The sequence below is a fragment of the Halichoerus grypus genome, chromosome 3 (assembly GCF_964656455.1).
Source record: "Halichoerus grypus chromosome 3, mHalGry1.hap1.1, whole genome shotgun sequence".
Classification (NCBI taxonomy): domain Eukaryota; kingdom Metazoa; phylum Chordata; class Mammalia; order Carnivora; family Phocidae; genus Halichoerus; species Halichoerus grypus.
The window spans coordinates 192,824,113-193,331,763 of NC_135714.1; the positions used below are offsets into that span (position 1 = coordinate 192,824,113).

The following is a 507,651-nucleotide window of genomic DNA, read 5'->3' on the forward strand; positions in this document are numbered from 1 at the left end:
AGCCAGGCCCATGGGCCTACAAGCACAGAAGTGATAACCTGTTAGTTACAACAGGCGACCAGAGCAGGCTAGCACCGCTCTGGGGACAACACAGTGTGTGTATGTGTGTGTGTGTGTGTGTGTGTGTCCTAGAGAAAGGGATGCCTGAGTTAGGTTTTGGATGATAAATAAGACTTTACAGGGTTGCAGGTAGAAAGAAGCATAAGCTACAAAGACTTTCCAAAGAGAAGCAAAAGTAATAGTATTTATAGAGCATTCATGGGGGGCCAAGCACGGTACTAAGTTATCTCACAGAGCAACTCACCACCACCCCCCATTTTTTTTTTAAACATAATCATCCTTTCTTGGATCGAGGATGACACTTGGTCCCCAAAAGGCCCACTATACTCCAAGCATATCTATCTCTTTGTCCATCTCTATCTATCTATCTACCTGTCTATCTATCATCATCATCTACCTATCTATCCATATCTATCCCAGTGTTTATTCAGGAATCAGATACAGGATTTTCTTTTCTTTTTTTTTTTTTAAAGATTTTATTTATTTATTTGATAGAGAGAGAGCAAGAGAGCACAAGCAGGGGAGGCAAAGGGAGAGGGAGAAGCAGGCTCCCTGCTGAGCAGGGAGCCAGATGCAGGGGCTCGATTCCAGGACCTGATATCATGACCTGAGTCAAAGGCAGACGTTAAGCCACTAAGATTTAAGGTGATTTGCTATGCAGTAAAAGCTAAGCAACATAGGGTGCATCTCTCAACTGTGATGTTGTAATTATAATGTGGAGCATTTTTTTTTCTTTCTCAGAGATACATAAAATAATGATTCATCTTACAAAGGATTGTGACTTAGATTGGTTGCCATACAATATTATACTCACTTGGCAGATAGGAAAGCTAGGGATTAGGGGTGCCTGGGTGGCTCAGTCAGTTAAGTGTCTGCCTTCGGCTCAGACCATGATCTTGGGGTACTTCGATAGAGCCCCGTGTGGAGCCCGGTGTCAGGCTCCCTGCTTGGTGGGGAGTCTGCTTCTCCCTCTTCCCTTGGCCCCTCCCCCTGCTCATGCTTTCTCTGTCACTCTCTCTCTCTCTCTCTCTCAAATAAATAAATAAAAATCTTAAAAAAAAAGGAAAGAAAGAAAGCTAGGGATTAGAGGGTTTCTTGACCAAGGAACCAGTGAGTTGTGGAATTTGAATCCAAGCAGTCTGACTCCAAGCCTTTGCTCTTAACCTGCAAGTATTTCCATCCAGCTGGACAGGAGCCACAGAGAGCCTCTGGGAGCCTCCCAGTGGGAAGAGGGGTACACCCGTGGAAGTTATTGCCTAGAGAGCTGTAGACTAACTCGCCCTCATAAAGTTAATGAAATCAGAGAATCAAATGCACGTTAACAATAAAAGGGATATGGGAGAAGGGAGGACTATGGCTTCAATGAGGGCCCCTGGAGACCATGTGATAATCACCAATAGTTACAGAACGGTGTCAGTTTGGTGGAAACATCCTTTTTCCCTATTGCTGGAAGCCCAGCAAATCTGAGATTCATGGCACACAGTGCCTGCTCTCTAGGCATTAACAGTTTCATGGGGGAGATGGATACATGCCTAACGTAGATGCAGCCTCAAAACAGACTGAGTGAGGAGCACCCAGCCATTGATGCCAACCCTTCTTTAACTATCCTGGAATTAAAAGCACATTGGCCACTATTAATTGATGTGGCTAATCTTCAGATGACCATGCTCAAAAGCAGTAGACACAGAAGATCTATAATAGTCACAACTCTACAATTGGCAATCACAAGGGGAGCTTTTGAGACAAGATCGTGGTCAACCTGTCCCTCAGCTTGTCCCAAAAAGGACCTTGACTCTCTTTAGCTTCTCTAGAAGATGGTTCAATCGGTGTTCAATAGATTTGGATCTAGCCAGAATTAGCCACAACATTTAAATCAAGCCAAAATGGGGCCGAGAACAACTGATCAGAGACTCAAACTTCCATTAGGAGATTTACTCCACTGCAACATCCAGTTGGCTTTTGTTCTGGTGGCTACAGAAACGTTTGGGGAAAAAAGTAGGTGGAAAAGAGACTTAAGACTGTGTTCCCGTCTTCCCGAGTCACAAAATGAAACCCCCAACCATGGAGTCTGGAACCTTCATTTAATGAGAAAACTGAGGCCATGGGCTGACACCCTTCTAAGGTGGGTACCATTATTCTTGTCTTACAGAGGATGAGATGGGGCTTAATGCCCAACTCTGAAGCCTATGTTTTTAACCACTGTGCAATACTGCCTACCTTCAAAGTCTTTATTTCATGGTTATGGGACAACCCCATACATTGTGAAACTTTCTGAAATGATTAGGGAGATAAGTTTTTTTTTTTTTTTTTTAAGTGTTAGCACTGTAAGGGACCTGAGAAATTATTTCATCTAGTCCCTTTATTTCCAGAGGAGAAACCTGAACTTGCTGCCCTAAGTCACACAACAGCTTTACCAGAGAGAGTAGGAATTGAGATGTAATCCCTGGTTGTGTGCTTTTCCCACTCTCAGGTGGTCAGTTACCTGCATTAGGGCTAGAAACCAAGGAAGAGCATACCGATGAGGAGAAAAGTGTCTTGGAGGGGGAAGGGTTAGGGAAGACAGTCAGTGACAGCTATCACATGTTGTGGGTTGAATTGCATCCCATCCTCTCCCCAAATTTATTTGTTGAAGTCTTAACCCCCAGTACCTCAAAATGTGACCTTATTTGGAGATAGAGTCTTCACAGAAGGCATCAAGTTAATGCTCTTATGGTGGACCCTAATCCACTAGGACTGGTGTCCTCATAAGAAGAAGAAATATGGAGACAGACACATACAGTGAGAAAACCAGGTGAGGAGACATAGGGAAAAGACCGTTTTCTCCAAGCCAAAGAGAGATGCCTGAAGCAGATTCTTCCCTCGCTGCCCTCAGAAGGAACCAACCCTGCCCACACCTTGATTTTGAAATTCCAACCTCTAGGACTATGAGACAATACATTTCTATTGTCTAAGCTACCTGCTTTGTGATCCTTCAGAATGGCAGCCCTGACAAACCACTACGGCAGACAACTTTGAAGTGCCTAAGGAGGGGCTGAAGGACTGAAGGGGTTGGAGAAGCAAGAGAAAAATGAAGAGGCTAAAATGATGAAATCACGGGTGAGGAGGAAGAGACCTGAGCAGAGAAACCAAGGATTATCCAAATGGAAACCAACAGAAAGGAAAGTGGAGTCCCTTTTTAATCTTCGGCAGTCTCTGTGTAGAAGGGAGTCTTAGAGCACTGAGCTGCTAGAGGCCACTGGAGTGTGGGCTGCCCTCACCATCACTGTCTTATGGTGCCCGGCACACTTTGGGAGGAAAGTCCTTAGGATATTACTTGCTCAAGTCAACCTGATATGCTTGTGGCCTCCAGTGAGCACAGGCTCACAAAAACGTAAGGACAAAATGTAGTCCGGTGGTTATTATGTGCATGCTCTGGAAGCCGACTGCGTGAGTTCCAAGTGCGGTTTTGCCCGCACTAGCATTCAGCCTCTGTGCCTCAGTTTCTCCCTCATCTGTAAAAGGGGAATCATGTCAGCATCCACCTCATGGGGTTATGATGAAGATTCTAGAAGACAATGTGTGTGAACTGTTTCAATAAACTGTAGCTGTTGTTATCAGAGGGGTTTATCATCGCAATAATGCTTCTCATTCTTCAAATTCAAAGAAGTGCTAGATAGTAGCCCTCCTCCCAATACTGGGCGCAAGTACCACCGTAACCCGAACCGTTATTAGGGATTAAGGACACTGGCAGGCCTCAGGTGTTAGGAGGAAAAGTAACATTTGGGATAGGACCTGGAAAATGTTCATGCCAAATGGGCATCGCACGGATGCAGAAACCCTCAGAACCACAGCCAGGGCTAAGTAAGATACACAGGCCCTAAGAATTTGGCAGGTGGATATCGCCCTTGAGTAACGTTGGGTCTGCATTCCGCTGTAATGCGCCCCCGCCCCGGTCCGCCAAGAAGTCAGTGAGCAAGGCAGGCAATTGGGAGTGGAAGACGCAAAAGGGCGTCTTCCGGTCCCCGTAGCAACGGGACCCCAGGGCCGGCCGGGCTTCTAGATTGAGGCCCTTGAATATACTCTTTGCCCTTCCACAGATTCGCTACGAAAGCGAGGGCACGCGAAGCGACTCTTGCTGAGTTTGCTCGCCGCCTCCCTGCACCCGCCAGCAGGCAGCCCAGCTCCGCTTCTCCAGACGGGAGGCGGGCGCGCGTCGGGGGCGGGGCTTGCTGGCGGAGGCGGGGCCTGCGGACGGGGCGGGGCCTGCGGGGCGGGCGTGGCCGGCGCACCGGCAGCAGCTTGGCTCGGCGGCGGCAGAGGCTGGGGCGCAGCCAGGGCGCAGTGGCTACGGCGGCGCCCTTAAATAGCATCCGGAACCGGGGCTGGACAGGCAGTGGGCTGCGGTGACAGCCTGCGGCGCAGCGGCCCGGCCAGCCGAGGTGAGTGCTCTTGCCGCGGGGAGCCGCGTCCTTTCCGGCTGTGGCGCCGGTGGTCTCGGCGGAGGCGCGGGGGCTCAGGCTGCCCCGCCGGCCCAAGCCCGGGAGGCGGCGGCCGCAGCGGAGACGCGTGAGCCTCCCCTCGGCTCCCGGCGACGTTCTGCTTCTCCGGCCTCTGCGCTCGGCTCCCCTTCCCGCGGCAGCGGAGGCCTTCGGGCCGCCCGAGCAGCCGCCGCTTCCTGTGCCTGAGCCGGGGATGCCCCGCCGCCGTTTCCCGCGGGCTGCGCGGGCGCGGGGCTGGTGCACGGCGGGGTCCGGGTGACGCGCGCCGCGGGACCGGCCTCCTGTTTGTGTGGCGGCGGGGACCGGCCCGGCCCAGAAGCCGGACCCCGAGCTTCAGATGCGAGGGATGATCCCGCGGGGCTGGGGCCGGTGGTGTCTCGGCCACGGGCGTCCCTCCTGTCCCCGTGGAGGGGTTTTTGAGGCGCTCTCGGACCGCGCCTGGAAGCATCGGAGCCGGACGGTCCTGCTACCTCGGCGTGATGGTGGCCCCTGCGCGGAGCGCGTGCAGGAGGGTCAAATGCAGCATCAAAAGCCGGTTGCCAAATGTAGAAATTCTCGCGGTGTCTCCAGAGGAGTGCCCATAGCCGCGGCACATAGCCGTGTTGGAGTCATTGGTGTACGAAGCCTGGTGTCTTGAAATTAGGAAGCAGAAACGATACCTATCTCCTTGCAGCGTAGACGAAGAGTGGTGGTAAATGACTTGAATGGACACGTGGACTAGAACCTAGAGACAGACGCTAATCATAATCAGTGTGTATGTTAGAATCTCAGACCCCTGCCCCAGTCCACCTACTTTCAAGGTTATGGAGCTTAATTAAGACCATTATAAAAGTGCTCTTTGCCTTTTAAAGTTGACACTTAAAAAAAAAAAAAAAAAAGCATCTTCTTGGTGCAGGAGTATCCAAAGTGCCCCCGACTGTCAATACCCTTCCTTTTATTTATTTATTTATTTATTTTTTGTCTTTGCTTAGCATGAGAAAAGCATGACATCTCACAGTTTCCGACACAAATTTCACCTGTGATTATCTCAGTGTAAACAGTTATTTGCTTAACACAAACAAAACATCAGTCAAAAATTTCTGGTTGATTCTGCACTTTCAAGTGGAGATGGCAGGTTAGATTGGCAGATGAGTGGGGTCGAGGAGGTCGAACTTTTAAAGGAAAACTTGCTTCCCATCACCGTGGAGCCAGTCTATGGAGTCCACGTTCTTTCGTGTCCTCACTCAACTGGGAGAATCCCTTCCCAGTCTGAAACTTGACTCCTTATTTGTGGAAGGACTGCATTAGGCTAAAGTCTTTCGTGAGCTAAGATTCTGTGACTGGAAAAAGAAGATCCTTAAAAGAAGCAAACCTCATACCTCCCTTCCTCACTTAAAATAATATAGACATATTATAGACCATATATTATAGATCTGTTTTCTGCATTTACTGTAAACAGAGAAGACTTTTTTTTTTTTTTTATCACCCTTCCCTCACAATTATAAGCATTTTGACCTATTTCCTTCCTGTCTCTGTTACGCATATTTTGGCAGTACTTTTATTATTCTTGCAGGCAGCCTGACTAAAAAGAGATCTCTGGGCTTTTTAATTTGGGCCATTTAAGAGATAACTACTTTGGACAAATGCAGGTAGGGACGGGTTTCTGTTTGTATCACAGAGGTAGAGTTTTCATAGCTAGCTATCTTTTGAATGAAGTTTGAAAGAACTGAAAGTGTCCCCGAATGCCACAGTGTCATGCCTCATGTCCAGGCCTTACTCCATCTTTTGTTTTTGATGTAGCTGTCTTGTGGAAAACAGACGTGTTCAGAGGAGGGGGCGGGGAAAGATCAGATTGTTTTGTCATCATAGTTAGGAATTTCTCTTCTCTCTCTTCAAGTTTCACTTTTCTGGAAAGGGCCAGACTATAAGAATACTAGTAATTTCTGTTGATACTCAGTAACCTGAGATGAATATATAATTTTTAAGGTCAGTTGCTGAATTTATTATGCAAGTTCGCCGCATAAAGCATATGTCCATTATTCTTTTGCACTTACTCTCTCTTATATCCAAATTCTGTTGAGTTAGGATCCATTAATAATGTTTTATGAACAGTATTGTTTGGATGATGCAATGGGTTAGACTCTTGTGTTAAAAAATACAGAGGAACTTCCTTTAAGGCAGCTCTAAGCTGTTGGTATCCTGTGGCCTAACCTGAAATCTTGGTCTTCAAGCCTTGCTCTCTCACGGGCAGGTCAGTCAGAGGAGACAGACTGAAGGTGCCAGAGTTTTTACTGAAGGTTATCACTCCAGCTTAGGCAGACAAACATCTTAGGGTCACTTTTCTTTGACACTCACTCCTGGAGATTACATCTCAGCGAACAGAGCTGATCTGAAGCTGCCAGTGGCTGAATTTAGTTTTAAACATTGTCATACTTAAAGGGGCTCTGAGAGCTTTTTTTTTTTAAGATTTTATTTATTTATTTGAAAGAGAGAGAGCTTGAGCGGGGAGAGAGGCAGAGAGAGAAGCAGACTCCCCACTGAGCAGGGAGCCCGACCTGGGGACCTGGGGCTACATCCCAGGACCCTGGGATCATGACCTGAGCTGAAAGCAGACGCTTAACGACTGAGCCACCCAGGTGCCCCCCTATCTGTGTTTTTCTAAACTTTTTTTTTTTTTTTACTTTAAGCATAAAATTTCAATTGAAGATAAAAATTTTAATAACTTAATTTGAATCACCTAAGTTATATTGTGAACATTTTTCCATGTTGTTACCTGCTCCTCAAAAATGAGTTTTGAGGATGATTGCATAATGTGGTATATGGGATATGTCCCAATTTATTTACCCTTCTCCTATTGTTGGATATATATATATTTTAAGATTTATTTATTTATTGTAGAGAGAGAGGGCGCATGTGTGTGTATGTGGAGGGGGAAGGGCAGAGGGAGAGAATCCTCAAGCAGACTCCCTGCTGAGCGCGGAGCCTAACCTGGGGCTTGATCCCAGGGCCTTGAGATCGTGACCTGAGTTGAAATCAAGAGTTGGACGCTCAACTGACTGAGCCGCCCAGGCTCAATCCAATATTGTTGGATATTTAAGAATAACTATTTCAGAACAGTTTGACAAGCTTCTCATATATTTAAATGTATCTTTTTTAAAAATTAGGGCATGTTCTGCTCTAAAACTGTTGAAATTGACAATGATTTGAAAATTATTATTATTATTATTTTTAAGATTTTATTTGACAGAGAGAGACACAGTGAGAGAGGGAACACAAGCAGGGGGAGTGGGAGAGGGAGAAGCAGGCTCCCCACTGAGGAGGGAGCCCGATGTGGGGCTCGATCCCAGGACCCTGGGATCATGACCTGAGCCGAAGGCAGACGCTTAACGACTGAGCCACCCAGGCGCCCCCTGAAAATTATTTTTGTTGGTGAATGATTTTAATGGACTTTTGGGTTCATGTATTCTAGTCCGAAACTGTTGAAATAAGGATTTCATGGTCTGGAGAGAGAAATGGAAAAAATTAGGGCATCAAAGGAGGAAATGTGGGTTGCTGTTTATACCCTTTCCTCATTCTGGAAGGCCTTCTGATAAATGTATTATCTGTCCATGTGCACAGTTTTGGCTGTGGAAAAAATGGGTACCTCCCCCCTCAGGTTTGTTATGAGAGAAATATCTGTATATCTAAGGCCCAGATACCTCGAATACCATTTATTCTTTTAATAACTAGAGTAAAGAGAAAGTTGCTGCAGAGACTAGTTTCTCCCTCAAGGCTCAGCTGTCACCTACAAAGCAGGGCAGTTATCAGCTGACTAATCTTGTGGCCATAGCCCGGGCAGGGACAGGCTCAGGGCATGATAGGTGGTGATAACAGCCAACCCCGCAAGGCCCCGTTCTCAGTGGTTCTCATGTTTAACTCAGTTAATCTTCCCAACAACCCTGCAAGGGAGGTCCTACTATTATCCCTATTTTACAAAAGATATAAAAACAGGTGCAGGGCTTAAGTCGCCCAAACCAGGATTTGAACCTACACAGTCAGGCTTCAGGGTCAGAGCTCCTAATTAATTGGCTCGGCTGCCTCCCTAGAGCTTGAAAGTTTCCTAGTCCAGGAGTGTCTGGAAAGTTCCAGGTTACCCAGCTAGTGGCGAGACTGAGGACAGAGCGGATTCTTTTTCCATGTCACTGCTCCTTGATATTTCCCTGATATTTCTCACTTTTACACTCCGTCTTATACCACCAGCGTGCTGAAAATGACAACAATTTTGGTTCAGCTTGGTTTGGTGAGCGGCAAGATCACCTGCTACACAGCTACGACTTTCTGGAGAATTAAAGAGTAAAAGGCTTTGCCTGCCCTGGAAGTGGGTCTCCTAAGACGGGCGAACAGTTGAGGCGCATGGTTAATGCATCGAGGGTGTGGAAGGAAGAGGGTGCGTGGCTGGGAACGGGGACCAAGGCTTAGCAGAGATGGTCAAGCGCCACTCACTTAAGGAAGAGATCAGCCTCCCCATGACACACAGATTTGCTTTCTGCTGCGTATCTTAGGGTACTTTGTACCAGAAACAGACTTTCTCAGCATGTTTTCGACAAGAGAACAGAATAGTGAATTTTCAGGGTTTGAAGGCACAATGGTGGTATCGTCTAGTGGGTACGGGTGCCTTTTTTCCAGTAAAATTTTAGGCAGAACCCCAAGATAGCATACAAAAGCAGGGCTGCCACGGTCGAAGTGGGGAGGGGAGGGAACCCCAGCTCACACATGTATGCTCGCTTCCTCGGTCACCCCGGTCTGAGGGACTTCCAAATGACCCCAGGCCCCCAGAACACTGAAATAGCCTAACTTGCTCCCTGGGCAGACCTGTTGTGTGGGAGATGGATGACTTAGCCCAGGTTACACAACCTGTGTTCCCCTTTGGCCGTGGCACACGGTGGAGTTTGTTCCTGGGCCGGTTCGGGGAATGACCGGATCTCGATGTACTCCTTGATTTGTGCCCTGCAATCTGCTTTTCCTAATTTACTTTCTGTACAGTATTGCACAACACATGCCCTTTCTTCCTTTTTCTCCTCGGCGTCGCTGCCAATCCATAGCACGTCACCTCTGGTTTAGCAGAGACCCTTCATTTAAAAAAAAAAAAAAAAAAAAGAGGGAGGGTGATTACTTTTCCTAATGCAGAACTCTGATTGAATCCCTCCTCTGCTCAGAAGCCTTCCAGGGCTTCCTCTAGAAAGCCCCAAGTCTTTATTTAGTTTGGCTCTTGGGAACTTCTAGAGTTTGCTTCCAACTTGCTGTTCCCGTGCCACATCCTGGGACTTCTGGAAAGCAGACTCTGGAAGCACAGGGTTGCATTCAAGATCTCCGCATCCCAAGACCCTTTCCATGAGCTCTCTCTTCTGCCTGACTGGCCTTCCTACGTCCTGGAAGGGCCTCATGGACCCTGTGCGTTTAGCATGACCTGTCTGCAATTCCTCATTGCACCCTCCTTCCTCGTAGCCCTGCTCCTTAGAAACTCCAGATCACTCACTGGAACCCTAGGCTGACCTTCAGTTAGCTGGGGCGCACAGCAGCCACAAGGATGGATAAAATGCCGAAACACTCCCATATTGGTCAGAAATAAGTACCACCCCAAAGTGCCCCCACCCCTAAATCAGATTTGGAAGAGTTAGTGCCTGGTCCATCCAAGGATCTCCTGAGCTTGTTCTGGGCCAGTGGCCTACTTCTTTCCCAGGTTGATGCCTGGCTGTACTGGTTATTCATTGTTTGGAATAGCACCCCTCCCTCCCTCCTTCATCTGCCTCTCATGTGAACATATCTTGCTCCCTCACATAGGCTCCTCAGCTACATTCTAGGCCCTGGGCATTTAATAGACCTAGTCATCGTCATTTGTGTGTTTTCAGCAGCATTTAGCATGGGACCTTACCGTGAGTAAGCACTTAGTATCATCTGATGGTTGGTTGAGACCAGGAGACATTCAGATGGTCAGGTGTCCTATAGAAGGGGGTCGCTGACAAGAATACACATTTAAATGTTCCAGGTTTGTGTATTATGATCAAGGCATCAAAAATCACTAGACCAGAGCCTGAACTTTCATCGGGTTGAACTTAGTGGCTAGGGGTCCGTCTGGGGTATCTCTTTCAGGGTATTTCAGAGATTTTCGAGCAGCAGGTGGTTGTGGCTTTGCAGGATGTGGGAGGCAGGCAGATCAGTGTCAAGTTCCAGATAATCTTACGTAACTGTACTGTAGTCTTCGTTTACCTGGTTTTTCTCCTTAAAACCATACCTCGTTTCTGTCTTACTAGTGAAATGGTCAGATAGCTATTTGTTCCTTCTGTAGGGACACTTACCCACATTGTGGCTCAGGCAAGCTTCTGAGGTACCCCGGATTGTGGAGCTGGCAGGGAACTTGCCTGTCAAGCCGTCCAGCCAACCACCTCCCAGAGGACAGAACCGCGATCCAGAGGTGTGGCTGGCAGCCCAGGCAGGCTAGACTCCGAAGCCAGAGCCAGCCAGTGTTTTCCTCTCCGGACAGGATTCAGAGATAAGCACCACCAATGCCAGCACCTCTCTAGAGTGTAGGCTGACTGAAGACCCTTGGCCCTTGAGGCAGGGGCTGAAGCTAGGGGCTCCCCAGAAGAGGCCTCCTCAGATGAGGCCAGCCTCGTGGTCGGCCGTGGCCCTCAGGTCTTGATTCTCCTTCCTCCAGATTAACTGGCCCAGTCCATTTGGGCTCTCACGCTTGGCCAGTGACGTCACTGGCAATGTCCTGTCCTCTCCAGAACACTTCTTGCCCTCATGGGCAACGTTGAGTATCTTTGTCTCCCTCTTAGGTGGGAAGTCTGTGTGTGGGCTTTGGCCGCAACTGTTACGCTGCCCCCTAGCTGTGGCGAGCTTTTCAGGGTGCTCCAGTTAGCCCTTTTATTTATTGCCTCTCATACTCAGGAACTGACAGACTCTAGCCAGGCAGGCGCCCAGAGAATTTAGGTACTGCTCAGTAGTAGTCTCCAAAATGGGGCATACGTGCCCTGCAGTGGGGGTAGACCACCCACCGTGCAGAGTGGACGTATTAGAACTTCTGTAGATATTTTTTAGCTTAAATTCATATATGTATATTTTACAATGTTCAGAAAATATTTGCAAATGTCTAGAGTTCATAGATGAGTGCATTTACATATTAAGCACACATTTATTTATTATTTTGGATGCATTTTAAAAAGTTTAGAGAACCAGAAAATTAACTCCTTCTCTACATCAGCGTGGCAAGATACCTATAAATGCCATTAAAAAGAGAGAGAGAGAGAGAGAGAGAGAGAGAGGGAGAACTCAGTTTGTCAGTTAAGGGGGGATCAAAACTGCTTTGCAAAACTAGGTTGTGATTCACGTCAAATTGGCCTCGGACGTCAGAAGAGTCATGTTAAATCCAGAGTATATTTTGACTTTGGACCAAAACTTAACAATGTAGAAGCCTCATTAGGACAAAGATTTTATTTATTTTTTATTTCTTAAATATTTCATTTTGTATTTGAGAGAGAGAGAAAGAGCATGAGGAGGGGGAGGGGCAGAGGGAGAGGGGGAAAGCAGACTCCCCACTGAGCAGGGAGCCCGATGTGGGGCTCGATCCCAGGACCCTGGGACCATGACCTGAGCTGAAGGCAGATGCTTAACTGACTGAGCCACCCTATGCGTCCCTAGGACAAAGATTTTATTTATTTTTTCTGTTTTATTCACTACTGTGTTGCCCGAGGCTGGAGCAATGTTTGATATAGAGTGCATACACAGTAAATATTCTCAAATTGGACTTATGAACCTTTCCTTGTGTGACAATTAAATACCATGCTGGGTATGGCACTTTGTGTCAATATTTAGGTTGGCTTTCTTTGTTGAAACCTTTAGTCAGTTGGCAGGATGCAGGGAATGTGTCAGTCAGCGTGACTCCCAGCAGATCCATTCGCAGAGCTGAAGGAGCATCGTGCTGGGTGGGCCTCCGAAGTGTCACCTGAATGAGAAGATGTGTGGGATTTGCTTTAAAATCTTTTTTTTTTTTTAATGGGTGTAAAAGGAGACAGTGGTCACAAAACATTGATCATGATTAAAGCTGAAGCTGGGATTAGGGGCACATTGTGCCTTCTTATGCTATTCTGTATACCTTTGAATCCATGTGGACATTTTCATAATAAAATTTAAACAAAACACAAGGGGAAAATAGAGACCCCAAACTCGTGTCACTTGTTGGAAGTAGGTAATAGCTGGATGAGACCATCTCTTTTTCTTCCTTCCCCTTTGAACACAGCGTCATTTTTCAACAGTCCTCTGCAACTTGTTGGATTTCTTTGTTTGTAGCTTCCTAGGGCCACCCACCTCCTCTTGTTGTTACCTAAACTCTGGGTGTTATTCTAGCTCTTGTCCCACGGCTGTCACCAAGCCCGCCCTCTTCCCTCCACCTACAATGAGCTTAATCCTTCAACCCTGTCTGTGTCTCACATGTCGCTTCCTGCACCACCACCGAGGTCTCCCACAGAGCTGACGACATCTAGAGGTCACAATGGGGTCCCACGCTCTTCAGAGGCTCCGTTTGATCTTGAGGAAGCCCACCGCTTAAGGATATTTGGTAGGTTCCCTTCATCGCTGCTTTTTAGGGACACAGACAATTAAATGAAACAATTAATTTCCGTGCTGAAATTGGTAAACACTCAAAGGCGTCCCCATCCGTGAGTGGCTGGCCCTCCTCTGTGTGGGGAGAGGTCTGTCTGTGTTCTGTCTCCCACTTACCCCGTGCGGCTAAGCCGTCCCTCTAGTTTATCAGTCCCCCTGAAGCCGCAGTCTATTTTGAGAGGTGTAAGTAACTCTACCCAACCTTGTGTCCCTTCAGCCTTCTTATCCAGGTCACTGCTATTTGATCGTCGCGACCTCTGTGCGCAGCAAGGACTGGGCCTTGTTCTCTGTCTCCCGCACCAGGCCTCGTCCTGGTGGGGACACGGGATAATACTCTGCGGATGACTCCCCGCTGCAGGGGGACAAGCTTCTGCAGCCAGCTGCGGCTTAGCCTGAGCCCTGGCGGCGTGACCGTGACCCCGGTTTGTGGCACCGTGGTTCCTAACGAGCCAGCCACCCCTGCCCCCCCCCCCCCCCCCCAGCCAGCCTGGGCTGGCTCTCAGGCTGTTTCCCCACCCCCACCGTCTCTGCCTGCTTCCAGCAGGCTCTCTAGAAGGCCCTGCCTCCACGCTCAGGCCCATCCATCCTGCTTTCTCCCTCCCGAAGCCCTCCACCGCTTACTTCTTCACCTTCTGTCTGGATAGTTTGGTTAAATCTTTCCTGCAGGTGTGTTTGTTTTCACTGATACCCTAACCTCGTCGAAGGCAGAGGAAGAGCTTGGAGCGCTGCGTCCTCATGCGGTTGGCCTTCTGTTGGCAAGGGACGAGGGAGAGTGGTTTTCTTCCCCCTGCGATTTTGTTCATTCGCAGTGGGACCTTTCTCAAAGGGACCCTTATGTGGAAGTTGCCTCGTAGCTGGTCAGTGGCTGCGCCAGGGCCCCACACAGGGCGGACGGTGAGAGCCTTGGTGTGTATTACCCGGGAGGGGCTTCTACACATCTGTCCCTCTCCTAGAAGGAGAGGTTGCCACGCTAGGCCATTTTCTGGAGCAGGTGGGAGATACTTATGTATAAGAGGAAATGAACTGTCTTGACCCTAGTGATATCTTCATTATCTTGAGAAATAAAAAAATAATAATAACACAGCAAGGTACATAGAATAATAAAGTCACAAAACAAATACCTATGGGGCACAAGCATAGAACAGACAGTTTCTAATGTTGCTTGTTTTCTTTCCGCACTGTGCCGTCCTCTGGAGTTTCTGCGCGGAGGTGGGAATCCTGTTATGGAGTCCCCAGAGTCAGGGCTCTGTGGCCACCTTTTGCTTTCTCTAGCACCTTCTTGGAGATGCTCCGTGGTGTTGGTGACAGAAGGGGGCGTACCTTTCCTCTCTTCCCATCCTTCCTTTATCCCCTCTGAGGTCCACACAGGCAGCAGTGAAGCGGGTGCAAGATTCTGCAGCTCATCGGACACCGCTGGTACCTAGAACCATGAACTTTTTGCCTCTGAGACTAGTGTTCTCTTGGACACAACGTCTGAGGGGACCCCGGGACTTAGCTACCTTCTCTGTGTGCAGTTTCTCAAACAAATGGGCCCTCCTTCCCGTCCCAGGGCCCTGAGTGGAGAGGAGTTCCTGTGCTCCAGGCATAATTAGGGCTCTCTCTGTGCCACATGTCAACTGAGTATCATGCCTTGTTGGATCCAGTGGATGAGTGGGAAGCCGGACCCACAGAAGGCTCTTCTGTCTCGGTTCCTGCAGAAGGGTTGGGCTGGCCTAGCCAGCGGGTCTTGTGTCCATCAGCTCAAGTGAGGCGACTGACTGAGGCCTGTCCCGCCCAGCCTGCCCCTTCTTGAACTCGTACCAGGAAACGTCCCTGGCTCATCATGGCTTCCAAGGACTCACTTAACAAAATTGAATCAATGTTTGAAGACCAATGGAAAACTCTTGCTTCCCTTAGGATTTTTTTTTTTTTTTTTTCCGAATGGAAACTTCTCTTAAGTCCATGCCACCTCACATTGCCTGGATGTCTTCACTGGGCAAGTGCAAACTGTAATTATCATTCTCCCAAGTGGCTGTACGTGACATGTCTTTATATCAATGTTGAAGGGTGATGGAAGGAGAACTCTTTGGCTTTCTTTCCTTGCTCTCCGGAGAATGCCAGGCAGGTCCTGCTTGCAGCATTCCTTACATCTCAGATGGCCACCCACCCGGTGCCCTGGGCGTGTCCAAGGGCTCTCCTCACTGCAGTCCCGCCATTGCTCCCCAGCAGCTCCTGGGAAGTTTCTCTGGTTTCGAGGCTTCTCTTTTGTGTCATAGGAGACTTGCTTACAGAAGCTGGATGCCAGCCTGGTGGAAGGCTCTGGACTCAAGCCCTTCTTCTGACATTTGCAGTTCTCCTTAAGAAAGGTATTTGTTTGGGGCGCCTGGGTGGCTCACTTGTTAAGTGTCTGCCTTCGGTTCAGGTCATGATCTCAGGGTCCTGGGATCGAGTCCCGCATCGGGCTCCAAAGGACCCCGGTCCTTTGGTGACCTTGGGTGACATTATACATAAGTGAAACAGTCTGAGAATTGAAAAACATCATGGGAAGATGGGCAGGAGAGTATTTTTATGTAGCTTTAAATCAGTGGTTTTCCACCTTTAAATCCCCCCTCCACATCACCTTCTAGCACACGGGCTCATGGCAGCCGCCACCGCAATGTGGGGTATAGAGGGAGAATGCTAAAGTTTAGAAATACTTTGAATACCTCCTTTCTCTTTGAAGGATCATTGTTCTATTAATACACCCTCCTGGGATGGGTAGCAGAGAATTGGGGAGAATCACAGAGGGTCATTCATAGCTCAGTAATGGTTAATGAAGCACCTGTTCTGGGCAAGGCATCAGGGGCATAGAAAGACAGATGGGAAAAGGCCCTCGCCCCGAAAGAGAGAGATGCATACACCCCCCACAAGTTTAAGTTGGAGGTGCTGAGGATCGCACCACGGGCTACAAGGAACATACTCCTGGAATTCAGAGGAGGACTGACTGCTTCTGACCTCCTAGGTCATGTAATTACGAGTTAATGAGAGAAAGTGGCCTATGTGGGTAAGGCTGGACATCTTAAATCAGGGCCAGGGAAAGGGCTGTAGGTGAAGGAGACAGCAAGGGAGGGGGATGCAGAGTGGGCATGGAGGCCTAGTGAAGACTTTCTGGTGGGTTCCAGGGAAGGGCAGGAGCACAGCGGAGGAACTGCGAGGCGCCAGGAGGGGAGCTCACCCAGAGACACAGGAGAGGACCTCATTCCACAGTTCATTCTCCCGGTCTCAAAAACCCAGCCCTCCGATTTCTTCTCTCTTTCCCCTTTATATCCACTTAGTTACCAAAATCTGTGGTTTTTTTTTTTTAAGTTGTTAAAAACTTCTTAGTATAAAATAGGCATAACGTAAAATTTACCCTTTTAACCATTTTTAAGCATACAATTCAGTGGGATTAAGTACGTTTTCAATATTGTGTAACCATTAGTGCTATGGAGTTCCAGAATTTTTCATCATCCCAAACACAACCTCTGTACCCGTGAAGCAATAACTCTCCCTTTCCCTCCCACCCTCCACTCATGTAGCCTCTATTTCTGTTTCTACGAATTTGCCTCATTTGAAGTCCCTAAAACATATATCATATTTTCGAGGTTCATCCACGTTATGGTGCGTATCAGAATTTTCTTCTCTTTTTTTTTTAATTTAATTTTATTATGTTATGTTAATCACCATATATTACATCATTAGTTTTTGATGTAGTGTTCCATGATTCATTGTTTACATGTAACACCCAGTGCTCCATTCAATACGTGCCCTCTTTAATACCCATTACCAGGCTAACTCATCCCCCTACCCCCCTCCCCTCTAGAACCCTCAGTTTGTCTCTCAGAGTCCATAGTCTCTCATGGTTCGTCTCCCCCTCCAATTTCCCCCCTTCATTTTTCCCTTCCTACTATCTTCTTCTTTTTTTTTTTTTTTAACATATAATATATTATTTGTTTCAGAGGTACAGGTCTGTGATTCATCAGTCTTGCACAATTCACAGCGCTCACCATAGCACATACCTTCCCCAATGTCTATCACCCAGCCACCCCATCCCTCCCACCACCCACCACTCCAGCAACCCTCAGTTTGTTTCCTGAGATTAAGACTTCCTCATATCAGTGAGATCATATGATACATGTCATTCTCTGATTGACTTATTTCACTCAGCATAATACCCTCCAGTTCCATCCACGTCATTGCAAATGGCAAGATTTTGTTGTTGTTGTTTTTTTTTGATGGCTGCATAATATTCCATTGTATATATATACCACATCTTCTATATCCATTCCTTTGTTGATGGACATCTTGGCTCTTTCCATAGTTTGGCTATTGTGAACATTGCTACTATAAACATTGGGGTGCACGTACCCCTTCGGATCACTACAGTTGTATCTTTGGGGTAAATACCCAGGAGTGCAATTGCTGGGTCGTACGGTAGCTCTATTTTCAACTTTTTGAGGAACCTCCATACTGTTTTCCAGAGTGGCTGCACCAGCTTGCATTCCCACCGCCAGTGTAGGAGGGTTCCCCTTTCTCCACATCCTTGCCAACATCTGTCATTTCCTGACTTGTTAATTTTAGCCATTCTGACTGGTGTGAGGTGATATCTCATTGAGGTTTTGATTTGGATTTCCCTGATGCTGGGCGATGTTGAGCACTTTTTCATGTGTCTGTTGGCCATTTGGATGTCTTCTTTGGAAAAATGTCTGTTCATGTCTTCTCCCATTTCTTGATTGGATCATTTGTTCTTTGGGTGTTGAGCTTGATAAGTTCTTTATAGATTTTGGATACTAGCCATTTATCTGATATGTCATTTGCAAATATCTTCTCCCATTCTGTCAGTTGTCTTTTGGTTTTGTTGACTATTTCCTTTGCTGTGCAAAAGCTTTTTATCTTGATGAAGTCCCAATAGTTCATTTTTGCCCTTGCTTCCCTTGCCTTGTTTCTAGAAAGAAGTTGCTGTGGCTGAGGTCGAAGAGGTTGCTGCCTGTGTTCTCTTCTAGGATTGTGGTGGACTCCTGTATCACATTTAGCTCTTTTATCCATTTTGAGTCTATTTTTGTGTGTGGTGTAAGGAAATGGTCCAGTTTCATTCTTCTGCATGTGGCTGTCCAATTTTCCCAACACCATTTGTTGAAGAGACTGTCTTTTTTCCATTGGGCATTCTTTCCTGCTTTGTCAAAGATGAGTTGACCATAGAGTTGAGGGTCTACTTCTGGGCTCTCTGTTCTGTTCCATGGATCTATGTGTCTGTTTTTGTGCCAATACCATACTGTCTTGATGATGACAGCTTTGTGATAGAGCTTGAAGTCCGGAATTGTCATGCCACCAGCTTTGCTTTTCTTTTTCAACATTCCTCTGGCTATTCGGGGTCTTTTCTGGTTCCATACAAATTTTAGAATTATTTGTTCCATTTTTTTGAAAAAAGTGGATGGTGTTTTGATAGGGATTGCATTGAATGTGTAGATTGCTCTAGGTAGCATTGACATCTTCACAATATTTGTTCTTCCAATCCATGAGCATGGAACGTTTTTCCATTTCTTTGTGTCTTCCCCAATTTCTTTCATGAGTTTTTTTATAGTTTTCTGAGTACAGATTCTTTGCCTCTTTGGTTAGATTTATTCCTAGGTATCTTATGGTTTTGGGTGCAATTATAAATGGGATCGACTCCTTAATTTCTCTTTCTTCTGTCTTGTTGTTGGTGTATAGAAATGCAACTGATTTCTGTGCATTGATTTTATATCCTGCCACTTTACTAAATTCCTGTATGAGTTCTACCAGTTTTGGGGTGGAGTCTTTTGGGTTTTCTACATAAAGTATCATATCGTCTGCAAACAGGGAGAGTTTGACTTCTTCTTTGCCAATTTGGATGCCTTTGGTTTCTTTTTGTTGTCTGATTGCTGTGGCTAGGACTTCTAATACTATGTTGAATAGCAGTGGTGGTAGTGGACATCCCTGCCGTGTTCCTGACGTTAGGGGGAAAGCTCTCAGTTTTTCCCCATTGAAAATGATATTCGCTGTGGGTTTTTCATAGGTGGCTTCTATGATATTGAAGTATGTACCCTCTATCCCTACACTCAGAAGAGTTTTAATCAAGAAAGGATGCTGTACTTTGTCAAATGCTTTTTCTGCATCTATTGAGAGGATGATATGGTTCTTGTTCTTTCTTTTATTAATGTACTGTATCACATTGATTGATTTGCGGATGTTGAACCAACCTTGCAGCCCAGGAATAAATCCCACTTGGTCGTGGTGAATAATCCTTTTAATGTACTGTTGGATCCTACTGGCAAGTATTTTGGTGAGAATTTTTGCATCCATGTTCATCAGGGATATTGGTCTGTAATTCTCCTTTTAGATGGGGTCTTTGTCTGGTTTTGGGATCAAGGTAATGCTGGCCTCATAAAATGAGTTTGGAAGTTTTCCTTCCATTTCTGTTTTTTGGAACAGTTTAAGAAGAATAGGTATTAATTCTTCTTTAAATCTTTGGTAGAATTCCCCTGGGAAGCCATCTGGCCCTGGGCTCTTGTTTGTTGGGAGATTTTTGATTACTGCTTCAATTTCCTTAATGGTTATGGGTCTGTTCAGGTTTTCTATTTCTTCCTGGTTCAGTTTTGGTAGTTGATACATCTCTAGGAATGCATCCATTTCTTCCAGATTATCTAATTTGCTGGCATATAGTTGCTCATAATATGTTCTTATAATTGTTTATATTTCTTTGGTGTTGGTTGTGATCTCTCCTCTTTCATTCATGATTTTATTTATTTGGGTCATTTCTCTTTTCTTTTTGGTAAGTCTGGCCAGGGGTTTATCAATCTTATTCTTTCAAACAACCAGCTCCTAGTTTTGTTGATCTGTTCTACTGTTCTTTTTTTGGTTTCTGTTTCATTGATTTCTGCGCTGATCTTTATTATTTCTCTTCTCCTGCTGGTTTTAGGCTTTATTTGCTGTTCTTTCTCCAGCTTCTTTAGGTGTAGGGTTAGGTTGTGTATTTGAAACCTTTCTTGTTTCTTGAGAAAGGCTTGTATTGCTATATACTTTCCTCTTAGGACTGCCTTTGCTGCATTCCAAAGATTTTGAACAGTGTGTTTTCATTTTCATTTGTTTCCATGAATTTTTTTAATTCTTCTTTAATTTCCTGGTTGACCCATTCTTTAGTAGGATGCTCTTTAGCCTCCATGTATTTGAGTTCTTTCTGACTTTCCTCTTGTGATTGAGTTCTAGTTTCAAAGCATCATGGTCCGAAAATGCGCAGGGAATGATCCCAATCTTTTGGTACTGGTTGAGACCTGATTTGTGACCTAGGATGTGATCTATTCTGGAGAATGTTCCATGGGCACTAGAGAAGAATGTGTATTCTATTGCTTTGGGATGGAATGTTCTGAATATATCTGTGAAGTCCGTTTGGTCCAGTGTGTCATTTAAAGTCTTTATTTCCTTGTTGATCTTTTGCTTAGATGATCTGTCCATTTCAGTGAGGGGGGTGTTAAAGTCCCCTACTATTATTGTATTGTTGTCAATGTGTTTCTTTGATTTTGTTATTAATTGGCTTATATAAGTGGCTGCTCCCATGTTAGAGGCATAGATATTTACAATTGTTAGATCTTCTTGCTGGATAGACCCTTTAAGTAGGATATAGTGTCCTTCCTCATCTCTTATTATAGTCTTTGGTTTAAAATCTAATTTGTCTGATATAAGGATTGCCACCCCAGCTTTCTTTTGATGTCCATTAGCATGGGAAATGGTTTTCCACCCCCTCGCTTTCAATCTGGAGGTGTCTTTGGGTCTAAAATGAGTCTCTTGCAGACAGCATATCGATGGGTCTTGTTTTTTTAATCCAATCTGATACCCTCTGTCTTTTGATTGGGGCATTTAGCCCATTTACATTCAGGGTAACTATTGAAAGATATGAATTCCGTGCCATTTTATTGCCTGTAAGGTAACTGTTACTGTATATTGTCTGTGTTCCTTTCTGGTCTATATTACTTTTAGGCTCTCTCTTTGCTTAGAGGACCCCTTTCAATATTTCTTGTAGGGCTGGTTTCATGTTTGCAAATTCTTTTAGTTTTTGTTTGTCCTGGAAGCTTTTTATCTCTCCTTCTATTTTCAATAACAGCCTGGCTGGAGATAGTATTCTTGGCTGCATATTTTTCTCGTTTAGTGCTCTGGATATATCATGCCAGTCCTTTCTGGCCTGCCAGGTCTCTGTGGAGACGTCTGTTGCCAATCTAATGTTTCTACCATTGTAGGTTACAGACCTCTTGTCCTGAGCTGCTTTCAGGATTTTCTCTTTGCCTCTGAGACTTGTAAGTTTTACTATTAGATGTTGGGGTGTTGACCTATTTTTATTGATTTTGAGAGGGGTTCTCTGTGCCTCCTGGATTTTGATGCCTGTTTCCTTCCCCAAATTAGGGAAGTTCTCTGCTATAATTTGCTCCAATATACCTTCTGCCCCTCTCTCTTTCTTCTTCTTCTGCGATCCCAATTATTCTAATATTGTTTCGTCTTATGGTATCACTTATCTCTCAAATTCTGCCCTTGTGATCCAGTAGTTGTTTATCTTTTTCTTAGTGTCTTTATTCTCCATCATTTGGTCTTCTATATCACTAATTCTTTCTTCTGCCTCATTTATCCTAGCAGTTAGAGCCTCCATTTTTTATTGCACCTCATTAATAGCCTTTTTGATTTTGATTTGGTTAGATTTTAGTTCTTTTATTTCTCCAGAAAGGGTTTCTCTAGTATCTTCCATGCTTTTTTCAAGCCCAGCTAGTATCTTTATCATTGTCACTCTGAACTCTAGTTCTGACATCTTACTAATGTCCATATTGATTAGGTCCCTGGCAGTCGGTACTGCCTCTTGTTCTTTTTTTTGAGGTGAGTTTTCCATCTTGTCGTTTTGTCCAGAGGAGAATAAATGAATGAGAGAACAAAATACTTACAGGGTAACAACGACCCCAGAAAAATATACACTAAACAAATCAGAAGAGACCTGAAACCAGGGGAAAAGAAAGGGAAAGAAAGAAAAAAGAAAAAAAAGGAAAAGAAAAAAAAAAAGAATATGATCAAATATGATCAGGCTGGTGAATAGATCAGTGCCACACACCAGATTTTGGGTGTATTTTGGTCTGTTAGAAGAAACTGCCTCCCAAAATTTTGAAGAAAGAAAAGCTTATATATGTACAAAAATAAGGGTAAATATGATGAAGGGATGGAATATGACTGTAAAGATGAAAATTATAAAAGATTTTATAAAAGGAATTGATAAGATAAGAAGTTTGTTGAAAAAAGAAAGAAGAGAAATTAAAAAAAAAAAAGGGAGAGAATGTGATCAGGCAGGAGAAGACTAGAACAAAGTCATACACTAAAGATTTAGGGTATATTTTGGTCTGTTAGAAGAAACTGTATCCCAAAATTTTAAAGAGAGAACAACTTATATATATACCAAAAATAAGGTTAACTACAATGAAGGGATAGAATATGACTCTAAAAATGAAAAATAAAAAAGATTTTTAAAAAAGGGATTGATAAGATGTTGGTTGAAAAAGGGAAAAAGAAAAATTAAAAAAAAAAAGAAAATTAAAAAAATTAACTTTGAAAGAGTAAAGAATCATGGGGAAAAAGCCATGAATTCTATGTGCAGTATTCCCCTAGCGCTGGAGTTCTGCCGTTCTCATTGATCGGTAAACTTGGTCTTGGCTGGCTGTTCTTGCTGATCTTCTGGGGGAGGGGCCTGTTGTCGTGGTTCCAAATGTCTTTCCCGGAGGCGGAATTGCCCCACCCTTGCTGGTCGGGCTAAGTAATCTGCTCGGGTTTGCTCTCGGGAGCTTTTGTTCCCTGCAAGCTTTCCGTACAGCTTTGGAGGCGGAGAGTGAAAATGGCGGCCTCCCAATCTCTGCCCCAGAGGAGCCGAGAACTCGGGGCCCCACTCCTCAGTGCACCCCCAGAGAAAAGCAATCACTCCCATCTCCCTGGTCTCCGGCCACACTCCATGCTCACCCGGCCTGTGACGGAGGGTTTCTGTCTCTTGCACACAACCCCGTGTGGAGTCTCCAAACCCAGCAGATCCCTGCGGTGCCCAGGGGAGGAAAGGGAGTCTCCCCGGATCTGCCGCTTGTTGGGTCCCTGCTGGAGGAACAGTGGCCCGACTGTGCCTTGGATCACGGTTTATGGCAACCCTGAGCTGAAAGCCCACTCCTCTGCTCTGTCTCTGCAGCCGGCTTCCCCGCTCCGATACCTGGGAGCTCTGCCGCACTCAGGCACCCCCGGTCTTTCTGTTGACCCCGAAGGTCCTGAGACCACACTGTCCCGCGAGGGTCCCCGCCCCCACTTAGCCACTGGAGCGACGTCCCTCAGCGGAGCAGACTTCTAAAAGTTCCGATTTTGTGCTCCACTGCTCTATCACTTGCCAGAAGCGGCCGATGGAGGCCCCCTCCCCCACCGTCTATCCTCCCCAATATTGCCTCAGATTCACTTCTCCGCACGTCCTACCTTCCAGAAAGTGGTCGCTTTTTTGTTCAGAGAGTTGTTGCTATTCTTTTCTTTGATGTCCTGTTGAGTTCATAGGTGTTCAGAGTGGTTTGATCCCTATCCAGCTGAATTCCTGGGACCAGACAAAATCCAGGTCTCCTACTCCTCTGCCATCTTGCTTAGTTCTCACCAGAATTTTCTTCTCTTTTTAAAGGCTGAATAATACTCCGTTGTCTGCAGGTACCACATCTTGGGTGTCCCTCCATCTGTTGATGAGCGTTGGGATTCAGATCCTGGCTTTTCAAAGCCCTGTGTGTCATGGCTCTTTGTCATCCCGAGCGTCGCCTCCCACCTTTGTCTAGATATGAATCACTGCGTGCCTCGGTGGCAACACATGCTTTTCAATGTCCACAGGCTTTGCCTTCAGACCTGGCCTCTAGTCCCGTTCTCACGTGGAGCTGGGGCAGGACGTTGAACTTTTCCCAGGCACAGTCTCCTGTCTTTGAATTGAAGCTCATAACATCTCCCTACAGTGAGGACTGTTGTGAGGATTGCATTTAGTCATGTTTGTAATTGCTTAGCACAATGGCTCCTAAAGAAATCATGATTTCAGACTGATTTCTCTGAATGTCTTCCTTCCCTTCTCCTGAACCCAATTTAATCCTGTCACTCCTTCCAGATTAATTTGCCAAAAATCCTAGAGCTGAGCTGGGGAGTTGCTTCTCGCCATCCTGTTTGGCCCCTGTGCCCTATAGCAGAGCTAATGTTCTGAGACCACACTCATCCCTTGAGGACCAGCCTCCCTTGTGTCTTCTGCATGCGGGTCCTCCTTGAGGGTGTGTGACCTCTTTTCTCGTTTCTTTTGCACTGACTGATGCCTTGTTTTTCACTATGTTGTATATATATATTTGTGTTACGTCTTTTACTTCCAAGCCTCATGAATGGGGTCCACACATGAAGAGTAAATAATGTACATGCCCCGAGAGAGGGTGAGGGTTTCCCCCAAACTCTGTCAGTCATCATATGTCACCCAGGCTCTCATTTTGTGAGGGGTCCTGTCGGTCACCTCAGTTTGAACACCCATCAGGTAGAGAAGGCCCTTTTCCCGAAACCACCTCTGCCAGTCCTAGTCTTGGGTTCTCATAAAACCCACCTAACTGATTTCAGGCTTTTCTAAGGCAAAGAAATTTAACACTAGCTGGGTTGTTATTTCTGGAGGCTTGACCTTACAAAGGCAAATGGTGGATATTACTGTCAAAAGCTTTTAAAAAGTCAGTTTAAAAAGCAATCAAGTATGACGTTGAGTTATATGAATATGGACCCATCAGACACATTTTTTAAACTGTCCTAACATTATACAAATACGTTCCTGTGACGTGGGAGAATTTGTTCAGTGATGGCCACACACATGACTGCACAAAATCCTGTTTGAAGAAGCATTTTCAAAGAATTTTAATAAAATATCAGTGAAATGTAAATAGGGAAAAAGCACACACTTCTCAAGTAACTTATTTTGTCATGTGACTTAAGTATATATGTGGCTTGCTGAATACAGAAACTGTCATAAGTAGGCATTGGACCATTTCATCATCCCTAAATGTTCCTGTCTGTTTACCCACATTATATTTGGAATCTCACCACTTGGGGACATATATGGTAGTTGTGGCTTGGTGGCCAATATGAACAGGTGAGGTATCGCGCTAATCTTGCTGGTTACAAATTGGTCGAGCTTGATGCTTTAAAAGCTTTATGTACTACTCTTTCTGACTTTGGGGAGATGGGCAGGGAGGGAGTGGTTTAGTTGAGAATTTTCAACTTGACTTGAATATTTCCATAAATCAGGTTTCTAAAAGCAGAGCATCTCTGCTTCATTTCTCCTTTGAAAATCTTCTTGGAAGTTGAATTGGTGACCCAGAGAATCACTTTCATGGAAATCAAGCACGCTTAAGGTTTACTATTACTTGGGGCGCCTGGGTGGTTCAGTGGGTTAAGCATCTGCCTTTGGCTCAGGTCATGATCCCAGCGTCCTGGATCAAGCCCCACATTGGGCTTCCTCCTCAGTGAGGAGTCTGCTTCTCCCTCCGCCCCTCACCCTGCTTGTGCTCACTCTTTCTCTCTAATAGATAAATAAAATCTTTTTTAAAAAAAAAGGTTTACTATCCTTAGTTGGAAAGAAACACTCAAGGCAGTGGAAGGAAGTAATTAATTCCTTGGGGAATGACTTGCCCACTGTTGTGTGGGATCCCGGAGTTCCCTGGGTGGTCTTCCTCCTTCTCATGCTCAGAATGGGAGGATGGTCCCAGGGCAGTGACCGTGGTCTGGAGGTCCTGTATAGAATGGGGTTTGGACAGCGACTTCTGTTTTTCCTCTCTAACTGGTGGACTCTGGCATCCCTGTGGAGCTCCCTCCCGTACATCCCTCTTCAGGGGGAGCCCGGCTGCTCTTTTGGTTCAGGAAGGGATGGCTTAAGCAAATCTAGCGTTAGGTGATTTGCCAGCCAGGGTTAAGGAGCACAAGGCCAGCGGTTCTGGAGGGGCACACTGAAAGAACAGCGCACGGTCTGGCCGCCCGCTCCCTTGTTCCTCCCCGAGGCCGAGCTCTGCCCAGCCGGCGCCGGGACAAAGGGGGAGTTTCAGCCTTCTGTAAATAGCCTATTGTACAAGCAGAGGAGGTGGAGCAAGGAGGGAGGCAGCATCTTGCCAGCTTGGCTTGCTGCTTTTAAGGAGAGATGTCAGGATTTCTTCATCTGCGGCTGCCGGGGCAAGGGTGCTATTTATGTGGGTTTGCTTGGAGGCTGCATTCCTAGTGAAGTATTCCATCAGACCACTGTTATTCAGCTGAATGAAAGCGTGAGGAACTTTAGAAGGGGAGACACGTCCAGATCACCCTTTTTTTTTTTTTTTTTTGGTTTGTAAATGACAGGAAGAAAATAAAATGCTGATGTAAGTATAAATCTATGGAATCACAGGAGCTGTGTGTGTGTGTGTGTGCGCGCATGTCCCTGTGTCCTTAGAGAGTGATGCCCTTATGAGTCACCTTGCCACACAGCACTTTTTCCTGGTGTAAACAAAATGGTAAGAGGTGAACCTTTGTTTGTGTCTGGGTGGCCTTGGACCCATATGTTCAGACTCCAGGACATGGGGCAAACGCGAGCGGTTATGTAAGACATGGAGCGTTCGCATGGAGTTCAGATGCTAAGCTCTCATCGTGCCATGAAATGTGAGTGCCGGAAGGACCTTTAGAGAGCACCTGCCCTCACCATTCCTGAGCCGGGGTGGGCTGCAGGGGACTTGTGAGCCCCCCATGCAAAGGAGTACCCACGTGTTCCAGGTGCAGAGGATCAGCGGCTCCGCAGAGGTTAGGAATTGTTTGCCTAGAGGAAAAAGCATGACTTGAGAGTTAGGTCGGTATCCCCGTCATGGGACATACCTCAGGGAAGCCTCTTAAATCTCCAGCCTCAGCTTCCTTAGGATCATTTTGTACTGCAAGACAGTGCAATACAGGATGTGAAAGCCTTCCCGAAACACTAAATCAGCGTTTGTTGGGCTGCTAGCTATGCTTCCCAAAGTGTGGGTCGATAAGTACCAGGATTTCTATTTTCTGAGAGTCATGCGATCCAGTTTCTATTACTTGGCCCTGTATAGCTATTTCTGCCCAGGCATCCTTCCCTCTGGTTCTTTGCCCCGGACATGCACCATGCTTCCCTGACCACTGTTATGTCTTCTGTCATTCTGTGGTTTTAGACTCCAGGACCCGAGTGAGCAAACCCACTTTTCGTAGGTGTGGGGAGGAAGGAGATGCAGGAGTAGCTGCCGGGGAAGGAGAAACTAGCTGCCCATAGGCTTGTGCGTTCTTGACCAAGAAATACTGACAGCTTAAGCCTTTAAGCCGATTGAATCATATTCTTAGCGAGCAGTAGCATTGTTATTTGCTTGGCCTGCGAACATCCAGAGAGGATGTGTGGAAATTTGCTTTTGAAAGAATCTTAAAAATATTCCAACGGGAACACCATTGGAATAAGAATAAAGTCAGTCTGGCTTTTAATCATGTGTTGGCACGTACGAGTCTTGATTCTTCTTTGAGACCTGTTGGGGGACTGTCTTAAAGCGTGGTGTTTATATTCACCTGCAGCCTTGAAAGGCTATTTATTGTGGCCAGTTTTCTTTGAATGTGGGTCTGCCTCCATTTCTAAATACCCCAAGTACTTTTTCCTTAATAGCAGTTCCATAGAAGGGAGAAGGTTTATAATGCTTTCCATTCACGTTGACGAGTTGTTCTTCACGTGGATCTAAAAGAAGGATTTTCTTTAGTTCTTTATTGGATGGACTATAGTTTTGTGATGCACAGCATTAACCGGTGGGTTCAGTGAAGCTGGTTTGCAGCCTGTCACCTGGCTGCCCACTGAGAGGCATGAATTAAACTGCTATACCTTGTCATTACCCGCTAAAGATAAGAATGTAGCTGGATTTAAACCCTTAGCATTACAGACTCGTGTCAGATTAAATATTCTTGCATGGGTGCTACTAAATCAGTCATTTTCTGAAGTTTTTGTTTTTTTCCAGGTTTTCTTTCTTAGTTTTTTAGTCTCTTAGTTTATTTCTTATCTCTAGAAATAGACTTTTTTTTTTCTTTCTTTCTTAGTCTAATGCTGTCTACAGCTTGGCTACTGCTGATGCTTAAAATAGAAAAAAAAAAAAAATCACCAGCTTCTGAGTGCATTTGTTCATGGGGGAATTATTTCATATTCTCACACAGAGATGGGATTCTGTTGAGCAGCCCCTGCGAATTCACGCGATCTAGGTTTTATGGAAATCACCTCAGGGACCTGTGGGAGAGAAGAGACAAGGGCAGGGGTGTGTGTGTGTGTGTGTGTGTGTGTGTGTGTGAGGGGTGGGAAAGTCCTCTTCAGATTTGGGGTGCCGTGGGTATGAGGACGGCTGGAAGGTGGGATGATTGGAGGGGAAGGCAGGTTTGCACATTGTACACGTCAGCTTGCTTCACGTTCTTAGGGTGGCAGTGCTGTTTATGAAACCTGCCCACTTGGTGCCAAAAGGGGCCGGACTCGATTTGTCTGCTTATCCTCATGGTCTCAGTGTACGCGTGTGACTTCCTCCCAGAGGCCTTGCCTCATCCCGGCTCCCACTGGTGGTAACGCTTCTTGCTTTATTTCGTGCCTTCCCCACCAGCCAGTTTGCCCATGGAGACCCTGCACTGGGTCATCAGCACCACCCTCCCGGCTGCTGGGCACAGGGCCTGGCACATGCCGGGTGCTCCACCCTGGATACTGACCAGAGTAGCTCAGTTCCTATGCATTCATCTAGAATGAATCTGCTGGGAGTATACTATGGACAATCTGTTTCTTCCTTGGTCTGACATAACCACCCAACATCTGATCATGTATTTCGCTGGTGTTTTTAAAAAACTCTGTCCATTGTCTCTTCTTATTGGGAAGCCAAGCAGAAAGAAAACAGTGTCTGTTTTCAGATCTGGCACTGGCAGATGCCTGTCCCTGCCCATGGGTGGAGCAGTGGGGTGACTCTGCTCCCAGCTGCTCATTGGCCCATCCTCCACCCTGTCTCCTCCTGGGAAGTCAAGTATGAATTTTGTCTGCTAGTTACCTTTAGCCCAGTGCAGGAGTCGGCATGTGACTAATGCCCTGAGAGACCTTGGCAGGTCGGGTAAGCGGCAGCTGAGCTCCTCCAGCCCCCCTCCCACCCCCACCGTCACCACCTCTTCTGCTCTGCATGGCTGCATGGCGTGTCACCTAGCCGTCAGCTCTGGGTGGCACAGATGGTGAGTGGTTTTGTGAGTCCTGGAGCTCTGTCTCCACGATTATGACCTGAAGAAGTCTTGCTTATCTGTTCCTTCTCGACTGTTACGTAAAACCTGGAAATTTCCTCTGTGTGTGTGTGTGTGTGTGTGTGTGTGCGCGCGCCCCTACACAGAGCTGTTGTAGCACAAGACTGTCTGAGCTGAGCAAGTATACTACCGGATTGGTGGCCAGTGAAAGCCGAATCCTCTGCTACTCCATTAAAAAAAAAAAGAACGATAGTATAGGTTGAAATGTAAAGATGTCTGTATTTGAAAAAAAAAATTATCTTCAGCTTTGTGACCTAGCTATTTAAAAGAACATATAATAAGTAGCTCACAAATACCTTCTGAATGATAGCTAAAACATCAGCACTTGGTGGGTTGGCAGGCAGTTTTTGAGAAAAGCCTTCAGAGCATTTACTATGATGCCCTTCCCTTTACTGTCAAAGGCACTTTAAAGCACTTCTTCATCAATAATTTTCTCGTTAGAATTATTCGTATTTATTATCTGTACTGCACGCTTTTTATATTGATGTATATATAAGTTGTCTGTAACATCCAGTGTGAGGCTTTTCATCTAGTTTTCTTCTGTGTGTTTTTGGCTTCTTAATTTTGTTTGTAAACTCTTTGTGGGCAAGCGTTGTTTTTAATTAACTCTATCCCTTCCTGTTCTGCACACAGGACTAATCACAGAATCTTGGTAGGTGAAATAATGATAGTACCTAGAATGTACTGAGCAGATTCTGGTGCCCCATGCCATTCTAAGCTGTCGGTGTAAATCATTTAGTCATTATAAAAGCCCCACGAGATTGCTACTATTTTCAGCCTCCATTTATAGGGAAACAAGGCTCAGGGAGGCGAAGTAATGTGTCCCCAATCCTACAGCTAATAAGCTGGGAAGACAGGATTTGGCTCTCGAATCTGGGATCTTAAGTACCATTCTGTACTTTTTCTCAGATACTATGCTGCAGTCTCTCTCTAGATATTTGGTGGTTGGTTTAAAGTTTATGTGCACCCTTTTATCATTATATTATTTTAGCTATAATATCTCAAGGAATATAAAGGAGATTGTTTGATCAGAATAGCGAACTACAGTTGCCTTGCATTTGTATTGCTGCTCTTGTGGTACACAGTATGGGGAAGGTGAGAGGCACGTTGGAATTCAGGTTGGTGTGTTTTACCCATTGGGAGCTAGTTCTGAGATGCGTGGGAAGAAGCAGGCGCGGACGGCCGTTAGGTGGTGTGGGCTTATTTGTACTTCTGTCCCTTTCTTCTCATTAGCCATGATAAGGAGAGTTGAGTGTATCTGATCAGGTGGAAGAGAACAGAGACGGTATCAGGGAAGAAGGTGGTAACTTACGCCACTTGAGCGTGTTGTGACAAGAATTCTTCGTGAGCGAAACCTTTTTAATGTGGGGAATGGAAGCTCGACACAAAATGATAGACATAAAATGAATTTCTAAAGGGTTTTTAGAGAAATGACATTTGACAGCCAAGAAAAGAGCTGGACCATTAGACTGTGGGTTTAATGCCTTGACCGGTCAGCCAGGCATCAAGCCGGATGGCTGGCCTTTGGGAATTCTGGAGACAAGTCTTGCCTTCCTGAGAGGAATGTGACATTTTTCTCTTTTGACAGAATTCAGCTTAGGGAACCACCAACACGGGACGATGCAAGCCCACGAGCTGTTCCGGTATTTTCGAATGCCAGAGCTGGCTGACTTCCGACAGTACGTTCGCACGCTGCCGACCAACACGCTCATGGGCTTTGGAGCTTTCGCAGCCCTCACCACCTTCTGGTACGCCACGAGGCCCAAAGCCCTGAAGCCGCCATGCGACCTCTCCATGCAGTCTGTGGAGGTGGCGGTAAGTGGAGGGGCCGGCCTGCCTGCCGTGTGCATTTTCTCTGTGTTCCCCCGGATTCCCATGTTGAGTGCTATCTTGGTCGACATCAGTCACCTTCAAATACTTGTTTGCAAGGGCACTTTGTAAGCCAAAATGTGCTCAACACACCAAAGTTTGTCAACGGGGTAGTAGATGGAGGGTAGGGGCCAAAATATAGGGCAGAGGGACAAAGGAGGTGCTGTTGGTGGGTGTCTCCCTTTAGTCACACAGAGGCTCATTGCACAAATCCTATTGAGTTTCAACCCTATGCCAGGCGCTGTAGGAGGCCCAGAGGGTTCCGTGAGTGGGAAAGGATAGGCATAGAGTCGCTGCTCCTGCAGGGCTCACAGAGAAGAGAGTTGTCGAACAAACGTTCCAGAAGGAAGGATTTCATCTGTGGTATACCTGATACTTAGAACACCTCCCCCAGCTTTTGAAAGGGACTCTGAGATTTCACCTAGGAAAAGGTGAGGCTAGGAACTTGCCAGAATAACATGGCCACAGAATTTCAGGTAGGACATGAACAAGCCAAGGGCGTTCAGGAGATATCGAAGGTTGAGTTGTTGAAGACCATGGTTGTGTAGAACTTGGGCAAATTACAGGCCATGTTCATGTCGTCATGAAAATGAAACCAGAGCGTGTGTTCCCTCATTAGGGCTGAATGGGTGGGATGGCACGGGGAAAGCTAAGGACGCTTTTCAGAAAGATTCTTTCTTTATGCTTTGGCTCTGCCTTCCTTCCCTTCTGAATCTCTTCAGTACAAAACATGAGGGGTTGAAAAGATGAAGCAGCCAGGTTCTCACTGGTGCTGGGCCTCTTGGCCTACTCTCTGCGTTGTAGTCTCTCGCTTTCCCCTACCCAGGGCAGAATCGATTTTCAGTATTTATAACTTTCAACACACGTAAAGAATGTTTCTTCTTCCCCATCCTGCCCTGCTCCCCAGGCTGATGGCCATGGGCAGGAGAGGTGTCCTTTCAAATGAAGCCTTGGCCTTCATTGAGTACCTCTTCGTTATTTATAGGGTTTTAGTTCTTTGCTTTCCTCTAGACGATTGATTGGATTCATTAATTTGAAACTTCTAAAATATATAGAAGATATGTCAGTCTAATTCATGCCAAAATGTAAAAATAGAATGACTGAATTATTGCCAAGAAAAGTTGGTTCGATACCTTATTTAGAAGGTGAACGTGACTTAATATTTTACCTCAGCTAATCGCAAACCATGAAGGAGTAGAATTCAATTTTCCTAATAGATGTGTGTGAGGTTTTTGACATTCCTTTTTTTCTGGAGGAGGACCTGGTGTCTCATAGTAGCATTACCATCGCTATGGAAAGAGTACTTGGCAAGTGCAGATTTAAGATATTTATAATTTAGCAGTAACTGTAAATGCCTAATTCGTATTGTATGAGAAATTGTGGAGGTGCTTACAGTGTGCTTTTTAAGCTCCAGCTAAGCATAAAGTCATTGTGAGACTTGGGAAAATAAGCATGCATGTCCTCCGTAGGACAGACTAAAAATTACCGATGAGCAGAAAGAAAATTAAAATCTCCAATTCCACTACCTCGCAGAGAGGCCTCCTGATTTTTCTCTTCGCTTATAGAAATGGATTTAGCTCTGATTTTCAGAACTTCTAGGTCTTAGGAATAGTTACAAAATTTGCTTTGCGTTTCTAAGAAAGAACTTAAAATATTGAATTTAAGACGAGCTTTGAGTTCTGATGCTCAGTAATTATAGGGGCTTTTATATAGCTAGCATGGTCATACGGACTGCTATGGCAGAAAGAAGCACTGAATTCATTTCATTACATATTCATGAAGAGCTGGCATATCTGGCACGGTCCGAGGAACTGATTGCCAGAATAAAATGTTGTTTTGTTCCTACTTCGAAAACAAGTAAGTGCCATTTGCCAGTCCACACCCTGATCCCCCGCCCCCTGCCCCGATTTCGCATCCAGATTTTTACCCTCCTTTTCCCATAAACCTTACCTGGATATTAAAACGAGAGGAATCTGCACTTTTCGGTTTTGCTGCATCTCATTACTCCTCACAGCGGCTGATTCCAAGCTACACCTTCGTAAAGTAGCAGCACAGAAGTTCTTGATAAGTTACAGCTTCTGACATTTCCTTTTATAAGTCAGGGTCAAAGGGGCTCCCGGGTGGCTCAGTCGGTTAAGCGTCTGCCTTAGGCTCAGGTCATGACCCTAGGGTCCTGGGATCGAGCCCTGCATTGAGCTCCCTGCTCAGCGGGGAGTCTGCTTCTCCCTCTCCCTCTGCCCTACTTGTGCTCTGCCCCCCTACTTGTGCTCTGTCTCTCTCCCCCTTTCCCTCGCTCTCAAATGAATAAAGAAAATTAAAAAAAAAAAAAGTTATGTTAGCACTCGAGCTGTAGCCCCGTGTAGGAAAGGCAGTGAGGACATAGGCTGCGGAACAGGACAGAGAAACCGGAGTTTGGAACAGAATCCAACAAGCCTTTCCTAACTTTCAGGCATGTTTGATCTGGACCGAGTTTAGAGGGCTATGCCTGTGGTTTCGGGGCCCGAAGGGCTGCCTGAACTCTGAGCTGTGGAGGGAAGCGAGTTTTTCTGTGTCCGTGTGGCCCTTAATCACTTACACAAGTGATGTGCATGTTTCCAGGTTTCAGCTTGCCTCTGCCTGTTGCCTGAGATCCCCATGTCCCTTGGTGAGGATGACCTTCGCCGCAGTGACTAGAAACCCTTCGGGACCCGTGAGGGCCCAGGCCGTGGTGGTTGCGGCTAAGGGACAGAGGAGAGCATGATGGCGCTGGAAGGGACCAGGGAGGTGGCGGATGTGGTAGAGGCTGGGCCTGGCTCCTCTGCTTAGACCAGGCAGCTTTGGGCAAGTTCCCCTGACTTTCCTGACCTTCAGCTTCCTGGAAAACAGGAGTGACAGTTTCTGTCCTCCCTTGGGGACGTTAAGCGGACTGCATAGATACTTGCAGAATGTCCACTTGGCCCATACTAAGTGTTCAGTAAATGTTAGTTTTCTTCTTCTGAAAAGGCCTCTCTTTTAACGATCATGTTTTATATACAAGAAAACAGCTGAATCCAAAGAAGCAAAATTGTATCATACAGCTAGTGGAATATCAAGAGCTCTGTTCTGCTGCTTTCATTACGGTAGTTGAAAGTTATATATTACAGCTAGGGCTTTTCAGGGGCAGGGGGAGGAGGAAAATAAGGATAATAAGGAAAGTTTGGGTCTGTCTATATTAATTTTTTTTAAGATTTTATTTATTTGACAGAGAGAGAGAGAGAGAGCACAAGCAGGGGGAGTGGGAGGGAGAGGGAGAAGCAGGCTCCCCTCAGAGCAGGGAGCCTGATGCGGGGCTCAATCCAGGACCCCCAGGATCATGACCTGAGCTGAAGGCAGATGCTTCACCGACCGGGCCACCCAGGTGCCCCTATCTAGATTAATTTGAAGAGCCAGTGGCTAGACCTTTGGACCCAGGAGCAGCCTCTTCTGAAAATGGGTATTGCAGGCAAATGAGTCTTCAGGTAGGGTAGTGATGGAATGGAAGGAAGAAAAGGAACAGGTAATAGGAGAATAGAGTCTGAGCTTCCCGCACAGGTTGGGTGTGGGATCAGACACCATCAAGGATGGGATGGGAGTGAGGCCCGAGGCTGGGAACATGGAACTGAGCTAGCAGCAAAAGTGGATTTCTGGTGAGCTTCTGCCTCTCCTCCTCCTCTGCCCCTGCACCAGGTTGGAGATAGATGGGGTCAGAGCAAAACTTGGTGCTGATGGGGTCAGAGGCCCACCTACCAGAGTTTAAGGGATCAAGGCAACAAACCATTCCAAAGTATAAAAAGGAATCATTGTAATTGCTGAAGGAGGTAGTAGAAAGAATATGAGAATTCCTTTAACTAGTGAGAGATAGGCCTTGAGATAGCTTACTTGTCAAATTAAGATGGAAAGATTTTGGGTAACTACTGCTAGATTATAATGTACTTAAATGAAAACCCAAGTTATTTGCTTTGTTTTTAAATATTAGAGAAGGAAGTAAATTGTAGGATGCAAAAAGTTTGTGTTTTTTTTAAGATTTTATTTATTCATGCGAGCGAGCGCACAAGCAGGGGGAGGGGCCGAGGGGGAGGGAGAAGCAGACTCCCCGCTGAGCAGGGAGCTAAGGCTGGTCTTGATCCCAGGACCCCGAGATCATGACCCGAGCTGAAGGCAGACTCTTAACCGACTGAGCCACCCAGGCGCCCCCAAAAAACTTTTTTATACCAATAAATCCATAGCCTTTCTGAGACTTCATTTTAAGAATATCAGAACTTTGTTTCAAATTTACATTTGTCAACTAAACCAATTAGTCTGTAACAGATTCACTGTTTAAACTTGTTAGTTATGGCTCCTTGGTTCTAGTGTGGGTTCATATCTTTCAAGATGCAGAACCGGTTCTTTGGGTGTCAGTCATCTTGTCTAAGTTAGATGACTTTCACACCAGGGGAGCTAGTGACCTTCAGGCGCATGCTGGCTGGCTCCTCCTTTAGCGCGAGAGCTTGGGATTGACCCGTCCACATGGTGGGCCCTATATGGTTAGCAGCTTGCCGTAGCATTTTAATCCCGTGCTCCAGATGGTCTCCTATGGAGGATGTGACACTCTGGATTTCATCCTCCGTGAGTCACAGAGTAATGATCTGACAGACATCCATTCAGAAGCACTTGAACATCGGCCAAGTAATGTGTGCACAATCCCTGGGAAGAAGAGGCCGCTGGCCTCCTGCAGTTTACAGGCCAGAGGGCAGTACCGCTAAGGACTCCTGCCCTCGAGCTAGAACTCTGGTTCATTCTCCCATAAGAACTCTGAAAGGAGCAAACTAAAAGTCACACATCTGGCCTGTGAACCAACGCGCCACAGATAGCGTGGTTTTAAGTCTTGACGAAGACTCGCGTGGGACTTGCACAGACAAACGGCCTGCCTCTGGGGTAATGACATTGGCAATCCAGAGAGTGAAAATGACCCAAAGAAGTTGACTCACAGCAGCAGTGAGGAGAAGGGGGGTTGCCTGGGGCTGGAGGCCCAAACTTTCAGCTGCCCCCTGAGCAAGGGCTGAGGCGCTCACCTACAACATGGCGCTCACCTACAACATGGCGACCGTGGTTGAGATCACTGCACTGTACAATTGAAATTCGCTAAAAGAGTAGGACTGAAGTGTTTTCACCGAAAAATGAAAAAATAATGTAAATTCTGAGGTGATGAGATGTTAATGACTCCATGGCGAGAGTCTTTTCACACTGTAGGCAACACTCTGGGTACGCTCTAGGGGCCTCACGGTTTTATCAATGACACCTCAGTAAAGCTGGAAGAAACAAAAGGCAAAGAATGGCACTGCGCTGGACTTGAATGGCTGGGGCTGGTTCCGAGCGGGGGCGCTGTTGTCCAGTGGGGCGGGGGCAAACTCGGCCATGAGGCAGAGGTGCAGGGAGGGTCCGCGTGGGAGCTGCCAGGGCAGAGCAGGAAGAGACGTTGTCTGGGAAGGGCAGGTGTGTTCAGATGGTGGAAGCATGGCCGCCTTCCTGGCGGTCTGTGGCAGAGCACCTGTAAGAGGGGGTGTTAGACTCATGAATTTGAACCCGGTGGGAGGTCGCAGGGGAGCGTGAAGAGGAAGGGAGGAGTATTAGGAACAGTCTAGTTGTTTCTGCAGTCACTTGTAAATAGAAACCTAAATAAAAACAGAATTCTCATCCCTGGGAAGACTCGGAATGGTCGACTAGAAGTCTGGGTGGGACTTCCAGAGAATCTCCTGGTTTGATCGCTGGCTTCAAACCTGTCAATAATGTGTAAATTGTGTATATTCAATGTGCAGATAATTGTGTAAATCCCTGTTTGGGGGCATTAACCTTCATTTACTTGCCGTTTGTAATTGCAGGTGTCTGGTCAGTATTCCCCCACTGCCCATGCTTCCCCCCACTCCCCATACCGGATGTCAATGGAGCTGGATCCAGGACATTTTAGATGTCCTGCCAAAGCCTTGCCCTGGGGCTGTTTTCTCACCTGATGGCAAAATAACGGGGTGTGTGGTCAAACAAAGATGTATGCAAAGATTTGCCTTTCTTTCTTTCTTTTTTTTTTTTTTTTTAAAGATTTGCCTTTTTAATCTTATCCCTAGCAACTTGGCTGCTGTGGTGTTCAGAGAGTTTTCAAACACATTTTTTCTGAAGCGTTATGGCATCTGAGGGCATTTTCAACAAGCAGTCCTAGCAGTTGGGGCGGTGGGAGTGGATGGAGAGAATGTATTTGGAGGGGTGTTTTTGTTTAGACGTATTATTCTGGGAGTGTTTAAACATCAGCATTCTCATACCTTGCCGTAACTTTAGCACCTCTTCCAAGACTCTATAGGCTTCTTAATGACCAAGTATGAAAAACCTTGCTGATTACTTTTTCTTAACTACAGTCACATTGTAGGAAATTTAACTGAGCTTCTATATGTTTTTAGGCTCATCTACTAATTGAAAGTGACTAGGGCTTTGAATGAGGTGGTGCTGGTCACGGGACAGTAGTGGGTGGGTGAGTGGGCGCAAAAGCGAAGGACAGGCATGACAGAGAACTGAAGGCAGAGTTTCTGATCTCCCTGCCAAGACCGGGCCACAGAGGATATTAAGTAGCTGCCTTTAGGAATTCAAAGAAAGAAAGATGATTGTTTTAGAAATATTTATTCCTCGGTTCCATTTAACTGGGCAGTAAAAGCTTAATCCGTTCACTTAATAGGAATACGGTAAAGCAGGTCTGACAATGCAATTTGATTTTGTACAAAGGATGCTGCCTCTCAGAGGCTTCGTTAAGCAGGGAACGTGTATATTTATAAATGACAGAAGTGTGTGCTGGAATATTTATTTAAGTTTACAGATAGCCTGCACCCAGGCAGGGTCAACTTGTGCCAAATGACAAATACCAACTTTCTGAGCCTCTTGACAAAAATCCCTGCTTCTCACATTCGTGTCTAGAAGGCCAACCATGGATAAGAAAGACACCGGTTCCCTTTAGAATAGTCAAAAGTGGAGCAGAATGTCTCGCATATTCTAAATGGCAGGCATATAGAGATGCTGTAGGCAGTTTTGTTTTGCTGGAACAATGTGTGTTTGTGGGTTTTGGATTTGATGGCTCCAGACTTTCTTCCCTCTCGTGGAGGTGGGAGGATGCTATTTTCCCTTTGGTGGTTGGCTGGTTTGCCCTGGTGATGACATTGAAATGGGCTTGGGGGCACAGAACTATAGTTTCTAAGTGCTGTGCCAGCCCCCGATCCCCACCGAAGCACATCCTCCCCTTGGGATAGTGGGGGCTCAGGAAGTAGGAAACTGGGGAGGGGGGTTGAAATGGAAGCCCTTCTGAGGATTAGAGGAAAGTGTTGAAGAACCAAATAACCGAGTCGGCCCCCGGTGATCTGGGCCTGGCTCCTCGAAGGTAGAGATGAGCGGTATGTGGGTGAGTTTGAACCTGCTCAGGATTCACAAAAACCTCTTACCATACCAGATGTCCATGGAGCTCGGTCCAGGACATTTTAGATGTCCTGCCAAAGCCTTGCCCTGGGGTTGTTTTCTCACCTGAAGAGCCCCTGGTGTGTAAGAGGCGCTCAGGAAATACTCACTTAGCTTCCAGCTTTCCTGCATTCAGATGACAGAACCCAGCACTGATTGTAATGTGATGGTTCTGCCCTTTCTTTCCTTCCTCGGCGTAAAGGATCTCGGGAAGTCAGCTAGTTCAATGGTGAGCATGAGCCGTGAACCTGAGGGTTCCCCGTTATCCTGGGACATAGACAGTTCAGCATATCGTGGGGAGTCTAAGTGTGTTTTGTCTGTTTGTGTTCGGGAAGTATGGTTGGGAAAGTCACCGACTGGCTGGCCTTTAAAGGCCCTGGCTCATATAGCAAAGATCTAGCGTTGCTGGAAATGAGAATCGATGGCCAGGGAGTCTCTCTAAGAGGTCACTGGATGGAAGAGTGGTTTTTGTGCCTGAGAAGCAGACAGTGGTGTTCTGGGCAGGGTAAGATGCATGTAAAAATATAAGTGCTGGGAAGAATATTTCACATGGAAGATATTGGCAACAGAAAAAAAAAAAAAAAAGCCAACAAAAAAATCCCGTGCCCATGCCCCCAGGACTGTGATTCTACCCGCTGCTTTTCCCCCTGGAGATGGATTTAACATTAAAATCCAGCCACGTCTTCAACAGCTTCCTTACAGGTTACACATTCTCCTTGCCTGCCTTGTCTCCCTCCCTCTTCCTGCCCCTCCCCCCCAGCAGGAGTAAACAGTAGTAACACAAGAGAAACTTGAATATCACGGCCTGCAGATACCCATTTTCTAGACTGAGAGGAACGAGACCGGTTTATAAAGCCTGGATCTTTCTATCCCCCAGAAATCCTCAAGGATGTAATTCCCTTTTGGCATTTGAATATGAGAGTGCACAAAATGACTCTCACCATCAAGAGTCCTTTTTATCAAATACAGGTTTCCCCTGCTATCCAAAAGTAGAGCGCCCCTATGAAAGCTTTTGTAAGCCTAAATGGCGTAAAGCAAGAGTGTCCCCCACTTTCCAAAAGTTCAAGTTATGCCACTTCCGTTTTACAAAAGACCTACGTAAACGCAAAACTCCTTTTTGCATGAACGCAAAACTCCTCTTCGCATGAACGCAAAACTCCTCTTCAGATTTCGTCTGGTTAGTGAAAACAGGTACTACTAATGTGGGTCTTTCATAAAGGTCAAGTGTCATAAAGTGAACTTTCAGAAAGCGGGAGCAAGGGCCCGTATTGGCAAAGGTCCTGGTCTTGGGAACCATGGATATGCAGATGTCCGCTGTGGTCCTGCCCTTACTGGCCCCACGTGGAACTTGAACTTTCATGTCCTAATTCAGCTCACGTTGGGAGACTGACCTCAAGAGGAACCTTAGCTTATATAGATGTTGCCGAATGGACTCAGGACCACTGATGTGATCGTAATGTGTTTGACTCACGATCTTCTCTAATTTTTTAAATTGGAAAAACTCTAAAACCACATTAAAGAAGTGTATAGCATAATCTCCTTGTCACTCAATCTTACTGACTGATTTCCTGCACGTTTTAATTGGGGTTGTCTGCTTACCTCTCCCTGTTTCTTTCTTTCTTTCTTTCATTTATTTATTTGTTTGTTTATTATTTATTTATTTGACAGAGAATGAGAGCACAAGCCGGGGAGAGAGGCAGAGGGAGAGGGAGAAGCAGGCCCCCCGCTGAGCAGGGACACCCTCCGCTCCACGGGGCTCGATCCCAGGACCCTGGGATCACTACCCCAGCAGAAGGCAGATGCCCAACCAACTGAGCCACCCAGGAACCCCGCTCTCCCTGTTTCTTGAGCAGAATTGAAACCCTGGCCTCTACCCTCCATCTGTAGGTTATATCAGAAGTCCAGAAGTATTTGTTTTTTTTTCATTTAAGTAGGTGTTCCTAGAAATAGCGACATGCACTTGCATGACCCAGTAATGGAATGCCCTCCTTTTGAAATGGCTCGATTTGTAGCACATATAGACATTTGAGCTCGGTTGTTTTAGCTGTGATTCCCAACACTCAGAGTGCAGTCCCTCCCCTTTGTAGGTATAATTAAGGTTGCTAACACCCAGCGTATACAAATAGCATTTTGTTCAGGAAGAATAGCACATATGCACATCAAAAATGATGCTGCTTCGGGGGAGCATGTGATCATTTCATAGAGCAACAAATTTCAAAGCACAAATCTTGCTTAGTGCCCCCCCTTCCCCTTTCATTCAGACTCCTCTCTTGAAATTACAGAGTATATTACAAGTAAGTGACAGTGTGACTTTTTACCCGGTTTCACCTGTTCCTTAAACGGTGTACCTTTTTGGCATAGAGTTCATTTATTGCTTCATCTTCAAACCTTTGCTAAATATTCTAATTGCTAATTAGAATAATAATAAATATCTTGTCTTCAGGTTACTTTGTCAAGATGATGGCTGTTTGGGATATAATTAACTTCTTTAACTTGGATTTGGCTGTTTTACCTCCCTGTTTCTCAAAGTTTTGAGGATTGTATACCACCAAAAAATTAACCTTAGCCAAAGAATTATTTAACCAAAAGTTTGTTATAAGATTATACTCTAGAGCAGCGATTCTCAAAATAGGAATTGGAAGGTTGACCTACTATCTTGAAAGGGATATGGTCTCCATATATCCAAAGCTAAACTGACGCTCTTCTCAAACCTGGTGCCCATGCCCAGTCTTCTATTTTTGATTAAATGGAACTGCTATTTTTAGACCTCCTTCTTTAGACCCAGTGACTGGCCAGATCCCATTCATTAACCCTTCCTACTTCTGGTGTCACCCTTCTCCCCATTCCCACTTGCCACCGCCCTCACCCAGGCCCACATGAGTACATTCTTCTCTAGTCCTTTTCCCTCCATGCCATTCTTCATGCTGCTTACTTGCTTCTTGTAGATTTCTTTCTGAAGCATTATTCCAATTTTCACTACTTTCCTGCTGGGACCTTAATGTCCCCTGTGAGTGGTTCTCACTTCAGCATGCTCCAGAATCCCCTGGAGGGCTTGCTGCACTGCTGGATAACACTCCCAGAGTTTCTGATTCAGTAGATCTGGTGAAGGGTGAGCTAATTTGCTTTCCTTAGAAGGGCCTGGTGTTCCCCCAGACCATCCTTCGGGGACCTTGGCTCAAGGACGAGCCTGTGCTCCAAAGATTCCAGGCTACTCCTGTCTATTCATTCTGACTTCCTGAGCACTCTTGCCTCAACCAGTGCGCCATGGAGCCCCTCTGGGGATGTAAGGATAAGAGTCACTTGGGTTCCTTCGGGAAAAGCTCTGTGTCTTACTCACCTGATTCCCCTCTGCCCCATTGACAGCTGTAGGAGTTCGCAGCGGAATACTTGGGGAGGACAGCATTGCTTTTGCAGAGAAACCCCTGAGTGATACCATGCAAGTGATATCGAGTGTCAGGACGAGAGGTGGAGGAGAGCCCATTCCTAAGCTGAGGTCATGAGGACCTGTCTGGGCTACCAGGCTGCCTGTGCCTCCTGGCCATGCTTGCTAGGGGGAGTGGGCTGGGCTGGACCAATGGGCAGGAGGCCGTGACTTACTGCAGAGTCCGCTCCTCTCTACCGGGTGTACCGCTTTTCTTAGCTTTTTTCTCTTTCCCATTTTCTGTCACTCCATCCCTTGCTCCTTTTTCTCCTACCTTAGCCGTGATACCCTGGTTCTTTTTGGTGGGTGGCTTCCTGGGTTGAAAAGGCTTCCAGTGCTTATGGTAAAGCCACAAAATTGCTTCTGAATTTTAATCCGAGTATTTGTTGGAGTCCAGGCTAAGCAGGACTCACATTATAGTTAGGGCACGTTACAGGGTGTCTGAGTAGTATTCTACATATTTTATAGGACCTATTTGATAGGACCAATTTTGTTTAGCTAAAGACAACCCTGGACGTGGATACATGGGATCCCCATTTTGCAGACAAGCAAACAGACTCAGAGATTAGGTAATAATAATGCATGATTCTACAGAGCAGAGATTTTCCCGCCATTGTGCACACAAAGAATAACTTCTCTGCTTTATTAAGTAGTGTGTTATAATTAATAATCATGTTTGGAATCATGGCTGCAGGTATTAGAAAGTGTCTGCCAAGATAGAGAAGACTGTGATGATGAGTAACATATATCATTGGGTGATATTTATTCCAGAAAATGATTATTAGCTTTAGATCAAGTGTCAAACACATATTTAGTACATCGTAGATAATGAAAGAGTTTATATAAATGTAAAGCATAGAAAAAAGTCTGGAAGGAACTCATCGAACTGATAATAGGGGCTAGTCATTTTTTTTTTCTTAAAATACTATGTACTGTTGCTTTTTTTGAAGTACATATATGATAAATTGGTTGGGGAGAGAGCTTGTAGGAGGAAATATGAAGAATCTTACCTAAATCCTAAAAACAAAACAAACAAACAAACAAATGAAAAACAGAAGAAGAAGAAAAAGGAGACGTCAAAATCTATCTGGTGGTCATGACCTATAAAGGGTCTCCATGTTGGTTCTTCCCCCTGGAATGCATCCCATTTCTCCATCAGCTCAGCGTGCTCAGACTCTGCTCTCTGAGACCCAGCCTTTGCTCCTTCTTCGTGAAGGGTTTCCTCTCTGCTTTCTTCAAACCTCATGCTAGAAACGATGTCTCTCACTTGTGAGTGGTCCTTTCTTGTAGTACCCGAAGTTCTTGTATCCTCATCTGATTTCCCCGGGGAATCAGAAGTTCCTAACAGGTTATATTGCTGTTGACACAGAGATAAAACAGTGGCAGTAATCTCAAAAGGAACATACGTAACATGATGGAAGTAAAAGCGAATGGTGTGTCATTTCCGTGAGAGCTGATGCAGCCTTGGACTCCTGGGCCATTGATGGTGGAGGTCTGAGGATGCCCAAGGCATGTGTGTTGGTCGCAGGTTTCCAGTCCTCCTGCTCTCTTCGCCTTATCCAGCCAGACCCCTGGGACTCTCTGACAGCTGTTTGGTTTTAGCCTTGATTCTCTGAAGCCTGCAGTTGACCCCAGACAAATGAGTTCTCTTAGCAAATCCTGCACTTCCGTTCGTTCAACAAATACTGAGCAGCTCCCCCACAGGGGCCCTATGGAGGGCCTGGTGGGCATGCACGTTAGGCTTTTTATTTTTAACATTTTCCTCTTAACGTGCTCATGCGTCTGTCTCTTTCCACAGGGTAGTGATGGTGCTCGGAGATCCCCGCTACTGGATAGCGATGAGCCCTTGGAGTATTTCTACGATGATGTCAGAACCTTGTATGAAGGCTTCCAGAGGGGCATCCAGGTGTCAAGTAAGCATTTTCTGAACTTGTGTGACTAATGCTTAACGATCTGCATTCAGAACAAACAAGTGGTCTCTCTTGAGGAAGTTGTATTTGCTCTCATCTTCCATCTACTTCCACCTGTTCAAGTCCCCCTCCTCCCATAGCATCTCCCAGAGTGAGCCCCAAAGCACATGAGCCCCTCTTGCTGCTCCCCAGGTAGAGTGGGTTCTATGGTCAAATAGGTTTGCAGCGTGTCCTGGGTTTTATGGAGAGTCTCACATACATCAGCTCATTATTGGGCTCTGACATTTCCTGAGGTCAAAAGACAGGTTTAATGGGGCCCGATCCAACATTTTCAGACTTACTTGACCATGAGACCCATATTTTGAGAAATGAACACCGACATCCCAAGGAAGCAGCGTTCTATGAGACCCTTTGCAAGGGTCGGCTCATGGGACCACGCTTCCGTACTAACAGTGGCCTGAGAAACCTGGCCTACCCTCCGCGGCTCCTGCCTACCTTTCCGGCCTCTCTTCCTGCCAGGCTCCGGGTAGACTCTCCTCAAGTTACGCTGAACTTCTTGCAAAACCTGGACCTCCTCCCCTTTCTCATAACCCCACGCCTTTGTGCACTTGTCTTTTTCCTGATCATAAAGCCTCCTCTTTCCCACCTCCAGCCCAGGGTGCTTGCGATGCACTTACTAACCCTCTGCAGCTCCTGTTGCATTTCTCCCTTTTCTGTAACGCCACCCTAGTCTGTCATTTTCATCTCTTCCCTCCGGGTGAGGGGTCCCCCCTCCCCCAGCATCTTGTACTTATTTCTGTAATAGCCCCGCCAGGGCAGAGGCATTCACCTGCTGTTCTGTCCCACTCGCCAGGGCTCCTTGAACAGGTGGCCGTCTCTTCTCTCAGCCCTGGTACACAGCCCTGTACACAGTAGGTGCTCCATTAATGTGTCCTCAGTGATGGAGAGAGTACCCCCTGCTTCCCGTGCCCCCCTTTGTGTTTTAGCCTCTTCATTTTGGCTTGTTCCAGGTTACTCCCTAGAAATGGTCTCTGGGATCCATGTTTGTTATTTAAATCTTTTGGTGGTTAGCTTTTAGTTTTGCTACAACTAGCTAGACTAGAGTCCCCTGACAGTCAGGGACTGCATATGACATGTGCTCAAAAGTGCCCTGTTTTTTACTGGGTACTGGTAACATCGGATTGCTCTAATGTGTTTTTGACCAGTATTGCTGTAACAGATTCATTAAGCCCCATTCTAAAGAGAAAGCAAACTTCTATATTATGAACTTGTTCAAAGTCAGTGTCAGGGTCAGGGTTGGTCTGTGATAGTAAATATCCATATAGCCACTTCAAAATATTTATATATTAAACACTTCTCTATGTATAGATGTGTATATATGTATATAGAATCTTTACCATTACCACAAAGTCATGTGTAGAAATGTTCTTACGTTTTTGTAGCAGAGAATGAATTCATCCTGGTAGTATGGTGACTTACATTATACTTCTGACTCTCCTCTGACCTCAAGACAGTACCTTTATTTTTTTGGTCACTTTCTGTACTTAGAAAATGAAAGTCTTATATGAATGTTTCAGAGAAGTTGAAGAAAACAGAGCTCACTCTTCTTAACCTATACTGATTAAAGGAAGCTGCTTTGCAGGTCACTTTTGCCTTCTTTTTTTTTTTTTTCCGAGAGGAGCTTTTTATTCTAAGGTTTTTTTTTTAAGTATTTTTTTTAAAGATTTTATTTATTTATTTGAGAGGGAGAGAGCACGAGCAGGGGGGGAGCGGCAGGGAGAGGGAGAAGCAGACTCCCCGCTGAGCAGGGAGCCCGATGCTGGGCTCGATCCCAGGACCCTGGGATCATGACCTGAGCCGAAAGCGGATGCTTAAGCGACTGAGCCACCCAGGCGCCCTTATTCTAAGCTTTAATTTTCCTAGACTACCATAAGATAAGCCTTTATAGGAGAGCAAAAACCAGCATCTAGATAAGGTAGTTGGGAGTTTGTTGAATGACAGGAGAAGCCAGCGAGGAGTTTTTAAACCTCGTCTTTTCAAACTGTACACAGGGAGCTGCTTATAAGGAGGAGGCCTCTGCCTGTGAATCCGTGGATTCTTGTCCCTGGCTGCACTGCAATATCTCCTGGGGAGCTTTGAAAAAATACTGAGGCCCAGGCTCCATCCCCATCCAATTATATCAAAAATTTGGCTGGGTGATGGACACTGGGGAGGGTATGTGTTGTTATGAGCAGTGGGTATTATATAAGACTGATGAATCACAGACCTGTACCCCTGAAAGAAATCATACATTATATGTTAATTAATTGAATTTAAATTTTAAAAAAAAGTTTAAAAAATTTTTGGTCAGTAGGGCCTGGGTATGGTATTTTTTTAAGTTCCTACTGTCCTGGAGCTGGGGTCTGCAAACCTTTTCTGAAAAGGGCCAGATAGTAAATATGTGGGCTCTTCGGGCCACGTGGTCTCTGTTAGGCCTGCTCAGCTGAAGGTCTTAGATAATATGTAAATGAACGAGTGAGGCTATGTTCCATAAGACTGTGTTTACAAAAACAGGTGGCAGGCTTGATTTGGCTGCAGCCTAGACATTGCCAGTCCCTGTTCTCGAAGAATAAAATAACGTTTCATATGGCACATGTCTGAAAACAACTGATGGAACTTGAGGTATCCGGCCTGGTCTTCACTGCAGTCCCAGTGAATGGCAGAGGGTCTGAGAATGAGGCCCTTTGTGCTCTTTCTGTTTTCATCAGAGCAGTAGAGACAGCCAAAAGTCAGTGTGAAGCAGTGAATCGGTCCAGCCTGGGTCCTCCCCATCCTCACAACTGACCCACACACACACGCATCCCACTTCTCTTCTCCAGGACAAAACTCCATGTCATGGGCCCAGCCTCATCAGAGCTGCTGATGGGGCCGCGCTCTGCCTTCCTGCCCCCGTCCTCCAGGCCCCCAAACCGGATCAGGACACCTTAGGTGACACTCAAACCCAGAATGGGGAAGCCGCATACATTATAGTCTCAAAACAGAAATGTAGAGGGGCGCCTGGGTGGCTCAGTCGTTAAGCGTCTGCCTTCGGCTCAGGTCATGATCCCAGGGTCCTGGGATCAAGCCCTGCATCAGGCTCCGCGGGAAGCCTGCTTCTCCCTCTCCCAATCCCCTGCTTGTGTTCCCTCTCTCGCTGTGTCTCTCTCTGTCAAATAAATAAAATCTTAAAAACAAAACAAAACAAAAAACAGAAATGTAGATCCCCTGTTCCAGAGGGGAGATGACAAAAAACACTCTGTAGAAGGAATGATGAGGCCCAGCTTACCACAGAGCTGGCGGGCGAGCCTGGGTTAGTTAGGAAGCATTCTTGTATGTGGTCAGCTCCGATCATCGGAACATGGCAGCTTTTTCTCTTTTTTTTTTTTTTTTTTTAGGTGGACATAGCTTTTCCTTCAACAGCTACAAGCTGAGCATAAAGTGAGCTTGGAGTTAATCTGTAGAAGGAATCTCATGATTCCAAATATAAATGATTCGAGTGATATTTATTATTACTGTGCTAGCCCTTAGCGTGAATACTTAATATGGGTCTTCTTGCTTCCTGCTTATTCAGTACGTAAATTAGAGTCAGGACACATCCTGATATTTCTTAGTTTTTGCTTTCACAAATATCCCCTTATTTTCTCTTGATTTTGCCTCTTTTCCTCATTTTTGTTTCTCTGCAATTAAGGCTTCACCTGTGTAAGTACATCCCAGGTCATCAGAATTTGGGCAATTAAGAGTCATCTTTTCCTTCTTATATTCTGAGTTAGAATGCATTACACTTTAGAAATTTTGGGGAATTCTTCTGAAAACCTACACCAGGATTTCTTCACCATGTAGCTACTGACTCCTTTCTAAACCAATAGGGTATGGAAGAATTCACAGACTGAGTGTCCTTAAAAATTGTATTTGCCTCATATCCTTTTTTTTTTTTAAGATTTTATTTATTTCTTTGAGAGAGAGTGAGTGAGAGAGAACAAGCAGGGGGAGCAGCAGAGGGAGAGGGAGAAGCAGACCCCCTCACTGAGCAGGGAGCCTGATGCGGGACTCGACCCCAGGACCCCCGGATCGTGACCCGAGCCGAAGGCAGAGGCTTAACCGACTGAGCCACCCGGGCGCCCCTGCCTCATATTCTCTTACCTTTCCTCTTCTCCTGCCCCATTTAAGAAACAAAACAGAAACAAACAAAAAATCAGACAAGAACCCAGGGAGAACACATTTCCAATCTGAACTCCTTATTTCTAATCTGGGGACCAAAGTCTACCTGATACTTTGTAGAATAAAGTGGGATACAAATTAGAATATTTATGCATGTTAAATCCATTTTTTTGTTTTTTCCTTTTTTTTCCTTTTTTTAGATAATGGCCCGTGTTTAGGCTCTCGGAAGCCAGACCAACCCTATGAATGGCTTTCATACAAACAGGTGAGTTTTCTGGTTCTGTGGGTCGTCATGCATGCCGTGGGGCTGAAATCCATCCGTTCTTGGAGCCACTGACTGTGAGGGCTGTAAGCTTGGTGTAGAATCTGTGCGCTGGACTAGCTCAGAGCTCTGGGGTAAACGTGCATCATCCGAAGGGAGAAGTTTTACACAAAGATTTGGGAAAAACTGGTTAAGTAACTTAATTGGTGGGTCAAAAGCACTTTCTTGTAGAACTGAAGTGGATGCATTGTGAAGTAGAGTATAATTCTATGATAACGTTCTAGAAATGTGTTTGAAGCAGGTGACTCTCTCCCAGAGCCCATGGGGGGATAGAAATTCTCTGCCTTGCGGGGTACTAGAGACATTTAGAAGCCCCAGTATAGAGCAACTCTCTCATTTTATAGATGAGAAAACATCCCCTAGGAAAGGATGGGACTCGCCTAAGGTCACAGCTGGTCAGTGGCAGAAACAGGACCGGAAGTGAGCTCCACATCTTCTGGTCTAGGGCTCTTCAGTGCATCGTATGAACCCGGCCAGCTTGGGACTGGTGTGACATTGAACCCCAGGGCAGCCACAGCGAGCGGTACAGAGGCTCAGAGACGACACCTGCCGTCTGGTACAAGCACAAAGGAAGCTGGGATCTGGGCGGATTTATTCTTGTCCCTCTGCAAGCCCAACTGATCCACAGCTGCAGCTGTTTAAATAGTTTCTGACAGCAGGGAGCAGAGCAGGAAGACATTGCTTTTTATTTTTATCGTGATAACAGGATATCTCGAAGCTCCTGCTTCCCCCGCCCCCATGGACGTAGGACCCCAGGGGTGTATGGGAGCCCCTGGAAGTGTCCGCTCTGCTGCCTTTTGTTTCCAGCACAGCTGTCCAGGAAACAGCTCTGTGCTCCAGGGGCAGGTCGGCCTGTGGCATTCGTGAATACAAATGAGCTTCCTCCTTCCATGTTTGGTGCGAAGGGTGCTTCTAGCAGTTGGCACGCTCTGGAGTGTACGTGACAGGGGATGGTCCCGAGGAGCCCCAAGGAGCCACGAGGAGCTCCTGAGGCCCTCCCTAGACTGAGACACACACCACACGCTCTTCCCCTGCGCTCCTCTGAGGAGGAATGAAATGCAAAGGCTTTGCCTGCGTAGCTCTTGACAGAGAGCAAAGAGGCAAAACAGCTCGGTGTACCTTTCTTTTGGAAGGAGCGAAGAGCTGTGCAGCCCCAGGGGCCAGAGGGAATCCACCGCTTTTATTTTGCATTACCAGAGCCAAAATAAAGTTGCTGCGGAGCCTCCTCGTTTTCACACGTGGTGTATAAACAGTTGATGTGTGTGGGACACATAATGTTGCATGGTTGGGGCTTCAGGCCTCACAGAATCCCCAAGTGCTGTCTGTTTCCTTCTGTTGTATGCTGGCTGGAAGGCAGAGAAGGCAAGTCCACGGCAGATTGGAGTTTTCGAGGCGGGTTGAAAATCAGTGCGTTTTCTGAAGGCGTTAATCTGTGTTTTTGTACATTTCAGCCAGAGGCTGGTGACGATCTAAAACTAGACCCACGGGTGGGGCGCCTGGGTGGCTCAGTCGGCTAAGCGTCTGCCTTAGGCTCAGGCCATGATCTCAGGGTCCTGGGATCAAGCCCCGAGTCGGGCTCCCTGCTCTGCAGGGGGCTTGCTTCGCCCTCTCCCGCTACCTGCTCCCCCTGCTGTGCTCTCTGTCTGTTAAATAAATAAAGTCTTTAAAAATAAATAAATAAAACTAGACCCACGGAAGCCAACTCTGGATTTGTACATTGAAGTGTTTTCGTTAGCCTAGCGACTCTGACCTTTGTGGGGCTAGGAGCCCCTTTGAGGTTTTCTCAAGAAAGGTATGGAGCCTTTTTCTAGAGCTAGAAATGCCTGCAGATTATCCCGATACGCTCTGCAAACCACGGCAGCATTTCACGGGTTCCCATCCCCGACATGCGAGCAGAGGTTGTGAAACAGGCTGTGGGTAGAAAAACAGTAAGCATATTCATATCATTCTTGCTGTCACCTCACCTGTGTCAGCCCTCCTTCCCATAGGCAGAGTGCAGTGATGCTATACGGCAGGACAAACAGAGTTCTGGGCCGGAAGAGGTGTGGTTTTATTCCCTACAGGCGTGGGTGCAATTTCAAAGTGCTCTTGAGAAGCCATCAACTGAGAATCAAGAAAATTATTCCAAATTTGAAGATTCAAAAAAAATTATTTTTTAGTTACTTTGGGATAGGAATGGGGAGAGGACAGGGCCAGGTTTATAGTCCTACCTAATTTTTATGAATCTACCTATTTTTACTTGCAATAAGAGTATTTATTTTCTTATTTATTTATTTTACTTAAAATTGTTACAAGTTTTTTGAAGGTGTCCCCCAAACTTGCTCTTTCTGTATTTATAGCAAATGACAAGTTTTGGCTGCTTTGCTGCTCTTTATAACTACCAATAGTCACAGTAATAATAATAATAATTCTGTGCCCTTGTATTACTTTTATAATTTTATAAAACTAAAGTGTAAAATAGAAATGTGTCGGAAGGCCTGGCATCCACTGACCTGTGACCTGCAGCTGTCGGGATCTGATTCGTCCGCTTCTCAGAAGGAGCCCTGTGATCAGTTCCCTTAATGGTGTGTTCTGGTGAATCAAGCCTTGCGTTTTACAAAAACGTAGAGCAGAAAGAGTGCCTGTTTGCTCCCGCTCTCCCCCTTGGTGCTGGCCAAGATGTCAGGCTTGGCCGTCACCCCGTGAGCTTTGTTCCTTGCGTTGGGCCTGACGCAGTTCCTGATGTTTGTCCTCCCCGTTTTAGGTTGCAGAGATATCCGAGTGTGTGGGCTCAGCACTCATCCAGAAGGGCTTCAAGGCTGCCCCGGATCAGTTCATTGGCATCTTCGCTCAGAACAGACCCGAGGTATTGACCATGAGACAACAATTGTGTGTGGTGTTGAGAGTTCTCAGATGGAAGAGCCAGTTGGGAGGTCACACCTACCTTTGCCCAGGACCTGATTTTGTGCTCTGATCTCTACTGAGAATATGTGTCTCTGTGTTACTCCTTAGAAAGTGACACAGTTATCTTATGATCTCGCTGATAGGTGGAATTTAAGAAACAAAACAGAGGATCATAGAGGAAGAGAGGAAAAAATAAAACAAGATGAAATGAGAGAGGGAGACAAACCATAAGAGACTCTTAACCATAGGAAACAAACTGAGGGTTGCTGGAGGGGAGGTGGGGGGATGGGGTAACTGGGTGACAGACATTAAGGAGGGCATGTGATGTAATGAGCACACTGGGTGTTATATAAGATTGATGAACACTGACCTCTACCTCTGAAACCAATAATACATTATATGTTAATTGAATTTAAATAAAAATAAATAAAATTTTTTAAAAAGTGCCACATATGAAAACCCAAGCCGGGGCCTCCTTGGCCTTTATGTTGCGGTGGGTGGGGGGAATCACTTTTTGGATTATTGGTTTTGTTTTTTTAAAACCAGGTCCCAAACAAAAACTAACAAAGAGGTTACTAGAACAAATAACTCACAAAGACTCTTCTTACCTTAAGGCTTATGTCTGTGATTAGAAAAATAGCATCTGTAAATTGTAGAGAAACTTGGACACATTTTTGTCAGTTGCAGACTCTCCTCTTTGCTCTCTGAAAGGTAGGAGCTTGCCCTCTGATCAGGTTACAAAATTTAAAATACCCTGAGCAGCGGGGAAAGTGCCTTGACCGTGTGTCAGCCTTAATGTGGGCGTGCAGTCTATCTGGCTGTCGAGTCCGCTGCATCGTACTTCTGCAGATCCTTGCATTAAAGGTCAGTTTACGTGAGAAGCCCTTTTGGAGCTGTTGCTTATAGTGTTCAGGAACAAATTAGTGGCATAACTTGGCTGGGAAAAATTCAAGCACCTAAGCTTGAAGGAATTGAATTGATTCTTGTGTCCAAAAGACGTGTGGGCTCCATCCCTGTGCTACCAACTGTTTTATAAATGAGGATGGTTTCCTACAGTTTTATGTATTGGTACGGGAAAAAGAGCATTTTCCCACAGCTGGACAACCAGGCTCATGAAATTTAGTTTCTTTCATCTCAAGTAAAACTCATTCAAGGGAACACATCCCAGATTTTTGCGCGAGTGGAATTTTATAATGAATCTATCACGAGGACCGGTATTCCTTACTTCACAGAGTAAGCGCCTTCCTGTATTTATCAGCTAGTTTAATAAATGTTTATTGAGCACCTACTATATGCCAGGCACTGTGAGGCTCCAAAGCACAACAGTGACTTGGATCCTCCTCCTAAGGTACCATGTGAGGGAACACCGGCCCATAAGCTGATGCTTTCTCTGTAGCGTGGTAAGCGTGGACACAGGGAAAAAGGATTATGGGAGCTCAGTCAAGGAGGACTTCCTGGAGGTGGCCTCCCAGTGGCGTGTTGAAGGATGTGAGGGTGGGGGAGCCAAGGGAATGTCAGGAACAACCACATGTTTGCATCAAGCAGCATGTCTGTGTTGGGGAAGGAGGCATTTTCTTACGGTAGAGCTTGGAGGTGCAGGAAAGACAGGACCACATGTACCACACGGCCCTGCTGAGGAGCTTGGACCCGACCTCCATGTTCACAGCTTCACATTGGTGCCAGGAAAGCAAAGGGGGAAAAATAGTTCTGGGCCAAGTGAATATGAGTGCGTCGTGCTCCCTTCCTCCAGCAGCTACGTCTTTATCTGTGCGTCGGCGTTCTGCAGGGGGTTCGAGAACCGCAGCTGGAGGTAACAGTGCCGCCAAGGATTTTAAGTGAAAGGCTGACCTCACCATGTTTGCCGTGTAGACTGAGTAGCTGCCGCATGGCTGATGAGTTCAGAGGCAAGGGGACCAGTTACTGTATCACGTCTTTCCCTTCACCACTTTTCTGGGGAGATTTTGCCAGAACATTTTTCCTGTTACACAAGTGTGTGTCCCTCCTTCCCCAGTTCCCAGGTCCTACTGCGCACAGCTGCCAGGTTGGTCTTCCTCAGACCCCAGAGCCTCTGTTGTGCCGAGAAGCCCTCCGCAGCTGTGCATCCTCCGGGGAATGGAGCCAGGCTCCTCCCTAGCCGCAGCCTTGCTCCTGCCCACCATAGCCTTGCCTACTGGAACACCCATTCCGGCCAGGGTGCTCACCCCGCTCTTCCCTGCTCTCCATCATGCAGTCCCCACTACTGGGGTCTCCTTGCCTTTCTCTCTGTCTGTCCAAACCGTGCTGCCTTGGCAAAGGGTGAGCTCAGTTACCTTCCCCGAAAAGGTGGCCCACCGTGGGCTCCCTCGTGTCCGAGTCAGTCACTCTCTTGTATTGTTAATTATCTTTTCCCATATTTGCCTCAGTTCTTCCGGCAAATTGCTCTTTCCTTCTAAGAAGGGGGCAGGTGTTTTGTTCTCATGATGAGTCCCTCATGGTGCCTGGCACATAGTAGTAGACACACAAATGTGAATTTTGCCACGTCTCGTGTTTCCACTTTGAATCTCTCTAGAGTGTTGTTCTCCTTGGAGTGGTTCCATGACGACATCTCGTTTTCTTTCCCTGATCTTTACTGTTCATTTAGTGGGTGATCATTGAACAGGGATGCTTTGCTTACTCTATGGTGATCGTTCCCCTCTATGATACCCTTGGAACAGAAGCAATCACCTACATAGTCAACAAAGGTATGTCTGTGGTCTCCGGGTGGACGTTGGCCTAGTTATCAGCTAGATTTGGTCACTTTACATTTGGTTATATTTGATTTGATAGGCATTTTATGTTTATTTTTTTAAAGGTTTTATTTATTCATTTGAGAGAGAGAGGGGAAGAGAGAGAGAGAGCATAAGAACCGGGGAAGGGGTGGAGGGAGAGGGAGAAGCAGACTCTTCTCTGAGCAGGGAGCCCAACACGGGGCTCGATCCCAGGACCCCGGGATCATGACCTGAGCTGAAGGCAGACACTTCACTGACTGAGCCACCCAGGCGCCCCCAGGATTTTATGTTTAAATGCACATCTATCTTTCTATTCAAAGACTGTAGTCCTTAAAATAACCTGGTGTCAGATATGATACAGTCAGGCTTTTAATATCTCAGAGCTCATTCTTCATTGTGTCTCTTCCTTCCCAGCTGAACTCTCTCTGGTTTTTGTTGACAAGCCAGAGAAGGCCAACCTCTTATTAGATGGTATGGAAAATAAGTTAACACCAGGCCTTAAAACCATTGTCCTCATGGACTCCTATGGCATCGATCTGTTGGAACGAGGCAAAAGGTGTGGTGTGGAAATCACCAGTATGAAGGCAATGGAGGTGAGTCATCCTGCCCACTTCTCTGATAGGTGCCCCTGCGGCCATTTTGGCTCAAATGCGGTATCCAGTGCAATCACACAATCCCAGCTCAGCCACCCATAACAGATGCAGAGCGGAAATTCCTGTCTCCTTACTGGAAAGAAGAATTCTGCATGCATGCCCCACTGTGAATTCATCACATAGAAAGTATTCTCGTAAAACAAGTTGCAATGCTCACATATTTATTCTAGAGTACTGACAGGCCACGCCAATATATGGTAGAAACGTGCATTTCCAATTCAGGCGGAGATTTAAGTTTGTATGTCCTTAGAGTAGCTTTCATGCCATTTACTTACTGATTTGTTTCTAAAACAGAGCCAGCTACAGAAATCTGCCTCATTATTCTTTTTCCCAAGTTGTGAATCTCCAGCATAGATGTTGGATTTGGTTTATTTTTATATTAAATTTCTTAAGATTCACATTAATCAACACTTTAAAGGTAATTGCCTTTCTAGGAAAATGAGTGGGGCCTATGTTTCAATCGGTTGTTTGACATAACATCGTGTAAGAAGCAGATTCTCCCAGTAGGATTTGGATTAGAGTTTAATCCTCAGAAGCTGGTAAGAGGAGGATCTTGTCAGGTGCATATCACTGGAATAGGCTAAATACAGTAAGTTGTTCTCCTTCCGAAAATGTTATAAATATTTTCCTGGAACTGTTATAAATAGGGTTTCAAATTTTATTTATAGTTCTCCTTCTACAAGGAATTGGAGGCTATAAGCAAGGATCTATGTAATGCCTTTACGGAGGAACTTAGCCTTTGTAGGGAAACTGTAATTTGTTCTAACAGAGCCTCTGCCACATACCTGTACACACACACACACACACACACACACGCACACACACGCACACACACGCACGCACACACACGCACGCACACGCACGCACGCACGCACGCACACAGAGTAGCAGAGAAGCTGAGTCCTTAAGAACGGGTGTGCTATACTGTTTAATTGGGCTTTTAGCTAGCTTTTTACCTAGTGTTTCTGCACGTTTGTTTTTTTACTTGTGATCGCCACTCACAATAATGTCATCGTTTCCTTCCATCTTTTCTCCTTCTCCCTAACCCCACCACACAAACATGCACACGCACACATGCGCACGCACTTACACACACAGGAATTTTTTGGTGTTTTTCGACGGCTCTATGATGAAGTAATTTTAAGATGAAAAAATTTAGGTAAGTTAAGATTGTAATATAAAGTTTATATTATAAGCTCTGTTTTATAAAAGACGCTATTCCACACTTCCCCGTGTAATATGATTCATACTTGGTTTTTAAAAATTTTGTTAGCAGAAGGTTAATTTTCAAGATGTGGATTTAAAATTGGCTTTATGGTTGGTCATGTGATCAAGTTTATAGTAATAGATAGTTTTATAGGATCAAAAAGGGAAATATTGGTATTTGAAATTTTTGCTTTTTTTGGTATTTTATTATGAAAATTTTCAAACAGGCAAGCAAGTTGGGAGAATTGAACAGTAGACTGCCGTACAACCCCCAAGCACCCCACAGCTAGCATTTTAATGTATTTGCTTCATCATCTACTCACGCATCACTCCGTCCCTCCATTCATTCATGAATCTATTATTTTAATGCATTTTCATTAACTTCTAGTTTTGGCACCCCTAAATACTTTAGCATGTTAATCATTAACTAGAATTCGGTTTTTCTTCTGGTTAAGGTGTTTTGGTTTTGGCATTTGGAGCCTGAAGATGGGAACTCGTTTATTTTTAAGGTTGCTGTACTCTTCTACATGATGTCCTTAGGTTTGAGGCTGTGGACTTTCTTGGCTAATAGGGCACTCATTTGGATAATGTTTGTTTCTGATAAATTAAAAGCCAAATCGCATGTAACTATTGAAGTTATGTAAGAATTTTGAACAGATGAGTGGAGATTTGGGTCTGATGAAGATTCTTTTGGGAAAAAAAATGGAATTACCATTGCTTCAGCTCTTGGTTGACTTCTGTTTGGACTTCACTGTTCCTGTTTTGAATCAGTGGTCTGTTTATAGATATAATTTAAAATGTAATTAAGATTAAAAACAGTTTAAAACCATACACCCGGCAGAAACTCCCTGAGCCCTGAGCACATTCATCAGATTTCCATTTAATTCTAAGTATGCTCACTCCATATGCTCATTCAAGCCATTCAGTTTTAATAGGAAAAGAATATAAATGGTTCATTAGTGAAATTAATAGCTAATTAAAGTGGCCATGGAGATGCTTCCATGCAGTGAACTGAACAGCATCAAAATGACCCCCTGGTAGTGACGGGGAGCCAGCCGCTGAGAGATGCGCCCCTCAGAAATGAACCTGCTGCTCTTTATGTCCATTCAAGAGGATTGTTTTATAATTGAGGGTTCCCAAATCTTTTTTTTTTTTTATCCACTCCATGTGGGGGGTACAGATATTTGAGCCTCCAGCATTTCATCTGGCAGAGATGGGTTTTTCTCTCCAGACTGAAGAAGATGCCAGTTACCCAGAATTGGTTGATTTGGGGAGGATGCAGAACATCTTCAGTTCTTGGATTATAATTATGGTTTGATGTTGGTTAAGAGCCGGGCTTTGCTAAAGACCATGAAAGGGTGTAGGAGTGGGGGCAAGAAATCCATCGTCAAAGACTCTGGTTACTGGCTTTTGAGTAAATCCTGTTTCAAAGACTAGTCCTCATACCATTTATATGGTTTTATATATGAAAGAAGACAACTGGAAAATGGCGTCTGAGAACAATGCGTAAACATTTCGCTTCAGGTTCATTAAAATTGCCAGTTTCTTTCATTTGAAACGTCTGCTGTCTTTGAGCCAGCGATAAGTGAATCCCACAGTAAAGTCAGCTTGAAGTGACTGGATGTCACCTTCTTCTTTACATCTAGAAAATATTTCCATTTAAGATTTTTTTTTTTTCTCATTAAGGACCTGGGAAGAGCCAACAGACAGAGGCCTAAGGTAAGTTCATAATGTCAGCCCCCTGCTTCAGCCCTTCCAATATCTAGTTGTGTCTGAGACTAGTACACATCTTGGGGGTTAGCAAATGGCTTACAGTTTTCTTTTCAGTTCTGACTTATACCACCTCGGTTGTGATTTGTTTTGTTTTGTTTTGTTTTTTTAATGTGCTGTAGCCTCCAGCACCTGAAGATCTTGCGGTCATTTGTTTCACCAGTGGTACTACAGGTAAGTTTTGAAATGTGGTCGCCTCTGAGTGGTATCTGGAAGTGTGTACCCCCTACCCCCTTTCTTGGATGGTGGGTGACGGGGGACTTAGTTGAGCTACAGATGGACCGAAAGCAGAGGACCTAGAGGGGCTCGAGCGCTCTTCTCTTGTCGCCGTATCCGACCTTCTCAGAACCTGAGCGTGCCGTGTACTTCCTCAGACGGTTATGGAAGGCAACAGTAGATTCCCCATTTCCTGGGACAAACCGACATTTGATGTCCAGAAATAAAGTTCCTGTGTTTTCTCCTCTTACGTGCCCTCTAAAAGTCACCTATGTTAATAAACGTTGTTTATGATAAGAAGTTTCATGTAAAGTATGGCAGATTGTTCCGGAATGTAAGGTCATTCAGTGTTTGGCTTTCCTGGGTGCACCTCAGGCTAGAGGCATAACCCAATTATACAGGGTTCTCGGCTTCCTTAATTTCTGTCACTTTTGGATGGACTTTCTTTAACTTTGTTCTGCTCCTGTGTGTTCTTCAGGCAACCCCAAAGGAGCACTGATCACTCATCGAAATATAGTGAGCGACTGTTCAGCTTTTGTGAAAGTCACAGAGGTAAACTTTGGGGATTTTGTCATCTTTCTTCATGTTCTTTGATTGGCATGAGGCCTCAAGAATGAGAGTGGTAAAGGCAGCCCCGCCACGTTAGGCCCCGGCTGTATTTGAGGTAGAGATAAGATCTGAGCTTTAATATGGTCTAAGTCACCTGCCCTCAAATTGTTTTCATTGTGGACCTAATCTCCCAAATCCTGCATGTGACCATAAAGCTGAATTGACAGAAGTTATTACGACTTTTATAGGGTACAACTTTATATGGATACTGCTCTATAAATGTTTCCAGGACAGGACCAAGAAGAAATGACTCTCTTGGGCTCTTATCTACCTACTATTCCAGTGTGGGGAAAATAATTTCTTTAAGTGGACAAATGAAATGTTCAATGGTACACGGAAGGTTTCTGAATTATTATACTTTATCACAGTTGACTTCACTTCCATTTTATAAGAAAGATTAAAGCCTTGAACTTTCGTTGGTTTCCTATAATCTTAAAGTTTGTCCCCCCAAGTGTCCTAGTCCTCTGGGTGGCCGTAACAAAATCACACAGGCGTAGTGGCTTAAACGACAGATATTTATTTTCTCACAGTGCGGGAGGCTGGAAGTCCATGATCAAAGTATCAGCAAATTCGGTTGCTGGTGAGGGCTCTCTTCCTGGCCTGTAGGTAACCACCCCCTCACTGTGTCCTCACCTGCCCTTTCCTCTGTGTGTGCATGGAGAATGAGGGAGAGGTTTCTGGTGTTTCTTCCTCTGCTTACGAGGACACCTGCCCTATTGGATCAGGTCCCCCACCCCATGACCTCATTTCACCTGAATTACCTACCCCAGGGCTCCATCCCCAAATCCAGTCACGTTGGGGGTTAGGGCTTTAACATGAATTTGGGGAGGAGGGGGATACAATTCAGTTATAGCAGCAAGAGTATATTTCAAACTTGAGTTTTAAAAGTACTTCTTGAGCAATATAATGCCTTTCCCTCATCCTTTGCACATTTTACATAATTTGCTTTTGCAGTCTCTGGGAGGGTTCTTCTGTGAGCCCTAATTTTCACGACAGGAGCCCCCATGCTTAATGGTTTTGGGGAATGCGTGTCTTTGGTGGTTACAGAAGGCCCGTGTCTCACACCTGCCTCCACCCACACTTTCTTAGTCCCAGATACCTTTTTTGGCGTATATTTCATAAACAGAATTCAACATTTAGTACCTCACCTAGGTGGAATTTTCATTTCCTAATTAGCCTCCGAAGAAAACTTAAAATACACTCGTGGCTCACTGAGGCAAATGATTACAGACTTTGTTTAAAATTAATGGTAAGATCGGGGCATTCTCAACTTTGTAAAACTTCTAATCTTGCTAATGCACATTTTTTGGGGTACCAAATCAGAAAACTGAAAAGTGTAGAAATTACTGAGTCTGACTTCTCATATAAACTGTTTCCTCCTGAGATGAACTAGTCGGGATGCAGATCGCACTTGAATAAAATTGATCTAAGATTGTGGCAGGTTCAGGCTACATCACGTGCTTCTGGGGCTGCTGGGTTTTCTCAGGACTTTGGGGGGGGTGGGCATGGCCCGGAAGCGGTTGCATAGGCACCTGACGGGGCCTTCATTTCTTAATTGGGGGGGTTGGGCAGCAGCTGCTAGAGGCAGTCTCCGCTTTGGCCAGAATTCCTTATGTGAATAACATGAACATTCCGCGCAAACCCTCACTATGCCTGGCTCTAAGTAAAGCCCATTCTCAGCCTTGCAATGGAAACCAGATGTCCCCCTCAGCCTGATGCAGACCCCTGTCACAAATCAGCATTTTATAGGAGATGGTGTCAGATCAGAGCATGCACTAAACAAACCGAGACATTTTTCATGGGGTGTAAAGCAGACCATTCAAGTAAAGATGTTGATCAAACTAAAATGCTCAAAATGCATTCATACTATAAATTAAAGCAGCCTGGAAATCAGTTTCTCTTATCTTCCTTCCTTCTATCCCTTTACAACATAAAATGCTATTTTATGTTGGAATATATCTTCCATTTCCACAACATATGCTATGTTCTGTTGGAATGGACCCTTTATTTCTTACTTAAGGTGGAATTGAGCTTGCTGGACAATGGGGTCTGGTAACTTTGAAATACTAAATGATTAAAGCACATGATCCCTTAATTGATATCCCAATTTGGACAAAATTTTCCCTATTTGGACTAAAGCCTAGAGTGGGTTTACTTTACCATGAGGAATGACCTCCACTCTAATTGAATAATTAGTTAAAGTATTGCTTTTTCATTTCATCCTTTGGTGAGAAATAACTGCAGATTGTAAGCAAACGGTACTTGTCCTTAGCATTAAGGTATTATGTGTTCTGAAATAAAATGGGAAATCACTGGGAATATTAAGGCTTCTCTCGTTGCCGGTGTCTTTGCTTACAGAATACAGCCAACCCTTCCCCAGATGATACTTTGATATCTTTCTTGCCTCTCGCACATATGTTTGAAAGAGTTGTAGAGGTAGGCCTTGTTTTGTTTTCTTTGTGCTGGCTTGCTCGTTTGTTGGTGTTCTGCTAAGTTGTTGTGTTTTACAGACAGTTCTTGCCCTGAATGCCAGTGACACACACATTTCGTTTTTACCACTTGCACACATGTATGAGCAGCTGCTTCAGGTAAGTTTTCACGGGCAGACTGTCATCCCCAGAGAGAATTCTTTGCTCAGCCCCATTTTAGAAATGGTGCTAATTACTTAAAAGAGTATAAATGTTGGGAGTGGAAGTGGGGGTGGTCCGAATACTTGAACTTCAATCATTCATTTTAAAATTAGATGCTCAGACTTCTGAAGGCTATGCACATGGGTGTGATTCCAGAAAGATGAACTATAAAAAGTAGAATTTTTATGAATGCCATCCTGCAAAGCCTCGTGAAGCTTCTGCCTCTGTAAATAGCTTCCGGTTTTCACTTGGCTTGTTCATAATGCACAAGTCGGCTTAAGATTCATTTTTTTCACCGATATTCCCAGTGCCCTTGGAAAAGCAGGATGATCTTTAGCTAACCTTGGCCTGGGTCAAGTGTATACAACTGTGACGAGAACCATCACTTCTCCTTCTTGGACAATGTTGGCTCATATACTTCTAGGAAAAACCAGTGGGCACCATTCATTCATTTGACAAATATTTATTGAGCACCAGTTCTGTGCCAAGCACTGTGCGAGGTGTCAGTGACCGAGACGAATCGAGAGGTGACTGACTGAGAGCGAGCGGCCCTTTGATTGGCTGCCGGCCCGTAGGATGCACTTACCCTGAAGGATCAAGGGTCACGAGATTCCCATCTTGCATCTGTTACCTCGGTTCCTGCACACCTCAGGAGGTCTTGTGACTTTCCAAAGTGATCTCAAATGAGCTGATAATGGCCCATATACACCTAGTGGTTTTGGAAGTGTGCCTGGGAGCACACTCCCTGAGCTTGAGTTTTTAAACCGGGAACCAGGGTGTACGTTTCCAGTGGTTTCTGCTTTCAAGCCTGAGACCATTTGTACTTCCGTGGCATCATCTTTTGAATCTCTCTTTCTCTTTAAAGTTTAAAATAGGCTGACTGTGGGTCAAGTGCGTATGGCTTGCCGGTGCGATCTGCATTGGGCGGGAACAAATCCGTGCAGTAGATTTTAACGGAACGTCAAGCCAGTCTGCTGTTTGGTGCCCCAGTGTCTGAACTGCAACAGAGTCAGCGGCCTTTCAGACATTTCTTCATGAGATTCAGATTTTAAACATGAGACTTTAATAAGCTGGCAAATAGCCAAGTTTGCAAGTAGCTAAGTTTTTGGGGAATAAATTAGGCCTAAAGTTTCCAGGCAAGTGCAATATTTGGATTACATAACACCGTGTCATTCATTCACCAGCTATTTGTCCTAAAGCTAAAACAGCAGAAGCTCCATGATTATCACTAAAAACAGCATAGTCTGGTTTCTTACCAGCTCCTTTATCTTCAGGGGGATCCAGAGAAAAAAACCACACTTTGATGTTGTGCAATGACCAGGGAATGCAAGAACATTTTTTGAAAAGCTGTCGACTTGCAGGAACTTAATGGTTTCTGGAAACTGGTCCAAATTGCTAAAACAGAAGCCTTGTGTGTCTGTGTGTATGTTGCGTAGTCCCTGCTTTGATGACGACACGTGGGTTATTTTTGTTTACTGCCCTAGTGTGTAATGCTGTGTCATGGAGCTAAAATAGGATTTTTCCAAGGAGATATCAGGCTGCTTATGGATGACCTCAAGGCACTTCAACCCACAATCTTTCCTGTGGTCCCCAGACTGCTGAACCGGATGTTTGACCGAGTAAGTTCCAAGGAGCAGCAGAGTGGGAGACAGAGCACTGGACCCAGAGTCCGAGACTTGGGTTTGAATTGGGCCCTCCGGGGACCTTCTGTACGCCATCTCAAAAAAGTGCAGTTTACCCAGTGGTAAAGCCTGAATGCATTTACCTCACAGAGCCTTTGGTGAAGATGATAAGAGAAAACAGGTGAACATACTTTGTAAACTGGAAGGCCCAATACAGGTAGAAGATGGAAGGTCATACTATTTGTACCGTAAACTCTTTAGAGCCTCTGTTTTCTCATCTGCATGATGGACTGTGTTACCTCCTCCTGCTGTCTAGCTCATAAAGTTGCTAATTGCATCACATGATAACTATAATTATGAAATGGTTCTAGAAATTGTAATGCCCATGAGCATGTAACATTACTTAGCCACATGGAAAGAAGTGACAAGCCAAGCCAGGGATGGAGAGAAGGCCAACCCCTCTGTGGGGGGTCATTGTGGCATGGACCACACATCCCGGGCAAGACCAGCATGTGACATGAGCAGTCTTCAAGATAAATTTGGACGGGGCAGTTTTCATGCTCTTTATTGTAAGGCAGGGCTTCTGTGATCTATGAGAACCTTCTCTCTCTCTCTTTTTTAATAGTCCTTTAAAAAAAACTTTTAAAAACAGTTTGATTGAGATATATAATTCACATTCCATATAATTCACCCGTTTAAAGTGTAAAATTCAAAGGTTTTTGGTATATTCACAGAGTTCTGCAACCATCACCACAGCCCATTTTTATCACCTCCGAAAGAAACCCTGGATCTGCCCAGTAGCTGTCCTCTACCCCCTCCGACTCCCAGGCAAAACGAATCTACTTTTTGAATGTGTAGATTTCCCTCTTCCGGAATGGAATGTGAATGGAATCACGCAACATGTGTTCTCTTGTGACTGGCCTCTTTCACGAGGTTCATCCATGTGGGAGCACGTGACAGTACTCCATTCCTTTTAATGGCCAAGTAATATTCCATGTATGGCTAGAACATATTTTATTTATCCCTTCATGCATCAGTAGGCCTGTGGGTTGTTGTCACTTCTTGGCTGTCATGCATAATGATGCTACGAGCATTCTATACGAGTGTCTGTGTGGACCCGTGTTTTCATTTCTCTTGGGTACTTTACCAAGGAGTGGAATTGCTGGGTCCTGTGGTACTTCCGTGTTTCACTATTTGAGGAACTACCAGTCTGCTTTCCAAAGCAACTATGCCCTATTACATTCCCCGCCTCCAGCAGCAGACGAGGGCTCCCAATTTCTCCACATCTTCACCAACACTTGTTATTATCTGACTTTTCGATTCTCGCCATCCTTGTCATTTTGTAACCGTCTTTTCCTTCTTGACCCATCAGATTTTTGGGCAGGCAAACACCACGCTGAAGCGATGGCTGCTGGACTTCGCCTCCAAGAGGAAAGAAGCAGAGCTTCGCAGTGGCATCATTAGAAACAATAGCCTGTGGGACAGACTCATCTTCCACAAGATACAGGTGCCACATTCTCAACTCTTGTTTGCTAGGGAGACTACCTTGGGCTTCGGAGTGTCTATGAGGGCTCCTTCTTAAAGCGAGGTGTGATGGTGAGGGAGAAGGGCATGTTGTTAGTTATCTGGGCACATTTCTAAAAATTAAGGACAAAGCCGGTACATAAACCTCAGTGTCCCATGCAAACCCGAACAACATGGTAACATGGAAGGGCAGAAAAGGCCTCAGGGGAGTAGAGCCTCTGTAATTTATTTTTTATTTTTTTTAATTTAAATTCAGTTAGCCAACATAGAGTACCTCATTAGTTTCAGATGTAGTAGTTCAGTGATTCATCAGTCTAATTATTTTTTTTTTAAGATTTATTTATTTGAGAGAAAGAGAAGGAGCACAGGAGTGGGGAGGGGGTAGGGAGAGAGAATCTCAAGCAGACTGTATGCTGAGCACAGAGCCCGACGTGGGGTGTGACCCCAAGATCATGACCTGACCCGAAATCAAGAGTCAGATGCTTAACTGACAGAGCCACCCAGGCACCCTGGGCCTTTCTAATTTTTTATCTTGCTTTCCTTTTCTGAAGCAAGTACATTACTCATTTCTTAGGCACCAGTGATAAAGAATGCGGAATAATAATACTATGTCCCCAAAAATGCCACATGTGGTGGTTGCCTCCCAACCCACCACAGTCTTGTTCTAATTCCTTCAAAATACCTGCAGGTAGAGGTATTGGCTTGTTTTTCATACCCGTTGAGAGAGAAGGGTGTAGCGTCAGGAGGAAACCAGCTCCAGCCAGGCCTTCCTCTTTTGAATGCCTGTGAGTTCTCTGCACTTTGGTGAGCTCCGTGTGGCCTGCAGAGAAGGAGCCAGTGGATCCGGGCCCCGGGTTCCCAGAAGGGGTCTTTGAGGAGCCTGCCCCCGTGCAGCCATCGGCCCCTCACTATCTCCCCTCTCCTTGCCTTGTAAGTCGAGCCTGGGAGGAAAAGTCAGGCTGATGATCACAGGAGCCGCGCCCGTGTCCGCCACCGTGCTGACGTTTCTGAGAGCAGCGCTCGGCTGTCAGGTGAGGTGGGCGTCATGCGGCTGGTTGTCTCGGGCTTTTTCAAGCCCAGGACTCTCCTTTCCAAAAAGTCATAAGTGTGTGTCTCATTTTGGTTTGGAAGATCACGTTATTCCCAGGTTGCTTAGAGACCCCAAGGCAGGAGATGGTGCGTCTCTGGACACCACAGACGGGTAAAGCACAGCCAGGAAACTTGCCTTTAATCCGGCCTGAGGGCACGGGGATGGGTTGCAGGTAATAAGCCGACCTGCAAACCCTGGAGAGAACCGGCCTTAAAGAGGGCGGGGGAGGCAGCCGAGACTGGGCAACCAGGACAGGCATGAGGCACAGCCGTGAGCGGACAGAGCACTGAGTGCACTCCTGGGTGGGTCGTGTGCAGTGTGACCTGTCGGGCCGTATTGGTGGCCCCCTCGCCTGTCTACAGTAGGGCGAGTAGAAGATGACCACGGACAGTGGCCGGGGTTTCGGATTGGGGGTGAAGATGTTTGGGTGCTATCATAGTAGTTCTGAACAGATTTTAAAAAGAGACGTGTCACCACGGTTAGCCATCGCTCAGGAGTGAGGAGAACATCCTGATCTGTGCCCTTGCAGCACAGTGTGACTGTTCTCTTTAATAACGTTTCGTCTCTTGGTGGCCCAGTTTTATGAAGGCTACGGACAGACCGAGTGCACCGCCGGTTGCTGTCTGACCATACCTGGGGACTGGACAGCAGGTAGGAGCCATGGGACACTCCTTATGGGGATTTCCTTATTCCGGTGGGCGTTCTTGGAATTGGGTTCCTCCTCGGTTCGTTGACCAATGGAAGTTCTGTGTCTCGAGTGATTAGGCCTTGGGGCGAACAGTCTTGTCAATCAGGGACCCTTGTGGGAAAGGGCTGCTACGGCAGAGCATCCATGCTTGGAGGACCAGCTGGAAGGCGGGTGGCGTTAGATTCACCTAGAATCTGAAGCTGACAGCTGAGGGATAAAAGCCCTTTCCCCCAGGTTCAGAACATTTGGCCCCACAGAGCTTTCCGGGAATGGATTGGGGTCGAATTATTTGCTGGTAAATTTGACTTGAGTCTACACTGGGTGCTGGGCTGGGTGTTGAGACCACAGAGAGAAAGAAACAAGTCATTTCTCCCAAAAGGCACAAGGAGAGGCAGATACGAAAATAATCGACGGAGCAGTTGTCCTTAAGCACATGGGTGCGTTTCATCCCCGCACCAACCCTGTGGCCTAAGTCCTGTTACCTCTGAGAGGAAATGAGTGTTGGTAAAAAAGCACATAAACAGTGTCTAAGAATTTACCCGGCATTATGCTTCCGAGCCAGGATTCCAACCCAGCTCTGACGGTGGTCCATTCTGCACTCTGATACGCGAACGCCACTAATTTATTTGGTATATTATAAATATGAGCACCGTCTAGGAACATGGATTCTCATGTCCAGACTCTAGAAGCACAATTCTGCTGGGACTTGTACTAACAGTCTCTGAACCTTCTTCCTGGTTTAATTTTTAACCCCTGGTTCCTTACCAGCCTAGAGAATTTGGAACAGTGATCTCTTTACACAAACATCATTGAAACATAGGAGGAATTATTTGTGATGCTCTTTTTTTCTTTTTTAAAGATTTTATTTATTTATTTGAGAGAGAGAGAGAGAGAGAGAGATCACAAGCAGGACGTGGGGCAGCAGAGGGAGAGGGAGAAGCAGGCTCTCCACGGAGCAGGGAACCCAATGTGGGACTCGATCCCAGGACCCTGGGATCATGACCTGAGCTGAAGGCAGTCGCTTAACCAACTGAGCCACCCAGGTGCCCCCACACCATCCTATCTTAATAAATTTAAATTTAAAATGTGTTCACCCATACTTAAGGAAGTAAAGACCATCTTGGTCAGAACCAGGTGACATTGCGAGAATAATCCAGTTTGGCAAAGTTGTGTATTTTCTCTTCTTAGAGAAAGTGGGGATGTTGAGAAGAAGTCTGTGTGAGTGAGGGGTGGTAAATGATGAGCAGGGGCCGTCAGACCATAGGAGCCTGGTAAAAGTTTTAGAAAGCTTGCTTCCAGGTATTTGTAGAAACCCTTACAATCGACAGCCAAATTATTCATACTTTGAAAAAATAATTTGGGGCATCAAACTGGGGAAAGATCCTAAGAGACTTGTGAATGTTTGTCTCTATTATAGAAATACACTCTCTGTGCTCATTTACTGGGGGAGCCAGGCTGGCATCGCTGCAAACAGACGTTTGTATCAGCTGTTGCCATCACGAGCAGGCCTGTTGGCCATAAACGTCATTTGGCTTAAGGGTAGTAGGAGTCCTCCTGGGAATGATCATTCTTCTATCTACCATGCAGGCCATGTTGGTGCTCCCATGCCTTGCAACCTTATAAAACTTGTGGACGTGGAAGAAATGAACTACTTGGCTTCCAAGGGCGAGGGTGAGGTGAGTGAACCACCAAGTCGCTCATCCACGTTGCCATCCCCCTGATAGCTTGGCCGCTTCTCGGCAGCGTCCCATAAAGCCTCTGAACTTGATGTTATTGGTGATCCTGGATCAAACGGGCTTCTCTTTGAAGGGCCTTTATGGGGGAGGGGGACCACGAACGTCTCTTCCACCAGACACCGCAGGGACGTGGGCTCGAGAGCATGCAAGTCTCCATGGCCTGAAGACCTGAAGCACAGCTCCTGTCAGCTCATGGCCCTGGAGACCTATTAGTGAGCCACTGGCTAGTGGAAGGAAAGCCTAATGACTTCAAAGTGATTTCCTCCCCTTTGGGGCTTTGAGCCAGAACCTCAGGCAAGCATTAGCCCTACAACTTGACTGCAGCTGACGTCGTGAGGACAAGGGAACAGGGGCATTGGACGTACCTCCAGGGTCCCAGTGTGGTTGTGCTGGTGCACTCTGGATCATGGAATTCAGGGCTTCTCGCTAAAGGTTGAGATACGCACCCCCCCACACACACACTCGTTCTCTCTGGAGAACCCCCGTAAACGCTGTTACAGATCACCTTTGTCCCCCGCAGTTCTGTTGAGATGTTATTGACATACATGCTGTGTGCGTTTAAAGGAAACAGCATAATGGGTTGACGTCCATCTATGGTGGATTACTCCCCACAATGAGTCTCGTTAATATTCCATCATCTCACACAGATACAAGAAAAACAGAAAAAAAAAAAGATTTTTTTTTTCCCCATGACGAGGACTCTGAGGATCTCGTCTCTTAACTGTTAAATACAATCACGTGTCTGTGTGAGTTGTGGTCGCTGGGCTGTACATTCGGTCCCCGGTGCTTACCTGTCTCCTAATTGGAACTTTCGACCCCCTCCCTCCACTTCCCCCTAACCACCCCCCCTTCCCAAACTTTCTCTCTTCAGGTGTGTGTGAAAGGGCCAAATGTATTTAAAGGCTACTTGAAGGACCCAGTGAAAACAGCAGAAGTTCTGGACAAAGACGGCTGGTTACACACGGGGGACATTGGAAAGTGGCTTCCAGTAAGCACTCACCTCCCCCGTTCGTTCACAGATACTTTTCTTCTGCCATTTGCTGTTGTGCGACCTCACTTTTTCCCTTTCCCTGCTGAGGGGGGCAGGGGGGAGGCTCTTCCATTTCCTGCAGGGAACAGCTTTATACTCTTAGCGTGCCTGGGTAGGGTTGTCACTTGAACTGTAGCGAATATGTTTGGTTTTGATGCGTGACATCAATTCCGGTTGCGGCTTCCTGTTTGAAATCCAGAGAGACAATGTATGGCTTTTTCTATATCAGTGCTGGGCCTCGATATGAAGGCCTTATTAGTTGAGCAAGGTAGGGGGGACATTGTGGTCGACAGCCAGGAAGGTGTGGTGGGCAAGAAGTTGCAAGTGTATGTTTCTTAGGCTGGTCATCTCATTAAAAACAGGGTAAGCGTCCCATGGTTAGGCCAACGCCTTCACACATAGGTAGTCTCGGAATTGTTACTGTAGACAAAGGCCAGGGTCCATCGGAGGAGGGAAAAGAACCTACAAGAAGCGCCACTCATGGGTTTGACCAGTTTGGCTTGCCGCTGCTTTTTCTAAGTTGTCACTGTGTTGAATTGCTATTACTAAAATGGCTAAGGCAAGTTTTATTATTGCATGTCATTCGATTCTTATAGATTTAATGTACGCGACACTCCCGGAAATTTTTAGATTTGGAAAATACTCCTCCTCCCCACCCAGTTAATTCAGACTTCAGAATACCCAAGTTATTCAGAAATAAATTAAGTCCCTCTTTTCAAGTTCAAGAGGGATTGGGCATCAGTTCCAATTCTGGCTCGGGCTCTAGTGAACACATTTCATCGTCTCCTTGGACCTCAGTCTGCTCCTTGGGGAAATGGCACAGAACCAACGTGCAGTGAGAGAACCGGAGAAACTTGCCTACAGCTGACTTTTGGAAGCACAGGAAGGACCCCGGGGGTGGGGATGGGTGGACAGTCAGCTGGGGGTTTTGGCAACCAGAGGTGGACACGATGGCATTTGGCTCGTCTAGGGCAGGGGTTGTATCCTTCCCACGGTCCCCACGTGGGCCGCTGACGGACCCTGCCCCAGGGGCCCAGGAGCGAGCCCCTCCCACCCCCACCCCTGCCTCCGCCTTGAAACAATGACGAAGGTGGCATTTGGCCTTTCTATAGGAGCTTTTACTGAGCCCTCGCTCTGTGCAGGGTGCTCTAGGAGGACAATCTGTGTCCGTACCCTTAAGGAGCATGACTCATCCTTGGGGAGGCGGATACACAGCACACAGAGCGCGGCTGGTGGGCTACCAGGGATGAAGTGAAGGGCGTGGACTCTGGAGTCCCTTTCTCTGTACTTGACTCACTGGCTTTGGGCAGGTTACTTAGTCTCCCCAAGCTTAGTTTCCCTCTCTCTAAAATGGGCTGATAACTGGCCCCTGGGCAGTGTTACCAGGATTAAAGGAAAGCATGTGAGAAGTGCCCTGGACTGGGTGTGATTGATATGGGGCTGGGAGGGGGGCGTCCCCCAGCCACGGACCCACTCACAGCGCCTCCCCTCCCCTCCCCTCTAATAAACAGAATGGTACCTTGAAGATTATCGACAGGAAAAAGCACATATTTAAACTGGCACAGGGAGAATACATAGCACCCGAGAAGATTGAGAATATCTACCTGCGAAGTGAACCTATCGCTCAGGTGTTTGTCCACGGAGAAAGCTTGCAGGTACGTGTGTTCTGGGGTGTGAGCCGTGTTGCACAAGTGTGCCCGGTGCCTCGAACTCCGGACGTTTGCAGTGCGATGGAAGGTCTGCGATGAGTATTGAACTGCCTTTCACCTGTGGCATGCTGGAATATTATTGGGGTTTGCCGCTTGGCATTTCTCATCCAGAAAAGTTTTCCTCTTTAAATTCCATATTTTTATTTTACCTAACTAGAGTGGTCTGGCGTACCAAGGGGAGTTGAATAAAGATGTTAGGGAGTGGGTAAAATAGGCTTCTAATTTAAACTATGAAAGGAAATATTGATAGATTATAAGAAAGTTTAGAATTTTCAACATATTAGACCCAGCGTACTTATGCTGTGTCTCCTAAATCATGTTTGAGCAGTGGGGGTTGTGAGCTGGTATATACATGAAGTTGAAAACCAAGGTCAATATTGTAGTGTAACGTCTCTTTGCCAAAATATTGGGCAGACGGTGGCAAGGGAGAGAAAGTGGTCTTGTTTCCTGAAAGCTAATCTTTTTACGAATCTTGAGACTTTTAGATACTTGTGGAAGAATATTTTATTATCTTATAAGGAATGCACCTATTTTTCTTTGAGAGTATACCTGTTTTTCTTTGACCTAGAATCTTTCTTTTTTTAAGATTTTATTTATTTGACAGAGAGAGAGAGAGCACAAGCTGGGGGGGGCAGCAAAGGGAGAGGGAGAAGCAGGCTCCCCACTGAGCAAGGAGCCTGATGGAGGACTTGATTCCAGGACCCTGGGATCAAGACCTGAGCTGAAGGCAGGTACTTAACTGACTGAGCCACCCAGGCACCTCTCTTTGACCTAGAGTCTTAACATGCCTTCGATTTTTATTTAGTTTTATTGTTACTAAATTGTAAAAAATGTGGCATTGGAGATCTAAAAACATCTGTATAAATTTTTTTTCTCTCCTTTTAAAAGCAGTTACTTGATATCCATTATCTTGTCTGCTTATTTAACTGTTTTATTAAAATATATATATAAATATGTATGCAAAAGTAAATAAAAATTAGGGTTTTGTTAGGTTTTGATTCCTAGTGGTCCTTTTAAAACATTTAATTGCAAAATTCCTGCTGCTGTCTGTATTTTAGAGCCGGGAGCTCTTAACCTGGGCTCAGTAGACTCCTGGGGCTGGTAATATGTTCCAAAAAGAGGGTCTGTAACATCTATCAGATTCTCCCGTGGTCCATCGTGCAGAATGATAAAGAATCTCTATTTCAGAACATCTGGATCAAGCCACATAATAACTCACTTGTCTGTTTTAAAGGCATTTCTCATAGCAATTGTGGTACCAGATGTCGAGACATTATGTTCCTGGGCCCGAAAGAAAGGATTTGAAGGCTCCTTTGAGGAACTGTGCAGGAACAAGGTAGGCTCGGGGAGTGTGTGGTCTGGCTTCTGTTCCTTGGCTTGGCATTGAGCGTGCCTCCAGAGACCTGCAGCACAGCAAGCGTGTTGTTTTCTCACCTTCCTAGGACGTCAAAAAAGCCATCCTGGAAGACATGGTGAGGCTTGGGAAGGAATCTGGCCTGAAACCATTTGAACAGGTGAGATTTGCATCACCGTGCACGCACCCCTACAAAACAGGTTTCTGACCTGGGGGTTCTGTATGAATAGGTATGGAGCACGAGGGGACCTAAAGAAACCCACGAGGAATGAGTAAGGGCGAGCTTTGGCCAGGGGGGAAAGATTTCTGTAACCGAGGGCAGGCACTCTCTTCCCTTGGAGGTCGGGGTCCAAGCCCGGATCCTGTCCTGGGAGCAGCCCCTCCCTTGTGTTGAGCGAGCCCACTGGCCCGAGTCCAGGGAGGGACTGGATCGGCCATGGGGTCTCCGTCCGTTCTGACCCACATGCTTTTAGGCCCAGGTTGATTCTGCCCTCGGTTTTTGCTTTAATGGCCTCGTTTATTTGCAGGTCAAAGGCATTAGTCTCCACACTGAATTATTTTCTATCGACAACGGCCTCCTGACTCCAACGATGAAGGCAAAACGGCCCGAGCTTCGGAATTATTTCAGGGCACAGATAGACGAACTTTATTCCACCATCAAAGTTTAATGCCAGGAAGAAACCACACCCCTCCGCAGTCTCCTGCTGATGGCCTTCACGTTGGTAATTTTGACTAGAGTGTGCGTAGGAAAGGGAGCGTCCACGTTTGACTTGTGCATTCGGGGTTCTCGTCATAGGAATTTCAGAGGACACGGAACACTGCCTTACGGTCGCCTCCTGTTGCAGACCAAGTATATGGTGATACACAACTTCCAAAATGAGCCTTAAAATCGTAAAGGGGAAACGATCCACGTGCTAAGTTATTTGAGACTTCCTCTGTTTAAAAAAAAAAAAAAGGCGGTGAAAACTTCTGTCTCCCAGTTTTCTAACCAAGGGATTAGGACTTTGCTATTCCTGAGATGTCTGCTACTTGCCGCAGATTCTCCACTCTGCAAGGTGCAGTGCACTGGGGGAAGCTTTCCCTTCAAAGCAACAACTGTCCCAGCTGGAGAACGTGGCAAGTGGGCCAGAGATTTTTTTAAACCCCTGCCTCCTCGCCTTCCCCACTTCACACGCGCTCCGACGAGCCTTCTGCTGTCGGGTCCCGGAGCGGCGCGTGCTTCTCAGCAGTCCCTGGTGTCCTGTAGGAGCAAAAGGTTCCCGGGGACGGAGAGAACAGATCCGACTCAGAACAGCACAGGCGTCGTCTCGGATGAATGGGCGCCCACCTGAGCGAGCGGCTTCTGGTGCCCGCGGAGCAGAATGATCTCAGACCCTCTTCTCCAGACCCGATTCCCGTCCCCCACCCCCCACTACTCCCTCCCAGGGGTTATGAAAAAATCTGCCTTAGACTCTGCAGCGAAGACAAGCATTTCAAGAAGGAAATAATTACCTGGATCGCCCATGCTCAACTGTGACGCCTCATGAACTGTCCCCTTTATCATCGCTGAACCAGTCATTCTTTGTGATGGCCAATGGATTTTTAATGTGGTTTTCATATCAAAAGATTGTGTTGTGATTAAGTGGCTTTTTCCACCCCCAAATAAATTCTCAGGCAGGGCATGTCTTTAAACCTATTAAGGGAATAGATATACTTGGGTACTTATTGAAATGGACAGTAATAAGCAAATGGTCTTATAATGCTACCTGATTTTTACGAAATGTGTTTGACAAGCCAAAATTCTAGGAGGTAGAAATCTGGAAAACTCATTTTCTGGGATTAACTTCTCAAGGGATTTTTTTAAAAAAAGAAAAAGTTAATTTGGGAATTTAGCTGCATTTCACTTGACTGCAAGTCTTTGCTACGTGTGACTGAATTAAGTTGTCATTTATACATTGAAAGCAGCTGGTTTTGGGTTTGTGAGAGTTCCGTGTATTATACAAGCACGACGGGGTTGGCACCGAAGAACTGTCATCATAGTAACACTATTTGGTAGCCTAACTTCATATGTGTGTTCTTCATTGCACAAAAAGTCAATAATTTGTCACCTTGGGGTTTTGAATGTTTGCTTTAAGTGTTGGCTATTTCTATGTTTTATAAACCAAAACAGAATTTCCAAAAACAATGAAGGAAACCAAAATAAATATTTCTGCATTTCAAGCGAGTGAAAGCCTCTCTTTTCCTGACCGGGGTGGTGTTCGGGCCAGCCTCGGACGTGCGCGAGTGCAGAGCAGAATGGGCCCTCGGCCACAGACCCGCCCGCCGGCCACTTCCCTGACCCCCACGGAGGGTGACCCGGGGCCTCCGGCCGTGTTCTCTGGCAACAGCCCTGCTATGTTGTGCAGAAGAAACCATGGTGTGAATAATACGGATATTCTTGGAAATGCAAATTCTTTGCTGGGAAGCTCTGCTTCTGGACACATTGGCTGTAGGTGGCGGTTCTGTGGTGGATTTAATTCCGTGTATTTTAGCAATTCTCTTACTAAGCACTGTTTTAGAAGATGGCTCATTGGTAGCAGCCAACTTTTTCTCTTTCCTTTTCCTCTGGTTTCCAGGCTACACTGTCGTTGTAAAGATTTTCCTCTTCTGTAGGTGTTCAGCCCCCAGTTCCTTCTCTAGTGTGTGGGGTTGAAATCCGCCTCCCTCCCTTAAATCCCATGTTTGGTGTGGAGGTGGTTGGTTTTTTCCTCTAAAGCCCAAGCCCTGTTCACATGTCTCGGGTGAGGCTCCTAATCCAGTCTGCCTTTGGCTTGAGCTAATAAACTGCTTATCTTGTCTGCCCTTGTCGTCTCCCCTTTCTCTTCCTCTTCCCCTGAGTTGAGTGAGTGTGAGCGTCTTCACACTGGGCATGACCTTTCTCTTCCCTCCCTGAGCGCCCAACTTGGCCTGCAAACCAGTAGGTGTTCATTAAATCTCATGTGAACAAATACTTGCAATTTTGAACAAAGCTTCTCTTGTAATGAGGTTGATCTTCACGCTGGGTTTTATCCTTTTTTAAAAAAAAAAGGTGGTAAAACACATAAAATGTATCATCTTAATTATTTTTTTTAAAGATTTTATTTATTGATTTGAGAGAGAGAGCATGAGTGAGGGGCAGGGGCAGAGGGAGAGGAAGAAGCAGGCTCCCTGCTGAGCAAGGAGCCCGATGCGGGGCTCGATCCCAGGACCCTGAGATCATGACCTGAACCGAAGGCAGACGCTTAACTGACCGAGCCACCCAGGCGCCCCTCATCTTAATTATTTTTAAGCACACCGTTCAGAGGCTTTAAGTGCATGCACCATCTGTCCACAGAACTCTTCATCCTGTGAAACCGAAACTCTGCTCATCCATTCCCTCTCCCCAGCCCCTGGCAACCACCTTTGTCCTCGCTGTCTCTGTGAATTCCACTGCAGGTAAATCCTACAGCATATCTGTCTTTGGGACTGGTGATCTCACTTATCATAATATCCTCCGGGTTCATCCATGTTGTAGCGCAGGTCAGGATTTCCTTCCTTTTTATTTTATTTTTATTTACTTATTTTTTTGTTATAATAGTAAATTTTATTTAGTGCCAGGCCAATTTATTGTGCCAAGATTATATGTCCTTCATGACCAACTCAAAGTAATAACCTGTGGCCTTTTTGAAGGAGAATGGATACTCTTTGTTACACTCTTATTAATTCCCTTTGATCTTTTTTTTGTTATGTTCAGTTGGCCACTGTATAGTATAGTACATCATTAGTTTTTGATGTAGTGTTCAACGATTCATTAGTTGCGTGTTACACCCAGTGCTCGTCACAACGCGTGCCCTCCTTAATGCCCATCACCGGATTTCCGTCCTTTTTAAGGCTGAATAATAGTCCATTGTAGGCCACAGACCACATTTTCTTTATCCTTTCATTTGTTGATGGACATTTGAGTTGTTCGGACCTTTTAGCTATTGAGAATAATACTGCTGTGAACACAGGTGTACAAATATCTGTTTTAGTCCCTGCTTTCAATTCTTTTGGGTATGCACCTAGAAGTGGAATTGCTGGATCATATATACGGTAATTCTATGCTTAATTTGTTGAGGAATTGCCATCCTGTTTGCCCCAGTGGCTGTACCCCTTGATGTTCTCACGAGCAATGCACAAGGGTTCCAATTTCTCCACATCCTGTCTGTAAACGTCCTCTCTGGTTGGTTTCTGTGTTTGTGATAACGCACATCCTAATGGGCGTGAAGTGGTATCTCGTGGTGGTTTTGCTTTGCATTTCGGTAATGATTAGTAAGGGTCAGCATCCTTTCCTGGGCTTACTGGTCATTTGTATATCTTCTTTGGAGAAGTGTCTCTTCAAGCCCTTTGCCTATTTTTACAAATAGGGTTATTTGTGTGTTTTGTTGAGCTATAGGCATTCTTTATATATTCTGGATATTAATCCCTAAACACTGTCTCAGTTCTTAACTTCCGCGGTGCACTGTTTGGGGTCTGAGCCTGTTCAACAGCAGTAAATATTTAGTGGCACTCTTCCCACAAATCAGACCACACCTCCAGAGCCCAGTGGTCTGTGTCTCAAACGCAGCTGGAACAGAAGAGGACGGCTGACTTGGAATGAGGCAGTCTTTTCTTCTGTCCAGACCCCCTGTGTGTTAAGCTTCTCTCAGGAACAGCCAGAGAGCAGGCGTCTCCCTACAGACGAGGAGCGAGGATGCACGAGGAGTGAGGAGGAGCGAGCTAAAACCACAGTCGTCTCTCTGCGCTCAGAGCTCGTCCTGCCCCTCCCTGCAGGACCCCCCCCCATGACGCACCCACATTCTAGATCCAAACTCAGAAAGGCAGTTTGTTTTCAAGGATATTTGGCATTTGGTAAATAGGTTTGCCTCCCACTTTTTCAATGACTTGGAAGAAGAAGAACTGAAATGCATCCGATGTTGCCACGCGCCAGGCGCTATTCTTAGCATTTTACCCAGATGCCCCACTTTACGTTACAACCCTTGGAGCCAAATGCTACCGCTGTCCCCATTTTACAACGAGGAAATCAAAGCACATGTGTGATGGGATCATTGCCACATACCAGACAGAACGGAAGCTGGAACTTGAGCTTCCAACCTCATGCTGTGGATGGTTCTTCTTGTCCACCTTTGGCCGTGAACTTTTTTTTTTTTAATATTTTATTTATTTATTCATGAGAGTCAGAGAGAGAGAGAGAGAGAGGCAGAGGCAGAGGGAGAAGCAGACTCCCCGCCTAGCAGGAAGCCCTGCGGGACTCGATCCCGGGACCCTGGGATCATGACCTGAGCCGAAGGCAGACGCCTAGCCATCTGAGCCACCCAGGTGCCCTGGCCATGAACTCTGACCAAACAGGTCGGTGGATTATTTCTCGGCCCTACCCGTTCTGCCTCTAAGCGTCAGTACAAATGGTTTTGATTCCTATCCTACGATTGCTCTTCGTCCCAGCAGGGCCTGATATCACTTCCCAGAGTCTTGTTCTGGTTTTATGGCTTATCCGAAATTAAATATAGTTGCTCTCTGTGATGTTCGTAACCCCAGATCCATCAAGGACTAAAAGTTTGGTAGAACGAGCCACTCTGTTTTAGAGGAGAGTGTGTGTGAGGCCGTGTACAGGCATACAGCTGCTTCATGAGATCCCTCAGAAGTAGCTCTAGAAATCCTCAGGGGCGCCTGGGTGGTTCAGTTGGTTAAGCGACTGCCTTCAGCTCAGGTTGTGATCCTGGAGTCCTGGGATCGAGTCCCGCATGGGGCTCCCTGCTCAGCGGGGGGTCTGCTTCTCCCTCTGACCCTCCCTCCTCTCATGCTCTCTCTATCTCATTCTCTCTCTCAAATAAATAAATAAAATCTTAAAAAAAAAAAAAGAAATCCTCAGGGATGGGGGTCCTGGCAGCTGTGGGATTATCCTAGGGAGTACACTCCTGTGCTATGCTGTGTTCGTTCCTTACTTATGTCCCCATTCAGTCCTTATAGAGACCCATTGGAGGGTGAATCCACAATTATGTGTTTACCATCAACAAACAAATGAGTTCAGATTGTGATGGGCGCTTCGAAAGAAACAACTGAGAAAGTATTGGGGAGGGGACCACAGGGCCTGGTTTCAGTGTTGGGGTCAGAGAAGGTCCCTTTGAGGAGGTGACACTTATGGTGATGACCTGAAGAATGAGGAAGGGGAACCAGCTTCACAGGGTTTGGGGAAAGGGTTCAAAAAGCAGGATCGTGAGTGCAAAAGCCCTGAGGTGAGAAGGCGTGTGATGTATTCCAGGACCTGAAAGAAAGCGAGTGAGGCTAGAGCATCATAAGCGAGGGCAAGTGTAGTATTGGGAAAAGTTACAGAAGGAGGGCCGGGTTACCAGACAGGAATCTGGATATGACTCTGGGTTCAGGAGGAAACCAATGAGGGGTTTTGAGGCAAGGGGTAACATTCCCTGAATCACCCTTTTCAAAGACTACTCCTGGCTGTCACAGAGGGATCAGAGAAGCACGGAGACCATGCAAGGACAGCATGGTGCATAATGGCGGCTTGAACCAGGTTGGTGGCCGCGGAGATAGGAAAGGGGTTGGAGGTGGAACCAGGGAAAGGGAGGGATTGGGGTGTGCACACAGCTGGGGAGATGAGCACCTGCCCTTGCTGAGCTGGGAAGACTTGCATGGGCTTTGGGAGAGGGAATCAGGAGGTTGAATCTGGACACAGTTTCTCCTGGAGGTGCCTGCTAGACAAGCCCGTGAAGATAGGAGTCTGTGGCTCAGGAGACCGGCAGGCTGGAGATAACACATGGGCAAGTCAGCAGTGTACGGGAGGTCAAAGAGACTTCGCCAGGTAACCCGGGGAACCAGAAAATCTGGATGGGAAATAGAGGAGGTCCCAAGACAGAACCAGCCTTGCATATTTGAAAGGGAATTAAGGAGCCAGCAGTGGGGATTGAGAATCACCTGCCATGAAGGAAGGTGGGCAACCAAGCAGGTGGTGTCCCAGAAGCCAAGAGAGAAAAGTTTTGGGGAGGGAGGGGATCAGTTACGTCACATGCTATTGAAAGGTGGAATACGGTGGGGACAGAGGAACTTCCAGTGGATTCCACCACGGTGACAACTCTGGACATAAGTGTTCCAGCAGAGCAGTGAGGACAGAAGCCCGTTGGGAGCGAGTGGGGGCGTGGGCTCCTGCGAAGTCAGGAAGATCAGCTAACTAGTCCGGAATTTTCCCACTGCACCACTTCTCGTGCCTGGGTCACCTTCTTTGGCTGTGCCTTCCCCTCCACAGTGTGATGCCCGTCACCGTGTCGGACACATTTCCTTCACTAGCCAGTCCCCAGGGGCCCCCAATCTCTCCATTGTAAATGCACCTGTCTGCAGCTTATGCCATGTCACAAGGTGGAGACTGGTAAATGCCGTGGACTCTGGAATTTTCTTCCGTATTTGTGGCAATTGTTTCTTTTCACGGCAGCATAAGCAGAAGAGAAGCCGGCCAGCCTGCCCTAGATGGCAGGCAGGACAGGTGGACAGAGGGCAGAAGGCCCGGCGGCACCTTGGGAGGCGAGGACCGCGGGGCTGTTGGACTGAGCGCCCCTCCCATTCCTCCACCTCCAGCCCCCTCCGCATCTATCCTGGAGGTTGGCCGTGGCCACAGCCGGCCCGGACAGAGGCCGTTCCTCCATCCTTCCCAGCTGGACCAGCCTCAGCGCCTGGAGCCGAGAAAGTGCAGTTGCAGGTTAGCGCGAGCCTCCTGTTTGGCATAAAAAGAAACCCACACTTTTCCTTTTTGACTTTTAACTCCTTCACACTGTTGACTTGCAAACATGTAGAAGTCTTGCTGGATGACTTCTGCTCCTCAGTAGCATTCCTAAAGCTACAGAGATGGACTGTTCTTGGCCAGAAGCAGGAGTTTTTCACAAATACATGTTAAATTAAGTTCTTAGCCACTCACTCGTGTTGCGATTTTTAATGGGGGAAGGGGGAATGGTCTTGCCTGTCAAATTTCCCTTACAGAAATTGTCCTTGCTCAATGCTAAGGCTACTGGTTCACCCTCCCCCCGCCCCCCGCCCCCCTGAACTCTAGGCAGTCTTTCCTGCTTTGCATGTGGCCAGTTAAAATCGGAGGGTGAGTCATGGGAGTGACGGCGGGGGGGGGGGGGCCCTGTCATAGGGGTACCCAAGCACCAGGCCCTGAATGGGACACGTGTGAAGCATGCATGAAACCGGTTTGCTCACATTCTGCTTTAACATGTGCAGACATAGAGGGACTCTCCCTGAAGAGTCCTGTGCTTTCCCACACCCACTGATACTGCCTTCCGCACCCTGCTGAGCTCGCGCCAGCTCCCCGGCCCCACCCGGCCGGGTGGGCAGTGGGCCCTGCACCTGGGAGCAATTCCGCCCACCACCACCGTCTTGCGGACGCGCTCTCCCGTTGCCTATTGGCTGCGTCCACTCCCCATCTCCCATCCCTACTGCCCAGGCAGGGTGGCAGCCGACTCTCGCTGGGACAACTGCACCGGCCTCTTAACTGGCCTCTGCATCTCTCTGTGGGTCTCTACTGACTCACCCTCTCTTCCTCCACTTTGCAGCAAGGATGAATTTTCTAAATCACAAGTCTTATCATGTGATTCCCCTGTGTTATCGTTCAGAAAGTTCCGGTTGCTCCCAAGTCTGAACTGCTTCATATACTTAGAGGAGGGCTTTTCAGACTTTGTTGTGCATCAGATCCCCTGGGGATCTTAAAATGTAGATTTGGATTCAATAAATTTGGAATTGGGCCTGAAATTGTACATTTTGAATAGGCTCCTCAGGGGATGCCGATGCTGCTGGTCTGGGTACGACACTTTGAGGAGCAAGGAACTGGGGAACCCCTGCTTGTGTCTCTAGCCTCATCTTTTGCCACCACCCCAACTCTGTTCCAGCCACACTGAATGTATTCGAGCTCCCAGAATGCATCCCACTCTTGCTCACTACTGGGCCTTTGCATATGCCCTCTCCCTAGAGCCCTCTCCTACCTTGGCCCAGCTGACTCCTATCCCTTTATTCCAACTCGATTGTCAATGCCACTTCCTCTAGGAAGTCTTCTGCTATTCTCCAAGCCCAGGAAATAAAAAGTCAGGCATGTTTGTGTCCTGGCAGTGGTGTGAGGTGAAGGGGTAGGGCAGCTGGTAATGATTTTCTTTATGCTAAGTGACAGGGTTAAAGAGGTGGCTTGTGAGACACAGGGCGGCAGCCAGAGGGTGGTGGTGGGGTGGGGGGAGCTGTTTACTCCTACAGAAGGTTCCAGAAAGAAGGTTTTTGTGTCACCTGGGGGTTTGAGAGGGCAGCCTGTCTGACCTGAGGTTGTCTGGCTGATGGCACCTTGACTCTTTTACTGTTTCATTCTTGGCTGAGCAGAAAAAGATCCCTGAGGTAGGGAACTAGCTGCCTTCAACTCTGGGAACAAAATCAGCTGCACAACTGTGTGTGCTGTCAGGCCACCCCAAAGTCATGTCAGACTGAGCAAGGTCATTACAAGGATGAAAACTGTTTTCAGAAACTTTTTTTTTTTGACCACAGCTTGAGAGCGAATCATGGAGACAAATTTCTACTGTAGAAATTTTATGTCTCTTGTTTTCTTACGGAAAATCTCTTCCTATGGGGTGTGCTTTCGTTTCTCTTTCTCCACTTATGTGCTCATGTGTCCCTTTTACAAGTTTGAGTTATAAAACAAATTCCCCTGCAGGTCGGAGTCACCGATTGCTCGGCCGGAGAAACCCTGGATTTTGCTAGAATGCTCCTCCCAGGGTTCCTGCACCAGACCCAGCCCTGCAGGGAGCTGGGAATGGAATCCGAAACATGTGACATGGCAGGTCCTGATGCAGTGGTCAGACCTATTAGCCATGTGATCTCAGCTTGGCTAGGAGCGGTGCCAGTTAGGTCTGGAAAAAGTAGGACGTTGGTGGCAGAGCAAATAAGTTCAGCAGTGGAGGATCGGAGCCAGGGAAATGCCGGCGAGCTTGTGACACATGGAGGGTCTAAGGTCATTGCAGTTTGCCACAACAGAAAAACCTTTCTGCCTTCCGACTTTAAAATACACCGAATAAAACTTCCTTTCTGGGTTTAATTTCCTCTTTTTCTGAATGGGAACATCCCAGCGGAGGTCTCCTCCTTCCTCACCCCGGCCTTGCCCTCCTGGGACGTTTCCGGTTAATTTCGCAGCGTCATAGTCACAGATGAGGAGCAGTTGGTCTGTTGGAAACAGATAACGACTTGAGTTTTTTCCCGAAGAGAATGGCCAGGTTTAATGGGTTATTCCTGTGCACCCAGGAATTAGTAGGTGCTGTAGGAAGTTTAAAAACACAGAAGGAACATTTGAGAAAGAAATTATTTTCTGTGTTTTCTTTTCCATAATAGAAAATCACCCCCTTCACCTTCAGGGAAACTTACAGGAATGAGGTTGACAGATGATAGCAGGGCCAGGAAAAATGAATTGAGCAACAGGTAGTTAAGATATGTAGTCTTGCGGCACCTGGGTGGCTCAGTCGATTAAGCGTCTGCCTTCGGCTCAGGTCATGATCCTGGGGTCCTGGGATTGATTCCCTCTCCCCCTCTCCCAAGCTCATGCTTGCTCACTTTCTCTCTCGCTCTCTCCAAAAAAAAAAAAAAAAAAAGTAGTGTTACTAATCTTGAACAGACTTCTTTTTGTTTCTAATTTTTAAAAAAATTTTTATTTAAATTCAATGTAGTTAACATGTAGTGTATTATTAGTTTCAGGGGTAGAATTTAGTGATTCATCAGTTGCATATAACAGCCAGTGCTCATGCCATCACGTGCCCTCCTTAATGCCCATCAGCCAGTTACCCCATCCCCCCCACCCCCCTCCCCTCCAGCAGCCCTGTTTGTTTCCTAGAGTTAAGAGTCTCTTATGGTTTGTCTCCCTCTCTGTTTTTATCTTATTTTATTTTCCCTTCCCTTCCCCTGTGTTCATCTGTTTTTTTCCTTAACAACATCTGAAAATGCAAGCGCTCCAATTACATTTTCAAACCTCCAGGACCAGTCTTCGTCTGCCCTCTGGTGGCCGTGGCTCTGTACAGAAAGTTCTACAGAAAAGCTCCCTTGAAAAAAAAGAGGCCCAATAAGAAATAAGTTGTTGTGGGTTTTTTTTTTTTTAAGATTTTATTTATTTATTTGACAGAGAGACACAGCGAGAGAGGGAACACAAGCAGGGGGAGTGGGAGAGGGAGAAGCAGGCTTCTCGCTGAGCAGGGAGCCCGATGCAGGGCTCGATCCCAGGACCCTGGGATCATGACCTGAGCTGAAGGCAGACGCTTAACGACTGAGCCACCCAGGCGCCGCTTCTGTTTTGTTTTTGTTGTTGTTGTTTATGCCAAAAGTGAGATATCCATTTGTAATTTATTTTGCAAGAATACAGATTTTTGCCAGGAGTTTTAGGAATTGCTCCAAGATTGCTTTGCATTTTGTTTTTTAATTTAAATTCAAGTTAATTAACATATAGTGCATTATTAGGTTCCAGGTAGAGGTCAGTGATTCATCAGTTGCATATAACATCCAGTGCTCATGCCATCACGCGCCCTCCTTAATGCCCATCAGCCAGTTACCCCATTCCTCCGCCCTTCCCTCCAACAACCCTCAGTTTGTTCCCTTGAGTTAAGAGTCTCGTATGGTTTGCTTCCCTCTCTGTTTTTATCTTATTTTATTTTTTCTTCCCTTCCCCTGTGTTCATCTGTTTTGTTTCTTAAATTCCACATATGAGTGAAATCATACGGTATTTGTCTTTCTCTGACTTATTTCGCTTAGTATAATACCTTCTAGTTCCATCCATGTCATTGCAAATGGCAAGATTTCATTCCTTTTGATGGCCGTGTAATATTCCACTGTATACGTGTGTGTGTGTGTGTGTGTGTGTGTGTGTGTGTGTGTGTGTGTATATATATATATATATATATATATATATATATATATACCACATCGTCTTTATCCATTCATCTGTGAATGAACATCTGAGCTCTTTGCGTATTTTGGCTATTGTGGACATTGCTGCTATAAACATTGGGATGCATGTGCCCCTTTGAATTGGTATTTTTGTATCTTTTGGATAAATACCTAGTAGTGCAATTGCTATATGTTAACTAACTTGAATTTAAATTAAAAAACAAAAACAAAAACAAAAAACCAAAGCAATGTTAGAGCAATTCCTAAAACTCCTAGCAAAAATTTGTATTCTTAAAAAATAAATTACAAATGGATATTTTATATATATGTATATAAATGCAGTCTATATATGTAGATTCCATATTTTTTACCCGTTACCTTCATGATAAACCTGTAAGATAAATAATAATATTCTCATTTATATTCTTATTTAAAAATCAAACTAATAATTCTAAAACATAAAACTAATATATATATCAACCAAATCCACAGGGAAGATATATTTCCACAGGGGAGTGTCCATGCCCAACCACTCCATTCATCCCAGCGTCCAAGATGCTTTGTAGTTCTTTATTTTCTGCATGTGTATTATAAAAGCAATAATTGTGGGGTTTTTTCATTTTCCAAACATGAAAGAATGTTCTATTACCAAGGGCCCCCGCCTACCTACCCACCCACCCATGAAGATGTCCTCCAGCTTTTCTGCCATCACCTTTCCTCTTCTGGTTGCTCACATTGTCCCAGGCTACCTGCAGGGGTCGGGACCCTGCTTCCTCCACTCCTGTGTGTTCAGCCCCCTTCCAACACCATGCTTCACCCCATCCTGGCCCCTGGCCCTAATCCCTACGTACACCGAGACAAGGTTGTTGAGTTTAACAAATATGCACAAAAGGTTAATGGTGATGGAGAGAGCACACACAACACAGGGACCATCTGAAAATAGAAATATGGGCCATGGCTTCCTTAAAGAGTTTCCCAGAGACTGGATCTGCCCTTGGCTGCAGCTTTGCTGATCTGCTGGGCTTCTCCTCTTCGCTTGACCAACCCTTCTCCCCTCTCCAGCTGCCAGTCCCAGCCCCCAGCCCCCACGTTTCTCTTACTGTCTTATGATGAGCCTTGGTGTTTGCCTCCTCCCACCCAGACTGGGCTCTACACTTGGCTTTCTACGTTCAGATGCTCATGAAAGTTCTGGTCTTCACCCCAGCAGTACAATAAACCACAGAAGCTTGGAAATTGCCATTCAACACTAAATTCTTAGGCAAGGCTCCCACCCACCCTCTTTTTTTTTTTTTTTTTTTTAAGATTTTACTTATTTGTGAGAGAGAGAGCTCACAAGCAGGGGGAGCTGCATGCAAAGGGAGAAGCAGACTCCCCGCTGAGCAAGGAGCCCGACATGGGGCTTGATCCCAGGACCCTGGGATCATGACCTGAGCCGAAGGCTGACGCCCAACCGACTGAGCCACCCAGGTGCCCCTCCCACCCACCCTCTGACCAGAGCAACTGAGAGTCTTCTCTATGTTACAGTATTACTGTTTTATCATACTCCGCATGCCCCAGAGATCCTGGAATGTGACCCCTTTCCTCTCCCCTTCCCTCACCCAATTTGAGAATCTCTGCTCTAAGCTAACAGTTTAACTGAGAAGGGAGCATGAGAGGAACAAATGTGAGCTTGGTGTTAGAAAGCCTAGGTTGGAATCCTGCCTTCCCTATGACTAGCTCTATGGGCTTGGGCAAGTTTCTGCAAAGGACTTCAGTTGCCTGTGTCCACAGCAAACATTTCCCACTTTCTCACTTTCCAACCCCCATCCACCACTGCCATTCTAGTAGGAATCCATGGGCTTCCTGGATGCTATTCCAGTTCTTTGGCCGCAGGAATTGGCTCAGGGGTCATGTGTTTGGCCAAACACCAGTCTAAATGTTGCTGTGAAGGTATTTTTTAGATATGATTAATCTTTATTTTATTTTATTTTATTTTAAGATTTTATTTATTTATTTGACAGAGAGAGAGAGAGAGACAGCGAGAGAGGGAACACAAGCAGGGGGAGCAGGAGAGGGAGAAGCAGGCTTCCCGCCGAGCAGGGAGCCCGATGAGGCACTTGATGCCAGGACCCTGAGCTCATGACTCGAGCCAAAGACAGACGCTTAACGACTGAGCCACCAGGCGCCCCTAGATGTGATTAATCTTTAAATTAGCATACTTTGAGTACAGCAGATTATTCTCCATGCTGTGGGTGGGCCTCACCCAACCAGCTGAAGGCCTTAAGAGCAAAGACTGGGATTTCACGCATGATAAAAAAATATTCTGCATCAAGACTACAGCCTAAAAATTCTCCCTGAGTTTCCAGCCTGCTGCCTTGCAGAATTCAGACTTAAGGCTGCAATATCAACTCTTACCTGAATTTCCAGGTTGCTGGCCTGCCCTCTCATTGCAGACTCACCAGCCTCTATAATTGATTGTGTGAGATAATTGGTTTTGTTTCCCTGGAGAACCCTGACTCACCGAGGTAGGTATGTCACCAAAGCTGGACTGATTTGAGTAAAGCTTAGAGCTTTTTCTGGGAATGCTAGACATGGCTATGCCCTTTTTTTTGAACGGTGGAGTTCAGATGTGAGACTTGGAACAGCTACCAGGTGCCAGCTCTGGGCCCGAATCCTAAGATCTAATGCAGGCACCACCACTTACCACCTGTGGGGCTGTTCTTCCGTTTCCTCATCTGTAAAGTGGGATTAGAGTATTTACCACATAGGGTTATTGAGAGGTTTAAATGGTTTAATAAGTACTAAACCCTTAGAACAATGCCTGGATCATAGTAAATGCTCAATAAGTCCAAGTGATGATGATGATGATGATGATGATGGTGATGATGATGGTGATGATGATGGTGATGATGATGGTGATGGTGATGATGATGGTGATGATAGTACCCAGCCTGAGGGAAAAGCTGATGTACAAGGAGGGCAAGAAAATGGATTCAGAGTCCTGATGGCTTGTCAAACCTCTAGGTCAAACTGCGCTTGACAGCCATTCTACCTCTGGACACAAGCTCATAAATTCCTTTTATTTTTTAAACTCTACTTGGGTTGAGTTTTTATTTCATCCAGAGTGCTGAACCTCTTCTGTCTTGACAGTTGGGCAGTTCTGTTTTTTGGTTTTTTTTTTTTTTCAGACCCACAAGCACAAGACCTACTACCCTTTTCCCAGAAAATGGAACTACCTATCCACTCTCTTAAGGGTGGATAGGAAATCCACAGATTTCTGTGGCTTCAGGAACCCTATTTCTACCCATTAGCCGGGAGGTACTTTCAATTCCTCAAAGGTATTTTACTCTCCAATGGTAATTGCCCACTTAATTCCTGGGTGGGGTTATATCACTAAGGAGGAATCAAGAAGGACCTATAAACAATGAAAAGATGATGGACTTAAGGAAAATGCAAATCAAAAACATAATAGGATAGCATTTCAGCTCACTAGTTAGGTAAAAATGTAAAAGTCTTGAAAGCTCTAAGTGTTGAAAAGTATAGAGAGCCAAGGGGACTCTTATATACTGCTGATGGGGGATTTAAATTGTAGTCTACCAAACAGGGTATAAAAATTGACATTACCGGGGCGCCTGGGTGGCTCAGTCGGTTAAGCGTCTGCCTTCGGCTCAGGTCATGATCCCAGGGTCCTGGGATGGAGCTCCGCATCGGGCTCCCTGCTCGGCGGGAAGCCTCCTTCTCCTCCCTCTCCCACTCCCCCTGCTTGTGTTCCCTCTCTCACTGTGTCTCTCTCTGTCAAATAAATGAATAAAATCTTTAAAAAAAAATTGACATTACCATGGAGAGCTGAAAATGTCATTGCCCTATGAGATGATAATATTACTACTGAGTTTATCCTTAGAGAGACTCTCAGACATATGTCATGTGAGACACAAGAATGTTTAGCACTGCATTGTTGGTAAGAGCAAAAAGACTGAAGACAACTGATGTAGCCATACACAGGGGAATGGAGAAATAAAATGTGGAATATTTACTTAATGCATTCCAAAGACAATGAAAAAAAATGAACTACAGCTACATGCATTGATGTGGCTAAATCTAAAAATCATAGCTTTGATTAAGAGCACTTGCAGATATATATATATATATATATAAATGATACCAAATATCATTTATATAAAGCTTAGAACAATACAGTAATTCATACATTATTTAGGGATTTATCAAGGTAGCTCCATTTTCTGGGAAAAGCTTTGTAAGTCTTGTGTTTGTGAGTCTGACGACAAGTCAGAAGAGTGGTTATCGCTGGCGGGATGGGTGGGGGGAGATAATGGTTTATTTTCTAATCCAGTGGTGAGTACATGGGTGCTTTTATTTTGTGTTTTTTTTGTTTTTTTGGGTTTTTTTTGAGAGGGAGTGGGGAGGGAGGGGCAGAGGGAGAGAAAGAAATTTTTTTTTAAGATTATTTATTTATTTATTTATTTGAGAAAGAGAGTGAGATAGAGAGCATGAGCAGGGGGAAGGGCAGAGAGAAGCAGACGCCCCGCGAAGCAGGGAGCCCAACGCGGGACTCGATCCCAAGATCCTGGGATCAGGACCCCAGCCGAAGGCAGAGCCCAACCGACTAAGCCACCCAGGCACCCGGGAGAGAGAGAATCTTAAGCAGACTCTATGCCCAGCACAGAGCCCACGTTAGTGCGGGGTGGGGAGGATTGGATCTCATGACCCTGAGATCATGACCTGAGCCTTAAATCACCAGTCCGATGCTTAACTGACTAAACCATCCAGGCGCCCCATGGGTGTTCCTTTTTATCCGTACATTATATATATTCTATTCTTTTGTGTGCATGAAATACGTTATAACTTTTTATTGTGATAAAATATACATAACATGAAATTTAGCATTTTAATCATTTTTAACTCTACACTTGAGCGACACTACTTCAGTACATTCAGGTTAGGCAATCAACCACTACTACCCATCTGCAGAACTTTTTCATCGTCCCAAACTGTGCTTTTGGCCTCATATCCAAGAAATCATCGCCAAATTCAATGTCATGAAGTTTTTGCCTGTTTTCGTCTACGAGTTGTATAGTTTTCAAGTTTAGGTCTTTGATCCATTTTAAGTACATTTTTATTTACGGTATGGTTAGGGCCCAACGTTGGTTTGCAGGCCAATACATTTTTAAACAAAGAATAGGAGAATATTAGCTCCAGAAGGGGCCCTCCCCATTTGCAGTGAGGAAACTAGAATAGGGGTAAAATAACACGCGCAGCTCACACAGCTGGTTGAGGGCAGCAGCGGAGTCAAATCCTGCCTTTTTGCGATGCATTGCTCTAAGCCTAACCACCAGGAGCTCCTACCCGGATTTGGATCCGGTCCACAGAGCGACCGCACCACCTCTTTTCAGCTCCGGCTCCTCCCCTTCCCCGCCCCGTGGGCGGGTCCACGAGGTTAAGGAACTCCGGAGCTTTGGAAAACTGGCGCGGAGGGCGGGTGGGAAGAAAAGCCCGGCAAACTGCTGACGTCTCAGAGACCATCAGCAATTGGTTGTAAGGCGTGGACTCCAGCTTTCCCAGAATTCCAGTCCGGGTTTTCTCTCGCGCTCCAGGACGGGGAGGAGCCCCGGGGCCCTCTGGCGCTCAAGGTCCGGGGAGGGGCTTGGGGGCCGGCGAGCGTGCTCTGTCCCGATTGGCTGCTCGGAGCGGCGCGGGGTTTGGCGGGAGCTTTCCGGGCTCAGGCTGCGGGGAGAGCGGTGGATTCGGATGGCTCCGCCGCGGCGGGTGCGGTGCCCGGGGCCGGGCGGGTAAGTTGTGCGGCCCGGGGGGACGCGGGCTGGGGACAGGCTTTATCTCCTTCCTCTACTGCGGTGTTTGTGCCTCTCGGAGCTGTTCGTGCTGCGCAGCGACGCTCCCTGGCTCTGCCACTGTGGAACTCGCTCAGGGCCTCGGTTTCCACCTGTAAAATGGGAATAATTATCCCGACTACCTAGGGTTGCCGCAAGATTTAAAGGAGTTAACAGCTGAACCCTGTGCCTGGAGGGTGGAAAAGAACGTTTGCTAATGCTAGCTTTGCGTGGGCGGGTGTAGTCTAAAGTAGACTCAAAATATTTTGAAACAAAATATCCAATAAATAACGCATCGATTACCTGCTGCTTGCCACACATTACATTCTAGAAACGTTTGCACTCCGGCTGGGAGTCAGTATTCTTATTTTCAAGACCCTGGTGGTTTTGTAACACAGACCTTAAAGCTGAACCAAATCTCCAGCTGGGAGACCAAGCTGCCGCTTGTTATTTTTTAAAAGAGGCGCTCCAGGATGGGTCAGGCACTTGGTTTTTATTTGTTTATCAAAAAGGGCATGCATTATAGGCTGCCAAACCGCTCTCCAAAATGTTATTTTTAATGGATTCATTGACATCTGGCCCACTGGCAGTGTCTTGAGCACTAAAGGGTCTCGGCTTGCCACAGTGGGTACACAGGGTCATACAAATCCAGGAGTTCTCCAGGACGGTGGGAAGACTGCCTGGAGGAGGTGGCATTTTAGATGCGAGCTGACTGTGGAAGGTGAGCCAAGCAGAGTATAGGGCGGGGAAAGGCTGGAGCAGGGCGGAGCAGGCAGGTGGAATAAACAGACTAGACTCTGTGGCTGGTGGGGAAGAACGGAAGACTCTCCCAGTGGAGGGGAGGATGGGGAAAGAATATGGGCCTTAACATCACCTGACAAGAGTTAAGCTTATTCTGATAGGCCAGGTAGCTTTTGTTTCTGTCCCCTGACTTCCCCTTCCCCATTTTTCGCCCTCTCTCTCCATATGTGTGTGTGTGTGTATACATGTAACATTCTTGCCTTTGAGACTCCTGAAATCTGTTCACCCCTCCCCCTAAAGCGCACTGCGGCACATATACCAAAAATCTTACATATGGTATCACAGAGGTTTCTGTCTTTCAGAAACCTCACCTTGCTCCTACGCTAAGGTAAGGAGGAAACCTGACTTTTTCTTAAGCACAGAGGAGGCAGGAGCCAGTGGGGAGGAGGATAAGAAGTTAGGCGATCTGGGTTTTAGTCCTATTTCTGTTCCTTGGCTGTATGACCGTGGATAAGTCACTTTTCTGAAACCCTAGAATCATAAATGCCATAAAATGAAGACCTATTCTATCTTCTTCTTGGGAGCTGAGAATCCAGTAGAGCAGAGGTTCTTAAGGTGTGGTTCCTTGCATTTGTTAGAAATGCAAAATCTCAGATCCCATCCTGGGCTTACTGGATCAGAAACTCTGGGGCTGGGGCCAAGCCATCTGGGTTTGAAGCCCTCCAGGTGATTCTGATGCCAGAAGTTTGAAAACCGCTGCTCTGAGGAGTTCAACTTTTTTGTTTGTGATTCACAATAATGATATTTTTACATCACTGTACATAAATGTGCACTACACACGTGTAGAACAAGAAAGAGTTTATGCAGATACAATGTCCAGTGCAATCTTACATTTTATATTCTTTTGTATTTCCTTTTTGAAAACGCAGAAAGAAATTTTTAAAGGACATGATGGCGCAACGGATGAAATTTGGATATAGACTGTAGATTATATAATCATATCAGTGTTACTTTTCTTAATTTGGAAATTGTACCATGACGATGCAATATACTCTCTTGCTTAGGAGAGACACACTGAACTATTTAGGGGTAAAGGTGCATGGTGTCTGTCGTTTACATGTACACAGAGAAAGCATATGAGACAAAATGGAAACAATTGGTGAACCTGGGTGAAGGATATACCGAATGTTCTTACACTTGTGATTTTTCTGTAAGTTTGAAATTATATCAAATACAACATTACTCAAATAGGGATTCAGACACACTAAGCTGATTTTGCTACCCACAAACGGGTGTCTGCATGGCGTGTTGTAAAGTCAGGGGCTGAGGATGGAATTTCCCAGAGCATTCCCAGTGCCCCTAGTACAATGCCTGGTGCACAAAGGATACTCGATACACATTCACTGGCGATAATATTTCCTGCCACTCTCATTTCCAGTTTGTATTTTAGTCCCTGTTTTTACATCTTGTTTACTTTAAGCTTGAAGATGTACAACTTTATCCTTTCATCCTAATGTCCAGTGGAGGGGCATGAAGGGGCGGAAGGAGGGAAGCTGGATTTGAACTGGTGCACGTTTTAATGCAGGCTTCTCCTTGGCTGTGTGCTGCTTCGGGTGAATTGACATCTGCAACATGGGCTTCGCTTCTGCTTTATAGGACTGTGAGAGCCAAATGAGAAAATGTATGTGCAAGAGCCAGGCATGGGGTGGAACGGGTGTCAGGTGCTTTTTAAATGCCAGTGGACCTCCCTTTTGCTCAGTTCTGCAGAAACGGTCAGTCGCTGCTGTTGACTTGTCCTCAGGGCCAAGGATAACAGCAGGATGAAGAGTGTCTGTGTCTCTGAGGGAGAGAGGTGTGCGACTTTCTACACCTGTGATCTGATTTGACCTGTAAAAAATATGTGTGAGATACAGGTTCTGTTTTCTGAAAGGATTTGGCCATAACCTGACTTGCACTGGGTGCACACTATTCGTGCAACTCACAAGGAATATAATTTGGGGAGAAAAAATGCTTAGGGTTGCAAGTTATAGGGTGCTTCCCCAGTTATTTTAAATATTTCCTCCTGTGTGTGTTTTTGCTGTTTAATAGTGTGAGATCTTCAAAGAACGCTGTAGGAAGAACACATTCCACAAAAGATGTAAGTTATCTTCGTATTTTAATGTGATTCTCTCGTAATTGATGATATGAAATAACACGTTTCGTGGGAAGCTTCGAATCTCATAGATTTCACTGGGTAAACTCAGTGTTTTATTGTGATGAAAAGCATATTCCTTTTCCTCCCACCTTTGCCAGTATATTGGAAGAAATGACCACTGTTAACATTTTGAATCTTTTTTTCTGGGCCTCCGTTTTGTTTTTTGGTTTTTTTTCCAGTTGGATAATTGATATTCTATAAAAATGTGTACAACTCTCTGTATTTTGCTTTTTTCACTTAACCACTTCTCCATTTGTTTCCCACAATTGTTTATGATGTCATGCTATTGATTTAGTCCACATTATAGTTTCTCTTTAGGGTCTTAAAATAAATGTACGTTAAAGGCGGGTATATTTCTTCAGCACTCTCCATAGCTCATTTCATATTATTTTCCAGTGGCTCATCCACTTGGCAGTGGAAACCTACATTAACGACGTCTGAGAGTGGCTGCTTTCAGGGTGCAGGGAGTGGGGGGTTTTGTCTGCTCTCTGCCCTGCCCTCCTGTCCTGTGAGCTCTCTCCACCTGCTGCCCTAACCCCCTTCTTGTCCTGCGGGAAGGCCTGGGACACCTCTGCAAAGGTTGCGCTCAGCTCTGGGCTCCCACACTGCCCTAGCGTGCTTGTTCTCTGGATGGATTTCTCTCAGCTCTCTGCCCTCGGTGGCTGACATCCAGCGTACCTGGCGTGGGTTTCTCCAAGTTCTTCAGCCTGCCGTAGCCGGAAGGAAGTCCGGAGTGCCCGAGGAGGATTTCTCAGCTCTCCCGACCTCTTCCCTTGAAGGCGGCTGTATGCCGGAGGCCAGTTTGCCTCAGGGAGATGGAAGGTCTATAAATGGGAAAGTTTTGTTTTTTGTTGTTCAATTTATTCCATCTTCTTTATATCTTCCAGAATTTTCTCATACTTTCTCATCTGTTAATGGCACCCTTCCTCATTTTCCAGAGTTATGATGGAAGTTTTTCTCATTTTCTGTATGTTTTGGTCTATTCATGAGGATTTAGGGCAGCAAACTTCATGGGGCTTGTTAGTATATGGAACCATAAACCTTTGTCTCTCTCCTTTGGTTGGAGCTCCCCCCGCCCCGTATCCTTATGAACTTTCAGGTGTATGGGCGTATTTCTGGAGAGAGGGCCCAGAGCTCTCCCGAGATCAGGAGTCGGCAGACTATGACCCAGAGGCCAAATCTTGCCTGCCCCCTGTTTTTTGGACTAAGAATGATTTTTACATTTTTAAATGGTTGAAATAAAGTCAAAAGAAGAACATCTCATGATAGGGGAAAATGTTCTGAAATGCAGATTTCCGTATTCGTAAATAAAGTGTTATTGCATCCCAGCCATGTTTATTCTTTCTGCATTGTTGCTGTCTGCTTTCAGTCGGTAGCGGCTGAGTGGTTGCAACAGGTGCAAAGGCTAATGTAGTTGCTGTCTGGTCCTTTCCAGAAAAGTTCGCCAGTCCTGGCCTTGGTTTGTCAAAGGGGTCTGTGCCTCGCCCCGCAGCCAGTGTGAAGGATCATTTCATTCGGCAGCACTAATAGCAGAATTGTCCTTGCTAAATAAATCGGCTTTATAATGTTCCTGCTTGTTAGCGCCAATTCAATGACTTTGACTTTGTCTACTTTTAGAAAGCCGGCCCAAAGCAGAAGCCCACTGATGTATTTCATTTTCCTGATAATTCTGTTATCTCCAGCATCGGCAGACTGGGTGAAAATGAGAAAGATGAAGAACCTTACGAAATCTTTGGTTAGTATTTTAAGTCTTCATCCTAAAAATTTTAAAGTAGTTTATCCTAAAAGCTTTAGGCTAGTTATTGATAAAAATATGGAAATATCTTCAAATAGAAAAACCCGATGTCTGCATATGACTGTAGCGTTTGGGGGAGTACTTGATAATTTGAGTTAATTTTCCTCACTTCTAGGTACATTGGAACTAAGAACTCTGTTAAACATTTATCAGGGTGGAACTCTTCTAGTAGCATTTGTCAACAAGCCAGTCGATCAGGACACCCGTTACAGTACTCTGTAACAAGAAGAGTATGAACTGTGTTTCTCACTCCATACCACGAATAGAGTCATTCAGTAAGGGGCTTTAATTTAGGGAGGAGAAGAGGGGTAATTTTCCCTTTTCCTTAATACACTGAGTCAGAGGTTCCTTCAGGAGAGCCGGGGGAGAGCTTCACCTGTGTTCCTTGGAATGTGAGGAAAACAGGGCTGGTACCCAGTTGACCAGGAGTATGTGAGTTGTCCAGCTGGGCCTGCTTCTGGCTGGGTCCTCACTGGCCACTCCACGAAAGTGCCAGGTGCTTTGAGATCAGCAGTGATCAGACATTGTTGCTGGAATAAGTTTAAAGGGCATTTTGAAAACCTGTACCCTCTGACATATTTTTAATTTGGTCTCTAATATCTTCTAGTCTAGTCTTTTGTTAATAAAAGAATATTGTACGTTTTGTAAGATAAGCATTACCAGAATACATCTTTTGTTATGGCTTTATTAAAATGTTTTAATTACTTATTTAAAGGAAATTTAAATGTAAAAGATCTGAATCCAAAAGAAACCCCATAATTTTTTTTTTAATTTTATTATTTTTTAGAGAGGGGGAGGGAGGAGAGGGGCAGAGGGAGAGGGAGAGAGAGAATCTTAAGCACCTCCACACCCAGCACGGAGCTCGATCTCACGACCCTGAGATCATGACCTGAGCCGAAATCACAAGTCGGACGCTTAACCAACTGAGCCCCCTGGGGTGCCCCCACATAAATTTTTTAATTGAAATGTAATTCACTTACCAAAAAATTCCCCGTTTTCAAGTGTACAATTCTTTTTTTTTTTTTAAGATTTTATTTATTTATTTGACAGAGAGAGACACAGCGAGAGAGGGAACACAAGCAGGGGGAGTGGGAGAGGGAGAAGCAGGTTCACCAGTGAGCAGGGAGCCCGATGCGGGGCTCGATCCCAGGACCCTGGAATTACGACCCGAGCCGAAGGCAGCTGCTTAACCGACGGAGCCACCCAGGCGCCCCAAGTGTACACTTCAGTGGTACTTCCGTGTAGTCACAGAATTGTACGACCATCACCACTGTGTATTCCAGAACCTTTTCATCACCCAGCAGGAAACTCTGTACCCATTAGCAGTCCCTCCTCACCCCTCCGTCCCCCACCCCCAGCCCCTGGCAACCTTCCACCTCCTTCCTGACCATGGGTGTGCCTGCTCCTGTAAATGGAGTGGTCATACACTGTTCGTTTGTGACTGGCTTCTTTCATTCAGCGCAGTGGTTTCAAGGTCCGTATGTATTGTAGCACGTGTCGATGTGCTTCATTCCTAAAAACGCTTTAGCTCAGGAATCCATTGTTTGAATATACCTCACTTTGTTCTCCACTCAGCAGTCGACGTACAGGGTCGTTTCCCCTGTGGGCCCAGTCTGAGTTATCCTGCCGTGAACGTTCATATACAAGTTTTTGTCCGGACCTGTGTCTTCATTTCTCTTGGGTCCATACCTGAGGGGGAAGCTGCTAAGTCGTATGGTCGTGCCCCGTCACCGTTTTGAGGAACTGCTTTACCGAGCAGCCGCCCCCCACCCAGCGATGCACGAGGCCCCAGTCTCCCCGCAGCTTGGTCAGCCCTTGCTGTCACCTGACTGTCTGATTCTGGCCATGAGCGTGAAGTGCTGTCTCATTGTGTTTGTGTGGTAACCTCTACAGACCGTGAAATTGACCGTTTTCACCATTTGTAAGAGTACAGTTCTGTGACATCAGCACGCCGTTGTGCAGCTCTCCTCACTGTCTACCTCCAGAACCTTCCCGTTTGCCCCTACCTGAGAGTCTGCCCACCAGACAGTAGCTCCTCATTGTCCACGCCTCCCAGCCCAACTTGTTGGCTCTAGCAATTTGACTACTCTAGATACTTCGTATGAGAGGATTCTTACAGTATTTTTCCTTTCGTGCCTTTTTTTTTTTTTCCACTTAGCGGTATGTCTTCAAAGTCCACCCGTGTTGTAGCACGTGTCTGAATTTCCTTTTGAAAACTGAATCATCTTCCATCCTCTGTGTTATCCATTCATCTGTCCATGGACACTGGGGTTGCTTCCACGTTTGATGACTGTGAATAACGCTGCCGTAAACACGGACGTACGATCATCTGTTTGAGTCCCCGCTTTCACTTCAGGGTACAATGCAGAAGTAGGGTTGCTGGATCCTGTGTTCACTTTTCTGAGGCCTCGTTATGCCGTTTTCCATTGAGGCTGCAACATTCCCGTTACATTTCCAACTAGCAGTCCATGAGGGTTCTAGTTTCTCCACATCCTCCCTTGGGTTTTTTCTGATGATAGCCATCCCAGTGGATGGAAAATGGTACCTCATTTTGGTTTTGAATTGTATTTCCCCAGTGGCTAATGATCTTGAACATCCTTTTATGTGCTTATTAGCCATTTGTGTATCTTTTTAAGAGCTATCTATTCAGATCATTTACCCATTTTTAAATCGGATTATTTATCTTATTAAAATTGGGTTATCTCTCTCTTTATGTGAGAGTCCAGTTCGGATGACTGGTTACCTATGGAGATTCAGGATTGGTTTATTTCTTTTATTCTTTGTTATTTGCAGTTGTAAACAAATCCCTTTGCTTGGTTGAGGGCAACACAGAATATACTACTAACTTTAAAATCGTGCATTGATAATGTTCATCGTTTAAGCAGCTGTTTATTTGAACACCTGTCTTTTAAATCTACACCGCCATGCTAAAATTTCAGCATGAAGCAATGGTCGCTTGGCTCTTACCAGGCACCCTGCAGCAATCCCTGGCCGCCCCCCACCCTCCCCCAAGCTCCCCCTGTCAGCCAGCAGCCTGGCCTGGCGTGCTGAGGTCCCAATTGACCTGAGCGGGTAGGAATGTCCTCCTTTACTGAGTCCTTTCTGTGCCTTTCCCAGCAGTGGTCTCTCACGTAGAGCCGTGACACTCCATCGGGTGAGAACAGAGAATGCCAGGCTTCCTATTTAGATTTCTTTTAGCTCATTAAAAAATTCCCACATAGTATGTAAATACAGTAATACAGGTTATAACTGATAAATGTCCATGTATGTACTAGTGAAACGGTTTAAATTTCTTAGTGTTGAGGTGTGAGCTCAAAAGCATTTGGGGAGTAAGTCGCCTGTGTGGTGGTGAGTCGTTCAGACTGAGCTTGCCCTGGTAAAGGGCATAGACACTGCCCAAGCCGCCAGACTTCTGAAGTGGCATTTTTTTTTTTTTTTAAATAATCTTTTGTAGACCCTCCTTTACACAGCACTGCTATATATGCTGATGAAGAAGAATTCTCCGAATACAGCGGGTCATCCATCCCCTCAACTCCTCAAGGAAAAGAAGTGGAGAAAGGGTACGGTTACATTTCAAGCAGTCGTTTATTCATGGTCAATGGGATTTCTGAGAAGCTCTCTAAGATAGAAGCTTATAAAACTAAAGCTTTCTAGACATTTTCGGAGCCAACTTCGGTTTTTCCTCAAGAGAACTGGTAATGAAAACTTGTTCTCAGAAAATAACACACTTATAGTAACTAATTATAGTGCATATTTCCAGTCCTAGAAAACAGTTCTGGGCATGTATTACGGCAGGGTGACTGCAGCTAATACTGTGTTGTATGTCTGAAAGTTGCGAAGAGAGTAGATCTGAACAGTTCTCGTCACAAGAAAAACAAGTTTTGTAGCTCTCTATGGTGACAGATGTTAACTGGACTTATTGTGGAGATCATTTTGCAATGTGTACAGTAGCAAATGATCACGTTGTACACCTGAAACTAATATATGTCAGTTCTACCTCAGTTATAACAGTCCAATTTAATCTAAAAAGCCCCAAAGTAGTTATAATTGACAGCAGACTATCCTAGAAAACATGCTTGTGAAGGGGGTTTTAGCTTTGAGGTAAAGGGAGGGAGGGAGAAGCTTTTTTTTTTTTAAGTTTCGAGCAGCACATGTACTAAAGTTTTTATTTTAATACTAATCGCCGGGTTCTCATCACAGGTGCACTGCTTAATCCCATCACCTATTTCACCCATCCCCCCACCCTCCTCCCCGCTGGGAGCCATCAGTTTGTTCTCTGTAGTTAAGAGTTTGTTTCTTGGTTTGCCTCCTGCTCTTTTTTTTTTTTCCCTTTGCTCCTTTGTTTTGTTTCTTAAATTTCATATGAGTGAAATCATATGGTATTTGTTTTTCTCTGACTGACTTCACTTAGCATAATACTCTCTAGCTCCATCCACATCATTGCAAATGGCAAGATTTCATTTTTTTTTTTTTGATGGCTGAATAACATCCTATTGTATATATATACATCACTTTATCCATTCATCAGTCGATGGACACTTGGGCTGTTTCTACAATTTGGCTATTGTAAATAATGCTGCTGTAAACATCGGGATGCATGTATCCCTTTGAATTAGTGTTTTTGTATTCTTTGGGTAAATACCCAGTAGTGCAATTTGCTGTTTAATTTTTTGAGGAAGCTCCATACTGTTTTCCAGAGTGGCTGCGCCAGTTTGCATTCCCACCAACAGTGCATGAGGGTTCCCTTTCTCCACATCCTCACCAACACCTGTTGTTTCTTTTATCATTGATTTTAGTCATTCTGACAGGTGTAAGGTGATACCTCATAGTTTTGATTTGCATTTCCCTGATGGTAAGTGGTGGTGAGCATCTTTTCATGTGTCTCTTGGCCATTTGGATGTCTTCTTTCGAGAAATGTCTGCTCAAGTCTTCTGCCCATTTTTTAATTGGATTATGTGCCTTTTGGGTGTTGAGTTTTGTAAGTTTTTTTTTAAGAAATGAAAGTTTTTAAAGATTTTATTTATTTGAGAGAGAGAGCAAGTGAGCGGGGGGGGGGTGGGGGGCAGAGGGAGAGGGAGAAGAGGCTCCCCACTGAGCAGGGAGCCTGATGCAGGGCTCAATCCCAGGACCCCGGGATCATGATGCTTAAACAACTGAGCCACCCAGGCGCCCCTTGCAAGTTCCTTATATATTTAGGATACTAACCCTTTATCAGATATGTCATTTGCAAATATCTTCTCCCACTCAGTAGGTTGCCTTTTAGTTTTGTTGATTGTTTCCTTCCCTGTGCGGAAGCTTTTTGTCTTGATGAAGGCCCTTGCTTTTGTTTTCCTTGCCTCAGGAGAGATACCTAGTAAGAAGTTGCTACGGCCAATGTCAAAGAGGTTACTGCCTGTGTTCTCTAGGATTTTGATGGTTTCAGGTCTCCCATTTAGGTCTTTCATCCATTTATATGGACACGAAGGGGAGTCGGGGCAGCAGGGACGAGAGAGAGCAGCATTTCCCAGGACTCACAGGGGCATCAGCCTCTAGGTCCAGATCCTCACCAGGGATGTTTGGGTCTTTGTTCCTTGATCTCCTTCCCCTCTCCCCTCTTTATGTGCACAGGTGATGCTGCTCTCGGCTCTCTCCTCTCCACCCGCCCCCCCGTGTTACTCTCATGGTGTTAGCTACCCAGATGCCACTGCGCCCCGAGTCTGTCTGTCCTGCCCAGCCTTTCTCCGGGGCCCACCATGTCCTGCAGATTGGCCATATGTCCCTAGATGCCCACAGGCACCTCAGATTCAACAAAGGCAAAACCAAGCTCAGTCCTTTCCTCTCTCACCCAGTGTCAGCAAGCTGCTTTGAGATTCTCTAGATTAATGGTCCTGCTGTCCCCTAGGAGTCACTCCTGGTAGCTTCTCTGCTCTGACCAGTCCTGTTTGTCCTCTCCACGCCCCTGCCACGGTCTGGCCACCTGTTCCTCTCGCCACGTTCCTGCAGCAGGGGCCTGCTGTCCCTTGTTTCCAGAACCGCTCTCTCCCCTCTGGCCCACCCACCCCACACCTTCCAGTGCCATCTTTCTAAACTGCCAGTCTTCTCTCCCTGGTATGCTGCCACCTTCAGGGGGCCCCCTGCGTTCTGAATGCATGGTGTACAAGTTGGCGTTAAATGAATGTTGAATTGAGTGGAAAAATGAACTCTCATCTCTCATCGGAAATTTAGGGTTTTTTTTTTTTTTTTCCTTTTCAAAGGGAAGAAGAAGGACTTCCCTTTTATATCCCCTAATGATGGGGCTGGTGTCTGTGGATAAGCTTTTATTTCAAATGATGGGCCATATATATAGCCGGGATTGGTAACGTGGGGGAAAGTGCAGTTCTGGGGCATGACCACAAGGTGGTGCAGTAATGGGGTGCCTACTTGCCTGCCAAGAGTAAACTGATGTGGCCTGGGCGTGGGAAGATGTGGGAGATGACCCATAACTCTGGGAGGGTGGTAGGCCCACCCAGGACAAGTGGGAAATCGCCTCATGAAAGTGAGCTTGTGGGGCGCCTGGGTGGCTCAGTCGTTAAGCGTCTGCCTTTGGCTCAGGTCATGATCCCAGGGTCCTGGGATCGAGCCCCACATCAGGCTCCCCGCTCAGCAAGGAGCCTGCTTCTCCCTCTCCCTCGGCCTGCTGCTCACCCTACTTGTGCTCTCTCTCTCTGTCAAATAAATAAATAAAATCTTAAAAAAAAAAAAAAAAAAAAACCTTTAAAAAAAAAAAAAGAAAGTGAGCTTATTTTAATATTGGATGAGCGACTTATACAAGACGTGAAAAAAAAATAGGTGCAAGATATTGACGGTTTGTTCTTCGGTACAGGTCAGACACTTACGAAATTGAAGCAGGTGAAAACATGTCTATAGAGATAAGTGCAAAAAAGGTATGTAGGAGTGTTCTCTCTTCTATCTTGCAACAGATTTCCTTTCCTATTTCGATTGATGCACATAGAGAAAATGTGCCGTAACCACATTTTACATAGAGAAAGAATGTTACGTTTCAGGAGATACTTTTATTGTAAAAAGGGAAATAGCTTTTCATATTTTAGGTGCTTTTATTTATAGAGACCTCCAATCTCTGTGTCCCTAGTCGGTTTTCAGAGCGTTCATGTCATCTGTTTAGATCGTGATCTACAAAGGCAGAGCGAACTGTGGGGAGCGTTTATTTGGAGCTCTTGAGTCTGGGTTTCCCCACCTGCCTGCTAATCTCGTTGCCATCTTCCTTTATGTTCAAGCTGGAAGGTGGGAAATGAGAAATGTGGACTTAACTAGGGCTATCCACTATTACAGTAAGGATGATAAAGCATTTGTATTTTCTAAACCAGTAATGCTGCTTTCTTGCCATAGCCAAGAAGAAAAGTCAAGCCCATTAGCGATGAATCTGAAAGCACCGAAGAAGGTGATATAAGAAGAAAAGTTCAGTCTGCAGAGAAAATAAGGACACAGCCACACGAACCTGTTTCAGATACACCATGTCCATCTTCAGAGCTTCCAGAGAAACTGGCTGAGTCTGTCACTCCTAAAAAAATCAGACCCCTTAGTGCCAAGTCAGTTGTTGAGAAAGAGGCCATGACAGAACCACATCAGTCGGTAAGAGAGTGCCTGCCATCCCCCTGGAGGGAAAAAAAAAAAGAGTTGAGGAAAATAAAGCATTTCCTCTCTTTCCTTTGTTTCTTTAAAAAGATAAGTTATATATTTTTGTTGTAAAAATGTTTGAGAACATTCAGAAGGTATGGAAAGGAAAATAAAATCACCTATAATCAATCCCATCTCCCGAAAAGAGCCACCCTGCTCCTTGGTCTAGGCTCCTCAGCGCCTTTCCTGCACTTTGCTCACCCCCAGTGGGACCAGCCTGGGCACTTGTGTCCTAGGCTACCATCTTAATGAGTGTTCTAGGCTACCATCTTAATGAGCGCACGCCATTTCATTCATGAGTGTGCTGCAGTGTAGTTAATCTCTAACAAATGGTTGCAATTCAAAAAAATTTTTAATTGCTTTCATGAATTTTTTTCTAGCTAAATCTTGGTATACACCCTCGATCATTTCCTTAGGAAAAAAGTGGCTAGGATTTCTGGGTTATAAGCACTCTGTTTTAAATTCTTGACATTTATGATCTTTTGGTCAAGCTCTTAATATATCATTTTATTCATTTGGTTTAATGCTTTGAATAATTCATTCTCATGTCCAAAAAAAGTTTTAAGTTTAATGTGTTTCTGCTGCATCATGTTCCACTTTCCATCTTCCTCACCCAGTAAATATACACCCAGGTGACATTCTAAGTAGGTTCTTATGTGTTCTTCCAGTTTCCTTCTGCCAGTATAAACAAATATGGATCTATTTTCTTCTTTTAGTTTCCCCTTTCTACACAAATAGAAGCATATTATACATGTTGTTTTGCCTCTTATTGGTCTGTCTTGGTGAACATCCCATGTGAACTTGAATTTGTAGTTGTTTGAGGTATTGTGGGAATGTGCTCTCAGGTCAAGGTGACTGACATATGTTCAGTTATTATGTCTCCTTTACGGTCTTTTTATAGTGGGGGAATAGTCTACTTGATTACAAAGTGGAGTTTTTGGATGTTTTGTTTTGTTTTTAAAGACCTTATTTTTTGAGAGAGAGTAAGAGAGAAAGAACGAGCAGGGGGAAGGGCGGAGAGAGAGGGAGAAGCAGACTCCCCACTGAGGACCCTGGGATCATGACCTGAGTGGAAGGCAGATGCTTAACCGACTGAGCCACCCAGGCACCTCAGGTGGTTTTTAATATCCCAATTTTGTGGATTCTCTTTAGTTCTCCGGAGTTTTGCATCATGAATTTGTAGCTTAGTTCTTTGTTCTCTTAATTTTACACTTAAAAGTTACAAAAATAGTGCAGGAGGTTCCCACATGTTTTTCACCCAGCTTCATCTAATTCTTGCTTTTTACATTACCAAAGCACAGTGATTAAAACCAGGACGTTAGGGGCACCTGGATGGCGCAGTCGGTTAAGCGTATTCTGTTTTCTGTTTCTTCCAGTTTTGGTGGCTCTGGCATTCCTCAGCTGATGTCACATCACTTCCTTATCTGTCTTCCATCTTCACATCATCTTCTCCTTTGTGTGTGTCTCATCTCCCTCTGCCTCTCTCACAAAGGATGCTTGTGATGACACTCATGGGCATGGACATATCTTAAGGGGCACCATTCACTACATACGGGCTTCACTAAACGACCTTCCTTCCTCCCTTCCTCTTTCTCTCCCTCCCTCTCTCTTTCTCTTTCTTTATAGTGGGGGTGGGGGAGGGGACGGTGCAGAGGGGGAGAGAGAGAGAGAGAGAGAGAGAGAGAGAATCCCAAGCACACTCCACACCCAGCATGGAGCCTGACATGGGGCTCCATCTCACAACCCTGAGATCATGACCTGAGCCCAAATCAAGAGTTGAACACTTAACCGACGGAGTCACCCAGGCGCCCCCTTCACTGCAGATTTTAAAAGCCAGTTTAGTCCGTGAAACTGAAAACAAAGCAATAAAAGTTTATCCAATTTGCAAATCAGAGAGAAAAAGTTTGGAAAAAAAAAAATCAGAGAGTCACAGGAACCTGTGTGACAATACCAAGGACCTAAAATATATAATAAGAGTTCTGAGGGGTGCCTGGGTGGCTCAGTTGGTGAAGTGTCTGCCTTCGGCTCAGGTCATGGTCCCAGGATCCTGGGATTGAGCCCCACATCGGCTCCCTGCTCAGCGGGGAGCCTGCTTCTTCCTCTCCCTCTCCCTGCTGCTCCCCTTGCTTGTGCGCTCTCTCTCTGTCAAATAAATAATTAAAATCTTTAAAAAAAAAAAAAAAAAAAGAGTTCTGAAAGAAGAGTCAGAATGGGGGTAGAAAAATTAAAATTTAAGAAATAAAATGACTGGAATTTTCCAACTTACAGATCCAAGAAGCTCAGTAAACCCTAAAGCAAGATAAAACCATACTTAAGGATATCGTAGTTAAAATGCCAAAAAACAAAGAAAAGCAGAAAATCTTGACAGCAGCCAGAGAAAAGGGACAGAGTAAATATATATGGGAACAATGACAAGTCTCAGAGCTGTCTCACAGAAACAGTGGAGACCAGAAAACAATACAAAGACATACTTAAAGAGCTGAAGAAAAAAGAAATGTCAACCCAGAATTCTACATCCAGTGAATACATCCTTTAAAAAGGGGTGAATAAACACATTCAGAAAGAAAATTTGAGAGAATGTGTTGCCAGCCGACCTGCATTAAAAGGATGCTGCAGAATGTTCTTTAGGCTGAAGAGAAAAGGTATCAGAAGGGAACTCAGATCTATAGGAAGGAGAAAAGACAACTGGAAAAGAAAAACCAATTAAAAAAAGGAGGGGGGCACCTGGCTGGCTCAGTTGGCAGAGCATGAGACTCTTGACAGGGTTGTGAGTTCGAGCCCTCGTTGGGCGTGGAGCCTACTTAAAGAGAATAAATAAATTTTAAAAAATGAGTAGGTGACAAAAACTACATATTTTTTCTTCTTATAATTTCCTTAAGAAACAGCTGTTTCAAGCAAAAATGACAACACCATAAGGTTGGGTTTACAACGTATGTAGAAGCAAAACCTGTGTCCAAAGCAGCACAGAGGATGATGGATAAAGAAAATAATGTGGTTATGTAATGAGATTTATGCAGTGGAAAGTAGGATATGAGGTGGTAACATACTGATTCTAAGTAGATTTTGCTAACTGAAGGATGCATATTTTTAACCCAGGAGCAACCACTCTTAAAAAATTCAGAGGCATAGCTAAGAAGCCAATCGAGGAAAGAAAATGGAATACTGAATTATATTCAGTTAATCCAAAATTAGCAACAGAGGGAAAAAAAAAAAACGAAAGGCCAGTGGAAAACAATAATGAGGATGGTAGACTTGAACCTAATTATACTTAAAATTACATCAAAAGCAAATGGACTTTTGGAGAGGCAATAGCAGGACGAAATAGATGAATGGAAAACAAAGAGCAATATGGCTGCCTTAAACCTAACCACACCAACAATTACATCCAAAGTAAGTGAGCTAAACATTCCAACTGTAACGCAGAGACTGTGGATAACTATATGCTACTCTGCAAGAGATACACTTTAAAGACAAAAACAAGAGCATCATGGCCGAGTAAGACGTCCTTTGTGTACCCCCTGCAGCAACAACAGTTGGGCATCCGTCCACAGATAAGTGTCTGTGATGGGAGCTGTGGGATCCAGCACCATAGGCCCAGGGACCTAAGTGTCTCGCCAACACCTTTATTTTGGCCCATTGGAACTGATTTCAGACTTCTGCCCCCCAGAACTGTTGGAGAATAAATTTCTGTTTTAAGCCATCAAGTTGGGTAACGTATTGTAGCAGCCACAGGAAACAAACATGACCCAGTGACTTCTTAGCTATGTGCTCTTTGGTTCTAGAATTTCCATTTAGGGTTTTTTTTTGTTTGTTTGTTTTTTTAATATAGTTTCTCTGCTAAGGTACCCTGGGTTTTTTTAGTCATTAAGACCACCATTTCTTTTTACTTCTTTGGGAAGTAGCTCCTTTAACAAAGTCTTTGTTTGGGGCTAAGTTGGGGTTAGTTTCTCTTGAGTATTTTTTTCTGTTTTGACTCTGGGTCCCATTTTTTGTATAACATTTTGAATACTTTTGGATTGTGTATTGGATATTGTTGATGGGTTGTTGAGACTCTGAATTCTGTTATCTTCTTATGAATGTTGACTTTTTATTCTAATTGGTGGCCTGTTTATTGGCTGATCATCTTTAACTTCTGTAAGCTTGGTTTTATCTTTTGTTAGGCTCAGTTTGTGGAAAGCCTAATGTATTTTCCAAGCAGCTCAAACTCGCTGCGACTGCAACTCACCATCTGTTATAATTGTTGCATGTTTGTTACCACAAACTTTATAACTTAAAACAGCACACATTTGTATCTCACAATTTCTGGTGGTCAGAAGTCCCTCTTAGCCAAATTCTCTACTCACGGTCCCATAGGGCTGAAATCAAGATGCTAGCCAGGACAGAAATCTCATCCAAGACTCATGATCCTCATCTAAGATCATTCAGGTTGTTGGTAGAATTTGGTTCTTTGTTTTCTGTCTGGTTGAAGCTGGGAGTCACCATTAGGTCTTAGTCATGCGGCCCTCTCACAATATGGCAGCTAACATCTTCAAAGCCAGAGAATCTCTCGAGTCAGCTACAGTGGAGTCTTCTCTAAGGTAACCTGAGAGAGGGAACAAGTATCCTATCCTATTCACAGGTCCCACCCACACTCAAGGGAGGGAGTTCTACAAATCACTGGGGATCATCTTTGAATTCTGCTTACAACCTCCAGTCTCTGTCTTTCTAGTGAATCTGGTCTGAGATGGGTTTTAGGGTTTCTCAGGGTGGGTGTAGAGTAGGCCTTACTCAAGGGTAGTGTTTCTCAATCCTTTTGAATTACAGTCCTGCCTAAAAAGCCTTTTTATTTTATTTTTTTAAAGATTTTTAAAATTTATTTATTAGAGAGCACAAGCAGGAGGCAGAGGGAGAAGCAGGCTTCCCGCGGAGCAGGGAGCCCGATGTGGGGCTCGGTCCCAGGACCCTGGGGTCACGACCCGAGGCCAGGGCAGCCCCTTCACCGACTGAGCCACCCAGGCGCCCCTACTTGCTACATTCTTAATCCTGTGCTAGCCGCTTTCCAGGAAGCTTGACGTAGTCTCATTCTGCACATGCGGAGGACTCAGGACCTTCAGGGCACCCCCACCTGGACTCCCGGTGCTCATTTCTGAGCAGCCTGCTCCCAGCGCCTCGGCAGAGTAGGAGTCCCGCGCTGTGGGCGGAGTCGTCACCCAGTGTGGGTCCAGAGGGGAGCGGGCATTCCTAGGGCTCCCCTTCTGAGCTTCCCTGCCGCGGGTCCCTGGGGTCCTACACCTAAGTAAAGGAGCCTCCTCCCCAGCCCCATCTGATGGTCGGGTGTGGCCCCAGAGCTCGTTCAGAAGCTCTTCCTTCATCCTAGCTTGGAGCAGAGAGCAGCCTGACTCTACAGGTTATTATCTTAAGTAATAAAAGTTGAACTTCCTCCAAGGCAACCATTGTTGGTTTTTTTTTTTTTTAATTTTTAAAAGATTTTATTTATTTGAGAGAGAGTGCAAAGCAAGCAAGACAGAGAGCGAGAGAGTGAGTGCACGAGCCGGGGAGAGGGGCAGAGGGAGAGGGAGAAGCAGGTTCCCTACTAAGCGGGGAAGCCCCACGCAGGGCTCGATCCCAGGACCCCAGGATCACGACCTGAGCCGAAGGCAGACACCTAACTGACTGAGCCACCCAGGCGCCCCCAAGGTAACTATTGTTAAAAGCCAACTAAAAGTTTTATTTACTTTTTGAGACCATTTAATTTTTCAATGTCTCTTTATATTAATTTAGATAGTATACATAATAATTTAAACTAAATGAGAGTAACAGCCAGAATTGAGAGTGTTTGAAATACCATGATCAGATAACTTACATGTTTTAAGAGAATGAAAACTTTTCCTAAATAAACATCTTTGCTTTTGTTTTTTGTTTTGTTTTTTTTTGTAGAAAACTCCGAGAAAGATGTTTTGTGGCAAAAGGGAGAAATCAAGAAGTGAAGCCATAGACTCAGGTACAAAATAGTGTTTTATACTTTGTCAAGCATTCAAGAATTTTATTTTAAAAACTTTGTTGTTGTTAAAGTAGTAAATTGTAAGTATATAAAATTGCTACTTTAAAAAGCTAAAAATTTGTGATTTTGTAGTAACTGATTTTTACAACATATGTCATGAAAATTTTCAACCTACAACGAAGGTGAATCTTAAAATATATATTTATACTCCCAGATTTCACTGTTACACCTGCTTTAGCACCTTAATTTTTCATCACACAGTGTTGAAACACAGTGTTGAACACATCACATAGTTTTACCTTGAATAAGGCTTTTTTTCTTTTTTCCACTTGGCATAACTTTTTTGAGATTCATCCACATTGTTCTGCATTTTTATTGATACAAATAAAAGTTTATTGAAAAATGGGAGGAAAATAAAGCATTTTCTCTCTTTCCTTCCTCTTTCATTTCCTTTTAAGGAATATATTTTAATTATTTTAAGATAATCTTTTAATCTTTTAACAGATAAGTCATATATGTTTAGAAACATTTGGAAAGTATAGAAAGGAAGATAAAATCACCTACGAATCCCATCACCCAAAAAAGAGCCACCCTGCTTTTTGGTATATACTCTTCTATCCTTTTACCGACACTGCTCACCCCGCATAGGATCCTATCCTTATCATTAGGTATTCTGCAACCCCCTCTTACTGAACGCTTGACCTTTCATCCACATTACTGAGACTAAATCAGCACAGTGGGGAATCTCTATGTGGCCTATTAGGTAGATTACAATTAAGAAACTATAACAAAGAAGAGCTCGTGACCAGTAAGTAGTGTTGGGTAGCAGCAGACGCCGCAGTAAAGGTAGAGCTGGTAGCTGGGAGTCAGCGGTACTTCAGGCTGTGTTGGTAGAAACGGGAGAACCAAGGAGATGGCAGTTAGTGAGCATGTAGACGGGGATTTGTGAGATTGGCCTGGCCTGGGGAGAAGTGAGTCCGGTCTCCTCCCACGTGCCTCTTCAACCATAGCTATTTTTGGCAATTTGGTGGGGCAGTTTTTGTTGTAGGTTTTCAGAACCCTGGGCCTAGAGCCAAAATATAATCAGTATATTAAATGGACTTCTCTTAATATTCTAGATATTTCCGACTCTGTACATATTTGGTGTCTGAAAGGAAAGAAAGCCAGTGACATCGCAGAGTTAGATGTCGTTTTGTCTGCATTTGAGAAAACCATCCTAGAGTATAAGTAAGTCTTCTGATGTTGTGATATATGCACCCAATGAATTTTCCTTGAAGCACCACTTTTGCTCATCCCATGGCTCTTGGTGTATTTTCATCATCTAGTTTACCTATTTTTACATTTCCATTATAATTTTTTCTTTAATCCTGTGAATTATTTAGTAGTATGTTTTGGTATGTCCAAATATGTGACTTTTTAGTTTATATTTTTGTATTAACCTTGTGTCTTACATATGTCCTGATCAAATTTGATAGACTCGTGATATTTTTTGTAATTTTTTAAAATTTCTTTATGGCCTAGCGCATAATCTGTAGGGAATCTAATTATTGGATCTCTGTAGAATCAGTATTATTTTTCCTGATTCTCTTACCAATTTATGCTGTATATATTTAGAGACTATTCTGTTAGGACATCATGTTTAAAATTGCTCTGTCGGGGCTCCTGGGTGGCTCAGTCGTTAAGCGTCTGCCTTCGGCTCAGGTCATGATCCCAGGGTCCTGGGATCGAGCCCCGCATCGGGCTCCCTGCTCGGCGGGAAGCCTGCTTCTCCCTCTCCCATTCCCCTTGCTTGTGTTCCCTCTCTCTCTGTCTCTCTCTCTGTCAAATAAAATCTTTAAAAATTAAATAAATAAATAAATACATACATACATACATACATACATACATACATACATACAACTGCTGTGTCTTGTAGACTGAACATTTCATCCTTCTGTAGTACCCTCTCCATTCCTAAAAATGCTTCTTTTGGTCTTAAAATCTGTTTCATCTGATGCTAGTATTGTGTCACTAGATTTCTTTTGCTAGCATTTGCTAGAACTTACATTCTTTTTACTTCCTTTTATTTCCAGCCTTTGACCTTAAAAAATTTTTTATAAGAAATAGTAAAGTTTAGGGGCGCCTGGGTGGCTCAGCTGGTTGAGCGTCTGCCTTCGGCTCAGGTCATGATCCCCAGGGCCTGGCATCAAGCCCTGCACTGGGCTCTCTACTCAGCGGAGAGTCTGCTTCTTCCTCTCCCTCTGCCCCTCGTGCTCTCACTCTCTTTCTCTCAAATAAATAAATGAAATCTTAAAAGAAATAGTAAAATTTAAATCCAGTATGTCCATCTTTGTTGGCTTCAGTCCATTTACATTTATTATAATTACCAATATATTTGGAAGAACGTGTTGATACATTGTTTTTACTTCTTTAGATCTTTTTTGTTCTACTTTGGTGTTTTTAATTATAACTTCGTTAAAAAATAGAGTTTTTAACTCTCCATTAATAAGCTCTCTTAACTCTTGGTCCCCTCTCTCTTTACCCCTACCCCAGAGATTTTTAATTCTGGGGTAAAATAAATTTTTTCTCTTTTTTAGACAGCAACAACACTTATTAAGGTATTTATCTGATCACCTTTATTTCATACATTTCTTACAACAATCTCTGGTAATGTATCTTTTCTTATTTGTTTCATCCCAACGCTGTTGAGTGCGGCTCTTTATGTTGTAAAATTTCTAAATCCTTTGGATTATTTTGGTCATGACATTGAATTTGAATAACAGTTTAGCTGGATATAGTATTCTAGGTTCTAAATCATTTCCTTAAATACTTAGGAATCACTGTTCCTTTGTCTTCTTTTGCATCTAGTGTTGATTTGGAAAATTTGGTGTCTGTCGAAGTCTTATTTATATGTGATCTGCTCTTTCTCTCTAAGCTTTTAGAATATTTTGTCTGTGATATCCTTTAATTTCACTATATTGGGTCTGACTTTTCCAGTCTAAGGTGGTTTTTTAATTCCAAAATTAAAAATATTTTTGTTCTAATGTTATATCCTTGTCCTCTGCTTTGTTTTTCTAGATTTCCTCAGTCTAGAAACTAGAAGTTTGCTAACTTATTTCTCTGATATATCCATTATGCCATTTATCCCATCTCCTGAGTTCTGTATGTAGCCATATGACTTTTTGTCTAATATTTCTATTTGGTTCCTTTTATGTCATGTTTTCTGTTGCTACTGTCCTCTTTAGAATATTTATTAGGTTTATTTCAAAATACTGGGTCATCTATTATGAAATACCTGCTTCTTTTAGAATTTCTGATCTAATAGTTTGATATAGTTGTGTTCCTCCAGTGTGTTGTTACTCCAACCTATGAGCTCATTTACCCCGGTCTGTCAGCTTCTTTGTCAGACAGACAGTGTATATAAGGGAAGATCAAGCCTTGATTCACATCCATTCCCAGGAGTACGAGGGATGGGGGTGGATAAGGCCTAGGGTGGGAAGCCTCAGTCACTTATCCCACAAAGTAACCTGTCAGGTCAGTACTTAACCTTAACCCTCCAGAGATAAGTAGCGTTAAGAGCTGCTACACTCCTTAGATTATCCTTCTCCAGCCCCGGGGGTTTGGCAGGGGAAGGCGGAGGAGAAAGCTCCCAGAGGTAGTCTCCATGTTTCTCTCCAGACCCTCAAGCACAGCCCAGGTTTTACTCTTACAGTCACAGGGACAGAGGTCTAAGTGGCTGCAGCTGTGAGGCAGGCACAGCTGTGAGAATCATGCTGGGGAAGAAGCAGAGGCCAACCTTGACCTGTCCTTTCCTGTCCCGGGCCACAGCCCCTGCCCTTCTCACCTGTCATGCTAACTCATCATTATCTTTGTGGGAATTGTCTGTTCTTCTGTACTCTATGTTTTTGTTTGGTTGGTTGGGGGTTTTTTTTTTGGTACTGTATGTTCTAAAGCCAGTTTGCTATTAAAATTGGTACAGAAGGTCTCTTACTATAGACCATCTCTTGACTGTGTTACCCTTTTCCCATTCATAAATCTCTTCAAAAGGAAGAAAAGACAGATTTCTGACGTTTGCGCAAAATGGCAGTATCTTGCCTTTTAGCATAGTGTTCTTGATATAAGAAATGATTTAGAAGAGGTATAGTATTTTTGTTAGTCTTTTTTTTTTTTTAATAGGCTCCATGCCCAGTGTGGGACTTGAACTCACGACCCTGAGATGAAGAGTTGCATGCACTAGCGACTGAGCCAGCCAGGCACTCCATAGACTTAAAATTATACCCTTGTGTTTTTGTCATACCCCATGATTCTGGTAGAATCTCTGGTCTTATTTTATTTTCTTAAAGTATTCTCAACCACATGAAAAGTTTTGTTCTTTCAAAATCAAATTAACTATTGAAGGGTGTGCTATTTTTAATACGCTATATCTGGAACTCACCACCTGAATAATTTGTTAAACTTACAGATTGTAAGCAGTTTACCGATGTATATATAAGTAGGGAAGTATGCCATGAAATGCAAACATTACAAACAGGCTATTTTATAACTGATTCAATTAGTTATTTGTAGGGAATTGACCAAATTTTTAAGATACTAGAATTTGAAAAAGTTGTGTCTGGCTATCGTATGTAGACCACCACCATTTTGGTTGGTACAGTCTACCAGTTTATCATCATTGTAAGCCATATGCAGAAAGACCTAATCAGTTTTCCTAATTTTTTATGTGTTTTTAACATCTTAAAATCATGATTTCATATTTATATTAGAAATACCTTTATTAGATAGAGCTGATATATTTTTTAATTGTGAATTTTTATTTTTTATTTTTAAAATTTATTTAAAATTTTTTTATTTTTATTTTATTTATCTAATTTTTTATTTTTTATTTATTTTTAAATGTGCATTTATATACCATAAAATTTAGCATCTTAACCATTTTTAAGTATACATTTCAGTAGTGTTAAGTACTTGGTTTGCTTTCTCAAGATTGTTTTGGCTATTTGGTGTCCTTTGATATTCCATATGAAGTTTAGGATTTTTTTTTTCTATTTCTGCAAAAAATGCTATTGGGAATTTGGTAGTTACTGCATTGTATCTATAGACTGCTTTAGGTAGTATGGATATTTTAATAGTATTAAGACTTCCAGTCCATGAACTTGGGATGTTTTTCCTTTTACTTGTATCTCCCAATTTCTTTCAACAATGTTTTTACAGTTTTCAATGTATATTTTACCTCCTTGGTTAAGTTTATTTCTAAGTTTTTTTTTGTTTTTTTTTTTTGATGCTATTGTAAATGGGATTGTTTTCTTAATTACTTTTTTGGATTGTTCATTGTTAGTATATAGAAATGCAACTGTTCTCTGTGTGTTTTTTGTATCCTGCAATCTTGCTGAATTTGTTTATTCTAACAATTTTTGTGTGTGTGTGTGTGTGTGGAATCTTCAGGATTTTCTACATATAAAATCATGTCCTCTGTGACAGAGGTAACTTACTTCTTCCTTTCCAATTTGGATACCGTATAGTTATTTTTCTCACCTAATTGCTTTGGCTAGTATTCCCAGTACTGTGTTGAATAGAAATGGCAAGTGAGGCATCCCCACTTTGTTCCTGATCTGAGAGCAATAGCTTTTAACTTTTCACCTTTGATTATGATGTTAGCTGTAGGCTTTTCATGTATGGCCTTTATATTGATGTAATTTCCTTCTATTCATAGTTTGTTGAGAGTTTTTATCATGAAATGGTGTTGGATTTTGTCAAATGCTTTTTCCTTTATCAGTTGAGATGATATGTAGCTTTTGTCCTTCATTCTGTTATTGTGTTACACTGATTGTAGTTTGTATGCTGAACTATCCTTGCATTCCAGAAATCCACTTTCTTGTGATATATAATCATTTAAATGTGTTGTTGAATTTCCTTTTTGAGTATTTTGTTGGGGAGTTTTGTATCAATAAGGATATTGGTCTCTCGTTTTCTTTTCTTGTAGTATCTTTGTCTGATTTTGATAAGGGTAATACCAGCCTCATAAAATAAGTTTGGAAATGTTTCCCCACCACCCTACTCCCGGCACTCTTAAATTTCTTGGAAGCGTTTGAGAGGGATTGTTTATTCTTCTTGAAATATTTGGTAGAATTCTCCAGTGAAACCATCCAGTTTCACTGGGTCTTAAATGGGAGGTTTTTGATCAGTGATTCAGTCTACTTTTATGAACTGTAGGTTTGAACATATTTTTTATTTCTTCCTGATTCAATCTTGGCAGGTTTTATGTTCTTAGAATTTCTGCATTTCATCAAGGTTACCCAATTTGTGGGCTTATAATTGTTCACAGCAGTCTCTTAAGAGCCTTTTTACCTCTGTGGCATCAGTTGTAATGCCTGTTCTTTCATTTTTTGAGTCTTCTCTCTTTTTTTCTTAGTCTGTCTAAGGATTGGTCAGTTTTGTTGATCTTTTCAAAAAACTCTTAGGTTCATTAATTTTCTTCCTGTTTCTCATTTCATTTATTTCTTCTCTAATCTTTACTGTTCCTTCTTTATACTATCGTTGAGTTTGATCTTTTTCTAGTTCCTTGAGGTGTAAAGTTAGGTTGTTGATTTGAAGTATTTTTTCTTTTTTTTTAATGTAGGTATTTATTGCTATCAAATTCTCTCTTAGTACTGCTTTTGCTGCATCCCATAAGTGTTGGTACATTTTGTTTTTGTTTTTGTTTGTTCCAAGATATTTTCTAATTTCCCTTGTTATTTCTTGTTTGAACGATTGGTAGTTGAAGAGTGTGTTGTTTAATTTCCACATATTTGTGAGTTTTCTGGGTTTCCTTTTGCTGTTGATTTCTAGTTTTGTTCCACTGTGGTCTGAAAAGATACTCAGTATGATTTCAGTCGTATTAAGTTGGTTAAGACTTATTTTGTCACCTAACATGGGATCTGTCTTGGAGAATGTTCCGTGTGCATTTCAGAAGAATGTGGATTCTGTTATTAGGTGGAATGTTCTGTGTAGGTTTATTAGATCCAGTTGGTTTATAGTTTTGTTCAAATCCTGTTTCCTTATTGAGCTTTTGTCTGGTTGCTGTATTACTGAAAGTGAGATATTGAAATCACCTACTCTTACTGTGTTACACCCTGCTTTCCCCTTCAATCCTGTTAATTCAGAATTGTTGAATTGCTCCAGTGTTGGGTGCACATGTAACTTTTATTTCTTTCTGGTGAATTGACCCTTTTATCATTACATCATATCCTTCTTTTGTGACTATTTTTGACTTAGTCTATTTTGTCTGATGTAAGTATGGTCACCATTGCTCTCTTTTGGTTACCATTTGCTGGAGTATCTTTTTCACATTCATCCTGTGTATTTCCTTATACCTAACTAAAATGAGTCTCTTGTAGACAGCATGTAGTTGGATTTTTTTTTTTTTAATCCAATCAGCCACTCTGATGTCTTTTGATTGGGGAATTCCTGATAGTGACAGACTTAATACTGAAGTCTATTATTTTCTCTAAGTCTTATAGTTATTTTGTCCTTCTTTTCGTCTCTTGTCACCTTCCTTTGTGTTTCATTGTTTTTTTTTTTTTTTTGTAGTGGCATATCTTGATTCTCTATTCTTTTGTGCTTCTATAGATTTTGTGTGTGCACGTGTGCTTACAATGGAGATGACATAAATCATCTTATAGCAGTCTGCTTTAAAATGTTAACTTGACCTCAATCACCTACAAAGGCTCTACTCCTTTATGTCTTCCTCCCCCACCATATGGGGATAACCCTTTGTTATTGATGTCACAGATTTCACCTTTGTATATTGTTACCATTGACACAGTTTCATAGTTATTTTTTATGCTTTTATCTTTTAAATTCCGTATCAGTATGAAAAGTGATTTATGCATCACTATCACAGTATTATGGGGTTCTGTATTCATCTGTATATTTGCCTTTACCAGAGACCTTTATATTTTCATATGTCTTTGTGTTATTGTCTAGTGTCCTTTTGTTTCAACTTGAAGGACTCCCTTTAGTAATTCTTATAAGGCAGGTCTGGTGATGATGAACCCAGCCTTTGTTTATCTGGGAAAGTCTTTATTTCTCCTTGATTTTGGAAGGATAATTCTGCCAGGTATAGTATTCTTGGATGGCACTTTTTTTCTTTCAGTGCTTTGTATAGATCATCCCACCCTTCTGTCCTGTAATGTCTCTGCTGAGAATGACAATGACTGACAACGTTATGGGAGTTCCCTTGTATATGACAAGTTGCTTTTCTCTTGCTACCTTCTATTTTTGCCTTTGAATTTGGACAGTTTGAATATAATGTGTGTCAGTGTGGGCCTCTCTGGGTTCCTCTTAGCTAAGGTCTTTTGAGCTTTCTGAATTTGGGTGTCCATTTCCATCCTCAGATTTGGGAAGTTTGGGGCCATTATTTCTTCAAATAAGTTCTTTGCTCCTTCTCTCCCTCCTCTTTGGGGATACCCATAACACACATAATGGTGTATCGAATGGTTCCCATAAGTCCCATACACTGTTCTCCACTTCATTCTTTTTTTTATTTTTCCGATTTGATAATTTCAAATGACTCATTCTTGAGTTTGCTGTTTCTTTTCTCTGCGTGATCAAATCTGCTGTGAACCCATCTAGTGAATTTTTCAATTGTCATTGTACTATTCAGCTCCAGATTTTGATTCTTTTTATAAGTTCTTTGTTGATATTCTCATTTTGTTCATGCATCATTTTCCTGATGTAATTTTAGTTATTCATCTGTGTTTTCTTGTAACACATTGAGCTTCATTAAGATGATTATTTTTGAGTTCTTTGTTAGCCAATTCACAGGTCTCCATTTCTTTATTTAGGGTCTATTTCTGGGGATTTTTTCCCACACTTGATTGTGTTATGTTTTCTTGTTTCTTCTAGTGCCTTGTTATTTTTTGCTGTGTTTTGTACATTTAAAAAGCAGCCACCCCTCCCCATCTTTACACTGGATTTGTACAGGGGAAGATCTTTGCCAATCAGCCTGGGTGGTCCCTCAGTCCTTTTCTGGGGATGTATCTTCTTTGGGCTTGTGCATGTGATTCCCCAACTAGAGAGGTTTGTTTCTTTCTTTTTTAGGGATTTGTAATCTCTAAAGACTAGAGCTCCCTCTGGTGTCTCTCTGTGGTACTGTGGGTTCTCTCGTGCTGCAACAAGCTGCTGAACGCCTTTTTCATCTCTCTGACCAAAGGCATCCAAACTATTTCAGTTCCCACCATTGCTGTACTTCGGGTGACACAGAAACCATTCCAAACGTTGGATAACCTTCTACTCTTCTCTTTCCCTCCCAAGGGAGAAGGTGCGAGCTGGGCTATTGTCCCGATCCCCTGTGGGTAGCATTGCAGCTTCTGTTACTACAGCAGTCACTGAACTCTCGTCTCCATGGCAACCAGGCATCCCACGTATGCCGCTTCCGTTAGCATTCCAGATCAGGCGCGGTGGAAGGGAGTTCCTGGGGCAGCCCCCTGAAAAGCCAGAACCTTGGACACACGTTCCACTCTTTCTTTCCCAAGGGAGAAACCATGCGCGGAGCTTCTTGATTGAGCCAAGCTGTGCTGGCTTGGGAGATGGGCTGTCCAAGTTGATATGAAACCGCTTTTCTTACCTATTTCAGTAGGACTGTTTCTGACTTTGAACTTGCCTGCAACTTCTTAATTGGTTTCTGGGATTCGGACAAGGCCTTTTGGGATGTAATATAGTGGTTAGGTTGGTTTCCCTGTGCAGGGAACCTGGCCTGGGGCTTCCTATTCCACTATCTTGCTGATGTCACTAGAAATACCTTTTAACACTCTTTTTTGATGAGACCTTTTACAAAGATCTGTATTCGAAAGTACAGGCCTTCTCTTGTGTTATGCTTAGCTCGGTCCCCTTCTCCTGAGTGACTTTTCTTGCTCATGGATTTCCCCCCAAGAAACCATTTTCTAATTACCTGTCACTTCTACAAAATATTTATTACTTTCGATTAAAAGATATCCTAGGGCGCTGAGGCTGAGTAGGGGGTTAGCTGCTGTCCTGGAAGATGGCGGCCGCTGCTGCACACCAGGGGTCTGCCATGAGGCCCTGATTGCGCCAGACTGGGAGCCTTGGGCCCTCTTCTGATGACGGGGACCGGAACCAGTTTGTTAGGGTCAGCTTTGTAAGGTTTTGAAGAACTGGGCTTGTGGCTGCTTCAGTCCAGCTGGCTTCTCCATACTTGTTGGCTAGTCCAGATGTGTTACATAAGTAATCCTCCAGCTGTTGGCAGGCGGGGGGGCTGAAGTCTGCTGCTCGTTGGATCAGGTGGCAGGAAAGGACGGGGACTGGCTGTACACCTTTCTACGTCGCTTGCCTTCACCTGTGGACATAGCCAGTGGCAGGGAGTGAAGCTGACCACATACCTGAAGGTTTAGGGGAAAATATTTCCTGTTCCTTCTCTTTTGTTGAGGCTGTTTCCAGTTTGGTTTTTTTTTAAGATTTTATTTATTTATTTATTAGAGAGCAAGCGAGAAACAGCATGAGCGGGGAGAGGGTCAGAGGGAGAAGCAGGCTCCCCACTGAGCCAGGAGCCCGATGTGGGACTTGACTCGATCCCAGGACTCCGGGATCATGACCCGAGCCGAAGGCAGCCGCTCAACCAACTGAGCCACCCAGGCGCCCTCCAGTATTTTTTTTTTTTTTTTAAAGATTTATTTGAGAGAGAGTGAGCTTGAGCCCAGGTGGGGGACAGAGGGAGAGAAAGTAGTCTCCCCACTGAGCAGGGAGCCTGATGACAGGACTTGATCCCAGGACCCCAGGACCCCAGGAGATCAGGACCTGAGCAGAAGGCAGCCGCTTAACTGACTGAGCCACCCAGGCGCCCCTCCAGTATATTTTTTAAGCCTGAAAAATATCTCTAGCCCTGCCATCTTAGATATTCAAAATGGTGTATGCCAAATCATGGTTTGTTGATGTGCTAAGCAAATGAAACACAGCTTTCAAAATCCTTTATATGATACCTAGTTTGATCTTTTTTTTCTTGCTATAGACAAAAAGTAGAATCTAAAATTTGTAAGGAAGCCATCAAAAAATTTCATTCTAATATGAAAGAAGAACTCATCAAAATGGTAAGTTCCTTGACATAAATTTGTTGGTCTAAATTTGGTTTGCTTATCCTGAGGCAGTGTATGGTTATCTTAGAAAAGATTGCCTTTGCTGGCAACGTGGGAAAGGGCTCATTAGAACTGTTTGTGTTTCACAGGTTGTTTTTCAACTAAATGCAATATATTGTGAGTTAATAAACATTTTAATTTTGGAAAATGCACACAAATATTTATTTTTTCTTTTGTGCAGCTTAAAGAAGTCCAGATGTCAAAAACTCTGAAAAGGAAGAACACAAAAGTAAATGACATGTGTTATTAGAAGCATACAGTCCCATAGAACACTGACCCGTGCAGAGCTAAGTAACACCCTGACGCTGGGTTTCAGTCCCTTCGCTTTGTCGAAGTTGTTTTTTCTTAGTCAGGCTTTTATTTGGGTGGTCTTGTGGTTGTGTACTCTTAATGCATGCTAAGGGATGGGGATCCCAACCAGCCTAAAAAGGCTATCAAGCCCCAAATAACCACTTCCATGCTATTAAGTAACTAATAACTATATAAGTAATATATATTTATTGCTTTTGTGGCTGTCAAAGAGTAAGACCTTTTAGAATAAAGAACTGTCCCATGTCTCAAGGGGCAGCCCAGGAAGAATACTGCATTAAGGGCGAGCGACCTCATTTCTTGTCCTGGTTCTGCTACTTTGATGTTTTCCCACCTTCTTGGAAACTGTACCACTGGGATATGTGAGGAGAAACGAGCCAGTGAATGCCGGGCCTTACTTCCCCATCAGTGTATGGGTGGACCAGATGACCTCTGAGCTCCACACTTGCAGGAATCCAGGAATGGAAGAGCAGCTCCCCCTCCACATTTATAATAGAATTGGAGTTGAAAGACATATATTTTCGTTTCAGTGATTACAGGCCACCTTTGCTGTTGTTTTTTCTTCAGTTTTATTGTCCTACTGGTCAACCCTGCATTGCTTACAAGGGAACGGTCTGAATGTCCAGCCGTGGAATAGTCTGGTAGTCCCTAAAAGTGATGGCTGAGATAATTTGTTATGTGGAAATACTCTTTTAAAATACGGATTGGATCAGGGCACTCTCCTGCTTCAGTATTTTCCTAGTGTACCTACATAAAATCCCAACTCCTTACTTGATCGCTCACAGGGTTGTAAAGACCTGGCCCCTGCTTCTCTTCAGAGTTGTCCTGGAGTAAATGCCCCTGCTGTTCCCATTCTTCAGTGTCCCCTGTCCTTTCCCTTGGCAGCACGCTTCACAAGTTGTAGTTATGTCAGGTCTGTGTGCAGCGCCGGTCTTCCCTTTAGACCACAGTTCCGTGCGGGGGACAATGGAGTCTCTTTCCCACGCCATTTCTAACACCTGGTACGGGGTAGCTAGCAGTGCTCGGACATTTAAGGCGTTATTTTAACAAATTATTTTATTACTTTAGATTATTTCAGATATTGAAAAGAAAAGGCAACGTTTGCTTGAACTCCAGGACGAACTGCTTTGGTAAGATGATGTGTCAGACTCCTCTGAGAACCTACCTGGAAGGATTTAATTACAGTACATCGTGTGGGGCTGCTAACCTCTGCTGTATTATAGTGCAATCCCAGGTTTTCTTTGTGCCTGGAAACTCAGTGAAGGTGATCGTGCTGCCGAGTTGGAGCTTTTGGCAAAGGAGAAGTCAGCACCGGGCTCTCTGCCATCAGATCTCTCAACTCCGGCCTACGAGGCAGCCCAGTTAGAGACTCGGTGCACAGACTCTGGGACTAGATGCCTGGGTTTGAACACAGGGCCGGCCATTTACCGGCTGTGCACCCTCGGGCAGGCTACTTATCCCCCCAGGGCCTCGGTTCCTCATTTGTAAACGAGCACGAGACCCACCCCTCCCAGGGTGCTGGGAGGATTAAATGCATGAACAGACACAAAGTGCTTCACGGTAGCTGGCGTTCAGTCGGTGCTGTGTGCTCCCGGTTCTTGTGAACGGGATCGTTGGCCTGGCGCTCGTGTGAACGCGCTCCTGCGTGCGGGGCTGGGAGAGGGGCCAGGGCTGCCCCCGCGGTGGGGTTCGGGCGCCGGGAGCGCAGGGGGGTTGGGGGGGCCTTCCGTGCGGCCAGGACGACGGTGCGAGCTGAGGGGTAGGGAAGCAGGTCCACTCTGTGCTCCGAGGTGTTGCAAAACAGGGCGAGACAGTGGAATTACCAGAAAAGAGCGCCTGTAAGTACAGTGCCGAGTCTTAAGAGGCCAGAAGGGTTCGGAAGAGGGCGAGCTCCCCATGCGGGCTGTGGTGCGGCGCTGGCCCGGGGCAAAGCGGGGCAAAGCGGGGCAAAGCGGGGCAGAGCTCCCCCGGGCTCCGGCCTAAGGAAAACGTTCGAACGAGCTTCCCGGGTGTGCTGCGCGCTGGCCTACACGCTTTATATATGCGCTCCTTGTCCTCATAGTCCTGGGAGGGGGGTCACGATGCCTGCTTCATCAGAATCGGGCATTTTAAAGACCAGCCTCTTGGTTCCTTTTCTAGATATAATTCTAGGTGTTGTAAAGGGCATCTTGAAAGGGCCTAGAAAGAAAACTGTGGTGTGTCGTTATTCTGACTTGACGTGTGGAAGACCTCAGGCCTGGGGGAGAGGTACTTACCCACAGTCCCCCCCTGCCAGAAGTGGGGGCCAGGATCCCAGATCTACAGACTGATGGCTGATCCTGCACCCCTGAGCACAACCCTTGTCAGCTCTTCCACAACTGCTGCATTTGTCCCACAGACGGAACTGTTGAAAGGACTTTTCTAAAATTGTATTAGAGGACAGTTGCCTTTTATCTTTAAGAAAATAAAGAACTGGCAGCCTCTTCCCTTCCTGGTCCATAAAATTCCACATGTCCCTTTTTATCTTATAGATGAGAACCTAAGCCCCTGAGAGAGAAAGTAGTCTACCCGTGCGGTTTTCATTCAGTCACTCTGATAAGTTTTCCACTGGTTTTATTGGACCTTGGAAAATGGGCAGAGGGAAGGCGTTCGGTCCACGTTTCGTTGTTGCCCTACCGGGCCTGAGCTCCTGCCCGAGGCTGGGAGAAGTTAACCGCGGTTCCCTCAAAATGCCTGGATGGCTTGTGGGCTTGTTCAAGACATCATCTTCTGTGGGTTTCATTTCTGATTTCTCATTATGTATTGTATCTCAGAGTTTGTCTATATTTTAAATTGAAATTTAGATCCTGTCACACATCCACAATTTCAGAACCGAAGGTTCTTTAAAGACCTAGCCCCCCTGCCTTGCATTGTCCTGCCTCAGTGGACCTACGCACTCAGCCTCTTGCCCCCTAGGCTGTTACACTTGACTGTAGGCATTCATTTGGGGGAAACTGTGTTGTTGTTGCAGGTTAGAACCGCAGCTGAAACAACTACAAATAAAACATGACGAACTTAAGGAGAGAAAATCTTCCCTGAGGAAAGCAGCGTGTTTCTTATCGAACCTAAAACAGCTTCATCAAGATTATTCATATATTCGAGAGAAAGAACCTCATGTAAAGGAAACGGTAACTTCAGTTTTTATTTTTCACTGTGATTCAGAAGATGAGGGCATCTACATGGTGCAGAACTCCTGGAGAAGCCTGGGGGAGAGAGAAGGGGGGGGTGCAACATGACAGTCTACCCAAACAGCGTCACTGTGAATCCATGAAAATGTGTTCTCCCATCACCTCTTTAGCTACTTCAGGCTAGAGGAATAGAGAACAATCTAGAAACGCTGATTTTATTAAAGAGAAATGACTGAACAAGAGCGTGCTCGAACAACTGTGCTTTGCTTCATGAGAATCGTCATCACTGTCAGGCCACACGGACCTGTTCTTTGTTCTGCCCGTGTTCACAGTAGCTTTTTTTATCTGAAAACAGGCCATTATCCCCTATGCATGGTAGGTCTAATTGGGAAACATGAAAAGGGACATAGAGTAGGGAAAGGCGTGGTATATTACTGTTCCAATAAAACTTGTTGCCTCCAGATTTCTGCTGCAGACAAGGCTCTTGTTACGATAACCAGCTCAGATCAGTAAGAAATTTAAGTTACAGGGAAAAAAAAAAACCCCAATAATTTTATATAAAATGTAAATACGTATATCCTATGATCATACTTGTATTCTTCACTTCTAAGGTTTTTTTTACACTGATTTAAAAGTCTTCAGTTTGTTTGTATATTAGATCTGAAAATAGAATGCTTTTAGATTAATGTTTTCTGTGACAGGACCCAACTAGTCTAAAGCTTGCTTGGAGTTGGGGATTCGGTTACTCACTTGGAGATGATTCTAGCAGTTCTTGAATTTGAACATAACTTTGGTGAAAACAGAGACTTGGGGACTCGACTTTGCTCGGAATACACTACTCTTACTAACGTGTCCTTCGCATGCCCATAGGTCTTCTGTGCTCTGTTGTAGTGTCTGTCTGCCTTTGTGGAAAGTAGGTATTTGGGTATCTGTCTTCTTTCCTAAACCAGAACTCTAACCCCAAATGTTAGTCCTACCCCTCACGCCTCCCTGAGAGCGAGTGTCCCATGGCAGCTTGAATACAGTAGGCTTCCTAATACCTGTTTGACTGAAGTCCATAGTAATAGGGTAGGGTAGAGTCTAGAAAGAATTGATTATGTGGGTGGTAGTCATAGTTGCATAGCTTTTCTACGCAAAGCTGCTCTTTTCATTACTAAGGAAAATACCTTAAAAAATGAAATTAAATGGTTATCCTAAGTATGAGCAAATTCTGTAAGGGGAATATAGTCCCTCATCCTTAGATACAGTTTACAACATGAAGCTTGGCTTTGTTATTTCAAAATCATGAGTTGGGTTTTGATTTCTTTTTTATGTTGGGTTTGTATTCTAATTTTGTCTTCAGTCTTCCCCATAAATTTTTCTAGATGACTTTTTCCCTCATGAACTTTTATGGGCCTGGTATTCTCCTTCCATTAGTTCTTCCAGTAAAAGTTAATCTGCCTTACCGTTTTCTGGGTTTAAAATAGGCATGAGATCAGCAGGCTTGCCCAAACCAAGCCTCGATCTGTACAAGGAATAATTTTGTTTTAAATAATTTAGATGCCACTGTTCTTGGAACCAACTGGTCTTCTGGGAGGAGATCAGCATAAGCTTTCTAGAGCAGTTCCCTTGTAACCTTCCTTATTAATTAATTATGCCCTAAGGAGAAGGATTAAATCAATTTTTAAAAAAATGATCCTAATTTAAAAACTGAAAGTTAATGAAACGCTCTACTTAGCATTGAGCTGTATAACAGATAGGGCTATAAAAGTTTTTTTATGCGTGTTAATCTAAATATAATTTTCCTTCAACAGTATGATTCATCCAGCCTTCCAGCTCTGTTACTCAGAGCGAGAACCCTTCTGGGAGCTGAAAACCACCTACAAAATATCAACCGTCAATTAGAGAAGCTCCTTGACCAGAAAGACCAGTCTACTGAAATGTGACTGTATAAAGACTAGTCCCCCTGCTCTTGCCTGTTGTCTTCTGATACTATACTTTTGTAAATAAAAATTCTTGGAGAAGTTAAACTTGTCTGCTTGTTCAGGTTGGCTTGTCACCAAAATTTATTACTTGGTTCATAGTCATTTGGTTTGAATGACCACGTTAAGTGGCGAGTTGGAGTGTGTAAGTGGCTTGAGAGGCCAGATCCAGACACTAGCCAGTCAGCCGCTGACCACTAAGAGTTCTAACCTGTCACACATCCGGAGTTCTGAGATGGGGCAGAAGGACCCTGGACCCACCGCATCTCCAGCTACCCGCGGAGCAGTTCCTCCTGAACAACACCCGAGGCCTGGGGGAGCCGCTGCTGTGCCGACGCCAGGGGGGCCCCGTGGAGGGAGAGGGTAAGAGATGGACACGGGGTGACGGTGGGAACCCCAGCCCTGATGCGATGGCCCGTGGGAGAACTAGCACTGGGGGGGCACAGCAAAAAAAACCCCAAAAACAAAACATCAGTTTGAAGGACAAAGAGACTTGTAAATGAAGGAAACCCATTTACTAACCTCAGAACATCCTCCAGGCTGTTGGGAAACTGCTAGAACTGTGTGGGGCTGAGGGGGCTGAGGGGCACCATTACTTACTGTCCCCCTCTGCCTGGGAGCCTGACTGGAGCAGGCTCCGGGCCCTCGGACCTCTCCTCTGGGGCTGGCAGCTGCAGGGCCGTGTGCACCGGGACCCCCCCCCCCCCCAGCCAACCCCCGGGACACCCCCGGCCCGGTGTGCCGGGACCCCCCACACTGTGTACAGCCCAGCTGCAGCCAGTCCCAGGGCAGTGCTAGTGCAGAGGACACCAGGACCCTCTGGCCCGTGCCCACTGCAGCGTCTGTGCCCCCCTCCCCTGGCACAGAGGACCCTGGGACTGCCTGGGCCCCGGCTAGCCCCAGCTATCCCACCAAGGACTAGAAGTGACTATCATTTTAAAATGGACTCTTATATACAGGTCAACATATATGAACCTCATGATAACCAAAACCCTAAAATAGGCAAAATAACGTGAAAGGAACCCAAACACTAAAGAAAACCATCAAACCACAGGGAAGGGGCCAAGAGAAAAAAGGGACAGAGAACAACAAAAGCAACCAGAAAATGGTTAACAAAATGGCATTTTGATATGCTCCAATCATAAGACAAAGTGTAGCTAAATGGATTTAAAAACTGACCCATCTATACGCTGCCTACAAGAAACACGCTGCAGACCTAAACACAGACTGAGAGCGAAGGAATGGAAAAAGATATTCCATGCAAATGGAATGGAAAAAAAAGCTAGTGTAGCAATACTCAGACCAAATAGACTTTAAAACAAAGACTGTAACAAAGGACGGAGAAGGACATTACATTATGATCAGGGGTAAATACAAGAAGAGGACAGAACATCATTAGTAAACATCTATGTACCCAACACAGGAACACCTAAACACAAAGCAGGTAACAGACATAAAGGAAGAAATTAACAATAGTAATATGGGACTTTAATATTAAACTCCCACTAAATCAGTGTCATCCAGACAGAAAATCAATAAGGAAACCTCGGCCTTAAATGACACATTAAACCGGAGGGACTTGACATACAGAACATTCCATCCCAAAACCATAGAGTACACATTCATTTAAAGGGCACACGGAGTCTCTCCAAGAAAGATCACCTGTCTCAAATTCAGGCAAACTGGAAAAATACAAATGTGGAGAGGAAGTAACCTGCTCCTGAACCACCAGGGGATCAATGAAGAAATCGAAGAGGAAACTGAAAATTACCGTGGGGCAGAGAAAATGGAAACGACTTTCCAGGACCTAGGGGGCACGGCAACAGCCGCTCTCAGACGGAAGTTCACAGTGCCAAGGGCTTACCTCCAGAAGCAAGAGAAGTCCCAAATAAGCAATCTTTATACCTAAAGGAGCTAGAAAAAGAAGATCGAACAAAGCCCAAAGTTAGGAGAAGGAAGGAAATAATACACATCACAGGGGAAATAAATGGAGAATAAAAAAAAGAATAGAAAAGATCAGTGAAACTAAAAGCCGGTTCTTTGAAAAGATAAAATTGATAAAACTAGCCAGACTCGTTAAGAAAGAGAGAGAAGGGCACCAATAAAGTCAGCTTCTAAGCTGACACCATAGAAATTCAAATAATCATGAGATTACTAAGAACAATCATACACCAACAAAATGGACAACCTAGAAGAAATGGATAAATTCCTAACAATACACAACCTTCTAAGACTCACTAAGAAATAGAAAATCTGAATAGACCAATTACAAGTAATGAAACAGAATCAGTCATTTAATTAACAACTCCCAAAAAACAAAAGCCCAAGACCAGGTGATTTCACAGGTAAATTCTACCAAACATTTAAAGAAGAGGTAGTACCTATTCTTCTCAAATTATTCCAAAAAATTGAAGAGGAAGGAATGCTTCCATATTCATTTTACAAGGTCAGCATAACTGATAACCAAAACCAGACAAAGACATCACAAAGAAAATTACAGGGTTGTGAGAGCGAGCCCCATGTTGACGCTGTGCTGGGCATGGGGCCTGCTTAAGATTCTCTCTCTCCCTCTCCCTCAGCCCTTACACCCCCTCCTTCTCTAGATCTATGTTGTTTTTGTTGTTTTTTCCAGAGGACCAGTCTCTCTAGCAAGGGCAATAAAGGCTGAAATAAACAAATGGGATTATATCAAACTCAAAAGCTTCTGCAAAGCAAAGGGAACAACAAAATGAAAAGGCAACCTACAGAAAGGGAAAAGATATCTGTAAATCATACATTCTGTAAGAGGTTAATATAAAAAATATATAAAGAACTTACACAATATAAAAAAAATGTTTAAATGGGCAGAGAACTTGAACAGACATTTTTCCAAAAAAGATAAACACATAAACAGACATGTGAAAGACGGCTCGATACCACAAATCAAAACCATAATGAAGGGGCGCCTGGGTGGCTCAGTCGGTTAAGCATCTGCCTTCAGCTCAGGTCATGATCCCAGGGTCCCGGGATAGAGCCCCGCATCGGGCTCCCTGCTCAGTTGGGAGTCTCCTTCTCCCTCTCCTTCTGCGCCTCCACCCAGCTCATGTGCGTGCTCTCCCTCTCAAATAAATAAAATTTTTAAAAAACAAAAACAAAAGTGAGTATCACACCTCGCACCCATCAGATTGCTATTATCAAAAAGGTAAGAAATAAGTGTTGGTGAGGCTATAGAGAAAAGGGAACCCTTGTGCACTGTTGGTGGGAATGTAAGTTGGTGCAGCCACTGGGGAAAACAGTATGGAGGTTCCTCAAAAACTTAGAAATACCATACAGTCCAGTAATCCCACTTCTTCCGGGTATTTATCTGAAGAAAATGAAAACAGTAGTTCAAAGGAATGTATCATACTTATGTTTGTTGAAGCATTATTGTTTCTTGAAGCAGCCAAGATATGGAAGCAACCTAAGTGTCCACTGATAGATGAATAAAGAAAATGAGAAGTATATACAAACACATAGGAATATTACTCAGCCATAAAAAAGAATAAAAACCTGGCATTTGTAACCACATGGACTGAACTAGAATATATTATGCTGAGTGAAATAAGTCAAAGACAAATTCCATATGACTACATTTATATGCGGAATCTATAAAACCAAACAGAAACAGACTCCTGGATACAAGAAATTGCTGGTTGCCAGAAGGAGGAGGAATTGGGGGGGTGAAACAGGTGAAGATGACTGAGAGGTACAAACTTCCAGTTATAAAATAAGTCATGAGGATGTAATATACAGTATAGGGAATATACAGTAATATGTAATAACTTTGTGTGATGACAGGCGGTAACTAGACCTATCATGGGGATCATTTTGTAACATATAAAGATAGCGAATCAGAAGGATATACACCTGAATAGGACACTGTATGTCAATTATACTTCAGTTAAAAATTTTTTAAATAAGATTAAGAGTTTTAACCTATCACCAGACATGCAGAATTAAGCTGATATGAACACAGACCAACTCTGGTCAATCAATAAGATTTCTAAGCTAATTTTCAATAAAACTGGCTTACTTCAGTAAAAAACAGGAATTGAGAAGCAAAGTGATCAAACTTGGTTTTTATAAACAGGTTTAATAACAAGTTACTATAACTTAGTATGTTCAGGTTACTAAACTGTCTTCAGGCCAAAGCACAGCCGGTTCCGTAAGAGCTACTCTTGCAAGACCTGCATGATTAGTTCATCGGGAATTTCACCGTCTCCGCCATAGTAACCGAGCAGACCACACTCCGCAGCTGCAGCTAGTTCAGCATCTTCAGTAGCTTCCACAAAGTCAGTCTCATCAAGGCCATTGTCCCAGTCGGCGTCGGAAACGGCACCTTCTGACAACAGACCCGACGGTGGCTTATGAGGACTCTTGGTGTCACTGTTCATTGTTTCAGCTGCTGTGAACTCTTCTTCCTTTCGTTTGAAAGGGGAAGGCGGCGGGGGGGGGGGGGGGGGGGGGGGAGCGGGAAAGGGAGAGAATACAGGTCAGTCAAGGAGACTATGTGATGCTCTCACTCTACCGTCAGTCTGGGTTAAACTAAAGTATTAGGTATAAGACCAGGTCTTGAGCAGACACTAAAATAAATATTCTGGATGATACTCTCTCCAATACAGTCGCCATGGGAATGAGTTTATTAATTCAAATGTCACTGCCACTGTAGCTCAGACACTCGAAACTCTAAATTTGGAAGTCCGTTCCCCCTCCTCCCCCCCGTCCCGTTCCTCTGGTACATTCTTTTCCATATACACAGATGGGGCTAGAGAGATGGTAGACTGACTTTTTTAAAAAGCAGATAGTCCAGCTGAAGGCAAACTGGAAAACCTATCTGCTATCTTAAAAGACTGATTTTCCTACTTATGAAGTATTTTAAGAATTAACATGAATTTAAAAAACTGTTAAAAACAGTTGAGACAATTGTCAAGATAGGAGTATGGATTTGTGTATTAGATAACAGTATTGTATCAACATTAAATTTCCTGAATCTAAAAATTTTACCATACTCACTTAAGAATATCCTTAACCTAAATCTCTCTAGCTACATGCTTAAATATGAAGAGATGTAGGATTCTGATGGCTGCAAATTCCTCTCATGAAATTTGTTATGGACTGAATGTGTTACCCCAAATTCCTAAGTTGAAATCCTAACCCCCAATGTCATGGTACTAGGAGGGAGGCCTTTGGGGGGTGAGTAGGTCTTGAGGGTGCAGCCCTCATGACTGGGATTTAGTAACCTTATAAAAGGGCCCCCAGAGAGCTCCTTCATCCCATGGAGGGTCCAGCGAGGAGATAGCTATGACCCAGAGAGCTGACCAGACACCAAATCGGCCAGTGCCCCGAGCTCAGACTTCCAGCCTCCAGAACTATGAGAAAGAAACTTCTGTGGTGTTTACGCCATCCAGTCTATAGTATTGTGTTATAGCAGCCTGAATGGACTAAGACAAAAAGTCACCCAAAATAACAGTGTGCGCCCGACCGAACAGCAGAGGGGGAAAACAAATGTGGCCAAGTAACATGTTAACGATGGCAAATCTAGGTGAAGGGAGAGCCCACTGTCCTTGGGCAACACTGCTATAGGGAAGAAAAAAAAAATAGAAATGTTTAAAAAACAATGATGATTAATGCAACAGAAAGCCAGGTAACTAACACTGATTGGTAATTCATTTTAAAATACTAAAAGCAAAAAAGCGAGGGGAAGCAGAAATGACAAAATATACACTGTTAAAACGATGTGACAAGTACATGGGTATTCATGAAGCTGTTCCATCTTTTATCAATTTTCTATTTTAAATAATAAAAAAAAGTTCTGTCCAAACAGTGGTAATACTATGTAGCAAAACTACTTTCAACTTGGCATTTTTGAGGTATTACTGGATTAGCAGGAAAAGTAATTTTTAAAAATCCACTGAAACCACAAACATGCTTCAAAATAAGACTCCAAACATACAAGGATGACATATACCTCCTCCTCTTAGAGGCAAAGTTTATTTTTACAAATTTAATTTTCTCTTGGTTATTTCAAGAACACTTTTTAACCTAATAGTTTACCAGGGAATCTGGCTATCAGCTATGTTGGTCTAGTTCCTACCATGTCTATCTTAGATGTATGAATTTTTTCCAGAGATATTTTTTAGTCAAATCGAATAGGCAGCAGACCATTATCTAGAATGTAAACTGAGCACTTAATCAGCCTATAGCAGGTAACTTTTATTCTAACCAGAACACTAGAAAGGAAAAGGCTGATAGATGTGGGAAAAAAGAACACTAAAATGTTCAGTCTAGAAAATAACATGATCAAAGAGTTAATAAAAAGTTCTCATGAATTATCAATAAGACCTCAGAGAAAAGTGGATAGAGGACAGTTACCGACAATCGATAATAGAAATACAAACAGGAAATCTGAAAGAAGTTCCATTTCCTCAATACATTAGGAAATGTAAACTAAAATGGCTAAAATACCACTTTTGGCCAAATAAGGTGGTAAACACTAAAAGGTAAAAATAATGTTGGCAAAAATGTAGGGTAAACCGGTACTATCTTATATTGTGAAGTCTAGGGGGTGCCTGGGTGGCTCAGTCGTTAAGCATCTGCCTTCAGCTCAGGTCATGGTCCCAGGGTCCTGGGATCGAGCCCCACCATCGGGCTCCCTGCTCAGCGGAAAGCCTGCTTCTCCCTCTCCCACTCCCCCTGCTTGTGTTCCCTCTCTCGCTGTGTCTCTCTCTGTCAAATAAATTAAAAAAATTTAAATAAATAAATTCGTGAAGCCTAATTTCCTACCATTTTTATGGATACCAACTGGTAATACGTACTCGTGAAAACAAACTAGGAAAAAAAGCCTATAAAGTAGGATGCATACTGTGACTTTGAAAATACATACGTGAGCACACATCAACGGAAATTCTGGAAGATATATGCCAAAACACATCAGTTATCCCTGAGTGGTCAATTTCTAGCTGAGGAGGAGTTTATCCCCTTTGGTTTTTCACGTATTTTCTAATTTTTTCTCACATCGAATGTGAATGATTTGGGTAAATAAAAGTTTTTAAGGTGACAAGGTCAATTTGGCCATCTGGTAATATCTACCAAAATTGAAAATGCACACACCCTTTGACATAATTCTACTTCTAGCAATTCTACCTACAGATAGAGCTGTTGAAAGAAACACAAAGATGAGTATTTTGGCATTCTTTGTAAAGCCAAAAGTGAGAGACTTGCCCCCTGGCTGGGCGTGGTCAAACAGGCGCGTCCACAATTTTGTGCGCAGCAGGTGAGCGCGTGCGGGCGCGCACGAGCAGATGTGTGCGGACATTGGCAGGGTCACCGCGGCACACTCCTAAGTGACAACGCGTTGAGGAGTGTGCTCACAGACTCTGCACACGTCCGGACGCGGCGCATAGCTCAATTACACTGTCGTACTGAGACCGGATTAGGAATGAGAGAGAAACTCAAACTGCACTCACCTCTTTGAAAAGAAACAGGAGACTGACTTCAGCAGGTAATGGAAAACCTGAACAAGAAAAACAGTTTTACTCTTTTACGTAGATACCCACTTTTCACTTGGCATACATGTAGAACTTAAACACTCACAGTCTGACTTGAAGTTTTCTGCTTTACATACAGGATCATGACATTTCTGATACCACACTTCATTTTTCAGATCAACCAAAATCCTTTACATTGAAAAAAAAAAAAAGGAAAAATTTAGTACTTAATCCCCAGACTGGATGGAAAACAAAATTCATCTACACGCTGCTTACCAGAGATGTGCCTAAGACTTCAAGATGGAGACAAGGTAAGAAGTAAATAATATGGAAATAAATAATACACCAACCCAAAGAAAACTCTGGTTGTGAAAATAGCACCCCAAATGGACTTTAGGGCAAAAAAAATACACATTGACAAAAGTTCCTCCCAAGAAAACCTAATTACCGACCTGTCCCCACCAAGTGAGAGAGCTTCAAAATGGGTGAGCAAAACTGACAGGGCTCCAAGGATAAATGAATCGTCTACCATAAATCAAGATTTTAAAAAACATTCTTTTAGGGCGCCTGGGTGGCTCAGTTGGTTAAGCGACTGCCTTCGGCTCAGGTCATGATCCTGGAGTCCCGGGATCAAGTCCTGCATCGGGCTCCCTGCTCAGTAGGGAGTCTGCTTCTCCCTCTGACCCTCCTCCCTCTCATGCTCTCTCTCAAATAAATAAAAAAATCTTTAAAACAAAAACAAAAAAACATTCTTTTAGTAATTGATACAAATAATCACAAAAAATTCAGTAAGGGTACAGAAAATTTGAATGACCTAAAAAGCATTTTTTAATAAAATTAAAAGCAATTAACAAGTTTGCTATAATAGGCATATATGAACACGGCCTCAGATCATTAGAAATAGTTCTTTACAATCACACATAAAAAACAACTATAAAAACTGACTGTGCTAGGTACCATGTCAATCTCATTAAATTTAAAAGTATTCACACATCTCTGACCACAAAGCAAATTATTTAGAAATAAGTAACAGAGGGCCACCTGGGTGGCTCAGTCGGTTAAGTATTGGACTCTTGGTATTGGTTCGGATCATGATCTCAGGGTCCTGGGATCAAACCCCGCATTGGGCTCCGCTTCCCAGAGTTTGCTTGTCCCTCTCCCTCTGCTCCTCCCCGACCCCCCGCCACTCCCTCATGTGCTCGCTCTTTCTCTCAAATAAATAACATCTTTAAAAGAAAAAAGAAGTAACAGAAAAATAGCTAATAGAAACCCATAACTTGGAAATTAAAAAATTTCTAAATAACCAATTACTCAAAGAAAAATCATGATGGAAATTAGAAAATGTTTGGAACCAAATGGAATTGAAAATACATATTAAAATATGTGAAACAGCACTAAAATGATCTTTGGAGAGAAATTTAGAATCCTAAAAGCTTATTTACAAAGAATGGCTAAAGACCAATAAGTAACTAACTTGGGAAATGAACAACAGAATAAACCCTAATAAAATAAAAGGCAGGAAGTAATAAAAAGCAAAAATTTAAAAGAACCAACAAGGCCAAAATGTGAAAACTAATACAATTCTTGCAAGACTGATCAAAAATAAATAAGGTAAAGAAACAAATGTTATTAGAAATTAAGTGCAGATGTAATGACAAATCACAATATACTAAAAATTTAAGAATATTAGGAAAAATTTCTGCCGATAACATTAAAAATTTTGGTAAAATAGCGAAAGTACTAGATGAAAAGATACCAAACTAAGCAAATCTAAAAAGTTACAGAAAACCTGAACCATCCTCATAAACACCCGAATGCTGCCGTTCCCAAACTGTACACCAGCCTGTCCCCAGGCCATGAAGAATATTTACATCCTCCTAGGGCAACACAGTGATAGCTGACGTCTGCCAGGCGCCCCACGTAATACTTGTTTACAGTTCACAGCTTCGGTATTGTAACAGGCTTCATTCCTTTCAGTGGTGGCCTATCTTTGCAGAGCTGAGGTTTTTGGTGGTGACTGTGATGACAAGGACCATAATCGGGATGCCTGGGTGGGGCTCGGTTGGTTGAGGGTCTGTCTTCAGCTCAGGTCATGATCCCAGGGTCCTGGGATCAAGCCCCGCGTCAGGCTGCCTGCTCAGAGGGGAGTCTGCTTCTCCCTCTGCCTCCTCCCCACCCCCCGCTTATTCACGCTCTCTCTCAAATAAAAATAAAATCTTAGAAAAAACCAAAAAACAACTCATGGGACTTTAAAAAAACAATCAAACAAACAAGGACCATAACCACCAATGTGGAGTAAGAGATAACTGTGGGGTGGCAGCATTCAATCTAATTCCAAGGTTTAAGAGATTATGCAATGCTCAGAAGGACACACACCCCATTAATATGTATTTTTATTTAAGAATGAGTTCAAAGGTATAAACCTTCAGTTATAAGTAAGTCATGGGGATGTGATGTACAGCACGGTGACTATCTATATAGCTAATAGTACTGTACTGCATATTTGAAAGTTTCTAATAGAGGGGCGCCTCGGTGGCTCAGTCGGTTAAGCGTCTGCCTTTGGCTCAGGTCATGATCTCAGGGTCCTGGGATAGAGCCCTGCTCAGTGGGGAGCCTGCTTCTCCCTCTCCCTCTGCCACTCCCTCTGCTGTGTGCACTCTCTCTCTGTCAAATAAATAAATAAAATCTTAAAAAAAAAAAAAAGTTGCTAATAGAGACATTCTTAAAAGTTCTCATCACAAGAAAAAACAATTATAGGACGCCTGGGTGGCTCAGTTGGTTAAGCCTTTGCCTTTGGCTCAGGTCATGGTCCCAGGGTCCGGGGATCGAGCCCCGCATCGGGCTCCCTGCTCCGCGGGAAGCCTGCTTCTCCCTCTCCCGCTCCCCCTGCTTGTGTTCCCTCTCTCGCTGTGTCTCTCTGTGTCAAATAAATAAAATCTCAAAAAAAAAAAAAAGAAAGAAAGGAAAAACAAATTATAACTACCTGGTGTCAGATGTTAACTAGACTGACTGTGGAGCTCACTTTGCAGTGTGTACCTATATCAAATCACTATGTGTACAGCTAAAAGTAATACTGTCAACTCTATCTCAATTAAAAATTTTTCTTTGATGAATACTGTTTTTTCAAATAGCTACTCAATTGTTAGATCGTGATTACTTACTGTTTGAAATTAATAAACTGAACTGTTAGGTATCTCTGTTGGCCTGGGAGAAATGTGTAAAAGCTGCTAAGATCCAAAGGGCACCAAGAGTGGAGAAGGCTGGGACCCTGTGGGCCTGCGCGCTAGGTGGAGGGTCCCTGCCTACAGAAGGCTCTCTGCAGGATGTTTCTGATTTCTGTGTATTTGTAAATAAACCTACTCTGTGGATTTAGGAGGCACAGTTCCCTGGGAATGTCACACATGCTATGTAACTACAGAGCTGTACAACACACGTTTCATGACCTCAGCATCCCCCGTGTACGGTGACCGCTCACTTCTGCCTCGGCTTTCGACCGGAGTCACAGAGAGCCTCCAGTGCAGGACGGACCTGGCGAGCTGAGCCAGGCGTTGTGGGCCTCGGTCGGCTTCACCTGTGCCTTTGGATTCCTTGAATCTTTAAAAAGTATTCGTAAACCCCGACATTGGGTAAGATCTCTGTTTTGTGTGAGTGTGGTTTGATCATCCAACCTCATACTCATTAGTGATCAGGTAAATTCAGATGAAAAACCACAGTATCATCTTATATCACCAGATCAGCCAGAGGGTTTTTTTTTGTTTTTTGTTTTTTTTAATTTATTTATTTGACAGATAGAGAGCACAAGTAGGCAGAGTGGCAGGCAGAGGGAAAGGGAGAAGCAGGCTCTCTGCTGAGCAGGGAGCCCGATGCAGGGCTCGATCCCAGGACCCTGGGATCATGACCTGAGCCGAGGGCAGCCGCCCAACCGACTGAGCCACCCAGGCGCCCCTAAACAGAGGTTTTTAACACACCAAGTGTTGGTGAGAATATGGGACAGTAGAAAATCTGAAAACACTGCTGGTGGGAGTATACATTAGCTGACCATTTGGGAAAATAACTTATTACCTAGTAAAATGAAGTATGTGCATATTCGATGACAGAGCAATCCTGCTTTCAGGCATATACTCTGAGAAACTCTCGCATATGTGCCACAGGCAAGATGTACCAAAGTATCTGTAGCTTCACTGTTCATACTAGCAAGCCAAATGTGCACAGGAGGAAAACAGACTGGCACGTTTATATTTATATAATGGTGTACTATACAATAGTGAAAAAAAGAATAAGCAACTACATGTTGCAATATGGATGAACCTCACAAATTCAATGTTGACCAAAAAGCAATTCAAAGGATGCAATTGACACAAGATTCAAAAACATGTATTGTTTGGAAATATAAATATATATGGGGAAAAAAAACATTTAAAGCAAGGGGAAGATTAACACAAAACCCAGGATAACAGGTACTATTATCTCAGATGGTCAGAGGAAAGGAAGAAACTGGGGTTGGTCCCACAAAGTGCTTCTGAGGTTTGGTCAAGTTCTGCTTCTGAAGGTGGGTGGCAGATAGGACAAGTGATCATTTTAGTGTTAGTCTTTGAAGTGTACCTACACATTATAATACATGCTTTTATACATATGGTGATTTCATAGTTAAGAAAAAGAAGAGATTATGGATACATAATAGAAGCAGGTAATTTTTCAGGAAGAAATATGTAGTAACCTGAGAATCTCAAAAAGTTAACAGATGATCATCTTATGATAATGATTTTCTGGTAAACTTATAGGCAGAGAGTAAAAGACTAGAAAGATATACCAAAATCATAACCATAGTGATCACTGGTTCTGGGCCTCTGGGGGAGCTTTTGCTTTGTGTTATTCTATGTGATAGCTTTTGTGTATTGAGCATATAGTTTTTTGATTTTTTTTTTTTTTAAACTGAGCTAATCTACATATAGAAGTATAGCATTAAATGGTGCTACCCAAGATGTTTCCAGCTTTCTAGCAAAAGCTTCAGGATCTTTTCTCATGTCTGGCACACATGCTCTAAACAATTGACATACAGAAGTCTCAGCTTTGATATTAAATATAAAACATATATATGAAACAGAGCAAAATTTCCCATATCATAACTGATAACTACTGGGTTTCTGTCTTATTCCTATTGTCACCATATCCTTGTATTATCTAAAATTCTATTTCATCCTTCACTTCCTCTCCTTTTGCCAGGGGGATTTTAAAGAAAACTCTTAAAACAGGGCCTGGGGTATACAGCAAGCATTCAATAAATATTGGTTCCCTTCAATACCATTCTTTGTCTTTTGTTTTTAAGATTTTATTTATTTATTTGGGGGGGAACACAGAGGGAGAAGCAGACTCCCCACTGAGCAGAGAGGGAGGTGGGGCTCAATGCCGGGACCCTGAGATCATGACCCAGGCATCCCAATACCATTCTTTGCCTTGACCATGTTAAGCTAACTCCAACTCTTAGCACTGAATAATTTCCTTTTCAGCCAAATCTGCTCAATTTCAATTTACACTCCATAAGATGTCAAGGACCAATGGCAACAGACGAGGGAGACACTTCATCACCCCTGTCCGCTCACCTATTGCCTCTAATTTCTTCCTAGCCCTGCTCAAGTCTGTCTTTCTCAAGATTATACTATCTAAGGGATTGTTTTACTGAATAAAGTACAAATAAAGATGACATGTGCTATAAAGCAAGATGATAATTAAGATAGTCAATTTAATATTATAAAACATAAACCAAATACAGTATTTGATATAACTAAATTTATTATAAAACCAAAATCATTTTTACATTCAACTGTAAAAATTATAAACATTTAAAATAATACTGGTTAAATACCCAGAACTCGTTAGCAAACACCATTACTTACATGATATTATTGCTCTTGTGGGCTCTTCCAATGTTTTCGCACCAGCGGTATTTACAAATATCATAAACCAGTAATTCTTCTGGGAAAAAGTAGCTCCAATGTCGAATTCCTAAAATGCAAATAATGTTTCTAAAGGTATTAAAACTCTGTCATATTATAGTGAATAAAGAATAAGATTATCTTTACCTCCTTTAATGCCATTTTTATTCACCAAAGAGAGAACGAAATGATCAATTTCAGGGTAGGGTGAACAGTGATAACCTTCAATGTTTTCTGCTGCAACAGAGAGAAAAATTAATTATAATTAAAGTGGCTCAAAGTTGAAGAGTTAAATGTTAAGCTGTTCTTTAGGACAATTATAGGTTTTGGAGTCCCTGCAGCTTTTTTGTTTCCATGGCTTTTAGGCAGCCATGGGTTCTTGCTTGCCTTACAAGCAAGCAGGGAAAATTCAAACCTCTCAGTTAAGTCAAATGTGAACTACTATTCATAAGAAGCGCCTGTAATCATTTCAACTGCTTTCTTCATTTTGATAAAGAGAAAAGCAAGTCCTTATCCCCAGGAGCCAGCCTACTACCAGCAGCTAGGCCTTGGTGGTATTACAGAGCAGGCCAGTCACTCACACTTCAGCCCCGGTGCTTTCCTGCTACTCAGAAATTATCTCACAGAATTTCAACATCAGATAAGGCCACTCTGTGGCCAAGATGACTCGTGACAAAAACAAGACCACTCTGTAATCATGTCTGAACGCAGACAAAACATGAACGTTCTCCAAACTGCAAAAATGACCAACACCTCTCATCTTATCCAATATAAGTAACTGCTCCTTCTTTACCCATTATAGCTTTACACCCACTGTCCTCTGCCTTCCTTCTAGATCAAATTTACGAAGATATTCAATCATAGAATCGTCTCTGACAGTACCCAATTTGAAACAAATCCACGCCTCCTTAGACACTTCTCAAAAGCACCTAACTCAAGCCTGCATCCTATAATAAATCTTTCCTAATACTCTTTTCCTGAGATGCCCCACAGTTCCCCATGGCAGGAGTTCTTCACACTGAAGCCAGGACCAAACTCCACTTGTTCGCTATAGGTGTGTTCTCCCATGATCCTTAGGTGTAGGGCTCTGACAATTCAGTTACATTTTGTATCTAAGAATCTCCTGGAATAATTTACAATATTTTGTTTAAAATGTCATTTAATTTTTAAACACAGAATTGTCTACTTTTCTTAAAATAAAGCCTATATTTCACTTACAAAAGATTGTACGTAATTGGAGAAACTTTGGAAAATACATTGAAGCAGAAATGAGAGAAATAAAGTCCAAATCAACGTCTAGAAATAACTGTTAACCACAAGAAAATAAACCTAAGAAAATGTTATCCATTAAATGTTTTTAATGAACCTGGGATCACACCTCCAAAATAATTTTAGAGTCTATTTTTTCTCTTAACATAAATGGACATTTTCCATTTTATATTGGCTTTATAAATTTAAATTAAATGGCTACAAAGTATGTTACAGGATTTCACCAATCCCATTTTCTTGTACATTTAGATTGTTTCTCGTTTTTTGCTTTTATAAATAATGATGGCCCAAAACATGTGTATAAAAATGTTGACTGGAGAGTTAATGTATGGGATGTTAGAAAGAGCCTGTATGTTTTTCAGTAAAAGAATGAAGAACATACACATTTCTTGAAAAAACTCTGCAGCCATTAAAAGAATGAGAGAATACAGGGACAGCTCCGCTGGGTTCAGTGGAAACGAACAGTGACTGCCCATCTGTGATTGTGGGCCGAGGGGAAGAGAACTTTTAGTTTTTTCTTTGAATAGGGGTTTCTTTCTACAAACCATCTATTTTCTTCTGGGTTTTTTTTTCCCCCCTCAAAATCACCATATAATGAAAATTAGTGAATAAGCTTTAAAAAATATCTTTTCTTCATGCATTTTCCATTTTGAATAGAAACTAAGTTGTTTTAAAGGATCAGTAGATATGAATCCTGAAGATTTAAGATTTTTAAGGTAAAATAGACTTGTATCCTTAAATTTTCATAGGAAATTGTTTTCTTAAAATTACCTTTAGTGTTGGTACTGTTAGAATATTCAACTCGTTTCTGTTTATTCTGAGATGTGTCACATGTCAGAATTCGTAAAGTATCTGAGAATCTGAAGAAAATATTGAAAGAAACAAAGTAAGGTTATCTAAGAATCAAAGGGAGATGGCTACAGAAAGGAAACTGAATTTCACATAGTTCCACATTAAAATCCTTTATTCAACAGCTAATTCTTCTAGGACAATTAAGTCACATTTGCCTACAAAAACACCAATCCAAAGAGTAGTCTGGTGATCATTTAAAATACTTTTTTCGGGGCGCCTGGGTGGCTCAGTCGTTAAGCGTCTGCCTTGGGCTCGGGTCATGATCTCAGGGTCCTGGGATCGAGCCCCGCATCGGGCTCCCTGCTCCGCAGGAAGCCTGCTTCTCCCTCTCCCACTCCCCCTGCTTGTGTTCCCTCTCTCGCTGTGTCTCTCTCTGTCAAATAAATAAATACAATATTTTAAAAAAAAAATACTTTCTTCAACTACAGTGTCAGAGGACTCAGACTGCTGAAGCCATGGAATGAAGTATATAATTCTATTCTTCAAATGCACAGGGCCTGTGAAATTTTTGTTACAATGATTTGAAAAGTGTGAATAATGGGGGGGAGGGGAAGAAGGAAGGAGGGATGAGAGCAAAGGAAAAAATGAATTAAAATAAACTGAAAGACGTATTCATAACCCTAAAGAATTCAGCCTTCATTTCAGGAAGAAATGGACACAACAAAAGAAAATTAAGGAAACCCTATTCAGTAGAAGAACTCTCTCCACTTCTGTGGAATGAATACTGAAACTACAAAGGAAATGGGGTTTGATAACAGGGAGGTGACTTCAGGCCATCTTACAGGCTGTGGTGCTTTTCCTACCCAAGACAAAGTAAGATCCTACTCTTGGCCAACAATAGTCAACAGTGGCTGTCATACAATTTTTCCACTATCCCCACAGTGCTTCCAGAATCGCAAAACTGCTACTGCTAACAACTAACTTTCACTGAGCAGATACCATGTGCCAGACACGGCTGTCATTTTATGTGTACAGTTTTTTTTCCTTTTTTGTTTTTTTAAATTTTTTTTTAAGATTTCATTTTTATTTATTTGACAGAGAGAGCAAGAGAGCACAAGCAGGGGGAGCGGGAGAGGGAGAAGCAGGCTCTCTGCTGAGCAGGGAGCCCGATGTGGAGCTCGATCCCAGGACCCTGGGATCATGACCTGAGCCGAAGGCAGATGCTTAACTGACTGAGCCACCCAGGCGCCCCTATGTGTACAGTTTCTACTCAATCTTCACCACTCCCCAAGATAGGGGGTGATATCATTTCCATTTAAAAGGTAAGGAAGTGAAGACTTTGACGTTACTTCTGCAAAATGTTACGACAGAACTCAAAGTCCAGAAATAACATGAAGAAAAACCACCCGTCTTCCCACCCTCCTGGGTAACTGCTGCCAAGTGGACATCTGGACACAACTTCCCCTCCAGCGAAGTATTTTAAATATTTTATTAACATTTATTTCTATGGGATTTCTCCTGAGAATTCTATCTAGTGAAGGCCAAGGAAAAAGAAGTAGAGCAAGTTAATGTAGCAAGGCAATTTAGTCTGATCGTTAAACACGTGATTGGGACTAACAAAATTTGCCAGCCCAGATATAGGGCAGTGGAGGCAAACGTCTCTGTTGAAAGGGGTCTTTCACACTTTTTAAAAATGACCAAAGCGTGGTAACTTAAGTGTTCAACAACAAAACTGACAATAAATTAGAGTTTATCAGTATAATGGAAAACTATATAGGCATTAAAAGTTTTAATTACAACTAACTGTTGCAAGTTATTAGCTTGGCAGATATTCGTGATACAATGTTAAGTGGATAAAACAACTGACATAACCTCATAAATAATGAACTCAAAAAATATTCTTTGAATGAAGGAGGTATGTAAATTATATGTATGAATGTGCATACATGAAAAGTAGATATTAATAGTAACTCTATTTCCAAATGGATGAAAGAAAAAAGTTAACCTGGAATTTTAAGAACTTTCATTTTCTTAAGTTAGAACGAATTTACACAATTCACATTGTGGTACTATACAATGCCTAGCACTGTTTAGAGAGCACTCATGAATACGTCACGGTTTGATTCTGGGACTGTGTACCTGACGTTGCTGACCAGAGAAGATAGGAAATACTGGTTTTCTTCAGAAATATCCTTGGACTGTTTAGGAAAAAATTTGTTGTCTTCAGCAATCTCCAAAGCCACCTGCTTTCCTATCTTCGATGATTTATACAGCCGAAAGTTTCTATTTCTTGTATAAACTCCTATTGTCAAAAATTAATAAAACAAGTATGAATGCGTGTTTTCAGTGACAGTCAGCAAATACTAATTTCATATAGAGCACTGTTAGAGAAACAACTGGTTCTGGTTCAAGGTGGCAATGCACGAAGATCCCGAACTCCCTCCACACGTGAACACACCAAATCTATAGCTATATTTGGAACTATTTCATCTGAAAAAAACCTACAACCCGGCAGATTGACTCCTTCACCAAATGAGACGGAAACCACACCAAAGCAGGTGGGAAAGGCTGAGACACAATTTCACCATAAGCCCCACCCCCAGTGCAAAAACCTACGATTGGGAGAGAATTCAAAACCCGGGGCTTCTCCCTGAAAGCAAAGGATTCATACCTCATGTTACGTACCCCAACTTTTAAGGCCTGCACCTAAGAGATGAGCCTCAGAAACATCTGGCTTTGGAGACCAGCTGGGCCGTGGCAAACTGAGGAAGGGCTCTTAGGGGCTTACGTGCAGACTCACTCACCCCAAGGCCTAGTGCAGAAGCAGCTCTTCAAAAGTGCCCAGACTTTATGTGAAAGGGACTCATTTCCAAACTTTAAAGTGCTGGACTGAGGGATACTCTCCAGGGATGGAGGTGGTGGGCGCCATCTTCTTCTCTGTGCCATCTTTTTTTTTTTCTCCCCCTCTTCCTTTTCCCCCCTTTTCTTAGTGGGTGCCATCTTTGTTCACCCCCTCTGCCTCACTCCAGCCACTGGACACAATCTTTGGCTCCCCCTCTGCTGTGCTCCAGAGCACCAGTAGCTCCTGGAGGAAAGTGTCTATTCACACCTGGTGCCCCAGTGTTTACTGGTGATCCATTTTTCAGGTGATCCCTTGATCACCCGGCTCTGAAGGCCAGGGAGGCTTGCGTTCCTGGGTCCCCAGGACTGTAACGACTGGAGAGACAGTTCTCGGGACACTACCACTCCCAGGGCACCGCACAGGGACAGACTGAAACACATCCCCAGTTTCCGAGAGAGAGGCCTATTTGTTTGTGCAGCAGCTCTGGCCCAAGGGGCAGGCTTCTGGTCTGGCACACTTACAGGAGCCTGCAGAAGGGCTCTCAGGGAATGGAGGGAATGGAGCTCAGTGCACATCATTTTTGCACTCTCTCTCTGCTTCATCCAGCTCACTGATACCTTCCAGAATGGAGCTTATGCCCTTTGTTCGATGCCCTGATTTTTGCAGTTGCTGCCAGGGGACTTCTTTCCATCATCTGGCTCTGGTGGCCAGTGGGACTGACGCTCACAGGTCCTACAAAACTGTAACCAACGGAGAAGGAGTTCTTAAACAGCGACCATCCCGAGGGCACAGCAAGAGCCAACAGGCCCAGGAGCTCAGTCTCTCTGCCTAAGAGGCCCATTAGCTACCATCATTGGTGCAGCTGTTGGGGCAGGCTTCTAATTAAACACGCACCTAGGGGCTAACTGGAAGCCCTTCCTGAGACCTCGGAGGGCAGGCAATATTTTCATCCTCTCTTTTGCTGTGCTTTACAGCACCAGCATCTCTCGGAGGGGAACCTGTATCCGTGTCTCGTGCCCCAGTTTTGACATCAGGTACCCTGCTTTTTGGGGGCTGCCTCCTAGGGGATAACCCTCAATCACCTGGCTCTGGTGGCCAGGGGGCTTCGGTTCAGCGGGGGGGGCTCACGAGACTGTAACCGTCAGAGAGAGAGTTCTTAGATGGCTCCCACCCGCAGGGCACTGCACAGACAGCAGACTGGAGCACCCCCAGCCGTTCTGGGAAAGAGGCCTAATGGCTTGTCCTAGAGCTCTGGCCTGAGGGGCAGTCTTCAAGTTAGGCACCTGTCTAGAAGCTCCAGAGCTGCTCTCAGGGAAGGGAGGCCAGGGGATGCTATCTTCATGCTCTCTTCTACCTCACGATAGTGCACCAGGATCTCTCAGAAAGGAGCTTATATGCTCATCAAGTCCTGATTTTTGCGACAACCACCTATGGGACACCTCCATATTACCTGGCTGTGAGGGTCAGTGGGACTTACACTCGCAGTCCCATATGACTATACATATTTTCATTCTTTAAAAGCTGCTGCCTGAGGGTCTGGCTTCCCATCACCTGAATGTAGGTGCTGAATGAGATCCTCCTCTTTGGGACATTAACTGGGCCTGGCATACTCTGAAGTCCTGGGAACTCTTAAAAATAAAATAGGCTGCTTGGATAATTATAAAAGTTTGAGAAACAGCCAAGAGCTAGGACAGGGTTGAAGGATAAGTTTCATCTCCTACACAAGGCCAACCCTTCAAGACTGGGAGGGGATGCTATTTCATCTAATGCACACAAACAGAGTCAAGCAAAATGAAGAACAGAGGACTACATTCCAAACAAATAAGATACAACTCTTAAGCAACCTTAATGAAATGGAGATAAGTAATTTATCTGATAAAGAGTTCAAAGTAATGGTCATAAAGGTGCTCACCAAACTTGGGAGCAGAATGGATGAACACAGTGAGAACTTCAACAAAAAGAGAGAAAATGTAAGAAAGTAGCAAACAGAAGTCACAGAGCTGAAAATACAAAAACCGATCTGAAAAATACCCTACAGGGGTTCAACAGCAAACTAGATGAAGCAGAACCAATGAACTCAAAGACAGGACAGAGGAACTCACCCAACAGAGCAGCGGAAAGAGAAAAGAATGAAACAAAGTGAAGATAGCTTAAGGGCCTTCTGAGACAACACTGAGCAGACTAACATTTACATTATACGAATCCCAGAAGGAGAAAGGGCCAGAAAACTTCTCTGGAGAAATAACTGAAAACTTCAATAACCTGAGGAAGGAAAGACATACAGATCCAGGACGGACTGTGAGTTCCAAATGAAATGAATGCAGCAGAGAGACCCACACCAAGACAAATTATAATTAAAATGGCAAAAGTTAAACAAAAAAAGAGAGAGAGAATCTTCAAGGCAACAAGAAAAAAATCACTTATTACATACAAGGAGACCCCATATGACTATGAGCACATTTTTCAGCAGAAATGTTGCAGGCCACAGAGAGTGGCATGATATATTCAAAGTGCTGAAAGAAAAAACCTCCAACCAAGAATACTCTATCTGACAAAGTTATCATTCATAACTGAAGGGCAGATAAAGAGTTTTCCAGACAAGCACGAGATAAAAAAGTTCATTACCACTCAACCGGTCTTACAAGAAATGTTAAAGGGACACCTTTAAGTTGGAAAAAAACAAAGGGCAAGTTGCTAATTAGTAACAAGAAAACGTATAAAAGTGTAAATCTCACTGGTAAAGGCAACCATATATTAAAGGAGTATATCAGTCAAGTGTGAAGCTAGTGTAAAGGTTAAAAGACAAAAGTAGTGAAAACTGCAACTATAATAATAAGCTAAGGGACGCACAAGATAAAAAGATGTAAAATGTGACTGGCAAAACGTAAAACGGGGGGGCAGAGCGTAAAAATGTACAGCTTTGAATGCGTTCACACTTAAGTTGTTATAAACCTAAAAAAGGCTACTATGAACGTAAGTCGTTATCCGTAAGCCTCATGGTTAACCACAAAGCAAAAAGCTATAGTAGCTACACAAAAGATAATGGGAAAGGAAGCGTGCCACTAAAGAATTCATCAAACCACAAAGGAAGTGAGCAAGAGAAGTAGAAAAAAAAAGGAATTAAAAAACAGCCAGAAAATAATGAACAAAACGGCTACAAGCACATATGGATCAATTATTATTGTAAATGGATTAAATTCACCAATCCAAAGCGAGAGAGTAGCTGAAAAGATAAAAACAAAACAAGCCCCATCTATACACTCCCATTTCAGATATAAGAACACACACAGACCGAAAGTGAAGGGATGGAAAAAGATGTTCCACACAAATGGAAACCAAAAGCAAGCTGGGGTAGCTAGCTCTACTTTCCTCAGACAAAATACTTCAACAAAAAGACTGTAGTAAGAGACAAAGAAAGGCATTACATAATGACAATGGGGTCAATCCAAAAAGAGGATATAGCACTTACAAATATTTAGGCACCAACATAAGAGCACCTAAATACATAAATCAAATATTAACAGATCTAACAAGAGAAACAGAAATACAATAGTAGGAGACTTCAGTACCCCCACTTACATCAATGGATAGATCATCCAGACAGAAAATCAATAACAAAGAAACATCAACCTTAAACCACACATTAGACCAGATGGAAATAACAGATATATACAGAACGTTCCATTCAAAAGCAACAGAATACATTCTTCTTAAGCGCATATGGAGCATTCTCCAGCATAGATCATACATTAGGCCACAAAATAAGGCTTAACAAATTTGAGATTGAAATCATATGAAGCATCTTTTTGACCACAATACCGTGAAATTAGAAATCAATCCTAAGAAAACTGGAAAATTCACAAACATATGGAGATCAAACAACGTGCTACTGAAAAAAAAAATAGGTCACGAAGGAATCAAAAGATAAATACCTAGAGACAAAAAAAAAAAAAAGAAATACAACAAACCTAAACCTATGGGATTCAGCAAAAGCAATTCTAAGAGGGAAGTTCATAATGATAAATACCTATATCAAGAAACAAGAAAAATCTCAAACAACTTTACACCTCAAGAAATTAGAAAAAGAACAGCAAACAAACCCAAAATTAGAAGAAAGGAAATAATAAAGATCAGAGCAGAAGTAAATGAAATGGAGACTTTCAAAAACAACAGAAAAGATCAATGAAAGCCAAGAGTTGGTTCCTTGAAAATATAAACAAAACTGACAAGCCTTTAGCTAGACTCACCAAGGGAAAAAGAGAGTACTAAAATCAGGTCAGAAATGAAAGAGAACACATTACAACTGATGCCACAGATATACAAAGCATCACAGAAAACGACTGTGAGCAACTGCACCCCAACAAATTGGGCAACCTGAACAAGCCTGCCACTTCCTAGAAACAGATAACCTTCCAAGGCTGAAATCATGAATAGAAAATAGACCGATTACTTGTAAGGAGACTGAATCAGCAATCAAAAACCTCCCAACTGGGGCACCTGGATGGCTCAGTCATTAAGCGTCTGCCTTCGGCTCAGGTCATGATCCCGGGGTCCTGGGATCGAGCCCTGCGGGCAGCCTGCTTCTCCCTCTCCCACTCCCCCTGCTTGTGTTCCCTCTCTCGCTGTGTCTCTCTCTGTCAAATAAATAAAATCTTTTAAAAAACAAACAAAAAAACCTCCCAACAAACAAAAGCCCAGGAGCAGAGAGCTTTAAAGTGGAATCTACCAAACATTTAAAGAAGAAGAATACGTTCTTTTCTCAAACCATTGCCAAAAACAGAAGAGGGAGGAACCCTTCCAAACTCTTTACATGGCCAGCATTACCATGACACCAAAAATAAACAGAGAAGAAAGAAAATTACAGGCCAATATCCTCGATGAACACGTGAAAGTTCTCAACAAAATAACTAACTAAAGAAGAAAACAAAATAACAGCAAACCAAATTCAACAATATGGGTATCCCCCACTTTCTGGAAGTTCGCGTTACAACACTTTACTTTTATGAACGATCTACATTACTACCTGTGTTCACTAACCGAAAGATTCCAAAGAGGATTTTCACTCTTACGAAAAAAGCTGTTGCCATGCTAATATGGGTCTTTCATAAAAACAAAGTAGCTTAATAAAAATCAAATGATCATCTCAATAGATGCTGGAAAGGCATTTGACAAAATTCAACATCCACGTATGACCAAAACTCTCAACAAAAGGAGCACAGAGGAAACACAGCTCAACATAATAAAGTCTGTATGTGACACACACATAGCTCACATCATACTCAGTGGTGAAAGCTGAAAGCTTTTCCTCTAAGATCAGGAACAAGGTTACGGAGAACATCCGCTCTCATCACTTCTATCAACATGGTATTGGGTGTCCTAGCCAGAGCAAGTAGGCAAGAAAAGAAATAAAAGGCATCCAAACTGGAAAGGAAGAAGTGAAACTGTCATTATTTACAGATGTTTATGTACAGAAATGGCTATGTAGAAAACCCCAAAGACTCCACCAAAAAACCATTAGAATAAATGAATTCAGTGAAGTTGCAGGATACAAAATCAACAGTACAGAAATCTGTTGCATTTCTATATAGTAACAACCCATCAGAAAAAGAAGTTAAGAAACAATCCCATTTAAAAAAAAAAATCTCATTTACAATTGCGCTGGAAAGAATAACATACCTAGGAATAAACTTAACCAAGGAGGTGGAAGACCTATACTCAGAAAACTATAAAAAAGACACTGATGAAAGAAACTGAAGATGACACAAACAAATGGAAAGATATTCCAAGCTCCTGGACTGGAAGAATATTGTTAAAATGTCTATAGTATGTACCCAGGGCAAGCTATGATTCAGTGCAATCCCTATCAAAATTCCAATGGCATTTTTTACAGAACTGAATAAAGAATTCTAAAATCTATATGAACTACAAAAGATCCGGAATGGCTGAAGCTACCCAGACAAAGGAGGACAAAGCTGGAGGCATCATGCGTCCTGATTTCAAACTACATCACAGTGCAACAGTAATCAAGACAGTACAGGATTGGCAATAAAAACAGATTCAGATCAACAGAACAGAACAGAAAGCAAAGAAATAAATCAAGTATGTATGTTCAATTAACTTACAACAAAGGATGAATGAATAAAGAAAATGAACCTGGAAAAAATATATATGTATCTCCACAAAATGGAATATTATTTAACCATTAAAAAGAAAGAAAAATCCTGCCATTTGTGACAACACATATGGACCTTAAGGGCATTATGCTAAGTGAAATAAGTCAGGTTAAGACAAATACCATATCACTTATATAGAGAATCTAAAAATTAAAATAAAGAAAAAAACAACCCAAGCCAATAAATAGAGAGAACAGACTGGTGGTTGCTTGAGGTGGGGAGGTGGGGGTGGGCCAATGGGTAAAGGGAGTCAAAAAACACAAGCTTTAGTTATAACATAAGTAAGTCACGGGGATGTAATGTACAGCCCGGCAAATACAGTTAATAACACTGTACTGCATATTTAAAAGTTGCTAAGAGAGTACATCTTAGAAATTCTCATCAGAAGAAAAAAATTCTGTAACTATGTATGGTGATGGATGCTAACTAGAGTTACTGTGGTGATCCTTTTGCAATATCTACAAATATCAGATCATTATGTTGTACACCTGAAACTAATGTTAGGTGGTATGTCAATTACACCTCAATAAAAAAATGAAGGTGGAAAAAAACCTCATCTTCATGTAAACAAAAATAAAAATTAAAAAGTAATTATTTTCTATCAGCTGTAAACAAAAGCAATATATAAATTAAGATAAAGTGGAGTTGGTATGGAAGAATGCCACATGCAGAAACAGAAAACGAGACGAGATTACTTGGGGGTAACCCTTCTATTGTAAATAAATAGAAAAGCTGGGCAAATCATCTAGGAAAAAAAGTTTGAGACTATTAAAGAGCTTCCAAGGCAGTGAGTATTTCTGGTGCCAAAATCCCAAAGAAGGGAGGCATCAAAAAAATCAAATACTGCTCTCTCCCCACTATGTGAGCATAAAATGAGAAGATCGTGATCTGTAAACCAGGACAGGGACTTCACGAGAATCCACCCATGCTGGTACCCTGATCTTGCACTTCTATCCTCCACAACCGTGAGAAATAAATGTTTGTTGTTGAAGCCAAAAAAACAAAAAACAACAACCCAAATACCTAGAATAAATCTAACAAAAGATACAGAAGTTCTCTGTTTAGAAAATTATAAAACATTGAGAGAAATCAGAGAACATCTATGTTAGTGGAATGACAAAGCATGCTCATGTATTATAAAAATGTCAATTCCAAGTTGATCTCTAGATTCAATGCACACTAAATCAAAATTCTAGCAGGGCACACGCGTGCGTGTGTATGTGTGTGTATGTGTAACCTGACAAGTTGATTCTAAAATTTAAAGGGAAGTGCAAATGGTCAAGAACAGCCAAGAAATTTCAAAGAACAAACTCGGTGGAGTTCTCCTACTGGATATAAGACTTAAAAAAAAAAAGCCTATATTGAGACAGTAAATGGTATTGGCACAAAAGGAGATCTATATAACAATGGAACAGAACATAATCCAGAGAAAGACCAAACATATACAGACACTTGGCTTATGACAAAGATGTCCTTTTAGGAAAAGGACAATTATTTCAACAAATAGTGCTGAGACAAATGGATATTCGTACAGGAAAAAAAATGAATCTTGACTCCTCTTCACACAATAGGCAAAAAATCCATTCCAAGTGGATTATAGATCTAAATATAAAAGGTAAAAAAAATAAGTCTTCTAGAAGATAAGAAGGAGAATATCTTCATAATTTGGGGATAAAGATTTAACAAGATACAAGAAACACTAAGAGGAAAACGTTGATAAATTAGACTACTACTATTTAAAGTTACTTTTCTTCATCAAAGAAACCATTAAGAAAGTGAAAAAGCAAGCCATAAATACTATATGATTCCAATGATAAAAAGTTCAGAAATAGGCAAAAACTAATCTATGGTGTTAGAGGATGGATTAGCGGTCACCTGTGGGGAGGAGGAAGAGTACTCACTGGAAAAACATGGAAGAGGTTCTGGGATCCTGATAATCTTCTATTTCTCATCTAGGGTGGTGTGGTGACAAGGGTATGTTCATCTTGTGATAATTCATTGACCTGTACACTCACAAATTACTCATATTTCAGTTTGAATTGTTATACTTCAATAAAAAGGTTCCTCAAAAAATTTTGGCCTGTGGGGTGCCTGGCTGGCTCAGTCAGTAGAGCATGCGACTTTTGATCTCAGGATTGTGAGTTTGTGCCCTGGGTTGGGTGTAGAAAAATACTTAAAAAAAATAAAATCTTTAAGAAAAAAATTTGGGTGTGTACTATTAAATCTCTGACCTTTTCAAAAGATGCCTTAAGGAATGTCCCTTTTTGGTACATAAATAATTCTGGGTATACTCTTGAAATCTTTCTTTCAAGCATATCATGGAAATTTCCTTGCTAGTCCAGTAAACTAACTTTTAAGGCTAACTGTCATGAATTGGGGTATCTGTTTGGGGTTGAGGTAGAGCACAGCGACCAGCTACTGTTGCCCCCCTTCCCGAATCACTTCCTGTTAGGCCTTCTCCCTAGTTTACTGCATGTTAGCACAACCTGGAGAGGATATTCCGCTAACAAAACACGACTTGTCATTTGGAAGAATGCTCCTCTGTTCGTAACTCATGCTTGTTCACACCCAAACCACTGCTCTGCACTTCTCTGCCTACATTTCCAAATTCTGGCACCTGGTTGTCAGGCTAGCTAGCTAGGAAGGTATATAATACAGCAGGAACACTTCCCTACTCTTGGCCCGGTTGGCTTGATAATCCTGCCTCTACGTTAAACGGAGTTTCCTTCAGCCTCTAGACACTGAAACCTTCGCAGTTGACCTAACACGCAATGGCAAAATGTGCTCTTAATGGCTTTCAAACCACAAGCTAGAACAACAGCATAAAAATGAGGTTTAAGGGCGCCTGGGTGGCTCCATCAGTCGGGCATCCGACTCTTGATCTCAGCTTCGTGAGTTCAGGCCCCGCGTTGGGCCCTGTGCTGGGCGTGAAGCCTACTTAAAATTCTTAAAAAATGAGGTTTAGTTCACCAGATTGGAGCCAGTTGAACTGGGGGTCCTGAGTGGCCTATGTGTTACCTGACCAGGCTCCGTCTTGCCCAGTGCTTCATACATCCTCAGGTCCACGGACCAGAAGCAAGGAGGGTGGAAGAGAGCATACGTGAAGAAGCCCCAGCATGAGGATAGTCCAAAAGCTGACGAAATGACTCCAGCCACTGACTACAAAGCTCTTGAGTGAAGAGACCACTGGCCTCATTTTGCCACATAAAAGTACCATTTTTATACTGTATCTGTTTTTAACATGTATTTCATCTCATTAAACCCGTCACCAGTACTGGAGAACGCTGGTCCAACTGGCCCCTGTCAGGACTCCCCTGACACAAATCCTCTGGACGCTTCGGGGCAAGTGACAGCTCCAACGATTCTCTTTTGGAACTCAGGGCAGCCTGGGGCCCCGGTCCCATAGGGACCGCTCTCAGATCTCCGGACAGAAGCCTTGCCGTGTGCCAGCACCCTAGCTCATGGGTCACATTCTGCTAGTGATGCCATGGTCACTGTGGACCAGTGGTGGCAGCAAGAATCCTCAAGCAAAGTGACGGATGGGCACTGACGGGTCGCTCAGGGAGGGACACGAGGACAGTCTAACAGAGAGCTGGCAATCTTACTTACCGAGGTCTACAAAAAGATGCTTTTCTCCTACGTTATTCTTCACAACTAAAAATGATAGGTCAGGACTGCTTTGCTCAGCTGACCCCAGTCTCTCCCGTTCCTTTGAATTCTGTGTCCAGCTCTCTCCTCTATCTTTATCTGAGGACATTTTACTAAAGGAAATTCCTTGTTTAATTGGCGTTTCAGGAAAATGGGAAAATCCGTGGCCCGTGCTCTCTGAAATACTATCATCATCTTCACTGGCAATTAAGTGAAAAGCAGGCTGCAAAATTTTTCTCACAAAATTACCTAGAAGAAAAAATATTATGATTAATCTAATTCTTTTCCACAAACTGTAACTCAAGATCTAGGCACAAATCTACACATGCCAACTTTATACAGTAAGGCTTCTTTTTTTGACTTCTGGTTTCAAAACTGAGTTGTTATTACAAACTGTAACATACTTCTCCTGTTACTTCCTTCCTCTTGTGCAATCTTTTATTTTTTCAATTCCCACTGACAGGAGAATTCTCACTTATAATAAATATCATCAAAGCCTCCACCAGGGGCACCTGGGTGGCTCAGTCAGTTAAGTGTCCAACTCCTAATCTCAGCTCAGGTGTTGATCTCAGGGTCGAGAGTTCAAGCCCCACATTGGGCTCCACACTGGGCATGGAGCCTACTTAAAAAAAAAAAAATTCCACCGGGCGCCTGGGTGGCTCAGATGGTTAAGCATCTGCCTTCGGCTCAGGTCATGATCCCAGGGTCCTGGGATCAAGTCCCGCATCAAGCTCCCTGCTAGGCGGGGAGCCTGCTTCTCCCTCTGCCTCTGCCTCTCTCTCTCTGTCTCTCTGACTCTCATGAATAAATAAATAAAACATTTAAAAAAAAAAAATTCCACCAAAAACTGCTAGAACTAAGACATGAATTCAGCAAAGTCGCAGGATATAATCAGTGTACAGAAATCAGTTGCATTTCTATACACCAATAATGAAGCAGCAGAAACAGAAATCAAGGAATCAATCTCATTTACAATTGCATCAAAAACAGTAAGATACCTAGGAACAAACCTAACTAAAGAGGTGAAAGACCTGTATTTTGAAAACTACAGAATACGTATGAGAGAAACTGAAGAGGACACAAAGAAATTGAAAAACATTTCACGTTCATGGATTGGAAGAACAAACATTGTTAAAATGTCTGTACTACCCAAAGCAATCTACATATTTAATGCAATCCCTATCAAAAGAACACCAGCACTTTTCACAGAGCTAGAACAAACAATCCTAAAATTTGTATGGAACCACAAAAGGCCCCAAATAGCCAAAGTGATCCTGAAAAAGACAACCAAAGCTGGAGGCTTCACGACTCTAGACTTCCAGCTCTGTTACAAAGCTGTAGTCATTAAAACAGTATGATACTGGCACAAAAACATAGATCAATGGAGCAGAATAGAAAACCCAGAAATGGACCCACAACTATATGGTCCACTCATCTTTGACAAAGCAGGAAAGAATATCCAATGGAAAAAAGATAGTCTCTTCAACAAATGGTGCTGGGAAACTGGACAGCAACATGCAAAAGAATGAAACCAGGCCACTTCCTTACACCAGACACAAAAATAAACTCAAAATGAATGAACGACCGGAAGGTGAGGCAGGAAACCATCAAAATCCTAAAGAGCACAGGCAGCAACCTCTGTGACCTCAGCTGTAGCAAATTCTTACTAGACACGTTGCTGGAGGCAAGGAAATAAAAGTGAAAATGAACTACTGGGACTACGTCAAGATAAAAAGCTTCTGCACAGTGAAGGAAACAATCAGCAAAACTAAAAGGCAGCCTATGGAATGGGAGAAGATATTTGCAAATGACATATCCAATAAAGGGTTAGTTAGTATCCAAAGTCTATAAAGAACTTATCAAACTCAGTATCCAAAAAACAAGTAATCCAGGGGCGCCTGCGTGGCTCAGTTGGTTGAGCATCTAGCTCTTGGTTTTGGCTCAGGTCATGATCTCAGGGTCCTGGGATTGAGCCCCATGTCAGGCTCCGTGCTCAGTGGGGAGTCTGCTTGAGGATTTTCTCCCTCTGCTCCTCCCCCTAATCTCTCACTCTCAAAACAATAAATCTTTAAAAAACAAAAAGAAATAATCCAGTTAAGAAATGGGTAGATGAATAGACATTTTTCCAAAAACGATATCCAGATAGCTAAAAGACCTATGAAAAGATGCTCTACATGAGTCATCATCAGGGAAATACAAATCAAAACCACAATGAGATACCACCTCACACCAGTCAGAATGGCTAAAATTAACAAGTCAGGAAACAATAGATCTTGGCAAGGATTTGGAGAAAAGGGGACCCTCTTGCACTGTTGGTGGGAATGCAAACTGGGCAGCCACTCTGGAAAACAGTATGGAGGTTCCTCAAAAAATTAAAAATAGAATACCCTATGACTCAGCAACTGCACTACTAGGTATTTACCCAAAGGATACAAAAATGCAGATTCGAAGGGGTACATGCACCCCGATGTTTATAGCAGCATTATCAACAATAGCCAAACTATGGAAAGAGCCCAAGTGTCCACTGTCTGATGAACGGATAAAGATGTGGTGCAAGTGCCACTAAAAAGAATGAAATCTTGCCATTTGCAATGAATAGATGGAGCTAGAGTATATTGTGCTAGGTGAAATAAGTCAATCAGAGAAAGGCATACCATACGATTTCACTCATATGTGGAATTTAAGAAACAAAACAGATGAACATATGGGAAGGGGGAAAGAAAAGAGGCTGGGAAGCAAAACATAAGAGACTCTTAACAACAGAGAACAAACTGAGGGTTGATGGAGGGCGGTGGGTGGGCAATGGGCTAAATGGGTGATGGGTGTTAAGGAGGGCACTTGTGATGAATCAATCACTAAATTCTCCTGAAACCAATATTACACTATATGTTAACTAACTAGAATTTAAATAAAAATTTGAAAAAAAAAAAAAAAAAAGACAACTGCCCAGTGACCTGACCTGCAAGATTCTCTAATTACTGTTATTTTAAAATAATTTTATCTTATTCCATTGTAAAAATTAAAAATAAGTAAATAAATCATCTTAGAAAGGAAGGTTGGTTTGAGAAGATGAGTGTCAATGTTGCTAGTATGAGCTTGACCCTAACGTACTGTCACCAAGAAAGCACCACTTTTATTTTTTTATTCTTATTTTTAAATATTTTATTTATTTGAGAGAGAGCAGAGTGAGAGGGAGAGAGCACGAGCCGGGGTGAGGGGGCGAGAGAGAAGCAGACTCCCTGCTGAGCAGGGAGCCTGACGCCTCAGGGCTCCATCCCAGGACCCCAGATCACAACCTGAACCACCCACCTGGGTGCCCCAAGAGCACCACTTTTATCAATATAAATTGAGTAGAACTTATCTTGACAATTAATGGGTTAAAGAATGAAAGGTTTATATGCATCAAGAGTGCTGCCGAGATAATGCACATTAACACTTGAGTCAGGATGTCAGCAAAGTTCTGCAGAGCTGCTTCTCACTCCTTTGCCTGTCAGAATACGCCCTGGGCGCCCCGACATTCACAGCCATCACCTCCACAACTGTTGTTCCTCATGCTTCACCCTCTCATCGGTCACCAGATGGGCTGTGGCATCATAAGTGAAGCCCAGATGGCAAGCAATTAAATACATGTACTGCATTTCAACACTTACTCTAAGAGCTCTAACTACTAGAGGTCCTGTCTTTACCAAGAAAAGAAGATACGACAATCCAGAACTTCTTTAACTCTCATGTATTATTTATACCATAAAATCAAGCGAGAATTTGGTTAAGTTGCTTCATATAGAACAATACTGGAGAAACGCCGTGTTGTCAGAGAAACTTGATTTTAATTTCTAAAACTGCTATTGTCTGGGTTTGTCACTTTATTTACCAGACAGCTTAAACTTTTAAATAGACATGCTCTAAATTCAAAATTCTCTCTCTCCAAATTAATTACTCTCTGCTCAATGAAACAAACCCAGTAGCTCATAAAACACTATACATCAAAATGAAAGCAAAAGCGTGTGATCCTTGCAGTGATATACAGGCATGATTAAATCTGGAATGAGGGAACTGAGGGTAAATACTGAGTAAAAAGAAATCATGATGTAGCACAGGACAACAAAGCAATACGAACATAAATTGATAAGGTTAATGTTTCTGGAAATGTAAAATCACATCTACTTGACTGGAGGCAGTGCGAGAAGTGAAGGCAGGGCTGCAGAACCACTTGGGAAGGTAGCGCTCGGCGGGCCAGGGGGGCCTCTAACCTTTGGCAGGGAGCTAACGCGGCCAGGACACAACAATGACGGTATCAGCAGCATGCAGTCCAACACAGGCTTCCAGTAAACTCTGCTTTCTACTTCCCTCCCCCATTCTGACCAGGCTCGCCCTCATCATTAATGTGGGGACAGGCATTTCACTGGCTGCACATAACTCAAAAGAATCTATCAGTCCTAGGAATTGCAGGTCCCACTACAGGCTGGCAGAGGTGTATTTTAGGCAGATCAAATTTACACATTTTGCAAACATTCTCTGATCGCTTACGCTTACTCTAATTCTACTTTCTGGAAGGCTGACAATGGGCGCTAGAAGTGTCACCAAGACATACATGGAGGGACGGAAACTGAAGGGGAAATCCTGGACTAATTTCGTCATCTCTGCATCTCCAGTCGGGGCAGTTCCTAAGTCTGGAGGAAGGAAGTTTCGGCTGCCCTCTGCCCCCGCACCCCCAGGTTAGCCTCAAACTTCTGTCTCCATACTTCTGTGTACGCTGTTCTGCCAGTAAAGCCTTTCTGACTTTGTTTCTGCGAGGGAACCGGATTCAAAGCCAGCTTGAATGTCATCTGCTTTCAGAAGACATCTGCAGCAGAGACTGCCAATTACCTGACACACTGCTACTCTCCCGTCTTCCCAAACAACCAATCTCAAGGTTTAGCCTTGCGGCCAAGGAGCCGTAGAGCAGACTACGAGGAGTGAACGGAATCAAAGAAATATCTTGCTTAAAACTCCGCAGAGTGGAGAGCCTGGTGCTAGAGCCCACTCAGCAGTCTTTGATTCAGCGCGTCCTTATCAAATGCCTGCTTGCATTCTACGGCTCTTGCAGTCTGCGCCATCACTAACACTGTTGATGAAGATACCATGACGTACCAAGCTCTGGAAACGAAAAGTGAGTAAGAAACTGTCCCTGCCCTAAAACATTAAGTAGCACGGAAGTAAAGAAGCCAAAACAACAACACAGAAAACTACCTCAGCAAGAGCCGAATGCTTGGACACGAGAAGCCATGGGCTCTCCGCAACCCAGACGACACGCTGCCCTGGGTCTTAGGGTTCGGGACATGACAGAAATGGCTTCTCATTTGACGACATCTACACTGAGTCTCCACAGGCCAGGTAATTGGAGTGTGTCTTTTCAGACAGCAGCATCAAAAAGTGCAAAGGCCCACGGACAAGAGAAAACGCGGCCCCGCAGGAGCTAAGTAAAGGACAGAGGGAGAAGGCCTATTTTGTACCAGGACTGGCCCTTGTGGCTCTCATTATGACTGCAAGAGGCCCCTCAGTAACAACCATCAGGAAACTTGGGAAAAAAATAGAGGTTTGTTACTTGTAAGACCTGAAAATTACACTGCATACCTGGGGCCACACAGCAAGCTCTCGGGTAGGGAGCGCATGCACGGGCAGGGGGTTCTGCTTGTATTGGGGTTGAGGGTGGAGCCCTAGGGTTTCCTGGGCTCAAGCCTTATTGGTGAATTTAAAACATAAGAGCAGGAATTTAGGGGCACCTGGGTGGCTCAGTCATTAAGCGTCTGCCTCTGGCTCAGGTCACAATCCCGGGGTCCTGCTTGGCGGGAGGCCTGCTTCTCCCTCTATCACTCCCCCTGCTTGTGTTCCCTCTCTCTGTCTCTGTCAAATAAATAAATAAAATCTTTAAAAAAAAAAAAAAAGAGCAGGAATTTAAAGCAAGGAAGCCAAAACAAGAGGCCCAAAAGGTCAGTTATCAATCAAGATTTCTGAATCTAAAGTGCCTCGGTGGGTGGTGTGTGGTTGACGGTGTTTATTGAGATAGCTGTCTTTGAAAGGGATGCCTCAGCAATCAAAGCTTAAGTCAGGCGCTTGCATTACAACAAAACAGAACACTGTCGAGGTTTGCACTACAAGCGTCAGGTGGTGAGAGAGGAGGCTGGTGGACCTCTGCGGGCCTCTGTACAAACTAAGACATCTGGAATTTTCCTGAAGGCAGTGAGCAATCCCTGAAGGGTGTGAGGCACATTAGTGGTGTAATCAGATCACTCCAGCCAGCTGACTAAATAAATAAATAAGCTGAGAGAAAATAGAGCTCAGAGATGACACCAACATTTCCACTTGGGTAGTTGGGTAGATGATGGATACTACTCACTGATATACATATCACAGGAGAAAGGGCAAGGTTAGGGAGAAAATGAGGCATCTGGTCTAGGAATGCTGAGTTTGAAGTATCTGTGTGGGAACGTTTAATAGGCAGTTGGCTGTACGGGTCAAGGAGGGCAATCTTGGCTGAAGACAAAGACTTAAGGCTTTGATTACCATCTATGTGTTGATGACTTGAGAGTGGATGATAATCAAGGTTATGGATAGAGTGAACAGAGGGACAAGGATAGATTCTACAATTATCAATATCTAAGGGATGAAAGAAAGATGGAAGGAATGTCCAACTATACAACACAAAATAGGGAGATAATAGGAGTCTCTCATACACAGCAAACTGGGTCACTGCGACCTAGCATTAGTCTAATTTAGTAATTAGGTTCTTGACTTCTATGCTAGTCCTTTTGCGACTATGTTCATGCCTTTTCCCCTAGGTACCCCTGAAACTATCAAACAAATGTAGTTCTGAAATGAATTACCTATCACGGGAACTTCAGTTAATCATCTGCCATTTAGACCTAGAAATACTCTGCTCTACTGCTGCTTTGATAAACACTCAGGCTTTGGGCTTCTGTTTAGACCTTGATTTTCAGCGTTTCCATTCCGCCTACTTGTTGCCCCTCAGACTGACTTCATTTTATACCTGGGCCTGCATCTCTCAATGTCCAGTTCCAGACAAACACTCTGATTACACTCTCAGGCTTACATATGCAGACATTTTCCCAGTCCTGAGGTTCGGCCTGGAGCAATAAACAATAAAAAAGCCTCTCCAGATGTGGTTTGGAGCCCAAGCCCCAGTCCTCATGGACTAAAGGCTAAGGCTAAGGCAAGGCTGAAGTGAAGGACAGAAATACAGCTCTGAGGCATCACAGATGAGACTTGAATTAGGCCTCTCGTGCAAAAAACTTCTAAAAAGACTCCTGTTGGAGCAGAAACCAGTACTAGGCAATGCATGGCCATCTCAAAATCTCTAGCAAGAGTCGCTAATGCCAAGGACCTCCTGAGTAGTTAATGTATCTAAAATGTGTCTAGAAGAGGAAGGTAGGTCTAGAACTAAAGGCAAATCCTGAAGATGTGAAAAATCACATCTCATTATTTAGGACAGGTTAATAACCATAAAACCCGAAAAATACTTAACAAAAGTTTAAGAGGAAAAGGAAAATACGAGGATTTTAACAGAATTCCATGACTTTTTAAAAAACAGTATACTTACCAACATGAATGTTATCTTTAAATGCCACATCATGGAGCTGAAATATTAGATGGCGGCTAAATTTTTCATCAGTGCTGGAATCCAAGTTGAAAACATCTTCGGCTGAACAATTAACCCTGTATAGCTCTTGAAGTGCTTTACAAACATGCTAAAAACACAGGTAAAATATAAGTAATTAATATTTCAAAAAAATTTTTCCATGAGAAAATTCAAATATCTTGGTACAACTCCAACTCATTTTTTATTTTATTATCTGAATATTTACTATGTAACAACTTCACCAAATTACTGATGTATAGAAATAGACATCATATTTAAATTATCATACATGTTAAAAAAGTCACAGGCTCTCAGGAGTAAAGGACTTCCTAAAATTCGAACAGTTTAGCTTATATATTAATCTCTTCTAAAATCACAATAAATTTATTTATTTATTTATTTATTTTTAAGATTTTTTTTTTATTTATTCATTTGAGAGAGAGAGAATGAGAGAGAGAGCACATGAGAGGGGGGAGGGTCAGAGGGTGAAGCAGACTCCCCGCCGAGCAGGGAGCCGGATGCGGGACTCGATCCCGGGACTCCAGGATCATGACCTGAGCCGAAGGCAGTTGCTTAACCAACTGAGCCACCCAGGCGCCCTAAATATATTTATTTATTTTATTTTATTTTATTTTATTTTTTTTTTTTTTTAAAGATTTTATTTATTTATTTGAGAGAGAGAATGAGAGAGAGAGAGCATGAGGGGGGGGAGGGTCACAGGGAGAAGCAGACTCCCTGCCGAGCAGGGAGCCCAATGCGGGACTCGATCCCGGGACTCCAGGATCATGACCTGAGCCGAAGGCAGTCGCTTAACCAACTGAGCCACCCAGGCGCCCGTATTTTTAAGCACAATAAATATATTTCTTTTTAAGCATCTCTTTAAATATCATCTGTGAGTTAAAAAGTCACGATTCCATTTTTCATAGTTTTAGTTTTCGGAAGGTTCCTCACACACACTGAGTCGAAGTCCACCTCCAAGAATACTGGGGCTGCACGCTGCTGACAGCAAAGGCAGTTACCCGTTGTAAGAAGGCAGCAAGCACAGGGATAGGAGCACAGGATTTGGAATCAGAAAGATCTAGTTCGAGTACTGGCTTTGCCACTAACCAGCTCTGTGACTTTGGTCAAGTCCAAACCTTACATTCCTCCATCGCAAAATGGGATAATAACCGGACCTAACTTTTGGGATTGTTGTTAGGAGTAAATGACAAGATAAGAGTAAAGAGTGAGCACAGTGCTTGGCATATGCACCTCAGGAAACACCTCAGGAAATACTCAGCTTAAAAGCAGTAGCTGTGCAGCCACTAAAGAAGTCACTTCTGAAACCTCAGTCTTCCCACTTGCAAAAGGAAGTTACTAAGAAGTACCATACATGGTTATCTTGACATTAGCAAAATGCTTATAAACTGCCAAGCATTTAGATACCTAACAGTTATATAATAACTTGTATTTACTCATGTTATTTTTGCATTATTATAGCAACCCCTCCCACGCTCTCTGTATTCTTTAGTAAGTTCTCACTTTCTCAGAGGCCTCCTCAATTTCCCTCTCTACATCAACTCCCCCTTCATACTCTGTCCCCAGTTATAGTACTTACACAACTACAATTTTATGTTCATTTGTGTGATTATTTTGACTTCGGTTTCCTCTCCATTACAGAGGCTATCCCTCACTATCCGTTCTCTCCTGCTTCTGTGGAGGTAGAGTGCTGATTACCTGGATACAAGGCCATCCAGAATAAAGACCACACTTCCCAGACTCCCTGGCAGTAATGTGTGGCCACAAGACTAAGTTCAGGCCAATGGGATGTGAACAGAAGGAAAGCAGGTGACTTCTCAGTTATACTCTTCTAGGGGAGAGGCATGCCCATCCCTTCACCATGTTCTACTGACTGGAAAGCAGATATTGTGATAGTGAGCCATTTGGACAATGTACATAAAGGTAACACCTCAGGAAATAACAAAGCAACCAAGCCTAGTCTCTAACGTAATGGAGCCATATCCAGACACTACATGAGGGAGAAAAAAATCTCTATCTTGTTTAAGTCACTTTTTTTTTATTATGGTAACTAAACCTATCCTAATTTGTTATCCTCCCGTCGACTATAAATTCTATGAAGGCAGAAGCTAGGTCTCTGTGGGCTAAACCATGGTCTCCCGAGTGCCTAGACACACCGACACTTACTAGAGGCTGAAACATTTTTGATAAATGAATAAAGTCTAGTTTTATACTTCGGAGCTATACAGAATAAATGTAGTGACTCTGCAGGTTAAACAAACGAAAAGCAACCCTAATCATTTAAGTTAACTTTCCCAAGTTAAACTTCAAATAAAAATTTAAGACATTTAAATATTAAAACTACAAAATCCACAAGTTAAAAATATGATTATTTGAGCAATGTTACCTGTCAGTATAGTTTTACAAATGCACTAGCACCAGAGTCCATTCCATTTGGCAGAAGGGGCTTACTAAAATTTGTCAGTTAGGTCACTGACTCAAAGGATGATATGTTATCACTAGCTATTATTAGTCAGTTACTTCTTAAACATCTGTTAAGAGTTAATCTAATTTATGTGCCTCTTCACATGGAGACTCAAAAGGAAAAGTACTTACTGGGTTACACACTTGTTATACAAAGTAACCAATAAATGAAATTAATCTCCATGCAAATATGTATGAAGATTATATTATCTAAAATAATCCAGGGGCACCTGGGTGACACAGTTAAGCATCCCACTCTTGGTTTAGCTCAGGTCTGATTTCAAGGTCATGGGATGGAGCACTCAGCTCTGCTTAAGATTCCCTCTCCTGTTGCCCCTCCCCCTGCTCTTAGGGGAGCACACACTGCTATACCCAGCAGGTAAGCCCAGTTGTGTAGAGATTGCTAAAAAAGACCACAACTAGATAAAGCAATCTTAAGAAAAAAGAACAGAGCTGGAGGTATCACACTTCCAGGTTTCAAACTATAATACAAAGCTATAGTAATCAAAACAGTATGGTACTGACACAAAAGTACACACATAAATCAATGAAACAGAACAGAGTGCCCAGAAATAAACCCACAATTAAGTGGTCGGTTATTCAATGACAAAGAAGGAAAGAATATACAATGGATAAAAGACAGTGTCTTTAATAACTAGTGCTGGGAAAACTGAAGAGCTACAAGCAAAAGAATTCACTTTCGTACATCATCTATAAAAATAAACTCAAAATGGGTTAAAGACCTAAATTGAAGACCTGAAACCATAAAACTCCTTGAAGAAAACAGACTGCAATAATCTCTTGGATATTTGTCTTAGCATTATTTTTTTTTATCTGTCTCCTCAGGTAAGGGTAACAAAAGCAAAAATAAACAACTGGGACTACATCAAACTAAAAAACTTTTGCACAGTGAAGGAAGCCATCAACAAAACAAAAAGACAATCTACTGAATGGGAGAAGATATTTACAAATGATATATCTGACAAGGGATTAATATCCAAAATATATAAAGAACTCCTACAACTCAACACCAAAAAACCAATCTGACTTTTAAAATGTGCAGAGGACTAGAACAGACCTTTTTCCAAAGAAGACATACAGATGGCCAAGAGACAAATGAAGAAATGCTCAACATCACTAATCATCAGGGAAATGCAAATGAAAACCACAATGAGGTATTACCTCACACAAGCCAGAATGGCTAGTATCAAAAAGACAAGAAATAACAAGTGTTGGCAAGGATGTAGAGAAAAGGGAACCTTTGTGCACTGTTGGTGGGAATGTAAATTGGTGCAGCCTCTATGGAAAACAGTATGGAGATTTCTCAAAAAGTGAAAAACAGAACTACCAAACAGTCCACCAATTCCATTCCCGGGGATTTACCCAAAGAAAACAAAAGCACTAATTCAAAGAGACACATGCATTCCTATGTTCATTGCAGCATTATTTCCAATAGTCAAGATATGGAAGACACCTGCATCCACTGATAGAGGAATGGAAAAAGAAGATGTGGTATATATACACAATAAAATTACTCAGCCATGAAAAAAGAATGACACTTTGCCATTTGCCAGCACCGGTATTATGCTAAGTGAAGTAAGCCAGACAGGGAAAGTCAAATATCACATGGTTTCACTTATCTGTGTAATCTAAAAAACAAAACACACAAAACAAACCAAAACAGACTCAAAAATACAGAGAACAAGCTGCAGATGCCAGAGTGGAGGAAGTAGGAGTATGGGCAAAATAGGTGAAGCAGATTAAGAGATAGAAACTTGCGTTATAAAATACATAAATTACAAGGATGTATGCACAGTAATATAGGGAATATAGTCATCAATATTATAAGCTTATATGGTGACAAATGGAAACTAGACTTAACATGGTGAATCTTATATAATGTATATAAATGTTAAATCACTATGTTAATATACCCTTAAAACTAATAAAATATTAGATGTCAACTATACTTCATAATAAATAAATAAACCTAGGGGCGCCTGGGTGGCTCAGTCGTTAAGCGTCTGCCTTCGGCTCAGGTCATGATCTCAGGGTCCTGGGATCGAGCCCCGTATCGGGCTCCCTGCTCAGCGCGAAACCTGCTTCTCCCTCTCCCACTCCCACTACTTGTGTTCCTGCTCTCGTTATCTCTCTCTCTCTGTCAAATAAATAAATAAATAAGTAAATAAAATCTTTTAAATAAATAAATAAACAAACAAATAAACCTAAGTAAGGGAAGGGGGAAGCCAAGAGAAAGCTAACATTACATGACTTTTTAAAAGTATTTGCATACGTTTTTCAAAAAAATTTTAAAAAAAGAGTGATTCAACATAATCAGCAGATACTCTTCATCAAAAACATTTTAAGATATATTTTTAACGTTATAAAATGTGTCATCTATAGTTAACATCTAAAAGAAAAAAATTAAGGGGCGCCTCAATGGCTCGGTCAGGTGGGCGTACGACTCTTGATTTTGGCACGCGTATGCACTCTAAAAAAAAAAAGAAAAAAAATTAAGGGTGCCTGGGTGGCTCAGTTGGGTTAGGCATCCAACTTTTGATTTCAGCCCAGGTCATGATCTCCAGGTCATGGGATCAAGGCCCACGTCCGGCTCCGTGCTCAGCGTGGTCTACTTGGGATTCTCTCTCTCCCTCTGCCCCTCCCCTGGCTTGCTCACTCTCTCTCTCAAAATAATAAATAAAATAAAATAAAAACTTTTAAAAAATTTTAAAAAGGAAAAAAGAAACATTAACCAATAAATGTTAATACCTACTTCGAGCCCAATAGCCAATATAAGTTTAATAAACCTTAATGTAATGAAATCTTAAAAGATTTTATAAACAAATATTAACAGACTTTAGTTGAACAAGCCCATATTATCCCTTTTGTTAGTAACTTCCTGGTTGACACTGCTAAATCAAAAACATATACTAGAGGGGCGCCTGGGTGGCTCAGTTGGTTAAGCGACTGCCTTCAGCTCAGGCCATGATCCTGGAGTCCCGGGATCGAGTCCTGCATCGGGCTCCCTGCTCGGCAGGGAGTCTGCTTCTCCCTCTGACCCTCTTCCCTCTCGTGCTCTCTGTCTCTCATTCTCTCTTTCTCAAATAAATAAATAAAATCTTTTAAAAAAAAAAAAACATATACTAGAATTACAGTCTTTTCTCTTTGTTAAAAAAACAATGATAACTGTATTTCTAGATCATGTTTTACCAATACTATTGGACCTGAAATAGGAGTTAAGTTTTTCTAGACTGTAGTCTCCTCATTTATGATGGTGTAAGACAGAATAATTTCCAAAATTCCTTCCAGGACAAAAATTAGGACACAATTTTTAATCAAAGTTTTCTTGAAATTCATCTCAGTAACCAATTTTTACAGTAAAAATTACTTTGCCTAACTTTTACCAGAGTCAGCTACTTGTAATAGAGAGTTAATATATAATTTAAAAACAAAGTTTCCAAACTGCCACCTTTCTCAAGTCCATTTTTAATAGATATACTAATATTACAATATATATGGACCTAAACTGAACCTCTGACCATTTTAGAAGTTTACTCAGAGAAGTCATATTATGAAACGAAAAGTCAAAAGGAAGAGAAGAAAAAGGTGGTGAAACACAGAACCCAAATATTACATAGGTTGGACTCAATGAATGAATGAATAAGTGAATGAAGAGATATACAGATATAAGGAGAAAAACCTGAGTTTGTAACTTACCTCAATGAGTAATGCAACCATCTTTTTCCCATCAGCTTCTGGATTGGCAAGTTTGTTAAATTCCAAATCAAAATAAAGCTTGCACACAGCATTTTCAGGAATGACTTCATAGCAGTGTAAGAGATTTTTTCTGAATTGAATAATGCAAGATTGTTAGGTTTACATCTTATACCTTTTTAAAATCATGGCAGTTGATCTTGTATCTCAAGATACTGCATTAACTGTGATTGAATGACATATAACTACGGCATAATGAAGACATGGCAAAGTGAACAACTGCTCTCTGTGGGTTTAGGGATCATATTATTAAGAGCTCCATCAAAGAAGATGTAACAATCATATTCTGTAACAGTATTTAATTTGAAAATATGGTCAACCTCATGCTGTTATTTATTCACAGAATTTTGACATTGTATGACCTTTCTTTTTTCTTGGTGTCATTAGAGAAAGAATCTTGTCTGAGAAAAGAACTTTCTTTCTCGAACCAAAATCTCAGGATCTACACATGTATTCTTGGGATTTGATAAATGAGAATTTTTTAAGTTTTGTATTTTCATTAGGAAAACAGTATTTTAAAAATTGGCTAAAAACATATTCTGAATCACCTGACTTCAAAGAGCTTTCAATGCTCACATGTGGATCAAGAGATAAGACTTTAACATGGGTTAATAAAAATACATACTGCTTCGGTTAAGTAAATGATGACCTGTGCTAAGTGAAGTCCAGATGGCATCCTACAGAAGTAAAAGGTTTGTAATCTGAACAAGAGGTGATGGGGGACTGCATCATCACATGCGCAGGAACTCAAAACACACACACAATTGCACACTTTTCTCCCGGCACCTGGTAAGATCATGCAGTGTTGCCATGACAAGGAAGCTCCAGAATTCAATTCTACTATTAAAGGAGTAACCAAATGGGGGATGGAGACCTACAACAGTTAATTCAGCCAGAATTAATTTCACAAACATTACTAGATGAAGGAAATATAACTTTAATGTGTTGTCCTTTACAGACTTACCGGGATTTATAATAAAACCAAAGTTGAGCATAGGTTGTCACCAGGTAAATACGTTGTCCATTGCCCACTTTGTATTCCAAAGCAAATACATGAACATCCTTTAGAAGATAAAAAATTAATAAGGCACAAATCCAAAATCAACTGTAGCTATGCAATGTTCATGAAGAATTTTATCAAATTTTGGAAAAGTGGAATTTGAACATCTTTATTACTAAAAAATGAAATACAATTATTACATCTATGCCAATTAAAATCTAATTATATTTATTTTTATTCACTGAAGTAATACGTGCTCAAGGCAGAAACAATTCGAATATCCAGATCAAAAAGAGAAAAAAAAAGGAGAAAAATCACTTGTCAATCACTCCAGCTTGACTTCCTATTATAGCTTCACTTTCTAGTTTATGAAATTGAACTATTTCTTTTAAAGATGTATTCATTTTAAAGAGAGAGAGAGAGCTCACATGCATCACGGGGAGCGGCAGAGGGAGAGAGACTCTCAAGCAGACTGCGCTAAGTGCAATTTTCCCTCCTCCTCATTTCATCCTTAAAAATTTCATACTCCACTCATTCGTTTCCTCATATTTCTGTGGGTATTGTTGTACTTCTCCACTTAAATCTAGTAATTCTATTATTTTTCAGTCCATGGATATGGTCATTCTTCCTCTAAGCATAGCTTCTTTTATTTTTTTTAAGTTTTTTTTTAAATTTATTTATTTGACAGAGAGCACAAGCAGGGGGAGCAGGAGAGGGAGAAACAGACTCCCCGCTGAGCAGGGAGCCCACCATGGAGCTCGATCCCAGGACCCTGGGATCATGACCTGAGCCAAAGGCAGACGCTTAATTGACTGAGCCACCCAGGCGCCCCAGCACAGCTTCTTTTAAATGTCATTATGTGTTCCCTCTCTCGCTGTGTCTCTCTCTGTCAAATAAATAAAATCTTTAATAAATAAATAAATAAATAAATAAATGTCATCATGTGAGAGTAGGACAAATAGGCTGAGTAGGAGGATGCTGAGCTCACCTCCCATGGACACACTGAGGTAACCACCACAAGTAAAGCAACTTGCTCTGAAAACAGTTAGAGACCAGCAGAACAGATCTTCCACAGCTAAAGACGTAAAATCAGGGCAACATCAAGAAGGGTAGGAGGGGGTAAAACAAAAATAGGAACCAAAACCTGGTACGGAGAACCACAAGCAGGACGGTTAGCACAGGTGTAGAAGTCCTCCCTGAGGAGGAAGAGGATCAAGCCCCACATCAGGCACCCCCAGGCCTGGGGACCTACAGCAGGAGAACTGAGAACAGGTCCCCATTCCCTAGTATGTCTGGTTGTTGAAAATCACCAGGACTTAACTCTCAGACAGACCCCACTGTTCCAGGGCCAACACACTGTATTACTCGGTCCAAGACCCAGCACACAGAAGCAGCAGTTTGAAAAGCAACTGGATTATATACAGGAAGATTTATTGACTAATTTTAAGACCAGTGCCAGAGGAACCAACGGGTAGGAGCTCCCTCTGGAGACGCGAGCGCTAGTGGGTGGCATTTTTCTTGCCCTCCTTTGCCTAGCTGGCCCGACACTGGTGGGAGCCAGTCCTGCCTCTCCGTCTGCCTGCCCCATCTCAGTGCTCCCCGGGCGACTGGCCCCATCTAACCTGCCTGCCCTGACAGGCACTCATCCAGCGTGGCTCTTGCCTCACCATAGCTGGCAGACAGCCTCGGCTGGGACCAGCACCCCCAAAAAGCAACACCAACCCGGCCACACCCAGCAGACAGCCCTGGCTGGTACTGGCACCCCCCCAAAGCGAGTCCTGCCCCAGGCAGGTGGCCTCTCAGCCAGAGGCCTCAGGTTCTAGCCCGCCACGCCGCGCACCTGCAGCAGCGCCAGCCGGGCCTCAGGGCCGACAGCACTGGGGGCCAGCTCTTCCCACCCGTGTGCCCGCGTAGTCACAGCCAGTCATTAGAGTCTGCTGATCTGGGGGCCAGGACTGCCCAGCAGGGCGCCCAGAGGAGCCACGGCCACAGTCATTGCTGACGGACAAGGAAGGCTGAGGACCAGGCCCAGCAACCAGGGCACAAGCAGCCGCCGCAGCCTGGGCATGACAGGAGGTCACATGCAGTCCCAAGGGGACACCCCCACAGCGACTGGTTCCTGTGACCGGTGGGGGTTGTGCTTCTGGGCCCCCAGGACACCTGTCACATAAAGCTACTACTCTGAAGACCAGGAGACAGAGCTGACCTACCTAATACATAAAAACAAACACAGAAAGTCAGACAAAATAAGGAGACAGAGGACTATGTTTGCAACAAAGGAATAAGACAAAACCTCGGAAAAAGAAATGGAGATAAGCAATCTACCTGACAGACAGTTCAAAGTAATGGTCATAAAGATGCTTACCAGACTTGAAAGAAGAGTGGATGTACTTTGAGAACTTCAACAAAGAAATAGGAGATATAAAAGAGAAGGAATCAGAGCTGAAGAATACAATAACTGAAATGAAAAATACACTAGAGGAAATCAGAACAGATTAGAGGATGCAGATTTTGGAAAGCATCCAAGCTGAACACTGAAAAGAAAAGGAAATGAATAAAATAACCATAGGTTAAGGAACCTCTGGGACAACATCAAGTGCACTAACAATCACATTATAGGAGCCCCAGAAGGAGAAAACATAAAGGAGCAGAAAACTTACCTGAAGCAATAATAGCCTAAAACTTCCCTGACCTGGGGAAGGAAAAATATAACAGCTCCAAGAAGAACAGAGAGCCCAAACAAGATGAACCCAAGGAGGTACACACCAAGACACATGATAACTAAATGTCAAAATATAAAGACAGAGACTCTTCAAAGCAGTAAGAGAAAAGCAACTAGTTACATACAAGGGAACACCCATAGATTGTAAGCTGATTTTTTTCAGCAAAAATGAGGCAGGTTAGAAGGGGTTGGCATGATATATTTCAAGTGCTGAAAAGAAATAAACCTATGTCCAAGAATACTCTACCCAACAAGATTACCATTCAGAATTGAAGGAGAGATAGTTTACAGATAAAATTTAGAAGAGTTCTTCATGACTAAAATGGCTTTCCAACAAATTTTAAAAGGACTTCTTTACGTGGAAAAGAAAAGAACATAACTAGAAGAAAATTATGAAAGGAAAAAATTTCACTTATCAAAGAAAACATATAGTAAAAATAGATCAATCACTGATAAAGCAAGTATGAAAGTTAAAGGACAAAAGTAGTAAAATATCTACAAAAATTAGTTAAGGGATACATAAAACAAATAGATGTAAAATATAGCATCATACACTTAAACATGGAGATGGGAAGTAAAAATGTAGCACTTTTAGAATGTGTTGGAACATCAGCAACCACCAAATTTATAGACTGCTATATACGCAAGATGTTATACATGAACCTCGTGCTAACTATACGCCAAAAACCTGTAACAGATACACAAAAAATAAAGAGGGAGGAATCCAGGTATAACACTAAAGAAAGTCATCAATCACAAGGAAAGATAGCAAGAAGGAAAAAACGAGAACTACAAAACCAGAAAACAACTAACAAAATGGCAATAGGTACATATCTATCAATAATCACTTTTAAATGGACTAAGTGGACTAAATGCTCCAGTCAAATGACAAAGCGTGACTAAATGGAAAAAAAAACCAACCCCATCTATATGCTGCCCACAAGAGACTTCGGACTGAAAGACATATAGACTGAAAAAGAAGGGATAAGATATTCCATGCAAATGAATGGAAAAAAGATATTCCAAGCAAATGAAAATGAAAAAAAAAAAGGCAGTACTTATATCAGACAAATTAGACTTAAACACTGTAAAAAGAGACAAAGAAAGGCATGACATAGGGGCTCCTGGGTGGCTCAATCGGTTGAGCATCCAACACTTGGTTTCGGCTCAGGTCATGATCTCAGGGTCCTGGGATTGAGCCCCTTGTCGGACTCTGAACTCAGCAGGGAGTCTGCTTGAGATGCTCTCCCTCTGCCCCTCCCCCACCTGCATGCACTCTCTAATAAATAAATAAATCTTAAAAAAAAAAAGAATAGCATGACATAATGATGAAGGGATCAATCTAACAAGAGGATACAACAATTGTAAATGTCTATGCACCCAACGTAGGAGCACCTAAATATATAAAGCAAGTATTAATAGACAAAGAGGGAGAAAGTGACAGTAATACAATAATAGTAGGGTAATTTAACACCCCACTTACATCAATGGATAGATCATCCAGACAGAAAATCAATAAAGTAACACTGGCTTTGAATGACACGAGACCATATGCATTTAATAGATATATACAGAACATTTCATCCCCAAAAGAAGAAAACATATTCTTTCAAGTGCACATGGAACATTCTCCAGGATAGATCACATGTTAGGCCACCAAACAAGTCTCAATAAATTTAAAAGGACTAAAATCCTATCAAGCATCTGTTCCAACAATATGAAACTAGAAGTCAATTACAAGAAAAAAACTGTAAATAACACAAACACATGGAGAATAAACAACATGTTACTAAACAATGCGTCAATGGGGTCAATGGGGAAATTCAAGAGGAAATAAAAAAAATACCTGGACACAAGAGAAAATGGAAACACAATGGTTCAAAATCTATGGAACACAGCAAAAGCAGTTCTAAGAGGGAAATTTATAGCAATACAGTCCTACTTCAAGAAATAAGAAAAATCTCAAAAAAGCAATCTAAACTTACACCTAAAGGAACTAGCAAAACAAGAACAAAGCCCAAAATTAGAAGGAAGAAAATAATAAAGATCAGAGTGGAAATAAATGAAATAGAGACTAAAAAGATAATAGAAAAGCTCAATGGAATTAAGAGCTGCTTCTTTGAAAAGATAAACAAAATTAATATAGCCAGACTCACCAAGAATAAAAAAGACTCAAAAATAAAATCAGAAATAAAAGAGAAGTTACAACTGACAGCACAAAAATACAAAGGTTTATAAGAGACTACTACAAGAAAATATATGCCAACAAATTAGACAACCTAGAAGAAATGGATAAAGACTGAATCAGGAAGAAATAGAGTATCTGTACAGATGGATTACTAGTAATGAAGTGAATCAGTAATCACAAAATTCCCAAAAAACAAAAGTCCAGGACTAGATGGCTACACAGGTGAATTCTACCAAACATTTAATAAAGAGTTCTCAAGCTATTCCAAAATATATAAGAGAAAGGAATTTTTTTTTCTTTTTTTAGGAATGCTTCTGAATTTGTTCCACAAGGCCACCAGCATTACCCTCAAACCAAACCGGACAAAGACACTACAAAAAAAAAAAGGAAATTACAGACCATTATCCCTGATGAGCACAGATGTAAAAATCTTCAACAAAATATTAGCAAACCTAACACAATACTTTAAAAGGATCATTCACCATGATCAAATGGGGTTTATTCCAGGGACGCAAGAATGGTTCAATATCCACAAATCAACATGTACAACACTTTAATAAAATGAAGGATAAAGATCAGATGACTACCTCAATAGATGCAGAAAAAGCATTTGACCAAATTTAACATCATGATAAAACTATCAACAAAGTGAATATAGAGGGAACACACCTCAACATAAAAAGACCATAAATGACTAACCCACAGCCAACATCATACCCAATAATGAAAAGCTGAAAGCTTTCCCTCCAAGATGAGGAAAAGATAAGATGCCCATTCTTCCCACTTCTACTCAATATAGTAGTAGAAATCCTAACCACAGCAATCAGACAAGAAAAAGAAGGGGAAAAAAGGCATCCAAATTGGTAAGGAAGAAGTAAAACATACAGATGGCCAACAGACACATGAAGAAATGCTCAATATCACTAATCATCAGGGACACGCAAATCAAATCAAATCAAATCAAATGAGATACCACCTCACACCAGTCAGAATGGCTAGTATCAAAAAGACAAGAAATAGGGGCACCTGGGTGGCTCAGTTGGTTAAGCATCTGACTCTTGATTTCAGCTCAGGTCATGATCTCAGGGTCCTGGGATGGAGCTCTGAGTCAGGCTCAGTGTTCAGTGGGGAAGTCTGCTTGAGGATTCTCTCTCTCCCTCTCTCTCTACCCCTCCCCCACCCTGCTCTCTCTAAAATAAATCAATCAATCTAAAAAAAAAAAAAGGACAAGAAATAACACTGCTGGTAAGGATTTGGAGAAAAGGGAACACTTATGCACCACTGGTGGGAATGTAAGTTGGTGCAGCCATTATGGAAAGCAGAATGGAGGTTCCTCAAAAAAAATTAAAAATCGAACTACCATACAATCCAGTAATTCCAATAATTCAGTACTTACCTGAAGAAAATGAAACCACTAATTCAAAAAAGTATATGTCCTATGTTTATTTGTAATAGCCAAGTTATGAAAGATACCTAAGTGTCCATTGATTAAAATAAAGATAAAGAAGATGCAGTATATATACACAAAAGATTATTACTCAGCCATAAAAAAAAAGAATGAAGTCTTCCTGTTCACAACAACATGGATGGACCTAAAGGATATTATGCTAAGTGAAATAAGTTAGAGAAAAACAAAAATCATGATTTCATTTATACGTGGAATCTAAAAACAAAACAAACCTGAAATAGACTCATAAATACAGAGAACAAACTGGTGGTTGCCTGAGCAAAAGGGGATGGAGAGACAGGAGAAATAGGTGAAGGGGATTAAGAAGTATAATCTTCCAGTTTAAAATAAATAAGTCATGATGATGAAGAGTACGGCATAGAGAATATAGTCAATAATATCATAGTAACTTTGGTGATAGATGGTGATTAGACTTACCATGGTGAGCATTTTGTAATGTATATAATTGTTGAATCACTATGTTCACCTCAAACTAATATACTATGTCAACTATATTTCAATTAAAACTTTTTAAAATATCATTACAAATTTTTTTAAACTAATTGTCACTACATAGCTCATTCTTTTTCATTTATTAAGTAAATGGCCAAAAATTCATAGGAATAATTTCTGTAAATAGTGTGATATCTAGGGACACCTGGGTGGCTCAGTCGTTAAGTGTCTGCCTTTGGCTCAGGTCATGATCCCAGGGTCCTGGGATCGAGTCCCATATCGGGCTCCTTGCTCAGCTGGGAGCCTGCTTCTCCCTCTGCCTGCCACTCCCCCGCTTGTGCTCTCTCTCTGACAAATAAATAAATCTTAAAAAAAAAATAGTGTGATATTTAGATCACAATTAAATTCTTTTGATAGATCACGTGGACTGAAATGAAGACAAACAACAGACTTTTTTTTTAAAAATTCTAAGTTATAGTAGCTTCACAAAAAAAAAAAAGTAGGAGACAAGAAAATTACCTCTTTACAGCTTTTAACAAAATTAAAAGCCTGAGTTTGCCGAAGGAATAGTTTCCAAATGGAGGGTGGTTCTTCTGGCTTGGACAATCTTGGTCTGTATACTGAGGACAATGGTTTCCTCTCATAACGAGATGCTCGTTCTTCAATTTGCTTCAGTCTTGCTTCCCATTTTCTCTCCATTGGTTTAGAAGTTACGGGAAAGTAAATTGTATCCCATGTAAGATTTCTGTCAGTTAGTACTAAAACAAACAAGGACATCAATTTCTTTGTTCAGAATATATTTTTTTGGTAAAACTTCAAAACCCATTTCGTAATGGTTATTTCCTTAACTGCCTTTATATATAATATATATTACGTATATATGTATATAGTATATATAACATATATACTGTGTGTATATATGTACTATATATATGTGTATATATAGTTTTGCATGAAGTTTTAATGTGAAATAAGAATGGGGCTAGTTATCAGGTAGCTTTAGATCTTGGCTCTTCCATCTAACAGTGCTATGATTTTAGAAGCACCCTAAGCCTTAACAGCAAAATGGGGATCAATGTCATCCTGAATACTTTATGTAATTATCATGAGGATAAATGTGATAGGACGTAAGAAAACGTTTTGTAAATTACAAAGCTTCATGTAAACATAAGTGGTTTTTGTATCATTATGGTTTTTATTATAACCACTTTATTGCATCAAGCACTATCTATCTTGCCCAAGTAGTGCTATTACATTGGCCATCACTCTTGTGCTATTTCTTAGCACAAAGTTCATTTCTAGACACCACTGTGCAGTTCCCTTTTCTTCTGTTTCTATCCATTGCTCTTCTTTTCTCCCAACATGATAGTTAGTTGGGAGAACAATTCAGTGTATAAATGCGAACTGCAATATTGGTTAGTTTTGGTTTATGTTAATCATAAGCATGTTTAAAGATAGGAATAAACACATTTTAACCTGTGTCTGTTAATTTAATGACTGTATTTTTGTCATTAGTCAATGTGAAACAGCAGTCTTTTAATCCTTGTTTATTAATGACATGTGTTTTTTGTTTGCACACAATATTTCCATGTTAGCCATGCCAGGGTAAGGGGGCCAGGAAATACTTTTATGATTTGGGATTATGGTTTACTTACAAAAAAAAAAAAAGGATAGCCTTTTAGAAGGGGAGAAAAGCTTGCATTGTAGGTAAGTAATGGCCACAAAATCTCTGCCATTCCTCCTATCAAGAGATGGTATCTGAGCCCACTCACTGATTCTGTACTTGGCCATGTGACTTGCTTTGGTCAATGCCGCATCAACAAGTGCGAAGCAAACCGAGGTGTAGTAAGTGCTTTTGCACTGGATTTGGCTATGCCGGAGTCCTGCCCTGAGACTGTCATGCTAGAACTCTGGTCTCACAGAGGATAAAAGGACATCAGGAGAAGAATTAAATTACCCCAGCTAACAGCCAAGACCAACTAACTCTCAGATATATTGAGTTCAGATGTTTTGGATCATCCAGACATCTGAATTCAATGCCTAAGTAAGCCTGAGTGAGTTCAGGTGACATCTGCCAAAGACCTGGCCAGTCAACCCATAGAACTGTAAGAAAAAATTAACTTGTCTTAAGCCAAGAAGTTTTGGTCTGGTTTTTCATATAGAAATCGATAGCTGATGTAGTCTCCCTCTTCATTAGTATCATCTTCATTAGTAATATCATAATTTATGTAGAAAACACATATAATAGTTTTTTAAAGTGAAATAACAACATATACTAAAGCATTCAAGGGAAAAATTCCTATTTACCTCTGGCAATGCCTTTCCAGTACTTATGCTTATCGAGTTGATAAATATTCTCTTGAATTTTTGCAGAAAACTTTGCAACACAAACTCACTGGCAACTGATATATTCCTGGGAAGGTTCATCCTAAAAGATTGAGATGGTAGAATATCATGACACTGTTAGATTTCACATTGGACTTCAAACATATCAGACCTAAGAAAGATTATTGTTACACCTGATCCACATGAAAATTATATTTTATAAACCAAGAAACAAACATAATTCTAAAGGTATCAATATAAACTTCATAACAGATATGCCTAGAAACAGAATACAATTTCACTGGATTGAAGAGCTGGAATAATTTTTAATGAAATGGCTTTTTTCAATATAAAGTGACATAGGACTCCGGATTGCTAGATTCTGAGTATTCAGTTTATTTTAATCTGCTTCGCATACAGATAAAAATCCTTTACATTTAGACAACCTAAGTGAGAAACTGACTTTCTTCTATGAAATGTACTAACTTTTAATAAAGCCCACTGATTACTTAATGAAGAAAATGAACACAGAATGCAATTAGATAGGATTTGTAGCTCTAGTACCTAGCCAGTAACTGACAGAATAACCATGTGAATGTTCACACTTAGTGACACGGACATCAGGAAAACTTTTGATTTTGTAAAAAAAAAAAAAAAAAAAATCCAATATTTTTTATGTACACCACACATGAAAGTCATGGAGACACAATGGAAAACCAGTCTGACACTTACCAGACTGAATAAACCACAGGGTCAACAGAGAAAAAAGAGGAATTCAATATATGTTATGCTCTCATGTTGTGTGCACAGTTCAAAAATTTTAACAGCTGGGTTGAGGGTCAGAAGACAACTGGGGGCTGGACTATTGGAGCAGGAGGGTTGAATGACAAAAGCAAAGGAAATGGAGACAAGGAAGGCATCTGGCATTCTGGTTTGGGACTATCATATTCCTCATCCCTACCCCCTGGGATAAGAAATAGGTCACCATTTTAGAAATGCTTTTAATTCCTGGTAGGGAAGGACTGCTGTCTTTCTTTTATATAACTGTACATCAAAAACCCCTTTTCACACAGGGGCCATAACTATTTTTGGTAAGTTTCCAAGTTCCAAAGAAAAATATTTGTTGTATTTTAAAATAATAGGTTTAAGAGCTCTATTATTTATTTCTTCACATTGCACCACAATGTTAACTTCTTTTTTTTTTTTAATTAAGCTCTATGCCCAATGTGGGGCCTGAACTCATGACCAAAAGGTCAAGAATCACATGGTCTACCCACTGAGCCAGCCAGGCGGCCCCCTCCCCCACCCCGCCCACAATGTTATTTGTTAACATTGTGTTTAACCATGCTCAATACTGATTTTACAACTAAAGGTGGTCAGGCTAGAAAAAAGGCTGGCTTACTCCTTTTAGAGGAACTGTAGTGGGAGAAGAGGCAGAGGGAAGGAGGAAGAGAGATGACACAGCCAGCCAACCTCAGTAGCCCTGGTTTCCCTAGGTTTTGCCTAGACTTGCCCAGCTCAGACACTTGAAGGCTTGAGTCCCAGGACCAGCTGGAATAGACAGCACATGCTTCATGATTCCTGGCCTCTAGGGAAAGCTTCTTTCCTCTTTTGTCTATCACAAGTCAACTCCTCTTTCCTCTGCCCTGAGAACAGATTCATCAGTATTTTGTGCTTTCTGGCATGTATGTTCAGTGCCAGTATTTAGTCATGCTCTGGTATTTGGCAGTATTTTTTTTCTTTTTCTTAAAAAGATTTTACTTATTTATTTGAGAGAGTGAAAGCGAGAGAGATCACAGAGGGAGAAGGAGAGGCAGACTCCAGGCCGAGCAGAGAGCCTGATGTGGGACTCCATCCCAGGACCCAGGGATCACGACCCGAGCCGAAGGCAGACACTTAACCAACTGAGCCACCCAGGCGCTCCTGGCAATGTTTTCTTTTTTTTTTTTTAAGATTTTATTTATTTATTTGACAGAGAGAGATACGGCGAGAGAAGGAACACAAGCAGGGGGAGTGGGAGAGGGAGAAGCAGGCTTCCCGCCGAGCAGGAAGCCCGATGTGGGGCTCAATCCCAGCACCCTGGGATCATGACCTGAGCCGAAGGCAGACGCTTAACGACTGAGCCACCCAGGCGCCCCCTGGCAATGTTTTCTTAACATAATCCCCTTTATGGCCTCTTGGAATACATTTGTACTATTTCTCCCACTGCTAGAATAGTCATAATAAAGTATGTGATTAAAATTTATTTATAGTATTACTGCTATATAAGAGTACATTCCAGATGAGCACATTCACCTTTTCCACTTTGGTCATTTTGCCTCTCAATGCTTGAACAGAAGTAACTCATAATTTCCCAGAAATCTCCTGTAAGACATAAAAAAACATACAGTGATCTATTGTTCTTTTCCAGTTCCCCCCTTCTACCATCCCCACTGGATCCCCCATCCAAATAGCCTAACTCTCTTCCAGACTAATCTCCCTTAAAACCAGATTTGTAACTTTCCATAGCGACACTCATTAATGATTCAGAACATCGCTCAATTCACACTTTGGCTTACCTCAAGAAGTCCAAACTCCCTCGAGAATCTAGAGCAGATTCTAAACCACTTTACAGTCTCCAGGATCGAAACCACTTAATCATTTTATTTCTTATTGTTCAGGCATCTCACCAAATGAATGGTAAGGACCACATCCTGTCCCTGGCCCACTACAATCACCCTCTTGCATATATATTCCTCCTACCTGGAATGCCTCACTTGCCTCTCCCTCTTCGAGGCCCAGATCAAAGTCGGCCACCTCTGAGACAATTCTGTAAAAAGAAATTACTGGATTCAGTCAGAAGACATCGCCTCTAGCCAACCCTTTTACTACGATAAAGTTTCACTAATTAGTATAATTTACAGGAAAACAGAAAACCACTGCTGCTGCTTTAACTGAAGTATCATTTTGGTAAGAGAGTTTAGCACAGGAAGGGGTGTGGGCATCACAACGGGGTGATAGGACCTGTGCAACCATACTAGCACCTTCCTTATGAACTGCACGCTGAACCACTGGTAGGGTTTGGAGGGGGTCCTATTCTTCAGTTTTACCGCAGCAGAAAAAGGCCTGCCAAACATTGGTCCTCTCTCAATTTGGGAGGGATTAAGAAAGGCCCAAGTGTTCTTCTTGGGATGCAAATCTAACTCCGGTAATTCTTTTAGCAAGAGCAAATGACTTAACTTTCTTAAACCCGTGCAGGGATTGGGATTCCTACCTCCAGGAGTTGTTGAAAGGATAAAATAAGAAAATGTGCTGCGAAAAATGTACCAAGCACTCAACAAAGGGCTGCCATATATATATTATATGTATACATAATATATATATAACGACGTCTATTTATGGACACACTACGGCCCCTGATTTATACCCGAATAGACAGAAATCTTGGGGGCAGGCTGGTTCTGAACGTGGGAATCCCTGACTTAGAAGGATGTCCTGAACCTCTTGAAGTTTGAGGCAGAATTTCGCGCTCGATTGTGTTGATATATTCTGCGAAAACGACTCCTTGTTTGCATCAGGGTCTGAACGTAGTTCGTGAACCAAAACAGGCGGGGAAGCAGTAGCGGAGGGAAGGAGGATTTAGGGGCAGGGCACTGGGGGTGAGCCAAGGAAAGGCCTCAGGCACCAGAGGCGAAGTAGAGATTACCAGCGCGGGTCGCGGCCTGTTCCCCTTCCTCCGGGAGGTCTGAGTGGGCGTCAGGCCCGCCTTTGACTCCCTCCTCTCTGCTCCTTGGGCCTCGCGAGGCGTTCAGGTGTCCCTCCTTTTGCTTTCAGAAGCCCGCGCCACCAGCGGAAACCCGCGGGTTCTCACTTGCAGGCGGGATCACTCTTCTAACCAAGCGCAAGGGCGAGGCCAGAGCGCGGGGAGGGCGTGCCGACAGGAAGAGACGCTCAGGCCTATGAGGGAGCGGCAAGGGGCGGCGGGGGCGGGGAGAAGAGTGCGCAGGGCCTATGAGGGAGCGGCTGGGGCGACGGGGGGCGGGGAGAGGAGTGCGCCGTCCTTTGAGGGAGCGGCATGGGGCGGCGGGGGCGGGGAGAGGAGTGCGCCGGGCCTATGAGGCAGCGGCGTAGGGGTGGCGGGAGCGGGAGAGCGCTGGGGCTGGAGGGACAGGTCAGCGCCGAGGCGAGAGCGCGGGGGCGGGCCCGGGGCGGGGCTAGCGGGGGCGGGGCCTCCCGGGAGCACACCTTTTAGGGCTGCGGGCTGGGGCCTGCGGTTTGGGAAGTCCAACCCGAGCGAGAGGACTCGTGGCTGTTTGGAGGCTGTGCGGTGAGTGCTGCCATCCGCCCTTCCCGCAGCGGCCCCGTCAACCCTGGGCCCGCTCTCTTCATCCTCCCAAGCCCTGCGCCCGCCCCGGCACCCTGCCCGGGCCTGCAGCTGTTCCGGGCAGGAGGACGTGGGCACGGTCCTTGCGGCGGATCCTTTGTTATCGCACCAAGACGGGTGCGAGAACGTGCACTGAAGCCTGCTTAGCTTAGAGACCCGAGGCGGGTGGGGGACACCAGGGGATGTGGAGGCCGGGGAACGGAGATCTGGCTGGAGATGCGGAGCCCGGAGGACTGGAGGATCGAGAGGCCGGTCCGGGAGCGTCGAGGCCGGATTGCAGGAGAGTCTGGACCCGGGGGTGGGAATAGGGGGTTGGAGCCGGAGCCGAAGGCAGCGGGGTGCTTGGGAAGTGAGAGTGGCCGGGACCTTGGGCTGACGTTTGGATCGGGAAGAGTGGAGCGGATGATCGGCGCCAAAAAACGGTGCCCCGAGAGGGCTGGAGGCGAGCCTGGTGCTGCTGAGAGGCGCGGACTGATGCTCCTATTACTGGAAGAGGGTTTAGTCTCTGCTGCTTTCTCTGTCTCGGGCCTAGATTTTTTCGGGTTGACTGTGTGGCTCAATTTTCCAGAGAAGTAAATTTCAAGCGTTGAATTCTATTTCCTTTTCAGACCTGCAGGCTTCCTTAAATCCTTGCAGTTCTTCCCTGTGATTTAGTATCTGTAGCCAAAGTCACCTAGGAGCCGCTTTGAGATACCCTCAGGGCATGTTGAAAAGCGTGCCTTTCTCACACTTTGTCACTCTTGATTTCAGTGGGTCTGTTCTCAAGCCATGCAGAAGCTGCCTATGTCCCTGTACTCAGTAAGTGGCATCCAAGCCCAAAACCAGCCTTCTCAGCTACCTCTCCCTGTTCCTTCCCCAGTTAGCCATCAAGCCACCTGGACCTCCTAAATACCCATGAGCTCTGTCCACTTCTCTCCATTTTTGAGAACCACCCTAGGCTCTCACCTAGCTACAGCAGTCCTCATTGGCCTCCATACTTCCAGACCCGTCCCCCTGCCCTCCATTCCATTCTTCACAGCACAAGCTGAGTCATCTTTATAAAATAGAATTCTAGAAGGCTGTTCCTTTGCCCATAGGACAAACCCAATCCCTTAACAAGGCTAACAAAGCCAAGCATAGGTTGGCGCCTTGGTCCGCTCCCCATCTTATCTTTCGTTATACCACCATTTCACTTACTGAACAGCCAGGCTGATCATCATACCTGTTCTCTGCCTGGAACACTCTGCATTCCCTCTCTCCCTTCATTACATCACATTTGCTTGAGGAACTCCGACTTAGGTTTCTGTTCTCATTAAGTACTTCAAGGTTAAGTTTTCTATGATGAGTTCCTTTTGCATCCTGCATTCCATAAAAAGCAAATGGCATATCCTTTGCAGTTGCTTGTTTACTTCCCTACTATCTTCCCTACTAGTCTGTAAGCAAATTCCATGAGGGACTATGTTTATCTTGTTACCTTGTTGTTCCTTATTGTTTTTCCCCGTATATTGGGCCTGGCACAAGTAATGGCCATACTATAGCATTATGCTTTTTAATAATTATGCCCTATCTGAAAAAATAAACCTATTTTAGGTTTACTTAGCAAATTATAATTAAAAGATATGAATTAGAAAGAAATGGCAGAAGTGAAATATGGAGTTGCTGTGACAATATGAATACGCAGGATGTAACAGGTGCTAAGCCAAGTGGTCAGACCAGCCTGCATCACAATGTGCTCAGCCGCTTTGTGTTGGAGTTAGATGATCTCCAAGAATGAAATGTAAAGCTTAAGTCCTCCTCCCTGTCACAACCTGATGTTGGAGCTTTGGTTTTGCCTTGCTCTTTTGCAAAAGAAGGCTTTGAAAGTTAGAATGTGTTTTAATGAACGAACAATTTATTGGAGTGTGGCAATAAAACCTGTTCACAGTAAAACAACAACAACAACAACATTGTACCTAATTAAATCAGATTTGCTTTTGCTCTCTTTAAAAAAGGCCTTACTTCCTGCCATTTTAAGAGACTGACATGTTATCTGATACAGGCAATTACAATGTTTCTTTACTGTTTTGCTTTCAAACCCAATTTAACACAATCTACTCCTTCATCCCCCTTCAGTGCTAAAAAGCAGTCTATTTTCATGTATGGCTTTAAAACAATTTTGGTGCCTACTATTACATCTTTAAACTCTGCCTCAAATATGGGAAGCACTGGTGTTTGGGTCCCGAAAAAGAGGTGGGAATTTTTAGACTGTTAGATAATGTTTTGTACAGATGTAACATATATAATGGAGGGGAACAGGTACTTTGTTGCCAGACCACTCAAGGCCAAGTCCCAAGGGTGCCACTTACCAGCTCATTCATAAATTAAGCATAAATCATACACACACCTCATAGGGTTGTTGTGAGGATAAAATGAGATGTCTGTTGACTATGCTTTGTAACTATATGATGTTATTTCTCTGCCTATTTCATTCTTGCCTGCAAATTGCTTATAGAGCTTTTTGAATTAGGGTAGAGTAAGATAAAATTCTCTGATCCCTACTGAGCACTGTGTGGCGTCTGCCTTGTGGAGCCACTTTAGAATAAGGGAGTACAGGTGTGAGTCCCACACAGGGATAGGATCCATGGCTCTAACCATCACTCCGGACACTCAGGTTTACTGCAGTACTCTGCACACAGTTCAGTAAATTATTACAGCGCAAATGACAAATGAATAAATACTGACTCAGACTTTTCCCAGTTTCAAACCTTCTCTGGCAGGCGGAATTTCTTTAATCAGGTGGTTGTAAACCAGAATCTCCTTCTACAGAGGAGTGGTCCTGAGTGGGAGGGAGGAGGCCCTGTAGGTTATCTGTAGTTTTTATAAATGGCATCCAAGATCCTTCATTCTACATTTATTTTATACAAAATATGGCTTTGGACAGTGGGGAACAATTTCAGCCTGTCTTCCTGGTCCTGGGGCCCTTCCAGAGAAAAGGAAAGAATGGTTTGATCTGTTTGTATGGCACCACTGAACTTCATTCAGTTTACTCTGTATTTCATTTTACTTGCTGCTCAGTGTGTTTTCACCTTAATTACAAAGTAAATATTAAGAGATTGACTACCAGGTCCAACGATATTGGTCCAATCACCAATATCCAATTTGGTGATTCTTCTAATTCCCCGGAGAAATTCAGAGACCAGATGGGAAAGAATTTCAATAAAACCTCTAGTACATTACAGCTGAAACCTGTTCTTATCCAAACTATTGTGAAAAGTCTGTTCTTTCTGTTTCACTTGCTGAATCTAGATATGTGACTGCTCTTAAGATTTTGTCCTCTCTAATAGGTCATAAATACAATCCTGATGTTTTTCAAGCTCTTTGGCAAAAGTATAGCCTTCCCAGAAGTCATGATGGAAAGGCTTCACCTTTACTTTACAGGCATATAGAAAATGTCTTAATAACATAAAACCAGATATTTTGCTTTTAGAAGTAGATTACCCAGTGGCATCAAAAAAACCGTAAGTGTCATTCCTATTTTGTTCATTAATTAGAGTAAGTGCACTTTATACTATTTCAGTGTCTCTGCTGTCAGTTTCTGTCATGTTATTTATGCTCTCTGTCTCATCTTAATTAGAGCTTCTAGGTTATGGATTTTAGTTTCCTTTATTGAAAGTAGAGGGTATTACCCCTCCTATAAGGTAGTAAGTCATGTTGAGGAGTGGAACTCTGCCCTCGCAAGGCAGACAGATCCTGGTTTGAGTGCTGGCTCTGAGCCTCAGTCAGCTGAACTGTAAAATGGGGATCATTATGTCTCAGACCATCACTGGAAGGACTAGCCAAAAACACATAAGTAAATAATAAATGCACACCTAAGTAAGTAAAAGTACCTTTTGGCTCAGAGTCTAGCCCAGACGAGATAGCATCGAGAGGAACTATTGTTACGGGACACTTGTACACAACCCTCAAATCACATAAGACATTTTGATTCTTTGGCCTTTTCTTTGGCTATGTGTTCTGGTAAATCTTTACTCGTAATTTTTTTTTTTTTTAGATAGATTCATGGAGAATCATGATTCATAAGTGAGCAGTATTCATTCTGATGTCACATTTGGAGATTTCAAACCCTTTTGAGACCAGGCTTTATCCTTTACCTCAGTTTCCTATTAGGACAGGCCCTAGGAACAGCCTACTGCTGGGGGACAGGTTAGTGGAGTAGGAATCTGGCAAACTGTTGATACTAATTTAATATCTTATTTTGAAATCTCTACCATAGGCATGCTTTTAAACTATTCATTTTTAATAACAGGGTTTTGTGGGCTTTTTAATTTTTAACACTTCATAACTTCATATAGAAATTTCAGTTTTAGAAATTAATTTTCATTCTGCTGCCTTCACTGTAGATCATCTATTCTGCTTTACTGGATTATTGCAATATACAATGGTCCCTTTAGTTGGCTAACTAGAATATAAATAGGAAAACGTTACAACTTTTCACTTGTTTAGGAAAACAGCATGAAATGTTTAAATATCTATTTTAGAGTGACAGTACATTTATACTGACAACCTTCTTTTAGTTTTTGAAGATTTGTGTAGAGCAGCTTTACTGGCAAGTGTTAAAAGGGGTCTAGGAACTAGAGAAGTGAGTCTAAGACCCAAGTTCAAATTGCCATCTAATGCCAATTGGTCTATTAAAATTTCTCCAGGATCTAATACATGTTCAGAAATGTACTTTATAATCAGCAGCATCCTGAATTGATGGAAAGAATTATATATATCAATACAGTAAGAAACAATTAGTGTTAAGTTCATTGCTCTGCTAGGATATATTTTTTAAACCCTTTTGGTATGTTTTCCCATTTATGTTTTGTCAAATGAAAATGTTCTAAGACATAAACTCCTGTTATCTCTTAGAGCGTTAAATATTTCCCTTGAGGGATTTTTTTTTTATTCTTCTAAGATGAGATCACCATCCCCAGAATAATTTGTATTCAGCCCGGCATTAGCTAATGGAGGTGAGGTAATGCTAAGTGTGACACGTTAGTAAGTTGCAAGAACCAAAGCTCTTCTCCCAAGAGTGTGGATGTGGTGTTTTCATGTGGAAAAAGCAGATGGTGACAAGGAGAGAGCAAATGTGCACATGTCTGATGCAATGAGGATTTTATTTACCATTCTATAAGTTTGTGATAGTGTATGAAGGTCAATTGATACTGTTGCAATATATATGGTTCAGATACTGATAAAGAAAGCAATGAAACACGTTATAGTATGTGTTCCTGAGAAATCCTTATCAAATAGTATAAGACACTGTTTTAAATCCCATTCCAAAGAACTCCCATTTTTTCCTTCCAGCCACCAACTACCTTACTGAAACAAAATCGTCCATCTCATGCCTAATATCAGATATCATTAAATTACAATCACTTTTGGGCGCCTGGGTGGCTCAGTTGTTGAGCAACTGCCTTCGGCTCAGGTCATGGTCCCAGGGTCCTGGGATCGAGTCCCATATCGGGCTCTCTGCTCCACGGGAGGCCTGCTTCTCCCTCTCCCACTCCCCCCTGCTTGTGTTCCCTCTCTCACTGTGTCTCTCTCTGTCAAATAAATAAATAAAATCTTTAAAAAAAAAAAAAAAAGAAAAAAAAATTACAATCACTTTTATTAGGCTTGATCTATATGAAAACTTTCTTAACTATTAAAAATGATTTGGTTAAAGTTCAATAAATACATGAAAAGGAAGTGACTACTTAAAAGTCAGCTATTATTTAGATGAAATCTTAACATTGATATGAGCCAAGAAGTCAAATATTTTAAAATTCTGGAAAGCAGATCACTATTTAAATTTAAACTTTCTTTTTTTTTTATTCAATTAGCCAACATATAGTACATCATTAGTTTTTGATGTAGTGTTCAACGATTCATTAGTTGCATATAACACCCAGTACTCATCACAAAAAAAAAAAAAAAAAATTAAACCATCTATAAGGATAAAATAGTTTCATCCCATAGCTTTATTGTTGGCAAGAGATAAAAGGTTGTTAGAAGTTAGTATTTCAGTCTAAGAATCATGACACTGTTTGCAGAAGTGTTTGACAAGAGATCTTAAAGGCCTCAGTCATGTGGGAACCCATCAGGGGGTCCTCAACACCCTACATTTGGAAAACCCATTCACAGGGCCAATTTGAGGCAAACACGGGCCAGAAAGGACACTGGTGGGAGCTCCAGGTTCAGCTTTAGAAATTTCTATTTTTATTAAGTCTTCTTTCCCACTCTGTTTTCACTCCAGATTCACTACAGGCTGGCCATAAAGTCTTGAAACATAGATAATATTATTTTCTTATGGATTGTAATATAATAACAGTAAATCACTTATTATGTATTTGCCTATGGTTTGAGAATTGTTAGCCACTCTATTCTCTCAATTCATCAAATTAACCACAGCTTTGTTTTTCAACCACAGATGGATAATTATTTTGCATTTTAGTCTGCCCAGTTAGAATTGACATGCATGGGGCAATTTGGTCTCTCTATTTATGGTTCAAGAACGTTTGAGGTTTCTTGTACCTGATCTATGTTTGTTGTATGTGTGAAACAAAAGAGAAAGAAAAAGAGGCAGACTAGGACATGGTACAGAGCAGCCAAGGAAAGATTGCTACTTTCATAGTAGTAGCGGTCTCCTGTTTTTATCACTCTTGAAACAGGGCTGAGAGTTGAAATTGACCACACAGTCCTGGTTGATGCAATCTATCCTTGCTGATAGATATTATTTTATAAGATAATCTTTGTTACTATTTTCTAAATTTAAAAACAATACAGATGTTGTAGAAAATATAGGGAAATATCAAGGAGTAAATAAGTTGCCAGTAATCCATCACCCAGAGACAGCCACTGTTAAAAGATAGGTTAATATGTAAAGATGCTGGATAATTACTTTGGATCTTTTTCTTGTGTTTAATTGAGATTATATTATTTTATACAACTTTATAACCTATTTTTACTTAGCCTTATAAGCATTTCATATATAGTTGATAAGTTCTTTTAAAAAGTTTTATAGCTGTATTAACCAATGTATGGATATACCACAACTTAACTATTCTCAATTCTCCATATTCTCCTCTCCCCTCCTTCCCTTTTCCTCCTCTCTCCCAACCCCTGGGGCTATTTTTTAGGCTGCATTCTTAGAAGTGTAATTTTACCGGATCAAACTTCTAAGCTCTTACTGAGGGATAGGAGGACATATCAAGAGATATCATTTTCAAGAGATAATACCAATTTATGCCCCTTCCAGTAGTGTATGAGAATGCCTATCTCCCACACTTCTGCTAGCATTGTGTGTGATTGGTTTTTGGTATTACTTGGTTACAATACATGGGTAAATACCCACGAAAGTACACCTCAGACGTTTTGGGATTCATGTCTCATAGTTTATCTTCTAAATATAGAGAAAATAGGAACAATCTTATAAGAAGTACCTCATCCTCCTTCCATCACATTCACCCTCCTTCACCTGTTGTGCCCCAATAGTTTGCCCTCCTTCTCCTTATGGGGGGACGAACCCGCACTTGTTCTTAGCTGAGACCGATGCTTTTCCATATGTGAGCTAGATTCGCAAACTTTCTCTCCTCTTGCCTTATTAATTTCTCACTTTCCATAGATCGTTCTCATCAGCATGAAAGCAAGCCTTCTATGGCCCATCTTTAAAACCAAACAAAGCAAGAAATCTCTACCTCTCGTCCCCCTCCAGTTCCTATTCTATTTCTCCTTTCCCCTTCCCTGCAAAACTGCTTGCTCACTTGTATTATCTTTACTCATTTTTGTTCTCCCATTTTCTCCCCAACCCACTGCAGCAACATTGATCCTTTTAAACTATAATGTTTGAAAAGTCTAACACTTGGCTGTTGTGTAAATGTAGAATAAATGTGTCAGATATTTTATTTAATTAATAATAGAACCAGTAAGATATTAAGACCAGTTCAAAGGAGAATTTGAAGAACAAACATAGATGGTTGGGTATAAGGATATGAATTTGCTAATAGAAGTGGAACTGGTTAATATCCTACGGGGCAGTGAAAGGTAATTTGGAAGGGTCATTTTTCTATAGGTCGAAAATCAATTGCATCATTAAAAGACAAAATTCATTTTTGTTGCTATAGGCAAGAATCAGTAGCATGGCTATCCATTTTCTATGACTTAATTTCCTACAGAGTTGTAAAATAACCTAGTCATTACAAGGTCAGATAAAGGGTTAGTATCCAAAATTCATAAAGAGTTTATCAAACTGAATACCCAAAAACCAAATAATCCAGTAAAGAAATGGACAGAAGACACGAATAGACCTTCAGATGGCTAACAGACACATGAAAAGACATGTGTCTCAACATCAGTCATCAGGGAGATACAAATCAAAACCAAGATAGAGACCACCTCACACCTGTAGAATGGCTAAAATTACAACTCAAGAAACAACAGGTGTTGGCAAGGATGTGGAGAAAGGGGAACCCTCTTACACCGTTGGTGGTAATGCAAACTAGTGCAGCCACTCAAAAACAGTATGGAGATTCCTCAAAAGTTAAAAATAGAACTACCCTATGACCCAGCAATTGCACTACTAAGTATTTACCCCAAAGATACAAAAATACTGATTCAACAGGGCTCCTGCACCCTGATGTTTATAGCAGCATTATCAACAATAGCCAAATTATGGAAAGAGCTCAAATGTCCATCGACTGATGAATGGATAAAGAAGATATGCCATATATATATATATATATATATATATATATAATGGAATAGTAACCATTAAAAAGAATGAAATCTTGCCATTTGCAATGACATGGATGGAGCTGGAGTGTATTATGCTAAGCGAAATAAGTCAGAAAGACAAATGCCATATGATTCCACTCATATGTGGAATTTAAGAAACAAAACATGGAGGAAGGGGGGGAAAAAAGAGAAAGGCAAACCATAAGAGACTCTTAGCTATAGAGAACAGAAGGGTTGCTGATGGGGAGGTGTGTGGGGGATGGGCTAAATGGGTATGGGTATTAAGGAGGGCACTTGTGATGAGCAGTGGGTGTTGTATGTAAGTGATCGATCACTGACTTCTACTCCTGGTACCAATATTACACTATATGTTAACTAACTAGAACTTAAATAAAAACTTAAAAAAAAAAGACTCTATAAAGTCAACTAATCCTCAAGATTCCTCTAGACCACGCCCAGCACCATGCTGAAATGACATACAATAATTTCTTTTGCCCATTTTGCCCATTTCCAGGTGTTGGACAGTTTTTCCTGATAATCCCCACTATACCCATGACCTTCTTTTACAAAGCCAGTGGTCTGTCCTTAACTGACTTGACCTCTTAGCAATATTTAAAGCATGGAACACTCTTTGAAAGACTTCTGCATGCTTTGGTATACCACATTCATCTGACCCACCCCTACCAACCCCCCCCGCAACCCGTTTCAGTCACCTCTCAGTCTCGTGCTGGCCTGTAAATACCAGAGTGCCCCGTGTATCTCTAGCGCTGATCTCTCCCTGAGTTCCAGACTCTTAACTACCTATTTCCAATTATCAACTCTAATCTAAGCCACCATCATCTCTTTCCAGAACTATTCTATAAGGCTTTCCATTGTCCTGTGTGCTTCTACTCCAATCTTCCACAGTTGATTCTTCACTCCGCAGCCAGAGTGATCTTTTTAAAGCATGCCGTCCCCCTCTGCTTAAAACACACCAATGGTTTCTCCTTGCAACCAGAATAAAACCAAAGCTGCTCTCAGTTCCTGAGGGCCCTATGTGATCTCAACTTCCCTACTTCATCTCTCTTTATGCCTTCCTTTCTTTTACCATGCACTAGTCAAAGTAGTCTTCTTTCTGTACCATGAATACACCAAACTTTTTCAGGGACTTTGTACTTGTTGGTCCTTCCCGGCAAAGATAGCCTCTATGTCATTTAGATCTCGATGTAAACATCACCTGAGAGATGTCTTTCCCAACCACCTTAGCTAAAGTAGCTCATACTCCCAGTCTCCCCATTACTTTACTCTGTTTTCTTCTCTTCATAGTCCCAATTAGTGTCAGAAATCTTACTATCAATTTGTGATTATTCTTCCTTTCTAGGATGAAAGTTTGAGGGTCAGAACTTTGTCTTGTCTTCCACTCTGTCTTGGTGTCTACACTGGTATCTGGTACAAAGCATGTGCTCACTAAGTATTTGCTTACTGACTAAAAGATGGTTCATCCCAGTTGTATTCACCATCCTCCCTTGGTTTTCTAGAAAGCCTATAGGAAACAAGATGGTAGAAAAGCAAAGAGTCTTTGTTAGAAAAGCAAAACAAAGACTGGCTTTGAGAGAAAGTAAAACACTGCTCTCCTCTGTGGTTGAATTGAAATGGTGACGCTTCCCTTCCTCCATATTCTTGTCTCCATCTTTTCCCACCATAGGCTTGCACGCTATTCAGGGAGAAGGCAGGAAAGAACTTAGTTTTGGAGAACAAAAGAGGTCTCCTTAGCTTTGGGCTTGGAAGAGGGTGGGCTTTGGTAAGGATTTTCAGTTTGGGAGAAGATGAAAAAGTAAGTTTAGAGATGGATGGTGGTGATAGTTATGCACCAATGTAACTATACTTAATGTCACTGAGTTGTACGCTTAAAATAGTTAAGACAGTAGATTTATGTATGTTTTATTACAATTTTTTAAATTTAAAATTGGGGAGGAAGGCTAGGACTTTTTATAAAGGCTTTTGTGATTGGGTGAGTCCTGTTGATGGGCTTGTATATTCTTTTACGATTTCTGATCTTAGCATACGAGTCAGGTTAAAGTTGTCTTTCGATTCAAATTTTTGAGATCGCCAGGGCTTCTAGAGGCTGGAGAAAGTCAAGAATTTTGGGCCTTGTTTTTCTCTTTTTATTTAGGGAGGCAGATTGCCATGGGAAGTACCTTTACTTCTGGAAGGCCAGAGAAGACATGCGAGAACTCCAGAAGACAAGTAGTAAGGAACTGGCTTCTTCAGAGGCAGCAGAGCAGAGTGGGAAGGAGAGGGCCTGAGTCACTTAGCTCTGTGACTGTGGACAAAGTCATTTAATCACAAGAAGTAGGGTTTCCTGACTTTCAGGAGTGTTGGGAAGAGAAAAGATAAGATGCCCAGCTAAATGCCTGCTGTATAATAAGTGCCCCATAGAGTGGTAGCTCCTCCAGTTGTAAGGACTGGCTCACCATGTCACATCCACTGGAATTGTCTGATGGAAGAACGAAAGCAGAAACTTTAGTTCTCACTTCCAGGTGTCCCTGGCCATTCCACGACCCTAGATGAGAAGTTGGAATTCTCAAGCCCAGTTTCAGAGTAAAGATTATATGGAGGTTTGGAACTTCCTGGTGCTGGATCTCTTAAGAATCTAAAGCATTATAGCATAGTATTGTGTGAGGTGTACGATTGTGATGGGAAGTTTCTGGGTTTTGTTTTGACTATGCTGAGTTGGAAGGCTGAGTTCTTAGCAATGAATGACCTGATCTGTTGCAAGAGAAACAAGTTGCAATCTGTGTCTTGATCTGGTTGGGAGTGAATAAATGTAAAAATTTATCAAGCTGCATGCTTCTTACCTGTACACTATATGAACTTCCAAGCTCACTTAAAAAAGAGAGAGAGAGAAAGAAATGGACTACATTACACATACTTTTGGAAAGGATTATTGCTCCTAGGTTTGACTCACCAAAACCTTTAACAAGAGAGGTGAAGCTGGGCGAGGAGTGGTAATGCCAATTGAAAATGTCATATAAAGCATTAATTTAGAGAAATAATCATTGGAATAATTAATATAATGCGTGGTCTCCTAATGACGGATTAACTTCTGTCTTCTTTATATTCCAGTTAGAAGTATCCATGGAGAACACTGAACACTCAGTGGATGCAAAATCCATTAAAAATTCAGAAACGTGAGTATTTCTAACGCTATCCTTTATAATCAGGGAAAGATGTGTATGTAATACAGCAAACTTTAAGGAACAGGGAAGCAGAAAGGGCTTTCAAACCAGAGAGAACCAGCTGACTTCTTACCTCAACAGCTGCGTGGCTTTTGCACGTTAACTTATCCTCCCCGAATCTTGTCTTTAAAATCAAACTTTCACGAAACTGTGGGGAGGATGGAGGGAAAGATGAGGTATAGTGCCCGACCCACAGTCAGAATCTCCGACCTGGAAGCAGAAGGATGCTACAAAAGAGGCAGAACTCGCAAGTCTGGGTGCTTCTGTGCCTTCCTAAATCCGTCTGCAGGATGAGAGCTTTTGTGTTTGCAGGAGATTTTTGGCTTTCTGTCTATTTCTGAGTTGTTGTTGTTGTTGTTGTTTCTTAAGATTTTATTTATTTATTTGCCAGAGAGAGAGAGCACAAGCAGGGGGAGCAGCAGGCTCCCCGCTAAGCAAGGAGCCTGATGTGGGACTTGACCCCAGAACCCTGGGATCATGACCTGAGCCGAAGGCAGACGCTTAACCAACTGAGCCACCCAGGCGCCCCTATTTATGAGTTTTAAGGCTAAAATGAAATGCCAATTCTGAGTCTGGGGAAGAATTGACTGATTTTAGATGATCTTGTACCCTTTGTTTTTCCGTCTTCCTCTTTGCAGTACTTTGCTTAATAATGCTTCCCCTAACCAGATGATGGAGAAAGGAAAAAGATAAAATGCAAACACCCTTCGTGTAATTCATGTCATTATCCACTTGGGATCTCTTGTGGAGCTTTTAATTCTAGAAAGTTTCTTCTGAGACCCAGTATTATTATTTTGGACAAAAATAATAGTAATTATTTAGTGATCTTAGTACTAAACAAAAGTATTACAGAACGATTAACAGGTTACCGATAAAGGTTTAGCAGTGTCTGTTTAGGTAAGGAGATTTATTAGAAACTAAACTTTTGAAATACAATCTCTTTTAAGAAAGTTTGGGGTCTTTTTTTTTTAAACCTTTTAAGTGATTTATAAATTTTCCTACCTTTTCATATCATACAGAATATAATTTAATAGCAAATTACATGGGAGCCCAAAACAGATTTAGGTCTGTTTTTATCCAATGATAAGTTATCTTCGCGTCCCTCGGCTTTTTGAGTCTCTGCCCTGCATCAGGCGTTTAGCTATCCTATTGCTATCTGTGATCTATATGATCTTCAACAAGTCACTGAGTATTAATACTTTCTGAGTATTAATTTTCTCACCCATAAAACGTGGGGATCTTCACCTTAGTTAATATAATTGTTTCTGACCTTGACTGCTTTAATTTACTATTTTAATTTTTTTCCAAAAATGTTTTTAGAATTGTATGTAATGTGAAATACACTCAGGTTAAATGCGTGAGGACGTGGACTTTATGTTTGGATGTTTGGCTGTTCCTGATCTCTGGCCTAGATCGGGGGTCAGGCTTGCAGTCTATTTTGGTCAAGTTTTATTGGAACACAGTCACACACATTCCTTTACATGTTGTCTTGGGCGACTTTCACCAGCAGAATGGAGTAGCTGCTTCAACAGAGCCTCAAATACTTAATGTGTGGCTCTCTTGAAAAAAAGTTTTTTGACCCTGGTCTAGATAACAGAGGTTTTTGGATAAGTGACCTTCAGACAAGTATTTCCAATTCTTTACAACAGTGATTCCATGTATTAACTATTAATTTGTTCAGCTCATAGTGTTTAAGGAACAATTTAGGAATTGTGAAAAATACTGTGCTTTGAGTCCTATCTGTATTTTGTTGGTTTCCTCTCATTTCCAGGGTAATTTTTAAGATCTTACTCTTACCTTGAGAGATAAATATCTCACAAGTTATAAGAAATTTAAGAATTTTAAACTATAAAATGTATTTGGTGAGATTTTGTAAAAATTTAGAGGAAAACGTAAAATGTAGAGAGCAAAAGCCTGAACTCTGAAGTCCGACAGGTATGACACAGTGTCTGCGTAACCCTCAGCACTGAGCCTCAGGGCACTCATTTCCACATCTGTGAAATGGTTTCTCATGAAATTTAAATCAGGAAAGGCCTGTAGCACACAGCCTGACATTCATTCAACAAATGTGAACTGTTCTTATGTGTTACAAAAGTTGTATTAATGTAAACAGCAGCATCGGTCATTTCTGCCTTTGTAAACTGTTGTTTGATTTCCAAACAGAAAGATCTTACATGGAAGCAAATCAGTGGACTCTGGAATGTCCTTGGACAACAGTTATAAAATGGATTATCCTGAAATGGGTTTATGTATAATAATTAATAATAAGAACTTTCATAGAAGTACTGGTATGTATCCTAATGTAATTTTTAGTCCTCTTCAAATATTATACCATTTACGTTTGGTATAATATGAAAAATGGAACTGATGTTATTAGTTAGTAAATGATAACACAGAATAGCCACAGAGTAAAGATAGAGCAGGACCCTACACATCCTCCATCACAAACTCTTGATCTTCTGCCCATCATCAGAATTTCTCCCTCTTCCAACAGCTCCCTCCCATCTGTATGTTGGCTCTTCTGCCCCGACTTCTGTGTAACCCTTGCTTCTTTATCCTTCTGCTCCCTCTTTCATTCTAATAGAGGGATCACAACAAATAAGGAGTAGTATTTTTTTCTTTCCAAGAACTGTGCAAGGCACCTCATTGGTATTATCTCATTTAATTTTTACAACAACTCTGAAAAGTAACCACTATTGGATGCTGAAAGGTTAAAATTCTGACACAGAGTTCACACAGGTCATTTAGTAGCAGAGCTGGGACTTGGCCTTGGTGTGTCTGACCACCCCCCACCCCCCAGTCTGAGCTCTGAATCCTCCTGCACTGCTTCACTTCTTTGTATCTTCATTTGCTCTACTGACTTTTTCCTTTTCCCCCACAAAAATGACAGAACCCCATCTTAAAGAGACCTTTCTTTTACCCTGCTTCCTCTTAAGCTTTGATCTGATTTTTGTCTCCTCTAAGTTTTGAAAACATATGCTTTAAGCATGCCATCTTCACTTCTTTCCATCCCTCTTGAATCTGTTTTCTGTTTTCTACCTCTACCTCTACTGAAACTGCTCTCTTAGGTTCACCATGGCCTGATCACCAAATCTCCCTTCTCAGTCTCTATACTGGGTGTGACTTGAATCTACTAATATGGTTCAGACTTTTTTTTTAGAGAATATAAACAATAAAGTCCCTTACAATCCCAAAAAGTTAATTAATATCTTGATGTGTTACTTGATTCTTTTTCCTGACAGTTTCTTTCAAAGCTTAATTTCATTCATAATATTTAAGCAATAATTTATTCTGCTTGTTCCACTTAATGTAATATAAGCATTTTTCATGTTGCTATATAATTTTCAGATCTTTGAATGATTACATAAGATTCCATTTGCTTAATTTGCATAATTTACCATATGAATGGACATTTGGGCTATTTCTCCATTATTTTTATATTGATGCTGTGATAATTCTTTGAATTGGCATATTGGTCACATTAGACTTAATTTTTAATTAAAGAAATTAGAAGCAGCAGATCCAACTTAGGAGGCCATCTACTGGGCTGGTGGTAAAAATGGCCAGAAGAATCCAGGTTGCACTGGAACAATAAGTAGAGCTTGGTGTTAGACTAGTTATAAGGAAAGATTAATTGGAAAAATTGGTGTCTGATTCTGAATGGGAGCCTTTGTATTGCTTTTGGCTGTAAGCTGAGGTGCCACCTTCAGCCATTAGATACTCTGCATCACGTTGCTAAGTTATCATGCCCACTTCCGGTAGAATTTTACATTGTGGGACCTATTCTTTAACAACCATAACAACAAAATACTTAACCCAGGAGTCTGGCTTTAGCATTCGAGTGAGCTCTTCTTCTGCTTTGAAATGTGAAGGTCAGGTCCTCACAGTGATCTCCTGACAGTCTCATGTTTTCTATTCTACTATTAAATGGCTCACAACCCCGGACTGGAATTCACTCACCTTGTCACATAGCTGCATGGTGTCCTCAGCCTCTCCAAAGTCAAAACTTTGATAGGCTTATTTTAATTTTATAAACATTACCTGTGGCCATAATAGAAATTTCAGAAACTACAGATTACCAAAAGAAAAAAACATTAAAATGACTCATAGTCACACTATTCAGAGATGCTCTATCAATGATATTTTGTAGGCACAGACATTGAGTCTTTTTTCCCATTCATACATGTTAATAATTTACTCAGTTCTAAGGTGTGTCCTCCCTAATGCTTTAGCCTTTTTAGATCTGAGTGTACTGTATAGTCAGTCTGTACGTTTATGTGGAGGGTACCGTAAAGGAGGGACAAAAGCCCAGGACCCCTGGGTACCAGCCTAACGCTAGCCTTATTACTTTCAACAAGTTCCTGAACTTCTCTGTGCTCGCCGTCCCACATCCGTACAAGTGAAGCTGGTCACAATCACTGTCTCACTGGTGTTTGGAAGGGTTGAAGAAACTACTCATAGCAGGATGCCTGGTGAACAGTATCAATGTGGTAGTCATTGATTTGGGGGGGGGGGCTTCTGAAAACATATTATTAAAGTAGTAACGGATCTGAAAATTGTTGGGAACTTAGAATCAAAAAAATACACTTCCTCTAAGTATGTGAGACGTGTGTATTGTTATATATACCATTTTTTTCTTAAGCAAAAGTAGGATCCTATTGTTTTATAGTTTTTTTTAATACAGTGACCATTTCCCATGGCAAAATTTTGCCTACAGAAATTTTTTTTTAAGATTTATTTATTTATTTGAGAGACAGAGAGAGTGAGCAGGGGGAGGGGCAGAAGGAGAGAGAATCCCAAGTAGACCCTGAGCTAAGCCTGGAGCCCAATGCAGGGCTCGATCGCACAACCCTGAGATCATGACCAGAGCCAACATCAAGAGTCAGACGCTCAACCAACTGAGCCACCCAGGCGCCCCATGTCTACAGAAATGTTAATGGCAACACAGTATTCCATTATGTAAATGAATCATAATTTATTTAACCAGACTTCTCTCATTAAGCATTTCAGTTGTGTTTTTCACTATCTAAGCAGCTGTGAAAGATATCTTTATGACCATAACACTGATACAGTTTATGTTATGAAGTGTCTTATATGCTAAGAAACTAAAGAGACTTTGTGTTACCATGATCAAAGTCATTGAATTTTCTTAGCAGTTGAAAAGAAGAATTTATTGTGGATTGTGTGACTTGCTGAATAGTTTATTTCAGAGCAGTTACTTTTTTTTTTATGCAATTATAAGTAATCCTTTCTGTTTTCAAGGAATGCTACCTCGATCTGGTACAGATGTAGATGCAGCAAACCTCCGGGAAACATTCACAAACTTGAAATATGAAGTCAGGAATAAAAATGATCTCACATGCGAAGAAATTTTGGAATTAATGGACAGTGGTAAGAAATAATTAAAAGAGTGACCTACTTTCATTGTCTTAATTTTATACTATGGTATAGCTGTAATTATAATAATAAAGCACCCATACTCTATATAATCCCATATTTTATATACATAAAATAAAAGTTATTCATGCCACCTCCCTAACGTGGCTTGAGGTATGTTGACTGCCCCAAATTGGGTTTCGATGATCTCTTAGTTCTGTCCTCAAGTTTCTTCATCTTCCTCCTGTACAGTTTAATGGGAGATTGATGGGTGAATGAAGTTGTATTGGTTTTTTGTATGTCTATTTTCCTTACTTGTAAACATTTTTCCAGTCTCTAAAGAAGATCATAGCAAAAGGAGCAGTTTTGTTTGCGTGCTTCTAAGCCATGGGGATGAAGGAATAATTTTTGGAACAAATGGACCCATTGACCTGAAAAAATTAACAGGTTTCTTCAGAGGGGATTATTGTCGAAGTCTGACTGGAAAACCCAAACTTTTCATTATTCAGGTAATCTATACCTAAACAGCTTGGTTACTGAGGATTAATCAGGGATTAATTTACTCATTTGTGGATTAGCCAATGGATTTATTTTTTTTTTCCCCTGAAGCTACTCAACTACTGTAACTTTTTTTATTCATTTAAGCTACCACTTACAAGATAGAGAATAAATGTTCCTTTTAGACTCGTATCAAAAAGATTCCTCATTTTAACACCCATTTTTACACAGCCTTTACATTTCTTAGAAGTAACAGTAATGTGTATACACACATACAGTTTTTTTTGGTTTTTGTTTTTTTTGTTGTTGTTTGCCCTTTTGTTTTGTTTTTTTGTTTTTTTACACATACAGTTTTTAATAATTTTTTTTTTAAGTAATCTCCACACCCAGCGTGGAGCCCAACCCAGGGCTTGAACTCACGACCCTGAGGTCAAGACCTGAGCTGAGATCGAGAGTCGGACATGCAACCGACTGAGCCACCCAGGCACCTTTAAATGCTTATTTTCTAACCGCTAGGCCTGCCGAGGCACAGAACTGGACTGCGGTATTGAGACGGACAGTGGAACCGAGGACGACATGGCCTGTCAGAAAATACCAGTTGAAGCAGACTTCTTGTATGCCTATTCTACGGCCCCTGGTAAGACAGTTACCAATAACGAACGTTACCTGGAGATTCTAGACACAAAACAAGTGTTGCAAAGGCTGCCAAGATTTTGACATTCATGAACAGCTAACTGGTCTGTATTTTAGGTACCTTAACGACAGAGATGTGTCAGAAAGTTGTCTTTAGCAAAGTTTGGCTGGAAAATGTGCATTTATAAGAAAGTGGGAGGATGGGGTAACTGGGTGATGGGTATTAAGGAGGGCACATGTGAGGATGATCATTTGTCTGAGCGCATGGTTTCAGGTGTTAAACTGGGTGTTAAACATAACTAATGAATAGTTGAGCACTACATCAGAAACTAATGATGTATTATATGCTGTCCAACTGAACATATTAAAAAAAAATAAGAAAGCATACTTCCACAGTGTCCTTCATGAACTTAATGCCAGATAGGATACTATATTGCAATATAGAGTAATGAGTCGTAATTTTGTGAAATGGTACAATATGTGCTATATTGTCATATGCATGGTAATCGGCTAAGAGCTTCATCCACTTCTTAGAATAGGAGAGAGGTATGTTTTCCAGGAATTCTTTGGAAGATAGGAAATAATAAAAATAAACCTGAATAGTGTGTGAGAAGGTAAAGTGGAACGAGGGAAAAGAAATAGGTTATTCCACGTTTTTGTGATTGTGTTATACCTATCCTCCTATAAATAAGTATTGATTGATCATGCAATTTATTTATTATACAACTAACTCAGGGTGTCACAAAGTTTGGAAATAGAGGACAAATGTATTTTTAAAGAATGTTACATTTTTAAATACGCTCAACATGATTTCTTTTTAACCTCAAGACAGTTCCAGGTAAAGTACTTCCAAATTAGAAGCAATAGATCCAAGAGTTAATCTGAAAAATGTACAATGAATACATTGTGTTCCCTTTTTTGGAGTTTTTGAATACTCTGTCATGTCTTCATCATACTTTATTTGGATGCCTTGTAGACAAGTTTAGGACATGCAAATGTGTGTGCATACATAAGCAAGTGATTTCTTGGATGAATCAATAATGTGATGGCAACACCATGCTCCTTACAATGGTGCCTCTTTCACATTTGCTTCTGCATTTTTGCATGTTTCCCTCTTCCTCCCTGTGAAAAGGGAAACCCAGACAAGAAAGCTCCCTGTCATTCAGCGGGGAAGGTAGTCCACACTCTTTTTTCCTTGCCAAAAGCAGAGGTGTATGCACAAAACCACCCCCCACCCCCCGTACCAGCATCATCTCCCCTGAAACAAGAGGTGTTATTTCCTTTTTTATGGCTAGTAATGCTTGTGGAAGTTTGTGCTTGTTTTTACCTTTATAATTATGTAATAATCTATAAAATCAGATACTCATGGTACTTTGGTTGTTATTCTGCCCCGTAGGTTACTATTCCTGGCGAAATTCAAAGGACGGATCCTGGTTCATCCAGTCACTTTGTACGATGCTGAAACTCTATGCTTACAAGCTTGAATTTATGCACATTCTTACCCGGGTTAACCGAAAGGTAGCCACAGAATTTGAGTCCTTTTCTCTTGATTCTGCTTTTCATGGAAAGAAACAGATTCCGTGTATTGTTTCTATGCTCACAAAAGAACTGTATCTTTATCACTAAAGATGGATGGTTTTTTGGTTTTTTTTTTTAAGTTCATATGCCAGGTGAGGAAATGGTTTAACCAATCCTATATTTTCCTCTCGTTTAAATCTAATCGAATACTTCACATGGTACTTTAGAAACTGCTACTTTCAAAGCAATAGAACTATGAGGCTACCTCACACTCAGAATCAGGTAGTCGAAATCGAATTTAATTAGGAATAAATAAAAATGGATAGTGGTACAATTGTTGTGAGAGGAAATGTTTCTAAATTAACTGCCCTGATAATTAGCAAGTTTTAGCAATGCTGTTACGAATTTTTGAGTAATCATGGAAGAAATTAAACATTGTAGTTATGAATTAATGATCTTGATATGCTCCTATATGAGAGTATGTACTCTGGTTTTTGTCAAACTACAGACACGATGATGGGGAATAATGTATCCTAGAATGTGGAGCTCCACGGGCAGGGTCATGGTCTTAAAGACCTACCTTGATTTTTAGAATCAGGATTTGGAGATAAGTCAACTGTATTTTTTGATCATTTGTCTGAGCGCATGGTTTTGTGATGTTTGGCCCAAGCATGTCTTTGTTACAAAAAGTCATGTTTAGTATTGAAAAGGAAACTAAATATTTGACCAGAGGAAGTGTGAGCAAATCCCGTTGACTCTTGCGAGGCATTTAGCTAGATGCAGCGTTAATGGAGGGAGGCAGAGTTAGAACCTCATGGTGCTGAAACGCAGCTCATCCAGCAGCTTCCATATCCTGTCCTTTGTGCCTGAGCCAGTCTCTTGAGCTTCACATACCAGCAAAATATGTGAAGAGCTGTTATGTAAACATCTCAAACTGTCGATCACGCTGATAGCAGCGTGAATTGAAGAAATTCTGCAGGAACATCCTAAAATACAACTTACATAATAACCAGTGAAATGCCACGAAGAAACAGTAAATCAATCAGCTGGGCACTCCATCGCTAGAAGATGGTTTGAGCCTGAGCAGAGACACAGGTGGGCACAGCCTTTGTGATGAGGGCAGAGCCCTAGACCGGCTTTGGAAAAAGCACCCTAGCTAGTTTTTTCATACGGACTAGTGTGCTTGGAGGATGACACCCTCCCACCAACAAGGCAGGAATCTCCAAGAAAGCTAACCAAATCAGAAATTTCTGAGATGGAAATTTTCCAAAGATGCTAAGAGTCACAACAGAAACCATAGCACGTTTTATGGTACCATTTCTAAGCACGTTAAGTTATTTTCTGTTGAAGTTTATGGTCAAAGGTCCAAAAAATGGTGGTTATAACGATATACTGTTCACTGAAAAAAAGGCCCATGGCACACAGGACCTTGGCAATCAGCAGTCTCACCCCTCCTCTGGCGCGTGGGGAAGCAACCCCCACCAGGAAGGCCAGCCTGCAGGCCTCCTCACTCAGGCAGGCCCTGAGCCCTTACTGCATCCCGGGGCCTCACGGGTTTTACAGTCTGACATTTCACAGGAGCTATCTTTTGCTCAAGGAAAGAAACTCACATTTATAAATGACCACTCTTTGTTTCACCTATGGAACTTTTTCTAAGTAAATGAGGCATGTAATGGTATCCTGAGATGTGTTCCTGTGTGACTGTTTTGTAAACTTTTGTTATGCATTTTTATTTCAAAATATAAATTTTAACTTAAAATTACCAACATGTTCAAGTTTTTGTTGTTCTTGTTTCTGATATCGTGCTACTAACTCTAGTTAAAAACGGTTTTAACCAAGAGCTGGGGCTTGATTTGGAAGGACCAAAGAGGATGCAGCAGGACCCTGTAATCAAATATTTTGAGATGATGGCAAATTACTAAATAGGATAAGTAGAGCTCTCTTCTCCCCAGGCCCTGTCATTGGGGCCCTGTTCCTAAGATGACCACGATGCCAGGAAGGATAGCAGGTCTGCAGTCACAGTCCCTAAATATGACCATGTTTTTGTTTGTTTCCTTGCTTTGCAGAATGGTAACAGAGTATAAAGAATATTGCTGAAGGACAACATTTTCCACCACATACATTTTCAATAGGGCTAATAGAAGGGGAAAAAGAACTCAGGGGACATACATGTCAAACCACTGATGCCCCTGGTGGCCACCTCCGGGGAAGCGTTCCCTTATTTTATGTACTTAGAAAAGGAATTTAACAAGTGCAAGCGTGTAGTTTTAAATTCCTTCCAGTGTTTCTATAATGAACATGGAATACTTCTTAAGTCAGAAAACTAAATTAAATGATCCGAACTGGGAATAGGGGATTCCTGTTTCCAAGGAATAGAGGATGGCATGAATAACTTTTTTAAGGCTCTTTAAAGCTGTAACGGGTTGAGAAAACCAGCCCGTTCTAATCTCCCTACTATCTAAAGAAGTCTGAGATATTAAAAAGAAAAAACCCCAGCAATTCAGTAGAAAAATGGACCAAGGGCATGAACACAGTTCACAGAAAAGGAAAAACCAAATGTCCCTAACACTCAGGTAAAGAGCTTAATCTCCATCATGATAAGAGAAAAAGCAAATTAAACTAAGGGATCATCTGTCCTCTATCAGATTGACAGAAGTCCTCAAGTTAGATATCATTCTGTGGGCAACACAAGGAAATATCTCCTCCCACTGGTTGGATTGCAAAATGGTATAATTCCCTGTGGAGGAGAATCTGGCAATACTTATCAAATTATATATTCTTTGAAGTAGCAATCTTCATTTCTTGAAATTCAGACTACCCCTACATCTGTACATGTACAAAATTTTATGCACTCATCAAAACCTTGTTTTCATGGTTTAAAAAAAATGGCAGCCACCCATCTGTAGAGAAGGCAGGTTAAATACATTGTGATATGTCCACATAATGGAACATGATTTGCTGTAAAAAAGTGAGGAGGAGCCTGCTCAAATGATAGGTAAAGATCTCCCCCGTGTACGATTAAGTAGAAAAGGATGAAACAGAACACTATAGATAATATGCTGTATTTTGCATAAAAAGGGAGGAGGGAGATACGAATGTGCATTTGCATAAAGAAACACCAGGAGGATTAAAAAAAGAAGAATAAGAAGAAACTAATAAAAATGTAAATGGTGAATGGGGACAAGGATGGAAGTGAGATTTCACATTGTTCACTTTTCTAGATGACTTTGACTTTTTGGAACCATGTCAATGTATTACCTGTGTCGACTGAGAAAAGAAGCAGAACTGAATCAAACAAACACATTCATTTTGGGTCTCAGAATGGCAATTTGGGAGCACAGATTCAGGTGGCAACCCAAAATTTGACTCACTAGGGAACAGAAGTCAGGGTTTATTAAAGACAAAAGGGAATGCTTGTCTATGTTGTTTGCAAAGAATTCTGGTTGGTGTTGGCAACAGAAAACTAGTCCTGGCTAACCATAATGGCTTGCGAAGGCTATCACTGAGCAAAACTTCATTCCTATGCCGAATTGCAGGTGCTCCCGCAGAGGCCTGGGAATATTTGCTGTTTGGCCCAGTGCAAAAGTCCATGGTTCCACCCTGTGAGGAGTGTGCCTAAGGCCCACCTTAATGGCCTCCCAGCTCCATTTTAAAACCCATTGATGTAAATGGCTCCTTTTTATTGTACCTTTCAAGCCTTCAAAAATGAAATTAAATCAAGGGGAGGTGAAAGGGGCACAAAACTCTCTCAATGATGAGAACACGGGTTGTACATGATGCGTACAGAGGGGAGGGGTGGAGAGGGTACCATACATTTCCAAAAGCCGTGTTATGTGATTTTCTTTAGCTTGTTAACTTTCTTCTTTGTGTCAATCTCTGTAGGTATTAATTGAGAAATCATAACATACTTAATATTAGAACTTGAGCCCAAGATAATTCTCAGAGTTTTGTTGTTGAAGGAACAAACTAGAGTATTAGTTTCTTGATTGATTTTTCTACTCATTCCATCCTTTTCCTTTACAATATGATTATAATTATCACATGGTAAGCAGGCCAACAAATATCCATGAAAGAATTTTCATGCCCAGAATCTCTACCTTTTACTACACTGATAATGAAAAGACCTAACAAGTACCACATGATTTCACTTGTCTGTGGAATTTAAGAAACAAAACAAAGGAACAGAGGGAGAAAAAAAAGACAAACCAAAAAACAGACTCTTAACTACAGAGAACAAACTGGTGGTTACCAGTGGGGAGGTGGGTGAGGGGTGAGGGAAATGGGGGAAGGGGATTAGAGCACACTTAGGATGAGCACTGAGTAAAGTATAGACTTGTTGGGCGCCTGGGTGGCTCAGTCATTAAGCGTCTGCCTTCGGCTCAGGTCATGGTCCTAGGGTCCTGGGATCGAGCCCCGCATTGGGCTCCCTGCTCGGCGGGAAGCCTGCTTATCCCTCTCCCACTCCCCCTGCTTGTGTTCCCTCTCTCACTGTGTCTCTCTCTGTCAAATAAATAAATAAAATCTTTAAAAAAAAAATAAGACTTGTTAAATCACTATACTGTACACCTGAAACTAATATAACACTGTATGTTAATAATCCTGGAATTAAAATTAAAAAATAGAAAATACCCGAAGAACTGAGATGTTTAGGAATCTTCAGAAAAGGCAAGCAACTCCCTCTCAAGAAAATGTTTTTGCCAAATTTAAACTTGGTACAAAAGCTATTAAGGAGCATGCCTGAGCTGAAAGAGTCCATTGTCTAATCTGTGCTTTATGCTTTGGTTTTATGTGACTTAAATATAAGCTCGGGGACCTGACAGCCCTCCCTTCAAGGGAAGCATGCTTGGCCAGGGTGTTGAACGCTAATTCACTGATTCTACTGAAGAATTTCCAAAAACCCATTTCTGCCTGGCAGGTTGAAAGAGCGTTAAGAGGGCCACTGTGGCTGGAGGAGAGTCAACAAGGGCGGGGGGTTTGGGGGGGTGGAGATGAGGTCAAGAATGGCCTTGCAGGTGCTTTGTTAGAGATGCCACCCAGGGAGAATGCACGTGGGAAGAGAAAGCTCCAACATTTGAACACCCAGGAAAGAAGACAAAGGACCACCCAAGTCAAAGATGGGAAAACTGTATTGGCTGAGAAAGCCACGGGAAGAAACTTTCCAGAGGAAATGTGACAAACTACTGAGAATTCAGAGGAAAAAAAAGATTTTAAATATACATTGGATTTGTGACGACAGCAGGTTTTAGAGGTGATCCCCACAAAGAGGACTCTGCAAATACTGAGGCAGAATCCAGCTTAGAGTGGATTGATTCATTAGCGGAAAGTAAAGAAACAAATAACAAGTATAAGAAACTTGAGAAGTTGGCTTTGAAGGACAGGGAGAGAGAGAAGAGGGTAGTTAGAGCAGGAAGTGAATGAGGGTAAATCGAAGCATAATTTTGGGGAAGAGGAAAGGAGACTTTTTTTTTTTTTAATGGGTAAAGTGTGAGGCTGGGTGCTAATGAAGCTAGGTTTACAGTTTTTGTGGCAGGAAGTTCCTTTATAATAGCGTCTATATGTTCTATGAAGTAGAAGACAAGGTCTCTGCTCAAAGTTAGGGAAGTGATAGTGGCATCAAGGAAAGTTTCAAACAGTCATTGTCAAGAGTGGGAGAGTACGTTGACCAGAGAAGCTCAGGAAGGTCGCTGGGCAGTGCTGAGGCTCCCCTTAACACTAGCGATTATGAATCAGTCCACAGTGGCACCAGCCTGCCCTGTGGTGTGATTCTATCTAGTTATACTCAGGGCTTGAGTATTGGCATGTGTTGGCTTTATCCAACTTTGGGCCTTTGCCCACATTTATAACAAAAACACAGAGGACTTCAGGATGCTGAAAAATGAGTTACTGAATGGATGAACCATGGAATCTAAGCTGGCTGGAGAGGGAAATGAAAACAGAAGGGGGGGTACATACAGGGAATAAGAGGAGTGGTCTAGAACGTGATGGTCCTGATAAACTTGAATATCCACTCTACCGCCAGTAATGGACTAAATGATGAGAGATTGTGGTCAGAGAATGGGTGGAAGGTGGGGCAAATCTGATCCCGAAAAAGATGTGACTGAATAGAAGGATGAAGAAGCAGGACACAGACCTTTTTGGAAATAAGGGCATGGAACTAAGAGGTGAGAATGTCGGGTGTGTCCCCGTGAGCACTGATTTGCTGAAATGAGAATCAGTATGAGGGAGTATGGTAATAAGATAATGTCAAAAAATCTAGTTATGTTTACAACTTTTGATTTTATGGAATTAAAAATATCCAACTTTTGTTTTTGCCAAATAAGAACATTTTTTAAGAACACCACCTATTATCACCATTATTCATTTTAAAAAAAGATATTTTAACTACCCCCCCACCTCCAAATAAAGAAGGACATAATCTCAGATTAAAGGACCAATACTTCCCAAGAAAAGGTGGTGTGCTTATTATATACACACATACACACACATTCTACTATCTTCATTTTTCTCAGTTTGCCAGGATCAAACTTCCTGCAGGTTGAAATGATCCATGTGATACTGTGATTTATAGTAAGAAATAGATGTTTGGTCTTCATCCCTGTTCTGACACAGAGCTCGGAAAAACCTTGGAATTTCCTAAATGATAAGAGAGATAAAAGTGCCCTTTAATTTTTTTTTTTTAAGATTTTTTATTTTATTTATTTGGCAGAAAGAGACACAGCGAGAGAGGGAACACAAGCAGGGGTAGAGGGAGAGGAAGAAGCAGGCTTCCCGTGGAGCAGGGAACCCAACGTGGGGCACGATCCCAGGACCCTGGGATCGTGACCTGAGCTGAAGGCAGATAACGCTTAACGACTGAGACACCCAGGCGCCCCTAAAGGTGCCTTTTATGTCAATGAGATGACTTTTGGAAAGCCAGCCAGGTAACCTAAGGATGGGGGCTGGTTGCCAGGGGAACCATGTGATGAGAAGGTTGGAACTTCCAGCTTCCCCCTCCTTGGCCTGACCCCTGGGGAGGGGAGTGGAGCTGCAGGTTGAGTTCAATCACCAGTGGCCAATGATTTAATCAATTATGCCTACGTAATATAGTCTCCATAAAAGCCCACAAGAACTGGGTTCAGAGAGTTTTCAGGCTGGTGAACACATGGAGATGTGGGGAGAATGGTGCACCCAGAGAGCACAGAAGCTCTATGCTCCTTCCCCATCCCTTGTCCTATGCATCTCTTCCGTCTGGCTGTTTCTGAGTTATATCCTTTTATAATAAATTAGTAAGCTAGTAAATAAAATGCTTCTCTGGGTTCTATGAGGCACTCTAGCTAATTAATGGAACCCAGTAGAAGGGGATCCCACCAAGGGCACCCATAAGGGCATCATTGGAACCTCTGATTTATAGACTGTCCTCAGAAGCACAGGTGACCATCTGAACTCACAATTGGCCTCTGGATGTGTGTGTGTGTGTGTGTGTGTGTGCGGCAGTCCTGCAGGATCAAGCCCTTAACCTTGTGCTGTCTGACACTCTCTCCTGGTAGGTAGTATGAGCATCAAACTGCATTGGAAGACACCTTGGGGGTGTCCAAGAACTGCTTGATGGTGTGGGGGAAAAAACCCATACATGTTGAAACTGGTATCAGATCTGAATCTTTGATGTAGCATTTGAGAAGGGCTACTCTTACTCTAGTCCAATAAAATTCTACTTGCCACATGAAATAAATTTGTACTTTTAAAAATGCCCTTCCTTTATGAGACTTGAGCAGTGAGAAGTGGCAGGGACTAGAAATGGCCCAGAATTGTCTTTTAACAGAAATCTTGTGACCAAAGATCCTCCTTGTACACTGTTACTATGTCATCATCATCAGCGATTTGCCAGAACTTTCCATAGATTAAAATAAAAGATTACAATTTAAGTCTTCATTTCTTTTCAGATTTATCTAACTTTTCAGTGGATCCTGTGCAAGAGAAAAAAGCAAATGTTGCTGTGGGAGGATTTCCATCAGTCCATTGCATAGATGATGAGGAAATAATAGATAATAGATGCAAATCAAATGCAATTGCACGTGGCTGTTAGGAAGATATTTGGGTCCCAGTCTCTACTAGGCCACTAATAGTAGAGTGATCGTGGCCAAATTACAACTTCGTGTTCCCTAGGTGTAAAGTCAGGGGGTTTCTAAAGACTCTTCCAGCGTTCACATCGTATGTAAAAGTAAGTGGTGCTTTGAGCATGTCTAGAGAGCTCACAACCTTTCAAACTTCAGCATGCCTCACAATCACCATGTGAAAAAGAAAATACCAGGGCTCTGTGCTTGGAAATCCTGCTTCAGGAGGTCAAGGATGACGGGGCCCAGGAATCTCCAGGTTAAACAGGCACTTCGGGTGATCCCTGCATCTTTGTTTCCAGGATCACATTTGGAGAAACACTGTTGGGGGCCTATTTAGTGATCCTTCTTACCCATGAACCAAATGAGAGGAAAACTTTGGCCAACACCTGTTCTGCTATTTCTTCTCCCAACTCAGGTTTGGACTTAAGCCTTTCATCTCCCTTTCTCTCCTACTATCAAGATGTATATGGAAGTTCTGTGACTAAGAACTCATCACAGTACCTGTGGGCAGTGTAGGCAGTGATCATTCTCACTAGCTAAAAATAACTGGCCAGAACAGAAGCAGCCTGGTAAAAATGGACAAACAGCAGAAGAAGCCATGGTGGGAGAGGGGAGAGGTGATCTAGGTTTGGAGGCTTATAAGATGGTGGCGAGCCAAGGAGGAAACAAAACTTAATATTCTGTAACCTATCCATATCTAATACTATCTAACAATCTTCTAAAGAAGTAAGTCTATTGCAATATTTCCAGACCCTATTGTTCATTTATTGTATTTATTTCTTAGGCCTTCAAGTTTCCCAAGAAGTTTTCCCATTTTTAAAGTTTAAAAAAACCCGGTTCTGCTCAAAACCTTAGTGTGTGTGTGTATTTGTTGTTGTTGTTTCCAATTTTTAATCAGAACATAATACAATCAAGAAATAGCAGCTCCCTATTTCTAACCAATGCTGCTGTGTCTTTATTTTGAACACCTGCCTCCAGAGCCACTTAATGGCTGTCGGTGCAAATTCAGATGGAAAGGACTGAAAAATAAAATTTGCAAGTGGTGCCTGTTCAGAGTTTCTACTATTTCAAAATCTGTAAGAATGAGTCAGACTACTGCTGGGGTGGGGGGTAGAGGCAGTGTGTGGACTGAAATCTTGTTCTGCACCTGCATATTCTGACCCTGCCTTCCCCATCTCCTTCTCCCTCTCCACCCCTCATAGTTCTGTTTCCTGCTATGAACTTGAGACTTTGGAATGAGGAAAAAAAAAGTAGATTTGCCTGGCTTGTGCATATCAGCTGTGGTCTGATTCCTTGACCCAGCCCAGGCTGATACAAAATTTAATGACTTAAATTAGTTAATATTCCATCCTTCTATTTTATTTTCAGTTCTTTATCCCTACTGATTGACTTGTTAGCCTTCTGAAAACATTTTTTCAAAAATCCTTACTGTAAGAAATTAAAGATGAACTTTCTAGATATATCTCTCTGATGTTCAAACCAGTCAAATATCATTTATATTTCATTTGAATTCCTAATATTAGTATATAATCAAACAAAATTAGGATCTGATTTATCCCTGCTCTCTCCCTCTCCCATCATACATCTCCTCATATACCTTCAAGCATGGAGCAGAATTGAAAGGTTGAGACGGCTGAACCAAAATAGTAGTTTGGTTTATCCAATGAGAGCATAAGAAGAAAGGCTAGACTCAGAGCCACTATAGTACATTGATATTAAAGTTAACCACTAAAACTTTTAAGTTATTTGTTACCGATTCTCTTTACAAATTTCTCCTTAAAACTCAAGTCACTGATGGAAGCTTATTGTGAAAGTTTATCTGTGAGTCTTAAGGCCATCTACTTTGTTTTTTTTTTTTTTTTTTTTTAAAGATTTTATTTATTTATTTGACAGAGAGAACACAAGCAGGGGGAGCGGGAGAGGGAGAAGCAGGCTTCCCGCCGAGCAGGGAGCCTGATGCGGGGCTCGATCCCAGGACCCTGGGATCATGACCTGAGCCGAAGGCAGACGCTTAACGACTGAGCCACCCAGGTGCCCCAAGGCCATCTACTTTGTATCAAGTCATTGCATTGATAGAACTACCTTAGCTGGAGGGTGGCATAATTTCAAACGGTGTCAAGTAAATTCCAGGAAATGCTGAGTTGACATGTGCACTATCTCTGGAAGTATTATGGTTTTGGAGCAACCCATTTTGCAGCATATGAGACTTATAGCTCAACTATGACTAAGAAATATTTTTCACAGAGCATAGTCACAGTTCATTTCAGTTCAGAATTCCCCATCCCTACTCTGCCGCCCACATCTACACCTCCTCTGTTGGGTTTCATGTAGTTAAGTAGCATTGGTTCTATTGAGCTAACTAGCTACCTCTACCTGAGTCTGAACTACAATTTCTCCTTCTCTACTATGGGGGCCATAATATGTTCCTTCCAGTAGGAGTGACATGAGAATTTGTTAAAAGAATGACAGAGGAGCACCTGGGTGGCTCAGTCTGTTAAGAGTCCAACTCTTGATTTCTACTCAGGTCATGATCTCAGGGTCATGGGATCAAGCCCCACGTTGAGCTCCATGCTGGGCATGGAGCCTACTTGGGATTCTCTCTCTCCCTCTCTTCCCCTCCCCCAGTGCCCCCCCCCCCCGCTCCCATGCATGTGTATACATGCTCTCTCTCTAAAAAACAAAAACAACAGCAACAATAAAAAAGATAAAGACAGAGAAGTTGTCTGACAAATTAAAGCACAACAGAACCATGGTAGGTTATTTAGATATCAACCAGTTTGCTGTCATTGAAAATGTCAGTAGAACTAGGAAAACTACTTTATTTACTTATTAACACATATAGCTCTCAACTTTATGCCCCCTCTCTTCTAAGTGGTTTTAAATATTAACTCATGTGATGCTCTTATCAACCTTACAAGACAGACCCAATTTACAAAGGAGGAAACTGAAGTAACTTGACCAAAGACACAATGAAGTAAGGAGCAGGGCCATGATTTGAACCCAGGAGTCTAGCTATATGGTCTACCCACTTAACCACTATGCTGAGCTACCTTGAGAGAGATCCTGCCTGACTATGGCAGCCACATTAGCAGGTTCAGTCCTGAATGTGCAGACGGCCCTGAGGAATTTAAACTTTTATTCAACAAATATTTATTGAGTATTTATAATTTCTATTTTTTTTTAAAGATTTTATTTATTTGACAGACAGAGACACAGGGAGAGAGAGAACACAAGCAGGGGAAGTGGGAGAGGGAGAACCAGGCTCCCCACCAAGCAGGGAGCCCGACGCGGGGCTCAATCCCAGGACCCCGGGACCACGACCTGAGCTGAAGGCAGATGTCTAATGACTGAGCCACCCAGGCGCCCCAAGTATTTATAATTTCTTTGCCAGGCACTGTGCTAGGTGCTATAAAGATAAAAGACACCTTTCATGCCCTTGTGGAGTTTGTCAGATGGTTGTTGAAATAACAACTCAGGGAACACCTGATAAGAGGCTATCTCCCTTCCTTTCAAGTCAACAAGAGTAAGCTGAGTCAAAGAATTCCAGTGTGAAGTCAAACCCCTGCCTTATCGTAGGTAGTCTTTGACTAGTCAAAGACTAGTCAATCTCTACCTATTTATCTGTCAGAAAAGAAAGCAAAGGAAACCTGGATGACTCAATAGTTTAAAAACTAGGGTTGCTTCCGGCTGATCCTAGGGCAGGTCAACTTATTGGTCTTGGTATAGCCTCCTTCCCCCAGACTGCAGAGAGACAAGGCCAAGGTAAGTCAGAATAGGTCAACTTTTAAGGGACTGCTCTTAACACCCATGTGGGGTACATGTGGTACACTTGTTCTGGAGGGAATGTTGATTTCCTCACTGGGTTTTACATGGTGAGAGGGTATGGAGGGGAATGAACATCACAAAATCAGAAGAAGTGATGAAAAGAAACAGGCCATTTGTCCTCATTGCTAACAAACCAGTGCCTCCGAAGTACAGAAAAGGAGCATGCTACGGTCTTCACATTGTTGCGTTTTTAAAGGAAAATAGCAATAAAGGTCAAGATAATACAGGAAACATTTGTATCTATTCTCAGGAAGCATATGGAAAAATAGCAAATGAACAAATGAGGGTTTAGAATACAGACAGATGCTCAAAAAGACCTACTCAGATAGGCACATTTGAAATCTCCTTGTGTGGGTCACAAATCTCTTTCCACTAACATCCAATTAGGTCTTGGGTTGTGGATAAGAAAGTCAAGCTGAGGGGTGAGGACTGTGACTCCAGGTCACAACCTTATGGTGATCTCTCAGGCCCAATGTTAGCCAATCACAGAGGCTTTCCCTGGTGGACCTCGTCAGTGGGGAGCTGACCTCCCCATAGCACACTTCGTGCAAAGCCAATGCACAGTGTCTGTGTGCATCGCACGGGGTCTCTGGAGGGATCCTCAGGCCCTCCTCCCTGGTGATGCTTACATATATCTGCATTCCTAGCCCTGTCACCTCCATTTGGAGGCCTCCTTATTGGGGAGCCCATGGTTAAGTCATTTCTCAGGCACCTCGGCAGAGACCACCTTCTAGGCTTGGGGGGGAGGAGGAGCCTGAAGACACTCGCCTTCACTTTGACTCAGTATTCAGTATTTTCACTCCTACTCTTCCCCCAGCTCTCTCCCATCCCCTCCCTCCACAAACTGGCAGGAGCCTTTTGTCTGGGGTTTCCTGTTTGTGCTGGCCCTGTTCCAGGGGGGGGAAATAAAACACTGGGAGAGCTAATGCATCCCCAATTTGCCTCTTGCTCCTCCAACCCTCTAAGCATTTAAAGGCTCCACTGTTACTCTCACTTTGGCTTGTCCTAACTGATCACCTTGATACCTTCGGCTCTCTCCAGGTCAGCTCTTGCCAGGCAGGACACTAAAACAAAAGGATATCTTCCAATTGTGATTGAAAGGTAAGTATTTGGACTGAGGTGACTCTAATGCTGGGGCAGCCTAGGTAAGCAGACCCAAACCTAAGCCAGTAATGCCTCAGGGCTAAGAAATCAAAATGTTGGAGAGGTTGTGGAGAAAGGAGAACCCTCTTACACTGTTGGTGAGAATGCAAGCTGGTGCAGCCACTTTGGAAAACAGTATGGAGGTTCCTCAAAAAGTCAAAAATAGAGCTACGCTATGACCCAGCAATTGCACTCCTGGGTATTTATCCCAAAGACACAGATGTAGTGAAAAGAAGGGCCATATGCACCCCAATGTTCACAGCAGCAATGTCCGCAATAGCCAAACTGTGGAAAGAGCCAAGATGCCCTTCAACAGATGAATGGATAAAGAAGATGTGGTCCATATATACAATGGAATATTACTCAGCCATCAGAAAGGATGAATATCCAACTTTTACATCAACATGGATGGGACTGGAGGAGATTATGCTAAGTGAAATAAGTCCAACAGAGAAAGACAATTATCATATGGTTTCACTTATTTGTGGAACATAAGGAATAGCATGGAGGACATTAGGAGAAGGAAGGGAAAAATGAAGGGGGGGAAATCGGAGGGGGAGACGAACCATGAGAGACTATGGACTCTGAGAAACAAACTGAGGGTTCTAGAGGGGAGGGGGGAGGGGGGATTGGTTAGCCCGGTGATGGGTATTAAGGAGGGCACGTACTGCATGGAGCACTGGGTGTTATATGCAAACAATGAATCATGGAACACTACAGCAAAAACTAATTAAAAAAAAAAAAGAAATCAAAACCTAAGGACAACCAATCACAAACAGCCAACTTTTCCATATAAGGCAACTGCTCAAGCTAGAGCCAATCAATTTCCACGCTTTGCTTCTCTGTCTTTTCTATGCGAGTCTTTCCCTGAGGCCCCAGGGGGCTCCTAACCACTTGTGGTTTGGTGCTACCCGATTCAAATCCATTTCTACTCAAATAAACTCTTAAAAACATAATATGCCTCAGTTTACTTTTCAACAGAAGTATCCTAGCAAAAGTAACCAAACAACCTTCAGGGAAAAGCTGGGTCAACTGCTGCTTTTCTCTGAATTGTCCTGGTGCCATTGCCACCCTGATAATTTCATCGGTCACATCAGCTTCAGCTGAATCACATCGTTGCTTGCCAACCAGGATGTTTTGGATGACGTTCAACTGAGGAAGTTTTCTAGTACAAATAGTCAATATCCATAATCTTTTCAAAGCACTATGTGTAAGGAGAGTCAGTCAAATTTTGCACCCCTCAAAGTCAACTGCACCTGAGACCACAGAAGAAGGTTAGTTAGCTGTTTCCTGAGTGCTGTTGGGACAGGCAGGGTGTCCATGAGGCTGCTTTTCCTACAGCTACTCTGATGGGGGAGGAATTGTGGGAGCTTATCTTTCAGGAAATGGGCAGCAGTCTTAAAATTAACTTCTCCTATGGCTCAAATTAGCAGCTGATTAGATAGAAAGGCACATATCGTAGGTGAAAGAGAAAGCTCTACCTAGTTCTTAGATTACTTTGACCTAGAATTATGTGTGTTAAAAAAACTAAGTTACAGGGGCACCTGGGTGGCTCAGTCAGTTGGGCGTCGGACTCTTGGTTTCTGCTCAGGTCATGGTCTCGTGGTCGTGGGATTGAGCCCCAAGTGGGCCTCTGCACTCAGCGTGGAGCCTGCCTCAGATTCTCTCTCCCTCCCCCTGTCTCAAATAAATAAATAAAATCTTAAAAAATACAAAACTAAGCTTCAATAAACATGTGAGTTTGCTTTAAACTGTCTTTAACCCCAAGTATAAGAATAGTGAGAAAGTACAGGGTGGCAGGGCCCTTGGCAAAAGAGGAGATCACTCCCAGAGGTGTGCAGAGCAGGGAAGGATGCCATGATGACATGTGTGTTTGTGTGTGTGTGCGCATGCGCACGCACTCGTGCAAGCGCCCATGTGTGTGCACACTTGCTTGGAGGTTCAGTTCATTGGGACAGCCTCCATTTTGTGGGTATACAAATTAACTTTAGCACTCTGTTAATAAATCAAGTTACTTGAACCTCAATTCTACTTGGTAGTGGAAAACTCATCAGTTTAGGGCACACTCGATCCATTCAAAGTTAACGCAGCCTATTTGGGGCTCTCTCCTTGCTTGGGAGTCTGTGACGCATTGTGTCATAGAGGTAGGAAGAGGTTGAACGGTTGGAAGTATCTGGTCCTCCACTGTCACAGGTGCCCAGTGGGTCCTCCTGCTAAGACTTACATCATTCCACTTGGTTGTCTTCATCACTTCTGCTCTCTGCATCCATGGAGATAGCTGCATTCTCATTGAGCTTCTGCTTTTATGGTTTACACTGTTACTACTCAATGTCTCAAATCCCTGTGGGGGAAGAAAGATCATCTTCCCTCTAAGCTTCTGAGTTCTTGGCTGAGACCCCTGTAATAAAAGTCAGATTAACAAGAGAAAGAAACCCAGAAGTTTACTAACATGATACTTCATGTGTAAATGGAAGATACCCAGGGAAAAGCGAGTAATAACTCCCTGAGATGGCTTAGCCTCTGGCTTAAATACCATCTTCAGCTAAAGACAAAAGAAGGAAAGGTGAGGTGGGCTGGTTATGGGGGAGGTTATCAGGAAAAGCAAGGTAAACACAAGTAAGGTTGCCAGAGTCCAGCTGCAGCCGGGGTGGGTCTCTCGTAGGAAAGGACGGCATCGGCAAATGAGGAGACACAAAGGATCAGGTTGCAAGCATCTCCTCCTGACAGCCTCGGAGGAACTTTATTTATATGTTAGGATATTTTTGTTTTTCCAAATCTTAGATCATTTTCTGGATTACAGCCGTAGCCTTCTTTCATTTTTCCTTTGTAATGATTAACATGACCTTTATTGATTTCTGCTTATTGGCTTTCGCTAAAACTAAAAAACAGTACACAAAGAGAAAGGTGCTAGACAGAGCGTGACCGTCTTGTTATTTTGTTCTATAGAAACTAATTCTTCGTGGAATTAGTTTCATTATGATTGCTTAGATAGGCGTAACTAAGATGAGTAGTCACTTTATCATGAAACCCCAGAAATATTCCCACAACTATAAAGATTGCCATAAACAAAATGAAAGAGAATAGCAGGAGCCAGCCCAGAAATATTCCCACAATTACAAAGATTGCCATAAACAAAATGAAAGAGAAGAGCAGGAGCCAGCTGTGGAGTCTCCTGTTTTCAGGATCGTCCCCCGTACTTGGACCTTGTCAAACAGCATGAGTAGCTTGGCTCGCGCCATAAGGTTTTTATACAGATTTAAGTCTGTGCCTCCTCCATCGATAAGTCTCTTATGATTAAGAGTGATCCTTCTTTTCTTGATACAGAGAGGGAGATATCCTTATAAGTGGAGGTTTCCTTTATAAATACAAATTTCTCTTGCAAAAGAGTAACTTCTACTCCATTTTCAGAGCTAATCCTGTGTCTGCAGTTACTTGAAATAATCCTATGCCAAAGAGGTCTATTTGGGGATGGCATGTTTTGTACTCCTCAAAGTCAAATGCACCTCATACCACAGAGGAAGGTTAGTTAACTGTTTCTTGAGTGCTATTGGGACAAGCAGGGTGTCCATGGGGCTGCTTTTCCTATAGCTACTCTGATGGGGGGTTTATTGTGGGATCTTCTCTTTCAGGGTTCCAAGTAGGAAATGGGCAGGAACCCACACCAGTGACTCACTCTGGCACTCTCCTCACTAGGTCTCCTCCCTTCTCCAGCTTGGAGGACTTTGACCTAGTGGCAGGGAGGCAGGGGAGGGAAGAAGCAGATCAGCCCTCTCATTCTGTGTCAACTTCAGCTGTTAGACATCAGAACTTGAGAACATAATGTCCTCTTTCTTCTGCTGCAACAATTCTCCTTGGGGCCACAAAGACTTCACGTCTAACAGCCAATGGACAGTGTGGGAAGAGGGAGCATAATAGAGTATAAGCAAGTGAGGATGCTGATGATGGGAACGCATCAGTTAATATTTCCTACCATCATTTTGCCACATGTGCTTGTAATAGTAGCTAGCTCTGTTATGCAATTTCTCCATGCCAGAGGCTTTACAAACATCACCTCCTATAATTCTCATATGAATCTTATGAAGTGGGTATTATTATCCTACTTTTGTAACTGAGAAAATGAAAGCTCAGAGGCTGAACAACTTGCCTAAGGTTACACAGCCTGTAGGTGATGGTGCCTGAACATGAACCCAGGTATTTCTGACTCTCAATTCTTTACTCTTTCTACTGCGAACTTCTCCAGGAGATTCAAATCAAAAACACAAGCCAAAGCATGCACTAGAATCTAGCAGAGAACAGGCATCTGTAAAGCAGATTGTGAAAACACCCTATCCTTGATTCTTAGAGCTTTGGCCCCTTGAGATACTGAAGCAGCACATGTAAGGAGAATTGGTCAAGTGGATAGAAGCTCAGAAAGGACCAGGCCCTTCCTTGGGAATGGCTGCAGGAAAGAGCAGAAGAACAGATGATCTCAGATCCTTAAAAATAGTCTGAACAAATGGCAGAGACTCATTTTCCAGAACCTGCTCTCAATAGGGCCAAGAACTATATACTTTATGGCATCATTTAAAGAAGCCAAACTAAAGAAGGGTGAAAAAATCCCAGGACAGAGTTGGAATGCTACGGAGCTGGGGAGTCAACTTTGGTTGCAAATGAGCAGATACCTATTCATAGTTTTCTTTTTTTTTACGTCACTCCCTGATTTTCTATCCAGCTCTACTCTTCTCTCACCTGTTACTGTAGGTTCCAGAAAGCAAAGGAGCAGAAGCTGCTGTCGCTGGGGGATCGAAGCCAGGAGCATCTGTCTGTGATAGTGTGTGTGAGGAGCAGCAAACATACATGAGCAAGGGGACCAACGAGGAACGTTTTGGCTGCAAGTGTTGCTCTAGGCAAGGAGTAAAACTGCATGAGCATGCCAGAGTTGGGCACTTGGGAGGTGGGTGATAACATGGCCCTCAGGAACTCAAAAACAGAGTGGAAATGAGGAATAGGAAGCAGCACCATCAACTGGAAAGCTCACTGACTTTGGAGTCATCAAGATCGGGCCACGAAGCCTGACGTCTCCGCTCATCAACACGACCTTGGGCACTTTGGTTAAGCTCCGTGGACATCAGCTTTCTTATTCATAAAAGGATTCTAACAAATATTATCATCCTTACACAGTGGTTTGTAAAGCACGCAGCTTAGGACCACATAGACACTGGGTTCTGTCCTACATCAAGGCTCACATACCTACCACCTAAGGGATCCTTCATGGTTCCCACCAGATCCTTAGAGCACATACCAGGTTGGACTCTGCCCTGTTATGTGCAAGGCCCTGTGCTAGGGCTGTGAAATCAAGGGGCACAAAGCTGGGGGAGGATGAGTGCTGAATGGCTCCAGCTCTATTCGTTTTCTGCTGCCACAGACCCACTTACTACAAGCTTAGCATCTTTAAACAACACGAATTTATTCTCTCACAGTTTCTGTGGCCTGGAGTCCAGGCACAGTTGAGCTAGTTCTCTGCTCGGGGTCCCACCAGGCTGAAGGCAAGGTGCCAGGTGGGCCGTGTCCTTGCCTGGGCGCTTGACTAGGAAAGAAACCATTTCCAAGCTTGTAAAAGTTATCAGTGGAACTCAGTTCCTTATGGCTATAGTATGAATGTCCCTGTTTTCCTGCTAGCCATTGACCAGAAACCACCCTCTGTAGCTACAAGCCACCCTTGGGTCCTTGCCACGTGGCTCCCTCCACAGAGAGTTTCTAACATGCTTCAAGGCCAGTAGGAGGGTCTCTTTCACTTCAAACATCTCTTCCCTTCAGAGAAGGCCCAGATCCGTTTTTGAGGTGTTCACCTGCTCAGGTCAGTCTCACCCAGAATAATCTCCCTTCTGCTGAATTCCAAGTCAACTGATTAGAGGCCTTAGTTATATCTGCAGAATCCCTTCACTTTGCCAGGTAACCCAACTGCATCTCAGGATGAAATCCTGTCCTATTCCCAGATCTCACCTACACTCACAGGGGAGAGAATAACATGGAGCATGGACACCAGGGGGCAGAACCTGGGAGAACATAGGAAAATTCTGCTGGCTAGACCTGCTTAGTTGTACCCCACTCCAAGGGAGGACTGAGGGTGAGCCTTACTCACCACCTGGTGGACACCCTTGTGAATCAGCAGTCGATTCACTTGGCAATTCACAAGGTGATTTTTCTCCTTGTTAGGAGGTTTACAGAATCACAGCGAACGTTTCAGACACCATGCCCTGAGAGAATATTGTCATTCTGGGAAATGCTTCGCCCTGGGGAAGCATTTTTTATCATTTCAGATACTTTCCATTCCGTCTGTCCTGCAGACATCTTAAGGCCATAATGGGCATCCAGAGGAGTACAGGTCCTGTGGCCTGAGATCTAATTTTAGAAATACTCTCAATCTAAATACAGGGAAACTAAGGCCCAGATAGGACCATCTGTTCTGGGCCTCTTGCAGTGATGTCCTGATCAAAACATCAAAACATCCACAGATTGGTCTGCCTTGGCTGTCAAAGGAGAGAAGTATCCACTAAGAAGGATTCCAGCAGGTTGTCTAATGAGTAGGTGATAATTGGAGAATTGAAAAAAATACTAGCCAGTGTTGGGTGGGTTGAGATGTTTTCCAAATAAAATTTAATATCCTGCATGATCATTACTATAAAGAAAAAGAGATTGGTTAAAATTATTTTCAAATTAATTGAAATTGAATTAATGGAATTAATTGGGGAATATTTCTTTTGCATAAAGCCTTTTTTTATCTCGTTTTCAATGAAAAAACAATTTTGTATTAGTATTAATCAGTTCCATGAGACAAACCATAGTTTGAAAGTAAGTAACTTACAAACCTTCCACGGTCTATTAGGATTAAAACAGCTACAAAATTATCTTGCTCATGACCTCCTATCAGATTACTGATAGCTGACTGATCTACTGGGCTCCACCACCCTTGCCCCTCCAAATGATTTTTTTTTTTTAACATCTCTTTCAGTCTAGGCTTCTTAATAACACTGGGCAAAACACTGTTTTCCCTTCAGGAAGGATCTCCTATGCTGACAAAAAGTGGGGTTAAGCTTGAGAAAGACTTGCTGGATTCAAAAGCCAGAATTCAAAAGTCAAATGGGGAGAGTGGTTCTGGGTGTGTATGCGAGGGGAAGACCCCAGAGTCTGACCTGACTCAACCCTTCAGTGCAAGGGAATTTAAAGAGCTGGCATGGTGGGAGCACGGGCTAGTTTTAGTAAGAAGGGCCATTGCCTGAGCCTAGCACTGAAAGCACACTGGTTTTGGAGGGATCCTCACCAGTGTTGGTGGCAAGGACCAAAGCCAGAGCCCAAGGAAGTGAAGTAACCAGAATTCTCACATACTGCTGTTGGTAATGCAAAATTGGACAGCCACTTGTGAAATCAGTTTGGCAGTTTCTTGTAAAGTTAAATATACATTTACTGTATGAGCCACTCATTCCACTCCCAGGTGTTTATTCAAGAGGAATGGAAATACACATCCACCAAAAGACTTGCACATGACTGCTCATAGCACCTTTATGTATAATGACCTAAATGGAAACAGTACAAATGTCCATCAAGAGGTGAATGGATACACAAATTGAGGGATAGTTGTATTATGGAATAGTCATTATCAATAAAAAAAGACAAATACCAGTACACACAACATGGATAAATCTTAGCAGCACCTTGCTGAGTAAAAGAAGCCAGACAAAAGAGTACATATTATATGATTCCATTTCTTTAATTATTTTTTTTAGAGAGGGAAAGAGTAGGGGGAGGGCAGAGAGAATCTTAAGCAGGTTCCACACAGAGTGCAGAGCATGACATGGGGCTCAATCTCGCAAACCTGAAATCATGACCTTAGTGGAAATCAAGAGTCAGACACTTAACCGACTGAACAATCCAGGTGCGCCTGTGATTCCATTTAAATAAAGGATTAGAGCAGGCAAAATCAAAGCTGTATTCAGAGAAATCATATCAATTCTTGCCTGAGGCAGGGATTAGAGCTCTATCAACTGCAAAGGGGCACAAAGGAGATTTTGGGTGTAATGAGAATACATCTTAATGGTGGTGATGGCTACACAGGTGTATATATTTGTCAAAACTCATCAAACTGTAGTCTTAAAAATGAGTGCATTCAATTGTATGTAAATATTCCTTATTGTATGAATATTAAACCAGATAAAGTTGATTTTTAAAACATTACCCAGGCTCAGGGTTTCCACTGGAGAAAACTCTGATCTAGATCACTCTGCATGTCTCTAGAGACATCTGAAATTCATGCTATGTTTCTTAATTCCAATGGAATTCCTATTTCATTGATATGAAAACACTATAGGGACCAAGATGGAGTAGATGCACTTCTCCCTACTCCTCCTGATAAGTATAACTAAAAAGCCTAGACATTATAAAGCAAATATAAGACTTTAAAACTGGACAGAAAAAGGAAGTCTGGGGAGCAACCTCAGAACTCAGGGAATGATGTGACAGTGAATTTCCTGAGTTTTGTTTTTATCTCATATGTCCTGGATCAACTAGGGAGGAAACTAACCTCCCATAAACACCAATGGGTGCACACCAAAAAAAGAAAAAAGCCTCCAAAGAAGTCTGCTCTTTCTTGCCAAAGGACCAGGAAAGCATTTGCCTAGCAAGACAGAAAACTTTTAGACAATAACCACCCTACTCAAGCCACAGAAACAACTGAGGCCCCACCCCTACCTGGCCAATGAAGGTACCCCCAAGCAGCAGAACTTGATGTTCTTCCTTAAGTGAGTACTATTTCTTCTAAAGACAACAACAACCAAAAACCCAAAACCCAAAAAACTGCTAACATTTTCAATGGCACTGGCTGTGCTTTGGGGTTATTATGGCTAATGGTGGTTATAATACCATAAGGGTGCCTCACTTCTGGAGGAGCTAAGATAGCCAAATGGCCCTTATATCACTGTCTTCTGTGACTATTATATTGCCAGATCTCTAATACAAATATGCTATTCCTCATTCTCAGACTGGACCCTTGGTGTACAAAACACAACCAGTGTTCTCGACAACCCGACATTCAAACTGTCAGGGTAACCTGGTAACCAAATCATCTTTGGCACTTCCTGATAGCCACTTGGTATTGCCAATGTATTTACTTCTACTTCCCACTAATTTAACTCATGGCCTGGCACACATGAACAAAGAAAGAATTCTAACAATAATTAGATGTGAGTTACACAGTCCACAATTTTACCAGTGTAGCCTCAATAGTACCGTAAGAACTGCCCCATTTTTCAGGCCCACAGTATGAGAAGAACTCTAAAGACAAAGAAGGCAACTCATCCTTTTCCTTGAAGGATATTTATAATTATTCAGACTTAATCTATTCAAATAAAATATTATCCTTATAAATGTATGCTTTAGTATTTGTATTTTTTCAGGAAGGACAGAAGTAATTCCTATACAAATACCTGTCAGCCAATGTTGGAAAAGACCTTATTCCAATGTTTGAAATGCCTTGTCCATTAAGACTGAGTGGGCATTTTACAGGATGTTGTAAACAGTTTGTAAAGCTTTATAACACCAACAGTGTTTCCACCACCCACATCATCCAGATCCAGCAGGAACAGTAAAAATCTGAAAATTGCATTTGGAAAAGAAGCTTGCCATAATATATGTTAAAAACAGGCCTGCCCATAGCATGAACATGAAATCTATAGCTTATAAAAGACTGGCATTCTCCTCATATGAAATATTAATTTGTAGGACTTTGGGTGTTCCCAGCGCTTTTGGCAAACTATACATTAGTTAAATGGTGCTGTGTTGGATTATAACAATACATACGAGATGCAACATTTCATTCCCAAGTAGGAGAGGCTCTACCAATTGATCCAGGTGATCATGAAATAACAATGTTTTAACATTTGTGTTCATCTGTTTTCACATTGCTTAAGCCTCACTGGAAGGGATTTTACCAAGCCCCGCTAACTAATATGGCTGTCAAGTACTAAGTTCTTATATCTTAAACTCCTACCTCTCACGATAAGCAAGTGTCAGTCCCCCTCATTTTGTAAATTTATGCTATTAATCTCTCTTTTTCTCCCTAGGCACAGGGATTAGCAACCTACTCTCCACCACGTTCCAAATCAGTAATGGCACCATCATGTTCCCAAGGGTGACCTGAGGCCACAAGGACAAATGACAGACCCGCTCCTCTAACCTACACCTGCCAAGGAATAAATTCCAACCTGTGTTCCTATGTTGTTCAATGATCTTCCTCAACGCTAAGTCCATCTCAATACAATTGGAAAGACTGAAGAAAATCTCCAAGGAGATATTTTTCAACCTACCTGTCGTCAACAAGAAGATAGGTCTAGTGTCCATTGCAAGTATCAGCAGCACACGACGGTGATCACACACCATGGTGTTTGCTATTTTGCTGCATTGTTCCATCTGAACTTTCTGGTTTGGTCAATGAGTCATGACTAGGAGGTAAGGGGGATTCACTCTCAAAGACCAAGACTAACTCTCTCTGATACCATGCCTTGACCTAGTTTACTGTCACTGTGGTCTTGTGTTCAGGAGCTAAAAGATACAATAACATTTTGTTCCTTTAATTGTCACCTTAATATACAAGCTACTTAAATGCCTCTAAATGGTGGGTCTGCTCTCATGTGCCACAAGGCACTAAGGGAAAATCCCTATAGGAAGATGTCTTTCACATGAGATAAGAAGTGTGACAGTTAGGCAGCAAAAGTTAAAAAAAAAAAAAAAAAAACAGGCTCCCTAAATGTTACGGGTAACACAACTAGGCTAACTTCACAGAGTTTGTACTTTCCTTTTCCAACTTAGTGGAAAAATATAGAGATAACTAGCAACTAATAGATTAGTGTGCTAGGCCATTGACAAATCTGTGTTGTTAGAAGCCAACATCTCATCCTATCCTAGGCTACATTAAAAATCAACCCAAACACCTGTAGAGTATAATGCCATCTTAGAAAGTATTTACATGAAACATTAGAATTACAATTAGAAAGGTTTACATGAAACATTAGTACTTACAACATGTTGCAGAAGTTGAACCCTGAAAAGAATGTATTCTAAACTTTCTCACCTGGATACTAACAGATAATGAACACTAGATATTTAAGAGTAGACTTGGAAAATAAATCTGAAGAACCAAACATAAGAAATTTTATGAAAAATCAAATTTAAAATAAAACATTGCTAAAGAGGCAACAAAGAGAATTATAGAATAAGAAAATGACAAGAAGCTCTACATTCCATTTGTTTAAAATTCTGTTGTTTTACTTTTCTTTTTAAAATGACTTACTACACAAAATAGATTAATCATAATTCCTGGTTCATAGGACACATTGGTTCATAGTTCATTGGGCCTCTATATACAGTGATCTCCTGGCACCACACTACACAACTCAAGAATTAGAACTCTGACCCTAACATTTACTGATAACCACTCTTCCCCTGTCTTTTTCCCCGCTTTACACCCTCCAGCCCAGGGGTAACGACTATCCTGAATTTATGTTTATGATTCCCTTGCTTTAAAAAATATTTTATCACATGTATATGATTGCCTAAATAACATATTGTTTTTAAGTGTATAACTTGTTTATCCATTCTCCTGCTAATTTACCCATTCTTCTATCAATGAACATTCGGATTTATTTCTGGATTTTTGCTATTATGAATGGCACTGGGTATTATTATTAGTATTATTGTTATTATTTTTAATGTCTTCTGATGCACATGGGGAAGACTTTCTTTGTGGCTTATAGCAGAGGGATTACTCTGCCATAAGATAAGAGAATGCTCAACTTCATGGGATAATCCAAATTGTTTTCCAAAACAGTGATTCTAATTTAAACTCTCACCAAATTATAAATAGGTGATCTCTTGGTCTACGATCTCCAAATCTGGTATTGTCTTCTTAATAGCTGCCAATAGATGCAAAATGTCTTGTTAATTTCCCTGATTACTGAGGTTGAGCAAAATTTTATGTTTATCAGCCATATGTTTCCTCTTCTGTGAAATCCCCATTAATGTCTTTTGGCAATTTTGTCATTTTTTATTAATTCACAGGAGCTCCTTATTCTGTGTTGATATGATATTAACTCTTTGTAGATTTTATGTACTGCAAATATCTTCTTCCCATTTATAGTCTGTCTTTTCACTTTTTGATGAAAGAAGTTCAATTTTAATTTGCTACAATCAAAAATCTCATTCTCTTTTTATGGTTAAATGTCTTTTTGCATCTCATTCTCCCATTCTCTGATTACTTTTATTTATTTATCTATTTATCTATCTATCTACCTATCTACCTATCTATCTATCTATTTATTTAGTTAGTTAGTTAGTTTTGGTGGGTGATAGACATTGGGGAGGGTATGTGCTATGGTGAGAGCTGTGAATTGTGTAAGGCTGATGAATCACAGACCTGTACCTCTAAAACAAATAATACATTTTATGTTAAAAAAAAAAGAAAAAGATAGCAGGAAGGGAAAAATGAAGGCGGGGAAATCGGAGGGAGAGATGAACCATGAGAGACTATGGACTCTGAGAAACAAACTGAGAGTTCTAGAGGGGAGGGGGGTGGGGGGATAGGTTAGCCTGGTGATGGGTATTAAAGAGGGCACGTACTGCATGGAGCACTGGGTGTTATATGCAAACAATGAATCATGGAACACTACATCAAAAACTAATGAGGTAATGTATGGTGATTAACATAACATAATAAAATTAAAAAAACAAAAAACCAAAAAAACCAAACAAAACAAAACCAAAAAAGGACATTAATGGAAAACTTGTGAAATTTGAAAAGGTCTACAGTTTAGTTCATAATATTGTAGCAATGTTAATTTTCTTTTCTTGATAATTGTACTATGGTCTTGTAAGTTGTTAATAGTAAGGGAAATGTGATGAGAAATGTAACAAAACTCTTCATATTATTGCTGCAATTTTTCTGTAAGTTTATAATTAGCCCCGTTTTTTTAATTAAAAATGATATGATGTATTATATTTTAATGTAAAAATGTATGTAATGTACTAATGTAATATATTTTAAAGTATTAAGCAATGAATGATTACTTTTAGATTTGCCTGTTTTCAAAAGTTTGATTATGATGTGTCTTGGCACAGATTTCTTTGATTTGGGATTCATTTAGTTTCATGCATCTATAGGTTTATATATTTCACCAAATTTGGGACGTTTTTAGTCATTATTTCTTCGAATGTTTTTCTAGCTCTCTATTCTTTCTCCTCTCAAACTGGGACCAATGATACAAATACAACTTTTGTTATTGTTCCACAGGACCCCGAAGCCCTGTTCATTTTTTTTCCAATCTATTTTCTGTTGTTCAGGTTGAGTAATTTCTATTCACTGTTCTTAAGTGCACTGCTTTTATCTTTTGTCATTTCCACTCTACTGTTGAGCCCATCTGGCCAGTTTTGTTTTGTTTTTTTTCAGTTGTTGTATTTTCTTGAATTTAATAGAAAAATAGATAACTGAAGTAAAAGTGAAATCAGTGCTGGCCTTTAGAGAAATTATTTTTTTCACTCCATGACAAGATAAAGCTATTCCCTAAGTCCCTTTCTCTTCAATATGGGGCATATTAGCGGGGCCATTTAGAAATTATGATGGGTCCTGAACACTCATTTTTGGAGATAGTCTTGTTATTTATCATATCAAACATATCAGATCACATATTTTGCAGTAAAAATAATTTTCCTATAAAATATTTAAAAATTAAAAAAATAAAACAGCATTGAAGTTTTCATTAATTTAAATTCTTTTCTCATTTTGAGACAATAGCAAACATGCTTGGAGATCCTTGTGGTTTTGTGGTCCTGGACTCTGCACCTGCACTGCCCAGTGGCTCCAGTGGGTCTGACATCTGGCAGAGCCTTGCCAAAGTTCTCTTTCTCTTTCATTAGCCAGCATCTCCTTCTGAAGGCTATAGCCTAACATTATACCATGTTTATTTCTTTAGGGGAACTCTGCTGTTTCTCTTCAGGTAGTTTATATCTCTAGGTATTGAAAGAGGTAGATCCTGTGATCCAACTGCATTCAATCATCTTTACCCAAAAGTCTAACATTTTCTTAAAAAGTAGAAATTTCCATTTTTGGTCCTTTCTCAGTGATATGTGTCCAAACCAAGACATTGTTAGTTTTTGATATTTTAGAATGTGTCTGTCATTCCTCGGTTGTCATTTATCTAGGTAAAATTTACCCCCTACACTACTAATTAAGTGTAATTAAATACTAATTAAATTAAATTAATCCTAAATTTTGGCCCGATTTAGTTTGTTACTTTCTTTTTAAATGGCTCAAAATTGCTTCCATCCTTTCAGCCAAGGTTGCTAAAATCTAAAGCATTATTCCTTTTGTTCATCTGCTAGGGATGAATGTATTTCAGTCTACTTTTTACTGAAATATGTTAATATATTCAGATCTATGCATATTGCCTTTTTTCCACCTTCCATTTTGCATGACAAATACATCCAAAGCTCAGGTCACTGCATTTATTTTCTTTTCATAATACTGCTTCCTAAGATTTTTTGATGTTTGCTTCATTACCAACCATTTTCTGTTTAATTTGTAATTTGGCATGTTTTAAAAGTTCACACTTTCTATTGCTTTATTCTGACAACCCTATAGTTGCCAAGTTATTTTTTTCTTCCCTGATATCTCTGATATTTGATGCTCTTAATAATATTAGTAGAAAAAGCCAATTTGTTGCTATAACAGGGCATGTCACACTGAATGTAATGATTTGTTGAGTGTTCATTCCAGGGAAAGAACTGTGAGTTCCTCTAGCTCAAGGCCCCATTTTGTTGATATTTCTATTCCAAGGGCCTAGAACAGTGCCTAACCCATGGTTCATTTCAGTAATGTTTGCTGAATAATACCTGGAATATTTAAAACATTTTTCTATGGCCTTGTATCTGGAGGTCAAGATTTTGATTTTTTTTTCAGTGTTAGTACATAAAAGGTGTTTATTCATAACTATAGAGATGACATTCTCATTTCTGAAGAGAAGGACCAAATCTACAAGGTTATTGTAGCGTTGATTATAAGGATGGGTAGCTGGCTATTCTTAGGTCTGTATATATCTGTTTCCTGGATGCACTAACACCAGTGCCCACTCCTGGGTGTGCCTCCTTACCTCCACCACTGGGGGTCAGCACAGATAATGAAATCAATCTGTTTGCACCTTGCAGGAACCCTCCACACCAGTTTACCATACAAAATAACCCCTTGAAAACATTAAATCACAAATGGTTGCAATATGCAACTGTTTAAGGTTTTAGGATTAATTTTACTAAATCTACAGAAAAGCCCAATATATTACCTTAGGCTATAATTCTATGGCAGAATCTCATCTGTTAAGTGAGGGGTTAATCCTTCCAGCTCTAAGATTGATGGTTTACATGGTTGATCCTCTCTGCCATCCACCCCATTTTTGGTTTTTAAATTGGAGAGGTAAATAGTAGGTGGCCAGGTTCACTTTTAGGTCATGAGTGGCTCCCTCCCACAAGGGCCAAAATCTGGGCACTACAGTCTCTATTCAGAGCCTGGTAGTAAAAGCTGGTGTAGAGCAAGGTGGTTCCAGAGGCCAGTAGTAAACTGGCCTCAGGGGGCTTTCTGCAATAGGGTACCCCTAAAGGGCTGATCTGTGCAAGAAGTGGTGTTTGTTGGTCTTGTCAAAAAGCTCCTTCCCATAGGCTTCCAGGAACTGGGCACCATGCACCCTTTAGGAAGCCAATCTTAAGGCCCTGGCCCTGGACAAGGCACCCAGATAACAGAAAGCAGCCCCTAGCCTGGTCATGGATGGTCTGTGACCCTATTTTCTGAAGCTTAAATCTGGACAACAGTCTGACCAGAGGACTGTGTTTATGAATCTCATGTCAAAACTTTGAAGTGGGAACTGTTCAGGAAATTCTGGTATATGCAATCCTCAGCCCAGTGGTCAACTGTATAAAATGGTCAACTATTTGCACTTTATCTTGCTCACTGTAATCTTTGATGTCAAAATTACTAACAGCTTTTTGCTTCTGGTCTGCTTCTCTTCCTTCTTCATTTTCCATAAGCAGCTGCCTCCATCCTGCCTCCCAATAGGCTATGGTCGATTTGGGAAAATTTAGCCATGGGAGTGAGGCTTCATAAAAGGACTTTAGACATTCAGATAGAGGAAAGACCAAAGGGACTACCCCCTCAAAGGAAAAAAACCAACAACAAAAACCTCTTTAATAGGAATTTAGGTTATAATAGAAACATGTTGGAGAATACTTTTTACCTTCAGACAAGTTCTTAAATGATTGTTGATGAAGGACTCCAGTGAGCCTGGGCTGATCGTGTGGTTGTACTTGGAAGGGGCTGGTCCTTTTATTTCTTAGATGTGTCTCTTTATTCTGTTGAGTATTCCAAAAAGCAGAGCCTGAGGCATGGACTCAAGTGTGAGGCATTTATTTGGGAAGTGATTCCAGGAAGCAAGAGTGAGAGAGCACGAGTGAGACAGGGGAGGAGGAAAAGCCAAGATAAGGATGTGTTGTTGAGGTGGCTTCTCTGAGCGGTGGGCTTGTTTCTATGAGGATCTCAAAAGATGCTCAGGGAAACCTGCCCAGATTTGTCTACCTGAAGCAATGGGAGGTTTGAGCACTTGCCCACCTGCTCCTGTCCTGTATTAGTTGAGGCTTCCTCTGAGATGGTTAACTCAGAGATATTTCTGGTCTGCATTTGTGTGCAGGCAAACTCCTACAATATTGGAGATGGCTGTGGGGCAGAAAGTTGAGCTTGAGCTTGAAGTAGCTTGAGCTTATGCTGGCAACACAAGGAAAGTCTGTGCTTCCATGGAACTGTCCACTGGGCTGAGCCTGAAATGAGAAGTGGGCCGAGAGGACATGACACACCGTTGGGTTGAGCAGTAGACTTGGGCAAGTAGGCCCCTGCCTGGATCCTGTGCTTTAGGAGGTGCTCCTCTGGTCTTCCCCTGACTGCACTCCTTATCTGGAGCTTGCACCCTCTCTTCTAGACCACAAGTCAGGGCCCTGTCCAAATGGCCCTGAGCCTGCAGGGACTCTTCCCTGGATCCATCTTCAAAAGATAGACTGTGCTTGCCCAAAGGATGCCCAGGTACTGCTGTCTGAAGGGAGTGAGGATGTGTGGCTGGAACTTGAATGGGGCTTAAGGAGTCCACATAGGGGGATGCAAGGCCCCTTAGTTCCTCGAGGAATAGGGCTGGGTAAAAGGGAAGGGGATTGGCCCAGGGCTGGGGCCAGCTTTTCTCTCTGTCACCATAGTCCTATACAGAACACCAAGGAGTCTGAAAATTCTAAGTTCAACCTTGGCCTTATAGGTCATTACAATGGTATATTTTGTTAAGATTTAAGATAGGAGAGTAGAATGTGTTTCATTAACAATTTGTTAGCTTGATTTATAACTCATAATTATCTAGACATAAGGCAAATGTGGGCTGGAAGTCAAGTTCCATCATGTTCCAATTCTTGTGGCCTTGAACTAAGAGAAAGGAATCTTAGAAAATAGGCTTTATATGCTTGGATGATTTCATAGAATTCCCAAGTTCATTAGCTTCTGTAATGACTCATGGTTGTTACTAAAATAAACTTTATATTTTAAAAAACTGGGGATATTATTTAGGTCAGCAACTAGAAGGCACTAGACTCAACATTTCGGTGAACCAAAGGATATGAATGACTAAAAGCAGGGGAATTATTACCTGAGTGTTGAATCTCCAAATATTACATGTAAAAATTTTCCTGTTGACTCAGTGCTGGCTGCAGGGGGCGTAGGGGAGCACCAGAACCAATGCTTATCTGGGCGAGAAAGGAATGTGGGAAGCAAAGTGGAAAGAAATGGGCTCTGTTTTAGGCAAAGATGAATCTAACAAGAAGAGAAGAATTTTAGAAGAAAAATAAAAAGGTGGATTGTGTGGTTGAAGTCAAGGGGATTGCAGAAACTGAATGACCAAGAGAAAGAACCAATCTAGCAATGTAAAACTCCGTATCAGAAATTGGACCCATACCTTACACCATATACAAAAACCAACTCAAAATAGGTAAAACTTAAATGCAAGATCTGAAACTGTAAAACTCCCAGAAGAAAACACAGGGGAAAATCTTCATGACATTGGCCTTAGCAATGATGTTTTGGATACGACAACCCTAAAAGCATAGGCAACAAAAGCAAACATAGACAAACATGACTACATCAAACTAAAAGGTTTCTGCACAGCAAGGAAAACAATGACTGAGTGAAAAGGCAACCGACAGGATGGGAGAAAATATTTGCCCACCATATATCAGAGAAGGGGTTAATTTCCAAAATATTAAAGGAACTCGTACCACTCAGTAACAAAAAAATAAAACAAAACAAAATAAAAACAAACCCAAATAAACCAATTTTAAATGGGCTAAAGACTTGAATAGACATTTCTCCAAAAAAGACACACAAATGACTAACAGGTATATGAAAAGATGCTCAATGTCAGTAATCATCAATGCAAGTCAAAAATCACAATGAGATATAATCTCATACTTATTAAGAAGGTGATCATAAGAAAAAAAGAAGATAGCAAGTGTTATTGGGGATGTGGAGAAATTGGAACCTTTGTACACTGCTGGCGGGAATGCAAAACGGTGCCGCTGCTATGGAAAACTGTATGGAGATTCCTTAAAAAATTAAAAATAGAATCACCACATGATCCAGCAATCCCACTCTGGGTATTTACCCAAAGCGTTAAAATCAGGATCTTAAAGAGATATTAGCATTCCCATGTTCCTATTCACAGTAGCCCAGATGTGGAAACAATCTAAATACTCAAAACAAATAAATGGATAAAGAAAATGTGGTATATCCATACGATGATACATTATTCTGCCTTTAAAAAGAAGGAAATCTTGTAATACGTGACACCATGGATGAACCTTGAAGACATTACGCTAAGTGAAAGAAGCCAATCACTAAGGGGCAAATATTGCATGATTCCACTTACATGAGGCTTTTAAAATAGTCAAACTCATAGAAGCAGAGATTAGAAAGTAGAATGGTGGTTTCCAGGGGCTGGAAGGGGGGAAATGAGGAGCTACTAATCAACAGGTAGAAAGTTTAAATTATGTGAGGTGAACAAATTCTAGAGGTCTGCTGTACAACATTGTGCCTATAGATAACAATACTGTAAAGTACATTTAAACATCTGTTAGGAGGGTAGATCTCATGTTTAGTGTTCCTACAATAATAGATTTTTTTTAAAGATTTTATTTTTAGGTAATCTCTATACCCAATGTGGGGCTTGAACTCACAACTGTGAGATCAAGAATCACATGTTCTTCTGGCTGAGCCAGCCTGGTGCCCCACAATAGAATTAAAAAAAAAAAAAAAATCACATCAATGTCATTTCCTTTCACATCTCCAATGTCTGATATTCTTTTTTCTAAAGATTTTATTTATTTATTTATTTATTTATTTGAGAGAGCGAGCGAGCACATGGGCCTGTGCACAAATGGTGGGGGAGGGGCAGAGGAAGCAGGAGAAGCAGGTTCCCCACTGAGCTGGGAGCCAAATGTGGGGCTCAATCCGGGACCCTGGGATCATGACCCGAGCCGAAGGCAGATCCTTAATGACTGAGCCACCCAGGCACTCCCTTAGTACATTTTTTTAAAGTACTTATTGAGTACCTACTGTGTGCTCTGTGCTTAGCTAGGCATTAGGGGTACAGGGAACATATGATACAGTCTCTGCCCTCAAGTAACTTACACTCTGAATAGGAAACAGATACATATATAAATATGATAACCAAACTATGGAAAGAGCCCAGATGTCCATCGACAGATGAATGGGTAAAGAAGATGTGATATATATATACAATGGAATATTACTCAACCACCAAAAAGAATGAAATCTTGTTATTTGCAATGACGTGGATGGAACAAGAGGGTATTATGCTAAGCGAAATAAGTCAGTTATAAAAGACAAATACCACATGATTTCACTCATATGTGGAATTTATGAAACAAAACAGATGAAGATAGGGGAAGGGAAGGAAAAACAAAATAAGATAAAAACAGGGAGGCAAACCAGAAGAAGAGACTCTTAACTACAGGGAACAAACTGAGGGTTGCTGGAGGGGTGGAGGGTGGGGGGATGCGGTAACTGGGTGATAGGCATTAAGGAGGGCACGTGATGGAATGAGCACTGGGTATTATACGCAACTGATGAATCACTAAATTCTACTCCTGAAACTAATAGTACAGTATATGTAAATGAAATTGAATTTAAATAAAAAGTTTTTTAAAAAAAGAAAAAAAAAGATGAAGATGTTCAAAAAGATCTCTATAATTTTTACTTGAATAATACATCTTTTGATCAAACAATATATATGTTTATGTATGAGCAAATAGAACTGATCTTAAAATGTTAATGTCATTTCCTCCGCTATTTTTTGAAGCAAAAAACCCCCCAAAATCAAAAAACCAAAAACTTGATGATGGACTATTGACTGTTAGACAGCAACAATGTTTCAAGGAAACCAATTGACTTGAATACGTAAATAAGATTCTCAAAGATGAGTGAGTCATAAACCTGCCTAGAGCATGGAACCACATTCGTGTGTTCAAACTCTAGCTGCATCAAAATTTTGACTTGAAGACTGGGGCATATATAAAAGTAATTGTATATTAGGTACATCTGATCTGGAAGACAACAGACTACTTCTAAGAACAGTGTCTGTGTTACTTGTTTATTCTCCACATTCTTCCAAAAAATATCTAAAATCAAAGTGCTTAATTAGCTTTTAATGGTGTGACTTTGAGAAAAAAATACATATATTAGGTTTCCTAACACGATACTTATTTTTTCTTTTTCCTAAAAATATGTAAAAAGCAGCAAAGTTCTTGGTGGACTCACTTGCATGTAATATTATTATTCTTTTATCTTTTGTTGTTTGCCTTTTGTTGTAACCACAAGGCTAACCTTCATACTATCCCACAATTCTAATAGTTGCTTCCTTATTGCGTTCCCTCCAGGGGGTTGACTCTCATGAAAGTAAAAACAGGGGCGCCTGGGTGGCTCAGTCAGTTGAGTGCCCAGCTCTTGACTTCAGCTCAGGTCATGATCTCAGGGTCATGGGATCGAGCCCCATGTTGGGCTCTGTGCTCAGCAGGGAATCTGCTTCTCCCTCTCCCTCTGCTCCTCACTCTCTCTCTCACTCTCTCTCTCTCAAATAAATAAATAAAATCTTTAAAAAAAATAAAGTAAAAACAGACAGAATTGAGTTTTCATAGAGCTCCCGGATAAACTGCAAGAAAGACCCAGGCAGAAGAGACACAGTATTGTGGCGTGGGAGACGTGAGAAGACAGGAGGTCAGAGATTTTGCTGGTAATACTTTATAAAAGATGTGCATGGCTAACTGACGGAAATTTGGCTACAACTTCCAACCAGGAACCTGGGTGTCACTAGGTTGGGGAAGCATGTAGGGAAGCAAAATTTGCCACCCCAAAATGTGTCTATTTGGCATGTGGATGGATTATTTTAAGCTGATTATTTTTAAGAACAGAAGGGTCAGGAAGAAACTTTGACCTTCCCCCTAACTGCTAAAAACTTTCATTTTTTTATTTTTATTTTATTTATTTATCTATTTTGTCTAAAAATATTTAGATAGAGGACCAGCTGGCTCCAGGAAGGAAGGTACCACCATAGATAACTACAGTATAATATGAACAAGGTATGGTAGACAGGGAGGAACCTAGTAAGGCCTATTTGATCAAAGGTCTCTCTATGTCCCATTCTTTCTGGATAGCCTAACAAGCATTTGTTTACTAAACATTTGCTCTTTCCATTATTTCTGTGAATTGTCTCCTTCTCTCTGAAACCTCAAACCCCTAGCCCCTTCTCCTTAGTCCAGAATGACATATATACCTCATTTTGCCTGTCTTTGGCTATCTCATGTTTATGTGGATTCCTCATATATACATAATCAAATTTGATTTTCTCCTCTTAATCTGTCTCTGTCAATTTAAATTCTTAGACCAGTCAGAAGAACCTTGTAAGGCATAGGAAAAATTTTCCCACCCTAATAAGCACCAAGTCCCACAGTCACAATCATACTAGCTACACAGAAATTTTGCCAGAAAAAAACAAATCTACAAGTCATAGATGCTCTACAACAGATTGATTTTAGTAAATTCCCATCATACATTTCCCCTGATATCCCTTAAATACCACCATGGACACCTTTCATATCAAGGGTCCCACGTCCTCCCTGCCCAAGGTTTCCCACTGCCCCCACTTTTGCCTATGTGGCCGGACTGCTGCTGCCTCATGATCACACAGAGTGTGGCATCCCGCGCTGGTGAAGTCAGCTCCCTCCTGGTTCCAGGCTTTCTTGAGTGGACACATGTCTATGCTCTACCAATGAGCAGGGGTAGTCTGAGCAAAAGTCCCTTGTCGATCAGGCTGGCAACATAACTAGCAAGTAGGTCACATCAGGCTGGTTAACTTGTCCTCAGTGGAAATATTTCTCATCTGCCTAGGAGACTGCAAAGTAATAAAGCCCTGGGAGATTCAGAGCATCCAGAGACCTTCAGAGGCAAGCGATAATCGCTATTGACTTTCCTGCCACATCCTATTCATGTGAAGCTCAGTGTTTACGAAGCAGTAGAAAGTCTATGTCCCTTGGGAGTAGCTTCCAATTCTCCAGAAGCAGCACAGGGATGGTGTAGTTTGCTCTTAACAGAAATGACTGGAAGATAAGCAGTGAAGGAACCAGACCCTAAAGGGAAATACGTCTTTGACTGAATGTCTATCCAGAGCCAACATCTTGAGGAAGGCAAAGAATATGCCCAGGAGGAAAGACAGCTGATTCAGCCCAAACAGGAGGCCTTGCTCTCAACTGGGCCCCTCAGGAGGGCAAGACTTCTGTCAAATCTCCTGAGGAGTTGGTAGGAAGGTGTGAGCTTCTAGCCCTAAACTTTCACACGTAGAGCAACTTGCCCCCACCAGCAGAGGGTAAACGAACTTGAATGTAAGTCTGAATGTCTTAGGAGAGTGGGTTGTATAGGGCAATAGTGATCCAGAAGCCAAAGTGTCCTAGAGTCTAAAAGGAGCCTACAGCATCTTAAAGTTCACATTTTAATACACAATTTCAGGAAGAAGTCAAACCCTTCTCTCTAAGTCAGAATAAGCAAGGGTCTTCCACCAGAGTGTGCTTACCACCTGTATCCCTCAGCAAAGTGAAGCTTCCCCTTTTTCAATCTTCCAGACAAAAGCCTCCTTAATATTATTATTCTATCTTATCCTATTTCATTTTATCTCAATCTCTTCTTCACACCTTGTCTATTTGGTCCCAAGAGGCCTTTGTGTAACTGAACCCCACTCCTGCCCTTTGGGAATTCTAGAACAGACTTCTAGGACTGATTAGTAAGCTGTTGGCATGCCGAACCCTCTCTGTTCGCATCTGGAACATTAATAATTACCTGAGTTTTCCATTCCAATCCTGAAATTATACTTATTCTCCACCTCAAAATGCATTTACCTCTGACTAAATCTTAGCAATGAAAAGGACCTGGTCCAGTGGTACATATGAGGCGGTACCCAGAACACAGGCAGCAAAAGAAAAAATCAAAATAAGAAGCTTCTTTTTTTTTTTTAAGATTTATTTATTTGAGAGAGAGAAAGAGCGAGCTCGCATGAGCAGGGGGAGGGGCAGAGGGAGAAGCAGACTCCCCGCTGAGCAGGGAGCCCGATGTGGGGCTCGATCCCAGGACCCTGGGATCATGACCTGAGCCGAAGGCAGACACTTAACCGACTGAACCACCCAGGTGCCCCAAAACAAGAAACTTCTGTATATCGGGGCTCAGTCAGTTAAGCATCCGACTCTTGATCTTGGCTCAGGTCTCAATCTCAGGGTCATGAATTGAAACCCTGCAAGGGATCCATGCTCCATTTTAAGTGGGGCCTACTTAAAACAAAAACAAAAACAAAACAAAATACACTTCTGTGCATCAAAGGACACTATCAACAGAGTGAAAAAAGAATTCATGGAATGTGAGAAATTATTTGCAAATCATCTATCTGATTAGGGATTAATATCCAGAATATATAAAGAACTTGTACAACTCAACAACAACCAAACAACCAATTAGAAATGGGCAAAGCATTGAGTAGACATTTCTCCAAAGAAGTTATGCCAATGGCCAAGAAGCACATGAAAAGATGCTTAACATCACTAGCTACCAGGAAAATGTTAATCGAAACCATAATGAGATGCAACTTCACACCCATTAAGATAGCTATTATAAAGAAACCAAACAGAATATAAGTGTTGGAGAGGATCCCTACACTGCTGGTAGGGATGTGAACTGGTATAGCCACTGTGGAAAATGATATGGCAGTCCCTCCAAAAAATGAACAAATGAACGAACGGAGAGGAAAGAAAAGAAAGAAAAGAAAGAAAGAAAGAAAGAAAAAGAAAGAGAGAGAGAGAGAAAGAAAGAAAGAAAGAAAGGAAGAAAGAGAGAAAGAGAGAAAGACAGAATTATGAGCCAGGAATTTCACTTCTGAGTATACACACAATGGAATTGAAAGCAAGGAATCAAGTGGATATTTGTAGAACCATGTTCATCGTAGCATTATTCCTAATAGCTCAAAGGTGGAAGCACTGAAATGTCCATTGACAGATGAATGGATTTTTTTTAAAAAATGTGGTATATACATACAATAGAATATTATTTAGCCTTAAAAAGGAAAGAAATTTTGATACATGCTACAATATATATGAACCTGGACATTATGCCAAATGAAAGAAGCCAGACACAAAAGGACAAATACTGGATAATTCACTCCTATGAGATACCTAGAGTAGCCAAATTCACAGAGACAGCAAGTGGAATGGTGTCTGAGGCAAGGGGCTGTGTAGGGAGGGTAATAGGAGGTTATTTGAGGGTTCAGAATTTCAGTTTGGGAAGATGAAAAAGTTCTGCAGGTGGTTGGTGATGATGGTTATACAACAATGTGAATGTACTTAACGCCTCTATACTGTAGACTTAAGAATGGCTAAAATGGTACATGTTATATGTATTTTACCACAGTAAAAAACTAAGATTTTTAAAACTTAAAATCTTTAAAAAATTAATTAAAATGAAATTAAACTTAAAAGTAAAATGAATTCCTCAGGCCCCATACCTATGTGCCAAGTGTGCTATTTCTGCTTCTTCTGATCATCCTTCCAACTGCAAGTACCCATCTGTGGCCTTTTGGCTGGTTCATCACCATTACCTTGGATGAGCATCCTTTCTTCTAATTCTCTTCCTCTAGCCCACCAGCTACCTCCTGCATCCTGCAGACCACACCTGCCAGCTATTAATTAATGCTCTGCCCCTCCCCCAACTTCCTCTGGCTCCCGTGTTTTCGTACATCACCTCCCGCTGCTCTAGGCTCAATCTCTGTGCAGTTGGACATGTGGGTATTTGTACCTACTGACCTGGGTAAGCAAGAAACACATGAAATGGATGTTTCCTCTTTGCAGATGATCCTGGAATAGGAGAACCTTTGGGTGGCACATCCATGTCCATTTATTCTTATCAGCGTTGCAACAAATGTTTTGTGGCTTACGATTTCAAAGAAAGGGAGTTTTATTAACTTATCAGCTGAACTAGCATTACAATAGCTTGTGAAGAGTTTGCAACTGTTTGGGTTTAAAGGACAGACAACATGAAACACTTAATGAAAAACTTTCACAAAACTTCGGCTATTTCCAGCAGTTTAGCATGTGAGAATCACTTTTATATGATGACACCCCTGAAAATAAAAACCGTCTTTACTTAAAGCAGTTCTTCTAGTTGCTGTTTTAAATGCTATCCCAGGAACAGAGACGCTATTCAGTAAAATGTAACTGCAGCCTTCTCAACAATAAGGTTCACTAATTGCTATGTTTTCTGGTGATGATATTTTTATTTGTGAATGTATAGTGATAGCCATAAAAGTGATTGTCGATAGTATTACTATAATTTACTTTCTAATAGAATGATTTTCATTTTTATGTGTTAGCACTACAATATTTCTGAAAATATTCGAATTTATTCTGGTCTCTATAGCAATACCAGTAAACTATATTCTCAGCAATATTTTTCAATGTTTCAGATTATTAACAAAATCGTCTGTGTTTTAAAATGAAGGCTTTAAAATATACCCTTAATAATACCGTTAAAATGTTCATAAAATAAAAAAAATAAACATATAGATCAATAGTTCAGGTCTTTAAAACTGGTATAATGATGATATAAACATCTTTCTCTAAAAAGGAAAATTTTTATTTCTACCAGAATAGAGCCCTTCTTTGATTAGAACTGTGATTCCCAAATTGTGAGCTGAAGCACCTTGGGGTGACTCCAGAGGTAGCGTGGGCCATTATGTTTTGGAGGGACACAGCTGGACACCCCATAAGCTGCTGCTATTAAGTTGTTTAGACCTAACTACTTAATAAAGGCAATTTTTAGGTGTTTGTTTGGCCTCAGGGCAGCAGAAATCAGGGAAATTTGGGAATCTCTGGATTAGAAAGATGAGTGGACACAAAGTATAAGATGAGTGACAAGTACTTATTTAGTATAACCCTGTTGTTCTATACACGAGAACACTGAGGTACAGCATGGTTAAAATCTGAAATCTGGTGAAGCCGAAACACTCGGCTTCCTGGCTCTCTTGCCGGGGCTGTAAGTCAAAAGATCTGATGAACTTGAAGTCTGTTGAGGCTTCCATGCTTATGCTGCTCCCCTGACTCCCTGCTTTCTTGCCTATAGATCCAAGCCTTGAAGCCCCAGCTTGACCATCTACCAGCTGAGTAGCTCAGGCCAAGTTCCTTACCCTCTGTGAACTGTAGCTTCCTCATTTGCAAAATAAGTGGGATGATGATAATTGCTAATAACAGGTAAAACGGAGTCACTTCTAGAATCAGTAGAAACGATGCGTTTGAAAAAAGACTTGTAAACTGCCAACCGCTTTAGAAATTGTTGGTTTTCATTAAACAGTATTTAAACATTTATGTTCCAAGCACTGGAGAGAAAAAAAGAAACTCAAAATCACCTCTATGTTTGAGAGGCTTAGCTCTCCTGGAGGGGAGAAATAAAAATGATTATAATAAAAATTGATAAATGTTACAATGGAGGTAATGACCAAGTATAATGCAAGTAGGGAAGAAGGTCCTCCTGAGGGGGTCGGGAAGACCTGGCAGAAGGGGCAGGGCTCCAGGTCTGATGCGGAGGGTGAGCAGGTGATGGCTGGGGGAGGGAGAGCAGGCCACAGAGTGGGAACAGCCTGGACCAACGAGAGAGGTGAAGGGTTAGACTGCCTTCTGGATGGCTTGGCAATCCACAGGGCGAGAGGAAGGAGGACAGGAAACAGGAGATGAAACATTACAGATGGGAGAGTAACTGTGTGTACTGGATCTTGGTCGTGCGGGGCCTTGTATTCCTTCCAAAGGAGTGGACACTTCCCTGAAAACCTGGTGCAGCGTGCAGCTCCTCCTCCCGACCTCCATCTCAGAAGGAGGCTCTGTAAATCTCCCCGGTTTTAAAGCTGACAGCAATACCTTAAGTTATCGGAATGTGGGTTTCATTTAATTGTCACACATACTGTCACTAAGCGAATGTCATCTTCCTGTCTGTCAAATTCACTAAGACGTTAAGGCCGCTTTGGTGACAATGCCTGCCCTCACTGAAGCCGACCAGGAGGTGCACCTGCACCCTTCCTCACGGAGCGCCGGCGGAAAACGGATCTTACTATGGAATTCGTGATCAAGGGGACCTCAGCTTTGGGGTCGGTTCCCTCACAATGTGTCAGGCAGGTAGCCCCATGATCTGTGTCTCAGGACCACATTGTGACAAGCAGTGGCATCATCACAACCCAGAATGGAGACGGGAGTCATGTTTTGGGGCGCTCTCTTTGCTGAACATACAGAAGGCCCTGGGGTCCCACTTGTGGAACAGACTGACCTTTGAGAAGTCTGGCTCTTCCCTCCGGAAGCAAACGGGCTCTGCGGAAGTCCCTGCCGACCCGGTCAAGCCTTCCGGAAGCAGATGCTCCTCCTGCCGACAGAGCGTCAGAGCGTCAACGGTAGCGGAGCTGCGTGTCCGGCGCGCATGCGTCATTCGCCTCACGGCCTCTCCTCGTGTGGGCGTTTTATCGTTTCACGAGGCCAACAGAAGGCCGAGTATAGTACGACAAGATATTTTGAGACATAGAAAAATCATATTCCTATAGCTTTTATTACAGTTGTGCTTTATTATTAGTTATAATCTCCTACTCTACCTAATGTAGAATTTAAACCTTTATTTATAACAGGTATGTGTGTATAGGAAAAAAAAAACCATGGTGTATATAAGGTTCAGTACTATCCACGGTTTCAGGCATTCCCTCCTGGCTTCCAGAGCCTGTCAAGACAGAGGGCTCCACCGACTTTTTAAAGGGATGCTGTCTTGATCATTCGCATTTGTTGCTTCCTCTCAGCGTGGCCCATTTGCTTTGGCGAGGAGTGACTAAACCATGGGTGGATTCAGGTCTCCAAATCCCGGGAAGGAGGCAGGCTTCAAACCGAACAGAGAGGTGGCTGGTGTTCCCCTAGCTCAAAGCACCCCACGGCAAAGCATGTGGGGTACATGGCACCACGCTCCCTCTACGCTGCTGTCAGACCTGATCAGTAAGCCTCTGCGCCTCGACTCTGGGAACTGGGCTCCTCGGCCTCCTGGATTAAGGACTCCTTGATCAGGGAGTTGCTGCCATAGTTTAATCATTATTTACTCACTGTTTATTATTATTATATGCCAGGTGTCGCATTAAATATGTTAATCCTCATAACTGACCTTTGCATTAAGTTCTATTATCACCTTTGAATTAAGTTAGACTATTATCACCGTTTTAGAGATGAAGAAACTGAAGCTTGTAGAAGCTAAATAGTTTCTCCCAAGTCAAGTAGGCTGTAAGCAGGAGAGCCGGGATTTGAACTCAGGTCTGACTGACTCCAAAGCTGCAGGCCCTCACTGGAGGGATGGGAGCAAGAGGACAGGTTCTGCAGGAAGATTCCAGTGTTCTGACACTCCTGTATGTGTCCAGTGTCACTGTGGGGGTGTTTGTCTCTCTTGATCCAGGATATATCAGTGCTGAGTGGTTTTAAAACTCCTAACTGAAACAGTCAGAATAGACAGGAATTATCTCAACCCAATAACTTGACCTACATTCCCTCATGTCGTCATTGATACTTGAATGATTAGCAGGTACTTTCACATTCATGATCGCACTTGCTTCTCTAGAACTGAAATAGGTTAATGGGCTTCTTGAAACCAACATAGAGATTTAGAAAAGTTAGGTGCATACGACATAAGACAATGTCCATTGATGATACTTATGCGCTGAAAGTTCTTGGTCAAACCCACGTCAAATTCTTCTCTGACCAACTTAGAACTCTCTATGGCTTCGATGAACCTAAGTCCGCTGTTCAGGGGTGTGTTGGAGCTGGCTTATACTGGCTCATGAGAACCAGCCGTGCACACCCCTTCCAAACTCTACATTCGGTGAAGTCATATCAAATGGCCATGATAGAAGTATTTATACCTGTCTCTTAGCTTCCTAGGGTTGCCTTAGCAAAGTACCACAAAGTACCATAATTGAGTTAACTATTACTATGTTACATATTAGTTATTATATAACATTATTTTCTTAACCAATGTAATGATGTAACTAATTGCTATTATAACGATAATATCAATGATATACATGTACTGTATTCTCTTATAGTTCTGGAGGCCAGAAGTCAAGGTGCCAACAGGCCTATGCTTCCTCTGACATTCTGGGTAGAATCTTCCTTGCCTCTTCCTAGCTTCTGGTGGTGGCCATCAATCCTTGGCATTCCTTGGCTTGTAGGTACATCCCTCCAATCTCCACTTGTGGGCCCTGACATTCTCCCTGTGTGTCTCTTTGTGTCTCTTCTTATAAGGCCATCAGTAATATTGGATTAAGTGCACACCCGGCTCCAGTATGACTTAATCTTAACTAATTGCATCTAGAATGACCCTATTTCCAAATAAGTTCGCATTTGGAGGTACTGTGGGTTAGGACTTGAACATATATTTTTGGGGGGCGCAATTCAACCCATAACACCATGGAAATCAGAAAAAATGCTACAAATCGGGGCTTTTTTTTTTTTTTTTGAGTTGGTTTCCAGCATATCAGTGTATTGGTCTGTCACGTGATATCAGGAGCGGGCCACTCACCTCAAATTTCACTTTTCCATGGGTGTTTTCATCAGAAATGTCCTCATACTCCAAATAGACTATATTACCCTCTCTGGCAGAGTAAGAATTAAAGGTACAAGCATGCTAGTTGGGATTTACCAGCCATTTCTTATCCCTTTAAAAATTTCTTATATGTATTCCCATTATAAAAAAATTGAAAAATACAGAAAAGTAGAAAGAGAAGTTAAAAATAAATCATTCATAGCTTCATCATCCAAAAAGAGCTATCATTAATTCTTGATATATTTTCAAAATATTTTTGGAACTTTTTTTTGTTATTCATATTTCTCTTTTTGTGCCTAACCTGTTTGAATGCTTTGCCTTCTCTTCCACATGCTTTTTATTTGATAAATTTTAAAGATGTATGAGTAATAATACCTGAAGATGGCATTCCAGTTATAAAAATCACATTATAAGGTTAAGTGTCACCCGCAATCCCAATCCTCTGGAAGAAGTGGATTCTTCCATTTTAAAATGCATTTTTATGCATACATTTCTTGTTCATATACGTAATATAGTTTTTTTCACAGACATAAACCATGGCACACTATGTACTTTATCCCACAGCTTACTTCTCCCCTCCCCTCTACATTGTCTGTCCTTAAGGATTTCTTTTATGTCAGATTTCACTTGTTCCCTTTGATTGCTGCAATATATTTTTACTCTATAGACATGCCATAATTTATTCACCTAATGCTGATTTTTAGGTTGTTTTCAGTCGTTCATGATTATAACCAAGAAGCAAGGAAAATCCTTGTACATACCTCTTTGTGCACATATACAAGTGGTTTTTTTTCTTATGTAACACATTTTTAAAATTAAAATTCAATTAATTAACGTATAGTGTATTATTGGTTTCAGAGGTAGAGGTCAGTGATTCATCAGTCTTATATAATACCCAGTGCTCATTATATCATCACATGCCCTCCTTAATGCCCATAACAGACTCTTAATCATAGGAAATACACTGAAGGTTGATGAGGGGGATGGGGTAACTGGGTGATGAACATGTACAAGTATTTCTTCAGGATAGATAACAAGAAGCAAAATTTCTGAGTTGAAGAATATTTAAAATTTTAATAACATGCCAACTTTCCATGAAAACAATACCAATACACCCTCCCACCAACAGTGTAGTCCATTTCTCCACATTCTAACCCATATGGGATATTCTATTCTTCTAAAAGCTCATCTAGGCCACTAGAAACATGACCACAGCCTCTGCCCAGCTGGAGGGATTAATAGTTCTCTGATTTGCACCAAGCCTTTCCCTCCTTTGATACAGACAAGTGAGAGTTAACTATTATTATTTTGCATATTCAGTAGTTATTTACCATGTCGTATTATTTTCTTAGCCCATGTAATAATGGAACTAATTGAAATGATAAAGATAACATCAACACTACTAATGATTAACTATTAAATAATTGAAGAAATAAAAATCACAAGCCAGAGGCTCTACATGGGACTCTATATTTGTTTATCTAAATTTCAAAAAAATCCAAATTTGTCTTTTCTGAATTTCCTAGGTTGTATCCAATTTCTCTGAATAACAACCTTATCCTTTAGCTCCATCTGTATGTTCTTTGATTGTAGGTTCAAATTCCCAGGTGGTCATCGTACCAGAAGCCACTCCTCCCTTGGCAGGAGCTTATTAATTAGGTTAAAGCACAGTCCCAATAAGACTCATTTTACTATGTTTCATTTAAGTAGTAAGGCTTCTCTCTTGTGATATCCTTCTGTTTAATGTCAAGAAATAGAGACCTTCTTGTCAAAATTTATTAAGATGTTTACATCTGCACTGTAATTTTTAACCTCCAAACTTGAGAGGATTGTCTGGAGACATGACACATGTTTTTGTAAGAAACTGTATCAGCTTATGAAATGCATGATTGATATTTTTCTCTGAAGGTATAAATGGTGACACCAAATACGTTTTCTTTTCTTCTTTGTTTTCCAAAAGTTATAAAACTGAGAACAGCTTTTGTTTTTTGGGATGCCTGTTGTGATTGGTTATCTTATTTTTGCAAACAATTAATAAACAATTTATAATAATGTACATTTGGAGGCTGGCTAGCCCCGCTATCTGCGGGATAGGCCAGGGCTAGAGACCCAGGTAGTCTGCTGCCAGAATTTCCTCTTTTTTCAGGGTGGTTGGTCTTTTTTCTAGTAAGGCCTTCAACTTATTAGATGAGGCCCATCCACATTATGGGTCTGCTTTATTCAAAGTTTTCTGATTTAAATGTTAATCTCATCTGAAAAATAGCTTTGCAGAAACATCTAGAATAATCTTTGACCAAATATCTGGTTACCATGGCCTAGTCAAATTGGACACATAAAATTAACCATCAGAGATGGCTTCACTGGTGGAAAATAATGCTAATTCTACACCAAGTTTCTTCAAGACGGTAGAAGAGGAGAGAAGATGTCCTAATTCATTTTATAAGAATAACACTGCCCTGACGCCAAAACTAGAACAAGGCTTTACAGAAAAAGAAACCTACAGACCAATATCCCTCATGAACACAAACACAATAATACTATACAGAATATTAGCAAGTAAAATTCAGCAATTAATAAAAGGAATAATATATCATGACCAAATAGTGTTTATCCTGGGAATGTAAGGCTAGTTTGACATCTGAAAATCAAGCAATGTGATTCACCGTAACAAGGAACTGAAGAAGAAAAACCACATGATCGTTTCAATAGATGCAAAACATCATTTGACAAAATTCACTCATTTATGATAAAAATTCTTAGAAGACAATGAATAGACTATAAGATCATCAAGCTGATAAAGGCATCTATAAAAAATCCTTAGCTAACATCATATTTGATGGTGAAAGACTGAATGCTTTCCCCTAGTATCACAGGAACAAATCAAGAATGTCTACTCTCATCACTTCTATTGAACAATATACTGAGGGCCTTAGCTATTGCAAAAAGGCAAGAAAAATAAAGCACAGGGGTGCCTGGGTGGTTCAGTCCATTAAGCAACTCAGGGTCCTGGGATCCAGCCCTGTATCAGGCTCCCTGCTCAGTGAGGGGCCTGCTTCTCCCTCTCCTACTCCCCCTGCTTGTGCTTTCTGTCTCTCTCTGTCAAATAAATAAAATCTTTTTTAAAAAAAAGAAAAATAAAGCATATATGCTGGAAAATAAAAAATAAAATTGTTTCTATTTGCAGGTGACATGGTTGTCCATGTAAAAAAAATCCAAAAAACCTTTAAAAACCTACGGGAAATAATAAATGAGTTAAGCAAAGTCACAGGATGCAATGTTAACATACAAAAACCAATAATATTTTTATATACTAGCAACAAACAATTGGATATTAAAGTTTTTTAAAGTACCATTTACAATATCACCAAAACCATGAGATATTTAAGTATGATTCTAACAAAATATGTGCAAGATCCATATGCTGAAACTATAAAACATATGGGGCGCCTGGGTGGCTCAGTCGTTAAGAATCTGCCTTCGGCTCGGGTCATGATCCCAGGGTCCTGGGATCGAGCCCCACATCGGGCTCCCTGCTCAGCGGGAAGCCTGCTTCTCCCTCTCCCACTCCCCCTGCTTGTGTTCCCTCTCTCGCTGTCTCTCTCTCTCTCTGTCGAATAAATAAATAAAATCTTTAAAAAAAAAAAAAAAAGAAAGAAAAAAAAGAAAAGTACAATATTAAAACATATGAAGGAAGCAAAGAAAACCTAAATAAATGGTGAGATATATAATTTCAAGGAGAGGGAAAGGGATAAAGAGGGAAAAGAAGAGGGAAGAGAGAGGGGGATTACAAAGAATTGGTTTATGCAATTGTGAGGGCTGGCTAAGCAAGTGCCAACCCCATGGGGATGACAGTCAAGATGGAAGGTCGCAGGCTGGGACTAGAAAGGCATGGGTCAAAACTATTGTCCATAGGCAGAATTTCTTTTTTATTAATTTGAAGACTCAATATTGTTAAGAGTCAATTCTTTTAAACTTATCTATAGATTCAACACAATCCCAGTCAAAATCCCAGCAAATTTTTTTTTGTAGAAATCAACGTTTTCTAAAATTTTTATGGAAAGTGTAAGAACAAGAATGGTTAAAGCAAATTTGAAAAGGAAGAGAACATTGGAGAACTTAACACTGTCTGATTTCAAGATTTATTGTAAAGCTTCATGAATCACGACAGTGTGGCATTGGCATAAAGATCGACAAATGCATCAATGGAACAAAACAGAGTCCATGAATAGACCATACATAAATGGGCAGCGGATTTTCAACAAAGGCAATTCAATGGAGAAAGCATAGACTTTTTAACAAATGGTGCTGGAACATTCGGATATCAATATCCAAAAAACAAAAACAAAACCCTTGATCCATACTTCATACCACACACAAAAATAATCCTCAAAATTGATCACAGACCTCCATGTAAAACCTAAAACTCTAAAACTTTCAGAAGAAATGTGAGAAAAGCCTTATAACCTCAATTAGATTTCTTAGAGATGACACTAACAGATTGGTCCATAAAATAGAAATTTAAAAAATAGAACTTTATCAAAATTTTAAAGTTCTGCATTTTGAAAGACACTCTAAAGAAAATAAAAAGAGATATAAAGGCTGTAAGAATATTTGCAAAACATATATCCGATAAAGGATTTGCAATGAATTTATAAAAGAACTCTCAAAACTTGGGCGCCTGGGTGGCTCAGATGGTTAAGCGTCTGCCTTCGGCTCAGGTCATGATCCCGAGATCCTGGGATCGAGTCCCGCCTCGGGCTCCCCACTCAGCAGGGAGCCTGCTTCTCCCTCTGCCTCTCTGTCTCTCATGAATAAATAAATAAAATCTTTAAAAAAAATCAAAACTCAATAATAAGAAGCCAAATAAGTCCATGATATATATATCCATGAAAATGGGCAAGACATTTTAAAAATTTATTTTTTAAAGATTTATTCGTTTGTTTGAGAGAGAGAGAGAGAAAGAGAGAGAGAGCATGCAAGTGTGCACACAGAGGCAGAGGGGGAAACAGACTCCCCACTGAGCAGGGAGCCCGATGCCAGGCTTGATCCCAGGACGCTGGGATCATGACGGGAGCCAAAGGCAGACGTTTAACCAACTGAGCCATTCAGGTGCCCCTGAGCAAAACATTTGAACAGACACTTCATTAAAGAAGAGTTATGGGGCACCTGCGTGGCTTGGTCAGTTGAGCATCTGACTCTCGGTTTGGGCTCAGGTCATGGTCTTGGGGTCCTGAGATTGGCTGTGCATCAGGCTCTGCGCTCAGCGCAGAGTCTGCTTGAGATTCTTTCCCCCTCCTCACCAGCCCCCCTGTCCCCGCTTGTGTGCTCTCTCTCCCCCTCTCAAAAAAAAAAAAGTAAATAAAATCTTTTAAAAAAAGGTTATGAATGGCAAATAAACACATGAAAAAATGCTTATCATCTTTAGTCATTGGGGCAATGCAAATTAAAGTGATAATGAGGAATGTATACACATTTAGAGTGGGGGGGAAAAGGACACCGCCAGGTGCTGTCAGACGCAATGGTGGGAATACAAAATGGTACAGACACCTTGGAAACCGTTTGGTAATTTCTTATAAAGTTAAATACTTTTAAATATGGCATACCAAACCCACTCCTTTGTATTTACCTAAAAGAAATGAAAGTGAAGTTTCACCCTAAAACCTGTATGCAAATGGTGATAGCAGTTTTGTGTTTATTTGCCCCAAACTGGAAACACCACAAATCTCCTTCAGCTGATGAATCCATGAACAAATTGCCATACACCTATGTATTGGTATACTACTTGGCAATAAAAAAAATCTACTGATACACACAACAACATGGATGACTCTTAAATGCATTTTACTGAGTCTCAAAAGGCTACATAATATATGATTTAACTTTTATCACTGCTGTGAACTGAATGTGTGTGTCTCCCACCCTCAGATTTATATGTTGAAGGCCTAACCCCAAATGCAATGGCATTTGCAAGTGGGGCCTTTGAGAGGAAATCAGGTTTAAATGAGGTCATAAAGGTGGGCCCCCCCCCCCCAATATGGGATTAGTGTCTTTACAAGAAGAGGAACAGAGACCAGAACTCTCTCCTCCATGTGAGGACACAGTAAGAAGGTGGACATCTGCAGGCCAGGAAGCAGGCTCTCACCAGGAACAAAATTTGCTGGCATCTTGATTCTGGACTTCCCAGCCTCCAGAACTATGAGAAATAAATGTCTGTTGCTGAAACCACCCAGTCCATAATAATTTGTTATAGCAACCAGAGCAGACTAACACAATCACGGTCTCAGAAAAGCAAAACCATAGGAACAGAAAATGATAAGTGGTTGTCAGGGCATCAGGTTGGAGCAGTTGTTTACAAAGGAGCATGAGGGAATATTCTGGGCAGGATGGATCTGTTCTCTATCTTGATTTTGGTGGTGGATACATCACTACATATGCTTGTCAAAACTTCTGGAACTGTACACTAAAAAGGGTGAATTGTACTATGTGCCAATTTTATCTCAATACACCTGATTCCTAAAAATGTTTTATGGATGACAGCAAGATATGGAGTCAAAGCCTGAAAAAAAAAATAAGAGAAAGAATGAAATGATTTAGATGGAAATGGGCAAAGCCAAAAGATCTAGGCCAAATCATCAGAAATGCTGAAAGTAGACAGAAGTAGGAAAAGCTAGTTTCTGGTGAGAAGCCTTTCAGGAGAAAAAGGTTGAGGGCTTTCTGTGGCCTACAGGTTCAATATGTACACATACTCTGAGTACAGAGTACATAATACACAATACTGTTTGTTTTCATAATAGCTAAAAACTTCAGGCAGCCTTAGGCAGAACTCACTAGAAATATAGTGTTCTCTACATTAGCAAGGAAGTGTTGCTTAGTCCTTGACATACATAAAGACAGCGAAAAGTAGCATAATAAAATTAAAAATAATTAAAATATCCAAGTAATGTAAAATAGAACATAAAACAGAATACAGAGAAAAAGACACCATTATCGAAATGCAATCTAAATCTAAAATAAATTATTCTACTATATAAATATACATGTTTCTTGTAGAAAAGGAGAAAAAAAAGTTCCATTTTCAAAATTTAAAAATTCTGACAAAGTAAATGTAAGTTAAAATAATAGATACTATTTTAAGTCAATGAAGCTAACAAGATGGCAAGAATGTGAGTCACAGGGAATTCACAATCAATTTTGATAGAGTGAAAAGAGGTTCAGCTACTTTATAAAGCAATTTGGCAGCATCACGTGAAGCTGAAAATAGGTGTACTCCCAAGACCTGGCAACTTCGATCACAGGTAAATGCCTTAGAGAAATTCACGCACCTGTTTAAGAATGTGCATAACAAGACGGTTTGTAGGAGCAAATATTTAAAACGGAGTAAATATTCCTTACCAGATTAGATAATTAAATGTGTCATTATCATATAATGCAATGGTATATAGAAGTTAAAATGAATTATTTAGAACTACACGTATTGTGCTTGATAAATCTCAAAAACAGGATGCAGAGTAGTGAGAAAAGCCAGTTACAGAATGATACATACAGTATGACACCATAATCTGAAAAACATATAATACACATTTATATGTATATACACACACAGACACATACATACTTTGCAGAAGGTATGTGTGTGTATGTGTGTCTGAGTGTGTGTGTACATGTGTGTGTATTTCTCTGCAGAGGAGAAAGAGCTACATAAAGGGCATCTCTATTCGTAAATTCTTTTTTCCTGTAGTTTTTTTTCTCTTAGAATGAAGGAAAGAGGGAGGAGAGAAGGGAAGGAGGAAGGAAGGATACTAGGATGTTTAAAAAATTGCTCTGTATACTTTTTTTTCATACTTGAAGTATCTTTTACCAGAAAGGAATACTTAGCCCTTGCAAACAACTCAGAAAACACATAAAAGTGTTAAAAAAAAAGGTAATCTTAAAGAAAAATAATCTTAACTTTTTGCTGTATGTTCTTCCAGACTGTGCCATACTTTAATTAGCCTGCATGTCATATACATAATTTTTGTATCCTTTTTGAAGAGGCCAAAATTTCTGAAAAATGTTCTTCTGATTCATGAAATGAATAACGAGGCCTGTTCTTTCTCTGAGTCTTTGGGGCGTCTTCCTCTCCTTGATTCCACTATATTTTCTCATCGTTCCATATTCCCGTTTGCAAATAGATTATGGGGCTTGTCCTTCGCCCATTCTCTCCACTTGGGGGCTACCAATCCATCTCAGATCTACAGCTGAACGGAGGACGACCCACACCGTTCCCAAACCAAGTCTCCCTGTCCCACAGGCATTCATGCAGCGTACCTTTACCGTCTGAAATGAGAAGTCTTCCAACGGCACCGTCTGATTTTCTGACGCCCTTAATGTATGTAATTCATGAAAAACTACAATCCCCATGGGGCTCTGCTTCTGGGTATCCTCCCCCGCCCCCGGCCTCTACCCCTGCGCCTGCGCCTTCTGAGCGCGGACCACAACTCCCAGGATGCATCATGATGCTGCCCCCGCAGCCCTACTTCCGGCCCGGGCGTTTCCTGGGTAACCGTGGCTCGGCCAGTCTGGGAAGTTTAAGGTGGGAGGGGCTTGTGGGCCGCCTGGAGAGCTTTGGGAGTAGCTTATTTTATCCTGTCACAAAAAGGCAGCAGGTCTACAGCAGAGATACAGCTGCCCGATTTTTTATGGTGTGTCCAGACTTTGCTTTTCTGAACCGGGAGATGGTTCTTTGCACCTCACTTCAGGCGGGAGCAGCACAGGTGGTTCGCGGCTTGCTCTTGTTTATTGTCTTTCGGCCCCTTCTGGAATGTAAGCTCCACCAGGCTGGGGTTTTTGTCTGTGTTGTTCACTGATGTCTCCTCGGCACCTAGAACAGTACCCAGCACGCAGTAGGCTCTCAATACATATGAATGCCTGGATGAAGTATTAAGATGAACGCCCAGGAAAATATTTGTGGAATGAGGGATGACTACTTCATCCTGAGGTATTCCTGAACAGTCTCAGTAGGAGCCAGGTAGAAGGGTAGATTGTAGGAAAGAAGGGAGGAATTTTAGTTTGATACGTTGGAGGTAGAAGTAGTGAAGAAGCAGCTTAGGAAGACTTGGGTGAACATTCCCTGCACCCCCCCCCACACACACACACACTCACAGCTTTGTAGCTTTGGACAGGTTCTCTAATCTCTCCGAGCCTCCGTTTCTTCATCTATAAACCGAGAATAATAATATTTAATACACAGGGTTGTTCCAATTACAAAGAGCTGATGTATAAAATAGGTTCAGCCTAGGGCCTGGCATGTAATGAGCATTTGTTGAGAGGTGGCTGTTGTCATTCTGATTATTATTCAGTATCAAAGTGGGGACATTAATAAGAATCATTGAAGTAGGGGCGCCTGGGTGGCTCAATGGGTTAAGCGACTGCCTTCAGCTCAGGTCATGATCCCGGGGTCCTGCATCGGGCTCCCTGATCAGCAGGGAGCGTGCTTCTCCCTCTCCTTCTCCCTCTGCTGGTGCTCCCTCTTTCTCATGCTAGCTCTCCCTCTCTCTCAAATAAATAAATAAATAAATAAAATCTTTAAAAAAAAGAATAATTGAAGTAGACTAAAAGTAAAATTATTGGAATTGAAAAGATCAAAGACGTGTGAGATTAGGATGCAAAAGTCGGAATTGATATTAGTACACAAGTTTGGGCTCCGCAAGCCAAGGTCTTTTTATTCAGATGCAAAAACAGAATGAAAATCTCTCAGCAGATGCAGCCCAGAAAACAGATTGACAGCAAACCTTTCGATTTGCCCCAAGCTGCCATTTTATTTTATTTTTTTAAAGATTTTACTTATTTGAGAGAGAGAGCATGAGCAGGGGGAGAGGATGAGCAGGGGGAGAGGAAGAAGCAGACTCCCCACTGAGCAAGGAGCCCAATGCTGGGCTCGATCCCAGGGCCCTGAGATCATGACCTGAGCCAAAGGCAGAAGTTTAACTGACTGAGCCACGCAGGTGCCCCCCGCCCCAAGCTACCATTTTAAGTGCAGAGCTAGTTGGTTCTAGGTCAGAGACCCCATTCATTTGCTTCCTACTGATACATGAGAGAAAATGTGCACTCTTTGCTGCTGATGTTCTGCTCACTAGGATTCTTTTGTTTTCTCCTGAGGTTGTTGCTCTGGACAACAAAGGAGATGTTAGATTATAAATAACCCTGACCCAGCTCCACTATAATTATTACCACATAGAGCTAACAGGCATTTAAGTAAATATCCAAAGGAATGGACACTCATATTGAACGCTGTCCATATCTTGTTCCTGGCATAGTGATACAAACAGAATTTTTAGTTTTGGTCACCTCTGATAAAACATAATTTTTTTCTGACCTGTGAGTTGTGTGCTTTTCAGAAAAATACTAATTTTGAGAAAGATAGTGTGGACCTGGCCATTCTATGACATCATGTCTGATTTTACCTTTTTGTAAGGCAACATTTATAGTCATGAAACAAAGTAGATTTCATGTAGAAGAAAGATGAAGGCCGGATGTTTGAGGTTTTTCTTTTGGCCTTGCTGTTTCCTGTAGTATCTGACTACAGCTAGTTATAATGTTTCATGTTTATTTAAGGTGTGGGCAGAATGTGGAAAAAAAAAAATAGACAGTTGGCTGCAGCATTTGAGCTATGTTTTTGCTGCTTGATTTCTGCTTTGCTCTGTTGTTATAAGATAAATGGGAGAGAAAGCTGTGTTTCAGAACGATAGATGCTTTGGGCAATTCTTGTTTTTACCCAAAGGCCATTTATTTCTTCATGTAGATAGGACTGTAGAACTTGCAGGAGCATTTTTTGACTGTCCTCCAATTCAGGATGGCTGGACTTTGGTGGGTCACAGTGGTCACGTCGACCTTACTTCAATATTACAAGATGACTTCCTATCTCAATGCTAGGTGTGGTCATAAAAGGATCACTGTTCTGTGCTCTGTTTCCCAAGTGGAGAAGAACACACTGATTTAAATAGAGTTACTCTTTGCTCTCCTGTGTATTTTATTGTAGACATGTTCACAACAAAGAATTAAAACAGCACTTTCAAGTTCATTATTTTTTAATTAAGGATAATTGAATGTCAATGTGATTCAGTGTCAAATTAAGACTAATTGATGTCCTATCCAAAACAATGGAATATCTTAATAAAGCCTTTCCTAATAGGAATAGCCTAGGATAAAATTGAGTAAGACTCCAGCCTTTGACTTTGTTTTGTGTTAGTGGTGGGATGTCCACATCTGCAGTGTCTCTGATAATGGAAGCATTTAGCAGAGTTGGAAGCTTACCTCTGTTATAGAAATTGCTGCACTGTCTCCCACCTTTCACTGCACAACCCCACGGGGCACCATTCACATCAAATTCTGTTTGTTTTTTTTCAAAGAGGACACCTTGATTATTTATTTCCATAAGTTTCTTAAAAGGTGGAAAGGACGATAATGAAGGTTGTATTTATACATTGCTCCTTTCATTCCTTAGATTTGACAGTCGTGGTCACTTTTGAGTAAAATTGGGGTCGAGCTCCCAAGATTCCTATCACTTTCCAGGGATACCCCGGCTCTGAGTTCTTGTTCTCACCGAACTTGCTCTCTCTCTCTTTCTCTCTCAGCCTCCGGGGAGGGACTCTGTGCTTTCTCTTGCCAGGTTCTTACCAGATATCTTAATCTCCAGCTCTTGTCTCCTCCCATGTAGCATGGTTCCTCTTATCTTTCCTACTTATGTGGAGCCCCAGTTTTTATAACTTGGGCCTCTTTTCCTTCAGACTCTCCAAGGAAATTATATTTTTATTCTTGTCATACAGAGCAGTTTAGCCTTGCATACCCATCTCAGCTTTAAACTTTACCTTTGCCTATCCAAAATCGTATTTTTTAAATAAGTTTTGTTATTTTTTAAGATTTTATTTATTTATTTGATATATAGAGAGAGACAACGAGAGAGGGAACACAAGCAGGGGGAGCAGCAGAGGGAGAGGGAGAAGCAGGTTTCCCATCGAGCAGGGAGCACGATGCAGGGCTCAATCCCAGGACCCTGGGATCATGACCTGAGCTGAAGGCAGACGCTTAACGACTGAGCCACCCAGGCGCCCCTATCCAAAATCATATTAAAGTGACCTGCTAACTAAGGGTCTTATATTAGGTCATCTACCCCTTAGCACTGACAAAGGTTTTGTTTGTTTGTTTAATTTAGATTCAGTTAGCCAACATAGAGTACATCATTAGTTTCAGATGTAGTATTCAATAATTCATCAGTTGGTATAACACACAGTGCTCATCAAATCACGTGTCTTCCTTAATGCCCATCACCCAATTACCCCATCCCCCCACCCACCTCCCCTCCAGCAACCCTCAGTTTGTTTCCTATAGTTAAGAGTCTCTAATGGTTTTTCTTTTTTTTTTTTTTAAGATTTTATTTATTTGACAGAGACACAGCGAGAGAGGGAACACAAGCAGGGGGAGTGAGAGAGGGAGAAACAGGCCTCCCGCAGAGCAGGGAGCCCGATGCGGGGCTCGATCCCAGGACCCTGGGATCATGACCTGAGCCGAAGGCAGATGCTTAACGACTGAGCCACCGGGCACCCCTCTAATGGTTTTTCTCCTCTGATTTTTTTTCCATTCAATTTTCCCTGTCTTCCCCTATGATCCTCTACACTGTTTCTTATATTCTACGTATGAGTGAAACCATATGACAATTGTCTTTCTCTGATTGACTTATTTCGTTCAGCATAATACCCTCCGGTTCCATCCACATCAATGTAAACGGTAAGTATTCACCCTTTCTGATGGCTGAGTGATATTCCATTGTATATATGAACCACATCTTCTTTATCCATTCCTCTGTCGATGGACATCTTGGCTCTTTCCACAGTTTGGCTATTGCGGACATTGCTGCTATAAACATTGGGGTTCAGGTGCCCGCTTGGATCACTACATTTGTATCTTTGGGGTAAATACCTAGTAGTGCAATTGCTGGGTCATAGGGTAGCTCTATTTTTAACTTCTTGAGGAACCTCCACACTGTTTTCCAGAGTGGCTACACCAGCTTACATTCCTACCAACAGTGTAAGAGAGTTCCTCTTAGCATCCTTGGCAGCATTTGTTGTTTCCTGTCTTGTTAATTTTAGCCATTCTGACTGGTGTGATGTGGTATCTCATTGTGGTTTTTATTTATATTTCCCTGACACCAAATGATGTTGAGCATTTTTTCATGTGTCTGTTGGCCATTTGTATGTCTTCTTTGGAGAAATGTCTCTTCATGTCTTCTGCTGATTTCTTGACTGGATTATTTGTTTTTTTGGGTGTTGAGTTTGATAAGTTCTTTATAGATTTTGGATACTAGCCCTTTATCTGATATGTCATTTGCAAATATCTTCTCCCATTCCATAGGTTGCCTTTTAGTTTTATTGACTGTTTCCTTTGCTGTGCAGAGGCTTTTTATCTTGATGAAGTCCCAATAGTTCATTTTTGCTTTTGTTTCCATTGCCTTTGGAGATGTGTCTAGCAAGAAGTTGCTGTGGTGAAGGTCCCAGAGGTTGCTGCCTGTGTTCTCCTCTAGGATTTTGATGGATTCCTGTCTCACATTGAGGTCTTTCATTGATTTTTAGTTTATCTTTGTGTATGGTTTAAGAAAATGGTCCAGTTTCATTCTTCTGCATGTGGCTGTCCAATTTTCACAGCACCATTTATTGAAGAGACTGTCCTTTTTCCATTGGATATTCTTTCCTGCTTTGTCGAAGATTAGTTGACCATAGAGTTGAGGGTCCGTTTCTGGGTTCTCCATTCTGTTCCATTGATCTATGTGTCTGTTTTTGTGCCAGTACCATGCTGTCCTGATGATGACAGCTTTGTAATAGAGCTTGAAGTCCAGAATTGTGATGCCACCAGCTTTGGTTTTCTTTTTCAACATTCCTCTGGCTATTCAGGGTCTTTTCTGCTTCCATACAAATTTTAGGATTATTTGTCCCAGCTCTGTGAAAAATGTTGATCGTATTTTGATAGGGATTGCTTTGAATTTGTAGATTGTTCTGGGTAGCATAGACATTTTAACAATATTTATTCTTCCAATCCATAAGCATGGAATGTTTTTCCATTTCTTTCTTTCTTTCTTTTTTTTTTTTTTGAGAGTGAGAGAGAGAGAGAGTGAGAGAGAGAGTACAAGCCAGGGGGAGAGGCAGAGGGAGAAGCAAACTCCCTGCCAAGCAGGGAGCCTGACATGGGGCTTGATCCCAGGACCCCGGGATCATGACCTGAGCTGAAGGCAGATGCTTAACTGACTGAGCCCCCCAGGCACGCCTGTTTTTCAATTTCTTTGTGTCTTCCTCAATTTTGTTCATAAGTGTCCTTTAGCTTTCAGAGTACAGATACTTTACTTCTTTGGTTAGGTTTATTCCTAGGTATCTTATAGTTTTTGGTGCAATTGTAAATGGGATCGATTCCTTAATTTCTCTTTCTTTTGTCTCATTGTTAGTGTATCGAAATGCAACTGATTTCTGTGCATTGATTTTATATCCTGCCACACTGCTGATTTCCTGTATGAGTTCTAGCAACTTTGGGGTGGAGTCTTTTGGGTTTTCCACATAAAGTATCATGTCATCAGCGAAGAGTGAGAATTTGACTTCTTCTTTGCCAATTTGGATGCCCTTTATTTCTTTTTGTTTTCCGATTGCTGAGGCTAGGACCTCTAGTACTACGTTGAATAACAGTGGTGAGAGTGGGCATCACTGTCATGTTCCTGACCTTAGGGGAAAAGCTCTCAGTTTTTCCCCATTGAGAATGACATTCACTGTGGGCTTTCCGTATATGGCTTTTATGATATTGAGGTATGTTCCCTCTATCCTTACACTGTGGAGAATTTTAGTCAAGAAAGAATGCTATATTTTGTCAAATGCTTTTTCTGCATCTATTGAGAGGATCATGTGGTTCTTGTTCTTTCTTTTATCAATGTGATGTATCACATTGTTTGATTTGCAAATGTTGAACCACCCTTGCAGTCCAGGAATAAATCCCACTTGGTCGTGGTGAATAATCCTTTTAATGTACTGTTGGATCCTACTGGCTAGTATCTTGGTGAGAATTTTGGCGTCTGTGTTCATCATGGGTATTGAACTGTAATTCTCCTTTTTGGTGGGGTCTTTGTTTGGTTTTGGGACCAAGGTATTGCTGGCCTCATAGAACGAGTTTGTAAGTTTTCTTTCCATTTCTATTTTTTGAAACAGCTTCAGAAGAATAGTTATTAATTCTCCTTTAAATGTTTGGTAGAATTCCCCTGGGAAGCCATCTGGCCCTGGACTCTTGTTTGTTGGGAGATTTCTGATTACTGCGTCAATTTCCTTGCTGGTTATGGTCTGTTCAGGTTTTCTATTTCTTCCTGGTTCAGTTTTGGTAGTTTATAAGTTTCTAGGAATGCATCCCTTTCTTCCAGATTGTCTAATTTGTTGGCATATAGTTGCTCATAATATGTTCTTAAAATTGTATTTCCTTGGTGTTGGTCATGATCTCTCCTCTTTCATTCATGATTTTATTAATTTGGTGTTTTTTCTCTTTTCTTTTTGATAAATCTGGCTAGGGGTTTATCGATCTTATTAATTCTTTCTAAGAACCAGCTTCTAATTTCATGTTCTGTTCTACTGTCTTTTGGTTTCTATTTCATTGATTTATGCTCTACTCTTTATTATTTCTCTTCTCCTGCTTGGTTCAGGCTTTATTTGCCATTCTTTCTCCAGCTCCTTTAGGTGTAAGGTTATCTTGTGTATTTGAGACTTTTCTAATTTGTTGAGAAAGGCTTGTATTGCTATGTACGTCCCTCCTAGGACCACCTTTGCTGTATCCCAAAGGTTTTGAACAGTTGTGTTTTCGTTTTCATTTTTTTCATGAATTTTTGAAATTCTTTTTAAATTTCCTGGTTGACCCATTCATTCTTTAGTAGGATGCTCTTTAACCTCCAAGTGTTTGAGTTCCTTCCAAATTTCCTCTTGTGATTGCATTCAAGTTTCAAAGCTTTGTGGTATGAAAATATGCAGGGAATAATTCCAATCTTTTGGTACTAGTTGAGACCTTATTTGTGACCCAGTATGTGATCTATTCTGGAGAATGTTCCATGTGTATTCAAGAAGAATGTGTATTCTGTTGCTTTAGGATTGAATGCTCTGAATCTATCTGTGAAGTCCATCTGGTCCAGTGTATCATTCAACACCCTTGTTTCCTTACTGATCTTCTGCTTAGATGATCTGTCCATTGCTGTAAATGGGGTGTTGAAGTCCCCTACTACTATTGTATTGTTATCAATGTGTTTCTTTAATTTTGTTATTAATTGATTTATATAATTGGCTGCTCCCAAGTTAGGAGCATAAATATTTATAATTGTTAGATCTTCTTGTTGGATAGACCCTTTAAGTATGATATAGTGTCCTTCTTCATCCCTTACTACAGTCTTTGGTTTAAAATCTACTTTGTCTGATTTGAGGATTGCTACTCCAGCTTTCTTTTGATATCCATTGGCATGATAAATCATTTTCCACCCCCTCACTTTCAATCTGGAGGTGTCTTTAGGTCTAAAATGAGTCTCTTATAGACAGCACATGGATGGGTCTTGCTTTTTTATCCAATCTGATATCCTGTGTGTTTTGATTGGGGCATTTAGCCCATTTACATTCAGAGTAACTATTGAAAGATATTAATTTAGTGCCATTGTATTATCTGTAAAGTCCCTGTTTCTGTAGATTGTCTCTGTTTCTTTTTTGTCTATGTTACTTATGGGCTCTCTCTTTGCTTACAGGATCCCCTTTACTACTTCTTGCAGGGCTGGTTTAGTGATCACAAACTCTTTTAGTTTCTCTTTGTCCTGGAAGCTCTTTATCTCTCTTTCCATTTTGAATAACAGCCTTGATGGATAAAGTATCCTTGGCTGCATGTTTTTCTCATTTAGTACCCTGAATATATCATGTCAGCCCTTTCCGGCCTGCCAGGTCTCTGTGGATAGGTCTGCTGCCAGTCTAATGTTCCTACCCCTGTTGGTTAAGGAGTTCTTGTCTCAAGCTGCATTCAGGACTTTCTCTTTATCTCTGAAATTTGCAAGCTTCACTATTATATGTTGGTGTATTGATCTATTTTTTATTGATTTTGAGGGGGGTTCTCTCTACCTCCTGGACTTGATTGCCTGTTTCCTTTCCCAGATTAGGGAAGTTCTCAGCTATGATTTGCTCAAATATACATTCTGTCCCCCTCTCTTTCTTTCTTCTTCCTCTGGGACCCCAATAATTCTAATATTGTTTCATTTTATAGTATCGCTGATTTCTCAAAGCCTCCCCTCATGGTCCATTAGTTGTTTTTCTCTCTTTTTCTGCGCTTCCTTCCTTTCCATCATCATGTCTTCTATGTCACTGACCCTCTCTTTTACCTCATTTACCCTAGCTGTTAGAGCATCCAATTTAGACTGCATCTCAGTTAAAGCATTTTAAATTTCAGCCTGATTAGATTTTATTTCAGCACTAAGAGATTCTCTAGTGTCTTTTATGCTTTTTGCAAGCCCAGCTAGTAACTTTATAATTGTTATCTTGAATTACAGCTGACATTTTACTTATATCCATATTGATTAGATCTGTGGCAGAGAGTATACCTCTGGTTCTTTCCTTTGGTGTGAATTCCCCTTTCTAGTCATTTTTCCCAGAGAAGAATGGATGAATGAGAGAACAAAATCAGAAATACCAACCACGACCCAGCACCTTTCAGGCAGGGATGTCTCTCGCTGGAGCAGACTTCTAAAAGTTCCAATTTTGCACTCCGGGGCTATATCACTTTCCAGCAGCTGGCTTATGGGGCCCTCCGCCCGCTGTTTATCTTCCAATATATCCCTTCCAATTCACTTCTCCACACCTCCTATCTTGCAAAAAGTGGTCGCTTTTCTCTTTGTAGAATTCCAGCAATTCTTTTCTTACATGTCAGATTGAATTCATAGGTGTTCAGAATGATTTGATAGATACCTAGCTAAATTCAAGGGACCAGATGAAATGAGGTCCCCTTCTCTTCTTCCATCTTGCCTCCCTCCCTCCTGACAAAGGTTTTGAAATTTTGAGTCTTTTCTTCCTTTTCTATTTTACATGGAGATGAGCCTTATATTCTAACTAATATTAATTATGACATGCTCCCATAGAAGGAAGAAGCAGTTAAAGTCATTTTTTATTTAAAATATTTTTTCACCCCACTATACACATTTTTCTCTTCATTATTTAACTTACTAAATAATGTGCACCTACTAGTTCTCAGGCACAGAAAGTAGGTATGAGAATACAACAAAGAGCAAACCATAAGAAAAGTCCCTTCCCTCATAAAGTTTACATTCCAGTGAGAGACGGACAGTAAACAAATGGGCAAATTATATAATGACAGTCAATGGTAGGTGCTGGGGAGGCAAATGATCTCAGGTAAAGAGCTAGGAAATGATGGTACTAATAGTTTAGATAGGATGGCCAGGGGAGGTCTTTTTAGAGAAAGTGAATAGTTTCCAAAATAAAACGAGGAAGGGAGCCATGTTCACTTCTTGCAGAAGAACATTTCAAGCAAGGACGTAGTAAGTCCAAAGGCCCTGAGGAGAGGGCCAAGGAACAGCAGGTTGGGCAGAGCGGCTGGCACACATGAGAGATAAGAAGAGTATGTGTGAAGACATTGCAGAGGAAACCAAAGGCCAGAGCACACAGGGTCTTGCTGGCTAAGGGTTTTGGATTTTATTTTAAGTGTGATGGGAAGTCATTGGAGGGCTTCATGTAGGAGAGTAACAAGATCTGGCTTATATTTTATTTTTTTGTTGTTGAGATATATTTCATACACCGTAAAATTTACTGTTTTAAAGTATACAACTCAGTGGTTTTCATATATTCATAGGATTGTGTAACCTTCACCACTGTAATTGCAGAACATTTTGTGACCCCCCCCCAAAAAAAACCTTTAGCAGTACCCATTAGGAGTCACTCCCTATTCTTCTCCCCAGACCTTTGAAATGCCTAACGTACTTCCTGTCTTTATAGATTTACTGATTTTGAACATTTCAAATAAGTGGTGTTATACAACATGTGGTCTTTTGTGTCTTTCTCATTTAGCATATTTTCTGAGTTCGTTCATGTTGTAGCATGTGTCAATTCTTCATTCCTTTTTATAGCTGAATAATATTCTGTTTTATGGACACACCACATTTTGTTTATCTGTTGATGGATACCTGGGTTTCCAATTTTTGACTATTATGAATAAAGCTGCTGTGAGCATTTCTGTACAAATTTTTGTGTGTATGTGTGTTTTTGTTTCTCCTGGATATGTAGCCAGTAGTGAAATTGCTGGATATGAGGTAACTCCACTTTTAAACTTCTGAGGAACTGCCAGACCATTTCCCTAGCAGTTGTACCAGCAGTATATGACGGTTCTAATTTCTGTCTTTTGACTGTAGCCATCTAGTAATGTGTGTTAAGGGTATCCCATTGTGGTTTTGATTTGCATTTCCCTAGTAACCTATGAAGTTGAGCATCTTTTCATGTGCTTTTTGGTCATTTATATATCTTCTTTGACGAAATGTCTACTCAAATGCTTTTCCCATTTTTAAATTAGATTATGTATTTTTACTGTTCAGTTTTAAGAGCTCTTTATATTTTCTCAGTACTAGGATCTTATCAGATATGTGATCTGCAGATTTTTTCCCCAATTTATACTATCAAGGTTGTCTTTTTACTGAAGCACAAGAATTTTTTATTTTGATTAAATCCAATTTATTTTTTCTTTGTGCTTTAGGTATCCTATCTAAGAAGACATTGTCAAACCCAAGGACATGAAGATTTACGTCTATGTTTCCTTCTAATAAGAGTTTTATAGTTTTAGCTCTTTATTAAGATTTTTGACCATTTTGAGTTAGTTTTTGTAAATGGTGTGAGATAGGGTCCAAATGCAGTCTTATGTATGTAGATATCCAGTTGTCCCAGAATAATTTGTTTAAAAGGTTATTTCCCCCATTGAATGATCTTACTACTGTTGTTGAAGATCAGTTGACCATGGATGTATGGGTTTATTTTTAGATTCTTATTCTAGTCCACTGAGCTATATGTTTATCCTTATCCCAGTACTATAATCTTGAAAACTGTAGCATTGTAATAGGTTTTGTAATTGGGAAATATGAGTCTTCCAACTTTGGTCTTCCCTTTCAAGATTTTTTTGGCTATTTAAAGTTTTTTGAAATTCTATATGAATTTTAGAATCACCTCATCAATTTCTGCAAAAAAACTAAGTAGGATGACTTGTGTTTTAAAAGTAAGAAAATGGCTGTACTGTAGAGAACATATTGTAGAGAAACCAGTTAAGAGCTACTTTAGTAGTCTAGGTGAAGGATAATATTGGCTTGGAACCAGATATTAGTCATAGATTTAGTAAGAAGTGGTTGAATTTTGAAGATATGATTCTCTGGGTTTGCAGATGAATTGGATATAGGGTGTGAACGAAAGAGAAAAACTAAGGGTAAATAAAGATTTGACTGAGGTAACTAAGTGATCACTGTTGCCATTTACTGAGATGGGGACCCCTGAGGAAGAGTGGGTTAGTGGACAAAAATCAAGAATTTTTTGGGGGGGGTGCCTGGGTGGCTCAGTCAGTTAAGCAGCTGCCTTCAGCTCAGGTCCTGATCCTGGAGTCTCAGGATCTCCTTCTGACCCTCCCCCCTCTTGTGCTCTCTCTTTCTCTCTCTCTCTCTCTCTCTCAAATAAATAAAATGTTTTAAAAAAAGAATTTGTTTTTGGACATGCTAAGTTTTAGATATCTATTAAAAATCCTTATGAAAATGTCAAGTAAAAAACTAAGTCTGAAAGATATTAGAATTGAAATAAAAGTGAATGTACAGATGATTGTCAACGTCTTGGGACTCAATGAAATGAAAGAAGGAAGGAGTGTGTATAAACAAAAGATAAGTCCCAAAGACTGATTGTGGGGTGCTCCAACCTTTAAAGGTGGGAAAATGGAAGAGGAGCCAACAAAAGGGAGGCTGACAGCAGCAAAACCAAGAGAGTGTGTGTGGTATCTTGGATATAAAAAGGGAAAAAAGTGTTTCAAGATGGAGGGAGTGATTAACTGGTTATAAGCTGAGGGTGAGTGAAAGGAGGACTGAGAATCATGCTTTGGAGGTCATTGAAGAGCATGGTTTCCACAATGCTGGGGACAAGAGATTAGAGTGGATTTGAGAAAGCATGGGAAGGAATGAAGTGGAAACAGAGAAGACTCTTTTGAGGAGTTTTTCTTTTTTCTTTCCTTTTTTTTTTTTTAAGTTGTTTTATTTATGGACATTTTCATGAACAAAAATATCAAGAATAGAGACTTTCACTTCCAGCCAAGATTGAGTAACAGGGACTGTATTTACTTTCCCACATGAAACATTTTAAAAATGGACAAAATACATGAAACAGTGGTTTGAAAGACTTCAGGTGACAAAAGACAGTTATCCTTGAGAGAGAGGAAACAAATGAGTGAGCCACATGATTGCTGCAGCTTACTGCCTTGAGAGAGTTTTTGGGCCTCAGCACAGGAAGGGGGACAGAGCCTGGTGGTACCCTTGAATTGAGGATGTGGAGCTGAGAGTCTAGGGAGACTAAGGTGACTAGACATCATAGAACAAAATACTGGAGAGGAGAGAGCCACAGAGAGAGGATTTCAAAGATCTGCAGAAGGTCTTACTTTATTATTAGCTGCATACACACCAGCACATGGTTCCTTTAAAAGGATTAGCAGAAAAAGTGGCTGGTATTCACACAGTGCTGGGAATGGTGTCTTTTTCCTCCAGCCAGAGTGGAACGCAAGATCCACATGGCATTTGTTATAGTACTTAGAAGCTTTTGCCTCAGTAGTGAGACTAATTAGCCACAAACACTGCATTTTTGCCTAACATATATTAAAAGCAAGATCCAAAAACGTCAAATCCCTGTAACTTAACATCCTAAGATAAAGCTCAAGAATCATTATAGGAATACAAAAATATCCAGCATCCTTAAAGGAAAAATACATAATGTCTGGTATCCAATAAAAGATAACCAGGCAAGAAAATACTCCTCATAATAAAGACACAAATCAATTGGTCCAAAATTAGCTCAGAAGTGACACAGATGTTAGAATTAGCAGACAAAAACTTGAACATGATTTTAATGGCCCTGTTGTATATGTTCAAAAATTTAAATAGAAATACGGAAGATATGAATATACCCAAATACTTACAAAGATGAAAACTACAATATCACAGGTGAAAAATATACAGGATGGGATCAATAGCAGATTAGACATTGTAAAAGAAAAGATTAGTGAACTTGAAGACATAACAGTAATGAAACACTAATGAAAGGAAATAATCATAAAAAATAATAAACAGTGTATCAGTGAGCTGTGGCAGAGTTTTGAATGGCCTAATATATATGTAATTGGGAGAGAAGGCTGGACAGAAAAAAATTTTGAAGAAGTAATAATAAGCAAATTTTTTCAAGTTTAATGAAAACTATAAACTCACAGTTTCAAAGCACTCAACAAGCCCAAGTTCAAGAAATATGATGAAAATCACACCAGAGCACATCATGACTAGACAGCTCAAATCTACTGATAAAGAAATAATCCTAAAAACAGGTAGAGTAAAAAAGAGATATGTTACATATAGTAGAACAAAGATAAGAATGACAGTAGATTTCTTGCCAGAAATAATACAGATGATAAGACAGTGGAGCAACATCTTTAAAATATTTAAAAGTAAAAGATTGCCTAGAATTCTGTACCTGGCAAAACTATCTTTGAAAGATAAAAGTGTGACAAAGATCTTTTTCAGATATACAAAAGCTGAAGGAATTCATCACCAGCAGGCTCACACTACAAGAAATAGTAAGGGTAGTCCTTCAAAGAGAAGGAAAATGGTAACAGATGGAAAGGTGGATCTAAGCAAAGAAAGGAAGAGCACCAGAGATGGAAACTACATAGGTAAAAATATAAGATTTTTAAAAGTATTTAAATCTTGTTAAAAGATAATTGACTGTTTAAACAAAAATAATAACTATGTAATATAGGACTACAACATATATAAAGCTAAACCATGTGATAACAATAACAAAAAGGTTAGGAGGGGAGAAATGAAGGTACGTTATTTTTAGGTTCTTATATATACAGCGGTATAACATCTCTAGAAGACACATTGTGGTAAGTTAAGATGTCTAAAGCAACCACAAAAATAACAAAACAAAGTTATAGCTAATAAACTAACAAAGCAGATCAAATGAAATCATAAAAAAATACTAGATTAAGGGGCTCCTGGGTGGCTCAGTTGTTAAGCATCTGCCTTCAGCTCAGATCATGATCCCAGGGTCCTGGGATTGAGCCCCGCATCAGGCTCCCTGCTCGGTAGGAAGCCTGCTTCTCCCTCTCCCACTCCCTCTGCTTGTTTTCCCTCTCTTGCTGTCTCTCTGTCAAATAAATAAATAAAATCTTTAAAAATAAAAAAAAACTAGATTAAATCAAAAGAAGGCAGAAAAAGAAGAAAGAGGGGGAAAACTGATTGGACAAATTGACAACAAATAGAAAAATGATAAATGTGACCCTAACCATATCAGTAATGTAAATGTAAATGTAAATGGTCTAAATGGTCTAAATTTAACATAGAGATTTTCAGAATAGATAAAGAATTTGCTTTTGGGCATGCTAATTTTGACCCAATTATATGCTACCTACAAGAATCACACTTCAGGGGCACCTGGGTGGTGCAGTCAGTTAAGCAACTGACTCTTGGTTTCAGCGCAGGTGGTGATCTCAGGGTTGTGAAATCGAGCCCCACATTGGGCTCTGCACTCAGTGTGGAGTATGCTTGAGATCTCTCCCTCTCCCTCTGCACCTCCCACTCATGCTCTCTCTCTTTCTCTCAAATAAATCTTCAAAAAAAAAAAAAGAATCACACTTCAAATGCAGATACAAATAGATTAACAATAAAATAATGAAAAATATTTACCATGTTAATACTAATCAAAAGACAGAATAGCTAATAAAAAAAAAGACAGAATGGCTATATTAATATCAGATAAAGTAGATTTCAGAGATCATGGATAAAAATGTCATTCCATAATGATTTATCATTATGAAGGCATCATCAAGACCTGAAAAGCTTTAAGATAATATGTAATTTGAACACTATCAATCAAATTAACCTACTTGACAGTCATAGAATAGTTAGCCTGAATATGACACAATACACATTCTTCTAAAATGTGCATGGAACATATACCAACTTGGCAATATCCTGGCCCATAAAATAATTCCAAATAAATTCTAAAGGATTCAATTCATATAATGTGTGTTCTCTATCATAAAATTAAATTAGAAATCAATGATAGAAAGATCACTGGAAAATCCTCAAATATTCATAATCTAAATGACAAATGGTCAAAGAATAAATCAAAAGGAAAATGAGAAAGTATTTTAAAAGAAACAAAAATAAAAAGGCATCATATAAAATGCACAGTATGACAATAAAATAGTACATAGGAACTTTATTGAATTGAATGAATGTATTAGAAAGAAAGATCTTAAGTTATCGACCTCAGCTCCCACTTTAAGAAACTAGAAAAAGAAGAGCAAATTAAACCCAAAGTTGAGTTTAAAAAATTATAGCACAAATCAATACAGTAGAAAACAAAAACAATAGAGGAAATCAATGGAAACAATAAAATTGATATATTTTTAGCTAGAAGGATCAAGAAAAATTATTATTATCAACATCAGGAACAAAGTGGTGGCATCACTACATTTTCTACTGATACTAAAAAGATGATAAGGAATGTCATGGACAATTTTATGCCAGTAAACCCAACAAGTTAGATGAAATGTGCAGTTCTTTGAAAGACACAACACATTACAAAAGCCCAGTCAGGAAGAGATACCCTAATTGCTCTATTTGTACTAAAGAATTTAATTTGTGGTTAAAACCTTTTCACAAAGAAAACTTCAAGTCCAGATGACTTCATTAGTGAATTTTATCAAACATTTAAGAAGGAAATAATACTAATCTACACAAATGCTTCCAGGACGCTGGAAAGGTGGAATTACTTTCCAGCTAGCGTTACCCTGACACCAAAACCAAAGACATTCTAGGTAAAGAAAACTACAGAATGAGATTCTGAAGATTTTTAAAACTAGGATAATTTTAATAGAAATAGAAAAAAGTATTTGACAAAATCCCACATCCATTCATGATTAAAAACTCTCAGCAAACTAATTATACAGGGGCCTTTATAAACAATCTATATTAACATCATACTTAATAGTGAAATACTAAATGCTTTTCCTCTAAGATCAAGACAAGGATGTTTGCTTTCAACACTTTTATTCAGCCTTGTGCTAAAAGTTATAGAAATAAAACTATTTGCAGATAATATGCTTATCTATCTGGTCTTTGTTGTAACTACTCAATCTTGCCATTGTAGTGCAAAAGACAATTTATCACCAATGAGTATTTATGTGTTCCAAAAAAACTTTACCTAAAAATCAAGCATCAGGTCCCATTTGGCCCATAGGCCATTGTTTCCTAACCCTTGGTCTATGTAGAAAATCCCTTGGAATCTACAAAAAATTTCTAAAACTAATGAGGTTAGAAAGGTTACAGGACACAAGACCAATATAAAAAAAATTGTTTTTATATAATAACAATGAATAATCAGGGTAATTGCATATATTATTATTAAATTATATGTATGAAATATGTAATTATTGATTATTGTACACTACTAAAAATTGTACATTATTAAACTGTACATATGACATATATACAATTTACGGTGTTTCAATTACAGCTCAATAAACTTTTTTTGTTAAAAAATGTAGCTAGAATAATGTAACATACATACTCCCATCACTCTGCTTCAGTAATTTTCAGCATTCTTCTGTTCTCTTTCAATGACTTTTGCTGTAAAGGGGAGCAGAGAAATGGGCCGTACCTAGAAGGGATTATGGGATAAAGCGAGGATTTTTGTTTTTTATTAAGGTGGGATGTGCTACAGCATGTCTATATGTGGATGAGAAGAGAGGACAAATAGAGGCATAAGGAAGTGGAACTGAGTCCTTGAGTGGGCTTGTGTCCTGTGCTCAAGGGAGACACGGGCCTGGGAGAAGGGCATAGCTCCTCCATAACAGACAAAGACGATAGGGCTTGCTTAATATGCCACAGTGGCTCTTTGTTAGTGCTGATGATAACACCAACAATTCCAGCAATGAGAATAGTTGGGAGGCCTTTGTATTCATCAATAAAATGAGTCACACAAATTCAGCAGTACTTGATTTTCTTTGATGACGTTTTCAACCAGCACACTGAAGAGTACCCTACAGGAACAGATTTTTTGAGGTCTCCAGCTAAGAAAGAATAATGCCCTCAATCCCAGCTCTCCCTTCAAGCAATGTTGACTTGGTCTAAATTGGAGGAATCCATTGATAGGGATGATGGAAAATCCTCTGCCTGTGTATTCAGTGTAAAATTATATTGCCATTCAAAGTTTGCAGTATTAGTAGTATTTTCATGAACAAAAACCTCTGTCCCCTTCCCCCTGTTCCCTTGTCAATCCCACCACCACGAGTCCCATCACTGTTACTCATGTAGGAAAAAATAGCAGTAGCTTCCATTTATTAAGTGGTAATAGGCGCCGCTACCTCACCCCATCTTCACAATAGCTCTATGCAGCAGGTAGTATTAGCTCCTGTTAATCGTTGTGGAAAATGAGGCTTACAGAGCTTAGGTCAGGGTCTCAAGTCACATCTCAAAAGTATCAGAGCCAGAATTAAAATCCAAGTCTTCATGACTCCAAAGTCTTCGATCTTGATGAGAATTTTACGTTATGCCACTTGCCCTTCTGAATGAAAACTTTCACTGGTGTAGATATATGCATGTTTCTCTCCAATTCTAATTTATTGTAAGGACCACATTTTGACATAATAGAGGAACTCAGAGGGATAAAAATAATTCACGGTTCCAACATCTTGTTGTAGCAACTGTTTCATTTTTCTCCATTTCCTTTTGATCTTTATCCATATGTACATGTTTTACATAGTTGTAGATATAATTTTGTATTCTGCCGCTATGGTTAATATGATACCAGGCATTTTTCCTGCTGCTATTTGGTCTTTAATGGATGCATAATACTCCATTTTGTTAAAGTGCCATGATTTTATTAACCAATCCCCACAATGGACAAAGATGTTTCCACTTTTTTAGTTGTATAAACTATACTGTAGCAAACAATTTTATTTCCACCCCCCCATCTTTCCTAATTTTTTTAAAGAATAAATTCCCAGGAGCGAGATCATGAAACAAGAATTTGAACATGTTTATGGCTTTGATACTTTAAAAGAGAATCAAATTAGGAAAGTTTATACCTTTGATGATAGTAAACAGATATCCTAACCCACAAGAACAGATCAACTACATTGATTATTGTTTAGGGGGACCAAATTCAAGACAAGCGGGAAGTGATTGCTCATGGGTACAGGGTTTTTTTTTCTGGATGATGAAATGTTCTGGAATTAGATGGTGGTGATGGTTGCACAGCTTTGTGACTATACTAAAAACACTGAATTGTGTGTATACTTGAAGAAGGTGAATTGTATGTTATGTGAATTATATCTCAATAATGCCACTATAAAGAATTAAAAACAAAGTTTCCGATATTCCAAGGAATGGTTTCAACCATTGCTATCAATGTTCCATGTTTGTTTTTATATCTGGAAGCAGCGCATCACGTGCTTGAGAGTATCAGACTGCCCGGGTTTGACTCATGGCGTCACTGCTTAGCAGCCGTGTGCCCCCTGGCCAATGCTATGTAAGTTGGGTCCTGCAGAAGCCCACGCTGAGACGGAGTTTGGGGTATAGGATATGTATTGAGGCTCAGCACTTATGAAAGCAGGGCAGAAGCAGGGCTGGGTGAAAGCGTTAGGAGTGACACGCAAGTCTGACACAGCCTCAGTCAACCCTGCAGGGAGCTCCGGACGGTGTGTCCTTCACTGAGCTGCAGTGGCCCGACCTTTATACACCGACCTTGTACGGAACCTGATGTGTGTGGCCAGGAAGGGCAAGACCTCAGGCCAGGCATGCCCTGCATCTGTGACCAGCCCTGGGGGAGCTCAGGAAAGGAGGCTGACTGCTCTCCTCCACCCGCCCCCCCCCCCCACAGGTGAGCCACAGGATCAGGTCTCTGGGTGGCACACCTCCATGTCTGCCACACGTGACCTCTTGTCTTCATTCCCTCACCTGTAAAATTGAGACAATAATAATACCTACCTCTTCGGATTGCTAGAGAATTAAATGAGAAAATATATGCGAAACACTTAGAACAGAGTTTGTCATGTGATAACTGTTCAGCAAATTCTAGCTGTTGTTATTTTATTATTACCCTACTGAATAATAAAGCCCGTTTTGCCCAGACTGGCTGAAGAATTGCGATGCAGCATGTATACCGAGAAGGCTCTGAAGACTTCTTTTTTTTATAGACTTCACTTTTTAGAGCATTTTCACGTTTACAGCAAAATTGAGCAGAAGGTACAGAGTTCCTATATACTTCTGCCCCTCTCCCCCCCCCACAGCCTCCCCCACTATTCTGAATAAGAAAAGGAATAACATAATAAAATAAAATTAAAAAAAAAGGAAAAGGGATAATATCTTTCTGTGGTGGCTCGTTTATATTTAGAGCCCAGAATGGGCAGGACCTACAAGGAATGAGTGGAATGAGGTTGTGAAAGCTTCCCTGCCCCACATCTCCCGACTACTGTCTGTCTGTCTACTCCTGACTAAAATTTCTATCCTGTTCGCTCATTCTTGGTTATTAACACCTCCCTTTGTTGAGCATGGATTTAGTAGATCCTTCCTACTATGGCAACCAGCCGAGAGCCGAACCTCATGTCAAGGAAATGACTTTTGATAAATAGATTAAGGCTATAGTTGTAGAAAGCACAGAGCTCCCCAGTGCAGGAATCCCAGGGCAGTGGGCCCAGATGTTACCCCTAGCAGATCCTGTGCACTTGGGAGGAGGGCAGCATGAGCCCATGGGAGCCCTGCTTGCAGGGTTGCAGGAGAGGATCAGGCAAGGAGGGCAGATGCTCAGAAAAGGGAGGTGGAAGGTAAAAAGGGAGGTGGACGGTCAAGTTGCTTAGTCACAACTTGACCCTGGGTACGGTTTTCCTAGAGAGGAAAGACAGCCTAGACTTTTTAGTTTCTGATTTTTGGGTCAATTTCAGTTTTTATGTATATTGGATGGGAGAAATTTTGTTAAGTGTTAAAGCAACTTTATTTTTTTTCCTCCTCCTCCTTCTTCTTCCTCTTCTCCTCCTCCCCCTTCTTCTCCTTCCTCTTCTCCTCCTCCCCCTTCTCCTCCTCCTCCTCCTCCTCCTCCTCCTCCTCCTCCTCCTCCTCCTTCTTCTTCTTCTTCTTCTTCTTCTTCTTCTTCTTCTTCTTCTTCTTCTTCTTCTTCTTCTTCTTCCTCTTCTAAATCATCAGAGCAAAACAGACTTTTTGGGGGAATACATTCTGTGAATTTTAACTGTATAATTTTGGGTAACCACCATCACAATCAGGATACTGAATGATTGTACCACCACACAAAATTTCCTGTGCTATGTCTTTGTAGTCACACTAATCTCTGGCAGCCACGGGTCTGTATTCCATTACTATCCTTTGAGATAGCTCTGCTTTTAATAATCTAATGTCTTATCCTCATGGAGTTTGCAAAGATTGTGGGCTTTGGAGTTGGAGAGAAATGCTACCTCCTCCATTATTAAGCATGTGATTTGGGGAAGTTAACTTAATGAGACATGGAAAGAAAAGTAACATACCTATAGGGTGTCCTCTCCCGCCCAATGAGGATAAGTCTATCTTCGCCATCTTGGTGACTAGGCCCCACCTGCCAGATCAGGGTAAAATTAAGGGGAGGGAAGGGTCCAGACTAAATGAGATATAATATACATAAAATACTCAGAACAGTGCTGGTCATATGAGAAATGTCCAAAAAATGTTAGCTGTTATTTTATTCTTCTACTAAATAACTCAGTGTTGTGCAGACTACACCAAAAAACTGTGACACAGCGTATAAACCAAGAAATCTCTGAAGACTTTTAAAAATATAGATTTTATTTTTTAGAGTTGTTTTAGGTTCACAGCCAAATTGATTTACAGTGGAGAGGGCAGAAAGTTACTTGGGGAAAGAATGGATTTGGCAGGGGAAATGGGAGAGGCAAAAAGAAAAAAAAAAAAGCCAGCACAGGCTGTGTTTGAAGAGAGAGTTTTGTTTGATTTTCTTTTGGGGTGGGGAAAGGTTGAGACATAGGCAGACAAAGATGGGAGGTAGTTGAATGCTTTGATCAGTAGTGCTTTGGGCAGATTCATGCTAGATGAGAAGGATATTACAGACATTTTATTGTGTGTTATGGATGAAATCCTCCTTGGCATTTTCAAGGGATGATATAAAGATTTGAGTTGCTTTTAAATTATTTGTGGATATAATTTATTGACATCTTCTATAACTGAGGCAGATCATGAAGCAACACAGAGGTCTTTTTCTATATTATTATGTTATAAATATTGTGATATGTATAGTACATTTTAAAATGTGACATTTAGACTTAGGCTTAATATATGTATACATACCCTGTTCAAGTTGCCTTATCAATACTATCTATCTCATTTAACCCTCATAACAACCTGAAGAGGTAGGTATTGTTATTATTATTCCATTTAACAGAAGAGGAAACCCAGATTTAGGGAGGTTGAGTAACCCACTCAGAGCTGTTAAGTGGATTTAAACATATGTTTATTTTTTTTTTAAGATTTATTTATTTATTTTAGAGAGACAGAGAGAGCTCATGGGTGGGGGGAGGGGCAGAGAGAGAAGGAGACAAGCAGACTAGGCCCTGAGATCATGACCTGAGCCGAAACTGAGAGTCAGACTCTTAACCGACTGAGCCACCCAGGCGCCTCTTGAATATAAGCTTTTTAAAGGCAGAATCTATTTTTCTAACCATTATGCTATATTGCTACTACTCTGAGCCTCAAATTTCTCATCTGTAAGATAAAGAATAATTCCTAACTCATAAAAGAATTCTGAGGATTAAATGAGATCATTGTAAGCTACCTAACGGGATTTATTTTTATTTTTCTTTGATCCCAATTGTCTGCTACCCTACCTTGCATGTAGGAACGATTCAATAAAAGCACTACCATTTTATGACTAAGCGTATTCCAAGCTGACTCTAGGTTTTATGCAAGGCAGTTTTGAATAATCACTGTGCCAGCACTGAGATACAAAGATGAATAAAACAATCTTTGCCCTCAGGAGTTCATAATCCTGTGGGTTAAAAAGCATACAAAGACATCATTCCCATAGACTGTGGGTAGGTGCAGTTAGAGAAGAAGGACAGATGTAGGGTCTGCCTGCAAGCCGTTTGAAAGGATCATCTGGAGTTGAGAGGACGGGTGAGAAGGAAAGGATAGGCATAGGAAGGCAAGACACAGTCTGGAGGGTGGGAAAAGGCTGGTATTCGGTGTTTGTTACTGAGGCATGAAATGCTGGGCAAGAAGTGGCAAGAAATGAAGTTGGAGAGATAAGCACCTTGCGTGCCACGTGGAAAAACCTGAACTTCATCTTGTTAGCCACTTTTTCCAAAACGTCTTTTTTTCTCCATGCTTTTCAAACTTTTTGCCATATCCATGTTGTCTCTGTAATATTTGTTTGATATTCACATCAGCTCACTTTTTACTTAATCTTGTTTAGCGTAATGTCCCTGAACTCACCATCTTGTTATGCTAGTTTTTTTCTAATACACTTTACAGTAAGTACATTACAGTTAAAAATTTAGAAAATATTTATCCACGGATGACTTAAAATCATCTCAGATACTACCAAGGGTATGTGTATCACGCTTGTTCAGGTAAGCAGTGGGGAGTCTTTGAGGTTTTTTAGTAGAATGATATAGTTAGATTTACTTTCTTTACAAAAAACAGAAATTTAAAATGTTTACTCAGAAGGATGAACAAATAGGTATTTCTCATTACAAAATGTCTTCTTTAAGATTTAGAGTTTATATTTCCCTCTTTATACTCTGGCGCCCAGACCAAAAACTTGGTCAAGTTAAGCCACAATACTTCTTTTAAGAAGGTTTAAATGGAGCATTTGTTTATGTTTATATTTATTTTTATATTTATATTTTATATTTATTTTTATAAGCAAATACAAATCATTGTGGCAAAACCATTTTATTTGTCTCTATGATTTTGTGATCATATTGTTTTTTATTTTAAGAGTTTTCTTTCCCCCTCTTAACTCCAATTCAATCTTGTTTTATAACCATGCTTCTAAAGTAAAATCTATAAAACAAAGTATATTTGAAGAATCTAATTTCTACTTTTCACTTCTAAGCGGTTCCCTCAATTTACTCTGTAGGGAATCGTTTTGTTTATTAATTTTGTGGTTTATCCTTCCATTTAAAAACATATATAAGTTGTATTCTACCTTGCTTTTTTCACACTATTTTCTGGGGATCACTCCATGGCAATGCAGAGAGATATTCTTCATTTAGAGTGTAGCTTTGAGGAGAAAAATATGGAATGCAGAAATTCATACAAGATAAGTTTTCTTATCACATAAAATTAAATTATAAATCAATAACAAAAAGATATCTGGAAAAACTTTAAGTATTTGAATATTAATCAACACCTGTCTAAATAACTTACATTAAAGAAGAAATCACAAAGAAGATGAGGAAATATTATAATTTAATCAATTAATTAAAATTATAACATAATTATAATATGAATGATTGGTATGATATATATATGTATCAAATTTCTATGACACAGTTAAAGCAGAGCTTACAGGGAAATTTATGTCATTAAAAGCTTATATTGGAGGGGCACCTGGGTGGCTCAGTCGTTAAGCATCTGCCTTCGGCTCAGGTCATGATCCCGGGGTCCTGGCATCGAGCCCCGCATCGGGCTCCCTGCTCCGCAGGAAGCCTGCTTCTCCCTCTCCTGCTCTCCCTGCTTGTGTTCCCTCTCTCGCTGTGTCTCTCTCTGTCAAATAAATAAATAAAAATCTTAATAAATAAATAAATAAATAAAAGGCAAAATGATAGAGGGGAAAAATCAGATTAATAATCATCAAGGTCCGGAAACAGGGAAAGGGCTTGACTGGTAAAAGGTCAAGAAGAACTTTTTGGGGTGCTGGAAACAACCATGTAATTTGTCAAAACTTATCAAACTGTACTGAAAGGGGTGAATTTTATTTTTATATATTATACCTTTATACACTTGACTTGAAAAAATAAAATAAAGGTAAAAAAGGAACAGGGGAAAGAAAAGAGTGAAGACAGAGAGACAATAAGAGGACAGAAGGAGGGACGAAGCTTAAACCAGGGCAGTTAAACTAGCGGCACAGGGTTTATAACCCCGGTCTTTGGAACTGGAGAAACTTGAGCTTGAACATTGGCTTTGCCATTTATTAGTGTGCAAACGTAGGCAAGTTATTTAACCTCTGTAGTCCTATTTGTTCATCTGTAAAATGGGGGTGATAATAGTCCCCATCTATGAATGTCTAGTACCATGTCTATAGAAGAGATCAGGTATTTTTCGAGTAGTGCTTAAAACGTTAAAGCGATGTGATGTGACGACTGATCGGCTCTTGGAAGTGAGGAAGAAGGGGGGTAAAGCCGATGCGCAGGTTTGGATTCGGATGATTGACTGCCACCAGAATTGGAGGGCAGGCAATGGGTTCAGGTTTAAAGGAGATTGCCGAGCCGCTGTGGCAGACATCTCGGTGAGCCTTTTGTTGAGAGTTGCGTATAGGCATTCAGACCTCAGTGCAAGTGAGACGCTGTAGTCCGTGTGGATCTCGCTTTCAGAGCAAAGAGATTAAAAAAAAAAAAAAAATTCACAATGTAGAAAACGAGTTGCATTTTTAATTGGGGCTCATGTTGAATATGTATCTTTGGGGTTCCCACTAATTGTCCAGGGGTTAATTTTATTGGGCTGATACCCACACCAACTATTGTGATCATAACTCCTTGTGTCTCTGTGCTGAAACACGGTAGGCACTCAACAAACATTTGTTGAATGAATCTGTTGAATATTTCCTGCATATAGGCAGCTCTAAGACCCCTTTAAAGTCATGGAGTCACATGGAAGGATGGTAGAAGCTGGTGTTACTTGCTCCTTGGAGACTTTCTACCAAAGTGATGGTTTCTTTTTGTCATTTCTTCCCCCAATTTTCTCTTAAATGCTGCTGCAATTCTGCTTTATGCATTCATTGCATTTTTTATTGCACTGGCAGTTGGAACCATGCAGGAAAAGACCAGAACCTTCTCTGAAAAAAAATTTTTTAACATTCCTTTTGTGACTTTGGCTACAGGTTCTGGAAATGTCACAGGGAGAATAAGTTTGAGCATCACTACTTTATGGCCGAAAACCATTTCAGCTCATTGTTACCAGCTCAGTCTGCCTTGGGCACCAAAGTATTCTGTTCCTAATCCTGTAGGAGCCTGCAAATTCAATTAAAATCTGGTGTGACTTCCTGAAAATCACCAGTTAGGATGACTGCATTCCCTTAATTGGGCAGGATGGCGCATGTCCTAAAACTTGCTGCTGTATCTTATTAGTAGCTATTTTTTACCACCCACAGTCCAAGAAAAAAGTCCTCGCTCTGGTCATCATTTCTTCTGTGGACTTTCAGCTCTCGTTTTCTCAATATCTTGTGCATGGAGCAGGTTGCCTTTGAATGTCATGGTTATTGAGCAAATTTGAAAATAAGTGGGTTTGTAGGAGTCAGAGTGAGAAGTTAACGGACTGTAGGAGGCATGAGTCATAGCTGCTTTGAGCTTCAGAAACAGCTCAGCTTGGCCAGCTGTGGGCACTTGCCTCACCGTTTTAGCAAGTGAATCTATCCGTACTCCCCCAAAATGGGTGGGACAGGAATGAGCTGGGAAGTCTTGAATAGGAAAGTCCACATTTAAAAACTCTACCTTAGTATCTCAGTTTCACTCAAGGACAGTCTTTGAGGGCTGGTCATCCGTCTGAGCTCACGCGAGTGATCGGAAGCAGGAACTACAAAGGTGACAGAGGCTGGAATACAAAGAGTCTCACTTTTTCTGCTAGAGGTGCCCTGAAGGGTCTGCTGATACCGCATATTCAAAACCGGGACATCCTTAATGCTTTGTCCTTCTTCTCAATTCCAGCATCAAAAAATTCACATGTACGTTTACACACCACGCCCTCACATGTGTTAGGAGGAAAAAGTTTGTAATAGAAAGAAGCTGAAAAAAAAGAGGCATAGCAACGTGCTTAGGTTCCATGTGTACCATAGTGATCGCTCTAGAAAGCAGCTCAGACATGTCAGAGATGCAGAGAGAAGAAAAGGCAAGCAGTTCCAGGTTGGATCCACCATTCAGCATAACACAGGCATCTTCAAACAGGAGTTGTCCAAAGAGACCCCTGGATTTCGTAGCTCCCTGAAGGATGCTGTGGCCTGTGATCTTGGTGGGGCTGTGAGGTTAGGTATAAAGCAGGGGAGTAGATGGAGGAATGTTCCTTTTTTTCCTGCTTCATTGCTTTCCTTCTTTTCTGCGTCCTTTTAGTGTACCTCACAAGGATCCCCAATCGTCCCTCCCTTTATGGTTGAAGGACTCTACTATAAAAGGCCCTTCAGCTCTTAGGCAAATGCAGTAAGTTGAAGACACTCTACACATGCCTCTGAGTCGCAGCTCAGAGTTAAGATATTTGCTTTTGCGATCCCAGTGTCCAACTCTGGGAAACTCTGAGGGCTCTCATACCCCTGTGTCTAAGCTGCTTGGCACTAAAGGAACATAGAGAGATAACCAGCTAGCACTCACATGAGAAAACCCAGCAAGGTTGGTTTATCAGGTCCATATCGAGTTTCCTGTGAACATTACAGTATGACAAATCCCAGGGTCTCTTCTCCTGAACAAGATCCTTAGGGTTGGGACAAGGAGAGAGAAGGAGTCAGCAGGAGCATCTCTGTGCCCCAAATCCTCGTGTGTAACCTTGCATCTCAGGCCCCAAAGTCACCTTTGTCAAGGACATCTTGGTTGGTGGCAAGTAAATATTTTTCTGAAAGTTGCCACTTGCCACCTGGGCCTCATCTGGGAGGAGAAAAATTAAATTGATACCATATGACAACCCAGTGGCAAAAACAAGACCTTGACATTTTGTTTCTATTCTATCTTTATGGCAGAAACAAAAGCAAGACAGTGGATTTGAATAGATAATAGAAGACCATGACAATCATACTTATTATGTCTTTTTTCTAATTCTAGAATCTATAACCATTACTCAAATAGTCCTCCAGAACACAACTAAATACTATTGTTTTACACTTAGTGTTAAAGATATTTGGTGTAAGTATTTGGAATGTAACCAACTCTAGTGTGGTCAATCCTAAACAATTTGAAAAGAAAAATAAGTGTTAGCCGAGCAATAATCCAGGGTCTAATGGCCACCGGAATGGAAATGCATGGATAAAAAAGGACACAGGGTATAAGGGATATCTGCTGGGACCTCTCTCACCCCGTTGGTTCTGCTAATCTAGCTTGCCGAGTCTGGTTTGGTTCAACTGATCTGGCTTGCCAGGAGCATACACCATTCCCTGATCTGTGGGTGCCCCTCCCAGAGTGGTGTTACAACCGTGTATTTTTAGAATTTGAAGCAAAAACTTGAACTCAGACGGAAGAAATTTTATAAAGGAAATCCTTCCTAAAGTTACGGTGTTCACTAATTACTCCATTCAACCAACAATTTATTGGCTATCTGCGATGCATACTACTTGTTACTCAGGCATTCACTTCCAGATGTTGACCATTCGATAACAGCACAGAAAAATCCACAAACTTTTCCCTCTCATTTTGCCTGGAGGGAATGAGGGCTTTGTACTCCCCGTGCACGCAGGTGTTTCCTTATTCAGAAAGAGGGCTGAAGGCTGCTCTAAACAGCGAGCTTTGTCATCTCAAAAACAGCTTTTTTTTAGAGCAACTCTACTAACTCCTTGTCCCTTTCTTCTCACATTCAAAACTGACTCTATAGGTCTGGGGCTTAATTGGAGAAATATTTTAAATTCCACTGATAGGTGGCCCTTCACTGGTTCTTGGAAGTGGAAAATATTTTGCTTTGGTTTTGAAGTAGCTCCAGGGACAATGCACAACATTCAACCTCTTGCAGCGAGTGGTCAAACAGCTGCAGGTTATTACAGGAGCTGGAGAATATTCTGGGTTTAAAATGAAATTTCTACACCTTACAGCAGCTGCAAAAGCCTCTAGGCAGCAGGGGAAAATGGCTCCTGCAAAAGCCTCTAGGCAGCAGGGGAAATGAACAAGGGCTTTGGAAACGCTACACCCCAGGACAAAGCCCTCCTACTGTAAGGCAGGGTGAAATTTGTCTGCATCCCGCAATCAGTCCATGTGAAATCTCTAATTAAATTTACTTATTTGGGTCTCCAAATTTTCTTCTCCAAGCAAGCACAAGGGTTTGCTTGCCATCCACCTACTCTTGCTTTTGAAAAAGCCGGTCACATGATGAACCATAACTATTAATGAAGATACTCATTAAACAAAGTAATATATATTTAGAATATTCATCCCTGCTGAACTTTCCTACATTAGCATCAAAATGGTTGGAAAAGATAAAAAGCCATAAGAATTCCAGATAGGGCTTTAATCCTAAAGCACAGAAAACCAAATTAATTATGTTTCCAAGGCACTCGAGGGCATATTTCTCTTGCCCTGCAAAAATATAATCCTGGTCCCTAAGAACCTTACACCTGACATTTCTCTTGATTTAATTAGATACAAGAAAGGAACAAAGCCACATTTAAATGAATGAACATGAATGCCTAATTATTTGTGTTGCAAATGACTGCATGTTTTCCTTACATTTGTGTGGCTTGCCAAGTCTTTCGCAGTATTTTTAGCTATATTATCTTATTTGAATTTCACAGGGATCTTATGAAGAAGACAGGTGACAAAAGGGACTGTCAACATTTTGCAGGTGAGGAAATCGAGGCCCCAAGAAGGCTCCCGGCTGAGAATTGGCAGTGGGGCCCTGCAGCATCTTTGCTGCTCTCCAGGAGGAAGTGAGGTGGTTTGTCGGTGTGGCTAATAGTTGTGTGTGAGAGCCGCGGAGCAAAGATGCAGGAGCAAAGTAGCCAAAAGATTTAAAAAGAAAACAAATGGAAAGTGGACTAAGGGAGGGGGGGATGGGAAGAAGTGAAGAAATTACGCTAAAGGGTGTTTCAGTGTGGCAAAATCAGCCCCGTGTGCCACAGGGAGGAAAAAAAATCCCAAGTGAGCAACTGTAATGTGTGTTAACCTTCGTGATTTCCCAAAATCGGGTCGGTGAAAATTCTTTGGGTGGCACACAAACTAGTCACTAGGCATTGCTTCTAGAAGAATCTGTAGTCGGTGCATGGGGTAACGAAGAGACACAGCTTTGAGATGAAGTTCACCTCTGGGACCAAGTGAGGAAGTATCAAAAGATAGCGAGTGAAGTCAGACTAAGGATAGTCAGTCAATTATTGACTGAGGAAATAGAGATGCCCCCCCGCCCCGGACCCCCGCTAATCAATGTGTTATATCAGGACATCTATATAAGCCTATCTGAGACTGAACATTGTAAGTGTTATTACCACAAGGAATAGGAATCATTGTGTTTGCTCTATTAGGGAAGGACGAGTGTTAATAGGAGAGAGATGGCTGAAAGACGCCCTGCCCTCTCAAGTGAGGAGCTAGACGGCCGAAGTCAGCAGCGGGTGGGACAGGGGTGGAGAAGTAAGCGGCAGTCGCAGATCCCCTATTGTGAGCAGGATTTTTGTCAGGTCTCACGGAGCCCTGGAGTGCTCTGATTTCATGCTCCTCAGGTCAGCACCTAAGGGACCTGGATGACTGGAAGGGGCTGCTGAAGATGGAGGAAATAGTCCTTGGGAAGACCTATTCCCCTTATAAAGGAATAAATTGGTGTTCTGGTTTATATTTCAGGTCTTTGGGGACAGCTGGTGTGAGTCTGTCCTCCCATGATGCAACCAGTTCTGGGGTTTCTGGATCAGCAAAGCAGAACCCTGGTCTTTAAATGTGATGAGTATGCCAAGGCCCTTTGCCCATTTTGTCCTTCCTGTCTGGTGGCCAGCCAGTCTTCTTGGACCACAGCCCTGCTGATTTCCCTCTGTGACGGTGGACATGGTGCTTTTTTTCTTTTGTTGTTTAAGAGAGTAATTTACTCGTGGCAGGCAGGGCAGTAGTCTGGTTCAAGGGCAGTGGGAGCCCCATACGGGCACTGAGAGAACAGGGCTTGTAGTCTTGGTGTTACCCCTAGCCATAGATTTGATCTTTCAAACGATTTAACCCCAGTCTAGGCTCCTCATGGATACAGTGAAGGGATTTCATTAGATGACATTTGTAATTTGCCCAAGGTCACTTAGCTGATCAGTGACAAACAGGCCTTTACTCCATTACCCTTCCCCTACCTTAGTCTACTTCTCCCCACATAAATTTGGGAGTAAAGACCAGATTGGAGGGAGGGTTCCAAGTGGATAGTAAAGTAGTTTGAAGTGGGTTTCGCTTCTCCTTAACTAGGATGGAATCAGGGTAGATTATGCATAGACCTGTTACTTACAAGAAGGGCTTGCCAATAAGTGATCAACTCAACTACAACTCTCAGCTTTCTCTACCTCACTGGACACATATAGAAAATCATAATGATAGAAAAGATTTGTATATTGCATGCTGGGGTAAATGCATGGGGCTGCCCATGGCCACTCCCAGGGATGGGGGACTCGATATTTTGGCCCACCTGTACCCCATTTGCTCAAGCACACTGGCTGGAATGTTCCATCAAATGCCCTTTCAAACCAGGGTGCTATGAGAAGTGAAGCCAGATTATGTCATCTTCTCTTGGGATCTGTCTCAGATTAGTAGGATAATTTTTTCTCATTCAAGGGCTATGGGTAGGAAAGAACATGTGTCTTTGGTTTGGGGTTTTTCTGTAAAGTGGGGACACATTCTATAGACTCTTGCTTTTCTCTGTATTGCTTGTTTTGTTACTGCTTTTCTCGACCTCTGTCATGGCTCTCATCTTCTTGCAGCATGATTTATTTAATGGTAGAGCATGTTTTGTTCCTTAAATGATGAACATCCTAACAGAGGTCGGGATGCCAACTTCCATCCTTCAGTATGCTCTATCAGTGTATGTACCATTGAAAGCAGAGTCAGCCTTATCAAATCTTCTCCTCTAATACACTCAGAATTTTAGGTCTCATCTCCAAAGCTCCTAGTTTTGCATTATTATTAGGTATCTGACTGACTTGAATGTTACTGCTCTGACAACAGAGGTACAAGATCAGTATACATTGGTCCACTTAGGGCTTTTTTTTTTTTCTTCTTGTTCACTTTTTCGAAGTATAGATTACATACAGTAAAGTGCTAGCACATTTTTTGTACAACATCTTGGCTGTCTCGGAGCTCCACACACATCTGTATGCCTCAGCAGGTCTTTTCGGCTGCCTCTCAAGAATTAGGCATTGTCCTGGGTCTCTGCCCTCATTTTCCATTTCTTTTTTCTTTTTTTTTTTTAAAGATTTTATTTATTTGACAGAGAGAGACACAGCGAGAGAGGGAACACAAGCAGGGGGAATGGGAAAGGGAGAAGCCGGCTTCCCATGGAGCAGCAGGGAGCCCGATGCGGGGCTCGATCCCAGGACCCTAGGATCATGACCCGAGCCGAAGGCAGACGCTTAACGACTGAGCCACCCAGGCACCCCTCATTTTCCATTTCTTGCCTCCTGATCTTTATCTCTTCCCCCTTATTTCTCAGAACACTGTGTCTATTTTTCCCATGTTCTTGTCATGTCCCTTTTATTTCCTCTTTTCTTCTGATTTTTCTTTCTTCCCTTTAGGATTTATTCTGTATTTTTGACAACATTTCTTTAGATTTCTGTAGTGTGGTAATTATAATAATTATACTCATTACTCTCTCTCACTTTCGCAAGGGGCTACTAAGCTTCTGACCTCTCTGGGCTTATTATCCCCAAGTCATGACAGGTCCTCCTTCCTGCTCAGCTGGTCCCACATCTGAAGGGTGAGGCTTGAGGATGGATCTCAGAGGCAATTCCTAGTGTTGGTGTCTGGGCTACGGGGTTTCCCAGTCAATGAGGATCAAGATGAGAAGTGTGAACCACAGTATGAAAACAACAGGGTGGGAAAGCTTTGGCAATCAATATGCAGGGCTGGCTGTTCCAAGTGGGAGGTAGGAGAATAGATTTGGAGAAAGTCCAAAGAGCTGTTGAGCAAGAAACCAGAACAGCTGTTTTTATGGTTTCTATTCTAGTTACCTATTGCCATATAACAAACCACCCCAACTTCAGTGGCATAAAACAACACCAAATATTTATTATTGTTATCTCTTATAATTGTAGGGGTTGACTTGGCTTTGGTAAGCGGTTCTTGCTTGGGGTCCTCCATGTGGTTGAAGTCTGGTGGTGGCTGGGGCTGGAATCTGAGGTTAACACTTCCTGTCAGCAGGGATTTCAGCTGGGCCCACCGGGAAACTCTCACGCATGGCTTCTCCATGTGCTGTGGGCTTCTGCACAGCATGGCAGCTGGCCTCCAGAAGCACATGTCCGCAGAAAAAGCCAGGAGCAAACTGCATCACCTTTTACAACCGAGTCTCGGAAATTCCATAGTATCACTTCTGCCATACTCTATTGGCTGAGGTAGTCACAAAGGTCCACCAAGATTCAAGACTTCACCTCTTAACGGAGATGATAAGATTGCATCGTCAAAAGAGTACGTGGGATGGGAGATACTGTTATGGTGGTCTTTGGGTGATACAGGTGGTTACAGTCTGCCCTCTGGCCACAATGACTCACACCCCTCCCACAAGCAAAATACACTCATCCCCTCCCCAAGACCCCTAAGTCTCAATGCTTTATGGGATCAGGACAGGTCAGAAGGAAACAAAAATGAGGATTTCCCTAATGGCTCTCTTTTATGAAGGGACTCCCCTTCCTATTCTCTCTCTCTCTCTTTTTTTTTTTTTTTTTTTTTGAGAGAGACAGAGAGCCTGCCTGAGCGGGGGGTGAGGAGCAGAGGGAGAGGGAGAGAATCCTAAGCAGAGTCCCTGGTGAGCATGGAGCCTTACCCAGGGCTCCATTTCAAAACCCTGAGATCATGACCTGAGCCAAAATCAGGAGTCAGATCCTCAACAGACTGAGCCACCCAGGCACTCCACTCTCCCTATTCTTTTGATCAGAAAGAGAGGGTTTCTCTCAGATCTTTTTCTGTCTGTGCAACTTAAGCTGTTCTGAGTTTCAAGTTGTTGTGAGTTTATGCCAAGAGATGGGGGAGGAAAAACACCCCAGACTTCTCACCACCTTATTGGCCTTTCTTGGAGTTTTGATTTCCCTCCCTAATCCTCCTGCTATTATTACCTTTCAGAGTTCTCTTTAGTTGCTTTATGTGTTCTGTCTAGTGTTTTTAGATGTAACCAGTGGGAGAGAGACTATGGAATCTGCTAGCTCCATCTTTACTGGAACCAGATCCGGAAGCCTTTTCTTAATTTTAGATTTGTTTGCCATCTGGGAATGAGAAGCCATTTTGTTGTCAGGCTCTGCAAGTCCTGTCACCTTTATAATTAATTGTTCTTTAGCTTATCTTTATAACTCTCTCATTTTATTGTAGGCAGCTGGAAGAGGCCAGGTGGCACTTTCAACACTGTGCCTGGAAATTTCCTTGGCCAGATCACACAGTTCATTGGTACGTTTTCTATTTTCCAAGTTACCGTGGGTGTCAATGTTGCTAAACTTCTCTTAGCCACTCCATAAAAATGTCTCCTTTCTTTCAGATTCCAATAATATTTTCCTCATGTTTATTTAAGTCTTTGCTGACAGACGTTTCAAGGCCAGTCCCAAAGCCAGTGCACATGTTTTAGGTTTTTATTGCTGCAGCCCCCACTCTGGTTCCAAAATCTGTATCAATTAAAGTTTGATTGGAGAAGCACAACCACTTTGAGGGAAACAAGGAGTTTATTGTAGGGATTAGAATGTACATGATTATGGGAGCTGGTTAAGCAGTCTGTGCAATCTGGTGTCCCCGCGTCAAGACGTGGGTCTGAAGTCAGCAGGCTGGGGCAGGCTTCAGGAGGGGAAGACGGATGCGAACGGAGCTGCGAGGAGCGCAGTCATGGGCTGGAACGTGCCCCGAGGAGATGGGACCTACAGGTCCCACACTGGGCTCTTCTGCCTCCCGTCCTGACTTCGACGATGGAGCAGACCTGCAGAAGAGCTGGTGCGCTTCGTCATGGAGTCATTTACAGACCTAGCCAGGATTCAGAGGAAGCTGGAGCAGCGGTGCGCGAGCTGCCACGGACGCCGACCTTCCGCTACAATCATGGCCGCCGCGTCACTTCCGCCTTCCGCAGCTTGCTCCCGTCTTCCGGGTAACATGGTTCCGGCTTAGCTATATTGACATGGTACAAAGCCACTACAGTCCCAAAGGCCCCGGCTGGGGATTAGGGGTGCAGCCTGAGAATGCACCGTGTTTGTCCGTAACGGCAGAGCCTGCCCCTTGGAGCATTTGCGTGAGTCCAGGGCGAAGAACTCACACGAAGGTAGGGTGAGTCGGTGCTTATAAACCAGGGCTACCAGGGAACCAACGCATAAAAACGAATAAACGTCCACAATAAATTTTAATAAAATACTATTGAAATGATTATTCATGCTATTCCAGCATATCCCAAAGTGATCATTAAGATATTAGTAAGTTTTCTGCGTTTGTTTGCAAGGCCTACCACAACCAAGTACCACGGACGGGGTGGCTTCAACAACAGAAATGTGTTTTCTGTTTCAGCTCTGGAGGCTGGAAGTCTGAGACCAAGGTGTTGGCAAGGTTGGTCTCTTCTGAGGCCTCTCTCCTTGGCTTGTAAATACCTTCTTGCTGTGTGTTCGCATGGTCATCGCTGTGCCTGGACCTGTTTGGTATCCCTCTGTGTCTGTCCTAATGTCCTCTTTTTATAAAGACACCAGTCATTGTGTTAGGGCCCACTCTGATAACTCCACTTGGACTTAATTGCCTCTTTAAAGACCCTATCTCCAAATACGGTTACGTTCTGCGGTACTGGTGGTTCAGGCTTCAGCATATGAATTAGGAAGCCCATAACATTTTCTATTAGTACAGTAAAGTTTGATAAATGCTACATGCTAGATTTTCTTTTCTTTTTTTTTTAATATTTTGTTTATTTGACAGAGAGAGACACAGCGAGAGAGGGAACACAAGCAGGGGGAGTGGGAGAGGGAGAAGCAGGCTTCCCGCGGAGCAGGGAGCCCGATGCGGGGCTCGATCCCAGGACCCTGAGATCATGACCTGAGCCGAAGGCAGACGCTTAACAACTGAGCCACCCAGGCGGTCCTAGATTTTCTTGAAAATTCACGGAGTACATTTGTAATGAAAGAGAACACAAAGTCCAGTATTCATCTTTTGCACACCCCATTGTTTTATACATTTTTGGTAATCCTAAATTGTCTTTCATCTTCTATACATTGACTGGGAATATTGAACTACTGCATGGTGATCTTATCTGCCGGCTGGTGCTGGTGGTCAGGAAGGGAAGGTGGACGTGAGGTAGAGGAGAGGCCACACACACTGGACCCCAGGTCTGTGAAGTTGGTCTGTCACCACCTCCAAGTCTCTAAAGACACTTGGTGAGTTTCTACAGAGATCTGTGCTGAGGGAATTGGGTTTGTAGGTGGGCAAGGAGATTGGCCTTTGATGCATGGAACTGTCCCCTCCATCTGTACCAAGGAGATCTTCCAGATTGCTAAGGGCCTGGAGTTTCCCTGCCCACCTGCAGTTGCTGACCAGTGTGAGCAACCTCTCACCTGGCCCAACCCCAGCTCCCCACTCTATTCTCTTGTTCCTTACAGGTGAGAACAAGAGCAGAGCTGTGGATGCCACTGGGGTGTGACAGACAGCTGGGCAAGGGTCCAGCCGGGAAGGTGTGGGCAGTTGGGCTAGCTCCACAGAGGCATGGGAAAAAGAGCCCCCTGCCACACCCTAGCACGGACATCCCATGTGAGCCATCTACACGTACCACCCGCTCAGGCCTCTCCTGGGTCGCGGCCTACTTTCTGTTTCTTACTCTTACTTTTCCAACCTGGTGCTCAGCTCAGCTTTTCTGGCTCAGGCTTTGGCTTTCCTTCTTGACTACAACGAGGGTTGCTTCTCTAGGCCTGGGGCCCCATGCTGAACAGTTCCCGTGGCACCGGCCTCGTACGAATTATCTAAGTCAGACCCCGGACCCTTCACTCTTCACTCACATGCAGATCCTCACTGTGACGTTGGCCCCTGGGTTCCATCTATTCTTGCATATCTTGAATCCTCTCCAGGACCCCAGTTAAGACTTGTCAGCTTCTAGTGTCGGCTGGGCTATAACACTGGTATCTTTTGCAACCTAGTGAAGACAGGGCTATTTTTTTTTTTTTTAGATTTTATTTATTTATTTGAGAGAGAGAGAGAGCGAGCACAAGCAGGGGGAGAGGGAGAGGGAGAAGCAGACTCCCCAGTGAGCAGGGAGCCCGAAGCAGGGCTCGATCCCAGGACCCTGAGATCATGACCTGAGCTGAAGGCAGACGCTTAACTGACTGAGCCACCCAGGCGCCCCTGCAGACCGGACTATCTTACCAAAGGGTACATCTCTGTCGTTACTGACCCGGCCCTTTCGAGCAGCAGGAGTAGCTTTCCTTTGAGCAGTGCACAGAGTGCTTATCTCTACTCACAACCACCCTGAAAGATAGAGCATATTGTCCCAATTTCACAGATGAGAAAGCTGGCTTCCAGAAAGCAACTTCATACGGCTAGCAGGCGCCAGAGCGTTCACTTGGCCCCGCGTCTCCCGACCCCAGGGACGGGGCCCTCACACAGGCTGTAACAGACATACGGTTGACGTTAAAACCCGCTCTTGGCCCAGCACTGTCCCCAGGGACCACGGATTTATTGCACGTTCCTCCATTTTCCAATTCACACTTTCCCTTGGTACACCCAGTTACACTGCAACGCTTCCTAAGGCATACCCCATTCGCTGAATTGCTTTGAGAAATAGATTTTTTTAAATTAAAACTGCCACATAAATGTGAGAGGAGGCACCAAGCGTTTCTCCCTCCCACTTGACCTTGATCTGTTATCTCTGCGGCTTTCTTTTTCAGAATCTTCCATCCTCATCTCGCCTCAGACAGGCTGCCCCCTGCATCTCACTGAATGTACTTGCATTTTAAGCTGACAACCCCTAAAATCTTATATGTATCTTTTCTTTATCTATTTTTCAAAATATTTACTTATTTATTTTAGAGAGAGAGAGAGAGAGATAGAGAGCATGAACAGGGGTGGGGGAGCAGAGGGAGAGGTAGAATCTCAAGCAGACTCCAAGCTGAGCACGGAGCCTGACGCAGGGCTTGATCTCTCGACCCTGAGATCATGACCGGAGCTGAAATCAAGTCAGACACTCAGCTGATTGCACCACCCAGGTGCCCCTTCTTCATCTATTTTCAGAACAAAATAATACATTTAAGGACATACCAATTTAATTAAAAAGTCTTAAAATATGCACAAAATTGTGGGGGTTGTCACAGTGGGATTTATTAAACAGAATATGGTGTTCTTGGGGTGCCTGGATGGCTCAGTTGGTTAAGCGCCTGCCTTCAACCCAGGTCATGATCCCGGGGTCCTGGGATTGAGCCCACACATTGGGCTCCTTGCTCAGCAGGAAGTCTCCTTCTTCCTTTCCCTCCCCCCCACCTTGTGCTCTCTCTCGCTCGCCCTGCTCTCTCTTTCTCAAATAAGTAAATAAAATCTTAAAAAATTAAAAGAAAAGAATATGGTGTTCTTGTTTTATGGTATTAAGAGAAGGCTCATGAATACTTTCTATTCTTTAAGACTTAGTTTGCAAAGCAGTTTTACAAATGTTTTCTCATTTGATCCTTAGGACTCTGAAAGAGGATTAGGCAAGTTGGTATTTTACAGAAGAGGAAGCTGGCTCAGAGTGGGCCAATGACTGGCATGGTCCTGCAGCTGATATGGAGAGAGGAGGTCTCCTGAGCCAAGATCTGTGCACTTTGACAACACCGCAAACTGAATGTTTTTACCTATTATCCCAAGGGCTACCGTGTTCCACGCACCAGTCTGCTGTAATGATAGAAACCTCATCCTTCTTTGCATTCCCATGTCCACAGATTACACCAAGAATTCTGGGCTGTGCACCTGCTTTGCTGGCTATAATGGGACAGAGATGTGGCTGAAATGGCCTGAGAGGAGTCTATGAAGCTTCCATTTTGTTCCCTCAAGTCTGGAAGATGGGACACGCAGTCTCTCCTCCAGCTTCTTCGAATCCTGGGTGCGACAGGTGAGGGACATCCATTTCACACCGGCTGCAGAGGGAGTCACCAGGTCCGTGGAGTTCAGAGCTAACCCTGGCCTCCAAAAAGCTTCTTGTTTCCTTGTTGCTGCCGGATAGGAAAGGAAGAATCTGAAATCCAATCTCTTTATCCAGGGATGGGAGACTGACCCTTTCATAGGTGAGAGATACAATCTAACAGTACGTGACTTTCTGCTGGTTTTGCCATGATAATGAGACCCTATGAGAACACACCAACCATGTGGAGAGCTGGAGAACATTCCAGGAGGAGGGAACAGGAAATAGAAAGCCCCGAGGAAAGAATGCCCAGAAAAGAGACCAGTGTGACTAAAGCAGCGTCCAGCAAACTTTTCTTGCCAAGGACCACCTAGTAGAGACCACCTAGCCGTCCCGGATAATGCATACACGAATGAGCATGGCTGGGTTCCAATAAAACTTTATTTACGGACCCTGATATTTGAACTGCCAATCATTTCCACATGTCACCAAATCCTGTTCTTCTTCTGGTTCTTTCTACCATTTTACAAATGTAAAAACCATTCTTAGCTCAGGGGCGGCTCAGAAACAGGTGGTCAGCTGTTTGCCTATGGGCTGCAATGTGCTGACCCCTGAGCTGTGGCATCGTGCATGAGTGGGAAAGAGAGTCATCCCGGATGAAGTGAGAGAGAGCTAAGTAGGTGCAGGCCAGACCACCTGCAGAGGTTTGTAGGCCATTGAAGAGAGTGTGGATTTCATTCTAATTGCTATGGGAAATGCCTGAAGGGGCTTAGGCAGGAAAGCAACACGATCTATTTTAATCACACTCCGGTGCATCTGAGCCCAGAATGGGCTGTCAGGAAACGGAAGTAGAAGCAGAGATACCAGTAAGGAACCTATTCCAGCAGACCAGGCAGAGATGATAAAAAACTGAAATGGAATTGGAGCCTCAACCTCAAAGGGAATGACCTATCAGGGTGATAGGAAGGTTAAGCATCTGGCAGAGTGCCTGGCACATAATATCTACTCAGTAAATGTTAGTTCTGTATACTTCCTTCCTTCTTTGGTGGTCCAAAACCTGGGAATATTGGTTTGGTCTAAGTCCCTCAGAAAAATGGGTCATTCTATGAAAAATAGGTCAGATAATATCATTAAAGTGAGAGTCTAAGTTTTGTTAATGAGTCTGTGATAGGATACGTGTGTTGGGGGGAGCTCGAGGTGTGTGCATTCATATTTGTGTTGAGCCACATGAAATAGCTAAAATATGTCTACTGATTAGGGTTTATCAAGATCACTGGCCTTATTTTTGCTCTAAAAACACATTTAGTCTATTTAGTTGTCCTCATTAAAAGTATTAATATATCAAAAAGATTTTTAAAACTTATTCGTAGGTATAGAGAGAAAAAAACAAAGCGAATACTAGTCTTTATGTGCCATTCCATTTATGTGCCATTCCATTTTCTCCCAACCCCTTGATCTTTCCTGGCATTGAATAGGAATAAAGATACAAGGTCAGAAATTTGTCTGACAGTGACAAAAGATCAACTTGGAAAGGGGATAAATCACCCAGAACCCCATATGGGACTGCATAGGCCCATGAAGTTGAGATGAGGTACGATGAAATTCTAACCAACCCAGAATCTGGGTTTTTTGTTTTTTGGTTTTTTTTAGATTTTTATTTATTTATTTGACAGAGAGAGACACAGTGAGAGAGGGAACACAAGCGGGGGGAGTGGGAGAGGGAGAAACAGGCTTCCCGCTGAGCAGGGAGCCCAATGCGGGGCTTGATCCCAGGACCCTTGGATCATGACCTGAGCCAAAGGCAGACGCTTAATGACTGAGCCACCCAGGCACCCCAAGAATCTGGGTATTAAATGAAATAATGTACAGTTGTAGGGTTAAAGATCTTACATCTATCTGATTTTGTGTACTTTGAAAGATAGGGGTGGTTGATCAATAGTTAGTAACATTGTATATATAGCAAAAGCATAAAAACTACCATAGTTCTTGGCCTCCAAATGTTCTGGAGGAGAATCCTTCCTTGCCTCTTTCTGTTTCTGGTGCTCCAAGCATTCCCTGTGCAATCTCTCTCTGCCTTTGTCTTCCCGACATTTTCTGTGTTTGTCTTCTCCTCTTCTGTCTCTCATAAGAACACTTGTCTTTGGATTTAGGCCCACCAGAATAATCCTGAATGATCTTATTTCAATTTCCTTAACTTAACCATGTCCACAAAGGCCCAGTCTCCAATAAGATCATATTCACAGGTTCTGGGTGTCAGGACATGAACATGTCTTTTTGGGGGCCACTATTTAACCCATTACAACGGTGGACTCTGTCTTTTTTAAAAAGTTACATTAGGGGATCAGCAGCATTATTTGCCTACATACAATGCCCAAGTTGATACATTGCCCTAGGATTATTTCCTAATTGATTCCAGTATGTAAATCTTGTCTTTTTAACTAAATTCTAAGTTTTATGTCCACTACAGGGCTTTTTATTTTTTAAGTTTTGGATTATTTACACATTTTTATATGAACAACAATGCTGCAATGAATACTGCATGCCTTAGCTTATATTTACTAAGATAGCAATACAATGAATATCAAGAAATGCTGCGTTGAAGTGTATGGGAAGTTAAGATAGAAGTGTATGGGAAGTTTACATTAAGATACGTATTGTCAAGTTGCCCTCCAAAGGGGTTGCACCAATTTTCTGTCCTACAAGAGGTGTGTGAGAGCATCTGTTTCCCTTGAACTTGCAGAAAATTATTTCCTATTAGGCCTTTTGATCTTTGCCAAAATCATTTATTAAAAAATTTTATTTTAAGGATTATTTACTTAATTATAGCTGCAGTCAAATATCTTTATAAAATGTCTATTATCCATTTTTTTCTGTGAAATATCTCCCTTTGTTTATGTACTTGCCCATTTTTCTATTGGAGTTTTGGTCTTTTTATAAGTAGACTTTGGAAGAAATCTTATTTATTTTTTATTTCATAGAAATTAGGACCTTGTTATATATGTTACAAATATTTGTTTTCAGTTTGCTATTTGTCTTATTATTTTGTTTATGTTTTTCATGTTGAATTTAAAAATATTTATATGTAGTTAAATTTATTAAATTTTTTCTTCAGTGATTTCCAAGATTTTGATTTTATCCACTCCAAGATATTTTCTTCTTATTGTTTTACAATGTCATTTTAAAAAAAAAAAAACCTTTAATTTCCATTTTCTGGTTTTTAAAATGTCCATTTATTTAAACAAAAAAACAAAGAACAGTTCACCTATGTCTTCCACCCCCCATGCCTTGCCTCTGGCAATCACCAATTTGTTCTCTGTTATTTATGAGGTTGTTTTGTTTTGTTTTAGACTCCACATATAAGAGATCATGCAGTATTTCTTCTTCTCTGACTTACTTCACTTAGGATAATGCCCTTGAGGTCCATCCATATATTTGCAAATGGCAGGATTTCATTCTCCTCTATGGATAAATAGCATTCCAGTGTATATATGCCATAATTTTCATATCCATCCATAAATAGACGCTTAGGTTGTTTCCATATCTTGGCTGTTATAAATAATGCTGCAATGAACATGAGGGTGCACATATCTTTTTGAGTTAGTGTTTTAATTTTTTTCAGATAAATTCCCAGAAGTGGAATTCTTGCATCATATGATAGTTCTATTTTTAATTTTTTGAGGAACCTCTATAATGTTTTCCCCGGCGGCTGCACCAATTTACATTCCCATCAACAGGGCACAAGGGTTCTCTTTTCTCCACATCCTCATCAGCACTTGTTATCTCTTGTCTTTTTGATACTAGCCATCCTCACAGGTGTGAGGAGGTATCTCATTGTGGTTGTGATTTGCATTTCCCTGATGATTAATGATGTAGAGAATTTTTTCATGTGTCTGTTGGCCATCTGTATATTTTCTTCGGAAAAATGTCTATTTAGATCTTCTGCCCACTTTTTAATTGAATTGTTTGGTTTTTTTTCTTTTGAGTTATAGGAGTTCTTTATGTATTTTGGATATTAACCCCTTATGAGATACAAGAATTGCAATTATTTTCTCCCATTTCAATAGGTTGCCTTTTCATTTTGTTGATGGTTTCCTTTGCTGTGCAGAAGCTTTTTGTTGTAGTTCCACTTGTTTAATTATGCTTTTTGCGGGGATGCCTGGGTGGCTCAGTTGGTTAAGCATCTGCCTTTGGCTCAGGTCATGATCGCAGGGTCCTGGGATCGGGTCCTGCATCGGGCTCCTTGCTCAGTGGGGAGCCTGCTTTTCCCTCTCCCTCTGTCTGCTGCTCTCTCTCTCTGACAAATAAATAAATAAAATCTTTAAAAAATTATGTTTTTGCTTTGTGCTGCTTTTTAAATTGAATTCATCAATCTGATCATTAACTAGTACCATTCCATTGTCTTCTGGGCTTGCAAAATTCTGATGAGAAGTCTGCTGTCTTCTTTATTTTTGTTCTTCTCTGTATAATATTTTTTCTTCTCTTGCTGCTTTTAAGATTTTTCTCTTTATCATGTGTTCTCAAAATTTGATTATAATATACCTTACTGTGTTTTTTGTTTGGTTGGTTATTTTCCTTAGGGTTTGCTGAGCTTCTTGCATTTGAGGGTTTCATCAGACTTAGAAAACTTTTGGTCATTATTTCTTTAAAGATTTTTTTTCTGGTCTCCTTTCTCCTCACTTTCTGGGGCTTCAGTTATGCACGTGTCAGATTGCTTTGCTTTTCCCAAAGATCACTCAGTCTCTGTTTATTTCTTCTTTCAGTCTTTTTTTTTTTTTTTTTTAGAGAGGGAAAGAAAGAGAGTACATGTGAGCAATGGGGGAGGGGCAGAGGGAGGAGGAGAGAGAATCTCAAGCAGACTCAGTGCTGAGCATGGAGCCCGATGCAGGGCTTGATCTCACAACCCTGAGATCATGACCTGAGCTGAAATCAAGAGTTGGGTGTTCAACCGACTGAACCACTCAGGCACCCCTTTCAATCTTTTTTTTTTTAAGATTTTATTTCTTTATTTGTTAGAGAGAGAGAGAGAGCACAAGCAGGGGGAGGGGCAGGCAGAGGGAGAAACAGGCTCCCCGCTGAGCAAGGAGCCTGATGTGGGATTCGATCCCAAGACCCTGGGATCATGACCTGAGCTGAAGGCAGCCACCTAACCGACTGAGCCACCCAGGCGTCCTTTTCTTTTTTTTTTTAAATCGCAGGGCTTTATTTTGGATAGGTTGTATTGCTATGACTTCATATTGCTTTGTCTTCTCTTTTTAAACTGGTGCTAATCCTATCCAGTGAATTTTTTGAAACTTATTTTAGAACATTTTTAGATTTACAGAAAAATTGCAAAGATAGTGCAGAGTGTTCCTGTATATTTCTCACCGTTTCCCTTTTTGTTAACTTTTTACATTACTGTAGCACATTTGTTACAAATATAATGAATCAATATTGATGCATTACTATTAACTAAAGTACATACTTTATTCACATTTCCTTAGTTTATCCAAGGTCTTTTTCCCATCTAGGATACCACATTACATGTAGTTATCATGTCTCCCTAGGTTCCTCTAGGTTGTGAGTTTTTCAGACTTTGTTTTTGATGATCTTGACAGTTTTGAGGAGGTATCTTGTGGGATGTCTTTCAGTTTGGGTTTGTCTGATGTTTTTCTCATGGTTAGATGTAATGTATGTGTTTTTTATTGCTGGGGTAACAATGTACTCCAAACTTAGTGGCTTAAATAGCACAAATTTATTTCTTATGATTCTGTATATCAGAAGTCTGACATGAGTCTCACTGGGCCAAAATCAAGGTGTCAGCATGGCTGTGACCCCTTCTGGCAGCTCTGGGGAGACTCTGTGTCTTTGTCTTTTGCAGCTAGAAGCCATCTACAATTTCTTGGCTGGTAGTTTCGTCCTCCATCTATAAACCTAGGAGCTCTCTCTGACCCTTCCATCTCTCTGACCCTTTTTCCACTGTCACATCTTTCTCTCTCTCCCTCTACTGATCACAGAGCCGGTAGAGGGTCTCCACTTTTAAGGACTCATGCAATTAGTTTGGGTCTAGCCAGATAATCCAAGATCATCTCTCTGCCTCAAAGTCTGTATCCTTAATCTCATCTGTAAAGTCCCTTTTGCCATAGATAATATATTCACAGGTTCTGGGCTTTGAAAGGTGAACATTTTGGGGGCCATTATTTTGCCTGCCACATTGGAGTTATGGGTTTGGGGGAGGAAGACTACAGAGGTAAAGTGCCATTCTCATCACATCGTATTAAGGATGTATGCTATCAACATGACTTATGACCAACGATGGTAATTTTGATCTTCAAAGAGCCCTGGTTTCTCCTTTTGGAGAATGGATTTGGAAGCCAAGATCTGGGTGTGGGTTCATCTAGTTAAACTTTTTTTTTCAGATGGTGTACTTTTTATATTAGAAATTTCACTATTTGGTTCTTTTTTATATCTTCCATGTATTTCCTCATTAAGTTCATGTTTTCCTTTCAATATGTGTTCACAATTCTAATAGCTTAAAAAAATCCTTGTCTGCTAGTTCCATCATCTGGGGCTTTTATTTGGGTCTGTTCCTATTGCTTGATTTATTTTCCCCTTCGATTATGGGTCACATTTTCTTAACTTCTTGGCATGTTTAGTAATTTTTTATTAGATTTTAGACACTGTGTATTTTATGTTGTTGAATGTCTGGATTTTGTTTGCTTTTTGTCTTACCTTAATGAGTTTTTGGCTTTGTTTGAACAAGTAGTTTTACTTGCATATCAGCTTTATCCCTTTAAGGCCTGTTTTTAAGCTTTGCTAAGACATAAGAAAGTAGCCTTTACTCCAGGGATTGTTCAGCCCTACCTGAGAGGCGTAAATGCCTTGGATGATCAGTAAGCCCTCTTCATTCTGCCTGTTGTGGGATGAATGTTCAATTTTAAGGTCTGTGTGAGCTCTGGGAATATTTAATTTGCCAGTCATTCTTTGTCCAGTATTTTGGAGTACTGGTTTCCACATGCCTGGTTCAGGAGTCAGCAAACACTAAAGGGGACCATACACGTTTCTGGAACTTTTTTCTATATAACTACCTCTTTTTAAGAGCTCTGCCTCACAACTCCCAGCCCCTCAGCCTCTCTGACCTGTCATATTTGTTTCCTTACTCCCTTTCCTGGTTCTGTTTGATCTCCTCCCAACCCCCACCCCCCCACCCCATCCCCCATCATTGCAACCACAGTGTGGAAATTGCCTCTAACAGAGAGCACAGCACTGGCTTATTTGTTTCCTTTTTTCTCAAGGATGCTAGTCAATGCCTGAAACCAGTTGTTTCATGTTTTGTCCAGGTTTCTAGTTGCTTACTGCAGGAGGTCAAGTATAGTCCTTGTTACTTTTTCATTGCCAAACTGTCTTTTCCGTTCTTCTTTGTGATGATAATCTTGGTATAGATCTTCATATATCTTCCTTCACACATTGTGCTAGATACTGGGGTACCTTTTAAATTTGGAAAATCATGTTCCTCAAAATGTCCTGAAGAATTTTTCTTATGATTTTACTAATTTATCTGTCCACTGTTATCTTAATTATCATTTTTCTGGAATTTCTTCTAGATATTGAATATCTTGAATAGAGCATTCATTTTTCATATTTTTTCCTGTTTTCCATTTCTTTTATTTTATTGTACTTTATGTGAGATTTACTTGACTTTGTCTTCCAATTATTCTATAGAATTTTAAACATTCTGTCTTAATTTTAATTTCTAGGAACTTTTTCTTGTTCTCCACTGGTTCCCTTTTATATCATTTTGTTCCTATTTTATAGATGCAGTATCTTTTCTCATATCTTTAATGATGTTAATGAAAGTTGTTGTTTTTTTTTTAAGTCTTCTTTCCTGCATCATCTTTGTTGCAGGAATTCTTTATTCTTTTTATTTTCACTGGGGTTATGTTAAGGTGTTCACTCTTAAGATTAAGGCACCAAAAAGCTGACCCAGCCAGAAGCTCTTTGGACAGGGGCTTATACACTGGTGGTCTTCACTGAGGCAAACTGAGGGGACCAGATGGTTCTCTACTGAGGCCCTCCAAATATCACTGTTGGCCAGTATCTCGTCTGGGGTAGCATCCTCCAATCTCCAATCTGGGAATTTTACTCTGGATGTTGGTGTTCTGGGTCTGAGAGTGGAAGGGAGACGAAAGATTTCACTGTTCAGCATACAGACTACCTCAATTCACTTGCTTTAAAAGGAACTCCACCTCTGCCCATTTCAGTATTTGGAGGGAAAGGAGAAGTCAACGAACTGCTTGGGAATTAGATAAGGGTGGAGAACTGTCAGGACCTAACTGCTCCTTAGATAGACTTTTAATTTAATCCTGCTGCCCCTGCCCAGTGTTTCCTATTCCTGTGTCTTTTCTGGGTCCTGTGTGGAAAATTAGCCCACTTCTGTTGGATATCCCTCCAACTCCCTTTGCAGGTGTTAAGGTTTGACTTTCCTTCTCTTTGCTCAGCCTTTGCTCCTTGCTCTTTGTTATTCCTCTTTCCAAAATCTATTTCCATATATTGTGGGTATGGACATCACTTAGCTTCCTAATGATCGGTATACATTTCTGTTACCTGTTCTCCCTGAAATTTCTTGGTGAATTTTGACAAAAGGTGGTTGCGTGGGTTTGTGTTTACTCTGTTATTCTGAACTCAAGAGTCTCGCACATTTTTATAGCAGAAAACATGACTCGCCATATATGGATTCTTAGAATTCCTTTATTTTTGTTTAATTAAAGCCTAAACTTGGAGATAAATTGAATTTTAATCTAATTTGGGCTTTATTTAGGCTAACAGGAAGAAATAATGTATATAGTGAAAGGGTCATAGGCATACACCATCAAACATCTGGATAAAATACTAGGTTAGTGCACAGGTGTTTTGCCTACACGACCACAAGCTAACCATCTAGACAATAGGTATTAAGTTTCCACCAGCTGTTTGGTATCATGGAATAGACACAGATTTGTAATCAAAGTCACTTGTGAGTGGAATGCTGAGTTGATAAGTTGAGACTACTCTTCTGTACATCTTGAACATGACCATGAATAAGTTCATCACCATCACTGTATCAGCTGCCCATTGCTGTGTGCCCTAAGAGGATCCAAGAAATTTATGTCTACAGGCACTGATCTGGTGACTGTAACTTTTCTCTTTCATTCCTAAGGAATCAGTTGAAATATCACAGGGAAATAGTTTTCCATCTATAGTTTTAGAGGCTAAAGATCTTAGAGATCATAGTAAACATATTTCTTCCACATGTTGGATCTAGGAGTATTTCTTTCCACCCCCATCTCCAATTTTTAATGGAAAAAGTTAGTTCCCAACTCTATCAATACATTTAATGTATACTTCAACAAAATTTCTTTGGCTTAAATACAGAACTAGCTTGGACGATAGGGCCAGATGAGTTTGTTAGATGGGTGTTCTCTGTGGGATGAGAGGACATTTTAAAGGCTGAAAGCTTCTGTCAAGGCTTTTTAAAGCTGGCTATTAATCACACACACAAATACATATTTTTAATTACTCTATTTTTAACCTATTCTTTAAGGTACAGCCCAAATCCTACTACCTCGGGGAAGCCTTCTGAGCTTTTCCTTTGGTAGTTCTGGCTATGCTTTGTTGTTTACTATCTGGAATTGTTCAGTTTTGTGCTGATGAAAGTGTCATGTTGATATAATGGATGTCTATCTCCTGTTGAATAATTCTTCAGAAGAAATACAGAGAAAACTGGACTAAGCTATTCACTTTTTCAGAGGCCACTGAACTAGTGTCATGGACTTACAAGCAATATTGAGCAGAAATGTATACAGCTTTTTCTTAAAATGTAGTTGGCAGAGGGGCGCGCCAGTTGTTAAGTGTCTGCCTTCAGCTCAGGTCATGACCCCAGGGTCCTGGGATCGAGCCCCGCATCGGGCTCCATGCTCCACGGGAAGCCTGCTTCTCCCTCTCCCACTCCCCCTGCTTGTGTTCCCTCTCTCGCTGTGTCTCTCTCTCTGTCAAAATAAATAAATGAAATCTTTAAAAAAAATGTAGTTAGCAGACCAGACTCCATTATCTGCTTGCTTCCTTCCTGTGAGTACATCTAGCTTGCCTGGTGGGAAGCCATGTTGGTTCTTTAAGACAATGCTGGAAAATTCATCAGTATAAAGCAGAGAACCCTTAAGGAGAGCAGGGCTTCTGGCGTGAGAACAACACCCTTTATTATCACATTTTTACACTTCAGGAAAGTCTTCCTTTCCATTTAGATAGGAGAGATATACAGAAAGGGCTAAGATGGGCCATTCCCACAGGGAGAGTAGGCAGATTCCCAAAGGGAACTGAAATGCCTGCCTGCTTAAAAGTGTCTCCACTGTGGGTCTATTGGGTGGCTTTGGATTAAAGCACTTTTGCCACAAGGTGCTGGAAGTGACATAAACATAGTGGACAGTCAAGAAAAATCTACTTATAATTAACTATCCAGAGTAGTACACACACACACACACACACACACACACACACACACACACACACACACACTATCCTAACAAAATAAAAGTCGGAAATCAAAGTGATTTTAAATTTTCTCTTTAATTTGCTCTGTATTTCCAGATTTTCATTTTAAAATTATCATTTTTTCTCAATACAAAGATAAATAAAAAAAATTAATAGCTCACTTGTCCTCAAGGTGACCAATATTAACAGCTTTGTATATATACCTTTATGCTTTTTAATTCAAACACTTTTTTGGGGGGTCTTTTTTGGGGGTTGTCTTTGCAAAAATAAGATCATAATATGAACACTTCTTTGCATCGTCATTTTCATTCTTTAAAATACATCCTGGTCTCCTCTCTAGATCAACAGAAAGTCTTAATGTGTTCTTTTTTATTTGTGCGTAGCATCCCATAGAATAGATCAACCACGGTTTATTCAAGTATTCAGTTACCGACAGACATTCAAGTGCTTTCCGATTTTGTCACTACAAAATAGGCCTGTATTGCTCTAATATTCTACTATAATCATGTAATACTTACATTAGAAAATATTATGCAAAACATAAAAAAGAGAGAGATAAGTAATATAGAGTCAAGAAACACACTGAACCTGTTTGCTAAACAAACAGGTAAATAAATGTATTAAAATGTTACCTGGGAGTGGAGCCACCAACCATTTCTCTCTTGAAATAATCATTTCTTTGTGGGCCCTGTCTCCCAATGGAGCCTGCAAATGCCTTGAGGTCAGGCCTCCTTCCTCCTTGTCTCTTCCAAATTGCCAAGCACAGCCTTGCAGAGGGCAGGCAGTCCCAGACCCACACAATCCAATGTGCTCCAACAATGTCCTTGGAAAACAGCTGTTAAGATTTCAGAATGAAAATTTCCCCTGTGTGCAGTGTTGTGAAACTGGATTCCCAGGCCAGCCCACAAATTCTCATTTTAACCCACAATGAAGGTAAACTATATTGCTTATATTGTTATAGTTTCTTCTTAATTCTGTGGTAAAATGTATTCTGAATTCCAAATGAGCATTTGCAGGCAGAGAACCCTCTTCTACTTCGTGAGTTCATGTAGGAGAGAGGGAGAGAGAGAGGGAGCGATAAAGAGAGATTCTTTCCTTCACTGCCCTCAAATGAGACGCTTTCCTTCCCTTTCTGCTGATCTGGTTGTATGTGGAAACTGAGCAAGCAGAATAGGAAATGTGATGACTAAATATGAAAGTGCCAGAAAGACAAAAAGCAAAAAGAACAAATTTAACATAGAAGTTTGATATTTTTCTTAGAGTCCTCATTCATGTTTGAGATCTAAGAATTTGAATTTGATTGCTAAGAATATAGTAACTGAAATTTGCATATAAGTGAAATGAAAATTTATAATTAGAAAAGATTCTTTAGTTGTTATAGATTTCTCTTAATTCTTATTCTTTTTCAAATAGCATATTGAAGCCATGATGTGAATCAAAACAAAAGGTTATTTAAATATTAATGATCATGGGATGTATCATTGATTAATAGCTATTTATCTGGATATACATTGTAAGTTTGTTCTTATGTGTTCATTTGAGAGTCAATATTTGAACTCTTAGGATAAAAACACAAAATGCGTTTTAAAAGCTGAATGTTTTGATAAAATAAAAGATTAGGAGAAACTCCATGGCATTTGTAGGAAAAAATTATCTTCATGTAACTTAAAGAGACACAGGTTTAGAAATTCTTAAAAGAATGTAGTGTAAGACATAAGATATGTTAATCAGTGCTTTCTTTTTTGAAATTCTATGGAAAAAACTAGCTAAAACTCACAAGTACTTTATATAAGCATCATATATCAAGAAATACTTTTCTGAAATCACCTATGACAATATTATTTAAAATTTTACATTAATAAAAGTAAAATCTATCCTCAAAAAATGTTAACTTTTCAATGGTAAAAAAAATCATCCATAGTTCCATCACTCAAGACAATCACTGTTAATGTTCCGCTGTACTTCCGTTTGGTCTTACTTACAAGACATCTTTGGGGTGGTCATACTGTACATGTAAACTTTATTTTCCTTTTCCCCTCAATGTGGTACAAATATTTCCTACTATCATACTTAAATTCATCATAAGCAAAAATACCAACAAAAGGATAAGTGTGTATGTGGTAAAACATATGAGCACTGTGAAAGATGACAGGCTTGGGGATCATGTTTTTCCAGTTTCTCAATGAGGAAAAAAGGGCTGTCCAAATCTCAACTTTCATGAATGACCTTAACTGCATACACGAAAACAAGTGGTCATGATTCTTTGGTTCTGCATCACTGAAAAGATGAGAAGTTCTCATCAAGATGGGAAGTAAAAACAAAGAAAAATGGGAGACAACTGAGTAAGTCAAGTGACGATGTTGGCACCTCTAAGGTGGCTGGCTCTGCTCTATGGACGCTCACAACCACCTCCTGTCACTTGGTGTCTGTACTTCTTTCTCTCCTTCCATCTTCAGTGGTTTTCCACTTACAGTTGGTTGTGTTTTCTTTTTTCTCTCCGATTATCTGAAAATGAAGTAAAACTAACAGTTTTTGTGGCTGTTAGTTTTTAAATTAAAAAAAAATTTTTTTTAAAGCAACAGAACCTTCTCCCTAAATTAAGCCTTACTCAGAACCTCAATACATAAAACAGAAAAAAGTCGACCTTTTTTGGTTGTCAAGAGAGGAGTGGTGCAGAAAGCAGGATACACAGCTTGAGGTTGAGAAAATACGTGATGGGCTGTTTAAATCAATATTTGCTTTTGAATTACAAAATGTTCAAGGCAAACCATGAAGTTTTACTTATGCTGATTGTTCTGCCAACAAAAGTTCAGTTTTGTGAAAATGATTTATTACACGAGGAGTTTCTGACAGAAAAAAAATCTGAACATTTTTAGAAATCAAAAAACTGAAATAATTTGGAGCCACTGAACTTTGGAATGAATATTGATTTTTGGGGTGACATAATCTCTGAAAGTGATCACTGTTCACTCAAAACAGTCTGAAGAAAATGCCTGGAATCTATAGTTGAATATTTCTTCTCTTTTTCCTTCTTCTTTAAGGAAAGTTTCTTTAGTGGTAAAAAGGATGAAATAAAAACTTACTTCATTTCTGGAGATGAAAATCTGGAGAGAAAGCTAACGGAAATTAAATATTTTAACTGAGGAATTAAAAATGAATATTAAAAAGACAAAACTAGGGGATGCCTGGGTGGCTCAGTCGGTTAAGCGTCTGCCTTCGGCTCAGGTCATGATCCCAGGGTCCTGGGATCGAGCCCCGCATCAGGATCCCTGCTCAGCGGGAAACCTGCTTCTCCCTCTGCCTGCCGCTCCCCCTGCTTGTGCTCTCTCTCTCTCTCTGACAAATAAATAAATGAAATCTTAAAAAAAATAAAAAAGACAAAACTGTTTCCGAATATCATAAATGTGTTGTATTTCCTCAGCAAATCCAACATGTAATGAATTGAGAGGGCAATGAAAGAACAGTTGTAAATTCTCCTAAGAAACCAACAAATTAAGAAATCCTTGCATTGCACTGCTGTAGTGACAACTGGGAAATTTATAACATGACCCTTTAAAACCACAGAACCCGTGGAAATCTTCCCATTGATCCTAGAATAAAACCCAAACTCCTTGATCCACTGCCTTTTTTCCAGAATTCACCAGACCCTTTCGCCTCTTAAGGCCTTTGTCCCCACTCTTTCCTCTGCCCCAAGGCTTTAGTGCATAATTGGTACCTGTCATGTGTTGAATTGTTTCCTCCCCAAGCTCCCCCCACCCCCCCACAACCAAATTCATATGATGATGTCCTAACCTTCAGGACCTCAGAATGCAACCTTTGCAGATGTCATTAGTTAAGATGAGATGATACTGGAGTACGGTGGGCCTCCAAACCAATGACCGGTGTCTTTATAAAAAGAAGTTTGGACACAGGTTCACTCCCGGGAGAACACCATGTGAAAATGGAGGCAGAGATCACAGATCATCTGTAAGCCGAAGAATGCCCAAGATTCCTGGCAAACCACCAGAAGCTAGGAGGCATGGAGGAAATCCCTCCCTCAGCCTCAGAAGGAACTGACCTTCTCCTTGTGACACCTGATCTTGGCCTATTAGCTCCCATAACTAGGAGACGATACATTTCTGTTTATTTAAGTTGCCTGGTTTGTGGTGCTTTGTTATGGCAGCCCTAGGAAACTAACACAGCATCCTCTAGTTCTTTTTTTTTTTAAGATTTTATTTATTTATTTGAGAGAGAGTACGAGCGAGAAAGAGCACAAGCAGGGGGAGCAGCAGAGGGAGAGGGAGAAGCAGACTCTTCGCTGAGCAGGGAGCCCCATGCGGGGCTCGAACCCAGGATCATGACCTGAGTGGAAGGCAGATACCCAACTGACTGAGCCACCCAGGCGCCCCTATCCTCTTGTTCTTCAAGCCTTGGCTCAACTGTCAGTATCTCCGAGGAACTTTCCTTGACCACCTAGATCTGCCAGTATTTTCAGTCAGAGCTCTTGTTTATTTCCTTCAAAACACCAAGACCAATCTGTAACTTTTTTATTGGTTGGGTTGTCTGTTGACATTGCCCCCACTGGGATGTAAGCTCTGGGAGAGCAGGGGCTTGTCTTGTTCCTACGGCCTTCAAGCAGCTCAGTGTCCCCAGCGTGGCCGTGCTCCACACACAGGCCTGCAAAATGTCACCCACTCGCCTCAGAGGCCAAGGAGGCAAGTGCCAAGAGTCATGTGTGTGTGTGTGTGTGTGTGAACTGTCATGCACGTATTGGATTTAGGGGAGATGAAGTTTTTTCGTGGAAGTCAGAGACTTAAAAATACTCTCAGTCCTTTGTTTCATGACACTCTTCTGTCTTTCTGACTGGCAAATTTCCAAACATTTGCAAATAGAACGAAGGGGGTGTCATTCAGAATGCGAATGGTTGGGAAGAAAGAGAACACGCTGGGTGTCATCGAGCTTCATACGCTATGTGAAGAGCTTACAGAGAGTGGAAGCTGTAACAAAAAATTCTCCAAATATCCAGATCCAGTGAATCGTGTGGTTTGCTGAATTTACGTTAAAAACTTGAAGTTTCTTTCTTTTTTTTTTTTAAGATTTTATTTATTTATTTGACAGAGAGAGACACAGCAAGAGAGGGAACACAAGCAGGGGGAGTGGGAGAGGGAGAAGCAGGCTTCCCTCCGAGTGGGGAAACTGACGTGGGACTCGATCCCAGGACCCTGGGATCATGACCTGAGCTGAAGGCAGATGCTTAACGACCGAGCCACCCAGGCGCCCCTGAAGTTTATTTCTTGTTTAAAATATTTTTAATACTTGAAACTATTATAGTAATTCTTTCTAAAGAACCTCAAGACAGAACTATGGATGCCTTTTCCTTTTTTTTGACACCTTTTCCTTCTGACTTTAAAAATAAAAGTACTACTTTATAGTTTATCACCTTGGAGAAGTGATGAATATTTCAAAGATATTTGGGGATGGAACAGAGAAATTTTAGCAAAAAACAATGTATGAAGTTGTAAAAATTGTAAACCTTCCTTTTAGACAAGATAATCTCTCTTTCTCCCCCTTTCTCTCTCTCTCTCTCTGACACACAAACACACACACACTCACGCACACATACACCCTGGCAGTTTTCTTTTCTTTTATTTATTTACTTTTAAAGATTTTATTTTTAAGTAATCTCCACACCCAACGTGGGGCTTTGAACTTCCAACCCTGAGATTCTAAGTCACACCCTCCACGGACTGAGCCAGCCAGTTGCCCCTATCCTGGCAATTTTAAAGAATATTTTTTCCCTTACTTCATCAGAACAGGACAAAATTAATATTTATTACTAAGGACTGGGCAATATATCGCTCAATTTAAATTCATGATTTCAGAGAATAATTGCAACAAAATAGACCTCATTTCAGAGTTTCTAGTAAAGTGGGAGAAACCATTACATGAGGTAATAGTCAAGAATTTCTCCAACTTGATGCCTCTGATCCTTGAACTTTGATTGAGGGCCTTTTCAATGTCATTACAGTTCTACTGTCTCAACTAAAATCTAACTTGACTGTATATTTATTCAACGGGGACTGCACAGTAATATTCTTTTTTTTTTTTTAAGATTTTATTTATTTATCTGACAGAGAGAGAGAGACAGGAGAGAGGGAACACAAGCAGGGGGAGTGGGAGAGGGAGAAGCAGGCTTCCCGCCGAGCAGGGAGCCCGATGCGGGGCTCGATCCCAGGACCCTGGGATCATGACCTGAGCCGAAGGCAGCCGCTTAACCGACTGAGCCACCCAGGCGCCCCTGCACAGTAATATTCTTTAGAGTTCAGGACTATAGTCTATGCCTCTCTATTGGCCCAACTGCTCTTGCAAGTGTGGAATACTCATTTTCTATGATTTTATAATCCCCTGAATTATAGCACCATGGAGGGGAGCCTCTGTGGCCAGAACAGAGTGGTATCATTGATAAGGTGGAGAAGATTGGGACATCAATTAACAGATGGATGAGGGGCTACTGATTTAATCACAACTATAAATACTTAACATTATAGTGAGCAAGCCCTCCTATTGCATGTTCTTAACTTTCACGTACATTTCTAAAGGCTGTGATTATAGATGGAGGGGATGCTGGGATACTGGGAGATGATGTAATGGAAATTTTTTTTTTAAATTTTTTTTATTGTTATGTTAATCCCCATACATTACATCATTAGTTTTAGATATAGTGTTCCATGATTCATTGTTTGTGCATAACACCCAGTGCTCCATGCAGAACGTGCCCTCCTCAATACCCATCACCAGGCTAACCCATCCTCCCACCCCCCTCCCCTCTAGAACCCTCAGTTTGTTTTTCAGAGTCCATCCTCTCTCATGGTTCTTCTCCCCCTCCGATTTCCCCCCCTTCATTCTTCCCCTCCTGCTACATTCTTCTTCTTCTTTTGATGTAATGGAAATTAACATGACAATTTACTAGACTGGAAGAAACCTTCTCAGGAGGCAGAGATTTCCAATGGTTTTGGTTCAGTGCTGTATTCCCAGTGCTGAGAAAAGTATGTGGGCACTTAGTAAATGTCGGCTATTTGAATGATTATTTTATCAAACTCTTCTTGTTAGGAAAACAAATGAAAAACCCATTTGAAAGGGGTTAACCTTGACTGTATCTTTAAATTTCTTCCTTAGTTGAAATCCTTCATGGAGAGATCAATCACTCCAAGTCCAATCACTGCTCTTACTCAACTTCCCTGAAAAGAAATTAGTCCTAATGCATGCAGGTAGATCTTCTTTTAGAAGGTCCCATTCCCCAGGTGAAACAATAACAGGTCTCATTCAGGAGATCACTCTGGTTTCATTATATAAGACTGCTCGCACAATGGTTTTTGTATTAGACCAAGGGGTCTGGTCAGATTTCTTTGGTATGGCAAAGGTTACTTTTTTCAGAGACATTCAAAAAGGTTATATTTTGCTATATTGATCCATTTTCCACAGAGATTTATGACTGTATGTATCTCATTAAAGGGCCAAGAAATATTTCTTGACTGTGTATATCAATACCATGTGGATTTTGGGGGCGTATTTATACTTTTGGTCTGTAGGGATACGTCTTCAAGGTCACAAGAATAGAGTGAAATTCATTCTATGCTTTATGTGTTTAGGGGCCTGAAAAATTGGAAACAGTACCCATGCCTCCGGGAGCTCCAGGGGGCTCAGGAAAGGCAGGAGTCACTGATGTATGCCAGTTTGCTGGTGGGTCAGCGAGGTGATAAATATACAAGGTTGTTGGGAAAGATGTGATGAGTTTAGTTTTAGACGTGCATAATTTGTCGAACCCGAGGAACAAGCTACAGGCTTTGGAGCTAACACCAAAGAGAGCTAGCTGAAGCTCTGGGCGTGAGTGAGAGCACAAGAGAAAGCACGTGGAATGAGAAAATGGAAGGGTTTAAGATGGAATGTCTGGAAACACCATAATTTAGGGGGCCGGCAGCAGAAGAGAAGCCAGCCAAGAAACAGAACAGGACAGAAGGAAGTCACACACACATCATGGAAAATGGGCAGCGCAATGGGCATTACTACATGATACAGAGAGACTGCGTCGATGAGGACCTGAAATGGCCCTTTAGGAAAATTAAAGAAATACATAAAAATATCAGCAGCCCAATTCCTGACTGGTGACATGCCAGATGGCTTATTTTCCTCTTCCAACTTTGCTGCATTTTCTGCATTCTGCACAATAAATATCAGTTACAACATATAAAAAAATAAAATACTCCGATAAAGTCTAAAATATTTCATGAGAAAAAAGGGGCAGGTAATTATTAATTCACAAGTATTTGAGCGCCTGTTTGTGCTGGGTACCATGCGAAGGATAAAACAACCAACAAGAGGATAGCTCTGTTGTTTTACAGAAAGGAATGGTGTGACAAAAGGGAGGAGTGTGGAGCTCCTGGGGCCCAGTCCCAGGAGATGAGGCTGGAAAAGTAGCGTGGTGCCAGATCATGATGGATTTTTATATATTTTGTTAAATAACATGGACTTTATAGGGTGCCTGGGTGGCTCAGTGAAGTGACTCCTGATTTCGGCTCAGGTCATGATCTCAGGGTTGTAAGATGAAGCCCTGTGTCCGGCCCCACGCTGGGTGTGGAGCCTGCTTAAGATTCTCTCTGACTATGGACTCTGAGAAACAAACTGAGGGTTCTAGAGGGGAGGGGGGTGGGGGGATGGGTTAGCCTGGTGATGGGTATTAAAGAGGGCACGTACTGAATGGAGCACTGGGTGTTATATGCAAACAATGAATCATGGAACACTACATCAAAAACTAATGATGTAATGTATGGGGATTAACATAACAATAAATATATATATATATATATTAAAAAAGATTCTCTCTCTGCCCGCCCCCTTCCTGCGCCCCCGCCCCCGTCTGCTCTAGCTCTCTCTCTCTAAAAATAAATAAATAAATAAATACTAAAAAAATATAGACTTTATTCTGAAGGCTACGGAGAGGTTTATGAGAGGCTCAGTTAGGGTTGGAATCGTGCTTTATTTGAAGTTAATTTTCTACTGAACTGGGCGGTAGTGTGGCCGCTAGCCCGGGGGAGCACAGCGGTGGGCATGGTTGGAGGCAGCCGCATAACTGAACGCAGCCGGTGCAGTGGGGACGGAGAAGGGGCCAGGTCCACACGTATTTGGGAGTAGCATCAACAGGCCATTGGATGTGTGTTGGGGGAAAGAAGACATCAAGAATGACTACTGGGTTTGTAACTTGCGTCCCTAGGTGGGTAAAGAATGACAGCTGCCCTACAGACTTTGTCTATAATGACTCTCGTTGCCCGGAGTGGTCAGTGTTCTAGGAAATAAGAAAGCAAGTGTCTGTGTCAGATAGTATTATAGGAAAGGGAAGAAGCAGTGTGCGTATGTGAGATCTACTTTTGAGATCACAGCCACAAAACAGAATCGTAAACACTCAGCTGTCTCCTCATCACATATGCATACTTGGAGACTTTTCTTTTTTTCCAATCCACAGAATTCAATACTTCTGTGGCAAAGAGGGATGCTGGAGCTATGTTTTTAGAAGGGTTCACATGTAAATAGTTATGGCCTCCCAGGAAGGGTCTTTCCTGGTTGAGGTAGAGAAGTTTGGGAGAAGGCTGATTAAACTGCAGCCGGGGAAAGAAAGAGGGATAATTAGATGAGAATTGAAACTGTTAAGGCAAAGGACCCAAAAGCGGTAGGTCTCAAATGAATCGTAGGAGTGTGAGCTAACACACCTTGAAGGTGACAGGTGCTGTAGTTGTCGTCTTGCATTTTATCATTTATCCCCGTTTCACAGCATTGAAAAATGAGGCCTTAGGTCATGCAACTTGACGGAGCATGCCCAGCTACTAAGTTAGAGAGGTCAAATCTGAATCCGGCTGAACGTGTCACAGTATGAAGCATCTCTCCTGGACCGGCCACGATTAAGACATACGATTAAGACATCTTGAAGGAAAATTAACTCACACATGAACTCTTGCGCATCTCCTCCTGCAGGGAGGTAAGTTCTGTCGCACGGGCGATAAGTCAGTCTCCCGTGTGCTGCTGTAGACCGACTAGGGGAAGGCCTTCCTTATCGCCCTCGCCCCCCAAACAGAGCGCCTGGTGGTGCCCGAGATGGGAGCAGCCTTCCAAATGGTTACACCCTCAGCTCCTGATGAGGGTTCAAGTAAGGTTAAGGTCGCAAGTCCTCGCCTGGCCCAGTTCTTGCATTAATATGGAAGTAATGCTGTCTTGCCTGTTCATCGTTCCTTTTATTCCTTGGAGGCGGGCATGCTACAAAGTGAGTTTTTAGCCACTCTGAAAACAGCGAGGCTAAACACCACTTACACCTGCCCCACCAACTGGATGACAAGCGCCCCCTTTGCTCCCCCTGCCGCCCTCCTCCTCCTTCCTTCCTTCCTTCGCAGCCTTCAGGTAACCCTGACGATGGAGGCTCAGGTACCTGCTTTCCTCTCCCACCGCCGCTAGCTTCGGGCCTGAAACGAAGCTGGGGCCCCGTCGCTCCCACCCCCCCCCACCCCCCCACCCCCGGGCCTCGAGCGTGTGCGCGGCGAGTGTGAGCGTCCCGGTGTGCCAACAACAGACTCACGAGCAGCCGCTTGTTGCTCCCGCTGCCGCGACGTGGGGAAGTGAAAATGAAATTGACTTTTCCGAGAAATGATGAAAGCGGCGCTGCCCGCCAATGAACAGCCGCGGCGAACTTCCGCACCTCCCGGCCCGGCCGCTCGCGCCCTCCCTCCGCCTCCACCTCCCGGTTGCACAAGCTTGAAACAAACACTGGGGAGGAAGGGCGGAGGGAGGAGGGCGGAGGGGGGAGGCGAGGGAGGGAGGGAGCCAGGCGGGGAGGAGGGCGGGGGGTGGGGGGATTTCCAGCCTCAGCTCTTCGCAGTTTCCTCTCCTTGTTTTGCTTTCGATCTGGACTGTTCTCAGGCAAGCCGGGGAGTAACTTTTAGTTTTGCTCCTGCGATTATTCAACTGACGGGCTTTCATTTCCATTTCACACACCCTAGCAACACTTAAACCTTGCGGAATTGTATTGGTAGTGTGAAAAAGCACACTGAGAGGTAACATTTTTCAAATAATAGTTGTGACTGTGCGTGTGTGTTTTTCTCGAGGGCATGTTTGTGAGGACTGGAGGGGATGTGTGTGTGCGCGCGTCCTGATGGTTTGACACAGTGTTTTGCAGACGGAAAATGCTGGGGTTCATAAATATTAATACCGATTTTTGGAGGAACAGTCGGCGCTCTTAGGGATCATCCGATTTTAGGGGAAGCAGGTTCTGCTCCTGTTGCCGCTGCTGCTGCTGCTGCTGCTGCGAGGAGGAGGAGGAGGAGGAGGAGGAGGAGGAGGAGGAGGAGGAGGTAGAGAGGGAGGAGGAGGAGGTTGGTGGAGGTTTAATTTCACTTTTGGATTTGCAGATGCGGAGAGGTGGCTCCATGGACACAGACCTGCTCTGTGTGATTCTGCGCCCCAGGTGTTGTGTGTGTGGGTGCAGGTCCGCTGGAGTCGGGCCTCCTTTTAAAACAAAATTGTCGTGTGCATGTGTGTGCGTGTGTGTGCGTGTTTACAGACGCCGTCGCCACCAGATCCGAAGCAGGGCAGCGGGTCTTTCTCGGGGTCCGGCGGCGGCGCCTCTCTCCGGGCAGCCCCAGCGTGAATAAGCAGGAGCCCGCCGTCCGCCCCGCTGCCTGCGCCCCGCGCCCCGGCCGGGAGAGGCGCCTCGCGCCGCGGCGAGGGGAAACTTGGTGGGGCGCCCCGCAGCGGTCCCAGGGCTCGCCGGCCCGCGGGACCGGGGGAACGGCCGCGGGCGTCGGGTGCCAGCGGCCGGAGGCGGCGGGCGGGCTCCGAGCGGGGCTGGGGGCCGGGCCTGGCCGGCACGCCCGGCTTCCTGGGAGCTGGGCCGCTGCCGCCACCGCCGCTCCGGAGGGACGCCGCGTCCTCCTTCCCGCCGGCCAGCGTCCGGCCCGGCCCCGGGGCTTTGTCACTGCACTTGTCCAGGCGCGCGAGGGGGCTCCGGCGGCGCGTCCCGGGAGGGCGCCGCGCGGAGGGGGTCATCCGCCCCGGCCGCGGCCTAGCGCCGGGCGCCGCCGGGTCCCCGCAGGCGCCCCCGGGCCGGCCTGGCGCGCTGGGCCTGACCCGCCTCGGCTACGGAGCGGGCGAGGTGGGGGCGGGGAGCCTCCGGGGACCGAGCGGCGCCCTGCTGGCAGGCGTGGGGGCGGGCGTCCCCTGGGGGTCCAGGGGCGCGGGCAGCGGCGGGGTGGGGACGCGAGTGCCCGCCCCGCGCCCTCCGACCCCGCTCTGGGCGCCGAGTGGCATTCGCCCGCCGGCCGAACGTGGTTGGTGCACAGCCGTGGCCGCCACTTCCTTTCCGCCTCGCCGGCCGGGCTCGCCCACCGAGCGCTGCCCGCCGCGGCCAATCGTGGCGCCCGCCCGCCTGCGGCCGCGCGCAGTGCCCCGGCCTGGGGGCCGGTCCCCGAGAGGGGCTCGGGAAGCCTCCGCAAGTTCGGAGGGCCTCTGCATGTAACTACATCCCTTCGCCAGGACGCGCCGGCATCTGTCTTTGGCCCCAGGTCTCGGTACGTGTGCCGCCCTACCCCCTTGCCCTGTTGGAGGGGGAGAAGGGAAGGAGGCTGGCAGCCCGAGCCGGGCGCAGAGACAGTGTTCCGGGCGCCAGGTGAGGCGCCCGGGTCCGTGGGTGTAGGCAGAAGCCTTGGGCATCAGCTGTAGGTGTGCCCCCTGGGGCCGGCACTCGGGGTGGCCGCAGATTAGCGGCGCGGCGTTCACTGGTTTGCAAGCGCGTAGGGGGAGTGTTTGGAACTTGGGGACATTTTACCCTCTCCGTCCCTCTTCAGCCTCCGCCCTCCAGTGCGGGCGGCGGGTAGTGCTCCCCGTCCCTGGTTACGGAATAAGAAAACGCAGAGTCTTCCTACAGGAGGAAAAGTGCTGGCATTTGCCTTCTGCTACTGGCCTCCCTGTTGCCGTGACCGGGTCTGCTTTTGATGAATGGCTAGGGAGGGTGGAGGATAGTTACATTTCCTGTTGTGGATTTTCAGGAATCACCAAGGCTGCTGTCAAGCCTGCAGTCATTTATTGGTTTTCAGACCGATTGCAAATTGCATTGGAGCTTAGGAGCCTGCACTTCTTGGTGCTCGCAGGGCAGGTGCAGACAGGGGTCTGGTGACAGACTGAGCTCGAAAGGTGGATCGTCTTGATGTTAGATGCGCGCTCCCCTACCAGGACCTGGAGGGGGGGGGGATCCCTGTTTCACTTCAGGGGGGCACACAGATTCAGGATTCTCTAGTTTTCCCAACGCCCCATCCTTCCTTTTTTGGAAGGGGAAGGGGTCGAAATAGAAACCTAAAAAATCCTGGAAAAACTTGTCTTTTCTAAGGAAACTTCGGAGATGGAATATTTAGAAATTAAACGGGCATTTCTGCGGGGTAACCTCGGAACGTCTATTGACTGATAGATGGCAAAGTCCGGAATTTCGCCGTAATTAGTGAATGATTATAATTTATAACTCAGCCTTTGTGTAAGAAGTTAGATTTTGGCCTCTTGGATTCAGGAGTTCTGTTCTGTGATGATTTGTAATTGCTTCCTAATATTAAACATTTATATACTTCATCCTCAGAGAGTTGTCTTTTTTCTTTTGATCTTCACAAGTTGAAGATAATTTTGCATACTTCAGACTTATTTACCTGTAAAAATGTCATCGTAATCAAAAGTAAGAGTTTGTAGTTAAACTGGAAGCAAATTATGGCAAAGAAATGATTGTCCTAAGGTCCTGACAGCTCTATGAACCATGGCCCCACTTTTCTCTAACTCTGCCTCCTGAAGTACTTTATTAGGCAGATGTTCAATATACCAAAGCTAGTTAAGGCTGTTAAACTCACAACTAGTAGTGGAACATTCGAGACTTCGGATATTTAACTTTTGATGGGCATCCATTGCTTCATGTTTGCAAGGACACTGTCCTTTTATTCTTAGGATTATCGACTATGAGCTGTGTCGTTTGTAGAACATTTTCACACAATTTCCTTTTGATAAAGAGCAGAACTCTAAATGGGGTATCTGGGACATGGTTCTGTTTTGTGCTTTATACCAAAGAGGGCGTAAAGCAGATGAAGGACCTTATTTATTCACTTAATAAATATTCCTGGGACATTCACTAGGCACCAGACACAGTGCTAGGCTCTGTGGGTTCAACTGGGAACAGGAAAACAACTTCCTTACCCTCTGGGGAAATTGTATCTTAGTGGGTCAGGTGATAATACACAACCGAAAGATAAATAACAGTGATTACCCTTTTGGGGTTAGTTCTGTGGAAGGTGATAATAGTACTTTAAGTGCCTATCTGGTAGGGTTGCTTTGGGGAACAGATGAGATCCTGTGTATGAAAGAAGGTTGTATAAGTTACAGCAATCTACAAATATGTAAGGCGTTAACTTTCAGAATTCTGTCATTTTTATTTATGTGAAAATGCCAGGAAATTGGGACTGTGGACTGAACACTGACTTTCTCTTACAGAATTTGCAGCAAAAAGGGATTTACTTCTGAGAGTATATGGATAATGGCAGGGAATTAAACAGAATAGCTATTTTATGTAAAGCATCAAAGAATTTAACAGTGAAATATAATATTGTCAGTGAATTTTTTCCTGTCAGAAGAGAAGTTAGATGGTATCCATGGAGACCAAATGATATGGAAACAACAGTGATACCAATGTATTCCTTCTCTCTCTCCCTCTCTCTCTCTCCCTATATATATATAAACATCTTTTCAGGCTCCGTGTGCTTTAGTCTGAATTTTCTTTACCATTGCTTCATTATGTTTATTACAGGTATGCCCCTAGCTGATTTTAGTATTTTGCTATAACATCTTTAAGGAAATTCGGTTAACTTTAACTTATTGAATGCTTACTGTATGCCCAACACTACGTATGTGAAAATAAATATAATAAACAGTATATTTTTCATAAAATATAACATCTAAAAGTACATAAAGTAATATATAAACGGAATGTAAATTGCTGTGAAGTGTCAGTTTTATTAATAATAAAATCAGTTCTTCTCTTCATCTGTATGGGACGCCAGGTTCTTCTCACATGGGATAGGAGGTCAGGGCTCTCTGATGTGTCCTGCTTTTGTCCTGAATGTGATCAGTATTGGGTGCATAGTGTTTGCCCGAGGCAGGGTTGAGGGATGTCCCTTAAGGAAGTGGCTGGTGGGAATGGAAGTGAGGAAGTTTGAATAAATCTTGATTTTTCAACAAAGATTGATAGATTATATGTAGGTTCCAGATTTCAAGGTGAAGCCAATAGTTTGTGTAATATACCAAAGGAAATACACCAGCAGCAAACCCAGCCCCTGGGCACCTGATGCCAGGCCCTAGCCTGTCCTGAGGACTCCGCCAGGCCCTGCGCACTACAGGCCGCAGGCCTCTATCCGCCCGCATTTTACCTTCAAGCCTCCTTTTTCAGTGATTTTCCCCCTCACCAGCTCCATCTTTTGACAGACTGTCCCTGAAATAAATTGTGTTTAGTTAGGAAGACTCTGATGCCTGTTTTTACTATGAGAATTGCAGAAGACTTCTAGGCAGAACTCCCGATTGACCTGGGAGAAATAGCATCCTCAAATTTGGTTGATCTAATTCTGGCCCAAAGTAGAGAAACTAGACGTTTTAGATCCCGGGCAGCCTTTTTTTTAGATAAACTCATAATCCCCTTAGGCCTTCTGAGTTCTGAATCTAGCCCAGGACCCCTGCTGGCAGCAGGAACTTTGAGTTCTGCTGGGGATCCGGGGATCCCAGGATGTGAACCATTGTAGTAACCCAGGCAATTATTTTATTGAATGAACACAAACATGTACCCTTCTATCTCTAATTTATTAAATACTTGTTGACAACCAGCTACGTTCAAGGCTCTGTGTAGTGCAAGGTGCGTGAACTCAAGTGTCCAGAGACCCGGAGTTGACTTTCAGTGCTTTCATTAACTCTCCCAATCACTTCTCCTTTTGGCACCTTAGTTTTCACATCTGTAAAATGGGGCTGTGTGTAGGTCTGTTATCTGTGGGGTATGGGGCTCCTGTGTGTCTCAACATCACCTGGGAGGGAAGGGGCTTTTAGAAGCCACAAGGAAATTTTAGATTTAAGACTGTCTACAATGCCTTCCTCTCCTTGATTCTTTTACCCAAAGAACCCCCACCCCCACCCTCATAGCAAGCCTCTGTTATCTACCAGGGCCTCCTGGATCCCTGTCCCTCAGATGTGTGGGCCAGAGCGAAGGCAGAGAACCACTGAATCAAGGATCTCTTCTCAGGGCCAGATCGTTTATTTTTTTATTGTCTCAGGCCATGCTATGCAGACCTGTTTTCCACATTTTATTTGAGTAGGGAATCTGTGCTCACTCTCCGTTGGCTCTGTTCCTGTAGACCTTGCTTGTCATATGAAAGTGATACTAGTGTGATGATTGTGATCCTTTGAATTTTCCACTCTAAAGAGGCAAGAAGGACTTTGTTTTATGGGTATGTCTCTTGGTCTAGGAAGGCCATCAAGAGTTATGGGTTTGTTTTTTGTTTGTTTCTGTTTCCGTTCATATTCCCCTTTATCAATGTAGTATTCAGCTCCGATAAACAAGAGAAAACTGGAGTCGAGCATCGTCCCCATTTTTATGGGAAATAAAGCTTGTGCAGTTCTTTCTGATGAGGGATTCTGAGCATGTTTATCTCAAGGGCAAGGCCAATGTCGTTCAACAAAATATCTTAATTTAGGATTTTGTGTGATAAAGTTCTGTCTAATTTTCATTAAACCAATATTTTTGGGAGTTAAGTACTTGCTATATAATTTTCATAAATAATTTCTCTTCAGGTTACACTTGCACACCCAGTGTGATGGAAGGAAAGATGAGCTTCCAATTTAATTTGTTCTTATTGAGCTTATAAATGTCAGGTTTTTGTAGGATCTAAAGAAATGTTTTATAGGTAGAATACACTGTCCTGGCCCCATAATCTTAGAATCCTACGGACTTTCCCATTTCATGAGGTTGACATTTTGACTGAGAAGAGACTGCATACATATTGCTTTTTTTCAAGTAATATTTAATGTGTTACTTTTGAAGAGAGCTTTTTTGATCTCCTTACCCTAGATTTATTGAACAGGATGAGAAGAATTACAGTGGTGAGAAGAGTGTCCTAACACCTGGATAGGGTGTTAGTGGGTCCGTGGATGGGTGGGATAAGAGTGGGAGGGCATTGGAAGGTGACACTTTTGGGGGGTGAAATGATGAAAAGAGAATAAGGCGTAGGGTGGAATAGTGCCTACTGAATTCTGGAGTGGGAGGGAGAGAAAAGAGGGAATCAGGCAGGTGGATTTTCTGTCTCATTAACAAATACCACTGAAGGAATTTCGGGGTGGCAGGGAGCAAGTTGGTAGTTAATTGATAACTCAAGGTCAAGATGAAATACTAGAGGACCCCCCATGTCCGACTTTGGAATTAAGCCTTTTTATCCTGCCGGAGGTAAAGTCTGATGGGAAAACCACTAGGCATCAGCCAACTTTAGGCAAGTGAACAGGAGGTTGTGGGTAGTTATTCCTTAAGCATGGTTGAAGCCTTCCGAGGTAGGCGTGCTGGGGCTGGAGCAGACGGAGGAATTGCTGCCCTGACTTGAGGCCTCAGACTTGATCCAGAATTGCCTTTGGAGGCAACCATGGGCTCCGAAAGGAAGATACATGGCGATACAAATTTTTAGAAATATTGTAATCACTCTCTTAGACCCATGCTGGTCTTCCTCTTAGACCCATACTGGTCTTCCTCTTAGACCCACGCTGGTCTTCCTCTTAGACCCACGCTGGTCCTCCGGGCTGCTGTTTTATTTTTGTCAGGTTGTAGGGGGTGACTATGAATCAGGAAAGCAGAATGGGCTGATTCCGTGTTCCCCTAAAGAACAGGTGGCAAAGTTAAGGCTGAGCCCCACATGCCATCACTGGGTCCCGCAGGTCATTGATGGTGAAACTAGTTGGGATTGTATGTTGAAAGAAACCTTCTGGGGTGCAATTTGGTGTTATAGACTCAAAGTCTTAAAAATGTTAAACTCTCAGTCCCAGTAATCCCACTTGTAGGAATGTACTCATGTGAAATAACCAGAGATGGGACAAGGATTTATTTGTGAGGATGTTTATCGAATTAGCTTTGTTATAGTGAAAATTTGGAAACAATCTAAATACCCACAATGGGAATACATGTAAATGAACTCTGGCACATCCAGATGATGAGGATGGATAGCTGATAAAATTCATGTTTTTGCATTTAATGATGGAAAAGTGCTTGTGATGTATGTTGAGTGGAGGAAAAGAGATACTTAATTGTGACCTTAATTTTATTTTAGAAATGTGTGTGTATTCGTATATACATCATTAAAGAAAAAACTGGCAGAAAACATTTGAATGGTGGGATCGAGGGTGTTTGACTTCCCCCCCCCCACTTGAAACACTTGGATTTTCCATATTAATATAGCAGTACAATTGCTTTTATAACCAGAAAAATATTCTCAAGATAACTCTGAAGTGTTCCCTCTGGCCTTACCTTGATAAATGTTAAGATCAGGACATTGCTGAGGAGGATGCTATACGTGGATGTGGCTTTTTTTTTTTTTTTTTAAGTAGGCTCCACACCCAAGCATGGAACCCAACGCAGGGCTTGAACTCACGACCCTGAGCCCAAGAACTGAGCTGAAATCAAGAGTCAGATGCTTAACTGACTGAGCCACCCAGAGACCCTTGGATGTGGCCATTTTTGAGCTCTTTCTGCCTTGATGTATGGAGCCAGGCTCTAGAATCTGGGCTTTCCCAGCTAATGCTGAGAGATGCCCTTGTCCCGATTCAGCTACTTGAAGCGACTGAGATTGAGGGCTCCTTGGTGAGGGTGGGACACACTGTTTTGTCAAAAACTGTGTGGGGGTGGTCACAAATGTTACCCCACTTCACAGATACCTCCTTTATGTATGTGAAACCACAGAAACAAGACACTGGGGTAGGAGAAAAGAGTTCTTTATCGATCATCAGGGCCAGGTGAGCAGCCAGAGTGATGTTGCAGCAGTGGGCATCCATTCCCAGACCCTCAGGTGATGATGCTGGGAAAACAGGTGGAACATGGGTGTGGGCTACGCTCCGTAGACGACATCGAGCAACCCAAGGGAGAAACAGAGAAGGAAAAAAAAAAAAAAACAAACCCATCTTTGCTCCTGTGAGAGTGGATGGAAAGGATTCAGGGTTCTCATCCCAAACTTTTGGAACATAAGGCTTTTTCTAGAAGTATTCCTAAGATTTGGGCTTCATGGCTTTTGAAATGTTCATGCTTAGAGACAGGTCTTCCTGGCACCCTGGGAGCTTAACCCAGGGACCTAGTCACGGCTGTAACCGGATGGCCCCCTGGAGCAGATAAGAGTAAAATTATCCTCTTGGATCAGAGCAATTAACTTAGACAAATGGCTACAGATCCATTCTCATGGCACAGTGAAGAATAAAATGTTTCTAGGGGAAGTGAATGCAGACATGTCCTATCTTTATGTCATATACATTCTCTATATTGCATACATTCCTGGGTCTCGGGTGGTTAGAGTGTCTCATAGGAACACTGAGGAATCCAGCGAAGTTTTATTTCTTCACACAGCCTTTATTGAAGAATGACTTAGTGTGACTCCATCAGAGTGTGGCCTAAGATTTTTCACAACTGCAGAAACCTCCAAATCCCTGATTTGTATCTGAAAAAAAAATTTAGAATAGTTTTGATCCCTTTGTAGATCCTGGAGACATTTTTGGATTGTTATGAGCTAGTATTGGATATAACCAGAGGCAGAGGCAGAGTACCAAAGCATAGCTTTAAAAAAAAAAATACTGATTAGGACAACACTGTCCAATACAAATAAAACATGAGCCGCATGCATAATCTTTAATTTTCTAGTAGCCACATTAGGAAAGTAAAAAGAAAGCGGAAAAATTAATTTTAATATTTTATATAGCTCAGTATGTCCAAAATATTATCGTTTCAACATGTGATTCATATGAAAATACTGATGAGGTCATTTATGTTCTTTTTTCATACCGAATCTTCAAGATCCAATGTGTCTTTTATGCCTGGAGCACATCTGAATTCAGCCCGGCCACATTTTCGAGAGTGTAATGGCCACAGATGGCTGCCATGTTAGGTGTGGTCCAGGATTAGGACATGAAGAGAAATATGGGGAAAAGTTGTCATCTGAGGACTGAACCTAACAGGACTGAGGGAAAGCAGATTTGAGCGGTCATTTCAGTGATGCGGTCGTTCGGTGATAGCTGCATGCCCCACCACACCTCCCCAGACAAACCCCACCTTGATCTCTTCAGCCTAAGATACCAAAGTGCTCTGGATTTCTTTAGAAGCAACACACTGCATGTGCCATTCCTTTGGTGATCAGCCTCAAACATCTTGAACCTTTTCTGGCTCTTTGAACTGTTAAGAAAATTGTCGATTCCTTGGGTTTTTCCATTTATAACACCTACACAGCAAGTGATTTGTGAGCTAGGCTGGTGTTGTATTCCTTTGCATTCCCCACCAGTACTTGATAAGCAGTAAGAACTAGATAAATATTTGTTGATTTGATTTTCAGCCCTGAAGCAAAGTTTAGCTCAGAAGGCTGAATTCCAGTTCAGGATGGATGGCACAGATCTGTGTTGGGTTAGAAACCTAATGGTATATGTCCTGGGCACATAAACATTGAGATTTGTCGCTTTGTGTTAGGATTTGTCATTTTGTGTTAGGGGTTCAACATCCAGAAGGGGAAAAATTGTTTTTTTTTTCTTCTCCGTTGTACCTAGGACTTTAAAACAATCTTACCAGCCCCTTTCTTTGACATTTAAGTTCCCGTGAGTATACTAATACTTCCCTGTACATATAAATAAGCTATAGTTACCAATAAACCGGAGATATGTATTTGGGAGCTGCTACTTTCTTGGTGGGTTAGTTATTGACAATGACTTTATTATTAACAAACACTTAGCCATAACGTATAAGCAGTGAAAGTCTTTTAAAAGCAAGTACAATATTTTACAGTTGCTTTGTTCCCTCTGAGTATAATTGTTGGGTTGAAGCAACAGACTTCTCTACAGAGCCAAGGCAATTTATTTTTACTGAAGCCTACCTAAGAACTGCTTAGGTAGCTTTTCTCCACGAGATTAAATACGACCTTCACTGAATCATGTTAGCAGGGCCAGCAGCTAGAAAAATAAAGACTAAACCAAACCTTCAGCATAGAAATTCCCAGCTGCTCAGTGGGTCAGAGCTTTCCTGATTGCTTTCTACCAATGAAAACACTGCAGATTAGTTTTAAGTGAATTCTAGTAGGTTTGGGGATTTGCAACTGACAGAAGAACAGGAAAGTATAATCTCACTTTAAAATAGTAATCCTAAAGGTAAATCTTTATTGACTCTTTTTGGGGAATGTTGGGATTTTGTTCATATAGGAAAACTTAACTCCTGTGCACTGTTTAGCTGACCTTGGAAGGTCAGGTCCTCAGGGTAGAATGGAGACAGAGGAGTCGGACATGAGGCTCTTGCCCCAAAAGGACACTATGGGCTTGTGTGGTGTTCTGGGTATTCCCAGGGACCAACACAGATGGCATTGCTCCCCTTTCTTCTCTCGGTTATAAAATGAAAGTAGAAATGGGGGAGCCTGCCAAGGACGCCCCAGTAGGGAATGTAGATAGATGAACTGCATTTCCACTTCTGGGTGTGGTCATACTGGTGAGTCGAGAAGTCAGGATGAATTTACAATATTGTTGGGGAGGATTTGCCTCTCTTCCAGGTGCTTTTCATACATTAAGACTTAAAAATATTTTTTTAAAAATTTCTTTAAAGTCAGGTTGCAATTTGGGTTGAGTCATTCAACTGGAACAGTGGACTGTTTTGATCATTCATTCATTCAGTTAGGTATTTCCCAGGTATTTATTTAGTGCTAACTATATGGAGAGGGAGGTACAAAAAGGTAAAAAGGTAGGGCGCCTGGGTGGCTCAGATGGTTACGCGTCTGCCTTCGGCTCAGGTCATGATCCCAGGGTCTTGGGATCGAGTCCCGCATCGGGCTCCCTGCTAGGCGGGGAGCCTGCTTCTCCTTCTGCCTCTGCCTCTCTCTCTCTGACTTTAATGAATAAATAAATAAAACATTAAAAAACAAGGTAAAAAGGTATTAAGCTTGGATTTGAGTTAGCGAGGTAGAGGATCTGCGCTCCTAGCTACAAGGATATGACTGCAAGGATATCACTAATTTGAACAGCTACATAAAACAGAATCGAGCCGTTGGGCCGGTAAGACCCCCGTTCCAGAAGTGCTGTTAGATAAGGGTGAATCCCCTCTAGAGGTCTTCATGGGCCAGATGGCCTTGTCTCAGAGCGTACGGGAAACAAGAGTACTAATAAGACACCTCTTTGGCTGGGTGTATACATTTTAATTCCTAAAAGACAGATTCGTAATAAATTATGTAATAGGCATCAAACAACCTACTGCTTTGCCGTCGCCGTTGTTTCTCTACAGTTCTTCCACACTTAGTTTGGCATGTAGAATTCAACTGTTGCTTGGTATCTTTTATCATTCAGGAAAACCATGTGGGTAAGTCCTGATCGTTATCTCTGCTCTCGACTTCCCTTTCCCTCAAGGTAGGCACTGTAACTAGCAGAGCTGCTAATAAATTTTTCTGCTCCCATCCCTCCCCAGACGTTGGTGCTGGGAGAAGCTGCCCTTTGCATGTCCAGGAGAGGCTTCCTCCCAACTTGGTTCGAGGTATCATCACCATGAACAGGAAATTGGCCCTTACTTAATTTTTGAAAATCCTCATTTTCCCTCACTTCCCTCTTTTTCTCTTGTTCTTTGTGTGCGCGCATGCGCCCATACGCGCGCAGACGTGCATTTGGCTAGTGAATACTTCAAGTTGCCTGGAATCAAAGAATAACTCGTTCTTTATGCGTGTGCGTGGGTGCGTGCGCGCATGCGCACATATTTGGCTAATGAATACTCAAGTTGCCTGGAATCAAATAACTCGTTCTTTGTGCGCGCGCGCGTGTGTGTGTGGTTTGCGCATGCGCACATATTTGGCTAGTGCATACTTCAAGTTGCCTGGAATCAAAGAATAACTATCATCCATAACAGGACTAAAGGAAAGAGTGGAAGTAGCAGTGAATTCATCAGTGCCTGTCTGATTATTATTATTATTTTTTTATTGTGATAAAAGTTACATGACATAAAATTTACCATTATAAACATCTTTAAGTGCGTAATCTGGTGGCGTTAAGTGCGTTGGCGATGCTGTGCATCCATCACCGCTCTCCACCCCAGAACGGACTTACCATGTCAAACAGAAACAATGTACCTACTAAACCATAACCCCGCTGCCCTCAACCCCCGGCAACAACGGTTCTGCTGTCTATGAACTGGGATTACGCTAGCTACCTCATGTAAGTGGAACCATACAATAATTGTACCTTTGTGTCTGTTTTTTTTTCACTTTGCAGAACGCTTTCCAGGTTCATCTCGGTTGTACCAAGTGCCAGAACTTCATTCCTTTTTAAGCCTGAATAGTATTCCCCCATTTTGTTCATCCACGCACCTGTTGATGGTCACTCGGGTTATTATGACCATTGTGACCATCTTCACTATTGTGAAGAGTGCTGCTGTGATCGTTGGTCTCCAGACTAGCACTTTGAGTTCCTGCTTCCCATTCTTCCAGTCCAGCGGATCATATAATTCCATGTTTTAAAATTTTGAGAAACTACCAAACTTTCCCATGGTGGCTACACCATTTTGCATCCTTCTAGGAATGCGTGAAAGTTCCAGTTTCTCCACATCCTGGCTGACATTTGTTATTTTCTGTTTTTCAGGGTTTTTGTTTGTTTGTTTGTTTGTTTTGATACTAGTCCTCCTAATGGGTGTGAAGTAGTATCTCTTTGTGCTTTTTTTAAAAGATTTTATTTATTTATTTGAGAGAGACAGAGAGCATGAATGGTAGGGAGGGGCAGAGGGAGAGGGAGAAGCAGGCTCCCCACTGAGCAGGGAGCCCCGGGCCTCGATCCCACATAACCTGAGCCAAAGGCAGATGCTTACCTGCTTAACCGACTGAGCTGCCCAGGCGCCCCTCTCATTGTGCTTTTGATTTGCATTTCTCTAATAGCTGGTGATGTTCTTGGCCATTTGTGTATTTCCTTTGGAGAAATGTCTATTCAAATCTTTTGCCCATTTTTGATTTGATTATTTGGTTGTTTTTGTTGCTGAGTTATAGGATTATGTCATTCTTTTCTGTGGGTTCCATAATGATGTGCTAGATGGTCTGAAAAGCTAACAATGATCCCCCCTCATATGGTATGCGTAGCATGTGGCACAAAATCATTTATAACATTTTGCGATGTAAAGTTGATAAAGCACACGTTGAGGAATTAAGTTACATTGCATGAAGTAAATCAGGGTGGATTGGTAAACAGGGGATCAGATAAAAGTATTTAATCTTCTCATAGAATACTAGAATTGGAAGTTTCCTTAGAGATTATAGTCTGCTGCTTCAGTTTTTTAGCTGGAGACATCAAATGACCTGCCCAGGATCTTGTGGCCAGATGACGTACTCAGTATGTTGTGTTGAACTCTGTAGTAAAGAATTAACTTTTTTTGGTGTTGTGTTTTGAATTTTAAAATTTCTGGTACGAGGAAACACATAGCAGTGCTTGAATACGGTAATGAATTAATTGGTAGTGGGCTGTTCATGCGGTGCTACTGAAAAAGACCCTCAGGTTCATCACCATGGTGGAATTAGGATAAAAGTGAGTAAAAGCAGCCTTAGAATAACACTTGGGGCATGAGCATTTAAACAGAATACATCTAGTAATGGCTTAATACTACTACTTGCGTGGATGAAAAAAAATTTATTGCTATAATAACAGATCTGTAAAGTAAAATGAAAGCATTTGTGTATTTATTGTGAATTATCGACTAAATGAGGAACCATTTATTTGTTCTTATGCAAGCTATAGGAGATGAGGAAATTCAGTGAAATCTTACAAATGTACAGCAGCAAATTTACTCTTGGTTTGCTTTTAAGTCGTGCTCAGGTTTTTCATTTCACTTGCTCCTTTTGCAGAGTTGGTCTTTATTAAATCATACAGCCTGGCAAGATAACATATGGATTATAACTAAGAGCGAGTTGTGACTAATTGGGAAGAAGATACATAATGTCTCTGACATATGGTGGAGGGAGGGAAATTTATATTCCCTTCAGGTTGGGGGCCCAGGCTTTCAAAAGAGTCCTCAAAATTTGCCTCAAGGACTAGGAAAACAAATATGATCCTGATGAAATGAAGTTGAAGACTCCTTTCTGCAAGCACACATTTTAAATGAAACTCTCAGGAGAATTAATTCCCTCAACACACCTTTTTGAACGGTGTGTGCGAAGCTTGGTGCTTGTGGAGACGTAAAGTTGACAATTTCACGTTCTCAAAGAGCTTATCATTTACTCAGAGAGACAGGTGATAGAAAACCATCTGTCGTAACAAAAAGAATGAAATGTATGCTTAATAAAAGCACAGCAAGCCAAAGGATCTGTGTCTTTACCCAGAGAAATGGGGGTGTGCTTCGCCATGGACTTCGCACCTGCCACAGGAGGACGGTCGTGGCCATTGGTGGCAAATGGGCGAGCAGGGCGTCTTTGGTTGAGAGAACAGTCAGAGCAAAGAAAAGACGGGCTGAAGATTCCTTCCACTCTTGGCGTGTGGAGAGTTGTCAGGTGGGGCAGGAGCAGATGGATCACGGGAGTGACTGGGTCGGTCCGGGGGACCACAGCTACCTTAAGGCATGTGCCAGTAAGGAAAGGCTCTGTTTTGGGCATAGAGCAAGTTTTCCGGGGGGGGGGGCCGGGGCAGGGGGTGGTGGTGCTTGGGGATTTGGAACATTGTCTCCTTACGTTTTAGAGAGTGCTAGATGATGACTGTTGGCCAGGTGTGGCAGGGCTGTGAGCCTGCCACATTTGAGAGGAGGTGGAAGGGGGTGTGCGTTCGTCATTTCTACGCATGATGGGCATTGCAGAAAGGACCGGATTGTGCTTTTGTTGAGAACCAGGCCTGCCTTTGAGGTGCTTTCATAGGTTCCCAAGAGGAAGTAATGCACAGGTATAAAAATATTTTTTTGTGCTTTCTTTTGTTTGCTTTGATCTGGTTTATAAAGAGAGTGAAGTGATTATGAATAGGTTTACAGTAGACGGTTGTCCTTAATACGGATGAGAAAGCCAAGTTAGAGAACCAAGAGAGTGGATGGCAGGGTGCCCCGAAACAGTGCATTAGCACAGCAGAAATTTTCAGGCTAGGGTGTCCTGTTGGCTTAAAGAGTGATGGGGATCTCGGTGTCCGCTCGGGAGTGAGACTGGCGGTTGGTGGTTGGGTTAGGCCGCTCCTCCCCCCAGGCATGAGGTATGCTTGCTCACATTCTCTGAGTTACGCCCCATGAAGGCCATGGAAGGGCTGGTTCGTGGATCATTAGGGTCAAGCCCAAACTACAGGGACTGTGGAAGCCCAGAGGAGACGGACGACATTGGCTCTGCCACGCTGAGGCTCCTCCCCATCTGCATTCCCTCAGCAGGGCTGAAGTCACACACTGTCGGGTGTGGAGGCCATTTCAGCCTGGCTGACTGGCTGCCTGGAGAGCATATAAGGGATATTTGCTGGGCTCTCCACTTCCCTGTCGGGCTAAGGTTTGAAGATCTCATTCAAAGGCCCTAGATTTTTCTGGGTTATATTACAATATATCACATTCTACGTCTTTTATTAATGACTGCCTTCTCGACTCCACTGATAAATTTTGGAGTGCTGTCATGTGTTCCTCAGGGCTCAGCAAAATGACTTGCATGTACCCAATACTCAATAAATGTTGGCTGCCTTAAATTATAATGATTGGCCTAGTTCTCTGTTTATTTCCTGTCCAGACATGGGCCCATCTGTAGTACTTTAGAGCTAATAGGACTCATGTGCTGTGTTGCCTAGTAAGGAACAGGACCAGACGGCCGGTGGAGAGCACATCAGCCATGTTTGTATGTGCCCTGGGGTGTATCGGGGTGTTTCCCCTCATCAGTCAACAGGGACCCTTGTTAAGGTGCAAGGACAAATGGCTGTCTCTTAATTAGCTCTGCCACTTCTGTCCCTGGGGCACAGCTTCTCCCTGTTACTAATGGTTCAAACCTGCCATGCACACTTCCTCCCTCTTGCCTTTATTTGTTATTCTCCCTTTTGTCTGGAATGTTCTTCCTTGCTTTACACCTGAGGATCCCTTACCTCTACAGGCCCAGGTCAGATGCCCCGTCTTCTTGGAAGCCGTCCAGAGTTAGCTCTTCGGGGATTTTACATAATACGGTACAACTCCCCCAAAATGCCTCGCAAAAAATTTCACCTATATAAAACTCAGGGTCACACTATTGTGAAGCTAATGAAATGGTGTTGGGGGCGGGGGGAGTCTGATGCGGAGAATGAACCGTGACCCAGTGTTGAATGCCCTGTTCAGTTATCACGAGCTCTCTTAGATCCTGAAGTGCATCATTGAAAGTTTTACCGTCCTCATTTTGTTTCTCTAGTGTTACCTGCAGGACAAGATACCTCATTTTGGAGTTGTTTGTTTATGTGCCTGGGTCCATCATTGCAGGGTCAATGCTGAGGACGGAGACCACCACTCATTTCCCTTGTGTCCCCCAAAAAGTTTGTCAGTGTGCTTGGCACATAGGGCCCTTTACACTACCTGGCTCAATAAGATTTTTTGAATGAGAAGTTGAGTAAATGTAATTCAGAGGTTTGTTAACATACTAAGCTCAATTCATCTGGAAAATACTGTGAAAGTAGTAAAATTATTCTTTTTTAGGTTGCATGCTTCTTGTAATCATTAACCCTCCACACACTTGTTTATCACTTATTCATAATAAGTTCTTTCCATCACAACATGTAGTTCATATCATCTGCTTTTTCCTCCCCGCCCCCCACCGTGGAGGGATCCATCCACTTCCTTCTCGCTGGTTTGCAGCCCTCTCGGGAAGCTTCCCCGGTGTAATCTGAAATTGGCTTCTCTACTTAGAGGGCAGAGAGAGATGGAGAAGGGAGCAGGCCAATCCTGGTTGGTCGTTGGCAGTTTTAATAAGCAAAGGGAACTTGCATATGAGGGTTATCTTGGAGGCAACAAGATAATTGGCTCTCTGCACCCGCCCACCAAACCGTACAAGTTTCTATGGAGGCCCTGGGTTCAGTCACATACACGGTGCAGGTGTTCTCAACATCACATCGCTGTCTCAAGGCTGTGACCTTGGAGGAGCCTCTGGGAGCAGGAAGGGCAAGGAGAACGCACATTCCAAGGACAGGGGATGGGGCGAGGAGCGTCCTATTGCTGGGGTCCAGCTCGCAGTTCAGCCGGCAGTTCCGTCTCTCCTGTGACCTCCTCCAGCACTTATCAGTAAACAGTTACTACCTATTGTTATTTGCAAGGCACTGTGCTTGATATCTGGGGAGGTTTAAAGATGAATAAGATGAGATTCCTGCTCACAAGGACTATACAGAGATATGCCTGCTTTCAAATTCACGAAGCTGTGAGCTTTGGGAGGAATCAACGGGTGGGATATGAATTCGGGAAGGTGGGACAGGCTGAGTTATGGCTCAGATTTTATTCAGGGGGCCTTCTGGAGCTGCTGGAGGATGTTGCACCAGGTGATATAATAATAATAGAAGAAGAAGGAGAAGAAGAGGAAGAAGAAGAATCTTTATTAAGAGCTTACTGACTGAGGGGACAACTCAAAGGAAATCTTCAAAGGAAAAATGGCCCCCAGGGAGACTTCAGGCACAGCCTGTGGATGGGGACTGAGGGAGGGAAGCATTTATTCTCGTCGAGGGGGAAAGATAGACAGTTGCCTTCAAAGTCAACCTTTTTCAGAGCAAATTATTTTCAGGCAACTGTTTTTCGGGATGGCATGGGTTTTCAACTTAGTCTGCCACCAATGGATTTAAAATCAGATGGCAGTAACCGGTTTTGTCATCTGATGCAGACAGGTTTTCTTAGAAGGTTCCGGGGTGCTGCCCCTGCTGAGAATCCCCGGGACTTGCCTTTTCAAACCTCAGCCTTGAAAGCATTGCCCTCTGTTCTTTCCTCGTGTCCCCTTCCTTGTCTTTTCTGTATCCCCAGTGGGACAAAACACGCCCACTGGCGGTCTGCAGAGTGTGACAAGGACTTGTATGATAGCAACAATTCGGGGAATTCAGGTCCTTTCTGTCTCCTGCCATGCTCCTCCTCCCCAAGCACGTGTATGCGTGGCTCACTTACCCACTTCGTTGTCCACACTTTTCTGGGACGCACCATCTTCTTGAACATCTTCCCTACTTTCCTGGCATACTTGAGGACCAAGATGTCTTTTCTGGGCTTTCGTTCTGCTGACTTAGACGGGTGGCCCCAGGGACACCAGCCTATTCGTGGAAAGAGGGACAATCTTAAGTGAACTCTTCACTTAACTCCCCAAAGAAGCCTTGCCTTTCAGAGTGCTTTACTTGTGTACTGCAAACGCAGTGCTCAGAGGACATGCTGATTAAGGGAAAATTAGGGTCGCTTGTTTTCCTGTTTTCCATATGGAAAGAAGGTTTGAACATGCAGGATGAGCCTGAGTCCATATGCTTGGAAATCTGTCCATGATTCTTGCTTTGCTGAATTGCAGAATCAATGCCATCTAGGTACTGCGGTCTGGGTCCAAACACACCCAGCAGTCACAGCATGATTTCTGCCCTTTGAGGTCCTGATTGCCTTCTATGAATTCTTCTGGAAAATACTTGAGAAAGGTGATGGATTTAAAAATACTCTTAGATGTTCATAATTTAGATGTATCTGGGGAGTAATTTATCTGTGCTACTGCATACAACTTTCTTACCTTCTTTTTTTTTATAAGAAAGAATATTACCTTTGCATCTGTAACATTTCATGATTATTGTAGATTTTTTTTTTTTTTAAAGAAAGCATGTTTCACCCAGGCTTATTTAAATCTCTTGGGAAACATTCCTAGAAGTGACATGGCTGGGTCAAAGGTTGTCATTTAAAATTTTTAATACCGGGACGCCTGGGTGGCTCAGTCGGTTAAGCGTCTGCCTTCGGCTCAGGTCATGATCCCAGGGTCCTGGGATTGAGTCCCGAATCGGGCTCCTTGCTCAGCAGGGAGCTTGTTTCTCCCTTTGCCTGCCAATCCCCCTGATTGTGCTCTCTCTCAATAAATAAATAAAATCTTTAAAAAATAAAATAAAATAAAATTTTTGATACCTATGGCCAAGCTGCTATCTGGAAGTTTTTTACCTTTTTATACTATAACCCATGCATGATAGAAAGAGCTGTTGTAGATGTTTTACATGTTTCCTCATCTCTAATCCTTGCAAAGGCCTGTGAGAACAGATAGGGTGAGTAACCTGCCCAAGGTCACACAGCTAAGAAGAGATAGAGCTAGAGTTGGGAACGAGGCATCTCGGCCAGACTCCATATTGCACACTCTTGCCTTTTCTGCTCTGTTACCTCCATGGCAGCTGGGGGGGGGGCAGGGAGAAAATGAACAAAGTCATGCTGTGATGTGACTCTTCCAGCCTCCTATGAGTCCCTAGGTATGGATATAATCGCCTTCGCCCTCATTCTAATGCAGCAGATAGGATAGGTGCAGAATGTTTTCCCTGAACCAAAACCTTTGGTCTGTACATTCTTAATGAAACTGTGTAATTCAGAAATAGTCACTTTTAGGAAGGAAGCACCAGGCCTTTCCTCATTTCTCCCCTACCTCGTTCTGCAGGCTGCAGGCTAAAAAAAGGGCCAGGGCAGCATTAAATCTTGTACCCTGATGACCCCTCTTCGTGCCTCTGTCATCACGTGGTTGCCGGCAGCACCCGATGGGCAGTTGTCAGGTAGAGGGGGGAAGGTTCTACAAAGTTTCGTTTAGGGACGTCAGGTTTTAAACGCCTGCTTATCTCTGCTGCTGGATCTGGTGCGATGGATCACACACCCCAAAAAGTGTTTTCATCAGCGCAGCCCTGGGGTCATACAGGGTCAGACGGCTCCCATTTTAGAAAAAGCCCCAGACAGCTCACTTATCTCCTTGTTCCATCCTTGTTTGTGGGTGATTTGTATTCTTAATTGTACCTCCCTCAGAACAAAGACCAAATGAAACAGAAAGTGTTGGGAAATGCTACAGTTCTGGCTCTGTGTTTTCTGTTTGTTTTTTTTGTTTTTTTTTTTAATTCATTTATTTGACAGACAGAGAGAGAGAGCACACAGGCGGGGGTGGAGGGGCGGCAGTCAGAGGTAGAAGCAGGCTCCCCCCGAGCAGGGAGCCCCATGCAGGGACTCGATCCCGGGACCCTGAGATCATGACCTGAGCTGAAGGCAGACACTTAACCCACTGAGCCAGCCAGGTGCCCCTCTGTGTTTTCTTTCTGATCTTCCAAGCTCTGGGTGACTGACTTGAAGGCTCCCGTACCTGAAATGTTCCTGACTCGAGGCAACTGTCAGACGGAGGGCAGTGTCCCCAGTAAAGCTTGGGAGACACACCAGCTTGGTTTGAGGACCCAAAGGGCACATGGGGATGAGTACTGTCCGTTCAAGGTCAGAGCCTATTTTTGGACATTCGGTTCTCATGATAATGGAGCTCCGTGGTGGGGAATCAGTTCTGGCAGGGGCTAAACTGCATCTTCCTGTTCCTAAAACGGTAATGATTACGGTGCCTGCCTCATAGGGTTCCTGTGAGGAGTAATGAGATCATGTATAGAAAGCATAGAATTTAACACCAGGTGCATTGTGGGTGCTGTATAAATAGTCATTGCCGTCTATTGATACCACCATCATGATCCGCTGAAGAACCAGGACAGCTTTTTTTTTTTTTTTGGAGGCAAGTTTTGACTTTTTAATGTGGATATTTATAGACAGTTCAAGTCAGTAAATGTAAACACTGGTATAAGTGCTTTGGCCCTTATGGTAGGAAGGTCTCTGGGGGCTCTTCACCTTGACCGTCGTTAGCCTTAGTGTGTTTTCTTTCTTTACACTTCACACAGGAGAAACTGTGTGCCCCAGGATCTCGGACCTGACTTTCTGCCTATGTCCAGCTTGTATTGTACTTCTTACATGGCAGTGATAGCTAGGCCCTTTCATTCAAAGTCATTTTAAGTGATTAAAAAAAAAAATGGAGCAGGGGATGCCTGGGTGGCTCAGTCGTTAAGCGTCTGCCTCCGGCTCGGGTCGTGATCCTCAGGGTCCTGGGATCGAGCCCCGCATTGGGCTCCCTGCTCCGCGGGAAGCCTGCTTCTCCCTCTCCCACTCCCCCTGCTTGTGTTCCCTCTCTCGCTGTGTCTCTCTCTCTGTCAAATAAATAAATAAAATCTTTAAAAGAAAATGGAGCAGGTAAACTTTCCAGACAGTTCTTTGAGTAAATGTGCATTTGTGGCACTATAAGTATTTAGTGGTTTTGGTTCCGATGATGGTTGCCATAGAGCAGCAGGGCTGCTTCTTCTTCTTCTTCTTCTTCTTTTTTAATTAAAAAAGTGAAAATATATCCATATTGCCAGGGAGGTCTAACATAAAGGCAAGAATACTTTTTAAATGGCTGCTTAAGATGGCAAATTTTATAAAAAATGTTCTGCAGAAGTATTTCCCTACTTTTTAATGTGCAAAAGAAGTTTGCATGAAACTTTTCCATTTCGGGACTAAAACTGTGCTATTATTATTCACTAATTTAAGCATAGTGCATGCCAGATTAATTTATAATGTAAGTACAGTTTAAGGAAGAAGATGCTGATTTCCTTGTATAATATGGGAACACTAATATATTCCAAGGGTAGAAATAACTTGAAATTAATTACAGATCCCACATCTCCTATTTGCAATCCAAAAAGCCCTGAAAACTGAAAGTTTTTATCATGACTCATTTGGCAGGATGGGCTGCCCCGAATTGCCATGCTGCTATTCATAGCTTTCACTCATCCCAATCAGTGTGAATGTTCATGTTTTACTGCAGAAATATTGCTGTGTTGGATTAACAGGTTCTGCTCTAGATATTGCTGGGGGTGTTCTGGTTCCATGTGGCAGATGCACCATATTCTCTCTCTAGTATCCCCACATGGCTGAACTCTGAAACCTACCTGGTCCGAGGATTTTGAATAAAAGAGCTACGTTCTCCCATAACCAGGACACCCCCACGTCCTGGTTTTTCCAGGGACAGTCCCCCTTTACATCTGTTCAGAGGCAAGGTATAATTATTAATAAGGCCCCATTCACACTTAGAAGTGTTCCGTTTTGGACAGTAAATGATTTGGTCGCCATCCTGACCATCGATGAGTTCTCGGTAAACGGCCGGCGCGGTGCTGATGGGCATTGGTAAGTTTCTAGTGAGCTGTCACATATACGGCTTTGAAATAAACAAGGTTCCACATGACATTTTGAAACCCTATGATCATTTGAAGCACTGTTTATAAGAAAGAATTTTTAAAAGGTGTACACCCCGCTGCTTTCTTAGACAACATTCCCCGCAGCATGTATATGTACCTTTTCATCTGGCAGATCCTTGCTTTCCTTATTGTAATTGCTTGTGCACCAGCCTTCTTTTCCTAGCTCGCAAGCCCCTCTCTGTTCCCCCCGCCCCGTCATGATCGTTGATGCCTGGCATACATCGTAAGCTCATAAGGTTTATTTATGAAGCCTCAGCCTTTGCCATGTTCTAGGACCTGGTAACAGAGCGCGGTGAGCAAGCAAAGATGCTCTGGGGCCTCATGGAGGTTCTCATCAAGCGGGGTAGACAGATTTGGGGGCCTGGCCTGGAGAGACCAAGGAGGCTTGCTGGGAAAGTGGTTTGGGGAGCTAAAACGGGAAGAGTGTGAGGTCGGGCAGTGAAAGGGGCAGAGGCTTTGGGGCAGCCCCACTGGCTGGAGGTTTGGGGAGGAAGGACAGTAGAGGGAGAGGAAGCTGGAACCAGCAGTGGGCTGTAAGCAGATCTTATCTGTGCTTTCGCAGGGGGAGGTTTCTGGCTGCAGGGTAGCTCTCAGATTAGGGCTGGAGGGCAGAGCTCACGGAACGGAACGGCCGCCTGGCACTGGGTCTGCTGCAGGAAGGAATTGTTCCTGACCCACTGGGGGCACTTTCTATTCTCACAGCGCGACAGTTACTCTCTTGGAAATCTGTGCTCCGGCCAAAGTCGTTACTGCAATGTTCCGCCAAGTTAGAGCAAGTAGAACTGAAGGGTATTCAGGCTTCCGAATCCTGCAAGTTGAGAAAGTTGTAAATGAGAAGCAAGCCGCAAAACCCTTACTCACGGTGGGCGTTTCGGGAGCCAAGCGCCTGACAGGCTGAGGGAGGGGTGGCCGTCCTTGCCAGAGGGATGAAACTATGCTGGGAAAGCCTGCTTTGGGGACACTGGATGACCAGCAAGAGCTGGCCTGAAATGTCCTGCAGAAGATATGCTGGTGCGGGGCCTCGGAAGGCCGGCCATCTGGAAAAGGCGGTCAGGGGCGGCCCAGGCTTGGGGGCTTCTGACTGCTTTTCCTTTGCTGCTAACTTCACTGACGGGGTGAGGCCGCGTCCCTGGGACAGCACCCTTGTGTTTCCAAGTGTAGATAACTGCTAACTGCTGTTAAATATTAGTACAAAAGTTAGGAGGTCAATGTTTCATGCTTAACTCAGAGAGCCTTCTCTAAACTATGCAGGCGAGCTCCTGGTCACTTCTGGTTTTCCAAACAACCTGCCATGTAAGTGAATTATGGACCATCACTCCTCATCTTCCCGGGGAAATGAAGCTTCGAGGCCCCTCGTTGAGATAATTGTTGCTTGATGGCGCTGCCCTTGATGGATGGACGGATATCGTGACTGATGCGTGTATTTAATCCAGTCGTGGTGTCTGGACTGAGAAAAAACTGCCAACAGTTTACTTGAAGCACCAGAGAGGGACTTTTCTAGAATTTGTTGTATTTGCAGAAAAATGTATTTGCTGTTGTTTCCCCCTCTGGACGGTAAATCACTCACGTACTCTGCTCTGGTCTTTCTCACCAAGTCTTTTTCCTCGCAACTAATTTCAGACTTACACGGTCGTTGCAAGAACACTGCAAGGCATTTTTTTTTTTTCCCCAAAGATAGTCACTTGCCAACACGATGTCCCATCACTCCTGGATGCTTGAATGTGCCTTTCCGGCAAACAAGGGCACGCTCCAACATGATCACGTGCAGAAGCAGGCCATTGACTTAGTGCCGCCTAATCCACAGACCCCATTCAGGTCCGCTGGCTATCTTCACAGTGACCTTCACGGCAGAGGGATCTGACCCAGGCTCAGGCGTCTCGTCCCCTCCATCTTTCCGTAACTTCTGTGATCTTGGGATTTTTTTGACAGTGACAAGCCTGCTGTCTTACAGAATGCCCATCGTTAGGGCTTGTTGGCAGCTCACGAGTGGATAGATTGAGGTGGCGTATCTTCCACAAGAGTCTCACAGACATGGTGCTCCGTTCTTACTGCGTCCTCTAGGTGGTGAATGACCTTGACTTGTTTCTTTACCGGTGATGTTCATTTGATCATTTGGCTTAGAGAGGTATCTGTCAGGCTTTTCCTTTGTAAGGTTATTCTTCTTCCTTTTGTGATAAATACTTTGTGGGTGGGGTGCCTGGGTGACTCAATTGGTTAAGTGTCCGACTCTTGATTTCGGCTCAGGTCATGATCTCAGTGTCATGAGATCGAGCCCTGCTTGGGCTCCACGTTGGCCAGGAGGCTGCTTAAGATTCTCTCCATTGGCTCCTCCCCCTTTCATAAAAAAAATATTTTGTGGGAGGTACTTCAAGACCTTGTACGTGTCCCAGTTCAAGTGAGCCTTTAACTCCCTGGTTTTAGCATCCATTGATGTTCCTGGTGGTGTGGTTACTTCTTCGATAGCTGCCAAGTGGTGATTTCTGGTTCCATACTCTGTCCACACTTACTACTTGGCATTCTGCTTTATCGAAGAGCTTTCTCTTCTCCCTGTTTACTTTTTCATTGATTCCTATTTCATTCAACACACTTTTATCAGTATTTTGATGTTCAGATTATCCCCGATTTGGCTGGTGGGAGCCCCTTGGCTGCTGTGTGTCCTCTTGCTGTGTCCCCAGAGTTCTTTGGACACTTCCTTACTTTCTGGTCCTCCAAAATGGTTCATGTTTATCTTTTGCATTCTCTGCCCTAGACCTGCAATCAGCCATTTTCCCAAGAAGCCGTGATTCCTTTTAGTGGAGAATGGTATTTAGAAACTAAGATTTGGGTATTATGTGTGCTTACCACCAATGGTATGTGGCCGCCCCCAGACCCTCTTAGTGGGCAGGGAATATATGTGCTGTACACAGACACAGATTTGTACATCTATATTTATTTCTGTATTTATCGAGGTATATGATGAACTATGAATTCAGTCCTTATTCTCTTCCAACACCCGGGGTTATTCTAGATTTCTTCCTCTGTTTGAACTTCCTTCTCCAAAAGTGAGAAACCTGGCTCCCATTATCCTTAATGTATTAATTAATTTACTCAGTTGCCTGTATGTATCTAATCTCACGTCCCCACGGCCTCCCCATGGCAATGAGGTTGTCCCCCCACCTCATTCCTTGGGCTCCTGTGCTCTGGATGGGACTGCTGCCCCTGGACAGGAGCCCTGTCACCTCACTTGGGCCCTGACACCCCACTCTAGGCTTCCGTCTCCCCCAGTGTCTATCCTCGCTGCCCCACATCGGCTTCAGTACTCCCCACGCTACAGGCCACTGCTTCCTTCCCCCCCAAGGGGACAGCCTCTTTATGCCAGGACCCCACACTAGCATGCTTCTGCTCTGCTCCCCGAGTGTCTACTCTTTTCAGATTGTTAGGGCTGCCATAACAGAGTACCACAAACTGGGTGATTTAAACAACAGAAATTTATTGCCTCATGGTTCTGGAGGCTGGAAGTCTGAAATCAGGGTGTTGGCAGGGTTGGTTTCTTCTGGGGGCTCTATGGGAGAATCTGCTGCCTGCTTCTCTGCTTGATTTGGTGGCGGCTGGTAATCTTTGGCTTTCCTTGGCTTGTGGATGCATCCCCCCAACCTCCATCTCTGTCTTCCTACAGCCTTCTCCTCTCTGTGTATGTGTGTGTGTCCAGATTTCCCTCTTCTTGTAAGGACACCAGTCATGTTGGATTTAGGGCCCATCCTAACCCAGTATGACCTGATTTTAACTTGATAATATCTGCAAAGACCCTATTTCCACATAAGGTTATGTCCACAGGTTCTGGGTGGACATGAATTTGAGGGCCACACTCTTCAACACAGTACATCTGCTTTGCACAGTTCCAGCTAATGGGCTTTTGGACTACATCGTCCATGAAGGGAGGGAGGGGGGAGGAAGGATAGACAGAAACTCCGTCGTTCTGAGAAGAATGTTCTTTTTTTTTTTAAGATTTTATTTATTTATTTGACAGAGAGAGAGATAGCGAGAGTAGGAACATAAGCAGGGGGAGTGCGAGAGAGAGAAACAGGCTTCCCGCCGAGCAAGGAGCCCGACGTGGGGCTCGATCCCAGGACCCTGGGATCATGACCTGAGCCGAAGGCAGACGCTTAACGACTGAGCCACCCAGGCACCCCGAGAAGAATGTTCTTTACTGCCATATTATACTTATTCTCTGATCTAAAATTAGAGCACTCTGCTGCCATCAGGGCTGTTGGAAACCTCAGGACTTGGAGTGAACACGGGATGGCACTCATTAGGATGTGGCTTTACGATTCCTCCTGGGGATTATACCCTCCCACCCTCGAGACACCCTATGCTGTAATGGATGGCAGCTTTTTACTCACTGTTGAGCAAACCTCCTCACCTGGTCTGCTGCCGCTGGGGTTGGGGTGCTCCCCTGGCCCCTGGCCGCCCAGTTCTGGGCCACACAGCTGTGTCCTGGTGCACGTCGTCAGTCCCGTACCAGGCGGCGCCGGCCTCTGTGGGAGTCGGCTGGAGCATTTGTGCGGGGTGAGCTCTGACTGTGGTCATGAAGAGAGCCCCGTGTCAGCACCCCGACTCAGCAGCCGTGCCCAGCATATCCTGGAAGTGTGTTGCCCTGCTTTTTTTTCACTTATTAACTTGTATTATATTCTGAACTATATTAACTTATATATTACTTATATGGAATATATAAAAACACATAGAATATATACTTACATATATTAGCTCTATGTTAACATATATATGCTGATCACTTTCTCATACAAATGGAATACTCTTCTAGAGTCACGGTTTTTCATTATTTGAGTCTACCGCATGTTATGTAACCATCTCCATACTGTCTGGTGTTTGGATCAATTTAAATTTTTTGCTGTTGTAAATCATGCTCCGTCAAACATCCTTGATCAAAAATTTGTGTCGGTGGAAACTATTGATTATTAAATATCCACTGTTGACCAGATAGTAGGCGAGGCACTTTGCACATCTTATTAATGCTACCACAAACTCTAAGGAAGTTATCCCCATTTTACAGATGAGAATACTGAGGCTTAAGGATCGGGGGTTCTGCTACCCTCTGCGTTTGGTTCCTGAGGCAGTGCCCTGGGGAGTTGGCCAGGGTTGCTGAGGGAAATACTCTTAGACCTGCATGCCTCCTCCAGTTTTGGAGAAAGTGGTGGAGACTAAGAGATTTCTGAGTTTTTAGAGCAATGGCAGGTTGAATTCTCAGGGTCACAACTCCCCCATTCTAGCCTCATATAGGGCATGGTGATAAGGATGTGGCACTAACTCCTTGGGACACAGGCCTCCAAGGCCTTCCCTGGTCTCTACCCTGCTCATGGGTGGCCGTGCTGTCCCCAAGTCATGGTGCCTGTCAGCCCCGCATTGTGGCCGCCCTGCTACTCAGTGACAAATAAGGGTAGTGCAAGGTCCTGTGGCGATCAGAATCACTTATTCCAGGTCAACTTAATTAGCGAAGAGTCAGACAAGATCAATTATCATTAACATCCAGCTATTTCTTGGGGCCATTCTATCCGTATGAGCAGGAAGGCTGTTGTGGTAAGAGTTGAACCTGCATTGGTCAGGGAAAGCTTTTTGGGAAGGGTGGATTTAAAAGTGGCCCTTCGTTCCGAGAGGGAAGTAAGTTGGTGTGGACGGATGTAGGACAAATGGTGTGGAGGGAGTACAGATGTAGGCAGGTCGGCGTGGCGTTTGCAGGCATGAGGTTTGGCACTCGTTAGAGGTCCTGATACTAAAAATGAGGGAGAAGCAAAATGCCCTCATAGCCCGTGTTTGCTCTGCATATACACTGACAGGGTGGAAATTGACAAATACCCCAAATGCTTACCACCTGAGTGGTTTTCAGTACCTTACACGGATGTTCATGCAAAATGTGCATTGAGGTGGTAGAGCATCTATGGGTCTTATGTGTGCTTAGTTCTTGGGGCCCATCAAGAATCACTCATATGTGGAATTTAAGAAACAAAACAGATGAACGCAGGGGAAGGGAAGGAAAAATAAAATAAGACAAAATCAGAGAGGGAGACAAACCATAAGAGACTCAACTCTAGGAAACAAACTGAGGGCTGCTGGGGGTGGGTTGGGGGAATGGGGTACCTGGGTGATGGGCATTAAGGAGGGCACGTGATGTCATGAGCACTGGGTGCAACTGACGAATCTCTAATGCAACTGACGAATCTCTAAATTCTACCTCTGAAACTAGTAATACACTGTATGTTAATTAATTGGTACAAAAAAAAAAAGAAAAAAGGAAGAAGAAGAAAAAAAAAGAATAGGCTGGGCAGGGCGCACTTTCTTCCTCCCCTCCTTTCTAAAGACTGCCCAGGACCCAGGTGGCCCATGCTCTGGGCCAGGTGACCCTGCCTTATGGCAGAAGCAGAAACTAAAACAACTGGAGAACGCATCCAGTGACAAACACACAGATAACGAACCCTCTGGTTCTCTCCCGTTGCTTTCTTGAAGAGGAGATGGAGGTGAAGGGGTAGAACATAAGAAGATTGTTTTATTTTGGAGTGGGGAAATATTGTTTTCCTAGTACAAATTACAAAAATAAAGCTCTGGCTGGACAGGATACACAGTACGTCTTGCTGATTTCCACCAGCCAGGAAGGTACCCAGAGGGGCAGGAAGTACGAATTAATGGGGGGTGGTGCTGGGTAATGGAGGTCGGGAAGCTGCTTTCTATGCATCGGGCCCAACCAGTGTGGCTGGAGCAGTGCTTACTGGCCACGGGGCTCTCTCGGCCCTGGGAGCCCCTTCAGCACAGGCTCCCAGTGCAGACATTGCGTCAGACTGGGAGGTACTGGGCCCTCCATGCCTCTTTATGTGGACCCCAATTTGACCTCATGGTCCGAAGGCCAAGTAAGGGCCTAAGACCCCTTGTGTTGAAATGTGAACTCAGCCACTCCGTAGCTCTGTGACCTTGGGCAAGGTACTTATTAACCTTATGTGTCTCAGTTTCTTTATCTGTAAAATGGAGATTTTAGGAGCACCTACCTTACAGGATGGTGGCAAATCAAGTGAACTAATAATACTCGTAACAAGCTGAGAACTTGCCTGACACTGTTGAGCACTTAAGACTCATCAACTATTGCTCATATCATTGTCACGTAGCATGGGATCCTGGGCGCTCTGGACCTGCCAGCTGGTGGTGTTTTCAAGGGCCTGCAGGTCTAAACAGGGATATGAGTTACTCACACAGAAGCTCCCCCACTTACCAACAGGTTGCCTTCCGAAAGGTGATTAAGCTTGCAGAGCGTGAGTCAGCCCTTTTAAAACCAGGCTTTTCTCAAAAAAAACCAAAAAACCAAAAACACCCCAAAAAACAAAAAACCAGAAAAAACAAACAAGCAAAAAAAGAACAAGCAAACAAAACAAAACAAAACAGGCTTTTCTCAAAATAGACCAGTTTCAATGTCAGGTGGCTAGCCTGCCTCTTCAAAACCCCCACGAGGGTGTCCTAGGCAGATATTTTGTTTTGAGCAGACGCCTGAGCACTCACTATGATTTGGAAAAACTAGAACTGGCCTTGAAACTCTGTGTCCATCTGGTGTGCATGGTTCGTCATTCACACCAGCCACAGTTCAGGTGTTCACTAGCCACACGTGGCTGGTGGCTCCCTTGTTGGACTGTGCGGGTACAGAACGTGTCCAGAATTGCTGGAGAGGGCTGATCTTTATTTATCAGGTGCCTGTTTGATGCAAAGTAGAAGTCAACACAGATGTACATATTAACATATGTAGCAATGTTAACCCAGGTGTCCGGCTTGAAAGGAGCATAGGATATATATTGGAGGTGTTTTAGGAATTCAAGGGAAGTTTTGCAAAGGGGTGGCTGGCTATTTCCAGGCTAGGCATTTCTCCCAAGCTCTAGCCTCGATGGATCTAATGGCCCACCCAACGCTTTCTTTTTTTTTTTTTTTTTTTTGATATCCCAAAAATATCTCAAAGCCAATAGACCCAAAACCAATCTCAGTATTTCTTCTCTTAAACCTTCCACATTCCCCTTGCAGGGAGTGGCATCACTACCCGCCTGGTCTGAAGAAGGAAAAAAGGAGGGCATGGAAGTCCAGATACGTTTGAAGAGGGAGTGGAGTCAGAAACTCAGAAAGAAGAGCCTGGTGGCGTCTGTTTTCCTCTCTGAAGTGAGAGGCAAGAGCCTTTCTGGGATTGATGAGTGTGGCTGTGAATTAGGCAGTGTGGAAAGATCTGAGATCATTCCTGTGGGGTACAGCAACAGGGGCTGATGAGGGAGAAGCAAAAAAGATGTGCAGATAAACCATCAACGTGTCATGGTAGAGTCGGGACTGGGCGTTATTCGGCCCAGGCATGAGTTTGTGACACATGAGCAAGCAAGAGGGAGGAAGTGAGACCCATTTGTAGTGGAGAAGTGCTAGGCAGCTGTGTTGGGCAGAGAATGGGGCCAGAGAATGGGCACTCTGGGGAGACGGGACAGGGGAGCGGGGCTCGTTGGGCAGGGATGGGCGGCAGGGCTCTGGGCCCCCTCTCTGAAAAGTGCGTGTCTGCATAGACAAGAGTGTGTCCCATGTTTCTTCAAGGCTTGCTCTCTGGCTGGAGAGAACTCCTGTTCTCTTTAGGCTGCATTGAGAACTGTTTCCTAGAATGACTGTTGGCTCACCAACAGTACGGAAAACCAGTGACATATTTTGGTGTCTTTTGAACACACATGTGGAGGCCATAAGTCAGTTTCAGTTGCAATGATGCAGTGCAAGTTACTATCAGATGCTCAATCACACTGTTTCAGGTACCAGAGTAGTTTGTGGTCAGAGATAGGGAAATTTTTGTAAAGTAACTATGGTAATATCTTCTGAAAGGAGATAGAAAACACGTCCAATAAGAAAATTGTGGGTAGAATGGCAAATATGCAAAACTATAATTTGGATGATTCTCAGTATGGGAAACTTGTTCCGTGGTATTTAAAGGCATTTTAGAATTCTAATTTCATATGTATTTATATTCTATTCATGATGAAATCTATTCACCATTGGCATCCTCGTTTTCCTATGACTCATTTGGAGATGTTTATTATACAAATGGGATCTGGAAGGCCATTGAGCTGATGGTACTGAATGGCAGTGATATCCACACGTAGCTACATATCCGAATTGCCCTGGGATAATAAAAAAAAATTCCTGGTTCTTAATCCCTGGAAATTCTTATTCAGTGAGTCTAAGATGGGATCAGGGAGTCCTTTTTTTTTTTTTTTTTTTAATTCCCCAGGTAATAATGTAGCACAGGCATTTTGGGGGTGCTGGTATATAGGTGAATGGAAAGTAACTAGGGGTGATGATACATTGAGGGTAGCCATTTCCAGCAATCCTGTCCCCATTATTCAAGGTCGAGCTCTTTTTTTTTTTTTTTTAAGATTTTACTTATTTATTTGAGAGAGAGAGAGAATGAGCAGGGAGGAAGGGCAGAGGAAGAGAGAGAGAAGCAGACTCCCTGCCCGATGCAGGGCTGGATCCCAGGACCCTGGGATCATGACCCGAGCCGAAGGCAGACGCTTCACTGACTGAGCCACCCAGGCGCCCCAAGGTTGAGCTCTTGAAAAGCCCACATAGTAGGAGAATTCATGGTTGAATTGCTTAAAACCTTGAGAAGAACTGGGCTAGAGACTAAAATTATTAAATGAATCTGTGACGCGCATCTTTCGAAAGTTCAATAAAATAAAACAGTAAGTGCATGGAATGAGGATTACATCACTGGTAACAGTGGATATCACACAATTGATTTCCTCATAGACTATACCTCATAGAACTTGTTTGAAGATTAAATGAAGTAACGCGTGAAAAGCCCCTGGCCTAGGGTCTGATTCCTAGGAAGCACTTGGACGAGGTGATGGGGACAAGGAGGGCGATGATGATGGCGAGGATTTTCGGTTTTCAACTCCAGCCTTCTTCCTCTCAACTCACGTAATTTTGAACTGGAATTTTTAACTTTTGCCAAAAGGGTACAAAGGTCGGTGTGAGGAGTGTAGAATCTCATGCAATCTCACAATTGATTTCCCTTGCGTATTAACGCTCCTGAAGTTTCATAAAACTTTTTGAAATCGGTTTTGCATTGGTGCAGGTAACATGTACACTAAGAGGCATGTCTTCTCTGGGTCTGGTGCTCATCCCAATGTTAAAATGTCTTCCTGATTTCATGACTGGTAATTGTTGACTTCATCCTCCAGGGTCCCACCAGAGTGTGCAGAGTGATGTGAATACTGTAGGCAGAGACGTATTAAGGTTAGCCAACTGGGTGGGTCTCAAACACCCTCAGATTCAGCGTCCTATGATCTTAGCTCTGAACACGGTATTTTCATGCCAGGCACTTGTTAAAATTCTCTCGTGCTTCTCACGTCTGTTTTCCAGGAGTCCTTACGGTTCTAAGGTTCACTATATCCTTCTCTTCCGCTTCCTACTTTCCACTCTGAACTCCCCCTCCCCCTGCACCCTCAGGTGCACACATCGCACACACACCTGGGGAGCGGTTCGGCCAAATAAAATGCTTTTTATGCCCTTTTTTACCACAGTACCAGGATAATATAAAATTGGAAGAAAAAAAAATAAAACAACCTTACCCTTACTGGGGGGACTCTCATAGTTTGTATTCTGTGTTCACATACGTTAAAACTGAAGTGCTATAAATTGATTTCATGACCCAGTGTTTGAAAAACACTGGCCTGGGGGTTTTTGGCATCTTCTTTGGAATCAGGTGGATCCGGATTTGAATCCTAGCTTTACCACTTAATAGCTCTGCAGCTTGGTAAGCAGCTTCATTTCCTCATCTGTCAAATGGAGATAAGATACTATACCTCATAGAACTTGTTTGAAGATTAAATGAAGTAACGCGTGAAAAGCCCCGGGCCTAGGGTCTGATTCCTAGGAAGCACTTGGACAAGGTGATGGGGACAAGGAGGGCGATGATGATGGCGCAGATTTTCGGTTTTCAACTCCAGCCTTCTTCCTCTCAACTCACGTAATTTTGAACTGGAATTTTTAACTTTTGCCAAAAGGGTACAAAGGTCGGTGTGAGGAGTGTAGAATCTCATGCAAGAGGCACTTGCATTTGGGGAACGATTACCAAATGTTCAGGAAAAGTTACTACTAGATGTCGCTAGTAAGTTCCTACACGGGGCTTGCCACTCGCGTCGCTTTCTGTGCGTTCCCGCAGCCTCCACCCTGGACCCGAGCAGTAGCCGCTGGCTCATCTCCTTGCCTCCGTTTGCCCCTCTGTGACTGCTATACGTGACTAATCTCAGGCTGGTACCCAGCATTTTAGGAGCCTCTCTCCACCAGCTGGGCGATGGGGGGTACAAGCCTTGGTCCCTCTTCTAGGGGCTTGGGTGACTGCGACATGGTTTTTTCTTCTTTTTTTTAAAGTCACCTTTTCAAACTATGCTTTTCCTCCTCCCTAAAATGGGGATAACAATATTTAACTGATAAGGGCCGGTGTGTGGGTTAGCGATGCTTTCTGTAAACCACCCAGCCCGTGTGCTCACCTGCTCACCTGCTCACCTGCTCGCGGACTCTCACGAAGCTCCACCCGCATTGGTGCCCAAGTCAGTTGCTCCGCCCACGTCAGCAAACCCACCTTCCCCGGTCCTGCCTCTGCCCTTTATACCAGCCTTCACCTTTGCCTGGCTTGCTTGCCACCCTCTCTGTGCCTGGACTATTCCTCCCCATCCTAATAAGCTCTTCCTGTGCCGCAAAGCTTTCCCTTACCAACCCATCCGATAACGATTTATGGATTCCTCACGAACTAGTTCCCGTAGTTGGCAATTAATCGTATACTGCCTTCTGATCTCTAGCGCAGTCTTTTATTATCATAATTATAGTATTATTAGGTCGCTTTATAGGATTTATGTCTCATACCCCCAGTTAACTTATTAATTCCTTGAGGGTAGTGATCAGGGCTCACACATCTCTGAATCCTCCCTAGCACCTAGCAGAGTGCCTTGCAATAACGTGTGTTTAATACATATTTGTCCATACACTGGATGACTGGGTACTGCATTAGGAGTACCTGCTGTAGGAGCAGAGGGTCCCAGGTTAGAGCTGAGAGAGAAGGTTTCGTCGATGAAAAGAGATTGGAGCTAGCTTTTGTTAGGAGGGCTGCATTTCTGTAGGTTGGGAAGAGAGGTGGGCACATGGCTGTGTGGGGAGGGCTATCAGGTGACAAGAGCCCTGGCAGGTTCCTTATGAAACAGATCAATGTCCCAGGTGCTGAAGAAATGGGATGGAGTGCTGCTGTGGTCAGACTCACGCCGAAGCCCTCTTCTTAGCTGCGTGGCGCCCATACTCTTGCCTTCCCTCTTCCCCAGTTTTGACCCACCTCCTATGCCCCTGCAACTGGGATCTGATGAGCTGTGGGGCTGCTGGTGGAAATTCTTCTCTGAGCGAAGATGCTTTTATTTCCACTTCATTCTCGAAGGAAATTTTTGCTGTAGCTCAACTTTTTACAAATAGCAGCTTTTTCTTTGAGTACCTTACGGACACCTTTCCGTTGTCTTCTGTCTCCCAGGGTTTCTGTTGAGTAGCCACGGTAAGGCTTCTGGGTCTTGGGGTTTTTGTTATTTGTTTTTTGAAGGTGATGCCTGTTTTTTCCCTCTGGCCATCTTTTTAAGATTTTTCGCTATGATTTTGGTTTTCAGCACGCGTACTGTAGTGTGGTGTTATTTGTATTTGTCCGTTTGGGGTTTGTAGTAAATTATTAAATCTGTGGTTGGAAGATAATTGGTCATTGTTCCCCAAATACCGTTTTTGCCTCATTCTTTCTCTTGTCTTCATGGAACTGCAAACTGCCCATATTTTAGATCTTTTTACCTCTAAGATAAAATCTGCTATGGATGCTATCTTCTTTTTAACATTTTCCACCCTTTTGTCTCTAAGTGCTTCATTCTGTTTATTTCCTTCCGACCTGTCTTCTTCTTCTTATTTTTTATTGCGGTGTCTAATCTATTAGTAAACCGATCCGTTGAGTTCTTGATTTTAATTATTTGCCCTTTAGTCCTAGAATTTCTTTTTTAGTTTCTAGTTCTTTACCAACGTTGTCCATCTTGTCTTTTATGTAGGCATACTTGTCTTAAAGACTGTGTCTGAAAACTTTTGTTATCTGTGTATCCCTTATATCTGTATAAGACCTGTGTCTGAATCCCTGTGGGTCTGTTTTTGTTGTCCATATTTCATTGATTTTTTATTTTGTTGTCTTTTATCCTTGCATTCTCAGCTATATTGATTGTGTGTATGAAAAACTCCAGAGGTAATATAAATCCTAGGATAATGTTGTCTTCCTCAAGATATGATTACATTCACTTCTGGGAGTTCCAGATCATTTTAATTTGATCAGAGATTGAGATGATTCAAAGCTAGGCTTCAGTCTTTGAGGTTAGTCTGTTTCCATTTAGTTTTATCCCAAATGAAGCTTGTGTGTGTGTGTGTGTGTGTGTGTGTGTGTGTGTGCGTGTGTGTGGTTTCTAGACTTCCTTTTCCTAGTTAAGTCCTGATCTTCAATTCTTGTCCCTCTTAGTCACCGGAATGTGTCAGAAGCTTTGCTCAGCTTCTGTGCCCCGGAGCCTCCTATTCGGGAATTGGCAGATGCCCCTAGGCTAGGGGAAGAATGCCCCAAATGTCAGGCTTACCTTCCTGAGTTTCTTTCTTCTTCCCGATCCTGCTCTCCTAATTCTTTGCTACCTTCTTAGTTCTCTGATTCTTCTAAACAGATTTTAAAAAACATGTTTTGTGTAGGTTTTCTTGTTATTCGCCTTGGGAGTTAGGTCTGAATTACCTAATTGTGTCATTAGCAGAAGCGTACCACCCCCTCTCAGCCAAGGATTTTATTATCTTAAATCCAGCAGGGATGTTTACAAGTCTCTGGAATAGAATATTAACATGATTTAAGTGGTATTTTAGGAAATTTAATATGTCAGTGGTATGCAGAACAGATAGGAGTTGGGAAAGGCTCAGGAAGTAGAACAGTTAAAAGACCATCATAACTGAGTGCTTTCTAGGGTAAGAAAAAAGCAGGTGTTAGGGTTTCTGAAGCTGGGCATTTTAGAGAGATCCGAATGAGAGTCTTGGCTCTCCTCCTTACTAGCAGATTGCCTTGAAGCAGTTCCTTTACCTATCCTGTCATCTGTAATATGGAATACTAAATAAAGTCCCTACCTTCTTAGGGTTATAAGAATTACACGAGAAACTCAGAAAAACTGGTTTTAATGGGTTGGCATATAGTATGTGCTCAATGAATAGTAGCCATTGCTGTTACTATTCCAAGATCCAAAATTCAGTTATTTAGGTTAAAATTCAAGATCACTGTTACTGGCCCTGAGCATGACCATACCATTGTCAACTTCATGGGGGACTGTTCACTTCCTGTGAGTAACAGGGAATAGCTTACATACGTTTATGTGGCATCACTGGTACCAGTGATATTCTAAATACCCGCCATGTACTGAACTGATTTAGAGGCTGATGCCGTGGCTTTAAAGATGATCCCAACCCCACATCTCAAAGGTATAATGATAGGTGATTTTAGAAAGTACCTTTTGTTGGGATCGAGGGTAGATGTTTCATATTTTAGGCTTAAAGAGCCATAATTTCAGCATTTCACTTTAAAAAAAAAGATTATTTATTTGAGAGAGAGAGAGCACATGAGAGCAAGAGTGGGGTGGAGGGAGAAGGAGAGAGAATCCTTAAGCAGACCCACTGCTGAGTGAAGAGCTGGACGTGGAGCTCGATCCCAGGACCTGAGACCATGACCTGAGCCGAAATCAAGAGTCGGACCCTTAACTGACTGAGCCACCCAGGCGCCCCAAGCATTTCACTCTTAAAAACAACCCAGCGCACAAGCATAGAAGCTTACACAAAAGATAAACCAGATAATGAGCCTTCATGTCACAAAAGGATTCCTAGAGTTGTAGATCACTTGAGAAATTATCTTTTTGAAACCTCTCATTTTCCTAGATGATCGAAGTGCAGACCGGAGGGTTTGGGTGACTAGCCCAAGGACACACACTAGTAACGTCAAGGTCAGGACTGGAACACGTGTCTCGATTTCTGGTGAACTGTGGTTCTCTTGCCAAAAATAGCACGTCTTTGTCTTTTCTAACCTGTTCCACGCCTTCCCCAACTCGGTTTGAGTTTCCTGTGGCCCATGGGACCGGGTGCCTCTGGGAAACTCGCCTTCCAAAAGGAAGACCCATCTGTCATCGTGAATTTCATTGACAGAAGCTAGAAAATTCATGCCAAAGAGGACTCTTTTCTCAGTATCTAGTCTCTGACCCTCTGTGACTGTCCTCCCAGCCTTTTAATCTCTGGAAATCCCATTTATTTTTTGTGTCAAACTAAAGGATGAGTTTCTGGCGCTAGGCTCAAGATAGAATTCCACCTTCACTTTCTTCCGCACAAGTCAGGACGTGCACTCGGCTGGTGACCATCATGGGAGACCTATGTCAAACGGTACCTGTTTTCTTCTGCGTCAGGCAGCGAGACCACTGGTCAATCATTACCTGTTTAGTGTGTGGGACATGGGGCCAGGCTCTAAGATCAAGTATATATAGAGGAAGTATCTGCATGTGAAAGGATTAGTTTTTTCCCAGTGTGTAACATCGGAGAAGTCCTAGGTGTTTAAAACAAAACAAAACGTAGAACCTAAAATAAGAGAAGTCCTTTGTAACAGAGTTTGTCCTACTCTGATAAGGCGATACTTGCTATCTTTGCTTTTCCTAAAAATCTGCTTATGAGTAATGACAGTCCTAACTCAAGATTTAGAACATCTTTTACGTGTGTGATTTCCACAGTGTTTTGGCTAGGTAACTGAGAGACCGAGGTTTGGCTGAGCTGTGTCCTTGTTAGAAAGGCCCAGCATGTAAATAAGGGATGGACCAACAGATAGGTGATACAGAATGTGATACGCTGAGCCTAATGGAGGGGCTCTGCTTGCCAGAATGACCAGACTTTGCAGGAAGAGCACAGAAGAGCAGGTGGCTCATAATTAAAAATAGAAGGCAATCTAGAGCCTTGCTCCTCGGAGTCTGGTCCAAGGACCTTGGAGCTTATTAGAAAGAGGGAATCACAGGGCTCACCTAGACTTGCCAAATCAAGATTTGTGTGCCCATTAAAAGTGGTAATGTACTGGTCTGGATTTTGTAGTTAGCTCTTCCCTTTACTGTCAACAAAATCGATCATATCATTCATTTGCATTAATCCCCAGTTCTCCCTCCTGTCTTGGGATGATGATCACAATCCCTAGGCATGGTTCTCCAGGCCCTGCAGGGCCAGCCTGTCTCTGGTCCCTCTCTGTTGCCAACTGCTTTCTAGTATCATTCTGTACACAGGACTCTTCGTGTGGTATGGTAATCTCTTCCTTCCTGTCCCTTATTAGACTAGGAGTTTCTAGATGCTAGAGGATGTCTTGCCTTTTCCTGTTCCTGGAATATCATTCTCAATAAATGATCTTAAAAAGGTGAATAAACGCATGAGGGACTGGAATGACTTGCGAACCACTAAGAGCAGCGGTGTTGGGGGCCCCTGTGGGCTTGTCCCCAAGCTTCCTGTTACTTATCTCAAGGAACGGTGACCTGAAGCCTCCACATGCGTGGACAGGGCCAACCAGCAATGTCAGCCCAGCTTGGCTGACCTTCAGAGCTGGCCTGGATCTTGTTTGAATATCTCCTGGGTGGAAGGCAGCATTTGGGCTTTGTAGGAATATTAAAAGACCCTACGAGGGGTAGAGTTCCTGCTCTCAAAGAACTTACAGTTTGGTTAGGAAGAGAGGTGTACACAGTGGAAGAGTTTATAGTTAAGGAGAGAGTTGGATAAGAATAAAGACAGCATGGAATGCTGCTCTCAAGCAATGTTTGATTCTCAAATGAGCAATGTAAGATCAGTGGGTATTGGGGAAGTCTGGGAGGAGGATTGGGCTGGAGTGGTCTGGGAAGGCCTGTGGAGAAGGAGGGCAGAAACTGGGTGTTGGAGGATGGGGAAGGATGGGCAAGGCCTGAGAAGGAGCAGCAGAGAGCGCAGTGTGAGCAGGGATTCCCAGGAGCCATCTGCAACAGAGAGTGGATCTGAGCTGGGAGAGACGTGCAGGTTCTAGAATCGAGTTCTAGAATGTCGTCAGGCTCTCGAGGCCAAGGCTCTGACATAGTGATGCTCGCACGCAGGGGGAGCTGGGAGAGGCACAGAGGAGAGAGAAGTCCTCTGCAAGCTGGAATAGAGAGTGACTGAGACTTGGACCATTGCAACCCAAATTCATCTCAATAGAATTTTTGGAGCTCATTTTCGGGGGAGGAAATGAGTAAAAGAAGGAAGATACAGCTAAGGATTGAAAAGAGGATGAGGTCACACTGTCCATGAAGTTTTATAGAGTGGAAGCTTGAATGGACCTCATCTTTGCTTTTGAATCCCACGTTCCATTTAAATTTACATGCAAATAGGATGAAGATGAGTGCTAGACAGTACTTTGTTAGTGATTGCACTCTGGTGGTATTTGAGTGGACAAGGGAAAGACTATCTAGAAATGTATCTGGAAGGAGGGAAGAGAGGCAGGATGTGGGCTGGTGGAGGGACCGTGTTTAGACCAGGCAGCTATTTTCAGAGGGAAGGTTAGTTAAAAGAAAGGGAGGAGGATCTCAGGTCAGAGGGAGTGGCCGTGAGGGGGGGCCCTTGAAGGAGGGAGCAAGAGAGTGCATGAACGTGAGCGCCGAGCTGAAGCCAGAGCAGAGATGCTGCCGGGCCCTGAGAGTAGACAGGACACCAGATGAATTGATGCTTTTAGACTTTAAAGCATGAAAATTGGTGGTTCAAAACATTTCTGTCACCCAGATACCCAAAAGCCACGAATTGGTTCTAAGCATTGTTTCCCACAACTGTTTTGCTTTGTCCACCCTGGGCTCTTGGAAGGGTAACACCCAAAGGTATTTGTAAACTGCTGGTCCTCCCAATACCCACCTGCTACACAGAAGGGCTCTGCTACACAGCCGGGTTGGGGTGGGGCTAAGACCTCTCTTTAGGCCAAGTCCCTAGGGTGTCCAGGCCCTCGAACTAGGAGGGTTTCTGCCAGCCCAGGCCTTCTACACCCATGGGACCTTCTCAGCTGCGAGCAGGCCTGGCCCGAACCATTGCCCCACTGAGACAGCTCCTCAGGACTGAGTATGCTCTAGCAGGGCAGGCCCCCTCCCGCCCACGCTGGCCCTCCGATCCACTGCCCAAATCAGCTGTGTGGTTTTGGGGAAGGGGACAGCGGAAGAGGGTCAGGCAGAGGTGTAGAATTTCACAGTTCAGACCTGACAGTCACTAGCAGAATTACCTGATGCTATGTTTCTCTTCTGCAAAGGGTACCATGCCGGTGGAAAGGATGCGGATGCGCCCGTGGCTGGAGGAACAGATCAACTCAAATACGATACCAGGGCTAAAGTGGCTTAATAAGGTAAGTGTGTTGGGTGCCTCTGTGTGTGTGTGTGTGTGAGAGAGAGAGAGAGAGAGGTCCTTACTAAAAGACATGCATGGGGACCTCCAAAGTAAAATTGCATTCTTTGTGTTCAAAATCTTAACCTTATTCGTTACAAAACCAGCCAACCAAAAATGATCTGTGTTACTGTTTAATGGTTCTTACCCCCTTCCTTCTCTAAATGCCTCTTTTGCTTCTCCTGGCTTCTAGGATTAGAGAACATGGAAACTCTCGGGTTTTGTGTTGGGAATGGGGCATATTGGCTCTCTTCTCAGTATTGTCTGTGTAAAGAAAACTTTTTGTTTTTTGTCTTAAAAAAAAGTCTTCTCTTTTCATTGTGAAACACTGTTTGTGTGCCTACCGGTCCTAAAAAAGTAGGCTGTCATTTACAACCCCCCACATATGTACATACATACACATGTACATAGATCCTCCCTTACTTTACCAACCTCAAACTCTCAATCCAATTGATCCTACCTGCTAGGAGTGAATCAGGAAGAGAGTGGATATCAAAATAAAGAACACCTGAAAATATATAGTTACCACCTAGAAAAGCAACTAATATATCATGCCTTCTTTAAAAGGGCCCAAGGGAGACGTTTCTCTCCTGCTACCAGGAATATCACAATTCTTCTGAGTAAATTTCCTTTTCCTCTTCTGCCTCCCCCTCATTTTAATCTTAAGGACCCGATGACTAATTCAGCTGGTCAGGCTTTATCTTCGTATGGCGTGCTCGAGAGCTTAGAGCCCGGTTGTGGCCCGCTTCTAACAAGTGTGGAGGGTCCTGCAGCATCGTTGTGCTTACTCATATCACTCCTGGCTTCATCTTATCTTTTCAGATGTCTCTTGAGCCTTATTTTCCCTCGCCCACTTATTTCTTTTTTCACTATTTTAAATGTAATGGTATTTTATTTGAGTGCATCAGTTTCAGTAGGTCCTTTTCTGAAACAAGGTGGGGTAAGAAGTGAATAGAAATAAGTAAACTGTATGCTCACTTCAGGGGAACTGTCCTATATCTTAAGGTCTTACGGCAAATAATTTCTTTTTCTAGGCTTGCTATATCCATAGTGTTTCAGATTTGTATCATGGAGGGGTTTTGTAATTAGCCTACTCCAAAGACACAAACAAGAAGTCAGGTTGGGTCGTGGCCTCCTTGGTTATAAGGAAGGGGAAACTGTCATCAAGCAGAATTGAAGAAACATAGGGTATTCAGTAACGATAATAACCATAAAGACTAATGTTTATGAAGTGCCAGGTGCTCATTTAAGCAAGACACGTGCATTAGTTCACATAATCCCCACAATGGGGGGAGAGATACTATGATGTTTTCCATTCCACAGACAACGAAGCCAAGGCACAGAGACGTGAAGTAGGATTATATTTTAAAGGACAAGATAACATTGCCTATATTGATTTAGAGTGTGACATGAAAATAGAAGTTCCTGGTTTCTGAAGAGAAGTAATTTTTTTTTCTTTTTAAAAAACACATCCATCAATTTTGGCTGGCTTGATTCAGGGGCAAACTTACCGTGTTATCGTGTCCCCTGTATGATTAGGCACTTGATATGGTGCAATTAACTGTCCTTCTAGTAGGTTGAATTGTGCTCTGCCCCCCCTCTCCCCCCGCTTCCCACAAAAGGTATATCCACGTCCTAGCCCCCGGAAACTGTGGATACGTCCTTACTGGGAAAAAGGGTCTTTGGAGAAAGTGAAGGATCTCAGGATTACCCCAGATTATCTGGCTGGGCCAGTCTGATGACGAGTGTCCGTATAAGACAAGAACAGAAGGCCATGTGGAGACAGAGGTAGAGAGATTGCAGAGATGTAGCCACAAGCCAAGGACACCCGGGACCACCAGAAGCCGGAAGTGTCCAGGAAAGATTGTCTTTACAGCCTCAGAAGGGAATGTGGCCCTGCCGACATCGTGGTTCTAGATTTCCAGCCTCCAGAACTGTGGTAGGATAGATTTCTTTGGTTGTAAGCAGCCCAGTTTGTGGCAGTTGGTTATGATAGCTCTGGGAAACAAACACACCCTCTTACGGTTGCTTCCTCACTGGGACTCTCCATTAAGACACCTCTTCTTCCATCCACTTTGTCCGTGTTTTTCTGATAGATGACTGGAAAGGGAATGGATTCCTTTTTGTACAGCTGCATACTTGGCCCCTCGTAGGTGGCCCTCCCTGCTGAGCTTCACTCAGCCGGCTCTTGGCTTGTGAGTTCTCTTTCCTGGTAAGGACAGAAAGGAGACCCCTTACCCACCTGGTCTGGCCGCTCAGCCTGTGGCAGATGACACGTCTCAGGAGCCCCTGGCACAGGAGGCCATGGGCACCCGGGGTGGGGGGAGCCAGTAGGGCAGGCGGCCCACGGGCCTGGGCGGAGTGTGCATGTGGCTGTGTCCATGCTCGTGGGCAGGGCTGTCCCAGTCATTGTGGACCTCGGATGGCATCAGGGATATCTCTCCATACCTACACCTCCTCAGGCCATCTTTTCATAGGTTTCTGTTAACTTAGGCTTTGGCACTCATCTGCCCACATAAATATTTCACTGGAGACCTTACTATTATTTCCTTCTCTTTTTTTAAAGATTTTATTTATTTATTTGAGAGAGAGAGAGAGCAGGGGGAGGGGCAGAGGGAGAGGGAGAAGCAGGCTTCCCGCTGAGCAGGGAGCACGACGCAGGGCTCAATCCCAGGACCCTGAGATCATGACCTGAGCCGAAGGCAGATGCTTAACCGACTGAGCCACCCAGGCGCCCCCTATTATTTCCTTCTTATTCAGAAGCATTCTGCCTAAGAATCCCTGCTTGTGTGTTCAGTGGTTTGAGATCGCTGTAAAATCTCTTCTCCCACTGAAGGCTGGTTATAGCTCAGAAAACTGTCTGTGGGGCTTTGTTACGGCTCACTTATGCCTTAGCTGCCTTATTCAGAATGTGTTGGTGTTGGTGGTGAAGTCCTCTGTGCTGGAAGGCCCCGGGGGGCAGGCCAGGGATGTCGTGATTGCTGCTGCTCGCAGGCTCGGTGCTAGGCCTCCTGCCAGACCCTTAGGAAGTACTAGGTGAATACTGTTCCATGAGTGAATGGGAGAATGATGTGTGCTTGAAGAGGAGTAACATTGGTGACCGTGTCTTTGTTTTGTTAAGATAATCGGACTTAAGAACATTGGGTCGGCAGTTGTCATGTTTCTCTCAAGTGGAGAGTCCATCATATTCGGGACATTCTTAGTAAGAGACAGATCAGTGGTTAATGAATGCCTTAAATTGGTTTCCATCTCTTATTCTCAGTACATGTTGAGGAGGATGGTGATGGCATGTGTCCTCTGAAGGAGCCGTGAGGAAGTTTGGAGAAGCAGCCTCAGCACAAGCTCTGGCAGAAGGCCTAGGCTTGGGCCCGTTACTTTTTATTATGAGTATTTGCAAACATACATGGCAGGTTTGAACAGTCTAATGACTAGAAAGAATAGTATAGCAAATCTCATGTAGTTTCCAAATTCACATCCAGATTTAAAAATGACTGACATTTAAAATATTTGTGTGTCTGTGTGTCTGTGTGTGTGTGTGTGTATGTGTCATTTGAAAGCAACTCCCTGCCTGTGTACATCTGTAAGACTTAAGACTATTTTCTGTATATTCACAATACCATTATAAATTGAATAACCATAAATTACTCATCGTTAATCATAACTTTTAATATCATCCCTGCACCATCCATATTCAGAATGCCTTACGTACTCCCCAGAATGTGTTTTTCCAATTGATTTGTTCCGTCGGAATCCAGAGAAGGCTGTTCTGACTCAAAGTGTCCCCTGATTGTCCTGATTATGAACAGTAGCCCCTCCTTTTTTTTTTCCCTTCTTGCCTTTGACTTGTCGAAGAGGCCAGGTCTGTGCTGGATTGGTCCAAATGCTTGCTTGTGGTCTCTCTGGGCCATTTCTTGAGGAAGGAAGGAGGCAGCCACAACCAGGTTCATTGTTTCTCCTGTAGCTCTGATTGATTCCCACTCTGGTTATGGACGCGCTCCTTGCACATGGGAGATCGGCCTGGACCCTGGGGGCCCGAGGCCAGTCCCCAAGCGCCCGAGGCCATCACCAGTTAGTTTCAGACCTTATCCTTCTGTTCACTTTGAAAGCAGGCTTGTGCTTGTGTAAATGTCAGACCGTCTCAGGACAAGGTTAGGAGTCCTAGCAAAAATAGCAGAGTAAATTGGAACATCTTATAAATACTGGGGGAGAGAAGACGCAGAGGAGGTGAAGAGAGCTAGTTGCCTCTTGGGTCCCAGGTACCTTCTGCATTCCTCAAGATAATCTTAAATATTCTTCTCAACTTAAGCACTGCTTCTCTCTCCTTCCCTCAGGTGGGCAGAGTCCTCTCTCTCTATAAACATGGGTAGAGTCTGGAACATGCTGTCCCTCCAAACATGGTGTGCACGGCCTATGTGGATGGGGCGCTCAGGGCTTCTGATGGCACAGACTGATGGCCCAGAGTCTACACAGACACAACGCGACGCTGTCACCATCCCTAATAGGACACACTGATCGATGACCAGAATGTTTACTGGTCAGAATCTCTTCCAGTTTTAAAATGAGTCTCACCTTCTTTATCTTTCAGCATCGTCTTAAAAAAAAAAAAAAGATACATGTGATATGTTTATTAGCAGTTTATTTTTTGCAATATGAAAACCTAGTTAAAAGTGACATGTGTGGTTTCTTTTTAATTTACCACTTTAATTATTTTTTTTTAAAGATTTTATTTATTTATTTGACAGAGAGAGACACAGCAAGAGAGGGGACAGAACACAAGCAGGGGGAGTGGGAGAGGGAGAAGCAGGCTTCCTGCCGAGCACGGAGCCCGATGCGGGGCTCGATCCCAGGACTCTGGGACCATGACCTGAGCTGAAGGCAGATCCTTAACGACTGAGCCACCCAGGCGCCCCACCACTTTAACTATTTTTAAATGTGCAGTTCAGTGACGTTGTCTACTCACAATGTTATATACAGTCATCACCACTAGAATTCCAGAATTATCATCACCCCAAAAGGAAACAGTTGGCCATTAAGCAGTCACTTTCCATTGCAAAGCATTTCAAATCCTTTCCTTGTGCAAGGCATCCACTAATCTGCTTTCTGTCTCTTTGGATTTGCCTTTTCTGCTCATTTCACATAAATGGAACCATTCAATATGTGGCCTTATGGAGAAAGCTTCTTTCACTTAGCATGATGTTCAAGGTTCATTCGTGTTGTGGCACCTGTCAACACCGCATTCCTTTTTGTGACTGAATAATATTCTATTTATGCATGTACAACATTCCCTTTATCCATTCATCAGTTGATGGACATTTGGCTGTTGTGAGTAGTGATGTTATGAACATTTACGTATAAATACTTGTTTCAGCGCCTGTTTTGTAAGTCACTGAGTGAAATTACTGGGTCATGTGGGCACTCTCTGTTTAACTTTTTGGGTAATAGCCAAATTGATTTCCATAGCATCTACACTGGGTGACATTCCCACCAGCAGTTTAGGAAGGATCCAGTTTCTCCACATCCTTACCACCAACTTTTTATTTATTTATTTATTTATTTATTTATTTATATTATTTTATTCTAGCTACCCCGGGGGTATAGGAAATGGTATCTTGTTGTTTTGATTTCCACTGGCCTAATGATTCACGATGTTGGGTGTATTCATGTGCTTATTGGCCATTTATTTATCTTCTTTTGAGAAAGGTCCACTGAGACCTTTTGCCCAGGAAAGAGGATCCATGGATGCATGGTGGATAATTGCTAGGTTTAGTCATTATGTTTGTGGGTTCGTGATTTGGGCAGAGTTTCTATGAGACTTGATTTGGTAGGTGTGTGTGTGAGAGCACACGTGTGCGCACGCAACTGCATGCATGCGAATGTTTGAAAAGATCTACTTACCAGCATCAACTTTGTGTTTTATGAGATAAACTTTAGATTGTGTCCCCTCCGGAACTCCTCTGACCTACAAAAATGTGCAACAGCAGATTCTATAAAGGGTCTGCATCTTTAAGCGTAAACCTTCAGATCTGGTTGCACTTTCGGGAGAAGTTCTTTCACCAAAATAAATTTATTTATTTTTTTCATTTTCATGTGAACATCAAAAATTGCCGTAAATGACTTTGCTCTCTGATTTTCATCTACATTAAAAAAATAAAATTTCACTCACTCCTTGGCTCATCACTGCTCTTTGGAAATGGCTAACCTGAAACCATGCTATCTCGGTGGATGATGCAGAATGAACAAGGAGGGGTTTATGAAAAGTCTCTCACTTTCAGTTCTTTATTAACTGAGTTTTAAATACAGTAGAATTTTCCCTTTTAACAGTTTTTGGGGAACTCTTAAATATTCTGAAATATTTTTAGTTCAGGCTTCTTTAGAGGCATTGACTCCCTTTGGGGTCTGTTGGGACCCTTTCTGTCTTTCATTGTGTGAGACCAATATGGTGGAAAATCCCTACTGACATTTTCTTTTCCTTCCCCAGATCCCCATACCTAGAAACTACCTGAACTACCTTTAGGGCTTAAAAATACACAGTTTTCCTGGGCTTGGTTTCCACAGAAGTCAAGACAACAGATGTGTCATAGGATGGGAAATCTCCACTGGGAGACAATATGTGGTGTGATTAAGTGATTGAATGTGGGATCCCGTGGCCTGGTTTTGAATTCAGACACTTGCTCTGATCATTTCCTTGGCTGTGGAACTTAAGTCTGTTCGTCAGTTTCTTCAACTGTAAGGCAGAGATAATTACATACATGGAGCTCAGTAGGTTCTTGCAAAAAATGAAACTGAGACCACATGAACCCGTGGGCAGTCACATGTAAAGAGCCACGAGAACTTAGTAAGTGCTGGGACTGTCGGGAGAGCTGGTTGAAGAAGTTGCATGTGAGTGTGACTTTGTTTCTAACATGCTGCTAGTTTCTAATCCTGTGTTTTAAATGCCAGGGTTGATTTAAGCTATTTTGAGTTACCTCTTGAGCAGTAAGAGAGATGGAAAGGGCCTACTGTAAGAATTGTACCAAGGGACTTTACCTAGAAAAGTAGTATCATCTCCACACATTTAATACATCTTTGTTTGCACTTCTTGCTGTTTCCTGCAGGGCAGTAGACACTCAGGAGTTAGAAAATTGGACCAAATCTTTTTCTGTTGGCTACCCAGTAGACTGAGGTATTGGATCCCTGTGGCAGTGACCTCAGATAACCCCGATTTCCCTTTAGCAGCACAAATGGGTGTAATTTTGGAAAGTTGCCTAAGTTTTAATTTACTTAAGGAACTGGAGTTCCTCTCTAGCAAATGCTGGAAATCAACGATAATCATAAGCATTAGAGGTTTTAGTCAGTGGCTAGTTCTCTGTGGTCCTTCAAGGAAAAATGGCACAGATAATGGAGCACATTGGCATATCCCCAAATCAACTCCTTTGACCTTGGAATGCATTCCTATTCTGCCAGACTCCACATAACTCTGAATCTCTCCCGAATAGACTGTCAAGATCTGGGGCCCAGTGGGGAGGCGGGTTTGGTTCCTAGTGGATGGATTTTACTGTAGACACTCAGCAAACCCGGTGTCACTTAATAGAGAATCTTACTGGCTAGGACGTAAGAACCTTCTGTTAAAGGTGGCTTGAATTCCATGGCTGCAGTCTTTTTTTTTTTTCTTTTTTTTTTTTTTAGGAAAAGAAGATTTTCCAGATCCCTTGGATGCACGCGGCTAGACATGGGTGGGATGTGGAAAAAGATGCACCACTCTTTAGGAACTGGGCAATCCATACAGGTATTAAAGCCCCCCGCATCATGTATAGAAGCAGAAATTGTTGTTTATTGTTACTTTCATGCCTTCATTTGTTTTAAAAGATTTTATTTATTTATTTGGGTGAGAGAGAGAGAGAAAACAAGTGGGCGGGGGAGGGGCAGAGGGAGAGGTTAGAAGCAGGCTCCCCGCTGAGCAAGGAGCCCGATGTGGGGCTCGATCCCAGGGTCCTGGGATCATGACCTGAGCCAAAAGCAGATGCTTAACCCACTGAGCCACCCAGGCGCCCCAGTGCCATCTTTTTTTTTTTTTTGAGATATAATGGACAAATAAAATTGTAAGATATTTAAAGTGTACCATGTGATTATTTGATGTATGTGTTGTGAAAAGGTTCCCCCCATCAAATTAATTAATACATCCATCACCTCTCATATTTACCTTTTATTGCTTTTGGTTTTGGTGCGAGCACCTTGACGTTCTACTCTCTTAGCAAATTTCGATTATACAATACAGTGTTAAGCACTTAAAAAAATTTTTTTTATTACATACATGTGGCTTATGGCCTCATGAAAATAGCTCTGAAAAACCCGTGGCGTGTCCCCAGGCACATCCAGGACACTTGGGGCCCAAACTCCGTCACTCAGAAGTGATGCTTTGCCCATCCTATAGAAACTTACTCCTTAAATTTCCTGTGAATGTGGGATTCTGATTATGTTCCCCAGAAACTTACTTGTTCTGGAGTGGTAAACTTGGTTTGCATTTATCTCTCCAAAAGATAGTCAAGAATATATTTATTTATAATTGAATTTAAGTAGGGAGCGCTATTTACAGGAATAGACTTTTTACTAATATTTGAAAGTCAGATGGAAAAGGGACACTCTAGTTTACCTGGGCTTGAAGGCCTCCCCAACCTGCCAGCTTTCTCAGTTACTTACCTTGAGTCTCCGTTCTACCATTATCAATTTTTTCTCAAGCTGTTAGGTAGAGCCTGGGTGACCAGTTTGTCCCAGTTTGCCCAGAACAGTCCAGGTTTTAAAACAAAAATTCTCACATCCCAGGAATTCGGTCTTGGTCCCAGGCAAACCAGGACGGTTGGTCACTGTGGTAACCTGGAATTGAGAAGGGATCTCTGCACTACCTGGCCGGCAAGCCTATGTTTCCAGAAACTTCTCCTCTCTATTTTTTCCCCTTCTTTTTCTTAACCTTCAGTCTTTTGGCTGTTTTGTTAGGAAAGCATCAACCAGGAGTAGATAAACCTGATCCAAAAACATGGAAGGCGAATTTTCGATGTGCCATGAACTCCTTGCCCGACATCGAAGAAGTCAAGGATAAAAGTATAAAGAAGGGAAACAATGCATTCAGAGTGTACCGGATGTTGCCCTTATCTGAGCGACCTTCTAAGAAAGGTAGATATTTACTGCCTAAAACAATGGTCACATAATACATATCATAGTACCTCCAAGGATAGAACACTTATTCACACTGTGGATGATAGTTCTCCCTTTGCCTGGCGGGGGGAAGTGACTGTCAGGTCACCGAAGGCGGTCGGAGAAACATGTAGAATTTTGACCATGTGTGGATTAAAGCATGCATGAGTTCATCGAGAGTTCCAGAAAGAAGTGAGGGGAAAATGTTCTCTGTACGTATTAACCCCAGACTATTTTTTGTTGCCACAGGAAAGAAACCAAAGACAGAAAAAGAAGACAGAGTTAAGCACATCAAGGTAATCTTTGGTTGTTCAGAGAGAAAGCCAAAGTTGTGACCATATTAATGATTCCTGTTCTGTCTCATAAAACCAAGTAACGTGATCTCTGTGAAGTATTTAGTCTTTCTTCTTTGGCTCTTTTGTTTTATGTGCTTTTCGTGTCTCCTCTTTGGTTTGTCCCCTCAAGCAGACTCCGGTACACGTATCCCCTGCCTAATCCAATTTCACTGAGCAGTTTATGAATGAAGTCACAAATCCACACTGAGCTGGACTCCAACCTCCATCTGGTCCCCACGACCATTGCCAGCTGGTCCCTTAGTTCTAGCTGAGCTCCAGCAACCAGCTCCTATCTGATCATATTAAGTATGTTTCCAGGCTATTAAATAGATCTTAAAATCTATTAAGTATTATATACTTACATTAAAATGCATCACCTATGTGTTATGCTTATATTCCATGACAGGCCCCAAGGTTGGGGGCATGGAGGTCCGTTTGAACACCCTATTAGTGTGGTTCTCACTAGCCTCTCTCTGCCTCACCTCAGAACTAACTCTCACGACTCCCCAGGCCTTTCCATAGGGATGTGTGTGCGTGAGCCTTTCAGTAGGCTGTGTGGTCTGGAATCCCCTGCAGTGTGAGGATCTTTGTGCCTAGATGGCTTGGCCCTTGTTTAATAGTCAGAGAATAGCCAAAACCTGTGCAAAATTGAGGATGAGCTTCAGTTGCTGAGCGAAGAGCAGACACTACACTCCCCGGCCTACAGACCGTCAGAAAGAAGGTCGTCAGATTGTCTTAGGGTTCACGGCACTCTGTTTGCAGATGGAGAAACTGAGGTTCAAGGGAGTTGAGTGATGTGGGCCCAAGGGCGGTGGCACACGTGGCCAAAGTCGCGTGGTTGCTGAGAACTGAACTTAAAGACGATGCCAAGTACTCTGATTCCTAACCCAGAATCGCTGTCAGAGGAACAACCCCAACTGTCCAGACAACATGATGTTTAAAAACAATCCAGTTAGTCCAAATAGACAAAATACAACAATATTTACTTCTGATAGAAAGTTAGACTTGTGAAGGTAGATAGAACTTGAGGGACAGCTGAGATGAACTGTTAAAGTTTCGGGAGTATTCACCTTCCCTTCAAAGTGGAAAACAATTATTTTCAACAAAATATTTCATTAGTGACATGTCCAGTTTCACTCTAAATATTTTTAGTTTGTGACTTATTTTAAATATAGCACAGTACTGAGGCCTAATTTTGTTTTAACTTTTTTATTGTGGAAAAATTTTGGGCACACAGGAAGGAGACACCCGAGGAGAATTTGCTCTGTGACCATCACCCCAATTTCCACATTAATCAGCTCACGGCAGTTTTGTTTCAGGGGTGGGTGCCGCCATCCACGTCCCTCCAGCCCGTAGGAATGACCGATATTTGGCCATTTTTGACACACAAAACCATTTCATATGGTTCAGCGCACTATTCTGAAGCAAATCCCACATCGTATCACTTTCCCCCCATAATTATTTTAGTATATACCTTCAAAATATGGGAACTCTTTAAAAATAACACAGTATCATTATTGCATCTGAAGAATTAACAGTAATTTCTCAATCTCGTCAAATATCCAGTCAGTGTTCAGATTCCCAGTTGTCTCATAAATGATGTCATTTTTATACAGTCTGTTTATTTGAATTAAAATCCATATAAGGTTCACATATTGTGATTTGGGGGTTATGTCTCTTATATTTTTTTATTTTATTTTATTTTTTAATTTTTTTAAAAGATTTCATTTATTCATGAGAGACAGAGAAAGAGAGGGAGGCAGAGGGAGAGGGAGAAGCGGGCTCCCCATGGAGCAGGGAGCCCAATGCAGGACTCGATCCCAGGACCCTGGGATCACAACCTGAGCCAAAGGCAGACACTTACCGACCGAGCCACCCAGGCACCCCTCTTACATTTTTTCTTGATCTATAGGTCTCCTTTAACATCACTTTTTAAAAAATTTATTTTTCCTTGCAATTGAAAAAACAAACAAACAAACTAGTTATTAGTTGTATCAAGTGTCCCAGAGTTTGGATTTCTTTCTAGGGCCTACATTTCAATGGGTGTTGTTTAGTCAGAAAAGTATGACTTCCCCACAAATAGGTGACTTTGAAGAATTTGCTACAATCTTGAGTATGACTATGTCATATTTACGACTATTTTCATGGCATCTAGCTCAATGCCTGGTACAGAACTGATCGCTAAATAGATGCATAAATAAATACAACGTGTGAGGCAGGAGCGGGGGTTTTACATCGCTATGCAGATTTAATTTCATAATCTCAGTTAACACACAGTGAGAATGGAGTAACCGACGTTCACTTTCAACAAACCTTGCTCAAACATACCTTCCATACCCCATCGATTATCAGATGCCAATAATAAGAGAACACCATTAGTTTAGGTATGTCTAAGCAAGAAAAACTGCTTGCAATGAAACCATGGCCCACAATTGATTACAAGGCACATTCTATTTTAGGGCTGTGGACATTCGAGGAGGTGCGCATTTTAGAATTGATGACACCGGATGTTCTTATAAGCACAGGACATGGCGGTGTCTTCCAGATGGGCCACTCAGTTGAGCAGGTTGTGGAAGGGACAGCCCCGGGTGAGGCTTGGCCATGGTGGCCCAGGGAAGCAAGTGAGAGCTTCCTTCTTAGATGGAACTGCGTGAGTCAAGTTCCATCCCAGCAAAGTGTATACTGTGAAATCCTCCGGTGACGGCATTTATGGTTAATACCTGAGACTTGTCCCTCAGAGGGACATTGTTCCTTCAGCACAAGGCAGGCAATTCATCAGAAGGAAACATAGCCTCACTTTTGACTTTAATTCTGCTTGCATCTGTCCCACAGTGTAGCCTCAGAACGTAGGTAAAGCCAGTAGGCTTCCCAAGCTCTGTGGCTCAGGACAGCTAACGCCATAGCGTTCGTGAAGTGTTTCGGTGGAATGTTTTCCAAGAGAACTCTCCAGCTTGCCCAGAATTGTACAGTTAAAAGACTTTATCCTTACTAAGCTATTAATACATTACTTTTTGTTGTCACCACGCCCAAGCTCTGAGTTAATATGTGCCATGCAAACGTGCAGCGGGAGAGACCGGATAGGCTTCTTCCACTAAGAATGTTTGACTTGTGTGGAGGAACCAGGTGGGAAAATTTGCTATTGAGACAAGCTCCTCCCAATCTTTATTCAGTTCGAGTTGAAGTTTTAACTAGCAAATGATGTTTAGAACATGTGGGCTAAGTGTCAGAATTTTTCTGGGGTCACTCAGGCAGTTGATATCCATGCTATATGTTCCCTCAGCAAGTAGCTTCCCCGAGACTGGGAAACTGAGGCGTACTGGCCACGTAGTAGGTGCAGAAACTCTGCCTCAATATGCTTCAATGTTCTCTGTGAATATATATGCTCTGAACTCAGTGAGCTGGGTTTTACTTGAGCTGGGCCTTGCCTGTGTGGAGGTGACTGGTCACCTGAGGAAATCAGACTAAGACCCACAATAGTGAACAATACTATATTATGTGTCATGAGTCATGTACATGTTTCAAAAAAATGTCACAGGGCCAAGATCAGTAAGGAGAGGAGGGGGTAAACAGAGGGGTGGTAGCTGCCATTTTTGAGCCCCTACCAAGTTCTGAGCTCTAATTAATATGTCATCTACCTTTTCCTGGGGTGGGCAGGTCATGTCCTGTTTGCATATGAGTAATGGGAGGCACAGGGGGGTGAGTAATTTCTCCAAGGTAGCGCTGCTGGGATTTGAATCCAGGTCAGTCTAGCTCCAAAACCCACACTCTTTCACCACACCTGGTGCCTCTTGGTCTTTTGGAAGCTGTGGGACCTGAGCCAGGCTTTGGGGCATGGATCGAGTAACATGGAGGTCAATCCCCAGCACCGGGAGCATCACATGAAGGCCAGGAAGTTAGAGTTGCTGTTGGTCTTCCCTGGATGAGTCAGGAGACTGGCTTAATTAGAGCAGGAGTCTATGTTGTGAGGCAACAGTGGGAAACAAAAGACCGTGGGTGGGGAGGATTAGAAATTAATTCTTCCCACCTCCTAGGATTGTTTGCAGATGAAACATGCACGCTTTGAAACTATAAAGTGCTTCCAGATCAAAGCACTGGTGCTATGTGATGGGAACTATATTCGAGGAGGGTCTCTCAAGTCACCTGGTAGGGAGCAGGCCCGGTCTGTATTCGTTCTGAACGAAGACCTCTGGGTAGAAGTCATGGAAAAGCAGGTACTGGTTTTTAGCAGAACCTTCTACTCCAGCTGTTGGCTCTAACAGTGACTTGAGCTGGATTCAAAGCAACATGCTCCCTGTCACTGTCCAAAGACCACCTCTCAGGGCTGGTACTGGAGCGATCCCGTCATTGGTTGGAAGAGGTCTTCAGTTTTTGAACCTTTATCAGATGGAAACACACACTGGCAGCCCACTTGAAATACAGATAGAATCAGAGCTGCCCAGGATGGAGCAGGAGAGAGGGCTTGCCTACCTCCTTCCACTCCTGGTGGCTCTTGAGGGTACTGCTCAGAGTCTGAAGACTGGGTGGCTGAATAACCTCAATGGGTGATGTTGTGAAATGGGGCTTGGTTGAACTCCTTGGGTAGGAGTGGAGCATGATGGAGTTGATATTTGATATTTAAGGGGGGAGGTCTTTCTCATGGCGGTAGGAAGGAATGGAGGGGAGAAGAGCACAGTGGCAAGTGTAGATGAAGATGGTGGCCCTCGGCACCGAGAGGGGAAGACGCTGGAGAGGATACAGAGGATGTAGACAGGAGTGGATCAAAGTTTCAAGCCTCCGAGAAGGGAATGTTGGGAGGGGAGCATGCTTTGTGAAGAAGAGGACGAGTTTAACTTGGAATGTGTTGAGTGTGACATGACAGAGCTCTCTGAAGCAAATGTCAGGTAGAAAGTGGGATCTAATGGGCCCAGAGCTCAGGTAAGTGTGGGAGCGCAGGGGTGTGGTCATGTACTCAGGAACGATACTGGAGGCCTTGACAGCAGATGCCTTCTCCAAGGAGAAGCTGTATGAGAGGAATACGGAGACCCAAGCACAAGACGAAGAGGAAAGGGAGCCAAGGAGAGAAGTCAAAGGGAGGTTGCAATGAGAGTAGGAAGAGAAGGAAGACGGTCTGGTTCCAGGGAAGGAAGGAAGGAGGGTGTTGTAGGACTGGGCAGGAGGCATCAACCTGTTTTACTAGTGGCCTCATTGTGTGGAGTGTGCAATCCCCTGGGCTACTTTTATTTTTTTAATTTTAATTTTAATTTTTAACTAGGCCCCACGCTAGGCTTGAACTCACGACCCTGAGATCAAGATCTGAGCTGAGATCAAGAGTCGGATGCTCAACCGACTGAGCCACCCAGGCACCCCATCCCTGGGCTACTTTTATGAAGCCCAGCTGTCAGCCTGAAATTTTATTTAGTAGAGAGACCTAGAGATGTCCTTAAATTTGGCTTTGAGGAGACTGGCTTTGCACAGATGAATTAGGGCAGCTCTGGTAGCAGGGGGGCTCGGTCGTAGATGGAAAAGCTCTGACGGCCATTGTATTTTGCCTCAAGGGAAAGGACATCTAGACAAGGGGCTGTGGCACAGGGATGAGATGGAGTGGACTTGGAGCAGAGGCTGAGGGCCCCTTGCTGTCCTCTGACTCAGGCCCACCCCCAAGCCCCTCCAACAAGCGCAGCTTTTGAGACCAACCAAGGATGTATTACGTTAGAGGTCTAAAGAGAGTGTGGCTCCTTCCCTTGGACTCTCTCTCTCATGCCAGTTTGGTTTTGCCCCAAATCCCTTAAACTGCAGGCCGAACTTTAGATTCTATACTGAGAAAAAACGTTCTTGGGCATAAAGATTTGGCAGAGTTAATGCACCATGGAGGGGTCTGAACCTACGCATAGTCTTGGTTTGGTTTTCTTTGGGGTGGATGAGAAACCAAAACTAGTTGATTCACAGGAGGGCCGATGATGTCTAAAGTCAGAAAGGGAACAGAAAGGAGGCTGGCTGAGGATTAATCAGGCCAGGCCATGGTACAGCAAGGCAGGGACAGAGCGGGAGTGGGCACCATACAGGACCAGGAGATGCCGGACAAAGACCTCTCTGCGCATGTTTTGTAGAGAACTGTGCACCCCTTTTCTTAATTTGAGTTCCTTGCTTAAAAAAAAAAAAAATAGGTATATGGTCGAGGTTTGACTAAGTACAGTGAAGATCCTTGTTTTGCACCCTGAGTGGAGACCTTTTGGAGAGATGCTGGCTACATCTCACTGGACAGGTTACTACACTGGCCTTCCAGAGTGATAGTAACCATGAGATGGTTTGCACTGAAGACTTCAGAAGCAACAGGGCATTTTTTGAAGTGGGGTGGGAGGAGCAAAACCATGTCCAAAATAGTCCGACTCGGCCTCCATTGGTAGAGCGTACCGTTCTAGTAGAGAAGTAGCACAGGACACGAGGTAGGGATGGGGTGGGGAGGAAAACCATGTGGAAAATAGTTCTGTCTGAATCTCTGTTGGGATTTGTGCAGGGTTCATTAAGGCAGAAAGCTCCTGGAATAGGCTCATGTTGCATGACCAAAGACTGAGTTCAGTTCTTGTATCTCCTTAGGCTAGAAGTAGTGTGATCTTGGAAAATTAATTTAGTCTCTGAGTCATAGTTTTCTCAAGTGGAAAGTGATAGAGGTATCACTTGCCACTAATTAAATGGTAGATCATGTGAAACACTTAGAGGCCTTCAGTTGAGATCAGAATAATTTAGGTTTTTAAATATATGCAAGTCTGACTGCCTCATTACTTTTATCAGAAACCTAGAAGCAGAATGAGTTAAAAAAAAAAAAAAAAACTTGACAACAAAAGAAACCCATACTGGTTAGCAAGTCTTTTCATAATTCCTTCAGATGTTCTGTAGGTGGTTCCTTTTGGGCAGTCGAGGAAAAGGAAGTGGCAGAATGAAATGGGGGGCATGACGGGGGGACGGAGGGAGACATGGAAAAGGAGCCCTCGAGTAGGCAGCGAGACAGACTGGTGCCACGAGAAGGCAGAGAATTATAATAACGATGGACAGTCATGTTTTCAAGAGGGACAGTGCAGTCCTTCCTCCCTGTTGGATGTCACCGTGTGGGGTTGGGGGACGGGACCTGAGGACAGGTCATTGTACCTGAGAGCAGTTTTATTGGCCTTCTTTATTTATGCTTGGCTAATGGGAAGCATTAACTTGGTGGTAAGTGCCAGGTGCCTATTTATCTCATTTAATCTTCATGCCATCCCTGGGAGGTGGGTCCATGGCCGTCCTCAGTTTATCGCTGTCTGCAGAGCCCTGGAAGAGGCTCCAAGAGGGTTAAATCAGGTCCTGCATCCAGCCTGAGGTGGAGGAGCCAGGCTCCAGCCCCTGCATGACTGCAAAGCGTGACAGACAACAGGCTTGTCGTACCAGCCCCGCAGGAGCCTGGAGCCTGAGGCCGTGGCTGGAGTGGCGGCCACACCGACCACAGGCATGGGGGAAGAGGAGAAAGGTTGGAGACTCAAGTCACAGGCAAGCGACTTTTCCCCAGAAAGACCTCCTAAAAGGGGGAAATGCAAGGTGCTGCAGGAGAAAGGAGTAAAGACTCCGCCCAGGGGGGCTGGCCTGGGCCCTGGGCCCCTCCCCTGTTTGCCCTTTGGTGCCTCTTGTCAGCATGCATGTGGGACTTTTTTAGGACTGAGCTGTATACTGAAGTGATGTCTCCCAAGTTACAGTTCGTTATCATGATGGGAGTTTGCCAGGTTGGGATCATGAAGGAGGAGGTAATTTCCCCCTCCTTCCCTATGTGGCTTCCCTAAGATTTTGGGTGTGTGTGGGGGTGCTCATCACTGATTCCAAGTAGCACATAAATAAACTGATAAGAACACCCCGCATGCCTTAGAGATGCCCACCACTCTGGATTTTTCAAAGCACAGGCATACCTACCTCTAATGATCTTCTGCTCCCATCTTGTGTTCTTTCTGCCCCCACTCTCCATCTTGGTTTCCCAAAGGAGCTGTCCTGTGTGGCTTTTTTTGTCTGACTTGATTGCTATCCTAGACGCAGATGCAATCTTACCTTGAGGAAAAGCTCTCATCAACATGCTGAAAGTCAATGTGTACCTCAGGACTGGCTCCCCCAAAGTCGGTTGGCTCTCTCAGAGGTTGGAGGGTTCCAGGGCTCTTGAATAAAGCAGAAGTGAGAGCTACACTAAGGACGAGGAACTTGATGCATCGTTTCATTAGTATGAATGAGTAGCTTCTCGGCCTATTTGGGACATTCAGACACTTGAAAGACATTTGTGTGAAGCCATGGGCGTGGGATTGCCCAGCTGGACTCCACTGGGGGAGGTGGCCTTCTGCGCAGTCTGGCCCGTGTTACTGGCCTCCCACCCAGTGACGGGTGCTCAGGTGGCCAGGGTCCAGGGCAAACCTTATCTGAGGAGAAATCATTCTCCTCGGGAGAAAAGTCCCCTGGCTTCCTGTTCTTGGCCCAGTGGGGGAGGCAGACCTTTTCCTCAGAAATCATTGTAAAGGAAGTGGCATGAGTCCTTCCTTAGGAAGCCAGGAGTTGACCCTTCTGAGCACTCCCTCCCTCGGAGAAGGAAGAACTGGAAACTAGGCACACGGTTCTTTCCACAGACAGTTATGCAGCCCTGCTGAACCCCCAAACTCCCGCCTACAGGTGTAAGCCTTTCATAAAAGCAAACCAGATGTGCTCCTACCCTTTCCTCAAAGGAAAATGAAAGTAGGCAAATACCTGGCAGTATATTATCCGTGCAGAAATGTGCTGCTTTAGCTTCAGGCTGATTTAAATTAGTAGGGAATGCATTCAGGGGATGAACGTGACCCTAGCAGTAAAAATAAATAAATAAATAAAAGTAGACAGAGGATAGAATTTAAGCTAAGAAAAAGGAGGGGAAAGGAAGTGTTCTCAATTCTTTTTTCTTTTCTTCTTCCTAGCAAGAACCAGTTGAGTCATCTTTGGGGCTTAGTAATGGAGTAAGTGATCTTTCTCCTGAGTATGCCGTCCTGACTTCAGCTATAAAAAATGAAGTGGATAGTACGGTGAACATCATAGGTAAACTGTTTTGACATCTCATTTTTTATCTACACAAGTAGCCCCCTGGGGTCTAAAATTTGTAAAACGTGATTTGAAATAACATAGTCAGTGGGAGGAGGTCTTGGAACCATCTCAACATGCAAAGTTCCAGCCCCCAGGTTTCAGGGCTGAAGAATAAAGGCCTTTGAGGATCAGAGAAAGGAACTTTTGATGGGTCAGCCTCAAGAAAATAGGCCAAGAGCGACTTCCCAGGAGACTCCAGTAGATGAAATGGGTTTTCTCCCCCCAGTGGCTCATGATTAGCGGTTCTCCATCTTTCAATAAGCGGTCACATGGACAAAAGTGTTATTCTTTGAACTGGGGAATAAGGAGAGGGAAGACTGTCCTCACGGGTCCTCTCAGAAGCTGGTTGGTGGCATAACCTGCCACAAAAGTGGCGCTCATCTTACAAATGAAGCAACTGAGGCACAGAGACCTGTGGCCAAACGGCATGTTTTGATTCCACAAAGATTCTTGAGCACCTTCCACAGACCAGGCTCAGTGCTAGAAATAGGTTGGGGAACAGGACAGGCCCCATCCCTAGTTCCATGGAAGGAGACAGTCCCTAGTTCATGGAAGGAGACAGTAAACAAATCCGGCCATAGGTAACTACAGTGCTAGCATGTGTGGAAAATGCTGCAAAGAAAAGAACAAGGGAGAATATCTGGGGCCAGATTTAGATGGGAGGCTTCTGGAAACTTCTGGAAGGAGTGGCGTTTCCTCCTAAGCGGGTGGGTGAGGGGGAGCCCCGGGACTGCCAGACGTGGACCCCCACGTAGGAACCCCCTTGGAGGGCTAAGGAAGTCCAGAGTGGGGGTGACCCTGGGGAGAGGGCACGAGGGTCTGTCAGAGAGGGATGGAAGGTGGGGTCCTGGGGACTTTTCCGGCCACGGGAAAGGACATTGGGTTTTATTCCTGAACTGCTGGAGGATATGTTTCAAAAAAAAATTTTTTTTAATTGAAGTATGAGAGACAGTCAAGTGCACAACTGTTTTACACACACACACGATGTAGACCCAACCCCTTGGAGGGTTTTAGGCAGGAGGGGGACCAGAGTGAATTTCATCTCAGCCGGATCCCACTGGGCCACGGCGCTGAGTGGATGGTGCAGTGAGCTCGTCTTCCAGCTCCAGCCCCAGAATCCAGAACCAGGCTTTGCCCTCGGGCACCTTGTGGTCCATTAAACTTTCCTCCATTTTGTAGACTGTCAGGGCTTCTGTTGCTGGTAAGAACCAGGGAGATCACGAAGAACTAGGAGAGCCTACCTCCTGTCCAGATGCCTTCACTTCCGGACCCTCGGCTGAGTATGGACAGGAGGCCGCAGATGCTACAAATGTCAGTGCCACGGGCCCTCTTCCCCTGGGTTTTGGAGTTGGGAAGTAGGCTGATGTACGAGGGGACGCCCTTGAACGCTGAGGGCTTTGGCAGAGGGCAGTGTGAGGGAAGGATGGGGGCCTATGGCTGCCAGGCCGCGCTCCCCTCAGTGTAGCAAAGGTCTCAGAGACACAGTGTCTTCTCACTTCCGCTGGGGAGTGAGGCCTCGCCTGACCAACGCTCCCCTCCTGGGTTCTCATCTGTCTCCCTCTCCTCAGCGGGCAGCCTCTGGAAAGCCTTGCCCATTCAGCCCTGTAAAAAAAAAAAAAAAAAAAGAAAGAGAAAAGAAAATGTTTGTCAAGACTCCAGGCACCTTTTCTTAAGATTCAGCTATGTCGAGTGAGCTGGTTGGTTCTGAGCTCTCCTTCATGTATGAGGTGACTTCAGCCTCGGATAAAATGGCGAACAAAAGTCACAGTAGTACAGAGTTTTCTTTACCTTTTTTTTTTTTTTTAAACTCATCTGGTTGAGTCTTTGGCATGTAAATTCTCTGTCAGGTTGATTGTTCTTTGCCCTTTGGTATGATTGCTGCTATTGGGGTTGGTGCTCATTTAATAGGTCATTACTTCCGGGGCAAAGACGGATGCCCAGTTTGGTTAGAAAATCACCTGCTGGATTAAATGAGTCTCTTCCTTGGCCTAATAATAAAATGATAACGGAGGGCATAAAAGGAGTTTGAATATCTCTAATTAGTTGGTGGCCCTTACAAAGGTATATAATAATACACCAAGTGGATCCATGCAAGTATTTTAAAGAAGGGGGTAATTTGTGATCATTGTTAACAGTAGCACTACCTTGGATTTTAAACCCTTCATAGAGCTTTTGTCTTCACTCCCACGGTGACCATTAATTAGCCATCCCTAGCCTCTGTGATTTGTGGACAGAGGTGAGAAACACAGGGATTCTGACTCCAAGGCCATGGTGGAATTTGAGAGATTCTCTCTCGTCCTTTTAAAAATGACACCATTTCTTGCTTTCAGTTCATGTGTCTCTGAGCCCGGAGTTCAGTCCAGTTTTGTCTTCAGGCACCAAGAAGAAAGCTTCCAGGTGTTTTTCTTTCTGCTTTTAGAAGCATATATGTGGATAAGATTTAAATTGGGAACTGAAATGAGTGTTTTGTAGCAGTTTTTCACATGGTCTTTCAGTTCTTAGCGAGGGAAATGGATTGAAAATCCGTAAGTTAATTCAGCAGAGGCCAGCCGCCCAGTACCTTTTTGTTCCAGGCAGGGTGGAGGCTATTGTGAGTGAATCCAGTAAGCGGACGAAACGGGGAATCCAGTAAGTGGACAAAACAGTGGCCCCAACCCGGGAACTCTTGCTTGATGGCTGCTGTGGTTTACTTTTATCCTTGCCAAGGATGATTACAGCAGGAACACGTACACACAGGCACACACTTGTGGCTGTCAGCGGGCTGGCCGCTGGCCTTGCCGTCGTCTTGTCCCTAACAGCTCAAGGCACTTTCCGATTTAGCCAGTTGTACTGAGACCCCCAAAAAGGAGCGCGGTGTCTCAGCACTTAAGATGTGTCTTCGAATGTTCTGTCTCTCCTGGATGATTAAATGGCCCAGGTGAGCACGCCCAAAGACCTAACCTGGCTTTGCTTTGAAGGTTGGCAGAAAAAAAAGAAAACTCCTTATTTTTATTTTTACTTTTCTTTAGCATTGAATTCTTTTTTGCGTATGGTGACTTCTGTTTTGAGGAAGCGGAAGACGCCAGCGACATGTTGAATTGTTCTGACAATAGCCTGTTGGCGTCTTGCCCAGGTTAGCATGCTTTTGCTGAGCTGAATTGAAACCATCTCCAGGCCAGTGTAGAAAGTTTGCAGGTGTGGACGCTCTGTCTGACTTGCCTAGGCAGTGCTTTATGACCCCATTGTGTTTCTCGATAAAAGGTAACCCCACCCTTCAAGAAAGCAAAGATTGCTGTGAACAGGGAGGCTATTCATCATTCCCAAGTCAAGCAAGCAATCCTTAGTGACTAGACATATAGCCATTAGGAAATAACGCAATTTGGATTTTGTCTGCCCACAATGCACCTTATAGGATGTACTTTTTTTTTTTTTGGTAATGACTTCCAAATTTGACTGACTTGAAAAGTAAAGCTTGAGTAGCTCTTTTGGACAAGCTTAGAAACTCAGGTATCACCAGGGAGGACTTGCAGTTGCAAAAAGAACAGATTCACAATGTAGAGACCACCTTCGGGTCACCACAAGGGCCTCGTGGTAATGACTCAAGGTTGCCTCTGACCCCAGAATTCATAATGATTTGCGGATGGCCAGAAGCGATGCTAGGCTGTAGGACTGTGTCTTCATCTTTTTCCAGCCCCTTTGTTCACTCTTCTTTTTTGCTCTTTTTCCTGGTGCTTAAGATGTAAAAAAAAAAAAAAAAAAAATCCCTCTACAAGATAAATAATAGCTTGAGGTGGATCTTTACATGGAAGGCCCGCCCTCGTTAGGGGGAGGGAGTGAAGGTCTTCCATGCTCCTTCTCCGTGGGCTGTACGCCATGCCTCGTGCCTTCTTCAGGGAGGGCTGAGCTCTTCGCCTGTCCAGAGACAAAGCATCCAATTTTACCAGAACTCCTAGAAAACTCTGAGCAATATGAAACTCCATGTGAGATGTGAAACCCAAATGTCACAATATACCCAGACCTAGAACCGAGAGTGCACCTTATTTTTCTTCAGGGGACCGGACCTGGGGAAGCCTGGTCACAGAGGTGAGACTGCATGGGATTCTCTCAGTTGCCATGTGCCAACACGAGCCTTGGTAGTAGTTTGGCTATTGCCTTTCAACCTTGAGAAGTTTTTATTTGCCCAAGAAGCCTGCCATCTTTTTTTATGAGGCTATATATTTCTCACCCTCCCCTCTCTCTTGCCACCACCTCATTTATAATTAACCATCAGCTCCTTCTGTCTCCCCTCGTATTTCTCAAATCCAGCCCCTTCTTTCTCTTTTTGATATTACTCCCAGTCACCTTCACTCTTGCCAGGGCTCTCCTTCCATTCTGCCCCCTCCCCATTCATTCTCCACATGGAGGGATTTTTTTTTTTTAATTTTTAATTTTTTAAATTTTTTTAAAGATTTTATTTATTTATTTGAGAGAGAGAGAGAGCACAAGCAGTGGGAGGGGCAAAAAGAGGGAGAGGCAGACTCCCTGATGAGTAGGGAGCCCAACGTGGGGCTTGATCCCAGGACCCTGGGATCATGACCTGAGCTGAAGGCAGACGCTTAACGACTGAGCCACCCAGGCGCCCCGGGATTTTTTTTTTTTAAGTGCCAGTCTCACCATCATGTCACCATTGCCCCTAGATCAAAGATCCGAGTCTCTCTCGTGTCCCAAGAGTCCTGCTACCTGGTCCCTGCCGACCTCTTTTATATTTGTTTTTGAACTTGAATTATTCTGAACATTTTGACTTCTATGGGCCTATCCTTCCAGAAAGCAAAGTGGGCTGTGCATGTTGCCCTTGTGGAGCGGCCGTGAGGGCTCGTCCTCAGCACAGAGAGACATGGACATTTGGTAGCTCTGCTGGGAAGTGTAAGCTGCCACCCCAAGAAGTCTCACCCACATCTCTGCTCCCAGACCATCGACCCTTGAGATGTATTGATTAACTGGACCGAGATTTTATTGGGACAGATAATTTGCTCCCCATTACGGTAGCACATGGCACTGTCCCAGTCACACTCTTGCTTGGCCCTGACCTACAGCAACCTGTCAAGGTGGGCACAGGCTGCAGCTGGGGCAATCTGGCCCATGCAAGGACACAAGTCCATTCTCTGAAATCATGAACCCCACGGTGACCGTCTTTTGCCGTCTTTCCCACCATGGCTCTTGGGCATCTCACCCAAATCATGGCTGCATTTGATTTAAAAACAAATAAATAAAAAGCACACAGATTAGAAGTTAAAAGACATAGGTTCTAGACCTACTTCTGCAGTTTTTTTTACTTACCACATGACCTTGGGCAAACTCCCTAGCCTCTCTGAGACTCGATTTCCTGAAATATAAAATGGAAATAATAATAATACTGATCCTGCCTACCTCCCAGGGTTGTTGGGAGCACAAAATGAGCATAATAGAAAAATCACTGTGTAGTTAGAGGGTGGTAAAATAATATTATGATTATGATATTATCAAAATCATATTAAAATGTATTTGAGTAGGGAAGGTAGCCTCCATCTGGGCTGCATCGTCAGTGCTAATATTAACAATTTCAATTCTCGAACTTTTGGATAGGATCAAGAAGAAACTTCTCTCCCTAGTACTGTGGATAGCCTGATTTTCTATGCCCGCTGATAAGCTTTATGCTCAACCCTACAGCCACCTGGGTGACCTTGGCAGTCTATCTGGCCTCTCTGGGTTTCCAGCATCCTTTAGCTATAAAGTGGTAGGACCACCCCACTCCCCTTCCAGAGCCCCTTGTTTTCATTTCTAATAGTCTCTGCTCTTAAGAGCTTTCTGGGAAGCATGGGGGCAACTGCTTTCTCAGGTGGAGGCCTACATTAAGTCAGCAATTGTTAATAAAGTTAGAATGACCTTTTAAGGAACCAAACTGGTTCATCAGTAAGCAGCCATGAATAATATTGTTGCAATTCTTAGCAGCTAGGTCTAGATAAAATTACATTCCTGTGGGTGACTCTTTTCCTGATGGGCTGACCTGATGTGCTGGAGAAGCTTAGTGGATTCCTAGCTCCTCTAACCATTGGAGAATTTCCTTGGCACCCAATATAGAGCTGCTGAAAAGCAGTTTCACTACTGGTTATGAGCCCAGAGTCTCAGTAAGGTGAGATTCCTAAGTTTTTATCCTCAGATGGGCTTAGAAAGCCAGGAGCAGCCCAGTGGGAACTTGATGAGCTCTTTCGGTTGGGGAGACCTCCCTGCAGAGTATTTGCGTTGAGCCTCGGGGTCAGGGAGAGTGGAATTTGATTCCTGGTTCTGCCACTTACTGGCAGTCTGACCTTGAATTAATATTTAACTCTCCACGATGCCTTTCCTCATGTCTAGAATGGGGACGATAATTGTACCTTCCTCATGGCGTCGTGGAGTCTTCCAGGTGGGAGGTCAGGGCTGAGTGCGAAAGGCAAAGGTAAGTGCTCAGGAAGTGTTTGGTTTTGTTAGTATTATTTATCAGTCAGGGTACTCGGGTGCCCCACACGGTGGCAATTTTTTTTTTTAAGATTTTTTTTTTTTTTTAAAGATTTTATTTATTTATTTGAGACAGAGAGAATGAGAGAGAGAGAGCACATGAGGGGGGGAGGGTCAGAGGGAGAAGCAGGCTCCTTGCTGAGCAGGGAGCCCGATGCGGGACTCGATCCAGGGACTCCAGGATCATGACCTGAGCTGAAGGCAGTCGCTTAACCAACTGAGCCACCCAGGCGCCCTTTTTTTAAGATTCTATTTATTTATTTGAGAAGGAGGGAGAGAGAAAGACAGCACAAGCAGGGGGGCGGCAGGCAGCGGCAGAGGGAGAAGCAGACTCCCCGCCGAGCAGGGAGCCCGATGCGGGGCTCGATCCCAGGACTCCGAGATCATGACCTGAGCCGAAGGCAGACGCTTAACCAACTGAGCCCCCCGGGCACCCCGCGTGGTATCACTTCTGACTTGATTTGCTGTAGCAAGTTGCTAACAGTTGGCTAGGTGAGTGTCTTTTTGACTGTCAGGAGTCAGTGTTACTGTCCATGTTGTCACTTGGGACAAAGGCTGGTGGTTCAGGGAACTCATGAGTGAGAGAGAGATCGGTCAGTTGATTGGGGCTAATGCCTAAAGTGCATCCAGAGAGCATCTCAGACGTTGGGAATTCCTTGCTTCTCCTTTGGGCTTGCAGCTTGTGAGTTGGGCCCCCAGTGATGTTCAGATGTTAAGTGAAATAGTGTAAAATGAACCCCTTTTGGTGTACAGTTCTGTGAGTTTTGACAGAAGCGTGTGCAACCACCACTATATTCAAGACCCAGGACATTTTATCAACCCCAAACATTTCCCCCCTTTACCCCCAGCTTCGGGCAGCTACGGCCCCCTCTTTCTCCATCACTTCATCTAGGTTCTGAAAAGCCCCCTTGCCAGAAGTCTTGAAATTTGCTAGGAAGCATTCACTGTCACACACAGTGTTTCCAAGTGGTCGTGATCTCCTGCGGGACTCTGGCTGTGGTCGGTGGGCCTCGGTCTGTCCACTCGGTTTGTTTAGCAGAGCTTCATGGAGCTGCCCGCGGGCGTAAGCCATGAGCCTGTGCTGGGATTTGGTACAGGAGGTTCTAATCCCAGTTCTCAACTCAGGAGCCACCACTTGGTTGGGACAGGAGGCACACAAATCAAAAGTTAAAGGGAGATATATAGAATTAACTTGCGGTATGAGGCAGAAAGTCAGGAAGTGGAACAAGGTTGTGTCACGTTGTAGTTTCAGCCGAGCAGTGGGGACAGTGAGGGGGAGACGCTCTGGAAGGAGAGGACCGTCTGTTCTGGGGTGGCCAGGAGAAGGCTCAGAAAGACAGAGGCATTCTGAATACTGCCTCTTGCTCACCCTCCCCTTCCAACCCATGTGTTACTGCCTCAATGAAGCCTTTGATTCCTCGGACTGGAAAAAAATACTCCACTTTCTCAACTCTTTTCATGTGGCCTCTCCCCGGCCCCCTTCCCTTCTTTTTCTTTTCACAACTGTCCTAAACTTAACCTCTAGAGCATCCTGTGCTGGCCCGGAGCCCTCCCAGAGTTCTCACAAACCAGGCCCTTGACTGGATTGATCGTGCTCTGCCCCTCCTCGTGCTTGACAACAACGTCTCTTACAAAGTAGGTGCTCAGTAAATCTTCCGTGCGTTGAATGACCGACTGAGCTGGGCGTTGTGGGGGAAAAGCAGCGAGGGGGAGAATTCCTGGTCAGAGCAAGGGGCTGTTGGGACAGGAAGACACTTGAGCTGCTGCCATCGTGTGTGCTCCCAGCTCACTTGCTGTCTACTTGGAACGACAGGGCAAGAGAGAATTGAACTTTGGAGTACTGGAAGTTAGAGTGGCTTTGATTTAAATCGAATTTATAGAAGACCTTAACTGCCTTAGTGGGCAGGGAGGGTATCGCTTACAGCCAGCCCCTCCTCAGACACACGCATATGCATGTGCGCGCGCGCCCCGTTTGGTTTCTATCTGCCAACGGCTTTTAGGATTTGGGAAATCTTGTTTTCCTGCCATTTTATCTTCCGTGGGAGAAGAGGCAGAAGAGACTTGAGAGAGGTCAGTGTCGGCGCTCAGTCTGTGTCTGGTGAAAGGCATAATTGATGCTCTTCATGCTCAAATAGGATAGTCCAAAGGATAAAATAAGAATTTGGGAGTCTGCCTGCCATATATAGCCTGCCTTCCTCTTCTTTAATTTTATCCCCTCCAGGAGAACCTAAACAACATTCCGTTTCCCTTCCTCTCTGAATGCTGTGGCTTTCTGGATGGTTATCACATCCCCACATCTCCTTCCCCCAGCCTCTTGGGTGCCTTCCCTCTCTTCATTCCAGAACTCGAGAATTCTCACTCCCCTCTCAAGCCTTCTCTGAATAGAATCAGGTCATGTTTTCTCTACCTCGTGCTTGTCATTTCATCTCTCTCCAAAAAGTAATTAAAACAGGAACTCATTTATAAACAAAAATACTGGAGCAATTAAAATGCCGAACAGTTAAGACAAGAACTTGCCCATGGTGGCAAACTTCTCAAGAAGATCGGGACGCGATGGCCTTTTTGCCTAAACTGATGGTCGAGAAAATGTGAGAGATGGGGAGCCCTGCACAGAACCTGAACTGTGTGACTTTGGGGAAATTAATCTACCTCTCTGTGCCTGCACTTCTTAATTGATAAAAGGATTAGGATGGCTTGCCTGTCATTCTCCTGGGCGGAAATGTTAAAGTAACATACACAGGCATGAGTAAAACGTTGATTATGGTGGCAAAATATTTTGAGGCCCTTGGGAAAACATTGTTATTCCTTTGTTGTTTCCATTTCTTTATCGATGCCAGTTTTCAGGGATATTTCAGTCAATTGCCAACAGAAGTCTAAGGTCAGTTCTGTTTAAAAGTAGGGGAGGGCATTAGGAGCATTCAGATTAAAACCACAATGAGATACCAGTACACGCCTTTCTGAGTGGCTGAAGTAGGAAAATAGCGACAACACCAAAAGCTGGTGAGAATGTGCCTGAATTAGGTCGTCCATACATTGCTGGGAATGTGAAACAGTATAGCCATGCCAAGCGATAGTTCGGCAGTTTCTTGTAAAATGGAACATGAAGTTACCATGTGATCCAGCAATTGCACTCTTGGGCGTTTATCCCAGGGAAACGGAAACTTGCATTCATACAAAACCTGTACCCAACTCTTCTTGGCAGCCTTGTTTGTAACAGCCAAAGAACAGAAACAACCCAGAAGTCCTTCAGTGGATGAATAGTTAAACAGACTGTGGTATACCCACACCAGGGAGTATTACTCAGCAGTGGAAAGGAACCAGCCATGGACATATACCACACAGCAGCGTGGACGAATCTCCAGGGAATTATGCTGAGTGAAAAAAGTTCCCCTCACAAGGTTACTGTGTGAGCTCGTTCATGAAACATCCTTGAAAGGACAAAAATTACGGAACTGGGGAACAGAGGAGTGGATGTCAGGGGTTAGAAATGGTGGGGAGGGGAGGCTAACGGGAGGTGGGTATAGGAGGTGCTTGTGATGATGGACCTGTTTTGTATTTTGACTATGCTAGTGAACACATGACATGACATATGGTGAACACATGACATGACATATGGTGAACACATGAGATGAACACATGAGATGACATACAGTTGCATAAAACTAATGCCACACACATATACACGCACACAGAGGAGGACAAGTGAGACTGGGAAGATCAACAAGAAGTGTGGAATGTTATCAGGGTCAGTATCCTGATAGCGTGCTGGAGTTTTCCAAGATGTTTCCATTGGGGGAAACTGGGTAAAGGGCACCCGGGATCTGTGTCTATTATTTCTTCCAACTGTATGTGAATCTACAACGAACTAGAACTAAAAAGTTTAATTAACAAAAAGTTGAGGCAGGATTCAGAACCAGGGTGGTGGGAATTCATCTTCTCGGTGTCCTGGGGAGCTGGTGTGGCAAATCTGTGCGAGGCTTGGGAAAGCATTCTGTCCCGTTGTTCTGATATTTCCTCCCGTGGTCACGTTGCCTGGAGGGTAGGAAAGGGCTGGGAGCATGAACAGAGCCCCCAGAGCTGGAAATGATACAATGGAGTGGATTTTGGTGGTCCTTTCCCCTTAGTAAGATTTGATTATGTCTCTCTGGACCCAGGACCTGGAAAACAGCACAGCAGCTTCCTTCAGCTCAAGAGCAGAGGACAGAAATGGGTCAAGTTCAAAGCACTGTCTGTGTGGCCCTGGGGCTAGCTCTGGATGCAGCCTCTGGTCCTGCAGGCTTGGCTATGAGTAGATTGAGTTTGGGACATTGCCACATGTAAGCACCATTGGCCAGCATGCTGGAAATAGCCTCGGGGGGCCAGGTTCCTGGCAAAGCTGCTTCTCTGGAGACATTAACCCAAAGCTAAGGCCATTCTTCAGTTTCACGGCCGATGACATGTGGTGACTGAGAATCTGATTCCTGACTCTTCAACTCTTTGGGGAAATGTTGTCTTTCTTGAGAGTGCATGCTAGAACGGTGAGTCACGCATCGGTGCATGATGGCTGTCTTGTCTTTGAAGTTGTAGGACAGTCCCATCTGGACAGCAACATCGAGGATCAAGAGATTGTCACTAACCCTCCGGACATCTGCCAAGTTGTAGAGGTGACCACTGAGAGTGACGAACAGCCGGTCAGCATGAGTGAGCTCTACCCTCTGCAGATTTCCCCCGTGTCTTCCTATGCAGGTAAGAGGGTAGGTGGGAACCTTTGGAGCTGAGCAAGGATGGGGGGGGCAGTCCCTCAGTGTGGGGCCACCTGCTTCACTGCACAGCAAAGAGCCTCTCCTCCGTCCTAGGAATTATTCTTGCTTTATTTTCCCCACGGACATCTTCTTGGGTACTTGTGTTCTCAGAAGACATGGCCACAGCATTTCTTGACTTGATCACCCATAACGTTTTCGTGCATGACTAACAATATTTCTTTGGAGAAGTAGTTCATCGAAGTCTATTTTCGTGCATGACTAACAATATTTCTTTGGAGAAGTAGTTCATCGAAGTCTATTTTATTTGCATAAGTTATCAGAAATCCGGAAGGGTGCTTTCAATGGAATCTGAGTTTGACCAAGCTGGATGGAACCTCGAAGACCATTCCTTCCAGCTCCTTCAGAATTTTTGGAAGTGAAGGCACATGTCCTAGGTCACATGGCCAGTGAGTGTTTGGGTCACGACTTCAACTCAGCGTTGAGACCCGGAGCCTCATTCCAACCCACCATGTTTACTTGTTTCCACTTATTTTCCCCGTCTCTTTCAATTCAGTGCAGCTTCTCATCAGGCCAGGTGCCTGAGCCCGGATATGATTCCCTAGGGAAGGACCACGTAACGACCCAGGAATTGACCCAGACAGTCCTAGGATTAGAACAGATTTGCGTGGTTCTTCCATCTTTACAGCACAAAGTGGGCGCTCCCTTGTCTACCATCATTTTATCGTCTTATGCTCTCCCATGATCTCTGCTTAATTTTCAGGGGACTCATTTATAATTAGAAATATAAATTCTGAGTCAATGTTATTGCTTGCAGACATTAAAAATAGAAAGCAGAGGCCCTATCCCGAGGAGCTACCGTCAGCTCTAATACCCGTTCAGGAATCTTTCTAGTGTCCTTGATGTGCCCCCAGTGTCCTCCAGTTAGGGGGCCGCCCCAGTGGCTGGCACACAGTCAGAATTAGAATTAGTTGGTTCAAAGGACAGGTTCTTTGTGAACTGTCAGCCACGGACCTAACCTTCTATTTTCTGGACACCAGCTTTCTATATTTTTAGCTTATGTTTTCAAATTGTGGTGAAATGGACATAGCCCAGAATTGGCCATTTTTGCTATTTTTAAGTGCACATTTTGGCAGCAGTGAGTGCATTCGCCTTGTTAGGCAGCCGTCACCACCATCCGGCTCCAGAACTTTCTCATCTTGCAAAACTAAAACTCTGTCCTCGAGAAACACCAATTCCCCTCCCCCTCCTACCCCCAGCCCCTGGCAACCGACCCGCTCTTTCTACCTCCGTGAATTTGGCTGCTCTAGGTAACTCACGGGAGTGGAATCGTACCGTGCTTGTCCTTTTGTGATGGGCTGATTTCACCTAAGGTCCTCGAGATCCTGACTTTCTTCTATGCCAGGAACGTAGAAGGAACGTGAGAGTGAACCTTGGCTACAAGAAGCTTGCAATCAGTCAAAGAGGCTAAGCTGCTCATGGGTTGTTTTGTCATCATGTTTTGAGCCCCTACCTGTGCGAGATCCTTGGTGGTCTTTGCCAGGCCCCAGTGATAATAATTAATATTTGCTGCATGTTTGTGGTGCCCTGGGAACTGTGCTCCATGCTTGGAAGCAGCTGACTTGCTTCATCATCAGGAGAATCGCCCTGTCAGCCTGGGTATCATTGTTATTCCCTCTTTAAAAATTAGGAACCTAAGGCCAGTGTGGGTAAGGCAGTGTGTCTGGGGAAGAACAGTGGTTCCACCTTCGTGTCGCTGGTTCCAGCAGCCCGGGCTCAACCCTTCCCCAGTAACGCTGCCCTGGACACATGCACAGGGCTCTGGGGTGCAGAACGCACCCACATCCCTGACCTCCAGGACCCACCAAAGGAGGCAGAGCAGCGTGTTTATGCCTTAATTTTACAGTTGAGATAACACCAGGCTACTTTGCATATATTTACACAGCTATGGCTGAAAACGTGTGACTTTCTTCTACATCGTGCTGCTGCATATGCTGTTTTAATTTTTTTAAGGCTTGGAGCCTCAGAATAAACTTCTCTGTTTATCTCTTGAAGCCTTTCTGAAGCCTTCTCGAGGCTTCCACAAAGATGTCGTCGCTGTTCTGCCCTCGGTGGCATCTTGCCTTGGCAGAAGAATCCCAAGAACAGCTGATCCATGCAGAGAGAGACGAAAATTTCATTACCCTTTTCAGGACATTTGCATAGATTTGCAAAGAAGGATCGCAGTGCCAGGCTGACGGGCAGGGGGACTGTGGTTGGAGGCTGGTTCTTCAGTCTGGCCTTTGGTTCTCTCCCTTGTTTTCATTGTCTGAATTCTCCAGAACCGTTTGGAGGGAGGCTCATTGGCTGGAGCCAAGACGTTTCATCACTGCCAATTTTCCAGAGCTTACAGACCCGAAATTTACCTGTTAGGGACCGTGGCTGGTTGAGGTCTTTCAGTCAAGGAATTTTATAGCATTCTGCTGGGAAAGGCAGCTTTTGAGTTCATTACCCTTCTTACTTTATGTTCCCCAATAGAATAAGCTGCTTGTCTGGTTTCGTTTTTCTTTTTTTTTTTTTGTGATCAGGTTCCTTTGTTTGGGCTGAAATTCAATTGAATTTCAACTTCCTCTCACCATTTCATTCACTTGCTTAGGAAACTGGTATTTGGAGGTTGTTGTTTGTGATTTTTTTTTTTTACCCTTACTGATCATTGAAGTATAACCACAGTCCGTTTTGCAAGTCCATCTTCTCTGTGGTCTAAATCATTTTGTGGTGAGCAAGAAAAGAGGAGGTTTCCTTGAGTGGATGTACTTGCATGGGATGTTTTAAGACAATATAAATTTCTTGTTGGATTCTTAGAACTTTCATCATGCAGAGAGATATCCCAGAGCCGAACCTTGGGAAACTCCGGAGGACAGGCATTTTATATTTAAAGGTCTTCTGTATGGTGGCCTCTTGCCTGATATAGGTATGGCACCAAGATTTTACTAAGTTATTGAGGATTTAGTAAAAGAAAGCCATGGTAGGATTTTGTGGAGGATTGGACGAGAGGATGGAGAAGAGTGTAATAGAAAGGATTAATTGGTTATAACCGAGAGAATGGAGATTGTCAGCATCTGACCAGCAACTGGCAATAAAGACTTTGGGTCCTCATGGAAACCATAGCAGGCTTGCATTTTGTTGGGTGTGGCATTTTGTTGGGTGCTTTGAAATGAAGAAGACTCTGATTTGAACCTTTTGATTGAGCTTTCTAGTGAGTTGAGGAAAGGATCGAGAGAAAGAAATCTTTGTCAATCTTATTAGTAAAACTTGTTGAACAAGAGTCTTCCAGAAAACGTACCAGGATGTCAGAATGCAAAAAAAAAAAGACTTTCACATTACGCCTCCTGTCTCCCTCCCCAGAATGTTCCCGGGGTGGTTGGACAATAAAAACTGGGCTGAAGTGGCGTGTGAAGCTAAGACTAGTGTCTCCTCTGGAAGAAGAATCTTTGAGATCAGCCCGTCCCAGGGTTGATCCCCATTCCTCCCACCAGTCACTTTCAGGGAAACTGGGACCACAGTGTTGAAATGAGCTACTCATGTACCTGTAATGCCCTGCAAATACTTTCCACTTAGTCACGCCACGCTAGTGAAGCAACTCCGATTTTTTTTTTATTCCACTGTATTCACCACCAATAAAAAAACAAATCTAAATTCTTCAAAAGGGAAAATGAAAGAAGAGTGCAGGCTGATACTCGGCAGTGGCCTTGATCTGAATGCAGCAGCTGCCATGAACTCATTTGTGATAATAGGAAGGGATCTTGAGAATGGCAACAGTGAAGGAAAACCAAGGAAACAGAGGAAGATGGGCCTGTGTGCACCCAACAAACCAGTGATGTCGGGGTAGCTGAGAGAGCCAAGCTTACTCCGGAGAGAAGGGTCTCGGGTCCTCTGGCTGGAGCTTGAGGCATCTCGTGCTCCTAGGTGAAAGGGACTCAGGGCCATTCTTTTAAGCAATAAAAACTAGAAATTTGCTTGCTTGCTAATCAGCTTGTTAATACGGAGATCCTTTAGAGTGACTCCAGAAGCAGGTGATCTTAATTTAGAAGCCACTCTCTCGACGAACATTTGCGTTAGCTGAAAATGTCAGTTCAGAACATGTATGTCTTCTCTTGTCTCAGACTGGTTCCCTGAAGCTTTGAAAACTGGGTCCTCAGGACGCCTGGGTGGCTCAGTCGTTAAGCGTCTGCCTTCGGCTCAGGTCATGATCCCAGGGTCCTGGGATCGAGCCCCGCATCGAGCTCCCTGCTCCGCAGGAAGCCTGCTTCTCCCTCTCCCACTCCCCCTGCTTGTGTTCCCTCTCTCGCTGTGTCTCTCTCTGTCAAATAAATAAATAAAATCCTTAAAAAAACAAAACAAAACAAAAAAAAACTGGGTCCTCGAGGGCAGTGAATATTCTGGTCACGTTCACAGTCTGCGAGGTCTTACCAAGGAGTCTGCCCAGGGTCTGCCTTCCACCCCCTCCCACAGCTGGGGTTGGGGCAGGATCCCAGAACCTTGGTGTTAACTGCTCATTTCCATGGATTTCCAGCTGCGCCCCCCCCGCCCCCGCCCTGCCCCACATGCCTCTGGCGTGTATTTGTTTCTGTTTGAAGAGGAAAAGGAACAGAAGATGATGGTATTGATGGAAGGTAATTAGGAGCAAAGAGGGTCTAGACGCGTATGAGAGGAAGAGGAACCCTGGCTTCAGAGCCCAGAGAGAAAGCTAAGCATAAAAATGGAAAGGGGATCTTGAAATTTCAGCCTGAGCTGCAGGAGCTCTCCCTGCGGGGAAGCAGCGCCCGGAGCCCGGAGTCAGATGTGCAGTTGTGTTTTCTCTCCTCTGTGCTGACTCAGGCCACAGCTTTGGCAGGTTTCTCAACATCTCTGTTCCTCATTCTTCTTGGGAGGGGCCATACCGATCCCTGCCTCCCTGGGATACCGCGCCAGCACGAGGGTTCTGCGAGCAGGCTTTTTAACTTGTTTTGCTCGTGGCGGCTGTGGCCCATGGGCCTCCTGAGCTAGGTCGTCGTCAGCCCAGGCGAAGCCTTCTTCGGATGGCCGTTGCTCACTCCTGGGGATGCTGTGGGGAAGTCTGCTGGGTCTGAGGAGAGGAGAGGCCAGGCTCGTGCTCTGGTTGCTCCCGGGCAGCCCCCCTGGGCGGGGGGGAGGGGAGACATCCCTGGAGAAAGGCTCCGGGGCGGGCCCAGGGTGGTCAGCATTCTCGCTTTCGTCGTTGGAGGGATGAACCTGTGGCTCAGTTTATCCATTTGTTCTTTAACCTTTAAGTCATAGAGATTCTGCTCTGGGGGCTCCGGCTCCGCATGGTCGAAAGGGCTCCGTCTGGGCTGGAGGCCTCGGGTCCCAGCTGTGCCACCAGCCAGATGTGAGCCTGGAGGTCAGCCACTCCGTAGGTTTGGGGCGGAAAGAGGTAGAAGGTGCCAGAGCACCTGAGCTCTTCTGCATAAAGGGGGCGATGGGAGCTGCTTCCCACTGAAGATTTCTGCGGGGGCTAAACAAGGCCTGCGTGCCCAGGTGCCGGCTCTCTATAAACGTTCCCCATGATGCTCTCTCTAGGCCTTGTCTGTAGAGGAAGGACCCGGACTCAGGGATCTCTAAGGCTCAGTGTATTTCTCTGCCCTCTGTGCTTTCATTTCTCAATGCTATAGACACTGAAGAGCTGCACACCATCAATTTTTATTTAAAAAAGATGAAAAATATTTCACTTAAAAAAATCTTGTATTATACGTACAGGTGATGTGTGATTGCTAGCTATTGACTTAGACTCTGTTAATCTAGCCTGTTGTGCAAATCCACTGTTGAGCAAGGCCGATGAGCTCAGGACAAAGGTGTGCTATCATTTATTGAGTGTACGCTGTGGGCCAGGCCCTGTGCTAGGCCTTTTCCCACACATCCTCTCACTGATTCATCACTTAATCCTCTTGGGAAGATGTCAATACTCCCGTCTTACAGATGAGGAAACTACACTCTGTGAAGTTAGGGAACCTGCTCTGTGTCTCGAAGCTGGCAGACTGAGTCAGGATGGTAAGCGAATTAGTTGTCTATTGCTGCATCACAACATAACCACAAACCTTAGTAGTTTAAGACAACACACATTTGTTATCCCCTCCTCGCCCAAGTTTCTGAGGGTCAGGAGTGCAGGCATGGCTTAGTTGCGTTCTCTGCTCAGCATATTGCCTTCACAGACCTGTGGTCAAGGTATGGTCCAGGGCTGCTAGCTCGTCTGAGGGCGGGATGTCGGGGAGGAGGTCCAGTCTAAGTTCACAGGATTTGGGGTGGAATGTAGTTGTTTGCGGGTTGTCAGACTGAGAGCCTCAGTTTCTTGCTGGCTGTTGGCCAGAAGCAGCTCTTAGTTTTTTTGTCATGCAAATCTTCCCAACATGGCTCCTTGTTTCCTCAAAGCCAGCAAGGGAGAAAGTCTCCTCACGAGACAGGATTCGATCTTACTTGACATAGTCACGTACATCCCATCGCTCACGGTGTTCTGTTGCTTCAAATCAAGTCGCAGGTCCCAGCTACATTGCAGAGGAGGGAGTCCCAACCAGCAAGTAAACACCAGGAGATGAGGATCATGGGAGCCACCCTAGAATCTGTCCACCACAGTAACCCGGGTGGAAGATGCAACTTTATAAACCCAAGATATAAGTATGAAAGGGATATGAGGTAAAGGAGGGATCCGAGTAGGTGGGGGTGATCCAGGAAGGCTCTGAGTTGGGACTGAAATGAACTAATCGACAGGGATTGGAAGAAAGCACGAGTGGGGTGTGTGGATAGAGCAGTCCTGAGGAAAGAGGGTGACGTGGGTGCAGGAGTGAGCAGAGGTCCCAGGGAGCAGAGAGCAGATTGGCACCGTGGGGCCAACACCCCACTCCTGGGAGGTAGCGGCCATGAGAAAACATAGCCTGCCCTTGGAGAGGGAGCTACCCCCCGACTCTTGGCTGAAGGGCCAAAATCAGAGAAATAAAATCCACTCTAGCATCTCCCAAGTACAAGTGTTTATTAAGCCTCACAACGAGGGTGACGATCATGAGTTCACTGACCCATTTCTCCTTTGAAAAAAAGAAATGCTGATATATTTTTTAAACACTGCCTGAGCCTCACCACAGTTGGAGCGGCAGGAATGATGGCCCTGTGTTTTTCTCTCTGTGAACAGAAAGCGAAACTACCGATAGTGTGCCCAGTGATGAAGAGAGCGTCGAGGTAAGCATGGCGGCCGCCACTCGGCTCCAACAGACGCTGTGGGAGAGCCTTCCCCACCAGCACTTCGGGTTCCTTGCTGCTAGTTACGTTTCTCCAAGCCTGATCAGAAGTTCTGCTGGAGGACTTTGTGTGTGTGTGTGTGTGTGTGTGTGTGTGTGATCCAATATACATAACATGAAAATTTACGGTACTTTTGGATTTTGAAGTATAGATTTAAGCTTTGGGAGCTGAATGCGAGGAAAGAGTAAGGTGTTCCCATTAGAAAAAGAGGCTCGGACGGCAGGAAATGGCGACCGAGGTGGAGGCCAGGAATTGTTGATATTCTCACCACTGCACACGTCCTAATCCACCAGCAGAAACAGAAGGGCCAAGTGGCCAAAAGCAGTGACCGGAAGTCACCGTCAGAAAGTGCTAAGCCAAAGAATCTCCACGGTTACCTGGAGTCCCCTCCCTCTGTGGTCCGGGCCCAGGGGCTAGGTGTGTGTTCAGTCTGCTCCAGGCTGGGCTCCCACAATGGCAGGAAATGGCTGTAACCTCCGGCTTTGTGTCTGTTTGAGAGAGAAAGAGAGAGCGACTGACTGACTAATGGTTGTTTCAGTTCGTGATTTCCCAGTGTACTAAACACTTCAAGTGGAGTCCAGGAACTCTGAAAAGACAGGAAGTGTAGATGCTCACAGACATTCCAACCCTGTTTCTTCAAGGTCAGAAATTCCATCGCCTTCTTTGAGTGAAGCCACCCCCGAGACCCCCTATTTGCTTGGCACGCTGGAGCGCTATGCTGTACCCGTTTGAAAGCAGTGGAAAGGCACTCGCCTTCTGGGTTCCTCACTTCCCTTTCTCTGAAAGCACAGATTGACTCAAAAGGCTGGATTGGGCCGTGAGTGAGGAAGCAAGACTCTATGACACACCAGCCGTGATGACCTAAAACCTACCTCATGATCAGGCTGGGGGGCCGGAGGAGAGGGGAACCAGAAACCAAGTTGCTGCCTTATTTTCCTGCCTTCATAGAATAGTTTTGGCTATTTTTCTGGGAGGTAGCAAATGGGAATTGATGAAAAGGGAAGAGAAACCGTTGCTTGGGATGTGAACAGCTGGGTGTGGATCTCAGTTGAGGGATGTCGAGTCGCTAATTCTATTCATTCCACGCCTCTTCAGCAACTCAGTTAACACACCAACGTGTGGGAATGGGGTGGAGGGGGAGGCATCTTTTTTTTTTTTTTTTTTTAAGCCATTCGATCGAAGGCAAAGAAAAAGATATATATCTTGATTCTTTTCTTTGAAAGGGACGACCACACTGGCGGAAGAGGAATATCGAAGGCAAACAGTACCTCAGCAACATGGGGACGCGAAGCACCTACCTGCTGCCCAGCATGGCGACCTTCGTTACTTCCAACAAACCTGACCTCCAGGTCACCATCAAAGAGGAGAGCTGTCCGGTGCCTTACAACAGCTCGTGGCCCACTTTACCAGACCTGCCCCTCCCTCCCTCCGTGACCCCAGCGCCCAGCAGCAGTCGGCCGGACCGGGAGACTCGGGCCAGCGTCATCAAGAAAACATCCGATATCACCCAGGCCCGTGTCAAGAGCTGTTAAGCCTTCGACTTCCCCTGGTGGTTGTTGGGATTTCTTGGCTTTGTTTTGTTGTTTGTTTGTATTTTATTTTTTCTCTCTGACACCTGTTTTAGACAAATCTAAGGGAAAAAGCCTTGACAATAGAACATTGATTGCTGTGTCCAACTCCAGTACTGGAGCTTCTTTTTAACTCAGGACTCCAGCCCATTGGTAGACGCGTATCTCTAGAGCCTGCTGGATCTCCCAGGGCTGCTCCCTCAAGTTCAAGGACGTCATAGGACCAACACTCACGCGGGCAGCGAGGTGCTGCATTGCCTGTGGTCAAGGCCAGCATGGTGGAGTGGATGCCTCAGAATGGATGAGAAAATGTGAACTAGCTGGAATTTTTTATTCTTGTGAATATGTACATAGGGCAGTACTAGCGACGTTGCAGTCTGCTTCTGCACCTTATCTTAAAGCACTTACAGATAGACCTTCTTCTTGTGATCTTGCTCTATTTCTCAGCACATTCAGCGCCCCCCACCAACCCCTTCGCGGCCCTTTGTCCCGCTTCCCGGCCCATCCCTTCCAGTTCCTTTCCTCCTTTTCCTCCCCGCAAAGGCTGTGTTCCACATCCCTGAGGAGAAGAAGAAAATGAACTTCTCCACAGATGTCCCATTTTTAAGACTGCTTTAAAAAAAAAAAAGAAAGAAAAAAGAAAATCTAATCTGCTGTGCTTGAATGCCACGCGGTACAAAGGAAAACTATCATGGAGATATGCAAATTCCCAGATTTGAAGACAAAAATATTCTAATTCTAACCAGAGCAAGCTTTTTTATTTTTTATACAGGGGAATATTTTATTCAAGGTAAAATTCTAAAGAAAATATAATTGTTTTTTATCTTTTCTACAGCAAATTTATAATTTTAAGATTCCTTTTCTTGTTTATCAGCAGTTGTTATTACATCCTTGTGGCACATTTTTTTTAATTTTGTAAAGGTGAAAAAGCTTTTATGAGCTCATGTAGCAATCAAATTATCCTGTGGATTGATAATAAATGAATATGATATATAGTTAAATTTTTAATGGGCATCATGCCTGACTTTGTCTGTGTTACTTGAGAGTACCACCATGGGACAGGGGCGGCAAAGTATCATTGCTTCTTGGGGATCAAAACTTTCTCCCATTTCAACCGCAAGAAACCCTGGAGGGGTCTTACTATGAAGATTGAATGGCCTCCTCTTTCGAGTGCTCACCCCGAGCCAGGTGCTCAGCTGCGCGTGTAAATGAGCTACCTTCTTGACAACTCGTCAAGGTTGTGTCCCGGATAGGGATTTAGCTCCATTTCACATGGAAGAAATGGAGGCTTCAAATGAAAATGTCTTTACTAAAGGTCACATGGGTAGTAAGAGTCAAGGGCACAAGTGAAGGCCAAGTCTGGTGTGATTGTGGAGGGAGTCCAAAGCCACCCCCCATCTCCTTCTCTACTGTGAGCACATTCCACCCACCTCTGTGCTTTTCCTGTTCTCGTCCATAGGCTTATACGTATGACTAAAATTTTGTATTTATGTCACATACCAGGCCCATGGGCAAGATGTTTTCAGTACTAGGAAATGCATGTTGGGCTCCTGGTCTACCTAAGTCTTCTATCCAGGACCTGGAGCCTTAGAGAAGCTGTCTTCAGCACTTAGGGCATGTCTTTTTGAATGACAGAACTCCAGACTCCTTCACCCATTTGTCATTTCAAGGTGTGTCCCTGACCTTGGAAAAGCCACTGCACTAACCTCTCATGCATCCATGATATCTATAAAATCAGAAAACCAAGACTTACCTGCCTATCTACTACCTCTGGGCGTTGTGGAGGAGATTGCTAAGTTAATATTTGAAAGGGTTCCTCCAATGAAAGGACAGCTATTTTTATGCTTTTCTCCATGTGTGGCTGCAGACATAATTAGTGGTCATAAAATTATCCAGCTCAGAACAGAAATTAACTGAAGCATTTTACTGGTTGATGTGTTGGGTTGAAATGCCACATCTTGATGGTTGACTGCTTCTGTGAGGAGCACTTTGTTGACTGTGTGTTTACTCAATTTCATGGGAAAGCCTCACTTTCTTAGTGAAAGAAGTCCTGAAGAGGAAGGAGATGCTCCCTCCCCCTAAGCACTATGCTCTTCAGTGGAGACCTACTCTTCTCCCGAGTCCTAAATAAATGAGTCCAGGTTTGTTGTGACTTCTAAGTTGTTTCATTTAATCATCCTGTTTTTAAATAAATTGAAAAAATAATGACAAAAAAATGGCCCTAAGTCACGTGGCCTGGCAGTCAGAGGGTTAAGGGTGGCTTCTGTCCCTGTCCCCCTCCGCTCTTCCTAAAGCAGAGGAGTCAGCTCACATCCTGCCCCTTTGCGCAGCTCTGCAGGTCCCAGACGCCATCCCTGTGCTTGCGTCCTCCACCTCCGTGGCTGTAACCAGACTTACAGAACCTTACCAGCTGAAAGAAAATTCAGGATTTAGAAATGCACAATAAGGCCACGGAGAACGGAATCGTGTTTAAATGATTTCTGAGAAAGGCTGTATCATTTCTAAGTGTTACTTGCTGGGAATGTAGGAAAACGAGCTAGTTCTACAAAGCTGAGGGTTGATGTGAGGAAGAAAAACAAATGAGATGGGGCATCTCAGGGACTCAAGACTCAGACCTAGTTGTTGTCAGTTAAAGGAAGTACTAGGGACACGTGCTTCATTTGGCCAGCGTCTGTGTGAGCTGATACGCTTTTATGATGGGCTTGGGTGTGTGTGTGTGTGTGTGTGTGTGTGTGTGTAAGTAGCAAGTTCAATGTAACAGCCTTTGGGACAATCATCTCCATTCTCTGTAGCCAGCACTCAGGTCTCTCCGCTGATAACAGGAGCGTGGTATAGCTGTGAACTGTGAATCCAGTGACAGCCACTTCCTCCCAGTCAGAAGGCTGAGAGAACCCAGCCCATCGCTGAACTGCAAAGGGCTTCCAGAACACCACTTGCAAATATCTAAATAAATCCATGCTCAACCGTAGCATTTTTTCAATGTTTTGATGAAGTAGCTGCCAAAGGAGGTGTTTAGTCTATTCAAATGTATTTATAGAGAGGAAGAAATACACATGGATAAGAAAGACACACAAATCCACTGGACATCAAAACCTCCAAACGGTATCCCTTTCTTCCTTTTTTTTTTCTTCACATTTAAAGTATACTAAACTATCAGGTACCTACTACTGAGGTAAACATTTTAGGAATGAGGAAGATTATTAGTAATTCCGTCTCAAGGTTCTGAATTTTAAAACTTGTGCTTTTGGAAATATTTTGCTTGTGAATGAAAAAGATGTTAAGCCCCCAGTGGCCTCCTGCCCTAAGCTGGAGAGAGGGAACATTAGACATTCCATTTGCTTGAGGCCATTCTTTGAACATTGAATGCATTAGGTTTTTAAAAGCCCCTGTTATTCTAGCTGTGGACAAACAGACCCAGATAAAAGGTGAAAATAAGAACCCCGCTCTTCTGCCAATTTCTACTGAAGAAAGACAAAAAGCATGCTAGGAAGAGATTTGCAATGAGATAGCCAAGATGAGTCCCTGGCATGCCATGCCAGATATCCAATGTCTCGGGACTAGTTTTGGTTTGGAAAGAGAACAGGAGCAGAAACCGGTATCTACCTGGTGGCGTTCAGCTACCTCATGCTAAAATTCCATCCAGTGGCATAACCAGGGCCAGGATGATCAGAGCCAGCGGGACCCGACCCCTGACCAGCCAAGGGGGCCGGGAGCCAGCTCTCCATCTGTTCCCAGGCTGCAGTGGACCCCTCCCCAATAGCATCACAGCCCGCGGGACTGTGAGCATCTCAAAGTCACATTTGCATCCCAACATGACAAACGAGGTTGGCAGTCCTCCCCAGAACCTCCTCCTCCTCCCCTGGGATCCGCTGTCCCAGTATCAAAAGAACAGGGCTGGAATTCTTGGCTGCGCCCCCCGGGGCCGTGGCCAGCTGCTGACCCGGAGAGGAGCCCCAGGGTGTGCCAAGAAGGTGCCAAGAATTGTTCCCTCCTGAGGCTGCCTGGCCTCTGAGTCCCAACAGGCCCCTTTGGACACTGACACCGGCCCCCCTGCCACAGCTCAGGCATCCTGCCTGTGCCATGGGGACAAATGAGGGTTTGTAGAGGTTTCCTTCTGCGGCTCCAGCAACAGGTGCAGGGGCTCCGTGTCTCTGATACTGAAAATAGTGCCAGGAAGGAAGGAAGTGGCCAGGCCTAATAGCTGGTTTTAGCAGAAATGTTAAGTCTGTCCAAGAACCTGAGTCATGCTGGGGAAGGATCAAGATGTAGGACATTTCAGAGTGCACACGGTCTGAAAAGCATTTTCTGGAGTCCTCTGACCAGTTTCTTACGGAGAGAAGCTGCACGTGCCCTTCTGTTGCTCTAAGCAAGCTGCTCTTTGGAGGTTTGGTCCGTTTCTCTGGATCTGCGTGATAAACGCGTTGGAACGGAGAATGCTGGCTCCGTGAGAGGTCCTGTGCCGGGACTGTATAAGTGCCCGGCAGTGAACCCCGTACACACGTGGCTGGAGAAACACCACCATCACATGCAGCAGCCTGCGAAGCGAAGGCAGCTGATTTTAGTAACACAACTGTTTTTGCAGGTGCAAAAAATTCCAGAGTGATTGTGCCTCTCGGTTTCAGTTTTGGTTGAGAAGAACGTTCTAAAATCTAAACACCCAAACACCCATCCACATGAATCATCAGGGGAAAGAAAATACCCAAGATGTTCCATCTGCCGGGAGATTGGGTCATAGATCTGAGAACGTTCATATTCTCCCGATTCTCTCTAATGCACCAGTTCAAAGGTGTTGACATTTTCAATCCACAAGTTATGTTTGAACTCACCGTCTGAAGTTTCAGGATAACCTTAGCAGCTAAACGGGGTGAGTTCCTTAGAGTTAGGGATGACTAAGAAATAGAAATGGCCTAGAAATAACATTGATAAATATTCTCTAGGGGCGCCTGGGTGGCTCAGTCAGTTAAGCATTCCACTCTTGGTTTCGGCTCAGGTCATGATCTCAGGGTCATGGGATGATGGAGCCTCGAGTCGGGCTCCACGCTGGGCGTGGATCCTGCTTCGGGTTCTCTCTCTCCCTCTCCCTCTGCCGACCCTCCCCAAATAAATAAATAAATAAATAAATAAATAAATAAATAAATAAAAAGTCTTCTCTAGAGTTCACTCTTCTGACTCCCGAAGAGATTATGGACTTGGACTTCTCTTGCCTTCCCTTCGGGATCTGGTGCTATAAATGCTGCAGCACCTCTCTGGGAAGTTGACGAATCGTAGTTTTAATGTAACTATGAACTACAGAAGAGATTTCATTTCCCAGGCTGAGCCCTGACACATCCAGGGGATAAGCAAACAGGAATCTTAGTAAAAGTGCGAAATACAGCTCAAAGCCTTTGCTCAAATGGGTTCGGGGTTATTGGCACCACGGCTATGATATGGGAAGGAAACCACAGGATGGTTTCACAGATTCATGTTTGCAAACTTTTATTTGCAAGGCTGATTTAAAGTAACATAATTCCAAATGCCTTTCTTCAGCACCTCGTGAATTTAGTTAGGGTAGCCAATCATCTTGGTTTGCCCAGGGCTGAAGGAGTTCCCGCCATGTGGGACTTCAGTGCTACAACTGGGAAAGTCTCAGGTAAGCTGGGAGGAGTTAGTCACCTTAAATTTAATGCGAAGATCCAGAGAACAGATGTCATGTTGTATTCTTTTTAGATTTTCTAAACCCAGGTAGAAGCTTCATGAAGAGGCATCATTAAGGGCATATTGTTGATGGGTCTATTAGGAAGGCATTAATTTAGTAGTAGTGTTCTGTTAAGAAAAATAGATTCAGGGCGCCTGGGTGACACAGTCGGTTAAGCGCATCCGACTCTTGGTTTCAGCTCAGGTCTTGATCTAGGGGTCATGAGATCGAGCCCCAAGTGGGGCTCCTTGCTCAGTGCAGAGTCTGCTTAAGACTTTCTCTCCCTCTCCCTCGGGAACTTGTCCTGATCTCTCGCTCTCAAATAAATAAATAAATCTTAATTTAAAAAAAGAAAAATAGATTCATTCATTCAATATTGTGTATTACGTTCCCACTCTTTGCCAGGGCTGTTCTCAGTGTTAGAAAACTGTATACATGAACAAAACCAAGTCCTTGTTCCAGTGGAGCTTAAATTCTAGGAGGGGTGGACATTCAACCCATAAATCATCGTTGAGTGACAATAAATACCATGGAGAAAAATAAAGCTGGATAAGAGAGAGAGGGAGTGAACGGGGATATTCAAAGTTTCATTTTAAGAGCTTAAAGGATCAGTTGAAGTGTTGGCAGTTGCAAAGACCCACAGTTAGTGGGAAAGAAGGAAAACAGTGTGTATCAGCAGGGTTCAGTTGCAGGAAACAGAAACCACTCTAGCTATTTTAAGCAGGAAGGCATTGAACAGAGAGAAGCAGGTGTTTCTAGCATTGTGTGGAAGGCTGGAGGAGCCGACTTTAGGGCTGCTTCCATGTCTGCCACGACTGTGAAGGTTGGCGATCAGGAGGCTGTCACTGGAAGTAGTGACTGAAAACATACGGCTGTCCTTGAAATATCAGAATCAGGAAGTCCCTGTCACTGACCCCCCATTCTGACTATCTCCTGGCGCCCATTAAATTAGTGACCGAAAGCCCCAGTGTCTCCACAATCATGTTTGCCAGGGGTTAGAGCCAAATCAGCAGGAAGGTGGATTTTGCTGCCATTCTGACTTCCAGTCTCGTGCAAATGCATATAATTAGTTGAACCTAATTCACAGTTAGAAGCCCCAGCTACAAAAAAGACTAGGAAACATGGTTCTAGATTTCCAACATCTGCATTAGAGAAAGACACACTAGAAGGAATTGGGAGTGGGTACTCAGTGGCTCCTCAAGACATCCATGAACCTCGAAGAAGCCACTCTTTGCCAAAAACACCAAAGGAAGTAGGAAATCCCGGGTAAGGCTGTCCAGGCAATGGGAACTTCATCCTGTGCATCCAGTGTATATGGGAAAGCAACACTGTAGAGTGGGAGGAGATTAGGTTTTTGAAATCAGAAAAACCTAGGTTCAGTTCTCACTTGTTGATGACTTTGGGCAACCCCTTAATATCTATAAGAAGTGGCTTCTTTGTATATAAAATGGGGTATTAGCACCTTATTTGGAAGGATATTGTAAGCATTAAATAAGATAATGCCATAAAAATATGGGGCATATTGTAGGCATTCAATTTTATCAACCATACAACTTGTATATAAAATAGCTAATATCCATATTTTGGAGTGCTGATTCCAAATTACCCATCCTCTCCCAGACTTAGATGAATTCAAGGATTTGCCACTGAGGACCCCAGAGCTCAAACATGTGACCCCAGTTTCTACATAGCTAAAATTAGTGGGACTCGTTTTCTGTTTCTGTTTTTTAAAATCCTGGACCATCCTTTATGGGGACAAGCTAATTCTATTATTGGGATGAGTGGCTTAGAAGGAGCTAAGCTACAATTTCTGGTAGAAGTTGAAAGTGTCAGAACCTGCTGGTAGTTACTTTTAATTTTAACAACATAAATACAACCAAATTTTTTAAATGCCTTATAAAACCACCAAGTGGAATTAAATAAACTTTTGATTATTGAGGTGGTTCTGATTTGCTTCCTTCTGGGCCAGCAGTATAATACCATCCATCATGGACCAGTTTGCACTGTATTTCCCACAAGGGTCCTGTGATGCATGATATTTGACTCAGCAAATTCGAAAGTAGGTGTATTTCAACATACTTATAAAACAGATTAATAAACAATTAAGCTTTTGTGCTTTCTTGATATATTCCTACCCTATCCTAGAATGTTATCGCACCTCATGGATGGGACAAGGGATCTTATATGGCAGATGCTTTGTCAGAGCCCAAACATATACCAGGTGTGAGGGCAGGAGTACTCCCTTCCAGGGCCTCTATTTGCCTAAATTGATTAACACTGGGGCTGAGAAGGCTCTGGAAAAGCAGCTAGAAGAGTGTGTCAGAGCCTAGATCCTGGAATGTGACCAGCTGGAGCCAAAAAGACTCTGAAAGTGATGGGTGAACAGGTGAGCTGTTCTCAGTGGTGTCATGACTGTTTCTTGAGCCCGTAAAGACACCTGGCCACCCTTGAGCAGTGTGTGTCCCCTGAGGAGAGAATGGCTGAAGGTGTGGAAAGCTACCACCTGAGGGCCCATCCCCCTCCTTATTTCCTTAGCTAGTGGTCTGATGAGCCGTGGCCCGAGCCTGAGTGGCAGATCAAGTAGAATGACAAGAACTGCCCTGGAAAGGGCAGAAGCAGGTGGCCAGGAGAAGCTCCCAGACATTCTGGAGTAGGATGACCTCAGTGGAACATGTAGCAGCCATAGTCAAGGAAGGAGAATTTGGCTAAAAGTAGTAAGACTGTGGGGCTGGCAGCCAGCCCAGAGAAGCAGCAGCTCCCAGCTAGAGATGGCAGAAGTGTACTTAGTAGATTGGTACACAAAGCAGAGAACCTAAGATACTAGAGCTGGAGGGACCTCAAAAAATGGGTGGTAGTAGTGGCAGGGGGTTATGCTTCTGAAAGCCTTAGGTTGCGTAGATTGAACTTTCAAGTTTAGGACAGCTAGTCTATGTGTCATATGGCATCCTTTGTATACAGGTTGGGAAACATTGGGACATTCAGATTATAAATGAATAATAAAAACAGTTTTTTTCATTGTAGTGTGACCATGATGATGTAAAAGTGTATTTCTTTCATTTCTTCAAGATTCCCAAGATTTCCCCTCTTGTCTTTTTCTTCACTTCCAGAACTGCAAGGAGCACCATTACTTCTCTATATGTGTGATTCTCCTCCAGAAGCAATGCTTCTTAGTGCTACCTTCACTCACACTGAAGACCCTACAGGGAATCAATACCACACACACACACACAGGCTCTCTTAGGGAACTCTCTTGAAGGATGAGCTGCTTCCAGCAAGAGATAAGTGGGGAAACTTCAAGAAAAGCCTTGATCATGAGAATTTAACGTATGTAATTGTGTAGCGAAGACCAAAACAAGGGTGGGGACATGATCAAATAATAGTATGTAAACAGGATGTGTTCTGGCCAAGAGGGAAGAATGGTAGAAGAAGGGAGAGAGAAGGGACAATTGTTGCATTCATTATTCATTCTCTTGTATTATTCATTATATCAATGATATTGATAGATATTGGGTATAAGTCCTATCATACCACTTAAAGTGGACAGAACAGACAGTAAAAAGTTAAGAAAAAGAGAGAACAAAAGTATTACAAAAGGCATAAGTCTAGAAGTATCCAAACATTCTTGCATCAAAACAACTATGGCAAAATATCCTGATCCAATACTATGGCTGCTACTACTGAATGTGTCTCTCCAGAATTCATATGTTGAAGCCTCTTCCCCCAATAGGATGGTATTAGGAAGTGGGGCCTTGGGGGGTGATTAGGTCATGAGGGTAGAGCCCTCATGAATACTATTCATGCCCTTATAAAAGAGGCTCCAGAGAGCTCCCTCCTGCCTGCTATCACATGAGGACATGGCAAAAACCAGCCATCTGGTGCTTTTATCTTGGACTTCCTGCCTCCAGAAATGTGAGAAATAAATTTCTGTTGTTTATAAGCCCCACCATCTATGGTATTCCTGGTATAGCAGCCTGAATGGACTAAAACAATGGCTCTGGAAATTACTTAGTTCAGTGATTTGGAGCAGGGGATGAGGAAATGTTCACACACCAGAATCTGAGGAGGGGAAAGTGTGGGTCTAGAAAGAAAATAGTGCTTTGTCTCATTGCTTTGATTTGGTTTTAGTTACAAGATTTCATCTATTTTGAATTTTATAAACATTTCAATAGTGTATGAGATTGTGTGATGATAAAAAGAGAAAATGGGTTCAAAGGGGTGAAGAAGCCCTAATCTAAGGGAGTTTCCATATTTGGAGGAAAAGTGCAGCCACCTGAAATCAAATCTTATCATACCTTAAATTCAACAGGAGCACAAGAAAACCACCCATGGTTCATGACTTCAGCATTAGAAGAGAGAGAATACCTCAAACTTCAAATTACCAATAGGTAGAGAAATGAACACTGTATCCCAAGAGAGTTCCTATCACTTGTCACTATCAGCTGGGTACAGAGTGTAGGAGAGAGAAGACTTAAAATCTCTGGGGAAAAGAGTAAAGAGACACAGAAAGGAACTAAGAAGAAAACTTAGGATCTTGCAGAAATGACATATAAATATGGCATGATGTCTCTGCTCCCCTTACTGTCCACTAAAGACATTTCGCTTCACTGCACTGACAGCTGAGGGCTGAAAATATTCTTGAATTAGGAACTCTGTTACAAAATGCCCAGGAAAATAAAGAAAAATCAACCTAACTCCATAAAGAGTTGCTATTAGAATAACACAGAAAATGAGAATCACAACAGCTGAACTGATAAAAATTCTCCACCCCAAACCAATCACAAAGCAGAAGAAAACTGGACAGCAACACTCCAAATTGAAGTAGTTATTTTCAAACAACTGGAGATATTTAGGAAAATCATAAGTTTAAAAAGTAAGGCCATAAGTGGGCACAAAATAGGAAGAAATGCAGTAAGAGTTGATTGACTTAGGGAAATAAATTGAAGAAAAATACAAAAACTTTTTGAAAGTGAAGAACAAATATGAAGTGCTCAAAAGAAAATAGATTTGGATGTTGTAGGATTTCAACATTGGAGGAGGGCAGATAGATAATCAAGAGAATGAAAATAAAATTAAGAAAGGTATAACCAGGGTTGAAGACAATGTGATTGAAATGGAAGACAGGCAAATAAGGTCCAACATACATACAGTAGCAGCTCCTGAAGAAGAAAAACAAAGCAATGAAACATAACTATAATTCAAGAAAACTCTCCCGAAATAAGAAAAAATGTAAATCAATATTTGAAAAGGCTCACTACATATATAGGAAAATTTATCTAGAAAGAGAAATTTTGAGACATTTTCTAGTAAGCTATGAGTTTTAAAGACACACACACACACACATACATGCATGTGTGCACACACACACATAATCCTCAGTGCCTGTATTAATAATAGCGTACCTCAAACTGGTGGCTTACAACAACATAAATTTATTTTTTTATAGTGTTGGAGTCCAGAAGTCCAAAATCAAGGTGTCAGCATGGCCATGTTCCCTCTAAAGGCTTTAAGAGAGAATCCTCTATGCTTTTCTCAGCCTCTAGTGATTCCAGATGTTTCTTGGCTTGTGGTCACATCACTCCAGTCTCTCTTCTGTCTTCATGTGGCCTTCTCCTCTTTATCCCTGTGCATTTCTTTTACTGCCTCTCAAATTTACGTCCCTGTCCTTTTCTCTTATAAGAACATTTGTCATTAAATTTAGGGGCCATCTGGGTAATCCAGGATGATCTAATATCAAAATTCTTAATTACATCTGCAAAGACCCTTTTTCCAAATAAGGTAACATTTACATGTTCCAGGGACTCGGATAGATGTATCTTTTTAGAGTCACTATTCAATCCACTATAGGGCCTCCTAACTGAATGGCCAAATTACTTATAAGGGTAAGAATATTAAACTGACATCAGACTTCTCATGAACAACTTATAAAGCCAGTCAATAAAGGGCAGCATTCTTAAGAGGCTCAAGAACGAAGAGTGTGAGCCAAAGATTTTCTATCCAGCCAAGCTGTCCTTCAAATACCAAGGTTAAAGGAAATGGTTTTAACATGCAGTAACCCAGGGAATACTGTACACATGCGCTGTAGGGCTCTTCTAGAGGATGAGCTTTATCTAACCAAGAGAAAACTGGAAAACTTTCGTAAAAGGACTAGTGGTGAAAATGTATTTTATGATGTAATTTTATCATACTATTATATTATATTAATATTAGTTAACTATTATATTATCTCTGTTGTAATATATTTAATTGCATAGCTAAGACTAAAACAAGGGTGAGGATATGGATTGAAGAGCAGTATCTCTATATTTTGTGTTTTGGAAAAGTAAAAATAAAGCAACCAAAAAAAGAGAGGGAAGGGTGAGAAACAGGAAGGTAGAATAATAAAATTGACAGTTGTATAGTGAATAAGTGAAGAAAGATACAAATAGACATACCAGATGTCAAAGTCTCAGTATGAAAAAAAAGAAAAGGAGATTAAGGACACCATAAATGGAACAAATAGAAAGATAGCCACTGGAACAAATATACAAACATTTTGAAATGGTAAAAAGAATGAAAAATAAATAAATAGCAGAGAAAATATGCCCAATTAAGAAGGAAATACAGTAAATATAACACATGCCTAATTATAACATAATGTGATAGCCTTGAGACTAAACAAATAAGTCATATCAGGTAATGGAATGGACTTTGCTGGTTTCTTCTCTTTTCTTGCTATAGGGATAAATGAGCCAATTCTCAAATTAGCTCACAAGGCAAAAGCGGATCCCATATTACATTTAAAAGACACACCCCAAATGCAGTGGTTCAAAAGACCCAAAATAAAGAAATGGCCAAAAATATACCAGAAAAAATAAAAACAATAAGAAGACAGGGTAGTGACTCATACCAGTTAAAGTGAATTCAGGCCAAAAAGCTTGGAGACAAAAAATACACTTAAAGCTGATCACCACGATTTGCAATGAAAAGAAATTATAAACATCTATGCACCAAATAATACAGCAACCACCAACATAAAGCAGAAATTGCATGAGATAAGAATAGAAGATAGAAAATAGAGATTTTAACATGACACACTCAGCAGGACAGGTCTAACGGAAGGGAAATAAAGATATAAATGTTTTGAACAACTTAATAAATAATAAGGTAGAACTTGCATATATACTTAATACTGTGCCCTCATAATAGAGATTCTATCTTCTTTTCAAATGTAATGAGCATGGATCGTTTTGAAAACTCGATCATATACTCATATTTACAGTCACGTTCAATGAACCCGGGTAAGTTTGGTAGACCTCTGCTTTTATTGTATGAGATGCATGGGCAGTGAAAACAGTTCTTATTTTAACATGTATCCCTGACCCTTCCCCAACACAGCACAACGAATACCTCCTTTTGAAGGATAGCGTGTGGGATGCTTAAAATATAAAATGCTTTCAGACACCTGGGTCTAGGGATCGATGACTCCTCCAAGTCTCCAGACCCTCCCGAGAGTTGTCGCTCGGGCAGGCCACTTGGTAGGCCGGCCAGTTGTGCTGTGTGGTCCGCACTGTGGCCTATGAGATGTACAGTGTCATCACATTGCCGTTCGGCAAGGTCAGTGGCAAACTCCGAAAACTACAGGCTAGTGGTTCACGTAACATGGGCAGGAAACAAAAGCCGAGCTCCCACTGCACATAGACAAAGTACCCTGAACGCTCTTGCCGCGTGGGTTTGTCATGTATCGTATGGTCTGAATCCACAACTATTTATTTAGATATTTAGTAATGCCTTTTTTTCTTTTATAATAAACAATTTGGGGAGCAATATGTGTTTTACAAAGTACATGCTTAATGAAAAAAAATTACTATCTTTCTGATTCTCAAGAAAGTTATGGTGAAATGTGAAATGTAATTTACACCAAATTCTCGTTGACATTTACCATCCAGCCAGGGACTGATCACAAGAAAGCCTGTGGACGAAATCTGCTCAAGAACGACCAGCATCGACGTCAAAAGTTAGTAGTTATTTTGAGAAGATTGTGCTTGAAGATGGCAATCTAACACAAGTAGATACAAAAGATGCCTTTATATATATCACTATGACGCAGTGCTGACTTTTTATTTAGATCAAAGTTCTGTTCTCCTAAATGAATTTTTTCATTTTCAACAGTGGTGCCCCTGGGAAGGGCCGTCGGTTCTCGGGGGACGGCACTGCTGCTCAGCTTTGGCTGGCTGTGTCAGTTGCCAGAAAATTCCACGACCTCCAAGTGTGCCATGCAGAGACAGTCGGTAATGGAAAAGGAGTCCTTTTCTCATAAAAGAAATCAACCCAAATAAAGAAGGTAGATCTGAAAGCTTGCATTGAATGTGGAGGATTTCATAGCCAGAAATGAGAGGGAAGGGTTTCTAGCCACCCTGGAAGAGACGTTGCGCTTTCCTGTCCAGCAACCAAGTGCTGCTAAGGCAGGAAGAGCAGAGGCCTGTGGTCCTGTTTGTTTTCCTTCCGTCTGTGCGTTGATGGGGCTGTGTGCACCAGCAGGGGCGTGTGGCTGCAGGGGACAGACGCAGGGCACTCATTCTCACCCTGGGGCTGGTCTCAGGGAGAGGCACTGAGCCCCCCACAAAGTGACTCTTTCTTCCAGATACCTGCATCTTGGCCTGGTTTGACTTTGCCCTCCCGTGTAGGTTCTTGTCACATATTCCCAGACTGGGGCGGCGGGGGGGGAGGGAAGGAGGAGAGGGACGGGGGCTTACTTGTCCTTCTAAAAGCTGGGAATTTTTCCAGAGGCAGCAAGGCAAAGCTCTTACTGCTAAAACAGGAAGGGAGGGGTTTTGCTGTATGAGAGCTTGTAGCCGTGATTAAAAGGTTCTTGCTTTATGATTTTATTCAAAAAGAAATAAACAAAATACACCCCAAATTTGTTCATGTGTTCACGTGTAACCATACACGTGAACACATGAACCTGCAGGCTACTTTTCTAGGATTAATTCCTAATTCCTGTTATCAGAGGTGAGTTGGTGTTTCACAACAGCTAAGTCAAGTGAGGTTCAAGGTCCCAGAAAAGGAAGCCTCCATGTTTCAGCAGAGCCATGGAAATACATATTTGCTCGCGAGCCTTCAGGAAACTAAGTCTGATCTGAAAGGAATTAGTCTGTGGTATTTCTGGCAGGAAGTTTAAAATAAGTGTTAACTATTGTCTTCTTCTTCCTTTTTAGGTTGGTTTTCCCTCCAAACAGTGATTTGAGTTGGGATTACAGAAAGTGTAGAGGTCGACATAATTTTTTAGCTGGTGGATACGGCTCCTGCTCTGCGGGCTAAAGAGAATTCTCAAGGCCTTGTGAGTTATTTTTATTTTTATTTTTTTTAAAGATTTTATTTATTTATTTGACAGAGAGAGCAAGAACAAAAGCAGGGGAGCAGCAGTGGGAAAGGGAGAAGCAGGCTTCCCGCGGAGCGGGGAGCTCAATGCAGGGCTCGATCCGAGGACCCTGGGATCATGACCTGAACCGAAGGCAGATGCTTAACCTACTGAGCCACCCAGGCGCCCCTGGCCTTGTGAGTTTTGAGAGCTGCCTTATTTCTTCTAGTTTAAGACTCGCTTTATTTTTTTTATAATATGTTAACATTTATGGAATTGGGATCTGTAATGCTGCTCTGTCAAAAAAATTTGCCAGTTGCTGGGCAGAAGAGTGAGGTGCCCACGTGATTGGCATTACCAATGGCCACACAGACCGATCCAGCATACAAGTACCTCTTCACTTTGCCACTTCTGTTTCTTATTTGGCGGCACCACACATTCTTAACTTAGATTTGTGTCCCTAATGGTCACTGGAAATGTCTTCACAAAGAGTACACTGCTTTACTGAATTGAAACAAACATATGTCATGTGTGCGTAAGATTGCCTAGCACACGCCAAGCATTACAAATCGCCCCAACACACAGAGCGGGTTAAAAAGTTTTCAAAGCTAGGGGAAATTGTTATGACCACTTCATGCAGCATTTAAAAAAAAACAAAATCAAACAAACAAACAAAACGTTGTTATTCAAAACCCAAAATCTATAGAAAATTTCTAGTGACTTTCAATAGAAGCTGTTTAATGTTTATCCTTGAAAAAGGAAAAACAAAATTATAAGTTTAACCAAAGAGGAAATGCCAATAAACCCCTAGGATTCTCCTTGATGACTTCAAATCACATGGTCATTCTCAAGTGTGTTAATAAGGCCAGGCTCTCAAGTGTGGCTGAAAAGCAGCAAGTCCCCACAAGGTTATGAAAAACTGTGGGGATCCAAAATGATCTGGAAGAATATTTAGTCTCTGATTATGAAATAAGCCAGAGTGAAGCTTTGGTAATTGTGAAAGGTGGAGGGTCTGTGTCTAGAACCAGTTTTTTTGCATGTGGACATCCACTGTTCCAGCAGTACTGGTTGAAAAGACTATGTCTTTTCTCCAATGTATTACTTTGCTCCTTTGTCAGAGATCAGTTGACTATATTAATGGGGGTCTGTTTCTGGGTTCTCTGTTCTCTTCCACTGATCTGCTTGTTCTTTTCACCAATACCACACCTTCTTCATTACTATAGCTTTAGTGTAAGACTTGAAATGAGGTAGGGTCAGCCCTCTAATTTTGTTCTCCTTCAACACTGTGTTGGGTATTTTGGATCTTTTGCCTCTCCATATAAACTCTAGAATCAGGTTATCGGTATCCACAAAATAATTTGCTGGGATGTTAGTGGGATTGCCTTGAACTTGTAGATCAATTTAGGAAGAACTGGCATCTTTTTTTTTTTTTCTTGGAAGAACTGGCATCTTGAAAATATTGAGTCTTTCTATCCCTGAACATAAAACAACCCCATTTGTTATTTATTTAGTTCTTCTCTGATACTGCTCATCAGAGTTTTACAGTTTTCCTCATATAGATCTGGTACATATTTTGTTAGATTTGTACCTAAGTATTTCATTTTGGGGAGTGCTAATGTAACTAGTGTTATGTTTTTAATTTTAAATTCCACTGTTCATTGCTGGTTTATAGGAAAATAATAGCAGCATGTAATTGCATACATAAGCAAATGCTAAAGAATTTAAGAGAATATACAGTAAATTTAGCCTCCCACTCTCTTCCTGTCTTTTTCCTCCCCCCTTTCTTCCTAACTTCTCTTATTTACTTCCTTCTTTCCTTTCCTTTCTTTCTTCCACTGAAAGGCTTCTATTCAGTGATAGAGCATCTTACTATCAATAGCATCTCAGAATTGGGGAAATAGGGCATCTCAGGTTGCTTGAGTGGAGCTTTATGGGATGAAGGACTGGGGATGACTTCAAACAAGTGAGATTACTGGGTCTCTTTAGAGAAGATGCTGAAGAAACAGAATCACCATAGCAGAGTCGAGTGCAGATAAACATAAGCAAAGGCGAGGTTCCTCCAACCTATTTGGAGTGGATGGAGAAAGGGTGAGTCTTAGTTTTTGTAAGCATGGCACGTGGGTCAGACGGGCAGATCAGCAAGCAGCATTCTCAAAAGAAGAGAAGGCACTGAAGTGTGAGCATTTAAACATCAGGTGTACAACCTCCCTCAGGGCCTTTGCACCTACTGTTCCCTTTGCCCAGACCATTCTTCCCCTAGATGGCCTCATGACTTTCTTTCTCATCTCCTACAAGTTTTTGCTTAAATTTCAATTGCTCATTGAGGTTTTCTTTGAACACCATATTAACAATGACAAATATCTACTCCCCACATTCCATAATCTCCTTCCCTGCATTTTCTTCCATAGCATGGCAAAGGACAGAGAAAGAAATTGTGAAAGAGCAGGGGGAGGTGTTTCTTCCCTTATTTTCAACAGGGATGATTAAGCCTCTTATTTTTAATTTGCATTTGCCTTCAAATGCCCCAGCATCTAGAACAATGCATACGGTAGGTATTCACTAAATATTGGTGGGATGAATCAATGAATGATGGATCTTGGTGTGACTGTTGAATACTTCATCTATGATTTCAAACCCCAGTTACAAATTGTGTCTCATGTAAACATAGTTCCAAGGGATGTGAACAGGCATCTTTTTCACTTGTTTGACATTCATTCTGTGTCATTTTTTCCTTTATCTTCATTTAAAAGAAGTGATTGTGACACAACTTACATGCAGTAGAATTAACCTTTTAAATGCATCCAATTCTATGAGTTTTGACAAATGCACAATTGTGCGGCCATCCCCTCAATCATGATGTAAAATGTTTCCTTCACTCCCCAAACTTGCCTCTTGTCCCTTTCTAGTCAACCTTTACCTTACTCCCAGGCTTTGACGGCCACTTGTCAGCTTTCTACTCTTACAAGTTTTGCCTATTCCAGGATTATACAATATGTAGCCTTTTGAGTCTGGCTTCTTTCCCTGCATACAATGTACTTGACATTCAACCATATGGTTGCATGTGTCAGTAGCTGATTCTTTTTTGTTGTGGAGCAATATTTCCTTGTACGAATGTATCAGTTTATTCATCCATTCATTCCTTAAATGTGTAGGGGAAGAAAAACACTTTTTCCTCTACCCTCCTAGGCTCAGTGGCTGGAGGCCTGCAAATTGAACTGACAAAAAGACAAATTAACAGGGGAAAAAAAGGTTTATTTCATATGCATAAGGAGGGTCTCATGGAAATCAAAACCTTAAAGAGGCAGTCAGACCTGAAAGCTTATATACCATTTTAGCCAAAGGGCAATTAATTTGTAGAGATGTAACAGGACAAAAGAAAAGGGTTTGAGCTTCTAGGGGGTAAATTGTGGGAAGATAAATATATGGGGAAACTAATGGAAGATAAGGATTATTTAGTACAGCTTGCTTGTGTAGGTCCATCTTGGTGCTGACTTTCTGTCTCCTTCGTGGCCATAAAATGAGAGGAGATTTATGCCAGTCCTCATTTCTTAGAAATTTCTGTTCTTAATCAGATAGGGGCAGCTCTGAGAAGGCTTCTTTCTTCTGTTCATTCTCAGTTGCCTCTAGCTCAAAATAATCCTTATACCAAAGTGGAGTGTTTTGGGGTAGTATATTCTGGTCCCCTTCAGAGGACATTTGGGTTGTTACCAGTAGTAGGTGATGATGAATAAAATGATTTAAGCATTTGTGTCCTAGTTTCATGTGGGTATAAGTTTTCATTTCATTGGGTGAATATCTAGGAGTGAGATTGCTGGGTGTATAGTAAGAATAGATGACAGACTGAACGTGAGGACAAAGAGAAGGTGACCATCTGCAAGCCAGGAAGAAAGTTCTCACCACTAACCAACCATGCTGGCACCTTGATCTGGGACCTGCACCCTCCAGAACTGTGAGAAAATAAATTTCTGTTGGCTAAGCCACCCAGTGTATGGTATTTTGCTATGGCAGCCCTGAGCTAAGATAGTATGTATTTGACTTTATGTTTAAAAACTGCCCAACTGTTTCCCAGAGTTGTGGTACCATTTTGCACTCTGACCAGCAGTAGTACAAGAATTCCATCTACTCTGCATCCTCACTAATGCTTAGTATTGCTGGTTTTTGTTTTTTTTTTTTTTAATTAAGTCTAGTAACTTTTTTTTTAAAGATTTTATTTATTTGACAGAGAGAGACACAGCGAGAGAGGGAACACAAGCAGGGGGAGCGGGAGAGGGAGAAGCAGGCTCCCCATGGAGCATGGAGCCCAGTACGGGGCTCGATCCCAAGACTCTGGGATCATGACCTGAGCCGAAGGCAGACGCTTAACGACCAAGCCACCCAGGCGCCCTGCCAGTTTTTTTTTTTTTTAAGTCATTCTAATAGGGTGTTGTGTTTTAAATTTTCACTTCCCCAACTACTAATGATGTTGCACATCTTTTCATGTTTAACAGGGCTTTAAACCAAGTTAAACAGATTCCTTTCTTACTGCAGGACTACGTTAATGCACAGTGTGAATCACCTAATGGGAAGACAGCTGGGACTGTATTTTTACTTGACCATGGAACTCTTTTCTTATGTTCAAGATTACAAGGCTAGTATTCCAGTGAGAATATTTTGGCACATGCTGGCCTGTAAATGTGGTCAAGTACATACTTTTCTGTAGAGCATTTAATCTACTTGCAACCAGTTCATTCAGTCTTACTTCCCTTTGTTTCCTATTCCTAACAGAAACATTTTTGAGGTATCATTTATGCTACCTCCAAACCTTTGCTCATGCCATTCCACCTGCTTGAAATGCCTTTCCCCTTCCCCCTTCCCTTCTTCTCCCTTAACTCACCCAGTTTTGCCTATCTGGCTCATGCCCACAGGGAGGTGTTCCAGCCTACAGTGATCTTTCTCAGACCTCCCCAATGACTGGGCCACTCATGGGGACTCTTGATCACATCCTGCCTTTCTTGTTTCTATATTTTCCCACAGTTGCTCTGCTCTACTTTTGTAACTGGATAGTTAGTGAAAGGCCCTTATATCCTAGATTTTTTAAAAAGTCCCCTGATGCATTGAGTTGTGTACATAGTTCCTGCTTAAAAACCCCTGTTGAATTCAGCTGAAGTAAATTAATAGGTATTTACATCAGTTCACTTAAATGTTAACTCTCCGTTTATCCAGGCACCAAGAACAAATGTCAAAAAGAGAAGCTTGTTCACAGTTCCTGACTGAATGGGGAGAAGACATTTAATGGAAATATGAAGCTCATGCATGGGTCTCCTGGAACTTGTAGATGAAACTAGGAGTTTGTGGCCAAGCCTACCAACCATATCCCCCAACTGTGTCTTCTCCTTTGGTATACTGGTCATGAAATCAAGGAGTTGGAGGAGAGCACCCAGTCCACTCTTGTCTTTAAGTTGGATTGCACCCATCACTAGAAGAAACAGTGGACCCTGTGGCATTCAGGTTTCTGTGCTCTCTCTCCTCTCATTGGTTGTCTTACCTGGCTCAGCAAACCGTCCACACCCAGCTCGTTAGTCAAAGCACTGGCTAGCCCGGGCAGATGGTGAATCAAGAGTGCTCAGTGCTCAAGTGTCCCAGGATGACTGTCAAGAGTGGTACAGCTGTTCTCCCACATCTCCCACATCCTTTTCCGAGCACTCTAGCCCTGTAGCAATGTCAGACTGGGTGGTGCAAACGTGCATGCAGCCAGAAATCAGTCAGTGGGAACATGATGTGCCCAGCTCTGCAGAGATCACATCTTGTAGCTTTCTATCCTTTGTCCTTTCAACAAATATAGATTGAGCATCTACTGTATATCAGGCACTGAGGAGTTCTTGGGGGATACAGGTATGAATGGAACATGAGCCCTGACCCAAGGAACTTACAGTCTTGATGGGAGACAGGTATATAAATAAAACCCTCCAATGCACCACAAATGGAAGCCAGGATTCCTAGCTTGTGCCACTGATGGTGATGGGAATTGGGATATGAGATCCAACTAGTAGTCACAGATTTGTATTGCTCTGACTCTCACTTACACAAGTCTAGGAGTTTCTGGGCTCTTCCATAAGGTTACGAAGATGCCTTGGCTGCCACAGTATAGCACAGGTCTTTCTCTGTCTGCCCATGCTCACTGTGGTCAGCTCTCCTGGATCCTGTGGCACACAGATATGAATGCCCACCCAAGGCACCCTGCACTCCAGATACTGGCTGAAGGCACTGTATATATGTCCCCTCCCACTTCTGTGACAGGAGACATGCCACCTGCTCTGGCACACTGCCCAAGCCCCATGATCATTCTCTACTCAAACCTGTTTCACAGGTCACTTCACTTGGTCCCGAGTCCTCTTCACGACGACTTGTACTCTATTCTGTTGACTATACTCCAGAGTTGTACTTTTTAAAGTGTAACTCAAATGACAATGGCATTTGGGCTGCCCTAGGGCATACAACACCTCTCTGAAAATTGGAAACATCACCCACTTCCTCCAGATGGACACAGCCCTGTGCAAGTGTCCATGCTTGGTAAGTAGAGGACAGGCTGGGTTTCAGCCCAAACTCACCCCCGTGGCTGGTTGTCCTCGGCAGGGCACAAAGTAGCCAAGTGACAATCCTAATGACATGGTCCCTGGCTATATTATTGCAACACATGGGTTGTCTTCACAGTTATCTGCTGGCCATTCATGGCTGTTTCCCAAAGTTTTGTCTGACTTGAACTCAAGGGTAGGTCTCTCAGGGCCTTCCGTCTTGACCTTCTGGTCACACTGCGATCGACCCTCCCAAGGATCACGTCTCTACTGTGCACACCTGGCCTTTTCTAGAGATTGCTCCTGCTACCAGCCTGAGGGAGGGGATACCACTCTGTTCTGTACTCTGTCTACCAACTGCATGGGCCTGGATTCTCATTAATTCTTCATGGCATGGCTGAGACAATACGATAACATTTAACAAGGTTTTATCCCAGGGGCGCCTGGGTGGCTCAGTCTGTTAAGCGTCTGACTCTTGATTTCGGCTCAGGTCATGATCTCAGGGTCATGGGATCGAGCCCTGCGTCGAGCCTCATGTCGGGCTCCACACTGGGCATGGAGCCTGCTAAGGATTCTCTCTCTCCGTCTCTTAAAATAAAACAAACAAACAAAAACCCAAGGTTTTACATGAGGTTCAAAGATATAGGAAGGAACATAAGACAACACACAGAGCTGTAGAGATAGATAGATGACAGATAGATAGATAGAGATCGATAGAGAAAATGATATAGATACAGATATAGATTTCCCAGGAATGAATTTACAAATATTGTACAAACTAGTATCTGCCCTGAGGTTTATTACCAGACCACTATCCTGCTGTTTTCATGGCTTACTTGCATGTGACAAGGGGCAGCTCATCCCCACTGCCAGAAATACCCGGGGTGGGCGCCTGGGTGGCTCAGTTGGTTGAGCGACTGCCTTCAGCTCAGGTCATGATCCTGGAGTTCCGGGATCGAGTCCCACATCAGGCTCCCTGCTCGGCGGGGAGTCTGCTTCTCCCTCTGATCCTCTTCCCTCTCGTGTTCTCTGTCTCTCATTCTCTCTCTCTCAAATAAATAAATAAAATCTTAAAAAAAAAAAAAAAGAAATACCCGGGGTACTTCCATCCTCAGACTCAGCACCCAACTGCACCATGGCTTCAGAGACGAGGAAGTTGTATCCCTTCATCTCAACCCTGGGCCCTTATTTCCTGCCCCAGAATTTATCTTTTGCCAGGATGATTGCCAGGTGGAATTTACACCCTTTAGGAGAACCACAGCCCCACGTGCAAGAGGGTGGCATGGCTACAACAAGATAACCACACAAAGAAGTGACATCAATATATTTTTCAGAGTTTGGTCTCAAAAAGTCTAAGGATACAGGGTCACCCAGGGCTTTACTCACAGAGATTTCAGTGAAACCAGGCTTTACATTGCTGATGTGCTGCCACTATCGTCTCTCTTGACAGACCCCAAGACGACTGAGCCAAAGGAGAGTCACTGTGCCGATCTTCAGACGGAGCTAAGGTAGCCCCGTAGGTTCTCAATGGGAAATGGTGCGCAAAGTTTTGGAGCTCAAAAGAAGGGACTTTTGGCTCACTGAAATTATGTATTACATCATATAGTGGATGGATGGTAGATTTTGAGGGACTTGGCAGGTGAACAATGTGGGTTAAGAAAGGGCTATGTGTGTAAAACAAATAAGCAATCTCTGAATACATATAAAAATCCTTTCTTTTTTCTACTCTCAAGGATTCCTAAGATGCTTCACTACAATAGGAACTTCAAAATGATGCCAAGGTCCTACGGTTTCTCAGATGAGTTGTTGTACAATCGTGCTAGGAAACTTCAAGTCTATTATTCAGAGAAGTGATAGAGAGCCTGTCTTTGGAAGCAAAGACCTGGGTCTGACCCTGGACTCAGCTGCTTACTACCTTTATGGTCTTGGGGATAAAGGTAATTCTATCAGGACTCACAAAATGGAGGCTGCTCCAGTGGCCTGGCCACCCCACAGATTGAAACCTGAGTCAGTCACACTTAAGGGAAATGCATCACTGTCAAAGAAACCTAACATACACCGGTCACAACCCTTCAACTCAGCGTTAGCTAAACTTCGCCAGAAAATAGGAACTTTTCGCCTTAGAAGGAAGTCCCTGACCTCCTAGCCAATCATGCTCTGTTTCTGAGTTACTGTTTCTTATGCTCTAAACAATCTGCTCTTGCCCAGATTCCCTTGGGAAGAGTGTTTTACTGCTTGAGAAGCACTGTACTCCCCCAGTCTGTGGATCATTTTCCTTTGAATAAAGGACATCAAACTCATTATCGTTTTATTTTTGTCATTTGATATTGGGACAGCCATTTAGTCTCTCCAGATTTTAGTTTCCTTGCCTGTAGCATGGACATGAGAATTCTTTGGTCCACGAACTCACAGGGTATTGTCAACATTAAATAAGATACTATGTGTAGGACCTGACAAGTTGTAAATGCTCTATGAATGGTTACATCTTATGAACTCATTTGTACTGTAAGTTCCTAAATCTTCAGCTACAAATAAAATATGATGAAATAGATATGTATTTTTACATGTGAGCATCTTCATTTGATGCGATTGAAGCAATTCTTGGGGAGTTCGTGACCTTAATCTATTTATTTATTGTATATGAAGAGACATGTGGCAGGGGTCCTTCACGTAACTCCCTCCCACGGCTGTCCCAGTAAGTGGTTACGAATCTTAAATGGGTGGTACTGGGGTTCAGAGACAGTGAAGTACCAAGATCATTCCATCACACCTTCTGAAGTTACTTTCACCAACAAAGGCTGGCTTTGGGATTTTCCCTATAAAAGCTAATTCTCATCTTCCTTAGAATTCTTACATAGCTCAGCAGGTATTTGTGATCTGGTATAAACAAGGAAACCATTTGCTTCGGAAGAAATAAATTTCCTTTAAGTGCGTACACCTTCACAAAACTCAGCTATTGCTCTCAGCACTTTTCCCCAGCATTTTGGGGGCCCATCCACCTCGTCAAATGCTACACAAAAGACTTTTTTTCTGGAAACAACTTCCAGCAAGGGATTAGCACCAGTTCTGAGATTCCATTTGTCTTGTTTACATTCCTTGTGCAATTTCAGAACACTGTGTTCCCTTTCTTGTAATTGCACAACAAAGGCCCTACCACACAGCACTGGAGACTCGTCCACTCCGCGCCAGGATTTCCTTTGGGCTGGTATTCTTTGCAGACAGCTCTGGGACCTCCAGGTGGGCTGGCTCACGGAAAGGAACATGGGGTTCAGAGACAGTCTGATAAATCTGGGCTCGAGGTCTGTGGCTGCCTTTCACGATGAACTTGATTAATCTGACTCGGGATTTTTTTTTTTTTTCTTCTGTAAAATGGAAATAGTAATATTGCAGTCTTTGTGGGATCATTGTGAAGATGGACTAAGACAAGGCATATAGATCCTTCATCACAGTGCTGGGCAATCTTAAGTACTCCAATAAATGAAGTCATTATTTTAATTACGGTGCTCAGGGACCGTGCGGCGTTCTTTTCTTCCTTGTGATCTCCAATTCCTAAAGGCTCTGCCTTTGCTTAAAGTCTCCAAAGAAACACGCACAAATGTTCCACCGGAGGACATGCTAAGTGATAGGGATTCTTGGCTTTAGTAGCTGTTTTTTAGAATATTCCATGGCTTGGCCAAAAAGGCTGTCTTGGTCATTCTTTGAATCAGTGTTGCTCTTGTAACATCTCTAGAGACAGAGGAGGGACACCTGACTGTTGATGGTGAAGAAGCGGGTATGTGAAGGGAAGAGAAGTGGACCCTGTAATGATGATGACAGGAACACAATGACCTGAAACAGCTGCTGTGTCTCTCACCTTTTGCATGGTTGCAGAGGAGAGGGTGTGGCCGCCGATCATAGGCTATTGAATCCACTGTCATCAAACTTCCTGTATGTGGGGGTTACTCTATCAGGATGAAGGCCCCAGGCTGGCCCCGAGCAGTCTGAGAGGCCTTCTGTGGGTGAGTCTTGCAAGGGAAGGATGAATGGGTGGGTGTTTGCCTTGTGTGTGCTAAGCATTTGCTCTTGGCAGCTGGTGGTAAGCACCTCATGGTGTGTTCGTGGTACTCATCACACAGCATGGTGGAAGGAGAGCTCGTTTTAGAGTCACGCAGTTCTAGACTTGAATCTCAGCTCAGCCACTCATTTACTTCGAACAACCTACTTAACCTTGCTGAGCTACCTCGTTTTAAAACAAAACCAGTAATGCCACTTCACAGAGTAGTTACTGGTATAGATAAAAGGCTTGTACTATACAGTGCCTAGTATAATAAGATCACAATAAATGGTGCTTTGCATGGCCATTACTTAAAAATAATCTAGATCTATATAGAAGGAGGGTGATGGGCCCACAGAGCAGGCCAATTTATTATGCAAATGAACAGGTTTTTACACGGGCTTGTTTGTCCTGGGCATTATGTCATTAGTAGCTGCTCGCAGAAGAATGAGGGCAGCTAGTATTACTAGGTGGGATCCTGGCTGGGGTGTAGTCCCATAGCAAATGTTTCTTGACGCCTGGTGCTGGCTTCCCAAAGTTGGCCTGTAGGCACCAACCATGCCAATGTGTCCATCTGTCATTGAGGATGGAAGGAACACTCTCCTTTTTCATAAAGTCCTCACACATATGGGAGAACCCCTTGGGTGGATGAAACCTAGAAACATGAAGGGTCATAACACCTCTGTGCTATGAGTGCGAGCTGAGCCAACACAACCTCGCCCATTTGTGCCACGTCATCACGGGAGGGAACATCTCCCAGCTCCATAGCACTGCTCCAAACTAAATACAATGCCGGCCAAGACAGCAAAGCATGGATCTGGTGGGACTGGGCTTGGTCTGATCATCGATGGCACTACCCCAGAGGCATGGGGATGGATAGCATCCGAGGTGAAAATGAGATGGTTGGCAGAGGTGTTGGCTATTCACCAAAGAACCGTGCTCCCTTCTGTGTTGCTGGGAACCGGATGTTCAGCCAGGGATAACATTGCCCAGGAACACTTACATCTAATTTGGGCCACGTGATGAGTTCTGGCCATTAGAATGTGGCCAAAAGGGATGTAAACACTTCCAGGCTTGGCCTCTAGAAACTTGATTCTTTGTCTCCGCATCCTGTAGGTTGGTTGGACGTCAGTGTTGTGGGCAGCACTGCGGTCCACGCGCTGAGGACTCTCGTGCATTTGCTCTTCCAGCTGGGGTCTCTACAGGACTGCGCAGAGTGGAGCCTTGTGTCAATTGGACACCACATGAGGGGGAAATAAATTACATAAGTAAAATTTTATATTTTATATAAATTAATACTACAATTTTGCCACGGAGTTTTGGGGGTTTATGTGTGATAGCAGCCAGCACCATCTTAACTAATTCAAGATGATTTATGGGTTTTGTTTATTTTTTTAAGATGTGTCATTTTGAGAGAGAGAGGGCATGTGGTTAGGGGCAAAAGGAGAGGGAGAGAGAGTCTGAAGCAGACTCCGCACTAGGCATGGAGCCTGATGCAAGGCTCGATTTCACGACCCTGAGATCACGACCTGAGCTGCAACTAAGAGTTGGACACTTAATTGACTATGCCACCCAGGTGCCCCTAATAAGATGATTTGTAATGTCAGCACAGGTATGCTGGAGATTTGTCTATTTAGTGATCAGCTAATTGAGGGTGTTGGGTAGGTGATTACACTAAGAAACACATATGTACCTTAAATCAATACTCCGTTTGTGTTTACAATTTTTAGGATAAGGAGAAGGAAGCCTGATATTTAAAATGTAAGTCTGGAGCCTTGAATGTTGAGTAGATTTATAATGCATAATAAACTACAGCTAATAGGGCAGGAAACATCCATTTAGTACAAATTTCAAAAAGTTCTTTCTTGGAATTTCTTTATCCAAATGAACAGTTTTGGAGTTTCATGTTCAGTAATTACTGCTTGATTGATTAATTTAATTGGGGAATAACATCCAAGAACTTTAGATTCCCGTCCTGACCTGTGCAGAATCATTCAGTTGTCTTAAGCAAAGAAAAAATAATAGTCCAAATAATAATTTCTTAGATTCCTAAATGTCTTAACGATATCGATCGACAACTACTTAACTGTCAAGACAACATTACAAAGCCTACTGACTTTTGTTTTTCTTTTCAACCCTTCCCCGCATAAGGACACATCCCCTGTGAGGACAGCTCACTTTCACTTCAGTAACTTCGCTGGGGATTATTCTCCTCTCCTTTATGGGCCTGTCACAGAGACTCCCTGGACTGGGAAGTTTGCCCAGTTCCTGACAGCCACATAGGGCAAAACTCACCGGAAGTGTGCACTTCCCTTTTCTTCCCAGCAACAATTACTTCGTCCAATCCCCAGGAAGTCCTGTGCACTGTCAGCTGTGCGGGTGTGTGCGCGTGTGTGTGTGTGTGTGTCATCCACAATGTGGCATAAAAAAGACATATATAAAAAGCAAAAGAAAGGACTTTTCTCGAGACTGCCTAGAAATTCCTAACCTGTCTGAGATGCTTCCTTTGCTGCTTTCTCCTCACAGGACCACTCCTGCATAAGCTGGGTGGTGGTCTTCCCTAGAGCAGGGGAGCAGTTCACCCCAGGGTGATGATGGGGAGGGAGTTGTGCCTATTTTCAGCAGACTGTAGGCAACCACATTTTCCTCACTTTTCTCTTCTAGAAAAGTGATATACTCCCCCCAAATATTTTTTCTTGCTTTAAGTAAAATAAGTGTCTTAGAATTGATCCTCATCATGTTTTTCTCTCATCCTGCACTGTGTCTGAGACTCTGGAGAAGCCGCTGACTGTCCTCTAATTTTCCTGCATGTTAGTCGACCAGATGGCATAATGGCTATAGTAATGACTCTGATTCAGAACACTCCCAAACAGTAAGTTCAGTGAAAATACATATACAGCTCATACCGGGTACCCCAGTTACTGTTGCTACAAAGAACTTACCCCAAAGTTTAGTGGCTTAAAACAATGTTCTTATTATGCTCATGGATCCTCGGGCTTTGGAATTGAGACAGCAGGAATGACTGCTCCAAAGCATCTGGGGCCTAGACAGTTGGGGGTGACATGAAATTGGGGGACAAAAATCATCTAAACACTCCTCCCCTCACATACCTGGTGTCTGATTTGGGGGCATTCGAAGATGAGCACTGTTGACTGAGCATCCATCCAGGGCCTCTCCATGTGGTGTGGTTTCCACACAGCATGGTGGCCTCAGGGTAGTTGGACGTCTAACCTGGAAGCTCAGGACTCAAAGTATAAGTGCTTCAGCAGCAAGACAAAAGCTCAGGGAATGGCCTTTGTGACCTGGAAGTCATGTGGCATCATTTCCACTGCATCCCATTGGTTGCAATCAAGCCACAACTTTGCCCAGATTCAAAGGAAAGAGAATTAGACTCTACATCTTGACAGGTTAGTGGCAAGGTTCTGGAAGTGCCTGCGTAGAAGATGTTGTGATCTTTTCATGTTTGGAAAATACCATCAGCCACAGTGGAATCTGCTTTTAGAGGTTGTGTGGGGATTTGTGTTGCAGAATTTGAAGCCACACGTGGTCAGTGCTCTGCATTTTGTAAACAAAGTGCTCTGGGGGTCCAGGAAGGGAAGAATCTTGACTTATTGAGATGAGTCTGGTTGCCTTTTAGCTAAACCTGGAAAGATATGGCAGACAAGAAGGGACAGACAGCACTTTTAAATACAGGGAGGTGGGATAAAGAAGATAAAGAAGATGTGGTGTATATATACCATGGAATATTACTCAGCCATCAAAAAGAATGAGATCTTGCCATTTGCAATGACACAGATAGAACTAGAGGGTATTATGCTAAGTGAAATAAGTCAGTCAGAGAAAGACAAATACCATATGATTTCACTCATTTAAGAAAGGAAACATAAACATAGGGGAAGGGAAGGAAAAATAAAATAAGATGAAATTAGAGAGGGAGACACACCGTAAGAGACTCTTAACTATAGGAAACAAATTGAGGGTTGCTGGAGGGGAGGGGGGTGGGGGGGTGGAGTAACTGGGTGATGGGCATTAAGGAAGGCACGTGATGGAATGAGCACTGGGTGTTAAACACAACTGATGAATCACTAAACTCTACCTCTGAAACTAATAATACAATATATGTTAATTAAATTGATTTTGAATAAAAATAAATAAATACAGGTGGGATGTACAGGGAAATGTGACTATATCATGAGACTACGGTATTGGAGAGCGGTTCAGGGGCAGATGGAGACAAGCTTGAAATGTCGATGGAACCCAGATTCATTTGAGCATTTGGCTGACGAAGCAAAAGACCAGGGAAGTTGCTTTTATCAGCTCCTCCTGCCCTCCCCATCCCTCCAAGAGTCTCTACATCTTAACATTTTACTTGTATCGCTTTAAATAAAGTGTGCACTCCTTTGCTCTTTGGATATATTTAGGCATAAACATACTTAGATATCTTTTGGGTTCTCATTTTTATACCATTACATCTTGGCACACTTTATCTTGGCCCCTCCCTACCGCTTCAGTTTTCCCCAAGACCTCACTCAAAATGTGAAGAGAATGGACCCACTTTGGCTCTCTGATTCCCTGGTCGTCTGCTCCATTAATTGCAGCTCTCTCCTTGCTCTGTAAAACTGCACTTGATCCTGTATTGCGCTTATTTCTATTTTTAGTTTAGTTTTATGTGTTATTCATGTTTTTAAAAAGGATGCTGACCAGTCATCTTGAACATTTTGCAAGGCAAATTTATTTATTTATTTATTTATTTATTTAATTTTTAAAGATTTTATTTATTCATTCAAGACACAGAGAGAGAGAGAGAGAGAGAGAGAGCACGAGCAGGGGGAGAGGCAGAGGGAGAAGCAGGCTCCCCGCTGAGCCAGGAGCTGGACATGGGGCTCGATCCCAGGACCCTGGGATCATGACCCGAGCCGAAGGCAGATGCTTAACCATCTAAGCCACCCAGGCGCCCCGCAAGGCAAATTTATTGAAAACTGGGGCAATCGTTAGTTATCTTTGTGTCCTACCTAGCAAGAAGGTAAGGTGCCATTGTTGGCTCAACAGAACCCATACCTGGAAGTATACCTGGGTGTTATTCAAGAGTCAGGAATCAAGAGTCAGGATGGAAAGTTAATTTAAAAATACCCTCTTGGGGCGCCTGGGTGGCTCCGTCAGTTGAGCATCTGCCTTTGGCTCAGGTCATGGTCCCAGAGTCCTGGGATCAAGCCCCACGTCGGGCTCCATGCTCAGCAGGGAGTCTGCTTCTCCCTCTCCCTCTGCCCCTGCTCTCTCTCTCTCTCCCGCTCTCGTTCTCTCTCACATGCACACGCTCTCTCTCTCTCTCTCTCTAATAAATAAATAAAATCTTAAAAAAAAATAAAAATACTCTCTGACTATCTGAACTGGGCAGTTGCTGTGGGGAATAAAAAGACAAAACAGCAGTCTCCTCAATAAAGTATGAACACACAGAAGGGTAAATAACAGAGTGGTAACAGAATAATGGCCCCCGTAAAATGTCCACACCCTAGTCCTTGGGAACTGTGAGAATGTTTCTTTGTGTGACAAAAGGGACTTTACAGATATGATTAAATCAAAGCTCTGAGATGGGAAGTTATCCTGGATTATCTAGCTGGGCTCGATGTAATCACATGGGTCCTTTAAGTGAAAGAGGGAGGAAAGAAAGTCAGTTATGCAATATGAGAATGACTTGACTGGCCAATGTTGGCTATGGACCAAGAAATGAAAACAGGCTCTAGCAGATGGAAAAGGCCGAAGGGACCAGAGCTCTGTCTAACCTTGATTTTAGTTCAGTAAGACCTGTTTTGGACTTCTCATCTTCAGACCATAAGATAAGATATTTGTGTTGTTTTAAGACACTAAGTTTGTGGTAATTTGTTACAGCAGCAATAGAAAACTAATACAAACAGCAAAGTTAAATGATAGAAGAATCTAGAAAATGGTGTCATGGGTCAATAGCCACAAATTTTCAAATATTGGGGTTTCTACTATAATGCCATATATAGATTCTCCTCTCCCCCCAAAACCCCTTACTTCTGCAAAATCAAGCATGAAAAATAACTGGGCTTATAAGAAAAGTATGGTTGGGGCAGATCTTTGAAGCTTATGGAATTTATAACCAGAGCACTAATAAAAATGATAACAGTGCTAATAAAAATATTAGTACAGTTCATCTCCACTGGGATGGCATCTACATCAGTCAGTCTAACCCGTGCTTTCTCCTTGAGAATGGAATGTTCATAAGGGCAGTTGTTTCTGATAGTGACCTGCTTCATTAAAATTAACAGTACAATCTTGAGATAGCCTTGTTGGTCAATCATTTATTTTTTTTTTAAGACTTTATTCATTTATTTGAAAGAGAGAGAGTGAGTGAGAGACAGCACATGAGCAGGGGGAGGGGGAGAAGCAGACTTCCTGCTGAGCAGGGAGCCCGATGAGGGGCTGGATCCCAGGACCCTGGGATCACAACCTGAGCCAAAGGCAGTAGCTTAACCAACTGAGCCACCCAGGCGCCCCCAATCATTTCTTTTTAGGCACTGGGGGAAATGTCTTTGCAAATCCTTCATCTTCACTTACAACTTCCCCAGACATACTGGAAAGTCCAATTTCTAGAAGTTATGAAACCAGCTCCTACCTGCACCAATGGAAGATACTTCTGTAGGATATTCAGATTTTCTTTTCCTCAAGTTTTCATTTAGTGCTAAAACTTTCTATTTAACTCTGAAACCCTTGCTGATCATCGCTTCCAAATGTTGATCTCCTTGGAAAAATTGAGCAAAAGTAGACTGTAATGGGTAGAAGCAATGAGTGCCAAGAGTTCAAATAAGGGTGGCAGTGGTGGGAAAGTGCTGGAGGTGGTCTGGAGCAGAGCCTCAAACACGAGTAAGATAGTGGAGGGTATAGATTAACTACCAGGTGGGGTGAAGAAAAATGGTGGCACCAGCCAACATGGCGTGTCCCTGGTGAGCTATGTTTGTCTCCAGTACCACTGGCTGGTGCAGTCACGATGGCCAGCGCCAGCAGACCTCCCATTCCCGTGGCTGCTTCTCATGGTACCAGAGTGCGGGCACCAAGAAGCTCGTCCCAAGGAGCCAGCGCCACCCCTGTGCTCATCCTTACATATACGGCAGATGCCTCCCATACCCTTCAAGCTGCCTCGCCCCTGTAATTCCCCCTTCAAATCAGCCTCCTGTGATTTTGTGGCACTGGAACTCTTGGAGGAGATAAAAATACAGAAGAGCAGGTCTAGACATGCATGCTTTCCTAACTTTTCTGGCCAAGGTCCTTCAAACGATTTCAATGCCTCTGTCTATCACAGGGATCTTGAGAGAAAAAGCCTCACCAGCAAAGCCACTGTAGGATGGGGGGTGGCCTTCAAACGCATACCCCACTGACAGATATTAGGACCTCCTGTGTATTAATGTGTACAATAAATCTATACCCATGTCTGTTCCTCATCCTCCGTGACCTGTGGGGTCAATTCCCACACCCCCACCTCCTCCCCCTGCCCACACCCCTCTCGGTGCCTCTTTTCCCCCTTCACCCTTCAAATACATGCTCTAAATTGGAAGATGGCGCTCGTGCTGGGAAAGAGCTGGGAGTGCCCCAGATGCAGCTGTGGAGCGCCCCCTGTGGCCATTGGGTCCCTCCTCAGGGTGCACCCTAGAAGATCTTGGTGTTGGTTGTTGTGCTCCTGTCCTTGCCAGTGGCTACACTGGTCCTGTTGGCGCCCCTGGACTCAGGCTTGACCTCGGCCTTTGTTCCAAAAGAGCGTGCATTTATCACAGCTTTCTCAGAATCTCTCCTGCCTGTTTGCCTGCTGTTCACTCAGAAGTAACTGGGTGATCCCTTGATGTCTGGGCTGCAGAACATGCCGGGTCAGAGGAGAAATAAATCCTTAAGAGCATTCAAAGGAGAGCCACCAGGACGATTGAGGAACCTGAAAAAGAAGGCAGGGTGCTGGGGGACTTGTAAATGTGATTCTTCCCCAGAGGATGGGAATCCCCTTTCTTTCTGCACAACCAGCAAGAGAGAGTCAACGTTCGCTGAACTTTTGCTAAGAGGGAAGCCCTGCAGGGAGGGGGGTAGGGCATGAAGGAAATGGAAGCTGGCTCTCGCCCTGTCCCAATCACAAGATTCAGAAAGACTTGTGAGATAGGCATATGCAACTTCTTCACTCACCGATTCAAGCAACAATGATGAGAAATGAGTTACACAAAACGGATTAGTAAGGGCCGGGAAGGCACAGATTGAAGGTGTAAGTGAACTGGATTTAAATTACACAGTAAGGAGCTCTACCAAGGGCATTTATCAGTCCTTCTTTGGAAGGCTTTAAGAAGAGGGTAGGCTAAACTAGGTTTAAATGGGGACTTGTTGCAAGCAAGAGGAGGAAAGAGTCATGGAGGGTGCAGCGCCCTCAGCCCCGCCTGCCTGAGAAGCAGCGCCTGCAGGTGTAAATATTTGCCTGCCAGTTGGTTCAGCAAATCATCCTCCCACCGCACCCACCTGCTTCCAAGGGAGCCGATGTTAAGCTGGCGTGGTAAGAACGATACTGGCCTTGGTGTTCTAAATGAGGGGCACGAAGTACAGTGGACCTTGGCCTTCAATTACCATCACAGGGAAATGATCTCCATAATCCATGGAACTCCCCTCATCCCACTGGTTTAGCAAAACTATCAGGTGGTTCTTTTTTTTAACATGTACCATATTCCAGGACAATGATCTAGAGAAGTGTGGGGAGTTGGCATTAGCACAGTACGGTATGGGGGGTGGGGCGCGGCGGGGCACTGGAGGAAAAAAGCAAAGGACTTGCATGTTTTTAAAAACTGCTGCCAAAAGATAAGGTTGTTTGTTCAACTTCTAACACTGATCAGGGGAGGACTCTGCCAAACCAGGATAGAAAGAACTTCGGTCAGCAAATAAATACACGATTCACGTTAGCGAGGCAGGGAGAGGGGTTGCTACGGGTCTGCATCTGTGAATAGTCATAGAGCAATAACTTGAAGGCATATCTGGGGCTAGGTGTCTGATTTAATTTCGTTGGTATGGAGTGGTGATTTGGAGTCTACATTCAGAAAAACAATTTATCTAATGAAGCACCAGGCTACAAACACAGGTTTCTTAATACACCCAGATGGTCAATGGATTAAAATGATGACTTCCCACGTCCTGGGTGCCAGATGGCTCTCCCATTGGCCTCACACTGACCTCTGGGTAACAGAGCCTTGCCATCAGGGAGCAGGCTTTGGGGAGGCGTTGAGGTCAATTGAGGTATTATAAAAGGAGACAGTTATCTCTGTGAGTTCTTGCTATTACCAGGAAGTGATCTAAAACATGAAAATAGATATGCATATCAGAAGTTGGAACAGTTTACTGAAGGGCAGTTTGGAGAAGTTCATTGACTTCAAGGTATTAAAACCCACTTCCTCTTGGGGTGGAGACACTGAAATCTCCTTGCTGCTGTGGGCTCTGAGTGTGAAGAGACCACATGTGGGGACCTCTGGGGTCCTTACTCGGGGTAATTTTGTAGAAGAGCAGAGACTTTGACGAAAGCTTCTTTGAGTCAGTGACAAGCTGTTGCATCTGTCATTGGAGAGTCTAGGAGGCAAGTTCCAAAATCCTCCTTAAGTGGTACTTGAGGAGATGCAAGGACATGTCAGAAAGCCTGGGGAATTTACCCCGAAGCAGACGGACGTGGCCGCCACATGGGGCAGTATGGATGTAGGACTCGAATCCAGCCATGGTCAGGGTTTTCTTAGCAGAGGGCCCCCCTGATGGCTCTGCTGGGCAGCCCTCCCAGGGAGGTCCCAGCTCCGAGGAGCGGGTCTGAGGTGTCTGAACATCCATGTGACTATCAACGACTTCGGATAAATCTCAGCATGGGACACCATGAAACTTCAGATTAAGAATTCAATGTTGGCCAAATGCTGACATGTGAATTATATTTTTAAGCTGTGACTTCCTTCCTGTATGTTGTGGCCAATGCATAAGCTGGGGGAAGGACAGTTGGTGTCTCTCTACCAGAGACGTTTCCCCAGATTTCTGGGCAGATTCTTGAATCGACAGAAATCTGACAGTGCTGAGAAGCAATGTAGCCCCTCCAAGCACAGGCTCTCACGCCCAGAGACCGAGTAGCAAGCACATCCATGCATCCATCCGCTCCTATTTGGAGCTGAAGACTCTCGAACAGTGGGGAGGTCATTTCTGCCTCAGCATCTGATGTTCCACAGCTGAAAGAGGAAGTAAAATTGAAGGCAGGAAGGCAGCATTTTGAAAATACTATGGACTTCACGGAGAGTTAACCAAGCAATCTGTCTCTAAAACCTCCTAAGAAATTGTCGCTGGAAATGCAGTGGGTGGCAAAGACCAAAAGCAGCACCGAACTCCTGGCCCAGAGGAAATCCCTGGTTCGCTGCTTCCCTGGGAATGGTTTTTCATCAAATGGTGTTTCAAACATTTTTCTCTAGATGATATTCACCAAGAGTGGGAAACTGGGCTAAAGCAGCTTGTTCTCTGTCCTCAGATCGTCTCGTGTTCTTTCCCTCTCCTCTCTATTTGCGAGCTCTGTTTGGCTTAACTGTGTCGAGCCTTCGGCCTCTGAGCTCATGTGCAGAACTAGGTTAGGAGGGCAAAGTGTTGGGTTAGAAGGAATTTTTTTTTTGCCAGTGATTTCCCAGGCACAAGATTTCCTTTTTCTCCTTTTTGTTCTTCTTCAGAGGGGAGCAAGGTACGTGGGGTGAGGATATGCCGGGCTGCCTAGGCAGGAAATACTGTCCCATGACACAAATTTAAAAGAAAGAGATTTTAGAAAATGGTAACGTATTTTGAATTACTTCTTTCATTTTGTTCCATGCCACTGACTCCTTCATGCTTTGTGGTTGTCCAAAATGTTGCTTGCAAATCCCAAAGTGAGCCCATGAAGCTGATGTTAGTGGCTATGCTTTTCCTAAAATGCTGAGGATTTTTTTTTTTTTTAAGGTTAATATGTTTTTTCAGTTGGTCAGAAGATATTTAGAGACCATCCCCTGGGTGCATGGTGATGTAATGGGTCTTTAGGGATAGCAATTAAAGAGCAGGCCCAGGCCCTGCCCAGCTGTATTTACAACCTTTTGCAAAGGGAGGACTCAGTGTGGAATGAAAGGCCTCACCCCAGAGCTGGTGGATTGGGATGTAGGCAGCGGACATGGAAGAGAAGGGTCCCATCGTGGGTTCTGGAAAAAAATAAAAGGACGTGGCTCAGGCTAGTCTGCACCTCGGAGAGCCACAGGCAGGGAAGGGGGGGCATGAGGAGTAGGGGATCAGTGACGAATGCACGGCCATTCCAGCCCGGGCTCTCCCCTCTCCTCTCTGTTGCTACACGCTTCTGTCCAGTCCAGTCATCCAGCTCCTGTGCAATTCCGCACAGCACTCTCTCAAAATGGAGAGGCTGTTGTCATGGAAACAATATGGCTTTGGAGGAAGTCAGACTTGGGTTCAAATCCTCTGTCTGTGCACAGTTACAATGTTAGGCTCTATGTTCCTTCCCTGTGAAATGGGTGCACCGAGACCTACCACTCAGGGTACTGAGGAAGACTAAAGTAGATCACGTGTGTCAAACACAGCGAGGTGCCTCGCATGGGACAGATGCTCAGTGGAGCCTTGTCCCTCAGCCCCCTTAGGGGCAGCCACTCACAGGGATCTGTTCTCACTCATGTGTGGGTGGAATAGATAGGCCATTGAGTCTGGCTATGTTGCTTTCCAGACGTGAGGTGCCCCCAGCTCCCCTCTTCCTAAAGAGGAGATGATGTCATCACGTCGTCGTCAGGATTGAAAAGGGAAAGCGATACAGCTGGCTGCCGTCTTTAAACTTCTTTGTAATATGCCATCCCCGCACCCCGAGGCACCCCCCCACATGCAGCTGTCTCCCTGTCATTGCCTTCGCAGGAGCCCCATCGGGTGCCTCAGCCAGGTATGGAAGCTGCTTTGAGGTTCCAGGGGACTGTCGCTTCCAAAACAAGCCTTGCTTCACTTTCCATTTTTACAACTGCCTTCACTGTTGAGCGTGACCTGATTTTACCTGAGAAGCCAGTTCGGGATAGAGTTTCCCCTGTGCCCTGATCAAGCCTCATCTGTCAGAGCGGCTCTGCCCTATCACACTTGTCCCACCCCTGCCCCTCTCCAGAGCTTGTCTTGCAGACCGAAGCATGATTCGAGCCCATGAAGGAAAAATCAGGCTCAAGAAACCTAAGAGAAAATCCGAGAATAGTCTGAAGAACTCAGTGCTCAGGTGTCAAGGGGAAATGACCTTGTTTCATAAGGGGCAGTTACTGCTAGCTTACTAGCATCATTGTCGATCTAGTAGACTTCACATGCGTAGGGGAAGAAAAACAATTTCCCTCTTTCCTTCTGAGTTCTTAGCTGAGACCTCTGTAATCAAAGACAGATTAACAAGAGAAAAACAGATTTTTATTAACATGTCTACCTCATGTATATGTGGGAGATGCCCAGGAACAAACGAGTAACTCAAACAAGTGACTTGGAATTCAGGTTTAAAAGCCATGTTTTTTGCTTTGTTTTTTTTAAGATTTTATTTATTTATTTGAGAGAGAGAATGAGTGGGGGGAGGGGCAGAGGGAGAAGCACACTCCCTGTGGAGCAGGGAGCCCTACTCGGAACTCAATCCCAGGACCTTGGGATCATGACCTGAGTGGAAGGCAGATGCCCAACTGACTGAGCCACTCAGGCGCCCTGTTTTAAAAGCCATCTTAATAGAGAAATAGGAAGGAAATGTAGGCCTCTTAGGAGAGAGGAAATGATTTTTACATGGGCCCTTGAAAGAATAGATGGGAGGTATCATAGTTTGTGACAAAGTTTGTCTGGCTGTGGGATTGACTTCTAGGCCCCCCTTCTGTGACAAGAGTCAGTTCTCCCTGGTTGATGATGCTCCTGGGAGGAGATTTATGACAACTGAGTTCCTTTTGGAAGATCTGTCTTTAGGTAGATGAGGGGAGTTCAGAGAAAGCCTCTCCCTGCATTTGCCTACAGCTCAAAATAGTCAATACACCAAAGCAGAATATTTGGGGCTGACATGTCCTAAACTCCTAAAGTCCTATTTTGGGGTGGCATATTCTATTATCCTCCGTGTGCAGTCACTGATTAAAGATTACAGACACTTCTGAAGAGAAAACCAGGAGCACCGTTTGGGCCCACTGAAGGGAAAATAAGGAATCTGCTATCCCTTTGCATAAGCTGCTCCATACGACTTTAATGAGGCACTTTCAAGTGGATAAGAGTCAGGAGAATAGAAAGATTTCACTGGTATTTTGCACAGTGGAGTGTGAAATGCCAAGTTTTACTTTACTTTACTTACATATCCCTGGCCAAAACCCAAAGGAGGAAAGGAGTAAATGGCCATGAGGAAGAGGGGTTTGATTATCAGATGCTTAAATGTGGCATGATAGCGTTCTACGAAAGTTTTGAGACATTCAACATATGTTCTCTTTGCTTCAGACAGACCTGACTAGAAAACATCTGGGGACGCACACAGCAGTGCTACATGAAACATCTGTGTATAAATCATACACGGTGCTGCTTGCTCTTTGTTGGCTCTCAGCTCTGTTCCCACCCTGCCTGCCCTTCCTTCTCTGGAGGGGCTGGAAGCCTGGGAACTACACCTCCCCAGCCAGCTGGCTTCCACTTAGGTTCTACCCATTGGGAGGCACTGGTGGGAGACGGCAAGGTAGGTGGAGGGAGAAGCCCATTTTTCTTCTACTTCTGCTGCAGGCTTGGGTGGAGGCAGCGGCGGCAGCCCGTGAATGTGGGTTCGCGCTCAGGTGGTGGAATTTCAATAGCAGTGGGGGCAGGGGGTGCTCCTGCTGCACAGCATTCCCGAACTCTGGCTCTGGTGCAGGGACAGGCAACCGTGGGTGGGAGTTCAGCCCCCCTCCAGCTTCCTGAAAGACGGTCCAACGAGAGTAGTGGAGCAGCGGGTATACCAGCAGTCTCAGCCACAGAGCAGTTGTGGATTCTGGATCATACCATTTTTTCCTGGACTCAGTCTGCCTTAGGATGGTAGTAGCTTCCCGCTGTTACTAATCTCTGAATGATCTCAGTTCCTTTTTTCTCCTCCAGCCCTTCACATTTTGTTAGCTGCCTCTCTATTTAAAATTCCTATAGTAGTTTCTTCTGACTGGACACCTGACCAATACATACACATATAAACTAAACCCAAAAATTGAAGGCAAATTGGGGCGCCTGGGTGGCTCAGACGGTTAAACGTCTGCCTTTGGCTCAGGTCATGATCTCAGGATCCTGGGATCGAGCCCCGCATGGGGCTCCCTGCTCATCGGGGAGTCTGCTTCTCCCACTTGCTCTGCCCCCTGCCCCTGGCTTGTGCTCTCTCTCTCTCTCAACTCTCTCTCTCAAATAAATAAGTAAAATCTTAAAAAAAAAAACGAAGGCAAATCAAAGTAAAATTTCAATGTGTTTAATCCCCTGCTCCACTTGCATTTTGGAGTTTACACAAAGGAAGGGATAAGCAAGATTTTACCCTGAAAATACAACAAAACTCAGTTCCTTGTCAGATGTCCTGCAGCCTCCACCAAGCAAAAGAAGTTAGCACAACAAGTATTTTAAAACAAGAAATTTTCCTTGAGGGAGGCCTGTCTATAACCTGTCTTCAATGACATTAATAATAGGTATGCTCTCACCAAGTGTTTTTTAGATGTGAGGCCCGTCAAATATGTTATTTTATTTAATTATCACAATAACTCTAGATTTTAGAAATTTATTCTAATTCATAATGAGGAAAATTAAATATTTTTAATGGCACTGGTTGATTGTTTAGCGGCTACATACCCCTCTCTAGGATGCAGACTCTTCACCATGTGACCTAGCCATCCCTCCCATGCAGCAGCCTAGTTTATTTCTTCACTCCGCAGACTTCATGATGCCTCTTGTGACCTACTCGGCCTAGAGAATGTACCAGAAGAGACATGCATGTGAGTTCCAGAGCCCAGGCTCAAGAGGTCTGGCAGGTTCTGCCTTCATTCATTTGGACCACTGTCCTGTAATGTCTATAAATGCAGCATGTCTGGCCCTACTGGAGGATGCGAGGCCATGTGAGGAAGGAACAAGATGCACCAGCTTACGGCCAGTACCCACTTCCTGCATGGGAGTGTGGCCATCTTGGCCTTTCCAACAAGTTGCCTTTCACTGAAGGCAGCTGCCTGAGCAAGCCAGGTGAAACTAGACAAGGAAGAGCCAGCTAACCCACAGACTTATGAGAGATAAGAAGTCATTGTTTTCTTAGCCACTAAACCTATAGGCAGCAACATATAACTGATAAAGTGCCATTTGTTGTTTTTTGCACCAAGCATCCATCCTACCTTCATTTGCTGATAGCACCCCAAATCCCTTTTGTTGTACTTGCCAATAGGATGCTTATCCCTCCCCTGGTCAAGGGGCAGGCATGTGGCTTGGACTGGTCCACTTGGATGCTCTGTCTCTGGAATTTGATTCATGACCAGAGGGAGGAAAATTCTGGGTGAAACTATTGAGACCTGGTTTCTGCTATCAAGATGCTTTGGAGCTGCTGGTTCTTATCCATTCCACATTTTAGCCTGAATCAGTTTCTGATGCTTGTGACCAAGTACCCCCAAACTGATATACTGTGACAAATTAAGAAGCTAGCTCTAAGTCACACTGCTGTGAGTAGCAGCACTGCAACTTGAACCCACATCTGTCCCATCTACCTCCCACCTATCCATGTTGTCTCTCCAATTCCTTCTAATCCATTTTCCTCACTCATCTGAGCATCTTGAAGATGCCTGGCCTTTCTCAACAGGTGCATAGCTTAGAAGGGCCTATGATCCCACTGTGAGCTATAACATGACATCAATATTGGATCTCTCACCCAATGACCAGGTGGTAGTAACCACAGAAGGGGCTTTTTAAACTGGAGAAATGGTGTGTTGAGCACAAAGTAGTGGATTTTTTTTTTTTTTTAGATTTATTGAAGTGTAATTGATACAGAGTAAAATGTACAATATTTGATGCACATGTTTAAAGTGTACAATTCGTGGGACGCCTGGGTGGCTGAGCTGGTTAAGTGTCTGCCTTTGGCTCAGGTCATGATCCCGGGGTCCTGGAATCGAGCCCCACGTTGGGCTCCCTGCTCCGCGGGGAGCCTGCTTCTCCCTCTCCCTCTGTCTGTTGCTCCCCCTGCTCATGCTCTCTCTCTCTGATAACTAAATAAATTAAATCTTTAAAGTGTACAATTCAAGAAGTTTTGTCATATGTATACACCCACAAAACCATCACCACAACTGAGATGGTGAACATCCATCTCTACCAGAAGTTTCATTTCCTTGTACCCTGTTGTAAATCCTCCCCCGTGTCTCCAGTCCACACCAAGTAACCCTGATCTGCTTTCTGCCATCATAGATGGGTTTTCACTCTCCATAATTTCACATAAGTGAAATCACACATTCTGCATTTCTTTCTCCAGTTTCTTTTACTCAGCATAATTTTGAGACTCATCTGTGCTGTCATATATCAATAGTTTCCTTTATATTGCTGAGTAAGACTTTAAGGCACGTATATACCACAGTGTGTTTATCTGTTCATTTGTTGAAGGGGTTATTTCTTATTTTGGGCTATTGCAAATAAAGCTTCCATGAACATTCATGTACAAGTCTTTGTATGGACATATGCTTCCATTTCTCTGAGGTAAATATCTAGGGGTGGAATGGCTGCATCGTATAATAGGTACATATTTAAATTTTTAAGAGACTGCTGAACTGTTTTCCAAAATAGTACGATTTTACACTCCCACTAGCAGTATATGAGGGCTCCCATTCCTCCACATTCTCACAAAACTTGTTGCATTCAGTCTTTTAGATTTTGACCATTCTAATAAGGTGGAATGGTATCTCATTGTGGTTTTAATTTACATTACTCTAATGACAAATCTTGTTGAGCATATTTTCATATAATTATTTATTTATCTTCTTTGGTGAAGAATCTGTTAAAATATTTTGCCCATTTAAAAATTGCATTTGTATCCTTATTATTGAATTTTGAGAATTCTTTATATGTTCTGGATATAAGCCCTTTCTCAGATGGGTGCTTTGAAAATATTTTCTTCTATCCTGTGACTTGTCTGTTTTCATAGCATCTTTAGAAGAGCAGATGTTTTAAATTTTGATGAAGTTAAATTTATCAATTTATGTTTTTAATGAATCACATTTATGGTGGTTTATCTAAGAGATCTAACCCGAGATCACAAAGATTTCCTTCTAGAAGTTTTACAGTTTTAGGTTTTACATTTAGATCCATTTTGAGTTAGCTTTTATATATTGTGCAAGGTATGGCTTGAGCTTCTTTTTGCACATGGATTATCAATCACGCTGGCATCATTTAGAAAACAGTAGAAAGATAGAAAAGACTCATTCTCCATTTACTTGCTTTTGCATCTTTGTAAAACATTGATTCTCTATATATGTGTGGGTTCCTTGTCCCATCTCAACTTGCTCTTCTGCTCCTTCAATCTATTTGTCTATCTTCATGCCAAAATTGTACTGTCTTGATGACTGTAGCTTTATAGTAAGTTTTGCGACCTACCCATATTAGTCCTCTTATTTTTAAGTTCAGCTCTTTGTTTTAAAACTTGTTTTGACTATTCTAGGTCTTTCGCATTTCCATAAAAATTTTAGAATCAGCTTACTAATTTCCATACACATACAAGCCTGCTGAGATTTTGATTGGAATTTCACTGGATCTAGAGGCCAATTTTGCGGAGAACTCTCAGTAATGTTGGATCGTCTTTCCATGAACATGGTATATCTCCGTTAAGAGTTTCTTTAATTTCTCTCAGCAATATCTCAAAGATTTATTTATTTATTTGAGAGAGAGAGAGAGAGAGAATGAGCAGGGGGAGGAGCAAAGGGAAAGGGTGAGAGAGAATCTCAAGCAGACTCCCCGCTGAGCACAGAACCCAAAGTGGGGCTCAATCTCAGGACCCTGAGATCATGACCTGGACTGAAACCAAGAGTAGGACACTCAACCAACTGAACCACCCGGATGCCCTTCTCTCAGCAACATTTTATTGTTTTCAGTGGACAGATCTTTTGGAGTTTTGTCAGATTTATTCTTAAATATTTAATATTCCTGATCCTATATTAAAGGTGTTTTTCTTGTAATTTCAATTTCAACGGTGTGCTGTTAGTATGTAGAAATGCAACATCCATTCTTAGTAAAACAAGAAACAAAACAACCCTTGAAACTCTTAGCAAACTAAGAATAAAAATGTCCTCAATCTAATAAAAGGCATCTACAAAAAAGCTAAAACTGATACCATATACAATGATAAAAGACTAAACTTCTCTTCCAAAGACCCAGAACAGTAGGCATATCTGTTCTCATCACTTCTATTCAACATTGTAATGTATATTGTACTGTATCAAGACAGTGCAATTAAAAAAAATCATCTAGATTGTAAAGGAAGTAAAACTGTATTTATAGACAACATTCTCAGCATAGCCCAATGGAATTCACACAAAAAAACCTACTAGGAGTAATAGATGAATTTAGCAAAATTGAAGAATACAAAATCAATTGCATGTGTTGGTTTCTGTTTTGTTTTACAGCTATTGCTGATATATATGAAGTAATGGATACTAAGCAATTCATTTTTACTGCATCTTTACTTGTACATTTGTTCTTACACTGAATTTATAATTTTTATAATCTTAACCATTTGTAAATATAACACTACCTAATTTGATTAGTAAACCCAAGTAGAATGAAAATATATCATACTTAATGCTGACAGTCCAGAAGGCATACTTGTGTTTTTTTTTTTTTTTTTTTTTTTTTTTTTAAAGATTTTATTTATTTATTTGACAGAGAGAGAGATAGTGAGAGCAGGAACACAAGCAGGGGGAATGGGAGAGGGAGAAGCAGGCTCCTTGCCGAGCAGGGAGCCTGATGCGGGACTCGATCCCAGGACCCTGGGATCATGACCTGAGCCGAAGGCAGACGCTTAACGACTGAGCCACCCAGGCGCCCCGGCATACTTGTTTTTACTAAACCAGTAATATCAAACTAGTCTTGTTTATCAAAGATTTATTCAAATCGCATGAACGTGAAAAACATTTGGATTAGTATCTATATTTCTGAGAATTTTAGGAATATTTAAATTATATAAGCACTTTAAAAAAAACTTTAAGCTAATTTGAAGAGCTCCTTCACAGGATTTTATAAATTAATTTGGTAATACCATCCAGAGGTAGAAAAATACCACGTATACATACAGAGGCATATATATATATAAAATACAAATGGAGAACTTGTAGTTTTCATTCCAAAACCTTAGCCATGAGTCAGGTAAATGCAGTAATTCTAAACTCACTGGTTTATATAAATAGTTGGCTCTTCATCTTTGATCTACTTTATAAATTTTTTTAAATCTGAATTATGTTTCTGGCAGATGGAAAAAGTTAAAGTTACCTGTTTAATATGAGGGCTAAGGCTTTCCACCAATATTTGTGGAGGAAACTTGGAAGATTTTCTTTTGCCCTGATACGTAGTTGCTTTTGGGGGGTCCTTAAGTTCCTTGAGAGCCCCTGATGGGGGACAGGGGTTCTAAAGTGCAAGTGACTGGGAGCTGAGGGGCTGGAGTGGGAAGGGGAAGGTCTGGCAGAGTGGAAAGAAGGATGGAGGAGGTTGGGGGCTTAGAGAGGGACATAGGAAAGGATTCAAGGGAGCTGAAGGGAAGATTGAAAGTGGTAAAAGAAGGAAGGAGGAATGGAAGTGACAGGAAAGGAGAGGTCTTAGATGAGTCAGTCTAGAGAAGCCACCAAGGTTCCAAATTCTCCTGAGTGAAATCATGGCAACAAGAAGTAAAGGGGAGAGAAGTAGCATGGTAGTGATGGAGCATATAGTCGGGAGGGATTTAAGAAGGATTCAGCCGACTGAGAAGTTCCTATAGAAAAAGCAGGATCAAATAGAACGAAGAGGCACAAAGAGCCAGGAAAAAATTTCTAGGCCAAGCATCAGGGAGTGAATCCCCACTAGAAAGAAAGAGCCAGGAAGGATTTCCAGCCCAGCAGTTAAGGGAGTGTATCTGCGTTGGAAATAAGGAGACAGGGAAGAATGGCTAGCCAGAAGGTACCTTTCAAACCAAGAAGCCTGAGACTAACCCAGCCTTGGAGAGTACATTCAGAATCTTAAGAATCAAAGTATGTCCTTACCATGATTCAGTGGACTGCCATCAGGAGTACTGGCTGAGGAGCTGGACTCACCAATGGGTCCTCAATCAGTGAGTCAAGAGTGAAGACAAAGGTTTCAAAGATGCGCACTTGGGGCCTGGGTGAGAGGCCCAGGGGTCCAATGGGGAATCCGATCCTGAGTCATGGTACCATCACTGTTAAAGAAGAAATTATTCTGACGCTTGTTAAAATGGTAAGGATGATTTACTCAGGACTATTGTCATAGGTGTCAAGACTATTACAATAGGGGAGATAGATGGGGCCCAACTCTGAACACACAGCTGGAGATTTATAGCCAAGGAATTGAATGGGGGTTTGAAGGGTTGGTAGATAAAAAATTACTAAGAGGAGACACCAAGGGTAGGGGGAATGCTTGCTAACTTGACTTAGGATTTTGCTGAAGGCAGGCCACAGTGGTCAGATATCAAGGGTGGGGGAAATCTCACTAAAGCACTTAGCAGAATTTTTGCTATAAATGGTCTAGGGAGGCCAAAGACAGGGCCCAATGCCGAGGCCCAGTCAGAAAGTGGGCTCAGAGGGGCCTGGCTAAAGTGTGGTCAAGAAGAGTGTCTTTGCCTAAGGCACCCCCAGTGTGGTATTTATGATGGTGTTTTGGCTGGTGTTAACCAGGCTGATATTCTGAAACTTTCCCGGCAAATCAAAAACATCAGGCCACGTTAAGAGTTGCGGAAAGAAAATGTTGAAATTCAAATAAATTGCTTGAGGCAAAAAAATCACTTCTGTGGCCTAATTGCACAGATGAGCCTGTGAAGGAACCAGCTCTAAGCCTGGCTACCATCACCTTCTAAATTGGGTTGGTCCGAGGAGCAGGAGTGAGGAGACAGGCCTATTTGTCTCTGGGCAGATTCTGCCCAAGACTCCAGACCATGGCAAGAAGAAAGATAAGACTCTCTTAAGGTTAGATCCCAAAGTTGTAACCCCTGTCCCTGTCTGGGCTCTGACTAGAAACAATAAAATGCCCTAATTTACAAATGCTATAATGTCCACAATGAACTTCCAAGAACTTCAGCATAGGCAGTGTGGTATCAGTCTCTGGGTTTTTAATCGACACTGAAGGTGCAGGTAATGTCGAAGGACTCTACTCAGGGATGAAAACACACTTCGGGGAAAGGTTGCTGGAATTTGAAAGGTTATCAGGATGCCCTTGCTCTAGAGGCGACTATAAGCACGTCCCCACTCTTCAATCCCTGTAAGAACCAACTGCTTTGTTATTTAGCATAATGGATCTTAGAAGTAACGTTCATTGGCGACATTGAAGCTGTTCAAAATACGTAAGTTGGTTGAAAATACTCTATCAGACCCTCCTGACCCTACTTAAGCAGGGTATTACGGTCTAGAGAGCCTAGTTGATAGCGCACGCCCTTCCGAATGCTGTCTCTGTCTTAGGGTTTGAAATAGACATGTATCCAGAGCTTGTCGGAAGTTTCTCCCACCTGATTGACTAGACATTGGGCTAAATCTTGCTGTTAGAATGTTGTCACATCTGCCTTCAGTGAGTCTGTTATGCAAGGAATTTGTCAGAGAGCCAGTAGGACAGAGAACTGTACTTCATTGAGTTTACAGAACTGGTTGTACAACTTTTTTTGCGCCTGCTGGCTTCCAAATGTTTATTTTACGGCTGAATTCGGCCTGAGACTTGCTTGCATTGTAACAAAACACCTGGTAATGAAGTTGAGAGAACTAGAGCCCTCACCTACTTCTCGTGCAGGCCCACATATGAAGGTCTGTGTCCCTCAGTTTTAACAACTTCCCCGAAGCTCTCGGGCTCGAATAAAGCCGGCATGTATTGTTAGGGACCTTTGTTGTAGCAGGTGTTCTTATATTTCTATGACCCTGCATAATGGCTCTTCACCATTAAACCCTTTTATAGTAAACCACCTCAGCTCATTTATTAGAGGGACTCATAAAACTAACTAAATGGTACTGAGCTAGGGGGTGAGTGAAAAGAGCACGCTGCGGCCTCCAGGAACCATTTTTTTTTTTTTTTTAATGCCTGTGTTCCTGTTTATATGTTAATAGGTGTGGATGAATCAGTTTCAGCTTTTTGAATGATACTAAAGACCAGGCTGATGTCCTGCAGCCCGCAAAAGCCCCATAAAGGCTGCCGTTTGTCCCCTCTGGTCCGAGGCCAGGGTTCTCTTTACATAATTTCAAAAGGCACAGAAAACCTCCCCCACTCCAACTTATTTTTACACCGAGTCAGTTATTTTATTTGTTTGTCCTTTTCATATTTGTAGGTGCTACCGCCCAGGCTGGGGTGCTTCTCTCTCGGCTCCCAATGTCACATCTTTGTCGCACCCGTACACCAGCGCGTGACTATACATCTGTGTTGTTCAACTTTTGTTTTGCCAAGTAAGAAAACGCTTACTTCTGGCCGTTAAGTACACTGTGAAAGTCCTTTTGGGAACCCTGCAAATAAAATAAGACCATCAGGAGTCTTTAGACTTATTAAAATTCCAGACTCTCTAAAAACAGTATTTCCTGTCTAATCTTCACGTTAATGAAATGATCAACTGAGAGCCAAAGCATGATTGCGGGATGAGCTCTTCTGGACATTATCTGCATGGCGTTTAGAATAGCCAAGTCATAGTCTCCATTAACTTGTCGATGTGAGATTCCCAGGTTTCTGATATGTATATGGAATGTGCAAGCGTACACACACCTCAAAACAGCAGAGAAATCTGACAGTTCCACGTCACTACAAGGAAAAGTCGTATCCTCAGTTTAACCTTTTTCACTCTTGGCCTTGAACTTAGCTTTGTGGCCACTCTGAAAACAAAACCAACATGATTATACAGTCACACAAAATCCTCATGTGTTGAATGATTCCACAGAGGTGTTACTGGACAGCAAAGTTTTCAGAAAGGGCCTTTGCTCTCTGTTAGTGGTAAAAAAAAAAAAAAGTTTCCTTAGGAGGGCAGTTACCTCTTTAAAAGCCAGACGATGGGAACGGGGAAGGGAGAGGGCTGTCTGATGGGAATTTATGCCAATGGAATGCAGACGAGTTTACTTATAAGGTCTTGTGCTTGTTCAGCTGGGAGCGGTGCTGTTCAGGGAAGCCAAGGAGATTGTGTTTTTTTGGACTCATCAAAATACAGTGATCATTCTTTCATTAAAACTTGTGATACTTATCATTAGGTTCGATGTAGTAGAATGATTCCTGGGTTTTGTATCAAAACTCTGGGTCAAAGGACGCTTATTTAGTTCCTTAACCATTCTTACCTGGAGCTTTCCTTAGTAAAATGGAGATTAGCATCTCTCACCTAGCCGGTGAGCTAGGGCAGCTTAATCAGAGGGGTAAATGAAAGTTCCTATGCTAGTACCTGGAACATAGTAGATCCTCAATAAAGGTTAGTGTGCTCAGTCTTGTCTTAAAATCAACAGTGTAAGTGTACTCTGTGTAGAGACTTATTTTTAAGATGTTTATTTATTTGTCAGACAGAGAGAGAGAGAGAGCACAAGCAGGGGGAGCGGCAGGCAGAGGGAGAAGCAGGCTCCCTGCTCAGCAGGGAGCCCGATGCGGGACTCGATCCCAGGACCCCGGGATCATGACCTGAGCCGAAGGCAGACACAACCAACTGAGCCACCAAGATGTCCCTAGCCTTAGTTCATTTTTATGTTTGACTCCCAGTTGTAAAATCTTTGAGGGTAGGGACCTTATCACTTTTTTTTTTCCTGAAAAACTAATAGCAATAAACATAAAGAATTGATGTGTATTAAATTTTTATCACATGAATTACACCAACTTCCTCTTACCTCTGGAGATAGCCTGAAGGTTACCCGTATGACTCAGTGTAGAAAACCCCTCAGTACTGAGAATGGGATAGCTGAGCTCAAGTTAGGAATTTAGGGAGTAATAGAGAATTCCCCTCTCCATATTTAAGTTTGTAGAATCCCTTTGTCTGTACTCTTCGGACAGAAATCAGAGTGCAAATAGTGTTTTGTTCAGCACCAAATCAAAACACAGGCTGCCTCTTTGCTTCCACTTTTAACACACTGGCACCTGTGCAGGAAAAGAGCAGAAAAGGAACATACATTCTTCAGGCTTCCATGGCCCCTTCTGTGTTCATCGGTAAACTGGAGTTTAGAGAATCCCCATGCTGTGCGTACAGAGGCGTGCGCATAACCGACTCCTCCTTGGGTACTGGCTGGACCAACAAACAGTATGTTACACACTGTCTGAGGTCTACATGGTTGAACTCAGGTCTGACAAAATATCTCGTCTTATGGGCTCACCCAGAATCATCTTAGGGTCAGGAAAGCAAGTAATAGCAGCTCTAGATTACTGACACCAGGAGTATCCACGTTCCTTTGCCTCGACCAACTGGTCTCCCTCAGTGTTGTAGTAACTAGATTTATTCTGGTTCATAACGGCATCGGTTTTCTATCTTACTCTTTAATATAACTTCCTTCACTAAAAATGAGGTTGGGAAAGTATTTTGAAGTTTAAATACTTGAACAGGCCCTCAGAGTCAGAAGGCTCCCAATATTTCTGACATTCTTCCTTCCTTTCTTTTTTTTTTTTTAAGATTTTATTTATTTGACAGAGAGAGACACAGCGAGAGAGGGAACGCAAGCAGGGGTGAGTGGGAGAGGGAGAAGCAGGCTTCCCGCCGAGCAGGGAGCCCGATGCAGGCTCTATCCAAGGACCCCGGGATCATGACCTGAGCTGAAGGCAGACGCTTAACGACTGAGCCACCCAGGCGCCCCATTATTTCTGACATTCTTTCAGTTTTTCCAGAATCCATCTCCTTTCTCCATTTACCCTGTCATCCCATTAAAACATATTCTCAGGTCACCTGACTGGCTCAGTCTGAAGAGCATGGGACTCTTGATCTTGGGGTCATGGGTTTGAGCCCCATGTTCAGTGCAGAGATTACTTAAATAAATAAACAAACTTAAAAATATAAAACATAATTCTCTGTTGACTCCACTGTCTTTGCCTTGGAACCACCTAGCCTAGGGTATGGTAAACAATTTTTGATTACATGACTGTCAACCATTCATCTATCCATTATTCAATGATTCCAGCTTTTCTGTGTTCCTACTGCATACCACTAACTGAATTTTATAGATGAGCAAAACTGAAGCTCAGAGAATATATAACTCAACAGATCTAATTTCAACATCTAACAAAAATAAACTGGCTGTAGTCCACCCATAATTATGGATCATTTTACTCTTACTTTCCCAGCTATTCTACCCAATTAGCTGCCAGTGTTACCCTCCTAAATATCTTTGTCTTTATTTTCTCTAGGTCAATATACCATGAATTCAAGAGGAGAAGAATAGGTTTGAGATTGGAGATTGGGAATATCGGTTCAGAGTGGGCCAAGCCTTAATCGCAAGGTCTCCTATATTTTTAATGATACTGTAGGGAAGATAAACCTTTTTCTCTACCCTCCTATACTCAGTAGCTGGACGACCAGTGAATTAAATTGGCAAAAGACAGATTAACAAGAAAAAAACTGAAATTATGAAATTATGTAAAGATGCATTGGCGTTCACAAAGAAATGTGACCCAAGGAGGGAGTGTTAGTATTTGGGGCATATATACCATTTTAGGCTAGACAAAGGAAAAGGGGTTGGGGGCATCTGTTGGTAATTGATGGGAAGTTAAGGGAAGGAAAAGTAAATAGGGCTGTTTAGTAAGATTTGTTATGCAGATAAGAGTCATCTCAGGTGCTAAGAGTTTTCTCAGGGAGTTCTCTTCTTGATAGGAAGAGGGACACACCTTTATAAATGGAAATTTATATCCTGCTTTTAGACAGGGAGAGAGGAGAGAGCTAATTGCCTTTAGCTCAAAACAATTCTTATGCCAAGGTGGCATATTTTGCGGCGGTGTGTTCGGTTTTCTTCAGACCCAAGAGCGTGAATGTGTAGCATTACCTGCTTGGTATTGGTACACAGCACCTCCATTGTTATTTCTCTCTCCTGCAAGGGTATCAGCTCCTTAAGGGGAGGAGAAGTGGTTTCTTTAGTTTCATGTTTGTAGTGCTCCCTCTTAAAAGCTACTCTTTGTTTAGCACCCACAATACGTCATGTGCTTTGTATACATTCTCTCCAGCCCCTTCAAGGTAATATAAAAATCTCTGTTTTATAGATGAAGAAATTCAGGCTCAGGTTAACTGACTTGCTGAAATTATTGAGCACATTTTAGCAGAGGACTCAGGACTTGTTCCCTAGATCTGTGTATTAGTCAGGATTCTCTAGAGAAGCAGAACCAAAAGGTTGTGTGTATATATAGAAAGAAATGAATCTGAAGGAATTACCTCACAGGATTACGGAGGCTGGCGAGTCCACATCTGCAGGGTGAGCCAGCAGGCTGGAGACTCAGGAAGGAGCCACTGAAGTAGTTCCAGTCCCAGTCGGCTGCAGAATTCCCTCTGGGGGAAGGAGGGGAGGGTTCAGCTTTTGTTCTAGTCAGGCCTTCAACTTTTTGGAGGAGGCCTGCTCACATTATAGAGGGCAATCTACTCAAAGTCCACTCATTTAAATGTCAATCACATCCAAAAACACCCTCACAGAAACATCCAGAATAATGTTTAACGCCTAAACGTAACTATCACCATCTGTTAACAGCCCATTCCACATTCGCTTCATTTTTATCCTACTAGGTTCTTCTGAGCATGGGTTAACTGGTGACCTTGAGTCAGGTTCAAGCCATGCACACTAATCGTGGGTAAAGCTTCCCATCTCATGTGAAATGGATAATCAGCTCTATTTAAAAGGTCTTTATTTACAAAGAAAATCTTTAAGGGATTTTCTGCCTCCTGAAACTTAAAAAGCAAATCTGATACGAGTGCTCATAGGGAACACAGACATTCTCTAAGTAAGCATCCTAGTGACGGAGCCAGCTTGAGGGACCTCCAGGCAAGTTTTAGAAAACCATCTAATACAAGGAAGTAAACAAGATCAGAAGAGAGGCTAGGTTGTTATACTTAAGCAAAGCCATTTTATTCTTACTTTCTGAAATATGAGAAAAGGAGATTAAAAGTAGGCTGATCACAGACGGGCTAGGAATCGATAACATGTGTAGGGAAGTTTCCCTGAAGTTGCGGTTATATTTTAGCTTACTTTATTTAATTTTTTAAAAGATTTATTTATTTATTTATTTGAGAGAGAGAGAGAGAGAGAGCGCAAGAGCATGGGGGAGGGGTAGAGGGAGAGGAAGAGAGAATCTCAAGCAGACTCCACGCTGAGCATGGAGCCTGACACAGGGCTCGATCTTACAATGCTGAGATTATGACCTGAGCTGAAACCAAGAGTTGGTCGCTTGACTGACTGCGCCACCCAGGCCCCCCCAACCCCAGTTTACTTTAAATAGCAATTTTGCAAGACTATACTTTCAGGGATCATTTCTATAGTTTGTTAAATAGCAATTTTGCTTTCAAGATAATTTTAAAATTTTGATTAAAACCAAAAATGAGGGCTTTGAACAAACTCATTCCCCAGTCTGTGAGACTAGAAGCTGCGAGTAAGGTCAGCAGGAATGATCAGGGAGGGGATGTCCAACTAAAGAGGAAGATTGCAAATGATCGGTGACAGAAAAGCTTTGGAAGCATGGTCTTGTCTTTCTTTTAGCCAAAGGGCCCTAAGTGGAACTCGATGGCCCAAGGCATCCAACCTCTTATTTATTTTTATTTTTGTATTTTTTTTATTGTGGTAAAATACACATACAATTTACCATTTTAACCACTGTTAAGTTACAATACAGTGGCATTAAATACATTCACAAGGTTGTACAACCATCAGCACTATTTTGTCATCATTTCTGTACCCATGGAAAGGTGACTCCTCATTCCTCCTCCTTTTAGCCCCTGGTAATCTCTGATCTACTTTTGGTCTCTAAGAATTTGCCTCTTCCAGGTCCTTCACGTGTGCAGAATCATACACTTTTTGTCCTTTTGTGACTGGCTTCTTTCACTTGGCATCAGGTTTTCAAGGTTCCTCTATGTTGTCCCGTGTCAGAACTTTATTCCTTTTTATGACTGAATAATATTCCATTGCATGTGTACATGCCACATTTTGTTTATGCATCATTTCTCAATCTGACTTTTAACCCTGGAAACATTGATCGGACTTGAGAGCCATGCTGCAGACACACAGAATGAATGTCTCAGGAGGATGCGTATGCCCAACTGGTACGTACGTGATCAGTACAAGTCATCTCACAAGAGACTTCCGTGCATTCTCAGTGCTAGTTACTAACCAACTTCATATGAGAATTTCCAATGGAGTTGTTCGCCAGTGTTTGGTCATTTGAGCCTCACGTGGGCTGGGGAGAGCAGATAGGTGAGGAAAGTGAGCTGTAGAGAATTAAGCTGCAGAGAAGGAACTGGAACTCCAGTCTCCACCCCATAAATCCTGCCCATTTCCTTCTATTCTAACGAGTCCATTTATCTCTCCCTGGAGAGTATGCCTTCGAGAAGGAGGAGGGCACAGGGCTTTGCTTTGCTTAGCTGAATTAGCGGGCTAAGAAGCCCATAGCCATTTCAGCCCTCTGTTTATGTGAAAGCTTGGATAGCCCCACCCGGGACAGAATTACATTTCTAATGGAACCTCGAGGGTCCCACATCATGCACATGAGTGTCTAGGACAAATGGCTGGGCTCTGTCCCTGGAGATGATTATCTTGTTTTAGTCTGAAAATTAAAATTGATGTTATGGTCCATCTGGGCACATGTGGTCTTCTTTGACATGGATGGACTTTCCTGTTGTGAGTTATTGTGAACTGGCTCATCTTCAGAATTCAGAAAGCGGGCCTCTGGCAGGTAAGAGAAAAAATCCTGACGTTTTTCTGAGCCTAGAAGTTTGAGGAACTGAGAAATGCTTTAAAGATTCTAGGTGGTAGGAGTTCAGTATGACCCCAGCGTCTGGAAGGCAGTTTGCTAATCGTACGCTGAAGATTTGAGTGGTGTATTTTCTAATTCAGGACATTCAAAATTTTCTGTGCATTAGAGAGTTCCTATCCCATTCCATGACGAACATTTCGGTTAAGTCGTTCAATGTTGCGTTAGCTGTGTAGAGTGGGGAGGTAGGGTGGGTGGGGCAATGGGAAGGAGGATATTAGCTTTTGCTGCGTTATATGCCTACCCTTGGACCAGGTTGTAAAATAAGGGAGAGGTGCTTCTCCCTACAGCCCATGCTTGAGGTCAATAGACCTCCGGGGGGTGGGGGTGGGGCAGGAAACTGTGCCCCAGCCTACCTGTCCTTCTCAGTCGGGACTAGAGAAGACATGGGATTTCCCAAAGCTGGTACCTTTTCGTGGTTTTGCTAATATTTCAAGGTTGAGTAAGAGCGACACACTGTGCATCTATGTAAACAGAAGTTAAATACATCTTCGTTTGTGGTCCCTTTCATGCCCAGAGTAGGCCAGATGTTCTAGTGTCATGGGAACCATCCCTTCTCCCACCATCTTTGATTATCAGGGTCTGAAGTATTAGTATTTGTCATCACGCTCCGCCTTGCAATCTACTCAAACACCAGAATACATGACATGATGGCAATAGGGGCTGAATCTAAAGTGTTTTGTTTTTCGTCTTTTTTTTTTTAAATAACTTTATAGGAAAGAATCTGGAAAACCGACCCCTTAAAAATTGCAAGCAGGCGTTCCCTGAGAGAGACTAAACTTAAGTGTGCCTTTGGGGCAGACTGTTCCCACTTAGACGGGCCCTCACCATGAACCAGATGGAACGCTGTGTGCTGTGCTGGGGCCCTGTCATTGCCCCCTTTTTGGCGGCACTGACGGAAGATGGCACGAAGAGGGCAGAAATGATTCCTGGCTCCATGTGGACTTGGAGCGAGTTGCACTGAAACCCCACAGTACTGTTTGGATTTTAAGTGGCTGGTTCTTCTTACTGTGCGGCTGTAGGATCCTCTGAGCAGTTGCTCGTAAGGGCTGGGAAGCTAAGAGCGGCCTTCTGCAGGAAGAACAAGCAGACAGGACCATCACCCCATGCGGAGGACTGGATGTCACCAGAATGGGCTTTGTTTGGCCCAGCGCTCCCTGGATTGGATCTTTGGGGTCCACTGTGTAAGCATGATCCCACCAATTCCAATGCCTGTAGGGGCGTAAGTAAAATCTATTTTGGTCCTGTCGTCCTGGTCTCATTATTTGGGACCACAGCGAGAGAGAACACGGACTATTTGTGGACCTGTGAGATAAGTTGGAGCCTGATCATGAAGGGTCTTGTATGACCTGCTGAGTCTGAGAACCCAAGAGTGAATTTAAATAGGGGAGTGACTTGCATGGTCACTTGCATGGTCTGCGGGGCCATGCATCTACCTTCCCAGCTTTCCCCGGCCAGGCCCAGCCCTGGGGGTGCGGCCTCTCCTTGAGGTTGAAGGCTGATAAAGAAAGATCTCTTCCAAATTCTAATGTCCAATAGCGATAGGAATCATTCAAAGAGACTGGGTGGGATTCTGGCAGATTGGAGAACGTGGCTCCATTGGAAGGGAAGAGCTGCTTCTGATCTGGAGCTGGTTGCTGACGCTCAGATAAATGGGCTGAGTGTTGCCCTGTCTTCTTATTCAAGAGGATATGGAAACTTGATTGTTTTTTAATGTGAAATATCTCAATTGGAATATTGCTAGCAATTCAGTTTTTTTTTAAAAACTGCTTTGCAAGTTTATTACATTGAAGTTGAGAGTCTTTTGTGGCAGCACTCTACTGTCATACATTGTTTATATATTTGTCCCTGACAACAGTAATAAAACTGACCTGTAGGGGCCCCTCTCTCCCTCTCCCTTCCCTTTCAATCTCCCAGGACTTAGAATGCTTGGCTTGCTGAATTCTCCCGAACGTCCTGTGAGGCGGGCAGGGGTGAGACTTCAACAGCTCCTGCAGCAGAGCAGACTCCCGGGGCCTGACGGGTGGCTGCGTGGGGTACTGCCTGGGCTCCGCTTGCCTTCAGCCGTGTGGGGTGCCCCTCTGCGCGTGGGACAAAGCCTCCCATTGCTGCAACGCAAGCCACGCTAGGGTGACACAGGTGTGCACCGCATCAGTAATAACAACGCTCAGAAGTCTCCAAGAGGAAGCGAAAGGAAAGCCCATCAAAACCCATCGGTAACAGCAGGGGAATTCCATGCAGTTAGGACCTCCCCCCACTGGTGGCCGCCCTGCGCTGCAGCTATCCTGCGGGGCCTCTGAAGTGCCAGCACAAGGAGGACCCACAGAGGCGTGCCCGGGCTGCCTTAGCATATGCTGATGCAAATGTCAACACCGGCCCCTATCGTAATCTGAGGGCCTGCACGTGAGTCCTGTGGCATTTGGGGTCTGCAGGGGCAGACGAGTACCGTAAGCACCAACACCTGCAGTGTCCAGTTGGCTTCCACGGGGCCCGGCGCCAGGCTGGAACCGGGCTGGGGGATGCAGAAGGCCCGGCGACGGGTGCAGACGTGCCCGGGCCTCTAGCGGGCCCTGCCGCTGGGCTCTTCTCCTCTGCCCTGCACGACGAGTTCTGTTAGCCCGCTTTCCTCCCTATCTCGAGCACAGCGTTCAGGGCCACCACATGTCCTCTGGGAGGTGACAAAAATAATGAGACCAGGACGACAGGACCAAAATAGATTTTACTTTGATCGGACCCCATATGTGTGTCATGCAGTGAAGGGAATGGCCTGGGCTCTGGAGCCTCTCCTCTGCCTCCTGTCCTCACTGGGGAATGGTTTGTCTGGGGCACCGTATCCTTTCAGGATCCAGTCTGCCCTCTGATTCTCCCTCATGGTCTCTATAGCCTGGGGCAATTTTGCTTTACTATACCAGAGAACTACGAATGGGAACAGAAACACAACACAGATGTCCACAGCTTCTTCCCCAATGTCACAGAACTACGTGCTTCGAGCTAGTGGTTTTGCGGAATGATGAAAAACATGTGGTTTTATCCCAACTTCCAAGAATTAGAGGCAGATTCTAGGAGGGTGGGGATTGTCTGGACTTAAAAATAGTAGTCCAACACATCTGGTGAGGACATATTACTGCCCATTAAAAGGACAAAACAGGAGTTGGTCTGCAGGGCCGTGCATCTACCTTCCCAGCTTTCCCCGGCCAGGCCCAGTCCTGGGGGTGCGGCCTCCCCTTAAGGTTGAAGGCTGATAAAGAAAGATCTCTTCCAAATTCTAATGTCCACAAGGAGCAGTGAACCTCCTGGTGATGAGTCATACCCGCCCTGCAATCTATCCTCACTTTGCCAGAGAGAAATTTCTAGAACTCATGCCTGACCATGCAAGTCACTCCCCTATTTAAATTCACTCTTGGGTTCTCAGACTCAGCAGGTCATACAAGACCCTTCATGATCAGGCTCCAGCTTATCTCACAGGTCCACAAATAGTCCGTGTTCTCTCTCGCTGTTAGGTTTTGTTCTGTTTGTTCCAATTCTCTTTCTCCACTTGACTAACTCTTATTTCAAGGCTCCGGCTACGGGAGATTTCTGGGATGGCTGCCCAGCACTGCCCACCCTCTCTGACTTACGGGCTTGGCACTCACAGCAGTCTGACCGCCCATGTCTCTGACCTGGCATTAAGCACGTACTTTGAATGGTCTTCTTCCTTCTCTGTGTTTTCAATCACATCACGAGAGCTTCGAGTACAGGAACCACAGCTCCTCTTTGTTCTCCAGAGTACAAATTTTACTACCAGTAAATATGTATTGAGCTCTTATTATGTCTTAGTTGCTGTGCTAAACTCTATAGATGCAGTGGCCAAAAAAAAAAAACAGAAATAAAGGCAGGATCGCCACCTGTATTAATTGCCCTGACAGAGTTCCACAAACCGGGTGGCTCCGACAACAGAAATTTACCGTCTCACAGGTGTTGGGGAGAGTAACGTGACCCACATCCGCCTTCAAGAAGCTCACAGTCTCGTAGGAAAAAACGGATCTGCCGACCCATCAATCATCCTGCATACGAATGGCCATGCTGGAAACATGAGTGGGGTGCAGAGGAAGCATCCAGGCCAGAAGAGCTCCTGTCCTCTGGGGAGGGCTTCTCGAGAAGGGAGCAAGAGTGAGAGAGGGGGCTGGTCAGGAAAAGCTGCTGAGTGGCTTTTGGCTGAAGTCCTTCTGCCTGGAGCGGAGCGGACCCCCCACCCCCACCCCACCCCCGCCGCCCCGGAAGCTGCTCCTGGTCTTTGCACAAAGGAGTTAGCAGATTGTGTCCACGCCTACACTGGGTACATTCTTGGGCACTGTTTTGGTGGAGACATAGAACCCATGCTTTTGTTGTTGTTCCTGGGGAGGGGATGTGGAAGTGGACTGAGCAAAAGTGCTTAAGGTAATAGTCACAAAAGCAGCCAGGATTCTCTCCTGCGGCCTGTCCCTAGGGATGGAAACCTGGAGGGGCCTGTGTTCCCAGACACCAAGTTGTAGAGTAAACATGGGAATGGAAATAATGTGGGAAGCATACGAGGAAGGGAGATGGTGATTGGAGAAGATCAAGAGGAAGGAGGGGTTGGGACTGACTGCCCGAGGGGACGCACACAGCCCTGAGGAGCCCCAGGAAGGTCACACACTGAGGAGGGGGGTGTGTATGACTAAAGGGACACAGGACGGGTGCCCAGGGTGGAACGCTTCGTTGATTGCATAACCCTGAGAGTGGAGAGATGCTTCTTTGTGGCATGGGGGTGGGTGCATTTGCTTTTCCAGTCACCTGTTGGGCTTGGGTGCCAGCTAAAGAGGGGACTGTGAGGGCTGACTCCCTATATGTGGTTAGGAACCCTATTCAAAGACTTTTTTTTTCCACCTATTGTTTCCCTAAGCCTCATATCAGCCCTGTGAGATAGGTGGGGCAGGGATTATTGACTCTGCTGCAGGTGAGAAAACAGGAGAGGCTAGGCCGGGGGCCAAGGACACCCGGGTAACAGTGCTGCTCCTATACCAAGGCTGACCCCTTCTTGACCTCCCTTCCCTGGAGGGCTCGTTCCTATTCCAGTCACGGTCAAGGAGATGGAGTGCCTCGTCTTTTTGCAAACCATGGAAACAGGATTGGTTAAACTGGCAAGTTACTTTCAGTGATACCTTAAGAAAACAACACACAGGGAGCAGCAAGTCAAATGTGTGGATGTACCCAATGGAGGGCTTAGAAACAGCAGAACGGATGTACACATGACAGCGTGTCTGGGTCTGAAGAAGGCGGTGCTGAGTGAAAAGAGTAAGAAGTAGCAAGAGATACACGACACGCTTGGCTTCAGGTAAATTAAAAATATGTGCATAAAACCACATTTTTTTTAATTGGCACAAATAAAAATTCATCATTAAACATATTCCAATGGTTATCTATGGAGAAGTGAGCAGGTAAAAGTGAATAAATAAATAAATAATCAAAGGAAAGGCCTTGCACAAACCAGTAATGACAATGTGTCATGAATTCTATGTCCTCAACCTCTGTAACCACAGATAAATAACAAATAAAATCAAGACAACCTCCTCAGAAATACCACAAAGAGGTGTGAACTGTGAACTTAAGCCTTGTTGACAATGTAAAGGCAAAGCAGACAAACTTGGTGCTTTTCCTTTCATGTAGTCACTTCACAGAAAAACTGTTCCCAGTATTTCCTCAGTGAAATGATGTATAGCATCCATCCCTCCCTCCATCCATCCATCCATCCATCCATCCCTCCATCCATCCGTTCACCCATCCCAAACATTTATCAAGTGTTCCTAAATCTAAGACCCTCTGCTTGGCACTGGAAGGGACCAAGAGGTAAAGAAATCCTCTCCTCCTTGGAGAAGTTTTTAATCCAGTTTAAGGCCGACGTGTCAGGGGCTATGTGAATTTGGATTTTAAAACTTGCCTATACATAGAGCTTGCAAAAATAGCCCTAAAAAAATCTCATTTTGGTCCACTTCCTTTCGTTACGATAGGGGAGGGGTGAGAGAGAACTGAGAGCTAATAGTTGGGATTAGGAAGTCACATCGCTGATCTTATGATGTAAAACCCAAAGCAACTGAGAATTGTCTGCCTCTCAATGAAAACTGAACCTTTACAAAACTGTTCATTGATGTATTTCACTTTCTTTAATGCCAGTTATGGTTCCGAGCTTTTTTCAGTCTTTTGCTTCCTTCGACTTTCACAATCCCTGTGCGAACACACGAGGAAGGTGCCCAGATGATGCCCATTTTTACAGACAGAACACTGAGGGTTATGCTAAGTGAATTACTCAAGGTCACACAGTGATAAAGAAGGGCTTTGAGCCCAGGTATTTCAATTCGGAAGTATTCTATTTTTATCCCCTACATCAGAAGGCAGCACATTTTTTTCTATGAAAAGCTGGAGAGTAAATACTTTAGGCTTGGGGCCTCAAGTCTCTGTCTTGACTACTCTGCTCTTGACTGCAACCAAATGGGCGGGACTGTGGCCAATACAATCCTGTTCCTTTCGGGCGGTCCTTTCTCCAGCCTGGCCCGGTTTCTTCACAGGCAAGTTCTCATCAGTGTTCCAGCAAAGTCTCCAGGGTGAGCCTCTGCAGATCTTTGGAGAGCTCCCTCTGCAGCTGTCCCCCTCTGTGCTCTGCCTTGTGGGCGCTCACTGCCTGGGCCTCAGAATCCCATGGCCTGCCCCACGCAGGGACACTGCTGGGCTCAGAATGCATGTACGTGTATAACACATGAGATAGGATGTATTAAATCAACTCTTTCGGACTACGGACTCAGCCTTTCTTCAAGCCAAGGACAATTTCCCTCTAATCGTTATCTCTTCTCCACGGACACCCTTGGACTGGAAATCCTAACAGAGGCTCACAGTCCCTTATCTAAAGTACCTTTGGTTTTTTTTTTGTTTTTTTTTTGCTTTGTTTTGTGTGTGTGTATGTCTTTTAAAAAACAAATTTCCAGCAAACACACTTATTGGAAAAACATAACCTGAAATGCTATGAGACTGTTTTTAAGTCATTAAAAAATACTAGTGTGAATATTCCACGTATTTTGCTGCTGAAAATGTTTGATTTCCAAGTGCTTCCCATATCCTCCTGGGGATGTTATAGAGTACATACTATAATGATATAAATATATATAATGTAAAATGTATGTGAAAACATATAATAAACATAAAAATATAAATACATATATACCTAAAAATATACATACATAAAAATATATAGAACATTCAGTATTATTTCTAAAAGCTGAAACAATCTAAATTCCCAAACTTCTTCTGGCTTCAGTGGTTTCAGATAAGAGACTGTAGATCTGCAATCACATATCTGCTCTCCTGGATCATCCTCAAGGCTAACTTTTTCCTCCCTATTCCTCAGTCTTCGACTTTTTCCTCCAAGTTTTCATTTCCTCCTCCACTGGATCTTCCAAACTACTCGTCAGGTCTCAGGACTCACCATCATCGACTTCAATTTACCTATGCTTAAGGAAAATCATGATTTTATTTATGGCATAATTCAATCTCTTGTATGCCCTCTCTCCCCCTCCCTGATTTTGATAAAAATATTGTTGGCTTCTTCTAGTTCTATTTCACCAGGAAGTGGTAAGACTAACAGTCCTATATAATAAGTTCCGTGATAAGTCCTGTAAGAGTAAAGGTTTGGCTTGATTACAATGACTGATTCCATCCACCACCAAATAAATATATCCAGTTACTCAAACAAGATAGATATTTATTTTTCATATGGACACAGACAAATCTGGACCACAGTCTGCTGACTCCACAATTATCAAGGAACCAGTCCTTCTGTTATCTTGCCATCTTCAACTTTTGGCTTCTGTGTGGTGGATGGAGGCGACCATGACAACTGTAATCCAGCCAGCAGGAATGCGATGAAAAGCAGCACAGCATGGAGCTTCCCTTTAAGGACATTTCCTTGAAGCTGCATACTCCAATTCTATTTCCATTTCATTGGACAGAACTCGGTCAGTGACCGCACACCTATCTGCAAGGCAGTCTGAGATACGTAGTATTCCCTATTTGGGTAGTCATTTCCCCAGGTAGAAATCTTCATAGAATATGGGGAGAATGGATATTAGGAGAGTCCTGGCAGTCTCCACCACTGCCTACTTGAGTACCTTCTTTTCCTTCCCCTATTGATTAATGCTGTTCACTCTTCATGCTCAGATCATGTAGTTGGAGAGTCTTAACGTGGCACAAAACTATGAGTGGTGGAGATTAGTAGTCTACATCCCTGCGGGCATGGACTACACTTGACTTCTCTTAAGATGTACGTCTTCTTGGGAAATGGTGAAAAAGGAGGGCAGTACAGCTTTGTCATCCATGGATAGAATAATAGGAAAATACTGAAAGACACAGTTTAGAAGCAGTAGACTTGATTTAAATGTGAGCAGAATAAAATAGGGACACTGATGATAATCATCTTCATATGGCAATGTACAATCTTCAAAAATGTTTCCACATTTGGAACGAACGTTATTGTGCTTGATAATAAAAACCACCGTTTGTAGGAAATTGTGTTAGTTTCTGACTGCTGCTGGGACAAATTGCCACAAACTTAGTAACTTAAACCAACACAATTTTATTATTTTCTGGTAGTCCCAGAGGTCGGAGTGTCAGATACGTCTCATGGGACTAAAGTCAGGGTTTTGTCAGGGTTGGCTCCTTCTGGAGGTTCTGGGGAGAGAATGCAGGGATTCTGGATTCTTGCCTATTCTAGCTTCTAGAGGTTGTCTGCATTCCTTGGCTTGTGGTCTTCAGTCTTGGCTTCTATGGTCACATCACTTTCTCCTATTACTCCTTCTGATCTCCTACCTCTCTCAGGCAAGGGTGATTACACCAGGCCCACCTGGATAATTCAAGATAATCACCCCATTTTAAGATTCTTGATGTAATTACCCCTGCAAAGTCCCTTTTGCCAAGCAAGGCAACATTCACAGGCTCAAGAGACTAGGATGTGGACATTTTGGGGGGGTCATTATTCAGCCCACCATGACATACAACTGTATTCCACACACTGTGCTCACTGTTATCTATATGTCACCTCCAATCCTCACAACACCTTTTGACGTAAGTGTGATATTCAATGTTATATTCAGTCTGCAGATGAGAAATTTGAGACTCAGAGATATTAAATAACTAACAGGTGTCACATGATCTCTAAGGTCTAGAGAGAGAATTCAAAGCCAAATCTGCCCAACTCAAGATCATGCTTCCTTAATAGCTATCAATATCTCCAGTTTACAGGCCATAACCAACCATCATCCAAAATAGCCCTAAACAGGTCAGGGAGGCCTCGGTGACTTTATGAAACCTTCCCCCTATCTGTCCAGTTCTTGCAATTAATCCAGAAATCTGGGCCAGTATGAATCACCCGTCTTCACTTCATGCGAAGCAGCATCCTTCAAATTCCAAGAGCAGAAACACGACTATAGGACATGGTGAAACTTAAGACAGAAAATCACCCACGGTGTTAAAGAAAGGAGACCTCTGCCACCATTTCCGTGTGGGGAAATCCTGATGGAGTCATGGAGGGCTTCTGTCAGCACACCAAGGACACTCTGGGATGTCCTTGGAAAGGGCATGGCTGTGTTTCTCTTCATGTTTTGCAGTCATTCCTGTCTTCTGGCCTCAAGGACATAAGCACATTTAGTTAACTCCCAGAGCCACGGACTCCTTTTTCTTCAGTAAACACTGCTGTGAGGTCTTTCTGCTTCCTCTTTGCAGCCATAGTAACCATTGTTGGCTAATCCAGGGTTGCCAGACTCCTCAATCAGAGGGAGATTTTTTAAAAACCTACTGTCATATCCAGGACAAACAAGGTCCTTTTAACCATACCAGACTCCTTATCGCTATGGTGTTTCAGAAGAAATTTATATGCCCTAATTGGCCCCTTCTCACTACCTGGGAAAGTGTAATTCACACACAGAGATCTGTCTCTCTTCTGAGAATAGATGGAAAAATAATGACGGGAAACATTACACATAAAATATTTATTGGGTCAAGATCCCAGTTAATCCTCACAACTGCCTTAAAGTGGGTACTGACATGACTGCCATTTTACAGATGAGAGAGTTGACACTTCGAAATTTGGGTCCTGTGTCAGAGCTGCGGATCTTTCCGGCTGGAGCTGGGGTTTGAACCCGCGGCGGATGATTCTAGGCTAGAGTCTGTGCTGTAAACAAGGTCGCTAGTGCGCCTTAGGTTTAGTTTATGGACTGTCCACTGTTTGTGTGCATTTCATGACCAACTAGCTTTCTAGTTCTAGAGCTATGACCAAGGATAGGTTCTTCAACTTCTCATCGAGTGAGCTTTTCCCTAGAAAATAGAGCCCTTCAAGAAACAAGATCAAGGTGAACTTTCTCTAGTGGGGAGAAAGGGAGGATTAATTGCCAAAAGAGGAAGTGAAGGTCTGTAGCTACCCCTCCAGCTGGATGTGGGGGCCATGTGTTCCAGCCTCTGTGGCAGCAGACACAGCCCTGGGGCCTCTGCTGGGGCCTCAAGCAGTCTTGGCTGCTATAAAGAGTGGCCAGGCTTTTGGGACCTGGGACGACCTGGCCTACGTCACCTACCGATCCTTTAACCGTGAACATCTGGAGCCTAATCACACTCAAGCATTCAAAATTCACCGCTTTATCATGACACTATGTCAGCCAGCCTTATACATTAGGAGACGATATGGAGACTGAAGGAGGACAGTCTTCTTAAAAAGTTGTATGTATTTGTTTGAGGGGCTCTAGTCCCCCACGTGGATTTTCCCAGAGGCCCCTTCCATAGCAAAATCTTACTATACTGTGAGGAATTTATATTATTATGTATAGTTTTATATCATATTAATATATTAATGTGTTCTATTATATATTAATATATTATTTTTATTGAACTATCCAACACTATTGAACCCTCAGACATAGGTTAATATTTTTAAGGCTTGTGAAGAGTTCTTATAAATCCACCCAGAAAGAAAGATGAACAGCCCCACACAAAAACGGGAGAAATAAATAAGCCACTCACACACAAAAAGAAATATAAAATGCCCAAGTTATAAGAAAGTAGAAAACCTCACTCTTAATGAAAGCAATTTAAACGAAATAAGATGCTATATTTATCTACCAAATTGTCAAACCGAACAGAGACAACAGAATTAGAACTCAGTGCTGTAGAGAGTATGAAAAAAAATAGAGTTTATATATTCTGTAATAAGAGTATACATTTGGTTCAGTTATCACAGAAGGGCATTTTGGAAAAAAAAAATCCATAACCTTTAAAGAGATAGATACATACATACATAAATGCATAGCCACGGAAATATAGACACACACACACGCGCGCACACACACACACACGCACACACACACGCATACACACACGCACACACACACACACTGCCTATGCTTTGACCCAGCAGCTACACTTTCAGGAATGTGACTAAAATGGCCAATAAACTTGACAGGATACTTAATCTCACTAGAAATCAGGGAAGTGCAAATAGAACACAATAAGATACCATGTCTAATCAGGGTGGCAACAATCCAAAGTGTGACCAGATAAAGCATGGTTGGGGTTGTGAGACACACAGGCCCTCCCTGGATCTCTGGGGGGAGGGTTACTGCACAGCCACCCTGGTGGGCAATTTGATGGTATCTGTGAAAACAAAACACGTGCCTCCTCTACGATCCAACAATTCTACGTCTCTCAATCTCCCCAGAGAAACACGTGCCCATGTGCGTGAGGAAAAGATCTAATGTAGCATTGCTGGTTCTAGCAAAAAACTAGAGTCCAAATACCCAGCAATAAGGAAATAGCCCCACGAACTGTGGTTTGTCCTTATTATGGGACCCTACACAGCAGTTACCGAGAGGGATGCCCATCGTCATGTGCTATCTCTCTGCAAGAGAGCCTGTTGAATGACTTAGCATGACAGCATCTGTGCACCATTCCCTGCCTCACAAATAAAAAACCATCTAGCACCATATGCTTCATTTAGATACATGGACATAGATGTCAACACATTGAAAAACGTGAAGGATATGCGCTAACGAGTAACAGTAGTTATCCCTGTAAGAGTGATAGTGATGAGCGGTGCCTGGGTGGCTCAGTTGGTTAAGCGTCTACCTTAGGCTCAGGTCACGATCCCAGGGTCCTGGGATTGAGCCCCGTGTCGGGCTCCCCGCTCAGCAGAGAGTCTGCTTTTTCCCTCTTCCTCTGATGCTCCCCCTGCTTGTGCTTGCTCTCTCTCTCTCTCTGTGTCAAATAAATAAATAAAATCTTTAAAAAAAAGAAAGAGTGATAATGACCAGATTGGTCATTAAGGGAGACTTTGGTCATATCTGTAAATGTTTTAAATTTTTACCAAGAGCATGTATTCATTTATCACATATGTATTTTAAAAATATTTAAAAGAAAAAAAAAAAAAAGGACGCCTGGGTGGCTCAGTTGGTTAAGCAACTGCCTTTGGCTCAGGTCATGATCCTGGAGTCCCGGGATCGAGTCCCGCATCGGGCTTCCTGCTCAGCAGGGAGTCTGCTTCTCCCACTGACCCTCCTCCCTCTCATATGCTCTCTCTCTCTCTCATTCTCGCTCTCTCAAATAAATAAATAAAATCTTTAAAAAAATAAATAAATAAATAAATAAAAATAAAAATATTTAAAAGAATGGTTGCAAAGATTTTGTGACACTAGTACTTAGCATGGCATTAGCTGTGAAAATCTGGAAATCACCTAAATGTCCAACAGCAAGGACTAAATACATTGTAAGATATCTCATGATGTGCTTTAGTACAACTATTAAAACAATATGTTGAAGTCTATGAAATAGTGGAGAGGAAATGTTCACAACAATGTCAAGGGGAAAGGCAGAATACCAAATAGTGTGTGCATTATTCAATACCTGCCAACTGATGGGTCCAAAGCAGAGGTGTCAGATCCCCAAATGTGAGTGGGCTAGCCAAAAAGCTTTTTAAAGGCTCACTAATACCAAAGTCACCAATATCAATGATTGAAATGGTGATCCTGCTGAGATGATGGAACAACGAGGGCCAGAGACACTGAGGCAGAAGGCTTGAAAAGGCAGCCCAGGGGCAGACGGAAGCCTCAAAGTGCTAATGGCCCGGCTGAGGGTGAATCTGTCTCAGCTCACACTGGAGCTGGCCCCGCGGTCCCCAGAGAATCTGATCCCTCGCTGGTTCGGACCAGCCTACGGGCAGTCTGGTCTCCTCCCTCCAGCTTCTTCCCCAGGCACCAGGTCAGGCCAAGGACAGGGGCCTCCTCTTGCCAGAAGACCTTTTCAGACTACAGTGTGAGCCTCAACGGCATGGGGCCACCTCTGATCTGCTGGATAGCAACATGCATTCCAGGCTCAGCTCTTCATTTCCTGCAAGGAGCGCAGAGCACCAGGCCACTTTCAGCGGCGGGGGGGAGGGGCAGGGCGAAGCTAGGTCATTGACACCTGCAAGCCCCTTTTTCTTTGGCTTATCAAGAAACTGGCTCATAGTCATTAAATCATGAGAAATGCCATACAAAATAGCAAGAGTGTCCCCTGAAAGTCAAGACGTTAGAAAATTAAGTGGGAATTAGAGAGAAACACTTTAATAGACTAAATTGATTTTACATTATGGAAAAGGAACAGAGGGAAAGAGGAAAGAACAGGGAAAAAATGGGTGGGGGGGGGAGAGAGGAAGGAAGGGAGGGCAGAGAGAGAGAGAGAGAGCAGAGAGGTTTCCAAATTCACAAGGGACAATGCTGTCATTTCTAACTGTCCCCCCTCCCCCACCCCGGGGCAGCCCTGGAAACTGAGTGAATTCCTGCCCTTCTACGGGGTGGAGAGTGGGAAGAACAGAAGGGTAAGGTAAGGGGGTAAGATAGAGTTCAATTTGAAAACCCAGGTAGAAAAATAATCTGGGTCCTAAGCACAAGGCCGTTGTAGTTAAAACAAGCAACCACCCAAACGGATGGAAATCTCTACCTGGGTTTGGGGATAGAGAAGCGGAAGAATACAGGTGGGTAGAAACAAGGAAGAAGCATTTCTGATCCTGGAGGTGAATGTCAGGTTGCGTGGGAATGATTCCAGGAACTGTGAGCCTGAGGCCAACTTGTTTCTTTTCATTGTTCATTTTTCCTCTACGATGTTTAAATCCCTTTGCTTCTCCTGCTTTCACACCTGCATGAAGTCGTGAGTCTTAGGGAAAGGAGACACACAATTCCAAGGTCCTCATTCCTTTAATGACAGGGGTCCCTGGGAGGGGAGGGGAGGCTCCGAGAAGGTGCAGATGGGGTTGGAAAGTAGCTGTTCCCCCTGTTTCTAACAGAACTGCAGACGTGCAGGCTCAGGTGAAAAAACTGGGGAAACCTGCATGCCAGCTTCAGAGATCAGAGCAACAATTTGCTTGGCTTCTGCGGTTAAAGCTCGCAAACATACTTAAAAGCTTTCCTGGGTGATATGTCAGTGGATGGACTTACACTATTGACATCCTGTCTCCGAGAATAGGTCTGTGCTTTTGAGCAATACTGACACCCAGTGTTTGAGATTTTAGGACTGAAAGAAAAATAAAAATATGAAGGGAGGGGGGTAGAACAGATCCTAAATACAACCGCTGTCTTATGTCAAGGACCCACTCATTGCACCAATCTCGGAGGTTCAGAAAGATAATGCAGTGCCGAGCTAGCCCGTCTTTCTTGCCCCCACACCAGGCTTGTTCTACTCAAAAGTGAATGTGGGCATCACGGGGAATTTTTTTTGGGGGGGGGCGGGGATCCTTTTTTTATAGAAAAGATTTTTTAGAGACTATTTGATTTTAAAGAATAATATTCAACTTATTAAATGTACAAAATTTCAAAACTAAGCTGGTTCTTCCCTAAATTTTAAATTCAACTTTCAAACCTGTTCTTTATTTATAATTAAAACACATTCTCAATAGTATTTACTATTTGGGAACGGCTGTCAATCAACAATTGAAAAACTTAAAAAAAAACCTGACATAAAAAAATGAGAAAATGCACTTAAAATGATTAAGGGGTCTAACTAAGTTTATCATGGGATCTCCTCAAACATTGTGATTCCTTTATAAATTTATTTATCTATTTATTTATTTTTAAGATTTTATTTATTTATTTGAGGGAGAGAGAGAGATTGTGTGAGAGAGCACAAGCAGGGGGAGCTACAGAGGGAGAGGGAGAAGCAGACTCCCTGCAGAGCAGGAAGCCCAACAGTACTCAAGGCTGGATCCCAGGACCCCGGGGTTAACGACCAGAGGCGAAGGCAGACGCTTAACTGACTGAACCACCCAGGCACGCGCCCCCTTTATAAATTTATTATATTCAGGTATCTTTTTGAACATATCTGACTGAAAAACTTTACCAAAAACTTTAGATAACTTTTAAAAAATCAGATAAAATAAACATATAAATAAGGCAGTTTGTTAAGTCGCTGAAATGACCCAATATTGTTTGCAAACTAAAAAAGTCATCCCTGGGCGCCTGGGTGGCTCAGTTGGTTAAACCGCTGCCTTCAGCTCAGGTCATGATTCCAGAGTCCTGGGATCGAGCCCCGCATCGGGCTCCCTGCTCATGTAGGAAGCCTGTTTCTCCCTCTGCCTGCGTTCCCCCTCCTTGTGCTCTTTCTCTCTCTCGCTCTCTCTCTCTCTGTGTCAAATAAATGAATAAAATCTAAAAAAATAAAAATAAATAAAAAATAAATAAATAAAAAGTCATCCCATTATTTTTAAAATCATAAATGTAAAAAACTGAAAAACACATGTTTTTTTTAGAACTTTTTGAGTATAGTTGACACACAATGTTATTAGTTTCAAGTGTACAACATAGTGATTCAAGCACTCTATACATTATGCTATGTATGGCTCACTGCAAGCATACCTAGCATCTGTCACGTACAACACTATTACATACCATTGACTGTATTCTCTGTGCTGTGGCTTTTCTCCTGGAGACTTACTGGTTCCACACTGGAAGCCTGTATCTCCCATTCCCCTTCACCCATTTTGCCCATCTCCCCACCCCCCCTTCCCTCAGGCAAACCATCAGTTTGTTCTCTGTATTTATAGGTCTGTCTGATTTGGCTTCAAAAGCACATTTTAAATTGGAATCACAAGGCTCATTAGTTAGATCCTTCAATAGGGCAAATTATCTTTCAAACAGTAAGTGCGTTAAATTCCAAGTAAACAGAGTATCTTGAAATACAATAGTGTTAATAAGGAGTTTGATTTAAGTGTTAATCCAAATTTTCTTGGTGTTAAAAAACACTTATCCTGTAAAGAGACCATTGGGTCACGCCAAACGAAGTCCGTTCTGCTTCCTACATTGATGCTCCAAGGTTACATGCCACCCCATTGGGGCCACAACACCGATCCGTACCTACGAGATTGATGGCATACAGCAGACTAATTTATAGCCACCATTCCAGTAAGTCCATGCCCTCCAATTTGTCTGGTCTAGTAATCCACACCTCTGGGCTTGAGACATTTGGTTATTTTTCCTCCTCAAGCCCCACTGAGATTGTAGATAACTTCCTTTTCTGCAGTTGGATTTAATTTCTTTGACTCTCTTGCGTACCACCAACAACTAAATTATGAACCATGATTTCTTATTACTTAGAATTTTTATTTTAAATTTACTGAAAGTCCTCTCTTGGACTTATTTATATTTTTCATATTAATCACCTTTTACAGAGCCTAAAAAAGAAAGTAAAGGTAAAATAAATTGGTGAAGGCATTCCAAAAATTTCTTCACATTCAGAGGCTAACTCTTTTGAATCACTCTTCCACTTAGCTGTTGATATGTACACTCTTCAAAAAGTTAAAAAACAAGATTCTCATGCAAATATAGGATAAATGACTGTCAAACAATAAACAACTGATTTGGAGGAGAATTATAGGAACAAGGGTTTAATGAGCATTGAAAAAATATATTGGAGTGTGTCAACTATACTCAAATTTTTAAAAATAATGAAACTGGAAAAACAAAGAAAAATATGTTGAAATAAGATGGCTAGGTTAGAAACAAAACTGGCTAATGTCCTACAGGGCAATAAAACATATATCTTTTTTAATGGACAAAGATCATTTGGATCTCTACCAGACAAAACTTAGGAGTTAACATGTAACTCCACAAAACATGAACTTTTACCCGGTAGTACATAGCAAATCAAACAAAAGTGCATCTCATTAGAAAATTAAGTGACCGACATGACATTAAACATCAGTGATACAGCAATTTCTTAAAACAATTCACTGAAGAACCAAAACCATTGGTCTGACACATAAACTGGCTTTGCAGTTCGTTATGCAGCCTTGGCTAGTTTTTGTTTCCTTCTTCAGGAATGTTGCTGAACACAACTGTCTGATTCATCATTTCCCTCACCTCCTCTTCACAGCAATTAGATTCCTACAGTTGAAAGTGTATTGGATTATTATTTCTAGGGCTTTCCTCCAAGTCACCATAAATTTTGCTGCTGACTCTTTAATGTTGCACCATTTTTAGGCAATGGTAACTGTATCATGACTGCTACGGGGCAAACAGTGATTGTACGACGCTGTTGATTTTAAGGTGTTCTCAGTTCCAGAGATGTCAAATGGTGGGGGAGAAAATGTGTCTTAGAATCAGTGAAATAGGGTGAAATATGGCATATTAAGAGTGGCTGAAAGAGTAAACTGAGAGACTAGTGCGTAGCATATATGGAGCATACATAAATATATGAACAATAAATTGTTGGGTTTCCATAACTCTGTAAATGTCGGTTTCTCTTTCCCCTTCCACAGTCTTAAGTTTGAGTGACTTATCACAGGTACATCTTCCTCCTGCAATGAGCAATGCGGGAAGCCAGGGAAGAGTTTGTTCTTGGAGGGGGATTCTCCAATGGCCAACTTCTGTAGACCCCGGCTCTCCCTTTATGTTTAGCTTCGTGGCCACTAGGTGACAGGGCAGGAGGAAGGCTCTGAGGCCTGCCTGCTGCCATGAAGTCACGAAAATGTCCTTGAGAGCTAATACGTAGGACAACTTTTATCACAACGTTCTTAGATTTGGGGGACAATAACGCTTCTATTGACACGGTAACGCTTCCCAAGATCTCATTTGCTGTGATAAAGGGTTCAGGAGTGCTTCTCAGTCTTTCCTGTCATGGCACGCACAGCAAACATGCTAACATTTATGCAGCCACTGGGGTCAATGGAGAGGCTTCTCCAGACCGGAAGTGACTGGGTAGGGGGCTGGCAGCTGCCCAGGCCTACCTGACCTCCTGAAGGCGGTGGGCTCGTGACTGTGCTCTGTAATCCATCTTTAGCACTGTGACATGCTGCTCTCTCATCCCTTGAGATCTGCCACTGGTTACAGGCCCCAGTGTGGACCAAGAGCGAAACCCCTACAATGAGAAATAAAGCAGGTCATGCTCTTGCAGAAGAGTATAGTTTCTGTATATTAGAAAAAATGGGTAAGCAATCTTTCAAGATGAGTAGTCAGAATTCAACTGTAGCATGGTCATAAAACTACTTATCCTTTACTCAGATGGGCATAGCAAATGTTTCTACTTCTCTTGGCAGATCTGATTTTCCTTACGAGCCCACACCCACTGAGTAAAAGGGAAAACAAACTAAACTATCTTTAGAATGATTTGGTGAACTTAAGTCTGTTTGCAATAATATAAACTGTTCCAGTTTTTTAAAAAAATGCTCAGTCCCTTTAGCAGAAAATGCTCAGGCTTTCGGTTTCCACAGTCCTCCCTGGCTCCTCGTCAAGATGATACCTATATTCTGAACAGACTGACCATTATAATTTATCTTCCAAAAGGGACACTCTTTTTTTTTTTTTCATTTGTAAAAATGCATGTCTGGTACAAGGAGCCATGCATATAAAAAACTTTCCATGTTTCCATGTCTCCTCCCAATCCCCAGGTAATTACTGTGAGCAATATCCTTTTAGACATGTTCTCTGCAGATGCATAGACACAAAGAAACCTTCTACATGTAGGTGACTTTCTTTCCTCGTCAATAAATGGAATCACAATATGCACCTTATTCTGTGTTTACTGTACAACCATTCGTGTCATACAAATTCAGGACACTTGAGAGAAAGTGAGCACTGTTAAGAACTATGCCAGGACAATAGGCATGGACTGGTGGAGTTTGTTCACCTGGTTATGGAAGAGGGGTTTGGCTCATACAGTCTCACAGGAGAGGAGACTCCTGGGTTCTTTTTGTGTCCACTGCAGTCTGTTGCAACAAGTGGCTGTATTGGATTGCTTTCTGCATTGGTCCCTCTGAGGGGCTGCCGGTCTCTTCTAGCCCCTTGGGGTGATGTGCTCCAGCCCCTATGGGAGTCTGGGGACCTGGCCATTTTTTCTGATCTTGATGTCTGGAATCATCAAGGCTTTGCTGAAGTAATCCAAGCTCCCTGCTGGCTGATGGCATTCTCAGCATAGCTGTGTTCCCTTCTTGCAGCACCTGGGACTCTTGGGACTCCAGTATGCCACATGCAGGCCCAGGACATCCAAAGGCCCCGCCTTAGGTTTATCTGTCACCCACTCGCCATTACCTTGTGCCATTTTGGATGTGGTGTTGAGCTGAAGGCTAGTATTCTCTGAGGACCTGAAACTCCCCTTCTCTGCTCAGAGAAGTGGACTACCGATCCTGGGGTTCCAGGCTCCCTTCAGTGATCTGGGTGTTTCCAAAGCTCCTCTCTTCCTGCTCAAGCAGGTCCTGAGAGAGGAGGTAAACCAAAGCCCGAGTTTGTCTTCCTTAATCTATCTCTTTCCCTTCCTCCTGCAACCAACCCCTCAGTTTCGGGAGGGGTAGGCTTTGGGCTTTCCATTTCTTCCATGTCACAACATCCTTCTCTCTAAGAACTACAGACTACCCAGCTTAGCTGTCACTGAAGGACCCAGGGGGATTTTCTCTACCTGTGTGGAAAAATGATCTAGGTCATCTAATTTGGTTTTTGACCTACTACAAAATTGAGAAAAGTATCTCTCCCTATAGAAATCTGTTTTCAAATGGACTACCTTACTGCAGACACAAACAAACCCTTAATTTGATGGTCAATGTTGAGCAAGAGGTCATGGTATGGTAGATACCTGCCTTTCCCCCAAAGCACTCAATCCATGTTGTTAAAGGGCAGGAGACGTGAGTAGTTACTACACAGAAATGGTAGTATAAGCTGGGTATTGTCCAAGCCTGCCACACTCTTTGGCTGTTTTATGGGTGACTTATTGCCCCTCGTCTCAGGAAAGAGAAAGAAGGAAAGAAAAGTGAGAAAGGGGGCTCCCACCACCCACATAACCACTGTCATTCCAGCTCATCAAAACAAAAGTCTAAAACAGTTGCTGGAAAGTACCTTGAATGATCCCTTCATAGAAACAACAGCAGAGGAAAATCTGTACAATGAATGTTGGGCACCAAGCAAGCGTTCTCCCATCAGTTGTCTTGCTTTGTCCTCCCTGTACCTTGCTTCTTTCACCAGCCAAGCTTTACGTCCCATTTTCCTTGGATTCTTCTCTTTCTCCCAGGGTTTAAGAGAACCAAGTCCTGTTCCCAGAGCTTCTGGGCAATGCTCCTGGCACATTCAAGGAGGGAACAACAGGGTGAGGGACCAGGCAGAGGGTGGAAGAAGCACAGGATTTGGGAGAAGGCAGGTCCAGGTCTGAACCCCAGTTCAGCAGGTATGTAACTTGCTGCAATTTACCTAATCTGAGCCTCAGTTTCCCCATCTGTAAAATGGGAATGCTATTATCGATTTAGTGGGCTAATGTGGGAATTAAATTTGCTCATGGGTATGTAATCAGTTCTCTGTTGGAGAGACATGTTGTATGAACAGCCTAAGCACACCTCAAACTATGCATCTGTCAAAAGGAGCCACAGCTAGGCTCTGAGGGACACGGTGATGGCCTTTTCTGCTGATTTTTTTCCTGGCCACTGCCTGTATAGTTTCAGAAACAGAGTTTAAATTAATTTCTGGGGAAAAAAATTTTAAATATGTAATTTCACATACAAGAGTTAATGGACGTGAGAAACAACATGTTTAACTGCAAAGAGCTCAGGACTATGAGTTCAAAGGCCAGCTAAAACCCTCAATAATATTATGACCTTGAGCAAGTCACCCAACTTCCTGGATGTTAGTTTCTTTATCTACAAATGGAGGCTTGGAACCAGATGGCCTCTGAGGTCCTTCCGCGATAACTTGTTTTGATTACTAAATAATGTTTAAGAATGCAGCTGGCTGATGTTTACCCCCCCTTCTAATGTTCTCCGGCCAGCAGTTTGATCACAGACTCTTGGGTCTTGTTCTTCACTGAACATCAGACTCCTAGTCCCCAGCTCTCGGCCCCTAAATCCCATGGTCCCTTCCATAAGATGCATCTTCCAACTTCCCTTTTTAGTTCATACATGTAGGAAAGGATATGCTAATGAGAGGAGGGCAGATTCAGCTGGAGGCTCCCCATTACTTTGAGACTCTTGCCTTATCTCTCCTGCTGAAAAGCATCATTCACACTGCTCCGTCCTCTTGCTCCAGCAATGTTGGAGAAGTGTTCTGGTTAGTACTTGGATGGGAGAAGTGTTCTAAACAGAAGCTCCTTGGATCTTCTGACAAATCTATTCAGAACATTCTTTTAAATAGTCCTTGGGTCCTTGATTCATTAAAGACCCACAGAGAAATGTCCTAACTAGTGTCTCTCCCAGTCAACATGTCTGTCTTAGGCAGAACCTTTCATGACACCATCTTTAACAGACTACCCACTGGCCAAAGAACTCCAACTCTGGCTTCAAATCTATAGGGAGGTGAATTCATAGGGCAACCAGGATTCCTTAGGTTGCTAGATTGTGAATAAGAGACACAACAATGAAAATAATGTTAATAACTCCACTGTAGCATTTCTAGGGGCATTACAGAAAAAACGAGGTTATCTAAATCCTGTCACTCAAAGTGAGGTCTAAGGATCAGCAGCTTTCGCCATCATCTGGGAGCTAATCAGAAATGCAGAATCCTGGGCCCCACCCCAGAACTACTGAATTAGAATCTGCATCTTAATGGGATCTACAGGAGATTTCCAATGCATGTTAGTTTGAAAAGCACTGATCTAAAAGGCCTTGAGAAATTAAAGAAAGTCTGTGTTGAAAGGTCAAGGATTTATATTGCTCTTTAAGTAAAATAGCATCTCCTGGGAAGATGTCATTACATGTGCATTTAGATTCATACGTGACAGAGACAAGTACAGGAAGACCTTCCTCTCTTCCTCCTCCCTTTTAATGGTAATGTGTAGGGTTGCAGAAATGGAAAAGCCTAATGCAGGGAAAGAGAGATTCTCTTGGTGGGAACGAATAGCTCACAAGTTTGGGAAGTGGGAAGGGAGAGGAAAAGTTGAACAAATTTGGCAGAGTAGTTTCTGGGATTACTGAAATTTAATAAAGTTTTGCTGAGATGGGTGATGACTTTGTCTTCACTGCTTTTGGAGTTAAATTTCTATTTCTTTTGGAATGACTCACATGTAATCATTCCATAATTCAGCTTCTTACCCCACCACTGTTTGCCCAGCATAGTGCCAGGAAAATATATATATAAAGTGTTTGAATATTAAAGTTTAAAGATACTTTAGATGTCCTAACTCCAAAAAACTCACCGTACAGATGAACATCCTTCTTTAGTCTAGCGACTCAAAGTACTAGCCCAAATTCATAAAGAGCCTGGCTCACATGCTGGACTACGCTCTCAACACTTGGCCACAAACTGAAGTAATGACCTAACAAAACCCGAGATACCTGACTCTTCTTCTGAAAACCTGAAAGCATTAGACATACTGGGTCTTGGGCATAGTTCAGGAGGAAAACCTGAGCTACCTGGAAATTACCCAACTCCCATGAAAACTCCCAACTGACACGCCATTTGTAGATGCATGAAGTGGTTTTGAAGAGCAGGCAGCTAAGACTGAGTGAAGTAGCCAGCCCTGAAGAATTCCTCCCCCACAAGGTGGCCAGAGCCCAGGAGTGTGGCTTCCTTCCCCACCAGGGTCCTCTTCTTCCCCAGGGGTGGGTGCTGACCCCTGTAGAGGCTGCTCCAACAGCACCAAGGCATGGTGGCCCTGCTTGGGCTCTAAGGCATGTGCTTTCTCCGAATCTTCTTAATAAACTGCTCTGTATGATCTGAAAGAAGAGGGCTCGGGTGTACTATTTCAGTAGCCCAAACACCCATCTGGCCCGAACACTATTCTATTTCATGCCACAGCCCAACTCAGGCAGTTCTTATTTTTTGTCCTGGAAATGAGAAGTGTGAACCCAGGAGGAGGGGTGGAGGAAGTAGGGGGCAGGAGACAGGAGGGTGGGGGAAGTGGAGTCAAGGGAGAGTGATTGCCGAGACTAGGGTTGGGGTTGGGACAGTGGAGGCAGCATTTAGGGTGGGGGGCAGTGAAGTACTGACAGTGACAGTCACTGGAGGGCAGCTCAGTCTGCCCCAATTGACTGGTGTCAAAGATAAACAGAGCTGAACACTAGTTACAGTGGTAAGGACAGATTTTAATCAGTGGTATATCACTGTAATAGGGGAGGCCAGCGTGGACTGAACTCAACTTCCATTTGTACAGAAGTAGCTGAGTATTTTAAAGGGAGAATGAGGCAACAGGGAGGGGGGTGAGTAGGCCTCAGTAGAGTCAGGGAAGTGAAAAATCACAAGAAGTGAGAAGTGGGGGTTGGTCCATGTGAAACCCATCTGGGTTTGTTAGCTGGCACTTATCAAAGTTAGGCTCCTATCCTCCCACAGAGAAGGGGAAACCAGAGCCCCATCTTCAAGTGTTGGCTGGAGCAAACAGTACATTCTTTTGGCAGCTTTGAGCTTTCTCAGACAAGCACTTTGAGGGGGAGTTAGGGTCATCCTAGGGATGTGGCCTTGAGCTGTTAGAAACTATGTTAGTGTTTTGTTCAAGTCTTCATAGGCCAAGGTTGAGGACTAGTTGAGAAGAGGGCTCAGAGGAGCCTGGCAGGAGGGTGGGGGAAGACTTGACTTTTTTGTCAAGGAGAGGGTCTTTGTCACTGGCCTGAGGTGGTCCCCTTCATGTTGAGTATTTTCAATGGTGATTTTGTTTTGTTTTTTGAGATAGAGCAAGAGATAAAGAATGAGCAGGAGGCAGGGGCAGAGGAAGAGAGAGAGAGAATCCTAAGCAGGCTCCATGCTCTGCATAGAGCCCAAGGCAGGGCTCGATCTCACAACCCTGAGATCATGACCTGAGCTGAAATCAAGAGTCAGACACTTAACCGACCGAGCCACCCAGGCGCCCCTTCCTTGGTGGTTTATAAAGCAGCATTCCTTTTGATTCTGGGGACAGCCTCACTAAAAACATACAGCTGAATTTAGGGTTGTGCTGTGCTGGGCACTCTGACCACATAGTATCTCCTCACTGCTGGAGGGTTTTGGATAGTGATGGCCCACTTTCAGCCCATCCGGGGGCGCTCTGCATGGGGAGGACACCAGCCAACACACAGGGGCCATGAAAACAGTCCAGCTTTGTCATCAGAACTTGGTCGGGATCCGAATTCTGCCCTTCGTTGTGGTTAAGCATCCATTTGCTCACCTCTAAAAGGAGAGAGGGACCTCGCCTTTTGGGCTGCTGGATTAGATGGAATCATTCTGTAAAGCGGGTAGCATCTGATGAACATTCAATAATGCTCACTCATTTCCTTCTCTTTTAAAGTTCAGAAAGTGCCCGATTTAATAAACAGACTAAAGACCAAAATTCCCCTTGTAAGTCGGTTTTAACTCTGAAACAAAATGCATTATATTTGCATTCCCAAAGACCGCTCACAAACACTCATTTATGCTAAATACAGATGGTTCCCTACATATTTAAAACAAAAGGCGCAGCAGCAAAAAACTTTTTTTTTTTTTTTTTAACCAGCAGTTTCAATGCGCAAGGTGTTCACAGAGAGACATCTGTTCCCGGAAGGGCGCCCATGGTGAAGACTTGCTGGGGCGCAAAGCCCAAGCACCTGTGCTGAACTCGTCACCCTCACCTGGACTTGTCTGTGGAAACGAACAATTTTAGTGCCGGGCAGACTCCGAGTTCACGTCCGCCTCTTCCTCTCCATAATGTGTGCTGTGGGCAAGTCATTTAATTGATCTAAGCCTCTGTCCCCTCATCGGCGAAAGGGGCCAACCACAGTACGTGCCTCCGAAGGTTCTTCAGAAGACCGAGTGAGTAAACGCATGGGAAGTGCTTGCTGGAGCGTCTGGTCAGGTAACTGTCCCTAGACCAAGCGTCCCTTCAGCTCGTTCATCGCGGGGTTACAGGAGCTCCCGCACTCAGGGAATGTTTGGAGACTGGATTTCCACGGCAACCAAGAGGAAGGAGACTCATTCCGCCATTACGACAGCCACGCTTTACCGCAGCCGCCCTTTGCAATAGCCACATTTTACGACAGCCACGCCTGATGATACGCACCAAAGAGGGCGGAACGTGGGTCTCCCCTGAGCGATTTGCACACGTTGAGTAGGAGTGGAGCTGGAGGAGGCAGCCATCAAAAACAACGGTGTTCCCAGGGATAGGTGCAGACTCTCTATGGAAACCCATGCAGGAAGCCGCCTGGGCTCCCAGGTCTCCGAGCTCTGAAGCATCCCCAAGTCAAAGCTCTAGTCTTGGCTCAACAGTGACTGAGAAGTAGAAGGTACTCGAAAACATAGATTCGCGAAGGAAATTTGCATTTCATCTCAGGGAAGGTGTGTTGTTGGGGGAAGGGTGAGATTCTAGAAAAATAATCGCCCATTGTTGATACCCCCGCGAGGCATCAAGAAAGAAACAGCCTTTGGCCGGTAACCCTGGTGGGCTTTAAAAATGTGATGACCGCGACAACGTTCTCAGGGATGTTAGCTACTTCACTCATTCGTTCATTCATTCACCAAACAGTACACCCACTGTGTGCCTGGCACGGTTCTAGGTACAGCAGACAAAGCAGGGAACAGATGCTTGTCCTCATGGGGCTGACATTCTGGCATGCACCTGTTTTGCAAAAAGAATTTCGGAATATGAGGGTCAGGAAAGAATCAAGAAAAGGTGAGGGGAAAGGAAAATAAAAGGATAATATAAATATAAAATAAAAAGGAGTAGAAAAGCAGAAGGGGGAAAGAGATGAAGAAGCCCATGCCGGGGCCTGGAGAAATCCACCACACTTCTTCAGGGTTCCGCTGGTGTTGCCATGGTTACTGGTCTGGAAGGGCAGTCCTTGAAGTTCAAAGTGCATTTGTTATTTTTGTGACATTTATATGTGACAGTGACAGAGCCTCTGCGTGGGTTGACTAAAATGCTCTAGTGAAGGAACATCCAATACTGAGGAAATGACTCAGAGATTCTCAGCATTCAGTTTTCTCCTGGGTAGATCTACAAAAAAAATCCAAATCTCTTACATAAAAAGTGGTAAGGCCTTTATTTGACCCTGTGGTGAATACATCAGAATATGGTTGCAAATCCAGAAAGTAGGCCCTATATACATAGAAAATAGGGAATCCGGAAGTGGAGGGAGGGTGAAGGTCTAGGAAAATCTGAAACATGGGCATTGCTAGGACCGGTATAGGTGAGATACCATGATAAGATGCCCAAGTTGGCATGAAGCCTTGAATCAGTGGGGATTGGATGCCCAAAGTTTCTGAACAGGGCACGGCTGCATGTGACAATGGTTAATTTGTCCACTTTGCCATTTTCTCAGGGATCAGCTCCACCCACCTGACTTACCAGAGGATTCTTCCCATCACATCTCTCCCAACATGTAAATTGACTTCTAGAATTCTGTTGGAGGATGGAAAGGCCTTTTCCCCCTTCCAGCATGAGAGAGCCAAGCCAGTGGGAAGGAACTCAACCCAAGCTGCTGTCCTTCCCTGCCCCCTCCCCTGTCCCACCTGGGTGTGCCTCATGTTCTCCCAAATCCTGCAGCCATCATACCTGTCCTCACAGGACGTTTGTATCATCTGAGCTGTCCTCGTGCAACTGTTGGAAAAGAAAACTATCTTTTTCCTCTGGTTTCAGTCAAGACAATCAAGAATTTTTTATAAAGATTGTTCAACAGAACAAGAAGGAAAAGGGCAATAAAATTCAAGAGCTTAGAAGTGAGTGCGCATAGGCCTCTCTGACAAGCATCTGAATTCTCTTCACAGACTGAGCTGGGCTCAGATCACAGGCCCCAGGCTGTTGGAAACTAGACTAAGCTCTTGGCCTTTTCAAGTAAATTTAGCTGGCACCAATTGGACTTCTTTTTCTTTCAGAACCTGCCTGGAAAGTTAGACGAATGGGAGTGGGGCAGTCTTGGGGCTACACTGTAGTTTCGATCTCCCTTTGCCCTGGTTTTGCCTATTGGATGAGGACAACCTCATTCTACCTGACCTGCTTTTCCTACTCAGAGCAGGGTCTTCTGCCATGCCACCCACCCTAACCCCCAACTCCACCCAGAATGACTGCTAGATAGATAGATGATGGAAGGCACAGCAGCTGTTTGAATACTCACAGTAGTGATTCAGTAGAGACCTTGGAGGGAGAAGGGGGAATTGTCGGGAGTGGTGTCCTTAAGTAGATAAGAGGTTGTGGGGTCTAGAACAAGTGAGTCAGTAGGTCACAAGCGAAGAAGGTAGGAATGTGTATAGGGAAGAGGGAGGGCCGGGCTGGAAGGCTGGGCTGGCTCGCATGTGTTTGTAGAACTTTTATTCTGATAGCTTCTGATTTTACAATGGAATGACAAGCCTTGTTGTGGGCTTGTGATGGTGGTAGAGGAGGTGCTGGTGGCTCATGGAGAGAGAAGGTGCAAAGTCAGAGTGGGAGATTGACCGGATTAGGGAAAGGGCACAGAAAGTGCTCACTTGAGATTTATGGTCATGACTTAAAAGGGCCAGTCAGTGTGGCTTTGGGATTTCCTCCAGGCCCATTCAGCAGCACAGTGTGTGGAGATTTGGGTTTAAATAGGGGTGTAGTCTTGCCAAGTGAATGACAAGGCAAAAGAGGGTTGAGAGAGCTGAAAATTTATGCAAAGGAGGGATTGTGACGATTTCCCATGGGGTTAAGGTCTGTGGAGGGAGGGCAGAAGGACAGCAGGGTCTGAAGGACAGTATTAGAGAGGGCAGGACCAGTGAGTTGAAGGACCTGATGGGGTCAAAGGATTATATGAGTCACAGTTCTTCTCTAAGTAGGGAAGATAAGAGTGGTGGTCCTTGAGTGGGGCGGATGGATTGAAGTTATGGAAAGGTGTCAGTTATTAGTAATGCTGGGCTTGTGGCTCAGGGTGTGATCACGAAAGTGGCTGAGGCAGGGCAGGCAGGATGATCATTAGAAAAATAAGTTCCATGAACTGAGGGGATTCGTTTGGGAGAATCATCTAAATCATTGGTTGGCGAACTATGGCCCCTGACCAAATCCAGCCTGCTACCCATTTTTAAAATAAAGTTTTATTGGAACACAGACATGCCCATTCGTTTATGAATTTTATACGGCTGCTTGGACAAAAATATTTACTATCCGGCCCTTTGCAGGAAAAGTTTGACCACCTCTGATCTAAGTGGATCTTGAATCACCATTGTTTATAATTTTAAGAGAACAAGCAATGTTCTAGAATCAAATAATTTAAATCAGTGGAGTTTCCTCTAATAAATATTCATGGTGTAATGGTTACAAGCCAGTTGCCCTTGAAACTACAAAAACAAGCTCTTCAATATTACAGAAAAAGCTCTTTCCCCTTCTTTATAAACAAATACTCAGTTCAACTTTATGACGACAAGATGCAGAATAAATATCCATTTAACGTGAATGATATGCTTATAGTATTGTACATATTCACTAAACATTACCCTATTTTAATTATAAGTTGGATAAGCTGCCTGCTCTATTTAGCTGATTCAGGAATAAAGTGCTTTTAATTTCCATTTCTGTATTGGTTATGAGTTCTGATTGTGTTCTATCATTCCAACTGGGTCAATTCTGCACCTAATTAAATACTGTGGGGCCAACATATAAAGGTACTGTCCTTTCAGAGCACCTCTGCTCCATCCCCAAAAGAGTAAGGAAATGGTAGTTCTTTAAACAGATCTTCTCTGGCTATTTCATCTGAGCAGGTCCCCCTGCTATTGTCTAAACCATGACCCTATTATTCATTTTTTTTTCATAGCAATTATGCAATTATGCACCAAAACAAGTCAGAATATTTTTACTTACTGTCAGAATTTTCACTCACATTTCCTGATTCTTGGCGATATGTGGGATTTTAGATACGATTTTTATTAGTAGTCTATTTTTCATTGTATAACTTTTCTTTCAAGTACAATGTACATACTCATTTGCTCTCTGTTTTAAAGGTATATTTAACACAACCTTTTAGGCTTATTTCTTTGATTGAATTAAAAACATTCCTACTCATTCCTTCTGTATCATAACTTCTCCATTCTTGAGTCACCCCTCTTTAGACAGGACCTGAGTAATTTTTCTGTGGGTCCTGTTTTGTTAGCCCTTGCAGATGTGATAATACCTTTTTGTTGTTTTCTCACATGAGTAACAGTATTGGCTTGCGGTAGAATTCTTGAGTCATACTTGTTATGTTTCAAACCCCTAGATGTTGTTCCGTGGCGCCTTCTGGGAATTCCTGTTATGGAGCCAAAGTCCAAAGCCATGCTGATTGCACATTTTTCTCTACAGATAACTTTGAACAAATCTGATTATTTATTTTGTAAATTCAGGCATTTCTCAAGGAAATATCCAGCGGCTGGACTCTAATTTTCCTTGGCAAAGGATGAATTTTTACTTTTTTAGACTTAGGTATTTTTTGTTTCAGAAAATTATCCTTTTATCTCCACCGTTTTCATTCAATGGCTGTGGTTTCTCCTTTAGAAATACTAGTTATCCAGAAAATAGTTCTGTATTCTCAGTTATCTTTCTTGCGTTTTTGATCTCTGCTCCCTTTTCCTCTGCATCCTGGGAGCTTATCCTCCACCTCTTTAAATTGCCAATTTGTCTCCATTGTACTGTCATCTCTTCCCTGAATTGAGACCCTTTATCTTTTTGCTTCCTCTATGGTCTCTTCTAGTCCATTCTCTATATAGTAGTAATTAATATATATATTTAAGTATGTTTATATATGTGTGCATGTATGTATATATGCAAATAAATACATATAAATATATACAAATACACACACATACACATACATATACATAAATATTCACACTCAGTAACTGTCTTTCATACTTAAAATCCAAAGTGCTCTTTCTGTCCATAAAGGTCCTATGTGGCTGACCACTGCTTATGTTTCCGAATTCATCTTCTGCTGTTCACCAGGCACACTGCTCTTTTTTCAGTTCCTCAAGCATGCAGAACTCTTTTTTTAACCTTAAGACAAGCTGCTTTCTCTGCCAGTCATGCTCTTTCTTTGCTCTTTTTATAGCTGGCTCAGAGTAAATCCCACCCCATTACAGAAGCCTTCCCTGATGCCTTTATCTAAGTAGGTGCCCCTCCTGTTATTCCCTAAATCAGCACCCGGTTCATCTTCTGGATAGCAGTTACCACATTTTAAGTCATTTATTTATTATTTTATTGTCTGCAAATCTCACCAAAGTATAAGCTGCCTCAAAAGTGGCCTTGTGTGTTTCACCCAGCTCTGGGTTCTCCGCTTCTAACACCTTGCTTGGCTCATGACGGTTTCTTCATTGTCTGTGGAAAGCATTAGTTTATCCCGTATCCCTCAATTTTCATCTTCACATATTCTTTCTTTATGGTTTTTTGTTTTGTTTTCACTAAATAGAGGTAGTATCTTTTTATATCCTACAGAGGATGCCAATTTTTTGAATCTTCTGGATCCTACTCTAGGCTGTTTATTATTTTTAGAGATCTTACTCTACTGAATCATCAAGATGAATTCCCTTTCGTGTTTTCTGTAGGTTTACAGTTAGCTCCCCCTCCTAGGGTCCTCCCGTCCCCTTATTTACTCATCCTTGAATGAGATGGCATATGTATAGAGGTAATATTTGTTAAGAGATGGGGCAAGCTGATTGGCTGTGGTCACATCTACCTGTGTGCAGTCTTGTTCTCAGAGGACTAGCCAGAGGCCAGATGGACAAATAAGTTCGTGTTCCTAGTTCCTGGCAGATGTTCACCTATAGAAGCTCGGGTTACCAACCTGCCAGTTTCTCCTGTCTGATTGGTTCTCTGATACTGTATTCTGAGTCCAAGAAGTGCCTGAAGACCTTAGGTTTCTCTGTCCTGCTAAACGGGTTTCTTTGCCACTCTTCTATTACTTACAGAACTTTACTTGTGGGGACGGCGTTCCCTCCAATGTGATGAGCTAACCGCCCCCCCCCCCCCGCCCTGTTCCTTCTCCTTTCTGCACAGTTTACAGTTTGAGTTTTTCTCAGTTCCCATGTCTGAATGAATCTAGATTAAAAGAGGAATGGAGGGGGAGTGGAATGACCAAGAGGAACTAGGTATCACTAAGAATAACACCTGTGTGCTTTTCTGGTTGTTTCAGAGCTCGGATCCAGGATGTACGAAGGGATGTACGAAGTGTCTTCCAAACTTTTCGAGTGGTCTCAGGTTCCGGAAGTGAAACCTTGGCTATATATATATATGCCTTGACGAGAAGCTTGTTGGTAGGTGTTTTTTCTGCCCAGTTCCCTCTGCCGTGTTGTTAATGGAGTCTGTCTGTATCTTGCATGAGGTTGTCTATCAAGCCTGGTTTTGGTGATGGTGGGAGTTTTTATGTTTGTTTTTCCCTGGGAGGCTGAATTCCCTTTCGTGTTTTCTGTAGGTTTACAGTTAGCTCCCCCTCGTAGGGTCCTCCCGTCCCCTTATTTACTCATCCTTGAATGAGATGGCATATGTATAGAGGTAATATTTGTTAAGAGATGGCGCAAGCTGATTGGCTGTGGTCACATCTACCTGTGTGCAGTCTTGTTCTCAGAAGACTAGCCAGAGGCCAGACGGACAAATAAGTTCGTGTTCCTAGTTCCTGGCAGATGTTCACTGAGAAAAGTTGCTGAATGATCTCATTAAAACCTCCCAATTTATTATTTTTCATGTTCAACACAGATGATTTTCCTCAAAGCAGCATAAATAATGACTACTAAATATATGCTTCCCCCCCAATCTGTATGTTAAAATTAGCACTAAAGGAAACTAGAAGAGGACTGTTATATTTTTGTATTTGGTTGGGACTATTTAAAGCCTTTCTTCCTCTTAGCTACAATAGACTCTTGTTTTCCTCTGTGCTTTCTGTCCTAATTTAGCGAGGAACAACAGCAAATGACTATTTCTCTTTAAATTTAATCCCTCTCTTTCTTTTCTATTTTCAACTATATGTGAACAGGTGTGGGTTAGAGAAACATAGAATTAAATACCTTGAATGGGTCCATAAAAAAGCTATTCTGTGTTTTGAGGGGTTTTGGTGATTATTATGGGGAAAACAGAGCCAGCGGAGTTACAAAGCATGTATTTATCACTCAGCAACATAGAAAAATTTAAATGTATATTTAAAAATATTTTATTATATAAAATATATATTTAGTATATTACATATAAATGTGATATAGAATATATTTGACAGATATTTTATATATAATTGGGGTTACAAAGCATTTATTTGTCACTTAACAGCAGAAAGAATTTTAAATACATAATATATAAAATGCAATAAGTATATCTTTTATATATTAAAATACATTTAAATTATAATGAATATAATTACACAAATATATATTAAGTATATTTTACATTTTATTTACATAATATAAAATATATTTTATATGTTAGAATACATTTTAAATATATTTAAAATTTTCTGTTGCCTAGATAAATACATGTTTTGTAACTTCTCTGCTTCGGTTTTATTTTACACACACACACACACACACACACACACACACACACACACACAGGCCTATACATTATATTTACTTTTAAGACAATAATCTATGCACCAAAATGGAAAGGTTTAGCTCATGGGGCACTACAGAGTATAGACAATACATTAGCATAAAATCTGGATGGGAGCCAGTGGATTTGGTGTGCAAATCCTTGCACTAAGTCTTTGATACTTTCAAGGTAAGGTCATTTGAGCTGAAAGCCAGTTCATAACAGAAGGATCAAGACTTTATTTTGAAAACAGAGCTCCGCCTAGTGGTCATTTATAGGTTGATTTTTAAGGTTGAGTTCTAAGAACTTGGCCAGGTTCAGGGGCGCATCTCCCAAATTGTTTTCTTTCTGCTTTTATTTTCTACCCCTCTGCTTGAGCTAGATTTCAGCTTCTACTCACCCCGTGGGTCAGGGGCCCTTGTGAGTTATTCTTACATCTGGATGATGGTGACACACCCTCTCCTAGAGTGTGATCAGATAGAAGGACGAAGGGTCAGGGCTCACTTAGGCTGATGTGTGATGGTTATGGAGGCAGCTGGAGGCTGGTGGTGGGCAGAGCAAGGGTCTAAGACCCCCAGGACATGCAGGTCTTGGTCCTGGCTGTATCATTAACTGGTACGCTGGTTCCCACTGCAGAGTCAGAGCCTTCATCGGTGTAACCAGAGGCCTGAAGGAAGACTACTCTTCAGGGCACCATCCAGTTCGGAGAATCTGTGGTTCTGGAGAGCGTTTCAGGAGGAAGAGGGACGGTAGACCTGGCACCTGCCATTTCTCGTAGGGGCCTTCTTCCACGAGTTTGGCCCTCTCTGAAGTCAAGTCCTGTGGCTGGCCTGGGGCCTCGCTAGAAGAAAATGCAAGCATAAGCTGTGGGGACAGCTCCAGACACTTCAGTGAAGGGGTGTCCACGTCTTCCTCACAGGGGGGTTTGCTGACAGAAGGGTGCTCGGAAGAAGTACCCACAGGGGAGGAAACAGCCTTTAAAATGGGCAAGCACCATGAGGGACTGTAATTTAAATCTATCGGATTATCCAAGAGTATTTTTTAAAAATTCTGCTCAGTGCAGGCAAGGCTTTGGTGAGACGAGCAAGCTGATGGGAGTGTGAACACGTTGACCTTTGTGTCAACAATTTGTTGCGATTTGTCACATCGAGAGCTTTAAAAAATGATCATTATCCTCAACTCTCCATTAGGTTAGAGAAAAACTGGAAACAACCGAAGTGTTTAGCTTTAGGGAAGAAGTTGAATAGGGCAGCCTTCAGTTGTTAGATTTGTACTTGTTTTGCCATGGAGCCTTTCTTTAAATGGAATATTAGGTGAGAGTCTAAAATCAACATGGATTGATTGACATGGAGAAGGGGGTTCTGTTTCCGGACCCCCACCTGGATGGGAGGACTCGGTCAGTCCCTGCTCTCTCTCCACTGTGACAGCTCCTGAGACAATTCCATGGCAAATGTGGGGATCGATGGCATAGCTCAAAGCCACTCAGTCAGTCACGGGATATGAATCGCATTTCCCTATGATTGCTGGAATTCTGGATGATTCTCTCCCCGATATTTTTACTTTTCCGTACTTGCCAAATTTTTCATCATGGTCTTTTTTTTTTTTTTTTTGCCACTAAATATTTATGTGAAGATATTAAAAATAATGTCAGTTTGTTATTTTACAGTTGTACGTATAATTGTCATAGGAACTACGTATCAGCCTGGCCAACATATTCTTTCTTCTTGGCTTATTTGGGAACCTCAATAAACAGAAAAACACAATTAAGAAAATAAAAGCCACTCAAAATCCCACCACCTAGAGAAAACTACTGTTAATATTTTTTAGTGTATTTCCTTCCAGATGTTTTTCTATGTGGTATATGTATGTATATGTAATATGTAGGTATTATTAAATATATAATAAATATGTCATACCATGTATCTTATATATGGTATGTTTGTTTTTGTTATTTGTTATTTGTTTGTTATTTGTTATTATAAACAGTTTTACCTCCTATTTATTTTTGTCAACATTATATATTCCCAAAATATGAGGTTTTGAAAACATGCTGTTTAATGGTTTCTCAATATTCAATTCTATTGACAGAACATAATTTTATAACCAATGTTTTGCTATGCTAGCTCTCACGTGAACGTATTGTCCATATATCTTTTCCATATCTAATTCTTTCTTTAAATTGGATTCCTAGAGAGGAAATTACTGGGCCAAAGATTCTGAATGTTTTCCAGGCTCAAGAAGCGTATGGCTAAATTTCCTTCCCATCAGTGATTATGACACAACACTTGGAAAAAGTCCTCCCAAAAGTAAGTGACCCAGCGACCTTTATTTTAGTAGTGATCAATTGATTTGGGATTAGAAGTATATGTACAATGTAGCCTGTTCATTAGGGAATAAGTCTGTTTATTTAGATAATAATTACAAGCCTACCAAATGAATTTACATGTAAATGTTTTTTATTTGTTTCAAATTGAGCTGTAATCTCTGGAATGTTAAGGAGTCCTTTTGCTTTTGTCAGTTTATAGTTCATTAACATTACATAGTTAAAGCAAATTGCTGGTTTTATGTTTTCTGTGACGAGCCTCAGTTAAGCAAAGACTGACAGCATTCAGTTTTGGACAGAGAATAAAGGCAAAAGCAAGCAAGCAAACCAACAACCCCCTGCACTCACTGAAGACAGTCCTTTGCTTCACAAAATGCCCTCTGAGCTGCTCTGTTTTCTATCGGCTCATTCTCAGAAGCTTGCCTCTCCTGTCGCTTCACATCCAAGAGGGCAGGCTCTGCCCCGGGGACATTTCTCCTTCCCTCACACCCCGAGCGTCTCCTTGTTGATGGAGCATTTCCCCCTCATTTTAGAACTGGAAGGAGAATGTCTTTACATCTGAGCACTCAGAAATTACATGCTGGTAGTGAGTCGTGCTTTACATAAAAACCTACGTATACCTACATATCATGGTTTTTAGAAAGTGACTTAGTAGGAACTTCTCAAGGGCAGGAATCCCCGGGGGATGGGCTCAATAAAAAATTGTTGAATTGAGAACTGGGAATGTAAAGGTGGGTAACATGGGAATAGTTTATACTGATTCTTTTTTTTTTTAATTTTATTTTATTATGTTATGTTAGTCACCATTCATTACATTCTTATTCATTTTTCTAAAATAATTGAAAAAAAATAACTTGGAGAAAAGGAAGCTTTTTGTCTTGAATTTTGGAGAGTTGTTTTTGTTTTGTTTTTTTTTTCTCTTTAACCTCCTCAAGTATTCATATCCCTAATCATGAACAGGAAATTTCAAACCATAACAAAGACCCAGTTCTTGCTGCTCCCATGTTTCCGTATGACCTTTAGCTGCAGCTTTGCTGGCTGTCCTTACTGATGCCACTAGTTTTAAATGTTAGTAAAAATTTAAACAGGGGCGCCTGGGTGGCTCAGTCAGTTAAGTGTCTGCCTTCAGCTCAGGTCATGATCCCGGGGTCCCGGGATCGAGTCCCGCGTCTGCTCCCTGCTCAGCGGAGGGTCTGCTTCTCCCTTTCTCTTTCTCTCTGCCTCTCCCCCGCTTGTGCTTGCACTCTCTCTCTCTCTCTTAAAAAAAAAAAAAAAAATTAAACAGTATGATGATAGTATCTTACATGGGTAGTTTACAAGGATTCCCTCATGTAAACTATCTCATTTAATTCTCAATTAATTAATTAAAGCACCTCACATTAATTAAAGCACAAGACTGTACATTAAGTATTAGTGCCCTTGCTATTTCTATTTTATAGCTAAAAAAAGTTGATATTTAGGGAAATTGAATAGCTTACTCACATAAGTGTCCAAGCTGGGAGTCACTTTCTCCCGCACCATGATGCCCTAAACATTTGAAATACACTTGGTTTTGTTAAGTACAGAGTCAGATTGTTTGCAGCTACAGGGAAGTTGTAAGAACGTCTCCTCCCTGGTTGTACAAAGTAGGGAAACTGCAACACTCAGAAAATTACAGGAGTCCACTTAGCTCACAAGGGCATCGTCTCCTACATTGTCCTTCAGTGTCCCCATCTGTTTGCCCCAGTGAGGAACAGTTTAAAAGTTGGAGAGTCCACATAACCCAGATCCCAGGTCACGTGTTGGGAGGAGGAGCCTCTCCCATTGGCCTTTCCTTTCTCCCTCTGCTTGGCTGGTCCTTAATATCATAATGTGACAGGCATCCACGTTGCAGTTATGGGGGGAGGGTTGGAAGTATTCTTCTAGAAGGTAGGGCAACTCTATGATATCCTGCTGGAATTGGGGCGCTTTCTTAGTGGGGTGTCCACACTGGCTCATACTGGCAGGGAGCCACGAGTCTGTTGCTTAACGTTTCTGTACTTTTTGGAGCCACGTGTCAAATACAGCTGCTATTAAGATAATGCGGAGTCAAACGATGTCGTAATCCCGCAACTCTGTGAGGAGAGTTGGCGCTGTTGCTAATCGGTGGCCCTGAAGCTGAGAGAAGTTTCTGTTTAGAATGTCTGAATGTAATTTGTACAAGGAAGAGAAACAGTTTAATGGTAGATCACCTATTAGACTGAATGACAATAAATTTATTGGGAAAAGAATTAGCAGCTTTCTACTAGCAATTTCTTGGGAAACGAATGCGACTCCGTTTGTCAAATCAGGGTTGAACTGCAGCTAACAGGCGGGCTAAGGATACAAGATTTTGGCAAAAACCAACAAAAGCGTTCTCTGAGAATCAGGTGGACAGATGGAATTTTCAACAAAGAGTAGTGTATATTTTAGTAACATTTGCAGATTGCGTACTACACATCCTTTATATCAGATGTGTGTGTATCATCTATACGTATCCACGTATGTGTCTATATTGAGACCTGCTTTTAAACCTTTACCAGCACACCACTGCTTTTGAGAAGGAAAGGAGGTGCTAGTAATACGTATGTTGGAACATACGTATTACTTGGTTGGTAAATGCTCTTTTCTGGCTTCATTCCCGGGCTCCCCCCACCACACACACACCAAAGGGCTTTCCTTCAGCATCTCGGGCTCCCTCAGGAAGGCAGCCACCGCAGGCTCCCGAGTGCCCCCCCCACCCCCCCCGCCCCCGCCATCAAACTTCCCAGGTTTTTACAGATTCTCTCCAAGCTGACTTGTTTCCTGAACAGGCCTCCCCACCCAGAGACTTTGCATAATCCCTCCAAAAGGCTTTCTGTCTGTAAGCACATTTGCCCCAGGGTATCACAGGAACTTTACTTCCTGAAAGACTTGCTTCAGTCCTGCTTGATCCTTTTTCCAAGCCCTTCGTTTTAGAGCCATTTCTGGTGCTTATTAGCTCTTATAGGAGAGTCTCTTAATGTCTGGTGAATCTTAATTTTCTTACTGCAAAATGGGCCTAATAGCACCACCTTGCAGGGTTGTAAAGTTAGAAATAGTACATATGAAGTGCTTTTATATGTTTGGCACAAAATAGATGCTCAGTGAATGGTATTATTTTTCTTACTACGACTACTTCTCCTATTATCATTATTAGTGCTCTTTTGTTTGATGCTCCTGCCTCAGACTCCATATTTTGGACATACTTCCATTACCTAAAGCCTCTGGACTTTGGTGATTCTGAGCCCTCTAATGTACCCTATAAGCTGAGGGCTGCTTTCCCCCTTCCATGCCTAGTCCTGGCTCGTGGGGGGCTGGTTGCATGAAGGGGTAACCTGTGGTCACTCTGCTCATTTTCTAAGAGGAGCCCTGATACATAGTGGTGGGCCTCCGGAAACAGCTCTGGGTCCCCAGGCCTGTCCTTTCCCGAGCTAAGTGATCCAGATGCGGTACCTATATCCAAGTTCAGCCGATCAGACTACTGTAGCCCTGAGGGCCTACCTGTGCAAGCCAGACTGGGGAGAGTCCCTCCCTGGGGGCACCTGTCCCTGGGGGCGCCAGGTCACGTGTTGGGAAGCAGAGCCTCTCCCACTGGCCTTTCCTTTCTCCCTCTGCTTGGCTGGTCCTTAATATCATAATGTGACAGGCATCCACGTTGCAGTTATGGGGGGAGGGTTGGAAGTATTCTTCTAGAAGGTAGGGCAACTCTATGATATCCTGCTGGAATTGGGGCGCTTTCTTAGTGGGGTGTCCACACTGGCTCATACTGGCAGGGAGCCACGAGTCTGTTGCTTAACGTTTCTGTACTTTTTGGAGCCACGTGTCAAATACAGCTGCTATTAAGATAATGCGGAGTCAAACGATGTCGTAATCCCGCAACTCTGTGAGGAGAGTTGGCGCTGTTGCTAATCGGTGGCCCTGAAGCTGAGAGAAGTTTCTGTTTAGAATGTCTGAATGTAATTTGTACAAGGAAGAGAAACAGTTTAATGGTAGATCACCTATTAGACTGAATGACAATAAATTTATTGGGAAAAGAATTAGCAGCTTTCTACTAGCAATTTCTTGGGAAACGAATGCGACTCCGTTTGTCAAATCAGGGTTGAACTGCAGCTAACAGGCGGGCTAAGGATACAAGATTTTGGCAAAAACCAACAAAAGCGTTCTCTGAGAATCAGGTGGACAGATGGAATTTTCAACAAAGAGTAGTGTATATTTTAGTAACATTTGCAGATTGCGTACTACACATCCTTTATATCAGATGTGTGTGTATCATCTATACGTATCCACGTATGTGTCTATATTGAGACCTGCTTTTAAACCTTTACCAGCACACCACTGCTTTTGAGAAGGAAAGGAGGTGCTAGTAATACGTATGTTGGAACATACGTATTACTTGGTTGGTAAATGCTCTTTTCTGGCTTCATTCCCGGGCTCCCCCCACCACACACACACCAAAGGGCTTTCCTTCAGCATCTCGGGCTCCCTCAGGAAGGCAGCCACCGCAGGCTCCCGAGTGCCCCCCCCACCCCCCCCGCCCCCGCCATCAAACTTCCCAGGTTTTTACAGATTCTCTCCAAGCTGACTTGTTTCCTGAACAGGCCTCCCCACCCAGAGACTTTGCATAATCCCTCCAAAAGGCTTTCTGTCTGTAAGCACATTTGCCCCAGGGTATCACAGGAACTTTACTTCCTGAAAGACTTGCTTCAGTCCTGCTTGATCCTTTTTCCAAGCCCTTCGTTTTAGAGCCATTTCTGGTGCTTATTAGCTCTTATAGGAGAGTCTCTTAATGTCTGGTGAATCTTAATTTTCTTACTGCAAAATGGGCCTAATAGCACCACCTTGCAGGGTTGTAAAGTTAGAAATAGTACATATGAAGTGCTTTTATATGTTTGGCACAAAATAGATGCTCAGTGAATGGTATTATTTTTCTTACTACGACTACTTCTCCTATTATCATTATTAGTGCTCTTTTGTTTGATGCTCCTGCCTCAGACTCCATATTTTGGACATACTTCCATTACCTAAAGCCTCTGGACTTTGGTGATTCTGAGCCCTCTAATGTACCCTATAAGCTGAGGGCTGCTTTCCCCCTTCCATGCCTAGTCCTGGCTCGTGGGGGGCTGGTTGCATGAAGGGGTAACCTGTGGTCACTCTGCTCATTTTCTAAGAGGAGCCCTGATACATAGTGGTGGGCCTCCGGAAACAGCTCTGGGTCCCCAGGCCTGTCCTTTCCCGAGCTAAGTGATCCAGATGCGGTACCTATATCCAAGTTCAGCCGATCAGACTACTGTAGCCCTGAGGGCCTACCTGTGCAAGCCAGACTGGGGAGAGTCCCTCCCTGGGGGCACCTGTCCCTGGGGGCGCCAGGTCACGTGTTGGGAAGCAGAGCCTCTCCCACTGGCCTTTCCTTTCTCCCTCTGCTTGGCTGGTCCTTAATATCATAATGTGACAGGCATCCACGTTGCAGTTATGGGGGGAGGGTTGGAAGTATTCTTCTAGAAGGTAGGGCAACTCTATGATATCCTGCTGGAATTGGGGCGCTTTCTTAGTGGGGTGTCCACACTGGCTCATACTGGCAGGGAGCCACGAGTCTGTTGCTTAACGTTTCTGTACTTTTTGGAGCCACGTGTCAAATACAGCTGCTATTAAGATAATGCGGAGTCAAACGATGTCGTAATCCCGCAACTCTGTGAGGAGAGTTGGCGCTGTTGCTAATCGGTGGCCCTGAAGCTGAGAGAAGTTTCTGTTTAGAATGTCTGAATGTAATTTGTACAAGGAAGAGAAACAGTTTAATGGTAGATCACCTATTAGACTGAATGACAATAAATTTATTGGGAAAAGAATTAGCAGCTTTCTACTAGCAATTTCTTGGGAAACGAATGCGACTCCGTTTGTCAAATCAGGGTTGAACTGCAGCTAACAGGCGGGCTAAGGATACAAGATTTTGGCAAAAACCAACAAAAGCGTTCTCTGAGAATCAGGTGGACAGATGGAATTTTCAACAAAGAGTAGTGTATATTTTAGTAACATTTGCAGATTGCGTACTACACATCCTTTATATCAGATGTGTGTGTATCATCTATACGTATCCACGTATGTGTCTATATTGAGACCTGCTTTTAAACCTTTACCAGCACACCACTGCTTTTGAGAAGGAAAGGAGGTGCTAGTAATACGTATGTTGGAACATACGTATTACTTGGTTGGTAAATGCTCTTTTCTGGCTTCATTCCCGGGCTCCCCCCACCACACACACACCAAAGGGCTTTCCTTCAGCATCTCGGGCTCCCTCAGGAAGGCAGCCACCGCAGGCTCCCGAGTGCCCCCCCCACCCCCCCCGCCCCCGCCATCAAACTTCCCAGGTTTTTACAGATTCTCTCCAAGCTGACTTGTTTCCTGAACAGGCCTCCCCACCCAGAGACTTTGCATAATCCCTCCAAAAGGCTTTCTGTCTGTAAGCACATTTGCCCCAGGGTATCACAGGAACTTTACTTCCTGAAAGACTTGCTTCAGTCCTGCTTGATCCTTTTTCCAAGCCCTTCGTTTTAGAGCCATTTCTGGTGCTTATTAGCTCTTATAGGAGAGTCTCTTAATGTCTGGTGAATCTTAATTTTCTTACTGCAAAATGGGCCTAATAGCACCACCTTGCAGGGTTGTAAAGTTAGAAATAGTACATATGAAGTGCTTTTATATGTTTGGCACAAAATAGATGCTCAGTGAATGGTATTATTTTTCTTACTACGACTACTTCTCCTATTATCATTATTAGTGCTCTTTTGTTTGATGCTCCTGCCTCAGACTCCATATTTTGGACATACTTCCATTACCTAAAGCCTCTGGACTTTGGTGATTCTGAGCCCTCTAATGTACCCTATAAGCTGAGGGCTGCTTTCCCCCTTCCATGCCTAGTCCTGGCTCGTGGGGGGCTGGTTGCATGAAGGGGTAACCTGTGGTCACTCTGCTCATTTTCTAAGAGGAGCCCTGATACATAGTGGTGGGCCTCCGGAAACAGCTCTGGGTCCCCAGGCCTGTCCTTTCCCGAGCTAAGTGATCCAGATGCGGTACCTATATCCAAGTTCAGCCGATCAGACTACTGTAGCCCTGAGGGCCTACCTGTGCAAGCCAGACTGGGGAGAGTCCCTCCCTGGGGGCACCTGTCCCTGGGGGCGCCAGGTCACGTGTTGGGAAGCAGAGCCTCTCCCACTGGCCTTTCCTTTCTCCCTCTGCTTGGCTGGTCCTTAATATCATAATGTGACAGGCATCCACGTTGCAGTTATGGGGGGAGGGTTGGAAGTATTCTTCTAGAAGGTAGGGCAACTCTATGATATCCTGCTGGAATTGGGGCGCTTTCTTAGTGGGGTGTCCACACTGGCTCATACTGGCAGGGAGCCACGAGTCTGTTGCTTAACGTTTCTGTACTTTTTGGAGCCACGTGTCAAATACAGCTGCTATTAAGATAATGCGGAGTCAAACGATGTCGTAATCCCGCAACTCTGTGAGGAGAGTTGGCGCTGTTGCTAATCGGTGGCCCTGAAGCTGAGAGCAGTTTCTGTTTAGAATGCCTGAATGTAGTTTGTACAAGGAAGAGAAACAGTTTAATGGTAGATCACCTATTAGACTGAATTGGTTAAGCTTCTGGGACTCTTGATCTGGCTCAGGTCCCCATCTCATGGTCGCGAGTTCAAGGCCCATGTTGGGCTACACGATGGGCGTGGAGCCAACTTAAAAAAAAAAAAAAAAACCCTCCGTGGACTTTCTGAATGGAATGAAGGGAAGAACAGCGCTGATTGGGGGCTGACGGAGACAAGTTACTTATCTAGAAGAGCCTGTGGGCGAGTCTAAAGCCAAGGAGATGGTGGGAAAGTCCTGCTGGGACAGCTGTCACCGAGGTCTAGTTGCTTCCTGTTCCTCTCTGGGGGTATCCTGATATCTCCACGCCTCTCGAGGATGGTCTCCCACTTCACCTAAGCTAATTCCAGCCAGCTTCCCTTTGCTTGCAGCCACAACAAAACTTTTAATTAATGCTTCTGGAGTCCCTGGTTCCGGAGAGGGGAAATCGGATACTCTCAGCCCCTGCTCTCTGCAGAATGGGCCCCATTTAAGGATGCGGCTACCTCTTAATGTTTTATACCAAATGCTCAACACAAGCACATAGCATACCCCAGATAAAAGGAATGGGACACTAGTGTCCATGGCTCAAGGACCCTGGCTCTAGATGGCTGCGGTGCCCTGGGTGGATCAGAAGTCACTCCTATGACTTGCTGGCTTGATCCCTGGATCTGAGGTCCTAGAAGCCCTTGTGAATAACAGGCTGATTACACTGCTTTGCTCTGAAGTAGACATACAGTGTGTGTGTGTGTGTGTGTGTGTGTGTGTGTGTGCTTTTTTTTTTTTTTAAAGATTTTACTTATTTGACAGAGAGAGAGCACAAGAAGGGAAGCGGAGGCAGGGGGAGAAGCAGGCTCCCCGTGAGCAGAGAGCCCCACGTGGGGCTCGATCTCAGGACCCTTGGATCATGACCTGACCCGAACCGACTGAGCCACCCAGGCGCCCAGGACCTACAGTGTTTAATTCAGGGAGAGCGTGGGCCTCCACGGCCTCCCCCAGGTCTGTGGCAGGCATTGCCAGTCCATCACCACGCTCCACAGTCGAGCTTGGATGCAGCCTCCGAGCCCCTTCCATCGCAGGTGTACTTGGTTCTCCTCGGAGAAATCACAAGTCTCTCTTCACAGCCGAGTGGGCCTCCATGTCTGAAGGCCACGTAATAGAAAACGACAGTTTTGGATTTGGCTCTTGGTGAGTTCTTTGCGTGTGGATGTTCTGTGTCCCACAAAGCTACTTCAGCTTCTGAGTCCAAGGTTAATGCCCAGGGAAGGTGACAGTCTACTCTGCAGCTGCTAGTGAAAGGGGCTGGGTAGTAGCGATACACAGCTGGGCCTACAGAGCAGCCTGGGTTCCCACAGAAACAAGATGCGCTGAATCACACCCGTGAGTCAACTTTTCTGCACTGGTTTTGAGCCCGGGAATGAAGCCGGAAAAGAGCATTTACCAACCATGCATGCAGAGTGAGAACTTCCACAGCAAAGCCCTCCAAAAAGGCAGCTAAAGCAAATGGCAGTGGGTCCCAACAAAACTCCAGTCGCAACCCCAGCAGCAGGCTCCCCGGGGGCTGGAACGGCACAGATGTGAAGGAGTCGGTCGGGCTGGGGCACTACAAGATCTTGTAACTCCTTCTGGGAACGTCCCACCCTGAAGAAAGACTTCCTTAGCACAAGGGTGGTGACTGGGGTCTTGGAATTCAATGAAAATACAGTGCCGTGCTTCGCAGGTCCAAAGCCTCCAGCTTCTTGGAGACTTCGTTAAGAAAGCCAAAGGTGTGATGCTGGTCCGGGGGGAAGGCTCAGCCGAAGGCTGCTGTGAGCAGTGACCACAGAGCCGCCTCCCCTCCATCACAGTCTTGGTTCTCCAGCAGCCTGGGGGGGGGGGGGGTAGGGCTCTTCCGCTCACCCTTGCCTTCAGGCAGTGTGTATAAACTCGGGAGCCTGCGGTGGCTGCCTTCCTGAGGGAGCCCAAGATGCTGAAGGAAAGCCCTTTGGTGTGTGTGTGGGGGGGGGGTAGGGATAGTTTGGAAGGACATCCCCGGTTTTCCTCGAGGCAGGAGAGAAGGACTCCCCATCCAGTTAAATGGCTAGAAAATGCTTCTGCCAGAAGCCCTGGGTCTTGCTCTGATGCAAGCCATCACGGAACAGATAAGAGTTGCAGAAACCAAAGTATCACTGTTATTTTATCAACTGCTTGAAAAGCCAAGAACTCTAGTTTCATAGGATTTGGGGAGAGCTGGCGGGGACCAACAAGGTTTTTAAGGTTTTTAATCCAACCCGCTCATTCTGTAAGAGAAGAAACCTATTCAGCCTGCTGATGTGCGTACTCCCTGGCCAGGTTTAGGGAGAATGGCAAGACCGGCAAGACGGGCCCCTCTCAATGTGGGAAGGAGCACTGAATAACTATCCTCCTGCGGGGGGCATGAGGGGTTGGAGGCATGTACTCAAAACTGAATCTCAGTCAGATTTGAGTCTTTGGATCCCATGCTACAAGGCTTACTGTTAGGTAGTTTCTGAATAGATGAATTCAAGGTCTGACAGTATTTCACATTTGCTCCAGGAAAGCAGTTAGGGCACGTATCATTTTCCCATTGCTGCTATAACAAGGGACTACCAATTTCAGGGCTTCAAACTATACACATTTATTATCTTACAGTTCCGGAAGTCAGAAATCTAAAGTAAGTCTCACAGGGCTGAAATCCAGGTGTCGACAAGGCTGCGTTCATTTCTGAGGACTCTCAGGGGGAATCCGTTTCCTTGACCTTCCCACCTCCAGAGGCTGCCCTCATTCCTTGACACATGCCCTCTTCCTCCCTCTTCAAAGCCAGCGAAGTCTGTTCAGGTTCCTCTCGTTCTCACATCACATCACTCTGACCTCCTTTCCGATTTCCCTCTTTCACATTTAAATACCCTTGTAATTTCATTGGATGCCCCCTGATAATCCAGGATAGTTTCCCTAGCAACTTTAATTCCATCCACTTTAAGTCCACTTTGCCACATAACCTACCTTCCACACATGTTCCAGGAAATAGGACGAGGACATCTTTGGGGAGCCATGATTCTGTCTACACCAGTTTTTCAGGAGCAGTCCCTACAGCAGACCTTTGGCATCCATAGTCTTGACCTCTGAAGATTTGAAAGTTCTTGGTTTCAACTGTTTAGGAATGATAGTGAGGGTTCATGATATATGGTCATTTGCCATTGTACCTCTAGCCTACCGTGCCAAAGCGAGTATCTTACCAGTGAGTGAGCCTAGCCTGCCTCCCAGCTGCAACGTTCCTCCGTTGATTTCATTTAATGAGTTCAGATTCATTCTCACAAGAACCCTTTGAAATTGATATTATCATTCCCGGATTTATGGTGAATACGCTTATAAAATTATATGCTATTTCCAAACTCTATTTCCAGATTCAAGGATTACTTACACATTCCCCACAAAAATATAAAGGTTTTATGTTCTTAGTGGACCCAGGCTGCCTTGCATGGAGGCCTGAGTCCTTCTTAAGAAATCTTTGGCCGCTAGAGGGAGACAACTCTTTGAAGAACCGAGGCCATTTCTCCTGTCTGTAGGTATAGATGGATGAAAACACTTTCTGTTAAAGGACGGTATCTAGGGCTGAGCTCGCAGGTGGACAATGACGGGGCAATTCCTGCACTCGCCCCCAGTGCAGACTTCAGTGATCAACTTTCACCATTATCCCCTTGGCTCCTTCTTCCATAGTATTCCATGCCCTCCTAAGCAAGGGTCCTTTTTACCTGTTTACTGGCAGCTTAAAATTTAAAAAATCTTCTCTGTCTTTTCTTCCTGAAGGGAAACTTTGTGGAAAGAAAGCCCAATAAATTGTCAGAACTGACACTATATAAAAACATAGAATCCCAAAGATTTTAAGTCTCTAAGTGCTGCCACGTAGGGTCTAAAATAGGGGCCACTGCTCACCCAGACAAGCCCTGTCACAACCACGTGTCATCTGACAATAGTGTTCTGAAATGGGAACCAGGTACATTTTCTCTGTTATAGGGTTCTGGGTTCCCTGATGCAAGATTTGCTCCTGACATCTCATAGTCTGAAAAATACAACTTCTGTAATAAAGAGTTTGCTCTCCATGAGGTAAGATGGCTCATATGGTAATCAGGTGAGCCCTGTTGAGGCACTATGGAGGAAAATCGGGCACAGATACCGGATAGTCATGTCAGGAATAGAGTGCCTGCAGACAGGACTTTTTCATTCCAGTAGGAATGAAACAGAATGACTTTAGCCCAAAGCTCTGTGTGACGGATTTCAGACACTTGAGGGCTTGTTAGATAATAACCCGTGCCCTCCTCCCCTCCCTCTCTTACACTTTACACAGAAATTCTGATTCATCCCTGGAAGCATTGTTGCAAAACCACTGTTACTAATAAGGATGTGCCATATTGCTTATATGTTTTGAAGAGGTGAAGTGGTCTCAATTATGACTGTAGATTTGTAATACATCCTGGAGAAGCCAGTCCTATTATTTTTTAGCCATGCCTTAGAAATAGAAAACATGATACATAAATGTAAAAATATGTGGGAATCAAAGGCATTGCAAATCAAATGCATATTCTTTTAAAATATAGATGGACATACGGAAACAGTACCTAAGCGTGAGGCACGTCTCTCTGCCATGACAAAGAGATGCTAAAATAGGTTGGCTTAAACAAAACAGAAGTTTACTTTTTTTTTTCTCACTAACTTTCAAAGATAGAGGAGTGGTTTGGGGATAGCAGGCTGACCTTGCTTCACAAGATCATTCAGGAATTCAGGCTGGTGGGTCGCTCTGCTATAGAGCTCTCCTCTCTGGATCCACTGTGACTGTTCCTGTCGCTCCCTTTTCTCATCCTGTGAGAGGGGGGAAAGAAGTACAGAGGGAACAGTTTTGCCTTTAAGGGGATGTAACTTCTACTCATATCCCAGATCTAGTCACATGGCCTCTCTTGCCTGCAAGGGAGACCGGGGGAGAGGGTCTCAAGCTAGGGAGGCACTATGCCCAGCTAAAACTCAGAAGAGGAGACTAGATGCCAGGGGACAGTTTGGTAGCTCCTGCCGCAGTCAGCCTTTCTGGCTGCAGACTTACTCAGGCACACCCTTCTTCACGTCGAGAATAAATGCACCCGTTCCCCAGGGACACAAGCCAGAGTGCCCTCCAATTCGTGGTCCAGGAACTTCAGGCAATGGAGAGTCCTTTGAACAGGTCCAACTGAGTCTCCTTGTGGTCCAACGACCTATCCACCAAAAGACAAGTTGTCTTGCCGAAGACAGACACTTAACCGACTGAGCCACCCAGGTGCCCATCTCTGTTTCCAACTTTATTGACATTAAGTTGTTCAGGACATCTTATTTAATTTTTGATCACTATAGGATCTGTACTATTGGCCCTCTTTCCATTTCTATTGCTGTCTATTTGTGTAGACACACTCTCTCTCTTTTTTACTGAGCTTGCCAACTTTTGGTTTTGTTGATCATTTGTTTTATGTTCCTTTCTATTTCTTTAATTTTGGCTCTTTTTATTTATTTGCCTACCTCCTCCACGATGGAGTAGGAACAAGGTCACCACAATACAAACTCCCATTCGGGAAATGGCAGAAGGGGAACACACAGCAGTCAGTGCCCGTGGCATTCAGGGCCTGCAGGTTTGCACAGAGTAATCTCCGTGTCGCAATGGGCGATAAGTTCTGTGATCAGCCCACCTGGCGTCTCCAGCTACCCTCTGGAAGACGCTCCCTTGTCCACCATCCTCTCTTGCCCCAATTCCTCCCGTGGAAGGTTCCTTCTTGTCCACTTTCCTCTTTGGCCACATTTGCAGCAGGTGTGATAAGTCTTTCCCTTTGTCAGGCTGGATGGCGCTCACCCCCCAGTTCCTACCCATGCATTTTCAAGGGCCTGGGGAATGATTTATGGGTTTGAATCGTCACAGGCTTTTGCCAGGTTTGTGGTTTCTTTGGCAATATAATTCTTTTAAAAACATAAAAAGATGTCAATCTATTTTAGTCTGTCAATTTCATGAGCAAGTAACCACAGTCAAAGATCTTGACTGACATGTAATTATTTTACCTGCAGATTCTGGTCTTTTAATCATTGTCCTCAGAACTCAGTTCATTTATTTCTCTTGCTACCAAGTAACACTTACCTTGAGACCATCCAAAAAAATGCGCTCGAGTGGGGAGACACCCCCCCTTAACTGCCTCTCCCCCAAAAGCTCATTGCTACTGCGCTGACATTGCTTCTAGACCTTTTTTGTGAACAGAGCTATCAGTTTTAAAAGTAATGATATATAAGGATTTTTATTGACATTTCCTTTTCAAATTTTGTGTAGCATGGAGTTTTAACATCTTTGCTTCTATGATAGTATCTCTTTTCTATTATTTGATTTCTGCTGGTATTAGAACCTAATTTTTTCTTTTTCAGTTGGCACACAAGGTTACATTAGTTTCATACGTATAGCATAGTGATTCAGCAAGTCTATATGTTTTGCTGTGTTTACCACCAGTAAGAATCTAATATTCTTGAGTCAATTTTGTTAGCTTATGGATTTCTAGAAATTTGGCAATCTTTTCTGTTTTCTTTTTTTTTTTTTTAAGATCTTATTTATTTACTTGAGAGAAAGGGTGAGAGAGAGAAAGCACAAGAGAGGGGAGGGTCAGAGGGAGAAGCAGATTCCCCGCTGAGCGGGGAGCCCGATGCTGGACTCAATCCTGGAACTCTGGGATCATGACATGAGCCGAAGGCAGACACTTAACCGACTGAGCCACCCAGGTGCCCATCTCTGTTTCCAACTTTATTGACATTAAGTTGTTCAGGACATCTTATTTAATTTTTGATCACTACAGGATCTGTACTATTGGCCCTCTTTCCATTTCTATTGCTGTCTATTTGTGTAGACACACTCTCTCTCTTTTTTACTGAGCTTGCCAACTTTTGGTTTTGTTGATCATCTGTTTTATGTTCCTTTCTATTTCTTTAATTTTGGCTCTTTTTATTTATTTGCTCTTACTTTTGTTGGGTTTATTCTGTTGTTCTACTTCTAATTTCTTGGGTTGGGTACTTAGATCAATTTTTAAGCTTTCTTATTTTGTAATATAAATATTTAAAGTTATAAATTTCCCTCTAAATACAATTTTAGCTGCATCTGCTTGTTTTATCATATAGTATCAATGTTCTCGTTCCACTCTGAATATTTTATAATTCTCATAATGGTTTCTTCTTTATTCATGAATTATTCAGCATTTTCTTTGTTGCCAGACATATGCAATTCAGAGTGTTATCATTAGAGAAATAATTAGAAAGTTATCTTTTTACTGTTGATTTAAAATTTAATTAGGTTGTGGCCAGATAATATGGGCTGCATGGTATCAAATTTTGAAATTTGTTGAGTAGTTTTTTAGTCTATTTTGCATAGATATTCCATGTGTGCTTGGAAAGAATATGAGATATCTGCTTGTTTGCTGCAATGTTCAGTATGCATCCATTAGAGAATCCCTGTTGATTATGCTATTCAAATATGCATCGTTAATGATTTTGAAGCATCGATTATTTGGAGAGGTGTTTTGGAATCTCCCATTGTGGGTAGATTTTTAAATTTCTCGTAGTTCTGTTAGTTAGTCCTTCATATCTTTGGAGGCTATATTATAAGTTATTAGAACTTTGGAATTGATACATTTTCCTGGCAAACAAAACTTTATTATGCAGCTTCTCTTCATCTCTAGTTGTGATTTTTCCTTAAACTCTATTTTATCTGATATTAATATAGCCATACCTGTTGATTTTTGTTTAGAATCTGTGTGCTACCTTTTTATTTTCAACATTAGACATAGCCTTACATGTTAAATGTTATTCTTATAAATGGCATATAGTTTTATTTTTTAAATTCAATTTGATAATCTTCACTTTTAAAGGGGAGAATTTAGTCGTAGCATTGGTTGTAAGTAATAGTACACCTGGATTTGTGTCTGTCACCATGTTTTGTTGCCCATGATGTTCCTATTGTTCAACATTTTCTTTTGTGTTCTATCCCTTTTCTTGTTTTTGGGTTGGTTATTTTCCCTCACTTTTCCCTCCCTCCTACTAGTTTACATTTATATATTTTAAATGCATGCTTACAAAATTTACTATGACATATTCAGTTAAAAAGAAAGCCAACAAAGATGACTTTAGGTCTTCTTCATTTTCTGTGTAATTGTTGTATTTATTTCTGATTTTAACCCCATGTGGACTATCAATACTGTTTTCTGTACCAAAGTTTCTTCTGACTTAGGCACAAATTCATTATTTTCTTTATTTTTCCTTCCTTCTTGCATCGGAAACCTAATTGGGCCAACTTGCCTCATGTCTAAAGCATATCCTCTAGAGTTTCCTTTGATGAGACTCTGTGAGGCAAACTCTCTCAGTCTTTATGTGTCTGAAAACACTTTTATTTTGCTCTCATTGTTGAAAGTTATTTCCCCTGATTCTAGGTCTATCATTATTTTTTATTGAGCAACTTGACGATATTGCTCCGTTGTCTTCTGGCTTCCACTGTTGCTGTTAAGAAGTAATTTGTTATTCTACTTTTTGTTTCTATTGACTAATCTCTCTTTTTTATCATGTCTGCTTTTTAAGATTTTTTTGTTTTGTTTTTGGTGTCCTCTAATTTCACTATGATCTGCCTAGAGGTATATTACTTTTTCCCACCCTCAGCTTTATTGAGATGTAATTGACAAATAAAAATTGTATGTCAACTTAAGGTATACAATGTGATGTTTTGATAGATGTGAACACTGTGAAGTGATTACCACAATCGAGCTGGTTAAGATCCATCATCTTGCATAACAATCATTATTTTGTATGTATGGTGAAAACACTTAAGATCTACTCTCTTCGCAAATTTCAGATATACGATATGGTATTATTAACTATAGTCACCATGCTGTACATTCGATCCTCAGAACTTATTCATCATGTGTAACTGAAAGTTTGTTCCCTTTGACCAACATCTCCCCATTTTCTCCACCCCTCAGACCCCAGCAACCACCATCCTACTCTCTGCTTTTATGAGTTCAACTTTTTTTAGATTCCACATTTAAGTGAGATCATGCAGTATTTTTCCTTCTATGTCTGGCTTATGTCCTTTAGCATAATGCGTTCCAGGTTTATCCATAAGTATTACTTTTTATTGACCTATTTGGAACTTATTGGGCATCCTGAATCAGAAGGCTATTGACCTTTGTCACTTCTGGGCAAGACTGCACTATCACTCTCCCAACATTACCTTGCCCCATTTCCTCCTCTACTTTAGGAATTATGTTTAAATGTTTGGTATCCTCCAAGTCTAACCATGCTTTCATATTTCCTTTCTTTTTTTCTTTCTGTACTGCATTCTGCATTGTTTTCTCAGCTCTGCTTTCCAGTTCATCAATGCTTTATTCAGCTTTATCTCATTTTTTATTAAAACTTCCTCTAAGTTTGAAATTGTGTTTATTTTACTTTTCATTTGTGGAATTTCTATTTAGTTCAAGGCAAATTACTTCAGCATTTACATAGTATTATAATTAGCATTTACTAATTCCAGGTACCTGTGGGCACTATCAGTTTGGGGTAATTTGAAGCCACATCCTTTGCTTGGCATTTACTTGACTACACAAATAGTGTGCATCAGGGTTCAAACTCACCTGGGGGCTAGATTGTCATTAAGAATTCTCATGGACTTTTCACCCACCAGAATTTCAAGAAAGGCCATTTTCCTTTCTTGTTTTCTCAGAGTGTTGGTGATGGGTTTTTTTTGTTTGTTTGTTTTGTTTTTTGTTTTTAGTGATGGTCTTTCATCTGTTGTGTAGAGTCTCTTTTTTATGATTCTGTTAGACTCCCCCTCATCTTTATCTGGCCTAGGATTTGTCTCTTGTTCCCTGCTGGGAATGACACTTTAAAAAGCAGGAAAAATAAAATAAGATAAAAACGGAGAGGAGAACCATAAGAGACTCTTACCTATAAGAAACAAACTGAGGGTTGCTGGAGGGGAGAAGAGTGGGAGGATGGGGTAATTGGGTGATGGTAATTAAGGAGTGCACTCGTTAGAATGAGTGCTGGGTATTATATGCAACTGATGAATCACTAAATTCTACCTCTGAAAGTAATAATACACTATATGTTAACTAAATTAAATTTAAATAAAAAATTTAAAAATAAATAAAAAATAAAGAGCAAACCTCCAGATCACCACTGTCTGGCAAGTATGAGAGCTGATTTTAGCGTTCTGACCAGTCTGGCTTCTTGTGTTCACTGGTTTGGGGTCCCAGTGATTCCTTTCTTTCTTTTGAGATTATTAATGCATTTTACAAATATTTTAAAAAATTACTTGGTAATTTTTTTTAGCTGCTTTCAGCAAGCATGTCAATCCTGGTATTTATTTAACTCATCATATTCTTAGAAATGACATCACCATCAGGCTCTTTAGAGGTTTTATTTACTTCTATAACCAAATTTAAAATTCAACTTCAGTTGCAAGCAGCATACATTGACTTGGAATATACATTCTCTGTGATATGCATATCTAGCTCTTATATAACATAAAAGAGTGCTGCATAAATTTTGCATAATGATAGCATTTGGTGTTCAAAATAGTCTCTGTTTTTAATAAGATAAGCTGCCTGTAATAAATGCATATTTGCAAATTGCTCTGATCCATGGCTATCTTCAGAGAAGGGACTCCCGATAGCTGGACATTTTGGGTCAGCCCTATGCAACAAGGGGAGAGCTTGGGTCAAACCAAGACAAAGCCCTTCTGCCTGGATAAACATAGGCCTAGAGAGCATATCCCTGGGTGATCTTGGGCCACTTCTGGCTCCACTTGAACTAGTTCAGGCAGGTGCATAATTAACATTCTTTAAAAATTTTCAAGGAAGGAAACTGGAAACTTCTTTCTGGACCCCACTGGTCATACCTTGGACTGGAAAGAGGTACTTTGTGTGACCTGGTAGCTAGTAGCTTTAGGGGTGGTTGTTAGTGCAAAGATCAGATTCCCCCTCGGACCCCCTTATGAAGACGGAGTTCATTGGAAGGATACCATGGACTCAAGATGGAGCTGGCAAGGATCCAAGGTGGAAGTAGGACTGGCTACATCCTATTTCTCTCTTGTATGGACATACAGTATCTCCCACATCTGTTTCTCCTTCTCTCTCTTCATTTGCTCCTACCACCTTGATTCCTCTGCTTATTTAATGGGTTCTGCTTCTTCATGGCTTCAGCTTACATATGTCTCTGGCACTGATCCAAGTGCCAGTCCCAGGGAGGGAAATCTTGTGGCCATGTTCATCTTATCCTATGAGGCCTATACAAGCCGTTAGACCAGATTCCCTTGAGTCACGGGCCCACCCTTGACCAATCAGCTGTGGTTAGGTCATATGGCAGAGTCCACTGACACAAAAATGGTTAATAGGAAGGCTGCCCTCCAGTAGAGGCTGGGGGCTGGGCAAGACTATATAGAAGAGAATACTTCCAAGGGGCTTGGTCTGTCCAAGAGAGGACAAATGCCTATTGCTGAGATTTAAACTAGTATCCTGCAGAGCAAAGGTAGGTGGTGATTGCATCCTAATTGACAATCGCGTACATGTTTATGGCTTTCCAAATTAGCAACTCATTCCTCCCTCTTGCTAGTTTCTAGGCACCTCTATCTTCTATAGCTTCTCATGGCACTGGGCATTTTATTAGGACGTAGGGAGGGCCTGCCCTTTCTGTCTTTCTAACAATGCTCTCCACTGACAGGGCCTCACCAAGCCCCATGGACTAGGAGCAAAGTATATATCTTTACCTAATAACATTTAGAGTTTTCTCCAAAACATCAAGTTATGCCCCTGTCCACAATTCTGGAATTCAAAAAGCTCTGAAAACTTAAAGATTTTAATAACTTACTTGGGGAGAATCCTGATCTTACCTGAACTCACTGGGTGGCATACATTCACCTTGATCTAATGTGAAGCTACTTATGGTTTTTATTTATCCCACTTAGTGTGAATGTATATACTTTTTCTGTAGAAATGTTAACAGACTTGATTGAGTGATGCCTCAGGTGCTGCAGCTTTTATATAATATACTCTATGGGCACCACATTACCTTTTCAAATTAGAAAAACACCTCAATTTCAAAACATAGCTGACCCCAAGCATTTCAAATAATGGATTGCGGACCTGACCCATTAAAAGCAAGTACATATATTTATTACTATAGATATAAGACAGACAAATAAACAATAAAAGGAAGTTGGAGTGGAAGGAGACACAGAATAAATAAAGTTGAAATCTGAAAAAGCATTAATATGGAAGACGACTCTGCCATTATTTACCTTTGCGTTCCCATAGGCAAGTTCCTCTACCCGCTCGACCCTCAGCTTTCTCTTCTCCAAAATGAAGAAATTACAGCTGGATCATTTCTGCAATCCCTTCCATGTTTACATTTCTGTAATTCTGTGGTTCTAATTCCTTTTTTCAAAGTAGTTTTTCCCATCTGGCAGCAACCAAGATGTGGCAATATTTTGTCAAGCATTTTCAGTGGACATGCTACTGCATTGTCCTTTCGCTTATCAACGCAGTTAAGTTAAACTCAAACCTACTCATTGCTTTGACTAACCATTTTTCCAGTTTTTAAAAAACAAAACAAAACACTGAGCAGTTTCAATTGGTTATAAGTGAGCTTTTACATGCAACTGTTGCATAAATATTAAATAATTCACTTTACTTCCCTCTGCATACACGATGATTTCTATTTATCCCGCAAAGACATAAAGAGTGAATATTAGGTCATTTGTATAAGAGTATTTGAGCCAGGACTCAGAATTGCTCATTCTTGACGGGTGTGCTGAGATCACTTCCCTAGTTCTATTTTGAAGATAAAATTCCTTTGTTACCATGGATCATGGTTTGAATTAGGTTAACTTCTCTCTTTTTTTCTGATTTATATGATGAGGTGATTGCTTAAAGATGGCAATTCTCCGACAGTACCGATCCTGACAAATGGTACCACTCTGTCATGTAAGGCAGAACCTTGGGATTCATCCAGGACCTTTCCCTCTCCCTTACCACCCACATGTTCAATTAATCACCAAGACCTGCTGATTTTTTTGAAAAAAAAAAAAAGTTAAACTCTGTTTCTGGCCTACAGAAAATCTGAGAGCATAATGTAAATGACACCCTGTACCAACCGTCAGGTTTGTGAAATTGTAGCATTTTGTCACAAATCTATAAACCTCAGGTTTTTGTTTTGTTTTTTAAATAAATATAATATTACAGACAGAGTTGAAACCCCCTGTGTACCTCTCTCCTTTCCAGAGGAAACCTCAATTTTGGTGTTTATAATTTCCTCAGTGTTGGTACCATTATATATTGTGCTGCATGTTTTAATGTTAATATTTTATATTGTTTGTATCCACCTGCAGTTTGTTTTTCCCATTCATCGTTGTTCTTGAGATCTATCCAAGACATTTAAGTCTATGCTCGTCCCCCCCTTCTCCGCGGGAGATACGTGCCAGAATCAACTCTATATATACTATGTTCTTTCCTTTACATACACATCTCTGATGAAGTTTAATTTATCAATTAGGCACAGTAAGAGATGAACAACAATAACTAACAATGAAATAGGACAATTATAACAGCGTGCTGTAATACAAGTTGTGTGAATGTGGTCTCTTCCTCTCGAAATACCTTACTGTCCTGTATTCCTCCTTCTTCCTGTGATGTTGGGGAGTGATAAGATGCCTCCCTGACGAGACAAAGTGAGGTGAATGAGGTAGGTGTTGTGACCTTCTGATACCGTGTCAAAAGGAAGATCTTCTGCATCCTGACCACGGGCGACCACAGGTAACAAACTGTGGAAAGCGGAACTCAGATGGGGGCGGGGGGACTACTGGGATTCATTCTTTTGGACAGCTCTGTCGGGTTCTATTAGACGAATATTGACGTCACTTATTCATACTCTCGCTAATGGACGTTTAGATTGTTTCTAATTTTTTTTTTTACCATTAGATACTGCTGCAGTAAATACCCATGGACCTAGATCCTTGTACAAACAGGTGTGTGAGAGCTCCTCTAGGGATCAGTGGGGGTGTAGTACCAGGGTCTGCACACTAGTGGGGAGCAGAACCATTATTTTTCTTAGCACACTTTTTGGTCACAGGGTTATAAGCTTCCTCTTTTTGGAACCACTAAAACAAATCTTTTGATGCTATGGAAAATCTTTTTGCCTGTTTCAGTAAGAAGCCTTAGAAGTGTTACCCCTGACAAGATGCAGAGTCAGTATGCATGTATTTACGGTAACTTTCACTCCCAGCTCCCAAACGAAGGGCAGTTGGGACTCCATTGTTTTGTGTTCTCAAAAGCACTTTTATCTTCCCAAGATTCCTGTTATTGATGACCAGACTTCTAGTTTCAATTTAATTTTTTTAACTTTTTATTTTGAAAAAATTTTAGACTTACTGAAAAGTTGCAAAAATAACGTCGAATGTTCCCATAAGCCCTTCACCTAACTTCGCCTAAGGTTAGCATTGTTATGTATCCACAGTACAGTTATCAAACCTAACGTTGGTACAGAAGCATTAACTAAATGACTTTATTTGGATGTACCGATTTCCCCTTAATGTCTCTTTCTGTTCCAGGGTCCCATCCAGGGTCCTAGGTTGTACTGCAGTTAGTTGTCACGTTGCCTCAACTACCTCTGTTTTGTGACCCGTGTCTTGGTCTTCCCTTGCTTTTCATGACCTTGACGTTCTTAAGGAGTACATGATAGTTATCCTGCAGACAATCCCCCAATCTGGGTTTGTCTGGTGTTTTGCTCACGATTAGATTGGGGTTATGGATTTTTGGAAAGAACATCTCGCAGAGCCAAGTGCCTGTCTCATTGTATGAGATGGCAGGGGTACATGATGTCCCCATGACATCACTGGTGATATTAACCTCCATCACTCGGGTGATGTTGGGTTTGCCAGATTTCTCCACTGCAAAGTTACTTTTCCCTTTCCCTACTCTGTCCTTTGGAAGTGAGTCTCTAGGTCAGGCCTAACCTTGATGGGGAAGAAGTAGGGATCAAGTTCCAAGTCCTGGAGTGAGGGTATCAATAGGTATTGTTTGGATTTCTTCTGTAAGGAATATTTGTCACTTCTCCCCTATTTATTTGTTTATTCAATTATTCATTTATACAGTATGGACTTGCATAGTTATTTTGTACTTTGGGTCAATATGCCAATATTGCATTGCTTAGTTAGTGATTCAGATTGTTCTGGCTTTGGCCACTGGGAGCCCTTTCAGGTTGGCTCCCATGTTCCTTTGACACGCCCTGTCCTTTTGTTCTTTTGATCACTTCCTTACTTTTTTTTTTAAAGATTTTATTTATTTATTTGACAAAGAGAGACACAGCGAGAGCAGGAACACAGGTGGGGGGAATGGGAGAGGGAGAAGCAGACTCCCCACTGAGCAGGGAGCCCGAAGTGGGGCTCGATCCCAGGACCCTGGGACCATGACCTGAGCCGAAGGCAGACGCTTAACAACTGAGCCACCCAGGCACCCCAGATCACTTCCTTACTTAATTCCACTAAGCTTAGCCTCCATTGGTGGCTGTTGCCTGTGACAGTTATGTGTGTAGTGTCCTAATGGTGATTTTCTACTTCCCCCCTCACTTCAATCAAGATAAATGAAAGATACTTAGGATTTATTCTTTTTTTTCTTTTACACAGGCTTTGATTCCTCTTCCTAATTGCAAAAATTGAATGTATTCCCCCCCAAAATATGGGACTCTAAAAGACACCTGGGCTTGAATTTCCATCCTGACACTTCGGGCTCTTTGGCGTTAGGCTTCTCTGAGCCTTCCATTTCCTTTGTATCACAGAGGTCTAAATACCCACCTAATAAAATTATCAGAAGGTCTAAATGAATGATTGCATTTAAGTTCTTAATACCAAGGAAGGCGGGTATTGTCATCCTTGCTTACACCAACACTGTTACTGCCCCACACGACCTCCAGAGCCTGTTTTCTAACATGCAAACTCTGATGATGACCTGACCGTGCTCAGCTTTGTCCGCGGCTGCTTGGCACCGTCAGCGGTGTTTTCCGAGCCTGGCTTTTGACCAGAATCAAATGAGGAACTTTGAAAGCCGTAGGTTAACTCAGTCTAATTGACTCAGATTTTGGTGGGGTAGGTTCAGCCCTTATCTGTACTCTGGAGAGGTGAGCCCGGGGGTCCACCACGGTAGGCATGAGTCTGGGGCCAGGTCCGAAGGCTAACAGTGGTTCTCACTCGGGAGCTGCTGACGGTAGTCAAGAGAGGATCCCTGCCCCTGACCTTGAGACTGCAAGGTCGTGCCAAAACGTGAGATGAGGAGTCAGGCTAAGAGTTTCTAGATACTCCACTTAGTATTTGTGGCCTCCTGCTTAGTCAGCTGCCTTTTAGAGAGAGAGTCTGTTCTTGGAGACCTTTTTCATTTAAAAAGTGCACAAAGACTACTTTTCTGGTGGGAACAAATAGAATGATTATTGTATGCCCTTTCTCTAATACCACCTTGGACTCCTTTTCACCTTTAACTTGCCAGAGCGCACTCTCTCTCTCTCTCTTTGATTCAATACACATAGATATATTACAAAATGATTACCCCAGTAAGGTTAGTTAACACTTCCATCACCTTACATAATTACTGCTTTGGGTTTTTTTTGTGTGTGGTGGTAACATTGAAGATCTACTCTCTTAACAACTTTCAAGTATATGATTAAATATAGTAACCATGCTGTACATTAGATCCTGGAACTTATACATCTCATAACTGGCAGTTTGTATCCAACATCTCCCCATTTCCCCCACCCCTCAGCCCCCGGCTACCACTGTTCTACTCTCTGTTTCT

General features: G+C 43.0%; 5 protein-coding genes, 2 long non-coding RNA genes and 1 pseudogene across 35 annotated transcripts; 6 read left to right on the plus strand and 2 right to left on the minus strand.

Annotated features, from left to right (window-relative positions):
• Nucleotides 1-4,322: 4,322 nt before the first annotated feature.
• On the plus strand, nucleotides 4,323-74,305 carry ACSL1 (acyl-CoA synthetase long chain family member 1). 12 transcript variants are annotated; one of them, XM_078069823.1, is made up of 25 exons: nucleotides 4,343-4,478; nucleotides 8,757-8,927; nucleotides 13,026-13,113; nucleotides 15,413-15,502; nucleotides 31,069-31,295; nucleotides 44,030-44,144; nucleotides 48,518-48,582; nucleotides 51,383-51,484; nucleotides 54,143-54,242; nucleotides 54,684-54,862; nucleotides 57,815-57,847; nucleotides 58,021-58,072; nucleotides 58,593-58,666; nucleotides 61,082-61,159; nucleotides 61,234-61,311; nucleotides 62,838-62,972; nucleotides 64,348-64,482; nucleotides 65,435-65,530; nucleotides 66,168-66,240; nucleotides 67,865-67,953; nucleotides 68,885-69,001; nucleotides 70,555-70,698; nucleotides 71,987-72,088; nucleotides 72,195-72,266; nucleotides 72,634-74,305. In XM_078069823.1, the coding sequence occupies exons 2-25, from the start codon at nucleotides 8,910-8,912 to the stop codon at nucleotides 72,772-72,774; spliced, it is 2,403 nt and encodes an 800-aa protein (XP_077925949.1). In that variant the 5' UTR covers nucleotides 4,343-4,478; nucleotides 8,757-8,909; the 3' UTR covers nucleotides 72,775-74,305. The 12 variants fall into 12 exon arrangements, with proteins under 12 accessions (XP_035926511.2, XP_077925952.1, XP_077925949.1 ...); XM_078069824.1 differs by lacking the exon at nucleotides 15,413-15,502; XM_078069826.1 differs by lacking the exons at nucleotides 8,757-8,927; nucleotides 15,413-15,502 and having other exon boundaries at nucleotides 4,341-4,478; nucleotides 13,024-13,113.
• Nucleotides 74,306-89,680: 15,375 nt separating this feature from the next.
• CENPU (centromere protein U) lies at nucleotides 89,681-124,779 on the plus strand. 2 transcript variants are annotated; one of them, XM_036070621.2, is made up of 13 exons: nucleotides 89,681-89,808; nucleotides 92,677-92,725; nucleotides 94,400-94,517; nucleotides 98,032-98,137; nucleotides 101,419-101,479; nucleotides 101,943-102,185; nucleotides 108,147-108,210; nucleotides 109,329-109,437; nucleotides 119,192-119,270; nucleotides 119,497-119,544; nucleotides 120,693-120,754; nucleotides 122,614-122,770; nucleotides 124,564-124,779. In XM_036070621.2, exons 1-13 carry the CDS (start codon nucleotides 89,768-89,770, stop codon nucleotides 124,693-124,695), a joined length of 1,269 nt encoding a protein of 422 aa, XP_035926514.1. In that variant the 5' UTR covers nucleotides 89,681-89,767; the 3' UTR covers nucleotides 124,696-124,779. The 2 variants fall into 2 exon arrangements, with proteins under 2 accessions (XP_035926514.1, XP_077925955.1); XM_078069829.1 differs by lacking the exon at nucleotides 89,681-89,808 and adding an exon at nucleotides 90,534-90,568.
• Nucleotides 124,780-128,326: 3,547 nt separating this feature from the next.
• PRIMPOL (primase and DNA directed polymerase) lies at nucleotides 128,327-253,030 on the minus strand. Of its 5 annotated transcripts, XM_078069838.1 has the most exons (17): nucleotides 252,913-253,030; nucleotides 242,308-242,400; nucleotides 179,662-179,728; nucleotides 179,215-179,283; nucleotides 176,902-177,022; nucleotides 175,114-175,352; nucleotides 167,749-167,846; nucleotides 166,728-166,857; nucleotides 160,491-160,638; nucleotides 152,855-153,142; nucleotides 142,370-142,532; nucleotides 140,210-140,298; nucleotides 138,317-138,406; nucleotides 138,131-138,239; nucleotides 132,343-132,425; nucleotides 132,216-132,262; nucleotides 128,327-129,170 (listed from the first exon to the last, which is right to left on the minus strand). In XM_078069838.1, exons 6-17 carry the CDS (start codon nucleotides 175,291-175,293, stop codon nucleotides 128,922-128,924), a joined length of 1,674 nt encoding a protein of 557 aa, XP_077925964.1. In that variant the 5' UTR covers nucleotides 175,294-175,352; nucleotides 176,902-177,022; nucleotides 179,215-179,283; nucleotides 179,662-179,728; nucleotides 242,308-242,400; nucleotides 252,913-253,030; the 3' UTR covers nucleotides 128,327-128,921. The 5 variants fall into 5 exon arrangements, with proteins under 5 accessions (XP_077925964.1, XP_077925966.1, XP_077925963.1 ...); XM_078069840.1 differs by lacking the exons at nucleotides 242,308-242,400; nucleotides 252,913-253,030 and adding an exon at nucleotides 180,605-180,837 and having other exon boundaries at nucleotides 138,317-138,403; XM_078069837.1 differs by lacking the exons at nucleotides 242,308-242,400; nucleotides 252,913-253,030 and adding an exon at nucleotides 180,605-180,837.
• CASP3 (caspase 3) lies at nucleotides 181,115-203,002 on the plus strand. Of its 9 annotated transcripts, XM_036071346.2 has the most exons (8): nucleotides 181,123-181,225; nucleotides 192,150-192,226; nucleotides 193,103-193,167; nucleotides 195,379-195,503; nucleotides 198,478-198,606; nucleotides 198,925-199,100; nucleotides 199,606-199,726; nucleotides 201,119-203,002. In XM_036071346.2, exons 2-8 carry the CDS (start codon nucleotides 192,164-192,166, stop codon nucleotides 201,346-201,348), a joined length of 909 nt encoding a protein of 302 aa, XP_035927239.1. In that variant the 5' UTR covers nucleotides 181,123-181,225; nucleotides 192,150-192,163; the 3' UTR covers nucleotides 201,349-203,002. The 9 variants fall into 9 exon arrangements, with proteins under 9 accessions (XP_035927240.1, XP_077925959.1, XP_035927239.1 ...); XM_036071347.2 differs by lacking the exon at nucleotides 192,150-192,226 and having other exon boundaries at nucleotides 181,115-181,225; XM_078069830.1 differs by lacking the exon at nucleotides 192,150-192,226 and having other exon boundaries at nucleotides 181,134-181,225; nucleotides 193,107-193,167.
• A 58,520-nt stretch (nucleotides 253,031-311,550) lies between the features above and the next one.
• On the minus strand, nucleotides 311,551-313,193 carry LOC118522357 (uncharacterized). Its single transcript, XR_004910589.2, has 2 exons — nucleotides 313,161-313,193; nucleotides 311,551-312,722 (listed from the first exon to the last, which is right to left on the minus strand). It is a non-coding gene; the product is annotated as an uncharacterized LOC118522357 (long non-coding RNA).
• A 261-nt stretch (nucleotides 313,194-313,454) lies between these two features.
• IRF2 (interferon regulatory factor 2) lies at nucleotides 313,455-394,237 on the plus strand. 5 transcript variants are annotated; one of them, XM_036071342.2, is made up of 9 exons: nucleotides 313,455-313,635; nucleotides 354,429-354,521; nucleotides 362,225-362,324; nucleotides 363,530-363,706; nucleotides 363,977-364,023; nucleotides 372,990-373,107; nucleotides 384,202-384,366; nucleotides 391,555-391,601; nucleotides 392,885-394,237. In XM_036071342.2, the coding sequence occupies exons 2-9, from the start codon at nucleotides 354,435-354,437 to the stop codon at nucleotides 393,191-393,193; spliced, it is 1,050 nt and encodes a 349-aa protein (XP_035927235.1). In that variant the 5' UTR covers nucleotides 313,455-313,635; nucleotides 354,429-354,434; the 3' UTR covers nucleotides 393,194-394,237. The 5 variants fall into 5 exon arrangements, with proteins under 5 accessions (XP_035927235.1, XP_035927238.1, XP_035927236.1 ...); XM_036071345.2 differs by lacking the exon at nucleotides 313,455-313,635 and adding an exon at nucleotides 313,977-314,045; XM_036071343.2 differs by lacking the exon at nucleotides 313,455-313,635 and adding an exon at nucleotides 315,017-315,147.
• A 52,196-nt stretch (nucleotides 394,238-446,433) lies between these two features.
• LOC118522364 (small nucleolar RNA U3) lies at nucleotides 446,434-446,562 on the plus strand (annotated as a pseudogene).
• A 32,793-nt stretch (nucleotides 446,563-479,355) lies between these two features.
• On the plus strand, nucleotides 479,356-482,764 carry LOC118522363 (uncharacterized). Its single transcript, XR_004910592.2, has 2 exons — nucleotides 479,356-479,576; nucleotides 481,474-482,764. It is a non-coding gene; the product is annotated as an uncharacterized LOC118522363 (long non-coding RNA).
• The last annotated feature ends 24,887 nt before the right edge of the window (nucleotides 482,765-507,651 follow it).

What these genes read in the sequence shown, in the direction of transcription:
- ACSL1 (XM_078069823.1), top strand. An exon ending in CCAACAGACAGAGGCCTAAG is followed by an intron (nt 57,848 to 58,020) that starts GTAAGTTCATAA and finishes AATGTGCTGTAG; the next exon opens with CCTCCAGCACCTGAAGATCT. An exon ending in TGAACCGGATGTTTGACCGA is followed by an intron (nt 62,973 to 64,347) that starts GTAAGTTCCAAG and finishes TTGACCCATCAG; the next exon opens with ATTTTTGGGCAGGCAAACAC.
- CENPU (XM_036070621.2), top strand. Translation starts at nt 89,768, where the DNA reads ATGGCTCCGCCGCGGCGGGTGCGGTGCCCGGGGCCGGGCGG. An exon ending in CGGTGCCCGGGGCCGGGCGG is followed by an intron (nt 89,809 to 92,676) that starts GTAAGTTGTGCG and finishes GCTGTTTAATAG; the next exon opens with TGTGAGATCTTCAAAGAACG. An exon ending in TGAAAAGGAAGAACACAAAA is followed by an intron (nt 119,545 to 120,692) that starts GTAAATGACATG and finishes TTATTACTTTAG; the next exon opens with ATTATTTCAGATATTGAAAA.
- PRIMPOL (XM_078069838.1), bottom strand. Translation starts at nt 175,293, where the DNA reads ATGGAGAGAAAATGGGAAGCAAGACTGAAGCAAATTGAAGAACGAGCA. An exon ending in TGGTTTTATTATAAATCCCG is followed by an intron (nt 166,858 to 167,748) that starts GTAAGTCTGTAA and finishes TATTCAATTCAG; the next exon opens with AAAAAATCTCTTACACTGCT. An exon ending in GCATCTTTTTGTAGACCTCG is followed by an intron (nt 142,533 to 152,854) that starts GTAAGTAAGATT and finishes TTTTGACAATAG; the next exon opens with GAGTTTATACAAGAAATAGA.
- CASP3 (XM_036071346.2), top strand. Translation starts at nt 192,164, where the DNA reads ATGGGAAGTACCTTTACTTCTGGAAGGCCAGAGAAGACATGCGAGAAC. An exon ending in TCCATTAAAAATTCAGAAAC is followed by an intron (nt 193,168 to 195,378) that starts GTGAGTATTTCT and finishes ATTTCCAAACAG; the next exon opens with AAAGATCTTACATGGAAGCA. An exon ending in TTTGGAATTAATGGACAGTG is followed by an intron (nt 198,607 to 198,924) that starts GTAAGAAATAAT and finishes ACATTTTTCCAG; the next exon opens with TCTCTAAAGAAGATCATAGC.
- IRF2 (XM_078069843.1), top strand. Translation starts at nt 351,530, where the DNA reads ATGGGAGACCTATGTCAAACG. An exon ending in TGAGCGACCTTCTAAGAAAG is followed by an intron (nt 363,707 to 363,976) that starts GTAGATATTTAC and finishes TTGTTGCCACAG; the next exon opens with GAAAGAAACCAAAGACAGAA. An exon ending in ACAGAGTTAAGCACATCAAG is followed by an intron (nt 364,024 to 372,989) that starts GTAATCTTTGGT and finishes TCTTCTTCCTAG; the next exon opens with CAAGAACCAGTTGAGTCATC.